The 545,820-nt window shown below is 39.9% G+C and overlaps 1 protein-coding gene and 1 long non-coding RNA gene across 4 annotated transcripts; both read right to left on the reverse strand.

Moving 5' to 3' along the window:
* Window positions 1-24,645: 24,645 nt before the first annotated feature.
* LOC104044040 (potassium voltage-gated channel subfamily KQT member 1) lies at window positions 24,646-461,714 on the reverse strand. Of its 3 annotated transcripts, none has more exons than XM_064461907.1 (7): window positions 461,211-461,714; window positions 432,530-432,644; window positions 240,945-241,020; window positions 237,332-237,426; window positions 236,301-236,341; window positions 227,294-227,355; window positions 24,646-25,960 (listed from the first exon to the last, which is right to left on the reverse strand). In XM_064461907.1, exons 1-7 carry the CDS (start codon window positions 461,458-461,460, stop codon window positions 25,805-25,807), a joined length of 795 nt encoding a protein of 264 aa, XP_064317977.1. In that variant the 5' UTR covers window positions 461,461-461,714; the 3' UTR covers window positions 24,646-25,804. The 3 variants fall into 3 exon arrangements, with proteins under 3 accessions (XP_064317977.1, XP_064317994.1, XP_064317986.1); XM_064461924.1 differs by lacking the exon at window positions 461,211-461,714 and adding an exon at window positions 452,373-452,404; XM_064461916.1 differs by lacking the exon at window positions 461,211-461,714 and adding an exon at window positions 446,893-447,281.
* Window positions 461,715-508,593: 46,879 nt separating this feature from the next.
* LOC135315216 (uncharacterized) lies at window positions 508,594-540,026 on the reverse strand. Its single transcript, XR_010374670.1, has 3 exons — window positions 539,939-540,026; window positions 537,821-538,389; window positions 508,594-508,672 (listed from the first exon to the last, which is right to left on the reverse strand). It is a non-coding gene; the product is annotated as an uncharacterized LOC135315216 (long non-coding RNA).
* Between the last annotated feature and the right edge of the window lie 5,794 nt (window positions 540,027-545,820).

The raw sequence follows: 545,820 nt of genomic DNA on the forward strand, positions 1-545,820 counted from the left end.
TCACAGAACTCAGTACTTTGCATTAGGAAGAAATATGGAGGTTTTACTGAAAACTGAAGCTTTCCTTTTTCTTTTAAATTCTGCCTTGCTCATTTATTAACTGCCTCTGGCTTGGGTATCTGCACAGCCCCAAGTTGTGCTGTGCAGATGCTGTCTGTGCTCAGCAGCCCCATAAAAAACCCTGATTTTCAAATGAGCCCGAGTGTCTGAGCAGGTTCCACTGGCTTCACCTTATTATCACAGGGCTCCTGCTCCAGTTAGACCCACCAGCATCAAAGGCACTGCACAGATTCACACCAGATAAAAGCCTGGCCCACCCCTCTTGGGATACGCCCATTCCCTGCCCACATAATGCAGCTTTCCCACCTGGCCGGCTGTGGGGTACGGGGTAGGGTGGGACCACTGCTCAGCATGGCAGCCTCTGCCCCCATTCCCTCTCTGCTGGAGGCACCTAGAGACTCAAACGCTGCCTTCGCCCCGGGCCATGTCTACAAAGGCAATTTCACTTGCTGCCTTTTCCTTTACAGGCAGCAGCTGCTGATGCTGCCGTGGGTGCAGAGGTATGGGCCCGCTTGGCTGCCATTGCTCCTGCCAATGATCTCTCTGCTGGGGGCCATCTGTGCAATAAATCACAAATACTGTGGACAGGCATAGTGGGATCTTTTTCTGCACCCATACAGTGTACAGGGACTTTTTGGACAGTAGCACTTTGCCTAGAGATCTGCAGGAATCCAGCATGAAGCATCTGAGTTCCTCTTTGTTCAGGCCCATTTTTTAACCTGTGGGGCAGGTAATTCCCGCAGTCCCAGTCCCTGGCTGTCTTGCATCCTCCCCATCTTCTGGAGTGAGGTGACTCGCTCTGCTGCTGGCTAAGCTGTAGTTGTTTTGGGGAAAACTGAGAGCTTTGCTCTCTGGGTCTCCTTTCCTGGGCACAGGGCTTGCCTGGATGCAGTCTCCTAATTTTATTTAAGTAAATTGGTTTTAAAAGCCTGGACTGGTTTCCTGTGAAATGAAATCTCGAAAAAGAGTGGCTGCACCTTTTCCAAAAAGGCCCTGCTGTCAGCAAAATTCAGCTTGGAGTAGTGGGGCAGCATCTCTGTGTGGTATAACAGACTGCTGGAAAGGTACGAGCTTGCACAGCTTAGTTTATATAAATTGAACAGCATGTGCCAGCAAACTGCAGCCACACGAGAGAGCCCAAAAGGTTTGAAGTGTTGCAGAACAAAGCTACTTTTATGATTTATACACTTGCCAGACAACCATCAAATTCTTTGCTGAAACTGGAGCTTCCCTGGTAGCACCACGAGGGCTGGCTGGCCTGCGAGGAATTCTTGGCATCGGAGCAGCTGTCCCAGAGTGGTACAAAGGGCTTTGCCAGTGTGAGATGGAGCTATCAATAGGTTGTCTATCAGGGCAGGCAACAAATGGGCCACTGGTCTTGGCTTCCTTCACCTCATCAGCCCCAGTGTATGTGATATACAGTGGTAACAACCCCTAGACAACTGTCATAACATTTCTGCACAAGGTGTGGTAGCCACTGAGAGCGGCCCCTGTGCTTCATAATGAGCTCTTGATAATCTGCTTGTGCAGAGCCAAGCGGCTGGAGCAAAGGGAGAAGCCTATGGGGTGAGATGCCCCTGTGCAGGCAGGCTTTGGGCTGCCCATGGGGTATGGCATGCACAGGGAGCAGGCGAGTGCTGGTCCCATGGGGCAGGACACTGGTGGCCACTGTTTCTGGTAGGGCAGGGCCAGCTGGTGTGTGGAGCGGTTGGTAGCGGCAGGGCATTCCTGTGGTCTGCCCCCTGGGAGCTGTAATCCAGGGACATGGTCTGGGAGTCAGGTGCTTACATGGTTTTGGTCATGTTGAAAGTTGTGTCAAGCTCTTAGCTTTGTTATACTTCTGTTTTCCTGAGTGCCCAATGAGGAGTCTCTTAGCTGTTACCTTGCTGAGGTGCTGTTTCCTCCTTTGTAAAATTAGGACGATAGTATTTAATTACTTTATAGCCAGATGAAGAATATTTTTGAAGGCAACAGGAAAGGTGAGGACTCGTGAAATTTTTCCCATTGAGTGAACTTTGGCCACCATGCCTACCTGGGTGTATGGCTTAATGGTAGGGGCTTATGTGTCAGTGCTTCATGGAGAGGGATAAGAAACACTAGTTAGAGCCTTCAGCCCAAGGTCTCTTTGCTAGTGCTAAGCTTGTATGTGCTGAGACATTATTTATTTAGAGAACAGCTCTTATTGCTGCTGTTTTGCCAGAAAACATCCTCTGGTTTCCGCTGGCCTCTGAGCCTGCAGCATTAGAGATTATTTTCCACATTTGTTTGCACATTGCTGTCATTAATGCTTCCAGCAGAAGTCTGTGGGCACTAAAGTGAGGAGGCAGGGCATGAAATCAATGGCGGGCAGGCAGAAGGATGTGGCGTGTGAAAGCCCTGCAGGAATGCATTTGAATATCACCATAGAAAATATTTCGGAGGTTTTGCAAATGTAAAGGTAGACAGCCATCGTGGGGGCTATCCCATTAGCTACTGTGGGTTGGCTGTTCAGATGGAAGTATTTCACCTGTAGTAAAGAGGCTGTGTCTGCTTGAAAAGTTTTACAGGGTGGGACTCCAACTGCAGGCTGACAGTATCCAGGTATCTCCTATACCCAGCAAACTGTCACTGGAGAGCACCAGACAAGTGCACAATGATGCTAATTTTACTTTGGGCATGGGCTTTGGTAAGCCTGGCCAGTTCCTTCCTCTAGTTTATTCCTACAAAGTGCTTGTCATCTGGGATTTCTGTATCAGCTGGAATGACTTTTTTTGCAGGACTGTGATGACAGTGATGCTCTGTAGTGGACAGGGGAGGGGGGGAAACCCATTCCAGAACAGAATCATGTCAGGTTGTTTTGGTATGGGGTGAAGCAGGGGACTGGTCCCATTGAAATAATGGATTTGGGCTCAGACTCCCAGTTCTTCTGTTTTTTAGGGAGAGGCAAAGAGGGAGGCCAGTTAACACATAGTTAAAGAATGGGTTCTTCCCATTGGGAACCCTTGGTTTTGCCCTCCTCACCCTGTTTATTCACAGGCAGCTGACTTGTCTTCTTCTTGGCTTTTTCTCTTCTCCCAGCTAATGCGGACTGGCCATCTCTTCCATTTAAACAAAATCCAGCAGTATTTTGATGCCAGGGAAAATACCAAAATGTTGCTCTGAAAGCCACAAAGGGTTCAATTATTTCCTGGAGACGATATGAAGCCTATTGAATTGCAAGAGATGGTTATCGGCTCTTACTTGTGGAGGAAAAGGGCTGGGAGTGAGTGGAATAGAAATCATTGTGCAGGCAGCTATTGCCTATGAAAGTCGTCCAGCTCATTTCATAAAATGAGGTTAAGCACAGAGTGCAGGAAGAGAAGAGGGGGACTGAAAATCTTGGCACTTTCTTATCCTTATCTCTTCTGCTCTGCACTGGGCCTGGGCTCCAGGGACTAATGGCTGTGTAAAACAGGAGCACACTCAGCTCTGGGGAGTGGGAGAGGCAGGGATGTCTCCTGTAGTACTCCACTGCTCCTCCTGGAAACCAGCAGCCTCTCAGTAGGGCAAAATGTGTTGACTGCAGGGATGAGAGGGAGCTAATTAGCTGTCTGGGCGTTTTATTAGGCGGAGGAGAAATGGCTGTTCTAGGAGAATAAGAGAGGAGGGCGCCAGGAAGTAATTTTTATGCCACTTTTTTTAGCCCACCTGCTTATTTTCCATAAGAGCTGCATTTTCTGATGGGAAGTGGGAGATGTGTCTGGGACACCATTGGGGAATAATAAGTTCACCTAGCATGGGTTATACTGATGTGCCTGGTAGTAAACAGGAGGCATGTGGAAGCATGTGTGCATAATGCCTGTAGTACCGGACTGTCTTTGTGTGGGATTTCAAAATAGTTCAGAGACTTAATTGTGGTAAAAAAAAAAAAAAAAGTAATCTTTGGTGTGTGGTATTGAGGAGCTGGAAGAAAGTGCGGTCTGCTCTTTGAGACAGACTCCTTAGCAAAGGCTGGGGAAGGAGAGTTGCATTCGTTTCACCAGTTAAAGCACCTGTATTTTGGCTATTCAGTCACAAAGTAGCTTCCCTCCTAGACATTCAGGTTTTATAAATGGCATTTTTACAGTCAGCCAAAAATAGCATTTGTTAGGTAGCCCAGTAACAGAGTCTGGTACAAAGAGATCATAGCTTCTACAAAGAAGCCCAGATAAGAAACAGCTGATTCCAGAAGCATTGCCTGAGATAATCCTATTACAGCAGACAGTGGCCTCTCCAGGTCTCTTTAAGTTTGCTGCTGTTTTGTATTTTAAACAGGCAGGATTTTCAGCTTGCTGCATGGGAAGATACCTTTCTTTTTTAAGGAAGGAGGTGTAAAGCTGACTTTTGTGGTACATGTGCATAAGTACTTCTGTGTTGTAGCAGCTGTTGTGGTCACAGCAGGGTTAAGGAGAAAGAGGAAGGTTCCTTTGTGTGCCAATAGGTGGGGGTTTGAGCTCATTTTTCAAATTAAGAGTAAGTAAGGAGAGAAAGCAATACCCTGATAAAGAGTCCAATATGGTGGGAGAGTCCAAGAACAAGAGATGCTGGCTTGGCTCAGCCTCAAGGAGTTGTTCTTGCAGAGGAATGTGTGCAGGGTTGGAAAACAAAGCACGCCTCCACTCCCAGCATGGCTCTGAGGCCTGAAGAACTGCCCAAAGCAGTCAATGTCCCGGCCCAGAGGAGATGAAGCACTGATGCTGAAAGGGCTGGCTGCCCACGCTTACCCTCCATCACTTTTAGCATTGCCCCAGTCCTGCAGAGAAACCCTCAGCTTTACTGTTCAGAAAACAGTGACATCAGGTAATCCTGTCAATGTCAGCCCAGGGGGAAGCTTTTTAAACAAAACAGACACGTGTGTCCCAGTCTAGCCCTTGGTGAATACTGTAAGATGGTATTTCTCTTACCGTACTCCCAGCACACTGCTGAGCTTGGCCACCAGACTGTAAGTCCATTGAGGTGTCCATGGTCATACTGAATCAGACGGGGTCCTGTCTCTAGGGTGCCAGGCTGAGGGGTCTGGTAAAATCCCTTCACATTATTTTGACCACCCACTGGAGATGGGTCTTCAGGAGCATCCCCAGGCTCTGGAGGTAGCTTTGTGCAGAAGCGTAATCTCCCCTGAAACCAGTACACTCTTCTGGCTATGTGGTTGCACATGCTTCTTTGTCTTGAAAGTTTGTAACATAATATCTGCAATTGTAGACATTTGTGTAAAGCCAATGTTTTAAGTTGGTCCATCACTCTGTTTTGGGTTAGCTAGAGCTAGCTCTAAGCACAGGTTTTCCTCCCCAGTCTGATCCAGTCCCCTGGATGTTTTTGTGAGAGGTCCCCAAGTGTCCGGACCTGCACTGTGGATTGTTAGTGGCAGTTTTAGGTTTGGGATGTATCTTTAAGCATTTTGTTGTTCACCAGAGAAAGCAGGGCATTTCTTGGTTATGGAGATATCCATTCTTCATTTATCTTCCTACTTCAAGGCTTAATACAGCGAATGCTGAAAATGTATCAGTTGGTCTTCCCGCTGCCTGCCTCCCCACCCTCACTTCCTCCAGCTATTTGCTTTGAGTTATTTGCTCAGGATTTGTTTTCCCTCTGACTTTACAAGTTTGCCTTGCGCAGCAAAAAAACCTGCTATTTTGTTCTCTCTGGTATTTGGCAGGAAAACAAAAAGAGCACAAAGAAGAAAAGGATAATAATTGTTTTCTTCCCTGATGATTTAACACACAAGTGGTCTTTTTAGTGCTACTCTTGCTGCTGTGTTAAAGCATCTTCCTTTCTTAGGCACACCAAGAGCTGCTGTGGAGAGAAGAAAACAGGGTGTCTCTTAACTGTGCTTTCCTGGGGCTGGCAGTGGGCTCTAAGCTGAGACCTGCCCATCCGCCTGGTGCTCGCTAGCGAGGCTCCCTCACATGTTATTTTGAACCAGGTGATGGAACTGGACAGAGCAGCTTTTGTGCAGAGTTTTGCAAAACTTGTCTCTTTGCTCTTCTACTCCAGTGGAAGTTGAAACAGGTGTGCTGGAGCCACTGTACTCATTGCATTTTTGTCTTTTTTTGTGGTTCATTTTCTCATGCTTTATTTTATTTTATGACACTCCTTATCTCAGTTTGGAGGGTAACCTTCCTATCCTCAGGACATACATAACAGTTAGTGAAAGATCTCCAGTGGCTTCTTCCAAATAACTGGGGAAGGACTGGATTGACAGCAGGGTTGGTAGTTCGTCCAGAAATGTATCCAAGCAGTTTGAGCCTGTAATTTGGGATGCATACTTTCTGGTTTTGGCCATGAGACTAGCCTCTCTCATGATATTTTTGTTTTCTCCTTCCACCCCCAGCTGAGAACAGGAGATGCACAGGGCACACTGGACGACAAGGCAGTCCAGCAAGGCCAGTGAGATGAACTCTCCTAAGGGACTCTTCTGAGGGCTAGAAAGAAGCAGCCTGGGGGTACAGGCTATTTGCTCTCCTTTCTTTCTCTAATGCTTTCAGTCATTCCCTATCCCCTCCTGCTTGCATGAGAGAAAATGAAGAATCCCTCACCTTCCTCTTACTGCACAGCGGGTGGAAGAGACTTGCTCACAGACTGAAAGAAGAAGCAGGAAGAGGAAAATAAACAGCTGAGTCATTACTGCAAAAAAAAAAAAATCCTTCAGGAAAGGGGAGGACTGGAAGGGGCTGGCTATGAAACTTCAAGAGAAACCACAAATGTGGCAGTGGACATTTACAAAGGCAGTCCCTCTCCATCTGCGGAGAGAGAGCTACAATGGCTCCTACAGAGGACATGGTGGGTACCAGGCATCTCTTACCCAGGGACAGTGGCAGCATTCAGCAGGTTCCAGCTGCTGAGAAATATGTGGAAATTACATGCTGTAAGTCAGCTAAACAAACAAGGAGGAAAAATGGCTGAGTCAGAAAAAGTGGAGAATTAAGTTCAAATGCATTATTAATTGGAAAACTGCTTAACACAGCTGGAGATCCTATGGGCATGGGTAAACAAAAATATGAGGAAAGAACCAATTAAAGCACTAATTAGTCCTTTTAGGAAGTTGTCCAGGCCCATTAATGATAACCCTTAACTGTAAATCATGGAAGAGACAACTTATCTGTATTGCTGCTGCTGCTGCCTTGAGCATTAGTCCTCTGTGTGTGTGTCTTGCATTTTTGTGTCTATACACAAATCATCAACTTAAGAAACTACACACTTACCAGTGGCAAGTGCAGGTTAATGAAAAATTAGGGACTTGGTCTTCCAACTACCCCGTGGGTGGTTCACCGAAGAATGATGTACTGGGATAGAATTTATGCAGGTCCATTTTCTGAAAGGAGAGACTACCAAGTCTTCCCTTTCATTCCTGCAGCAGCAGAAATAAAGCGGCAGTGCTGGAGCCGGAACTGTTTGCAAGAGCTAAGCATTAAGTATTAATAACCAAGTAATTATCATACCAATAACTATAATGAAAAACACAAGGTAGTGTTTCCAGAAGATTATGCTTTGCAGAGATGGAAAGAGGTTTCATTCAGCCCATTGCCCTGCCTCTAAGAATATAGTTTCCAGGCTGAGGAATTCAGCAATTACTGAACTGAACGTTCACTTGATCTTGGCCTCTGCAGCTCTGCCTTCACCAATAAAAGCAACTGTGGAATGAATAGGGTGAGGGAAAACGCCCATGTGCTTGCAAATAAGAACACCAGCCTCCTTGATTTCTATGTGGAGCTGTTTTTCTTTTCATATGCATCTAGAAGAAACCTTCACGTGTTTGTGTCTGGGACTATAAGGGCCTTCTGAAAATAATAGTTTTTCAAAGTATGGTAAATCTGAATAAGTATGTGCAAAGGGTCACTTCTCCTTCTTCTCAGAGACAATAAAACATCCACAACAAACAGATATATTATGAGGACACCAGACCCCTCTTGTATGTTGGTGAAAATTATTTCAGACCATCATGTTGGCCCTCTGTGTTTTCCCAAATCTCAGATTCCTCAGTGTTCTCTGACACAATAAGTTTTATACTCCAGAAACAAAAACAGGTTTGGGTTCCCATCCAAGCTGCTGGGCAGATTTTCATCAGTGCATGAACTAAAATGCATGTGGACCTTTGCATGCTCCCAGTTAGTTTGCAAACTCCAAGACAGGCAAGCAGCACCTTGCTTTAAATAGCTATACTGTCTGGAGTCCTGCTGTGAGAAAGTGAAAGGGACGCTTAGTTCATCTGATGATTGAGGCTTATTTGCCTCTTTTCGTGACAGTACAGCTGGTCTTCTAGGTCCTTCTGACATGTGAACCCCAAGCTAAACTGCACTGCGTGTGCTTCAGTAGCCAAGTTGGCCACCCAAAGCCATGAAGTCTAGAGATGTGCTTCAAAATAGTTTTCTTATGTTGCATGGTTTCTTGAACTTTGTATCAAGTTCTGTGGGGTCCACCAGGACAAGAATTTTAGCCTGGATCTCACAGCTCTTTTGAGAGCTTTTTTGAATACATCTTTGCATTAATGTATTTGAAAAACCCTAAATATAAAAATGTTGCCGGTTTTGAAGCATAGCTACGACGATGCATTTTTCACTACAAATTGGGAAAAAATATTGAATCCTCAGACTTTCCTCATATCTGATTTTTTTTACCTGCTCCTTGATGTCTCCTCTGTAACACGCCCCTCACCTGGAATGACCATTACTGAGTAGAGCAGTCCTGACAGGGTTGCAATAATGGCCTTGCCTGGGAGCAACAGCTCCTGTTTTTGCTTTGCTCTACATCCACGTGCAAGGGAGCTAGACTCCTTATTCTGAACGTCCAGTCAAAACCAGGTGGAATAAGTCATCTCTCGAGAAGCGTCTGTCTGTCACTGGTGACTAAGACTGAGTGCTTAATTTAGAGCAGATGCTCAGCTTTTAAATAGATGGCTCAAATTAGGTGAGGCAATTCCCACCCAGAAGGAAAGTTTCTGATCAGCTGAAGCTTCTGCAGCACTATGGAAATGTGTGTTAAATTTTCCATTTTTGAGATTTTAAAAAATGTTGGGAAAATCAAATACCAAATGACTGTACAAATTATAATAGCCTGAAACAACCTTGCAAACCACTGGATCATTGAACAAAACATCTTATAGCTCCTATGTGGTGGAGATTCCTCTATTTGCTTTCCTTTCAAGATGCAGCTGCAATAACAAGGCATATGTGATTTTAATGTGACACCATAATCTGTCAACCCTGAGAACTAGGAAGCAGGCCCATATAAGATAACTAGCTCAACCTCACAATGATAAACATGTCAAGATACAAAAATCAGTTCTTCCCTTACAAATGAAAGAAAGATGTCATGTAACTGGAGATGTCATGCTATGCTGGGATGAGCAACATTCCCACAATTAATCATACCAAATACATTATGTAGTAGTTGTTGCTTGAAGACAAAGGAGGAATAAATACTCGTGTAAACATGCCAAATACGAACTCTCCACAGATGTTGATTGCTGTTCCATATTTAGCACAAAGCACAGCAGTACGTGGAAGATAAGCTCTACATCCAAGCAGAATGATAGCTCGGAAAAGGGCTTATGACTCTGTGGAGGCTGCAGGTAACATGGCTGGTGTCTTTTCTAGGGTCCTTAGGAAACTGGACATTAGGAGCTCCCCTATTGACAGGAAAAGAAAGTTTTTCATTTTCTTGAATTAGGACTGCATTTGGGGCTCTGGTGAACAAGACATGTTTGGCTGACAATGCAGTGGCTTAGAAACTGAAGGCGAGTTCAAAAGTTCCTAACAACACTTCCAAACAAGAACTTTGTGAATACAATGCAAAAGCGACCATGCATATTTGCTGGAATAAAAACCCGAATTAGCTTCAAGCTGGGTTTGTGATTCCTCCCTGACTTGTATGTTTACTTTTCATTAATATTGATTCCTTCTGACCTTCAAGTGCCTCTTCTTCATTGTACGTGCTCCACAGTGAATAGCTTACTGGCAATAATATTAATAGCAGCAGAAAATGTTAACAATAGAGACTACTTGCATGGAGAAATGTCACCTTGTGAATAATTTTTTCTTTCATCAGAAAACCTCATTTGGGGACCAAAAATGATATACTGTGTGTCCTTGTATAGTGAAACTGACTGATATTGCATGAATTTTGATACTATAACAAATGGCTGACAAGCAGTGCAGAGACATACGATCCATCCTGAAAACGGCTCAGACATGAGATCGATGCATAAGATTAGGAAGCCATAACCTCTAGGTGACCCATATGGAAATGAGAGCAAGGCTAAATCCAGTGAGTAGAATGCTTGCTTAGGGCTAGCTGAGATGAAGAGGTTTTGCATTCATTTAATTTTTGCCTTCGATTTTTTTACTGCTTCTCTGTGATTTCCTTGTCAGCAGCAAAGCTTCCGTTCCCATCACCAGCAGTGATTTGGGAGCACGGTTGGAGAGTGCTTCTGAAGACATTTCTTCCTTGGCATCTGCCAGGGTGTCTGTAGCTGTGTTGGTCCCTTCCAGTCCTTGGCCTCAGCTGCCCCTAGCACCTAGTAGCTGCCTCCCTCTGTCCTCATGGGAGAGACAGCTAGGCAATGGCAAAGGTTGCTTCATCCTCTGTTTCTGAAGCACAAAGGGATGCACTGCCTTTGGGGGCTGACGTTCTCCCCTAGGCGCAATCAGAACCTAGAGATCCAGCCTCCTGCCCTAGACACACTGCATACCTAGAGTTACCTGTAATATATCCAGGCCTTGATATTCCTTAGCTAACTGATTTCTGCTCTACAGGCTGGCCTGTTCAGTAAGTGAAATTATCCTAGAAGGAAAAAATGACTTTTGGTCTATGTTTTCCATGGGGACCTCTTGTAGAATAAGGAGCGTGGAACAGCCTACTGGGAAATAGCTGTGCCAGGAGTCCCTCTGTCCTTCTTCCCAGGGTGAAATTTGTTTTTGTTTTTGTTTTAGTACTATGGAAAAAAATCCTCTTTCCATAAGAAGCAGCTAAACACAGAAATCTTTTGCAGTCCCCTCATAAAGCTGTAATAAAATTTGCATGAGAGAAGAATTTCTGCTTGTTTATTTGGTGCCCTTTATACCCCCTACTGCCTAGAGCTAGCACATCTGACAGCAATGATGGGCTGTGGATATGGGAATAACAGTGCTGTGAAATCTTCCCCAAAACGACAGTACTTGTGGTCTGATTTGTAAATGCAAATACCACAGTGATGGATTTGTAAATACAAATGCAACGGTATGTCATAGAAACTGACTATGGGATTTTAAAAAATTGAAGCTTAAGGTTAGACTCTTGTTGAACATGGAAATCCATACTAGGTGTGATTTTTTTTTTTGGAAGGTGTCAGGCCAAGCGACAAAGTATGATGGATGCCCCACTTCCTCGGGCTCCTCAGAAGAATCCTCACCCTCGGCTACAATAGCAGCTACTGTGAACTCCAGGCGTTTAAAAATCATATCGCTGAAGATGTGGATGGAAGGCTGAGATTTTCCAGAGCCTTTAAGAAGTGGTCTACTAGGCTCTTAGATTCCTGTGTTATTAAGATACTTTTGAAGCTTTTACCCAGGAGAGAATAACTTTAGACACCCACTTTTGAGAATCTTAGCCAGAGGGAAAACAAACCACTGATAAAAGTTAGACAGAGTCTGTGTTTTGGAAATCTTCCCACAGTTATTTACACATCTGTGTATTATCTTGTATTGGTCACTGGTTTTTGTATGTGTATGTGTGGTTTGTTTGGGTGTTTTGTTTTTTTTTTTACAGTGCACCACCTACCACAAACCTCAATTCAAATACAACCCAAACAACCAGGCAGTCACTAGCATGTTGGGACCCTATCCAGGGTGCACGTTTTGTAGAGGATGAGCACATACAATTATGGATGTTGCGCAGATGCACAACACGCTGTCAAACTCTACCTGGCTCAGTTCTCATTGCATGGCAAGTCCACAGATGCTCTTTGAATACTGAAGGTGATGTGGTGAGTGCTCAGTAACAGAGACACCGAAGACAGCGAAGAAATCTGCTATTGCAGAGAAACTTGACTTTGACCTTTCCCCATAACTAAGCTTCTTTTTTTTTTTTCTTCCTTTACATTCTTTCAAGAATTGTGAGGCCCCAGAGACTTGAGGGAAAATTCATACAGCTCAGGTCATTTTACCAGTCTGTGCAGCCGTTCAGTCAGTAATAAACACTCTAGCAGGGCAATGATTATTGGACTAGTAGGGGGCATTCTAGCCAGCAAGCCACATGAAAATGATAGACAGTTGCTGAAATCAAGAGAACTACAAAGCAAAGGAACAAAAGCATAAGTAAGTGAATCATTAGGCTGGGCTCAGAGACGTGACATACCAAGTGCCGTGCCTCCTATAAATTTGGTGAGTTGATGATTTACCATAGCAGGGCTTTTCAGTAAAGAAAATGAAAACTTCAGGAGGGCTCTTCAGTTCCAAGAAACAGCACCAAGAGAAACATACCCTTTGTGTCACAACAGCTGACTTGGTATTAAAAGCATTGATACCAGTGAATGAGCCTGGAAGAGGCTTCAGACTCTCTCATTCCTATTAGGGTTTAAAAGCACTGGTGCCAGATCCTGCAGTTCTTGCTCAAGCAAAGCTCCCATTGATGTGTTCTTAATCTGGAAAAAGTCAACATGGTTATTTATGGAGCTGTAGTGCCTAGGGGCTCTAATAAAAACTGTGCTAGACGTTGTACCTATATTTAGTAGCAGCCAGTTCATGTCTCATAGAACTTGTGGTCTGCATAGACAAGACTGATAAAGCAGATATAGGGTAGGAATTGCTGTTATTCCTGTTTTACAGATGGGGAGTGAGGGTTAGAGATTGCAGGGGGATTTTCAAAGCCACATTGTGATGTTGGATATTTATTTCCCATGCATTTTAAAGGGAACTGGACGTACAGATGCCTTGGTTGTGTTGAAAGGCTCAGCCAAACACAGGCATCCCAGTTTTGGCGGGATGACGGGAAGTCTGCGAGGGATGTGTAATTAGTTTAGATCTAGACATTCCAGGCCAGTCTGCTACGCCAAGGACATCCATTTTTGGAGAGAGTTTGCCTCAAGTTAGGGCTGCAGAATCCTGACCAATGGATAATGGCTGCCATCAATGTATGGATATAAGAACAAATAGGTAGAAAACAGATGGGGGCAAATGGAAACCCACAGAACCATGATTCCTCTGACACCTCCTTTGTCTTTGGTGCATGTGGCTGCTGCTTCTTGCCTTTTGTGGAAGCCACTCGAAACCCAACAAGACTTGACTGCATGCAACTGGATAGCTAAATCCAGGCTGGTTAGCTGTAGAGAATGCTTTTAAGTGAAATTTGGCAGCTGTGCCCAGAGCATCTAGGTCCATAGAAACCTAACCCGTCACAGGAATTTCCTGGCCAATGACAACCACCATGTTTTGGAAAGGAACCAACAAGGCAGAGGAGATCAGAAAGGGTTCAGAAAAAAGCTCACCAAGTGATCTGAAGCCTAGGATCTGAAGCCTTACGTTGAGAGTTGTCAGAAGCTCTGTGTGTTTTACTCAAGGGAAGACTGCAAAGTGATTCAGTAGGAATGTCTGTATGGGCAGTGACTTTTGGAAAGAAGCAAGGTGATTTTTTTCTTAATTTATCTGACCCATCCCTATAAGATTCTGTGACCAAAAAGTGCCCCGGTCAAATTTGGGATAGGAAAAAGACACAAAATCTTATTTATTTTGAGAAAGCTTAATTTTGCCAATAGAACAATGAAGGGATCTGCAGTGAATTCTCCATTACTGAAAGATTTGACAGCAAACTTGAAACTTTTCTCAAAGCTGTAGCCTTAGCCAGGCAGAAGTGTACAGTTTGATCCAGGAGTTACTTTGTGTGGAGCAAAGGACAATGTTGTGTAAGAGTGAGGCAAGGTGGTCACTGCACTTTTAAACTTACTAGCTGGGAAAGTCAAATAGAAAAGGAATTTTATTGATACTGCCTAAAAAATTCCTGTAGTATTTCTTTTAAGGTTGCATATTTCTCGTCTTCATACAAAAGACTGCTTGGATTGGAGCTCTTGCAGTCTTGCAAATTTATTAGCCAGCCATTTCAGGCTAATGAAATCAGTCAACGTAACGGATACAACGCATACTTAAGTATAATCAGATTAAGAATGCAGGCTCTCTCCTAACTTTGGATGAGATCTGGAGGGGCCCCAAACAGGATTGTCTAATGTATTCAAGGTCACCGCAGGGCCCGATTTTCAAAAGCACTTAGTATGTGGCCATCCCTCTTGTGATATTTGTGTCCCAGCACAGGCCAGCATCCCCTGTGCTATGCTCTTTGGGAAAGGTGGACTCATTCCCGGTCATAAGCCCTTAAGAAAGTGGTCCCATGATATACAGATGCTCTTTCCCAACGGGATTCAGCTCTTAGCAAAAATGTTGTGACTTAAGTCAGACAGTACTGTGCTTGCTGTTACTTGAATTTCCACATTTGAAGCTCTAGGTCTTTAAAGACTCATTCATTTCTAGTTCTAGATTGAATGGACGTTTGTTTATATGTGAGTATTATATTTTTAAAAATCAGATAAAAATAAAAGCAGAATAATAGTAATAATAGAAGTCTGAGTTAGCCAAAAAGGGGATCAGATGCATATGACTGAAAGTAATGAATTATACTGGCTTGTGGATACAGAGCCACTGAATTTCCGTTTTACTGTGCATTTCACTGCTCCAAAAACATCCACTCTCTTTAGTGGATGAGCCCTTGATGTTAGACAAAATGAAAAGACTGTAACTTGTCCTTTTAATTCCTTTTTTCCCCTCTCCTAATGGATTATCTGGAAGATAGAAGAAGGGCAAAGGTTTACTGCAGGAAGAGAGGGGGGAAAAAAAACCCAACAACCCCCAAAATACCCATCCAGCATCCCATGAATATCGAGGGACACGCAGGGACGCCGTGCACTGTCAGCTGCTGGGTTCCCCTCTGTTTGCCTCCTCCCCACCTGTTCCCAGGCCCCTCTGCAAGTGTGAGATGGGATTTCAGCAAGCAGCGTCCTGGGGGGGCGAGCTGGGGGTGGGGTGGGTTGGTGGGAGGCAAAGCACGGCCGGGGGGCTGACACATCCAGTATGAAATGTCCAGGTGCAGAGAGCAGGAAAAAAAAATTAAAAAAAAAAAAAAGAAGAAGAAGAAGAAAAAGAAAAGGCTCTCGTGCACGCACACACAAATCAATAAAAAGTGTAATGCATCTTTCTTTAATTAAATCCCACCCTTGAATTTGCTGGGCAGCCCGGTCCGGCGGCGACCTCTGCCCCCCTCTGTTTTGTTGACTGGCACAGCTGTTAGTAAATCACCTGCTGGTGCGGCTCTCTGGGGCTTTAAAGGTCATCTGTCAGCGGCTGCTGGGGAGAGATAAAGAAGAAAAACAGAACCAAAAGTCTAAAAAAAAAAAAAAGCACTTTATGAAAGCAAAGCCGTTTGAGTGCTTTGTGTGCAACCTTTCCACTGTTTACCTCGCTGACACCTGGGAGTAGGGGGACTTTTAATTCATCCAATTCCCCCTACTCTTTTGTATGCATTTTTCCAAGTTTCCTGTTACTTTTATAATCCTTTTGTTTTAAGCTTTTCTTTCCTGCAGGGGAATCCATGACCCTGCTTCAGCAGCACTGCTGAGCCCCTGAGAACTGCACACCCTGACGGGGGCGGTGATGCTGCTTGGTGGCGGGGAGTAGGGGATCCCCTGCCCCGTTGCCTCCCATCCCCACTCCCCTGCCCCCTGGCACCCGGTGCAGTGCTACAACATGGCTGGATGTGCAGGACGGTGGTGGTGAGAAGCACACAGAGCACATTTCCCCTCTTGCTGGTGTTTGGCTGGCTGAGCTCAAGGCCATCTCACTGCCTCAATGCCACCCCCCTTTGCTTGGGAGCTGCTTTTAAGCTGAGGGGCTCTCCCCATTGGTGGTCACCTGAGCTATGCTGCAGCTGCATTGCAGCCATGGCTATGCCATGTACCCCACTGACAGGGAGCCTGACCTTCCTGGACTTCCCACCTTGACCTCCCTCCTCCTTCACCACTGTGGACTTGGCAGGTGATTTGGACTCTTTGTAGAACCTGCTTTGCTGGTCTTGCTTGAGTCCTGTGGGACCGGGTCCTCGTTGGTGAGACCATGGCCTCTGCTGGCCTTGTTATCACCCCAGGCATCTCCCCTCCTCACACAGAGCAGCCAGCCCTCCTATCACCTCAATCCCTGTTCCAGGTTACTTTAGGAGAAGCCAGAAGAAGCTATGCAACCTCAGCCTACTGTTTCATTTCCAGTGACCTGTGGCTCCAGGGCTGCAGTGTTTCTCCAAAGCAGTCATGTAGATAGGGACTGCTTATTGAAGGCCAAACACATTACTTCACCCAAATTGGGAGAGTGGGTTGTGTGGAGGGGGTGTACATGGAGCAGTTCTGTCCCAGAACATGAAAAGGCATGATTATCATTTAGGTGATTCCTTGCCACAAACCACTCCTTCAGATATTTACGCTTGAAGGGGTAAGCTGGTCTTATGCTTATTCAGTAGTTCTGCTGTCACCTTAATTTTCAGTTTCATGGAAAACTTTGTCAGTGAAAATGATGTTATTTTTACAAAACAGGTAAATGCGCAAGACCCAGATAATTCGGGAGCTTTTTTTCCCACTTCGTAATTACTGATGTATTTTCAATAATTTTCCATTTTAATTCAGCACTGACCACTGACCACCTTCTTGGACTTTCATCCCAAGTCAGGCAGAATGTGCAGGTTCTGGTGCAATTTCAGTTTTTTTGCTTTAGGTTCATTAGTGTATTAAACTCAAAGGGATCTTAGGGATCTGAGAACCCACGCAAAGCAATGCCATTCACAAAATTGATCACAGTCATTGGGCACCTCGGTCATGTCTGTCTCTGTTTCCAAACCCACACGTTTTCTGTGGAATAAAAAGTACTATCTGCCATTGTAATATATGGGTTTTGCAGGCTCCAGTAAGGTTGGTAAAACTAGGTCTTCTTTTAGCCTACCAACTGTTTATTTAGACACATGGTAAGAGAGATCAAGCCAAATTCATCTGTGGTTTAAGTCCATTGACCCGGCTAGATTCATACTTGCATTGAATTTAACCTGCTTTGACCACAGAGCCATCAAGTACATAAGCTCTCAGTGGTCTGTGTCTCTGCAGCAATGTTCGTTCTTGTCCCTAATGCTCTCTCTTGTAAACCCTGTGGAGAGGAATGCCTGTAGGCTGTCAGCTGCAGCCCTGTGGACTAGATCTTGGCTGATGCTGAAGTTTATTGCTATTGCTTTTCTAATGCAATAGCTTTCCTAATCTGGAAGACTGGTTTAACTGAACTGTTGTGTGGGGAATAACATGATAACAGAGAGGAGAGGAAGCATCAGGACAGTAAAAGGAACATATGTGGCTCTGAGGATGGAGACTTTGTCGATCTCTTACAGCACTCTGCTAGTCTCTGACCAAAGCAGTAGCCTCCTGGGAGTTGGCCAACAAGGTTTGCTGGAATCCAAGAGTGATGACACTCATGGTGTAGCCAAACTGAAGAATTTGGCACAGTATTGATGTGTCACAGGAGCTGTCCCTAGCTCTTCTTGGCCTCCTGACCTGCTATCAAACAAAGGGAAACTTGTACTTACAGTACCAACCATTAGAAGTAGAAAAGAGAAAAAAAAATCAGTAGTTGGCAGGATCATTTGTTTAGCTTGGAAGGAAGGAGCTGTTTAGTATTTCAGAAAGGGGAAAATTCTCAGCAGAGAAAACAAAAAGAATGAGGACACTCAATCAGGCAGTTGCTCTTCTGCTGCAGGAATAGTGCACGGGTGCTTCCCCTTCCCCCACACCTTGATGATACAAAACAGCCCCTCCACCATGAACACTAAGCTACTTGAAGGGCTCAACTGACTAGGCGTGGGATCGCTCTATCTCTGCATCAGAAATGGTAAGAGATTCTCTCCATAAGGAGGACTGGGGTCATTTGGATCAAAGCTCAGGAACTACTTGCAAAGTCTCCCAGGTCACCAAACTTCAGGAGCAGAGTAGCTTCATGTTACACTGTAGGGTGATGACAAAGGGCAAGCTGTAGGCAGAGAGGAACCAACGCACTGTCTTTGCCTGTCAGAGACGAGTGAACTACTAGCTGGGCTAGCCTTAAGCAAATCATTGCTCACTTGACAAAGCAGAGATCAGGAGATGAGGCGAGAACCCACTCCTGTTCCTTCTGCTGCTCAGCAATTCTGAACACCTTGGCGGCAAATGGTACTTGTGGACATCGAGTGCTGTGCTGGTGTAAACATTTCCACCTCTCAAGGCATGCTTTATTGAGTGTTTCTTTCAACTTTTGGCAAAGAAATGACCTCTTAGACCTTTTTGGTCAGGGTTGTCTATAACCTGTGAGTCAGCCAGAGGCTGTTTCTTTTGGAATACCAGGGACTTTGCTTCTCTGTAACTCGGTCCTTAGGTAAAGTAGGTATAAAATGCTACTAGGCTATTTGACTATGTTTAGGCTTTCCTAACAACAGATGTGACAACCTGAGGTACATAGCAATAAAGAAGAAAAGCTCTATTTTAGCTATGCATAAGAAATGCTTGACAGGTATTTCTGAAATGTGAATATTCTTTCCCCTTTATGGCTGAGGTAAGTCTCAGGCAAATGCTTAGCAGGCATTGTTCTTGAAAATTATGATTTATTGGTTAAACAAAGACCAAACTTTGCTAGCCTGATTGGACAGATGAGCTACAGCAGTTACATTAATCACAGAGTTCAAAAATCCTCTTCCCTTTAGTGCTCGTGTCGCGTCTATCCCTTCCATGCAGTTCCATCCACCCCAGGGGGAGATCAAATAACATCATCAAGATGAGTTAAAATTCTGTTCACAAACCCACATGTACCAAATCCAAACCCCGAGACGAATGGGTGCTCAGCCAGGAATCTAAGCAGAGACATTGTACTTTTACGGAGTCATTCGGGAGCCAGTGTAAACCATAATAAGGGCTGAACACAACATAATAAGTATTTTGGCCAAACAGCTCATTGTAGGGAAGATGCTCTTTGCTGTTTTACTCTTTCGTGTCTGACAGACACTGTTTATTTTATGATGAGGAAAATGCAGGAGAGAGCACATGCACATCCCCAGCACCAATAACATGAATATAACCCAGAGCTTGGGGTTCTCTGGAGGTTAGGAAAGCATGAGGTGTGCAGTGGGAAACAGGATAATGACCATTAACAAGCAATTCAGAAAGTTACTTAGACCTTTTTCTCTCTTTTAGTGTTTAATATTTCCAGATAGTTTTGAAGGTCCCTTGATTAAGAGGTTGCTTTGACTAAGAAAAGAGGTTGCTCTTCAGGCAGGCTGAGAGGAACTCAAACCTTTTTCTACCACCGAGATAGAATTGTACCATCTTGTTTAGTTTTCCTGGCTGGGCTCTGCTCAAGGTAGAAATCATGCCTGAGAGAGATCTGCATCCTGGCCCTTCACCATGCTTTTCTTAGGCCATTACAAGGATTTTACCATGTACTCCTTCAGAATACGAATACTAAATAATGCAGTTTTGCTGGTTAAGATTTTATTCCCTAAAACATGCTTTTATTTTTAGACACAGTTGATCAGACCATTTGGAAGAGAGTTGAACGAGCCCTGCCATTTAGGGCACAACCTAATACACATCCTAAATGTATTTATGAGTACAGACCCATCAGAACTTAGGTTTGAAACATCAGCAAGAAGAGAAAACTGTGCGAGGTACTGAAAAGAGGCACCAAAATAATCCTGCTTATTATCCTTAGCTACTGAGCTGGGAGCCAAGTCATGGCTCTACAGAGATGAAAGGGACTTTCAGCACAAGCTCCTCTGGTAATGCCGGGGCAAGGCAGGTGGATGGGAAACCTTCAGGACTACTAAATGGGCCCAAATCTGAAATGGAGAGCTGTGGCTGCAGTCTTTCTTACTTTTTACTCTCCAGAGATGGAGAGAGTCTTCCAGATGTGGCAGCAGACTTCTGATATGTGTCCTGTATCAGCTGTTTTGGGGGCACAGTTACCTTTTCTCAGGAATGAAAGCCCCCAGTTGATGAAAGCTGAACTTTTCATCTCCCTCACTGCTGCAGCCTTTTCCGTACACGGGACTTTAATCCCACACATCCCTTCAGAAATATTGTCATTAAAGATCTGGGTATACATTTTGAGATAAGATTGGCTCATGATAATATTACTGACTGTGTAATTATGGAAATGAGAAAATAATCCCCTCAGGCTTTATTGTAATGACTTTTAAGCATCTTGCATCATCATAGGCAGACAGCAGGCTTCAGGATGCCATGCATTATTAAAAGGAATGTGGAAAATCTTGTTTTGGTTGGTGTCGATGTCTCTAGTAAGGGAGGACCCCATGTTTCTTCACAGTGAAATAGGATCAGGTATAAAAACATGTCAGCTTTTTGAAAATAAATAGCTAATCTATACTTTTGTCTTTTGATGCATCAGTAAACTGTGTTCCTGACAGCCACCCCTGCAGATACTGTGGCCTTGAGAGACCTTGGCCGCCTGGTCTGTGTCTCTGTTTTGAATCAAAAGACAATGTGGGTTGGTTGCAGATCTGGATGCATGGTGCAGATAACTTCACTGGACCATGTTAATTCATGGTATTATTGCTATTTTACTGATGCAGAAGAGTTGCTGTAGGAGTGAGCTTGCTGAATATACTCTTTAGTCAGCAGCTGTGTGTGTGCTGGACTCCCATCATGGAGAAATAAATAGGATGAACATCAGAACACTGCTGAAGCATTATAGCCTACTCAGTGCACTAGTATTAGCAGAAATGGAGATGAAAACACACACATGGACTGCCCTAGGAATACTTTCTGTAATTTTACCTTATGTTAGAACCACTGCTGAGGGGGACCACTTGTTATCAGAGTCATTTTAAAAAAGGGTAATAAGGAGGACCCTGGGAACTACTGACCAGTCAGCCTCACCTCAGTGCCCAGCAAGATCATGGAACAGATCCTCCTGGAGGTTATGTCAAAGTATATGGAAGACAAAGAGGTGATTATAGACAGCCAACATGGCTCAGCAAGGGCAAATTGTGCCTGACTAAATCCAATGGCCTTCTTTGTTGGAGTGAATGCATCAGTTGACAAGGGGAGAGCAACTGATGTCATCTACCTGGACTTCTGTAAGGCCTTTGGTACAGTCCCCCCCAACATTCTTACCTCTAAACTGGAGAGGTATGGGTTTGATGGATGGACTACTAGATGGATAAGCACTTGGCTGGATGGTTGCATCTAGTTTCAGTTAGCAGCTCAATGTCGAAATGGAAACCAGTGACAAGTGGTGTCCCTAAAGGGTCTCTCCTGAGACCAATACTATTTAACATCTTCATTAATGACATAGCCAGTGGGTTTGAGTGCACCCTCAGCACGTTTGCGAATTACACCAAGATGAGTGCAGTTGATACACTTGAGGGAAGGTATGACATCCAGAGGGACCTTGACAGGTTTGAGGAGTGGGGCCATGTGAACATCATGAAGTTCAACAAGGCCAAGTGCAAGGTCCTCCACCTGGGTCAGAGAAATCCCCAATATCAGTACAGATTAGAGGATGAATTAATTGATTGAGAGCAGCCCCGTGGAGAAGGACTTGGGGATACTGGTGGATGAAAAATTGGATATGAGCCAGCAATGTGTGCTTGCAGCCCAGAAAGCCAATCCTATCATGCATCAAAAGAAGAATGGCCAATAGGTCAAGGCAGATGATTCTGCCCTTCTACTCAACTCTCATGACACCCCACTTGGAGTACTCTGTCCAATTCTGGGGCCCCCAGCACAAGAAGGACATGAACCTGTGAAAGTAGTTCCAGAGGAGTGCTGCAAAAATTATCAGAGGGTTGGAATACCTCTCCTGTGAAGAAAGGCTGAGAGAATTGGGGTTGTTCAGCCTGGAGGAGAGAAGGTTCTGGGGAGACCTTACTGAGGCCTTTCAATACTAAAAGGAGGCCTATAAGACAGACAGAGAAGACTTTTTACCAGGGACTGTAGCGCCAGGACAAGGGGCAGTGGTTTTAAACTGAAAGATGGTAGATTTAGATTGGATATAAGGAAGACTTTTTTTTACGATGGGGGGTGGTGAGACACTGAAGAGGTTGCCCAGAGAAGCTGTGGATGCCCCAACCTTGGAGGTGTTCAAAATCAGGTTGGACAGGGCTTTGAACAACCTGATCTAGCGAAAGATGTCCCTGCCCATGGCAGGGGGTGTGAACTAGGTGATCTTTAAGGTCCCTTCCAACCCAAACCATTCTGTGATTCTATGATTCTATGATACTCACAATTTTCAAAAAGATAACGCACAAGCGGAATTCTTCTTGTAAGTCCACCTTTGCTCTTTTCCTTTTAATAAACCTGTAGAGAAGTTAGTGTTTTGGACAAGACCTTTACTAACAATCTTCCAACTAGGATTTCACATAACTAGTTAAATGATGGCATACGTAGCAGTCAAACTTTCTTTTGCAGCCATGCTGCATGTTTATTCCCCGGAGGACTCCAGCATGTAACTGTAATCTCAGGCAAGTCAGGCAGGTGGATCAAGGCAGTCAACTGTGGGAGCACATAATCTTAATGAAGGATTTACTTTCTTTGCAATCACATACAAGACAAATTATGACAAGTTTCTTTTAGAAGGAACTGTTCTAGAAGTCACTTTTGGTGGTGTTTCTCCAAGAAATCCATGCTGCAGTTAGAGATAGAAGTAAGCAAATCTGACCGTTCTGCACCTGATGGTTTTCTGATATTGTTCCTTGATGGACTAGATCACCTCATGACTTCATAGGACTTGTGATTGCAAGATCCAAAACCTCAAGGTTTTGGAGTTTCCCGAAGCTCATCCCTATGCTTCTTACCTGCTCTTTTCATTTCATTGCTGCATTCACAATAACCTAGATCTGATGCTGTTGCTACCTGCTTAGTGGATGGTGAGGCTGGACAAAAACCCATTGAGTAGAAGTCAGTTCATGCCTTGGGAAATCATAGGTTGTTGCTGAATGTTTGCTGATAGCACATCTGTTCACTGTGCAAAACCATCTCTGCTCAGAAGAAGGGTCAGGTAGTATTACCAGATGGTCTCATCAGTGCTACTCCTGAATACTTTACCCCTGGGCAATCAGAAAGGTTTTGCTAGATGGCAACTCTTGTCTTAGCTGTGGGTGTGGAGATTTGCTTATGTAAAGCTAAGATATGTTGCTTTTATTTTTTTACCATTAATCTCATCATATCGTGTGAAAATGGGTGTCTCCCACCATCCTTCTTCCTTCCTCACTGCAATTTGTTCAGGCCACACCCTTATCTCTCCATTGTGGCAATAGTGATGGTCGCAGTCACATGTTGATGGTGCTGTCTGAACATGTTATGCCACTCTGCTGTGTTCACAGTGGCCAGCCATAAACCGGCTGGCTGGCCAGCACTGCTGGATTTTCAAACCCTTAAAGGCTCAGGATCTGGGGAAAATTTGGCTTGTGGTTAAAAAAAGACACATGCACACACACTTGCACACATTCTTTTTTTCTGAAGGGCCCACTGTGGGCCTCTTTATCCTTTCCTCCCATCCACTCATCCCTTCTGACACTCTCTGTAGGTGAGACCACTTTTATTTTGTTTAAATGAATTTTCCAGGGAAGGGTGTTTATTGTGTTTTCCAGGCACTTCAGAGCTGTAGGTGTTACTGTATGTACAGTGCCTTAACACTTCTATTGAGAGTCATTGGTAAGTAAAATACCATTGCGTTCCTTGGTCCACAAAACAGCGACCAGGCATACCCCTCACACGAACATCTACAGTGTACCAGAAGGAAGTTTCACCTTGTGTTGGACATAGAAGTCCCTCAGCCCTTCTGCTGAAAGCTGCACTACTTTTCTTCTGAAACTCTGTGGCAAAAGGATCTCCAGGGAGATTTATTTACCTGTGGCTGATGAAATGGCACTTACCTTTGGTGTCCAGTTGCCCGTTTAGCTCTGAGTGGCCAGAGTCAATGAGCTTATATGAAGGACCGTTGCAGAAGCTCATGACCCTGACTGGAAGCCAGGAGCAACTCAATGCTCTGACAATGATTACTTACCATTTTCCCATGTTACATGCTGTATTTGGTCATGTTCAGTAACTCTGTAGTAATCACACATGATGGAATGGCAGCTTGTCAGCTGATTTAATTAAAACCACATTGCTTTTTTTTTTTTATTGCCTCTCACATCATTAATATTCTGTCTAAGACGCGCCTGCAATCTAAAGATTGGAATCAGTCTTATTGTGCTCTTTCCAAGCTTGAATTCCCAGACACACAAACCTGGGAAAGAGTTTTAAAGGGACAGGTAATAGTTAGAAACTAATTTGATTACATTGAAATGGACCAGTCATTGGTCCAAATAAATGCTTATTAAGGGACCAGTCTTTCAGGTTGCTTTTAAATGCAGTGCAGGCTTTGCTTCCATGGCTATGAGTGGGAATAGAATATATTTAGGATTTCCCAGGAATCAGGTCTTTGCTCTGCAGACTTCTGCTCATTCAAATGGTTGGTTATGCAAATATATTAAAAAGACTTGAGTAAATAACACTGCACCCTTATAAGCTTGGTTTATTATTTACATATTTAGCAACAGAGTCGTATTGTCCCTTTTCTGGAGTGCCTGGCAAGGTCCATTTCAGAGTGAGAGCATAGCAGCCAGATGTGCATTCGACATTACAAAGAAAAAAAAAATCTATCATTTAAAATTATATACAGCAGTTTATTTAAACAGTGATTAACTTTCATCAGCAGTATGCGTATTTTTGTTTTCTTTAAGAAACCCTGCCATTCTCAATCACAGCTGCACTCCTCCTGCAGCTCCCTGTTACTCACTGACTTGAACGAAGCTTTACAGATATTTCACAGCCAATTACCATCCAGGTTTATTATGTTAAAATTAAGGCAACTGGAGTCAACAACCACTGCTGAATGAAGGTAAAAGCTTGAGAATATTTTGCATAACAGTCATCAGCGTAGCTGATAGCTATTACAGTGTTCTTGTGCAGTAAGCCTACGCAGATACTATCTCTCTTGCCTGTCTGTTCCAACATGCATCTCATCTCATTTGCAACCCTTTGCTTTAATTAGCTGAAGCCTTTGCTTCAGTCTTTCATATGTCAACCAGCCTGTGTACACTTCCATATTTTTAATCAGTAGCCTGTTGTCTTTACTTTGTCATTCGCACTAGCATATAAATCTGCCCTTCTTATGATCCTCACTGCTTGGTAGAAGTCAAAACATGCTGTTTAATTTTCCTGTTCACTGATTTCCATTTGTTTCATGTTCAAATGCTGGCTCTTTTCCCCCTTTTGGGCATGCTGTGAGCATTAAACTTAGTGATTAAATGCCAAAAAACCAGTCCTTTTCCCCTTCCATGCCCACAAATGGGTCATCCTAATCCTTACTTGGATGCTTACCTCAACAGCGTGCCCTGCGCGTGTGCAGTCAGCCTAAATGGGGCTAGCTGCCTGGGACCACCATAGGCTGACAAAGATTAGCTAACAATGGCTAATAAAACAGGTGCAAAACTTATGTGCTCTCTTAGGGTCGTGACTGGCTTTTTGCTGCTTCTTCTCATTTTTTAATTTAATCTACTACAGCAGAATATTTCGTTTCACCCATGACACAGCTGAATCCTGGGACACCAAGACTTAAAAATAACCAGATGTAAAAGAATAGGAGGGTGGCATCTGGCTGTCCTCTGGCTTTCAGATTTTCTGGTTCACTGGGGGGGAATCTGAGGCTGTCTGTAGCTGTCTGACAGGTGTGGTGGCTGGCCCTGACATTTGTGCCAGTGGCTGATCCCCGAACTGAGCCTGGAGTGTGTTCAGGATGCCGTCTAGCTTCTGGTCCATCTGCATGACCTGTTAAGGAATCAGAAAGCAGACGAGGTGTCAAATGGTTGCACATGCTTCTGGTGAGAGGCTCTCTCTGGCCAAAAGCTCTGGGAGGATAAAGCCTGGCAGGGAGCATTGGTGTTTGAGGACCACTAGTTTCTTTGAGTTTTGTCTAGCCTGTTGCTCTAGGAAGGTTGAATGAAGCTACAGCCACAGGGAAGGGTGTAAAGCCATGTGAAGTGGCAGTAGAATGGCAGGACATTGGTGGCCCGAGCACTTGACCGCTTGAGTCAGCCATTTTGTCTCCCAGCCTTTTCCCTGGGTTGCCAGCTTCTCTCGGTGATGATGCATCCTGCAAATATCTGCCCTGAAACTCTCTTTTGCTCTTTGGTTTATCGTGAGTGTTTTTTCCCACTACCTCTCCCAGTGCTTCACCACCCTTAGTTGTAGGACATCATGCTTTCCATTACTGTCTTGGGAAATGAAACAGCTCCCCTCCCTTCACACTGTAAATAGATGCCTCTGTGATACATGTTACAGTCAGAGATCCTACCAGATATGGTGTTTATTCCCATGCATTGTTAAGAGGATAGCCTACTAAAAACCACATAATAACACCAATGACTTCATTAAAAAAAAAGAACAACAGTTCTATAGGAAGCTTGACATGCTAATCCCTCCTCTCATTTCTTTTCTTTCCAGCTGAAATATCTAAGGCATAGTCCTTAGGCAGAGTAGTCTTCTCTAGTTATTTTTTAAGCAGGGAAAGGCAAATCTGGATTTTTAAAGGGATGCTGCTTTTATATTTTCCACTGCTTTTTGAAATCTTGGCCTCTATCGAGGAGCCCCCAAGCAGGCATTATCCTGTTGTTCTGGTAAGGCTTGCTGTCACTGCAGATGGCATCCTGCTCACCTTAGCATCAGCCAGTGGGATGGGCTGGGGACTGTTGACTGCTCTAGTTTGCTGTAAAGGCAAAACTGTGGCCAGCATCCTGTAAGCAACTGGGATCACTTCTAAGGATGCTTGAATACAGTGCAGCTTTGTGTAACAGATGAGCCCAAGAAAAATGAGCATTTTGAAGAACATTGGATGGTTCACTTTACAGTTATCTGCTGTGAAACTCTGAGCCTCTGAAAACTGTGATCTGTCCCAGTGGGTCTAATAAAGTGATAGCAAACCTTTTAAAGTGATATCAGATCTAAACTGAGCTTTCAATAAGAAGGGAGTCAGAGAGAATGAGAGAGTGAGAGAGAGAAGGATTCCAGCCTTTTTCTGTGCAAAGATAACTTTGGAAATATCCATTGGCAGCATGGACTGAAAGTTTAGCAGGATGAGATTGCTTTAAAAACCGAAGCAAAGAAAGTCACCTTATCCACTTTCCCCTCCTCTGCCTTTTCTCACTCCAAGTGTCTACTCCCCTGGGGGCCCCCCAAACCTCAAGGTACCAGGAGATTATTCAAGTTATATCATTTTGGCAACTGCTATTATTCTCTCCTATATACAACCTGCTGTGGGAAGGAGGAGTGGAGTACCTCTCCTACCTCATGAAGGAAGAGATGTGCTCATCTCTCTTTCATTTCTGCTTTCATGACTACTGTCTTCTAGTAGAAAAGTCCCTCTTCCTGTCTCTTCTTTGGTGTGGGTGTGGGTTATCTGAGGCAATATTTTCAAGCAGCAAGGAAGGAGCATTTAGGGTAAGGGTTAGATAGTATAGCCCTTCACTACGATTTTTTCCTGAGTGCTTTCAGCTGCATGGCTGGTGCTGCCTGAGCAGTGACAAGGGTGGGCAGGGCAGGGTGTGTGGGCATGGGAGGATGGGGGCTGCTCACTGCAGCCCTGCCGGGTGCAGGGTGGTCGGTGCCAAGCCTGCCTTGGGATGAGTCACTGTCAAACAGCAACTTGAGTAAATATTGACACTCTTTAGTTGAGGGGAAGGTACCCTGGGAGAAGCTGTGTCCGACGGATGTGCAGGCACCACCCGGCCAGCCGGACCCCATGCCACCAGTAGCATCTTTGCCTTTTCCCTTATCTAATATGCTGCTAGGAAAGAGCAGTCGATGCTGCTGTGGAAGGTCTCTCTCTGTGGTGTGGTCACCAAGAGAAGCACTGACAGTGCTCTCATCTTGGGCACAACAGCTGCATACTCTGCTCAGCACTAAATTGGTTGGAAGTCTGGAAGCCACTAGTGATTTAAGGGTTAAGCAGCATGGAATTAATTTAAAAACCACAGCCTTTATTTTCTCCTCCATTCTTGAAAAGCCTGTTTGGCTGATGCTGGTAATGACTCAACAGAATCTTTCTTAAGCAGAAATGTTGCGCAGAGCAGAAACTAAAGCAGAACTAATACATTACAGTAGGGTAAAGAGAGGTGTAGGCAGGGAAATGGGATCAGGCAGATGAAAGACCTTTTGGGGCTTTCTTTTGTGAGGCTTTGTTGATTTTGATCTGCACACTTGATCTTAGATAAGCTATGCCTGCATATGCCATAATTTAAACTCGCTGTATTTCTCTGTATTTTGCCAACTCAGTGAAAGAATGTGATGGGGAATAATTTTATGCACTTTTCTTTCCAGGAGAGGAGGAGGGTGGAGAACGTAAATATTCATTTGTAGGGAGGGAAAAAGAGAAATTCATATATACGGGAGTAGATTACACTACACTTCCGTCACACCTTCCACTCAAGGATCTGCAAATATTTCCTGAACATTAATAAACATAGCTGCTCATTTCTCCTGTGTCAGCTGTATATATGGGAGGGTTTTAATGGCCATTTTTGAGATTAGAAGCAGGACCCTGCAAAATTAAGTGACCCGTAAGAAGATCTCTTCTAATCCTTAGCTTTGTTGTATTTTATACACAGGATCAAGACACCACTTTCTGGCTTCAGATGCTTTAAAATATGCCTCACTTTGAACATGCAACTACGCTGGTAAAACTTTAGTCAGAAAGACAAATTCTTAAGTACCTTGTCGAATCGGAGCCTATTAAAAAGGGGTCAAATTTGGAGGCTGGTTAACTGTGATTAAGGAGTGACAAAAGGAGAGTTGTGGGCACTTCGAGGCTTGACTGAAGTCAGTAGGATGACTTGCAGGGTCAGAAGACTTTTCACATATATGAAGGTTTTTCACAAGAAAGTCCTGGTTTTAAGTTTCTCCAAACCCACCTAGCAGCAATTACTTTCCTTAAGCCCAAACGGAACAAGTTGCCGGTTTTGAGTAACACATCCAGGCAAGCACACGGGCAAAGGGTTAAATTGAGCAACATGTTTTTCGGCTGAGTAAAGTGAGAAGCCATCCAGGGCTGGCTGCAGAGTTTCCAGAGAGATATGATATGCCCCTCACAGGCTCGGTGGAGACAGGTGAGTTTGGCAGCTGTCCACGGGCAAATGGCAACAAAACTTCTGTTCTCCCACATCACAAAAGCACTCTGGAGACGATCTATAAAATTGTTAAAATGCTTTTATATCCTTTCAACTGCCCTGTAGAAAGGAGACTTGCAAAAGCAGTTTAAAATATTACACTGTTGTTATTGGGGCTATGAGGTGAGCTGAAGGAGTGTTGAAATGTACATTCATTTTAACATCCCCCTGTGAAAAGGCGCTGGACTCCATGGTGACATGCAGGACTGGCAGTCAAAGAAAATGTCTTCCAACCAGCTCCAGTGAGTCACAGCAAGCCCTGAAGGGGAACTGGGTCAGTCAACGTGTGGGACGCAGGGTGTCCCTGCCCTTCACCTTGAGCACCAGGTTTGCTTTCAATCCCCATGTGCTGTTTGAGGTTGGTTTTGACCCTCTGTGAAAGCCGGTGTCTCAACCGTTTATCTAAATACCCCGGTTTACCTCAGCGAGCTCCTGCTGCAGAAGTGCCTGTGTAGAAGGGGATCCTAGGAATGACAGCAGCATGGAGAGGGAAGGCTGGATCATGCTGGGGATTTGCCACATGCTGGACAGATTCCTAACTCCCCTGAGAGCTTTTTTCTGACATGTTTTGCACGCACACCCACCATAAAAAAAATGCATGTGCGGAAAACTCAGCTGGAGTAGCCACATAGTGTCCCCCAAATCCTCTCACTTTAAGCCAGAAAAACATCCCTCCCCTCAAGTTGTGCCTATCTTTTTAATATGACTTCTGGAGGCTGGGAAAGCCAGTATCAATTATGTGCACAACACACTGACTTGAACTATTTCCAGAGGAGTAGCTGAATGGGAAGATGGTCTGCTGGAGCACTGAAGTAAATCTGTAAACCCACAAACATGCTCATATGCTGCTAAGTAGGTGGAGCTTTGTATCAAAAGCTAAATCCCATAAATCAAATAAAGTTGCTGTCACCTCCTTAAGGCTCTCCTCTCTCCCTGCCTGTAGTAGTCCTACACAAACTGATCAAAATGGCAGAGCTGTACAGCCTTTGCGCAGTTGTCTGCAACATGTCTGGGCTGCTGGTACCGGGATGCAGCACAAAATGGAAGAGGGAGAGAAGGCAGCCCAGAGTTGTGTTACCAATCAAAATGTCACAGCGCAACAAGTTCTGCTTTTGGTTAAGCTGGATTGACTTTGGCTTCCTGTTTGCCTCACTCAAGTGGGGAAAACTATGAAGCTGTGCCCACAGGACAGCCCAAGGTGTCATGGCAGGGGTGGAGGACTGTAACAGCCACTGCATTGTTGAGCCCCATCCCCTGCTATCAGAGTTGCTGTACGATGCATGCTTTGGATCTAGAAGCCCCACAAGACATCCAGGCTTCCTCTCCCTGACACGTAGCCCTCATCCCACAACAAACTGTGGACCTAAGCACAGATGACCAAGAGCCACCAAAGCACAATGGGCCACAGGACGTGAGCAAGGGCATTCCCAGAGTGTCTGCAAGGTGTTATGTGATGTTTTTCATCTGCCACTGCAAAGTCAACCACATCTGGGGCCAGAGCTGCCATGGCCAGCTGCCCCATTGCATGCAAACACAACATCGCAGCTCAGGGTTTCTAAACCATCAGAGTCCTAAGCTTAGCCCAGTGAACACCCCTTTTCTGGCCTGACAGGCTTACCACCACCTAGACGTGCCCCCAGGACCCTGCCATTTCCTCTGTTTCCAGCAGGTCTCTGTTTGCTGCAGGTCCTGGTTCCCAAGGTAGCTAAAATGAAGCTGGATCCACTCACTGCAGCTCTTACAAAACGGTGGGTAGGATTTATTTTGTATGGAGAGAAGAGTGTATGTGAACCTTTGTCTGCCATGAGCTACTCTACCTGCACATACTTATTTCTCAATATTCCCAGCTTGTTATCTGTGATAGGTCACCCAAGGTCCAATTCATAGGAGCAAAAGGTATTAATTTAGTACAATCAGATGTGATTTAGTTGAACTAGTGCAATCCATTTTATGGATGCTTTCATTTCTGACTCATGTAACGTACTGATTTGGCTTAAGCTCATTGTCCAGAAATTCGTGCTGTTTTCCCATGTTGACCAGGTCTGTCACATTATTTTCCTTCTCATACCAGATGGTGGACTGATTTGATTAGATCCTGTAAAGCCTATGTTTAGCTTTATATGCACATCTGGTGTTGTAGCTTCTCTCTGCCTATAGTTACACCCAATTATTCAAACATACTAATTGCCTATCGTACGGTCTGAAGTCCGAACTGTTTATTTTAGGAATTGCTTTATATTTTAGCGTGTTCCTGACTGGATTTATTGCTGTCCGGAGACTGCTGATTCTGGGAAGGGAAATCTTTTCTCTACAGCACTTCATGCAAAACTGCCTCCCTTTCACCTTGCGTGTCCCCGTTAGAGAAGTTTCACTGAAGTGAAATGCTGAAGCCACTGAAGCATTTTTTTGCTTCCTTTTAGCATGGTCAGACAATGTGAATGTTGATGTAGCCTGTTGGTGGCAGTCTGTGAGGAAGCAAATGGACATGCCAGCCATAGAGACCACAACTAGTTTGTGGAGATTTCTCCTGTGCAAGGTGCGGCTGTAGTGCAGCCTCTGTGAACCTGGTCCAACAAAGTGCTTATGGATGTGAGTGCTTGAAGCATGTGATGAGTCTTGCTGAGTTCACCAAATATTTAAGTGCTTTGATGGACTGGAGCCAGAATGGTCAACAGTTTGCAAGACTATACCTTTAGGATAAGCTTTTGGAGTCCCCTAAAGTACTTATACACACATATGCACGGAAATATATCTGTACCATTTCTTAAGTCCCTGAGAAACGATAATTGGCATCTACCATGGCATCCTTCATGACATGACTTTGGCATTAATATTAGCAGAGAACTGGTGGTTTGTCTCTCCTCTTAAAACAGCAACAACAACAAGAGGGCTTTGATAAACAGACTCCCATTAACTGACTGTTTTTGGGATGAGTTGTAACAGATTTGGAACTGGCCTGATTCCTAAAACAATGCTGTATCTCAAAGCAATGTTGCCAGGTGGCATGTACTCAGGGAAACATCTCACTGTGGTATGTCAATGTCTTGTAGCCAGTTGACAACACTCTCTGGCCCAACACTGAGCCGTGCAGCTCCTTCTTTGTTCTGCTGAGGGTGCAACTAGCACAGAAAGACCAGCTTCAGTCAATGAGAGCTTTTGCCACTAACCTCAGAGGTCAGGTAAACAAGTAGAAGCTACACTAAGCACGCTTCCGTGACAGCCTGTTGTTCTGGCAGACCCAATTCTCCATGAACACCAAAAAATATATAAAGCACCAGACTGTCTTGTTTGACTTATTCTGCATACCCCTTAGCAGATATTGGTTGTTTATTTTCATTCCGTGAAACTTATCTAGATAAGTCCACAATTTTCCACGCCTCCCTTCCTTTATCCCAAACATCCCCACCCATTCTTAGGTCAGGTGTTACAACCTTTGGTGGCCTAGAATATAGTAATCTTTATTTTAAGTATAGCTTCATTTGTTTTGGTTTCCATCTACCTTTCCTGTTTAAATGAAAACACAAAGGTCCATCCCTCTGCACTTTGTTCCTGGGGTATTTCCTGTCAGTACCCTTTTGGAAAGCATTATATTTTTATATTTCCTATGCCATGCTTGCACTGGTGAACCTCTGCAGTAAGACCTGTGGTTTTGGTTGCTGCTTCTGGTGTAAGATGCCACTTGCTTAATTGCTAAGCAACTCTCAGGAGTTCACCCCTGGGTTTCTAAAGCAGGCCTGGTCATCACACAGATTATGTTAGCAGTGTTACTGCTTCAGGTAAGGGGTGATTTTTTTTTAAAAATGAATCCTGGCTTCCTAAGTAAATGAGGTTTAGCTGATGATGTATCTATGTATATGTTGCCACAGCAGCTTTGGAGTAAGCTGGCCAGCTTCAGACACATTTGCCAGAGAGACAGAGCCCTTACAGATAAAAAGGTTGGACGGATTTCTGAAAGTCTGGCACTTGTGCAGAAGACAGACATCCAAATTAGTGCCTCGTTGAAGGAAGGGCAGAAGAGGAAGGTGAACTGTATTATTAGACCCCAGAGAATCCACACAGGATGCCCTGACCACAGGAAAAGCTTTATTCAGCTCTTGCCCCTTATTAGCCTCGGATAATCAACCACAAAATACAGAGCCACAGGAAACCAGGCAGCATAATTTCTACTGCTCCCATAAGTACTTGTTTCTAGCTGAAGAAGTTCAAGCGGTGCCACACTTTGAGTGGACACAACCATAACTTTCCACAGCTACCATTACGCAGCAGCACTTGGCTGCTGGGTGTACTGTTACTACTGAGGGAGTTTGTCCCATTTTAGCTATATGCATATGCATCTGTGTGTCTGTTTCCAGCCAGTGCTTTGAAATGTTTGGTTTTTACCCCTCATTTTCCCCCAGTAAGTAAATCAGACTTTGCAGGGCCCCCTCTCTCTTGATTTACATACATAAAATACACAAATGGTTATTTTTGTTGTTGCAGGACATTTCATTCTTCACCCTCCTCCAGATCCTGCTCAGATCCTCCCTGTAATCTTGCCATCTCTCTTTGCGACATCGCTCTTCAGCCACACCCTGGATGACGCACTGCCATTTCTCAGCTCATTATATTGTGTGGCTACAAGTCCTTCTGCAAAACCAGCGTGGAAAGAAACAACACACAAAAATAACAAAGCTAGTCCAGCCTCAAAGGTGGATATGCAGCTACTGTGAGTCACACCTTAATTTCACAATAGAGCAAACTTATGCTCCAAGATGCTGATTAATTTAATTTTTAAATCTTTAAACAATACTGGACAGAGAGAAACAAGAAAAAGAAAATGCAGCACTGAGTATTTAAATGGTGCCAAAGAAATAAATGACCTTAGCCTTTTACTAGATGGCTGTGATAAGCTCAGCATTTTAGATGGGTGCGATGAACTCAGTATTTGTGCTTCACCTAAACCTTTGAAGAGGTGATATCAAGTTTTCTACATTCTGATTGTTTTGCCTTTACTTTTCCTTTTTTTGAGCTTTATTAAATCTCCTCCATGAGAACAAAATCTAACTCCACCAGCCTCATGGCTAGATAGGCTTGACCAGTTCCTGTAATGGGGAAGACACTTTGGGCTGTGCTGCAGCTGGGTTGTTTCTTTCAGCTTAGTTGCAAGGATTACTTACTGATACTGAAATCAGTGGGCAAATTCACTTAATTCAGGTCTGTTGACCTGACATCTAGCATCTAGTTAGCACAGCTGATGAACTGTATATGACAAGGTAACATCTATATGCCTTATGGCAAGCATTGATACACAGCTGCTCTCCATTGACACTCACACACAAAAGCTTTACTTCAAATTATCAGTCCATCTTTTCTTATAGATTGGCAAGAAAGGCAAAGAGAGAGGGAGAGGGAGTGTTATTATTGGGAGGAGCACAGGCATTATGGTGATGGTGATCTAGATAGTAAGACATGTAGGTACTAGAAAAGTTCCAGGCAGTTCTTGTAGGACTAGACCAGGACTTCATAAACCCAAGCTCCAGTCTACTCCCTAGCACAGCCTTCTTACATTGAGGACCTGTCACTTTCTGGATGAGTCTCACCAATATTTTGTTAACCACATGAATCAAACAATCTGCCATTTCTTATCTTTCTGGCATGAAATCACATGAAATTGTGTAGGTTTGCATCTTGGTACAAAATAGAAGACAGAGACCTACAAAAACTAAGAGCAATCTAAATGTTGACTGAAATGTTGGCTGTAGGAAGGAAGTAAGTTGTATTGGCAAAAAGAACAGTCCCTGTTAGAAGAGGACAGGAGGAGAGAAGATGGTGGTGCTCCTTTGTCTTTCCCACCATTGGCTCTGTGAGGATTGAAATGGACACGGCAGAGCAAACACAGGGCTGGATGTGTGGCACGGTGGTCATGCCAGGAAAAAAAAATTTAATCAGGAAACAAAAGGATGGTTGTCTAGGGATCAGAGGATGTCACTGGGAGGCCACCATCTGGGCTTCTATTTTCAGCTCTGTGAAAGAATTGTCATGCCGTTTTAGCCAAACCCTGTAGCAAAACTAGGGTCTGTGTGCAGATTTGTGCCGATATCAGGAAATCAAGCCTACAACATGCCTTTCGTTGTTCCAGGTGAACTTGTGCCTGGACACTCATTTTGATGTTCCCTATTTCAGTGAAAGCGATGAAGTAAGCTTGATAGGAGCTTAAGGGTCCTGTAAGGGTCTTGGAAAATGAAAACTGTACCTTTGTACTATGCGCTGTTGAAAAGGGTATATGAAAACTACTGCCCTTATTTCTTCTCTACTCTGCATAGGACAAGTCTCTAGGTTCACCTTTATGTAACAAATTCACTGAAACTCTCACACCCTTTGAAGGATGCCGCAAGACTTGCTTAACGCATGCAATGCAATTTGAGGAAGAAGCTACAGAAGCACAACATGGGGCTATGTATTTAAATCATGAGGATTACAAAACACCATTGTTTGCTCATTAAAACACAGAAACCCAGAGCAAGTAAAATATTATCAGACAGCGCTGATTGAGGGTGTAGCAGTTCATGATTCTTACTGATTCAAACATGCTTTGCTGAAACCTTTGGTTTTAGCCTGTCTGGCTTATCTGTCATTTGATGGATTTTACTAGCTTGCTTGTGTATACCGGACCTGATTAACAGCACTGCCACACACATATTTTTAATGAATTCTTGAAAAAGTCATGGCAAGTGGGTGGACACAGGGCTGTCTGGTCTGGTTTTGCAGCTGCAGTGACCTGACATTGAGGGTGCCTGTCTGTCTGTTCAGTTATACCAAGCCACAGCATTTGGTCCCAGATCAGCAAAAGCCACAGGCATAAACTCTTCAGGAAAAGCAACTACACAGCAAGAAACGGTTTGTGACTTGAGCTGAGATTGCTCAGCACCTGGAAGGGTCTGAGCAATACGTAGGGTGTGACAGCATAAATCAGTGCATAAACTGGCTATAGCTACAGTAACTGTGGATGCAGAACATCAGAAGAGATTGCAGGGAGAATGAATTTGACTGGATTTGTCTTTTCTCTCCTTCCCAAGCTAGAGAATGAATTGCACACTATGTTCTGTAGCTAAAGAGATGTCCATAGGCATTTAAAACACTGACTGAGAATAGAAGACTGTGTAAAGCAGATTTTCCAAATCCAGAATCTCAATGGTGGACATTTTCCATCTCTTTTGTGCTTGAAAAATAACAGAGAATTTTGAAAAATCAGCATGACTACATCCCCAGGGGAGACTCGAATAAAGCATTAATTAAAGTAAAGAAAGGGAGGTGTCTTATTTGAACTCTGCTGAGCTAGATGGATTACCTATGAAAGCTGGCAGTGACAGGACAGCTGTATGAAGAAGCCTGTGGCAGAAGTACCGGTGTCTTATACAAACAACAGGAGACAGGGCAGGAGACGCAAAGCCATAATTGCCAGATAGATTTCTTCCTCATGAGGCACATGCTAAGTCAGCAGAAACCTGCTTCAGTTTTCTGTTGCAAGGCACTGCACTGTTAATTAATTTAAAAAAAGCCTCGGTTATACCTACTATCGCTTTTACAGCTCTTTAGCCTTATACTTCAGGGAATACTGCTGGGGAGAATATTATAGATCTTGTTCAGAGAAACAATAATTTTTCTCTTGCATGTCTCTTCTTTTTCAGATATCATTGCAGAGAAAAAGCACAGCAATAAAACGGGACAAGTATTAACATGAACATTGAGGTCTAGGAATATGAGAATGGCCTGGTGAGATTTCACTGTCCCAGCATTTAGTAAAATAATTTAAACTAGTGCTGCAGTTTAATTACCATTTTGGGTTACTGGCTTTTTTTGAGGTTCTAGAGGTAGAACTGGGAAGCCATGGAGGTCTTCATGCCACTTTCTGCTGTGGGGGAAACCAGATCTTTTTCAGGTCGATAAGCTAAAATTCTTTAATAAAGTAGGTACTTGTTGGGACTACTGCGAACCCAACAGATTTAATTGCTTAGCTTCACATCTATTTGCTCTTACATTGCTTTTACTCACCGTGAACTGACTTTGATCTACTAACTCAATATAATCTATAATAAGTCTAAGCCGTATTTAAAAATGCCTGCGTTATTTGTTGTTATGCAGTATTTCTCATCCCTTTAGAGCAAGCGTGTTTAACTCCATATGGAACTAGTTATCAGTGAGAAGGAAAACAAGATATCTATCTTTTTGTTAATTAATACTTTAGAAAGTTTTCACTTTCATGTTTTAATGCATATTAAAAATCCCAGCTGTGACTGGGTGGTTGTCTTTCTGCACCAGCAGAGTGTAAACCAAAAATGACCATCACCATGAATCCATGACATTGAGGCTCTGGTTTTGGCTGCCTGACCACTGTGCTTGGTTTCCTTCACTGCATGCCCAGCCCTGAAATCAGGATGAAAGAGCGTGCTTAAGCCCTGCTGCTGCTGAAAGGCATCGCCCTGCCCACCCCAGCTGCACCGGCCTGCTCTCCCTGTGCCATACAGGTCCACAGTCCAGCCTTGGCTGGACTCAGCAGCAAGCCCAGGAGAGCTGTGCAGCACAGCAAAGCCTACCCATGTAGGAGAGCTGCCTCCAACCTGGATCCCAGGGCCACAGATGCCTCCTCCTCTGTGCGTAAATGACTCTTTTACTACTTGCATGTTACACAGGAACGGGGGAAAAGCAAAAGCCCAAAGTGAACCGGGGTCATATGCTGTGCTCCAGCTGAGGCACTGTGTACCCCACAAAAAAAACTAGGGTTCTTTACCCTGCTTTCCCTTACCTCCGGTATAGTCAGCTGAAATGTCCATGGTAAGGCACACAACTGCTTTTGTCTCAGAATTTGAGCTAAGGTTTTAATTACTGATAATAAGGAAGTAGATTTTCTATCCTGCAAAAAGATTTAAAATAAAATAAAAAAAATTCCTCCAGACCCCCAGACCATGCCAAACCTGCGTAAAAGCAAATAATTTCTTTGCCAAGAAATCTGAATTTTTCCCTTAGTTGCTAATAATTTGCAGAAGACAAAATCAGTGTGAAATACATGTCCCCACAACTTTTCATCTTTAAAATCACTGAAATACCTCCATTCAAATCTTCACTTGGTTTTACTTATTTTTCCTAAAGAGTTAATCAAAATCAATATAATTTTCTGTAATACAGCAGAACCTGCAAATTTTGTGAGGGAAGAAGCAGTTCGATGTAAAAATCTCCTGCCAGCTCTAATTCAAACACTTGTGACTTAGCATATGCCAAAAGGGCACATGGTCTTGCATGGATGGACAGCATGGGAGCCCCAGGGGCCAGCCTCGCTTGCACAGCCCAGGGAGGAGTCTGGTAGACCTGCAAGCCAGGAGGTCTCTACTCCCCTGAGGTATTATGTGCTCTGGAAGGGGCACCAGGCCATAGCTGGCACTGTGCCGAGCCCTGTAAGGACAGGTTCATTTTGGTACTCTCCTCCTCTCCTGGTAATGGCGGGAGATGTCCACCCCTCCTCTCTCCTGGCCAGGGCAGCTGACATATGTTGTACTACCTGCCTGCTGCTCTTTATCACATGCAGGGAGTGGAAGTGCCTTGATTCAAAATAATTTTGTATGATGCATTTATTGGCAGCCAGCTATTAAAAAAACTCTCCTATACCCTGCTAGCCCCAGGTGGAGCCCCACATACATCCCCTGGGTGCAGGGCTTCCCCCAGTCTGTGGAGGCTGTTATTTTCCTTGCCTCTCTGATTTAGGCCCTGGTGCATGGTGTTGCCCCAGTTACCACCCTTGGGTGATTTGGCTGCATAAACATCATCACTATTTTGGGGCTGGTGCCCTTCACTTCTATCCCCAGCCCTTACAGGAGAGACAGAGGGGAGCAAAAGCCATGCGCACAAGGGGGTACCGGTGAAAGCTTGCATATCCATGCTGCCAGCCAAAACACCATGCCTCCCCCGCAGGCTCCTGCTCATCGTTTCCCTCCCAATGGCCTCCCCTGGGAACTCAGGTGAGCAGGGCGAGGGGTTACTCAGCTGCAGACGGTTGTGGTGCTGTACCCCAGGGCAGAGCAAACACCTTGGTACAGGATTTCGGACTCAGTTCTGTTTACCCGCAGCACTCGGGCACTGCTGGCAAATGCAGCAATCTGAAATATCATTTTAAAGCTGGCCATGGCACTCATAAGTGGATCTGCACAGGCAGCCAGGGAAGGTGAAATCCTCTTGTTAGCCACAGGGCAGCACGGTGTGACAATTAGTATGTTAAGCAGAGCTGAGAGAGACTTTTGTAATGAAAGCGAAATCTTGGCTGGCCCCCAAAATCTGCAAAGGTTCAAGAACCTTTCAGTAAACCTGGATTGAGCCTTGGCAGATTTATAATTTCAGGGAGGAACAGTTAAAAACACCCTGGTTTGTGCACGATTTTGAGCCCAGACCCGGCCACACTTGGCACTTTGGGGGTTTTGCTTTGGGTTTTTTGCATACAAACCCAAAACACAATGTAGACTCAGCAGGGAGGAACCGATGCAAACCAAAACTGCTGAGTTTTGCACAGCTCTAATTATAATCTCTTCACAGTCCTGGTTTTATTTATTATTGTTTGTACTGTGGTAGCAGCGCGGGGCTCCAACCAGTTTCAGGGCCGCGCTGTGGTAGGTGTTGTAAAGGCAGAAGAAGGAGGCAGGATCCCTGGCCTGAAGAGTCTATAATCTAAATAAACAAAATATATAAAGAATGAAAGAAAGACATAAAACACGTAAGCAAAGTGATTAGGGGGTGTTGGCAAGACAACTCCTTTTTCTTAGCATCTACCTCACCCACACATGAAATCGTGCCTATTTACTTTATAAACTCTTTGGGGTCAGGGCTGCATTTTACAAAATGCTGAGGGGGATGGATGTGACAAATGACTGGAGCAATGGAGCTGCTGGGGGTGGCAGCAGATCGGCAGCCCCCAGGGTGGCACCTCCAGATTTCGACAATGAGGGTGGTGGTGGGAGGCAGGTGATGGGGAGACGGGTGGGGCAGGGACAGAGGAGACAGACTCCCTAGCTTGGTCAGAAAAACCATTGCGTGTACCACGATGACCTCAGACAAGTCACTGGACTACTCTGTGCTGCAGTTTCCTCCAGGGTTGAGCAGGGCTAAAAATATTTCCCTATATGGCATAATTCTTCCTTGATATAAACTGCTTTGAGATACTCAGGTGAAAGGTGCTAGCGGAATGCAAAGATTTATTTTTCATAAAACTCCTCACATATTCTCGTCACTGCCAAGTCAAGGCCTGAAGCCAGGAATCTTAGAGATGCATATATCTCTCTCACTATATATATATCTATATATAAAAATACATTTATGAAAGAGGCCAAGGTATATTTTTTGGAAACGAAGCCTGAAGTTAGATTTCCTAAATCTATATTTAGGAACTTCAATGAACAGCCAGATTTAAAATCAGGAGAGTTACTTCTTTAAATCTGGATTCAGGAGTCTAACTATAAGTACTTACTTGAAAATGTTTAGCCACAAGCTAGCTGGAAATTTCATAAATGAAGCTTTTAATGTCTGGGTTTTTTTTCTTCTAGGATTTAGGTGACTTAAATCCTAGGTGGGCCAGTTATTTTATCCCAATTATTCACCATTCTGCAACTATTAATTAAAACAAACAGGTCTCTGAAGCTATTTCTCACAACAGGGAAGATTTATATCTGAAACTGAAGCCTGTTTTTTCACTGCGTCTATTTTCTACACTGCGTAAACATCCAAGTTTGTTATTGCAGCAATCACCAGTGCAAGCTCTCAGAGTTCCTTGCCAGGCTTGTGATATTTATTGTTTGTTAAGTCCCAGCTCCTGGAGTGAAGGGATTAGATGAGAACCTCGGCTTGCAGTTAAAAAATGATATAACTTTGTGCTGGACCACAGGGCTGGTGAGAGAAATGGGAAAACATGAGCAGAATGTACAGTCAAGGCTCCAAACATCAGAAAGGCGGGCAAAAAAGAAAACCCCACATGTATTATTATTTTTAAAGCCTAAGGACTCTTAAACCAACCTCCCCCTTATAATTTGGAAGCGTGTGTGTGGGGGGGCCTGACTCATGGTTTCTGACTGCCAAAGCATGGCCATAGTGGGGTTTACTCATTGCCTTATGGCTGCCCGGAGGTTTCTCACCAAGGGGCTGCTCACCCCTCTGCTGAGCTGCACGTGTTTGTTATCACCTGGTATTGGGCTACTGGCACTTCTTTCCTTTTAAAACAACCTCACTGAGGCATTCGTTTTTGAAAATATCCTGTGCAAGGAATTACCCAGACTTGGCAAAGAGAGACAATAGGTCAATTTCTGGCCCTTCCAAATCTGACAGAATCCCTTTAGCTTTCAAAAAAAGAAGAAAAACAGAACTATTAAAAAGTCTCAGCTGCCAAATAGTAAGTCCGTAACAATGTAAAGCAAATGTAAATATTATATGATGAAATGTATTTTTTTAAAAAGCCCTCTTTTCTCAGCAGTTAGATGGGCTTTATATACAATTGGAAGATTCATTCCTGAATGTAGCTCCAGCGCATGAAACAAACCTCTGTGTATCACAGTCTAAAAGATCTGTTTTACACGAAACAGCAACTGAGGCATCACCTTTGCCTTGGGAAAAGCTCATTCAGCCTCCTGATTTATGAAGGCTGTACTTCTCACTGCTCTGCTTCCCGCCCTGCCGTGCCCACAAACCCTCTAGGGAGAGGAGAAAAATATGTCTGCAGTGAAGGAACCTAGCTATTACCAGTGTAACTAAAGGACATTAATAATGGAAAACCAATGTGAAGAACACAACAAAAACACAAGCAGGAGAAAAATGAGAATGTTTCTGTGTGGAAAAATAGCTATACAAGGTTGCGGTTTAGGACATGCAAAGATCTGGTGTGCATTGTTCATCGGGCTATGGATGGGAGCTGGGGACGCAAGCGGGGGCCTGTAGCCGGCTCTGGCCAGACCCTGCGCCTGCCCATGCCCACAGGCATGGGAGTGAGCATGGAGAGCAACCCTCCTCTGCTTTCTCACCACTACAGCCCCGAGGAAAGGTCCTGTTGACACCCAGGGTAATGCCATGGGTGCTCTCTACCCTGTTTCTTCTCCACATGGTGGGATCTGGGCTAGACATACTGGTATTGGTTCTAAATGAAGTACCTACTTACTGGAGATTGGGTGCTTGAGAGGAAGGAAAGGATGGGAAGATGATACCGAAGCTTTAAACAAAAACCTCATGACTGCAGTCATAGGTGAATTGTGCTGCTCAAAGAAAGCAAAGAACAAATCACTCTTGACCTCCCCTCTACCCTTGAATGGGTCCCTGCTGCAGAAGGTGCACTTGCCAGGTGCCTGCAATAGGTCTGCAAACCAGAATAATATTCAGCTCATTGCTGCTGGGAGTTGTCCTTCCCTTGCCACCGTGGGTGCTATCTGTAGCACACGGCAATAACCTCCATACACCAAAGGCAGGGTGGATCCCAGAAGAGGCAGGAGGGAGGGACATGGACTTTTCAGCTGGCTGAATGTACGGTCTATAGCCTTATTGCAATTTATGTGGTCTACATTTATTCATTTACATGGGTACAATTCATGCCTCTCTTTAGGGTGCAGTTAAACCTGAGTTCTAGTTCAAGGCGAGGCTTCAGGAATCAGGACAGTTCTAGACCAGCAACAGATGCAGAAGTTACAGCTTAGAGGAGAGATAAATCTCCTCTTGCATGAGTGAATTAATGCCAGAATACCCTGAAATCCCGCTATTTACCAACAAACCTTGAATTATGAATGTTTGTGAATCTCTACTGGGGCTGGGGTTAGGCATGCAATAATTAACCAGTATTGTCCTTTCTGTTTCACACATACTTCATGAGCTGGTAGCAGACAAATGTTGGATACACTAGTGCTGTCAGCTGCCCCAGTACACTTCAGGAACATCATTCTTTCTATTCCTGCTGTTAATTCAGCAACACACCCTGCCAATAAACCATAGCAATAGATACCTCACAGGTCATCATGACTACAGAAGAGCAGGCTGCGTGCCAACACCAGACAACTTAGCCACTGACCACAGATGCTCTGGGATAGCAAAATTCTCATGGGTAATGGCAGCCCCTCCTGAACTGATGTCTTCTCCCACTGAGGTGTCCTGGGGCTGAAGGGATAAGGCAAGCTTCCCATACTTCTGGAGCCACAGCTGATCAACCCAAGGTTGCAGGCTGGTACAGTCCTACCATTTTGTGCTTTCGTTCTGGTCCAGAACGAGTCAGCACTGGGATGTCCACAGCTAGTAAAACCTATGCCAAGTGTCTTTGCTTTGCCATGTCTCAGCCTGCATAAGCTGTTAGGCAAGGCCCACCATTGTCTTAAGGTGACAAGGTAGGGCTGAAGTGGCCTCCAGACAAATCATCACACACCCAGCGCTCGTCTCCAGGGAGATATATGAAGCTAGAACAACCGGGTACCCACTGGAAGGAAAGATGTTAAACCAGAGCTTTCTGTTTTATTACTCTTCTGCAGATGGATCAAGGGAAAAAGGCAAGTATCCCACAATAACCTGGAAAAAACCTCAGTACAATGCTCGAGTCTGTGGGATGTACCCTCACAGAAAAGCCCATCACCTAATGCAGCCCCGTTGTTGGCACAATGGTGCAATTAAACTTAAGCACCACTTAAGACTTTGGAGGCTTAGGCTCAAGAATGCTGTGCCCAGACAAATTCTGCTGTAAAGACAAAGTCAAAGTGACTTAGGCAGATTTGTAGATTAAAATGGAAATGCCCTCACTGTACTGATTACTTATGCCATTTTATTTTGTCCTTCACTTTTGAAGAGAACTGTTGTACGAGCGAACAGAGCTTCAGTTTTCTTGTTGAAACCCCTGACGCCACAGATCCTCCACTTACATGCAAAGCAAAGCTATGTGTAAGTCATAGGGTCAATTTGTTTACCTTGCCTGTGGCAAGAGCTGGGTTCATCAGGTTAATTTCAGTAGTTGCTAAAAGGTCTTGAAATTTTTTCTGCTGTCATATGGCTTTTGCCTTTTTTTCAAAGCAGGGGGTAACCATGGACTGTTCAAAACATAATGAAGTAAACAACATTTTTGTGCATCAAGCTCATCCTGCAAATTAATTCATTTGCATTTCTAACCCTTTCAAGTGAAGCAAAGTCATACAGATGTGAGCAGTCATTTAAGGATTTTAAGGGTTATGGTTCACATCATCCAAAATTGATTCCAGGACTACTCATTCACAGAAAAGGGAAAAATGAAGGTGGACATACTGGTGTGTTGGGAAAAATGGGGGATTTTTAATTAAAAAGAATTATTTTACAGCCGCTGCTATTTGTTTAAGTTCAAAGCCTCTGGGCACTTCCACGGTCCACACTGATCTGTTGTGAATTGCTTCTTTGTTGCTGGTTCTAGCACAGTTGATTTCATATTGCTGATTCATCTAATGGGTTTGGACTACTCTTGTTATCCTTTCAGATAATGGACCATTGAGCCTGCAAACAAGTTTGCTGTCTGCTACCATCAGCTGATTTACTTCAGATTTCTAAAACTGAGTAGTTCTAGTTTTTGGCGTTTGTGTGTATAGGAAAAGTGAGAATTTCAGGAAAACCAGAGCAGCGAAATACTCTTTTGGCCAACAACCAGCACGTCTCAAATGCTGCTAATGAGAAGCAGTCCTGACTACAGGAATGAGTTAATCCTGAGATAAGTCTCTAAATAATTTGCCATTAACCATGGCTATTGATTCTGCTGCCTGGACTTAGGTGAAATTGCTATGTAAAAGAAACACAGTGGCAATAGCAACAAAGTACAGTGTTTTCTGGCAGACTCTGCAAGCCCCTTCAATGCAGGAAGCAATAGATTATAAACAAGTTTTATTTTAATCCCTGCAGGACATATTGTGAGAGTCCAAGAACAAGACCTATTTTTCTCAAGGCCCTCCAGAGAAAAAAGTTCTTGAGATCCCAATACAATATCAAAGAGATCAGTCAGTAAAGAAAAACTATCTGTTCCTGGCAAGACATCAAAACATTTCCCACAAGTTTATAGTTGTCCAACTGATCATCAAAGAAAAGAGTTTTGGTTGGGTTGGGGACTTTTTAGTGCCAAGAGGTGTTATTGATTCTGAGACGCTTGGTATTTTCAAGTATGCCAGCCAAAGGACTGCTGAGGGAACATAAATGGTCCTTACTATGTGAAATGTGTTATCTCTGGACTATTTTATGCATAAACTGGCCTTTCTGTGAACAAAACATTTAGTGGCATGCCCAGTGCAGGCAGCTATTGTGCATGCAGAAGCTTCTATTTGCACATCCCACCATGCAAACAAAAAGTGAGCATAAATGTACGTCCTGTGAAAAAACCTGATGTCTAATTCTTAAAAGTATAAGTCCATTAATTTCTACTGTGCTCGCCATGAACACATCACAATGGTTTATTTTCACACTTTTTTAGGTAGGGAAATACCCTCGGAAGCAATGAGAGATTCAGTGGCAGAGATAATTTGTGGTTTAGCTGTGAAGGGATCCAGGACCCAGTTTTATAATCTCTCATTTGTAATCCCATGAAGCAGAGGAGCGGAAGACGCACAGGACACGATCTTCTTCTGCCATATACAAATGCAGAAAAAAAGCCCTACTGTATATATCTATTTAACTGAAGCTTCCACAACATTAACTGTCCCACTGGATGAAGCTAAATTTCTAGCTATGCTAGTAAACGCTCTGGGTCGAAATGCATGTTTTAGCAAAAATGCAGTGCTTTTGCTGATCTAGCTTCTGCCAAATTGATGAAGAAAATAATAGTGAAACCATGTTTATGCCCGTCTCAGCGGAGCTAACCAGAGCTTATGGCAGCAGCGGTTCTGGGAAGTGCTGACCTAAGGAAGCCAGCTTTCCTGTGGCACTGATGGCTTGATATGTGGGTTTTCTCTCTCTCTTTTCTTCTGTGTTCCCATCTCCTGCCCCTCTTGCTCTGAGGTCCCCAGGCCAATGACAAAGGGCTGATTGAGCGGCAGTGGCCAGGGGACAGCTGCAGGGGAGCAGCCCTGCTCCCTGTGCTGAGTCACCAGCAGCAAGGGACAAATGTAAATACCCCGCAGGCTTGCTCGTAGCCATCATGTGTGCTGGGCTGGGAGCTGGGGTTTCAAACTGAGTGGGGATTCAAAGAAAAGAAGCCAAAAGCAGGAAGGAGTCTTCTGGCTCTAAATTAAACCTTCATTTGGAAGGTCAGCTGCAAATGCTTCAGATCTCCTAGACAGTCATGAGGTCAAGCTGTGGCTGGGAAACCATCAGCCACAGCCAGGGCTGTGCAGGAAGGCTCGAGAATTCTCTCTGCTGAAGAGTGCTCCTGCCTGTGAGAAACGCAGTGTCTCTGGGAGGACAAGCGCAAGTGGCAAATATGCCTTGATGTCAGTTTAGGATTTAACGCCGATGACGCTCTAAGGCCACTTCCCTCTTCACCCACAGCCTTGCCATCCAAGCTGAGACAATTTATAGTCCATATTTACACTTCACTTGGGCTAGCACTGTGTCTACTTCTCTGAGATGACCAAAGTGGTCACCTGAATGCTGATAATCCCCCAGCCAGAAAGGCTGCAGGTCCTTCTTGCTACCTCTCACACTCCCCCCACTTCCCTCTGACCCTCCCACAAGTCATCAGGGGAGCACCTCAGTTCCCGTCAGGGCAAAACAAATGCTGTCTTAGCAATATACAGATGTTAATGAAACGCTATATGAAGGCTGATGCTTGCATGTGACTTTGCAGAGCTGCTGGAGTGATTGTGACACTGTGGCTAGCTCTGCAGCAAACTCATTGCCACCGCAGCTTGCCTGTTGCCCTCTTGTCTGTTCCCCACAGACCTTAGTCCTGGTTCTTGTCCTTCCTGAGCTGGAAGTGCTGATGCTAAACGCCTCTTGACTTCTACACTGCTGTAGCCAGGTGCAAGCAAGCTCCAGCGCAGCTGCAGGGGACAAGCCCACAGGAAGGCAGCTCCCAGCACAGCTGGCCGGGCCACTGAGAAGGATCGACTGCTTTGTGCATGATGAGCTTCTGAGCCACCACCTGGTACAACCTGCCCTAAATATGTCCTAGACAAAATACCGGTGGTCCCAACATTCAAAACCCGTCACTTAAAGGTCATGCTTCTGTAGAAATGATGTCCTTAGTAAGGCTGCAGCCCATCTCACTTCAGAAGAGAGGAGATTTCAGAAAAGCTCAGCTCTGACAATGGGCAATGCTTACTTGAAGCGTTGCCAAAAATTTGATGAATTATTATTTTTGCAAATCTCCTCTGCCAGAGCTGCCCCATCATCCTCTTAAATGCAAATGTTTCTGTCATCTGTCACAAAGAGTGCTGCCATTTTGCTGCAGCGGTAGGAAGCCCAGGCTGTTGAGATAGGAGCCAGAGTTTGGCAGGAGATCTGTGTGAGCAGGGAGTGAAAAAAAATCCCAAGGTGGAAACAAGCCAGCAGGAAAATTACAGTGTACTGAGAAAGCAGCAGTGCAAAATTTATGATAGCAAGAGGGCAAGCCCTTTTCAAACGTCCGCCCTTACAAGAGTAAGGTAAAGGCAGATGATTTGCTGGGAAGTTAGACTGCTTGGTGTGAAAGCCAGTTCACGGTGGTCACTGCTGTTAGGCACGGCAGAGTGCTTTGTAAAATGGCATGAAGCAAATTCCAGCTTCCAGAGCAGAGCATGTAGTTTTGCAGATTGCTCTGCATGCCGACCCTCAAAACTGATTTTAACTGTATTTCATCCTTGGTGAGTCAACCTGCATTCCTCGTGACTGAATTCCTGGGAAATCAACACCATGGAGAAATTCAGCCAGTGATTTTCACAAAACCATTTCCTATGCAAACAATGTCTTTGCAAGGGACTTAATGAGATTTTATTTTGCTGCACAGTTTTGTTTTCATGTATGCTAGTAATTTGAAATGGTAAATTACCCAGCTCTGGCTATGCAATACTAAAATAATAGAAGGGTTGAAAAATTTTTCTGTAAATGGTTCTGACTGAATTATACTGCTTACTGATTTGTTTTTAGTGAAGTAAAAGGTATTCAGAATTTTCTACTTTCCTTTTAAAAACAAAGTGCAGTTAACACCCTAAATTTCCAGCCTTTGATTTTTTTAAAGCCTTTTACTGAAAGTCTGTTTATTTTAACCAAAGACTTTTCTAAGGAGTTAAAAACTTACAAGTTTTTCTTAAAAAGGAAGAAAATGAATAGAAAATTTATAAAAATAAGGGTCCTCTCCCCACTCTGCTGTCCCATTCATAATTACCATTTTTTAAAATCAGCTCAGCAACAATGGCAAATAAAACCCTGAATCCCAAGCATCTGTGGCTTAAACCAACAACATGCCACGACAAAGCGTGCAATTACACTAGATTTGTGCACTTTTTAAACAGGCAAAAACTCTTGGCCGTCTGCCATGTTTTATAAGGCAGGAGAGGGGTCCACAGACACCTCAAGGTGACTGCTGGGGGTCTGCCCAACCTCCCACCCACCTCGATGGGTGCAGGCTCAAGTTACTCGCCCTGCCTTTCCACTCGTGCTTTTAACACTTATGGCACATATATATATCATTTTTCTCATTTGCGTGGCTTAACAATGCAACTGGTTACAGTTGTAATATTTTTCGTCACAATTAAAAATGACATTTTTATTTGTCCAACAAAATTTTGAATGTGAATTAATCCTCCCCACCCCTGACCTGCAATTCTCCATAACACAAATAATATTTAGGATTCAATTCATACTCCACCAGGCGAATATAATCAAAGTCACTGCAGGCTCTAATGCTGGGGGTGGGGGAATGAACTCAAAACCAAAGGGAAAAACCCCAAAACAAGCTACTCCCCCACTCCCGCAGCCCTCTCCTGGGACAGAACAGAGCGTTTCATACCCCATTCAGCCGGTTTGGCTGCAAGGGCTGGCCTGTGGCTTTGTGTGCAGGTACAGTGACGTGCTGCTGCTGCTGCTGCTAAACAATCTGGGGGAGCCCCTGAGATTTTGGGGATGACACTCCCCTGGGAAGAGCAGATGGATGCCTTTCCCCAGCTCAGCCTAGCGGGACGGCTCCTCTCTGCCCTCGACCCGCGGTGGTGTTGCACGTCAGTGCACGCCGGGGTTTGTGTGTGTGTGTGTATTACTAGGGAAGTATTAAAAAAAGAGAAAAAAAAAAGGAAACATTTTCAGGGTCTACACAGAAAACAGCGCAAGAGTTGCTAGAGCAGTGTGCATACGCTCGAGAGGAATCCCTTTCAGTTCCTCTTTTCTTCAGCTTTATTTAAAAAGGGTTTGAAGGCTGGTTTAATTACGAAAACCAGCTCTCTAGACACCAAACAAAACGGCAGCCTAGCCTAAGTTGGCACCAGGACAGATGCATATTTTGCTCACTTCTCCATGCCAATCGGCTGTAGCTCATCCAGTATGTCAATCCAAGTTGGCTGTCTGAAATCCAAGTTTAGTGGCCTGAAAATATCCCAGTCCGGCTTTGTTTCATGTGGCAAACAGCTTGCTCAGTCTATTTCTTAAATGTTCAAAACAAAAATCAAAACCCAAAAAACCCTTGTTACTACATGTTATGGTAATAGCCTCTCTTTGCGTTTTACCCCACTGCAGGATTCCCCTTTTTTCTCTGTATACACTGACCATGAAACGCTGGCAAAATACATTGCTTTTTAAAGATAGGTTTGATTCTGCAGGACGCTGAGCTCTGGTGAATGGGTTCGGAGTTAAGACTGAAATGACGGAGTCCTGTGACAAAAATGTTGGGGGTGTTTAGCTCTTGCGGCTCTGCCATCTCCTCTGAGCTGCCTGGCCACCTCCTAGATTCATCTAAAAGCACTAGCAGCTACCTGCAGGAGCAGGCAGGGGTCAGGGATGGCAGCTTTGCAAAGCCTGGTCTGCTCAGTCTTTCTAGAGCCTGGCGGCTTCTTGGGGTTCAGTTACCCCCCTCCTCTTATAAGGTTTTACAGGACAATGTGCGTAAGGCAAGAATAGCAAGCACTATCAGGGAGGGTTTACCGTGATTTACCATTGATGCAAATTCCCTCCCCTCCCTTTCCCCCCTCTGCCATTTTAGTACAAATAAAGGGGCCCAGGCTCCCTAGTCAGCCAGTAGGACTGGGACTGCCAAAAGAAAACAAATCCAATGCGGGGAGGCTGCCCACAAAGCACAGCTTAGTCAGTATTGCGGAGATGAGAAAAAAACAAACAGCCTCCCGAATGCCAGTGATGGAATATGGTTTCCTCGATAATTAAATTCAAGCAAGGACTCATCTCGCCTGGTTTCCTACTGGCTATTTCCTCCCGAAGGAAATTGAACGTCTCTGGAAACCTGAAATTGGGTCTTTGCTCACCAGCTTTCTAAGCAGAAGCAAAGGCTTTCCACAGGGTACGGCTAAACCCCGTGGAGTCAATTAACAAGTCAGTCATCTAGTTTCCACCTTTCCTGATAGCTTTGCAATTGACCCAGTGTTTACTGGTATATTTAAGGGGTAGTAGAAAAGAAAAAAAGATAGTTAGATAGAATGTGAAGAGTTGAAATAAATATGTAGCTTGTGAAAAAGAGGTTAAAATTGCCAGGTAGTCCAGAGAAATCCCTAGGAAATCAAGAAATATCCCCAGCTGTCACCTTTCTTCTCCCACCTTTCTAGTGAGAAGTTATATGATGTTCAAACAAAGGAAGAGCATGCTGCCTTTTAATTATCATACTTATGTCCTTTATATGCGCACTTCATGTAGTGAAAGTGCTGGGCAAATATTAACTTTGAGTCACCTGAACAAAGAAACCTGGGAGGTGTGGGGAAGCAAAGGGGAGAAGAGGCTCAGTTCCAGCTATTTACCCCATCAGCCTGATTGTAAAAAAAGGTACCGTTGACTGTGGAGGTGAATTCACCTGTGCTAACAACACTGCAAAGTCACATGCACTACACTGCTGTGTGCTTTTTGCCCCAGAGCAATCCCTTGCTTTATATTCTCACTTAGAGACCCTAAGAACAGAAACCGTATAACTGCAAGCAGCCCCTGTCCATCTTGGTCTGCAGTATCTGGGCTTTTCTGTACATGCCTTTCCTCTTCCAAACTGCAAGGCAGGGAACCGGTGTGGGTATTGTATCTACCTCAGGGCAGCAGCTCTGTTAAACTTGGCAGGTTCAGTTAAAAGTGAATTGCTAGCAACAGGTGAGCAACTGTGCCCTGCCATGCCTGCGTGCACTGATGGGGATGGAGAAGCGCAGATGCAGCATCACTTGGGTAAACCCCATCCCATTCCCTGAAAACAGAGCGTTTCTGAGACTCGGATTATCTGTCCTGCTGTCTCACCGCAGCGGGGGGGAGAGGGTTGTGGGGAGCAGGAGGGGAGGGCAACCCAAGAGGCTCTGGGAGGCATCGTGCATGCGCAGCCCAGGGGACCTGCCAACCCAGCCGTCCAGCAGAGCCCGGGGCAGAGAGGGCAGGGTTAATCCTGACCACAGCTCACACTTCCCCTTTCCCCTCCCCCAGCAAGAAGAAAGCGTATTTCCTGCAAGGGGATGACTTTGCAGTGCTCTGAGCAACTCTCCCAGTGGCCAGGGGATTTTCTAGGTATCTGGGCTGGGAGGCTTCGAAAGCATGTGTTTTTCCACTGAAAAGCACTCTCAGTACCTCGTGGGTTCACAGGCAGTTTAAATTGCTCCAGTGAGGAACATGCAGATTCATCAGGCTTCTGTACTATCGGATTAGAATAACAGCACTGAAGATTAGGCTCCTAAAGGGCATCTGCCTGTTTGCAGGCAGTTATCAGGAAAGGCACATCACCACATATATGCACATGGGTGGATTGAGAAAAATGTCTGGTGGCTGGATGAGTCTGGGGGAGCTTTTACCTCTTGGGATAGATGGCTAGTGATACACTGCCTGCTGAAACTCACAGGCATTTTATTCCTTCACTGCTTTCCAGTAAAAAGAGCTGCGGCATCTGATAGTTGAGGAGGAGGAGGAAGAGAGGAGAAGCAGAAGAGTGAAGAAAGGAGGAGAGGAAGATGGGCGTTATTTGCCAGTGAAATCTTAGCAGAGGGACTCAGTGTTATTTCACTGGAACTGGAAATTCTCCTCCCACCTTCAGAGAGGGGCTGGCAAAGACTGAGTGAGCGGAGATGAGCCCCGGGTGAGGAGGGTTGTGTTGTGTCACTGCCTGGCAGTCCCACTGGCCCAGTAAGGTGTAGGCAGCCTGGGTTTGGAGGACCAGTCCTTGTCGGCAGGAGGGTGGCAATGGAACCATGTCTCATGGAGAATGATGGGACCCTCAGAGCTCAAGATGCAGACCGATCTCCAACACAGAAACCATTTAGATACTAATCGGAAACAAAGGCAAAGGTAGCTTGCTGATCTGGGTGCAGAAATATACCTTTATTTACCAAAAGGCACAGACATCCAGAGGACAGAGAGGCTTGCCAAACCGAGGCTTTTTCTTTCTCAGCAATACCTGGCAATTTTTTTTTTTGTCAGGGTGTTGTCCATCCACAAAGGCTGGCCCCCTTATCTGCTCTCAAATTTCCCCTAGGATTCAAATCTTAACACCTCTAAATGTAACTTGGCTTCCTTCCTAGAAGGAGCAGGGCTATGGGAAAGGGGTTGCACAGTGGCAACACCTTGGTTTGGCATGGAGAACAAACCTGCAAACCTTTTCAAGCCCAAACACCAGGGTGATGGGCATTTGCCATTATACATGAGTATATGAAGATGATGGGCAAGCTCAGCTGTCACCCATTGCAGGTGAGACAATGAAAACTCTGTATTGGGAGTGAATAAACAGTTTACTGTGGCTGAAACTAGTAATCTGCAACCCAAAAGTTAACAGATTTTCATCAAGGTCTCCAAAACCTAGAGGGGTTTTAGTTTTATTTTTTTGCTTGCTTTTCAGGAGCGTAACAAAAAAGCCCCTCATGCATTTGGAGCACTCAAGCTGTAGAGCTTTTAGACTTTTCTCTGCAATCATATGGACAAGGAAGGTCCTTCTTATTTTGAAAGAAAGCTGAGATTCTTGCACAACCGCTTCCCCCAGGAGCTTGTGCCCTAGCCCCCACCTCCAATCCCAACCCCAGTCCACCACTGAGACTTGCAATTAAGTCTGTTGGCAATATAACTGTGATGGTTGGCAACCCAGTGTCACTGGAGGAGCTTCCACTCCTGTAGCTAAAGCATTTGGGCTCCCTCTCTATTTCACATCTGCACCGATGCAGAGGGCATAGTATTCCTTCTTCGTATAATAATATCTTATTTGCACAGTAATCTCAGCTGTGGAATGGAAATGTCTTCTCTGGCCCAAATTGTGAGCTGTTAAAAATCTGGCAGATCCCATGCTAGAGGTGGCTGCATTTCAGTGGTGGGAAAAGTGATTTTCATATTGTTCTGGCACGGTTCTTGTAAACTGAACTTCTCTAACACTTCTCTCTGAGATCCCTGGGAGTTTTGCTTTCTCTAGGCCTGCAGTGCGGGGCCATCAGTTTGTAAAACACTAGAAAAATGACTGAAAGGAATGCTGTAATGAGGTTTGTTTGTCAGAGATTTTTTTTTGACCTTTATCTTTGGTTTCCCTTGAGATAATCAGAATTGACTTCTGCATCTCACAAATCTTTTTCAAAATAAGCTGTGCTCAACGGGACACAACTCAGTTGTACAGTTCTGCCACTTACATGCATTTTTGATTCATTTGCATGTGCAAATGGTTATTTCATTATGATTTTCTTGTGTAATTGATAATGACTTTGCTAATTAGGTGTGCCACTGGGTGCAATTTTAAATAAGATCCTTTCCAAGGCTGAAGCTGACATTCAGCATGTAGACTTCATAAACCAACTTCAGCAGCTGTTTGCCCCCATTCCTGCACCTGTGGGCACTTATTTCTGCTTGCCACATTGTGGGCCCATGTAGATGTCTGTGTGGCTACACAGGAAACTGGTAGAGGAAACTGATGCAAGTGAAAGAGAATTCAGAAAACAAAAATGGTTATTCTTCAGCAGGATCAGTCCCCTGACCTGCTTCATTGCACAGTCCCACGAACAGCTGTGCTGGCACAGTGCAGAAGATGGTGCAAAGGAGGGACAAGGTGGCCAAGGCTTCCTCTGCTGCTGCCGCCTAGGAAAACACAGCCTGAGTTGCTTCTCAGATGTTCCTGTGATTAATTTCTGGTGGTCTGTTTGCAAGGTCTTTTCCAAGGAAAGATCTCACCATCAGTGACTTAACAGCATATCAGAAGTAAGCATTAATACACCTAGGCATGTCTGAGGGCTGCATCTCAGGCAGTCCTCAGGATGATGCCCTGTTCTGGGCCCTCAACAGGGTCTGGCAGAAAAAGGGAGATGAAAACCCCATGGCAGCCCGTTTCCTCTGGCTCTTGCTTGTGCAAGTTAGACCACCAATGCCATTAAGGACAGGTTGTCCTGTAATGGTGGCACACAGTAATTTCCTAGTTGCTGTGTGAGATCCACTGCATAACCTTGCAAGATCTTATGGGAAAGCCATTTAGTTTCATCGAGCTTCTGCACTCCATCTTGTCCCTCTTCTTATACAATTCCAGTGAGAAGCTGAGTTTTTGCTGGTATAATAATACTAAAGAAAAAAATAAACCCAAAGGAAATTAAACCACAAACAACTATATTCAAAAAACAAAGGGTCTGGCTGGTGCCCAAGAAAACAAGGAAATTTAAAGATAAAGCAAACTGTCCCTATTTCACCCTGTTGCGCCTGAGGATGGCTGGGGTTTCCAAAGAAGGCAAGCCGCGGCATGCCCTGCTCTGCCAGGCAGCGGCCAGCAAAGGGCCAAGCCCTCCCAGCAGACGAGCTGGACTTTCTCCCCGACTCCTTAATGGGAAAGTCATGTGGCAACATTGAAACCCAGACGTTGAAATCTAAAAGCCCTCCTAGCCATGCGTGCAGCTGGGGTGGATTAGGAATAAATGAAGTCCGGACTCACTGACAGGACGTGGAACAGGGGAAGACTCGAACGGGATGCACTTCCTTTGAACTCGATGATGGGTGCCTAGCTCCCTGGGACTTCTGTCCGGCCAAGGACAAGGAGTGGTGACTAGCCAACCTGCAGCAGGGGATGCTGGTCATGGTCTGGGAAGGGTAGCCTGCGTGTCTAAAAGCCAATGTCTTAAAATCAGGAAGCTCTGGAGTAGCTGAGGCTTCAGGTTTGATACCTTGTCAAGTCAGAGAAAGGAAAATGGAAAGTGGCAATGCCAGAGTTCTCTGGAGGTCTCCTATCCTGCAGCACCGCCATGGCTTACACCGGTGGCCCAGCCTCCCAAACTCAAGCGAGGGCTAACAGCAGGACAACCTGCCCAAGCCAACAGAGTCACTTTTGCTCGTGCTCAGCCTGAGGTGTCTTGCAGTGCTCAGAGGGCAGGCAGGGCAGGGGAGGAAAAATTAGCAAGGAACAAAATCCCAAATAAAGCAACTCACTTTGCATGATCATTTGTTAAGCAAATACTTGCCTTGATTAGCGTATTTGCCGGTTTCATTATGATGCTTGGCAGCATGGTCTGTGCTTGCAGTCCATGTTAATGACCCCTTTCAACCTTGTAACTTCTTGGAGGAACAAGTTGTCCCTTTTAAATTTTTATTCTTCTGTGATACCGGTTTTACTACTACCACAGGCCTCCAGAAACGCTAACTCTTATAATTTCGATTCATAAGTCATTGTTAATTTAGCAAAATCTATTTTATTTATTCTTGAATACTTTGAATATCAAAGGATTTCCTCTATCTTCCTTCTGAGCCTACGTGGCCCTGGTGAATTCCTGCGCTTTTATTCACAATGAAATTAAAATACGTAGGTGGTGGCCTTGAATGTGAAGACGTGCCAAACCATTGGGAAACAATATACCATACCCCCATCCATGACATCTGCATTCCTGAGAACGCTCCTTGCAGGTGCATGTCCTAGTATAGAGTAAAATGCACGCATCTGATTTAGATATTAATTTTGCTCACTGAAATCTCATTGAACAAATGAGCTTCCTGCTTTTTTTTTTTAATTTTATTTTCTCACTGTCACTTAAGTTTAGGCTCTACTGACTCCACTGTACTCACTTGGACCCCATCAATATTTTTTACCATGAAGTGAAAGGCAAGCAATAAAGCCACTGAATAACCAATCCTTTCAAACCTGCTATGTCTTAAAGATAGAAATTGTTTCCAAGTGATTAGAACATTTTGCTGACTTTTCTTTTTAATACAGTATGCCCTTTTCTACTCCAGGAATCAGAGATGGATTCAGGTCTAAGAGCTGACTTCATTTATAACCACATTTCTTAAACACAATTGGGTGCAAAGGCTACCATCTCCTTGCAGCTCCATTGGCGGCAGAGCCAGATGCCCTGAAATCCCAAGCTTTTTGGCAGTTTGCAGGGGAGCTGGGAACCTAGAGGCTAGCTCTGAGGGAGCATTCATTGCTTTGAAAAACCAAGCTCCCCGCTAGGTTGCCAGCCAAGAACTACTGGGGAACCTTGACTCCCAAGTGGGGTGGGAACATGGGGAGCTGAATTGGGCCTCCCACGTCCCAGCTGACAGCCTTAATTTCAGACCTGTTGATTATTCTGGGGTCCGGCTTTCTTTTTTGACATGCGACATTTCAAAAGGTCCCTCAGTTTCAACTCAACATGAATAAGGGAAATTTGTGGAAGCTTGAAACAACTTGGCAGGATGGAAAAGCTCTTTCTCACCCATCTAAAGTCTTCTGTTTTCTCCTGGATGAAAGTAGTGGTTTTCAAGCTTATCTAAATTTTTCCCAGTGGAAGTGAAGACTCCGGCACAGTAAAGTCATGAGAATAGCTTGCTTTTCTCAGTTATCTTTTGTTGAGCCTTCAGGAGTTGTACACAGACCTCCCTGTGCTGGATACTGTTGAGCGAGAGGAACAAATGCTAATATCCAGTAAGGGGACTCCTATGTTCAATTCCTCCCAGGGGGACTTTTTTACTGTGTTCTTCAAATGTCTAGATAAAGTTACTGCCAGATGTTTAAAACTACACCTTTTCTTATTTTGGCCTTAATGAATAAATGTACCTACCACTACCAGGAGAATCTGCAGCACCATTTTAAAGCCTCATTATTTGAGACCCTGATGTCCAGATTCTTACCAGCTGCTAAATAAGGACACCTTTTCCATCAGTTCCTAATCATATGATTCACCGAAAGAGCGCAGTGCTTCCCAAGCCATTTGGCAACTGGGCCCTACTACATATTTTTCAGCGGTCAGATCACAATGCAGGAAGCTATTAGAGAGTTTGAACTGGATATACACACAGATAACGCTGCTAAAAAGTGCTTCCTCTTGAAAGTACTTGTGTCTGGTGCCACTATTTGCTAGATAGTTTGCAGTGCAAACTTTCTTGAAGTAAGCCTCCTTCCAAGCTCAGCCTATGTATGGAAGCTGGCATGGAGTCCTTGCTGCAGACAACTCAGTAGGGAGTGCGCACAGCTGTGTATATCACATCCCAACAAACAAACTTCAGCTACTTGCTAGCTAACCAGCCTGCCAGCAAACATCTCAACTGTATTTCCCAAATAAAGGAAGAACTAACAGGATGGGATCTTCACATCTGTTTTTACCCTGACATTAATACAACTGTCAGAGAGGCACCACTCCAATGTGTAAACTCTCCGCTTTGAGACAGAGCTCCAACTCACTTCATTCGTGGCTCTGACTCACCATCATGCAGTGCTTGACTGCCTCTACAACTGGGTGATGGCTGTCTGCTTGGGATAGGATTAGGCAACCACAGGTGGCACCACCTGCTGCGAAGCCCTCCCACTTGGGTTTCCTTTGCTAATGACTCCTAGACATTTAAAAGCCTGCTCAGTTGCTGAAGAGGAAGTGGCCAACGGTACAATGGGCCCTTGTAGTTGTTCAACAGTATCACTTGACTTTATCATTGACTGGCATTTGGCATAGCATGTAGGGCTGGATGCAAATGGTGCAAGCAGTTGGCAGAGCCTCTCTGGAAAGGTGTCAGGAAGAGTTACAGGTTTATGTTGATATATAACACAGAGCATAGCTTTCTCTTTGCCACAAAATCCACCCTTCAGATGGTGATGTGAACTTCTGCACGTTCTGTCACAGCCACTACAGGTCAATGGGGTATGGCTTCTGCTTTTCTTTATTCCTGTGATTTCCTTATTGTGCTTTCTGGTCATTTGGATGAAGTACCTAATTAAGCATGTTTCCTGTAGGAGAGCCTAGAACCTCACTAGAGCAAAGATGCTACATGCTAAAAGTGCTGCTTTGCTACCTTGACCTGCAGCCTAAGGATTTAAGCCAGTGGAGTCACCTATTGATAAACCCACCAACAAGGGCCACTGTCACTGTCGTTGCTTACCACAAGTCCCAGGCCCATTTTGAGCAAGGGAACTGGCTGTGGAGTCCACCGCTCCCAGGTCTCCAGAACCTGCAGCTCTGATGTCATTAGCGTCTTCTGTGATGATAGATGGGAATTGCTTATGGTATTTCTAAAAAATAAATCCCACGTGGCGGCTAATCTAAGATCTTAGAGTTTCATTACAAACCTCACCTGTATAGTCCACCCTCTGCACCTTTTCCCCTACAATCTCTCAGAGCATACAAGAGATGGGAACCCCCTAACCAGATCCCTTGAACCCTACACCTTACCTGCCTGGCTACTCTGCAATGGAATCTTGGTGTTCAGAGGATTGCTTGGTGAGCCTTTCAGTTTTATTCTGATGCACCTTCTTTGTATTTTTAACAGGGGCTCCACTGTCTCATGCAAATGAATGCTGTATGCTTGCTTCCTGGTATGCTCCATAGGCACGTGCTGTATGGTTCGGCTTTACTACCAAATAAATTAATTACAAAAATCAAAGTGGATGTGCCATCCTTTAGCCTATGCAAAATAGGTCACTACCTATCTGTCTTCTCAGGTCAGGCCAAACTATGAGCAATGTCAGAAAGCCAGGTATCTGTAGACAGATGACAAAGAAAAGCACAAAATCTGTTCTAGTATATGACTGGTCTCATTTCTTGTACCATGCCATCCCACAGTGTCAAGATTAAACCTGGTAAACCAGGATTAACCTCTCTGCTGCTGGTGGCAAGGGCCCTTTGGTCCATTCCATGAGGAGGTCCATAGGCAAGGTATGGAGTACAAACACCTGAGAGTCCAACCTAGCTCCAGGGAACGGAGAAGCAGGTGTCCCACAGACTTCACCTGGAACAGGACTGACTGATAAATTTCTCCATATTCATAACTTCAAACTTAATCTTCAAGAAATTCAAGTGACTTTCACCCTACAGCCACAAAGTGAGAAGACTTTTCTAGCGCACGTGAGTGCACACACACAAGTGGGAAACACTGTAGATATGACTTTTGCATCTAGTCCAAGGTAAGCAAGGGTTTGAAATTTTTGGAGGGCAATGTACGTTCATTTACAAATTCCAGAGGGTCCTTAAATGCTGAATATTAAGAACTCATTGTAACGCCAAAGTCCTTGCCACATGAGTGGTTGGGCACCATTCTTCAGAGTCCATATTTTAGACAGTTTACTTGAGATCAGTTGGATTTCAGGTAAGGCAACTGAGAACAACTGAATTTTGTCAAAACCCCACCTATTGCTTTTACATTATTACATGTTGTTTGCAGTAATGACTGCTGTGTTCCCTACAAGTCCCTTTCTAAACACAAAGACATTTTGATTTACTAGCACACTTTTCTATGTGAGTCTAGAGATAGCTTCATCTTGTGGGGCTATTTTTCAGTTTTCTTCATTCCCTGAGAGCACATCCTCCAAAGCAAATGCTCAAAACCTAAAAATCTGATGACATTAAAATGCCCAGATTCATTTACTTCTCTGAATGTCATGCAGTGGAAAGACGAGACAGATTTTCTTGCCTCTGGCCTAGTCCTCTCTTTCTGATCTGAAGATGTCGGCATGGCTAAAACATCCTGGCTTGGCATTTGTTTTATCTCTTTCTTGCAAAGATACTGTTCTGAATAGTACTTTCTTTTTTGTGGTACAAAACGGCTGGATATTAAAAGGGAAAAATACTAGTGGAAGAGACATTTGTCTTTTCTGAAGAACAACAAACAGAACTAAATGTTGATCTACAGCCTCCAGCTGTCTAGTATACTAGCTGTCTGAGCTGCAGAACAGCCATCCTTTCTGTAGCCAACGTCCCAACATTCCCATGCATTTACACACTGGCATATCAAGCAACCTTGTTCACTTCAATGCCGATTCTTCAGATTACTCAGAAGTACACATCAGAAGTTAACGAAAATAGTGGCAGTATTTGTCGTCCTTGATTCGGCTGTTCAGTTTCTTCTGCTGGTACATACAGGCTATTGTACTTGTCTGTACTGTAGGTTTTTTAAGGGTGCCACTAAATTAAAGTTGACAACTAATGTTGATCAGGGAGCCAAGAAGAGGGAGAAAAAGTTTCTTCTATGACGTAGCAGATTTAATTGCACAGAAACATTGCATGACTTTTGAGTGCTGATATCCTTAATGCTACATTAACATATTAATGTTCTTTCTTTAATAAAAAGAGTTAAAAACAAAACCTTCCTTAAAACCCCTGCCACCCCTTTGCTATCCTGTAGTTCAAACCATATGAAAGGGAAACTTTGAGTTATGTAGCTTAATATGGCTATGTTGCACACCTCTAATAATAATTAAAAAAAAGTCAATGAGATTAAAAAAGTTAATAACTAGTCTTTTTTTTTCTTTGTTTTTCTTTTCTTTATTTATTTAACAACCTGAAACTCTCCTGAAATGAGGTGGCAATCCCTTTTCTTCTGAATGAACTTACTAGGACCACCTCTTTGATCAGAAATGGCTGCACAGGAGCTCCTGATTGTGCAAGCACCCAGTGGTTAGGGCACCCACAGAGAAGGGATCAGTTTTATCCTGTGCCTGAGGGATGGAAACTTGCATCCCTAGTGGCAACTACATTCACAGCTAGGAAAGAAATTGTGCCCTCACTGACTCCAGCTAAATGCATCTTTCATTGCTGGTAGTCATGTGGAGTAGGCTGAGCAGAAAGGCTGGGAATGACTTTACTCTCTCAGGATAACCCAGCGAGTGTGACACTTGGTGGAGAGAAATGTATGCCTGATCCCCCAGGAGCTGAAGTCACATCTCCTGTACCTGGAGGAATATACTACTTGTTAAAGCAGGAGTCATGCTACTGCTGTCACCCTCGGGGCTCTGAAGGAAAGCCATGATGACCACAGCATTTCATACAGAGCATCACTCAATGGGCTTGCTCAGAGACTGCTGAATGAATTAGGTCGTTTGTGTGAAATATGTAGAAAAATGCCATGTCTGTGGTCATGATAGGGCTTAACTGTGAGACAGGCACTGAGCAGCACAGTCCTGTCAAGATGGGGCCACTGCTGGACATACCCTGAAGCACAGATATAAGTACCTTTGCAGACTTCTGTATACAAAGCTGTGGGTGCTGGGTCTCAGTTTTGAGTGGGAGGTGCTAAAGTCTTATTTTGGCTGCCTAAAGCCTTTTATATTTCTAGATACGCCTACAAAAAGCCCATTTAAATCTACAGAAATAATGTTGTTAAGGACAAGGTCAGGCTGCTAGTACTACGCTGACCAGGGCTAGTATAGACAGGGTGCTCTGTATCAATGAAGAAGTGCTTAGACAAATGCAGGAGTTCAACCACAATGTCTACACCACCACCGGCAATCGCAGCAGCAGCCCCCTTTGATTTCTAGGATGTCCATATACCCTCCTACTTTCCATACTCCCATTTCCAGTAAGCCCATGTAACCTTCCTTCTGCACAACCCCCTGCAAACTAGACCTCTAAATGCACATCCTTATCTCTCCGGCCACAAGCACCTCATTTCTCACGCCAACCATGTTCTCACACACCTGAAGCACACAGCAACTCTCAAACCTCTGCTCTGGTCCTGCCTCTTGGACGAGGTTCATAGTATCACTCTTGGAAAGAACAGCACTAGCACTGGCAGCAGTGAACCAGATGGATGGTGCTTGGATGCCAGAAACATTTTATATTTGTGTGTTCCTTAAAACTTGCAAACCAGCAGTTGGATATGTTTGCTACCCTTCCCTAACCCAGCCCTAAGAAGTGGTTTATGTACTTATTAATAAGATGGCAATCATGGGATGGGACTCCCAGTGCTAATGATGAAATCGCCCCAGGATCAAATGGTACTGGTTCCAACAGTGCCCAGGAGTGCAAGGCAGCAAATGAAGAGCAATGTGTTCAACCAAAATTAAAGAGCTGATGTAGACATGCTGATATATCCAGCCATTAATACTGGATAAACTCAGTGTAATGCCTTGTAAAATCTGTTTGTCACTTCCAGATGCTCATGCTTGTAGCTAGTTACTGAGCTTGGGGAGCTCAGATGTAAATAATTAACATCCTAGCGCTGTTAACATTCCACTTTCTTTCATTCTGATGAAGCATCACATTGTAAAGCAGACAACAATGAAAAGCATGTCCATTTTCAAACTGTTTAAATACATTAATCATACAAGTCGGGATGGATTTTAATTAATCATTTTAAAACTTGTGTGTGTGGGAGGGATTAGCTGACAGAACTGTGCAATGTCACCGCCAAAAGTCCTGGCTCTTTTAATAACTGTGTATGAAATTAGAGGAAAAAAAAAATCTTCAGCTTAGTGACCAGACCAAAATATATTTTTACAGCTGCCAAGGTACTCATTGAAGATATAAACCAGAATCTAAAGGGATCCCATGTATGTGGGTGTTGCATTAAGATATCCTACTTACAACAGCTCTAACATTAGTTTTGCTGGAGGCTGAACGGTGGAAGGGAAGGGCAAGGGCTTGGCAGTGGTTGCACTCTGGCCAGCGCTGTGTTAATACATCCAAACAAAATCATTTAGGGAGGCAAGTTTCATGTCACAAGTTTATTATTTAGCGTCTGTGTAATGGCTATAAAGGGCTGGATTCCCTCCTGTGTTCCTCAGGTGGTGGGTGAGGCTGGGGCTGGCCTGCGAGGGATGCTTCTCCTGTGAGCAAGCACAGGGGCGCACTGTGGTCTCTCAGCATCTGTCTCCCCCTTCCCACCCTACCCCAGTTAGTGCAGGTCAGATGAAGGGATAGGTGAGCTCTGCTGCAGTGATGCTCTCTCTATGCTATAAAACCTTTTAAGAAGTCTCTTCTACCCCCACAGTAGAAGTCTTTCAGTTGATAAAAAAAATGAGTGGGCAGTCAGGAGCTCAGGCATAGGATAAAATTAAGTCTCACCACTTCGCTGGTGGGCTGGTGCAAGTTCAGTTTCAAGGGCTACGGGGAAACAGTGCAAAATTGAAACTCAGCACAGACAGAGCTCTGCTCATGCTTTTGCTAACTGAAAGCCAAATATATAAGGCAGTACCCAAACATATGATTTGGAAGTGACTTTGGGCTGGTGAGAGCTGCCAAATTACCAGCACTGGGACCTGAAGCATCTTGTAAAGATTCTGCAACACCCCTGCACTATGGGGCTTCATAGTCAGCTTATGCTGATCTCAAACTGTGACAAAACAGAAGGAGGCTGTCCTGCTTTAGACCATGACACAGCACCCTGTGAGGTCAGTGTGTTTACAGGACAAGAGCTTTGGTGAACAGGATGGCAGACCCAGTAACAGAATAAATGTCCCCATGTCTAACCCAGTTGATCCCAAGGAGCTGTTCTGTGAGTAATGTTCCCCCAATATTTAACAACTATCTCATTTTTGTGCAGACTGATGTTGACTGTCCTATCCCCTGCAGTCCCCATTGCAAAACAGAAGACGGCCATCACTCTTTTAGGCCACACTGATGCTGTTCAAAATGATTGAAGTCACTATTGCATGCACAGAAGAGTTACCTTCTGTCTGCTGAAACCAACGCGGGCTTTAACAGCGGAAATACTTTGAAGTGTTGAAGCTGTTTGTCTTTTTGTAGCTGGACTTGATGCATTAACCTATTGCTCACAGGTCTCTCATCAAGTGGGCATGATTTTTAGGCAGTAACATTTTGTCCAAATCCAAACTTCAGTGAAAGATGTGACTTCCTATGATCTGGCCAAACACCTCCCAACTATAGAACGAATTTTCTTTTATTGAAGCATTTTCTTTCTTAGGGGCCATATTTCCTTTTCGTTCTGCCATACAAGCTCCAAGAATGATCAAAGTCTGAAATGGAATCCCAGCTGAAAGTGGTTACAAGAAACTGGAGATAATAAAACAAATATTGTAAGACCCTTAATATGAGCAGCTCTCATAAAAAATGAGCAATTGGGAAATATCTTTGCAAGTCCTCTTTTAAGTTCATTTAGTACATCTATTACACAAGCTCTGAATATCTAATGTCATAATTCTCCAAAAGTACCATAATGCTGTTTCCACTTAGAGCTTTTCAGCAAATTTTGCAAATAAACAAATGGCTTCATGACATGTATTAAATTCAAACTGAGCAAGATGAAGATACCAGAGCAAAACAAAGTACACAATAAAAGAATAATCACAGATTATAAATCACAGTTTATAAATCACAGTTTATAAATCACAATTTATAAATTGCAGATTATAAATCATAATTGTCCTTCAAAATCTCCCACCCAGACTTCTGAATTTCTTTTCTGACGCTGATGGCCTAATCCATGTTCAAATTATCACTTGGCACTTGTAATAAATTCTTAAGATGAATGCAAAAAGAAGTATTAGTTTGTTCTATTAATTGTGTTAGAAAAGGCTATGCAGCATTTGAAATATAACCTTTCAGATGAATGGAAATCAAATGTAGCCCTTTTCCTTTACAGTCTATTTCTCCTACGTTTAACAAAAAAGTTCAAAGAAATAAGAAACGGCTCTGGGAGGGCAACTAGTATTGTAACATATTTTACTGGAGAAAGGAATAATTTGGATTTTTTTTTCTGCAGATTGAATCTGAAGCACATTTCAAAAATGGTCAGGAGCCATATGTCTGAAATCTTCAAGGAATATTAAGGCTAACAGGCTAAATGTCTGCCTCTGAGATGCTCTAGAGGATGCAGATTGGCTAAATGATGTCCAGCCTTTGAAAACCTGGATATACTCCAACTTGGTGCTTGGGGAAAAGGGCCTTAATGAGACTTTGGTATCTGAGTCTATTGTTCAACAGAACATCTTGAGCTGGGTAAAAGATGGATGTAATTTGTGAGGATCTAAACCTAAGGCAGCAGCTCTTGCCCTTATATGCACTGCTTCAAAGGCTTCCTGTGAAGCCTTGAAGATCAAGGAAAAGGGAAAGATCAAGGAGAAGGGAATGAACTATCTCAGTCTGACCTGCCCTTTGGCCAAGCTGTCTGGGGAGGTGGCATGTGGGGGTTTTTAAGCCATTCTGCTATCAAACCCAGCAAGGGAGCATGAGGTCCATGGACCAATGAGTTTGGGTGGTGTTGCCTCTGCCTCTGTCAGTCTCACCAGCTGCACCATCATGGGGACTGGAGGATTTGGGAGGTTAAGTGCTGCTGCTACTGGGGAATTGCACTCTTTTTCCCCTACCCACTAAAACGGGAAAGGTGCTTGAAGGTTTACCTCTTTTTTTTACCATCTTGACTGGAAAGGAATGCCCAGCTAGTAAAAGAAAATATAGGGCAGGAATCAGGACTAAAAAATAACTTGGAGAGACTCAGTTCAGGACAAATTCCTGGAAGTCCTCAGCTCTATCAATTTGCAAACTGTGAAAGGAAACAGCAAAAAATCTCTCTGTACAAATGTAGTCCATGGCTTTTAACGCTGACAGCAGAACATCACCACTGCTGGCGGTCCCAGCTGCATTCCTGCTGCCAGGGGAAAAGAGGAAGACTGAATGGCATAAGGAAAATTTAGTGCAATCTTCTGAAAGGTGATTAGTTGGAACATATTACACAGTCTTGGCAAATACCTAAAATTCCCATCAGGCTGGATTTGATGAGGGGGCCACCTTGAGACTTAACAAGTTTATGAAGTCCTAAGAAATTTTTAGAAAGCATTATTAAGCCTTGGTGAAAACAAATATGGAAACAAAAAAGGCAGCTCTGCTCATGTCTCAGGATAGTCTTGCCTCCAAGAGTACACTGTTCCCAACTACCTTAATTGTCTTTAGATTGTGCTGTTCTTTGTTTCTATTTAGCTTCACAATTGCTCCCAAAGTGAAAAGTTCTTCAGATGAAACAGAAAAACTGATTAGCAAGTTCTACCAACTGTGCAACATCCAGCCTTCTGAATTTGGACCAAGCCAAGAAACATAATGGAAATTTTTACCATGTATGAAAATGGTTATTGTCACAACTTCAAAGCGACTCAACCAGTTTTCTGTATGTTTAATCTGCTTTTTACATTTCACTAGTATACTCAAAATATATTGTCAGTATGTCCAACCATTACAGTAAACATGCAGTGTTTGTGTTGGCATCTAAAGCAAAATTATACATTTGCTTGTTTGCGTTTTGAAGCACGAGTAAGCTAAGCCAGTTCTCCTGATACTCAAAAATGAACAGAATGAACACTTCTGATCCAATAAAATTTGATTGAGAGAGTTATGAGAAACTAAAAAGCTGTGTTCATAGATGATAAATGGAAATTGCATTCAGTGTTCATTGCTGTGATTTGCTAGTTGCATAACCATAATAAAACATCTTTAGCTAGCTTTGATGGAAGACGCAAGACTGTTAGTCCAATGGAGTCTGTGGGAATAACAAAAAGCCTTTGTCCCAGATGTGGAATGGTCTTCAGCATCCTTTCTAGGCAGTACTGGCCCTCTAAACTAAACACACCTCTAGTCTAAAATCATTTATGCAACCATGGAAAATAATGGAAATGAAGTTGCATGACCAAAAATCCTATCCTGCCCTAAGAAACCATTCTGAGAAAGCTCACTATCTAAGGGCAGCAATTACAGAAGTCTTGTCATAAAACAAATTAAATCTGGGCTTATGGTAGCCCCAGATGTGCCAGGCCTCCTGAAAAGAAAATGAGGAAGAAGGCAGGTTCTGTTTCCTTTAGGCACAAAACAACAACAATGAATTATCCAGTACAGAGCTGTGAATCTTCCAGACCAGTTCACTTAAAGCCAGCATGGGAGTCTGCTGTCTTCTGCAAGGTCCCTATGGGTCTTCCTTAAATGAACAAGAAAATGAGCCTGTAGTTTCACAATCCAGATTTCCCTTCCACAAGAGGATAGTTAAGAGCTGTTCAGGTCATGTAGGCTGTATTTATTCTGCATTGCTGTTACAAGGAATGCTAGCACGGAGTGGGAGCTGTTGGGGTAGGTGCTGTGCAAGCAGAGGAGAAAGGTGCTGGTGCCTGCTGCAGGGTGATGGGGCAGTGCGCAGCCCTACAGCTCTGGTGATTGATGTTCTTTTGTTCTGTCAAGGAAAGCCAACTAGGTCTTGTTAGCATTTGGCCTTAGGAAGAAAGGGTTAATTGCCCCAGGTTTTGCCAGCTGGGGAGGCGCTGAGCCAACAGAAAATTGGGAGGGAAGCAGGACGACCAGCTCTTTGGAGTGGGAGGGGAAAGAGGCTGCCAGGCCTTGCTGTTTGTGTTTGTATTTGTTTTAAGTTCTGTTTTGAAATAAAACACATTATTACACCTCTGCAGACTACTGCGTTTTATAAGCCAGCCCTGAAATACAGCCTCCGATCGTGCAGAAACAAAGTCTACAAAGGCGAAAGAAGATAGGCTGTGGTCTCAGCAGCTACTTGTGCTGGCTGGAGCAAGCATAAGTATCTGCATAAAAGCAAAACTAGGAAAACATCCATTTGATATACTTTCCAAACTGCAGCTTGATTCAGTCAAGGTTCTCTTCATGCTCAGCTCCTTTGTTTCAGTCCTACTACTGCTTGTTTTTCAAATTGACTATTTGTTGCAGGAATTTTGTTTTAATTTAGCAGGCAGCTGGAGCTTATTAAACACAATTTTCCACGGTAATATTTTATATCAGTACTTGGTAATGGCACACCTGTAAACACCCTCTATAACGAGCACCTTCAGGCACCGGTGGAATCTGCCTGCCGCAGTTGGCGTGGCGGGGATGCTGGGTAACAATGGCACAGTAGCTTAAGCCCCAGCTTTCTTCAATGCATTTTTTCCCTGCTTCCTAATCTCTCCTGACATAATGTTGAAAGTTATTACTTAGCTGCATAAAGAAAACCATCTGTCAATTATTCACCTGCTTACATGTGGGACCAGGTACCCAGAAACTGTTACTGCAAGCCAAGGCAAATGCCCAGCTTCCAAGAAAGCAGAAATCCAATTTCAGTCATCTGATTCAACTGTCTATCTAGGGTAAGTCAATAAAAATCTGTTCTCTGTCAGAGAACAACTGAGATTCCTCCAAATACCATTTTTGACATCCAAGTCACGGCTGAGTAGCCCTTAAACTTCTTTTGAGAGCTTTTGGAAAATGAGATTTTTAGCAGCTGTAAGTATATAAGTGCACATCTTGCTGAATAGATGTATGGAGATTGTTTATGCTCATCTATGAAGTGTATCCTCCTCATGTTGTGTAATAAAAATGCTAACATCTGAGCTCCAGTCAGCATCCAGAGTGCTCTTGCCATAAGTTAAAAAATTTACTGCTTCTCCATTTTCCTGGCATGAAGACTGGACTCTTCAGAAGTACTTGGTGTCTGCTGAAGTTTGGTTCTGTTGGAGTCACTATGAGTTTAACAATAACTTCAGTGGAAGTAGACTCTGAATAGAGGGCTTTGGCTATGTGTGCCTTGACTAAAATGCCCCTTTATTTCCCCTTCCATCCTGCAAATAACAGGAAACTACACCAAAGGTTTTGTGGGACTGCTCAGAAAGACCGTCTGGGAAAAAAGTCACTCTTGAAGAAACTTGTGCTTCCCTCTCTCATGACTTGTAGGCAGACTTTTGCTAATGTTACTTCACACTAGTTATTTTCTGCTGTGGTTGGTAGACCCACTTGAGGTCTGTGGATTTCTTATTGGGCTCCCTGGAGCTCTGGTAATTTCTAAGGAGAGGCTAGCAGTCCTGAAATAGAGTTGTCTAGATGGCTCTTTACTGACACCCTGGATACAACCAGGACTTCTTGTTTGAGGCTTGTGTGCTTGAATTTGCGGTAGCATAGTCTTCGGTAGATACTGCCCCCCTGGGTTCACAGTATCAGAAAAGGGCAGAAACCCAGTGTTTTAGACTGCCCTTGGTTAAAATTAAAAGGTATCTTATGATAAATAGAGATTCTGCCATTTAAAAATATGGCTCATGTTGTTAACATTTTCATTTTTGTTGTGATTTCTTTTTTTTTTTTTTCCTCTGGTAATTTCTAAGGAGAGGCTAGCAGTCCTGAAATAGAATTGTCTAGATGGCTCTTTACTGACACCCTGTATACAAACTGGGTAAATCTGGTCAGTTTGGTGGGAGTGCCTCATCTGAGACTTACTGAAAGAAGAAAAAGCCTAATTTCCAGGCAATTTATGCTATATATTAGCAGCAATATTGCCAGACGTGGGGAGGGTTAAAACACTTGCTAATGGATAATTCCAGGCATATGTTACTCACTTTCCTGCAGAAGGACTGAAAGCTTGAGGAATATATTTTCTCTGTCTCCCCACCTCCCCCACCCCCTCCAAACTGGATGGATTAATAGAACTGTTTCCTTGAATTGCTTACTTGCAAATCATAGCAGTTATAATGTGAACATCCAGAAATAATGTGCTAAAGATTTTGTAGAAGATAAACTCGGATTACGTCTGCTGTAAATAGGATTCAGGTAGCAGTGTGTCAGCTACTGGAATAACCGCATTCTGTCCTTAACTTTGCAGATGATCTTTTATTTCTGGGTGTTCCATCTTTTCAAGAATAAAAAGAAGAGGAAAACAAAACACACTTAATGTTGGTTATAGGGAGATTAGTTAGGTCAGTGCTGAGCATTTTTTGAAATCCCAGACAATGGAAGCTAAAATGCTTATTGTGCTGGCTGGATAGGAAAAATGTGGAACCTATAGAAGCCAGAAGCAAAATGGTCAGCTTAAGGCAGCATTATCAGCAGCTGCTTTTCAGTCTTAAATGGAAAGTGCTTTTTAAGGAGGTCTGTTGGGAATACTCCTACAACTAAGTGAACCCATAACAGCGTGCTGATGATGACTAAGTAAATGGAGATGGAGGAGGAGAGTTCAATGGCTCCCAGAGGAGTTGCCATATTTCTTTCCAGGATTTCTTGGTCAGAAGTATATATCTGAGCTGTTTGTGATGCCTTCATAATGAGTATGGTCCTTGTGAGACCTAGTACGCGTGCATTGTTCCAATGTTTCGGTGTGCGCAATGAGTCCAACACACTTGGCACACCTCAGGCTCAGTGGCTGTACTCATAACACAGGGCTAAGCCCTAGCACCTGATCATTCGTACTGTTAAATTGCTACCATGGTGCTGGCTCTGTTTGGGCCAACTGTTACCCTCCCAGATAATATGTGGTATGGAAACACTTCTCTCTGTTGGAAAGTAAAATAGGATGGGTGTTGAGCCCGTTGGCGTAAGTGCAGGAGGATGGGCGCCATGCAGTTTTGTTTCATATTAAAAATATGATCACTGTGTACAGACTACAAAGCTGAGCTAGGATGCCTTTTGTTGCTCTACAGGGACCTGTCTGAGATGTGCAGTGGGGGATGTCCTAGACAGTTGAACAAAATCCTCAGATTTTCCTGGGACAGAAACAGAATATTTGAAGAATTTGTTTAAAGGATATTTCAGAATTTATAACTTCCTTTCAGCAGTTTTTTGACAGTTTTGCTAGCATCCTGTGTTGCTCTTCCATACAAAATGCTGCACAGTCAATGAATCAATGAAGAAATCACTGCCTTGCTACAACTTAAGCATAAACTCTACTTACAGCTTACAGTCCAGGTATGCTCAGATGTAACCATAGAGGCCAGGGAGATCTAGATCTTCCTCTCTTTGGCTCTTAAAAGACCTCTCCCATTCAGGACAGGCTTTCTCCCCATTTTGTTGACAGCTTATAATCTCTTTTCCAGAATACTTAATTTTTACCTGCAGTGGGAGCAGCATGACGGCACAGAGGACTATTGTCAGGGGCACACATGCTGCAAATGCCATTGCAGGCAAGTCAGCCCTTTCAAAGACATTTTTAAAATATCATCTCCACAGCTTGTGTGGCCATTTGTTAAAAACAAATGGCATTTGGGGAGTCTGGAAACCAGGAGCAGCCATTAGGTGGATCTAAAATATGTGTCATCTGTTTAGTGTTGTATCCCCTTACGCACTGTCTCTTCTCAGAAGGACAGTCCCTTGAGATTTGTGAGATCAGAGGGAAACAGGAGACCCATCTGCAACCTGCTGATTAGCCAGTCATCAACAGATTATCTTGTACAAAGGGATGAGGGTAAAGGGCTGAGGCCAGATAAGTGCATATATGGTAGTGAAAGCACCAGTGACACAAAGATGGGAAAGACCAGATGATGTGACTTCTGGGGAGGGCACCTTTAAACAGACAGAAAAAGAAGGGTGGGATTTTGGGGTGAGTCACTCCGGAATACTTGGCATTGATATCAGATCAATGGGTTCAGGCTGGTCTTGCAGTTTCCTTTCTTTCTGGGCACGGATCTCCACAAGCCAGAGGAGCTGGTGGGTGTACGGTATTTGCAACTGCTTTATTTTCTCCGGGCTAAAAATACTCCGCAAACTTTGGTTTTATTTTCCATTCCTAACAGCTGAGCCCTGGTCTGGGGGGAATGAATGTGTTATCCCACTGTGAAAACATCTAAACAGGTGGAAAGGACAAGGGAGGGTAGAAAGGGAGGGTGGAGAGTCTGATTTTAGACAGAAATCCTGTTTCCTTTCTAAAGCAGAGTGAAGGTCCTGCAGGTCATTTTAAAATGAAAACTTGTATTCCCATTCTCATTTATTTGCTTATGTGAAAGTGCCTTGTGTTGGAAGACATCAGGAAGAAAATAGTTATGGAGACACTGTCAGAGGAAAGAGAAAATTGTGGCCACTGTGCTGCTGTTTCAGTCAGACCCAAGCATTCTGCCAATAAACTTCACTTTTCACCTGTAACTTCTGTTATGCCAGCTGGAGCCCCCCCATTCAGCTTTACCAAAATGCTTTCTTTTATCTTCTTCTGAGAAAGCTCTTTATGAAAACTATCCCAGTTCTGAGACAGCTCTGTTGAAGCATCTCACTGCTGGCTGGTGGTGCTGTTTCTGTAGCCATCCCTGTGCCTCAGCACAGAAAAGGCTATCAAATAGGCTGAATTGCGCTAAATGTTATATTTTCCATTTTTCAGTATGGAAATATTTTCCATTGAGAAGCATGATCCTGCCTGGTAAGACTCTCTTTATCCAAATCCTGTCTGGATTGCAAGTAAGTCTGCAAAGGCAAGGGCTAATGCACTAATCCATTCTGGTACTGTATGTCTTTACAGAAGCTTTTTTAGAAAAGAAAAGTAAGAATAAGGGTCCAGAGACTTGTACTATACAGAATGTAATCAATAAAGTTATTCAAAGTTTTACACAAAAGCACTCACACAGATCATTAGGGCAGAAACATTAATCCACTGAGGTTTAGAAATGAGGAATTTCTTAAGTAGCACCTGAGATTTTTTTTTTCTCCTCTCCAAGTCTGTAGGGCTTTGTGGATTGTAAATCCTGCCAAAACACTTTTTCAAATAAATATAGCACGGGAAAAATAATAAAAAGAGGAGTAAAGGGAAGCCAAGCTGAAATCTGATAAACAGCCCCAAGATTTCAGACCTTTCAGGGGTCACTGACTATTGTCCCAAAGTCTCCCCTAAGTGATGGAAGTTATAATCATAAAGAGTAGGGAGGCAAGATGGTGCTGATGAGGAGAACAAAGCCATGCTGGTTTCACCTTTCCTACACCTGAGCCTTTGGCTAGGGTTTGAATTCCCTTTGACATACCTCTTACGATTTGTACTTTTTCTGCTTATCATCTAAACAAGGGCTGGCTACACATCCCACCTGCCCTTACTGAATGACAGGTTGGGGCTATGTGAGCCGTGGATTCGCCTTGCCTGTCCAACAGCAGTCTTCTATCTTTCAGCAAAGGCAGCTAGGCTAGAGGAAGGCCAATGGGTCAAGCACGAAAGGGCGGGCGCTATTCCTCTGGCAGGCAAGCGCAGCTTGGAGCCTGGGCCTGCTATCAGATTAATAACACAGATAAGTGATGAGTTGGTCCACCAGCCCAGCCTCAAGACTGTGCCTGTGCAGCTGTGCAGACATAGCCGCAGGTTAGGCATGAGCCCCACAAGGTGCTGCAGCTGCTTTCCAGCGCTTGGCACGAGGATGGCCTGGAAGAACATCCTGGAGGTAGGTACCAGGCTGAGGTAGTTCAATGACTATCAGTGGGGTGTAGCTGTCTGACAGAATGCTCTTGGCCAGGGATTTGGCCACAGAAAGGGCTTTCCTATGTGACAATTCAGGTGACACCAGATATGAGATGTCCTGGTGAACTGTGATTCTTCCCATATCTGAAGAATGTGTGAGATTTGCAAAGAAGCAGAGGGACTGTGGGGCTCTTGCAAAAGAGAGCATCGAGACCATATAATGCTCCTGTGGCACCTTCTACCACTGTTTTCATTTGTGTGTCCTCTTTGGTCCAAAGCAGAGAGGGGACTGAGAGGTGGACTAGCACGTGTGAACTGTGTAATAAATGAATGAAAGGACACATCTAGTCCATATACTATACTCATATAACACAGACTGTTACACATACCACCTATACATTTATTGCACATATTTTATTTGCAGTAATTTTGGCATCAGACTGTGTGCTGATTTAAATTGTCTGTATTATGCCTGCACAGTAGGTCTGGTGGAGCTGTGATGTATGGTCCTCCCCTTCCACCTGGCCTCTACAGTGGAAACTTAGGTATCCTGCTGTTGCAGGTCAGTGGTTTTCAAACTGCTTGGCGAGGCTGGGTGCATGATCTACAGCTGTCTTGGACAGTCATATTAACCAAGAACTTGGAGATTCATTAGTTTTATGTGAGGCTAAATTCATGGTTGGGAGTGGCTGATCTGGTTTGCTTGGGGTGCCATATCTGCTTGAGGGTAAGGAAGAACGTGTGTGAGAGCTCCTCAGCGATTGCTTCTCCTTCATGTAAGCCACTGGAGCAAAAGCAAGTTGGCAAGTGAGTGTTCCTGCCTTCAGCAGGTAAATGGAGATCGTTATGATTCATTCAGATGCCTCAACAGGCACTTTCACTAATGGCCTTTAAAATGGTTCCAGAATAAGATCAAAAAAAGTACAGGCAGAACAACTGTTTGGTTGGGTCACCACCACCAGAAATATTTTTACTTCATTCTGATTACAAATACTGACAAATACTGAAAATATTGTGATGCAGGGTCCAATGGTCTAGACAGCACCCATGAACTAGAAGTCAAGGAAATGCAGTATGGTCAAAGCCTGGTGTAACTAGTCATTCAGGGACAGACCAGAAGCAAGTGGCTGAGAGAGCGGAGTGGAGAAAGATGACTGCAGAAAGAAAACGTGAGGAGGGAAAAAATTATTTTGCTGCCTGACTGCTGGTTTCAAGGTTAAAGAGAAACAATGAAATCAAAGCGCCCATTAATTCTAACTATTCTCTCTAACTTAGTTTGCTAATGCTGCAAAACCACTGGTTCACTTTTATCTAAAACTGAAAAAGCGTAATTCAAAGCCTGTTCAAAGAGAATAATGAGATAGCCTGGAAGACCATTACCTAAAAACCAGTTACAATTATATGTTATCTGTGTGGACTCAAGTTTTTATTAGCTTGCATTTGCCCTCCAGGGCATCAGACAAAGGCCATCTATTTGTTAGGTTTTGGAGGAGAGCTAAAATCAAGCTGTTTTGGACAGGGTTGAGGGCAGGACTCCCATATCTTTCTCTGGGATTTCCTAGAGAGATGTAAGCATGCGTGACTTATGCAGTGACTTTACCCTGTGCCTGTACTGGCACCCGTGATTTGCAAATGCATGGCTAGACTTCTTTGAGGTTTGTAGCTGTCCCTGTATGGGCTGTAGCTGTAGCTCTGACTTGGCTATAAGACTTACAATCTTACCCCAGACAAATGGGCAAAATTGTTTTTTTTCAGCTGAGCAAGATTTCTGGACAGAAAAACTGGGATCAGATGTGGGGAAAGCAGGAGGGGGGCTACTGTACCTCCTGTTGGTTAAATATCACTTGCTCTCCTGTGCTGGTGGCTGCCTGATAATTTTGTCTGAGTTGCATATATAATTGCTGTCAGAGTACGGCTTGCATACAGGCGGCGTAAATACGTTAAATCCGAGTACGTTCATAATACACTGGACAGTTGAAAGTTGCTGACTCTTACTTTGTCCATCATAAGCCCAGTCTCTCGCTCTGCAGCTGTGATTTAGTAACAGGGTTCTGTTTTGCAGTCTCATATTACTAAGACTTTGAGTACAAAATTAATTCCTTACATAACTCAGTTGAAATTAATGGATGGATTGATTGATACTGATGATTTGATGTTATTCTATTAAACTGTTTCTGCAAAGACAGAAAAATGTGTGATGGTATGTTTATTTGTGTGCTGTGGAGCAAAAATTGAGCGAGTTGATTGGACTGTTTTATGAAAAAAAGGATAATAATATCTTGGCTGTCAGTACTCTCTTGTATCTTTATTGTCTTTGATTCTTTATGGCCTTTACTAGCTTCAGTGGACTTTGGATCAGACAGTTACTAATTCATCTTCAGATCTTTATGCAAATGACAATGGCAAGTTCACTGTGTTTGTGAATTCCTTAATTTTCTTGGAAGATTTTAAGTTTACATTGTACACCAAAGACCTAATGGTAAGTTCTGAGGATACTTCTATCGATCCTATAGAAGGGTCATTTATCAACCAGATGATGTGTTTCCTTGCCAAACTGCTAATATGAGGAAAAGTAAGTTGTGTGTGATGCTGTGTGTAATGTTAGGCAGCCATTGGCAAACAGTGGCTTTTCATAGACACTTATAAGAGAAGAACCATGTAAAATGTCTAGCAGAGGATGATGGCTAAAGACTAAAGTAAAGGATACTCAGAGAAGGAAAAACTGTTACTTCACTTCAATGTCTAGTGCTAACATATCACATCATGTGAAAAAGTTCAAGGTTCCCCTTATTTAAGCTGTTTAGAACAAGTAGTGCTGCAGGGGTGGAGCACAGGAGGAGATATAAATCTCTTTTCATGCTCTCTAAGACTTGAAGAGAGCTCTGGAAGGAGGTCCTTGCAAAAAAGGTTTTAAGAAAAAAGGTGGAGAAATAACTGCTCTAGTCTGTATTCAGATCCAAAGCTTAAGGTCCATGGTGAATGAAGACAACTCCTCTGACAGAGCTTTGCAGGTGACATGGAATTGTGTCACCATCCTGTCACCATGCTGAGCTGAAATCTTACATGCTCTGGCTGATGTGATCAAATAAATGTTTCTTCCATTTCATTGCTGCTTCTGTGAACGTATCGAGCCACAGTCTCTGGGGTGAATGTAGAATTTTGCTCATCATTATTACAGATTATTACACTTCCCGTGCCAGTCACTGGAAACCTGCCTGAAAAGACATAGATCCCTGAGAAGCAACAGCCAGAACCTGGATCCCAAAATACCCCTTAAAAGGCTGCATGATGGTAAGTGCTGGGTCATTCTGAAGCACTCCCAAGCCACGACTGTTATTTTTCTGTGCTAAAAATCATTAAAAAACTCTGAGAAGGAACACAAATAACAGGGATGAAAGCCTAATCTTTGTCAGAGATCCAGACACTGACTGTATTGTAGTTTCAGCATGGGCATGTGTCTGACAAAATCAAGGAGGCAGATAAAATGGGAGCACTCAATGTGATTGTGCAAAACAGGGATTTAACCCTTTTTCAGCCTAACCATTTTCAGCCTGGACTGAATAGTGACTGTGTATTTTGTAAAGGAGGAGTTGTTTTTATTTTTGTTTTACAAAGAGCATTCAGATCAGCTGAGTTTGAGCCAATACTGAACACAGAGCTGCCAAATTTATCATTGACCAGAAAATTTGTATGGGGCCAAAGGAGGTTGGTACAGAGAGATTAGAAGCAGATTATCAGCATGTTTTTAGCTTTATCTGTTTCTAGAAGCAAATAATTAGCCTCAGACACAGCCTCAACTTTAAATAAGTTTTAAAATATAAATTATTGGTGTAAAAAGACTGATAAAAGTTTGGGAACTATTATTTCTGCCAGAAGAAATGAATTCCCAGAAGAATTAATTTCAATCAATGTGGTTTCCATAGCACTGCTACATTTTTGCCAGGAAAAGCGGATTTCATGAAACTCATTTAATTCTTGAATTAAAATCCTTGGTGTAAACTGCCTGAAGAAAAAAAGGGGAAAAAGAGACAGTTCTGATGTCAGAAATTGGCTTATTTACCTTCTGGAGCTTTGTTATGAAACTGAGAAAATTGCTGGTAATGGCTTTTTTTTTAGGAGATAAAGTGGGTTGATTCATCCTGGTTTCTGAATTGCACATGACCCAAAAACCCCGACCGGAGCACAGCTGACTGGCTCCCAGCACAGTGCTGTGAAATGTTTGCTGCGTGGCCAGGGCTTATCTCACCCAAGGAGAGATTGTCACCCAGGGAAATAAGTGTAATGTAATTGAGAAATGGCATTTGTTTGTGCTAGTGTCATGTGTGGTCCTAAATGTTGGTCGCTGGTAACTTTGGAAATGAAGGGAACACCCATGGTTTGTCAGCACTATCCAGGTTTCCTTATGATCTTCTTGACAGACTGGATATCTGATGTCACCTCTTCCAGCTTAAGCAGCCTTGCGGAAAGCATTATAAGATTCTTTGCAATGATGGGGAAAAAGTGGTCTGATTTTAAACTGGAATGTTTACATGATTTTTCAAAGCAATGAAGATTCAAGTAGTTCCCTTAAGCTCTGTTCCCTTATGTTGCTTTGAAAGCCTCAATTATAGAAATTAAGGACGTCTCTGGAGAGCAGGGAGAAGTCCTTTTTTCATATTTGAAAACTTACAAGCATTTACTGGAAAAATTAGGTTTTAAAAAAATATTGTCCAATATCTCAACAAAGGCAAAGTGATAAAGATAAATGAGAAATGAAAGAAAATTTTGGATGCTGGGCTAGACATTACAGATGATTTTTATAGGACAAAATTTTATGCTGCTGGTACTCTTACACTGAATAATAAGAAAGCAGGCCTTCTCATCTACATGATGGGCTTTTTTTGCCAAACTTGAAAACTGCTGACTATGTCCAGCCTCCTCCTTCCCTGGGAAAACATCCTGCCCATACTATGTCTCCGGCACTGTTAAGTTTTCTTCTGCTTCCCCATGCGGGGTGTCCTCACCTGGTGAAATCTACATCGCCAGCTGAACACAAACCCTTAGGAGGCCAGACCAGAAGTCAAGACTGAGATCTTTGGTACCTCTGTGCCAAGAGATCATCTCTGATCTTCCCTTTTGCCAGGGAGAGCTGAAATCACCTTAAACATCAGACCTTGCTGCAGGGGTAGGACTGGCAGATGTGGATGGCAACACCTCTGCCGCAGGAGATCCACAACCAGGGCTTTTAATTTCCCATATGACAGTGTAGCTCCCTGTCCCCCTCTGGCAGCCGGGTCATGTTTGGTGACTTATGACCTATCTACTGCTTCTTTCCTAGGCGGTTTTAGATCCAGAAGTTACAGGTTCAGTTGTTACCAAGAAATCCAGGACCATGCTATACCAAAAAAGGGCATTCTTCTCAATAAAATGCAAGTTAAAACCCCAACTCTCAAAGTCTTTTCACAAACAAGAAGCCCCATGTTTTCACAATGGTGTCTTGATTTATCTACTCAGTGCCATCACGACTCTACTTCAGGGAAGATGACAGTTACATGCTTGGTGAGGTGAGGTAAGAGCGATGTATCAGACCCACTGGCAGCTCCTACCAGAGAGCGGCCGCTGGCCTGGCAGGGTAGCAACTTCTGCAAGCGCACGGTGCCTGCTCGGATGGCGGGAGCTAACCTCACTGCCTCAGAGCATCCTAAAGAGAGAGGGCAACTGGTGTGAGCTGCACAGATGCTCAGTGTGGCTTCCCTGAGGCGTGAAAATAAAATTGAATTTCGTAGTTATGGTAAAAATGTTTACAAATCTGTGCCCGAGTTGGGGGGGGAAAAATTGACACAAATGGGGCCTGGCGTATGCCAAATATATGAGCTGTTCTAAAAGTACGATGTGTCATGGGCTCATTATTCATCAATGCTTCATCACACTGAGTTTATGGTGGCATTAAAACTGGAGAAAAAAAGACGTCATTTACATGAAACGCTGGAGACACTCCCTCCACCCTTTGATTCCTTCAGTAAGCTGGAAGGAGGTTTGTGTGCGCATGAGAAAGTGTGCTATACAATGCCAGCCTTTATTCTCTTCTTGAATTACTCATACTGTGCAGTATGTAGCAAAAAAAAAAAATGTTTGGGGCTTATTTTGCTCTTAAGAAATAACAGTGAAACACTGAAGCAAAGCTACAATGCAAGCGAATGCACTGGTCACTTCTGGGGTTTATTTTTCTACTGTGGTTTTTTTGAATGCTAGTATCTCTTTCTGTGCTTCACGCTGAAGTTGTTACTTTCCTATGTACACAGGACAAACCAAATTCCTTCCCCAGCCCCCTAAGTCCTGACCTCGACAAAGGAATGACTGTTGTCCCACTGCAAAAGGTTCTGCAGGCTGTTAAGCAACTGAGGTGGAAAGCACTGGCCCAACGAAGGGAGCTGGCATTGGGGAGGGAGCTGGAAATTTGGACCCACAGAAGTGTAAGGGATTGGGGCAAGATGGAGAGCTCTGCATGAAAAAACAAATCTCATTGCAATGCAGTTGTCTAGCAGAGGACTTGCAAATTCAATAGCTGACCTCCTGCCCCAGGGTGTTGTTTTTTTTTTTTTTTTTTTAAACCTTCTAGTTTTCGCTCCTGAGAAAAAAAAAAGGTATATTTTTAAATCCCAGCCACCACATAGAGTGAGGAGGAATATGGGAGGCTGAGTTCGGTGGCCTTCGAACATGGCTATTGCATTGCTGCCTCACAGCCAGGGGACCATGTTCAAAGAGCGGCATGAGACCCACTGGAAGGACACAGAAGACAAAATGGGGAAGTGTGCGCCTGCACATTTACATCTCATGCTGACGTCCACCCTAAAGAATTCAGATGGGTGTGTTTTGATTGAGTCCTCTGGCCATCAGCTAAGGTTTTAAGATCATTTGATCACTCATTTTGGAGGCTGTTTAGTTTTTCAAAGTTTATTTCCTAATATAGGCAAAACAGCAACTCAACTTCCCCCCCCCTTTTTTTTTTCATTTTTTATGAAGAGGGGAGAGCCAAATTTTACTACCTATTGCATTATCCATCTAAGGTTTCTTCAAGCCCATGCTCAAGCCCAACATAACACAATAGACTGGACTGGCTCCAGAGGAGTTTGTTTAGTCCCATATATAATTATTACCTTGTAAACAGGATGCACCTTTAAGTTATAATTTAAATATGATAAATGGGCCAAACCCAAGAGTTTTATTATCCCAGGACACAGTTATTACCAACTTAACAGGAAACACCTGTAACTTATTGTTATAATTAGAGATGGCTGAAAAAAGGGGAAATCATTTTGTGGAAAAAAAAAGAATTATTGAAGTTATTTTCATTCTGAAAGGTTCAAATGTGTCCATTTGGGCAGCATTTTATGTACCCCTTTTGTTAAAATCATGTTTTAATGTTCTCAGTTGCAGAGGATCTTTACACTTTTCCACTGAGAATTAGTTTTTAGATAAAGAGTACTAAAACGAAATTTAAAGCCATGTAAATTTAAAGTCTCCTTGAAACAGCGATCAGAGGTTTTGTTTAACGAAAAATGTAACAGTGTGGGCAATTTGTTGGTCAACAAGTTTTGTTCCCTGAAAGAAGACTATTTTAAACTGAAATGAGAAAATGTCAAGCTTTTCTGATAATTATTTTACTGGAAAGTGTCTTAAGTTCTTTCTACCCCAAGCTTTTCAGCCCATGTGCTCTGGTGGTGGCAGCTAAGCTGCCAGGAGATTGCTGCCTCCTGTCCCTCAATGCTGCCCCTCTGGCTGGGAGTCACAGTCCCCTTTGCTACACGGGCTGTGCTGCTTTTTTGACCATGCTCAAATGCACAGCGGCCACAGTAAACTGAGTTAGGAAAGGTCTTCTGCTTAAATGTCATAGGCACGGGTCCTCAGCCTTTGTCACCGCAGCCTGACTGTCACCCTAAGTACTCAAAGTGGAGCTGGCTTCAACCCTCAGTCCCCACTCCAAGCCTTGTTCACAGTCCCTGGTTTGGAAGCTGCTCCATGTCCTGTCAGTCAGTCTCATCCCTCATCTCGAACCCCGTTCAGAGTGGGAGTCTTATGGGAGGCAAGGGTGAAGAGAGAGATCATATGTTTTTTGCAAGGGGCAGGGACTAAAGACCCATGAAATGACTTGGCAGCCAGGACTCAGACAGCGAGGAAAGCGGTCTCAGCAGCAGAGGCGTGAACTTTACTGTAGAAGTTTTTGGGATAGCCAGAGTGCATTGGTGAAAGGTGTGTGTATCACTAGTGTAGTCACTATCCGAGGGGGCTTTCCCAGTAACCCAGAGTTGACATGTTTTTTTAAGGAAGTGTTTCATTTCAGAAAGTTCTAGAAAATAATTTGAAGGTTTTTACTTTATGGGTTTGAAACTGTTATTGTTTTACTTGATGTACTACTACTGATGTCACGAGAGCTGAAATAGACTATTTTATTTTAAAATCATGAAGAGCATAGAGATTTATAATTCTCTTTTCCGGATTAAAATGTCTACTGTGTATGCTGTATGATAGGCAGGCACAATATGCGTTGTCTCAATGTTGGTTTTAAATGTTGCTGCTGCGTTAATGTCCCATTGTCAGAAGTTTTTTACATGTATAACCACAAATATGCATGCATTTTGAATGACACCATTAGTCTAAACCTTACGGGGATGAAATGAAACGTTTAATGCAAATAGTTTTCCAGTACTTGAAATAAGGTTGCATTAGATTAAGGGAGCATTTCTAAATTAATTAGCATTGAAATTGTTAATGTTAAATGTTAATGTTAAAAGGGACCATCAGTCAGAACAGATTATCATAGCAGCAAACATTTTACTTCTGACTTTCTAGTGATATAGTTTTTAGTGCTGCAAAATTTTGAGTTTAATAATACTTTTTCCAGTAGGAAAACGGGTCATAGTTGGTGAACAGTTTCATGAAAGATGGTTTAAAATAATGGAATATGCCTGTAATGGATAGTTTTGAAAGTCTGTAAGTCTCGGTAGACTTCCATAGGCCTGGGTCACTTAAATATTGGACTGGAGCTACAATGTCAGTAGAAGTCTCTACAAATGCTAACTGACATACACTGTCTATTCAATCTTCCTAGAATAGATTCGGAAGAGTGTATTTTATAAATGTTCTTTTAATATAAAATGCATTACATTAAAGCAGGATGCTGTTTGCACAACAATATTTCTCCTTTTTACAACACTAACAGAAAGACAAAGACCAGAAAGCCAACCTGACTGGAAACTGTGGTAAACAGAAATGAAATTGAGTTATCTACATCCTTTACTTCTTGCCATATTAACTTGTCATTCCCCCTAAAATTTAGATTTGCCTCCTAAATGTGCAAAGGTGAAATGTCTTATTACTTGCTCTTGTTATACTATAATTACTGGCTTTTTAGTTTTGCTACAACTAAATGGTGAATAAGAGAAGTGACTCGAACACATGCTGCTTCTCTTTTTCTCTGGTACCATCAGACTTTCCCATTGTGCATGCACAAGTAGGAGAGGACATGACTGAGTAATCAAAATGAGTCACTTTCTATCTTTAGTGAAATAACCCTCTGTTCAGCATTCCCCTTTGCCAAGTAGCAGGCAGCAATTGCAAGTAGGTAATTGCACTGCTAACACATGCCAAGGCTCAGATAAGAACCAATCTGGGTACACGCAGCGTATTAACAAATTCTCCAACCACTGACTCTGCAGAATAAGATTCAGCATTTTCATCCAAGATAATATGCTCTAATTAACCAGTGCACGGTACTTTACACTAAATACAGGGCTTGAATAGAACTTTGGGAATGGGATAATGGAGGCTTATTAGGTTAATAAAGAATCATGTGTTCCAAGGCTGACTTAAAAACACGATTAGACTTCCTTTAAAATAGGCCAAAGTATTTCAGATTTAATCAGTCCCCTGGAGGTTATTGAAATTATGAAATAGGTTTGGCAATCGATAAGTGACATCATTTATGCTGTTCAGAAAATGAAAATGCTCTAAAGAAACACCAGGAGCTTTGGTGGCTAAAAGCCACCTTAAAATAGCCTTAGACACTGGATGTTTTTTGTCCAGCATTTGGACAGAAAACATTTTATTACAAAAGTAAGAGCCAGTCTCTGATGCTGTATAAGATTTCTATAGCAGAAGGGAAGCTATATGTTATGCCATCTAGCTTTGCTAAGATTACTTGTTGCTGTTCCCTGGGAAGACTTCTCCTCTAGGTCTTTGACTTGAATTTAGAAGCCATCCAAAATGACTTTGCCGAGAAACCTTGTTCAGACTTAAGCGGTGCAGTGTATGTACTGGGATGAGGTTTGCTGGTTCACACTAGCTAAGTCTAGACATTCAGTCAGGGCACGCTTTCCTCAGAACAGGCAACTTCAGCTACTTGGATGAGTTATGGCATCTTACAAAATTCTTTCATACCATGGTGCTCCTTTCTCATCAAACTTTGGAAACATTATGTAGTTGTTTCATATAGTTCCGTGGGCCAGTTTTGGATTCTCTGGTCTACAACTTTGAGTATCATAAGTGGTCCATTATCTGTGAACCACCGCTAAAGTGGTCTCCCTACTGGCCTATCCTTAAGCCCACGTGGCATCTACCTGACATCACTGGGGTGGCTTTGGGTGGCCAAAGACGTTGGGATGCAGATGGCCAGGCACAGGGAGCTGATTTCAAAGGCCTCTGCCAGATCTTTAGGACTTCCTGCATGGACAAAAAGTCTTTGAGGATTCAGTCCCATAGAATGTTAGGAATTTACTTTCACTCATCAACTTTCTCTCAGCAACTTGAAACAGTTGCTGGACTGGTTTGACATTTGACAACGTTGTCTGAATCCTTCCTTGAGTCTTTTATTGTGACTGGATGACACAGTAGCATACACAACATTAATTGCCTTTCTGTTTGTTCTTTTTGAGGGAGCGATTTTTCTTACACATACACCCTGAAATGCATTTGCTATGCCACCAGTCTGTGCCATTATTCCTGCTTTTTATAATTTCAAATTTCTCTTAGCTGATTACATTGCAGCTGATGAGCCAAACACCCCAGGGCCTGATCATTAGGCAAAAATCTCACCCGAAATCAAAGGGAGTCACAGCCTAGAGGGTGGGACTGTCTGTCATGAATATTAAAAAAAATCATCAAAATGCATCATGCCATCATGTATGTGTAATCAGAAAAGCCAAACGTGTTTTAGCCTTTTTAGTGGAAATAATATTTAAAACGAAAAATACCGGAAGGGTGGGAACACATCTGAGGAAAGCGTCTGCAGGTAAAATTTGGCTCATGTGGCTAGTTTGGTACATTAACAGGGGATTATTTCTAGGGCTGGAGCTGGCAGGATTTAAGCTTTCCTTTGCAGATCTCAGATTAATTTGAATTTTCTCACATTTTTAAACACCAAATATTCATCCAGCTTTTTTCAGTTTTTCTTCGCTTATCACCCATCTTCCTCCATTTTAGCTGAAATTAAGCTTAACTGACCCATAACTAATACTTGGAAGACTGTAACTCTCACTACCTGCAAACAAAATATCGTAAAACAGTCCAGCCTGACAATGCACAAACTGTGCTTTTCCTAAACCCCACAGTTATTCAGTGAGCATCACAGTATTTCATCGCTAGCTTCTCTAAAAAGTGTTAGACATAGTAAGTACATAGGACTCCCACATGCTTTGCACTGAACACTGATTTTACTGCGCATCATAAAATACAACTATTTATATAGTCAGATCAGTTCTGAAACCCCCAGCTAAGAGATATGCAGAAAATATGTGCAGAACAGACAGGCAGCACCTGAATACCAGGTGAATATTATCTGTGGATCCCTGCTTATCCCATTATGAGACATAGGTCTGAACAAAGCTGTCTTTAGTCAGGAAAGGCCGTTAGGAAAAATATTTATTGAATTATGTACAATTTATGGAATTATGTTAATAACTTTCAAGCCAATAAGACTTATGTTTAATCATGCAGTGAGGTCTTGCTTTATATTGGCTGTACAGAATAATTAAGATAAAGACCATAATTGTCTATTTACCTCAAATCACAGTGGAATTCAATAAGATAAGCAAGCAAATATTGCTTTCATGTTCTGGAAGTCTGCTTCCTGCTTTAATGTGTATGTGCACTAGGAAACAGTAACTTAGGTATGTTTAGAAGGTCATCTGTCAGCCACTTTGTACATAAAACAAACAGATGTATAATATTTACCTAGAGAGGGGGTGAGTCCACCTGGCTTTTGCTGTTTTTCAAGGCACCAGAAAACATGGAGAAATACCACTGAGAGAAAACACTGACCTTGCTCGCCTTTTTAGGCAAAAAATCAGGTTTCTGCAGCCAAGTCATGCGTATTAACAACGAAGGCAAGGAAATTTTCCCTTTCCCTTCTCATTAATATGTGCTCAGTCATGTCAAGAACAAACACTTCTTTACATATCTCTGTGGGTTGCCTCCTTAGGTCCCTGTGTTTTGCAGAGGACACTCGTGAGGGATTAAGACTTTCATGTTCAGGCCAGTGGAGTGAGGCCAGTCCTCCTCAGCCAGGTCTGGAGGGGGTAGGTGGCTACATCTCGAGCCTGAGCTCCATAAGCTGATGCTAGCCCTGATCTGCTGCTACTCAAATTCTGTTCAAGGCACCCAAAAGGCCCTGGAAGTCTGTTCTGGCCACAAACGGCCAATGTGCCACTCATTTGTCACAAAAAGGTAAAAGGAAGAATTTATCTTCTTCAATGAGTTAAACACAATTTCAGCCCTAATCCTGTCACGGTTGGGCACACGTAACTCAGCACCTGTTTCTCCGGTAGGATTTTGGTCCCTTCCTCTTCAGGAAGACCAGGCATATAGTCACGATAGGAGAAGCCAGGTGAGCTGATGAAAATGAGCTTGTGGGTACCCCAGTGATACTGCACTTGCTCACATGCTGTGTCACCACCTCATGGCTGGATACTTTCCAGGATGACTTGCTTGGGTAACATAGCTCTTGCTCCTCCGGTTGCTGTTCTTACAGCCTGCAGGCTCTGCTGGATAAGTGATCCCTGCCCAATGCCAGAAGTGGGTCTGCTGAAGGGGGCAGAGCTGTAATAGGCAGGAATGGCCCTAGCCAGGAAAGAAGACAGGCCCTCAGATGAACAGCAGTAGATGGAGAGAGGAGGGAGAGTGAAGCAGTTTGGGGCATCAGATCTGGTGGCAAGGCTAATGACACAAATTGTTTCATGTAGGGATTTGGTGTGAGCACACTGGCTGCACCTGCCCAGGGCTGCTGTGGGAAAGGCCGGCATCAGCACCCCAGGGGTGATGTCAGTTCCCTGCCCTGCGTGCCCCAGGATGCTCACAGATCCTGCCCTGCGCCCTGGGTCCCTCCTGCTCAACTCAGTGGGTTGTCCTGATGTCAGGGTCCAGGGGCTGGGAGAGGTCCCCGTGCAGACAACACTCACAGCACACTCCTACCACCCCTCCAAAGGACAATGACAGGCTTGCATATGAACTGTGGCAGTTTCATCTCAGAGAGTCTGATCTTAGTAGGTGTAAGGAGAAATGCACTCAAACTTAATCAAGACTTTTCGAGAGGCAAGATTTTACCCTTTTCCTGTCTGTAATTCTTCATCCTGACTCTTTTCAGCTGTGGCCAAGTCAAACATCCCTAAGATCCAAGACGGCTACATTCAGCAAAGCCACACGCAGCAACTTCTTAAAGATGCAACAAGCCTTTTGCCCCCTCTTTGTTGTGTGGCTACACTTGGGACCCCTTTTGTTTTTGAAAAGGTTTAGTTCTGCACATCTGGAACTGTGCGGTGCCCCACCAGGAAAGGAATACTTTTACGGCAAGTGTAAGAATAAATATTTACCAGAATTCATCTGTAACAACAGAACAGGAAAACTATTTAAAAACAACAACAACAATAAAGAAACCAGCCAAGAAATGATGGAGTGGTTAATCCCATTGGCCAGGCTGATCTATTTTTACACTAGGAATAACAAACAGATTTGCAATGAATTGTACTTATTATTTTAAATCCAGTAGCACTGAGGGCCCCTGTTCAAGAACGCCTGTCACTGACATTGCTTGGTTTTCAATCAAAAACTAAAGCATCGTTTTTATAGCATATAATGTCAATGTTCACAAAAGAATGAAGTGGTGAGGCTTCACCCCCACTGAAGTGAATTTAAAGGGTCCCAACTGACTTACACGGGAGTTGGACCAGGCCCCATAGCAACTGCTTATTCCCAAATACAATGTATTGCTGCTGCAAATAGAGGCAAGCTTTAGGTTTATATGATGATGATTAGATTTTAAATTTTACATGGGGAACAGATATATATTCTTGTTTGTTTTTCAGAACAGCTTTTAAGTTTTATGATAACCTTTTACTAGGCTCTAAGCTGACACTCTATAGATTAAGGGAGGAGTGAATGCCACCGGTGCCTCTGCCTAGAAACAGACTCGGCATTAATGGGTGCCTGTGTTTGGGTTGTACCAGGGTCAGAAACAACGAAGGAGCAATTGCTCCCTGGTTAGAGCCATTTTTCGGAAACCTCTCTGCAGCGAACAAGGGCTTGAAGAAGCAGATGCCTCCCAGGAGGGAGAAGGAGCCAGGAGTTCAAATCAGCATGTAAACCTCAGAAAGGCCTTCAGAGACAGAAGTCTTAAGGAGGATGGAAGGGGAAAGGAGCATACGCCTTAGAGGAGGGTCATGCTAAATCTGCAAGAATCTCATCGCGAGACTCAAAGACAGAAACAGTAAGCCATGTAAATCTGAGGTGACCTGAAATCTTGAGAAGGCACTGGTGTAATACAGAAGGAACACTAGCCAGCAATCAGGGAAGAGCAGCAGAGTGTGACTAAGAAGTGTGCCTTAATTTAACCAGATCTGTACAGCCTTTATGTTGCTTTTAAGAAAAGAATAATGCATCACAGACCTTTTACAAGTTTTAAAGAGGATCTTGTTAAAGATTGAGAATATGACACAAGAAAAGGAGGAGGAGGTGGAACGCAGTACAGAAGATCAGATGGCTACCTAGCACGTCTTCTGTTTCCAGCAGCGGCCAGCAGCAGATGTTTATGGGAGAGTATAAAACTGAGGATGTGCAACATTATTCATTTCCGTGTTTGGCCTCCCATTTTAGGTAATCAACTCTTCAGGGACTTCCTGAGCTGGATGTTCCATATGGACAGTCATGTCCTACTGATATAGCTTTCCGGCGTGAATTTGTCCACTGTCTCTTTGAACCTATTCAGATATCACTTCCCTCACTGCCTCAGGGCAATAAGCTCTGCAAAGTTACTATATGATGCCCAATAAAACATAGAGCTTTTTTTCCCCCAACCTGCTAATGTCATTTTTGGTGCTCTGTCACTTGTGTTGTAAAACTCAGTGACTGGTGGTTAACTGCTCTGCGTCTCTTCCTATTTATGAATATAGAAACTTCTCCCATATCTCCCCTCAATCATGTCTTTTCCAGATGGAGGGCTTCTAGTCTATGCTGCTTGTGTGGTGGGACCACACACACCTTTACTTATCCTTGGTGTTCTTTGCTCATCCTTCTCTAGTTCTCCAGTCTCCTGAAGTTGGTGGGGATCAGACCTGTGTATTGTAGTCAAGTCTTCAGAAAGGGTTTCTTAGCTACTGATGAATCTGGGGATGTTGGCAGCAGTCTGATGGCTAAGATGGCAGAACCTGGAGGCTTAGTTTGTAGTTGCTTCTATAAATTCCGAGGAAGCACTTGGCAGTTTCTCAGGTTGGAAATTTTTGTTTTTGGGGAAAAAATTTGCTTGGAGACCCTAGACCTCCTTGATCAAGGTCCAAAATAATATGAAATGGAGCCCTTTCCAAAGAAGCCTAAAACACAAGGATTTGTCTCCCTGGAGAACCCGTGTAGAGCATAGTGAGGATGAGAGCTGTATCATTCTCAGATTCGTATGTGTGGTCCTGGAATACACACAATATTTCAGACTGCATTAAAGGCCTCTGCTCCGGTTCTTCATTCCCCTGATTCTGTGCCTAAGGGTAGCTGCTAAAGAAAGAGTTGAGGCATATTCTAGGTCTCTTGTGATGTTTTCTTTCTTTTTACTGACTTTTTAAATTTCATCTGGAGTTGTGAAGTCTGTGTAATTTTGCTCAAAACACCAGTAAGATAAGAAATAGGTAATCTTGATATACCTTATTTATGGTAAATTCTTTCCTTTCTCGGTAAACTCAAATTATCTTCCCAAGGATGAGCAAGTACAATTAAGGCCCCTTGAGCCTAAAGGTATTTCTGATTTCTTCAAGAAAAAAGTGTTCATGTGAGCTGAAGATAAAAATCACCTAAGGAAAATCATAACATGTGTATTTGAAAATCCCAAATTCAATCTTTGGGTGATTGTGGAAAGACCTGTAAGACATACATTCTTAAAAAAATAAGGAATTAATAATTTTCAAACTAGGTATTTAAAAATAATCCACTGGCTGCTAAACACTTTTGACTTTTTTTACTATTTGGAGCGTAGCTATTAATTTACATAAAGAAGGCAGACAATTCAAATAATGGGAATACCACTCCTTCCCCACCCTTTTCAGATGATCCAGTGCCCCAGCCCTGTTTCCATTCAATTCTCTAAATTCTAATCTAAACCATTGACTGGATGCAGTGTGGAAAAAGTATCTTGAAATAAACAGGCTTCTATATTTATACACATTCTGCTGTACTTATGATAAACCTGATCAAGAAGATGCATGTTTCTGGAAATCAAATAATTCTTCACAGAAATAAAGATTAAAATGAAAGAAAAAGGCAATTCAGTGTTACATCAGTGGTTGAAGGACAGAGGAGGGATGTAATCTGAATTTTGCTGAAAGGTTTCATAGGCTGTGGAAGAGCTCTGCAGGAGAAAAGCACAGAAACCTGGCACTAGCCTTCCAATAGTGGCAGAAGAACACAGGATACACAGCGAATAAGCAAAAGCTGATGTAGTCTATTGAGGCTGGCATCTTTTTTCTTGCCACACTGACATATTAATCTGTCCCACCATCCTTTCCCTCCTACCTCCTAATGCTAGCCATGTCTCAATGAGTTTACCTGTCCTCTGGGGCTATGATGGCATATAATACTTTCTCTGTTGTGATCAGCTTTAATTACATGTTTTAATTGAGCGTACGGCTGCTCTGATGAAGGACACAGCCATATTGCAAGTTGGTGAGTAGCGGACCTGGTATTTGTGGCATTTATTTCAATGTAAATCAGCTACCTGAGTCACACCTACAGGGATAAAGTAGTTCGTAGGTGCTTTTTTGCAACTGTTTCTTTAGTTTCCCATTAAAACAAAGAGAGAAGAGCACTGGAAACAAAGCTTCATTCATTGTTAACCAGAATTTTGTCAGCATTATACAATTTTTTACTCACTCTTTATCATTTCAGACCAATAGAAAACGCTGAGCGGAAGGCTTATTACCTACTAAACCTTATCTGAAACAGGAAGTCCTGGCAATATGAAAATCATCCAAGGCAAATTTTACTGGTATGATATATTTAATATCCAGATTAAGTCAGTAGACATACTGACGAGGTATAATAAAAGCACTATAATTTTAAGGCTATTGCTGGTATCTTGACAATGTGATAAATGAGATCCCATTTCATTTTGTGCAGCAATGTAACCTTACTGACTTCAGCAACAGTTAGTTGCATGAAAAATATTGCAGGGTAGAAACTGAGCCAATGTTAATGGATTTAGCCAAAATTAAGGTTATGCAACTGTGTGGCAATGCAGATTGCCTAGAAATGGAGAGCGCCAAAGAAACATAAAACAGTAGGACACTAAATCCATGCAAATGATTTATAAGGGGACTTTTTTCCGTAACGAAATTATGTACCATTAACTGAATGGCTTCTTGCTGTTCCATTAAGTCCTAACTGTGGCCTGTTGTGTCTTGGTGATAGCCAGAAATGACTCTGCTGAAGTCAACAGAATAACCTCTCTATGTAAGTGCTCCCTTAGAGTGAAGCAAAGACAGCGTGTTTATTTCTGAGCAGGACCAACTATGACATGGTACCTTTTACATATTGCTATAATGGTTCTTTTAGAGTTTTACAGCTATAATTTTTTGGCATGCCAAATGGGGAATATAAGTTTTGTGATTTAATTTTCCATCTTCTGGTGTACTGCTTCTTAACCAGAAAGCAAACTAGCATGTTTTCAGCTTTGAGAACAGAGACTAATTTTGCCACCTGGGATTGCAGAAAGTAAAGCGGAGTTAAAAAAAAAGATATTGCGTGTCTGAACTTGGGAAATATAAGAGGCAATAGACACACACAGAAGCAAGTAAGGCTATGTTCTATATATAGTCGTATTTAGCACTGCGGATTCCTTAAAAGAGAGAAGACAAAAGATCTCAGCTCAAACCCAAACTTCTTTAGAAGTCAGCTGTTTCAGGACCAACCTCTTGAGACCTTTCAAGAAAAAAAGGAAAACATCCCCAACCAAAGAAAATGCAGTGAGAACCAGTCTTGGACACTACAATAGCACTGCCTTGAGATAGAAAGGTACTGGGGAGAAATAAGAAAGGTCACCACTCTTAGGGCTTTATTTCCATGGGGTCCCAAAATTTTAAGTTTACCTTGACTAAAGCTTAAATCACTCTCAGATGATTTCTCCTGAGGAAAAGCATGGGTTAAAAGAGAATGTGAAAGCATAAACAAGTTGAATGTCACAGCCTGGTAAATAACAACAAGTAGTGGTCCTAAAGGAATGGCTGCGGATTTCAAGGAGACATGGACTCATGCAGGATGTGAGTAAGTCCCATAGACTTCCCACTATCTTTAAGTGGGCTCCCACTGACGTTGTTGGTATCCTGTGGTGAGAGAATAGAACCAATATTTTTAGATTTGTGTACGCTACATATTTTCTGGAGTTGTTACAACGCTAGTCTATTTTTAGTGGTTCGTATATTAAGTCGAAGAGCCTTTGCGTTGTGTTGTGTCATACACAGCGTGTGAATTTCCTGGAACTCATATGTTCCTTTGATCCTACCAGCCACAATAACAGCAGAACTGACTCATTGGGCACAACTACTTCTTCCTTAATAGGAGCTCCACAGGTAGGCAGAAATGTGCCAGACAGGGGATGGTAATGGCCATATTGACTCTGAGTCCGGCACTGACATAATGTCCACTGCAGATGGGAGAAATCTGAGCAATATCAGAGACATTGCAGATATTTTATGCGGTTGCCTTCCGATATTCTGTAGTAATACTGTCACTGTAGCCTGAGCATATTTTGCATACTTTGCAACTATAGTAATGTCACACTATTGTAATGATAAATATCTTGCTGGTTACAGCTATCTGTGCTTATTGCATAGATGACAATGTTTATTAGATAGACTACAAGGCCTGATGCACATTTAGAACTCATAATTGAATGTATCTTGTCTAATAAGTTGACATAGAGAGGTCATGTCTAGGTGTTTTTTTCTGGTGTATGTTTTTAGGAAAGACTGAAGGTCAGTTTTCCCTTGTAAAGTTTCTTCGACTTTCCTATTATGATTTTTATTCAAAATAACAAAAATATGATGTTCTACTAAATCCATATTTTTCTTACTGCCTTCCTTTTCAATAGCAGACACTTAATTTGTGTTGTCAGTAACACATGCTAGCTGTTAGAAAATCCAAATAAAATTATACAATGCCTCATGACAGACATACCGTTTCCCCACTCCTCATTGCTATACACACAATTCTTCATGACAGCTGTTTAAGAAACAGAGTACTGACTTTCTCCATAATGCCGGTATCTTATGTGATTTTGCGAGAAAAATAACACAGTATTACTTTTAATTTTGAAAACATGGGGGTAACTAAATTCTTATGTGGAATATTTTGAGAACAGTTATGTAAGTTTAATTTTATGCATTTCAACAGAATATACACAGTACTTATATTTAAGTTAGAGAACCACACAATGTATTTTAACAGATTTTTTTCACAATTTTCTGTACTGGCTCTTTTGACCAATCCCCTCAAAATAGCATATCTCAAAGACTTTCATTAGTTTATGAAGCAACATGACTATTGTCTGAGAGGTATTTGCTTTTCTTGTCTCTCCATTTTCTTTTTTTTTCTTGTCTCTCCATCCTTCACAGGTAGAAGCCTGTGCAATAATTTTTTTGTGTGTGTGCGTGTGTATACATTGCGCTGCAAATTTTTGTTAGTGAAAGAAGAGCTGAAGAAGAGCACTTCCTTATACCTGGAGCAGAAACTGGTGACATCTGAAGTAATGCAACACACTGAACTACAGTGCACAGACAGGAGGGCAGTAAGTTACACTGGTTCAAAGTATGTTTAAGATAACATTTTGGTTGGCTTGCAACAGCCACACTGTGGCAGCCTGCAGGCTAAGAAAGGCTGGGCCTCATTAATACTTGGATGGGAGATCTCCAGACAGCATTAAGATTTATTTCAGAAAGCTGCATTAGTGACTTTGTAGCTGGCACTTTGAATTGGTGCTGTCTAGCATGTTCATAGGGATAGAATATTGCAAGAAAGAAATGGTTGTATTTTCAACTAATTTACACAGTCTTTACTTCAGCATGAAAGAGAAAAGGCAGATCCATGAGATAAGAGTGAGTGTTCTAGCACTTAAAATGCACTGTTGCTAGTTGTAAGTATAGAGGAGGTTTAACTGTAGCATTCTTGGCCAAGCCTCTGCTTGGGTTCTTTCTGCCCATGAGTGTGGTTTCACATGGGGCTTGAGGCAATCTAAAACAGCATTGCTACTGTGACAGGACTGGACCTGCTCTCCTCCACCACATCCAGGCACATACTCTTTACTCTGGCCTACTCTGGCTGAAAGGCGACTCCACAAAACATAGAGGTAGTGCAGAAATGACCAGATGGATCAATGAGGTGATACAGCTGCATGATTTAATGATGATAGCACAAGGGAAGTGGTGGGGAGCCATGGCTGGGAGCAAGGCAGGGCTGTTCTACTGGCCACCCTCAAACAGTCTCAGGTGATTGCTAAAGTGGTAGCCTGCAATCGCTTGGTGGTTTAATTTTGAGAAGACATTCTGCTCATCCTGTCCCAGGCCTTCCTGTGCAGGGTTATTTCCATGAGCTGTCACACCCCCTCAAAGGATGGCTGCTGAGAGAATGAGTGACAGGGCTTTGTTTATCTTCTATGGAAAGGGTGCTGGCCTTCCACAAAATAAAAGACCTAAAGCTTTCAACTGCCGTTGTCTCCACAGAATCCAAATCCACTGAGAGTAAAGAGCTCTCTTAAAATCTCCTGCAGCCTCTCTAAAGGCACCACAAAGAATACATGAGGCCCTGGTGCAATGTGAGTATTTAGGTTGCCACCTAATTTTTTCAAAAGATGTCAGGCTCCCCAAATGCTGCGTGATGCACAGGAGCTCTCTGCTGAGAGGCTTTTTCCTCCTTTGGGTTAATTTCTAGGGGAAAGTCTGAAGTGTCCCAACCTAATACTTGTCATCACAGTATGTGTGTATCTGTGCATACGTGTATGTACATATATGTATGCATAAACATAAACATGTACACACAAACTTTTCTGGCAAAAAAATGAGGGATGAGTTGTTAATTACAGAAGAAATTCTACCACTGTATGAAATTTAAAACTTAGTGTCTTATTCAGAATATTTTATTATTATTTTTGCTCTGCTTTGATAGATGGCAACTTCAACAAAAGGGAGGAAGAAAAGCCAGAGCTGTGCACCAGCCAGTGATGGGAATGGAAACATCTCTCTGTTCCTTCCAAATGTAATCTCCAGACCAGCCTTCCCTCACGCTGCTCTTTCAGGCAGTGATACATTGGAAAGCATTTCACAGCTTCAACTGTTTTTTCTATGTACAGGAGAGATTCCTGGTCTCAGCTGTGTAAATGTTTTAACTGAGATTCATGCTTGGCTATTCAGGTCATTGCTTTCTCTTCCGGCCCACACAGGCCAAAATGCATCTATATAAGCATAAAGTGTCCAAAATCAACACCGTATTTTTCACTTGAACACACCCATGGCACGTGGCTCACTCAAAGTACAGTGTACAATGCCAAGCAGTAGATTTGTATTTGCCTGATATGAACTTAGCAAGATTTATAAAAAAAGATGCAATTGCCAGTCTGACTTGGCAGAAACCCTTTCCAAAGAAGGAACCCAAGGAAACCAAACTCTCCCTTCTATCTTAAGAGAGGACTAATCTAAAGTAGGAAGTGTTCTCAAAATATGTAATTTATATTCAGAATTACAATGTATTTCTTTCTGAATTCAAGTAACCCTCTAGCTCCTTTGATGGAAGAATAGAATAATTTTCCTTCTGCTGTTTTGACTTTATTGTATCAGGGTTTTAGGCACACCTTGAAACTCAACAGCAGTTAAATGATTAAAACACCTTCAGTTATAGAAAAACCTAGATAGCTCTAGGGACAAGTTTAATCAACGCACAAATTTGCAGGGATTGTGTTCCCACATGTTCTCATTCTGCCTGCAACTCTGCAATGTCAAACGGAGATAATGAAACCCAAGGCACACCCTCCTGTGGTGCCAAGACTCTCCTTTTGTGACACTTCCCTAGAGATTTCTTTCTAAAATTCAGTGTAATCATAAAACTTGAGTACTATTTTTACTGAATTTATAGGAGCAGGTCATGAGGTTTTTTGTGATCCAAACTTGAGGACCTTCTGAACTCAGTGCCTAGGTATTTTGTTGTTTGGTATGTCCCCGGCAGGGTGAAAAAGGCCATGTTCTCAGCACCCAGGAACTGGTTCTGGTATTTCAGTAGCTAATTCACTGCTGCAAATACTTGTTGCTTGGAACTGCAAGGCTGAGTGATTGTTGTGCATGCAGAGAAGGGCTCCCAGACAAATGTTCATGAGGCCACTGTTTGCAGCTGGTTTGGCTCATGGGTTTCCCACAGTGCTAGACTCACAGACACTTGCCTTCTGGCATACCCAAGAAAGGCAGAAGGCTTTGTTACTGTCTGAGAGTCCTTGAGAAAGAGATAGCTCTGGCCTTGGTATAGGTGCATTTACCATTTTAAGTCTAAAAGAGTGTGTACGTAATAAAAATAACATAGTTCTGCAGTTGATCTTGAAAAACAGGAGGAGGAGGGCTTCCATCTTTCCCTAAACTTGGGAAAACAACAAAAAAAGTGAAGGGTCTAGAACTGAAAGATTGATTCAGCTGTCTTAAACTATCTCCATTTATGTATCATTCTCATTGTAACCATTGTCGCAAACTCACCCTTCTCTTTGTCAGCTGCAGTCTATGGAGGGAGGCGCTGCCTATGAGCCTCACCACACAAGGACTTTCAACAGGTCTTGCCTAGACCATAGGAATGCTCTAACTGCTGAGCTATTTGATAAGTTTCACATCATCTTTTTCCAGCTTTGTAAACCTACAGCTGTGTTCTGTCTCTGTACTTTTTTTCAAGAGCGTTTTTCTCCACAGATTTGGGTCAAAGGTGGCAATAGTTCTGGGACAACAAAGCCACCATTTTCAGTAAATCAGTTTTGGCAGAGGAAAAAAAATCAAGTATTTCTCTGCTTTTGCTCAGGGCAAATTTTCTCTGGCCACTAGATAGCCCAAACTGCAAAGGCATTTGTGTGCATCACCGTAAGGAAACAAACTTCCTGCAGGAGGTAGAATAACATTTATTTGTGCTGAAAAATGCTTAATCAACCTCCTCCTGAAGGACACCATTGCTTACTGTGTACCTTCCCAGCTGCATCCATTACAAGTAGATATGCCTGCTTCAGGTGTCATTAAAGGCAGGTGATTCACATAATGGGCCAGTTTAAAAGGTGGCTCACAGAAGACAAAAATCAAAACAATACAGATGTTGAAAATATGTTTTCCATAAGTTTTTTTTCCACCCCAAAAAATGATTAAAGTTTTTATGCTGACATTTTAGGGCAACTGTCATATTGCTTCAACCCCTTCACTTAAAAATTGCCTCAATGTCTTCAATTCACTATGTATTTGTAACAAGATATATTAATATGGCTTTAATGCTGGGATGGTTTCAAAGTTGTATACCAGTGCAGATTACCAGACTGAATGAAAAATACATTGTGTTTCAATGCTTGTGTTGATGAAACACAAATCATTGTAAGGCCAAATATTGTAGTGTACTCAAATTCCACTTAGTTCTACTTGATTGCTTTCTTTTAATTTCCCATAGGTACCAGTTGCCACCTCTGCTCCAGAAAGATGTAGTACCAGGACAATATGAAGTAACTACAGGATAGGTTAGAGCTATATGGTTAAGTCCCTTTCACTATTTTGGCTAGCTTAAGGGAAAGCAATAAAGCCACCCAATGATGCATAAAGTAGAGGCCAGCTTGAATAAACAGGATCATTTTCATAGGCCAATTTGCTTCTGTGATGACCTGAATAGGCATGCTGCCTATGTACCCACAACTAGTTACAGAAGGGTTAGAAGAAGTGAAAAAAAGCAAGTGGTGGAAGCAACTGTTGCTGCAAGATGTTCTTGCCTGGCACTAGAACTGGCTGGGGACTTGCCTAGAAATAGGCCACACACTTCATTAGTGTAGGACCTGGAGTGAAAGAAACACCTCCAGGTATTGCAACTGGATCCCTGGACATCGTTTCATCTGGTCAGTCAATATTTTCCTGAACTGGTTGGTTTGCCATGCTGTGCCTGCTATGCTTTCTCACCTTTTGGCCTTAGCTGGGTTCACCCCATTTTCCTCATGAGGGTTAATCCATTCCTGTTTCCCCCAGACATCTCACGTTGCACTAACAAGGTATTTAAAATTCTATCTGAATGTAAAGCTTCATAATTGGAGTTTCTGAAGTAGAGAAGAAATGTATTTTTTTCTAAGTTTCCAGCCACATCCTATTAGTTTCTAGTCAGTATGTGTAATCCTGTCTTATAAGAAGTGGTGTAGCAAGTCACAGTACTAGTGTTTTCCGTATGGTAGCAACCAGTGATCTATAAACACTGTGCTGGATGCTGTGGAGACACTCTTTTGTCCTAAACATTTTACAGAGCCAAGATTAGTGAAGTATAAAAGGAAACACAAACACCCTTTTTAATGATAGGAAATAAAACCTGAAGAGTCATTCAGAGCTTTTCCCAAGTTCAGATGGGAGGCCTGTGCCACAGCTCTAGCTCCCTCAATGACAGACCCATGGCCTAGTTACCAAAACTATCCTTCTCTTATTAAATCTTTAAATGTGGTGTCATCTTCTCCAGCACAGGCCATTACCAGATGCTTCCAGTCTGAATGATATAACTAAATAAATTTTCTTGTTAGATGTGCTAAAAAAGGATGCAAATCGTGTCTGACATCCTATACTTTTATAAATATATTCTGGTAATTTTGAATTGATAACCCTTTTAGAAGCATATAGTGAAGTGGTAATCTCAGGAGGCATGACTTGGTGGTAGCAGTAAATGCAAGATATTTCAAGCCTGCACCCTGCTCGTTCCTACCCGCTGAACTGCACCAGCAAAACTCTTACTGATGTCCAGCTGTGAAGGAGGTCAGGGAATTTGGTAGATGCTCTCAAAACCATTTAGAAAAATATTAAAATAAGGCGATTTATTCTCCTAGAGGTAGGAATGACAGGTGTTATACTGGAAAACCTGAAGCCATGTTGCTGCTGAACACTCTCTACTCTGAAACCTCTGATGCAGAAAGGAAATGATAGGGAATTTCATTAAATACGTGTGTTATATATCCTGACCAACACTATACCCACAAAAGATAAGTGAATATGCATCTTGAAAACGATGAAATTGAAAAAGGTAAATCAAAAAGAAAGAGAAAATTCTAAGTCTACAGTAGCCTGGAGGTACTTATATAGTGCATGTGAGTAAAATATGTTAATTAATGAGGGTCAAGATATGCTTAAGGAGGAAGAAAGAAGACTATATCTGGTACAGAAACTAACACAGCCCACTCAACAAGCATTCACACTGTAAGCCTGAAGCAAATTCTAGAACTGCTGATAAAAAAGCCCATGAGAGTTGCCAGACATCTCAGCGCAGGAGATAAATCTGAGAAAGAAAATACAGCAGCACATTGTTACATGTAAGAATATCCCAGGTCCATCTATACATACACGCTGTATCTGACAGCATCCAAGAAGAGGCAATGAAAGGGTTTGTTTTTGCTCTTATATTTTCCCAGCAAACTGTGCCCAAAGGTTGTAACCACGTTGTCAGAGCACTTGCTACACATTGCTTTTGTTAATTTGTCTACATTACCATTTTGAACCTGTTTATGCATATTGAAACTATCTTGCAACAGTAAGTTCAATATGTTAGTCACAAACATAGTATTTCCTTTGATGAAGTTGATAACTGCTGTTTTCATTTGCTGTCCTGTATTTCTTGTACAATTGTAAGGATGTAATGGCCCTTGCTCCTTCTTCTTCCATACGTTACGTTTGATCTGATGGACTCTCTCCAATGCCTCTTTTCTAGGTTTAAGAGTCCTAGTCTTCTCAACCAAGTTATACAGAAACCTCCCATGCTTTTGACCATTCCTGCTCCCCAGTTGTACTTTCTTTTTAGTTCTATCATAGTCTTTCTAGAACTGCATGCAAGATCTACAGTGTGGGATCACCAGGGATTTATGTTACAGTATAATGCAATATATCTTCTCTTCACTTTTCATTTCTCTCCCAGTAATTCTCGAATGCCTCTTTCACTGTTGGCCTCAGATGGCTTTTTTAGAGAACTATAGAAAAGAACTCCAAATTCTCCTCTGTGAATGCTAGCTGCTCATGCAGGGACTTCCCAGTACAGAAATTCTTAGGGTTCTTTCTCCTCTTATTATGTGTTATTTTGCATTTACTGACTCTGAACTCATTCTACTATTTTATTACCCTGTCAAGTGAAGCTCGTCACAGTCATTATAGTTCTGGGTACCTTAAATAATTTTGTAGCAACAGAAGACTGCCACCCATAAAATGTTAAATAATCCTAAATTAGTGGCTTTTGTTGCCAGTAATTCTCTCACAAGAGAGAAAAAGTCTCATTAACATTTTGCTTACATGTCTATCACATTAAGGGTATAATCAAACAATCTGTCCTTTATATAATGCAGGGAAGGAACAGATAAACAGAAAAACAGACATACTGACAGAAGAACATGTCTGTACTATGGAATGGATTTGCCTATTGCAGCTCAAGTCTGGGTGAAATGAAATCAAACGCATAGAAGAGCCAAGGGTGTGAGTCAATTATATCAGCAAGTATTAGTGAACTCCAGGGATATCTTTCTCCACCTGCCATGAATGTTCAGAGGAGCTTGATGTGTCTAGAGCCCCCAGGGAATTGCTTTGGTCCACGCATACAGAACTGCTGCCCCGAACTGAGGACTTATCACCAATCTAATGACCCTCTTTAATTTGTAAGCCTACTTGCTGGACTCTTGTATTACCATTGCATCAGACAATAAACCTTTAACTATATAGCTGTGGCAATCTGTCAGTGATTCCACTCAGAAAATATTTAAGAGACTTTGTGTATGGTGTTTGCCTCTCATTCTTTTATGTAGTTAAAATACACAAGATTTATTCTCAGTTGTTGAACCAGCCCCCCTTTCTTATCTTCCTGACAACTACTTGCAACATCTGTCAATGCTTGTTTAGGAGTGCACCAAGACAAAAAGTGTGCTAGGATAATTAGTCTGTGTACTCCATTGTCCGGACGGTCTTGTCTTGGCTTTGAAAAAATATATTCATTGAGAATAAGATAAAACCATGTGACTTTTTTATGGTTTAGAAAGTATATGTTGGCAAAGGCTTGTCTCTAGAATGCTGTTTAATCTTTAAATAACATCAGGGGAAAACCCCATCATAACTCTTTTTAACTATTGTAAGACAATAACCTGCTCTACCCAAATAACATATGGCATCTTTCTCATTTCAACCTGCAGTATATATCTTTGACAGACTTCAAAAAGTCCTCATAGTCACAGGGGGCCAACACCAACAGATACAGAGCTCAGGAAAGTGAAATGAAAATTTTCCAGTTGTTTCAATGGGAACAGAACTTGTCAAAAGAAGGAAAAGAATAACACAATGGAATTTCAGCTGATGGGGATAGATGGTCCTTCTGCTGCCACAGAAAGCCTAATGTATCTGCTGTCAACTGCAGAAAGATGTATTTCCTTCAGGGCTTTTTGTTTTTGGGTTGGTGGCTTTAATTTTTATTTGAATACTTGTATGTTTAGGGACAGTTCTGTTTTAATGCCTACTTAACATTGAAAAAACAAAGGGAACTTCTTTCATTTCCAAACTGAAAGAAAATTCAATGCACAATTATTTTTTTTTAATTTTTGAAAGCAGCTCATTAAACACGGTGAAAACTAGCAATTAAAAGCACAAATACAAGCAGGCAATTATTGTTGGGCATCACAAGAGCCCAAGTCCTACACATATTTATGTGGCAAGTTCTGGGACTGTGTACAGAGATAACTGCAACTGACAGAGGTTACATACCTGAAGCATGTCTTTATATGGAAATATTTGCATGACCTGGGTGTTAATGCACATGTTTTCACAGAAGATGACATTTTTTCATCTATCTAAGGCTTGATTAAAATCCCACTGAAGTTGATTGGAAAGGGTCCACATGCCTGTAGAAGTCAAATCAAGTCCATAAGGAAAACTCACCACCCTCAGGCGTTCAGGGCTGCACCAAGTATCCATTCTTTGGGTTGTCCTGTTTGGACAAATGTGTGTCTGATGGTGCTCAGGTAGCGCTATCTATAGCCTGTAATCCAGTATAAATATTTCCACACTGGGTCTAAATAACTAATGCTGGGTGTGTTAAGCAATGTAGAGAGGTTATCTGCTTATGAATAGGCTGGGGGGTGGTGGGGGGAGATGTGGTGTGGGGAGAAACAAGGGGAGACCAAATCACCCATCAGTATGGAGTCACTGCAGGGCCCTTACTTTGAGAGGTGAAAGGGAAGAGGCTGCCCATCACAGCTGCATCCAACTTTTACCCAAGTTTGCAGTTGCAAAGGTAACTTGGACATCTCTCCCATTACAAAGCGATCTGCAACACACATTTGCCTTTACCTTGTCTTTAAAGATCAGGATTTTCCCTTTTTCAGACTGACACATACGTACAGCTCTAGACAACCCTCCCTTCTTACAGGCAAAACCCACATAAGGAAAAACCACTGCAACTCACAACATCATGCTGAAAACTTATGCTGAACATAAGAGGCAAAACTGCTAATAATTATGGTTGCTCAGTAGGTATAAAATAATTCCTCCTCCTCCCCTTCCCTCCAATACCCTGAAGAATTAAAAAGAAGCACAAACACCGCAGTGTAGTTTAGATTAAAATACTACTAGTTGAATTAAATATCTTGGATATTAAATTACTTCACTTAGCCATTTTGTTAATTGACTGTAAGGGAGACTTGCTCAGTACTTGGCCAGGGCAGATTTCTGCTCAGACTTGTAATCTGGGTGGCTGTGAAACCCCTGTGTATACTTAGATGTAAATATACACAAATAAAGGCATAATCATATTATAAAATCAGTGACTAAAAGTTTCAGGCCTTTGTGACTGACTAGCATCATGGGCAATCTGAGGCACCAGAAATGTCCCTGGTATTAACCTGAAATGCTACAAAGTTGAAGTTATCCTAGCCACAGCTACATTACAACTACAAGATTTAGAACATTCCTGAAAAGGCTAGTATTACTGCTGGAGTCTTCTTTTGTGACACTTGGCATGATAGCACAGTACTGCTAGGAGCAGTAAAATCATCTGTGACAGACCATGTCAAGGAGATCCTGAGTTCAGGGTAACAGTCTTCTCTTCTCTAGAAAAGACATTTGGATCTATAACAAGTGGGGGGCCATGGGGATCATCTGACCCATTCATGCAGGTCTGAACTTCCCTTTCCAGGGTCCCCAGGGATCCAAGCTCTATGGCACTGCAAAGCATTTTGATGGGATGCCGTATGTGTCAGACTGGTTCAGGAAGCCGCTGTGCACCTAAAACTAAAAAGGAAGTATTGCTTGTGCTTATGGACAAGAATTCAGAGAAAAGGTTTATTTTCCAGTAAATAGAATACTCTGAAATATGCTGTCAATGTGTCCGTAACAATCATGTAATAACTCCTAATAGCCTTAAAGGTCCCGTGATATATTTTGCAGTTATAATGTGAGATACGTGTCTATTTTGTGAAATGACTGACAATTTAAATAATTTTATAAAATAGTCTCAAGTGTGGAAGTAAGTGACTGCATGGTTCTGTAGAAATACACGTGTACAAAAATAATGCCAAATTTTGAGAAATTAATGAAACAGTAATTTTACTAAATGACTGGCTGAAACAATCATTTTGCAAAATGACTGGAAATTTTAGTCATTTTGCAAATGACTCATTTTGCAATGTGAATAAAGCATACTATGTGTTCGCAAGTGAATTTAATGCCCAAGAAAATGAGGGACTAACAAGCAATTGCTACTCCCTGGATTCACTCCCCAGCACTCTGAACTTCTCAGACCCAGCGCTAGTAATTCATCTGTCTCTTGACCTGAGCTGTCCCTGCTAGGTTAACTGCATGCTTGCTGGTAAGATGACTTTATGTTGGATGTTCACTAAACATAAGTCTGTAACTCTGTTTTACTTCTGCTCCAAGTAAATGTAAGAACAGCTGTCTCAGGGCTGAGAGAGTGATATGGCTCCTTGACTCATTCTGCTAATCTGACCCAAATGTATCTGCAGTTTGAAAAATTGGCAGAATGTCCAAATGCCAAAAATTCTACAACTAAATATGCAAACAATTACCAGGCTTGTGCGAATGTGTGAGTGTGCGAGCCTGTGGGTGTACATGTGCATGCCCACAGCAAATCCACACCCACAGGGACTGCCATTAATCACTCTGGGATGTTTATTCCTGGCTCACGAGGATGCATTCAAAGAACAAATATTTGGTTTTGGAGTGCATTGAATGACATTTAAAAAAAATAATAATAGTGTTTCTTGAGGGAGGAGACCCCTGACAACCACACAATGGGTTTTTCTCCTCTATGGTGTTAAAAAGGCTGATTGGTCAAAACTACTGAAGATGACTGCCAAGCTGTAAACTGTGTGGGACAGAGACCATCTCTTCTTACACATGCACACAACATGCAGAATCCAGTTTATAACCAATGGCAAAGCCTTGGTTAAGGCCTTTTCCAGCAGCAGGATCTTTAGCCGCCAGGCCTTTCCACTTGCCCTGTCCTCAGTCATGACACCAGCTTAGATGTCTTATGCCAGCTTGCTTAGTTCATCAATTGATGACATTATAAATACAACACAGAACACATGGTGATCATCTGAGACCATTTATACTAGACGTTTTGATTCTTGCTATCAGGCTAGTAAAAATAAACATACATCTGAAAATGAATACACACGTTGGCATCCACTGTGCAATTCCTCTGTAGCAGCCCAAAGAAGCTAGAAGCTACTTAGTGGAAGAAAAAAGCAAAAGGCTCAGCTATGCTCAGAGATACCTGCATTGTTCTTTGGAATCAGAGTATTAAATTCTGCATTCCCCTACCTCCTCATCGGTGCCCCACTGCAGCGTATCTCTTTCTTAATCTGCATCTAGTTGGAAAGTGCTCCTCAGAGCAGCATAGATGCATATGGGAATGGGCCAAGATTTATAGTAATGGGAGCAATGAAGAGTAGCCAGAGGCAGTAATCTTTTTGGCTTAGAACAGTTGTAGCTGGAAGATGTTTGGCTGCCATCTTAGTTGCTTTTGTTTTGTTATTACATAAGCCCAAACACCAGGAAAATCCAACTATTATCTATATAGGAAGGAAAAAATAATTGAAGATAATTGTTTATGCAAGGCTGGAAAAGAAGATGAGTTCAGATTTCTGAACCTTGTGTGATTTATGGTCCATGATGCTATGGCTATATTTCTCACATCTAATGACTGGTGATTGTCTCTTCACATGGTGGCCCAGCTCCCCAGAAGAAGGGTCCTGTTATTTTACTACTGTCAGATAGTCTCACCTCCCAGTTTTGTGTGAGATATGGTCAAGGGACCAACTGAAAGAGTGACCCTCAATCTCCTCTGACTGACATAATCTTCATATTGTGGTGCTTCTCATCTGGCTGCACAATCAGAGAAAAGAATCAGGCTTCAGGTACGAACTCATAGAGGTTTTCTTTCAACAAAAGATATCCTTGACTCCCAAAATATCATCCCCCTCTTCTTGTTTAGTCCTTTTCTTCTAAGTCTACACTTAAATTGTACCAAAAAACCCTCCTTTTTTTTGCAATGCCAAGCCACTAGGTTCTCAGATCCTGTCAGCACTGTACCGAGTTAAAAAAAAATAATCTGGAGACTGCCTACAATCAATATCCTTTACAGAAAGTAAAATGATTAGAGCAAATCTTTAAAAAAATCTGGTGAAACTTTTGTTATCCAAACACAGCTATGACTTGGTGAGTTTTCTGAAGCAAATCTATACTTGTGTGAGACACTCTGAACTAGAACATTAGTGCTATAAAGTGCCTTCCAAATATTTATTTTTAGGGAGAGGACAATCCAGGGTTAGAGGAGATTGCCTTCATGAAAATACAGTAGATAACACACCTCAAGCGGGAGTTAAACCAAACTTGATCAACTGTGAAATCCACTTCTATTCTTCTCAGCCTGAATTGTATTTTAAAATTTTATATATCACATCCATATATAACGTACACACACAAAAACACACGTATAGATTTGAGCATAACAGTAGATAGCCCATGTGTGTATACATAAACTTCTGTGTGCATAATAGCTGCCAAATAAAGAGAACTTTTGTCTGCTGATGTTAGCACATTGAGCTGGATATGAAACAATGATGATACAGCTAAAGCTGTAAAGGAGCAATTTCTTCAGAGCAAATTTACGCAACAGCTAGAAAAATGAATATACAACATTGAACAAACTGAAAACAGTCTCAACCTTTGTTGCTTCCCAACTGCCATGACAATATTTGGAAACCACCTATGAAACATACACAAGGACTGGCATCATTTCTTGGTTTTGCTGCTTACTTTTTCCAAAAAAAGGACCTTCAGACCAGTGCACCTGGAGGACACCATACGCAGTAAAATAAGGAAAAAGGGAACTACTCAGAAATACTTGTTTGCCTCCAGCGCTAACAGGACTTCTTTGGGGATGTAAAAATTCAGTAATAATGACTAGCTGCCAGGGTAACCCAAATACAATAACCAGAATCCTTTTTCTAGCCTGTTATTTTATAATTTATCATAATGTTTAAATGCTCCTTCACTTGGCTATTAAAAAATATTATTAAATGGAAGAAAGACTCTTCAGATGGCTTTGAGTTTTAATGCGTTTCACAGAACACGCAGTCAGAGTGGAATGAAGGTGCAAAAATCCTGCCAAGGGCTCAGTGAATGGATAAAGTGTTAGAGGTGATGTGTGTTTTCAGAAGACATTAGACAGTATAATTTCAAAATTATGACAGGACACTCCCCCCTTTTCAATCTGAAGGCCAAGCGTTAAAAGTATATGGGCACACTATGCTGGACAGACTGCATCCTTAAAGTCTTATTGAGGTAAGATGTTCAAGGCATGACATGAATGGGAAAGGGCAGATGCTCAGCTTGGGCTCCTTGAGGTCATGTATTAAACCTGAACGCATGCTTCTCTTCTTTCACTAAGTACTACCCAATGTCTATCACAGCAAATGGGTATATGTTCCGACTTGTACACATTTCAGAGTTCTTATGCATCTTGCTTAAAAGCAAGGACATGAGTCCAAAACCAGGAGTCCCTTCTCTGCCACTGACAATATTAGCTAAAAGTTGATGGAGCTACACCCATTTTAACCCTGATACAGGAGGGAAATCAGAAACTGTAGGAAGGAATGTGCTTAAATCCGTATTCTGTATTTGAAAATTTGGAAGACTGGTGAGGAAGGAGCAAAGCCAAAATCTAAATGATTGAGTTTGGCAAATGGTACAAATCCCAGCTCAAACCACTTGGGAGCTTTGGACACTCAAGTTCTGCTTCCAAATCTGTTGCTTGGCCTTGAGCATATCTTGAATCTGGGGTGGATAAATAAATCACAATACCAAGAGAATAATTTTTTAGCTTCCCTTATATGCAGTGAGATTGTTTTTATATTCAGTCATTCTTGATACCTGCCTTGCAGACAGGATTTACAGTTGTCTGTTTCTTGGAAACTCCTTTGGCTGGCCATTGCACTTGCTGTTTTCTTTCTAGCCAGCAGGGAATGCTGGTGTATGGAAGTAACTATTCCTCTCCCTGTCATATGCACAAATGGCTCTTCCTCTGTTAGGAAAGTTTAGAAAACATTTCCTGCACAATCTGGAATTTATTTATTTCTGGAACAGAGGTGTTCAGACAAAATGCCAAACTGGTTTTCATGTACGGAGTACTCTTACCTTAGTCTACCCTGCTTCGCTAGGGTTTCTAGCAGTCTTAAAGTAGGATGTCCTAGTTTACAGCACTTGCTACTAGTGCTTCAGCCAAGAAGGATCTTCATGCTGCAGTTGTAGCAAACCTAGCTTGTCTCCAGGCTGGAAGACATACTAGTCTTTAAGTTGCCAGCCTCTGTTCTTAAACATGTAAACGGTCCAAAGATCTCTCAGAACTTAACGTGATATGACAAAGCAAAGGTATTTATGTTCCATGATTATTTTCCCTTGTCAGACCCAGTAAGGATAGCATACAGATGTACTTTAAGACCTTCAGTATTCTCAAGAGAGAAAGCCCTTTTGGCAGGCATCCTTACTTTTTCAATAAACATAAGGTTTTTCTAGGTTTTAATTTATAGCACTGAAAGTTAGCATCTTTTCCATTCTGTAGTTGATGATACTGAAAGCTGGAAGTTAATAGTACCATAAAAAAACCCTAAAGCCATGTTTCCAAAACCTGTACACATTCTTTATACTTGTTGAATCAGAGGACATTTGGGAGCAGATTCTCCAAAGTAACTGAGCTCCAAGATAAATTTCCATGGGGACATTCTCTACTTTGCACTCAAAAACCACGATCCCCAAGCAAAATGTTGCCCCACATTTACTGCACACCCAAGAGTACTAAATCGAAATGTCTGCCAGAAGAGAGAGGAAGGAAGGATGATACTGTGTTTAGGCTGCAGTTGCAAACCTGCTGGGAGATAAAGGAGGCAGTGCAGCTGTGGCAGAGAATTTTATCTGACTTGACTTCCCAGATCATAAACCTGCTGATCTTGAGGGGCATCCTCATTCCTTGACAACCATTCACAAGCCTCTGGCAAGCACTAGCATAGGGATCACCGCCAATATCTACAACAGCAAAGGTTATAGATTGACAGTTTGGCAAGGAGTGCAGCATGGCAGAGTTTCTGCCACCCTGGGGTTTTGTGCCTCTGCCACACCTGTAGGTACTCCAAATGCCCAAGGAGAAGTGAACCAAATGAGTATTCAGACTCTCAAATCTTGTGCGAGATGCAATATTATGAGACAGGTGGAATGGCTGCTACACAGGCCATGTAACAGGGGAGGCAGCAGGTTGTGTGCCATCAGCAAGGAGGTGCTGCAGCTGGAAGCAGAGAGCACATTGTGTCCTGGGACTCTTGAGTCTGCGGTCCCACCAGGTGTCAGGCACTCCAGCTGTAATGCCACAGGGCCATCATGCCTATCTAATATATGCATATGTACACACACCTATACAAACCACATACTAGATCCAGCCAGTGACTGAATTTTTGTAGAGTCCAACCACCAACCTGGTAACAGAAGACACTGACTGGGATGGTGAGCTATACTACAGAGCTGCACATGGATAGAATTATACCTATCCATGGTGGGACATAAGAAAAATGTCAACTGTGTGAGAGTTTTGACTTATATTTAACAGGCTGAGCTCAGATAGACAGATGAGCTTCTGCTCTTCTCTTTGAGTCTGCCACTACCTGTGGTAGGAGTGGCTGATCCACACATCAACTGCTGTGGTTCAAGCAGCTGAAGACCCTCTGAATTTAACTCAGCTGCTTTTGTGAATCAACAAGCTATGCATGAGCCTACAAAGGTCTGAGCATCTGGTGCTGTGTGCTGATCCTTACGTTGCCGGTTGGGAAAGTAGTTGCTTTAAGGGAGTAATTTCAGCTGACCCTCATCAAATTTGCAGATGACACCAAACTGGGAGGACCAGCTGATACACCAGAGTGTTGTCCTGCCATCCAGAGGGACTTGGTCAGGCTGGAGAAATGGGCTGGCAGGAACCTTGTGCAGTTCAACAAGGGGAAGTGCAAAGTCCTTCACCTGGGGAGGAACAACTCCATGCACCCGTAGATGCTGGGGGCTGCACAGCTGGAAAGCAGTTTTGCAGAAAAGGACCTGGTGGTCCTGGTGGACAACAAGTTGAACATGAGCCAACAATATGCTTTGGCAGATAAGAAGGCCAAGGGTATCCTGGGCTGCATTAGGAGGGGTGTTGCCAGCCGGTTGAAGGAGGCGATCATTTCCCTTTATTCAGCATTGGTGAGGCCATGCCAGGAGTACTGTGTCCAGCTCTGGGCTCCCCAGTACAAGAAAGACACGAACATGCTAGAAACAGTCCAGCTAAGGGCCACTAAAATGATTAAGGGACTGGAGCATCTACCCTATGAGGACAGGCTGAAAGAGCTGGGGCTGTTTAGCCGAGATAAGGGAAGTATCATGGGGATCTTATCAATGTATATGAATACCTGGAGGTGTGCAAAGAGGACAGAGCCAGCCTCTTTTCAGAGCTGCCCAGTGACAAGACCAGAGGCAATGGGCACAACCTGAAACACAGGACAGTCCATCTGAACATCAGGAAACAATTTTTTTACTGTGAGGGTGATCAAGCACTGGCCCAGAGGGGTGGTAGAGTCTCCTTTCTTGGAAATATTTGAAAGCCATCTGGAAATGGTCCTAGGTAGCCATCACAAGATGGCCCTGGCTGAGCAAGGAGGTGGACCAGATGACCTCCTGAGGTCCCTGCCAACCTCAGCCATTCTGTGATTCTGTGATCCTGTATTACAGTGCTGCATCACATATTTTGCAAACTGCATTCTGGGTATTCTTTCACTGAAGCATTGACCCTTACAACTCAGTGTGTTCAAAATACACCTCAGCTGAATGAAATGTCATGAAAAATGCTCTCCAGTACCACTCACAAGCTGCCAACACGTAGGAACATTTTAGTCTGGTGTTGAATGACAGCTGGCTGTTGCTGCTCCAGTGGGTAGCTCTGTCTCTCTCCACAGAGAAGGGAAGCAGACCCATGCAGGACATCCTACCTTCTCCACTGCTGATGATCAGATATGAGGCCAAATATAAAGGCCAGGTGCTAATGACAAAATATGAAGGCCAAGTGCAAGGTCCTACACCTGGGTTGTGGCAATCCCCAATATCAGTACAGACTGGGTGATAAATTGTTTGAAAGCAGCCCTGTAGGGAAGGACTTGAGAATATTGGTGTATGTAAAATTGGATATGAGCCAGAAATGTGTGCTTACAGCCTAGAAACACTGGTCTGCATAGAAAGAAGTGTGGCCAGCAGGTTGAGGGAGGTGATTCACCCCCTCTGCTCTTGTGAGACCCCACCTGGAGGACTGCATCCAGCTCTGGGGCCCCCAGCACAAGACAGACACGGACCTGTTAGAGCATTTCCAGAGAAGGGCCACAAAAATAATCAGAGGGCTGGAACACCTCTCCTATGAGAAAAGGATGAGAGAGTTGGGGCTGTTCAGCCTGGAGATGTCTCCTGGGAGACCTTATCGTGGCCTTTCACTATACAAAAGGGACTTATAAGAAAGACTGAGACATGCTTTTTAACAGGGCCTGTAGTGGCAGGAAAAGGGACAATGGTTTTAAACTTAAAGAGGGTATATTTAGACTGTACATAAGGAAGAAATTTTTTTTTTTATGACGGGGATTGGTGAGACATTGGAACAGGTTGCCCATAGAAGTTGTGGATACCCCATCCTTGGATGTGTTCAGGGTCAGGTTGGATGGGGCTTTGAGCAACCTCATCTAGTGAAAGACATCCCTGCCCATGGCAGGGGGGTTGAACTAGATGATTTTTAAGGGACCCTTCCAACCCAACCATTCCATGATTATGTCTCTGTGATATCAAAAGTTTTGCTTTGTGACTGAATAGTCATAACAATAACTCAACCAGTTTCACTATTAGCTAAGAACCTTGCTCTTGGTTTCAGTGTTGGCTCTGCTTTTTTCTGAAACTCCTCACATTGTCTGGGAAGAAAGCCAAACAGCATTGAAAGATCTGTTTATGACAAGAAGAGCTATTTATCAGCTTTGTAACACAGGGCACCAGGACACACGCTGTCCTGATGTTTCATTCCCTGCACTGTTTCCCCTCTGACCCTCCATCCTATCACTGACAGTCCTCCCTGGGACTTCTGTAGCACCTTCCCTGCCACAGCCACGGGGGACCAACTTTCCTACGTGTGGGCTACCTTCCTCTCTTTTTGCAGCCTTCCCACCAACAATGGCAGATCTGTAAGTGCTAGATATGCAGGTTTCACAGGAGCTAAGGCTGGACTCATCCTGCCACAGAGAAGCTGTGACTCAAAAGCAAAAAATATGTTTGGGTTTTTTTTAATTTCTCTGAATAGGCCACATTTGCACAGACAAGCAATGACCCAGAAAGAATATAATGATCGCTATTGCATATTGCTGTTTTTTAAACACTAAGCTCCTATCCTGATGAAGGCAGCTAGGCAGAGATAAGGCTAAAGAGCAGTTCCTGTGGAACTGCAGTCTTAATTTTTATAATAGGATACTGTGGAAAGAAGTGTTGTTCTTAGAAACCTAGTTTATCTGGGAAATTTCAGCTTGCAGCTGAAATATTACTTTCATGATCCGTACATATGGATATTTATGAATGGTTCTTAAGGGATACTTTTTGTTCCCAAGCCAGTGTTTGGTGACATTTAAAATTATAATAGCAGCATTATGAGGAATAACCTGGTCCAAGAACCCTTTGGAGCCATGAGCACACGTAGCTCATCAGCATCAGCATGTAGCAATAGCTCTTCCATTCAGCAGCGTGTGCAGACTCTGCACAAAATGTCATGGACGAAGCTGCACAGTGGCATTGCTACCACATTATCTGGGCTGCCTGGGCTGCTGCTCCTCTGCTGTTTCATGTCCTCACTGAGCAGACAGCAGTCTTTTTCCATGCCTGTGGAGAGAACTCCTCTCAGAGATCATAAACCTCCCTGGTGCAGCTAAAATTTTGCAGCAGCTTTGCACCCCGATGCTCCCCTGCCCTCAGAAAAAAGTACCTTATCCAACAGCTGAGCATTGCTGGCCCCCCGTGTCTAGCTTTCAGTGGGGAACACCTGAAAAGTTCAGTATCTTTTATGCCAGGTAATCAGCCTCCAGTATAATCTGCACACATCCATCAGGACCATGGCTGAGTGCCTCGTGTGTAGCTTCCAACAGTGAGACTCTCCCTATATCTTTTTTTCTCTTTCCTTCTTTTTTCTTTGTTTACTTTCCAGGAACTGTCTGAAGTCTTTCCAGACTGACTTTACCCAACTTCAGCTCTGATCTGACTCTTTTCTCTTTTCTTTTCTTTTCTTTTCTTTTCTTTTCTTTTCTTTTCTTTTCTTTTCTTTTCTTTTCTTTTCTTTTCTTTTCTTTTCTTTTCTTTTCTTTTCTTTTCTTTTCTTTTCTTTTCTTTTCTTTTCTTTTCTTTTCTTTTCTTTTCTTTTCTTTTCTTTTCTTTTCTTTTCTTTTCTTTTCTTTTCTTTTTTTTCTTTTCTTTTCTTTTCTTTTCTTTTCTTTTTTCTTTTCATTTTTTTCCATGGGCAGCCTCACTTGAACCTCCCTGCAGCTTAACGGCTAAGTCTGATGACTTGCAGCATCCCCGGGGAGCTGATTCAGTCAGCCTCTGTCTGTGGGTCTCTTCAAAGAGCTCCAGCTCAGAGCTACAGCAAACTGGCAGCTTGTTCTCCTTTTAAATACATAACCGAACAAAATGAATTTCAGCTCAGGAGAGCTGGTAGGGTGGTGAGCAAAGGACTGGATTTGCGAGGGAAGTGGTGCAAGAGAGGGGAGAAGTGTCTTGAAAAATATCCTGGCAAAATCCACCGATATATTACAGGGAGTGACCTGAGGTGGGAAGTGCAATCTGCAAGGTACTGAGATTGTGAATTTTGTAATGAAATAGAGGAACTTTAAAATTTTCGTTTGGTTTTACTTGAAATGAGTTGTTTTGCTTTGGTATGTTTATCGCTTTAAAGCCCTCATACCCTCGTTTTTAACAAAATATGGCTTGGGTTTTTTTTTAAAGGTCGTCTTGAGTAAAAGAAAGTTTCATTTCAGGATTCATGAAACACAACAGTTCAGTTTTCCATATACAACATGTTTCCATTTTTTAAAATGTTGAATTGCTTTTTCTTGATATTTTCAAAACCCTTCCCTCATTACTTTTGCTGGGACAGATTCCTAAATTTAAGTGGATTCATGAACAGTTTTAATTTCTCCAAAACTGTGTGGTTGGATTTACTATCTGTCAAACATAGGAGCCATATGGTGCCAACAGACCTTGTGTAGAAGAGCAGTCTCATGGCTAAGCCATCACCCTGGGATTCAAGAGGCCTGGGTACAGCTTCTGACTCTGCCAACTGACTTCATGTTGGCCTTTACCCAAGGCTAAATTCTTAAAGGTATTTTGGCAGGTTTTTTTAAAAAAGGTGCCAAAACAGGCTAGGCATCTAATACACACACTGACATAATTTCCTGATAACTACAGCTAGTGAAAACGCTGGGATGATGTAGGATGATATAGCTTCCCTTACTCTTCTTTGCTGTGTTGTGTTATGGGGCAAACAGGGTGCAAACAGGTCACCCAGGGGAGCTGCCAGACTCTGGATCTGGCACCCAGATCAATAACAGGCAATTCTAACTCGTCCTGGATCAGCTTATTACAATTAGTTGCTACACGGCAAACTGGCAGCCCAGAGCACTAATTAAGATGATAGCATAGAAAAAAAAAAAATAAAATGGAGCTGCAGAAGATATTACATAATTTAGAAATGTTTTGGGGAAGTGAATCCAAACCAGAGCTAAGGAAAGGCCAAAACCCCAGAGCGAGGTTTCCGTAAGTCTCCCTGGCTTGGGATCTGCTTGGGAGAGCACTGGCAATCTTCATTCCAGCCAGATTCTCCTCATTCTCCCTGAGATACTATACTCCCGGGTCACCCTGTGGCACAAATAATTAACCCATCAGAGCAATTACTTATATCCAGATAGTTCTGGGATGGACTTTTTATACCCTAAAAATTAAAGATTGTGGTTGCTCTGAAGGAAGGCACACTCCCTGTTACTGTGCAGGTGGGGAAGGTGAGGGAACTGTTAGAAAAGACATTTGTCCAGGATAACACTCAGCAGCAGTACAGGGAAGAGACTGTCACATGACACCAAAATTATGTTTTTCTCTGTTTTTGACCTTGCATTTTGGCTCTTGGTGATATTCTACACCTTTGTGAGCTCCTCAGAGCTCGAAGTGCCCTGTTGGTATGCTCCCATTGCAGAGGTATAACCACAGGTACAGACACATCCAAACTATCCTAAAGCTGGCCCACTCACCACTGCAAGTGGAGTGGCAGGGGCACAAAGTTCAGGGAGCACTAAGTGCAAAGGTCTGCTGGAGGAAGAGGCAGTGGGTCTTGGACAAGGTCACAAATTTAGCTTAAAATTAGTTCAGATGCTGCAATCACATCTCTAGATTACACCTTAGGCATAACTGCTTGCACTTTACTGACTTGTTCAAAGCACTATACACATACATATTACTATACCCATACACTACCTTATATACAGATTTTGTGAATTCATTGTCCAAAGTGATAGCCTGACTTTTGCATTGGTATTGAACCTCATCTGCAGTTCCTGGGAATTAAAAATTAAAGGATGTGAAGAGATGATTAATATGGCTGAGCTCTGAAAAGCTGGAATTTGCAGAGCTGACAAAATGCATACCCTCTTCATGCAAAACTCCCTTGTTGAATCAGTTACACTCACTTATGAATTATCTTCATTGTTAAGAACTCTTGATGATATTTTTGCTCAATTAGAGTAACCAAGATACTAAAAGTTCCCATCTTTGTAAATGATATCACATCTTTCTTAAAGCAAGAACTTTAATGTGAGTCTTCCACACCTTGGGGAGATGCTGCACCAGTTTCGCCCTCCTATGGCACAAAGCTCATGCTGCGGCAGGGAGTAACCCGGAGATGCCTGTGCCATCTCTATCAGGCAGAACTTGCTCTCTTCAGCAGAAATCTTTCCCTGGACTTGGTGACATCTTCCCCAATAAAGTTGCTGCCAGTGATAAATTCCAACAAAAGATCACGTTTGTGGTAAGACAGTGTTTTATCAAGCAAAGCATCTTTTGCTGAAAAATTCTTTACCTGTTCCCACCTTGTCACTGCCCACCCCTACAGTCCTCTGGCTCTGCGGAGGTGGGAACGGGTATGCCACAAATTCACTCCTCTGCTCCAGCTGCAACCCCAGCCTAGGGGTTACTGTACAGGTGCACATAGCTGCACCCTCCTCCAGCACAGAATGGGGGGATATTTCAGCAGGGAGGCTTATAGAGGTGCAATTCCCTGCCCAGTGCCTGTGCCTTCACTGATCTTTTTTCTCTTCACCATGCTTTACAAGCAGCAAGGTAAAGGCACTGCCCATATAAAACACTAAACTCCCATGCAGCCGTAAAAAAAAAACTTAAGACATGATTTTTTAAGTGGAGTTTCCTATAAAGCATTTAAGAAAGGATCACTGGAGGATGTATCCCATGTATACACAGGAGTGCTAGGGTGCTTGAGAAGAGAGTGAGTTCATAAAATAAATACCTTTGTGAACAGTGTCTGAGAAAGTGTCATCCTAAGAAACCCTCCTGGGTCAGACACTTGTACAGACACTTGATGTCTTTGCTGACACTGCATCTGTTTGACCAGTTCTGTAAATAAGAAGATGAATTCTGTTTTCAGCCTGCTAACTTTTCACAAGCAGCCAGTTCTTACTGAAAATGCTCACAAACTCTCCTCCCATAAAATGAACATAACAAATGAAGCACGTCTACTCCGACAGGGGAGTGGACCACGCTGTCATACAAAGTGTAATTTTTTAACTCCAGAAAGAATTGAGAGAAAAGCATAAGTAGAAATGAAAGACTCTGAACCGTACAGAATCATCTGCACGTGAACAATAAAAACAAGCAAGTACTGTGCGTTTTGGAAATGGGAGGTGCAAGCCTGAGGGTTGTTTGTGCATTAACTTGTCATAGTGGCTTTACAAGTGTGTGCCTGCCTGTTTATTCATGGATGCAGCAAGAATGGTGCGCTTTCCACAGCAGACTCTGTACTGCAAGAAAGAAATATAACTCACAGATAAGTAGTATTGCGTGGAGACAAAGCACCCATCAAAAAACGGTGGGAACTTTGGTGTCTTTATAAAACATGTTTTGATGGGAAAGACATGTATAACAACAAAGCCATCTTACTGGTATAAGTATTTAACATTTCTCCTAATTCCATTAACACTTTAATTCTTCCAGGAAGAAAGGCTGGCAAAGTTCATTTGGTTTTAATTAGAGGGGTGAAGTAATAGGTGTCTAGGGTTTGCAAATCAGTTGAGTTGTTTTGAGAAACCAGTTCACAAAATTTTTTTCTTATGATTTGTTCTCTTATAAAAAAACCAAGAAAACAAAAGAAAATCTATTTAAGATAAGTTCCCTGCCTTAAATGAGGTTTGTGGTAAATATTAGGGATGTAAGTGGAAATTCAGGTGTACTAGGAATAATAATTTTAAAATTGTGTTTCTCTGTCTCATGAAGTTTACGTTCAGACTTTACGACCTCTTTCCAACGCATGCCTTCAGTGCCTATTACCACAATATGCTCTTCTCAAATACAGGCCTGTTAAACTGACAGTGAAGACAAGTAGTCACCCACCCCATGATTTTCCTTAGTGTGGATTTTTCACACTGTGTGAGCTGAAAGCTGGGTTTTAGGAAGAGAGAAAAGTGTTTGTTTTGCTGTTTGGGACCTAGTCGCCTGAGCAAAAAGAAGCCGAAATTCGGATTCATTGCACTGGTCACAAAGGCGGCCATAAAGTGATTTTTACTAGAGTTCAACTCTTGGTCAATGAGATTCATGTTTGCATATATATCACTGAGCCATGGGGGTCCTGCAGCAGGTGTTCTGTGGGGAAACATTCAGCACTACAGTGCCACCTGTGCCCATAAAGTCATCACCTACCACCTGAGACAGGGGCAGAAGCGCTGTGGGTCGCAGAGCCTCTCTTGTTCAGGCACCGCTGCACGGTCAGGGGTTGGGCTCTTTTGAGGGGCGAGCTGGTTGGGAAGGATTAATGGCAGAATTACTCTTTCCCCTTCTCAGGGCAACAAATGGCAGTGATACGCTTCTCTCCTCACCCCTGCCAGCCCTGCTCGGAGACAATAGACAGATTTGGCTACAGCTGGCTGGCGAGTCAACATAAAACTGAACACCTGTGGACCAAATATGCACAGCTGCAGTGTGCCAGGGCTGAAATATCTATTGTGCAAGCTATGCACGTGCTGCCTGTGAGCGCCTGTGAAATGATGCAAGTTCAAAGACGGAGCCATTGGGGGTGGGGAAAGATAGGTTCCACCAGAACCCGGTTTTCTGCTTTTACTCAAGTGCCCCCAAAAGACTTTTTGCAGCAGAGAGTATTTTTAAGAGCTGTGCAATATATGGATGAAACCACTAAGAGCACTAATCAGACTGTAAGCCTGAAGAATTAAATGTCTGCTGAGGACACACTTGGTCATAGTTTGCAGTGTTGTTGAATTCATTTTTTGTTTTATCTCTGTGATTCACAGAGAGTGATTCACAAGAACAATTAATTCATGTAATGGCTTATTCTGTTACTGAATAGATAAAGAAAATACTTAGGGAATTATTAAGTTGCTTGTGAATTAATTTCTGTACTGTACTCTCAATATGTAAAATAACATATACCTATTATTAGCCACAGCGAATGAGTGTAATGCAGAATCTTATGGGCAGATACTTCATGGTGCTGCTCATGTTCATGAACCATTTAGATCTGTTTAGACCTTTCTTCTTACCCAAGGTTACAGAAGCTTTAGCAAATTAAGAAGTGGCCTTTTCCAAATTTGAAATACTAAATTGTTTTAATTTGTTATCATGGATAGGAGATGACTACTTTACTGAAATTTATTTGAAGCTCTCTGAGAAAACACCACCATCCAGAAATCTCCCTTGGAGATTTCAGGTCAGGCAGAACATTGGAGGATGAGCTCTTGAATTAAGAAATGAGGATAGCAGCAGCTGCATCCTGAAAATGTAATTCCAGAATATTTATACTCGTAAAAATTACATGTTTGCTAGATGCGTGGTCCAATTTGACTGGCTAAGCACTTTGGCCTCGGACCTTCTTTTAATTTTATGTGAAGGCCACTTCAGAGACTCCTTCACCCATGTTACCAGGTGTACAAAGATATTTGCACACAAGTTTAATTACTTCTAGAGATACGCTCAGTGTTCCCAGTTCTTCTGAAGAGTCCTTAGGAAATAGGACAGTCAAAACAGGCCATCACCTCCAGAACAGTTTATTCTGTCAGCCTTTGTTCTTAGGGATGCTTGGGAATATCCAGGGAATAGGCTTGGAGGTTTGCCGGCATTCCCGTGGACCCTGTGATATCTTGCTGTGAGTGTGAGTCTTGTGCCCCAGGAAAATGCCAGAGAAAAGGCATGGGACAGATGAATTGTCTTAGTGACTACATATGTCCCATGAATGCTGACTGGACACTGTGGAACTGTTTTTATACTGTTACTTCAGACCCTTAAATAAGTTGGATGGACTAGCAACTGCTCCAGGGCACAAGCGTGAGCACAGCTATACTTTTTTCCTGGTGGAAATTGACTGCGGGTCTTCTAAATTTTTAAGTTACTATGAAAATGAAAACAATTTTGTGGGTTTATTTCTTTTTTCATCTTTTTTTAATTTTTTTTTTTTTCTGGAGAAAATGTCCGTAAAGCTATTTTTCAAGGTAGAAGTTTATACTTTTGAAAAAAAAAGAAATTCAGAACTTGAACTTAGCATGACAAGGTGCTTTGGAGTGTCTGTGTTTATTATGTTTTCCACATGGCAGTGTGGCATTTTTGGCTTCTGGGAAGCTGGCACTTCTGAAAACCAGACACCCTTGTTTGTCTCACGAACCAGTCAACAGCATAAGCGAAATCACTATTTAGACAATGTACCCCTACACTGATACGAATTAAACCTCTAAAATGGAGATCCTACGCCACTTTATGAAAGCTATTAAATGGGTGTTGACTTTTTTACGCTTACAGGGAAATGGATGGAGGCCACCAAACTGATTTTCCAAAGGCTACTACAAATCCTCCAGTCAGTAAAAACTTTCAGTCATCCACGGCTGGATTTGAACTGGCAACCCCTTTGTAAAAACTGCTGTATCCCTTCGTCACTCAACCAATCCCGCTCTCCTCAGTTTTTACGGTCAGCAGGTGTGTGTGTAGGAGAGACTGTGGTCTCTCATTTCATTTGTTTCTCCTAATTTATTATATGATATCAGTTAGGCAGGCTTCATAAAGTTGGAGGCCAGGAGGGACAACTAGATCATCTACCCTGACCTCCTGTGTAGCACAGACCATTAAGTTTCACCTGGACACCAGTATATTAAGGTCAAAGACGAAAGTGAGATTACAGCACTTCAGTGTGCCACAGATGGAAAACAGGAGAGATGAAAAGTCACCACTGCTCAAGACCTCTGCAGTCTCAAAGAAGAAGAGAGTTGAGAGAATTTCAACTGATACCAGTGGACAAATCGAACTCTGTCATGTAGAAAGAAGGGGGAGTCTCCAGTTCAAAAACAATGAAGCAATAAAATCAAAAGCGAGAGCCAAACAGCAGCCAGAAACTTCTGCCAACCTGCCCCAGGGGAAAATAATATTTTAAGTCTAGATATGGTGATCAGCAGAGCCCTGGATATCACAAGAAGGAACAGCAACAGGAATGTAGGAAATAAAACTCTGCCATTACAAGATTGCTCTTTCCCTCTCCCTTCAAGCTTCTGAGGAAGGCAAAAAGGAAAAAGGCTGCCTTGCATGGCTAACGTTAGAATTGCTTTTTAGAGAGGTTTGTAAGGGCACCCAAAAGATGTTGGGCATGTGACATTGAGAAGTGATGAGTGTAATGTCATTTCAAGATGGGAAGCTAAAGCATGGGGAAAACCAATACTCAGAACAAGCTTTGACGCTAGGGCAGCTCTCTTGATCTCCGACTCTCCTGACTAGGAAACAACTGACTAACAAGGATCATGCATGGAATTAACTTGCTGTCAGGGCAGGGAGCGGGGCAGAATAATAGTTTTGTTTTGTTGGTTTTATTCCATCAGGGCAAAAGCATTACTGGAGAACAGCCACTCCAAGCTCCATAGTTTTTAACAACCTAAGAATAGGGCAAGACACAAGCATTGCAAGCAAAGACAAAGATCAAAGCAATATTTGGTGGACTTCAGTTGTTTCTTTCAACTGTGAAAAAGTTTTAGGGAGAAAACATATGAGTGGTGTCTTCTCTGGAATTATTAGGTGAAATATTAGCGTTTTTCAACATGTCAAAATTCTCAGCAATCACCTTCCTGCCAATTTTATTCTTCCATTTTCATATTAAAAGGCCACATGGCTCAGCAGCACTGTCTGTTGCTGCCAAACAGCATGGTGTGACTTCACTTCTGCAGCTGATTTTACTGATTTTAATAGGATTTCTCAAGCAAGTAAAATTGCACGCATAGTTAGGTATTTTTTCAGATTTAGATTAAGGCTTTGCCTTTGCAGAGAGTGAGTCTGTCTGTCTTACGTTTGCATTTGCCTTGTGCTTCCTTCAGTTAATCCACTGAAGGAAAAAGTCCAGTGGCACTTCAAGAAGTAAACCCACAGTATATGGGGGGGTATTGAGTAAGTATATTCAAAGAAGAGAAGAGTACATATATGTTTTCTATATATATGTTGGATGGCTTTTTCATGCAGGTGTCTGAACAGTCACGTGCTAGGGAGGCGAGTCCTACCGATCAGTATGTCCACTAGCCCTGAATGATCTTTCATCCAATATTTCCAAGTTTCCCCTTCTGTCCATTTTCTGAATATCATGGATATAAGGAACAGAACTATCTCCTGTCATTGTCTATCTAACACATGTCTCTTTGCATCAACTTCACGGAAAATACACTCTTGTGGACAACATCATGGACACCATCAGCCACTAACTCTTGTATACTGAATAACTACAAGGAAGAAAAAGCCCTTATTATTAGAAGGGGTGTGTGTGTGTGTGTGTGTGTGTGTGTGTGTGTGAGAAACAAGAACACCAGAAAATGCTGGCATAAACGGAAGATTTTACAAGATTCTGGATCTAAGTATAAAACCAAGTTTTCTTGTGTAATGACGTCACCTGCACATACAAAGAGATTCATACAGTCCCTTTGCACCAAACCCTCCCTTCATATTTTTGTATGCACCACAGAGACTTTGGGCTCTCTCCACAAGCAACGGGAAGGAGGGAAAAAATTAATAAAGCTGTGGGGAGAGACTGGAAGGGAAAGCAAAAAATGCCGAAGGTTATTTAAAAAAAAAACAACTAAAAGAGAAGGATGCAAAGTACTGGAAAAAGTGTCTAGAAGGAAAAAGTGTAGAAGTGGAAAGGAAAGAGGAAATTCAGCAAAATATGTACAAGTCAGAGACCAGCTAGCCAGGTTTTCAGCTGCAGTAAGCCAGTCAAGCTCCACTAAAGTCAGTGGAGCTGAAATGATTTCTAGCAACTGAGGATCTATCTCATTTTGTTACATTAAGGAAATAAAGAGCAGGAAATTTACTTTATAAGGAGGCTAGAACTCATGAATTAAATGTGATTTAGCTGGCTCCCAGAAAAATTCAGCCAGAATGATGCTAAGGCCCACTATTCTATAAATGCTATCCAATTAGACTTGTTATATTTTAGAAATCTTGGTGTTCATACACTCCGGATGGACCCTGAGGATGCCCAAGAAGATCCAAAAGTGAAGTCTGGGGTTCTGGTTGCATCCAAATACATCAGGGAATATCTGAAGGCAGATTGGGATTTGCCCACTGCGTCTACACATTCAACACGGGTCGCCCAACTTTTCCTAAGCCTTCATGTTTGAATTGCACAGTCCTTGAGTTTATCACAGCAGGCAGAGTAGGCAGCAACACATGCAGTAAATCACAGCTTCTTGTTAACAATTGCCATGCCACACCATTAGAAAGTTTTAGAGTTGCTAGCCCAGCATTGGAGGACAGGTCTATTTGATTTAACACAGAACAAATCATAAATCAAACAAAACAAACACCCATAATAAAGCCTCATGTAATGCTGCCCTTCCTGAAAAGCTGGAATAGTCAAGGCTAAAGCCAGCTGTTACTTTTGGGGTGGCTGGGATGATTCCAGAGTCCCCCTCCCACATGCAGTCTCTCTTGCTGCACTGTGGCAGCCCTCCATCCATCTGGAAACGCTCTGAAGTTCGGAGGAAGCTCGAGAGGAGCAATATGCAGTGTTCCTTCTCACAGCCTAGGGAGCTGTGCCAGGGACCAAGTTCAAGACCTGAACAATGCCCTGCTTGGCTAGTCATTTGGATAGAAAAATTAATTTACAGCCGAATTGTGGAGGAGGGGCCAAATTCCAAAGAGCACTGAAGTCTCTGGAAGCTTGGCTGAAAAATTAGTAGCGCTGCCGCAGCAGCTGAGGTTTCTACTTGTTGCAAACAGCAGAAAAACTTGATGGCCACGTACACAGGTAGCCCAAACTGACCTGCACATCACACTGTAAGCTGTCACTGCAGGCACCAAGTGGGAACAGTGTGCAGTGCAGCTTTTCACCATGACTACAGTGAAGGTTAGTTCTCCTTGCCAATCTCAGTGGTGGGTGTTTAAAATTAAGAAAACACTGAGATGCTAGGAGCTGTAGTGCATTATGTCTGACTGTAACATGGGGAAATGCTTCTTCACATTAAACATGAGAATGGTTGCAAGTAGGTCTTTTCCTGGAGGCTGAGTGAAAATTCTCCAGCTCCTGGAGAAGAGCCAGTATTTTTCCCAGGTAAGCAGGAGTGCCCGGTACTACCATGTACCACATCTACATTTCCGTGTCTCACGGACTCCTCCATGCCAGCACATTTAGACAGTAGAAGGATTGCTGAATTGCTACACTCAGGAAAAAGCCTGCACCAGTCTGGAGTAAGGGGAACCCTCCAGCACTGGTTTTAGTACTTCTGAAGTCGACTGTGACACCCAGCCCTCTACAATGAGACTGTGGCCACTGTGACATGAAGCACTGGGAGCAATGGAAGCGGAAGATGTTGAAGACACTTCCCTAAAGCAAGGTGAAATGTTAATGATTTTCAGGGGGAAAACAAGAGCTGTTTTAGCAACAACCCCCCACCCCCTTTGGGATTTTAGAAAGGCACAACCTTGATCACAGGCCTATTTATACTGTGTCCAGTGAATATTTCTCAAGAACTTTCACAAGCTTTATTTCACAGTTTTACCTAGATTCTCTGTTACCTTAGAGAAGATACACCTTTTGGCAATAAAATACAGCACAATACATGTTGCAAATTTAATCTGACTTTCCATGTTTTGGGATAAAAAAAAGGTTTTGAATCTGCCAAAAGTAAAAAACCCCAACACATTCTTGTCTACTAAAAATAGATCCTGCCTCACTCATTACTCCCAAAAGGTGGGAGGCTGCGCACGCAGCTATCACTTGCAAAAGGTGTGCCAAGCCTATTCAAAGGAAGTGGCTCATGAAATAAAACTTTAAAGCTAAAAAGCTAAAAATAAAACTTCAGTTCTTCTCAAGTGTCTGGCTTAATATTCTCTGTTATTCTTCTTATTCTGATGATTCTTCCTGTTATTTGTACAGCTGAGCCAACGTTTCCAGGCAATTCACAAAGTTACTCAGAAAGCTCAAGTGGGACATGAGGTATTATAAACTGTAATTTTGATTCTCATTTACACTATAGTTTAATTTATATGCAATTTTAAAGTCTCTTTACATTCAAAGAGGTGTGAAGGTGCTTTTTCTGTAACAGTATCAGAGGTTTTCTATATGTATCACTATCCTATTATTACTAATTTAATTATAATGTCTCCTAATCAAGTTTTGGGGTTTTCCAGGAAGAACTCAATTCTTAATAAATTCCACAGAAATCAATGGAATAATAAAAAAAATTATTTTGGCCACTCCTGTTTTAATAATTTTTCTACTATGTGAAAGAAAACCTGAAGAGTGATATAGTGCAAATTAGGTGATTTAAAACGGGTTATTTCTGAAGCGTATATGCAGGAACGCTACCGACTTTTGTAGCCTTGTGTAAAAAAAAGTTCTCCGTGGTAGTGATTCATCGTATAATTCACTATTTAATCATATTTCTCTCAGGTAAAGATAAGATTATTAAAAGACTATTCAGCATAAAGGCAAGATATTTCTCCTTCAGAAACTGTAGTTTTTTTAAGGTCAGTCTTTTAAGTAGAAGTATAGTTGCAAAGTTAATCCAAACCCCTTCTCATTACCCATGACCCTCGCACACCTGGTTTCAGTTGACCAGAGTATCAGTTACTCTCTTGCCTTTCCTAACAATTGGGAAAAACACAGGAAAATAATGTTTAATATAATGATATATATATTCTTGTAAATAAAATAATTTCATTCCATGTAAAGTATTTTTCTACTTCAACACTGCACTGTATTTTATGTTAAAACTTTACTATAGATTAAAAAAGGGAGATACTTGAAACCGAGTAACACTTCTTTTCTGTCCAATTTTCATAAGCATCATTTTACTTCTCTGCCTTCTGCTCCATTCTTTGTCTTCCCCCCCAGCTCCACTGTTTCCTGGCTGTTGCAAGTGTACATTCTCTTAACATGAGAATCTCTTTTAGTGAAAGCTCATGAATATTTTTCTAACTAACTATTATTATTTTCCTAGGGATAGATCAGGTCCAAGGAGCATGCCGGTACATGTGGAGGTGCGATATACTTGAAGGGAGTCATAGGCTGAATTGAGCTCACCCCATATAATCCACTAACATATTCGTTGTAAGGGATGACATAATTTAAAATGGGCTTTTGGTACTTGGAGCAGGGCTGATTCAGAGCATGCTGAAATCAGTAGGAGTATCTCTACTGACTGCAGTGATCTTACGATCAAGTCCTTTAATACCATCTGTAGAAGACAATTTCAAGGCATTCCTTCAATTTAAAAAAACTCGCGAACCCTCTGGTACACAGCAAGGCTTTTAAGAAGCCTGCATATATCCAGTGGGCATGTCAGCCTACCTGCTCACTACATGTTCCAAAGCCCTGCAAATCGCCCTCAGTGGTTGTCTAAGAAATATAATAGTCATTGCAACATTTTGACAGCTGAATGCAGAGACTCCTTGAGTCAATAAAGTATTGCTGATGTGCCAGAGGCTGAAAAGCCTTTGCTTCACTTTGACTTTTTATTCCTACCAAATTGCCATTCACATTTCAGCAAAATTAAATATCCTTATGTTTAGGTGCCAGCAACTGATGGGAGCAGTAAAAGAAGTTAATTGAAAGCTATTGGCTGCAATACTTAAGCAAGATTTAAAAAAAAAATGAAAAGAAAAAAATATCATGGGTTCCTAAAAGTCCTATAGCTGTGCAGAGTTACTTAGGACTATAAAATATAAAAAACCTCATGTTCTATTCTTGGGATGTTCCATGTATTGACTCTTTTTTCCAGTTAAACTACTTTTTTTGACTTTATAGCAGTCTTTCAAAATCACAGTTTATGTCAGGTGGCTCCTGATACTGTACAGTTTACTGTTCTTACTTTTCTCTCTCTCACATGAACTAGTGCAGGGCCAGGTATTGGCCTTTGGTGTATATTGGTTTGGTACATAACCTTACCCACAGTGAGAATGTTCTTCCCTCCCAAGTATTCTTGTTTGTAGAACAGCTGATGGATCCCCTTGGAAGAAAAGGACACAGGGCCAGGCCCAGAGCTGTGCACAATCTCTATATAAGCAGCAGGCAGAGGAGGAAGGAGATATGGGGCAGCCTTGGGGGGACTGCAGCTGGGGAGAGGTACATGTGGCTTTCACCAGCACTGATGCTTCCTTCTGGCTCATTGCATCTGGCATGTAGGATGGAGGCACTGGAGAAAAGCCATGGTGCTGTGGGGGGAAAATGTGAAGCACATGGGAAGCAGGAAGGAGAAACTAACTGGGGAGAAGGAAGAACAAAGTGCCTCTAGCCCCCTCCCAGTAAACTGGGAACTGTCAGGCCTTGAAGGTCCTATAATTAGCAGTGTGTAGGTGGGCTGCTGCACCCTTGTGGAGCACCTCTGAAGCTGATTGTGCCCAGCCAAGTCCAGGATCCAAGCCCCAACTCTGCAGTCCACTAGACTAAATGTTTAACTCAGGAGAGTTAAACTCTCTATGTCCACCAGCAAAAGGTTGCAAGATCAGGTCCAAATAAAGCAATATTACCAGAAATAGTTTTAAACTACATGGGAGGAATGGGAGCAGGGAAGACTGCAGAATGGGAAGGAAAAGAAGATGGGACCTAAATCTGTGTCCAAACCCATGAAGTTCTGCAGTATCCCACAGCAGCTGAGCAGTGGGTGACGGCTTCCAGGCCTTTCTCTATTTTTTTTGTTTACTGCTGTGTGCCCCATGGCTAAGGAAGATGCTCATGCTAATGGAGCCACCTCTTGTCTCTGCTCTGTGCTTTTGCCTGCCTCTTAATACCACCTCTTTGCCACTACAGGGGATTGAAACAAAAATAATTTCTAAATCAAACTTAAAATTTAGTATGGATACTATTTCTTTCTTTCTTGTACTTTACTAATCACAAACTCAGCTGGAGTTGATTCTTCCTTCTTCTCTACATGTATAAGACTGTACATTTGGGCTTTTCCTGTGAGGTCCACCTTGCAGAGCCAGGCTGGTCCTTACAGGTCCTACTACTCCTAGTCTGTCTTTGACGCTAGTCAGCATCAAAATTTTCTGAGGAGAGCTCCAGAAATGCTCAGAAGGGCAGCCGTGCTCTGGGTTTTCTGTTCCTTTCGCTTCTTAGTTCTGTCTACAGAAATTACATCTCGCCACATACTTACACTAATCCCATCTTTGAGGAGTGCTAAATTCTCACCTCAACCGCTTCCTACAGCCACAAAGCCCGTAGTCTAATTACATACCCTGTGAGAAAGTGTTTCCTTTTATCGGTTTTGAATATGCTGTTTTTCAGTTTCATTGTTTCCTTTTTCTAATATTTTTAGATAGAATCCCATTCTGAGCAAATAAATTAAGTGCCCCAAATCAGCTCTTCACTAACAACATGCACACAGACTGAAGAAAGATTTCCCTCTTTCTCCTCTGGGGCTTTCTTGGTATTTTAAGCGGTAAGTTCAAAACTGAATTTTGGGTGCCTGGTGGGTGCTTTGTGCTCATACAATCTGGACTATGTAAAAGGTAGTGGGTTTGTTGTTTTTTTTTTGTTGTTTTGTTTTGTGTTTTGTTGGTTATTATTATTAATTCAGTACTTGGCTAACTGAACAGAGTAGAAACAGGTACCTGACATGGGATGCACTGATCTCACTTTTAGCCACTTCTCTGTAATATTCGGGTTTATATGAACACTGCAAATACTTGAGAGCCTCTTTGGCCTCCATACAGCGAAGACACCTAGCTAGATTGGTGGTGAAAAAACCACAAGAATTTGCAACTTTTGGAACAGAAACAGCCAGAGAAATAAGCTTTTCACGTACTGAAAGCTTTGATGCTGTCAAGCCTCAACTCACTCAGCATATGCAGCACCAGATGCATCAGCCCTGTGTTTGCATGGCCAAGTGGCTGCCCAGCTGGGTTAATTCTTATGGGCGGTTCTTCCTGGTGCTGGGCAGCCTTGCAGCGTAGCTTTAGCTCTACTTTGGGCCTTGCATGGCCACATTTTGCTCCAGATGGTTGTTACTGGAGCTGAAAAGCAGCAAACCCTAGTCGCTTATCCCTTCTGCCTGTCCCACCTTTTGCTAGGTTAGAAAATTGTGGGTGGATGGGGGTGACAAAGGACCTCTTTGCTGGCTCTGGGCCACCCTGAGGGGGATGGTTACACTGTCTTTCTGTCTGCATTGAGTGCTCCGGGATAGGTAAAAGAGCAATAAAAACTACCCACTGAACAGATGCATGGTTTCAGAAATGTCACCTTCCTTCTCACTTCTCTCTTCCTACACAGAACTGATAAAGTCAAACCAGAGGTTAGTAAACATTGTGACAGGCACATAAAGTGTGCAGAGCTTGTGCAATGGCCACATGGCATAATTAAGCTCCTTGTGAAAGACATGTAGCATTACACATGAAAAATATTATGAACATTCTGTATTCACTGTCATAAAAATAAACATACTGTGAGTAGTTGAGCCAGTTGTGTTACCGTTATGTAGTTTGCTATTATAATCTAAGACATGTCTGTCGCCACAACTGGGGCTTGCTGCTGATGGACTTGCTAAGCTGGGCGTTGCAGAAATACTGATTTCTGTTTGATGGGTATTCAGTTTGATGGTAGTTCAAGCTTTCTTTGGACTGGGCTGCTGCTAAGCAGTTGTTGGGGTTTTTTGTTTGTTTTTAAGGAAGAATTAAAGCCTGGTTTCACTACAAATTATTAGGCAAAGCTGGTTCTGAATTCTGGGCAATGTGATCTCCAAAATCTCCCAAAAGCCACTGCAATTCCTATGTGTAATACAGGGTTTTCATTAAAATGTAATAGGTTTCTTCAACAATAGTTGCCAGAAGATGTGCAGTTTCAAGGAAGAATCATAGATCGTATGTCTCCAAGAAAGGACAGGGCAAAGAGATTTAACGCTAAAACTTTCTCCGATCTCCATGTGAGCTGGTTACCATTTTAGCTGTGATATAATCTGTTAAAACCCTGTATTAAAGTATTAAGGGCACATCTCAATGAGACACCAATGGGAGTTAGCCAACTTACTACATAATTCTATTTAAAAATTATCATGAATATTTATCTAGCTGTATTCCTATAGCTCCCAAGAGTCGAAGACTATTTGATATCTTTCTGGTATATGCATTGAAATATGTCCAGTACTACACTAAGAGTTAAGATGGATAAGCTTCCTACTTTAAGGTAAATTCAGGTGTGAACTTGCAGCATTACTGTAATTGTTGTGCACATGTGGCAGCTTGTTTAGCTGTCCATACGTCAAATTACTAAAGATCAGTCTAATTAAGTGAAGCACTTTTCCAAAAAACAAATATAAACTGCATTATCCTGTATACAGAATCAGCAGCCACAATGGATTTGCAAAATTATCTAAACAGCTCATTTACAAACAAACAAAAAGATAATTTCTTAATTCAATATAATTCCTTTCAACGAAGTTTGTTTTAAATAACGAGTTATGCTCCTTCAATTACACTGCTACCTACTTCCCTTTCTGACCCCCGCAAAGACAGGCTTAGGTCTGGATGGACTACTCTTGGGATTATGAGAGAAAAAAAAAACACCTTTTATCAAGATGGGTTCCTTAAGAGACTGTACAGGAAAGGGGAACAGGAAAGAGGAATTGACCATCTGTGACAATGGAAAAGAAAAGCTTTATATTATAAATCAAGGAGCGAGGGCTGGAGGAGATATATGTGGCCTTCATACCTCATCCTAGTCCACAGGGCACACATTATAAAGAGTATTACAGTAGCTGAAAGAACAAGGAAGAACAGATGGACAGAGCATAAAGATGAGAACAACATCCAGGCAGATGATAGTGATAGGTACAGTCAATGGGAAGTAGAAATGAAATTTTGTACAGAAAGGACAGGACGTATCTTGAAATGAAGAAGCCAGAACATCTGGTGCAGGACATCAGACATATTGCAGGAGTAACCCAGACCTGGTCTAACTATGGTCGGACTAAGGGTTATGATCAAAACATAGTTGCTGGAAGTACTTGCTGTTCCACAAAAACACTTGTAATGACAAAAGCCACGAGTAACCCTGTATATTAACAGAGAGAGAACACTGATAAACAGAAACAAAACTGTGACTATCTGGTCACCATCATTTCAAGTGAGAAAAAAAAAATGGGCTACAGGCTGGGGTCATATTTTGGTATGAATAAAGATCTATGTGATGCTAGTAGAGACAGAAACATTTCCAAGCATTGCACTATGTTGAGATACTGTAAAATTCCAGAAATATGTAGGAGAACAAATTCTACCAATAATGTCAGAGACCAGAGGTTCCTGGCAGGGGTACTTGACAAGTATTTTTTCACTGCTACTCTTGTGGAACGAACACAAGGAAATGTTATCTTAGATTCAGTTTTGGTGAGTACTTGAGGAAACACTAGCCAAACTATTCAGAGAAGTAACCTTAGCTTGAATGCTCATGATTCAATCCACCTTAAACTTAGGAGAAGAAAACCAAAAATAAAACTGTAATGAAGGAAAAACTTCAGTGAGCTTAGGGAAACAGTTAGTGACACAGACTGGTCTGATTATTTCTAGAATTTGAATGTGGAGGAAACCTAGACTATCTTTGAATGAAGGTACACAAAGTTATCTGGAACTTGTGTCAGACTGGTGTTTGGAGAAGGATTTCACAGCTAATCCTATCTCAAAACAGGATAGCAGAAATAATAAGGGATGCTCCTAATATGAAGAAAAGGATTCATCTTCAGAAAAGATCTGTCAAAGAAAACTACATCTTACAACTAGAGAAATGTAGGGCTATTGTGAAAACTTCCAAGTCCACTTCTTTCAGAAAATTTTACCACCTTAAAACAAATTGCAAAGAGCTCCTCACCCATATAAAGAGAAAAGAGAAAAGGGAAAATAAGTAAAAACCTTCTGTGCTTAAAAATGAAGTAGATATACAATATAAAAGAATAAAACCTTTGCCAGATTTTTCAGTAAGTACAATGGCATCAGCCACAGTGAAGGAGGGGAAATCGCGCACAGATTCGGACAGCATAAAGAACATGGAAGTATTTTCTAAATTTGCGTGCTTACTGTGTTTCTGCCTTTCAGTATGGTATATTGGATACAGAAATGGGTTAAAGTCTTGTCTTGGGCTGAAAGACAAGAAGTCTGGAGATATTTGAACCTCCTTATTTTACTTGGATTGGGACAGACCAGCACATTACCCAATAGAAAACACTTTTCTTCAGAGAAAATGGCAGCACCATCCATTTGACATTACCTTTCAACAGTGTATACCTAGAATATGGATAAAAGGAGTCACCCAAAAGACAAGTTACTTAAAGTGAGTGTGAGAAGAGCTAGACAAGAACACACAGAGAGGCATGCACACAGTGGACCCTGGCTAGGCTGGAGTCTGCTGGAGATAGATGCTGACACTTGTTTTGGGGGTTTTCAAGGCCCATGATCAGTCCTCTGATGCATAAAGACCTTGCTAAGATGGTTTCTCACTTGAGAACTGTGTGTCTTTACCAGATGACCAATAAACGTAAATCTATGGCAGAAAAGTTTTCTGGCCTAGCCGCAACATCATTCTGACTGCTCTCTGTCCTGAGGAGCCTGCATCAACTTGGATATCCCTCTGGTGGGGCTATGGAAACAGCATGCTGTGACAGTCACAGCAGAAGTTGTCAGCCAGCCTCATATGTACTGAAAGCTGCAGGCAACTTCAAGAGTTACCCGAGGAGGTTGATTCAGGGCTGGGGTCAAGAGAAAGAAGCATCTTTGTCACAAATGCACGATAGGGATTACCACATCGGAGGTGAAAGCAAAAACATTCCTGTGCTCTAGTGAAAGGATTAGCTTTTGGACTGATCTCTTCAACTATTTTCATGAATGGTCTTGGCATAATGATAGGAATGCACAGGAACGCATTCATCAAAATTGTGATGAGAATTTGGGATATTGCCAGTACAGCAAAGGATCAAACTGTCATACATGAAGAACTGAACTTACTATTAGAATAAAAGAAGTGTAGTAGGTCATGCACTTATGAACTAATGATAACTGTTTCCGGAAAAAGCTGGGAACTCTTCAGCTGGAAATAGCCCAGGAAACCTTGAAAATGCTGGTCAATACAGCATGACGGGGAGCCATGGTGTGAGGCAGCTATGAAAAAGATTTCTGTAATCCCACGATAACTATTTCCACTCAAAATAGGAAAGTGTTAGCATGGCTGTAGAGGGCAGGGGCAACTTCTTCCGGAAAACCTTGTACTGTTCTATTCACCCATGCTTAAAAGGGAGGAATTCGAAGTGGGACAAACACACGCTCTCATTAATGATGCAGTTTCTATGTGATGGTGAGCTGAGCTGAGTCCCACTTGGTCTAACACCCGTTCTTGTGTTCAGGCAACTTTGTGGTGAATGACAAGAAGAGAGGAAAAAGCTTTTGATATTACTCTTATAAGAGTTGAGGATGTAGTTCTTGTAGAACATGTCATACTTAAAGTCATGTTATTTAATTTCCTTTAAAGAATTTAAATATATAAATGTATTTTTAGGGATATTTAGCTCCCATTATTTTGGTAAGAACTTCAGGTGTTCAAAATACTAAATACTAAAAAAGCATCTTAACTGGCATTTTCCCAAACCTGCTCAGCAGTTGAAACCATGGGCAAACTGTCAAAGAGCTGCACTTCCACCAAAGAACAGAAAACGCTTGGGTTTCCAGAAATGCCCTGTACCTCCCAGGCTTTCTCTTCAGATGGAGATGGAACACTGGGGAGAACTGAGTAGGGACAACCTCTGACACTCTGGCCACTTTAGACAGCTGTGTTAAGTGTGCCTTTATGCAAATCTGGCCCTTCATTACTACGAAGGCCTGCATGGGAACTCCTGGATGCTGATTTCTTATGAATATTTGGTGATTTAATGGATTGTCTGGGTTAATAAAAGCATCAGTAGTCCTTAAGCAGGGCTCACATGATGTCTGCCTTCATATGACACACAGTAACATGTGCACAAGTAAATCATGCATCAGTGAGGCTGAATATTGCAGCACTACAGATGAGAACAGTTCAGTAAAATCTGTCCACAAAGAAGACTGGCAAGGATTTCTGTCCGGGATATTTACACTTGCATTAAGAAAAAGTGTAATAAGGTTAATGCCCAAATCCATGTAGGAACTTAAGCATTCTGAGTCCTTTGATTAGCAGTATGGGTGGGAACGGGGTGCTCATGCTCCCTACAGTATATGGAGAGCATACTGGGTTACAGGTCAGCATATTGTTTTATTGAAGAGTACCAATCCTAGTCCTCTGAGCATGGTCCCTATCCCCTGGGCACTCCTTGCCTGAGTAGAGGCCATGAGGGCCCGGGTGCTAGGATGCCATTCAAAATTGCCCAAACTGTCAGGGACAATGCTGGAAGAATTCATACTCCAGATATGACTTCTTATGAAGAGCACCTCAAAAGCTGAGCAGGAGTCATTGCTACCAAACACAAATTAGGTTTGGGAGAATCCCTCTTTTATGAGGTGTGAGGGTGGTAGAGGAGTTGGTCAAGAACTGGCAGGGCTGTGATCGGTACTCCTTCAATCTGCTGCCTTTGAGGATTGTCCACTGCCTCACACCATGCAAGAGCAAGGGGGCATGAAATTAAATAATTGGTTTGCAGCACAGAAAGGTGGCAGGCAGTTAGACTGTGGCCTAGCTGGACCTTTGGTCTGCTCTAGGACTGCCATTCTCATGTTCCTTTGGAGGATAATTAAGCTAACTCACTACAAAGAAACAGTCAAAACTGTCTCTATCTCCTAGCTATTCAGAGATAAACTCCTTTTCTTTCCTAGAAAAAATTAGGCTGTATGGATAAATATGAACTTCAGACAATCAATAACATTGACACATTAATGGGAGACTTTTAATAACAATTAGTATGAGTAAAACAGTCACTTATAATGACTTCTAACTTCTTCAGAGGAATACACACATGCAAAAATTTAGACAGATTTTTGTCCCTAAAAGTAGGCTCCTACAGGTAGGCTCCCAATTCCATATTTAAGCATTTAAACAAGAACCCAACTATTTCTATTTTCTTCTGCCCAGTAAGTGGTCAGCTGCAACCTGTATTAATAAAGTCTGGTCTGTACTAGTAAAGTGTGGATGTTTCTTGCCCCCTTAAGAATATCCCATAGTTAAAAGAATGGTTTATATTCCTCAAACTTGGAGAACACAGAGGTTTCAAAGTCTAGACAATACCTTCTAACCTGGAGATGGACAATGAGCAAGGAGAAAAAAATAGATGGACATGAGTTATACTGCAGAAAAAAGTTAGATGTCTTTTTATCCTTTAAAGCTGATGATGACTCAGCTGTTTTCTTCTCAAGGTATGGAATAAAGCTGCTGCTTTAATACTGATTAGTTGTGTACAACTTGCTTTCTTTAGCCAGATTGCGTATGTGAATGTATCCATGGAAAATAAACCACTCCTACAAATGAAATATATGTTTATAGAGTTGATGTTATCATATGCTTCATAAGTAGCGAACCATGCAAACAAGCACTGACAAGATAAAACAAGTGTCCATAAAAATGTTTGGCCTGGGAACACTCTGCTTCTGAATTTAAAAGCTACCTATTGTCACAGCACTGGACACAAACTTTCTGAAGCAGCACCAGCCACGCTTTCAAGACCACCATTAATCACCCATGTTAATGACTGAATTTTTCAAGACAGTGCAACTCCAGTGCAAGCACTTGAGTAAATGCTGAGCTCTTTGCAAATGCTGACAACAAGCAGGAGATGCTAGGTGTTGGGTAACTTGAAAGTCTGTCTGTGGCTTAAAAGATAAGCAAAGATCATATACAAATTTAGTCCAATTTATTGGTTTTAAACATTTGGAATCGTAGTTCTGTATGTGAACATTAGTATGCGAGCATCCAGAATACCTTCCTCCTCAGAGACATTTTGTAGGTGCAATGATGGGTGTGTAAAGAATAAAGAAAACCAGTCTGGCTTGCTTGTAGATGCTCTGTTAGATTTTTTTTAACTCCCTTGTTTGTGCTTTTCCTACTTTCAGACTGTAACATTTAAACACTAGACAGCTCTGAAATATGCACGTTGAGTCACAGTAAAGTTACCCCACATTTGCTGACCCATGCAATTTCTTTACCTTAAGCCATCTATTGTACTTAATGGAGGCTTCTACATAGCAACTGTGATCCAAGCTGGCAAAAGTTTCAGGTGCTGGACTACATCGTGATACGATAGCCTAAGTGCCTCCCTGCTGATGTAGCTTAAAGCAGGGTTTTCTCTAACACAGAGAGAACTTTGTTTCAGAGCCCTCTCAGAGTCACTCCTGTAGATATTAAGCATGGTAGTGTAAGCCTACAGCATGCCTGAGACTCAGCTAGAGGACTACTGTATAAACAATGGTAACAGTAATGCTATATGTTAGATACAACACCTGGTACTGCAACAGGCCTATTCCCATTTTGTACATGTAGACTAAGCAGGCTGCTGTAATCTGAGAAGAAACATCTGGTTCACAAGCTTTCACTCGTTCTTTTCTAAACTGAAAAAAGCCCCAACCCCAAGTCCCTCCAAAATCCCACCCCTTCAAATGCCCACAGAAATGTCCAATAATTATCCGCCTTTTCCAAATTAGCAAAGTATCACTTGCTTGTGATTAAGCTCATTTCAAACCTGTTCCTCAGGAAATGCCACTATTAAATTCCAAGCAATTCTTTGGGTGAATCCACTTAGCATACAATAACAGAAAAATACATTTGTCCAGGTGCTTTCTTGGCAGAACCCGACATTCAAGCCTGTTTATTCTTTCCACTGTCTCCCAAACCCCCTTCAGATTTTATTATTCTGTAATCCTCCAGGTTGCCCTGTCTCCTCCTCATGCAAGAGATGGCTGAAAGGAGCATGGATCAGAGCCATAAAATTATTCCAAATATGGCCTTTGTTTTCTTATTTTGCAGCTGACCCACATGCATTGTAAAACAGACTCTTTCATAACCACTACCCCATTAAAAAGATATTTAGAGCCCCAAATACTCTGCGTGTAAATGTAATTTATTCTTTTGTTCACATGCTTGTTTATTAATCAACATTGTGCAAGGTGTTGTATAAAGCACAAAGCAGAACATGCTATTTTCTTCAAAGGTCTTGCAGTCTAAGCAGACAGGCAAAGATCAGAAACAAATACTACAGCCCATAAAACACTGGAAATTATGTCCACAGCTTCCAAAGTAACTTACACTTCTGTGTATTTGATTTTAAAAATGGTTCTGTATTGTGTTTCATCATTTTCAGGGGGTGGGGATGGGATGACTGGCAGGTGCTGAAAATTAGGTGCATATAGGAAGTCTTGAGCAGAACCATGAAAAACAAATGTGCCCCAAATACTTGATCACTTTTAAAATCTTGATACTGGAATATTTTATTTCTTTGTAGATATTTTGAGCTTCATTTGCCATTTTGATAATAGGTGTTCACAGTACTTTTATTATATGGGTTGATACCTGTAGAGTTCTTAAAAGAAATAAGCTTTATCCAGAAGCAGTTTTTATTACAAATTAGCTTCCTCTCAACCCAAAAGTCAAGGCGGAAAAGGTTTACACATAGTTTTTTCACCTTTGAGTTTGAGGATGACTTTGGCAATGGCCAGAGTGTCCAATAAGAAGGAACTTGCTACAGAACACAGGAGCACACCAGTAGAGAGATCCAGAGAGGAGAATAATATGATCTTATCAATCATGAAACTAGGATTTTATACTTGGGTAACAGTACAGATCTTAAAGTCTGAGCCACTGGGCTTGCCTCTTATCTGCTATATATTTTATTCTACCTCTTACCTCATTTACCACTGAATCACTTCAGAGCAACCTCTCTCTCCAGGTTACAGTTGTATCAGATTAGGACATCTGCTTCACATTGCAGAATTCATATTCATGATAGGTTTTTATTAATAATACTCTTTCCTGAATTGAATTCAAGTAATTGTATCTGGCAAGACAATACAGCATATCTTCCTTCTGTTTTTCATTTAATTAATTTGTACTGTGGACAAAATCTTATGTGTAAAAAACCCTTTCCTCCGATAGTTTTGCATGACTAATGCAGGCAGAGCTTTGCCCTACAAAAGCAGCAATAATACAAACAACTTTTCATGCTTTCAATCCTCAGAGCACCGCACAAACATGTCATATCTATTCCTTTACAATGGAAATGTGACTTTCCTGTCCTGCACGACAACTGAAAAACCACTGGACTTAAAACAACATAAGGGACCATTTTAGAACACAGGCCATTTTTAATAACATTTTTTCTTTGCTTGGTTTAAAAATCTTGTAAACTCCAAAACCAAATGGATATTTAAGGAGAGATCTATTTAGAGGAGTACTCTAAATTCCCTCTCATGTGTAAAAGTGCCCAGCCTGGTCTTCCAGATGTCATGCCAGGCCTACAGCGTAAATACATGCTGATGATGCTGGAGATCCTTGGCATTTCTAATGTTGGAAATATAAGAAGAGATGATACTGGAAAGAAAATCAAAGAAAGAAATCCTCTTACAGATAGTTTTCAGACCTTCACTCTGCACAATACAACATTTAAGGGAGCACACAACCATTGAAAAAAGAGTATTTTGCAGTTTAAGCAGAAACTGTCCCGTACCATGGAAAAAACTGTGATCATTGTGCTCGAAAAGTGATTTGCTGCTTCACAGAACAGTTCTCTCCCTAATCCTTTACTAGGAAATATGTTTTCAGGGCTAGAACTACATGGAAATGTATTATGTGCACTAACAGATCATCTGTCTACAGGCAAGCCGGACATTGTTCTTCACAGCAAAAAAACCACAGCATTTAAAATCTGGATTCCTAAATTAAATACCCATAGTTGTTTGCTTGTCAAAATAGTTTGCTTTCCTGACAGGCTGACCAGGCAGCAGTTCCTACTGATTTTTAAAAGCTCAGGCCTCCTTCATTTAGCAACTTTGATATAAAATTAGAAAGCTAACTTTAGATACCCGGGTTGGAAAATGTTGGTGGCTGGTAAATATGATTACATGTCAGAGAGTGCAATTAAAGTTCCAAGGAAATAATTGGTATGTTATACATACCTCTATCTATCTATCGTGCTCTACTTACACACCCATACACCCCTGACTACTACCCCTAACACATGAAAATAGCACTGGGACCATGAAATACATCTGCCTTCACTTAACTCTGGCCCATTCTTTCTGAATGAAGTTAGCTACCTAAGCATACTTCTTGACTATCTACTTGCCTTGAAATTGGAAAATAAGTGATATGTCATGTTATTTTGCCCATTCTTGGTTACCTCACTGAGAAGGTCCCCACCCATCTTGGCACCATCTTTTCAAGACAGGAAGCACAAAATTGTGACCACATAGGGTAAAGGTGGTGCCCCAACAAAGCCACAAGGACTCTAAATTTAAGCCTGCCATAAAAGCTTTGAAAATGATGACACACAAAGAAGGAGAAACTATGGAGAATGAAACACCTTAATTTTGAAAAACCACAATGATCCACCCAGCACTTTTAGAGCTTTGAGCTCTGAGGAGTGAATTAACCACAGAGTTTTTAACCTACCAAACACAGGCACTCATTCTTTGTAACTTTGCAGCTGTGTAAAACGGCATGGATGTGTCTTTCAAACATAGAGTGGACTCTCAACATGTCTAGGTCTGTTTAAAAAAAAACCTCAAACCCCACATTTACAGTCCAGTAGGCTGGGCACCTGCTTCAACATATGCCTGGGATTCCCAAAGGTGAACTGGTGACCATTCATTCTGGAATGCAAAATTTAGGATACCATACTGGTACCTGACTTAGAAAGCCCAGAGCACCCTTGTTCTCAATAAAACTGTTCTGCACTACTTCATCTTGAGCTTGGGTTGCCCCAGAAAAGGCATCTGAAATCAGCAGTGTAAAAATCTTGGCCTGGAGTTTGTGATTTCAAAACTCTGTGGGTTGGTCATGTTCCACAGAAAGGTGCTGACATTGTATTTACCTGTGACTGTAATTAAATCCATTTATTGCATCATATGTTATTCATTTGTATTCATTAGTCAATTACTGTTATTAATTAAGTGTTCTTTGGACTTCACTTTCATTTGAATAACACTCTTTAAAGGACAAGCAAATGGTATGAGGTGCCTTCTCAAACATGATGGTACCCAGAACCAGTGGTGAGTGGAAACCTGTTATGTATATTAAGCTAAGCTATCCCCTGAATTAGGGAAATGCTGACTAGTGCTTCCTCTGAAGGTGTGTTTTTGGGGAAACTTTGTGTGCTGGTGAATGTGAATCTCAAATTAAATTGAAAATAAAACCCTACCCTCTGGAATCTACTTCTCCTCAAATCAGTCAGTCTAGTCACTGCTTTCCTTGGAGCAACACTGTGTGTGTTTTAGTTTTGGATTTGGTTGGTTTTTTGCATGTGCTCAAATGACAGAGTAAAATTACAGGAATACTGGGACAGAGGAAATTCAAATGGAAATAAAACATGTGGCATGGCCAAGACACAGTTTACAGCCATCTGCAGGTTACTGCACTTGCTCTTACAGCCAGGATTTGCCAAGGAGCCTGAGGCATGTATTTGCTGAAAAAAACACAAGCCCACGTCCTGGAGCTGTACAAAGTATTTAAAAGTCTCAGCACAGAATCATTCAGAAGTTTGCTACAAACATCAATTCTGTGTTCCTAGCAACTCTGAATCCAAGTTTTGAGGTGATTTTGGTTATATACAAGATGGAGCATCATTGAGCTAGGACCCAGAGGCACCCTGAACCCCACCAGTGGGGAGCAGACTCTCCCAGGGAGGTGTGCTGTGGTGTAACTGGGAGCCACAGTGCTGGTCTCATCTTCCCGCCTGCTGCACCCTCTCCCCCTGGCATGCTTTACCTCCTGCTCAGTGTAGCTCATCTGAGGTGGGAGAGCTTTTCTTGTCCAGTCCTCTGCTGCTCAGGCAGGCCCCAGCAGGTTACTAGGTCCCTTCAAGGCAGGACCCCAACCCAATGAGTGAGTGAGGCACTTCTGGGTGAGTCAGATGGTGAGGATGACTATAACACCGGGTGTGCCTGGGCATTACAGCACACACCAGGCAGGTAGGCAAAGCTGGCCAGCAAAGCACAGTGGCTACACCCGCTGCATCAGGCCATGGGGAGGGGAAGACGCTGTGGTGCAGGTGCAATGCATGGCTTTGTGCACCAACATGCATTAAGCAGGAGCCAGATGTGTGAATCTAGCCTGGCTTGCTGTTGAACCTGACTACCTAGGCAGGAGAGAAACTCCTCTACGTACTGAAAAGCACCTTAAAACTGGATTCTAATATTTTTAAAGGGCTTTTTCTTTCCATTAAGCAGTCAGCTTTATTCCTTCTGATAAGACTAACTTTGGTTTTAACACTATATGCTTTAGAGAGAGACTGGATCTAAAACTGACTGAAAAATCCAACTTTATGGAAGACAAAACTCTAGTAGATATCACAGAAAAAATTTGAGGATTTAATTCTAGCTCTCTCCATCTGCTCAAAACCTTTTCCTCAACAATTGTCACCATTTTACCGAAATAAACAGGGAAACCCTAGTCCACAAGTTTAAAAGAGATTTTTGCATGTGTACCTGTGTATATGCCTGTTCAAACAAATGTTTTAAAGCAAATGACATTCAGGACCTACATTTATTACTGGCACGTGATGTTACTCCATCTGTCACTCTGACAACAGAAGCAGGACCTCTAATCCATTACAATCTCAAGACATCATCAACTTACTCAAATTACTTTAAAGTGCCATTTTTCATAGGAATGAGATGTGGGGGATATAATTTAGTAGTCAAGAAGGTTGAAGGAGTCTTGTGGTTGCAATCAGCCTACTACACTTACGGGATTTGTCGAACTGTAGAGGAGAAGCCAAGCCCAATTCTGCCGGAGCCAGAGATAGGCTTTTGAAAAGATGGACAGGAGCATGGGCAGGGCTCCCAATACAGCGATCTCATCACCAAGACACTTTATCTCTGCTTGAGATAATAAAGGGAGGACATGGTGGCTTATTTTGCTTACTTTCAAATTTGGACACTGTTGCTTCTTTAAGGCATTTTGGTTCCCCAGGAGATGCTCACTACAGAGGCAGCTTTGTACTCCTCAGGGGACACGACAGAGAGGCAACCCGCCAGAAGCCTTACAGGAGAGTGTAGTTTGTCACTGCTCCCTGCTCTGCCTCGATGCCTGACTTCACAGGAGGAAAGAAGGAGCTACAAGAGGGCACATTGCCTGGCCTTGAAAGGAGATTTCCAGTATGGAAATGTTGTGCGTAGCCTGACTTCGCTGGTTGCTAATTGAAGGGGAACATACAAATAGGCAGGCACACTCACACAGATGTTCTTAAGGGAACCTTTACACACCCCTCTTCTTTATTCTAAAAACACATTTCCACTCTTCACCTTTCAATTATGGAAAAGTTCTCATTTCTCTGACCTCAGTAAAGAAATATATTCCAAGACTGAAATGCTGAGTCTTCTCTGGTGAGGAGGGGTTAGCTGAACCTTATACACCATCCTGGAGATGGACTGTTTTTCCTCTGTGCAGTTTCTAAAGGCAGGGTATACTATTAAGAGGCTTGTCTGCAGACATAAGGGCAATAATCTGACTGGAGCCAGTCAGTCCATGACCTTAAGTGCACCATTTAAAAACCACACCTCAAGCCTTGCCCTCATTCTTACTCCACCCTCTGCAAAGCAAATCATACCACTCCAGTTTCATAACTCTGGGAGGCTATTTACCCACTTTGGGTATGTTGCCATCAGCAGCTTTTGGGTGAACTGAGTTAGACATTGTGGGATAACTTTAAGACAAAAATCTTTCATCTGACTTCTCTTTCAGCGTTACCTTGAGTCCCTCTCCTTGCTTTTCACATTTCCCTTTCCTAGCTTGATGGCATGGCTGATTGAGTTTGTATGGAGTTTATCAAGAATAGCATTATGACTAACATATTTTCATGGGTCGCAGAACAACTTATATCAATCCAGCTAATTAGCTGTTTTCTGTGGAACTTGTTTTTTACATGAAATATTTATTCAGTTTTCTTATCTACTGGAACTTGTGATGTGCAGACAAAGGCATACCACAAAGCGATGTGTTATGAAAACCACAAGCCACTGATCTTTATTTGTTCACAAAAACATTTAAAATTAATCTCCTAAGGGATAAAAAAGACAGAGAGCGAACTGAAAGAAGATGAAGATAAGGCAGGCTGAAAGAGACAGAACAAAGCTTTGCCCAACATCTGGATCTGGCACCTCACCCTACAGACAGATATCTAAATTCTACTTTCAGCTTTTTTGTTACATTACTGGCATTTTAGACTGACTCTTGACCATTTCCTGGTGGCTCCGAGATGCCACAACCTGTCTGATGACACTCATTTGTCTGCCAAGTAAATTTCTATCAGGCCTTGTCAGGCTGTCCTCTGTAACAGCCCCTCCACGCTGTTGGCAGTGGGCTGTGAATCACAGAGCGTACCTGCATGGCAGGGCTGGAGAGCTGGAAGGTCACCCAACTCACCCCTTGCACAAGGCAGGTTAGCTGCATCCCTCTTCTGCCTGGTACATGTTTATCAAGCCTATTCTAAAAGATCTCTGCAACCCTCCAGGTAATCTAGTCCAGGTCTTCATTTTCTCTCTCATTGGAAAGTGAAGAATATTTAGCTGAATATTACTTGCCCCAGTTTATCTTGTCTAGTATGCAAATAGTGAACAGAGCACCCTTTTCCTCCTTTTAGCTGTCTTCTATGTATTAATGGCAGCATGCCCTTCCTTCAGTCTTCCCCTTTCAGACTACATTACCAAATAAAATTTATATTTTTTGCAAGCTATTTCTCTAAAACTTTTGATTATACCCTCTGCTCTCCTCTGCTTTCTCCAATATGCCAAACTACAGTACCCATGACAACACTCAAACCCTGATCTAAGGATTTACGAGTGCTAGAAGAACTAGAGTAGAATTATACCACATGTCAGTCAAGCTCTACTCCTGGCTACACATCCCAGGCTGGCATTTGACTGTGCTGAAAACCATGGTATTGCTAGCATTGTGTTCAGTCTGGATACAGTACGTCAGTTGCAAGCTTTTCTCTGCAGAGCTGCTGCCTTGCTAATTCATTCCCATTCCTCATGCCTGCAGCTGATTACTGCTAAGTGTAGTTTCTGGCACTTGTTATTGAAATGTATCTATTTTTTCAGCTCATTCCTATATCTTATCATGATCAATTTGAATTCTAATCCTGTCCTTCAGCCCACTTGCTGTCCCTCCCAAATTCTCCCTTGCAAATGCGAGAAGTGTGTTCTCCTCCTCCAACACCAAGATCATTAATAGAAACACTGCATGGTTTAGGACCTCTTTGAGCTCACCAAATAATTTTCCACTGGATACAGTTTTTCACCTAGATTTACAGCCACCCCTTCACAGACATCTCCAGGCCACATTTCCTTTGCCATGTTGATGAGAACAGTCTGCTGGACAGAGTCGAAAGACTTGCTTATCTGCTACTTGTCCTCCGGGCATACAGTTTGAAGCCAGCATCAAGCCCCATGAGTTAACATATGGGACCGAAAACCACTGCTGCTGCTATCACTCGCTTTGGGTGCTGCCCTTTAAGGAGTTCAGCCAAACCATAAAAGCAGAGCCTTTGTGTTTCAGCACACTGCAAAACAAGTCTCAGAAGGCACACATGAAATCAAACCAGTTTCTACCTTTAGGCTGGTTTTGGATTGCAAACAAGAAGCCAAAATTCAGCCCTCAGTGGACAGTGGTGTGCATTTCCCACTGTCACTGGAGGGGGGAATTATGCAAATATTTCCGGGCTGAATTTGGACACTTTGCTCTATGATGCTGAGAACTGATATGATCCTGAAAAACTCATTATCCAGCACCTGGGGCCACTGAGCTCCAATTGTTGTGGAAAAAGGATGTTTCTTGGGGTTGGCTTACATGTTCCTTCATCTCTCTCACTTTTGATTAGAAATTTTGCTACATAAATTTAAAAATACTATTCTAAAAGAACTGCCTCCATTTGAAATGCTATAGACATTTTACTAGTCGCAGATTTTCTTTAATTTTTTTTTTTTTGCCCTTTACTGCAACAAAATTTCTACGGATTTTGAAAGAGATTTTGTCAGAAGGACTAATATGGTATCCAGCTCTTGCAAATAAGACTTTATTATTTTGTTCAGCCCCTGGCTTGCCATTTATCTCAGTGGAATTCCCACCTGCTTCTTCCAGGTGCTGCCAACACAGATTCGTAGGAGCTCTATTAACTTTTAAAGTCCCAGTTAACGTCGTTCTAAAAGGCCGCTTGTTTTCATCTTACTGCCATCAGTCAAAAAAAAGCAGCACTCCTCTTTTCAGCAGCTCATTAAATCTTATTAAAATACATGCCTGCAAAATAGGTAAATTAACTCCACAAATCCGCTGTGACAGTGTCCAGCCTGCCAGCCATTCTTTCCTTTTGTTTTTTCTTTTTTCTCTCTTTTCTTCCTTTCTTTTCTTTTAGTAGCGAGCTACCAAACTGGTAAGAATGGATACATAACTGCCGCTCTCTCGCTCTCTTTCCTCTCAGCTTCATTTAATTTGAGACTTTATTAATTCATGCAAAAGAGATTTGATCCTTCACTCCCTACATAAGGGTGACTCCACTGACATTTTCCTTTATAAACGAAATAAATAGAGGAAAATTAAGGCCTATCTTTAGGCAAAGTGTTTATGTTAAACCTAGCTAATATATGCTAAATGTTTTTAGGTAATTTCACTTTCTTTCACTTTTCTCACATATAGATAGGTATTGCATATGTGTCAGCCAGCAGAACATTCACAAAAGAGCAGCTTGCGTGTCTCTAGTTTGCAAAGAACAAATAAGAACCACTGATTTCCAAAGCAGAAGTTCTGATAAGAGTAGCTGATTAAGTGAAATACAGATGGAATAAAAGACTGCCATCTGCCTTCCTGTTTTAATTTTTGTGGTAAATTCTGAGAGCCTGTATCTCTTATTTATGCATATACACACATATGAATCATAGCCCCAGGGCGAATGGGGAGTACATGAGCATTATTAATTTGATAAAACAAAACAAAACATGAAAAGAAAAATAATTCCTTGCGTTATTTTTAAAGGGACCTTTATCTTTTGTTTGAACTTCAAACAGAGCTAATGCCAAGTAACCCAACCTTAATTTACCATGAAAGGCACTAATATCCAGTCCTTCACAGAAATGATCAACAATCAGCGTTCCCTGCAGGATCTTTGCAACAGTCAGTGGAGATTCATCATTGCTCTTTCTTAGTTGTGAATATGCTTTACAATCCACTATTCATCTTATGTCCTCTACCTCAACTGCTTCTCATCATTATCTCTGAAGAGGGAACCAAGATGAGAAACATAATTTCTACATATTCATTACTTTATAACTGTCATTGTCTCCTGTGACTCCCTTGAGCAAAAGAGCGCTCCACTCATCACTAGTTTGCTCAGACCATTTGTACCTCCTAAAATATTATTACTACCCAGCACTTGCTCAGTTAAAGTTCAGGCTTATCAGAAGAGGAGAGAAAATAATGGGGGGCACCTGGGTTTAACACCAGCGTGAGCACCAGTGCTGGCAAAAAAGCTCCACGATTGAGAGTCTTGGTCATGCTGTTGTCCAGCTCCCCACTTATACTGGCACCGCATCTAGCTCCTCTGCCATCTCCTGTCTGGACTAGGGACCTTCCTCTGGGCACAGCTATGATTTAGAGGAGCAGGGAATTGTCTCTCCATCACATAGTAGCTGCTTTCCATAACTGAATCATGGCGGGTCTGCTTGGCCTAACTTTATTTCTGTCACTGCCTATACTTCGGTTACACCAATTCCCCGATTAAAAGGAGAAAAAGACCACATCTGAGGGCAACCTTTTGCAAGCTTCTTATGAAATGGCACCCAGCAAAGTGGTAACTGAGGATGAGTAAGAAATCTGGAACTGGATTAAATACCAAGTACCTCATGGATAACTGAGATACTGAGCTTAGTTGAAGGGAATGAACATCTCTCCCACTAGAAGAGCACAGCAGTCTGTTATTGCTTTTAATCTTTAACTTCCGAATGTAACTAAGATTACAGACCAAACTGCACAATCTTTCCTTAGATTTCAAATTAAGCAGTTCATGTTTCAAGCTATTCTCTTTGCCATGTCCGGTGCACAAAGGTCTTTCCTGGTAGCTGCTGTGGGTGGGTGTAACCAAGTAAGCAAGACGAGAAATAGGGGCTCTGGCTTACTGTGCTGTTTAAACTCCAACTTTAATTGTATCTGGTTGCCGAGATGCACGTAGCTTTTTAAAACTGTAAATAGAGACTGGCTGCTCAAACAGTAGCTGCAGAAGCCTGCTGACAATTTCATCTGGTGACAGGAGCTAGTTTCAAAGAAGATTAGTCACTGCTATTGAGAATATTCATTGAGAACTCACTCTTTCTGACTGCAGATTACAAAGGTTTACTGGCAGTCCTGCTAACCTGAACAGACTGGGGTCATTTTAACCATCCAGTTGCAGAAGTTCCCTAATGTCTTCTGGACCCAATTTACTACCAGCTTCTTTTAGCTGCAACAAGTTGCAGAAAGGAATACGACTCTTTTAAGACTGGTTTTAGCCAAGAAAACTATGCTAAGGAAGAGCTACATCATACATTAACTGGGATTTCCATTCAGTTCTAATTAGGCTGCATAAAAATGTCTCCAAACATATTTAACTTGTATGCAGTGGCATAATGTTCAAGGCTTAAAATTTTAATTTATGGGTTTGGGTGAGTGCCTGATACTTCTAATGTTTAATGAATCTGTCCTCACTTGGCAAATTGCCATTGGTGATCATAGAGTTTGTGCATACCCCTAGGTATTTATATCTGTAAAATTGATAGTGTGTGAAATGTCTTATATTTGACAAAACATGGCTGTTTTATTTTCTTCTGAAATGACATAATTACTCCTGCAGGATATGTGGTCAGTTGAAGATTTGCAATTTTTCATATTAAAGAGTTCTATATATTATTTCTGACAACCAATGTTTTATTTTTGTGAAAGATTCAGAGTCTGTTTAGTTAGTGGCTGTATTTTGTTTAAGTTTCACACTGGAAACTCTCTGGGACAGAGGCTATCTTTGTGTTGTAACACAATTGAAAAAATAACTTTTAAAACTCTGTAAAAATGGGGTTTTCCATTAATTGTACAGAGATGATTTGCTAAAAACACGCAAAGAAATTAAGCGAAGTGGCACAGAAGCTAGTAAGAGTAAACACAACAAAAAAATCTCTTAGTCTAAGTCTAAAAAGAAAGGAGCAAGAGACAACAAAAAGCTCGTGGATGTTAATTTGAAAAAAAAAAGGAGGAAAATCTTTTTGTTATTCAAGCAGGTCTTTTAAAATATCTTTATTTTTCCTTTCAAATACCACCGATGACATACTTAAGTAAAATTTCTACTCCCTTGCCAATAACTACTTAAAAACTACAGTGCTAAAATAAGGCAGGAGGACAAAATCAGGCAGGTATGCTTATATGAAAATGAAACCAAAGTCCTCTGGATACAGTCTGAGGGTTCAACACTGGTACAACAATAAGTCTTTTGAAGGCCTCCCAGTTCAGCTACAGTTAAGAAAAATGATGGTGTTGTCAACCCCTCTGTAGTGCTCTGGCTTTTGTGAGATGGGCCACCATAAAAATTCAAAGCACCTACACTTTCAGTGTCTGCTCAGGTTCATCCAGCTGTAAAAGTAAACTTGTTCATGTCCCTTCTAACATAGTCGCACTGACAAATCTAGCGAATCCAAGAGTTATTTTCTGTGCGCTAAGCAGTCTCCCTTGTATGCTCTAAGGAAGGAAAACAATAATTTAAAGGAGACACCGTTTAGAAATGGTATCTAGCAGGCTCTTTTTTTCATCAGGGCTGCTAATCCTTACACAAGGCTAGTCTGGGCTTGTCTGTGAATAATCAGCAGGTAAAAGGGCTAACTTGTTCAGATGCTAATGTACAGCAACAGTGAGTTACATTACAGAAAATACCAGCTCAGTGTCCACAGTGCCTGTTATTTTTGCTATGCTGAATCTCCTGTGTGAAACAGAGCAGAAAATAGTAGGTAGTGTCCCTCACTTGTTGTCTTCTTACAAGTGTCAGGAAAGGTCTTATAAATCAAAGGTTTAGAGCTGGTTTTTGTAACAACTCTGTTTGCCTTCCTCTTTAATACACTACTTCCTAAGCATGATAGAGCCCTGGATATTTTTAACAACTTCTTTCTCCTACATCTTCCTTCTCCTCCATAGCTCCCATTCTCCAGGAATCCTCCATCCTTCTGGCTGAAGGACTCTCAAATTTGCTCAGAGCATAGCAGTCCTTTCTGGAGGTCAGTTTGAGGGAGCACTGCTGCCTGATGTGAATGAAATTCCAGCCAGCTACATAGGCTGAGCAGACTAAGCTCACTGGCCTCACATGTGTGGGCATAAAAGCTTCTCTAAAGGAACAAAGCAACATTCATCAGCTTAGATCAGTCCTGATAACACATTTTCCTATGGATTAGGACTTTTATGGAAGAAGTTTGGTTTGTTAAGATGGAGACAGTTTGCAGCGATATGGTGGCTCCAGATAAATTTTTGAAAAATCCAAGCAGGTTTCTTGACCAACTTGTTTACCGGTTGGCTTGACACCCTGTCAAGGGTGCCTGTCTACTGTTGCTCTTGTCCTGGCCAAATCTGTTGCATCATTTGCTACCTCTCTTCTTGGAGGTTGTTCTTAAATTTCCATTCAATAAAAGTTAACATTTTTTTCTTTCTGTTATGACCTGCAGCAATTTTTCCTCCTACAGTTATTTCCTTTCCCCTGCTGCAAACCTGTCTGCACCATTCTACTTTTGACTTTGTCTGAAAGTTACTTTGCATCAACCTTACTGTGCTTGTGGTCCCATATCACAGCTTATGCTTGGAGCTTTCCAGCTTCAATTTTATTTCAAAGTTCTCTGTTCCCAGAACACCTCATACTTCACTTCAGTATTCAGCAAAGGTGTAAATTCTTCCTGAACCTTTAGGATTCAGAATACCTGAAATTAAGATTGTGAACTTAACAACATCTGTCCACTAAAGTCAATATTCTGATCTAATTTGGCCTCTTTACCTTTTAAATCTTTCTTCTTACACAAGTTCAAGTATTTGAGTTAAGGTTTCACTTAGACCAACACAAAAAGGATGGGGATTATTTGGCCTAACAGCTATAAATTGTTTATTTGACCCACGGTGCCAGCTTGGTTACCTTGGCAGACCAGAGACCCATTTTGGCACTGCAAAATTTGGCACCGTAAAAATTGTATAACATTTTCAACCTCTGAGACAGTTTGACAGTTTGAGCAGAGCTCAGAGATACTGATAGCACACACAGAAAGGGAAAATTTCTAGTTGTTTCTGTTCACTCACTAAATAAATGACTTAAAACTTGAAGGCTTTTTGTCAGATCAAAATTTCACCTAAGCTAAATAATTACGTGCAAGAGGAATTAAGGGAAAGAATGTATATAAACAGACATGATTGGCATCAGAGCTTGAAAGAATCCTTCAGTATGTTCACAAAAGCACATGCAAACAGAAAAACATGTGCACGTGCAGACATACGTGCATATGCACGCACACACTTCTTCAGGCTTCAACTGTCATGCACATTTGTTTGAGGTTTTATGGGTCTCAGAAAATGCTACAAAATCAAATAAGAATACAGTGGAGAGATTAATATTTTTCAGATATTATTTTCCTAAAGTGATACATTCACTTTCTGAATCAACATGCTTTCATTCCCAAGGGCCTATTATGAAGAGGGGAAAGAAGGGGAAGGAAAAAAAAAAATTAGAGACAAGGCAGTGAAGACTCCAGTACTACTAACTTAATTTGAAACTGTATGATAGTCAAATTGTTCACACATATTTCTGTGCAAATTAGACCAAAAAAGAAACAGCAAATACACTGGAATAAGGATTGTTTGTTAAACTCTAAAGAGTGGCTGCACTGTTGTGTCTCTCATAAACTCCTCTGACATAAAATAGCTTGTGTTCCTGGAATATTTCAGATTAGTAAGAGGTTTCACTGCTGAGCACAGCTTTTTTTTTTTCTCCTCTTTTTTTTCTCTTCCCTCCCCCCTCTTTCTTTTTGAGTCTGACGATAGGATAAAACCTCAGTGATTAGCTTCGTTGCCGGCAACAAGCCTGATTCTTTAATGTAGCTGCTCTGCTCCTTAGCTTTGTTTTCGTTATTATTTGCATTGTGCAGCAGATGACTAAGAGATAGTCAAAAGATCAAAGGTTTCCTTTGATGGTTTATATCACGGATCCCTGCTGTATTAAAAAGGATCTCAGGTCAGGACATTCTTGTTCACACGCAGATCTGAACAAGGGGCTGCACGGGGTGATCAAACTGGATGAAGGCTGAGCACATCCATCAAAGGGCTGACCACATTTGCCCAAACAGAAGAGGAGGTTCTACCTCCATAACCATGACATTAACTAGTGACAGATGTCTCCCCGTGGCTGCTGCTTTGATGTGTCAGGACTAAGGAGAACCAGAGAACACGGAAAGGTTACACTTTCCACATTACTCTAGAACTGTTTTATTTTTTAAAAAAATCATAATTCGTAACAAGCAATTTCTAATATCAAAGGGCTTTTGTTCTTTACAGAAGAACACAGATAGGCCCATCTTGCATAACCAAGCCACACGTGTGTCAGGTCACAATATGTGTCTTGTACACATTGCATTTAATCTTGCAAACATTTAGGAAACAATAATAAACTAGTCATTGCAGTGCCTCTGTGAAGTAAAGTACTATCAGGCACAGAGGGAGATAGAGATATTGAGGCAAAAGGAAGGCCTAGTCTACAGAAGGTGGACCGTTGCAGCTTGTCCACTGCCATATTTAAAAATCCTGGCTGCAGGCTAAAGTGATTTTATGTGTTTCTTTGTGAGAGAGGGCAATGATATTTTTATACCAATTAGGATATATCAGGCAAAGATTGCTTTTGCAGCAGACCTGTCAAAACCTCTGCACTAAGCATGATACTTGTTTAATGAGTGTCGGCACTCCTCTCTTGCTAGGTGTCTCACCAGGGTGCAGAACAGAGGGACGGTCACTCTCCTCCGTGACTCATTTGCCAGATATAGGAGCCTGCCCTGATTTGTAAAACAACTGCACAGATGCATCTTGGTCACAATTTCACAAAGCAGGGAAGAGACTGTGGCCTGAACGGTGTCAAGAGGCCTTGTGTGAGGCCAAGGAAATCTCGAGCAAAAGAGAGCCTACCCCAGTGCTAGGTACGGTCATTTCCCTACCCTGCAGCCCAGAGCAACATTTCCTCCAGGACATGATTTGCATGCTGCTGGGTTTCCCTTCACATCAATGAAGGTGCCATTTTTTCCTGCACTGGAGAGACATTTACTTGGAAGGGGTGCCCAAACAACCTACACCAGTTTCCTGAGTAAAATAGAAAAAAGCAACAACAAAACCCCACTTTTTAAGCCAGGCAATTTTTGTTTACATTAGGGCTTTTGCTGGGGTAAGTGCTGTCAAAAATAACCTCATGCCTCTAAAGAATATTGATCTGTCATCAAAAGCTTAAGTGTGGACTCACCCTAAATTTTACAGACCATCTCCAGCTGTCATTACTTGCAACAGCAGTATGGCTACACCTCAAGGGGTAGGATTCAGGTCTGAAAATGTCACGTGAAGAGAGGTTTCTAACCTGAAGTAAGTGTTGAAGATACCTGCCTTCTGTTAGTAAGGCTTCTCTCACATAGCAGTGAGCTCGTGGCACTTCCGACGAACAGTTAATTTTGCCCAGCCTACCATCTGTGTTATGATGCTACAGAGGAATCCCTGTAGACAAATTTCACTCGGATATTGAGACATCAAATGTTAAGCAAAATGAAACCCACCATAAGGCACAATGGCTTTTCACTGCGCAGCTGATGTCAGAGCTGGGATTTTTAGAAGGAATCTTAGCTTGTGGTTTTGTATTCCTTCAACAGTTCTCACTCAGATCACCCTAAATTGGTCTCCTTATCAGAAATCCACTGGGCTGATTTCATGTTCAAGTAGTATGCATCTGACAGTATCTTTGAGATGGCTTGTTCAATTGCATTACATTCCGTGCCTTTAAAAAAACCGGTAACTCCTCCCTAACCCTTGACGTAGTCAGCTGATGCAAAATTCTGAAAATCATAGAGGAAGTTTAAATAGAAAGCCCATTGCTGCGTAGATTTGTAGGAGTACGTATAAGAAGGCAAATGTTCTTAAAAATGTGAAAAAGCAACCTTCTCCATCTATCATCAGAGCCAGCTTCTCCTACTGGACAAGGTGGGATACAAAGCAGCAGAAACCTCATGATATCTGTGTGCTTATGAAGTAATGGAAAAATTAAACTCTTAAGCTATAGATCGCTTAAGGGAGCCTTTATACTAATATCCATATTACCTGGATTAGCCCCATAGTTACTTAACTTAAATTCCAAAAACTTGACAGGCTTACAGCCTAGGTTTTAGCTGTCCTCCTCCTCTCCACTGAGAAACTACCAGACATCATAACACATTTTTTCCTCTCTTCTCACAACATCAGATATCCAGTTCCAGTAACAGAGAGTTATTTCTCTATCAGTTCCAGTCTTTGGCTAGTGGAAAGGGAGATGAGATTCTGTTTTGTTACCGGTGGACTTTTGCATACAGTGAGGCAATTTGAGATGAAAATGATCATGATTTGATATGAAAGGGGCATTTGCACAAAGTGCCTTGCTTTCCAAAATGATAACTTTTTTCATGCCAGTTAGGAATCGTGTTTTGAAACACTTATTCACAGCACTGAATGCTCATGTAATAGTTTTATTGGTGGTAGTGTGGATATTTGTAAATTGGGAAAAAACCCCACAGTTCAGTCTTGAAGACGTTTTTTAAAGGACTGTGTGTTGCAGGTCTCCTACTCAATTTCTCATCTAAAATGGAAGCATTTTCTTGATGACTTAATCTACTAGAAATTTTTGGATTAATATTTTCTATTTGCTGATGATGTATCATGAAAAGTAATAAGGCTTGTAAGCAGTATTCTTGTACACACTATTCTCATGAGCTGCTTTTTTTGATGAATGCAGGCGCCAGAGTTACACTGCTGCTTGCGGAGAGAATGCCTGGCAAAAATGTGAGGGCAAAAGCACATTTGTGTATGTACAGGCTATGTCCCAGCCTGTCAACGACTTGATATAACATGCAAATAGGTGCCAGTACATCTATCATTCTGTTTATTGTCTTTACTCACTTTCAGTTTGACTTCTCATACAATTCTGGCTCTAAGCAGTTGATAAACACCATTGGACTACTGGATTTTGATTCCCACCAACATCACATCTTTATCTTTTGGAAAGGTTGATGAAATACAAACAGTATAAGAAAAACTTTACTGGCAAAGGCCTCTGTGTCTTGCTACACTAGAGCAATGTACTATGGTTGCTTTGTATCTGCTGCCCAAAGTTTGTTTGAGTGACAGTCTGACAAATGGTCTTTTTAGCACTGAAACTTAAACAAGGAGTGGATTGAGTAAAATTGCAACCTGGACTGACTCAAAATGACATATCAGGACCATTTTTCAGTGGTCAGTTTCCTGATGGTTGAATTAACTGCAGTTTTATCTTTCTCTGTATTAGCTGTTTTACCTCACTTTCACCAAATTGCTTTCTTATCGTCGTAAACACTACTGAATTACTGTAAACTGCCAAACTGGCAGAACTCTGCTATCCAGCCCATGGGTGCAATCACTGGATTTTCCTCTCTCAGTTGTCTATTGAATTTGAAATCAACTCAAGAGAAACAAGCCAACAAAACCATATTTTATCTTGAATTGCACGAACAGTTACATATAGCAACAACTCTATTTTAATGTGCCTGGGTATGAATTTCGAGGCCAAATATATGCCAGACAAATACATGACAGCAAAATAGCTTTGTTCAATCTTTTGGCAGGTTTAGGTGGGTTATAAAAGCAAATACATTTCTGTGCATGCCTCTCCATTCGTTTTGTTGTTCCCGAGATGACATCCAGAGGAGACTGAAGGAAAGGACTTTGACATGGATGTGTTGGAGGGTCTTGCACTTGCTCTCTTCTGAGGGTCATAAGTCTCACAAGTGTGAGAGGGCAGGATATATGATTCCGCAAGTTAGGGATGAACTATGTCTTAATAATTTCCTATTTCAAAGGAAATACAAGGCAAGATCCATCAAAGGATTTCACTGGTCAGTAACATGTGAGGGAAAAAAACCCTAAAAAACAGATTGAGGAGTCCAAAGTCAGCCCCATAGCTTCTAAGGAGTGCAACAAAATGTCTGAATTTTGAAAGGCCTGAAATTGTTAGCCTTTCATCCTTAATTTCTTTGCAGGAAATGGCAGGGTCGTTCTGCTCAGGAGACAGAAAACCAGTGTCTAAAATTTATCTTGCCTTCTCAGTGGCTAAAAGTCACCACTGCACTAACTTTGTGCCAGTACACATGCATTGGTTTTCTGATAATCACAGACCTTTAAGAACTAAACCCATTTGCCACTGGTGTTACTGGAACACAGAGAAAGACAGAGATGCGTCAAGACAGGCTGAAAAGCATGCTGTGATGATTTCACTTCATGCTCCTGTGTCCATCAAAACCTTTCTCCTCAAGAACTCCAGATTTTCCCAGATTGTCCCTTTCAAAGGCAAAACAAGAGCCATAAAAGCAACTAGAAGACCAAACTCTCTGTGTTGACTGGAAGCTGTCAGTTTTTAGGAAATAGCAGTCTGTGACCCCAGCTTCAATTCATTTCACTTGGCTTTAGCTGGAACACTGCTTCTGGCCTTTTCCCTTGTTGCAGAAGCTCAGAGCTAAAAGAAAAACATGTGTCCACAGGAAAAGATCAATTTTACTTTGGTCAATAATGTACTGGGACCTGGCAGGAATAACTAAGCAGGTGTGTGTGGATATGATTCATAAGCAGCTTACAAGAAGCTATCATTAAATGTGTAATAATAACACAGTGCTAGCAAAATGAGACAAGTAGATCAGTCAAGGATACAGGATTTATAGACTAGTGCTTGTTGTAATGTCCTTGAACTATGCTTTCTAGGTTGACTCTCCAACAATCTCATATTTGTACTGGCAGTTCTGTCATATGGTGCCCACATTTTCCTGGGATCTGAAAATACAAAGTCACCATAAAACCTTGAGTAGTGAATGGGACAGGATGTTCTACACCCACAATTTGATATTTATCAGTGATCACTGGGACCAGAGAGGAAGTGGTTATTGAGAAACAGGGCTGCCTGGGCTGCTGATCTCCACTTGGATTACAGTGCTTGTGACCTGCAGAGTCTTTTTCAACAGGTTTGTGAGTCACCAGCAAACAAAAGAATTAGAAAGAGGTCTTGTTCCTGTGAGGGGCTTGTCCCCAGAGATAGCAGAGTGGGACTGTGGATCCTGCACAGACTGCCTTCTTTGCAACACTTCACAATGATTCTTCCTGTTCATTTTCTAGCAGTACCTGGTTTTGAGCAACAGAAACTAAAATCCAGCTGGTACAGATCAATTGAGTGTTAGTAAAGCTGTGACCTCGGTAGACATTAATATACCTCCTTAGTAAATTTCCAGGTGTATCTCTTTATACCAGTAGAAGTTAAAACTGTGTTTAAAAATGAGTCAAGGAACCTATGTATAAGCATTCAATTTACCTGCTGTAGTTCAAGTAGGAAAGGTTTAATATCTTTTGTTTAGACTGTTTTCTTTCTAAATATGTAGCCTTCTGAGCTGTCCCTTATCAGCTTTTGAAACATACAGGAAAAAAAAATAGCATTTTCTTATTATACTGATTTTAGGATGCAGGCATTTCATTGAGCTTCCTTGCTTTCAAAAGTGGGGGCTCTGAATGCAAGCCCCACCTAGGGGCCTGGCCACCTGGGCACAAGGTGGGCATGGTATGGTACAGCCATGCAGCCTTGGATCAGCTTGTCAGGAGAAAGCGCCCAACCCCCTTTGCCCAGGAGCTGCACTTACACTCAGGTCCTTGCCCAGGGTCTTTGCCTGAGCTGAGCTGCGCCTTTACTGTGGTGCTGCAGCTATCCCCACTCCTGATGCTTCCTGAAACCTGCTCACTTCTACTTCCCTTTCTAGTCTCAAGTGTGCAGCTAATTAAACTATGGTTGTGCTAGAATTGGACTTCAACTGCTTTGCAGAGCAATCAAATCATATACTCCACGAACTGACATTTCTGCCTGCACTGCCACGTTCGTTCAGTGACATCTCCTGATCTCTCGTGTAGACTGCTGGTTTCAAACCTTCACTGTCAGAACTTTTTCTCCCGCCGACTTACATACTTAAGCAACTGTCCCCTCACCTGCCACCCTGAGACATTTGTTTCAACCTCCTTGTCATTCCCTGGATTGGTCCTTCTCCTCGCCCCGCTACCCACTGTGCACAACTAATAAACCAAGAAAATCATCACAGCTTCATATCTATTTCCTTCCATAGAAGCCTCACATCCATTGGAGAAGGCTGTGCATCTCTCTATTGAGACCTGAAATCAGTGAGAAAGACCACAACGTTGTTTTCTAAGGTGACTTAAATGAAAAATTAATTTCATGCTTTGAGAGTTAAAAAGAAAAAAAGCATGACCCAGCCACCCAAGTTGCAACTCTGCCAGCATACTGCGGACATACCTTCAGAAAACTTCTCTGAGGGGGGTCCCTTAAAAAAGCTTTTGTTAAAGAAAAAGGAGAAGATCCTGTAGGATCTAAAAGACAAGCTATGATTTGGCCAGAAGTTCCAAGTATCAGAAAAGTACATTTTCTCAACAATGCATGTGTGGCAGCCTCCAGTTTAACCACATCTTTGGCAGCCCTAGCTAACCTATGAGAGCATATTCATCCCTTGGATATCATAGCGGGGTTTGCTGGAGAAGGATAGAGTCATAATTCATCTGTTTGACACTAAAAAAAAAAAGCCTGTATGCACTATTAGCCAAATTATTGTCCCATTTAACCGTTTCTTCATGGTTTTGGCATTTTGCGCAGATTTCTTTGGCCTATGTGTATTATATCTGACTAGTTTTCAATGGGTTGGAAGTTACTTCGCTTTTCCTTTAGTACCTGTGCATCCAAAACCCAGGAAGTTTACTAAATCTTCTGCATTCTTTCATGCCTCTGTGTAGACTTTCATGCTGCAAGTACTGAGGGCAAACCCTCTTCTAGTGTAGGAGTAACAGTCCCTGGAGACTCACTGCAGCTAATGAGGTATGGCATGTAACAGTGGCAACAGAGCCCATCTTAGATCTTGAAATACAGCCTGTGGTCTGCTGAACAGAATGCTAATTTGTTGTATGCCTGAAAAAAATTTGAATGAACTCTGTAGGATCTATCAGACACAGTGAAAGCATCACCAAAAGATAACATCTACTTTCCACAGGCTGGTTGTTAAAGCATCTCTTTTAAGGTATCCACACTTTAGGTCCCCAGCACAATGTCATGTGATGTTGTACCAATAGTCTTTGTTGGTTTCTGCATTATCTCAAGAATATCTATTTTTTTCTTTTTTTAAATATACATCTCAAAACAGTTGTCTCAAAACCTGGAAAATATCAGAAGTGAAAATACAAAGTTTCTCTTCCATTGTGCCTACGTAAATTCACAGACTTCTGTAGTTTCAGATTATACTTTTTTGAAGATGGTTCTTACATTTGTCTTCAGAATGACAGCTCATTATTTCCTCTCATCTCACAAGTACAATAGCCCCTGACTTAGCTACACTTTCAGGATGAGACAGGGAAAAAATTTGGAGAAGTAAATTAAAAAATGATAGAGCAAGATTATTACTTCCGTTTATCCATCTAGAACATCCTGAGAGGATGACAAAAGGTCTTGGAAGTTCATTAATTTAAAGTTGGCAGTATTTTCTTGGTGGAAACATACATATGAATACAGAAAAAAATACGATAAAATGATTAATTAATCATTTTTTGCAACTACCTTAAGTCTTGACAAGATTTTGTGCTAGTGCAACATTTCACCTGCTTGTGAGAATCCCATGAGAAATAAAAAATGTACCAGAAGGGAGATGGTAAGCTTAGACACAGCTGCATAGATTGTTGTTTTTTGAGCAAACATGGTTCAGAAATCAATAAGGGATAAACTCTGTGACTCCTCATCCTTACTGCAGACCATAACCCAAAATCAAAACAAAATGAACTTGATGGATGCAAAAAGTTCCACCCAGAGTGTTTTAAAACACTGGGGACAATTTCAGAACTGTAGAGTTTTGTGGGCATCTATGTGGTGACTTTCTGGCACAATAAATTATGCCCTATAAATAATCCAGTTTAAAACTTAAAATGCCAGCCTAATGCTATATGACCAACCTAATTTAAAAGTCTATTTGTAATAACTTTGTAATTGAGTGTTTCTTTCATTAAGAAATTGATTTAAATGTGATTTATAAGCATTCTAACTCGGAGCCAACATGTTTTTATTTTGTTTGACTGAATTCATGTTAGAGGTCAACTAATTCTGATGAAATTAAAGTAACTGTAGTTTTGAGTGACAGCATCTATATGGGATCATGCAGTTTAGCTTCAATGCATTTTAATCCACTTTCATACTTCTTGTTAATTTGCATTATTTTTCCTCAGGGTCTAAGTAGGTAAACCCTAAATACAATTCTAAAGGTATTTATGCAGAATCTGTGATTTATCTCAGATTTCCCTAGAGAACTGGGGGGGTGACACAGATTCAGAGCACTTACTCTCAAATCAGAGAAAGGCAGAGGAGGGAGATCTCTGTGTCTGGTTTTGGCATAGAAGAGGAGCTATGTTTTCACTGTCCTGCCTTTTATTTGCTACTAGCATTTTTTTCTCCTTGCAGCTGAAGCCCCTAACAAAAGGGAAAGAATGAAATGAGACAAAAAAGCATCTGCTCTGCATGGAATTGGGCCAGTCCAGTCAAGTTTAAAGACTCTGAGTCATTTGAGGGGTATGAGACTGGCAATTTACTAATGACTACAACTTATTAAAAAGGCATGAAAAGCTCCCTAATTATATATTTGGATGCTAAGTAGCCATTCTCAGCTTCAGAGACAGCATGACTTTCTCTTCCAGTCTTGTTGCAGACCACACATTAAAGAAAACAGGCATCATAAATGGTCAGGTGTTTTAGATGCTATGAACTAAAATACTGTAAAAGAGTTAACCAAACTCTTACTTGAGGCTTTAGGGTACTCTCTGGCTTAACTTTTATTGAAGGCTAAAATATTTTGCTCACCTTACAGTATATCCATTTATAAATATTTAGCAAATCTCCCTGAAATTGCCATATATCCTAAATCTTTCAAAAGCAACACAGTACATTAATCCCAGCCACCTTTTCTGCCCTACCAGACTAAGATCACTGGATCATTAGTTTTAAACACCTATATTACATTGGAAAACTCAAACAAATCCTGAAAAGCTTAAGGACACGAAGTCAGACATTCAAAAGTTTGGAAGTGCCAGAGTTAATGTTGACCACAGCCTTAACTCAGCTTCCTTGTGGTATTAATTATGAGAGAGTCTTTAATTATATGATCATACGCTCTTTTTTTCCACAGGAACCCTGCCTCATTTAGCGCAAAAGTTCAACAGGGCTCATCGGATGGAAATCTATTTACAATTCCTATTGTACAAATTACTCAGTGCCTTTATTTACTGCATATCATCCAAAGCCAGCACTAAAGAGAAAATTATTCATTTCCTCACAAGTGTTTTTTTCCTCAAATAATGTATTGAACTAGCATCAGACTGCTCCACAAACATTCTTGAATTTATCTGCAAAAGACACCCTTGAAAGATTAAACTAGTGTTATTACAGGTCCCAGTCTTCCAGGGTGTACCCTTTTCCCCCTCCACCCATGAAGTAAAGCCAGTATCTTCTGGAAGTGATGGAATCATTGTGCATGCACTGTACAGCTAAATTGTACAAAACTGCACATTGCACAAAGTCCAGTATAACCTGCATGTGTTGGGTTTGCAGTGTGTGAGCAAACCACCTGCCTAGCACAGAGATACAAAACAGCTCTTTTCAGACATATCCAACCTGAGGCAGAGCACAGAGGCCCCCCTTCCAGTGCACTAATTTTCTCCATTTTACAGGAAAGGAAATGATGCAGATAATCACACTGTTGTGAGGAAAGGAGAGTCTATTTAGTGCATTGTTACTGGTTACAAAATTTAAAATCCAAAAAATCCCCACCAAGCAAGTACACAATTAAAATCAACAGCTGTCTCTGCAGCAAGCATTTATATACAACATATGTGTAAAACCCAAGCAAAATAAAGCTGATACTGTATTTTTATATCAACAGCTCTACAGCTGTATGAATACTTACTATACACCTCTTTCTTTTGCTAAAGCAAGTGTCAGGTAACAGCAACTCCTTATGAAAACTACTAATCCTGTGTGTAAAACTCACATAAACCTGGTTCTGTTCTGTGGATGGGCATGTACCGACCGACACTTCCAAGGAAGAGGGAGAGACAAGATTTCTGTGGCCAGCCATTCACATGAGTATCACCCAAAGCACAACCAATATTTCACCACATTTGGAAACAGTATGCATGGGACCCATCTCATGTAACCTCAGCCATCTGGAATATAGGTTCTAGCTGAAGTTATCCTTCCAGATTCCCTCCATCATCAGGGGGCATGGGAGCTTCCCAGGAATGCTTCAGCCTACCTGTACTAGCTTAAATGCAGGCTATGCTACAACCAGCTAAATTGTATGAAATGCAGTCTGTACAAGTGGACTACAGTCAATTAAATTAGGATCTGAAAAGTGTTTGTTGGCTTTTTTAAAACTACAGAATAGTCAGTGCCTAAATTGCATACAATCCAGAAGAGCCCAGCTCTCCTACAGTGTGATTCCATTCATGAAGATGATGGTGACACCACCAAGGCTATTTGCTGCAGCATCATTTACCTTTAAAGTCTCCCATCAAATGCAAAGCCAGGCACACTTCAATCCTCAGATGAGGCTGCAAGCGCAATTTGAAGCAGGGTGGTTGCACTACTACTTTATTTCAGTTATAGCAAAAAAAAAAAGACTTTAGCAAGGAGGTCCTGAGTAACTGAGCCTTTCCTTGCCACAGGAGTGGCCACATTACATAAAACCAACAAAATCGGATACAATACTGAAAAAAGATTACTCTACCAGGAATAAAATCACTCAATGTCATAACCTCTTCCCTCAACACACACATCTCTAAGGATTCCTACAGCCTCTTCCCCAGAGGCATCTTGGGAGATGGAAGAGTAGATGGGTAACTGGCAGGCAGTACTCCTAAGGATGGTTGGACTCAATGATCCTAGATTCCAACCTTAATGATTCTATGATTCTAATTCTGTCAGAAAATCTGTCACTGAAGTTCAAGCATTTTGCACACAGTCTGCAGACATTTTCAGTTTTCCCAGAAAATCTAGACCTTGGCAGCCATAGAAGACACATGACACAGAGGTGGAGCAATGAGATGGGGCTGAGTTCCAGCTTAGCACCTCCGAGTAGAGAGGGGTCAAATAAAAAAACCCAAAATCATTCACGTACGGCCAGGCACAATCTAAAGACCACACTCATTTTCTGGAGAATGCTTCAATAAACTTGAACGAAAGCCATATACTATTAAACTAACAGAGGCATAAACATGAAGTTCTGTTTCAGCTGATAGAAGGACAATGAAGGAATAATAGTACAACTCACAAGTGTTGTAGGGAAAAAGGCTAAAGATTATGAAGGTATTTTTATTCTTGGCTGACACTTCTATCAACCCAAGCCAAAAATCACAAGAAAAAGAATAGCTGCTTTCCTTTATCCACATAAAAGGATTCTGTGCTGAGCAGCACTTAAGAAAAATGATCAGATTGTGATTATATAACCCTAGCGTGAACTTGGTGACCAGTATAGTCATGTCAAATTAGGATGCATTATTCAAGCAGCAGGAAAGGATGAAAGTGTTTACCATCAGATATAAAAAACCCTGCGTTTCCCTTTCTTCTAACCTGTTCTCTTCTTTTTCCTTTGCTGGCTATGTTGGTGGGCTGGCTCACCAACTCTGTACCAGCTCTCCTTCAAAAACAGAGAAATTATCAGTAACAGATGGTGATAGTATCTAAAAAGAAAAGGAAAGACACCCAGCCATTATTTCTCCCACCTGCTTTTACCAGAATCTTCCACCTTCTCCCCCTGTCAGGAAGCTGGTTTATTTCTTGCTCCTCTTGTCCCCGGACCTCTACCTGTTCTTTCCTCTTTTCCTTTATAACAGGGTCCCCATTCTGATTTTTTGCCAGGGGATCTTCACCTGACCCCACTCTCTCCTTATCATACTTTTTTAACTTATTTTCATTAAAATGCATAGGATTGTGCCCATCAATATCTAGACCACACCTTGCCACTTGTTTTATTTTTTGGTTAATCAGACTCTAAAAAATTAAAAGGCAATGAAATGGAAGAAATAAATGACATTGAGTTGCACGGATGAAACATAAGATGAGGCTAAAGCTGTCATAAGCAATATAAGTTTTTAGATGCATTTTAACTATGTCTAATTAGTAAAATACAAAGCAACTGTTATATTACTCAGGTGTATTTTGGGCACAGCCTTTCTTACTTCCTGAAAATTACTGACCATATAATGACAGCTAGCAAGTTTAATTTCTTGTCACTTTACAGCTTTGGAAACCAACAAAATTTAAGCCCCCAAACCCCACAAAATCGAAGTGCAGAAACCAGCTTTGGTATTACTAAATGGACCACCACAGCACTTGTTTACATCCCATATGAATTTATCTTATACAGTTTTTACCCTCCATCTGAAATTCACAGTTAAGATTTTGGAAAATTCAGTTAAATACTTTCAACAATATTTAATTCCTCTGTCAAGACAGTTAAGATTGCCTGTTTCCTTTTCTTAATCAGTTGTTAACAATGAAATACAGAAGAAATAGTTATCTGCCTTGACACTATGGAATTACATGTTGACATGTGCACACAGGCACATGGAGATACCAACACATACAGAGAGGAAAATTACCTTTTCACCTACCTTTTTGTAGTAGGGACTTGTCAGTAGAAATAAGCTTTTCAGGATTTGGGGAAATATGTTACACAGACTATATGATTGCTTAATTCTAGAAGTGAGACGAAAGACTTTCCATTGCACAGACCAGCTCCCTCTTGGATGCCTTTAAAAGATTCACTGGCTTACCATTAATATATGACAGCAGTCACATAACAAATTGCATCCCTTTTGAGGATAAATAATGCAGTGAACTGGGGCCATCATCGTGTTACCAGACAGCTGAAGCCATAGTCCTGTTAAGAATATTGCAATACAACCTTAGCATTTCATTACAAATAATCTTATTTTACCTCTATTTACTTCTTGGAATCATACATCCAGAAATCAGAACCACCAAAACAGAAGGGTATTGCTGGGGATGAAACAGCATTCACTCTTCATCTCCTCTGCACTAATTCATGCACTCACCCTAACTGTCCAGCTTCCTTCTGTGTATTCTCAAGGGAAAAAAAGGGCTTTCTTCAGGGAATGATTTAGAGCACTCAGCTTAAGTTCCTGCTCAAAATGATTCTGCCCTCTCCATGGTCTCTGGCAGGAGTCTTGGCTCTTCACTCATACACCCTCTCTGTTGGCACAGCATGCCTATTCCAAGAGGAAACGGGACGTGTGGGGCAACAGAGTAAAGAACATGGGGCACACAGTCATCTTGCATAATTTTGAAAGACGGGGATGCTTACAGGCAAACCCACCCCCTCTTAAGTCTGAATATGAAATTGTTTCTTTTGAGAGGAAACCTACCTACCCCTGAATTATTCAGAATCCTTTCTGCACACCAACATTTAACATTACAGCACATATTTCTCTTTTTAACAACAACAGTAGAAACTGGCAACTGTTCCTTAAGCCAGAAACAGTCTGTCATCTGTTTGGAAGACATTTCTCCTTCATGCATGCTCTTGTGTTGTTTCCTCTCTATTCTATAGAAGCTCTTTCTGTAGCCAGCTTCAGAGGGAAATCACACCCCGCCAGTGACAGAACAGAGTGCAACACAATTTCAAGGAGCGAGCCTGAGCATTTCTAGCTGGAGACGTAGTCCCTTATTGGCCAGGCCTAAAGAAAATCTTACGTACAATCTCACGCTTCTCCCTCCCACCTTCCTTTTTTTTTTTGTTTGTTTTTGAATTTGCAATGTTTTTCTTGGCACCCCCTGAGGTTCCACCAGACTGACAGCTGAGAAGCACCTCACTAATGTATTACCTGATTACATTAAGTACTTTCACATGTGGAATTTTGCACATCCAATATTCTACCAGTGACAGTAACAAATAGGGTATTAATTAACAACACAGTGATTAGAGACTTAGGATTCCGACATCTGTAATAAATGTTCCAAAGATAGTGTCCTTGCATAGGGGATCTGTAAATCAGGGTGCTTGCAAAATGAGCTCTGCTCTTTCTCAGCTCATTGCCATTTGCTGAGTACTAACGAGGTTAACAAGGCAGAGCTGAAGCATTTGAATCAACCTTTACTTTTTCAGTGGACTTAATGAATCATGAGCAGACCATTCATATCATGTGTTTTGCAGCAATAAGGGGAAGTTGATTAAGCAGTTTACTTACCCCACAGTGTATGAAAGTCACAGTATATCAGAGGGAACCCAATCAGTTACATGAGAAATGTTTTTATTTCCGTCTCAACATCCAGTTTGATTATCTCATTATGTTTCACAACACTTTGTCTAACTTAGCAATTTGCTTTTAGACCATTTCTTTCTTCCTTTGTTGCTCACTGTTAAAAAACAGTGACAGGTCAGAGGGAAATTCCTTCTCCAATAGGCCTTCAGTTCAAAGATGAAGTTGATTAAAATGTCATACATGTAACAAGAATATTGGCATTCAGTCAAAATCTGACAAATTAGTTATGGCTTGTCTAATCCACATTCAACTATAAAACATGATTTACCAAATACCCTCACCTAACAAATGGTATTGGATTTCTTACCAAATTCCCTCCACTTGACACTCTCATAATATGCAAACATACATGGATTTAATTTTTTAATTTCCTTCCTGATAGAATATTTCAACCTGTTAATGTATACACAAATCCTGGTAATCCTGAAAACTGTTTGGGCTTTATTTTCCTTTCAAATTATATTCTCTCTAATTTTTTCCAGTTTTCTTTATGTTACACACAACTTTGTGCATGGAATTACAAGAGCAGGCAAATAATGAAAATAGCACATTGTCTCAAAGAAAATAGTGGGAATAGGCAGAAGACCAAGATTGTAAAAAGATATTTTAAAAATCAAAGTTATTAACATTCTAGTGGTTCTTAAAGTTCCCTGGAGAAATGGCTAAAATGGACTCCCTATCATGTCAGTTGGCAATGGGTAGGGACACTTACAGAGAGATATTTCAGAAACTTTTGGTTTCTGGTCCTTCTACCAGGTGAAGACTGTATGAATCCTGGAATTATAATCTTATAGAAAAACAAGTGCCTTTGCAGGCAAAACTAAAGCTAGAATGCATCTGATAGGGCCACTTTTGGATTTGTGTCCTATATACAGTGGAGATATGAAACTCAATCTGTGACATTAATGGCATCAATGGTGCTGCTTAATCCTATGGAACAGGCAGAGATTGTTTGAATGCACTTGCTAAGGTCTTGACCTTTATCTTGTTACAATAAAGTTTGCTAACCAAAGGCTTCTCTATGTATTATATTAAACTAGATATGTATTCGTTTCCTGTCAGGTGATATCAGAACCAAGAATGTGTGACAAGCAAAAAGTACCTTTTTTTTTCCCCAGAAATTCTGGTCTTTTTTAGTGCTACTGATTTTCAAAGGAAAAAATAACCATCACACATCACACTATTTTTCAAGCCAAACCATACTTGAAAACATTTTTTTTCTCTCAGGACAAACACCCTGTGCCTGATGCCGGGACCAGCTATATCCCAGAAGACATGTTCTTTTGTACAAAATGAAAAAAGACATAGTAATTTGAGCAGTCATTTGGAGAAATCTGTTTAAGGCACTAATACATTTGGACTGAAATAAGAAAGCAAGCTATGAAAATGGGTATAGCAGAGAAGGTGTCTTGCTGTAGCCATTTCTGCTGACAGCGCCCCTAGCATGTATATACCAAACCGAAGACAACGGAAGGTACTAAGAGTTAACAATTGAACTGTGACTAAACAATAGGTTTGCTGAGGAAGTTGACTAAAGTTTGAGATAAGTCCTTCTCCAAATGTCTCTTCAGCAGGCAGATGTTTAGTGACTGGAAAAATCCTAGACACAAAATAACCAGACAGGAAGCTACGGGTGAGGGAAGAAAGGGAGCGAGAAGAACAGGGGTTCTCTGTGAGGAGGGCAGAGAGGCTTGGATTACATGAAGTGCCTGCTAAAGTTAAGCTTAGCCAGAACATATCGATAGTTCAGAAGTCAAAAGAGTGCTGCAGAATAAAGATCGTGGGCAATCTATCCAAATAATGCTGTTGGGCAGGTAGAAAAATGAAGTAATCATCCTCTATAGTATGTTATTTCTATGCCACAGAGAGATAACAATAATATTTCAGAGACTTGGGCACAGCCTGTCTGCTCATCATCAGCTATGGCCAGTCAGGTGTCCCTGAAAAGGGATATTAGGCAGAGAAGCACACCTGCACTTCTGGAACAGGACATGTTTAAGCTCCTGGGGATACCTGGAGTCCAAATCAGTCTGAGCATCTAAGACAAACTGTCCTTGGCTGCAAGTGCCCATTTCCAGGAAGCGATAACACAGAGGACACTCTGCCAAGGAAATGTGCCTGAGAAGCTAAGTAAAGAACCAGTGCTAACAACTTAATGTGCTTCAGGGGAACTGATGGCACAGGCCTGTCCTTGGTAGCACTGGGAGCACAGATTTTGAATAGCAAGCAGTGAGGCCAAGGAAGTTGAGGATCTATGAGCAGTGATAACTCAAGAAAAGTATTTGTGAGAAGCAGAAGTTCTCATTTCTTTGATTTTGATGCCAGTAGACCTGAAGATTTCTTGCCTATCCCAGTGCGAGAAATGGCTTCATGGGTGGCAGACAATATGTTGTCTATCTGAGAGACACTAATCACTGCCAGGTTCTAGCTGAGTTCCTACCTGCACCAATAATCTCTAATCTGAGAATGAAAAATATAACCTGGTATTCCTGTCCTTGACAGATCAGTCACTCCCAGCTTAGAGTACAGAGGCTTGAGACCCAACAGCATAATGAGTGGCCAAGAAAGTAGGCTATGTCAGCTCTGCATCAACATTGTCTCACTTGCTCTTCAGCAACAATAAATCACCTGTCACTGCCTCCCTCTCTCTTGAACCACATGTTCCTAATGATTTTCTTCCTTTGTCTCTTCCCCCCTTTGATGGCAATGTTAATATTTTTTTCAATGCTCCTGTTCCATTGGTGCTTCTTTTATATACTCTCCAGCGCTTCTCTTTACTACCCCCATCCACTCCTCTTTTTCCCAGTTGCTGATTGCCATTGTTGCATTCTGCTCTTCCTGACTCAACCTGCCACTGCTACTGCCAGCTCTGCAGATCTTTGTCTCAGAAAACATCCAAAATACACACAGCCCTCTTTCAAATGTTATGCTCTCTTTGCATTTGGGTCATCTTCTGACATATAGTTCTCTTTTTTCTGGGTTGTTACATCTATTCAATGCAAAATGACTGTCATGTTAAAAAATTATCTCATCTCAGAATCTGAGCCATTTCAGGATAAAAATGAAATAAGGAAGAAAACAGCTTGAGGTCCCAGGAGTCATAGCAGGCCAACAGCTTAAACAGAAGCCTCATTTTTGCACTGTGTGCTCTTTGTTCGTCCTTAAACTCCATGGGGCAAACTCCCTGATGTGGATGAAACACAGTACCTCATGACTGGCAGGTCAGAGCATCCTCCCCAAGAGTGCACCACACCCACAGAAGTGGACAGCTGTCAAGTCACCTCTCAGAAGTAGCCCGAATAACATCTTAGATTTAGGCCAGTGTTTTCCAACTGTGTGTCATGACCCCATATAGGCTGGGGTCAAGACAGGGTCACAGTGTTAGAAAAAGCTAAAGAAATATTTAAGCTTAAGGATTTCTGTTCAGTTTTCTCCCAGTTGGTGGGGGGGGGAAGGGAAGGAGTGGAGGAGCTGCACACAAATAGATGATCCAAGGAGGCTGACTGTTTCAGAAATTCTGGCTTGAAATATTGGGTATTCTGCACTTGAGAGAAATAAAATGGTTCTGTGGCTCATGTACAGGGGGAATGCTTTCTCTATGCATTTTTTTTTCCAATTTTCTTTTTTGTAACGTATTAGTTTGAAACTAGCCAGAAGCCTGGAAAGGTTTCAGTAACCTTAGAAGAGAGAGTAGCAAACAAATACAAGAGACATCAGCATGAGCATCCTGGTAATAGTACTCAGCTTTCATCAGAAGATTTTGAAAGGATTCTCAACAGTGAAAGCATTTATACTTCCAGTAAAGTAAAAGCAGGTTTTCATTATCCACATTTAACAGTGGAGTACCTGGATAGGTGACTTGCTCTATGTCATGCAAAATTCTGTGGCAGAGTTGAAAGCTGAGTACAAAACCGAAACCTTAATTAAGTTAATGCCCTCGCCGCAGGACTATTCTGTGCTCAGAGTCCTGAAAAATGCATCTTCAATTATATCAATATCACCAGCACCTATGTAATTAGAATTGTGCAATTACAGGAGCATTGCAACAGACCTTGGGGTCATGGAAGGTGTGAGAGGGTTTAATCCAGTGGCTGATTTTTTTTGATCTTACACAAATAATACAGATACAGCCATAGATAGTGATTTGCCAATATGATTTCATCCCTAAAGGGAATACCTGTAAAATCTTGCCCACACTTGATTATAAAGATCAAATTTGGTGGCTGCTTTTCGTCCTTCAGGAGTAGGATGGCAGTCAGACAAGCGATGTCATTATAGATATTATGGTTCCTACTAATAGCAATAGTAGTGAAACTGCCAGAGGTCTTCCTTACATAGGCCACCCTGCAGCCCCTCAGCTGGTTACTATAGCTTTTGCTAACCTGAGATAGATTGAAATATGGGAACTGACGTATGATGTTTGGGAGCCATCTTACAGCAGTGAAGCCAAGCAGGGTTTGTGAGCAGCTGCAGCATGGCATTCCTTGTGTGCACAACCCTGAGCAAGATGTGTAGCATGGACCTTGTCTATGAGAAGACAAAATCTCCTCAACTTGAGCTTGAGTAACCTGCAATGGCAGCAAGACTTATCCGTACAGGATCAGCTCACCATGACTGCAACTTCTTGGAGCAGAGACAACCAACACCAGAATGAGCCTGCATTGATTATGTTTTACAAGTCAAGATACTTTCAGTTAGCTGATATTTGGCACTGATTCATCAACCCAGCTGCTGGCACAATTCTGTTTTCTTGTGTAGATAAGAACTTGGCCTCACCCATTACAGACTGATTTGTTAGCTGGGAAAAGATCATGTATTGCTTTCACATCATTGCTTTAGCTATCCTTGGATAAACTGCTATGCAATTTAATAGTTGATAGTTTTCTGCCTTCAGTATTCTCTTGATATCTGCATTCTATATACTCTCCTACTTACTTTAAATATTTCCTTATTTACCTTAAAATATTTTAAAAAGTGAAAATTTGTAGTAATTTTCTTTGTGCCATTTCCTAGCGATGAAATGAAACTTGCAAGTGTCTTTGTATCTAAGAATAAGCCTTTTACAAATGAACAGATTCTCCGACTGTTTTCCCCCTTGAGTTTGGGAAGCTCACCTGTTTACAATCATCACCTCTATTTCTGCAGGGGATGATTGGGAAGCCTGGGACTTTCAAAAATATATTTATGCATGTGCTGAGTGGGTGGAGTAGGAATGGATGCAGACTGGGAACATTTTAATTCCAGAGCCCTTAGAAAACTGTTAACAGGATGATGAAAGCTTGATCTCACAGATCTGTTACACTCTACTGGGCTACCTTGCACGCTTTCTTTGTGTATGGCAATTATTAAGTCCCATCAAAATATGTGTAAAGTTTTGACCTGCTAGAAGCAAAATTACCTTTCTTTGCCTAGACAAGTACAATGATAAAGGTGCTTAAAAATACCTGCCTAGAGACACTCTAGACTCCCTTGGCATCTAAGATCTCTTACCCTGGTAGACATGACACAGGTTGCATCAAAGACCTGTGCCCTTCTGGAAAAGAGGCTAGAGACCAGCTGAGGTCTCCTAGGGCATCTTCAATGGCACTACAAACAGTTGTTTCTGTGGTAACCAGATCCCACATATATTTTTCTTGGGGTTTTTCCTTTTTCTTTTTAATAACAGAATGAAAAATAATATGACTCTTCATTCCATCATTGTAGGCACTTGTGTGTGTGTGTACATTTATAAACAACATTAGGGCATTGCACAGCAGCAGAAGCTTAAAGAAAAATGATGGCAAGTAACACAGGCTTGCCTGGCAATAGAGAAAATCACTGGACTTCTTAACTGTTCGTTTTCCAAGATCTGGATCTTTTTAAATGTGAAAGTTTGTTTAGAATGTGTAATATCAAGAGCTAGGTGTTTGAAAAGGACTTAATGTTGAGTTGTAACTAACTGTTTGTTCTGGAAGGTACTAGTAACATATATATAGGTATATAACTATATAATTTGATGTATTTATATATATACATTACATATATTTAAATGTGGCAGCTCATCAGCAGAGTCAACTGAGTTGTACTCCTCTTCTAGAAGGGGGAGTATGGGTAAGCACAAGCTCAAAGCTTCTGTTAAATATCATACCTAGGTAGTCAAGGCAGGGAAAAGTATAGCACAGGAATATAGAGACGGCAGGGACTAAAAGAAGTAACACTTTCAGCTCACACCACTCTCTCTTCTGTGACTATGTAGGAAATCTCCAGTGTTGCTCAGCTGCACACCACTGTGCTTCAGAAATCTGCAGCCAGAACAAGAGAGAACTCCAGAGGTGCAGATCGTTACCTTCTGAGATAAGGAAGCAACTTGAAGACCACTCCTAATACTGCATGATATACAACATGGTAACAACATGTGGTTGTAGGGAGCCATGGATTGGATAAAATACATAAGACTGGATAAAATACATAATGGTTTCTAGACAGAGTAGTGAGTGGAATTACTTCAGGTTTTCTTTAGGTTTCTACGCAAAATCGTATTTTGAGGGAGATCTTGGCTCAGCGCTTCTTTATTTTCCTTCTTCTGGAAGGAAAAGGCAGCTCAACTATCTTTGCTGGAATCCAAACAGGATCTAAAACAATGAATGACCAATTTTCCAGATGGGCTAATGGTTTTCTATGTTCCCTACCTACTTGATATACTCACAGGAACTGCACCAAGAAGCAGGATCCTGGTGATATCCTGGCCCCAGTGAAATCTAGGCAAAAGTTGTATAAGGCGGAGATATCAAAGGTAATCTCAAATTGTTTGAACAATGAAAGGATCTCCAAACTCAAGTATATTGTAAAATCTGACTTCATGCAGCTGTAAATGGGAGAAATAAAGAGTAGATGTACTCACTTGACAGAAGATAGAGGTTTTTTGAAAGGTCTGAGAGCCTCATTTCTGCAAAAGGCAGAACTAATACAACTAATACAATTATAAACACAGAAAAAAAGGCCTCTCAAACTGTTCTAGCCAAAGCCACACATTTAAAATGCATTACAATGCATGTTAGACTCAACCAGTAATTATCTGGATCTATGCAATAAATAAATAATGACTTTAATTACAAATCTGTGATAGAACCCATGGAAGGAACAGAAGAATGATATCTGGAGCTAATTAATGCTCAAAAATTAACAAACAAGAGAAAGATAAACAGAATGAGATCATCTTGAAGTACTATGAGGAGCTAAACTGTGGTGTATTCCCTAGGCAGGGTTGAAAACAGTGACAAATCTACAGCCGTTTTCCTGGGAATGACAAGTTTTTGAAGGGCATATGAAACACATATTGCATAAACATTCCTGATACCTAATTCCTGATATCTAATTCCAAAGAGCTCAGTGCCAGGTATGGTGATTTAAAATCGCTCAGTTTCCTCGCGTCAGCAGAATTCTCATAAATGTAGGCATGCCCAATATGTTGACTGTGTGATTTCATATAAAACCACGATTGTCCTCATGCTCCAAGTCTGTAAACAAGAGTTATATAAATGGCACAATTTCATGCAATGTTTTATCTGAAGCAGCTGGCAGCTGTGGACTGACACACACCAGCACATCTATCAAGGACTCTAAGCCTTTTCAAATACAGGACCTGCATTACAGAAAATAAAACTATTTTACACCTAAAATTATCTCTGTCTTCTCAGCTCTGTCCTTTGATTGGTCTGAACAAGCACTATGTCTTGTACTGTAAAGCATACTAGTAGGCATCATTGTGATAGCACAGCTATCAAAAGGCGTTGACCAAGTCAGGTAGTACCTGTCAGCAGTGTGTCTGTCTCCCAGCAATGAATGTGGCTCTGGTGAGAGACATTAAATTGACACCTTGCCTCTATTAATCAACAGAACAGGGAGTAAAGAGATATAGACAGCATTCATCCACAGTCTAATCTGCACCACCTCTGGCAATGACAATGTCTAGCGCTCACCAAAGTCTCAGGGAAGTCTACCCCAATTTCAGCGACTCTTGGCTTGTTCTGCAGTCACTCAGTTGTTAAGTCCTACTGCTGGAAATGGCAACAAGGGTACCAGGTGTGAGGGTGGTTTTTCATAACGTCCTGCAGACGCAGGCCCAACAGGAACTCAAAGAAAGATGTGACTGCTAAATAATTAATTTCAGATAGTATCCTCTAGCCCATTGCATTTCCATAGGCTTAATCTGACAACTAAAAGGCATTGATGCTTGAAGGTTTGTCCATTTGTTTTCAGGTACCCCAATATGCCATACTGCTTTCTCTCTCCCCCTTTTTATTCTACTTAATGTATCACCCATGGTTACAGTTAATATCTTAGCAGAGACAAGCCCAAATATTGCAGATTACTTTAATGTTAAAGCTGGCTCCATTGTGAATGCTTGAGGTTACTAATAAAAAATTCTAAGCCAAGTAAGCCAATAAAATGCTGTTTAATTTGAGTAACCTAAAACTAAGCTCAAAACACAAAGAAGGGAGATTCCTTTCTCTCCTCCATAAAACTGTTCCACAGTTGTACTATCAAGGCAGATAAAGGGAACATATTTCAATCCCTATGTCTTTAGTCCAGCAGCTCTTATTTTTTTCTTATGGAGAAAACACAAGTGAACCTTTAATATCAGCCAAATCCAGCCATGAGGCAGCACAAGAAACTCTGGTTCATACTGCTGTCTTAGCATAACTTATAAATAAAAAATCAGATCAATTTTCCAATAGTCAACCTCCCAACTGTCAAATCCATGGATGACAGAACCAGAAAAAGGCCTTTCCACAGAATTTTGACAAATATCAACAATAGTTAATATGAAAATACCTATTATTGTAAAGAAAATGCAATAAAAGACAGGTGAGCTGGTTGTTCACTAAAATATTTCACAAGCTGTTCTTCAGACCTTGTTTATGTCTTATTTCCATGCCTGTTAGAAACTTAAAAATGAATGAGGAAGAAAGTGTGGTAAAGTTTCAGAGCATTAAAGCAAAAAAGCCCTAATGACAGCTAAGGCTGTGTGATAACTGTGCAGGTGTTGCATGGTCTGTCATGTTTTGTCCAAGACAGAACCAACACCTAACAGAAGGGGAAACGGGGGCAGCGCTGGGGAAAGCCTAGAAGTAGCAGCTATACAGAACTTAAGAGTTTCCCTGAGTTTCACTCTTTTTTCTTGTATGGCTAAACCCATAGCTGATGTAAATCACCTCCTTAGGGGAAGAGCAAGCATCACAGTACTTTAGCCTCGTGGCAGAGTCAAGCTCTTGCAGCAGAGCAAAGTGAAATTTCTATAATGCTGGTTTCACAACTCATTCTGCCACAGTGGACTTCTGGTTTTCTAAGTCAACTGATCTTTCTGTACCTTGTTTTCTGTTTGAAATATGCACAGGATAGCTTTAGCTCCTAGAAGTAAAATCAGGAAAATCTATCTGTAAGATTTCTGACACTACCTAATTCTAGGCAAGAGAAGCAGATGAGACTTGCATAAATCATCGGTAGGAATGCTGACTAGAAATGGGCCTTGGAGGGGGCTTTCTTCCTCAGGCAGAACTGCCATTTGCACAGCACAGTCTTGGCTTGACTACTTTTCTTTGGGGCTTCACATTGCTGGGCTATTACATTCCTAGTCCTGGCTCTCTTCCATAATAGAAATAGTTGATCATGCATAATTTGCAAAAGTACATCATGGTTTAGTCTTCCTGTCTACTAGGAACAGTGTTTGGCAAGCAAAAAGATCTGGAGATGAGGATCTCTGGATTGTGCGAATATGCACACATGCGCCGAAAGAGGAAGGGGCTTCAGAAAACGTCAGCGCTTGGGAGTAACTTCTGGAAAGATTTCCAGGACTTGGAATCTGTCATGATTAAAACCAGTTGTTCTCTTTCTTATCTTCTGTCAAACTTGAGAAGTGTAATGACAGCTCTTAAAGATCGCACTCTCCAAGGATTGGGAATGCTCAGGGCGGCACGTGAGCCAGAGAGAGCGAGGGAGATAAAAAAAAATCAGGGGTGAAAGTTCCCTTCTGCATATCACAGAAATGTGGGCATGCTTTGCCAACTAACAATATAAAAATGTATCATCCTTGAATATACTTGGCTTTAGAGTGAAAATCTAAAAGGCATCTATTGATATAAACATCACAAACATCTCACTGTCCTCCAAAATGAACTTTTTTTGGCTCATACTGTGAAACGTTAGCTTAGAAAATAAGAGTGCTCTGTTGTGGTAGCCTTTGATTGTCATATGTGTATATGCATCACACACACACTCACACTTACACACAAACAAATCTGTTTAGCGACAGCGTCCGAAACAAGGTCTTTAGAAAGGTTACCACTCCACCATATGTAGGACTTTGATTTATAGTTATATTTTTCACAGCATGACACACATTGTTGGTGAACTGAGGCTGTGATAAAATCGTAGAGGTGTAACGTTTCACTGGCTGGATGGTAAAGAGCCGAGTCAGAGAGAGTGTAATGCGAGTCGAGAGCTGCACTCCAAATGAATGAACTTGTATTGTGGATCTGGTTACAGCCGGCACACTGCCCTAATCCATCAACAGCAAGTTCACTTACAAACCAGCCTTTGTTTTTAATCCATGAGCCTTTTGGGATTCACTATAATCAAATGACCAATCAGAGGAACACATAAGAGGAAAAAAAGTTGCTACAGTGAAGTTTACTCTCAGCCACAAACTCTCCCTCAAAACCCTCCAGGTAACACAGATAACAGTATAGTGCACAGCATTAAGCTTACAGGCATTAAAAACTCCATGAGTTGAAAGTTAAGGCATGGCAAACCAGATCTTGTTACTTTCTGGGGGTGCTTCTCTGAGGCTCGAGAAGGCTTTGATTTCAAACCACGTGTGCTCGCGGCACAGACACAGATTAGTGGTGGAAGACAGCCATGGGGATTACGATTGCTACAGCTCACTTTGAGTTTTCTCTTGTTTTGAACGAATGAAAAGAACATCCTGGATTTTGCAATTAAAATGTGTCAAGCTGAAATAACATATGTTTCTTGGCAAGCGCATGATATTAAGCCTTGGGGTGTGTCTATGCATACATAAACAAATACTTTTATTTAAAAAGGTGTATGTGTGTGCTTTATTCTTTTCAGTTTAGCATAAAGTATAAAGGAAGAGCAAACTTTAGGCTACTTGTACTGGCAGTAGACTAGACCAAACATCCACCACTGCCCAAGAGTCCACATTAGGATGGCAGGCACAGCCGTAAAAATGGAACTGGGGACAGACTGCAGCTCCCGTGTTAATACGATAATAGGTTTTCTACTCTCACACTATAACTCTGGGCTACCTGGGCCACCCTATCTAGTTACTGTCCCCTGCAGTCCCTCAAGATGGACCCAGAAGACGAGGAGGTGCAATGTGGCTAACTCAGCACCATATGGCTGAGGTCTTCAATGTGTGTGTGTGCATGCGGCGGCGGGGGGCCACGGGGGTGGCAGGCGGAAGGTGGCAAGACGCACACACCATGCCATTAAAGGAGTGACAGATGGTGATGAAAGTGCCATAAAACCGTAAGCACTGACAGCTCACGGCCGCGACTGAAGCAGCTGCTGAGGTATCATGTTGTAAACAGCCCCCCGTTGGGTCACCCCCCTTGCAGTGCCTATCACAGAAACTGTCATCTCTTGCAAACGCTGTCCTGTCCTGCCACAAACCCACCTCACCCACGTCTCCCTCTGGCAGGGGATGCCACGGGGTGAAAGGCAGTTGAAGGAGAGAGATTGTGAGAGGCTTATGGTGGGACTGGAAGAAACACTTGCACGCCAGGCAATCTGAGATGAAGAAGAAAATGGGAAAACACCCACAAAGTCCCCCATGCATGGGGGAGCATGGGAAGGATGTTGGTGCCACCAAGCAGTCATTACACATTTCTTGGTAATCCTCGCCAGCCTAGTATCCCAGCAGCACAACCTGACTTTATGTGTGGAAGGTCTCACATCCAAGAGCATGTGGCCAGCTCCTTCCTAGTGATGGACCAGCTGAGGACCATAAGCCCTCGGCCTTTAAGTCTGCTGTCCAGCTACGGTGAGCTCCCAGCCTCCTTCAGAGACTTTCACCAGACCTTGTGCAACCTCTTTTTACATTTCATTCCCATCATGCTAAAAAGAGCAACTTACAGTGTTTCCTCTATATTGAAACTCTGGATGGCAAGAACCTTGGAAATGAGCTCTCTGCTCTTAGGAAGCTCTGCCTTTAACCTGTAAGGAAGCTGAGATACCACAGCCTCTTCTCAGGAAAAACAATATTGGAGACCAATGCTCTTGTAAGCTCACCTCACACATCTTTTTTTTCTTTCCTTTTCCTTTTTTTTTTTTTTTTTAATGTACATACACACACTCGAGCAGGGCGGCTGTAACACCACATAATTTCTGCTCAAAATTCCTGAGTCCCATTCCACTCACCTAGGTAGCTTTGGCAGAAGTGGTGAGCTTTGATGCACAGAGGGACACAGAAAGGGGACAGATCAGTTACTTCTCATGTTTGATCTTTCCATACTGTCGGTATGGCTGCCCTTAGGGTAGGGAGCCAGCAGGGCCCTCTAGGAGCATTTGGGGTCACTCCTTTCAGAGCAGCCTTGGAGGCTGTCCAGCACAGAGCCCCGTGGCACAGCTACATCCTGCTGGGACTCCCATTGGGGGGCATCTCTGTGGACTGCAGTCCATGTGAGGACACTGTCCCACCATCTTTAAGTGTGTATCAGACTGAGCTGTGTCTGGTTTTGTCAGTCCAAACACAATCTCTGTGATCTCCAGCTTCCGGCAGAGAAAGTGGTGCATTCAGAGAATCTTGGGTGTCTGTTTTGGCTTTTTTCTGGCATTAGCTGACTGCTTAATACTAGAGCAACGCATAGGTGCAGGGTTTTATTTAACTCATCACAGTATCTACACACTCAGTGAAAGATATTTGGTCATGGCTGCTGGCCTGGAAAGCTGCCCTCTTCTGTGATGTATGGACCCCAGAAGTCTTGCTCTGCAGGATCTACCTTGGAATGCTGCTGCGAAGAAATGAGGTAGTCAGCTACTGTAGCTCTGCTTGCTGGACCAAACATAGATCCATGGGACTATTTCATATTACTGTGAGCCTCCCAAATGTGCATGTGTTAGGGGTTTGGGGGTGTTAGTTTAAGGACTATGACAGCATCCCAACCCTGATTAATCCTGCATAACTTGAAACACTTAGGTACCTAATTTGCTTTGTTTTCAGTGAGAAGGCAGGAGAGTCACTCCTGTCATACATGGCCTGAACTGCCTGCAGCAGGTGCCCACTACTAGCCCAGTTTGAGCCCTGTTGAAGACAGATACATAGAGAGTGCCTGCTTTCCTCTATGCACCGGGAAAGGAACCAGGAGCTGTGGAAACACTGTACAACAAGCAGCATAGTCTGCTGGAAAACTTTAGCTGGACAACTTGTCATATGTTCTCACCCAAATAAAAACTTAAAAATGTGCTGACTTCAAAAGAAATAGTAAGATATTGTATTTTTAAAAATATTTTTTATTTCAGGAAGTAATTTCTTACCAGCTAGTTTTTGATTTTTCTTGTTTTTTATTCTTTCATGACATAGTAGGAATAATGTACTAACAACATGCCATTAAAACAGTTCAACAAGTTTATTTTAAGTCTTTTTTTCTGAAGTAAGCTTTAGTATGTAATGCTGGGGAAAACATCTTGTCTCCTTTCTTGACGCATTTGATATAATAAATAGACTTGAAACATAGATCAAAGTACAGCTTTGGGGTGTTGGGAACTGGTCAAACAATGACCACAGATACATTTTAATGCACAATTTTATTTTGCCTTACTCCCTGCTTCTCACTCTGCTTCTTACCTATGCTGGAACTCTTGAGAAAAGTCCTTTCACCCTGGTGTGCCCTTCCTTTCCTTATATTCACTTCATCTGGACTCTGTACAGATTAGCAGTTTATTCCAGCTTCCCTTTGGAGGGAAATCTACACGTCAAGCCTGAAGTCAATTTCCATTCGTACCAGAACGAGTTCAGCTGCAGCAAAGCCCTGTCCAAGGCACTGTCTTTTTTAGCAGCACCAATAAGCCCACGCAAATCTCCATGTGGCTGTTCCTTAGAAAGCATCCAGTATTTGGGCTCAGTCATTCAAAGCCACTTGCGTTGTGTGTCAGTCTGCCAAGAGACACACTCACAGTCTTTTCACCACTGAGTCTCTTGCAATCTGCTTGAGTGTGCCTCTCTTCTCTTCTATGTCCATGTCTTCCTTTGGACAAAGGTTTTCAAACTTTGCCAGTGTATGGACCACTTTTTTTTTTTTGTGTGTGGGTGTGGACTTCTGCGTAAAGAATTTAAGTTTCCTGACTACATACTTAGCATTCACCACTAGCTTCTGTGACCACCTTATAAGTCATCTATGGAGCCACAGATCACAAGCTGAAACCCACTGTTGTGCGGTACTTAGATACTTATATCAATACTTAGTTATGAAAATGGTACTTATCTAGGAAAACATAGATAATCATGCTGCAATGTTACAAATATTCACAATTTTCAACATCTCTGCTCCCTCCTGAACCATGATGTCACTACGAGTATCTGTTTTCCTCAAAATAATAAGCACAGAGAAAGCTCTTATGAGTGCTGAGGGGCTTTTCCAACATGAACTGAGCACCCTTCAACACTAAAAGACTTTATAGAAAGCAGAGTAATTCCTCTACCCTTTCCCCTCATCTAGCTTCCTCTAAGTGTGCTCATTTTAAAATATCGTGCCTTTGGATTGGGTTAGGCTTCACAATACTGGAGTAGCAAATGAGAAAGCAGAAAAAAGTTTCAGTGTCACCATCACCATCAGGATATTGCAAATGGTCTGCATTCTACTGGAAAATAAGACTGAAGCTACATGGTGGCAATGAAAAGACACAGCCCGAGTGACAGTGCAGGCAGACATCAATTCTTCAAGTGTTTCCTGTCATGAATCCAGACATCTGGCAGAGAAACACTGAACACTGATTTAGTATCTTAAAAGACACATGAATATGTTACTAGAAGCTTAGACTTACAAAATGGATTTTTAAATCCCCTTTAAAAATTTGTTGGTTTTTTTTTTTCTTAATTCATTTCTTGTTTTATTGAATCTTTTGGATTTACCATATTGTATGCTCGTGCATTGTCTGAACACATCAGATACATCATCTGTTTAGCTAGATTAGGAAAATACACATATATTTGACTTACGGTTAAATATCATCACAGAGCCTAAGAGAATGCAGCTAATTACACAAACCTGTGTTTCCTTGTGCATAGGAATAGACCCTCAGTTTGAAAAACACCCTAATATTTTGCTAAGGTAAGAAAACTGAAATCAGATAGTGTTGGCTTATTACCATATTATAGATAAACATGGACTACTAGAACATTTTAACACTGATCCAGCCCAGCAACCCTTTACTCATACAGGCTCTGTGTGTAAGCTTAGGCCCTTAAATGGTTGAACTATTCTTAGAATTATGTGGTGAATACCCAGGAATGTTCATGGGCAGAATATTAAGGACAGAAGATGGCCCTAGCAGTGCTTGGCAAAGGGAGATGGGATTTACAGAAAACTTGCTTTGATACTATTGACTCCTAACTACTGCCTTCTGATGCTGCCCCAACATATAAAATTAGCATTAAACTTGCATTCCAGATGAATGACAGGGAATGAACAGCAACAGGGATTTGAGTTAAAGCCTATGGAACTATATTTAAGCCCAGGATCTGGCCAGGTTTAAAACCAGGCTGGATCTCTTTAGCTAGGAATTCCCTGGCTCTGAGAAGCTCTCTAGCCACTTCCTAAACAATATCCTTCCTCTTTAATTGCTTTATAGGAAACGCAACATACCTGGTCCAAGTGCTATTTGTGGCTGGCACAATTACCACTGGATGCCACAAAGATGCTTTAGAACTGCAGCCATATTACATAGACATCTGACTTTGAGGATTCTCCTTTTAAATACACTCAAGTGAACACAGGAATTCTTTACAAATCTTGCCCTACAGTTGTGCTTGCTTGTTATCACCAAAGCAAGAGAGAAGCCTAGCCAAGCAAAATAAATACACTATTTAAGGGAAAAAAAAAAAAAAAAAGGAAAACAAAATACTCCTACAGCTGTCCTAAAAAACTAATCCAATGTTACATTACAGTGTAAAGTGGAGCCATGTGTAAATAATTACTGCAACCGTATATTAATTTATATTGTTTAACAGCTATAAGAAGTGTCTAAGCTGCAATAGCATATCAGTGTATTTTGGGAACGGATGGCAGGTATTTATGCACTGTTGTACAGCTTTGTGACTACCAGACTGTATATTTCTACCAGAATATTATTTGTTTCCCAGTAAGAATGAGCCTTTCCTGAACTTGCTTTTAAATCATTGTAATTACCACCGCACTAAGTTAAACAATGCCTTTTGCAAGCTAGAGATGAAGAATTACTCTGTTTTTGTATTAGTGAGATACTTGACCTATCATTTTGCAGCCTTTCTGGGCTGGAACAGAGCAGCTATTAAAATAGCACCACATAAATATGCGATACTTTGAGGGCAGAATCTCAGGACTTCCTCCTCCTCCCCTCCCCACCCCACAACAAAACCCAACCTACCAAACAAAACCACATCATCCATTTAAAAAGAGAGGGAAGGTAGGCTGCATTTTTGTGATCTGAGTAAAAGAACCAGCAACTACCACTGCTGGGAGGGGTAACGAGTGGTCTTCAGCAACCACAGCCGACAGGGTTCTCGTTATATCTCTTTAGCCCCAGAGCACCATGTAAGGGTATTGACTTAGGAGTGACACAGAGGGAATAGTGCCACCTACTGAAGCAATTATTTTTAGCACTCTAATTTCTTGACCTAGGCTCTTTTCAGCTAAGGTCTAAAGATACTGCAGCATCAATAAGGTATTCATTGCATTAAATAGCTCCTCTTCCTCCCTAATTTTTTCAGGGACTGAAAATAGCATTGCAAAAACCCCCACAAACCCAACCCCCAGAACTCCTCCAGAACAACCAATAGACTACCACCAAACTACATTATCGTAAAGCTGTTAATTCGAGAAATGAAACTTTGGCATGAGGGTGTCTTTAAGCCTAGGGAGACATTGAAGCTACATCAGAATTTTAGATCTGCTCTGATTCTATTTACACGAATGAAGAAACTCAAAATTATTTTGGTGGGAGCAAGTTCACTCCGTGGTTTTCTTCCAGGCTTACTTATTTAGTGTTGGACCAATAGCCTTGAGCTACAAATTTGAAACTAGATGCTACAGGGACTGGAGATGGCTTTAAATATCCTGACTTAAAAAGCTGAGGTTACTTTTTAATATCTTTGTCTCTTTTTTTTTTTTTTTTTTTTAGGTAGGATAAACACAACTTTTTCTAAAGCATGGTGATAAAAAAAAATCCCCCTTCCCCATATGAATGAACATGTATAATAATGCCAGGCTAGAGAACAGCACTTTCTCTTTTGAGCAGGTAGAAGAAATACACCAATGGCTTGTACTCAGATATTGATTAGTGTTGCTACTCGCTGCCAAACAGCCATGTGGAGTCACGTTACTGGCAGCTACTTATCAGCAATGAGTGAAGTGGTCCCTACAGTTTCCCTTAACTACTGCATAGACTTAAATAGTTAATGCCTGCAAAGCGTGGTGAGAGGCTTGTTAAGAATGCTCTAGGAACACAGTGACATAACAGTCATGCCATGTGCTGTAAACCGAATTTACCAGTAGAATTATTAATAAACAACTAAAGTCATAAATAGCAACAATAAAATGTTGCAATTCAAAAGTCATCTCAAGCGTCTTCCACAGAAGATCTAACCAGCTCTGGATGCTGTTTCTGCCGACCTATCAGTAATTTTATTGCTGCAAAGGCAATGCAGTGTGTCATACCATGATAGATTTGGGCTTTTCTGACATCCAGCTGCTTACTGTTATTGTTGGCTGTTGCTGAAGTACTGGAGATGATACAGGTGTTCTGTGCTAGGGAGAAATCTGGGATAAGCACAGGGTCAGGATATGTCTGCTTTGGTGAGTGAGAGCAAGCAGTCAGATGGCACAGAGAAAAAGGTCAAACAGGCTTCTTTTTGGTCTGCTTCAAGATTAATGGAGGACTATTCTATCAGACTCTTCCTAGTTAAACAGAGAGGATGATCTATAAATAGCAATCTCTGTTAGCTGCTTGGTTGGTTTTTATCTTATTTTTGCTGATCAGTTGAATGACTCCAACCTACTCAGTCTGATCACTCAGGCCAAAACTATTAATATGTATGTAGTCGTGTGTTTCACAAGCTTAAAGCTAGTACCCATGTCTAGCTCTTAGTTATGAGTCATCCATGGTCTACAGATGGGCGAACTGAGGTGTTGACCAACTCACCATTGCTTCATCTTTAGATGAATAAATTTGTCCAAGGCTATATGTTAAGTCTGGGAGAGAGCCTTAGTCAGGACACAAGTGCTTCTCAATCTGAGAAGAATGTTTGAATGCAATTGAGCCGACAGGATAGTTCCTGCTAAACACAAACTCAGGTGAGTGGTATCTCTTTCCAGTATCAAGGAAGCAATACAAAGCTAATCCCATGCCTCTGTTTTTATAAAAATACTTGACAAATATAATGAGTAAATAAACAGCTGCCTCTGAGTTATTTACAGTGCTGTTAACTGGTATTTAGGCTTCAAAATTGATCACCAGAGTCAACAAAGGGTTGAACAAACACATCCGTGGTTAAGTATTTGTATTGAGATTAAGTACACATATACGACTGTGAACGCATGTGTTCAGCCAAACTATTGAGCTTAATTATGAAGAGACATCAGACTGCATCAAATGGCTGTTAGTTAAAAAGCAAACAAACTGTTCATGCAACTAACTCATACTTGTCCTCATCTCCTTGAATCTAATCTAAATGCTTATTTGAGACTCTTATAAATACTTTATATATAGTTTTGACCTGATCATTTTTAATGAGTTGCTTTTGGTTTCTCCATTTTAAATTCTTCCCCCTCTACCAGTGGTATCTTGTCTAAGGCCTTAGTATCCTTTGAAAGGAGTAGTTCAATACCAAAGGTCCCCTCCCCACACCCCAATGCCCCTGGGAAAATAAAAAGGAAATAATCAGTGTACATCCTTGCTGGAGCTCCGCTTGACCTCAGGAGAGTAGCACCAGGAAAAAAATCAAGGCCTTTATCTACTCCAGGCTTAAGTTTTCATTTTGCAAATAAATTTAACACCAGAAGTGCTTCAGGGGCTCAATTTGCTCCTCTGCAGGAGCGCAGAATGCAAGTGAGCATGTGTTCTCATGGGTGGATACTACAACTTTTCAGTAGGGAACTGAATAAACAACCGAGCCAGAAATAACCCAGCGGTAAACCCAAATGAAGGCAAACAGTTTGGCTTTTGCATTTCTGTTTACCTTTTTAAACTGCCTTTTTCAAAACCTTCAGGGAGCCATAACAACCTGAGATCTGTTTTTTTCACAGTACATCCACCATCCAGGAACAGAAATACCAGGAGAAGATCAATTCTTGCAGTATTGGGCTTTACAAATCACTCCCCTTAGACATTTCAAAATGACTCTGAAAACAAGTCAGTCCAAATGTGAATTTGTGCACCTCTTGGCATATGAAGGTTTTACACATAAGGCAGTATCTTGTTTGGAACAAACAGGTGTATTACACCGTTAGGAAACTTGGAGCCACATTGCACTAGAAAACTTTTTTATTCCTTTCCATCTGCCCTCAGAGAGATACAAGATTTGGGTCAAGTGGGGGTTAGAAGGGCAGATTCTCCACTAGGTTAATCCAGATTCCCAAACTCCAATGACTTTGTGGTAAAGGCAGACATAATGTGAAGAGGAAATGCCTGCTTGCCTTCTGCCTACATCTGCCAAGCAGCAAGTAAACAGCCCTGGCAGGCTTCGGTGCCTGCACCTCCTTCGTAGTCTCCTGACACTGCCTGGGGTCCAGTCTAGATTGTCAGCAACCAATGTTTACTTCCTTCTGGTAGATTTTTACATAGTCTACTTGAAAAGCTTTTGCAATCCAGGTTTGACTAGTGTCCCTCTGGAGTTAGCAACAAAATGTACCTCCTACTGCTTATTATGGCTTTGGACTACAGCAGGAGCTGGTCAGGGGCAGAATGTGGTTTTCCTGTGCTGCAAGACAGCAGCCTGTGTAGAGGGCAGGGGGTCAGTCCTACTGACATTTCCTACTCTGTGGGTATCACTAACTCTGTTAGTACCCCTGGTACTAACATGGTAACCTTGCTGGCTGTCTCACCACTGAGGCCAGGCGCTGGACCCTTCCCATGCAGCCTTCCCAGGGAGCAGAGCAAGAGGGTGGGGAAGCTCACAGTGCCTGAGTCAGTTCTATTTCTGAAAAAGAAAAAAAAGCACCTCATTTTCTGCGGCTGCTAGTCTAGTACCTTTTGTCAGCACTGAACTTTCATGGGATGAAAAAAGAGATTAAAACCAAAATAATTCTTCTGCTCTGGGTAAGAGATTTCAGGTGCAGGGGTTTGTGTCCCGAATAACAAGCTACTTGACTAGAGGCTGCTTTTTAACAATGCCATGTTCTTATATTCAAAAAAAAACCAAGCTGCATGCACTGTAGCTACACACCCTGTTTCACTCTGGGTCTATTTTAACAGGGTTTTAAAGCTATTTCACCTGAGTGCCTGCTGATTAGCATGCTGAGTTTTTTAAGCCAATCCATTGAATTTACTTCCTTTCTGCGTCCCCTGTGCCCATTCACCTATAGAAATATATAGACAAACAAGGCCACAGGTGCAGAAAATTGGGCCTTTCCTGCTGTTTATTACAATGTTGACCTCAGGGATCTGCTGAGGGGTGGTGGGGAGAAGGAAAGAAAGAGAAGAAATACACGCTTTGCAATAGGATTCTGCTAAAATCCTACCTTCCTTTTCTTGCAAAGTTATAAAGAAAGCCTCCTAGCTGCCAACAAACACAGACATCAAATTATTAGGAGGTGGAGGGGAGGCAAGGCTGTTTCTTTTGCATCTGTGAAGGGATTTTGGATGAATTGCTGCCACCAGAAAGCCTGCTCTTCCCTCAGCCCCCCTCCCTCTCAGCAGTTTGCCTTCTGGTTATTCTCGGGCACAAGAATTTGCTCTGCCCTGTGGTCACCCAGCCTGCTGCCTGGTTTCAGTCACACAAGCACAGGAAGAAAGGGCCACCTGCTTGCCATATCAGTGAGGTGGCTTGTGCTGAAAAGGCAAGCCCGGAGAGGTCTCCTCTTGAAAACACATGGCCCCTGTCCAAAACTGGACTGCCCCATGCTAGTGACTGCGCTGCCTGAGGGCAGCCCTTGTTCCCCTCCAGGAGCAGAGGTCCCCAGATGAAGTGACCTTTGCCCACAGGAAGAGTTTAAACCTTTCTTGATGTAAACTGGAACAGCTGCTGAGCGGGTCAGATGTTAAAAATCACTTTGCTGACTGGATAGGTACGGTGAGTGGGTTAATGCCACCTAGTACTTACCTGGGGGTCACTCTTTACTTTGTTCAAAGCTAAGGCAAAGCAGCACACAGGAGCTGCAGCTGGAGATGGATGTGCTGGAATGTGTGTGCAAAAGTTTAGCTTCCTTCTCTGTCTATGTGGGTGTTTTGGGACAATTTCAATGGCCTAAAAATTCTGCTTGATCTCAGTGGATTACATGAATGCATCTGGTAATGGCTAGACCCTGACTGAAAGAGCCTACAGTTGATTTAAAAATCAGAGACCATGGATGGGAGAAAGGATGCAGTATTCCCGAAATTATTAATTGGATTTGATGTGCAGAGAGAATCAGCAGCTTGTTAGAGGTGGACCAGAAGTCCTTCTCACCTGCAAACTGGACTCATTTCTACTCAGTTCCAGTTCAGTGCCTTAATCAGATGGCTGCTTTTCCTCAAAGCAAAGTGCTTCTCCTCAGGCTTACACAGATTTAGACTGAAATTGTCAAGGCTGTTTAGGTGCTTAGGCCCTCTGGAAACCAATGTGTGTCTGGTCAGACTGACTTGGAGGTAAAGGCTACTGCTTTGGTTAGTGAAGATAGGCACTCTGTGTTTTGCTGTACATCTAAGGTACAAAGCTGACCTACAGTAAGTAACCCACTCCCCCAAAGCCTGCTCTGAATTTAGTCCGTCCTGTTTTCATAGGCACTTTAAAACATGTATGAAGGTTTAGAACAGGGGGACACTTTTTATGTGCCTATTAAGGAATATCAATGGGGGTTAATTTATTTTGTTGAATTTGGTGCCAAAAAACCCCTCTGAGAAACCTGGACTGTAAATCCTAAGCCGAAGCACTTTGAAGCACATTGCAAAATCTGACCAAAGAAGTCCAGATAGCAGCTTGTGTAAGCCTTGCGTAAGGCTGTTTTTTGGCGGGCAGTGATGACTATGTCATGGCTATGATGATCTCAGCTCCTGAGTCACAAGCAGAGCGTTCTCATTGGTTGCTAACTGATATTACACTTTATCAGTAATAATTGGGAAAGTCTGAGAGCATGGCCCTGCACTTTTATGACTTCTTTCCTCTCTCAGCACCATATTTCAGGGCACGACTAGTCACAGGGCCTTTGGCCTGATGCTTTACTATCCTGACAGCAGCCTGCAGTACAGCCATTCCACAGAAACACTTACCTAATCCTTTGCCTTTAATAACTGGGACCGAAAATGCTAGATAACAAACACAACCAAGGACAGCTGGCAGAGGATGGGTTTCAAACAGTTTGAACTCCCTTGGGGCAATGTAGAGGCACCCACCTTAATACTCATGACGGCTGGACCAGAAAACTAACCTACTCTCATTCAAGGTGCACAGTCTCCTATTACAATGCCTGTGGAGACTGATGTCTATATTCTTTATCAAGGGCAGACCTACACCTCTGTTTGAGTCCAGCTTCACCTAAGGACACAAGCTGGTGGTGAAGCACAGCCATAGGGTGAGCTTGATGGAGTACTGAAGACAGAAAAAGAATGACCTACTGGGGCCACCGAGGGACCATAGCACTGGGTGACCACAGAGGCCCTGCTAAGAGCTGTCACAAGGATGGATGACATCTGTGGGCATTTTGAATTCAGGTTAACCTTATTTCGTGGGAAATGCTTCCCACCACATCATGGGCATCTATTTCCAAGGCACTCTGCAGCCACAGATAAATGCCTGCAAGATATTTTCATTTCCATTTGTTTCCTTTTCCTGACGTATGTCCTAGAATACAGGTCCCGAAATTTTAAGACTAACAATGTCAGTATGCCATAGGTGGTGTCAATTACTACTTTATGCCTTCCTGGCCTTGGAAATACTCACATATTAAGAGATGTGTTTAAAATCCAGTAAAATACATAAAAGTTGTAAGAGTTCCCCTCCGTCCCCTCATGTTCACTTTGATGAGCTAACCAAAAACCATAGTTTGTCCCTGAGTCTGAGTTATGAATTTAGATCATATTAATTAATAAACCTCAGGCTGTGAAAATTAAGCAAGTCTTTTTGGTAATATAGACAGGACTTAACGTTGACTCCCGATATGAAATTCAGCTTAGCCCTTTTTCATGTAAAACCAACTTTCTGCATTTCTCTTTTTCATTTGTTCAATTTTCTGAATTGGAATCATTACTGTAACTGAAAAAAGCATGTTAAAAAACCAGTTATTACAAATAAACAACCTGGAACTTTCATTCTAGAATTCATCACTTCATAAACCGTACATTATAAATCCAGCCATTCTGGGCCAAACACATGCTCCATGTAACCCAGTATTCTGTCTGTTACCATGATTAATAGCGGAAAGCATAGAAGAAGATAAAATTGATCTTTTCCCCTGCTGTACCCTCCCACCTTCTAGTAATCAGTGGTTTACAGGCCTAAAATGTTGTGTTGTAATAACAGAAATGTAATGCTTCCAATAAATCAAAATTAAATTGCTGTTCACTTACATTAAGTCACTCAGTCTGATTTTATCACAGTATCTGCTTTTCAAAATTTTGTTTAATTTTTAGAAGCAAATGTATATCTTTATTCCCACTCCAGAGAAGTAAGCTGGAAATATTCCATTCAAATTACAGTACCCAGGAAGAAGGAAGCTGGAAAAGAATCCTTAACTAGAGACATGACCCAGTCCGTCAAAGTGGGGGGAACTGTCAATTTGCTCCCATCCCGCCATGCAGAAACTACCTGGACGTTAGAATCTTTTCTCCACCCCCCCCCCCCGCCTTTTTTCCCTGAGGGTCTCTCCGAGTTGTTTAACATTCTTTCCTTACTCTCCTTCCTTCTTGCTCCTTGTTATTAATTGTATTTTTTATTCCCACTGCCTCTCTTCTCAGTTACTTCTTAAGAGAATGGAAACACAAACCCAAATTAAAACTTCAAACCTATAGATACACATTCGATTAGAAAATATGCAGGGATTACCCTCACCCCAAGTCCTTTTTAAACGCTTCTGTAAACAAACATGCCTGTTTAAAGAGTTTGTTTCTCTATCAATCTGTGAAAAGTTAATACAATTTTGTGCCATTTTTGTTTTAGAAACAGCCCTGTAAAAATACCATATGGTCCACAGAGGCCTGCCCTTATAACCCCAATAAATACAAATCACCGTAGAACTTATCATTGTAACTTCAAATATGTAGCTAATGTTGTAATCTCAAAAATCCTTCACAAAAAGAAAACAAACCAGCTCCTTTTAAACCTCTGACTTGTTCCTCTTGACTTCAGCTATTTGTTCAATGTTTCAAGAACACTAAATAAATGTGCCGGAAATACTTATCATTTCTGAGTCACCCCCTTGCTATCCTGGATCCCAGACTCTTCACTTTAGTGACTATCTTACAAAGATTGATGTGATTCATTCTTTTTGTTTCTTTCATTTCAGTTTTGTCTTCAGCATATGTCTGGAGGGTCTCCTATTATCAATGCTGCCTAATTCTGGCTAATCTTTCTTGATAATTCATTTCTCATCTTCCTATCACAGGCTCTTTCAGCCATTCTGTTTTGTACCTTTTCTAACCCTGAAACATTAGTATTATTAATGGCACACGACACTGTATATTATATCCAGCTTATGCCTGGTGTCAGGGTAGTTTTTCCTGTTATTTATATTCTGTGTATATACACCTATCAACAAAGTTTAAATGATATATGTTGCAGAAGAACATTACCTTACCTCACCTCCTCTGTAATATATGGCAATTAATTTGTCCTTCACTGCTTATTTATATATATGTATTTCAGTCAACCAGAATCTTCCTTAATTCCTTGTGATTTATAATAAAACAGAATAATAAGCTTCAAGCAAAAAATCTGTTCTCTGAATGCAAAAAAATAAATACTCTGGGTATTATGGATACAGTGGGAAATGTGATCAAACTGTACCATTTTATTATTTATCAACAGTAAGGTTGGGTGATACGCACTTGACTAGTGAGTATCTAGAGCTGTCTTCATGTCAGGAGACACAGTGGAAAGCAGCCTGATTTCCAATATCACATTAAACTCTGGTTGCGAACAACTGCTCTTTCAGAGGTGCTCAAGAGTTTAGTTTTAAAAGTGAAAAGCAGGTTTGGTGCCTCCCTTTCTGAGGTGTCTGAATGGTGTCTTATTTTCAGAACATATTTTTTCCCGTCAAGGAGTTCCAACATAGAAATGTCAAAATAAAAAGCAGCAAAAATCAAATAGTTGCTTTTGAATAATTTCAGTCTTCACGGCTCCTCTCTCTTCTTGATGTTTGGGTGGATGGCAAAGAAAACCAATACCGTACATGGTATTTTCAAGGACAGGATCTTGGTCCTACTCTTTTTCTGGTTTTAATTCTCCTCTTGGAGTGGATCAGCAACAGTGGAAATCAAACAACAGTAGCATAACAAGCTATGCCTTGCTTTTCCCGAGGACCAACTGACTCCTGCCTCTCTTTTAGGCTTGTCTTTACCCTTGCACCTCTTCAGCTGTTGGATTTGTTTCAGAGAGACAAAACAACATAAATGTAACAAAATTTGCACGAAAAATGCTTGTGCTTCTTTTCCCTTCATTTCCAGGGAGTGTTGCACTAGCACCACGAATGACAGAAAAAACAACATCGACATGCATCTGAGAATCTGTTTTGTGAGTGCTTCTGCTCTCATCCAGCTGAAAAATGGAAACAGTGCCAGATGATTCGGTGAATAAATGCCATTTTAAAAAAGGGCTATTTGGGATCAACCCACACAATAAACAGTTCTAAAAGCTGGCTGTAGGGTAAATCAGAAGACTGTATATACATATAAAGAAATCACTGTTTGCTCAGGTAAACTACATGAGTAGGAAATGATCAGAGTAGTTCATTGCAATGCTACAGGCTGCAAGATTCAGTCTCTGGAGGCTTTTGGGAGAATTCCTGGGTAGCCTGAATGCTACATGCCTCTCTCTGCACCTCCATCATGTTACTCGTGCAAAAAGCACGCCCACACTGATGTTCAGCGTGAAAAAATGCTCTGCCAAAGATTGTGTAAGTGCTGAGGGAAGGACTGGTGAGGCTTGCTTAATACTACTTTTGTCTCTGTTCTTGGAGCTGTCCTGAGTAGAGCTCTTAAGGCATGATGCAGCCCAGACTCCTAACCTTAATGTGTTAAATACATTGTCCACTTTGAATTGTTCACTTAGCTCCAGCAAATGCCTTGTATTTTTTCCTGTCTGAGTACAATTAAAATTGCAGGATATTTGCCAGACAGGCTGAGGCTCTTTCACCACTCTAAGCATCCCTTTGCAGTATTGTGAAGAAAGATCAAACAAATTCACTTTTAGTTTCACCTATAAATTATGTATTTTAACTGGCTTTACAGGTCTGTTTGGAGGTAGCTTAATACACAGACACATGTAGCAAGCTATACAATATCTGTGTCAGACTGCAGCCACTCACAAAGAAATCATAAAGGAAAACGGGGCTACAGTGAATGAAATTACCAGTGAGTTAAATATGGCATATGATAACAAATAAAACTAACATAAAATAAGAAATGGCTACTCAAGAATAGGAAAAAAACCTGTTCCTCATGTGCTCTTGTATGCCCTCATGTCATGCAAGTCTTAATGTTTTTTACAGGTGGCATACCACCAGGTATGCATAGGAATACATGAGAACAACAAACATGCAGCTTTCTTGCAAACTAACTGCAGATGTCTCTAATTATCAAAATCTGACATACAGCTGATTATATTCCAGGGAGTCTCTTGAGAAAGGATGTTTAAAAAAGCCTCTTTGTGTTCACTTCATTTATGGATCCAAAAACAGCTACCTCGGGTAAAGATGTCCTGGACACAGAAAATAAATAGATAAATAAAGAAAGAAAGAAGGAAAGAAAAATTAATTTGTGCAGAGGCGAGAACAATATGCTTCGTAAAGGTATCAGTTCTGAAAGCATTTAAGAAGTTATTTCCCCGGTAAGTTCATACTCAAATTTTTGTACACTGATATTTTTGACCTTGTGCAAAAGAAAAAGACCTTAACTATGCTATATACAACTATTCAATTGTAGCCCATTGGAAGAAACAGAAGCAGAACATAAACAATTTATATTTTACCAATAGAATCCCTGAGACAAAGTGGATAATACCTTTTTAAATACATTACAGGCTGCAACTTGCATTATTTTTTCTCACCATATACCTACCTCCTCTCCTGACTTTCAGGACAAAAATTTGAAAGATCACTTTTGCCCTACCAGCTTATGACCAAGTGCGCTCCTTAGTCAAAAAGTACTGCGAAACCTTTTCTGTTGGTACTGAATTGCAGCTATGTTATTTAGTGTAGTTCCTGTCCTGTTCTTTTCTCAATATACATTTCTTTGCTCACAACTTGGCCTGTACTGTTTCTATTAAATTAGAAGCAGTTTTGGTTTCTCTGAAACTAAATCCTCTAGTGCTATAAAGCAGTGTGCCTACATATGACAACAAATACAGTAGGGGCCCTACTATTTGAAAGGTTTTTTTTAACATAACAACCTAAAGTCACTGTTAATGCATTTTATGAAAAGTCCATTTAGAAAACATATGAAATTGGCAATTCAGGAAAAAAAAAAAGTTGTCTGGACAATTTACTTGCATCAAATCCCACTCTAACAGGTGCAAAGCATTAACTCAGTATCTTTTTATAGATTCCCATATGGGTGAGCAAGTCCCAGAATATTTTTGTATCTGCCTGCATTTGCACTTTCAACACATTCTTTTTAGTTGTCTGCTTACTCCTCTCTGGGTTTGTTTTCTGAAAACTACCTCAGCAAAACAGTCAAGAATTTAAGAGCAGGGATTTTTCCCCCCTTACATTTTTTGGAAACTGTAATTTTAGCACTTGCATATGTGAACTTATGTGACACAACTGCACCTGTACACAAGCAAGAAACTAAAACATGTAAATTAGTCTGCCCAAGAAAGTACAATTCACCAACACAGCTCAGACAGAAAATCCTTCAGAGTGACTGCACAGATTTTAAGTTATCTGTCAAATAACACAAACATCTTAGAAAATGACAATTAAGAACTATTTTGTGTTCTGGAAACCCGAGGAATTTCTTCTGTTTTTTAAAAACCATATCTTCAGATCTATCGCTTAGTTGTTAAAAGAAAATCCCCCACGATACGGCTGCAAGGCGTGTCTACAAAAGGAAGTTTAGTGCCCCTTCCCCAGCTTCCTCTTCCTCTATACATTCCTGGTCTCTGTTTTCCTATAAGCTGCTCTCTTCTCTCTCGAAAGCCCCTCTGCCTCTGCCTCTGATATCACCTGGACTTATATATTACAGAAGGGTACGTTTGATTACTTCTCTAGCAGATTATTTGTGCAAGTTACCGTTTCACCAGTCACAACTGAGATTACTATGGCAGCAGACAGTACTTATCTATGATTAAAAATAGGATTTGTTTCTGTAGAAGTTGTCCTAATACATACTTTTGGTGGGAATGAAAAATTCTGGCCCTGCAAAGCCTTCATGTGACAAGGGCACCCCAAAGCCAGTGAGAATGGCGCGTGCGAACAGCTCGCAGGGTCAGGCGCGCATGTGGCTGCTACCGGCTTGGGGTTGCTGCAAGTCAAAGTCCATCCTGAAGTACTTAGCAGGGACGGTGTTAAGCAGCTCTATTTCAAGGTCCTGTCGTGAAAGCATCTCAAACTTTTGTATGTTTGTGACCATGTTTACAGGCTAGTGGAAATATATTGGCTGGACATATCAGTGCGCTGCTGAAGGAAACGGCTTCCTGTGCACTTCTCATGCCTCTCGCCACTCCTGCTGGCTCCTGGGGATTGCCTGGTTATTACTCATGTGTGTGGTTGTGGCTGGGGGGACCAGTCCTGTACCCATCAGGATAGGTGCTGTACAGATAAAGAACAAAAAGGCTATTTCTTAATCTGAAGAGTTAATTGTCTGGTATTTTTATCCGCTTGGCTAGTCCCTTGAATCTTTATACCGTAGTGCCACAGTAAAGTCAATGCTAAATTTATGACATTACAATCGTCAGTAGTGAAGCAGACAGCTAAACTGTCCGATAGGAGAAGGTGAATATGGAGAGAAAGGAAAAGACCTCCACAGTAGAGCTTGCCTCTCATTCCCAAACCCGAACCTTAAAAGCAACACTGTATTTCTTGGCTTGTCAAAAAAAAAAAATAATAATTTTGTGCAAACCAGGACTGAGCTTCAGGTGAAATGCCTTCGTTCCCTGCCAGCTGGAAGGAGAAATTATTCGGAGGGAAGATAAGGAAGTGATAATCTGCTGCTTGTATACAATCCATGAACGACTACTTTCTTTAACAAAGAAAAACCCCACATGTGAGTAATATTCCCTTTGCCTAAGGATTCCATATACTGTAACTATTTGTTTGCCTTTTTTTTTTTTTTAACAACTCCCTTTTCTGCTCCTTGTGCTGTGCAGTAAATGCCACCACTAATGAGATAATATCAGCATGTTTGAGAGCAGACTGACCCTGCTGTTTTCAAACAGTTTCAACTTCTCGACAGTCAGGAGCCTGCCTAATGTTTTGTGGCTGCCTCTGGTCATTGACATGGTACAAACTGCCTTATCTCCCTGTGGGAGGGAGGTCATTGCCAAACCCACGGCTACTTGATGGGGGAAGAAGGCAGTCTACAGTGATTCAAACACATAGCCTGAGCCAAGCAGAGGGCTTATAACAAATAGCCAAAAATAGCTCCAGTCTGAATGTGTTTCAGTTTTTCTCTGTATGTCAACAGATGACATGCATTGTCACAGCACTGTGTATGATTCAAGAGGCTCACTTAAGTATTTTACAGTAAAAACCCATTGTTTAGGATTTCTGCAACTTGGGCGCTTTCTCAAAGATCCTTCTCTACTTTTTGAAAAGCCCTTCCAATGACCCTTTTTTCTGTCAATGCAGAGCTCAGCTCACAAATGAATTGTTCTATTTTTATCTCCAATATTGCACTTCCTTCCAGAGTGCTCGTAGGACGATGCCGTGCATTTTGCCACCAGCTCTTGCCAAGTTCCCCAATGACTCCCTCACCGGGCCCAGGATTAGCAGGAAAGTGTAGAGAGTAGCAGGAGTTCAAGCAGTGTTATCCCTCTCCCCTCTTCTCATTAGGACTGCTGGTGTAGAGCATTTATTTGTGAGATTGGATATCCACCAAACTAGGGTAATGTCTGTAAAGCTGACTGTTTGGGATGTCACACAAATGAGCCCAGGGGAATTTGTGGCTTATGGATGCAGGGAGCACTGAATCTACTGCACACATAAACTAGAGCTGGCCTATGTTTCCCAGGAAACCAGTTTATCCAGAGCTCCTCCGACTTTGCCTACACTGGGCAAGGTTCATCTGCCTGTGACTTCCCAGCTCCATATGTGAGCAGTATGACTCAAATGCCAAATTTCTTCCCAGGATCTACCTTTAACATGACTTTCTAGAGCATCAGGCAAGGTCTCAGATACCTATTGCCCACCCCCTCATCGGGCTGCTCAGCCCCTCAGCTCTTTATGGGAACAGAGTGTCCCACTGTAGGACTCTTCAGAGAGCACAGGGACCTTCAGCATGAGTTAGGACGGCACAATAAGACCCTCCTTCTTGCATTTTGTCATGTGTTAGTAGAGTGCCTTGCTGCATAACTGGGGCTCTGATGTACTCTGCTGTACATTGAAGCAATATGCTAGAGTAAAAGTTGCTTCTGACCTCTGTATAAGGGAGATATTGACATTATGGACAACAAAAGCAGATCAAAACTTGTTGCAACTGTCAACTTTTGTATATGGTATCAGACCATGGACACTACTATATTGTTTAAGGCTGAAGTCTGCTCTTCCATTTAACTTCTTCCATTTAACTCACCTGGAGGTATACATTATTACCCAGGGATATACACTGATCACATGTACAAGAATTTTTAATCTCTTAGTCTATCTGGAAAGCTTGGACTACAAAATTGCACCTTAACTGGTTTTTTCCCTCCCTTGTTACATTTCAGTTGGTTTTCCCAGGAGCTGAATACCTATGACGTTCACTGCTTCAGCAACTGGAAACTAGTTATGAATGGAAACATTTATTATGAAAATAACAAAACAAAACAACAAAAGCAACTATTCACACCAAATTACATAGAGTTTATAGAATAGGGTTATCATCACTGCAAAGGACACGTGCTTTGCAAGCACCAAGAATTTCACGTGTGCCATGCCTGCAGCAGTTAAAGGAAGGGACCCTCACTTTATAGATACAGCACTGGGGTACAGAGAAATTAACAGACCTGCTCATGGTATTCTTCTCGCTTTCTAGATCTCTCTCTAGTCATAATCCACCTGCTTTGACCAAAAGTCATTAATTTTCTCTTATGACACTAATTCAAAGGAATTATTATGCATCATTCAAAGGAAGAGAAACAAGCCAGTGCGAGGCCACAGGATGGGTGTGGAACAGGGCGGTGGTGTCAAGGACTAGGGGAGTGCAGGTCCAAATCACTGCTCCGGTGCTGACCCCGTTTGCCTGCGGGCCAGTCACTTGGGGTTGCTAGAAAATGGGGATCACAGTAATCCTGTACCTCACCTACCTCTTGTAAGGGTGCTTAGAGCTAAAATAAAGGGTGCAGGTACATGTTCACACCACAGCCCTGGCTATCTCTGGTGGTGTTTCCTGGCATACCCATCCCTGGGACTGAGGCTCCTCGTGCTGGTGCAGGACACCTGCGAAGTGGGACTCTGAGAGGAAGCCTAAGGCTGTGTGTTTCCTGCTGAGGAGGAACAGCAAAACAGTTTTGAGTCAGCTGTGGGCAGGGAGTTGCCTGTTTGTAGCACCGCACCAGTAGCTGCTGCTCGGTGGTTCACAGTGCTCATGGCCTTGCTGGGGAAACCCTACCAGCAGCTCCAGCCCACCATGGCAGAGAGGCACTTTCTGCTCTCCAGGGAGGGAGAGCTCCATCTTTGCAATATTTTTACCTTGCTCTTTGCCAAGCACATATTGTTGCCTTGGGGAGTGGTGCTTTGGTTCCCCCTTTCCCACTGGTGTTGCTTTTCTTGAATCTCATAATTTAGGGTCAGGCTCAAGAAAATGTCTGCCTACCTGTTACAGTGGAGAAACTCAAGCCCTGAATAAAAGACTAAATATAGGACCAGGAGTCCTCTGTGCTGAAATTTACTGAATCCCCCATAATCTACGGCAAAAAAACCCCAAACATTAAATTGTCATGAGCAAAAAAGCAGTATTGTCAATTCACATTTCTCAGGGACTCAGATGAAACCCATGTCTCAGCGCAGACAGATGTACACCCAGGATGACTGCATTCTTCCTTTGGGTAACGTTCAAATGTTTTCTTTTCACTAGTGTGTCCTGTGCAGAGATCTTGCTGAAGGGACACTGATTTTTAAAAAGCCAACATTTTATTTTGAAGGTTTTCTTCTTTCCTCCATCTTTGTACCAAAAATAGATTGTTTCCCTGCACAGAAGTAAGTGGGAAATACCACAAAGAGTAATAAGGCACAACAACCTTTTCAGTATGACTGGCAAAGAGTAGTCTTTACTGCTCTTCAGAGGTACAGTAGTACCAGCTGATGAGATGATTGCAACCCATAAGAAAATAACAGCCTAGGCAGAAATTTATCCTCCTGTTTAAAGAATTCAAGTAAACCACTCTCATAAATAGCTTTTAAATCACATTTATGTTAACAAAATGACAAGTTTATGTCAAATCTCAAGTCAGAGCTCATCACAAATAAACAGGAGGAATTTAAAAAACCCCATCAGTAGAATCAAGGCTGAAATAACATGATGGCAGAGACCTAAATAAATGTACTTCACAATACATTCTTCTTTGAAAGAGAGAGAAAGAGAGCAAGAGAGAGTGCAAACTATGCATTTAATGTGTTCTTAAGCAACTGTAACAGCATAGTAAGAGCCTGTATTTTTTCTGGCACAGCCCTCTGTCATAATCCCATTGCATACTTTCAGATGTATTTTTAAATTGCTCAGCTTCTGTCAACAGATTCATTCAGGGCTGTGCTATTTAAAAGGTGAATGCAAAACTCACAGAGCTTGTGACGTCCACTCTGACTGACACATCTATAATGAAGGATCACTAAATGACCCCTTTCCAAGTGAAAAGAAAATTAGAAATAACTGATACCAAAAAAGGAAGACAGTCCCTGTATTTATCCCCAGCATGCCAAGATGGTACCAAATATACTTTAAGACTCATTTCCATTAAAAAGATACTGACCAAAAAAAATAAAAAAAGTGTTTACCTTGCCTGACTTTGCATGGATAAACATTCCTGCATCCAATGTAAGGAGCTATATTTAGAAATGTATCCTTACCAGGAAACTAAGTAGGCTTCAGTGAAACTAAAAAAGTCCCAGGCCTAACTCTGTCACCAGTGAGATGGATGAATTCAATAGAAGCTCCACCTGCCTTGCTGAGCTCAAAGCCAGACCCAGAAACAGCACCCGCTCTCATCCCCACTGTGGGGTAAATCCTCCCTTCCAGGCTGCACAGATAGAGGAGGGCTTCTAAAGCCATATGAAGCCATACCAATTATTTTAAAAGGAACAGCATTATTGAAAAAATGTTATACAAGCAGTGGTAAACCTCAGTGGTTTGGGTTTCAGACAACAGAAAATCCCTTTGACAAGTAGTAAACACACTAAAAATAGTACTTGCTTCTTTTAAAAGTTGGCTTAAAATAGTTCTCTTTGCTTTTTGTATTTTGTTTTGCAGTTTCATATGAAGGTGCCCAGCAATCTTTCACCAGCAATAAAAATGATGAAGGTCTTATTCTGCAGCCTGGTGTGGAGCCTAATGCAAATAGAGAAGATCATACGACTACTAAGTGAGGACCACATCTCAAGAGCAAAAGTCTGGCCTGTGAGGAGCGCCTACACCTCATAGTGAGATTTTGATGCACCAAACGTATCTGGAAACAGAGAAATACTAACTTTAATGCCCTGAGCAACCAAGACGTAAAGGATAAGGATTACTTAGACTACAATGCTCTTTAACTCATCTCAGCAGTAACTTGTCCAGGACAGGCTGTGACCATATTCTGAATTACTTCCATCTGGTTAAATACTGCCATCCCCCGGGCACCCTTCCCCTCCACGTCTCAGCTATCACTGTGAAGACATCAGTCTCTGCTAAATAGAGAGAGAAAGTGTTTCTCTTTCTACACCAGGCATGAGGAATAGGACTGATCTCATCTCCTCTACACTTTAGATAGACATCTAGACTCCCTTAGCAGTCAATGGAGAGAAACGAGTACTTCCAGAGAAAGACTCATCTGACCTGTGTCAGACATGTGCTTTAGGATTAATTATACCTCAAAAATTTGACTTTTTTCTACACTGACAATACAGGGAGGTAGCTCAGACTTAAATTTACGTTTGATAAATTCTATCCTATGTTGGCTAATTCCCTGCCTTGCTCCATTAGAGGATGCCATCTGCAAAATCACTATAATCTGGATTTATTAGGTGCTCAGGTTGTGTATGAAAACAACACCTGTCCTGTATGAACTGTAGAAGCCTAGCCAAGTCACTTCACTGGCTTTTCTGGGTGTAAAACTTACCTCACCTTGCTCCTTCAGCTTTGGTGGTGAGGGAAAAACTGTTCCTCTCTTGAGGCGACTGATCACACATTTGCAATAGCCCCCAAAATCTAGCTTCTGGGTAGTTGTAGTAGAAAACTTGGTTTCTACACCTCCCTTCTGCTGTCAGTGGCTTGTGCACTCTTTAAAATACTCCTTTCTTTGCATCCTGCTACCCCCGGCTTTCAGGCCCAGATGGCAATCCCCAGAAGAATGAATGGCCCTTTTTCCTCGCCAGGCTTGGCAATCTCCAGCCATCTTTGAGACTAGGAGAATGTATGCTTCTGAAAAATTTTTCTCATTTGGAACATATATTAGTAAGTACATTTACTTAAATTTCCTATATGTTTCAAAGGTTTGGCATAAGTTGCCCTCATTTTCCTTTCACTTTGAAGTTTGTTTTTTTTTTTTAATAAATTCTGTAATTTTGAGAAGAGTTTCCGTTTCATTTTGACTTAGCAGGCATTCCACCACAACAAGGGATTCTGTGATCCTAATCTTCTAATTTAGTTACTGAGTATCTCCAAAGTATACTTGTATTTCATTGCTGTATCTCCAGTATAGCTATAGCTATACTTAGTTACCCCGTATCTAAAATCTGATGTGTTCTTTAGTTTTCAGTTCATTAAGGTTCCCTTTAGCTTTTCTACAGAAACAAAAGCAATGTTTCCACAGTCATAAAAGTAGTCGCTGGGGGGACAAAAAGCCTTTGAACATTTGGCACAGTAGTTTGTTTTTTAATATTCTCCTTGTGCATAAATTTAAAAGAAAAATATACTGTTTATAGGAGCCTTCAGCTAAGAAAGTAAACAAAGCTTCTTTTAAATGTGCAGCTCCTCAGGCAGCTATAATGAAGATTACGAAACAAGGATGAGAACATACTAATGTTATATTTACTGTGCAGTGGGCAATCATACATTTTGAATAAACAGCGGAATTACCATAAAAGCCAAGATCAGCGCCTCTATGGGATGCCTGGTGTCATGGTCTGACTTTCCCTGAACGCTGAAAATACTTTGGAAATAACACTGGTTTCAACTACTGCATGCGGTGGCTGTAAAATACAAAACCTCAAGCAGCCATTTTATATGAATTTTCACCCCAAAACAGAAAATCTGAAGAAATCTGTTTAGAAACAAACCATTACCCTTCTTAACCAAGACTGATCAGTCCTATGTGACACGTTTGCCTGCCGAATTTCATTCAAATTTCCTTTACATTTTGTATGAACAGACACAGACTTTTGTTATCCAAGATACCAAAAGTGGCATGGAAAGATAAGAACTGAAGGGGAATAAAACATGAAAATAATTGCAATGGATTTTAGATTTCTGAAGGAAAAACTTGGAATGAATGCTAGATATGCTCTATTGGAGGCTCTCCACTATTTTACTAATTAGTACTTTATTTATACAAAATCTCACAATATAGCTGTTGGAAATATATTCTTTTTTAATGCATTGTCATTAGCTTGAAAAGAAGAAATGACACAGAAAACTGGGTATACGGCTCTGACCTTCTATCTTTCTGTCTGGATGTCACAAATTGTGAGCCAGAGAGTCAGAGTCCCACTTGTCTTGCCTCTCTTTGGAGTCCATTAGTCTTCCATCCCTCCCCGCCGGCTTACTTATTAGGGTATAAATTAGATACAGGTTTCCTTTCCCTAGACCAGAGTCCCAGGGTCTCCCACCTTCTCCCTGAGTACTCTAAGCCCTGAAGTTATCTTCAAAACATGAACGTTGCCTCCCCCAGTTATGCCTTGAAAGAAAACGGCCCTGGCTGTTTTTTAGTATTGAGCTGAGAGTTGTTGCTTTGTGGGAGGTATTCTCCAAGGACTCTGCTGGCACAGACCACAGGGGCTTGAGGGATGGGGAAGCCTCTTCCTCCATGAATCCCAAGTGATTTTAGGCATATGAGAGATACCTAGATGTTCAGCCTCGCTGAGGCAGCACTGCTGTCAGCTATATACAGTAGCAGAATTTTGGGCATCTGAGTAAATTTTCATAATCAAATCTAGGTGCTCTTGGTAAAATGTTTGGTCTGCCCTATTGGGTTACGTACTTACCTCTGCAGACCCTATGGTCTGGATGAATTGAACTCACCGTTAGCCCTAGACCATTGCCCTTTTTCAGATGGGGATGTTGAATGACTTGCCTATAGAAGAAAAGGTGAGGGACGGAAGCAGTAGAGGAAATCATTGTCTCCTGCTGCCAGCTTTCTGAATGACTACTGGTGTGTAGCTTTTGTCATGTCTTCTCCTTCATAAGGAAATAAGGAAGGGCCCATGCTGAGACATCTGAATGTATATCTTCTGGTGGAGTAACATACTAGCCTTAAAGTTGTTTCAACTTTCCTCCTCATCTAGCAGTTACTGAAGCACAAACATGTAATCATGGGAAATGCTATAATTAACCATAAATCTCTGGTCCACACAAAAAGGGTACAGAGCTTTCATTTCTATGTGACTGAAAGGCTGGAACAAGAGCACAACTATTAGAGAATCTACCTTTGAATCAATTTCTGTCAGTGTGCTGTGCTTGCTTTTTTGGTCTAACCCACAAATTTGTACCTGTATGGTTAGCCAAAAACTGTACATTATTTACCAACATCAGCATTAAAACTCAAGGATCTGGCAATGCTCCACCTCGGAACTAAAGAGCTGATGCTGTATGCTTACCTTAAGAAACATCACCATTATGGCTGAGAACACTGCTCTTTGTATAACTCCACATATATGAAGTTGAGATCAGGTAGAGATTTCTTGAAGTTTTTTACTTTTTCATCCATGAAATTGTTTTGGGCTTGTGTGAAATTGAGTATTCTCAAACACAAGGCCTGATTTTGCAAAGCATTTCGCACCTCATTTCCCAGTGAGGTATCTACTGAGGTTACTTTAAAGCCCTCCTTTGCCATAGTATATGAACAATAGAATATTTTGAAGAAAATATAACAATAACAGTATCATTTTCTTCCTGCATGTTTTACCACAGGCAGACTGCAGGAGAAATGTTGATTGTAGCAAAGCTCTGGTTTTGCTATAATTCAAGTGGAAAAGCCCTAAAATTTAGGCTGAAACATGGCTGATTTTTAAGTCCCTTAAAAAAAAACTTGAGGCTTACTTATTTAGCTCACACTGCAATTTGCTAGCATCATGGACAAGGCTGAAATAATCTGAGTAGGGTGCTCCCAAAATCCAGTCTTCACTCCAAATGAATTCACCTCTTGTCCTGCCTTCAAAGGGGCAGATTTGACTTGTGTTGGGATTATGCTGGATGTTCCTGGGTTTCAAATCATGGCTCCCCTGTTCGTTACCTGACCTCATTCATTCCAGCTGTTGAAAAATTAATGATAAAACTCTTATGGGAGACACTTAGTGTTTGAACACCCTCAGTCTAAATCAGGTTGCAGTGTATATAAACACAACACGGGGGTAAGGTTTCCAGCCAGCCTTTTGCGACAGATCCTGCGTGGTTCCAGTGACCTTGGAAGGTGAGCTGCAGCCAGTCCCAGAAAGCTCAATAAAAGGCATAAGTGATGAACCTCAGGCAGAGAGCTACAACCAACTCCTGCTCAGGAAGCTGGGGTTTTGCTGGGGAGAAGTAATACATTTGAAAGACGAAAGTAAAGTACACGTGTGAATGCTCACTGGAAGACTGTTGGGGTGGGGGAATTGTGAGGAGGAGGCAGTGTACAGGGTGGTGTAAAAATACAGAGGAAAGTAGCCCTAGGAAGGGATTTTTGGGGTTGGAAAGCAGGAACGCAAAAGAGGTGGTGGGAGAGAAACTGGAGGAAGACAAAGTGGCTGGCAAACTCAGCGAGTGCAAGAAGCCTGCCAGTGGTGCATTCTCCCCTTGTAAGCATGCTAAGATCTAAGAGAGATGACAGGGAAAAGGGGAACTGTCTGAACTCCCAGGAATGCTGAGATAAGAGATACATTGCTCCTGCATCAGGCAGAGCGCTTACTGCAATGAAAGGGAAGGAATGGCTGAAGTATCTTTTTCTATATTCTATTAAAATACTCCTCTGACCTTGTTTAAAATGCAGGAAATTTGCTGTCAAAAACCCAAAGCAAAACAAAACCAAATGCAGATTCAAGCTCACCTGCTGATAGCACATGCAGTCATGGAGCATCAGGCTCAGTAAAACCTACTGCAGTGAACTCATCTGGTGAGCATGCTGGTAATTCCCAGGGACTGTGACTTTCCAGGGGGTCACAGTTAAGGTTCTATTGGTATGTGCCAGGACTCATCATTTTCTGTTTTCTCAGAGGTTTGAGTTTTGCTGAGCAAGGCATTTTGGAAAAGCATGTGAAACTACCAGGCAATTTTAACTGTGTTAACAAAGTTTTTTTTGGTCATTGAATTAGCTTATAGAGGACTTGTTTTACCTGTGTCAGACTGTGTGCTGGAGAGGAGTTGCAGAGGGTAAACTGTATTTCTGAGGGAAACTCTCTTGGGCTGAAGCACTCTGTGGAATACTAGAAATTGAACTGTGTGATAAAGATAGTTTACAGAAGAGTTCAAGGTGGGTGAGTGCAACTGCAGGTTTCTGTACCTGTCCATCCATTCTTCCATTTGGTTTTGTGGAGGAGGAGAAATCCATAGATAGAGAGGATCTCAGAACTGCCTTGACCATAGTTTTATACATAGAAATCTTAGATATCCACTGTGAACTCAGGATAGCTGCATATTTTCTGAACAGGAAATTTACAGATATTATATCCCCCAGACGCCCATAAGCTTCACATGAGTATGTCATCTTTAGAGGAGCATGAAGAATCATTGGCTAAACTTATCTGCAACCTGGTTAACAATTTTGTTAAAATGGTCAGTTGTCTTTTTGATTAGGGCATGGTCCTCAAATACAAAAAGTCTGAGCCAGCAAAATCTTTTTAAACAGAATCCTTTTTTTTTTTTTTTTTTTTTTTTTCAGACAGTCTTCTGGACTACAAAAAAAACAAAGAGCTGTTTTGATTATACTGGTCTGGTTCTACTTTAGGGAGTTGCTTTAGCTGCTGAGCTACATACTACCTTGACTGGAGTTCCTTCACCCTTCACCACACTTTTGCATTCATTGCTCTGTTCTTCAGAGACAGCTTTCAGTTACAGAGTGTGAAGTTGAGGTACCTTGTCTTTGACAGGCATATCCTGAACTTACGAGAAATTTTAGTCTCATGGCATTTACAGGCCTCTTTTTTTTTGTCTTGTGGGCATTTTTTTCAAAGAGAAACAGGATCCCACATCTGGGTCAGATAAAAAGATGTCTCACGGAGAGGTGATGGCACTGTTAGTGGACAGTTGTAAGGGATGACCTGGCTATGGCAGAAATTTCATTCTAAATCCATCATGTGGCAGCTAGGCTGATGGTCCGAGGCATGGAGAGGCATGAGACATATGTCTGATTTTGAGAAAATGCTAAATAATGTGCTCTAGCTACCCATAAACTATCTAATCCTGCAAAACTCTTCTATCTGATTATCTATGTGACACTGACTTCCACAGATGCGAGTATGTTTATTTGGGGAAATAAAGAATATCCTTAAGCTGCCTTTAACTTTCCTTCTTATTTCTTTGGATAACCCACCAATCTGTAAAAGCATACAACTAATTACCTAAATGTATTTGATTTGATGGCATTATTTGTTTGGTTTTTTTTTTTAAAGATCATTTAATTATGCTTCCAGGCACAAGAGTCTACTTCTCAAAAACATGAAATTCAGTCTTGCTGCTGTCCCCTAACCAAGCTAGAAATCCAAGTTACAGAAATGAGCTCTTCAGCTATAGAGGCATAGGAACAGAAAAAGTACTCGTGTAAAATCATGCCACAAAATTTCTTACAACCGGACATATGCAAGTAAAAATAAAGCAACTTTTACAGTAATATACACATCGAATAAATCAGAAAATTAACTAGAAATGGAACTTGACTTACTACAGAAAGTAGATACTCTATGTCTCTATATATTTATAGCTACACACCTAGAATATATATTTAGCAAAATTATGTCTTACCAGAAGAAAGTGCTGACAGTCATCTCAACTTGAGATGTCTATTAAAAACTCAGAGAGAGAGAAAGAAAGTACAGTTCTGACAAAGTACTGAGCACAAGATTTCTCAACTGCTTTTGCCATGTTGTCCATGAGGTTAAGATCCTGGGATTATGTGTATTTATAGTGTTGGTTTACTATAATGAAAAATGTTACTCTTTGGGTGAATCAGAGTATTTTTCACTTACGCCAGCCACATGTACAGACAATTAGCTCAAAAAAAAAAAAAAAAAAGTTTGGGAACTTTACCTCCACCCAGTTCTCATCAAATCTTAACATATCATTTTTGTTTTTTCCTGCAGACGGTTAAGGAGAGACAAGTGTCCTTTCTTTGCAGTTCCTGCCTGTTACACTGTACTGCCTCAGCCCTATTTCTTTTCCTCAGTAGGAAAAACTTGTAATACTCTTCAGCACTGATACATCTCCACTGGCTGCATCAGTAATGGAATCTGAAACCCAAGAAGGTGAAGACTTGTGTTACACAACACTGCACTCCATGCATGCTACCAGACTTGCACTGGGGAGGGGAACATGCAGCCATATTTTTTCCAGGACGTGCCTCTGCCAGAAAATGACACCATGCTAGGACACATGAAGAAATAAAGCAACAAACAGTCTTTGGAGCTTGGTTACAGACAAGGTGGCTAGGTTGCATCCCGTTTGATGTCAGCTATGTGAAAGCTGGATGTCTAATTTAAACCAGTCATCTGGGCTTTTTCTACAGTTAATAGAAAGAGAGGTACCTCAAAGGGAGACCTGACTTATTAATTTCTGGATAGGCTGAACAGCATTTCCAAGGAAACACTCATGCTCAATCAACCAGTTTAACTGAGACTTCTCACAGTTTGCTGTGAAACCTTTAACAGCCGTTTGCAGGAGCTCAGCTCCGTCAGCTGTGGCCAGGAGCCTCCACAGACCAGCCAGGCTTCTCGGCTCTGACCTCACCCAGGTGAGAGCCAAGCTCTAGCCCCCAGTTGGGTTCAAACAGATGCAAACTGCTCTGTATAGGTCATTTCCCTGAAGCACATTTAAATACCTGGAAATAGTATTCAGCAGTTTTAAATATCTGTAATTTTTCAGACTGATAACATCTATCATACACACAAGATAAAACACCTACTTATCCCCAAATCTAACTTTTTGCAGTTACACCACCGAAATCTGAAGAGTTAGCTCTATGCATGCAAAAAGGCTAAACAGTCATTTTGCAAATATACCTGATCTCCCTACACCCTTTGCAAACACAAAAGTTATTTTCCAGGGGCTGTCATATTCACTAAACACTTAAATTTCAAGCTACTTCTTTTGGCAAAGGTCAGTAATAGCCAAAATGTTTGCACGCAACAGCATAATTTCTCCCAAGATTTGGAGTCTGCCTTTGGAAAGGGCAACAATTTTTCCCCTCTGTATAAGGGACACTTCTGAAAATTTGGGGTCAAAAAGATTTGTTACTATGATCAAAGCTGAAACTGGCAATTCTGACAGCTTTATTGAGCAGAATGTATCTTGCTACTAGCAAAGGGTTTTATGAGTGAAATTAGAATCTCAGAAAATATGCCTTTATGCAGCCCATAAAGGAGAGAGTCCAAACGAAGATACTCCTTTGATATTAAACACACATAAAGCCTTATGCTGCTTGTTGCGTGATGGCCTGAAGACCATAGAGAAGATAAAAATCAACAGCTGGAAAGCATCCTGTCTTCCTGCAAGGCTCTCCATCCTACATAAGCATGGTCAGGAAAGGGACTAAGGTGATGCTTTATTAAAACCCCTAGAAAACATAGAAGATACTGTTGGAAGGTAATTCTGCTGTTTGCAGCAGTCATTTACACTCCCTGTTTCCCTTCTGCTTGGAGAATGAAGAATACAGCTGCAGCAGAAGTGTTGGCTGAACTGTGGCACCTCGAGAAGCTGTGGGGTCATTTAAGAATGAGGAACAAAATATTGGAATTTTCTGGAGAAAATGTTAGTGAGATGGCCAGGAGCCAGCACAGAGGCTTCTCAAGTTAGACACTCAGTTACCCCTGATCTGTCCTCAGAGCCCAGGGATGCAGACTAGCCCATGTCTTTGCACAGCAAAACCATCCTAAAGATTTACCACCGAAGCTATTTCAGTGTTGATGCTTTGGAGACATTTCTCTCTCTCCTGTATGCCACCCCAGAGTGGGAATATCAAAAAGTGTAGCCATCTACCTAGTAAGTTTGCAACCAGCATGAGTACAAGTTGTAAAGTGATTCAGACAGATTATACTGGCACAGCCCTACTGACTACCGGACCTGAAGACCATATTTTTCCTACCCATATGTATAAATCTGGTTGAAAAAGAATTTAGTTCCCTTCTTTTATTGTCTTTTAATTCAGACACTGACAGACCAGTGAAATATCCTGTTTTGCCTTTTGATGTCATCCTTGTTGCTTGTTGGGGATCGAGATTAATGTTCTAAAGGGGCCATGGGCGCACACCACAGCCCAACGAACCAGGAACGTCAGAACAAATGCCTCTGGGAAGGAAATGAATGAAACCACTGCTCAGAGAATCAATTGATATTTTCCAAGAGACAAAATAAAAAACCCCAAAACACCAAAAAGACATCTCATAAACAGGAAACTAAAAAGACAAGTTCATGGTATTCTGAGGTAAAAACCATGAATAGAGGGCAAGTCTATCTTTTAGCACAAGCATCATAATGAAGAACTCTGAGTCAGAAGAGCTATCCTCTCCTCCCAATCTCTTTAAATGACAAAATTGTGTGCAAGTCAAATTCTGCAGGAGAGTACACCTGTGTTGCCATAAACTTGTAAGTAAGTGCAGAGAATTTCCTGCTTTGCTCTTGGAAACCCCGTCATTTGTCATCTAAAGAGCACATGGGAGGCTTGTTTCCCTTCCTTCTAGTTTTATGTGGGATTTGGTTGAGGTATGTACAAAATTTTCCAGGCTCTTTATACCAGAAGTCTTTGACCAAGTTCCAGCTGACTCCTTTCGTTTAAAATGCTTCCCCTCCTGTATCTGTTTGGAGTTTGCTGTGGTTTCCCTGCCTGTTCCCAGAGTTTCTGGAGAGTGCCTGGCCATAGCTTGTCATCTGGCAGACATTGGTGTGAATTCATCTGCTAGAAGAGGTATTAACCATCTTTAGAGTTGCAGAGACTGTCATTTTTAAATGGGATTTTTTTCCAAAATCACTGGAGATTTTCATCGGAACATTAGGGTTTTTTCCATACTGGATGATTGCAATAGAAATATAATGTTCCCACACATGCTCAAATAAAGTCATCTGCCTTATGTATCCTTCTGAGCCTTCACAAAATGACACATCTTATGGCAAGCACATGAAAGAATATTTTGGCATTTATTCTTGACATGAATTCAGTTGTTGTGTGAGAAGAGCTGAGAGTTAACACCTTTGCTGAGCTGTCAGAAAACACCCCAACAACCCCCATCACAAAAATCCAACCAAGAAACCATTGTTTATTGTCCAAAATGCAGCGCTGGCAGCCACGTGCCCCCGCCAGTCACGGTTAGTTCGTTGCATGTTTTCTGAGAGATATGTACAGTGCCCCTATTCTTTAGCATTTGTCACAAAAGTTTAACATTGTTAAAAGGATGCTAGAAAATCCTTTCCTCCTTCTGGTCTCTGTCTCCATGTCACTGTTAAAGAAATCCAAATGAACACCAACATTTTTAACTGAAAAGCAAGACAAATAATAATGATAAATCTAAACCAAACCCAAAACAAAAAAAAGTGAAGAAGCAAAATGCCACTACCGCATCCATAGTTTTTATTCCCAAATGGAAAGTGGCGAAAGGGGTATTTAATTACCACCATTGATATTACAGTCAACCTGCGCAAGCGCTATTTCAGCTATATGCGGCTATGGAAGAGAAAAAAAGAGGGCATGATATACTAAATGACATGTTAAATAATATGCATTAAACAAACCAGCTTCACACAGAGACATGCAGTCTGACAAGGGGGCCCATTTAAGCAAGCCAAAAGGTAGGGGGAAAAAAAATCAAAAGATCTGCTGCATATTTTTCCAGTTTATTTTTCCTTTTTTTTCCTCTCTGCACTAACAGTTTTTAAGAGGCCAAAGATATTCAAAGTGAAATGTCACCATTCTCACAAGCTTAAATAAACTATTTATTAGAGGTAGTCTAAGTACCCTAGAGAAATTTATTTGCCCTGGCAATAATATTTATAAATGACCTATGAAATATTATGACATTGTACCAGTAGCAGAGCAGTTTAGTTCCAATCGGCAAGTGCACTTAGAGGGGGGGAAATATTTCTTTGCAGGGCCAGCAAAGTGTGGAGGCAACGCTTGGGAGAAGATGAAAAGGCCCTAAGTACAGTCTTTTCTTTGACACTGGTAATAAATAAATATAAAATAAATAAATAAATAAATCATTCAGCTCTAAAACAAATGCAGTCATTTTACGGTCCCCATCAATTGAGTCTCTGCTGCTTGTAATGGAGAGGTCTAAACGCAACGTGGCTGAAACAGGGAACCGGGTTCCTCAGCCACAGGACGGTGAAGGCTGTGAGACTACCAGAGGGGGAACACAGGTACCTATTGAACATACAGAGGCATGGACAGCTCTTTACATTTTTTTTTTTTTTTGACCAATGTACTGAGGCAGGAACGACAACAGAAACCCAGCAATTAGGTATTCCGACAGAACTGCTATTTCAAGAACAAAAACTTCATTAATGGTTTGGGGCTGGAGGGTGGGGAGGGTTTAAAGGTAAAACTCCTGTGTGCAGACAAATATGTAAAATTTACATATATGTAAATATATGTAATATTTAAATGCTAATAAATGCCACACTTGAACACTTCTCCCAAATGACATAGAAGCCAAAATCTGTTTTGCTGTAAACTGTAAAGCTATTTTAAAAGATAGCTTATGTTGGTGATGAGATATTTGTCCTCCACTACAGGACAGATGAAAACTTAGCTTAAAAAAAACCCCAACAAACAAAAACAACAACAAAAAAAATGGAAAACAGCTTATATTTTAATTTTTATTCCCAGTGAAGAAAAAGTTAAAAGTAGTAACTGTGGCACAAACACAAATATGTCCTTGAGATTTAAACACAGAAACCATCATTTGTGAGATCAACAGACGTCACGTAGAAACTATGTTTCCAAACATGAACTCACTGAAACTACAAATATAAGGTCAATCCGTTTATGATTCTTTTAATCTACATATAATTAATTAGTTCACTTCCTCTACTGCCCTATTCTGCATTACAGTATCCCCCCATAAAATCTGTATTACTTTGTATAAATGCTATTCCACAGTACCAGACTAGCAATTGTTGTGAATGCTTATGTGTTCATTCCAAGATTTCACTGTAGGTATCTCATGCATGTAAGCCATGCAGGTTGAGATTCTTAGTTTTCAGATGAATAGTAACTTTCACAGATACATTCAGTAAAATTCTACTTAGAATTCTTTATGAAAGCAAGAAGGTTGAACATGGAGAAAAGAAACAAAGGAAAATAATTTGAATGGCACCCGTACGACATGTAAAAAATTTCTTTTTAAAATACCAAATCTGGTCTCTGTACAGTCCTCAATATTATATACCTAAAAGATTATATCTAAAGAAAGCTGGACCAGAAAGAAAGTACCTGTAAAGTGGATGCTGAATTCTATGATTTCCCTCTTACCTCATGTTTGCTTTATTCCAACTCTATTGTGATTATGCTGCAGATGCATAAGAGCGACAGAATAGTACAAAAAGCCCACAAACCCCAGCCCCTTCAGTACGTCTATCACAGGCTGTTAGACCAGTGCAGTAGATTTCAAACAACACAGTTTTAAGTTTCCTTTATGCTTTGTTTTTGACCTGGATTTTGGCTTTTTTTTTCACTGACCTCTAGTTCTTTGTACACAAAATTTTAATATACAAAAACTAGAAAGCCTTGCTGCGATGTGGTTAGAAGCAGGTCCCAACAATGTGCAGATCATGGGGTGTGTCATGATTTTCAGCTTGACAAGTACATCAAGCCTTAGCTCCTCTAGGGAGTGGCCCTGCGCATGAACCTCTACAAACTTGGCCCATGTTTCCTGTTTATAACCGAATAAGGTGTCTTTTGCCTAGTTTGCAAAACAAGCACAGAACTACCCACTGCTAATCTTTAACGTGCACTTCCCAGTCACACTTCTCACACTGCACAGCTATCTGCTCTTCTGTGGTTATTTGTCAGTGCCACGTAAAGTGTAAGCAGGTGGGTATAGAAGAACTGGTTTTCCCTCCAGAAATAATGACCAGTGAAAATACAGAAAGCAAAGTATGAGACCAGGCATTCAGCATTATGGGACTGCCTACAAAATTTCATTGGGATTCTTCTTGTTTGACTCCTTGCCTTTGAGCACTTCTGCTAAACCCCTGTGAACATTCAGGATTTTCTCTGCTTGAGGTCTAGATGCTCTCATGTAACCACAAATCAGACTGTGGGACAACCCATAAGGTTAATCCCACGAGGAGGAGATGTGCAATGACCTGGTAAACTATTTTTCACCCTGTACCTGCAGCCCCAGAGCAGAAGGCTTTGCAGGAAAGGTGTCATCTGCCCACATCCAACACTCATGGATGCTGGCCATGGGAAGACATCAGATGTGTGCTTTTGAACACCAGCATCATCCCTATTTCGAAGCTGTGCTGGTGAGTTCTGGCTACCTGCAGGTGCCTCCTGGCCAAGCTATGTGCTGGGGATGAAACAGGGAGCAGATATGACATGGGGGGAAAATTGCTGCCCAGTATGGCAGCTGCAGTGCAGAACTAGGACCTTTCTCCTGCTGCTTGATGTCAAATACTGATGTCAGCGGTCAGTGATTTAGAGATCAGACCGGCAGGTCTAGAGCTCGGCAGAAGCCTCAACACAGTCCCATAAATGGACAAGACTCAGGCCAGGTTAGGGGGGAACTTGAGGTGAAGTTTCAAGAGTCCAGCTCAACATATGTGAGACTTGAGAGGTCCCTCCCTAGCCCAGACCAAGGGACAGTCAACAAAAGAGCAAAGATCTATTTGGTCTGGAAAACAACAGGCTTTTTCGGCTAAAAACATTTCAACAGATCAATAGTAATCCCCTCTCAACTTTATCTTCAAGAGATAAAATTGTGTCCCTCAGTTTCCTTCCTTTCTTCTTACCCTCCCCTCCTCCCCTCATTAATCTTAACTTGCTGCCTAGCATCCTTCACGTCTTTGTGCTGGGGCTGTGCACAGCTAGGAGGTGCATGTACACCGTTAAAACGAAGAAATGAAAAAGAATCATAAATGTAGGCTGATATATTAAAAGGTGCAATACAAGATCTATTTTGTTCATTGCTGAATCCAGCTTGGTCCACTCTCCTGCTTATTCTAGTTAAATGCACATGTCAACATATAAAAAGTTATTTCAGACTGCAGCATTTCATTACCCGAGCCAAGCCAAATGAACACAGGAATAGAAACAGCACATACGCCAAGGAAAATGAACTTTTTTTTCCTCCTACTGTGACATTTTTGGAGGCAGCCAATTATACATTAAAAAAATCATGAATGAGCAGTGTAATTTTGGAGCCATAACTTAAAGTGAAGTATTCCTTTAAATACGAAATTAATATAATCATGACATTTTAACAGTTTTTCATGGTTCTGCATTCTTCTACGAGGACTCATTCTAAGTAAACCTATATGCTATATAAAAAGACCACAATAATCTTTTCCCACTAGTAAAATTGCTACTCTTATGAGTGTTACATATATAGGAGTTTTTACATACATAAACAGAATGTGGTCACTTGTGGGATCTATAGATTACATTGGGGGCATATTAAGGGAGTAATGCGTATGCCAAATTTGTTGGCGTGTTTTACAGTGTCTAGATTTTTCTATCCTGTGCTATTTTGTACATTTCCTGCCCTGACATAAATGACCTCATTAGCAAGAAATTCTAATAAGTATTCATAAGAGTTTTTTTATTTCAAAATCTGAACTTTGCTGGCTACAGCTTGCTTCTATTTTGTGACCTCCCTCTGTATGTGTAGCCTTGGAGGGGAAGGAGAGAGGAGAAAAGGAAAATAAAATGAAACAAAATTCTGCTCACACAAGGGAGTTTTCTGCTGAATGACATAACCATTACTCCCGTCAGCCTGAGCTATGGTCAGACTGCCCAACCATCTAGCAAAATTAAGTAAATGCAGAAAAGATATTTTGGGAATTGAAAATTACCTTCCAAATACAAGCAGTTTATTTTTGCCTTCCGAGCCAAAGAAGGAAAACACACAGCAGCATATAGAGTACTCTATTCCCTACATACTAAGGTTGTGTTAGCTTTATAGCAGTTCCTGTCACCATTCAGTATCTTACCCCCCAAGCAGATATGTTTTACCACCGGATCAGAAGCCTATTTCTGCAATCCCAACTCAGGGTAAAACTGCTTTGCAACTCCAGGACCTGACCCACTTGTAGCATTCCTTACAGTTTACTCTGTAGCTGGGGCTGGAAATAAATGTTGCTCCTAACATCGGAAACACTGTTTTGTTTTTTTCCTGTGGATAGTGAGCTCAGAACATGCTACAGAAGGAGAGCTGGGAGCACCTAGCAAAAGCTCCAGTCAGTAACAATATTCAGTATTCACAGAGAGCTGAAGGTGCTTTTTAGACTCTAAAAAATGGAGGCTGAAATGCAAAAAAATGTAAAAGATAATCAGAAAAAAAGATGTAGAGGCAAAACCTGAAAATATAGATCAGAGCTATATATATCTATGTATACACATCTGTACAACTGCACACCCAATTAACAGATAAAATAACCACACCCATAAAAATGCTGATTAAGGTAGAGTCATGCAAGACTGCAGGACCAGGCTCAAACGGAATCTGGCCTGAAGCATGATTTGGAGGTCAGGCTCCAAAATTCTCTAGGAAAATCTAATTTGTTTGCAGTTTCTAAATCCAGCAAGAGTGACTCCATGTTTCGCTTCCATCCTTCTCTGTCAAACTACCATTTCCCCAACCTCATGTTCCTGCCCAGACCTCATCTTCCAGCCATCTCCCCAGCCTCAAAATTGCCCGTCCCCGCACTTCACACACCCTGTTACCCTGGAGCAGTTGCCCACTGTACTACTTTAATGATGAGGCTGAATGGACAGGTCAGAGCTAAGGCGGGGGGGGGGGGGGGGGGGCGGGGGGGGGGGCGAAATGCATATCCTCAGGGCATTAGTGTGGTCTTGTCTACCTAGCCATTCATTTCTGAAAATGGATATCCTGTTTATATGGTAATCATAAATTTGGCTTTATGATGAGCATACTCTTTGGATATACTCCTTCTGCCCTTCAGAAAAAGGTTTCTCAGTGGCTTGCCCAAACTAATTTTAGGTATGTGTGGTGGTGCTGCGGAAAGACTGCTGTGCTTCAGTTTCTGGGTACTTATCAAGGACCATCCTCCTTCTATGGTACTACAGATTTTTTAAACAAAAGCAGAGGAAACAGCTATTTCTTCTGTTTGATTGCAAATACTGAGGCAAACTGAACACTGCCAAAGATGTTAATGCTCTTTGCTTGGCACCCACTAAATCTTGTTATAGGTTACAGGTTTAGCCTTTCACAGGCAAGAAGACTTGCTGCTTGTGGCTTCAGAAACTCTTCAGATACAAACAGCGACAAGTTGTGCAAAGCATGTAAAGGCTGCAGCCGCTAATCACCTTGAAAATCAGTAACAAAACTAACATTAATAGGCAGCTCATGGGAAGACAAAGTAGGAAATTTAAAGACAGTTGATGTGTTTTGAGTTGCTACGAAAGAACATGGGCTTCTGCTGCCTCCTAGGGTATGTCTTCATGGCAGTGCCTGCTGCTTGAATGATACCTGAACTAATGTTAGACTTCCAAACCGCAGTGCAGCTGGCAATGTACTTACGGTGACAGAGGGGCCAGAGTGCTCTAGTAGTAAGCATTTACTTGGCCTTTCAGCTGGCTTTTCTGCCTCCCCTGGACGGTGTGTAGCAATATATGTCAGTGTCTGCTACAGCTATTTACAATCCGTACAACTAGACTGTCTTAAAAAGCCTGATATTTTAAATGCACATTATATATTTTATGTTCCTCTTATCTCTCCTTTGAGTTTTGAGGCATGAGGATTCCTGCTTTTCATGTGTATCTCCACAGTGAGGGCTAGAAATTAGCAATTTTAAGAATTCTCACATAACTGCGTGTCTCCAGATACCGAAGCCTTAGGAAACACACAGAAAAGTAGACGACCTGTGTTATTATCGCAGTTTCTACTCTTGAAGAGGCAGGGAAGCTGTATGAGCCAGATCCTGAATCCAGATGATGATGTGATCAGACATTTAACCTGACCTGGCAGCAGACAGCATGGCTCTGTACTAGCCCACATTTTAAATGACACTGTTTTGGCCACTTTCTGTACTTGTTAAAATTGCTTTACATGCCATTATTGTATATTTCACCTCTTGAAAAAGACCCAATCCTTTTTATGTCAGTTATAGCCTCCTAATTTTGTTAGCATTTTTCAGAAGAGAAAATATGACAGAATTTTCAGTACTTCTAGTCATCAGGTTTTAAAAACACTGAGGCACAAGACACTGCCATGTTCCATATGTGCACTTTTAACTGTGGGCTGCAGGTCTCAAATAAACACAGAACTGCCAATTTGGTACTTAATGATGCCCCTTAAACATGAGCAAAGCCTGCCAGCACATTTTTAGTTATTATTTCTTCATCTACAAGCTACATGATACTACTAGAGAAGTGTGCTAGACCCAGAGTAGAGATGGTGGGGTGCTGCAGTGACTAAATAACCTCCTGAGGTCCCCTCCAAGCTGAACTATCCTACGATCTTAAGATATTTTATCGCACCACAACTATGGAATTGAGAACACCAGCTATGGCCTAATGCAATAGCAGATAGTTTACTTCATGGGCAGAGACAAGCATTTTAAGTTCAAAGAAGGATTAAAGGAGAGATGTTTAGGATTGCCTAGAACACAGAAGGGCAATAGACTCTTAAAGAAGCTGCATTTGAGACCGTGAGGAATACCTCTAGATGCTGAGTGATATATTTCTAGGTAAGGTATTTATACATCTCTTTGTATGATAGTATCCGAGTACCTTATAGTAACTGAAGTAGCAAAATATTTTTTTACAGAGGGGGGGACTATGCCTTGTTTGCATTTGCGCTGAGGTTCTCTGGCAGAACACCCCGGGTTTCTGAAGCCGGAGCTCAGTGTGTGAGCCAACAGATCATGCTTCCTTTCTTTCAGTCTATTCACAGTCATAGCCGTACCACACAAAGCCAGTTTAACCAGCAGAAAAACACTTGCTGATAATAAAAGAAGCACCGTTCTTCAATTACAAGACCATGAGTAAATCCCTAGATAAATTGCTTAGCTATGTAGTATTATTTAATGGTATTCTGACATTGCATAAAAATGCAGTCGAGGATCAAGCTTGTAATGAACTGTGCCTGCGTGTCCAGAAGAGCTCTGAGGTACTCTATACCACTGCACCTCCTCAGACTCAGAACCCAGACCGCTTCTCCTGGTCTCGGAGGACTGCAGGGTGTAACACACACACTGACTTACATGTGTTTTACTAAAAAACACCAGTACTGAAATCACAACCAAACTTCTAAACAAGAAAAATATGAATATGATTTATCAACATTATTTACTAGTAAGAAAAGTAATTACATTGTAGAAGTGTGTATGTATTACTGATCTGCTCACACTTTTCCTGCTACATAAAATTTAAAGCTATGTGCGGCAAATAGCAATCTGGTGGTAAATATAGGGAGAAAAGTATTTCTCGCTCAAACCGTCTATTGACATGTCTATTGACATTTTATATCTCTCTCCTGTACCTCATAAGACTTTATATGAAGTTCTGTATATGAATTTACTGTTCAGTGAAAATTTTCTTCCCCATATACAGCCAACATGTCAGAGCAGGTTGCCACAGTACTCCAGTGTATCTTGGTGGGGTTTTTCTTTTATTTTTCTTCTACAGAGTGTCATTCTGTAACTTGCCTTGTACAGCAGCATTCTTCATGCTGCTTATTATCGATAATCCATTGCAAACACCCAGAGACAAGTTATAGCAATCTAGACTCAATGTATTCTTCTAGTCCATCCCTTAGCATCCAATACTGGCCATCGGCAGCAACAGAACAGCTCCAGGGCTGAACAGATGTTTGCTCTGACTCAGCATCACAGTTCTTGCATGAAACAAATCCAACTGCTAGTCCAGTAATCATTTGAATCATATAAATCCGGGGTTTTCCAGTGTACTTCCCCTGATCAAGAGGAACTGGAGGCCAATATTACATGACATTCAAATAATATTAAAACTGCCCTTTAAACTACTGACGTGAAAAAATGTGGTAGGTGAAATAACCACAGTAATTCTGAAGGAAGGAGAAGGAAAATTACTCATTTTACTATAGGAAAATTTCTCTGTGTTCTCTGTGAATTCTTTGTGATGCTGGAATCTCTTTCATTCAGAAACAGAATGAAATAATGAAAATTTTAAACATATTAATTAGAAATATATCAGTTCAATGGAAATTCTCAGAAAAATCAGTGTATTTCACCCCAATTCTGATTTTCGTAAAGTCGCTCTGAAGTGGAAAATTGGAAATACTTTCTTTCAGTATACAATTTAAAATACAGTTCCACAGAGTGTGACACCTTTCCAAAAAATGTTCCATTGGAAACAAATTGTCATTTTCAGATGGAGAAACATTCCAAAGGAAAATTCTCAACTTCTCTGTAGGAAGGGCAGCACTTGCAGCATACAGCAATAACCAACTAAGAACAGCTACAAAATCTATTTTTGAATATAGCTTCCTAGATTAAATTGTTTAACATCTGCAACAACTGAAGGCAATAAAAGCTGTTCAAATAAAATTTATTTCCATCAGAAGATATCAATTTTTAAAAATCCGAATAAGAATTTTTAAAAAGCTGTTCAAAAGAAGAGACAGGTTTAATTACTTTATAATATATATATATATTATTTTTTATTTGTTCAGGATAGAAGCATTCTTTAAATACTCCATTTTCACATTTTGTTTTGGGGTCCAGGATGACTTATCATTTAGAACTTTTTGTTAATTTAGAATGACCTATTAAAAATTATAGAAGGTAGAAGCAAAATACTTATAGCTGATTTGATTTCTGTTCTTTGGAAGTTCAGGTCAAGGCTCCTTGTGGGAGGATTTGACTTTTTATTAAAAAAAAAATATTGTCAACACCTCCAAAATACACTTGAGGTAAAAATGCACTTTTTCACCCAGCATCATAAGCAACAGAACTAACAGAGCTTTGTTTCCTATACATTTGTGGCTGGACTCACTGGCACCTGAGAAGAGCCACACTCACACTGCAGCCTTTTCTTCTGGGAGCAGGGGGATAAACAGAGTGCCTGTCCCCTACCCCGGCACTTATTTTCTCTAAAACTTACAAGAAATCAACATCTCTATGCTCATGACCCCCTTCTCATTTTCAGTTAAAACCAGCTGTGATGCTTAGAAGGTTTTGGTGGAGAACAGGAAGAGACAGGCTCCCTCAAGCACAGCCTTTTTGGTCAGCGCTGCTATTTCCAGGACCTTTTCCCTGCAGGTTAAACAGCCCAGGTGCATCAATACGGGTTAGACTTGCAACATTGTAACAGCCTGTGAAAGATGCCCTTCCCCAAAGGCTCCATTATTTACCAGGAGCCCTAAATCACTGCACTGTTTCTATCTTCCTTGGTGTTCACAGTTAATCTGTGTGCTCGCCTCAAGGACTGTTAGTGTAAAGCAGAACATCTTCTGCAAGCGACTCTCCTTGTTTCTTATTAAAGGTAAGCTGGCTGCAAACCGATTCCTGGCTGCTATGCAGCACACGGCTGTGAGCCCCTCCCTCCCTTCACCCCAAAATGCTCCAAGGTGTCATGGGCAGGGTTTGCTGGGTGGTTTTGGTTCCGCCAGAAGAGTTTCTGCCAAGAGAGCAGAAAAGCAACTAGATTGCACCAATTGCCTAATCACAGCAATCCTTGAGACTGCTATAAATGAGATCAAACTCTTCAAGCTGGATCCTAATCAACAGTCAGTGCAATCACTGGGGAGCAGACACTGCCATCTGCATGCTCATTTATTGGGCTTTGGAATTATTTAACGTTTGATTTATGGTGGTGAATTGCATCCTGGCAAACATTCACTATGTGAAACTCTTTGCTCCCTCACCCATTAAAAATCAGGGCCTGATCCATGTGAAAGCCTCCTGCTGAGTTTACTGTGTTTTGGATCAGGCCTCTGGGTCTCAAGACTGGCAGATAATATTCCATTTCTGTCCAACTTTCTTTCTCAAATTTAGAAGAAGCTCAAGTGTTTTCCATCAACATTTTTATATTTACTTTTGGGAGAATCTTCACAGTGGGTCAGGTTACTGTGATATAGAAAGGATGACCCACACTGACATATAAATTTTCCAAAAAATCTCAGCCTGAGGCAGACATCTGCCTTGGAGAATTTCAGCCCAGATAGCTAAAGGTTGGCAAAGATGTAAGCAACTGAAAATAGAGGTCTATAATGGAAAGTGGTGTAGAACCTTAATAATAGGAGGGTGCTACCAAGTACCACGTATGATAAGGCTCCATAACAAGAACCATAAGGGAAGAATTCAGGCAGGTTTCTTTCAGATATGCTTCAGAATATATGATCTATCTCTTCTTTTCTTTTGCTTGAAAGGCGTATCCAAGTTAGGTCTTTTTTTTGCCTGATCCTTCAGACATTAGCATGACAACCAGGCAGCTCAAAACCAGCCTTTCCCTCTCAACTGTATTAAGCAAGGTTTATCTGAGAGGCATAAAACCATCGCAGAAAGTCAAAAGAAGTCTGGGCTGTGATAGTTCCTCTCTGCATTGAGAAGTCAGCTAGCAAAGTAGAAAACCTGCGTGGCTGAGATCTAAGCTGTTAAATCAACAATACTTGGTTTTCAGATTAAAAATATGTGTTGACATTTCAGTACAAGAACGCATGCACAACTTCAGTTCTATGGTACCCTAAATCCCAGCACACCACAAAGATTCATTTGAACATAATAGATGAAAAACATGATTTCACTCAGATTAATTCTGAACTTTTAAAGTCTCTATTTCTGCTTTCACCTCATCTCTGTCAATTCACTCCTGTTGAGCAGGATGTGAAGACATGAGCTGGAATCTTGTTTAAAGCCGTGCAAGAAATTTGCTGCAATTTACACCTGCGTAAATCCTGACTAACTCCATTGGCATAAATGGAAGCACAATCTGGCTTGAAGCATCAAGCATACTTGTTTTTTTTTTTAATTAGGCAACAGCTTAAAAATAAAAATTTAATTACTTCGTGGGTATCGTGCAGAATCAATGGATTTGTGCTGGACTGTTCTGGAGTAAATGAGATCAGGCTTTGCCTATGTTTACTGGCATCCCATACCAAATACACATTCATAGCATCTCTCCCTGTGAACCTCCTGTCCATCTCCTCGAACTGGACATGGCATGCTCCAAGAACACATGCAACAAGGAATACACCTTCTTCACAAGAGATATACTAGTAACTACAAGTCACATCAGCTATATTAATTATTGACACACACATATCGGTGTTGAGAAAAGGTATTCCAAAAATGAGCAGTGTTCATGCATGTTTGCAAAACACAGAGGGCCAGGATGAAATGTATTTTCTATTTACAAGAAGGAATGGTCACACAACTTGGAAAGCTACTTTTAAGAATTATAATCCTGTTTTAGTAGCTAAGAAAATCCACATAACGTCCATTTGCAAAAAGCCTTCTGAAAAGCTTTATATTATGGAATGACTCAATCTTTAAGGAACTGGGGGCAAACAACCCACAAACACCTTAGCGCCAAAATATGTTTTTGTTAACAAATGCATTTGTTGGGTTTATTTCAGACATATTCTTGAAACCTCAAAAATGTAGTGCGCTCATTTTGCAACTGACTCATTGTGCACCAATTTTCAGCTTTTTCCCTTGTTTTTTTTTAATGCAGTTCAGTTATGCCCATCACCCCACCCGCAAATTAGGGTTTTATAATGGAAATTCTGACAGGGCCTTCACTATGGTGGTGCTTGCAGGCACTGTCATGATAAATAATTTACTATTTAATTACTCCTGATGTAATCACAGCAGGAGTCAGATTTACTAACATCCATCTCTCCATTGTTATCCAGGAGGAATAAGATGGTAGGGAAATACCACTCTTCTCCGAGCCCATCTTTTTAGCTCCCAACTTTAAAATGAGTGTTTAAATTGGTAAAGAGAGAGTTTACCACCACAATCCAACCTCTACGTTTGTTTATGTTGGACAACACTTTTGTCCTGGCTTGCATTACTCAGATGGATAAAGCTCAGAAGGGTTCTGCTTTACTGCCCTGTTTTCCCTTAGTGTTTCTGCATTTTTTAAATGCTACCAAATGGTTGCTTTTGGCTCCCAGCATTATCACATGTTGTCTATAAGTATGGAAATAGTTATGGTAATATGAACGTAAATCATAACTGTAAATACCACATAAAGAAGACTGCCATATAATTATAAAAATACCTAATAGATTTCTTTTTCAAAGACAACACAGCTGTCCCTTCTAACCTTTCATTTGTAGATTCTTTTCTCTCCTGTTTTTATTTATAGTTTGCCATGCAGTTTGACATAGCACACCACGGTTTTTGTTTCTAATTTTGAAAAGAAAAGAAAAAGAAAGAATACTCATTTCATCATAAAGAAGCATTAGTTTACAATTTTGAAAAGAAACTAACACCAGCTCTAGAACATCATCTTGGAACCAATCTCCCTCTTAATACATTTCAAAAGAATCTGTCAATGGCTACATACCACAACTTAAAATTAAACCCTGCCGTCAAACTAAAGTAAGGGTCGGCCAAATGGCACATATCACGTGTTGGGAAATAAGCCCCATTCTTTCTCTAAACATCTCAGTGTTTTTGTGAAAAGAACCACACTACGTTATTACACTGACCACAACAAAACAAGATTTTTATACCCTACTCGGGGAAAAACAGGTTGAAAACTGTTATGGGTAAACTTACACTCTGCAACATGCCATATTAATGAAAGGAGTGAAGCCTTACACAGCACTGATGTTGCCAAAAAGGGTTTTACATATTGTCTGGAAACTGCCACTGTGCATTTTATACCTTTCTAGTCAGCTTTGCAATGCTTAAAAGCAAAGTGATACAAGTGTATTTCAACTCTGCTTTATGTTGGACTTGCATGGTGCTTCATCCTACACAAACTTGTTCTTACCTCTTCCTTGTTACCTTAAACTTACATATGGAGCCCGGATAGTCACAAAAGAGAGGCTGCAGACAATGCTGCTCATGCCACATGAATGGAAGACTGTTATCTTTGAATCTTTGAAACATTTTTGCCTCAAACCTTTTATCTATCACTAAGCAACCACTTCAGAGATCTGTGCCTATGCTCTTTGACACAGCAAATCCCACATTTTAACTCAAATAGTAGCAAAAGTCTCAAGGGAATGCAGTTCATCCTAACCCTCAAAATGTATGCTTCTCTCTCTCTCTCTCTAAATTTATAAAAAGAATAATTATGGCTTTATGCAGGACAACGCACAGCTCTGAATGGGTGAATTACATTCTGATTCACTTTCAGAGAAACAACTAAAATGAACTGGAAAATGCTGGTAGGAAAGATCAGTCTGGGCTAGAGGTGTACTAATAGCTTCTTGATACAGATTTTTAAGCAGATGAAACGTTCAAATCCACATTGCTTTTTTATCAGTCTACACCAACTGGCCTTTGTCCAAAAATGTGTCATTTTATCAGATGTGTCGCTCAGCTGGGGGGCTGCCATGACTATACTGGGCGACTGAATGTTAAAATAATTTCTCCAGGGGAAAGAGGCTGATCCCAAAGGTTTTCTAGTTCCAAGGGGGCGATCATTTTTCACCACCCGCTGGAGCCTGATGTCAGACATGCCCTTGCTTCATTTATTCTCCTCAGAGGTTGAAACCCAGCTTGTCCTTCCTGACTCCAATATTGTTTCACAATTGGGCACATAGCAGCTACTACACAGTGAACTGTTAAAGCAGGAGAGCCCATGAGACATGGGAAAATAGTTTAGGGGAAGCTGTTTGACAGCAGGATGCGGTCGTTTCTATTGTCCCACTAAAATAGAGATATCTGGGAAGCTTAACTTTGTTTTCACTATGTAAACACATGTATTTTAGCCTAATGTGCCAAAAAGATGCAAATAAAAATTAAAAACAAACCACCAAATCCATACCACCAAAACCCCGAACAAATCAACACAACAAATGTTTGCCCTATTTGTGCACTGTGTCTACTTTCTTAGCAGGACTATGAGACTGAAGCCCTGTACACTTAAAAGAACGTTAATTTGTACTGAAAGAACAAATACCCTGGGTTTCATCAGGCTCTGGCTTTTTAGTTTGCATTTGTAGTTTGGTCTGAGAACAAAAGGGAAGCTGCAATGATTGAATGTCTTTTATAGAATCATCTAATGAAAATATCTTGACATATTTTTATTCCCTTCTATGTATTTTCTCCAGAACAATACGTAGAGAGATAGAAATCACCAGTTCCCATACAATATGTGGTCAGTTAAAGCACTACAGTTTAACTCTTCAAACAAAATAGCAGCTAGGTCTTGCCCACACTAATGGCTTGCACTTGTGCCAACTATATTTAGATTATGCTTAAATGAAGTTACAATGGCTATACCATTGGGTTTTTTTAACTTGCATGACTGTTGTCCCGAGAACATTGTTGTGAATCCCTGCTACAGGCTGGTTACCACATGCTTACAATAGACATTTAACATGAGAAGGCGAAACCACGTGGCTTCATCCTCTCTAAGCATTTACATTGCGGCAGTATTGATGAAAATGAAAACCTCTGTGAATCAGAGAGAGTCTAGTTTTCTAGTGGGTTTAAGCTGTAAAGGCAGAGCATAAGCAGATATCTGCAACAGAAATCATTCACTGCAGCATTTACTGCATCCACTGGCATCTCCTGTAACATTCCTCTTCTTACACCAAGTTACCTCTGCAGTACGCTAATTAAGGATTTGAAATAAAAAGTTATCAAATCCACGGCATATTGTGCCAAAGATGAACCAATGACAGACATATTAATAACTTTGTGACACTCTCTTCTTCACAAATATAGAGCAGTTGGGAGACCATGAACAACTGCTTCCAGAGTATTCACGATGCTAGCAATATTTCTCACGCAATATAATCTGTTATTACAGATACTTTTATTGCTAAATTCTCAAGTCTGTATTGTGGGTTTCTCTATATATGCATATTCAAAAATCTGAATGAACTAATGATGTGAATTTACAGAATATACAGGGGCTGGAGAGCAATATAACCCTTTCAAAGTGAATTAAGGTAATCTGAACAAAAGCCATTTTCACTTTGAATGACTGTGCCTGCAAAAGGAACCAATCCACTTTAAAAGTTAACTCAGATAGTTTGTCTTTATCTGTGAGGCTGATTCTCTGACATGGTCTGATAGAGCTAAAAGTCAAAGAAAATATGTCCTTTGACATCATAGCATCATATATTTCCAGTGTTGTCCTAGCAATGCTCATTAGATATTAGGAATTGTATTAGTTTGATTTTGGGTTTTTTTGGCAAGATGCACAGTTGTTAAGAATAATGACAGTTTCCTTCCTCTTTCCTTCTCACCTCACTTCCCCAGAAAAAAAGTGAAAAGAAAATTTGCATGACAAATTTGGGTAAAAAGAGGATACGAATAGACAACAGATATGTTAAAAGCAAATGGACTTTTGTCCCAAATGTTACATCATACCACATACCAAAGCTACTGTGCTGCTACCGTTCACAGAAAGCACACTGTTCTAGGGACACCAGTTTTTAGGGGTAGGTAAGAGAGCTGACCAAAAAGCTATTAGAGAAACAGATTCCTAGTTTTAAGCAAACTTCTGGTTTTTTTAATCATTTGAGTGGGAAAACCTCTTGAGGATGTTTGGAATAGGTCTAAAACAATAGAGCCTCACTGAGTTTTAGCCTTTAGGCGTACTTCTAAGCAACTCTAATTAATAACAAAGATGAACATATTCTTGGAAAGAAGACAGCAGGGGAGGGGCAGAATGGATGCAAAGATGACTGCAGAGGGGAAAAATGCAGTAAACATTAAAGAACCTCAAGATTATTAACTGAGATATCAACTGTTGCTATTTACAAAGCCTCCTGATACTAGCCTTTATGTTTAACTCACTAATTTTTGTATGACAAACACCTTGTCAGTTCACAGTACTTATCTACAAGGTGTGTGATTTGGCTTCAACATGAAAGTAGTCTCTTAAAATCCAGAACCAAATCTGTATGGCAGGTAAATGGTTAATGCTGAACAACATGTACATGATACTTCATCAACTCCCTTACAAAAATTAGGATATTATTCTTTATTATGGTGCCCTGTAATTCTAAAGTAAATCGTGCCAAGATACTATCTTGCACATCTGTAGATCAGATATCATTACTAAGAAAAAAAAAAGCTTTCATGCACTTACCTTGTCCTCTAGCCGGATCAGTCTGGCTCCTACAGTGTAGTATCCTTTGTCTACCCCTTTTTCTAAATAAAGAAGAAAAAAAATGGAACATTCATTAGGTGGAGAATAAACCCAAACTAAGTATTATTTCTATGGTATTTAAAGCAAAAATGAAACCGGTAATAGTAGGGTAGTATAAATAACATGAACATAATAAGAAAGAATTTCTTCATGGTATACAGAAATGAAAGAGGGTGGTTAGAGAGAATGGAATTAGTTTGTCTAATTGACAAGATTAAGTTAGTCTAAAGGGCAACCTGGACCTTGGTAGAGGTAGTCTGTGGACATGAAGGACTATAGATACTGTCTGAGGTAACTTGATTCTTTGTTTAATTATCTTAATTAACTGCATGTAGTTAGATGGAACAGGCATGCTCCTTTGGCATACCCCTCATTTTGAATATTATTGACATGAGCAATATACACCTTCTATACATAAAGAAGCCAGAATAGTTTTCAGCTGAGGTTGTAGATGTAGGAGACAGCACTACCCAGGGTTTTGAGGGCTGGAATGGCAGACATCTACCTCCTCTCTATAAATAAGTGACGCTTGGAAAAGCCTTTGCATCTTGATCCTCATTTTCCTTCCTAGCCTTCATGACACCTGGTTATTAAAATCCAGTTACACAACTTGTTTCACTCTCACACTGCAAATGGTGGGATTAGGAGCCAAGTTTGAAAACTGTGTAGAGTGGGGTCTATTCTTTGTGTTTATGTGGTCAATTGCAAAGGAATGCCATAGTTTTAGGGTGTTATTTCACAAGGAATGAAGCACAGAACCACATGTATTCTGAGCTGGGAGAAAATATTCACAGGAAAAAAGCCACTCCCTAATACTGAAGTAACTTAGAAGCCTATGTCAGTAGAAATTGGACACATTTTTCTCTACTAAACTATATTTCCAATACAGGGCTGGAGTGATTACTCCTTGTTTGTTCCATAAATTTTTCCACTTTTATGAGCGGTTGAGCTATTTAAGTCAATTTTGCTTAGGGCCTGAGCACAATGTGAAGGTCTTACTGGAAGGCAGGCTGAGATGTGAATTTACAGTGCCTCACCATCCCCAGTAACTGCCTGTATGTGTACTCATTCTGCAGGGAACTCACATTCTTTACATCTCAGTGGATGGTACTTGCTTTACCATTACCATTAGCAGTGTGTATGTTTGCTAATGTAATATGTTTAGTGATGTATTTGCACCAAAGTTCATCTCAGGGTAACTTGTACTGTATGTACCACAACCTTAGAGAAAGACTTTAGCAAAAGGCAATGCTGGCAAGAGCATCTTCTTGCTTTCCTTCTCCTCTACAGACCACCTAGAATATTAAAAAGGTCTTGGACCCTTGGCAGCTCTGCACAGGCATTAGAAAGGAGAAGCGTGTCATCAGAGAACCTGCAGGAGTAAATACCGTAAGGAGAGAAATTCAAAGATTGTTCAAGGGCCAGAAAATAAATGACACAGCTTAGCTCATACATGTGTGCTGTTCATCATTTATTACCCCACAACCACAGAAACCTCTTAAAATATAAGTGGACGAGGCTCAAGTTTATCTATGTATTCATCTCTGCCTAAAATGAAACAATTGACTCTCCAGTCTACTTTCTAGTTAGTAAATCTGTAGACACTTACCTTTCAAAGATACATCAGAAAAAACCATGCCTTTCAGGATTTCTAAATTGAGATGATTTGAACAGCAGTGGCTAAGTAGTGTTTTTGTTTAGGTCTAAAACCAAAAATCCCCCAAACCTGAGGAATATTCCAATAAGCTTTATTAAAAAAAAAAAAAATTCCTCACCAGCTCTAATTACATCAATATAATCACCGAGACATCCCAAAACAATCAAACCAAGTTAATAATGTTTCCTATTTTAGTTATTCTCAAACGTGGTGTGGAACAGAAAGCAAGAAAATAGGAAGCAGATAAGCAGTAAGAAGCTATTTTGTGGCATGTGGCACTCCTATCAGATGAAGTGAAAAGAATGATATACATACATATATCTGTGTCATGTCCACCCCTTTATTGGCAAGTAGGCTGTATAAGTCACAAAAAGCTGCAGTCTCTCCCATTTCTTATTAGCCTCCACTTAAAACAGCATTCAGTTCTAATTTACAAGCATTTTCCTCTAATAAAGAACATCTTTAAAAGTAAATGGGGTGTGTATACAATGTGCAGCGCATTGTAGTAAGAAGGGTGTGCAGAAGTTGAGATAACATTGCTCTAGTACATTTGCTTTCTATCTCATGTTCATGCTTTCTCTCTTGCGTTTCTTCAAGATATATGGTTTTAGACTTCCCACATTAGATTATTTGGTTTTACTTAGTTGAAAAAAGATTGCACGGCTAACTATTAATCTGAAATGTCTTAAATTCTACATTCTTAGCTTTGCAATCCAAAACAACTTTCTTTTGGTACTGAGTTCTATCTGTGCTTTGTGTTGATCTGCAATAAAACAGATAGACCGGCTAAGCGTTCCAGTAACAGTGTACATACATGTGAAAGATTCAGACACAAAGGAAACATGTATGACTACCATGAAAGGAGGCACAATTAATTATAACTGGATGAAAATACATATGGACAAATTTTAGCTCAGAAGAAAAAGGCATATCTTTAAACAAGCTTATATCTCATGGTTGGATACAAAACCATCATTTTACATACTTAGACTTGAATATGAAAAAACACTAGTATATAAGCAATAGGCATTATACTTCAGGAGACTGAATAATTCTTGGATCATCTAGTCCATTTCTCACCTTTATTAATATATAAATTTCTTCCCTGAAAGTCTTTGCCTTCCTGAGTATACATACTATACTACTTTCAAAACAACATGATCCTGTATTTATTTCCTAGTATTTTCACAAAGATGGCCCTTCTCTTTTTCTAGTGAACAACAAGAGCTGCCTCCTGTAAAAAAAATTGAAAATTTTTATGTATTCCCCAAGAGAAAACAAGAAAGGCCATCCCCAACCTTTTCCCCAAATGGAAGCATATGATCTAAATGACATATTACTTGTCATTCAAGTGTGTTTTCTTTTGCAAAAAACAGCAATTACCATCTGAAATGAGCAAAGCAAATGAGGTATAGCACCATAATCTTAATTTTTTTACTCAGTGTGCTCCATCTCATCAGAATATACCAAACTTTTAAGAAAATATATTATTTTTTGTTAGAAAAATACTTATGGGGAGCATTAGGACAGTGAATAAATTGCAGACAGATGGTCTGAAAATTATAAAAGCTGGAAATGATCTACTCTGTTTTTACATAGTAAGAGTCCTTGATTCTTACTTTTATGGTGTATACATCTAGAAGGGAACTAACTCAAACATTTAAAAATTTATCTGAAAGCCAACAATTCTTTTAAGCAGAAAATGAAAAATTTGAGCATTGTGACACCTAGGATACTCCAGATTGCTAAAGGCACCTCAAAACCTTGGCAAATTATGTGAAGTTCACTGCTGGGACTACAGAAAACAGAACAGCACAAGAAATACCACTACCTTCTTTTGACTGACTCAATGCAACTACAGCCTTCTGGATCTGTATTTGTTCCACTTTTGTAAAAGCGCTATGTAGGGAAAACTGTGATAAGCTTACGGCAAGATCTAGATTCTTAGGTTTATAAACCAGGTGTGCTTCTGAAAATGCAAGTCAGGATTGCCCTTTTAAACCCTGGATCCATAAGATCGAAAATAACGAAGTTGCCCTAGGCATCATGACTTTTGACTTCAGTCTCTTTTCTTGTCAGCCAGAGCCTTTTACAACTGATAGGTAGAAGAAATTAAAAAGAGGTAAGACATAGTCCTAGATCAGGCCCTTGTGATTTCCCTTGGACAGCCTAAAGAAAATTAAAAGAGTAAACTACCAAAATATTTTAGTTTAGGAGGCTGTACTGCAACACAGAAAACTCTGTGATAAAGCTAACTGTTTGCTGAAGGTTCTACAGTATAGATTGAAAGTAGACATTTCTGGCTTTTTCATGTTGCAAAAACCTAGCTGCAGTGAGCAACTTGCCAGGTAAAAGATGCACAATCACCCTCCAACAAATAAAGCCACATTAAACAAAAGGCCCGTCTTCCTACCTGCTTCGTTTATCCAGCCTCTGAGATGACACAATTTACTTAAGTGATTCATGAGGAATAATATAATCAATTTATTAGAGAGAAGCCATATACACTGAATCTGGTATGAACTACATCCCGCTTCTGCCCTTCCTCCAGAAAGTACTGATGGCAGGATTTAGACACACTATCATTACACTATGTATAAAACAATTAATATACCAAATCCAAAATGAAATGCAAGCTTATATATTAGCTTTTTATTAAGAACGTGTTCAACACTGTTCAGAGGACCTGATGAACAATAAATTAGCTGCAGTTTCCAAGCCCTCGAAGTAGGATATGTGTGGTATTTCTGCTGGCTCTTTGCATTGAGGTAGATCAACCTCAGTAATGAAATGAACTTTCAGAGACAAGATTGTGAAGACCTGATGGCTACAGAAAATGTCCTAAGTGTTTTTTTTTTTTACCATGTTCCCATGGATTTTGTCTCCAGGAACTGTGGAATAAATAACTTCCTGCAGGAATATGGCTACCTCTCTTTTCAAATATTAATTGATTTTAAAAGGTAAAAAATAAACTAAGCGTATTTATTATGCTTTAAATGATATTGTGACCCAATTTCTTGTTAACAGCTGGGAAGGAAATAGCATCAGGAAGCTTAGGGGACATTTAATGGGGAAAAAAGCAAACAATGGAACTGTCAAAATTTTACAAGAAAGCCTTTTTTCTCCAGGGATTCCCACCTGTGTTATGCACACCCAAGAGGTTCAAATGAACTGTGGATAAACATCAGCCTTTTGCGTACTTTTCTGAGTCCAAACACTGGATCTTTTGTTTTACCTTGGCATTATTCTTCACCTTTGCCCCTGAAGTCTCAAAAAATTGCATTCAAAAGCAATTAACTCCATCATGTGTACTGAAGGTCAAGTATTACCCTCTTCTTATTTGCGTAAGTATCTGCTTTGTTAATTAAATAAATTTTATTAACATGTGCTTTGCCTCTATATCAACACTTTCAATTATTAAGGGTTTTATTTACTATTACAGGAATCTTTGTTTCATCTTACAAAATTGTGTTACCTGGAACACTGAGAGGACTTTCAATGAAACTAAGACACAGTCTTCTGGGTATACTTATAAAAATGGGATTCAAGTCTTTGGAAAATTTATTCATTATCTTAATGTTTTTAAATACACTCCTGATACTAGGATTTCCAAAGAAAGCTAGTAAAGTCCAAGACCAAAACAAGCAGAAGAGGGAGATTCCTCACAATATGTGTATGTGAAACTTAAATCACAAAAATTCTTGTCATAAAATATCATGGATGTTAAAAGTTTAAAGGGGAAACTAGGCAAGTTTGTTGAGGACAAACCAGTTAGGACTACTAAATACACAGAAACTATGTCAGGAAGTCTCTGATCTGCAAATGGCTGAAAGCTTACAGGAAGGTTAGAGGCTTATGCATGCCCTTTTTTTTATACATTTCCCAAAGCACCTTGCTTTTGGCTCCGTCGGAGTCAGGACTGGTCTGACCCAGCATGGCTTTTATTCTGTTCTTGTATCCTTATCTTGTTTTAACACAGCTTTTAGTGCTTTTTATCTCTGAGAAACTAACTTGAAAAATAACAATAATTGCTTCCAGTTAATTCAGATTCTGAACCTTTTATGACATCATTCACTTTTGAAAGGTAATAATACTATAGACACACTGCAATTGCTTCATATAATATTATCAAAGTTGACAACGGAGTTTCAGTTACAGCCTAATCCAAAACCCACCGAGGCCACTGGAAAGACTCCCATCCATTTCAATGGGCTTGGAATAAGACCTTAAGATTCTTTGAATGGAAGCATAATAAAACAGGAAAAAAAAAAAAGGAGCTGGAAAGGAAAATTCTTCTCATATTTTTCTCCTTGGCGGTTTAATTTTCTTTGCATTGTCATTTCTCTTTTGCTTGCCATCAATACAAAAATAACACAGTCGGAGGAAACACCCATATTGTTTACATATGAGATTTTTAGCAATGCCTTTGAACTGGAAAAATATCATACTGAAAATACATTTTCCATGTAGAATAAGCCATCCATTCTGAGGTAAATTCAGGAAGAACTCTTTTTCCAAAGGAGGAGGACAGTGCAAGAGTCTGTTTCTACCCAAAACAGACCAATACTATCACCACTCATCACTGTTCAACACTTGATTATTGGTGGGTTGGATAATTGTGGGACTAATCATAAACTAACTGTATTTTTAGTTCTGCAGACCATTTATCTGGAACCACTTATCTTATTTTTGGATTGTGGAGGGTTTAGATAAAATAACTGCTAGATCAAATAACTTTTGGTTTTGGTCTTGCAAACCCATAACTGAGCTTACCAGGTTTTGCACCCCTAACAACCATTTTGCCTTTCCCAGCCAGTATTTATTCAGTCCATTTGTGGGCAGAGCCATATGTCTTTCAAGAGGTATGACTTTGTAGAGTTGGCATGCTGTGGAGGCAGACAACATTCTTTGCAGGGCCATCATGCTTTTGCATAAAAGAGCTGTCTCAAAGCAGCTATTCAGCAGAAATCTTGCAAGAAAAGACTAGCAAGGGAAGCTAGGTGCATAGACACGGATGCCATAATCTTCTCCAGAGCACCAATTAGGGCTTTCCCAAATATGTCTGAAGTCCTATGATGCTCTCCACAGCAAGACTATCCATCACGAATTCTGAAGATGAGCCCAATCTAACTTATCTTACCTCTGGAAGACAGTGGGGTTTTTTCCACATATTAAGTCAAAGCAAGAATTTTTGATTAAAAATGATAATGAATAATAAAAAGCATGTGGCAGATTTTGACTTGAACTTTTTCTCCCCTTAATCATCTAGGGCTGTATTTGCAGGCTATCTCTCCAGACCGTGGCTGGTACAGCAAGTTGCTGTGTAACCTCGTGCCTACAGCTATATCACTCACATTGCTTCTGTCGTCCAATGTTCTAGTGTAGGCTTTGCATATGAGTTGCCCAGGACTGAATCAATCACGGACACAACCCCACGGCTCTTCCTCAGTACTATAGACTCTTTTCAACACTTGAACACTTCAAACACTTGTTCAAATCCACAGACCCACCTAAGATCCTTCCAATGGTTGCTATGACCCTTTTGGCCCAAGATTTTTTGACACTAAACTTTCTGAACATCTTCAGCTTCCCAAGCTTCTCAGAGCATTATTTCACAATTAACTTCTTTGCAGCCAACACTTCTAATTATTCCTCACCTCTGAAACAAGAAGTTGTTTCATAAAAAGTGCCTCTAACACTAGTCTTTTTGAGCACAAATTACAGTTCTAATTCGGCAATGTTACATGTGAAATAAAATAATACGTTCTTGGAGGTAAGCAAAGTTTTTCCATAAATTTAGCTTGCGCATTGTGGAATGAATTCCCAAGCATAAATATTTATAGATGTATTCAAGCTGACAGATTATTTTCCTGTCGTCCAAAACCAGCCCAGCTACAGGGAAAAAGGATTGTACTACTGAGTGTTCCACAGCAACCAGATGGTAAAAATGAGTTTTGAGAGATGCTCCTCATTCTGATGGTATAAACCATTTTAACCACTGATAATACGGCATTTTTTTAAAGGCTCTAAAATAACTCTGGCACCCCCAGTTACACTTATGCCCGTAAGTGGTCAAAGTCACTTGAGGATATGAGACTTTAGCTCCTAAGTAATTTTTGAGCTTGTAGGGACAGAGAATGAGATGGGACCTATGGAAATTTGTAGTCAATCTCTTGCGATAAAAAAAAAATGAACACTCCTTTCAATCATTTCAATACAAGCATTCAGGTTTCTGATCTCTATAATTATCACCACAAGGTTTTCCCAGAATCCCACCCAGAATCCTGTGCATGGACAGAGATTTCCCTCCTGGCCATACATTTTCAGCTTAAATGTACACAAACATTTGTTTTTCTGTTTCCACTGTCCTTTCCTTTATGTATTTCTTTTGCCTCACAGGTAATTACTCTTCTTGCAGAATTAACAGACAACCATTTCCAGCCATTTGTTTTGCTGTGTTAAAAACAAAAAAACTTCTGTTTCCCACTAATAGAATAGGTTCTCCTTTTCCCCAGTCATCCTAGTATTTGTCTGCTATTTCATTGCAGTTAGTCTTTCCTAAAGACGTGGAATCAAATTTTTGCACAATGTTGCCTTACCTGAGTTGTGTGCAAAGACACATGTACTTCCCTATGTGTCTGAAAGTCTCTCTCCTCATCCTAGGATCAGACTAACTTTTTCGTTGATATATCACAGCATTTTCTTACATTCAGTCGGCATTTGCTTACAATTAATTAGCAGACTAGGCCTTTCTTTTTCTCAGACATGTCAGACTGGTCACCACTATTAGCACGTAGGAGATTTTTTTTTGTTAGTTTCCCTGTGCCTGATCTTGCATTTTTTACTATTGAATTTCATACCATCATCACTCTAGCGTTCAAGGCTACCCAAGTCATTCCTGAATGATACCCTTGATCTTCATCTGAGCTTTCCAAAACTGAAATTCACGGGTTGCTCAGAAAGGAAGATAATTTTTTAAGTGGAACCAACATATATTCTAACTCCAGCACAGAAGATTTAGAAAGAATATTTTTGTGGAAAAATTGCCATCAATATGTTTCCAACTCGTTGTACACTGATCCACATTTTTAACATGTATTCTTAATTTCCATTTACTCCACTACCACCTGAATGCAAGGTATTCATCTTTCCACAGTCATTCCAGGGCTTATTAACAGAATTATATATTAATGCATAATTGGCTGGATTACAAATCCATATTACTTTAGCTGTGGGTATTTTCACAAACTTATGAAGCTAATAATTTTTCATAAAATGTAGTCACCATACCTGGAAGGAAAAGGCCTGGCTTTCCCAAGGAATGGTCCAATCTGAAAAGCAAACAGAGAATTACCAGCAGTGCAATTACCAAGTAACTTAGACTTTGTTGCTAGGAAAAACATAGGAGTATAATTTACATGAGAATTTACAGTAGCTTTAAACCTAAAGCAAAGCAAGTAAAAACATGAGACTAGCATCGTTTTCTACACATACAATCAGCAGTTTAGTTCTTTAGAATTTTTTTCCAAAATCATACCATATTATTATTGTTATTTTCGTGAGTACTAATGTTTTATTTCTTAGACTTTCATGTTGTAAATAAAACATAGCTATCATGTGTCATACGTAATCTAATAACAAAGACTATACAAACAAGATGGCTTCTTAATAACATTTGCAACTATTCTTTGAATCTCATGCAGGCAGATTTAATAACTGTATATGTTGACACAGTAGATTCCATTGAACAGGATTTTTTTTTTCATTTCGTTTAAGGGCAGAGGAGTTCAGTCTGGTGTCCCAGTCCACAATGTTAATTTGTAAAGAGAAAAAGTGCTTGGTACTGAAACAGAATAGAATAGTTTTGTGGCAAAATATTTCAGCTGCGATCCCCAAACTTGGAGGAAGCATGTGCATGGAGGAATGTGGGAAGGGAAAAGTTCCAGGTAGAGAGGGGAGCACAAGTGAACCAGATTTCTCTCAACTGTAGAGAAATACAGAGAGGGGACAGGAAAGTAAATAATTATTTGAAGTTTTCTTTTTCTAAGGAGAGGGCAGAAAAGCTCACTTCATACTACAAGCTTCACAGCATGCACCTGATTTTTTTTTTTTAATTTCACTTAGAGGAGGAAGAGAGGATAAAGGAGTTGTAAACTCAGTCATAAAAAGGGTTAAAAATTACTCCAAGTTAAATCCTCTAGATATTGTGCTCCCTGTTGTGCTTGCAATTTTGGACAATTACTGTTCATTAAGTACACATCTCCCCTAAAGCCAGCTGGCACCAGAGAAATCAAATATTTCATGAAGTAGACAGGGCCTACCTTCTTTGAAGTTCTTTTATCCGAACCATCATATTGAGGTGTCCTTGTGAGTACTGCTCAATCACATCGCGTACGTCATATGGTTTCCGAGCTTGCTGTGAAAGGAGTCATACATGAGACTGAAAGGTAAGTATAGTTTAAACTTGATTGTTATTTCAGACAGGCCTTCATTCTGTCTTTTATCTTCCAGAGGTCATTTGCTTGCCATTTTGCAAAGGTTGTTGCAATGACTAAAAAACATGTAGGCATTGTAGGAGTGCATATTTATTGTGGAGATGGAGCCAAATGATTCCCATTACTGTCAGTTAGAGTCATGTCTTCATGTTACTTCATACTGAGCAAAATATTAGACCTTCACAGTGTATTTAAAAAACACAAAATCAAGATATATAATTTATCTAAGACTATCAGGTGCAATATTTCTTGGCTCATTCCAAAACCATATGTTATTCATAATGTCAGAGGACTGAGCCACAGAGATAGGCCCAATTCATAATATTTGGTCCCAGAATCAAATTCCTCTAAAGACTAAAGATGCCTGGTGACAGAAATATTATTGCTTAAGTAACTGGGAGGACAGATGCTTTGCATAAGTCTGAAGACTGCTGCATATAGATATTGTTTGCACTTCTTTGCCTTTAATTATACCTATGAGGTCAGAAAAAAAGGTGCAATTCAAATAAATAAAAAAGGACAGATAAAAAATGCAAGAGAGCTAAAAAACTGCCATCTGCCCAGCTTTATTCCCATTCTAATGAGAATCTAGGTGCTTCTGCCAAGCTCTGGTTTCTTGCTATATCTACTAAAGCATAAAGCGTTGTCATTATGAGAAGTGCCACACGGTAAAATTTTATCAAGTAAAATTAATGTGTGTGTGTGTCAGAATAAACGCAAACTATGTCCTTTCAAAAACACCAGCATTTTCAGAGCTATAGAAACCCCTATGGGAACGGTGGGGCAAGATGTCTCCTTTTTGGCTCTGACTCAGAAAAGAAGAAAAAATAAGAAAGGTAAACTGCAAATCTAGTAATTGGAAATTACTGAAACCAGCTCATTAGTCATCTTCTTGTCTGTTTCCACTCTGTCACAGCTTCAGCCAGAGCCATTAGCATGCACCACTGCACACATGCATTGAACACCTACAGTATGTGCTGGAGTCATGCTTGGAAGGCAGCCACAGGATCCTAGAAATTTCAAATGAAAGCATGGAACTGGAATGGAAACAAACCCTGTGAAATGAATGAAAAAGCAAAAGCTTTTCGTGATAAAATGCCTTCCTTGCGCTCAGCCGTCAGCACTTACCTGCATTATTACTTTCAGAAGAGTTCATGGCTTTGGTAGTGTGTGTGTGTGTGTACATTTGTATGCATTTATGAGAAGAGATACTTTGTGGGGGAGGGAGGTTTCAGCTTTCAGTTTATCGCCTTTTTTTTTTTTTTTGCCTTCCCCAGCTTCACATTTTTGCAGACGCTGACACATCACTATTTCTGGCCAGAAAAGCAGTCTATTGTCTTCACCCAGAGAAACAGTGCCAGTATCACTCTTTAGATTGACTAGCAGGGGTGCTTTGAGAGCATTTTGGCTAAATCCTCTGTCCTCTCCTTTGGACACTCTATTTAAACACGATGCATGGCGCAGAGCCTAGATGTGCTGGGGATTTTTCCCCACCTCCCTCCCCTGTCCCCCACAGGCTACTATGTACATAATTAATTCTACTCATTCCCAGTGAAATTTCTTTTTTTCCTCAAAAGAAGTCCTCTATCTGTTGTCCCTTTTACCAAAACATCAGCTCTGAATCTTATAGCTGCAAAGTACTGTACACTGCAGTCTTCCTGAGTCCTCTCTAAAGCATAGTAAAAATATAGTACCAACTTTCACCATTTTTCTCTCCTTTTTTCCCATAAAGCTTTAGATCTGAGCATCTTATGTCCTGCCAAACTTTGGCACAATCTCTTGTCATGTTTTTATTAGGAAATGCTAGTACAATACAACATGAGGCAGGAGGTAATGGGCTTTCAGGGAGGTTTGGTAAATGCAGAACTTGAAGAACTTCTTTAACTTTCATTCTGTCCATAATCCCAAATCCTGACCATTTGGGCTCAGGATTCTACACCCAGCATGCTTAGAACTAATACAAAACTCAAAATAGTATTACCCAGCTTTGAACTTCCAAAATCTAATTAGCATGGGGAGCCCTATAAGCAATATTTCACAGTCCCAAGAAAGAAAAAATGGAATTCCACCTCCTTCTTCCCTGCCACTAACACCAGCTCCCAGAATCCTCTCCACAGACTGATCAAGTTCAGTTTTTAAGGTTTGGCATGACTGCCATTGGCTGACAGATTCAGTACATTAGGTCTCTAGTGGTTTGAAATATCCTAACTTTTATCCTTACTTATTTATGTACTGATTATATTTTTCTTTTTTCTTTTTTTTAATTTTGCCTAGTGTTGATCTCCCTGGTGTATTTACAATAAAACCCTGCTCTCCTGTTGTTTGCCGAGTTAAACAAACTAACTTCTCCTAGTCTTCTTTCATAAAGTATGGTCACCTGAAGATTCATTTCTGCTTGAGCTTGGGAAATGTATGTGCTATTCTGTCTGCCCTAATTCAGAGTCTTCCGAGTGCTGTGAGCTTATCTCAGACTTCTCTCCATTGCAATTAAGTGCTCAGCTCTAGTCAAACTTGCTTTAAATTTAGGTTATAGCTTTATCTTTTTAAAACCTCTTCAGAAGGATTATGAAAGTTGACTCTCTTGGACAAAAAAGGATGCACCTTCAGATGGAAATAACAGGGGCTTTGAAAATCAGGCCAGAAGTTAATTGTTCATTTCCACAGCATCACTAGCACATGGGCGATGAGAATGATGATACCAGAATCACATTCCAAACAAGTTTTATCATAACGGGCCTTAGTATACAGGCAAGATAAGACAGTTTTTCCAATGCAGCACATTTAGTTTGAAGCCTTTGTAACCTGATTGAGAACTTTAACTTAAGACTTCATAAATACAGCAAATTTCTAGAGCACAGATGCTCCACAATTTTATAAAACATGGCCTCTCTATGATGCCCCATTCTGGGAAACAAGTTTGGAAATGTGAGCCACAAATGTGAAATCAACTTTACACAGCATAGAACTCCTCAGTAAGGTCTACTGATCTGTTAGCAGTACATAGCATGCAGTTAGTTGAACATTCTCTAACCAGTCATTAGATGATCAGTATAGAGAGTAACAGTATTTTAGTAGACTCTCCAACAGAGTCTTTTCTTCACTTCTAGTAGATGGGTAAGTAGTTTATATATTGGTCAGTGTAGTAAAACAAGCAAACAGAACCCCAACAAAACAAATGCAGTAAAAAAGAGAAGTGAAAAAAACCTACACAGACTCCATAAATTCAGAAAGTTTTTGTATTGTAATACACCCATTGGTAGTTGATAGTTTTGCTTATGCTATGAAAAAATCCACATCCTCTCAGTGTGAGGCCGAGAGCCTAAACACTACCTTTGACTTATTACAACCACATGCACAAAGACAAGTTCACTCTCAGAGCACCTGCAATGTCATATACTTAAGCTTACAAATTGTACTTATGGTTAATGGTGCTGCTTACCTGAAATTTTCTTCTGGCTACAAAATACTGCATTCTCCTGATGACTTTTACAGCTGTTCGATGTGCTTCAGTTAATCTGTGAAGAAAGAGAAACATAGACATACGCCAGTGGGAGGAAAAAAATAATAGGAAAAATATCTTAATGGAAGATGTTTACTCTAAGCACCAACATCTACAAATATGTTTTATTTCCACAATGCTACAAAATAGTAGCATAACACACTGTGTGTGCATGTGTATTTTGTTCTATTGCTTTATCCTCTTGAATATTGTGGTTGTAAGTATAAAAAAATGATAAGTGAGACAATGAAAGCAGGTGTACAAAGATAATACGTGTGGAGGGGATTAGACAGGATTACTGTCAATGAATACAACTGGCATCAGTTTGAAGAATGTGAAATGTTTTTAGAACCATGACTGCATTCCTTATTTTGCATTTATTGAGTGTTTGCCCATGAGCTCGATTGCACAGAAATTAAGTCCTTTAAAAAATACTTTGAATTCTCTAGGAAGGAAAGAAAAATTGGAGTATCACATCTTAAAAATAAAATAAAATGAACAAAACATACCCTCTCAGTATACGTGTGTGTGTGCATGTGGCTGTCTGTATTGGTATTCAAACTCAAAACTGGACATATTATAACCTAGCAATACCACTTCACCCAGAGGCTACTCTATTTTTAGAACATTAATTGTGCCACTTTGCTGGCAATTAATTACCACACCCTCTTATTTATGGTGAATTTTGGAGGAGCAGAGAGGAAGAAGAAATATGGGAATTATAAGAAAAGTATTTTAAGGACTGACTCCTTCCCCATAGACTTCTTCATTCATTTAAAACAACTAAACTAAAGAAAACAAAATTTTCCTTCCAAGGAAGCCACATTGTTAGGAAATCTATGTTCTATACAGACATCATCTTTGACATGTGATGATAACCCTAGGAAAGCTTGCCAGCAAGTTTCACAAGTCTCCTGAAAACACAATCTGCTGCCTCTTCCCAGTGTGTCTGACTGAGGAAAAGGAAGTATTGGCTAGGCCACCTATTTGGATGCCACAGTTTAGAGATAAAGTCTTTAAAAAGTGGAAAGATTACAGTGCATTATTTCAAAGTGAAATAAATAAAAGCTAAATGAATGGGGACTGTATTTAAGAACTAGCATAATTTTTCATTCTTATAATTTCTCTTTGATAAAATTAGTGCTTCTGATTGAGTAAGAGACTACAGCCATGGGAACAGGATTTTTAAAATAAGCTTTCGGTAGCTTTTTCTCACTCTTTCAAGTCCCACTTTAATATCAAATACATGCATGAGTACGTGTGAAACTCAGGTGTTTATACTACATATATCCTCACACTTCATGTATCTATGTATATTCATGCACATATCCATACATATACACTCACACATACAAACACACAGAAGACAATGCAGGATGAGTACAATTCAAGAACCATCGTTGTACACCGTCAACAGCACTGCTAAGTATGAATCTGCATTTGTGTAAGTCCATCAAAGGGATTTCAGAAATGTCACTGACAGACTACCAGTAGTTTACCCTACAGGACCTTTATTATGGTATAAGAAAAGCTCTCGGCTTGACACCTGGGGCCCCAGCTGAGCTCCTGTGGTTGGTGGCTAGAAGGAGGACAACATTCTGCTTGTAAATGGCACATGCTTGATAGAAAAATCTCTGTCTGTCAGCCTGTACAAGTAATATATATACTTCTATCACCAGAAAGGAATCACAATTTAAAGTGTAGTGTTTAGCCCACCTGCTTTGTGAACCAGTTAAGATAAAAGCTTGACATTATCTCCTAGCTCTAAATTATGTGAGACTTCATATATACTTAGAAGTTTTTTTTTTAAAGTAATCCATACGAGATGGTTCATGCATTGTTTAAACAGCCTCAAATAGATAAGCTTAAAGAAGTCAGAGATGGAAACAAACCAAGACAGTAATTTCCTCCTATTTCCCCTCCTTCAGCAGAAAGGAGGGCTACAGAACTTTTTCCAATGTGTTATCAAGTTTAAGCGTCCAAACCCCTGAGGCTGACTGTCGGAAATTGAGGCACAGTTGAACAGGTCTCATTTTTAGAGAGAGAAGTTATTTATTTGTGAAACACAGCAAAGAAAACCACCTGACTAGAGTTCCAAGGCACATGATATTGGCTTGTTCCAACTGGCAAAATTCACACCCATCTCACTGGGAGAAAATTTTGAAAAAGAAGTTACTGTTCAGATTTGATGGTCACTAGCATTAAACTGAGGGACAGAAACACATGAAGCCTGGCTTTAATGGAAAAAAAGTGTGAAAAGTTGCAAATCCACAGGCTAAGATATGTGGATGTGTTATCTTAATTGCCTCAATAAATCCATAAAGAGCATAGCAGCTCTAAATGACAGAGAGCAGCTCTAGGTGAGTTGAACTCCCTGCTCTGTATAGTAAGCAGAGCTATCCTCCTGAGAGGGGCTTGTGGCTGACAAACATTTTTGGAGCTTTTAGCTGATTTTCATAGTTTCCTAGCACTGATGTCCAGAATGGATAATTACAGCTATCATTGGCCAGGTTACATTTATCCCTGTACTTAGCCCAATACAGTTATCCTGCTAAGCCTTATATTTTAGCCCAAAACCTTGGATTAGGCAAAACGCTTTCAGCCTTGAGGGTGTCAGTCTTTTACATGCCAGACGCGTACAACAGGAGAGAACAAAAGGCCAGAGATGCTTTAGGTCGTTTTAGTAATGCTCGATAGAAACGCAACATTGCTTGCAGTGAATCTACTAGATATTTTGAGACATGCAACTCATGAAGCAACAACCCAGGGAGGCTGCGGTGGACACCATACTTGCACACTCTTTCTATGTGGCATTATCTATGGACAAAAGACAAAAACAGACAGACCTTCACAGGTATTATGGTGTCTAACTCCCATGGAGGTGAAGATTTAACTACTTTCATAGATCTAGCTCCCAAATGAAATCAGCAGGACCTGAGCTCTTGCTCTAAGTAGGAACAAGGGTGGGTGGGTGACCACACCTCTTCCCCTATGAAAGCAGCCAAGCTCTCCTGCCTCTGTCCAGGAGAGGGCAGTGGCACACACACGCACGGAGATGCTTTCCAGTACATTAAAAAATTGTTTAAATTGTTTAAAAGCTTTACCCACATCAAGCACAAACCCTAGACCTCATAAAGATGGGGTCCACGCTGAGATGGGGTGTTACTGTTGGGTGGGTTGGTTTTTGCATATATTTTGCTCAAAAGAATATGATTAGAGTTTTATTGACAGACAATAGTGTACTTTCCGATCTTTTAATCTAAACAACAGGTAAGAAGGTTTTGTTAAAAACTTCCCTTGAAAGACTGTAAAGGAGAAAAAAATGACATTTGAACAGAAGCGACCATGGTTTTGGAAAGTTATAAGCACATAAAAAAATTAACAATGGAAGCTTGTAACATCTGTAACTATAATGGATGTAATGAAATGTCTACTGAAATAACATACACTTGGATCCATAAAAGATATTGACATCATCTATAACTACGTCTTCAAGTAGGACCCATTTGCAAAACAGCATGTGTTCCTTACCTCTCTGTTAACTGATTGCTCAGCAGGATGCTCCATTTTAAAAGCAGTCAAACCTATCCTTAATTACAATGGGTTTTTCCTAGTTTGGCTTACGGACTCCTGGGCTGTCATATCACTGTGGTAGGGCAGGGAAAAAGAGGAGCAGGCGGAAGGCCTGGAACATATAAGTTAACAAGCAGTCCCCATCCTGATCCGATGTTGAGTAACTCTCCAGCAACTATCCTAGAAGGTGAGGGGGGAAAGGGGCCCCTCTTTGCTGGCTGACTTGACCTTTCTCTCTGCAGGTATTGAGTATGCCTACGGGGCTGCAGAGCATGGCGGGACGGCTGTGTGCCAAGGAGGCACTGCAGCCCCAGGTTTGGTCCTCTGCTTGTGGCTCAGAGAACACTGTGAGAAGTCACTACTTTTAGCTTAAAACACTTGGATGCATTTAAGACTACTTTTTTTTTTTTTTTTTTTTCCAGAAAGGCAGTAGCCTAAGCCAAAGAAGCCAAACATTTTCAGCTGAAAATAATTGAACCAGAGGAGGAAAGAGCGATGATCAAATCCAAAGCAACTCTGGGAACTATCCACAGGGATTTTTTTTTAATTTTATTTTTATATACCACTCTCTTGTTAAAAGCTTGTGTTGGCCAGTTCAGACCTACTCTTTTTCTTCTTCTTTTGTAAGGAGTCTGATAACTTTCAGCTTAATGTGTTTTGGATCAGCCAGGGAATATTTTAAGCAAAAAAACAGATATGGAAATGGAGCCTAAACTCAAGCAAAGTTACAACTAGTCCAGGCCATGCTGAGGCACAGCTCAAGTCTCCAAACAAGTCTGTTATCAGTGTGATGCACCTTTCAGTCCAGAAGCATTTTTTAATCATTAGAGTTCACTTCAGTGTAGAGACAAGGGGAAGGACTTTATTCAGGCTGTGCTGCAGGACGGCTGCAGATAGTGGAACGTGCATTCCAGGCTGGTTTTCTTGCTGTTTATTCAGGTGTGGTGAATTAGAAGAGTTATTCAGTGTAACGTAACTACTTTGATCATGAACTGTGGAAAATAAAGGCCACTTCAGCAAGGTCAATTATAGCTCTCTGTCCCAATTTGCAAAACTAGTTTGAGGATACGTGCTTCAAGCACTTGGATTACTGCTGAGCTTCATTCATTTGTTACGTTTTGATTGCTTATGTCATGGTATAACCCCAGCAGGCAGCTAAGCCCAACACAGCCACTCGCTCACTCCTCTCCGGTGAGATGGGGGAGAGAATCAGAAGAGTAAAAGTGAAAAAACTCATGGGTTGAGATAAAAGCATCCTAATAGGTAAAGCAAAAGCTGCACACACAACCAAAGCAAAACACGGAATTCATTCACTACTTCCCATCTGCAGGCAGGTGTTTGGCCATCTCCAGGAAAGCAGGGCTCCATCATGTGTAACGGTTAGACGTGTTGGGAAGGCAAACACCATTGTTCTGAACATTTTTCCCCCTCCTTCCTGCAGCTTTATATGCTGAGTATGATGTCATATGGTGTGGAATATCCCTTTGGTCACAGAATCACAGAATGGTAGGGGTTGGCAGGGACCTCTGGAGATCATCTCATCCAACCCCTCTGCTTGAGCAGGGACACCTAGAGCAGTGGGCACAGGACTGGGTCCAGGCAGATTTTGAATATTTCCAGAGAAGGAGACTCCAAAACCTCTCTGGGCAGCCTGTTCCACTGCTCCGTCACCCTCAAAGTAAAGAAGTGTTCTATCATGTTTAAGTGGAACTTCCTGTGTTCTAACTTGTGCCCATTGCCCTTGTCCTGTCGTTGGGCACCACTGAAAAGAGTCTGGCCCCATCCTCTTGACACCCAGCCTTTAGATATTTATAAGCATTGCTAAGATCCCCCTTAAGTCTTCTCTGTCCAGGCTGAACAAACCCAGGTCTCTCAGCCTTTCCTCATGAGACAGATGCTCCAGCCCCCTGATCCTCTTCGTAGCTCTCCACTGGAACTTTGGTTTGCAGTCATAACTTTAATTTTTCTCATGTAGAATTACCTCAAATGGACTGATATTTTACTAGGTAAAATATAAAACAAGCTTTATTTGCACTGAAAGCATTACCAGAATCAATACATGAAATACAGGAAATGTTGGCATCACAGGGTACTTTTTGTCTCCATATACATGTAGCATGGGCTGCTCACTTTCAGAGGTGAGATTTTTCATTAAACTGCAGATTCCCTGTTACTGGAGTACAACATTTAGCATCAATTAATATCAGCTATATTCAGATGTAGCTAAACTGTGTAATTATCTTGTCATATGGCTAGCAATCACCAGTAAGTTACTGGGGGAGAAGAAATGTGGGAAAACAGAAATCATAAGTGACATAAAATTACTGAGTTTATTACAGACAGGTGCAGCAGTTAGCCCATATGCCGTCACACACACTATGTGGACCTTCTACTGATGGAGGCAAGTGGTGGAGAGAGACGGCTCACATCACAAGAACCATAAAGGAAAAAAAATTTATTTAATGTGTTTCAAATACTGAGGGAAGTTACAATGTCCAAATGAAAAAAACCCATCTTCATACCAATAAGTGAAAATAAACTTAACATTGCCTTCAGCTAAGCAAAGCCAGACAAAATGCATCGAGTTTTTTAAACTGCTCAAGTTAAGAGGAGGTTGCAGCTTGAATCTAACATGGAAACACCTGGAAATGTCAGGTGATGATTCTGATTCCAGAGCTCACCCCAAGCCGGGAGCAGCAGCAAAGTACAACATAAATATAACAGAAGAAGTTTCCAGTCTTGTAACATTTCATCAACGCTTTGTGAGGAACAGACACTTCTGGAGAATTTCTACCACTTACATAATAGAAGTTGCATAAAATGCCATTTGCACTGAAACCTGAATCAAAGTTTCAGATAATGTTTGCACAACTTTATTTTTCCCTTTATTCCTAATCACAATCCCACTTTAAACCTCTCCGATCTTTGTTCTAACCATATCCTTACCTGAACCTTTTCTTTTCAAGCCCATGTTTGTCTCAAAATTATAAGTAAATTAGGATTGGCTTCTCTCAAAACAGAGTAGCCTGGAGGCCTATTTGGCTTCACCAAGCTCTGCTGACAGCCTCCATTTATTAGGGAATGCTGCAGATTTTGCAAATCCCTTCTCAGCAGGTATAGTCCCAGGCAAAGTAGGAAAGAGTACAGAAGTGACATGTTCGGGGCTGGCTGGGGGACTGCATTCTGGCATCTGTTTCTTCTGATGAAGACTCTGTGGCATTTGCTATCTCCATCCATCCATCCCCATATACGCTGCTGCCTCTCTGAATTCATTCCAGAATGAAATTGCCTCTGCTTCTACTTGCCTCTCTAACCTTGTCTTCCCTGAAGTGAATGAGAAAGAAAGCAGATTTCCTACAGCAGTGCTCCTAGGGATTGGGGCAGGGAAGACAGGTTGTGCAGGGACAGAGAAACAGCTCTGAGGAGAAGCTGTTGGAAAAGGAAGAGCTAGGACATCATTTATAGGGAGCAAATGGCAAGACAACATATTGGCAGAGGAAACACCACTGGGAGAAGCAGCAGCGCAGGGTGTCTTCTTGATGTTGTCCATGCACAGAATAAAAAAAGTAGAAAGCTCATGCAAATAATCAGAGGTAGATGTAACCTGCTCACTGAATGTGATTTAATGAGGAAGAAAGCCCCTTGAACTTTGAGTTATTTTTCTCAACCCTAGACAGTTGGAGTTTTCAGTTACAAGTTTGTTCTGTAATATTACAAAGTGGGTTTATTGAGAAAGTGGGAGAAAAGCTCTGTGTTAGTCCCTTGCTAATTAAAATGCATAATTAAAATGAGTAATTAAGTTTACTACAGAATGCTCTTGTGTCTGGGAGCCCAACTGCCCTTGAACAACAATTCATCTGCTGAACTGTCTCTGAGAACTAAAGTAACCATTGGTTATTTTGGTTACATCTTTCCTCTATGTTTTGTTGGCAGCAAAATAAAAGTGCCTGGTCTCTTTTCTGCCATTTTATTTCTTCCATTCTTCCTGCAGTGTCAGAACAAACAAGATTATGTCATAGGGAGGGCTTTTCAGTGTGGAAATACAAACAAAGATAAATTTTCTTTTTTTTGTTCTTTTCTCTTTTTCTTTTTTTTTCCCCTCCCTGAGCAAACAGCTTCTAGAAATTGCCACAGTAACTTCCTGTATTAGCACTGTACCATGACTACTACTGGTCCTGAGATAGGTGAAATGCTCTTCCCTCCACACCAATTCTCTTTTGCTTAGAAAACAGACTCCAGCCACAATGACATTCTTGGGAGGTGGACAAATGCTGACAGATAATGACATGTTTTTACCCCACATATTACAACAGTCACTAATCCTAGCAGATAAAGGTATTTTTCACTTCTCTCTTCTTAAGACTTAGTCTTTGTCAACTCACCTTTTAAAAAATGCCAACAGAACTGAATGCCTAGCTAAAATGCATGGCAGAGACAGCCACCACCAAGTCCAAACAACTTCCCAGAAAAGATTCCAGCCTTTCTGGAATCTGAATAGCCTTCACAGCGGTGCAGGGGGAACTAGAATGGTACAGCCATATTTGATAGGCTCTGGTTTGCTCACTTTAAAAAGTGCCACTACCCAAATTAATGAACTTTAAGACTTCATTTTCCTCTTCACCGTATTCAGCATTTATGAGAACAACGTGGTGTTGTTAATATACACCGATGACTGAACGCTGTATTTATGCCTCAATGATTTTCTGTCATGAGAATATAATGCCTGGCAAAGACTGATTCTCTGAAATACCAGTTTGTTTGGGGTCATTAATCTTAATTCCTATCTTGCCTGAATAGGAACTGGGTAACAGTCAAGTCAGGGAATAGTTCTGAGAATTAAAACTTCAATGGCTTTTGGGCTGCCCAAGGCTTTACATGTCTTCTAAAAAATAAGTAATTAATTAATCTGCACCAAGTACTTGGGAGAGGCCCTGCGCAACTGAGCAAAATTATTCTTGTGGTTTTTCAAAACAAAAAACAGTGGCTTTTGGCAGGATCTTTCCTTAGTACCTCTTGTGATTTAGTAGTTACAGCAGGGGCTATGGAAACACAACTCCTGGGTTCTTGAATTGATTGATTTAACTGGCCTCTGTCTCTCTGAGTGATCTTGTGCAAGTCCTTTTACCTGGCTATGCTCTGGTTTACATATCAAAGAAGAAAGTACAAAGCCTAAGTCATGAAAGTGTCATGAAGCTTACTTCACTGAGGATTTTAAGGCAACTTGTGATCCCAAATGAAGATGCGTTTTATTTATAGAATGAATCAGCAGAAAAAAGAGTGACAACCTGTTTTTCCCTTAATGATGACAGAGAACAAGGGAGACTGATCTGCAGGCTTGGGGTAAACTGCCATGTCACTGTCCCCTGAGCAGAGGCTATTTTCCAAAGCATTCTCCCCTCTCCACCTTCACAACCTCTGCTCCTCCTCTCCTGAGCAATCAGTTTAGGAATTAGTTCCCCATTCACCAGATACTCAGCAATGCAAGACATCCACAGCATCTGAAGCCAAACAGGACCATTAGATCATGAACGTGACCTGCTCAACAGTGCAGGGGATTGCATTTCACACAGCTGCCCTTGCCCTGAGCCAAAAACCTTGTGTAGGACTAAAGTAACTTTCCAGAAAGGCATCTGGCCTTGATATAAAGACCTTTATATACTGTTAAAAAGTGCCTTATTTTTTATTTAAATTTGTCAGTATTCAGCTTCTAGGCTCCTCTCTCCAACTGAAGTAGCAGCAATTTTAGCCTTTTCCAGCCCTGTTTTTCTCCCAGGGACCTTCAGCAGTGCCAGATGCACTCCCTCTGGCCTGGCAGGGAGACCAGGCTCTGGTGTAGGGAAGAGAGAGTACTGCTTTCTGGGGAATTTCGAGGAGAGACTGAAATCCTAAAACATTTTTATCATTATTTTTCTGCCTACAGTTTAAGTCATGCTATCAGTAATTACAAAGATTCACAATGGAAATGCTTAGGCTGGCAGGAATGGAGAATGAATGGGAAGGTCTGCACGTGGAAGCATCAGAAAGGAAAAAACAGCACAAAAGGCCCTCTGAGGATAGCAGGTGCTATCAACATCACCACACATTTCTGAGCAGCTTTTGAAGATACCCAATTCAGGAACACCAAGAAACAGGTACAGTCAGGAACTGCCTCCGCCTAGACTGAAAAAGGACTCCAGCTACTAAGAGGTGATGGTGGAAAAAGACAGAACAGGGCTGGAGTTTTAAGACACCCTAGTGAGGATGCAGAGTACAAAGAATAAATCCTAATGATTGACAGGGGTGGGAGAGCAGGAGTGGAAGAAGATCCTGATCACTGTCAGCTCCCGAAGGCAAAAAAGGTTCAGTGGCACCTGGTTGCCATCCTGAGGAGATCCCAGCAGACACGATGAAGACTCAGTAGAGCATTACTTGGCCCTCCATGCAACTGCAAGAAATCCTGAGCAGCCTACCTGGATATGTGCAGCTGGGACACAGGCATGGTGGACAGACTGCTTGGGTACACACACCTTTGTATTTGTGAGTATGTGATTATGACAAAGCGAACCATGGGAACTAGCAATTTTAAAATAAAATCACCTTGCCCTCGCCTAATGCTTGTATTGAGTTTTGGTACACATCAATCAGTTTATGCAAGCAGAAAAGATTCTTGAAGGCTAGCTCTAAAACTGACTTACTATCTGATCACCTTCAAATTTGCCTTTCAAAGGTCTTGTCGAAACCACATATATTTTCACAATGGCTTCACAAACTCCCATCAGCAAGTCACAGACCGCTTTTGAGCTCCAACACCAGTTTCTAAAAGCCCATGTGCCAATAAAGATTATTGCCTTGCCATTAGAGGAACTGGCATTTCAAAACCAGACAAAAATAATGATCTTCCTTTTTTTTAAATTTTAGCATCCATAAACTATTTTGCAGACAACAGTGGTCGTACTCACAGAACCACACAGGGAACTTGTGTGGTCAGAGAGTTGTTATTTTTCCACACTGTATTTCACGTAAGAACATGCATAAAAATCTTACAGGCCTCACTTGAGTAATACTGAAAATATGCAGTGCTTATCAATAGTTTACTGCAGAAATAAGTATCTTGCTAAAAGTTGCAAGCATCACTTGTGCAAAACTATACCGAAACCAGAAGTTTTGCTGAGCTACTTATTTCAAGAGATTTCAGTTGCTCATTGAGAAACTACTTTCTGTTCAGAGACAGTGCATTTTTTCTTTACCTTCAGGAAAAGATGCTATCTTTGGCTTTTTTTTTTTTTCTTGCAGACCTTTAGCTCAGCCAGTGGATGAACAGAAGGAAAGTGTTCGTATACCAATTGCTTGTGACTTACTATTAAAGAACAGGAAAAATTCTTTTTTCAAAGTGAGGAAATCTATGTCTTCATGCTCTGGGGAATTCTGATTTTCCTGTCTTTGTTTCCATCCTAACTCACAGGAAAAATATTTTAAAAGTCATTATGAAACAAAAGATATTTGAAAGCATTTGAACCTGAAATGATAATATGTTTCATTTTGTCCCATTTTAATACACATTTGTTTCCAAAAAGGAAATACTTTATCCTCTTATAAAATTAATGCATTTTATCTGGTTTATGCCCTTTCTCCTCCCAGCAACTGGGACTCTACCCTGAAGGCACATACTCAACACTGCGTAATCTAGAGCAGAATGAACCATGCCTTAGTGAAGATGTAAACTGGTTTGCAGGATACTATTAAGAATAGTACATCCATGCTATGAATCTGAAGAAACAGCAGACCATGCTGGGCAGATCCAGTTCAAATACTGGTACGGACTTAACTTTGACAATTTTCCAGTAATCACAGTGTTCTGAACCGTTCCTGCAACAAATGAATTTTCTTTTAATGCCTTCTGTTATAAAATCAAGTTAGTGAAACACCCTCTCCCCCTCAAAGTTTTCTCATGGAAAAACTCCATTTTAAAGAACTTTTTTCCACTTGAAAGATCATCAGCTCTGTGTTCACTGAAAGTTATTAGCAAATGAAGATCTGAGAGAAGCCACAGATATCCATACAGTATTGAGTACCTATGAGGTGATGTAATTATCAGGATAATAGCTATTAGTATCAGTGCTTCAAAGTCTCAGCCTTTTGGGTTTTTATTTTTTTTGTGCTTTGTTTGGGTTTTTTTAATTGGGCCTTGAGGATGCCAGTACTGCAATCAAAAGTGTTTCTAAATCAAAAGTGTTTCTAAATCAAAAGTGTTTCTAAATAATTATGCACTCACTTGGGTGGCTAGCCACCTGAATTACTGTAATTAGAACACTTAATACAAGCAATTAATTATGTCAGCAATGCTGAAGGCTGTTTTTAAGATCTAGATGCAGAAATATGTTCAAACAACAGCAACCACCCCCCCACCCTGCCAAAAAAAGCAAAAAGGTATCTTTATTTTATTTGACACATTTCCACTGATTGTTCTCTGACAACAATCTGAGAATTCCTCTTGGAAGTTCTGTGTAAGAATTAAATAAAAACTGGGAATGATACTATCAAGACTCCCACTGAAGTGGAACTTACTGGTTTTTATCCAAGGAACAGACATATAGATGTCACCTCAAATTAGCTTTATCTTGCCTTTGAGCAATTGGCCTCATTCTAGATCTGAAGGAACTTACTGCAGAGATGAGGCAGCAGCTCAAGTATTCACATACTGAAGCCCAAAATTTCAGTGCTCAAAAATGTGAAATAGGTCATGACGATCTGTCCATTTGAAGATGAAATAAGGACATGTTCCTTCTCTTCCAATATATTTCTGTTATGCAGAAGTTTTCCAGTATCCTCCCATCCTCCAAGAAGTCCTCACAATATTGAACTGGCTTGATAATGAATTACAGGTTTAGTTTCCTAAAAGTTCATAAACCTATAAACTTCAACCACATTCCAGAAGAGCCTGACACAATTTATTTTTGTGCTTAGAAATTATGCAAAAAGAAATTATGCAAAATCTGAGGTTTGGCATGGATTTGAAGTCAAACCACTTGAAACGCTGTAATTTAAAGTGAATTTACTTTGACAATTACAGTTTGCCCAAACCTGAAACTCAAAGCAAACCTCAGGGCAGAAGTGTAAACCGGAGCAGATAGAAATCAACAAACATTTACAGAACACTCCATGAATCAAAGATACCTAACTTCACATGACATGAAGGAGAGGCTGACAAACCAGAAATCAGACAGGAACATTTTTTGAACACAATCTACTTCGTTCGTATTTAACAAAACAACAGTTCTTCTCTCCTACTACCAGCCTTCTCAACCATGAAGCCCCACCAATCTCAGGTTTAAGATCCTCTCCCCATCTTAAAATTCATATTATCACCACTTCAATCTTTGTCTTTCTCAAATTTTCAAGCCTCATGCTGTGAGAATTATAGACAAATAAAGCCATTTTATACTACCCCAAAACACCTTTAAATTGTTCTCAGTAGGATAATCATATGTGCCTAACAACCTGGTGAACCAGTTGAGTCTGAGTGATAGCTGATAATTTCCCTGAATTATATAGTGTCACAAGCGATAATCAACTTAACCCAATACTATCACTTATCTGAAGCAAAATACCTTTCTTCAAGGGAACAGATCCAGGCAAATAGTTCATAAATACCAGGGTGGGTTTTTTCTTCTTTTTTTATGTGGCAATTTTGGTCAAAGACCTGCACAGTTTCAAGTACAGAGTCTTTAAAGCAGCTCCTTCTCTGTTACAAACGGGGGGAGTGCTTGTCTCCCCAGCACATCGGTGGAAATGTTCACTTTGGTCCACAGCACAATGCAGTCCGCTCCGTTCCTGGCTACCAAAACTGGCCATGTACACCCTAATACCATACACTACTCAGGCCTCTCAACTTATACAGAATATGCAGAGAGCTAAGGACAGAATCAAAAGCCAATTTTTAGTATTCGCAAGGATTAATGGGAAATAAGAAAATAGCTCTTCAAAACCAGCATGAATGCATATTTGTACATTAGGATATGTCTATGCTACAGCTGTTATTAGCTCCTATGCATTGTTACTCTAAAAACCATTCATGACAAAATAAGCAATATTCTGCTCAGGACATTTATTAGAATTGAATTGCATGTTTTCAATGCATCGTGAATTTTATAAAATAACGTGTGTGATCTCACAATTATTTGCAAATTCAGAATTTAAGAAACTGGGATCTAGCAGGGAAAATATTCACAGAACCGTAAAAGATGATTTTCATCTAACAACCAACACCTAAAATACCCATCCACCTAGGATTTATTTAATGTCCTTCTTTAGATCTCTTATTTCTAACACACTCTTCCTTCTCCTATTTCTTCCTAACTTACAGGGAAGAGAGGATTGGCACCTGAGGCTCTACTATTCTTCTCTCAGCTAGGCTTGCCCCACTTTGCACGGAATAACTAAATATTCACCAAGACAAAGAATGTAATCAACTCTCCAGCCTTGTGGTTAAGGCATTCACTGGCAGATGGGAGAAGGCTGTTTAAGCCCCTGTGTCCGTGGGTGTTCCCTTTAGGAATGGAAGGGCATGAATGGGATGCTGGGTCTTGGCCTCCACACCAGGATATTCTGTGATGTGGTGGTGGGGCATGCTTCTGGGGACGAACACGCTCAGATCCCTGAAAACTGGGGGAAGAATTGAACATAAGCCTCTCACAATGTGGATCCATCATGATATTAAATGGCAGAAGACCTTCATTTCTAGAAGCTTTGTAATCCTAATCCACTGCTATTTTTGCATGTCTGCAGGAGAAGGAGGAGTTTTTTGAGTCAAATAAAAACTTGAATTCAACAGGAAACACATTTTGTGAAAAAAAAAAAATAAAATTGAAAAATGTTCATTTTCATTCAAAATGAATATTTTTTTCAAATATTTGGATCAGAAGCTGCAACAGATAAAAAAATCAATTTTCAGCTGAGCTCTGGTGGACATATGAAGTCGAGTATCACCAAAACCAGTTTATACTAAGCAACTGCAATAACCATTAATCTAAATTATGTCATAAATTGTCTGTGACAGTCTTTAAATCAAGACTGCAGCCTCCTTTTGAAGACTGTATTCCTGGCTGACCAGAGTGCAACACCAGTCTATGTTATATGAAGACCTAAGACGGTTTAAAAAAATAAAATGCATTCAAACATTGAGTTTGTGAACACAGTGTGGAGATGCTTCCTTCTGGCTTAGAGACTCTGGAGGAATTCATGTCTGCCTGACATGACAGAAGTGTTCAGAAATTGAAGTTTTCGGAAAGCTGCAGTGAAGACATTATTTTTGTCCAAAGCAACTCCCACCAACTTGTGTTTCTATATGAGGCAAAGTGAGGGGTCACAGCTATTACAGACTATGGAGACTCCTGAAAACTCTTTTTGTATTGCCAAGATACTGGAAATGCCCAAGAAGTTTTAAAATATATAATATCTCTGCATATTGTTTCTCAAATATCTCAGGTCACATTGTGGAACTGCAGTTTTCCATTACTGGCAGCCACAGCATTAAACCCTGAAAGTGCTTACACACCTACACACCTCTCCTACACCTTCAAAAACATTTTAAATGGAAGTGGCTAGAGAACAGGAACTAGCTACCTTTCCAAATGACTGATGAGAAATACCTGCATAGGCTAAGATCCAATCAGAATTAGTGAAGGGTTTGATCCTGCAAACCCACATCAGAATAATTCTATACATGAGTTACCTCACTGAACTACATGGGCTGCAGGCAGGTATCAAGCTATGTTCAAAATTAAGGCTTGCAAAATGGTACCCTAATTATGCAATTACAAGTGGTGTTGAGGGAAAATTCTTCAATTATTTATCTCCACTATTTCTGCCTGTCTGCAAAGTGGGACAAATGTTGTCAAGAATGTATGTTGTCAGCAGTACATACTGCTCCGTCATGCCTCAGCTGCTGAACACAGATAGAGCTGATCCTGCACCTGAGTAAGGACTACAGAATCTCTCAAGGAGTAATAGGCAGCTGGCATCATCCTATAGGATTCTTACTGCTCCACCTTTTCAGCTATAACTTGCTGATCTATATTATATATACACACATTTTTTTCACAAGAAAACCAGCCATTTTGGAGACACACATATATGTATATAATTTATGGATATGTATTAAGTGTATTTATTTAAGCTGAACCATTTGGTAACTTTCAGAAAATAATTAAATATGAATTAAAGTATAGGTATAGTTCTGGGTTCTGAACATAAATATGCAAAAATACAAACCTGATTTATAAGCTCAAAATAATCTCAACAGTGATTTAGCTATAGCTTTAATAGCATGAAAATGACTAATTTAAGGTCAAGAGTAATTTAGTTTTGACTGACTTGGCAATCCTTTGTTCTCTGGGTCATGTAAGTGTTGAGTAAATGATAAACCTGTAATTCTATCCTGAGGTCAAGGGACTTCAGAATTGATTTGATATATTGGTCTCCTGGAAAGTTCTTCCAAGGCCAGTACCCCTTAAACTGTGTTTATGAGTTGACTGCATTAATAACTAATAGAGTCATATAATAGTAGCAGAGGTGAAATTAACCCTTTCAAAGAAAAGTATGCTCAAATGCCAGATTTTTAAATGACGGAAAGAAAAATCAGATATATCTGTGAGAAACCAATTTTCTACAGAGTATTAAAAAAATAACATGAATGTAAAAAGGCTTGGATACCTGATTTCAGGAGCAAAATCAGACTACGTTCATGAACATTATTTGGGATAATCCTAGGTTTGTGAAGCAAAACCTATTACTTGATATCTTACGCGGAGGGGAAATAAACAAACCAGCAACTACTCTGAGAAGTTATGTCAGAAGCATAAATACATTAAAAAAAAAAATCAGCAACTGCTCATTTAATGAAGGCTTTGCTCTGTCCCCTAATATATGCCATTAGAAAACAGAGATGGGAAGTAAACTGAGACCTTTTCCATACAAGATTTAAGTACGCATTATAGCAGCACTTACTAATTTTGAACTTTTCAATATTTCCAAATGAAAGTCATCACACTACTAAAAAAAAATACACTGTAAAGCCCAAACACATGGCATGGACTATTCTTTCGTCACCAGGCAAACATTAAAGTTAATGGTCCTCAAAGTGTTTAGGGTTATTTCTTTTGCTCAACGTCACAGTCCTGAACTCATTAGTAAGAAGTATATTCAGATTAGCCTGTTCAATTCTGACTTAAAAGAAACCCAACAGTAATCACAATCTGAAATCTTGAAATCATTATGAATAACCTAGTGTTACCCTCAAGCAGTCCTGTGAAGAATTAGAACTAGGCCTCCCCCACCTCCAAGACTGTAGATTTCATGTGATTATGAGTATCTCCTGGTATCTGTGGAGTACCAGGAAGTGTTTGTCCTGGACAGCCCTTGGCTATCTCCTTCCCCTGCTTCCAAATTCCTAGCAAGAGCACTAACTTTGCTGTATGCTTTTTTGTATTTACAGTAATTCAGTAATTCCTGTCTAAAAATCCAACGGTTGGTTAGATTAATGATCAATAAACACACACCAAGGTTAAAGAAATATCAGCATTGGAATTAAAACTGCAACAGCTCTTACCACAATGGATGACAGTATTTGACCTGGTCACACAGTAGGAACCAATTTGCAAAGAAGGAATCATAGCTGCGTGGTAAATAACACAGGAACATACCCAAAGACCACTGAGTGCCACAGAATACACTAAAGCAGCCTTTCTTTTGCAACTTCAAGGGACCTTTGACCGGGTTTTTAATGGATATTAAAAACCCAAGCCAAAAATCAGACGGGTGTTTCACGATCAGCTTAGGTCAAGCTTTGACCATGCTTCCTGAGAGGAGGCAGTCTTGCTCCCTGCGTAGTCAGCAGATCTTACTGCCTGCTTGCACCTGGGACCTCACAGCTGCACAGTGACTCACGTCAGGCCATTGGTTTGCCAGAAAACTAAACCTGAAGGGAAGGAAAAAAAGAGCATTTTCTGTTGGATAAGTTCCCTGAGCAAAATCACCTTCGCAGGGCAGGTGAGAGCAGCAGATGGTAGGGGACAGAGGGCGGAAGGAGGAAGAGGTAGTTTAAAGTAGCTCAGATGTAGACCAGTTCAAGCTGTCAAGACATGTACCCATATTCCTAGCACTCAGGGTCCACCTGCCAAGCTTGGTGACAAAGCTTTTTTGTGTCCAAAAGTGCATTTCCAGACAGGGTAATTAAATAAAAAGAATACTAGCACATAACAACACCCTCCTATCTGACTGGCTAGCCCTAATCAGTATCATTTTATGAAGGCCACCACTGTTACAGGGCCTTGAGGAACCTAAGAGACCTTAGTGGCCCTGACCAGCCTCATCTGTGTCTCCTCTCATCCCTGCCCATGGGCTCTGGAGCCCCATTTCAGTCCCAACCCTGCCACCTTGCCAGAGTTATGCTGTAGGTGCATTTGTTTCTGGTCCTGTCTCCTGGATGAACCTCAGACCTACATTGTAGCTTTGTCCCCAGCCCCGACTCTGACCCCATTTCCTTCAGCTCTTGGGCTCCTTCCTTGCCTATGGCTGTCAGTGGACCCATCATTAGCCCCCAGATCTGCCCACTGTTTGGACCCTGAGGGTCTACCCCCTGTTGGTGAGGTCACTGGTCACTCTGGAGCCAGCCATGGGTCCCCACTCACCCTCCCTTAGGGAGCAGCCAGACTTACTGCTCTGTGACACACTATACTAGTACAACCCAATTGAGTTGTAAGATGGAAGGACAGGAAATTTTTATGGCTTGGCTTTGTTAACCCATTGTTCTTACTCTTTTTTCATAGAGCCACGGTCCTGGTCATTCTCAGTCATCTACTAGTTATGTACTAGAGTTATGTTAAAACTCTACCAAAACTTCTTTTTTTTTTTTTTCTTTTTCCTTTAAGAAAGGCAGTTGCCTTTCCCCTCCTCAGGCTCATTAAGCCAATTCACTGCACTGACCTGGCAGAAACAGTTCATAGGTTTTGTCAGACTGCTCTTGGGCTGATGTCGCTATCTGGATTGGCTCTGAACAATATCACACGATGATCAGTAGAGGAGGGAGGAAAGGGGTGTGCAGCTGGAGCAGGACCTGCCCCTGTCAGTAGCAGTGAGATGTTATGTTGGCTCAGTCTCAAACTGACTTATTACTTCAGCTCAGTGACTCTGCACACTACAACAGGCACTTGACAGCTTGTGAAAAAACAGGTGAAGCTTGGCAGGTTTGAGAACCAAGTGCTGTGTTGCAACTGCATCTGGCAGGGAAGGAGGACAAATTAGCAGCAAAATTAGCCTGCACTGATTTGAGAATGAGGGTACTTGAAATGCCTGTCTGTAAACTCACTTAACTAAGTATTATTTACATTACATATAAATGTAAGCTAGGACTCATCTCCTTATGTGGACTCAGGGCTGCTGGCAGGCTTCTAGATGAACATTAGAGGAACTTAAATTCAGGTTTTGGTTTTAACAACATCAGCAGGAGGTGGGTGAAGGCTTGAACCAAGGACTCGGAGCTGGGTTTAACTTGCATTGCAAACCTCCCCTCAAATACCCAGTGAGTAGCAGCCTATGACTGTTCCCTGTAAAAAGCAAGAAGTTTGAACAGATTATGTGTGGGACAGATTTAGTGAGTAAAGGCTATCTCCTGTAACACACAAAGTTCCTATAGTTGCAGTCATTGTGACATTATCTAATCTCCATCAAACGTATCTTAGTCCTGTATTGGGGTTTCTTGGTTTATCAGTACTACAAAATAAAATTTCTGGTTTTTAACATTTATCAGTTGCATTTTAAGTGAAAGCTGTTTTCTTGGAGATACTGAAAGAAACTTCTCTCTTCTCCCATTTTAGATACTATATACTGTATGGGGAGTATATGCTGTATTGTATATTTTCTATAAAAACATTACATTTTTAACTTCCCTGGGACCATGTATATAAATATTTGTACATGAAATTATACGATAGGCTTTGAAATTTATGCCTTACATTTCTGTTAATGTTCTAAAAATATTTGTTCAGGCAAATGAAATTGCAGTAAAATATTTTACTACGGATCAGTCAAAGGTTCTCACAACTTTATCTTCCTAAAAAACAATATTTCAAGCTATAAAACAGAGTTCCATTTCAGGTATCTAAAAGGTAAATTTAACCAGCTTGATTACATTAATACCAAGTAGTTTAACTTTTTTTTAAACACTGAGGTTTGCGGTGAAATAAAGTCTAGATGTAAGCATTTTTTTCTTACATATATGATTTAATTATGTTTTCTAGAAACTCATACTGTTGGAGGCAAATTGCCCAGGTGGTATACGGGGGGTTATTGGCATATTTCCTATTTCCGTTAACAATAATGAGAGCAGGGTGTGTTGCCGAGCACACAAAGCTTCAAGTATACAAATTGTTAATAAATCTGACTCCTCAGAAAACAGAAAATTAATGCTGTACTCAGAATGATGTGTGGTCCTAGATATATTTTCAAACATACTCCTTCGGGTGTCCCAACACCTTAATCACAAGCTCGGCAGCCATCTGGTGACTCCCAGTGGCTTACCACCCACCGTGGAAGCCTCCTGGATAGCTGAATAAGAGCACCACCATTTCTGCTTGCACAAAAGTCTCTTTAATGTCAGTAATTTTGCCTCAGGAAGGTTCCAAACAGCCCCCAAATCATACGTGCAATATCAACAGTTTCCCTAGGCAGTGCACAGGGAGAAAAACCTGTGTGTCTTCATGAAAAGCTTTTTTTCTTACCCCTCTTCCTTCCCTTCCTTCCCTAAATCCCCACTAAAAGACCTATGGTCAGGTGACTTTGAATCCCTACCAGCTCACACTTAGTTTTACCACATGCTCAGCATACCTGCAGACACCTCTTTAGCAAACCTCACACCTAACTCGCAGCATTTTGTTCTGTTTGGCTGAATCCCAGATCCCAGCTCCCGCAAGGGTGCACTCCTCACCATAGATCTGCAGCTCCGGCTCCCTACCCTATTCACATTGGCTGGCCACGACCACCTCCAAATGCCAGTTGCCAAAGCTTGTTCCCTAGTCGTCTCTGCAGGTCTGCTCTGCAGAAATCCCTCACATCTGGTTGCTAATCTCCCTTCAAAGGTGTCAGTGCTGCAGACACTAAGTAGCCACCCAGCGGCAAGTGGATGTTTCAGATAATGGGTGCTGGGGGAACAGCACAGAGAAATTCATGGTCTGTGGGCATCGACTCAAGTTTAGGAATTTACACCAGCAATTTACTAATCCCCATGAATCTTTCAGATGTGCCCAAATACTTTTTCCTCTCACAGCATTAGCATGTTGCCCAGCAGATGCAAGTAGTTTTTCCTAGGTAATATGAAGCCGACATATTCCCTGCACACACACCCCCAACATATGTTAAAGGGATTTTATTTTGTTATGTTTATGCCCCTGGGAAATACTTAGTGGGGATGCATCTTTGTCAGGAGAATGTGGAGGCATAAAGATAGAAAGAGGCGCAGGGTTAAGAAGGAGGGACTACAACCACCTGACAAAGTAAACTAGACCAACTCTGAGGTAAAGAGGATAGACTGGGATAAGGAACCAGCAACAGGGAAGACGCAAAAAGTATCTGGAGAAAATCCAGGGAAAGAAGCTGGGGGAGGGGAGTGAAAGCAGTTGGTAGAAAAATTTTTTATATAGTATGTGTCTGCACCTCTTCTGATGTTGGCCCACATAACAGTCCTACAACTAAAGTCTTAAATCGAGGATAAGATGCCACAGTGTCATTACTGTTAGGGTATTTTTTGGTTTATTGAACAAGGAACACATTCCAGAATTAAAAATAATTGAAAAAAGTTTTAAAAATAATATAAGGGTGGTAGCATCAGTCAAGAAAGATTAGGAAATGCCATGTGTTAGGTACCTTCACAAATACAGTTTAAGCCTCTATGCATATACATTATAACAGGATTGCTTGAGTTGTTAGAATGAGTGAAAATATATTCAGGTATTACCTATTGCACTGTATTCTGCAGAGAATGGAGAAAGTTCACATGTTACAATGTATTCATTAATACGGTCTCCTTTACCTGATTTAGCTTGCCTTTTGCAATAAATTTCAGGTGACTGCAATTTTTGTGTTTTTGTGTAAAGAAAATACAGTCCAGTAAAATAGCGTCACAGTAGGGAAGCCTCAGTTATTTTATTAATTTAAAATATGGGTCACTGCACACCCATCAAAATAATCCTAAGCCAAACAGACTGCCCATCCTTACAGCTAAAGAAAGGTGGTAGGAAAATTAACTGCCTGGGTTGAACTAACAAAGGCAGGAGACTGAAACACTTAAAGATGGACTAGCCACATAGTTCAACTACTTCAGCTTCTAGTTCAGCTTCTAGTTCAACTAGCTTCAGCTCTCAAGGAAAATCTGAAGCAACCAAGGGTGTGCCTTTCTTCATACATGGGGATACATTGCAGAGTCAGCTCCAAGAAAACTGAAAACTTTGTGTTTTAAAAGTCTGAACTAACGTGCACATGGGAAATTCAATGTAAGATGAAACTCTGGACCAAATTGACAGTGAGACTAGCAATTTAGATAAATGTCTGTGCAACTTTCCCAGTGATCTTGGCTACTTTAGGTTTCCTCCACCCTCAAAGGCCTTATTTTTGTGCAAGAAGCTGAACACAAACTAAATGAACAACAAAAGAAGTTGCAATGAACTACAGATGATATACTTTCCCAGTACATAAAAAGCCAAAAGCATTGAAGAAGCAACTTAGTACAAAGGCTTTCTATTCATGCAACATAAATTGTAGATGTTGTTTAGACATGCAGAAGTCAGGTAGATCAACTCAGAGTCCCCAGAGAAACTTAACTTCAGGGATTTGTGTTTTTTTTTTTTTTAATATATGTGTGCTCATAGTTTGCAAAGGTACGCCATGGTATGAAATGGAGACGGATTTGTGTCAGAAATTTAGAATATAAACTTCTAACTTCCTCAGATGTTAAGGGTCAGATCCATGGTAGCAAATCAGGATAGGACACAGATACAGAAGGTAAAAGTTTCCTGAAAAATGCAACAAGACAGCCAAGTTTAGAGTTGCTGTGGAAACCCTACTGCTGGAACTTCTGAGTTTGGTGCCTTTTGACTTCTTGATCATAAGGTTTCACTAAAGGATTGTTTGCATTGAATATATTTTCTTTTCCTTCTTTTTGCGGATGGATTTGCATGAGAATGGTATCTTGGTTTCCTGGGATTCCATCTGCTCCCACTGCTTGTTGCTCACCTGAAGCCATAATCCTCTGTGTGAGACTTCACAAATGGCTATTGTGGACATAATTAATGGCTTCAGGTGGGAACAGTTACCAGAGTAAGATGAACTCTTCAGATAAAAAGGGTCTCATTTTCATGCAAACTTACTTGATAATAAAGAATGAGAGAGGGGAAAAAAGCGAACAGAATACATGGCAGTGACAGAAGTGTTTCTAAAGACAATGTTCTGAAGTTTTTAGCTAGAAAACTTCCTGCTTACATGGGAAGCTGCCACACCAGCAACATCTCATAAGTTAGTGAATGGGGAAGACTGCAACTGGTAGACAGCATACCCTTCTCCCTCTATGTCAGGCTTATAAATCTGCTACATAGGTATGGCACCTCTTACGCAACATGTTTTCGAGTCCCTAAAGATAGGGTAAGGAACATCGGTAAACCTACCAGAACTCAGAAATGTGAGCTGTGTCAGCGCTTTCTCTAAACTGCCAAAGAAAAATGTTGTGGGTCTACCCAGCAAGTGAAGCTGAAGGACTTGCCTTCAGTTTGCAGCGCTCTCTCAGACATTCTTTATAAACAAAAAAGGGCAAAGGAAAAACATGGGTTAAACTGCTTGTAGGTGCTGTGTTGAAAGAACGGGTAACATTAAACTCCCTCAGAATTAGACAATGTTCTGCCAAAGCTATAAAAAAAGTGAGAATGAAGTGGCTTAGCCACCACTAAAACCAGAATTGTACAATCATCCAGGTTAGAAGTACAGTTCAATCCCTTGTTAGTACAGGGCTAATGTCAAAGTTAGGTCAGGTCGCTCAAATTTTGACAGTCTTTGGTACAGAATCTCCAGTTATCAGGTACTAGAAATACCAGAGGCCCAGCAGGCAGGCAAGCTGTTTTCCAGTATCACATAAACGAGCTGAAAATCATTAGATACATGCAAAATTATCTACAGCCTGTGCAATATCATAGCACACTACACGATCCCAGTAAAAATAACACTCTCCTTAACTCCCAGCCAGGATTCTTTAAGAGAACCAACAAAAGAGCAAATGGCATTCTCCCTGTGAACAACATAATCTTACTGGGGATGCTAAGGGATATCGAACATGGTTCAAAATCAGATAATATAAATTACTTCAGTTAGCACTGCAACTTAGATACATTCAGGTCTTTCACAGTTCAGGACATCCTAAAACAAATAACTCTTCCACCTGACCAAAATAGTACCACTGGCCACGTCTGTATGCAGGGAGTTTAGAGCAAGGATAGAAGGACACATTACTCAGTCAGCAGCACTATCTGGAAATTGTGCAAGAGGCACGAGCAGTGGCAAAACATTATCTTTAAGAAACAGTAATTTACAAAAGAAAGGCTTCCCTTTTGATGAAGCTGGACTTTTATGAAAAAAAAAACGGATGCCACTTTTACAGTTTCTTAACATTAATATACAAGACCAGGGAGCAGCTCTGTGACAAGCAAATCATGAGCACGCTATACACAAATGCAGGTAAGGGCAACATTGCAACCATAAATGTTCTTAAACACTTCAATCACCATATGAGAGGTGTATGTAAGAGATTTTGGCAGGGCATCAGAAAGACTAGCTTCTTTCCCAAAAACTATTAATGAACTGTTTTGTGACCTCAGGCAAAATCACTTCAGTGCTCCTTGCTTCTGCTTCCTTTCCTACTGGGTCTATTTAGACTAGGAGTGCTTTAGGGATGGGGACTGTCTCTCACTTTCTATTTACACAGTGTCTAGCACAGCGAGCCCTGATCTTGCATGAGATCTATAGAAGCTATTGCATTACAAAAAATAACTAGTAACAATGAAGATGTAACCAAATTAGACAAATATGAAAGGGATTAGATTTAGTCATGAGAACCTTTACTGGACCTTTTACTAAAGAGTCTATTACAACAGTCAATTTTAATGCACAGTTAATACAGCAGGCAAAACCAACAATGAAAATGTATGTAAGTGAACACTTATACAAACAGAAAGTTGATGATCGATGCTGCATCTGTTAAAGGGACCTACAGTTAGCCTGTTATAGCTGATTTTTGTTATATGTGATATAGAAGATTTTAAAAATTATTTTCAAAATGGGAAGATGTTTAACAGATTTGAGAGGCAGAAAGCAGTTATCAGTGATTGTGCCTGTTAGTGACATTTCACCCGGTTGGCCCTCATAATGACACCGATAATATGGGTTTTATTAACCCTTATTTTCAAGAGGATCCCCGTTATCTTTCAAGCTCTAGTGAATTTTGCATAATGACTCCTCACCATTATCCTGGATTTCTTTTCAAAAGGGGTTCCCATTTCAGTCCTGTATGAACTACTCATCTGCTGAAGTCCATGAGAATTTTGTTGTTGACTCCACCAGAATTTTTAGCTCCTTCCCAGGGATGCTTCTAAGAAGAAGGAAGAATCTACTGATGCCTGGAGAACCATTCATTTATTTTTATATGTCAAGGAAAAAAGCAGTCTCAGAAGGTGGTAGCAGGTAGGAAGCAAACAGATTAACTGGCCTTACTGGAAATATTTGTACTTTCTTCCTAAAATACATTTTAGGATGGTACGATTTAGTATACAAACTAATATCACTTGAAATGAGAGGTAAAGAATGTTATCTTTGGTATTTCTCTATGGGGAACATTTCTGGAGACACCTTATACCTGGAACAGTCTACTCCATTTCAAAGGCAAGGGTTTCCTCTTTAGAAGTAACCTGTGCTAATGGATGCAAACCGAGCAAGGCAGCAAAATCACTTTGATCTCTCTTTCAAAATGTTTTTGGAATTTAGCCATTGCCAGGGAATGAGTTTCTTCTCCTGGAAAGTGCTGAACCCTTGTATTAATTATACCCCTTGATCAACAAAGCTAAATCTTAACATTTTAGGCTTACAATATGATTTGTATTCATACAGTACCCAAATATTCCTTTACGATCTAAATAGTCCAAAGATTTTAAGGTCCTTTTCTATTCTATTTTAATTCAGAGAGTTATCAACAGGAGGACTTCAGTCCCTAACATTAGTCACCTCTATCTCTAAGTAAGTTTTATAAACAAGAAACTGTGAAGAAACTGCACAATTAACTGGGCACAAAATTTTTAAGAATACCATACTTCATGTCAAAAGTTACAAAAAAATGTTTTTATGTTTGTACAATGGAGTGTATCTGAGTAGATATTTGAAATGCTGGATATCTGCAGCTTTAATACTATTAGATGATTTACCCACAGACAAAGTTCTGCATAATTTCAGTTAAAAATAACTAGAACACAGAGAGATTCAAGTCTGAAATACTTTGGACTTTTAATACCGTTTGATGAGGAAGTTTATATTCCTTACTATATGGAATTCTAAAATCTTAGGGAAACAAACTTTAAAATACCCCACTATTTGGAATTTGTTTGGTTTATATTTTTTCATTAGAACCAATTATTTTTCTTGTACTGCTGTTTTGCCTGTATTTACACAAGCCAGAACTGAAGAGCTCCATTCAGTGAGCTTTTTATCTTTGTAAAATCTCTTGGTATAAATATTTTTCCCACAGATTTAATCTAGTACGGTGAATTTTTATGGACTTAATAAAAGAACAAAAGAAATAAGGAACAATGCAAATTTCAGAGGCAACTGACAGCACATTATAATACCTTGCACTAAAACAATTGCTTTATATCCTTTGAAGAGCCAGTGAAAATCAGATGGTATTAAAAAAATTACATCCAACAATGCAGATGCAAGAATATGAACTGTTGAGTCTGGTCTCTTATTTTTTATGGTTTACAAAGGTCAAACTGAGCCCAAAAAGGCAAGTGCACAATATGAAGCATTGTACTAACAGTTTAAAAGGTGAGAATTCAGTTATGTTTTATCTTGGTTTTGCTTTCTAGTCTTAAAGCTATCGTTATTAGCTTGTAACCCATGTATAATAACAAATACTCATCCAAGAGATATATTAATAATAATAAATACAGGATTACACAATAATGTGATTAATCCAGTAAAGAAACAAACTATAACTATCCAATACACTGTGTATAATGACTTAAAAAGAAAGTAGGGTAATTAAATTATATATTTTAAACATTACCGGATATATGACCAAGTCACAGAACATACATCAGGATGAAGATCTGACTTTCCCTGTTCTTGATTCAGATTTTTGACAATAGCATTACGCAAACGCAGAGTTTGACTTCAGATCTGAATTTTGCTGAAAAGAGTAGTTAGTGAGTAATGAACTGACTGAGCCCATTTTGAAGTATCACATAGACTGAGCTTTCTGATCTTGATGAATGATTTGGATGATATTTAAACTACATTTTATTATTTGATCTGGATGGATGAAGTCACATTTATTCAACCTAGACTGAATGTAACTAATAGGCCTTCTCAAAGATGTAATGTCGCCCAAGCACTGGCCAGACGACAGACTGGTAGAAGTAAACCAGCCTGTGGCTTATTTCTGAATTGTCACATTTACGCCTTTGAGCTAAACACCCTATTTACCATGTTTGCTGAACAGGAAGGTAAATTCTAAGAAATGTCTACATGAATGATTAGGCACTATCAGACATGAATGTTTAAGGAATTTGTATTTGGGAAAAAAAAATGGCAAAGTAAGCTTTCAGTGTTAGGACTGTAAAAAAAAAAAAAAAAAGAATATGAATAAACCAGAAAGCAATATTATATTTCTTACTGTTTCAGAAAAAATAGGGAGTAGAAACAACGTGAGATGCAATATTTGCAATTTTTAATGACTAGAGCCAACGTTTCTCAGAGAGTGGCTGAGTACCTCCTTCACAATAACTGACATCAGGAAAACAAAGACAGAAACCTCACCTCTTCTGCTAGCTAACGTTGCACAAAAGGCACTGTTACCAAAACCTCCCCCCATCTCCAATGGGCGGGAAGTAGGACTACTACTGGATTTGCCGTTGCCCGCTGTGCATGCCACCGCTTCCCGATGTGTGCAAGGGGAAACTTGCTTGTTCTAATCAAAGACAGGACCACTAGTGCTGCGTGCACACAGTCTCCTAGCACCGACACATGTTGACTTCAACTGCAGAATGCCTTTCTACGACACTGTAGAGACACTTGACTTCCTATTGGGGAAGTGCAGCTTTCTTTCCTAACAATGGGCCAACTGGTTTTCATAACGGAGATAAACGCTCCCTGCTGTGAATTGTAATAGAAAAACATGTCAAACAACCAACAATAAAAAGAAGCACAGCCAAAAGACTGGCTTTTCCTGTTTTTATGTGCAGCACAGAGGAAACTAAGCATGTGAACCGCACTTGGCTCCTTACAAGTCAAAAAATCACTTCTTTTAAATGAGAAGAGGAAAAATGCAACTCATTTCTGACCCTTTTTTCACTCTGAAGTGCAGACATGAAAACTGAACCCATTAGCACTTATTTGCCAGAGGTTATTATAAAACGTCTGAATGTGAAAGTCAGATGCTTTATTAAAAAAAGAGGAATGGTTATTCAGTTAGGAATTTTCCACCCCTTAAAAGCTGTTATAGTTATGAGTGATAAGGACATCCAACTGCCATTCTGACGATCCCATGATATTCCCTAGTTTTATGTTCTCTGCTTTTGCTGAACAAAAGATTACTTGCTTAAAACCCCCTCCTCTTCCACCCCATCATCTGTTCACTTTCGCCTGCCCTGCATGATTCTCTTCTTCATTGTCTTACTTTTTCCCCGACTGCCTTTTATAGCCCGCTAGTTTGATTTTGACGTCTCATTAATTAGTTCTGCGAAATCGCACTGTAAGCCTTCAATGAAAATCATTGTTTCCACACCCTCACCTTTGTCGTGCTTGCAATGTATCTTTCCCTTTCTTGCTGTCCTCCTCACCTGCTTAAAACTGGGAGAAGCCAACGATGAGGACTTTTCAGTGAGCATGGATTATTCTGTGAATTAGTGGTTAATATTAGATCTTCTCACTTTGGGTTAGAAGTATTTAACTTCTAAGCATTACAAGGAACACCAGAGCACACACAGGAAATGTGGTACCTCCAGGTCTCAAAAGACTTAACCGAACATGCCTAGACTAACTACAGAACATGGTTATTTGGATGCATCTGACTCGCTGCACCTATAGAATGACTATTTGCTTGGGATCTGAGGAACTTCTAAGCCACAAGTGCTGGGAAGCTGAGCAAGTACCAGTGTGTGCCTTTTCTCTTATTTTTCTCAAAGAATTGACATCACTGGCAGGTGACCAGGCTGGATGGACTTCTGATCCTGTATGTTCTTAGGGCTTCAGCAGTCCTGTTGCTGTGAATCCTGCTGGTGAGAGATGATGATAAAAGGGCTAAATCCTCTTAGATGCCTCTGATGTCTAGCATTTCAGCCAGTCTGTGTGGTACCTTTTGTTAGCTGTGACTCTACTACAATAAGCCTATTGCTGTTTGATTTTAAATCAAGCATTTCAAAAGGGCAAAAATAACAGTGACTTCATCTAATGTTGCTGTTTGTGTACTACATTTTAGGTTTAACACTCCCTTGCTCCACATATAAAGCCAGCACCTCACACCTGGAAGCTGCTGTTATCTTAATCATGAACCCTAAACCTCCTAGAGTGTAAGGGATTCCTTATTCACTCACATGGCGGATGCCTGTACTCTGGGAACAGAAGGCGCTGGACTCTGTCTGTGTTTATAAATGTGACATTCTGGACAAGCGCAAATTGTAAGATTAGGAACAATAGATTAGAGAATGCAAGATGTTTGTTACTGTAATAAGGATGATTAGACTGTGGCTGGGTTGTGAGTGGAATGGGAGAGGTCACGGAAAAAGCAAGAGAGAAGAGTCAGAACAAGAGGCCTCAAATGTGTGGTTATCAGGAAGGCTGCTTCCACCCTGCTCTGGTTTCTGTTAATAAGACCACAGCTTCGAACCCATCTGAGGACTCTGAAATATAAATGCATTAAGGTACATTAGCTACTATGGCTATAAAGAACCTTAGAGTCACGACATTATCAGATACGCAGGACAAAGAACAGATTCTCAGAGCAGCCGGAGTAAGCAAACAATTAGTTACAAGAATAGCCTGCCCACATGTTGTTCTTCCCAGACCTGAGCCTGATACCAAAAATTCAAAAGCTATATATTAGATTTTAAGATGCTCCTAACCAAGGCAGATGCTGCAACTCACTTCCATTTGATATAGAATGAAGTATTCTACAAAGGACAGTCATACACTGTTTGTGCAGGGTGTGGTAAAAAAAAGAAATACTACTACACCTGGAAGCGTAATGATAATCAAGAACTCTCTGGCACTGGAAAAAACCCAGGAAAACGAGCAAATGCTGGAGGATCTCTTGAGCCAATATACTTGGGCTGTGGTGGGAAGGGGGAGAAAAAGGGGAAAGAATAAAGCATAATTTATAGACGGCTGAAATTCTCTCTTCAAGTAACCGCTATCAAATATTCCATATGGAATTTTAGAATTAATGTGATATTTAGAACAATATTTTTGCATCATTAGGTAAAATATTAAAGACCGCAAGTATTCTGAGTAGGCCCACCTGCTCTCACAGTTATATTGATCAATATTAACTACCTTTTTGTTCACATACCAGATTCCTGACCTTTGGAATGAAAAAGAAACACACACTGTCTTTCTGAGGGTTTGTATCATATCAGAGAGGCAGTGAGTGATATGCTGTAATGGTTGGATAGTTTCCATCTGCCATTAATGAAGAGAGAGAAGAGGTGTTTTTTTTTTTCCAGGCAGAAATGAAGACTTTTTTTCGTTCCTAGTGATTGTCAGTCCTTATTACCACATTTTACTGAATTGAGGCCAAACACATGAGCTGTGAGTAACGGTATCAGTTGGAAGGATGTCATCATCTATACCATGAAATTTAGTTTGCAATTTTTAAATTCAGTAAACAGATGTAAACAAACACTGCTCTGCAAAGGAGTGGAAATAATCAGCTGGCTGTACTACATTATACTTGAGAACAGAAACGGAAATTTAGTGAGAATAAAGAGGAGGAGAACTGGCTAATTTGGGTTGTCAATTCTTGAATGCCTGCAAAGAGGAAAACTGAGACTTGAGATTTTTTAAATGTATCAAACTCTTAACAGACAAATTTAAGCACCTGCTTAGGACTTTTTTATTAAGAATTCTTAAAGCTGAGGGTAGTAGAGAAGTTTACCAATACAGGTTGCCCAGGAGTCCCTTTCTGCCAGAACTTGCCAGCAATGTATATGCCAGAGTTGAAATTAAGTGTGATATTGGTGCAGCCTCCACACGTGGGTATGTTCCACAGTACATGACCGATGACCGATGCCACAAACACTGTGCTGGACTGTAGCTGTACGCTTCTACGGAAGAACTTATCTTGGGCCGCATACCTCCGGGACACAGGGCTCTACCCACCCTGGGGACAGTGATGCACAGACACCAATATGATGGATACAAAATGTCCGTCTATTTGGCTGCATCACACGCTTATATAGCTCTTGCGGTTCCTGTTCCTGCCACTCCTATGGGGAGGAGTCTATCTTTCCGTCACATCCCGTGATCTTCCGGTTGCTGATCCCTGTCTATTCCCCTACACTGGACAAAAGAAAGAAGCGCCCTTTAACCTGCTGTGAAACTAGGCTAGGTTTATGCTCTGCAGAGCTGGTCCATGCAAGTCATGACAAGCTCTGGCTACTGATATATAGCACTGAGGCTTAATATTGCCAATATTAATCACTTGCATACCTCTTAGTAGCAATTAAATTTTGAGTCATGCTTGCAGAGATTTTTCTTTCCCTTCCCATGTTTGAACTACTTCACTAAACGTAGCGTAAAAACGTACCTAAAAAGATAAAAAGGAAAGAGAGAGCTCCTAGAGACAAATGGATCATGTGGAGTCACTTATTCAGGCCCAGATCTGCTCACTCCCAGATTCAAGACATGAATGACATCACTGCCTTCAATAGCACTTCTTGCAAACCTAGACTGATGTTTCATGGATAGAGGCCTAAGCCTCGTAACTATAAATTCCCTACTCATATGAATAAAAGACTTCTGAGCTAAAATAAATAAAGGATCCTGTATATTCATAAATATTTTCCTCTTTTTTATTAGACACTTTTTTAATGACTGTCTTAACTGTGAAATAGCTCTGATGATTAATACTGTCCTGAGAAGAGTGATTCCAATGGATATGACTAGTTCTGTTACAAAACATGCTTGTTAAATGTTGGAAATGACATAAAATATTTTTAAAATATGTTATAATTTTTTACAAAAGCCATGTACAATATGTGACCTTATTTTACTGCATATGTACTCCTTTTTCATTATTTCTTATTTAAAATCTCAGTCTGTCAGAGTTGTGGTTCTATACCAATCTCGTAACTGTGCAGTAACACTGTCTGTATTTTGTTTCTTTTCACAGAGGAACCACAGAAAAAATGTATTGACTATGCAGTGACACACAGTTGCCATGCCTTTGTGTTCATTCACATTAATTATCTAAGCTCTATATTATCTCCTGTTATATGTATGTTTGCATTCTACTGTTTTCATCTCAGATCTGCTAAAAAAGTGCAGAATCTGTTGATATCTGTGCTGCAGGGACTACCTACAGCCCAGGGATACAGTCTGTAGTTCAGCAAAACACTTAAGGACAAGAATAACCTCTTTGTTACTCAGCAAAGCAATTTATTTAAGTATGCAGGTGACCATTATGTTAAAAATGAATGGAATGATTATTACTTGGTGCTGAAATGGTGTTTGATAGTGTTTCTTGCCTAGGCAATCAGGGAATTAAATGATGACCCTGTAGCTTTAGCTATAGTTAAAACTGTTGATGAAAAATTACAAAGAAAACAGAGTAGTTTTCTCAGCCCTACTTTCTTCAGAATGGTGAGCATAATAAACTGTGCTGTTACGGCAGACACAAACAATTGAACGAAAATGTGTGTGTATACCGTTTTGTGTGTTCAAACTCAGAGACACACTTAATATTTCAGCTATGTTTATAAAACTGGCATTTTACAGCATCAACCTGGTGATTATAAATGCATATTTAGCTTATTTAAACCAGTCCCTCGTTAACACCACATTCAAAAACAGAATCCCTGTATTTAATTGCACACGTCAGTAAAAATGTGAATGCATTAGAAGTATTCCTTTTTCAGTGTTGTTAAAATTTATTTCCATCAGAGATTGCCCCTCTTTTTGCTCTTCTGAACATAGGTCTGTCTCTGAAAGAAAGGTGAGCAGTCAAGTGACTTTCCATTTTCAGTCTTACTTCTATCATAGACTCATAGAATCACAGAATGCTTTGGGGTGGAAGGGACTTTTAGAGGTCATCTAGTCCAACCCCTCTGCAGTGAGCTGGGACATCTTCAACTAGATCAGGTTGCTCAGAGCCCTGTCCTACCTGGCCTTGAATGTTTCTAGGTAGTGGCCTCCACAACCTCTCTGGGCAACCTGTTCCAGCACTTCACCACCTGCATTGTAAAATATTCGTTCCTTATATCCAGTCTAAATCTACCCTCCTGTAGTTTCAAACCATTACCCCTTGTCCTGTCTGTTGCAAGAGGCCTTGCTAAAAAGATCGCCCTCATTCTTCCCATTGTGCCCCTTTAAGTACTGGAAGGCTGCTATAAGGTCTCCCCAGAGCCTTCTCTTCTCCAGGCTGAACAACCCCAATTCTCTCAGCCTGTCCTCACAGAAGAGGTGCTCCAGCCCTCGGATCATTTTTGTGGCCCTTGTCTGGACCCGCTCCAACAGGTCTGTGTCCTTCTTGTGTTGAGGGCTCCAGAGCTGGACGCAGCGCTCCAGGTGGGGTCTCACCAGAGCAGAGGAGCAGAATCACCTCCCTCAACCTGCTGGCCACATTTCTTTTGATGCAGCCCAGGATACGGTTGGCTTTCTGGGCTGCAAGTGCACAATGTTGGCTTATGTCCAGCTTTTTGTCCACCAGTACCCCCAAGTCCTTCTCTGCAGGGCTGCTCTCAATCCCTTCATCCCTCAGCCTGTGTTGGAATTGGGGGTTGCAAATTGCAGGACCTTGTACTTGGCCTCGTTGAACATAATGAAGTCCTCACAGGCCCACCTCTCCAGCTTGTCCAGGTCTCTCTGGATGACATCCCGTCCTTCTGACATGTCAACTGCACCGCTCAGCTTGGTGTCATCTCCAAACTTGCTGAGGGTGCACTTGATCCCACTATGTCACTGATGAAGATATTAAACAGTACTGGTCCCAGTATGGAAGCTTGAGGGACACCACTCGTCATGGGTCTCCATCTGGACATCAAGCCATTGACCACTACGCTCTGGATGCAACCATCCAACAATTCCTTATCCACCGAACAGTCCATCCATCAAATCCATATCTCTCCAGTTTAGAGAGAAGGATATTGTGGGGGACCATGTCAAAGGCCTTAGAGAAGTCCAGATAGATGACATCCTTAGATCTTCCCTTGTCCACTGATGTAGTCACATGGTCGGTTTTGCCATCCTACACGTCAGCCCACACACTCAGTCTTCTGGGTGTGAGAGAAGTTTCCAACACCACTGTTCACCAATATTTGCACTCTGTGAGAGATTCTTTACAGGTTATTGGGATCCAATCTCACCTGCTGTATACAGTCTGAAGCCATGCTTGTTTCAGAGAGATGAGTCAAGCTGTGCCTAAGCATTCCTTCTGCAAGTATAGGATTGTACATGGGCAAAAGAGAAAGAGTCCCATGTAAAGACAGGGCTCAAATACCAGATACCCTCCAGGATAAATCTGTATGGCTCATGCCTCTTCAGAGTAGATTCAGTAATGAGCAAAAGGGATGTGACTTTTTTATTGCTGTGAGTTATCACCAGAGGGATTCTGAGAAGCAAAGGGATCTGGATGGATGTAAGTCAAGTGAGGAGGATGGGAGCATGATGGAACAGAAAGGAGGTAATCAGCCTGAAAGAAGCAGATCATGCAGAAAAGAGTTGTTTTTGTAAAGAGGAATAAGCAAGTATAGGAAAGGCAAGAAAAGCTGTAAGAAACATTATGTAGGTATTTTTATCTTGAAGGTGAAGGAATTTGCACTGAAGTCTGCAGGAAAGCAGAAGCAAGAACTTCAAGTATTTATCGCATGGTTTAAGCCATGAGAGGTGAGGGGACTGTAAATATTTTGATGAGCAAGGAGCAAAGTGAATTATAAAGAATATGTCACCATATTAGACAACTGCAGTGGGAGTACTTCTAAATAAAGTATGCTACTTTTGACATATGGCTATGTCTAAAAAAAGGCCTGCTCCTAGACCCCCTCACATTTTTACATGTAACGGTTAATTTGAAGTGCATCGAGGAATATCTACCACACTACCACATTTCTTCAGTTGCCACCTCAATGAAATATTGCGGTGGGACCCTGTATACTGGTATACTTAATATTGTTACAGGACCTGGAGCCCTCCTCAGCCAGAAAATTGGGCCCTTGTACTAGGGTCTAGCAAAGCATTTCAGCTAGTGGGCTGGACATTTGCAGTGCAAGGGTTTATTGTTAATGGCAGTGGGTAGGAAAGAAAGGGAGGGAAACAATTCCTCCCCGTGCACAATGCAAACCAGAAAATCTGTGGAATAAAAACTCAGATACATCCCTGAAACAGGACAGATCAGACAAATCTAGTCTTTCCCCTGTATCTTTTTTTTTTAATCTAAATTTACAGAAATAATTTATTCCTAGTGCTAAGGGCACTAACTTAGTAACTTGAGATAAAATACTGTGTTTAGATTTGCCCACAAATGAGCAGAGAATATTTTACAATACCTATTCCAACAGAGTAGTAATCTCAAAAATATCGTCTCACTGTTCTAATGATGCTGTTACTATTTTATATGTATGCTAGTTTCCTTAAAGCAGATTGTTCACAAAATATTTAATGTCCCTATTGCTCATGAAACTTGGATTTCAGTATTTTAAGAATTACAGGATACAACCCCTTTTAACACCTTAATGGATAAGTAAATACCTAATATGTAGTATAATATGTAGTTTTCAGTAGACATATACCAACTATGAAGTTGTAGTTCTTTTTCCTTTTTATTCCTTATTATTCACATTAAATAAAATGTTTTGGAGGTAAATGTTTGCTACTGAACAAAGACAGAATCAGTACCATCTAGGAGAGTTTACTACAAAACTTGAATATTTCCCAAACTGTTTTTTCCTCAGGGGAAGGCGGTAAAGGGGCGAAGCAATTTAACCAGCTCTGGACCTAACCATACAATTCTTAACTTTATTTCTTTTTGATTACATTCTTCCCAGAAGCAAATTTCTCATTTTATTTTGATGAGCAGCTCAGACTAATATTCACAAGCTCCTGGTATTGCTGGAAGAAAATCTTCCTACAAGAAGAGGTAAACTTTATGCTCCCTTTAACATATGTTACTGGAAAGTACAATGACCCCATTTAAGTACACGTGGGTAACCTCGTAAATAGTGCAAACACATTATTGTAAGAGTTAGCAGATTACAGCCTGATACCCAAGACCTCAGTCTGTTTATTAGCTATTGCTCTGAGCCCCGAGGGAATCTAAACAGCGACTTCTTCTCCTGTTGTCTGCAGACTTTGTGGAGTCTCTTTAGCCTGGGAGTTTGGTAAACCCAAACCTCCCAAGATCTTTTGAAAGCTCAGTTTTTCTTTGTCTTTAAATCAGCAATTATGTAACAATACAAAATCTGATCACTGTTGTATTTTGTGATATTACCTCTCTCTCCCATAAATAAAATGCCACTTTAAGACTGTGGAGGAGCAGGCTTTAGAAATAATTATCTCCTGTATTTAGGGGTAAATAGAGCACTCTTTAAAGAGGAGGAGTAATGGTATTTCAGCTAAAGCAAGGCAGGCTCTTCTGCACAACTTTCTCCCACGCATCCCTGCCTATGCCAATGACCTGTTTCACCTCCTGTTATTGCAGTCCTGGGCCTCTGTGTAACTCTGCCAAAACACCTCAGTCCTGACCTGTGACGCCCTTTGCTATTCCAGACCTGGGGCAGCCAAAAGGTTCTTCCAAGACCTCCTTTCTGACCTGCACCGAGCTCCCTAAAATTTCTCTCTCCGAGCCGCAGATTTGCGTAAAGGCTGCTCCAGTGCCCTGCAGTACCTCCTGCTATCTTTGCAGTCCTGGGCCCCTCTGTAGCTCTGTAAATAAGCCTCCATCCTGACCTGCAGCAACCCTTGCTATTAGGATCCAGGGGTCTCTTCTGAGTAGAGCCTGCCAATCATTCCACACCACTGCCTAGGGGGACTGGGGGGATTTTTTTTTTTTCGTTTTTTTTGGTAGTGGTGTAGGATGGAGAGAGGGAGGGAGAGGGAAAGGGCTGTTTTTAAAGCTTAATAAAATCAATGAAGAATTTAAAGAATACAGTTTAACATGTTATGAAAACAAAGGCTTTGCTCTGGTTCACTGCAGCAAAAGCACGTGAAATGACACTTTTCTACTTGTGGGAACACAACATGGACTGAAATAGAAGGAAAAAGCACATAGGAAAGGATTAGTGAGAACAAATCAAAGATCCTGATAGACAAAAGCAAAACGTAAATTTCTTTGTGTGTAACTGGAGGTGCAGCCTTGCACAGCTCAGCTCTGCTTCCTCGTGGCATTTGTTACTGATTTCCTGCATTCAACATTTTTGCTCTCCCCCATCTTTTCATATCCTTGCTCATGTGGGCCGTAACCCAGCAAAAGCTGATGTGCGCTGAGCCTCCCTGAGTTCAAGGGGATTGGTTCACATATCTAACATTACTCATGAGCAAAAAGACCCCCAAATTTTGAGGACTCAAACCATGAAGTTTTTGAGATAGAGATTTGTAAGTTTTGCCTGTAGAATTTTATACAAAAAGATGCTTCAACAGTAATACTATCCTTGAATTGTATTAATGTACAAGATATCAAACTTTAAATGCATACATCTAATTTTAGCAATGAGATAACTCTTGTACTCTATAGTTTAGGATGGACATGTGGCTTTTTTGTAAATACAATCTTAAAATCTCAGCTCTCGATCTGGATTTTTCTCCCCTCTGATCTGTATCAGCATGTAGAATACTTATTTTGTGTCCATTTCTTACAGATGTAGCATCCTCTGTTCTTGTTTCTGAAACAATGCAGTTTTTACACACCCTCACTCTCCCCCTCCCCCGCAACTCATTCTCAATGCTTTTGGTTTCTTTATATCACCAGGAAAATTTGTTTGCTGATATTTGGGGTTTAGGGTGTATTTTTTTGTTTGGTATTTTGTTTTTTTCTAGTTTTTTTTTTTTTTTTATCTTTAACTGTGTGTGTTGAGGAAGAGAGATGAAAGTTGTAACTTGTTTTGAGTTATTTCAGAATTCATTAAATGTACTTCCCAGATTTATGTCAAGACTGTAGGTTGAGATTACTATGATACATTTGCTGACTGGTCTACTTGATGACTTGCTGGAAGCATCATTTCATAGTTTAGGTAACAGCTACAAATCATTAGAGACAAAAATGTTTATTCAGAAATTTCAAGGATTTCTAGGATAACTCTAGAGTCCACAACAGAAAGCACTGGGTGGGAAGTCATTTTAGATGTATCAATATTGCTGGGCTGAGCAAAAAATGAAAAACATTTCATGTCCCTGTGAAATTACTTTTTAAAATAAAACTTACATATATTTCTAAATAGTAACCTGTTCAAAATTTAAGTAAAAACATTCATGTTAGTACTGATAAAATTAATTAATCAAAACCTTAAAGAAATACTATTTTTCACTTTTAATTTGGCCAAAAGAAATGAATTCAACCTGATTTCAGGAACAATTTAAATCCAACCAAAAGACATGTAATCTGAAATATTTAATCAGACACAGCTACAGGTGATATTCCCAGTACTTAGACCGTAATTCTAGCTTTGGCCTAGGTTCAATTTGAGTTCACAGGTCATGTGCATTGAAACCTCAGGGTCCCACATAAATCATCACTGAAAAAAATGGCCTCTGTCAGTCATTACTGAACACTAATTTGTTCCACCCTCAAATCCTGCTCTGCAGTGATTGTCTGGGGAAAGCAGACAGTCATTTTCCCCATCTGCTCCACATGTGAAATTGTCTTTCCTAGTGTGATCAGACCCATGATGATCCAGTGGCACCTGAGAAGCCTCCAGTCTGTCCCAAGGAAGAATCAGAAGAGAGATGTTCATAGGACCGCCAATCACGACAGGCAGCTATATAAAGACGTATGCTCAGCCATATTCAGAAGAGGGACCTTAATAACTTCATAGTGCTGCAACTGTTTTGAACCCTGGCCATCAGTGAGGAAGGGCAACACCACAAAAACAGAACATGATACGAAAAGACAATTTTCTGGATGTGAAATTTCTGAGACTTTCTGACTATATTTTGATCAATTCTAACCTTCATGTTTCATTTTCAACTACCATATATGACAGTGTTGGGTTTTTTTGAGCAAAATATAACCCTGATTAGCTTGCATTGGGTTTTAAAAGGAAAATAGAACTGACACAGAAAGATTATTTTTTAAATGTATTGTGGGTAGGGGAAAATAAACTCATTAAAAGAACCTCAATTCTTTATTGCATAAAGCCCTAAAAAATTAAATGCAGAGACAGACACGACACACTGTCATGCATTACAAATGAATTCTGTTAAAAAGGCCTAGTTAAATGAAATACACTTACCACATCCTAAACAGTGTTTAGAGATGGCAAGAAACCAAAACAGATCTCAGAACAGATAGGAGATATTTACGGCATATATTCTGAAACACAATCCTTCAAATTCCCAGGTTTAGATTTTCATTTTACAACCAGAGGCCCAAACACGACAGAGTAACAAGGATCTAAGCTACAGCAGGAGAGCCCAGAAGGAATTCTAGCAAAGCCAGCTAACATACCTCCAGAAGGAATGGATGATTTTTAGCCCCAGTGACCTGGCTGCTGGTGTTTTGTATGCTGCTCCTCACCACAACAAGCCCAGCAACCCCGGGCACATTTAATCAACTTTCTGAGACAGTTTCAGGGAGCTGGACCCTGGGTTATATTAAATCCTTTCTGTGTGACGCAAAGAAGTATGGTTTCTCACGTTCCCTCCTCCCTTCCTCCTGTATTATCAGGTACTGCCTGACCCTTAGCATGCAAACCAAAGAAAATGAATAAAATTGAACCCTGCTTTTACTCAGCTAGTTTTGATGAGGATTCTATTTGCTAGAAAACATCCTCTGTGCCCCAAATCTTCTCATGGTGGTCTCATGAGCTTGACACTGACCGTTGATTTGCACAACACTCACTGAAATGGCTCTACCTCATTTCTGCTGCAGGAATAGCAGCAAACCCACAGATCACAGCAGGGACTGGAGAGAGGCTTTGCCCACTGGGAGCTGTGGTTTCTGCAGGCCGCACTACCACATTACCAAAGACAAGACCCCAAGTAACTTAATCTACTTTATGCAGATTTGATGCATTTCAAAGGTCCCAGGAATTTAGTAAATGTAAGGCTTCAATAGTGGAAAAATGTGAGCATCTCCCAAGACTTATGTTTCACAACTCACGTAAGGGGAAAACAATAAAGATATACTACTATTATAGGTGCATCTGAAGAAGAAATGTGACTTGACAGATGTTCATCACAACATTAACTTCCCAAGGTCTTAAATATCTCTTGCGTTACCTTCCAGAAGCGCACAGTGAGAATGTAGGTACAGAAATGTGCAGGCTAGTTTTTAAACAGGCTAATGCTGCCTTTACTTTCCTCACCAGGGTTTGTAGCAGCCGTAACATAAACCTTATTGAGCACAATCAACATGGGAGGAGAGGATGGGGGAAGGGAAGGGGAAAATCAGTCGTGCTAGGGATTGTGTGACTAAAATAAGGTATTGAATTTCTGGTTTTCACAATGAAACACTCCAGGACAAATGAGGTGCTGAAGCAGGATTTATAATTCATTGAGTAATAGGATTTTGTACTGTTTAGCAGGATTAGGCATGTTAAAGAAAGACCTATTTATTTCACTCTGACAATGGATGAGAAAAGTGTATAGTGCTCTTTGTTGTTATTTTAAGCAATTTACAGGATTACTTAGTAGTGGAGGCCCTGTGCTCCCCCTATCTGCAATGTGTCACAGTAATGGTGATACTTGTATAATTGCAGTTTTCTCCATACAGTTTCAGAATCACAGCAGTTGAGGGATCAGAGGTGTGAAGGTTGGTGGAGGGGAGGAGGGAGGGAAAGGAGGGATGTCAGGGGAGAAAAAGTAGAAACCAATTAAAACACTCCCTTATTAGGACCATGACCTCAGTGACCTCAGCCCTCCAAGTCTTTGGGACAGCATGTTCTGTGACTTAATGGTTTATTTCAGGGTTTTTTTGCTAAAATGCTGACTGTGCTTTCTCCAATGATGTCTGCCATTGTCATGGCAAGGGACTGAAATCTCTCTTGCAAAGTGGCTGGGGGGAGGAAGAAGCTGTTTTTCACTAACACTTAGGATGGGATTTCCTGTTACAGACATTATTATTTTGTTCCTTCCTGCTCCTCTCTTAAAAGAAAAAAAAAGGCAAAACAAAAAAGCTGTACAGCTTTCTTACTTTTTACTTTCTTAATATTCTATGGTTTTTATGCAGTTGTTTACTTCTGTTGGCAAATGTGGGAACAAAACTATCCAAGCCAAACATCCAAGCTACGGTTTCAGAGCAAGAGGCATGCGCAAAGAAAGCGTGACTTTTCCCAGCAGTGTTCATTCTAAAGTACATGCATTAAACAGCAGCTCGTGTCAGGAAAGCACTCAGGTCAGGGAAGAGAAGCTCAAAACCAGATTATTCCTTGGGAATCTGAAATGCAGCTTAATTAAACCAGTATAATAGAGTTTTTCATAACATTACAGTCTTTTTCATAACAAAGTTGTTAATCATGGCCATTTTCTTTCTCAATTTAAAACACCTAAGGCAGTTTCAAAAATGAAATCCTTTCTTTCCAGAAACTCAGATGGCCAAGCTATACCCCCAATTAATTTAAAGAATTCCTCTGAAAATCTGCAGAGGTTGCATAATGCACAGCTCTAGGTAATTTTGACCCAGAAAATAAGCCCCAGTGGCATGATCACTTTGCTCTCAAAACCCTAGAGCTCTGCTGTGTGCAACAGAACAACAAGTTTCCTTCTGGCAACCCCATTATTACTGAAGAAACTGAGAAACTAGGTGCCTAAATTGGGATGACTTTCTATTTAACACTGAATTATAAATATAATATGCAGAAAATGAAAATCTGCCTTATATTCTTCCTAGTAGATGAAACATCAGTCTATATACAGCAGGAAAAAAATGGAAGATAACAACAATCTTCAAAATGTTTGCCACAAGCTCATTTACTGGACTGAGGTGTTCTCAACATTTAACTATTGATACATATTCTGCTTGTGGAACAGAATGCCAACTGCAATGGATACCTACCTAATTTCCTTTCTACCTAAAAGAACAGGAAAACAGATTAAAAAATCGTCCAAAGAACAGAGGAAATTTTATGCATGTACCTCTTTGAAGCAGAACCTGCAGAAAGTGATTACGTTCTCATGGTCTCCACAGAAAGAACTGAATTACTCACTGGACTTGTAGCAGCAATAACAAAAATCTGCAAGTTCAGTTCTTCTCACAATTTGAAAGCAGATATTAAGTATTTGACAAAGCTAATCATCATGTGGCAGAATTAATTATAAAACAGTCTCTTGAAAATTGGTCATTAGTACAGGCAGAGACGAAACAGAGGGGGGTCAATAATCTAACAAAATGGTCATTAGCAGCAGTTTAATACTTGGATTTGACTGAATTCTTGCTAGGCTCCAAAACAATAGGTTACCCAGCAACGAATAATAAAAATAAGGTCATAAAAATATATTCATGCTATCTGGCAACAAACGCTAATTCAGAAGACAGGACAAATTATTTTGGACCACAGCATTGATGGTCAGAATCATACTTTCTGCTCAGAAAATGTTTTACTGAGATGTGAAACCCTCTTTCAAAGAGGAATTATGCCTCAGAGAATTCCTGGGAAGTGAATGTGCCAAATCTTAAAAGTAGTCTTTATGCTACCCGTGACATAAGAAAGTAGATGGAATATTGCAGAAAAAAGCAAATTTGGGCACTCATTCTGAATATGCTTGTTTACAAGCATGAGATTAGGCCTCTGAAGTGACTAATAAACACTTTTTCTTGTGACTTCATGGAGAGTCGCATGTAACTTCATGACTTTCTTAGAATCCCATGCCACTGGCAGCAAGGGATTATGTAAGAATTAGTGCGTTCATTAGGGGAAATGTCCAGTTCCCAGGGCTCTAGAAAAACTTGTGGGCACAACGTCTGAGATTCAAAACCTGGAATGAAATGTGGAAGAATTTAAAATTAATCATAATAATGTAACGCTTTGTGATTTTTGAGGTTTCTGGCTTGCAGTTTTGGAATCTCTTGGAATGGCAATATTGGCTGAACTTTTGGCTGTGCTGCTCATTAGATAAAATAAAAGGTATATAAGTAAATTATGAGAGACAGAAGAGCTGCAATTATTTACTTATTTATGTTTCTGTGCATCAACTTCAAATTATATTTAGAGCCCAAACTAAAACACAGCCCCACCATGTCATATTTTGTTAAACAGTGTAGTTAAAATGTCAATTTAGAAGTCGTACTATGAGATTAGATTTTTAGACTTCAGAGTTTTAATCTACTTCAACATGTGGAAAACTATTATTACTCTATGCCTGATGTTCTGAGAAATGTCCACATGTCATGCTGTTTTATATTGACCCATTTTGACCAGCGAATAAAAACAGTTAATGAGCAGACAACCAAATCCATCAAAATTATGTTTAAAAATAACCCTAAACAATTATTCACTTTAGCCCCATTTATTCTGTCAGTGGTTTGCGCTCAAAAGCAGACTGAGAGATCACATCTGAAATGTATTTGAAACCAGTTGTTCGGAATAGTAATTATCAACGACACAGACATGTTCCATCACCTACAAAATAACGTAAGAACTCTGTGAAATGTGCTTTGAGGAGGAGTGAGGTGATTTTACATAGAGGACTTAATCAGAAATGAGCTGATGTATGTATGTTAGGCAACTACACTGGCAATCTATTCAGTCATGGTGTTTCCTTTTATTGTGTTTTATATTATTCTACCTGGAACTATGTTTTAATGCACTGATTCTTTAACTTGCATTATATTACGATACTTTGGATAGCTATTTTATTTAAAAGATAGTTTGGGTTACCAGCCCATGAAACATTGTTCCCCCTACTGATACACATATCGTCAGCAATCCAAAGCCTTACAAACCAACCTTCCCAGGATCAGAAGATAGACACTGTTAGAGGTTTTTAAATTAATTAGTTTAGAACTAATTTTTGCACCTTCTACCTTTAGGCTTGTTGAGTTGATGTCACCTTTTTCAGGATTTTTTTCCCTACCACCATTTTACCTGAAATATATTTGAAAAGACAACAAAAGCTGAAGCTACAGTCTAACCTATTTATGTCCAGTACTCCCAATTTCTACCCATGTATTTCCTTCATAGAATATCAAACAATGCCCAGGTCATAGTGAAAGTACAAAACAATCATGCACCACAGTGCAACACAGCCTAAGCTCTGGAGCCTTTTAAATCAGTGATTTTCAGCCTGTGATAACGCAAGTAGTTCACTGTCCCTGAACTACTTCTAAAGAATCTGTAAAGGAAAGAAAGCCTATTATCAGCAAATTTGAACTTACTATGCAGAGCTCTGCCTCTCCACTGGAACAAAGCACCAAGCAAACAAAACCCCATACTCTCGAGTGTCTGTAAAACCATTGGGAATGAAAACTACTCTGTCAGATTAGATTTGGATCTGAAATGAAAACTAATGCATGGCTTTGCACTCTTCACCTTCCTCTGGAGACTGTAAATCTAATCCGTTAAGACAAATATCTTTGAAACAAATTATATGGAGGTCTTATAAATAGTTTTTCTATTTTAGAAGAGTAGTATCTTCAGTTGCCCTAAGTCAAATCTCAGTCACAGAAGCAGATTACATTATTTTACTAGCACACAGCATGTAATCAACGTATGCAGGATTTGGCCAGAAAAGATTCTGCTATTCTTATGCAGCATGTGGTAAGATTTTTCAGTGTATCCTGGAGTAAGTAATCCACAAACCATTGTTGAGCTTAGTGAAGCTCAGTATCAAACACTTCTTTTTTAATGATAAAACAAGAATGAAATATGGTGCAAACAACTGAAGAATGACTGCAAATGTTTCAATTAGTTCTGCTTAGATAACGTAACACTCATACTCCTCTGAGCCATGAGCCCCCAAGGACTAGTTCTGATAGATACAAGTTGCAGTACTTGTTCAAAATATTTGCTAAAAAAAAAGTGTTTCAGTTCTGCAGACTCAAAACACCTGTCTGTACAGTCAAAGCAAATGCATTACAAACTAAAATCTACTGCAAGGCGCCATGAGATTAAAATGCTGATTCAGGAAAGTGTCTTTAGTTGTAGGAGTAAACCAGGACAGGCTTTTGAAAAGAACATTGAACAGAGCTTAGAATAAAAGGAAAGTATACTTTAAATTTGGATATTAGGAAGGTATTTGTTATTAAATAGCTGCTATCTTCTTTCAAAAGATGAAAAATATTAGCTTTCCACTGCTGTTACATGTGATTTAAAGCCTGACAGTGATCCAAAGGATATATAAATTCTCTATCCCACTACTGAGGAAAGGAATGAAAAGTTGTGACACAGCCATGGTAAAAGAGCATAATCACACATGTGCAATTTGCTGTGACAACATGGTAATGCGTGTCCTACATGCCGTACAGCGGAGCTGGTAGTTCTGCAACAGAGGCAGTGTTATTTTATCTTATTCAAATGCTGCAATGTCAAGAAAATTGTAATAGGAAAAGACTCAGTTCTGTGATGCCTTGAACACCTTAACTCTGTCAGAGTCTGGTCTGGGTTGGCATAACTTTGATAGGCAATTAATGTCATAAAGAGTGGGCAGCCCTGGAATTGCAATAATACACTCATGAGTCAATTCCTTTTCTGTGAAACAGAGTTAATATTTACTCTCTTGTGTCGTTTATCAGATTACACTCTTTGGTTTTCCATTATGCCTACCACAATTACACCTCGGTGTCCAGTAACTCAAACAATAAACAATCTAATATGATCCCTGTTAAAGGGCATGTATTTATTATACTTTTTTTTCCACTGGTTACACAGTAGAGTTTGTTTAGAAGTGAACACGTGAGTACCTATGCACAGCCGAAACAGCACTTCTCCCAAAACCCAGTGACATGTGTTTGTTCTTTCCACCCTTTGTAAACCTGAAGTAGGATATTTTTTCTAATGACAGATGACCCACAGCTTCCAGACATCAAGTTTCTTTACGATGTCAGCTTAGGTACTCGACATCATTAGTCATTTTTAAAAATGTTAGTCCTTTTCTCTGTGGCACTGGATGTAGATGAGTCCACCCAGGAAGAAATCTGATTCCTTGTTTAAATTAAATACACCGTGTTTCTGCAGTGATGACACTGAATACTGGGCTGACCTTCCTAAATGTAACAAACGCTTATCCATTTAGTAAAATGTAATGCTTTGACCTTCTTTCCCACCAGGAATCATTATTTCTTATTAGCCGACCAAGAGACATTTCTGTCAACTAGCATTTAAAGGAAAAGATTTGAAGAAAACTGCTGCACTTTTGATATGACTGGATATTATAGCCTCTAGAAAAGACAGAATGCCATACATCCCAAAAAACCACACAGTTCCTACTTCACAGAGTTTATAGAGGTAATACTACAAACTGAACTGCGTGACAATGTTACTTGCAAGAACAGAAAAAAAGATTTTACGACCTGAGACAAGTTTTCTGGCTTTGCCAAGGACAGCATTCATGCATCATAAAGACTGCACTCCTTCCAACGAAATAATCAACATACCTGATTCAAATGCTATAATCACTGTTACTGCTTTCTCTTTTTTATGTGTAAATAATTGAAACTTTACGGTGGGTTTTTTTGTGGAAAGAAGGTAGTACAATTTCAGGTACTACTTTGAGGAAAAATACTGTACTATAGCGTTATAGCAGATGTAAGCTACTGTTTAAAATAATTCAATATAGAAATTTGTACCAAAGTACAGGCATTAAAAACAGGAAATAGAAAGGGTATGGTTATAAAATATCACTTTTATTGCTTCTGATTTATTCCTAACTCTGACTGTATTCTTTTTTTCTTAAAATGCAAAAAACGCTTGTGTAATTCTGGCCTATATTTCTGTTGGGGATGAATATCAGAGAGACCCATTCTTACTACTTTTCACAATGTAACTAATCTGGCTGAGGATCTATTATTTTTACTGAAATACTTACATGCATACAAGCCTTCATATAAGCATAATTGTACCACTGTAAAGGTTCCTTGTACTGTTAAAGTGGTAATTCCCTTACATGCCTATGAACGTGCACGTATCTTTAAATCTACATGAGGATTGTTTTTACTAATTTACTATATCAGCCAAGTTAAACTACTTGACCGTATGAATTGGGACCATTGTTTCCTCCAATTTCATGGTATCAAACTAAATAGTCATGGGAGTGAGAGAATGAATTCATATGTAACTTCTCAGTGACTGTTCTGAGCACTACCCTTCCACCCCTCCAGATTATTTTTACATGTGTGGTACTGCACTGAATATACCTTCCTGATACTGGGCTGCTTTTCATTTCAGGCTTTAAGCACTAGTGTTATTGTACTAAATTCAATTTATAGAGCTATGGACATGAATATTGCCAGGGCTAATGTGCCAAGCTAACAAGCAACATGTGACAGATTTTAGTCACATTGCACAGTGAAGATCTAGCAGTGAATGTGATATGAGAACCTGTACAGAATGGAAAACTGAATTTTGTATTTTGTAATTACCAGAAAGTCCAGTTGAAGAAACAGCCAGCAGGAACAGAAAGATGTGGAATGATACGCTCTTTTTTTCTTCTTATTTTTCTCCCAAACACTTCTAGACCTTTTTTCCTCAGCTAACTGTACAACAATAATTTTTAGAGCTGTATTTATCAGAAATGACAGTTAGCATGTTGCATTATTTTAATGCTGTCCAAACATAGTAGTCGTGAACTACTATTTTAAATGGAGCAAAAAGTTTGAGACCTTTTTGTTGGTAATTATTTTCTGGTTTTAAATAAAGCAATTATAAATGTGCAGATTGAACCTTTTGCCAGCTTTATTTTACGTGTGTGCATGGTTTGAAATGCAGTAGGAGCTCATATGGTGTCTCTGAACTGAGGAATAGCAAGAGCTCTTTGGGGGTATTACTTTAGAAACTTGCAGGGGTCATATGAACTACCCACATAGCACTAAGTGTTGTTCCACAGCAGCATCTACCAGTCCCCTTTTGGTGTGAAGACAAGGATGGATGGAACAGTGAAGCAAGAGATACAATGGGTGTATAATTCTGCCCTCCAAAACTGACTACAGAATCTTTCCAGCATTGTCCCTTATCCTAAAGGATGTATTTTCCCAATGTGCCGAAGAGCAAACTCAAAACCATGTATCCTTGGGCTATCAGTTCTACACCTGAGTACCACCTTCTTCTGACTTGGTTCAGCAAAACTAGAAACCTTTTGGCAGTCTGCTTTGCACTTCAAATAGCAGAGTCTCTTTGTCTCCGTAATCTGTTTCACAGTCTGGAGGTTAGGTGCTGACAGACTTGACAAGTTAGGGTTTGCCCTGTCTGCTGATGCAGCAGGGAGCTGGTTTTGTGCGCTTAGATGTGCTATCCTGGAGATATGACCACATTTAATGTTACTCAGAAGGAATGCAGGGAGATACTTCTCTGTCACCTAAAGCCATTTAAAGCTTGGCAGATACAAACCTTCTTGCAGTTGCTTGGTTCTAAACTATTCCTTCACTGTTGCTTACATCTCCAAAACAAAGCCAGATGATCCATCCTACAAACCTGTCTTGTTACATGTGGGCACATTTTTCTGATAAGGTAAATTACAGAACAAAGGGAAATGCATTGCTTCAGCCCTCCCTCCCCCCTTTAATTATCAGTGGCTGGAGACACAATTAATTTTGGAATTAAGACTGTCTGCTTTCATAAAAACATATCCTTCCTTGTCTGGCTATGCTTCTTTTTTTTTGCCCAAGCTATGTTAGTAATTATCTTCTGGGTCACCTCTCAGTTGTCAATAGGCTGTCTGTGTGCAGCGCTGTTTCTGCAGTGTTTATAACAACAGGCTGTTTGTGGCACAGTGTGGCACAGCCAGGAAGCTGCCTGAGTGAGGGACAAAAAGAAAAAAATCAAAATACTTCAACAAGGCTGCACAGGCTGATATTACGGGATAATTACAGATAACATACAATCTGATAACGTCTTTAAAACACAGGGCCTCCTAATAATGATAAAACTTTAAGCAATTGTTTCAAGTCTTGAATGTGCCATAATTATAAAAACCAAAACCCCACCTCTGAGTTAACTAAATCCCTGGCTAAAGTGCATGCATTTCACAAGCTTCAAACAAGCTGTAGAAAATGCCATCACCGCACACCCTGCATGATTGTAAGGGAAGGCATATAGAAAATTTGGGAATGTACGGTGACACAGACATGGATAAAACTGTGTCATCTAGAATGGGGATTTCCTTTTGCTAAAATGTACTGTGTTGATAACTTTGGAGACTGGAGTTCCCCCCATAAAATCTCTGCTCAGACTGGAAGGAACCACACCTAAGGCAGGTGGTGATAGGATGATTTTGTCTTCATATGGTTGACTTTGGTCCTTGACAGTGCCTGCAAGGCTAACTGTCACAGTAGCCTGGCCCTGAAAAGAAGATCCAAAAATGAAGACTGGGACTGGAATCATAATAATCTGTTCAAGTAAACTGGTGGTGTGTTGTAAATTGGTAACATGAGATAGACTTAGCCCAGGATGCTATCAATGAAAATATAATAACCCACTACCACCAGCCAGCCAATCCCTTTCCCTCTTGTTTTAACCTCAAAAATGCCACTGCTATATCCTAATTGTGCCTCTCTGAATTATACCTTCAGTGGCAGTCTTCTACCTTTGAATCTGGACAGGGGAAGGAACATTTTCAGAAGAGATACAAAGAAAAAGCCATCTTTGTCATGCTGCAGCTAGAAGCAAATGAAAATTCGTCTTCTAGAAAATGAGCACTTGGCTGGCCTAGGAATCCTGTGCATTTCTGAGTCAGGGTTCCTGTCAGCCAGCACATGCTCTCTTACCAGACTACAGTATCAAAATATCATTCTTCAGTTTCAGTTTGCGATACAGTGATTAAGTGTAGTTCACTTGTGTGTAATGCAAAGTTTCTAGAAATACTGGCTTGTTCAATGCTGCTCATGATTTTATAATCTTGTTTTGCATCCTTTGCATTTCTTCATATTTGAATTTCTACAAGGCCGTCTAATGAACCACTTCAGTACTGACAGCTCCATTTTAAAGTGATGAGTTTCTCTTTCTCTTAGATGCTTATGTGCTGCAAACAACTCAAGGGCAAGCTAAAAACATAAAGGAATATGGTAATACAAATGTATCTACTGTCCTGCTTCAGAAGGATCAGATTATTTACCTTCCATAGAACTTGTGTTTACTTTCGGAGATAATCCATGCAACAGGCACCCCCCCTTGCAAACATGGCAGGTCGAGCCATCTGACTGTGGCACCTGGAGCTTGGTACCCTAAGTGACAGCCGGCACAGAGGAATTGCCAGAATAAGGCTGGAGTGTTATGGCAATACAAGCAATAAAGCAAACAAATAATTTGCGTTCCAGCTTCCCACACCATCCTTTTAGTTGTGGAATTTCGGTCCGTTCTTGTGTTCTCAGTGATTTATGTTACTTATAGTCTGGCTATTGTCAAAGGGGAGAGCGTGTGTGTGTGCATTTGTGTACATACTGCAGTGAGAACTTCATTAAAGTTCAGCAACCGAGAGCTGAAGGTGACCTTGTGTGGCTGAAAACAAGTTTGGGGTTACCGCAGGGCAGACTGGAGTGAGCAGAGAGCACCTCCATCAGCATAACCCAGTCTGGCCTGGGTGCTGTCAGGCCCATTACCCGAAAGGTGTTATACGACTCATGGTGATTACATATAGCACTGTTCACGATAATGTAAAAACTGCAAGTAAAGTTATTGTCTTCATATGGGTTTTGATATACTGATTATTGACTCTACATTGTGGCCAACGTCTTTCAGGATAATTTTCTCTTTATTTATCCTTTCAGCTATTCATCTATTCTAATCTGCCAAAATAAACCCACTATTATTCAGTTTCCTTTAAAAAGTACACAGCTTTCAGTTCCAGCTCTAGCTAACAATAATCATATTTACCTGCATACATTAAGGAATTTTACAAAATTGGTACGTGTTATTATCTCAATTTTGCAAGTGAAAAAAGAGGTTACAAAACTTTTCCCAGAACAGGGTTAGAACAAGGTCAAATGTAGAAGTAAGCTGTCTGCATGTGATATAACCTCTTGACCACAGTAATGCTATTTTCTAAAGATACAGCAATATGTATACTGACAAGAATGTAAAAAACTCAGAACAGTATTAGGTACAACAGCAAATTCACATATCTCTGAAAAAACTCATCACAGGAGGAGTGATGACTCCCTGATCTATGAGATGTATTTTCTTTTTAAACTTTCCCACCAAGGAATGCCTATGCCAGCAAAGATGACTGATGGTGCCATTAGTACCTCTACTTATAGATCTGCCCTGTGACAAAGTCAGATTACGAAGTGATTAAAAGACTGAAAACTAATTATATTTTACAGGAACTATCTTCTGAGAACCTATTCAAATGAGAAATGTTTTAATTTTCCTCAAACAACACATGTTAAACTGCTGAAAACACTGAATATATTTTAATATTTTTTTAAAATAAAGTGGTGGACCTAACTGTAAAAGCCAAAACCAGCAAGCAGGAAGAAGGGCTAAATATATTATAGTGAGAAGGCCTAAGAAACACAGATGATTAGAAGGACATATGCCACACACAAGCTCCTGCATATAAAGCACATGCAAAAAGCTAGAAGTATTATGAAAAAATGCAGTTCCATAAGAGTCTTATGAACACTTGAAGTAATTTGTGATGGAAGAAACACTGCTACAAATGTGAGATGGAAAGAGAGATTATCCTTCAGTGTAGAGGTCTATGCAGACTCACTGAAGGAACATATAAACCAAAGGACAAAGTGTGTTGAGCACATGGTAATGTGTTGTCGGGGGAAGGGAGGCAGATGGCCAGAAATAATTTACCAAAGGCCAGCAAGAACAGACAAGTCTCAGTAGAGGATCTGGTAAATGCACATCAAACAGACATTCTGGAAGTATTGGTGAAGTTAATCCAACAGTATCTCGAGGGTAACTGTACTCTACATTTTCATTTGTGGTGGTTTTAGAACCCAACGGGCAGTGAAAACCAGGTACAGAACACATGTTTTGTAGTAAAATGCCCATGCTGTAACTGCATTGCAACACTAGTAAAAGAGCATGGGAAAATTTGAACAGGAGTTTGCCTTGAGAAGGAAAGGCTCGGGGGATCTTATCAATGTGTATACATACCTGATGGGAGAGTATAAAGAAAGTGAAGCCACAGCCTTCCCACTGATTACCCATGAAGGGATGACAGACAATGGGCCCAAACTGAAATACAGGGTAGTCCATTTCGACACAAGGAAAAGCTTTTTTACTGTAAGGCTGGTTGAACATCAGCACAGGTTGCTTGAAGAGATTGTGGAGTCTCCATCCTTGGTGATATTCACAACCCAAGTGGAGAAGGCCCTGAGCAGCCTCCCTAACTCATTCTGCTTTGAATGGAGGTTGGACTAGATTATCTTCTGAAGTTTCTGCCAGCTACAATGATTTGGTGTTGTCTGAATGAAGTGTGGATCTGAGGTAACTATTCAAATAGGAGTCTCATGAGACAGCTGAATTTGACATTTCCATAAGGAGTATCATGGAATTTTTAGGGTACCCTACAAATTCAAGGACTCCATTCAGAATCTATCCAACAGGAGCATCTGAAGCAGGTTGTTTCATCCAGTAACCTAACGAATGGGGGCTGCCTTACCAAAATAAAACATTCCACCTCATTCAACCCCCAGTTTCCACAGCACTGCTCTTCTCTCCTAAGCCTATTAACCTTGCTAACAATATGACATAGTTACACTGTAAGTAATGCATAGCCCGTCTGGGGTCCCCAACATAAGACAGACATGGACCTCCTTGAGAGGGTCCAAACGAGGGCCACAAAGTTGATCAGGGGGCTGGAACATCTCCCCTATGAGGGCAGGCTGAGAGAGTTGGTGTTGTTAATCCTGGAGAAGAGAAGGCCCTGGGGAGATCTTATAGCAGCCTTCCAGTACTTAAAAGCAGCCTACAGGAAAGATGGGGAGAGGCTTTTTATCAAGCAGCGTAGTGATAGGACAAGGGTAACAGTTTTAAACTGAAAGTGGGTAGATTTAGATTAGATATTAGGAAGAAATTCTTTACTGTGACAGTGGTGAGGCACTGGAAGAGGTTGCCCAGAGAAGTTGTGGATGTGACCTCCCTGGAAGTGTTCGAGGCCAGGTTGGACGGGGCTCTGAGCAACCTCTTCTAGTGGAAGGTGTCCCTGCCCATGGCAGGAGTGTTGGAACTAGATGATCTTTAAGGTCCCTTCCAACCCAAACAAGTCTGTGATTCTATGATTCTATTCTATGGCCTCTGTGGAGTCCATTGTCCCTTGACACTCACCAACCATTCAAATCAAAGCAAAGACAGAATAACTTTTCAATAAAGGAGCATGCATAAATGTATGAAACAATGACACAATAATATAGTAAATAATTCCATCTTCCTGCCTCTCTAAAAATTGAACATTGCCATGACAAATCTTACTAAGTTTCTTTACAAAAGGCGTTATTTTATAATATTTTCAGATTTATAATTTAAGCTTACTTTTTGAGGCCAGTGAGTCAGTGCTGACTTTCTGAGTTGCCATTCACCCATCTTCTTCTGACCATTTCCCTGAATTCAGCTGAACCAGGACCATCTTTGTCATTAACTTTGAAATGAAGATTCCTCTTGATTTTTATGAATGTGCAGTTATAACATTGAACAAATATTTGCCTTGAATCCCAATCTAAACTTTCTGAAGGAAAAAATATTGCAGAAATTACTAGAATACGCTGCTGTCAAAAAGCTTCTTTACCAGAATTGTGATACTCCATTTCATTTTTGATTTTGCACTTGCAATCAGTAGTAACCTTGCTTCCCAAAAACCTATCTGCAAGAAGGCAGTGGTGACGTATCAAAACTACCTTGCCTTGAACTGTGCCTAACAGACAAACTAAAGATAGCTGGCATGGAGTGCAAATGGTTCTAAAAATGACATAGAGAAAAAACCTCTCTCCACATCCCTGAGTAATTGTACACACGTGTATAATTCCCGAAGTGCTTACCATTGCAATGTAATCACTTTCCAGTTGCTTTCAATGATATAGTTCTCTTGCTAATCATTCCAACCTGAAATTATTACCTTGGTGGATGGTCATTTGTCTGCTGCTACTAAAACCTTCATTTATAGCTGTAAACTACCTTCATTAACTAGAGTACTCCAACTCCCTAATGAAAACTGTGTGGTGTCTTGGTTAATCAAGTCTTACACTTTGTAGTTAAGACATTAAAGAGCAAAAAAACTGTAAAACAAATATGCAAAAAATGCATTCTGCTAGGTCAGCACTAAAAGAAAAGAAGGAAAATGAAGGTTGCTTAATGAAAACAGTCATGGTTAACGTATAGCATTTTCTATTGCTTCATACCTCAAAATAAATGCAAGCTTATAAATGCCAAGCTGAAATGGAGTAATGTCTTGCCTTAAAATTTGAGCATAATTAGCCCAAGGCAGAAGAAACATTTGTGCAGATTCCTCCTGCAACTGACGATTAGCTCTCATTATATCAGGCTGTCTTCTAGGCCTTGTAGCAGAGCAATGGAAGACAATCAGGGAAAAGGTTTACTTCACTGAGAGTGCCTGCCAATGCAAGTCTGGATTTATTTTCATAGAACAGCACAGGTTATTTAAATTCCAGCACAGTAAGATGTCAAATGTCGACAGGGCAGGTCAAAGAAGTCAATCAAACAAAATGTAGGTGGAAATGGGCACTTTCAAAAAAAAGAGAGAGAAGGAGTTTTACTGTGAGCAGCAATCATGGCAGCATTAAATAGTTTTGTTTTCCAAAATACTGTATTTGCTAATGTACAGAAACACATTTCACAAAGTACATTTTTTAGTGATAGAGATAGGCAGAGGAGGAAAAAAATTACTTTCACAAATAATTTCATTAAAGTATCTGACTCACCTGTGGTAACAAGGAACCACATCTAATTGCCTAAGGTGTTTCTTCTAATGAATAAAATACAATACAACAGCTCTTTTCATATGGGCAAAAGTATTTGTTCTCTGTTATTCCAGTTATATACTCACAGCAATGACAGATTCTTGGAAACAGAGTTGAAAAAATGTAATCAGGTTCTATGACAACATTTAAAGCAAAGGATACTGATTTGCCTGGCTAAGCGGGACTATAAATTCCCAACCTACAAGAGAGGAAAACACTTCTGCAGCACCAAGTCCCATGCAGTGAGGAACTACCTGGACACAGGAGAGATTCTCTGTGACTGGAGGGTCTATCTACACATAACTGAAATACAGTTTCTGATATTTGCAGTGCTAGGATATATAAGTGACTTAGACTTTGAACATGAAGATCAGCTCAAAGAATGGAAGGCAAGTCCAGTGAAAGAGGCTTTAGCTCCACGGGTGTATGAAAGTATGGAAGAACAGTTACTATGCCACATCTACAGGTCCAAGCTGGAGTATCTGAGCCTTGAATACATGGAGAACAATGAGCAAAGCAATCCAGTATTTTACAAAACTCAGCAAAGTTACACAATTATCAGAGATAGGAATGAATTTCAGAGCCAAATGCAATTGCACGAGATGTGAAGGAAAAACTACAATGCAATCATTCAAGCAGCAGTTTGGCCAGGCCACCAGGATTAACACCTTCAGCTTCTGCAAATACATCATGGGAACTTTAAGCACCACAAGCACTCAGCTCTTTGTTTTCATCTCTTGGGCAAACATCCTACTTTGTGAGTCAACAGCAGAGTTTTTAATAAATCAAGTTTACCTATACTGTCTTCTAGAAGACCAATAAACAAGATTTGCAATAGTTAATCCTAGATGTTATCAAAGGAGTTTCAGTTCAATTCAATCCTTTTAATTTGCAACCTTTGGCATTCAGCCAAATAGTTGTGACTTAATAGGATCTGCAAGTTAAAATTAAAATCCTGCATGCCTGTCTGTTTCAGTTCTTATCCCACACTTCCTCTTTGGGCAAAACACTCCATTATTAGTGCTGTATCCAGAGCCTGTGTTTTGTCTCTGGTCTCCTTTAAACTTGTGGCAACCCCCATTTAACAAAGACCCAAACATACTACAGTATAGCTATTTGGGAATAGTTATATATTCTTTAAGTTTCAAAAAAACTTTGGTTCAGGACATAAGAAGCAAAAATGAGACAATGCGCAGGCTCAGCAGATATAGAGACAGAGCCTTGGAGATACATGGAAGACATTGCATGCCTGAATACAATAAAAAGCACCTTAGAGGAAGCATAGGGCTGAAAGGTCCAATTTAGATATTTTTTTTGGCTTAAGATATTTAATTCCCTTAGTTCAAATTACGAATGTAGGGGATTCCGATACCTGTTCAACCAATGGATTAGAAATAATGAACTGCTGTGTTTGTATGTTATTTTTACTACATTGAAAGGAAACAATTTATGTTAAGTAGCATAGGCCAGCACTTTAAAAAAAAACAACTTATATGCACTCTAACTACTGAGGACAACTCTGAAAGATGTTAGAGGTAATCATTTCAATCAGAGATCAACTGTGAATTTTTCCTTCACTCTTTTATTTACATTCCTTTTCTTCTTTCAGGCTTTTTATTTCCTTCATCTTTTTTCTCCCTCACATTTCTATTCAAACAAGATGGCAAAATATTTTAAACAATAAAATGTGTAGCAAATTCAGTATCTGGCAGTTCCCTGTCAATTTGTACAATGAATACACACTGTGTTTTCTACTGCATCCTCAAGGCTTTGCAGACTTGGGAATCACTCTGCATTTGTAAACCAATAAAAATAAATATACATGTACTTAAAAAAAGGATCCAATTGCTCTCAGAAGAGCTTATAACCAAAATACTTTCCTGCTTTATACTCTCCAGTAAACAAAACAAAGATCAAAGTTATAAACTGAGAAATGCTGAGACTGGTGTTTCCAGAAATTTGCTGTTGCATAGTTCTTACATACATCTGTAACATTTATCATTCCCTATGGACGCTGTAAAAGAAAAAGTTCAGCAAATGTGTTAGAAGCTCCTATTTTAGGATGTTCATACTTTGTATACCTCTGTTGATAACAAAACAATAGGGGTAAGATAATAAGTATTTATCCTTGATTACTTTTCTGCTTTAGTGGAGTGCTCCCACTGTGATCTGCACAAGACATTTCACAAGACATTTATCTACAAGAGAAAGGAACAGAAAGAAATTCAGGCAGAGTGATTAAACCTGATGTCTCCTTTCTACAGACACGTGCACGGGCTTAATCAATCTGACGCCAGCAGTCTCCACTTTCACATTGCCTGCTGGCTTCATGCCTGACAGATTCCACCTACTGTACATCTTTGTAGGCAGAATAAAGATGTAAGATAAAGAAAGCGAAGTGAGCCAGCAGAGAAGACTGCATAAATTGCATGCCGCTACTCTAAGCTGCATGAGGCTCTGATCCCTGCGACTCTTGCTGTCTCAGCCACCCTGCAGTGCAAAGAGTGTTTATGAAGAGTATATGTTTGCCCTTGAAAGCCAAAGCTTGCAAAAATGTAGGCTTACTTTGTTTTTTCCCAAACTGTGGATGGTAATGCTTTCAACATTAAAGGGTCTGCCTCCCTTAAGCGTTGAGTTGTCCATCTACACATACTACACTAGTCAAATAGGAAACATATTGCCGTAATGGAGGTTCTTATGAAAATTTACCAATTCATCTTAAACACACTGACACAAGAGGACTTTTTTAAGCAGCACCTGTTAGGCCTGCTATATGAAAGCAATGACTGTTTCAGCCCAGAATTTTCCTAAGGGGCAAGACCTAAACAAAAACCTGTAAGTAAATCTCCAGCATTCCCTCTCCCCAATGAAAAATGTCAATAACACTGCAATTTGAAATTCAGGAAGAAAAACAGCTGACATAATAAATTGCTCCTGGCTTTATGTGTCCTTGCTGAGGGTAATAATGGGTTCTCCCCTAAATACAAACATCCCTTGAGGATGAAATGCTAGGACAGTAAATATTATGCTTTAAGAGGAGAAGAGGCAGACCTGTCAGCTGTCTTAAACTGAAATCTGGGGAAAAATCCCATTTCTTTCTCCTACCCATGTATAACAATATTTCAGTTCTCAAGTGAGGGGCCATATTTGTGCATAAGATGAAAAGAAAGGCACTGAAGAAAATTAAAGGCTGTGGGAAACTTTAAATAGCTCAGATAATATGTTCTGGGATCCAAAAAGCAAAGATCTTCTAGTTTTAGATTTAAAACCTAGAAAGTTACAGTAATAAAAAAATTCCAAGAGTAAGAATAAGAGATGAGTAAGAAAATTGCAACAGTAAGAGAAATTCCAAATGTGTATCTAAAATTAAAAATTATTCCTTTATAATGACATAAATTGCAGAGGTCTGTTTCATCATTTGCAATAAATCTCATTATTATCACTGTATTACAAGTCTGTTGGGGAAAAAAACAGACAACAACAGATCCGAGACCAAGCCATTAAAGGTCAGCCATGCTCCCAGTGGTGTGGGCCAGTATTGGGGAATTCTAATTTGCTACAAGTCTATGGTAAAGATTGTAATAAAATACCAAATGAGAAAAGTTCTCTTCAAATAGATATGTAATAAATTGTAAATAACTTCTGTATAGGTGTAAATTTCCCTTTTGTTTCATGGGAAGAGATGGTTATGTGAATGGCATCTAAGCTGGATGATAAACATATGGAGTGTCCTTAATTCAGGAAAATCAGGATAAAGAAAAAGGCTCGTGAGAATTATAGACCTTCACAAAAAATCCTGGTATAAAAGAGATCATTCACTCAAACGCAGGAGAAGAAAGATAAGAACAACAGGGTGTCTTGACCCCAGCATTTTAATAGTGGTCATATGGAAAGAGCCAGATGGACAATCCTGTCCTAACAAAACCAAACAATAGGTTCATTTGAATTCTGTCTGTTAAGACTTTAAAAAAAGTTTAAAAGGACAACGTCAAAGCGGGTACTGTAGACCTGAAAAATAGACATCACGTCATCCATATCCCTGTGTTCTGCTCTCGTGAGCTGGCAATCAAGACGATTCTTGTAAATACAAGTATTCTTCCTGTACTCATAGTGGAGAGAGGACAGACATGCCCATAAGAATCCTGCATATAGACATCTTTCGTTGGGATGTCTCTCCACTGCCACAGCCAACTCAAGCATCCTCTGAGACAAAATTATCAGTGTCTTTTTAAATGTAGCTTTTTGGAGTACTGGTGTTTTTTTCTCATACTTTCAAAACTATGCCATTTTTAATAAAATATTATGATCACCCATTAGATTTGAGTGATGTATGTTCCAGCAGTCTAAAGAAAGCATGAAGGTATAACATTTCACCTAAAATATTCTGAATGCCAAGTGATGCTATATGTAAATAGGAAATACAGCCAGATATATTCATAGCACATGGTCTGCCAGGATATTTCCCAGGTCTCTTTTGAATCTTTTGGACACTGAGCAAATTTAAAAAATAAAAAACCACCACAAAAAAAACCCCACCCAAAAAAAAAACCCCACAAATAAAATCCACCAAAAAAAACCCAAACAAAACCCCCAAAAACAAACCCCATAAAAATAGGGAAATCATGCTTTCCCCTACTTTTTTTCCTAAGTCTTAGTTGACAGCTGAGTCCTACAAGTTACAAACTCCTATTTCTGCCTGAACCTGCCGTTGAGTAACAGTCCTGGATCTGAGACACTGGAATCTGTTACCCATAAAATGACTGTACTAATGATATAGATCCAATTCAGAATTGCCACAGCTGGGTCAAGAGGGAAATCACAAGCACAAAAAGCAAGAGAACTCCAAGTTTCCACTGACATTTTCAATAATTAGATGAACAGAAAGCTAAAATCTTGAAAAACAAACAAACCCATTTCTGTTTAAAGAATGATACTGTCATCTTGTTAACAGACCTTCAAGAAACTAATTGTGTGTAAGGGGGAGGAAAGATTATTTTCTTTCTAGTCAAGAATTGGGGAGTCAATATTGCTGGGGCTGCTTAGAATTAATCATTACACTCATCCTTCTGCTTTCTTTAAGGTTTATTTCCACAGGACCACGGACTTCACAGACCTACTGCCCTTTGTACCTGAGACACACTTTTATCCACTATACTTTTTGGTGGTCAAGCCTTTCTGTAACAGGCTCAAGACAGGATGGAAAAGGCAAAGTCCCTCCTCTGGATACCTCCAATCCCTCCTCTGTGGAATCAAGGCACTTTCACTCAGATCTGTGTCACATCACAGCAGCCAGGATTTACATCTGGCATGTCTGAAAGGTTTCTTGGGTATGAAAATCCTTCTTTAAAAAGAATGAATAAAAAGGAGGGAGAAAGAAAGCTCACTGAACAGTAGAAACAAACTACCTAAGCAAAACAGGCTCAAGGCTGAGGCATGTGATTTAATTGGGGATGTATTTAGGCTAACAGGAAATGCCACTGATAAGAAGTTAAGGACTAAATGGACTATGTCTTCTAAGGGGTTTCAAATTCTTTGATGAGCCTGTAAGGCAGAAGTCCTCTAACAGTCTGTGCTGCAACCAGAGTTAATTATGGATTTATATATGTGGAGAAAAGGTTTGATAGTTATCTGTAATAAGCCTAAATTGGAGAGAGACAACCTGAGGTCAGAGAAGTTATTAGTCTGCCACAAAGAAGTTGCAGTGAATCCAGGAAAATGAGAGGGGGAAGAAAAAAAACCCCACCCCGAAACACCAAACCCAATCCCCCCTCCTTCCCAAATTGAGGTAACACTGCCTTCATCACCCTCACTTCCCAGCTGACATGCAAAAATCAAGGCTTTCCCTTTCTACGGTATCTGTTAAATTCACTTTACCTTTTCCATGCAAAATACTTTAACAATCACTCTGTTACCATGCTGTCACGAAGTCACAAATAAAGTGGTCAGCTGAAAATGTAGCTGATTTCTGGAAAACAGGTATTTTTTTGGATATCACCTTGTTCCAAAGATGAAGATGGTCTTCCTCACATACAGAGAAAAAGTGTGGTTGGAGACCCAAAGCAACTCTTCTCACCAGAGCAAACCAGCCAGTTTGCTACCTGGCTGAGCTTCTGCAGCTCTGCCAGAGGTTGGAGGTTATGGTTTCAAAGAGTTCCAGCTCTGACAGAAAAGTGCTAGAAAAGCTCTGTAGGTAGAGGACTGAATGCCAGTTTTCTATGTTGTGATAAACATGAGGTATTTAAGAATGAACAAATTATTTGCCCCGGGGCTCTCTAACTTAATTTGCTGTATGAATGTTAAATTGAATTAAAAATCTTGCTTTTCCAAACAGTTACTTTACTGCATTTTCAAAGATGCAGTTTGATCACCTGACTTTGATTTCAGCAGAGGCCTACATTATATACATTGTGCCTGCCAAACCTTCACCAAAAAAAAATATTTAAGTGCCTGTTCTAAAAGGGGAAAAAAAGTTCAGTCTTCCTGGCTTCAAATGTTTGATACTCTGCACATTCTGAAGTATAATTCACTTGCACACTGAGAGTTTTTAAATCCAAGCAGCATTCACAAATTTCACGCAAAGGCCTGAGAATACACAGATCCCAATCTGGAACCACACAACCCTTTCTGCTTACAAACTCCAACCCATCGCACCACAGGAACTAAGCGTGGGTCTGAGGCTTGCCTGATAGCACCAAGGGTTTTTCTGAGACATGCTGATGTGTGAGCCACGTGCAAGTGCATGGTTGCTTCTGTTGTAGGAGCTGCACTTGATGGAGCCCCTGCACGGATGAAAATTTTTGTCTATGAACTTTGAAGAGAGATGTGATGGGTAGTTATCAAGGGAGGAAGTTAAACGAAAATAGTAACAAAATTTCTGGGTTATTTGACCTGATATCTCATTTGTGAGTTTGGACAACTGTTTTTAAAAGGTTGCCCAGCACAAAGCAGCGAATACCTTCAACGATACAGATGTAACAACACAGATGGTATTAAATACTCTTTTGATGTACAGCATTATTTCTGTTTCCAGATCTCACTAACTTTATTTTATGTCTGGTTTCTCCTTGAAACTCCAGTTCTTGATGTCATATAATTGCCTTTATGAAATCCTAAAAAAGGCTGAAGATCAAATAATACACATGCCTAGCAAAGTGCGTGCCACACACAGGGGGTGCCCACAGATACTACTTACTTCTGCCCAGCCTCTCAGCTGTTAGCGTGCAGATCAGCTCTAATCCAAAAGCTCTTTGACCAATGTAAAGCTGTACAGGACTGCACAATCCTGGCAACATGGTAGGGCTCACAGGCTGGGCTCAACACTGTTCTTGCAATCCAGTGTACTGCATGTAGAAACTGCCCTACTTTCTACCACTACTTACAGTGACGAGTGCTCAGATCACATTGTGATTTTTGTAGAGTAATATTACTGCAAAATTCTGAAGCATCAAGCTTAGGTGATCTCTGAACATTCAGGCAGTACTAGGGCCAAATTCTTTCTCTTGCCTAACTAAAGAGAAACTTGGTGAGGCAGCTCTGTGCCATGCTGAGCTTAGGGCTGTTTATGTTAACTACTGCTGCGCCATGGGAACTGGACTCCGCCTGTATGTCCACCACTACAGAAATGTGATCACTATGACTCATTCTGTCCATTTTGTCTGTCCTGCATCTGTCCACAAGGACCTTAATTATTGCTAACTGGAAGGAGTGGTTTGGTCAGAAAGTACAGGGGAGCAGAGGATAAAGTTTTCCTTTGCAGATCCCTACTAGTTGCTCTTCAGAGTTTTCCTTTCCAAAGAGAAAAGTGGTGCTCCTCTCTTTCCCTTTTAGTGAAGGCCACGATTTCAATTTAAGTTATGAGTGGGATAAAATATATCTTTAAATAAGCAGGTGAGCAGAAATATCTGAAAAGACTGGTTTTATGGATCAAAAGTTCCAGAGCAGTGACACTGCAAGATTATGTACTTCCGTTAGAAACGTGTGCTGAATGTTAGGCAAAATACCGCCAGATACTTAAAAACAACCATTCATATTAAGGTCATTAAGCTAATCGAGGATGCTTACTAAAGACACCATTCCCAACATGAAAGAGTGGGGTTTTTTGGTGTGTTTTCATTTTCCTGTGACTAGCTGTTTATATAATGAGGGAGAACTTTTCAGTTCAGGAAATATCTAGGTCTATATAAAATCTTAATCTGAGACTCATATTAAGTGTTGCTTTCATCTGTCACTAACAGTTATACCAAGTTTTGTACAAATCTATTTTTAAACTTTGTAATTCTCATAATTGATAGTATTAAATAGCATTTAAAATGCAGACAATTTAAGGCCTTTCACATTTCTCGTGAAAGATATGGTAAGAACAAATAAATATCCGCTTCAACCTTTGACTTAGAAAAATCAATGCCAATGTAGGTGTGTTCTGCTGCATTTTGGACTGTGACACTTCTTTTTTGGATGAAAGAGATGCCAGCTGGACTACAAAGGCACTTAACATATTTGTAAAGACATACGGGTTTTTTGTTCCAGGAACCAACACCATATTTTTACTGTGCTAAACACAAGCATATAAAATGTTGCTTCTGATCTTTTTGCTGGATCTCTATTTCAAAACTCACCTGAATACTTCCAGTATGCACTTCTAACACTCAACCGCAGTAATGGAACAAGTGCAACTCAGAAGGAGGATATTTCAGCCAAATATTCTGCGCTATTTCCTGAAGCAATTAATACTTCCCTCATGATTTCTTAGTCACATAACGATCAGGCTTAGCTTTACTTAGCTTATGATACCTGATAAGCCACAGCAAATGGCACAGTAGTGATGTTAGATAAAGAAACTCTTCCTCTCTTCGTAAGTTTTTTGGTGCAATGATTTCCTTTCCTTTAATTTATCAATAGCTACATAGGAAAAGAGCAAAGAAGAGCAACAAGAAGTGTTTTGCAGCTGAGTGAGAATGGAAACTCTTAACCTCTAGCATACTGTTCTGGAAAAAGTATATACCAACTACAACCAGGCTTGTAATAAATGTACAACAGCACTAATAGAAGGAGATAGTGACTACTGTTATGGTAAACCAGAAATGTTAAAAAGTAGCATGCACAAAAAATGAGAACAGAGTAAAATTTACACATGAATTTACAGAGCTTATTTGCCTCTGTGCTACCATACACAATTGTCTCATTTAATTCAGAAAAAAGTCAGAGTACAGCTGGTGAGTCAAGTCTCTGACCTCACTTAAAACTTCAAGCTAATCTTGTGATTATGGTATTTCCTTATGACTGTTCTAATTTGTGAGTTATGATATTATGATTTTGCTATTTAAAGCTGTCCTTTCAAAACATGTCTTTGGATTAACTATAATATATAAGCATTTGTTCAGATTTAGGAAATGCCTTTGCAAGTATAACCAAGCAGATTATTTCTTGCAGAAATAAATGTTAATTAAAAAAAGTTACCTATAATCCAGCTCATCATAAGAATGAACACAAAATGACAGGCATGAAAATTGGCATAGAGAGAGAAAATTTATGATTAAGATTGCCTGGTATTTACCATTACAATATCTTAATTTTATTTCCTTGTAATTTTGCCAACTTTGCAAAAATTATACAAGAGTTTCTGAGAATTTCAGGAGAAAACAAGCATTTATGTCCATGTAGCAAACAAAAGTACTTAAAAAAAGATCCCCCTGCCCAGTCAGCAACAGTGTCAGTCAAAAGATCAAATAATCTAATCTGCTTTAAAGCAAAAAGCCAATGCTTGACAGAAGCTTCACACTTCTGTCAGCAATGTGCTGTTCGCTGTTCCCAAGAAATCACACAAATCTGATCCATATATGTCTCTGAGAGATCTGAGTTTACAGTTGCTCAGCAGAGGTTTCTTACAGCTTGACAGTGATAAAGATAAATCAGTAGAATATTCTAGTGGATATTTTTTATGATTAAAAATACATTAATTGGCTTCTAGATAATGTTCTAGCTATTGGAACATTAGGAAATGACAGGCCTTTTATGATGCCTACAGGAGAGCCAACCACAACTTTTATTGCGAGAACTTCTCCTGGTCAAACATACCAGTTCACAGTGGCTACACAATCACTTCCCAAAATAGGCACAACCTACTTCACAGCACCTCAGTAAGTCTGAATGGCTCATATTAAGCTAACTGCTGATTTTCTTTGTTTCATAAAGGATCACTGCTTCAGAAATCCTCCAGTGAATCACAGAACAATTATTGTTTGGAAGGGATGCAGACAGGTCATCTAATCCAGCCTCCTGGTCGAAGCAGGGCCAGTTTAGACCAGATAGGTCAGGGCTGTGTTTGATCAAGTTTTGTGTATCTCCAGGGACAGAGATTCCATGCTCTCTGTGATCAGCTGTCCCCGTGTCTGCTCACCCTCATGATGAAAAAACATTTCCCTATATCTATCTAGCATTTCCCATTGCCCATCTTGGATCTGTTGCTTCCTGTTCTGTCACTTTATGGCTCTGAGATGAAGTCTTCTCTACACCCTCCCATCAGGTGGCTGTAGACAGCAATACGGTTTCCCCTGAGCCTTCTCTTCTAAAGGCTGAACAAACCCAATTCTCCAGTGTCTTACGTGTCATGTACTCCAGTCCCATAAACATCGTGGTGGTACTCGGCCACAGGAAAAGGGACCAGCATACCTCAATGCTCTCCTATCTTACAAAATCATTTTTATATTGCAATTGTTTCTGTGGCATGTCTTAGTGGCATAGGTGGATCTTAGAAACACCTTTCAAAGGCATCATTATTCAGTGTTACACAGTAGAAAGTACAAGCTGTAATACTGAGAACAATGCACTCACAAACAACATACGCCTCCTACATTTGAGCAGGCAACTGAGGCACACAGATCATGCAGATGAATCTTCACCCAGCATGAGATCAGAAAAACAGCACTAGCTGCAGATGGAGAATCCGTAACTTAAGGGAAACATCCTAACGCAGAAGAAACTTTTACAGCACACTATGCTGTTTTGGATTTATCAGATACGGAATAGAGCTGTATATAGATACCACAACAGATATACAGGTATACAAGAATCTTTTTAGAAATAGGCAGAGAGTCTATAAAAACCCAATTATTCGCTATTGCTTGTACTCACAAAACTAACCTTCACTAATGTGGCTTAACCACACATGATCACACAGCTCAATCACATCAAAGCTTCCTATATACGCAACCATTCCCTGCACCATATCTCAGAAATCAACAGTAATATAAGCTATCTACTAATGGCCCAGGTAGTGCACTCAGTCACAACAATACAACATATCTATTACGTTACCATTAATAATTACCTAATTTGTTTTGTGGATAGAAATCCATATTTTAACCTTCCTATAAAATCTCATAAACAAGCAAACTTCCCTTAAATTATTCATATTTAGCAGCTGTGCTGCTGAAGATCTTAGGAGTTCCACACATTGAGCTCTCCATGAAAAAAAAACACCAACAAACAAAAAACACAATAAAAATACCCACTGGAGAAACCATCCCTGTTTTATTCTAAAATACAAATGCAGTTCTGAAATTTAAACCAGATTTTAGTTTATGTGGAATGGAAACAAAATGGTGCTTATTAGAAGTTTGTTCACTTGTTATGATGTTACCAGCATCTCCCCAGGACAGGAATAATTAACAGTAGGACACTCATTTCCAAGTGCTCTGTACTTCAATAAAGCCTGGAGCCTTTAAAATATCCAAAATCTTCATTATTATATTCCTCTCTTCCTCCTAGGTAATTGATGTTAAGACTGTAACAAAATGATCACAGTTGCTTAATTACTGTCCAATTTTAGGAAGAAGCTTCATCAGTATTTATGCATTTTAATATTATGCTGAACCTTTTAAGATCACCGTCAACCTCATGTAATTTGCCAGCTGCAGCATGACAAATGTCACAATCAGGCCAGCATTATAACACAGAATTAGTGGTATCTATATTTGATTTTAAAATTCTCCTCTAAATACAAATTTTAATGAACATGCCAGAGCCATTTATTTTTTCATTATCAATGATTCAGAATTACAGCTTTAAAACGTTGAGGTCAAAAGACTGTGTATTGCTTCCTATAGAAATTCAAACAGAATTTTTTTCTCTAGTTACACATGACATTGACACACAATATTTCCAGCAGTTACCTTTATACAAATAGTTTTGGCGATACATTTCAATGAATTTATCTAGGTCATTAGGAGCTAGCTCATATTACTGTTAATTTCCAAGCTATAGAGTAGAGAAATGTTAGGCGTTTAAGAAGCTTAAATGCTTAATAGTTTATTCTTTCACAATCCAGTATTTTGTCGATTATTGCATGTAGTTTTAATCCCTTTAGTGATACCATGCTCTTAATGAAAAATCATTTAAGCCTGTTGAACTGCATATTGAATTTTTCCTGATGGAGGTCACAATTCACTACTCTCCTTGTACTTTTTTCTCTTTATCAAAGGTAGTCCAGCCATACAACTCCTAATGCATCTAGTTTTCACTGACTGTGCACTTCCTAGGGAATGGAATGTGAAGTATTTGGGGGTTTCTTGCCCCTGGAAGTACGATAAGAATCTCCAGTTTCCCTGCTGGAAAACAGCGAGTTTTCAAAAAGAAAGTATGATGTAAACAATATGTTACTTCTAGGGGCCTGTTCCACTGTTACATACAAGGATGCACCTTCTGTTAACAGTGTGTTAAAAGTGTGGTTCCAGCATTGCAATAGAGCAAGTTCTCTAGATTAGGCAACCTATACCTGCCACACAGCCAAAACGATGGGCACGCAACCACACAGGGCTGCAATACGAAGAACCACCCCGAAAGCTGGAAGACAGGAGACCTCTGGAGGTTTCCAGTCCCACCTCTCATTCAAATTACATCAAGCTGCTTGGGGCCTTGCTCACTTGAGATATGAATATCTCTAGGGATGGAGTTTACGCATCTTTTTGGACGCCTGCCCCAGTGCTTAATCACCCTCAAAGTGAAGAGCTTTTTCCTTCCGCGTATTTGGAAATTCCCTTGGCTGCAAGTGGTGTCTGCTGCATCTTAGTCTTTTGTTGTGCATCTCCAAGAAGTGTTTGGCTCTACATACACAGCGATTTCTCTTACTGTCCTGAACAATTGCTGGTCAGCAGTAAAAATGGCCATTTCATACCTAATGCTGTTTAAGTTATGTCAAGACAGTCAACAGATGTGTATGCTATAAAATGTGATATTCAGTGATATTTGCACTATAGTCATGAAACCCAGATGCTACAACCCGTGAGGTTACCCTGGGCTGAGATTTGGAGTTGAGATCCAAATCACTGGATTCAGACACTACTTGGACTGAAAGCTCATTCCCTTTAAATCAAATTTCTCAAAAGGCTATTTTTTAATAAAACAATACTGTGAAATTAGCTTGGTTAAAAAGTAACCCTGCTTAAATGTAACTTCCTTTGACAGAGGAGTATGTGGAGGTCATATATAGATATCTCTTGCTAAACCTGTGTGTGCTTGAGGGGTGTGAACAGTAAGAGCTTCCATAGTAGCTGAAGAATGACATAACTACTTATTATGAGCATCAACAGTGTAGGCAGATACAGCAACGTCACTTTTGCATGCCTCAGAAAAGGAACTGCCAGTGTACCAGTCTGAACACAAACTAAAACTTCATTCAGAGTAAGGGATGCCAGACCCACTGTCAGCTTCATTTTAGCTGATCTTCAGTCCCTTCCATTACTGTTTACTTATTTTTAGGAAATATAAGTCTTCAGTAAGATGTCCTTTAGCTTCTTCACTTAACAGATGTATTTCTATCATTCCATCCATGTCTTGTTTTGTATACATAGTAATGAGAGGTCGTAAGTGCACTATAAAACAGAGCCATCAGGTCAGGAGGCCTTGAACAAAGGCAAATATTGCTAAAGGCAACATACCCTTAACTGCTAAGTGAGGGGAACTAGAAAAACACCACGTTGTCCTAATCAGAATATTTTTGCCTCCAACAGCTGGAACTTTTCAACTGAAGTATTACTGGAAGAGAGTGGTATAGTAATGTTTTTATCAATTTACATGGATAGCTACTCTTACAAGCCATGATTAGGCTGTTGCAGTGTAGGTGTGCTGGCAAGAGGATTAGTGGAAGCAGCTGGTATTTGGAAAAGACACATGCCTGTGGACAGCTGTTTGAGTCAGACATTTCAGTCTCTTTAGCTGGTCTATACCAGATTTGCCTTTTTTTTAAAAAACAAATAAACAAACAAAAACAAACAGTGGTTTCTGTCAATGTTTAAAAAAAAATCAAAATTACAATAAACTGTGATAGTTAATTAGATCAAGCAAGAACTGACTATAATGAATGGTTAAAGCACAGTTTATCTTCAGGAATGCTTAGTTACCCTAGAAGAAAAAAAGAAAAGAATATTGTATTCTTTCTGTTTCTGTCCAAGTATGTTTTCTGGAGAATCAAGCTATGTTGCTGTCTCCTACAGCAGATGCATTTTTCTTAGGAATTTAGATGTATATTTAATTTTAAACACCAGATATTTTCCAGACACTTATAAATCAGGCACCCAATCAGTAATTTAAAAAAACAAAAAAAACCCCAAAAGATACCATTTATATATAGCATTTATCATCTTTGAAACACTGTAGCCACAGAATAGCTTACCCTAAAAACACAAAAAGCAGGCAAGATTGTGATCTTCTGATCTGCAGTGCTAATCTCAGATCATGCATATATCTTCTTGTTCCTGTATAAAGGTCCAAAAGATGTTTTGCACATTTCCATCACAACTCTGAGCTATAAGTCTAAGTCTCCATTCCTAAAGCCTACCAAAAGCTGTTTTGAAGATCCATTTTGATTACATCATCTCAAAGAGCAATCCATTACTGCAAGCGTATTCTTCTTCAAATATGCGATTATGTGATTCTCTCTGGGATGAACTCGGCAGTGGAAATCAGTGTATTTAACTTCATTACTCTAGTCATGACTGAACATCTTTCTAAAGTCAGCATCAAGGTCTACTCATATGTCAAGACCACAGTATTTAGCTGTGGTTAGGGTACTATACTAAATTACTGCTTTGTGGCATAGCTGAAATTTGCTTTGACATTTTGAGAGAGAAAGATCGCACCCTTATGTAGAAAACCATTTCATGATCCACTTAAGGACTTAAGATGGTTAAAATTTTTGTCCTATCATAGCCACAGATCAAATATCAAAACCACACACACTATATGAAGGAAGAAGGCCAGCAGTTTAATTAGGTTATGTTCTGAGACTGCCATTAGGATGCATGTGCAATGTGATTTCAGCTTGACCTTTTCCGAAGGAAGTCATGACACTGAACTCACTGAGAACTCACAGCGAGTTCACAACAGAAGGAAAACAGTATCAAAGTCCACTTGCTTTATTCAGCAATGCAAAGTAATGTAATTTACTGGAAGTGTTAGGAATTTTAGCAGGACAATCCTGAGAGCCCTTGTAAAAGACAGTTCTGAACTATTGGCTCTTAAGGGATCTCAGTACTGTAACAAGTTAGAAGACTAGCCAACCCACAATGATATGGCAATCATAACTCTAGACTTATTCACAAAAAATAAATTTTAGACTACATTCATATCACCTTGTGTAGGTGGTTAATTTAGGTATCACGGCAACCAAGATTTAGGCACTCAGCCCCAGCGAGGTATTTCAAAGAAATGCTCAAAACAGTCTGGAGACATTTCATCACCTTTGACAGATAGTACCCAGTCATTTGCCACAGGGGCTGAGTCTAGCAGCTCACTCAATACCGAATGGGATATTCTTGAACTGATTACCATATCTTCTTGTATGACAAACACCTATTTTAAACACCTGCTGATTCTCACAAATTCTTAAAATAACATAAAGCCATTAGATTCTGGTAGGGGAGCCAATGCCAGAGTTTCAGCAAGTTCTGAAGATTATCATTATTGGTACTTCCACCAGCTAGCTGCACCAGTCTGGCTAGGAATACCACGTGAAAGCTTTGTCCCCCTGCCAGTTATGCAGGACAGCCTGATGCTTAGATGTATGTGAAGTGGACCACAACCTACTCAGTAGAACCACTGTAGTTCATTCGTTGCAGAGATACCATCCAGCAGTGACCAAGCCCTGAAGGGAAAGACGCCTGTTTTTTGTCCAGTTTCCTCCACTGTCTCTTTGGAGCTACTTATATAAGACCTGTGGGAGGTGACATTGATCTAACTGGCCCAGATCCAGCAGTGACTTAGCAGCAGCCACAGCCACAGCCACTGCAACATTAAACTCACCTCTTTATTTTACTTCTGGTGTACAAAGATTTATTTATGCCTACTCATGTTTAGAATAAAATGAGACCTTTACCATGAAAACCAAAGACAAAAAAAAGGAGAAATGTTCTATTTTTTTAAACCTTTAACTACAAACACACACCAGCAAGTTTGTTGTGTTTCTGTGATTATCCTGAGAAGCAATGTCTATGTTCCAGTATGTTTTCCCAAGCATCTGTATTGTAAAGATGCTTCCTTTGAATACACACACAGAGAGATCAGAAGGGCTGCTCCAGCATTCCCATGGGAAAGTTTAAACTTGTGAAACAAATGTTTTCATTGGCTGTGCTAAATTGCAGTTTAATTTTTTTTAAACCAAGTGCAATTTACAACCCACATTATTACTGCTATTTTGTCAAAAATATGTGTATTCAAGAGAGTAAAAATGGAATTGGTCCTAAGGGTTTGTAGTTAATGGCTGAGGGACATACAGCAGCATTGTTATTTGTTCACAGATGGATAGCTATAGCACTTAGTCTAAATGCTAGCAGTGGTTAAATGTTTAAACAAACAACTTCTAGAAGTAATTGACTGTTCAATCGCTTTTACTTCTGGATAATATCAACTCTCTCATTTCCAGTATTTTTGCCTTTTGTTCACAGACCCTGCTGGTACAGGATTCGTTCTTCTTCTTAGAAGTCCTGAGGCACTTGTATCCATTATCATCAGTCAGCCTAATAATTTTTTTTTAGCCTTGATGGCAACCTATATTATCATATTAAAGTATTATCTCCATTTTGTACACCATCATGTGAATACCGGTGTTTATTCGTGTCTTTCTTAGAAAGAAAACAATATGATGCTTGAAAGGTTAACCTAATTTTTAGCCCTGTGTCCTAAGAAAATTAAAGTGATCATACATTCTGCAAAATTTTACATCTTTGTTGGTTTCCATCTTAGTATGTCTGAGATAGACTTTTAAAACCAGTTATGTTTTGTTCTAATAAACTTAATGAAAGTAAAAGGCAAAGAAGATAAAAAAGAGCCCCCATTAGTGGTGCCCCATGAACAGGAAAGGCTGCAATATAAGCTCCCTTTTAATTAGACACTAGAGAATCCTGGCACACAAGAGGCTCTGTAAATATTCCAGCTGTGGGAAAAGCTTCAATTGGAACTTAGATTTTACTGGACATCAGAGAGTCTAACCACGAAACTCAAATCCATAGGAAACCAGGCTTCATTAATTTCACTACTCACAGGCAATACGTTAATAAGTAGAGATTTATCAGAGATTAATTCTGTTTTATTCCAATTCATATGTATATGCAAATATCAATAAATACAATCAGCACACACAGAGCCTGCAGGAGATACTGTCTGTTTGCAAGAACAAAGCACTACAAATTTGGAAACTTTGGCACTCTTCCTGATTCTTTCACCAGGCTTCAATGTGTGATCTCAGGAAAAAATCAAACATTCCCATGGGTCAGGCTTCCTTTATCCATATATGTTTATGTTTACACAGTACTTTCTGATTCCCAGCTAAAAGGTGCTCTATGAAAGAGAGGAAGTTCAGAAGTGCTGCTAATATGACGTTGCTCATTTTCCTACCAAACACACCTGACTCTCAGATATCTGTACGATAACATTAATTGTTATTTCTAGAGTAACTTAGCTGCTTCTGCTATAGAAGGCCTTCCCAAATACAAAACAAAACAATAACAAAAAACAAACAAACAAAGCCCCAAACAACAACAACAACAACAACAAAACCGTTTTCCCACTCAAGTCTCTTCCTCTCAGGTTTCCCCTTTGGTTGACCCGTATGCCAGAATATTTGAATCCCAAGGTCCTTCCTATCCAGCTTTGTTCGCCGCTGCTCTATGTCCACCAACTGCAGGCACACTAACCTCCAGCAGTTCACATCCTCCAAGCCCAGACTCCCTCCAGCCCATAGTCCTTAGTGTCTCAAGACCCTGGTCTCACCAAACCATGCACTTCTTGTCTCCCTTTTCGACCTCTCCCAGCCTGGGAGTCCCTTGTATTTCCCTTATTCCTTGTATTTCCCTTATTCCCACCCAGTTCTTTTCCTCCCCCTTCTTCCTCCTCCTCCCATGGCAGCTGTGCCTGCTATTTCAGAATCCAGTCCAGCACACCAAGAGAGCCACCGCTGCTAGATAAGGATAGAATGCAGCTTCTTCCTCATACCATTTCCATCCTTGACAGCCACAACATCTCTATGGGAATGTGCAGCAGCCTCACAGTGCCCACTGGCATCCTTTCTGCACCTGGGGAGGCATTTAGTTCCTGACAGGCACCAAGGCAGTTGGCCCTGCTTTGTACACAGCCGGATAATGGAAGCAGACGATTTGTACCTACGGACTTTTCGTTAGCCAAAGGCCCCCTCCTAGGTGAAATGGTAGCTTTTAAACTGGCATATTCTGACAAAACAGCAGTCTAAATGAGTTCAGACACCAGCATCTTGTTTAACTAGGACTGCTGCCTTTGCTGCCATGGCCAAAAGCACTGGTTAGAAACTTTTAAGAGATGTCTAGTGGACTGAAAGCCACACTAAGCCCAAAAAGTTGCACTTCTGGCACGCTTCTTTCCAGCAATAGCTGAAATAAATGGAAGGTGCCAGCTCTCCCCATCCTGTAACTCTCTGCTATATGCAAGTAAAGGAGGATGCACATTAAATCACCTCTCAGACATCCCCAGAATGCAAAAAAATCTATAGGCTGCAGATGCATGTGCCAGAACCTCCTGGTCCTTTTTCTCCTCCTCTAGGTATCTGAAAGCATTAATTCATCAAGACACAGAGCTTCCCATTTTGGTTTCCAGACTGAGAAAGGACTCATTATATTTGACACACTTTCAGTTGACCATGCTATGTCAGCGAGAAAGGTTATCAGAGGCAAATTTATTGTCTATGCTAAAAGGCAAAGGTCACAGTGAATGCACCAGAAGACCATTATTATTTGAAGGATACATCATGTGACCCCTACATTACCTGTCAATCAAGTAATGTTTTAAATGACACAGGAATCAGGTTGTAAAAGAAAGCAAATAGTGTTTTCAGTGTTTTGTCTTAAACCATCAATTGCTCTTCAACAATGCCCTTCAAACTACAGCAGCTAAACTGAATCATACTTAGTGCCGCTGTATATTTATAATAAAATAGTGGAGTTTAACTTGGAAACAGAATATTATGGGATGGAATAATGTTTCAAGCCTCTCTGTAGTTCCATCTGAGTCATATATACCTTACAAAAAACCCTTACAAACAAAAGAAAGGGTGGAAATGTTGGTGCCGTGAACTAGAAGATTAAAGGAAAATAAGAAAGTTGGAAAGGCAACTAGATAATTTTATTTTCAAATTTAATCTGTTATGTGGAGTTCATAACTTCCTTACAGAATGTGTCCTGGATCTAAAACAAAGGCTTAACTCCTTTGCCAAATGTTTATAGATTTTTTTTTTAAAAAAGATATTATCTCTGGATTCTTAACAGTGTTGCTATAATTCAAGTCTTCTAAAGTCTACCTTAGTTGGGAGTTTAATGATCAAATGAGTAACTGAAATGCAAGCAAAGTTTAGTTCAAAAATTAAAGTCAATGTAATTGGCAAAAAGAACTTTCAGATTGTCCTTGGTGAGGGCAATTTATCAAAATGTCCTTTTTTTTATCCTTCTTTCATCACAGTCAATTATTGGAAAGAGTTCACTGGGAGGAAGAAAGTCTTTGGAGTTTGAAATGCCATATGGACTTGATTTCAGTTATTGGGCCTTGGCACCACTATACAGACGGGTAAAAACAGAAATAAGGGGGTTAAGTTCATTTTTTAATTAGTGATAAAATTAATTCTCCTTTTCCTCTTCTCACAAAACACTATCCTAAAAAACTTGGGGAGAATGCAGGCACAACCAGAGTATGTGCACAAACATGGAGACACTTAATGTGGCGTGAATGTGGACTTACTCCACATGGCATTTAGCTCTGTGACACTCAACACAGTAGATCTATCACATCCCATGTCTGCCCAGTTTATTGTAGGGCTGTTACCAGTACCCCTGTTTCAAACGAGGGACTACACTTTCACTGGCTCATGTCTTAAGATAGCATGTCTCATGTTGCTTCAAATGACAAGAAGAGTTCTTCATAAAACTCAAAGAAGTTGGACTTTGGAGTGAAAGGAACGATTCTGTGATTACTTTGAAAACATACTGAATTTTAATGTTTAGATAATACTTGAGAGTAGAAATATGTGATTTTTTTTTTTGCTGTGAGGTGCTTGCAAGATGAACATTTAAAATTGTACCTTTTGTTGCGCTTCTTAATAAATGTAATGCTTCACAATTTTTACATTATTATTAAAGAACGAAATTATATTAAAATGCCTGCATCTTGCAACTTGTGTGACCAACACAAGAACAAATAATCCAAATCAAAGAATAGAAGGAAAAAGAGTTCAATAAATATTGTTCTCAAACTACCAAAGGGTAATTATAATGAACCATTAAACTAACAATATTACAACAGTATCATTTTTAAACAGACTGGCAAAAGGATAAGTTACAAGATAAACCCTTGTTATTGCAACTTCTATTTTTTTTTTCTTGTTCTTTTTTTAAAGCTGTAGTCAAAATTCGCCTCTGGAGTATCTCCAGGTAAGGCAAGAGAATTACAGCAGGGGGTATATTTAAGTTTTTGGCAAGTGATCCTTTCAAAAGTCATAATGTGACAACAGGAGTTTTACAAAGCTAAATCATTTTATGTCTGGAATGCCTTTCTTTACCAATCTTTCCAACCCCAGTGAGGAGACCTACCCAACTAAAGTGTAATGCCATTTAACAGACTATAAAACTGTAACAGTGTATTAAAAGCCACATAGACAACTTTTACTATAAAGGCAGAAAATTATACAAGAGCCAGATGAAAATAACTCTGTTAAAAAAAAAAAAAGTATTTTTAGAATTGTTTTCTTAAAGGATCTGCTGAGGCAGCTGTCCAAGAGGAATAAATTCTATATCTCAAGAATCACTGAAGCAAAGGTTTTACCCTGCCAATCAAAGCTGCGATACTCTAACCCTTTTAAAATTAATGCCATCTCAAAACTCTTAAAAAAGCAGGTCTTGGATATCTTAAAACATCTCTTTGTGCTAAAGACTTTTTTCTTAAAGGCCAATTTTAAAATCAAACCACTAGCTTTTTTTCAGGGAGCCAACATAAAGAAGGCAGAGGGGTAATTTGATCATAGCTATTCAACTCAGTGAGGTAAGTGTGCTTTCTCAGCTCTCTCCAGTGCAGTGGTGGAGCCGAGCTGCAAGCCCAACTAAGAAAGAATTACAATAAGGGAGCCTTGTGGTCACCAGGGCATATGTACTGCCTTTGAGAGGTCATCCCAGGATACACATGGGTGAAGTCCCTGCAAACTACACAGCTGGAAGAGGGATTTCTGCAGCACTGACACACAGTTTTCCATGGGAAGGGTGTGGTCAACACCATGTTTCTTAAGTTAGCTCACTGGTTCTCGGCATAACCCTTTCAAAAAGTGGGAAGAGGCAGCAAGAGAAAACCAGCAGACTCACTCCTACTTCCCTTCCTCTGTCCTTTCAAACCCCACCTCTCTCTTGCACAGTTCTGTAACTATTCCACTATCATCATAACATCAATTTATAACCTACACCAAACAAGAAGCCAGGAAATAGGCTTAGTGGCACGTCCACTTTGTCTGCCTGTTTTACAGGCACCATCAATAGGCTCTCATAATTAACAGGAAGTGTTTCAGTGTTATGACTATGACAGAAAAAGCAAGGGTTTACCTAAAGTAACATTGGCAAAGCCACTACTAATGTAGTGCATAGTCATTTAATGAAGTAATCTCTACACCATCATGGCGTTTTTCTGTTTGCCCCGAGACTGACGTCTGACCTCAGCAGCCACCAGAGAGGAGAACAAAAAGTCCATGACAACATGGCTAAAAACATACAAAACCCAACTGTTTGTGTTGGTCTTTTATTGACAAAGGTTACACTGCAGCTGACTTCCACTACAGAAGTTATAACAACAAACCAAACATAACCGAGACACAGGCTAAATGGATGTTATGACAGAGTAATGGAACTGAATAATGACTTTAACAGTTCATCAAAATTATTCTTTCTGGCAGTGGTAATATATCTGCCCAACTCCAGGCTAATGTTATGATTTTGTATTGTTGGCTATTTGTGAATTGCCTATCATTACCGTGTGAACAAAAGCCACAGTCTTTCCAATGTAATGGGTAAGTACCCTGCCCACTGATAGCTCTTTGTATAAAACTGATAATTGATGTGTTGAAATGTTCCCAAAGCCCTTCATTATATTTTACTGCACAGGGCCAACAGATAATCAGAGGAGAATTTTAGCAAACCCCAAGAAGCCTGCTGGGGCAGCAAGTGCTAATGTAATTTTTTACCACAATATTTATTACCACAATTTTACCGCAATAAATACACCCTCCACCCCAAGTTCCTCTGGTAAGCACATGCAGTAAAAGGAACATACAACTTCTTTTTCACACAACTCTGCTGTTGCTTTAGAATAATTAATCAAATAAAAGGTTCCAGAGCTCAGCTAATGAAAATCTGTACCCTACATTTGCTTTGGCAGTTGGACACCAATATTATGTTACTAAAGTAATTGAACTTTAATACAAAGTGAGTGAACTGAGGGAATCATGCTAAAAGATGAAAGATGAGAGGAACAAAATGGTGTTAAATTTTCACAACATGATTAGAGAGATATACTGTTTTGCCCTTCTTTTCAGGAAGGTCTGCAGATTTCTGTATCAATATGAGACCACCTGTGTGGAAATAAACGTAATGCAGAAGTGCTTACAAACTAACATTTCATCTCCGTCTTATCCAGCTATGTTTTTTCTTCACAAAAGCTGCTGCTTTGACTTAACCACATGTAATTAATTTTTATTTGATATGACTTAATGAGCTAATTCAGGTTACTTCCTAATCTGGATTCACTACATGTGTCATCCCAGGCATCATCATCCAAACTGCAGATTTTGTGGCATTACCATAACTACTAGGCACATGTACAATACAAGAATAGGAACAGCATTGGAAGAGTGCAATAGTAGGCTATAAAGTAAGTGGTGGATTGTTGGCTGAAGGAAAAACCTCAGCTGACTCTCTACCTCACAGCTATGCTAACCATGCTGTACAAAAATTTTAACGTCCATTGTCATTGCTCAAACTTCCTTTCTACACTGAGAAGTTTTGGTATTTCAAACCTGCATCAATATACCTTAAGGAGACTGTTGCTTGTGTCAGGTAAAGCTTATCTATTTCTTCTATCTCACACTTTTAAGGTCATCTTGGATACCAAGGAAACTGGGAAAAATTAAAATTTTGGACGGACAGTTTCTGGAGGCCAAAGGCAGTTTTACTTGTGTTTCTATCACTACCAATATTCACATATTTAAATAATTTTTAAACAAAAGCATCTATTTCAATTTATTGAGCAAACAAAGAACACTTCAGATGAGTTAGCCTCAACATTAAAAATACATTTCCCATTGACATAGAGGAGGTCCAGTTCAGATCCTATTTAGGTTAGGGTTTCTACATTTCTCATAATAAATTCCAGTTGTGTAACCCCATGATGCACTACAAAGATGACTGGTTAAAGGGAAAACTGTTATTTTATGGCAGAAATAGTCCTCTGGTCAGCTCCAAGTTCAGGAGACATAGGGAGCTTGAATTTCATGCCTCAGAGAGAAACATGCTGGTTGGAAAATGCAGGTATAGCAAGTTGTTTTAAAATTAAGTGTTTGCAACTCATTCAACTAAATTCTTGTGTGCACCAAACTGACCTGAAACAATAGACTGCAATTTGGGTTTCCTGCTATGTTTTGGCAGTTCTTCAGTCTCTCATATGGAAAAAGTAGACTTTATAGACATTGGATTTTCTACCAGACAATGATTCTCCAACAGGTCCTGTCAGTAACTGAAATGTATTCAGTATTTCAGTGTATACAATACACTTTGTCCACCCTCACTTCCTTCCCGCCCCCCCCCCCCAAAAAAAAAAAAAGAGAGAAAAAGCAATACTGACATAAGTGTAAAATGCATCTAAATTACACTAGATATCACAATGCTCCCTTGGATTTCTCAGTTCTATTTTTAAGTTCCCCCATAATTTCTTCCTTTTGTTACCTAGCAGACACAGACAATGACTGGTCCTAAACAATCATTCATCAGGCTGTGGCTTGAAGGAAATTCACCAGACATCCACACAGAATTTATTCTTTTTCTGGAAATATTTTCATTTTTCTGGACACCTCACAAAGGACAGCCCTGTATCACAGGTTAGCCTGAAAACTGGAAATACGGTTGGCCATGAAGAAACATGACCAATGAGCTAATCAGTATCAGTTTACTGTTAACCTTTGCTTGGTGGGGGTAGAGAGGATCTCGCCTTGACTAGCTCATAAACCGAGTCCAGCTCATTAATATATGTAATAACCCACAGAAAATGTGACTATGACAGTACACACACTGTTACATACATGTAGACTATTAATTCTTTTAATTTGTGGTGTAATGGGGCATTGGAAGCTCAGCTTCCCAAGCAGTAAGACAGCCTTCAAAATACGAAGCAAATGCAAATGTCACTACAAGGTTTATTTCTTGCATCCATTGATTAAATGAAGTCTGTGTAAGTAAATATCCAACTCCTAGAGCACTAGCTCTAAATCCTGCTGACAATTTGTAGCAGTGGAATTAATTGTTTCACTGCCTACAGATAACTCTGGTTGCAGGTGGAAGGATGGGAGCAATCTAGCACACAGAGGCTTAAGTAAGAAAAAAGAAGTTATGCTTCTCTTTCCCTGTGCCTCCACTTCCACATAGAGGTTTAAAGTAACTTTTGCCCAAAAACAGCAGAGAAAAAGGACGTTCACCTCATTCACATTACCAAAAATCTATCAATAGTAAAAATTATAAAATAACAGAATCAAAACAGCCTCACCTATCATGTAGGCTGTTCAAAGCACCCGCTAGCATCTCCTTAACAGTAAAATCCCTGAGCTTAACCCAGGTGTCCACTACATGGCAGCTGAGTCTCTGCAACACAGTAGCTCGGAAGAGGCTGGAAGCCGAAGTTTCAGCTTGGTTGCAAAGACAGCATAACAACAAACATTTAAGATTTAGTTATTATGCCAGTATTCCAGGAAGAAGTGAAATATAAAATCCTTTAAGTAATTTTTTATCTCCCCTAAAGTGAGGTTTAGGCTTCATCTCAAATTATCTTTAAAAATCTTTTAAAAATTCTTTTACTTCAACACCCTTACTAGACTTTATATCCAGCTTGCCTAACCCAAGGGAGAAATGTCCTAAGCCAATGCATTTATATGAAAATATTATGGTTGAGTAGCCCAGTTTCCCAGTGATATAAATTGGCAGTAGCAGTTGTGATTTTTGGAAATTTTAATTAAAAAAAAAAGTTTTATTGTGCCAAAAAACCTTAGGCGTGGAATTATAAAACAGATTTAGCGGTCTGAGGAAGCTCTGGTCATATAAGTGGAAACAGCACATTATACAAGTAGAGCTTGAAAACAAGCCATTTGCAGGATAATTTCTGTACGAGTGAGATGTTTCACATTAAGAAGGGAGAGTGGAAGATTATCTTCTGTCTCAAGACACTACAGCACAGGTCATTTCAAAGGCTTTCAGATATTCCTTTGAGAGGAGTACACTTGGCATTGTCCCACTGATGCCAGTACACATAGAAACAAGCAGTTACTGCATGTTAGTGCCCATGAGCAGAGAAAATGAGAAAATTATGCCCAAGGGCTTGAAAAAACATCATTGATGTGAGGTATTTTGATTACTGAGTGCCCACCTGGATACTCTCAAAACATGGCATAGCATATGAAATCAGCATATTCCTAAAGGCTGTGAAGCTTCACAACAAGGGCACATTATGACACAGAAGTATGCTTCTGAAGTAACTTGTCTTAAAGCACAGCCCTGCCTAGCAATTAATACTCTGTAATGTGGCAGAAAGAAAAAGTTCTTTGTACAGGGTGGATATACTAAGAAAAATGAAACCCCCCCACAAAGAACAGGCAGCAGAGTGTTGAGCTGGTTCTGCCAACACTTTCCACTCATAGTGACTTCCCTACCAAATGTCTGACAGGTTTTAAAATTAAAAAAAATTAAAACAAATAATTAAAAAAAACCCTAACATCCATTGGAACAAAATCTGGATACCTGCGAAACAGAAACACAAAATAGCTAAGCCAGAGAGAGAGAAGCAAAAAAGGTTCTCCCCAATCCACTGTATTCTTGCTCCATTCCCAGGTTTAATGAAATCGGTGGCTTTGAGTGGCAGCAAACTCTACCCATTCCCCTCTGATTACTAGGGAGATTGGTCATGACAGTATCTGCTCCTTGCTCCTCATCACAGTCTGTCTCCAGGCATAGACAAGTCTCTCTTGCCAAAACTCCCTCTTGTCATATCCCATGAGCTCTCAGACTTCAACATGCTCATTAGCTTGAAGAAACACAACACAAACCAAACCAAACCATTCCTGTTTGCCACTAAAGAAGTAAGCTACAGTTTGCACCTCCCAGGCAGTCTTTATCTTTCTGGAACACAAGAGAGGATTCAAATGACTGTGGACTTCAGCTGTGTGAAACAGGAAGAAACCTCCCCTCTGGCAATTCAAACCACATGTTCCTATTTGGCTAAATTGCCTTTCAATAGGGAGGAAAGCTCTTTACCATTTATTCTCTTTCCCTTATCCTTCTTCTTTTCATTTAATGGAAGAAGAGCTTCAACAAGAGTTGAAACATTATATTTCTTTGTCATGCAAATAAATAAGTTTTTGAGGCCAAGTTGAATGCAAAGGTGCCAGGACTGCACTGGCTGGAGTAATGAATATCTTCCTCCTTCAAGTGTTCTTCCACGCACGCACCTGCTTTGTGAGATTTGGGACTCCCCTGTGTGCCAGCTGGGCAACACCAACAAACATACAGGCAGGCAGGTTATACTCAGTACCCCAAGACATTCAGGTTGAACCTGTTATGAGTAGACAACTTCTTGCATCTGGTTTTTTTTTTGTTTGTTTGTTTTGGTTTAGTTTTTTGGTGTGCTGTGGTTTGGTGGTTTTTGGTTCTTTTTCTTTTTTTGAGGGGGGACTGGTTGGTTGGTTGTTTTAAACTGTCCAGTCACAACACTTATTAGGAACCTGAAACTGCAGCATTGAAATAAATGGGAATTTGATCATAAGCTTCAAAGAAGATTGATTGGGACATGGTAGCTACTAGGAATTATATGTTAATACACATTCATATATAAAAGCACCTCCCTCAAGGGAGTACTGTGGCATCAAATCCAAGCCTTTCAGAAATGAGTAAACACCCCTTAAGAATATGCATTGCAATACAACCTGAGGCATTTGAAAAATACTAAGTAATTCTGCAATTAAAGACTGGGTGACACACATGAGGTTGGACATAATGTGAATCTCCAACTTCTGAATTATTATATTTGAACCACTGATGCCCTTTTAATGCCAGATTTGATATGCAATAATTGTGCATTTTCCATCTCCATGCGTATGAAAACATTTGTAAAACACACACGAATAACATTAGCTTGATGCAGCTGCCCAGATTTACTGCACAAATAAAAAGTTCAAGTCATGCAGTAAGGAGATATCTGGAAGAATTTAAAACTAAAAGAATTTTTTCACTCCATGCAAGAGAATGGGTTTATGCAAAACAAGGTGTATGGAAAAAGTCTTTTTAAGAAATATAGAATTTTTATGTATTTGTACAGTGCTGACTCAATGGATACTGTAGTACAGTGCACCAATGTTAGAGCAAATAAGATTTACAGAAACAATAGAACATAACAGAAACAATAAATCGTATCTGAGTCAAATATGTTTTGTATTACACAATGTGCTCAAGCGATATAAAGTTTTCACTTCAAATACAGCATTTCCAGGCAATATGCTGAAAAGAAATGCACAGCAGTTATAAGCACATAACTACATTAAAAAATGGCTATCAGATCCCACAGCAATTCTGAGAACAAGCTGAGAATCCTGGGAGGACACACTATGCCACTACAAAAAAGACTCAAGTACAGACAATTGATTTCTCTCATGTGAGTCTCTGCAGAGCTTCTACAATGCAAAAGCTTATTTGAACACAGAACCAAAAATGGGTTCAAGAAATACTTCTCATACAAGTTAGTTGTATGAAAAAGAAATCATAATAAAGACAACTTCAAAAATGCCTAGTGAAACTGAGAAATTAGTAGGTGGCATACTGGAAGAATGACTTTGAAGTACTAAAGTGGAATATATAGAAATTCCTTTGGAATTCTTCATTGGTTTTTGCTCCCAGTCTGCAAGCAAAATTCTCAGGGACTTGGACAAAAGGTGTGACAGGCTGCAGATGTCAGGTCCTTGTGACAGGACTGTATTGTTTCACTGAGCATCAAAAGAAACTTCTGTTTGGTGATAGCAGCTCTAGCCCTGCCATTACTTAATATAGGGAATTGGACACCCTCCCCCTATTATACAAATGTGTGTAACAACAAAGGGTCTATCGTGTTTTCAAAAGAACTAATCCGACGTGTTAGATAACGTTACACTTAGATGCCTGTAACCTAGACTATACAGCGTGAACTTGAAGACTAAAGCATGTGGCAGTGAAATAAGCAGTTTTGACTTAGAAGTGCTGTCAGGCTAAGACACTGAGCTTATTATTCACTCGTAGTAAAGTGCCTGATTTGGCACTCATGGTACTGAAAATGTATCACCAGGTTTCATGCATATGCCTAACAAGTGGAGAAAATAATACATTATTTAAAGGGGAATTCAATTCAGAAGGAAGACATCATCTACATTGATAGGGGAAAAAAAAAAAAACACAAAACAAACCACTGTTCCTCAGTGACAACAGGCTTTATTAGCGACTTAACATGTGACCTTTCCAAGGCCTTTGCCTCTCTTAATCAGCTTCACCTTGAAAAGAAACAGGCAGTCACACAAGAGGAAAATGTACATCATTTACTGTGCATTCAAAGGTAAAAGCATGTATTATTACAAACTAAGAAACATGAAGCTTTGAAAAGGACCCACTGCTTGCTTTTGTTCCCATATTTAGCCAAAACCAAACAACATTCAAGAGAAAGACCAACTCTCCCATGAGAATTCAACCTTTTCAATGCCTTTGGAAAGATCATGTTTGAGGGCACCCATCTGGGCCAGGGTGATATACATTGGGCACAGGATGGTGAATTGTCCAAACTCCTTTGCAATATGGCTGAGCAACATGGGGAGGTATGTGATGTTCTGCAAGTCCTCACTGCTGGACTTCCTTGGGAGAATGACCACGGGGACTGCAGCAGGACAAACTGGAGGCAATGAAAGCTTCTTGGTGTCTGACCACCCACAGGTGTCTCAGCACTGTGAGCAGCAGCTGCCCAAGAAACACTGTTTGAAAGGCTCTGGCCAGAAGGGGTTTTAGCTGCTGGAGCTGCCACAAATATCACTTTGCAGCAATGACACTGTTGAGCTACCACAACCACTAATTCCTGCTGAGATAGTAGCACTTCCTGCTGAGCTCTGTTCTCTTGACTGAGGGAAGTAGAAGGTATTTTTCTCCTTACTGTTAGCTCAGATGCAATGAACGTGCAAGGCTGGAAGTTGCCATTTGGAATTTGTGTGAAGTATAAATGATGAAATTTGCTTTTTATTGCAACAGAGTAAATAACTTAGGTGGAGAGGTGAAACATCTGTTTTCAAAGTGTAATACCAGTGCTGAAAATGAGACTCCAATATCCTTACACTTTGAAGAAGAAAATGGGTTTTGAGACAGTACTGATGAAAGCAATTGCTATGCCCAATTCCTGGAGACCCTCAACTTGCCATGTCATTTTGGTTTTGCTTGTATTCCCACCCTACTTGGTTTTCAGTGAACTAACCATCAATGGAAGCATATGTGGATTAGGCAAATATAAGCAGAAAAAGAGTTTACCTCTTAATTTGTGAAATCTATTTTGCATTCGAATATGTTTAATTTTATTTGGATTAAGAATTACCTAAATGAAGCAATTTGGTCCTGTAGTTTTCCAAGTTGGTTATGGCTGGCCATGGCTATGGCATGCAAACATGCTAGGTTCACATGTTATAACTGGATTAAACTGATCTTTTAGAAAACAGGAAGGTTGGACTTTTAAATTCTATTACATTTCTTAATATGTTTTAAGAGAGGATGGTTGTTCTCTGAATGAGTTATTTTTTAAAAAGCTGTCCACAATTTTCCTATTGCTTCTTTTCATTAATGACATCATTACCCAGCCCCAAATAATTAAAAAACAAACAAACACCCCAAACCCAGAACAACATAATCACTTTCCTTCTTCCAAAACAAGGTCTTTTGTTTGGGTGCTTCCAGGCCATCAAAATTCTTTTTGCCATGGTTCTGTGGTAAAATACCACAAGCACCACCATGATTTAGCTAGCAACTCAGTATCATTCAAAGGAAAAAAAGAAAACTTCTGTCTCTGAGGTTTGACACTCCTTAAATCAAGATCTGCAAGGGAAAGTAGTTATCTTTATGCTGTGTTATTAATTTATAATATTGGTATTAAAAATTAATTTATAGTATTATTCCTGGGTAGGCATAAATTGGTGAAATACTGATGATAGATATACTCCTAGTGAAAATCAGAACAGTTCAGTGAACAGCAACTGAAGTAAATATTAAATAGTTCATTGCAGAGGATAACATTCAGTGCAGTACAATGCTATTGAATAAATTTATCTCAAATAAAATCCCTTATGCTAATCTCAGTTAATTTGCAGATCTGTTAGGCACAGAAGGTGATGTCAGTACAAATATCTAGAGCCTGAAATCTTTATTCTTTGGTGGCTATTATTAATTTGTCAGACATATCTGCTAAGTGCACACTGAAAAATTAAACAACAAAATATAGAAAACAGTCAAAAGGCACTGTCTGTCTAAATAAATTTACTAATGCCATTTCAAATGAGTCATGAAAGAAAAACAAACAAACACACACATTGAATCAATAAAAGTAGTTAAGGCATTTTCTTGGTTTTTTTCTAGATCACTGGTGAGAACATCATAAACCCTCTTTGATTCTTTTGAGACCGTCATTCACAGCAGTACTCAAAAAGTAACAAATCATTCCCAGAGGGAAGCTCCCCTGCACATCTTTCTACACGAATTTTGCATTTTGTTTGTGTCTTTATGTAAGACAAAACTAAAGTAAAATATATTGCTAAATATGATGACAGAACTTTTTCCAAGATGTTTTGAAATCTGTTACCCGTTAATTAAGTTTCAACGTTTTTGCTGGCACCAAACTCTGGATGTTGTGCTAATATATAACTGTCATAATTTTATTTCAAGAAGCTCAGGTCAGCAATGCCACATCTAGTAGTACTGGAGGTAACATGAAATAGGTGTTATACCAAAACTAGGTTTTAAATTGTCTGACTAAAAATACTTTGCCACCAAGGAACTCAATTTTCAATATCTTTTGACAGTATATGGCAACAGCGATACTGGATAGAGAAGACCCATATAAAGACTGGGCACTTAAACTCTGGATATCAGAAATACTTACATTTTTTAAGAGTCTGGATTGAACGATACTATTTTAAAAGCCTGGGTATTTAGGGGTTTTCCTGTGTGCTAGATGGACTAAAAAGAAATAAAATAAAATAAATCCTACATTCCTTCTGCAATTCATAAGTAGACAGTTTTCTTCATTCATCACTTAAAAAATGCTAAAAGCAATTTCAGGATTTTAATGGGTTTCAAAGGAGATTTAAAGACAAATAATATATGCCACTAAACATCCCGACATACGGTAGCACAGGTTAGACACAAACAACGAGCCTGAGTTTCAGAAAGGATATTGATTTTCCAGCTTCAGTCATGAGTCAGATTGCACACTGAGAATCATTTGTTCTTGGGGTTTGATTATTGCTCAGACTGCCTTCCTTAGTGTTTCTGCTTTGGAAGTCACACGATTACTGACAGGAATGGGACACTAGCCCAGAGAGACCCCTGTTTTGAATTTGTGAGGCAAAATATCTGTATTCTTATTTGGCTGGGAGAAGAGAAGAAAGGCCAAAGTATACATTTTTAATAGTGTTTGAATGAATATCTACTAGAAAACCCACAGCGGGGCTGCTAGGAGGGGAAGCCACAACCAGAATTCAAAGGGTATAGGTGGGTAAACAAATGAAAGGAACTCTTTCCCATTTCCTGAAATATGTAAAGCTGAGGGAGAGGAAATCAACATACTAAGAGCACAGAAGTGAGCATATGAATTTTTAATCTATGACTGATCACTGCAGTGTACCACTGCTGCTGTCACAGAAAAGGCACCTCATGAGAAGAACACGTGGAGAGACATCCAGCAGGGGTTGATGGTAGGCCTCAACTTTTTCATTCAGAACAGCTTAATGGCACAACAACTTTGAGAAACACTAGTTTAAACAGTAATCTACTCTCTCAAAAAAGATAATGTTTCACCAGCCCAGACAAAAAGTACCTATTTCTTTGCTCACCTGTCATTGTGCAGCTTTAAAATAAAACCCAAAACCCTCCACACACAAAAACCCACAAAGCAGAATTGCATATTGCGTACACATGTCAGGAAGAGGTGGCATGATTACCAGATGTTTAGGTCCATCTTAGTAATCAGACACCATGCAGACTTGAATAATAGGTAAAAAACTATTTTCCCCATAATGACATATGCTTCCTTGAAAGATGACAGATCAGCCCAGCTTTGGTGAAAGTGATTCATCACTTTATAATGACAAAGTAGAAACCTCATGAGGAACACGCTGTTCCCCTGTTCTTTACTTTTCCATGGGTGAGGAACAAAGTGGCATCAATTAATTATTAATTACAAAGATCTTTTTACATGTGGGATGGTAAATTACTGTGCTTTGCTAACAATAGTTAATTTGTTTCTGAGCAAGACTTCTGAAATATTTGAGTAATTTTCTTCATGTTATATACAAAGAAGAGAGAGTAATTGTCCAGATGTTTCCTTGGGTTTTGTTCTCTCTTTCTCACATAATAAAAATCTTTCAGCACATTTTTTTTTCCCAATAAACCCACGGTCCATCTGTTATACTTTGCTGGAGACATAAAACAGCACTACATGTGTGTTACAATCATCCTAAAAAGTAAATCTTCACCATTTTCTTTTACAAATAAGGTGAAAGATTCCATTTTTATTTGTTAGGTAATATCTTGATATGTTGCCCTTTGCCCTAAAACACTAGCTCTGTTCACTAATACATTCACCTTTGCTTCTAAAGTCACGGGCTAAAATATTCAAAATCCCAAGTCAGACAATCAAGTATTTCTGTCTCTTTCACAGCAGAAACTCTGGAAAAATACACCAGAGCAAGTCTTTAACAGTTATCTCCTATTTAAAGGAGCACAACTTCTTTAGAACAGTTCAGAACTTGTCTATCTCAGGATGTCAGGAGTAAAATGAATAACGTTACAGTGCATTTTTATTTCTGTATGTATTACAAGAAGCATTTGTTCTGTAAACCGAGCAAGTGAAAACACTGGTTGAAACATAAGAAGTGTCAAATCCTACCTCCTAGACTGCTGCTACAAAATGACAACCCTGATGCAGAACTGATAAGGAATTTTTTAGCCGTAGCCATGGAAAATTGAAAGTTTTAAAGCTTGGTTTCCAAACATAATTTTGGGAAACAAAATTATAAAGCTATATTGACTTTTCCTTCAGCTGATAATATAAAATCAAAATAAATTCCCAGAAATCTCTTTCATCTCTAGTCCTTCAAAGTCCCACATCAAATAAAAACAGGAGAACATTTAATAAAATCGGAAGGTAAGACCACATCAAGAAGACCTATGTCAGCAGATGTGTTGTAGTCAGAACTTTCACAGATTTGAAGGAAGCTTTTATGTAACAACAACATTCTGACTAGGTGATGAGACTTGAAGTGGGTTCTAATATTTGTTGGATTATTTCAGGGCCATCAAGGTTTACTAAGTCTCAGACAGGTTTCACACAGGGCTAAGTCAAAATGGCTAACAGTTTGCAAGAGCTTTGCTGAATCTTTTTCAGAGGGCATTTCAAGGTTTCCTCAAGTTGTGCAAGAATCAACAATCTTTGTTAAGCCATGTGATAAATGGAGTAACACTGTGAAGATGGCTGGTGTGAGACATCACCAGTGTTCCCCAGCTGAACAGCCTTCACCGAAAGCAAGGTACAAAGTCTGCCAAACTTAATGGCAAGAACTGCTGAAAGTAACCTGTGAAGATGTGGAGGGAAACTGCATCAGGAGACTCATGGAAGGGGGTGATGCTAGACAGGGATTTGAGGCCAAAGGTATGAATATGTACTGCATCAATTTTTGGGGCTCAGCAAAGGAAAACTTTGATAAACTTGAGTTCAAGAGAGGGTCAGTTGGAGAGGGGTGGGGAGAAGGTGTCATTTGAGAAGAACGGAGGGAATAGGCCTCCTGCCCAAGGTCCTTAAGTCATTACCAGAAGTGGATGCTTAGAACCTAGTTTCTCCAAAAAAAACCTGTCCAGAAGGTGTGGGGGAGGCTGACTGTAGTCACCAAAGAGAAGGTGTGAGTATCAGTAGCTGGCAAATGCATGGTGTTGGGGAAATGTCAGGAGCAGGTACTGGCCAGGAAGATGCAGAATTACTTAGCAGCTGCAGTTGATGTGGGAGACTGAATGGAAAACTTCACTGGGAGCAGACTTCTGGCAAGCTGTGGGTCAAGTAACTGGAAGAAAAAAGGCAGCAGATATATGATATATAAGGTTCAAGGTGAGAATGAAATGGGACTACTAAGGGCCACCTCTTCAAACCTACACCTTTAACTGGGACCTTGAGTCACAGCTGGGTATAGGCACACATGCCCTGTAGGAACACATAAGAGAGAAGAATTCTGGGTACTTGATTTTTCCCCTTTTATGCTATTGAAAATGCATGGACCTGGGCTTGCTCATCAAATGAGAAAAGCCAGCCTTTCCCATACACAAGGAATACGGTACTCTCCCTAAAATAACAAACCATGCTCATCTAAGTAAAACAAACCATATGTATTAATTAGTAAAAAATAACAAAAGATCATTTGTTTAAATGTTTATATAAACACTATTTCATGTGTGCGAAAAAGATCATAAAAATACAGTTAACTTTAAAAAGCACTTCAAAGGATAGGTAATGAACGAGCTATAATCCATAGCCATTCTTGTCCAAGATGAAACACGGAGGTATTATAATGGCTCCTTGTTTTTCCAGCTGTTGCCTGCAGAAACTTGGAGTCTATAGACTATTTGTAAGAGGCTAGGAAATGTCATAAAGGAAAGCAAATGCATCTATGCTGTGCATATTTGTGAAACTTCTAAAGAGGTTTGCATACTCACTGGAAAATGTTTAGAGTCTGTAAACTAAAAGATGTTGAAAAACCACTACTCATGTCACCATTTTCTGGAAATCTGGTGGTAACCAGCTCTCGGAAAGTGAGAACGCTGTTTCAGAAGGGCATTTGTTTTCCTGGAAAGGCATGGAGCAGCATAAGGAACAAGGTAGGAGAAGAGATTAAAAAAACTTGCTTCCTCCTTGCAAGCACTGAGCTCCTCCTTTTCTTCTTAGGAGGCAGAAATGAAGAAAGGGCAAGAAAATGAGAAAGCAGGATAAAGCTCAGCCAAAGTCCAGAGACCAAAATTCATATGTAGCTTAATGCTCAGGCTCATTCTCCTTCCTTTGGAGACTTAGCCCTTTGGACTCATCATGATGTGTTTTAAATGGCAATGCCAGCACATTATATCTACTCAAGACAACACCACAATGCAAACACTGCAACCTCATATCAAGATGCCAGACTGACCGTGACCACTTTGTGTCACTCAGCATTTCTAATCAACACAGCCAGTTGTCATTTTTTTCAAGGCTGAGTACTATTGCACATTTGAACATTAAAAAAAGCAACAACCAAACCCACAACCAAAAACCCAACTAACCAAAACACTGGCCCAAAAGTTTCAGTGAGGTATGTTATCTTTTAAAGTAACAAAGGCTATCATTCACATTCCCCCTATTATCACTGTAAGCTAGTTATTATGTCAGCCAGCATGTGCTGAAATAAAATAATCTTCACTCACAAAGGAAAGAACAGAGAAAGAAATAAATGCATTTTTCTGATAAAGGCATTTAAAATGACAAATGTCAACTGTTAATGTCTGTACTGCTGCTAGAATTCCCAAGGTGGCACAGAAATCTTCATTTATGTATTCAGACACAAGTTCAATCTTTTCATGTTATTATAGAACCAACATCATATAAAAGTTTATGAAAAAAAAGCAGCTGAAAGCTAGATATTGCCATCTCTGTAATCTCACACTGGCTTTTGGCATCTCTGAAGGGATACTGTAACACTAGCTTTTTAATAATGCTTAATAAACATTTACCAACTTCTATTATAAATGGTGGGTACCATATGCAGGTCTGGGTGCGGTCGTTCTTTATAGCAACTCACCATATGGTATCCCTGTGAATGTGGCCCTGATAAAAGTAATCTATTGAACCTGAATGACTTACTCTGCTGCTGTAGTATTAAATTACTTTCCTTCCTCTTCCCCCATTCACTTGCACCCGGAGTAAAGTTGATTCACCTGTCTATCTCATGCTGCAGCTACCATGTTCTCCAGCTGCTTGTCTCACCAGCATTTAATAGACTCTTACATTATTCTACTTGCATTTGGTTTGCAGAGTGTGAGCAGAGAAAGGAAAAAAATATGTGGGTTGCTGTTTAAAGGATCAAACTAAAGGACTAAATCCTATGCCCTTTTCTCAGCTGCCACTACTATAAGGAGGCTACAAAACTTTTACCTGACTAAAGATTGCTGGGTCAGAGTGAATGATTAGCATTCAATCACCACTGCATTTTTCCATTTCCTTTTGTGTGTGTAGAGCATCTGATTTCACTGAAGAGGCACAATAAGGTGCTGCATCTGGCCTGAGATCATTGAAAGTGAACAGAGAAACAAACAAATGAACTCTCCATATATGATCTATTTGTAGAGCAGGTAACCTACTCCCCTTAAATTGGAGCTTACATACAACTACATGAAAACCACCTGTTTCATGGACAGTGTCTCTAACAAAGGCTCAATTCCTGCTTTGTGTCTCCCACATTCTCCTTTCCATTGTAACAACTTGTTACCCTTGGGGCTTTCCGTCAGCCAAGATACACTACCATTGAGGCTGGTCTGGATCTACATATGTTTCTTGGGGACCATATGCCTCTACTGACTTGACTGGCTGGCTCCTATCAGACTGTTTAATAGCCACATTTTGCTTTTTGTTCTGTGGAGACCTTACCTTCAAGGTCCCTTTTCCACCAGTGGCAGACCTACACAAAACATGCAAGACCATAGTTATATGTCTGTGAGTTTTGGCTGAAATTTACCATGAGGTCAAAGTTTTGAGGAGAAAATACTAACAGACAAAAGACAGTGATCTCACCTAAGACTTATTGCCCTAGGAAGGCAGGCTAAAAGATAATTATATTAATAGTGGCCTAGGATATATTACCTGGGTGTGTGTATCCTTTCCTCCCTAATTTTTCCCACTAGCTTTCTCAAAGAATGTTACCAAAAAATGTTTGATTTTAAAATATACACAAATAAAATAAATCCCTTGATAATAAGTTTATGAATAGTTTTATCAAAATCTTTTAGAAGACAAAATAAAACCTATCAGTCTAAAGCCTCTTCTAAACTATGAGAAAAAGCTTAAACCATAAAGAGATAAAAAAGTTCAGGTATCCAGGAATCTCAATTCCATATATTATTAATAATAAAATTAACAATGTGTAATCACTGATTGCAATTACATAGACATGGTGGGATAGTTCACATGACTGGCATGCTTTCATGGATGGCTACATACTTTTAAAGAAAGAGTCCAACAAGGTGAGGTGGGAGAGTTGCTCTTTATGTGAGGGAGCAACTGGAATGTATCAAGCTTTGCCTAGGGGTGGAGGAAGAACGAGTTGAGAGCTTATGGGTAAAAATTAAGGGGCAGGCAAATACAGGTGACACTGTTGTGGGCATTTCCTACAGGCCATCTGATCAGAAAGAGGAAGTTGGTGAAGCCTTCTACAGAGAGCTGGAAGTAGCCTCATAACTGCTGGACCTGGTTCTCACAGGGGACCTCAACCACCCTGATATTTGCTGGAAAAGCAACACGGTGAGGCATGCCGTCCAGGAGGTTGCTGCAGAGCATCAAGGATAACTTTTTGACACGGGAGTGGAGGAACCAATGAGGCAAGATGTGCTGCTGAACCTTATACTAACAAACGAAGAAGGTCTGGCTGAGGATATGAGGGTTAGGGGTAGCCTTGGCTGCTGTGACCATGAGATGGTGGAGTTCAGGATCCTGTGTGGTAGAAGCAGGGCAACAAGTAGGATTACAACCCTGGACTTCAGGAGAGCTAACTTTGGCCTCTTCAAAGACCTGCTTGGAGGAATCCCATGGGTTAGGGCTCTAGAAGGTAGGGGGATCCAAAAAGAGCTGGTCAATATTCAACTACCACTTCCTCCAAGCTCAAGATAGGCGTATCGCTGTGAGGAAGAAGTCAAGCAAAGGAGCCAGAAGACCTGCGTGGATGAGCAAAGAGGTTGTAGAGAAACTCATATGGAAGAAGGAGGTTTACAGTATGTGGAAAAAGGGACTGGCCACTTGGGAGGAGTATAGGAATGTTGACAGGGTTTGCAGAGTTGCAATGAGGAAGTTCAAGGCCCACTTGGAACTAAATCTGGCAAAGGATGTCAAGGATAACAAGAGGGGCTTCTTCAAATACATCAGTATTAAAAGAGAGACTGGGGAAACTGTGGGCCCGCTGCTGAATGAGGTGGGTGCCCTGGTGATGCAGGATGCTGAGAAGGCAGAGTTACTGTATGCCTTCTTTACTTCAGTCTTTACTGCTAAGGCTGGCCCTCAGGCTTCCCAGCCCCCAGAGGAGAGAGAGAAAATCTGGAGAAAGGAAGACTTCCCCTTGATTAAGGAGTATTGGGTTAGAGATTATTTAGGCAAACTGGATCCTCACAAATCCATGGGCCCCAATGGGATGCAACCACAAGTGCTGAGGGAGCTGGTGGATGCTGTTGCTAAGCCAATCTCCATCATCTTTGGAAAGTCCTGGAAGACAGGAGAGGTGCCCAAGGACTGGAGGAAAGCAAATGTCACCCCAATCTTCAAAAAGGGAAAGGAGGACCCAGGAAACTATAGGCCAGTCAACCTCACTTCCATCCTGGAAAGGTGATGGAACAGTTCATTCTGGAGGTCATCTACAGCCATGCACAGGAAAAGAAGGTTGTCAGAAGTAGTCAACATGGATTCTCTGGTCTCTGCCTTGTTTGCATGGCTAATAACTTCTGGACTGAGATCACTTCTTTGTACAATATGCAATATCAGTCACTAAACATAACATTAGCAAAACCAATTAGTATGTACTAGTGGAAATTATTCTGTATATACAACCTTCTTGTGAACAATTCAATAAGTATTTGATATGTGTGTCACTGATACATCATCACTCTTTTGGGTTTTAGGTTCAGAGCAAAAGATAATTTTTCATATCTGTGCAGGTTTAATACAATAAGCTCTTGCCTAGTATGCAGACTTCAATATTTTTATAGTACACTAAAAACAAATAGTAATAAGACCTTTTTTCTTACAGATATAATATTTTTAGAGGAAAACGTCTTGCTGGACTATATAAAAGTTACAAAGAGCTGTCAGATCCCATAGAAAGGCTGCCTGCTGAATCCAATGACTTGATTGCTACTGAATTCCATGGGGCAAGGTATCACATAAAGAAGTTAGCAGAAGTAATGCAGCGTGTCTGACTATTGCTTTGTATCTTAAAAAGCAAAAGAACAAGAAGAAACACAATCACGGGGCAAAAAACATGAAATGATTCCTACTGGCTGAGCAACATAACCATGCATGTACATAGATGAGAGAACAAAATACATAGCATACAGAAGACGACAGTGAAGCTGACTTGAAGCTGTGATCTCCAAGTGCCTGTCCCAGTATAAAAGGACTTCGAATTGTTTGCATTCGTGGTGGGCAAAGTGATACAACAAAAAGCAGCAGAAATTTTGGAAACTACCTGACAAAGGATCCTTTTTGCTGAACCAGCAGAAGCAACAGTGGGAATTTTTGCCACTTAAATTCTGCCATGTGGATGCAGGCGAAGTCTCACACTAGAAATAAAGACAAGGCATGCATGGGAAACAGAGAGGCCGCTGATGAGGGGAAAAAAGTGCTGAGCCACTGCTGTTTTAGCCAGAGCACTGACTGCAGAATTGTCCCTGGGAAGTCTGACTGCTGTTTTTGCTATCTTTATTCTGAGCAAACAGGAACTGAGTATATTGTATATTCAGGGTAATAGCTACATGATCCATGTAGGACGAACAATGCACTATAGACGCTGCACTGATTCCTCTGTTCACATGAGGAAAAGGGGCAAGGAGAGAAGTGCTATATGAGTGTTCATAGATATTAACTGCTTTCCCCGTGCTCTGCTAGCAGCACACAGCATGACTGCTCAATTTATGCCAGTGGTACTAACATTATGGCAGGGCTCATACACAGAATAACTATGATGAAAACTGTTAGGGATGCTGCAGATTGCGTCCAGGATGTGTACTCTGGTCCCTTCAACATTCTGTGGTTTGTTAACACAATTAGACAGTTGAAAAAGAATAGGCAAGAAAGAGAGTTTCATCCACAGTAGAAATTAATTAACAGGTTATTGCATTCATTGTGGGCTTTTTCCCATGCTACAGTGCTATGTTCAGAGAATCTCCTCCACATTCCCTAATGCAGTAGGCTTTCTGCATGACTAAACTCAGAGAGATCTTTCTATCTTGCTTGGACCAAGAATTTTAGTTTTGAATTTGTCCAGCTTTAATGCAGATATGGATAAAAGAAAGCACAAGAGAAAAAGAGCACTGCCTTCAAGACTTCACTACAAAGCACCAGTATGGATTAATACACATGCACAATAATAGTATAGCTGCTTGCAGCATTCATATGCATGTTGCTGATGTATCATATTAGAGATGAAAGCCAAGAACACATCAAAATCACTCGATACCGGTTTGATGTAGTGCACAGCATGAGCTAGTTTTCCCATTCTCTAGGCATTCCTTAGCAAAAGAGGAACTCCACGTAGTTTAACACCTCCTTCCTTCTCCTCTATCTTGCCTAATATGACAATGAATGAATGAAACAAATATGAAAAATCGTCTTTCCAGCCTCTCTTATTCCACTTCTAGAAATGTGGCAAAACTGAGTCATGCAGATGAAAAAAAGAATACCCCCTGGCACAGGACACCTTAGAAATTCGTCATTAAAATTAAAAGAGATTGACAGATTATCTCAGCCAGACTTTGAGGACATCCCTAGTGTCCTCTGCCAGACTTAGGAAGCTTAACTGAAGTTGCAATACAGTGACAAAGACTCAGATGTTTCTCACTCTAGTGGGAGCAACAGCTGCACTATTTGGTCCCAGACTTCTGCTCTCCCCAAATAAGGTAAGTTAGAACGGACAAAAAGGTATAACTATTTTTCACTGCCCAAGACTCTAGGTCTGCAAAATCTTGAACTCCAACAGTGAGACTTGCTCAGTTCCCCAGTTACTTTTCATTGTCTTTTCATCTTTTCAGTGAAACCATGTGGCAAACTCTGCTGTGATCTACCAACCAGCTGACTTTGCCTCGGGTGATTATCAAAAGGGACAGAAGCTATGTTACAGCACTGTGGATAGAAAATATGATCCTGCGATACTGAAGTAGAGGTACCAGGGCCTAGCAAGGAAAGTCCTGTCCATTGCCTGCCACATGTCGTTTGCTACACTTCGCCTTTGAGACTTGCACACTAGGTTACAGAGGCCTGAGAGTTTGAGCTCTAAGAGAGATCTTCCTTTGATTTTGTGAGGGGTGACACTCTGAATGCTCAAAGAGAAACTGGCCCATGCAACTCTGTACCAGAGCCCTAGCACAAGACAAGGGAATTTGAATAAGCCGTGAGTTGAATACTGAACTGCTTTTACTGTTATTCAGACATAACACAGCAGAAGACCCGATATAAAAAGCATATTCACAATAACCGGGCAGCAATCAATAACATTTATTTAAGATCAATGAATCATAAAATCCAGCAGTCTTTGGAATTCTGCCTCCCCCTGAAAGAAGTATTACACTTTGTGTCTCCCATTCAGTACATGTACTGTTTCATTGCAGCCCATTGTGCCTGCTGCACACGGTAACAACTTGTTACTGCCCGAGATGAATCGACACGCATCTTTTTCATTTATGTACTTCACAGAAATGTAATGGTTTGAAAGGAGCACGGTATCCAAGGATTTTAGGCAACTAAACTAGCACCTAACTAAAGTTAATGAAAGAACCATCCAAAGCCAATCAAGGCCTAAAGTGGACTGTGAGAATCTAAAGGTACATGAAGATATCCAGCACAAGCCTTTCAGCATTTTGAAACACCTGAAAGAAAAGTAACGTTAGCATATGTCTCCTACTTCTATCTTCTGCCCAATAGTCTCTCTCTTCTAGACGGCTATAAACTAGAAGGGGAGAAAGAGAGTAGTTTGGAATGGATTTGGGTAATATCACCCTCAGCTTGATGCCTGTAACTAATTCCTACCTGCTGTTTTTAAAATGGAGCTTGATGACATGCAGTCAGCTAAAAAGCATGCATGACAGCATTTTTGGCTCAATAAAAAAACTAGCTGTAGAAAAGAAAAGGAAAAAAAAAACCCACGAGTAGTTTTCAACTGTATCACAGCACAGATTCAATTCACCACATCAGTCTTAGTATAAGACCAAGGGAAGAGGAAGGATGAGTCAAAAGAGGATAAGATGAGTCTGCTCTTTTCAGCAACCACATGCTTAGTTTCACGTCAATCACTTTGGATCTGCACTATCAGCATGCTTCCTAAAGCCTTTCTATTGACATAAATACAATAGTACAGCTAGACATGAAATTAAAAACAACCATCAATTGTTTTAAATAGAGAAGAAAGCTTAGTGAGAAGCGAGTTATTTAAAACAATGATTATAGGGAAAAATAAATAAAAGAAAAAATCTGTGCTGTAGTTTGCACAGCAGACCCCACTACAAAGGAATAAACTGAATAGGAAATAAACACCTGCTGTAAAACAATTTTGTCAATTCTTCCTCTGATTACATGGTTATAAGCTTTCCTTTTCTTTTTCAAGTGTAAGCCATTTGGGGTAGATTTTTTCTTTTACTGTGTGTAGATTCTTCTTTTACTGTGTGTTTCAATAATTTTTGACTCTGATAGGAGTATACCATATGACTCATGTTCTCATTATACACAAACCTCAAAAGCGTTTTTCAAAATTATTTTTTGACACCTAAACAAATTCAAAAACTGAAATGAAACTCTGAGTAAATTTAGTATAAATAAAATATAATCCTAAAAAAATCATGGTAGATGGACTTGAAATAGATTGAAGAACCCCAGAAGAGCTACTCAATATCAAAACACAGCAACTATTGTAGGAATAAATAATTCCATCATTCATTGCTAAGTGAATAATAGCCTATTAGTTGTCCATATCCCTCTTGTAAGGTTCAGAGTGGAAAAGTTTGGCTTTATTTTGAAAATTTCCATGAAGCGCATTGCAGAATATGTATTTTTGTTTTTTCTCTTCTTCGTTTTCACACTTTCCCACACCATACTAAATAAAATGAGTGCTACCCAGGCTGTGATCTCCCACACTTTCCCAGACCCCCATCCCTCTCCCAAATATTCAAAACTTCCACAACTAGTTTTCTTTTGCAGTACTTCTGCTGCAGGCCTACCCCTCCACATGCCTAGGAAATACTGAACAAAGAGGAATACAAACCAATTTTTGCAAAACCTGTTGGCAATACAAACAGAACACAAAGTTTCCAAGCTCAGAAGTCACAATTCGATTTCGTGAAAGAAGTAGGAAGAGTGTTTGAATTCACATGCTCTTTTGAAAGTTCTATAAATCAGATCTACTCAACTGCTTTACCTTTTTAATTATTGGTTGAATGGAATTTACAAAAATAAACACCCAACTTCCAACCAAAGTCACAGGAAATCCATCAGTACATCCTAGTTTTCAGCCTCTCTCTAGTTTCCAATTCAGGGACAGTATGAATTTCATGGTTAAAGATAGAGGGATGGGAATGAGTAGAGTTCCACTTTACTCCTACCTTTACTAAATTCCAACTACCTGTTTATGTTACTCCTTAGCCACAGAACTTCCTAAAACTACAATATTTAAAATGCACATTAATGTTGTAGTGGCATAGAGGTACTCTACTTCAAAAACAAAACAGCCTAGTAAGCATGATAGTAAACCACAGTATAGAGTTTCAAAACAAACAGAGATTTATCCCATAATGTAAATGATTTACATAACAACACATATTTAAATTAAAATACACAAACATTTAAACAGATATTTAAACTTTATTTACATTATGTAAGTATTCATAATATTCAACAGAAAGCACAGATATGATGCAAATAAGCAGGAGGGATTTAGATGTACAGTAATTGCTAGTGGTATGCAGGATGCTGTATTATTTCTGTATGTTTTAAATTAGGTTTATTTAAAACAATCTGTTGTTTAATGAATATTTTTCTCTGTAGAGTAGTATTAGCATTCCCATTTGCTGACTGCTCTTTTCAGTCAGCTGAGCCAAATAAAAAAAAGCAGCATTCCTTATTTATATGTCCATATAAAGGAAATACCTCAATGCTGTATCAGCATATTGGGCAAAACCACAGGTAATGATCAGTAAACAGACCTCAGAAAAAACACTCTAAACACTCTAAAGCCAGTGAAGTATACTAAACCGGCCACAAGATTGATCTGAAGTCTTAGAAGTAGTCAGGACCTAGAAAGGCGAGAAAGCTACTAGCACTGGTGTCAGGTTCAGCACTGACAGGGGACTTGGGTTTTCTCAATGGCCATGGCAACAACACTTTGAAAATGAAACTTCTCAGAAGGCATCAGAAAGTCCACCACCGGTCACGGACATGGGTTGTAGAAGTCAATCCCTAAAAGCTTGATTCGGGAATCGATTCGGGAATCGATGCTTTAGAGGGACAAGACTTTTGCTTATTGATCTCAGTGTTTATCTTTTGAAGTTAGACCCACGCAACTACAGCCAGTTTGGCTTGCACTGCTTATTCTATCCCAAAATTTTGGGCTTGAAATTGCTCTGTGCTTTCCCCCACCAACCTCTGCACAAACACAGAAAACGTACAAGATGCAGGGGAAGCAGAAGCCTGAAAAACACCAGAAAGCACTCATTCTTCACTGGAGCAGTCCTCACAGAACAACAGAACAGGTCTGTCAGGCTGGTCAGGGATAGTGGATCGTGTTACACAGTTATATTTCTCCATTGCACTCAGGCATACTACAAATTGCTGCCTTCCACTCACCTAAGTAGGTAACCAAGAACATCTGTGGAAAATTCACAACTAAAAGCCTGAAACTAAGGTTTTTTTGTCAGTAGCACATTACAATCAACTTCTTTCTAAATAACATTCAAGATCTGAAAGCAAATTAAAGATGCTGTTGTGATGTCACTTAAATATACCATAAGCTGAAAGAGGCACATAATTAGATTCAGAACAAACCTGTAAGTTTTGATGGTAACAGTACACCTCCCTTAAACTAAAATTTTAAATGTAAAATAACTTTCCAAAATTATTCCTTCTATTAAAATATTACAGTATTTGGCATGAAGATAGATACTTTCTGTTCTGTTACACATCACGTGAAGAATGGAAGCTGCATTTCTGTCTTGTTTTGTTTAAAGTGCCAACTATATTGCACTCTGCTCACACCTGATACACAAAGCACACTGGTTTCATACTTTTTGTATTGTGAGATGTAAAAGCATGAGCCATGGTTTTGCAAATTGCTTTGTGTTCAGAAGATCTACAGATAGTGGATACCTTTTTACAAGCTTCCAAAGATCCTCATGACACCATCGTACATCATTATAAATCTGACACAGCTCTTATTCCTCAATAAATTTAGTTTTATTTCTGAGGGGAAAGAAAACTACCATCTGGGTCAGACTTGGCTCAAAGTGATTAGTGAACAGACACTAAATTGGCAACCTCAGTCTTGCACAGCTCCAGCAGCAAGAACTCAGAGAATAAATATGTGTGTCCTGAAGTGGTGCCAGGTCAAGCTGGGTTTAAGCTGGCATGAAAATGAGAGAGAAGTTGTACATCTAAAGGTGCTTTCTTCAAGAATAAAAGCTGAATATGACCAGTTGGATAAAAAACCTGATATATCCATTGACCACAGCGTGAAATTACTCTGTACTAACAACAATGAAAAGTATCTTGGATACATATGAAAAAAAATAGTTCTTCCTCAGGACTGCAAGTGTTAAAGCAAAACTCCGTTTCACAGTTATAAGTTAAGAACACATACAGCAGACTGCTTCCAGTACCCTGGCACATACATTCAGTTATAGTATTACAAATTCCTAACTTGCCTAACATCTTCAATATATCTATGTCTTGGTTGTATCAGCAGGGTAATCATCCCTGCCTTACTAATGGCGCTGTTTAAGGAATCCTGGCATACATTTCTTTAGTAATAAGCACTTTATTTTGTCAATTACTTCACTTAAAAAAAAAACAAACTTAGCTCTCCAAGATCTGCTTATTTTTAGAAAGCATGATAATTAAATTAACAACTCTACCTTATATAAAATCTTTTATCTGCTTGGAAAAAGTGCTAGTCCAAACTGTTGCACCATTTATGTGTCCCACGTTTGCCTTCAACTGTCTGTGGTTTGCATATTTGGACTCATGATATTTTTACTGCACTTTTCTTTGTCAATGCCAACTGTAAGCTATTTTCTTTGGTCAGCTGGGTACTCTGACCAACAAATCTCCCTTCTTCTAGTACCAGCGAGATAGCTGTCAGTTAGAGGTTTGGCACACTTAAGACTCTGCTTCACTACCCAAGATCCCAGAAAAATAAAAGATATAGAGACAGGCCCATAAATCATATGAAGAAAGAAAACATTTGTATTATACTAGGAGCCCAATAACACTGCTGAACTTAAGGATCTGGCAGCCTTTATGTTACAATTTTCAGAGGCCATAAACATTCACACTGGACTGAAACTTGGCATGAAGTGATGCCATTTGACTGATCCACATTTTAGCCTAAATTCTGTTTCTCATTCAAAGGCAGTGATGGTACATAGCACTGTCTATTCATAACAGATTTGTGAGCTTTGTGCCACTGCTACAGCAAACCCTAGTGGCTAGTTAAAAGCAGAGCTCTGGGGAAAGGAGTTGTTATGCTCATGTAAGGAAAATTACTGTGATTTGCTGCAGACTTTGCCATCCTCTCTACACAAAAAACAACCCTAAACCAAACAACCTCCACACAACTTCTCTTCCCTCTAGATGGACTCACATGTAACAGCATGCACTAAATCAAATTCTGGTCATGTCCTGTTAAGCTTTACAAAGTGCTATTTTTACCAGCCTCTGATTAACTCTAACCTACTCCATGAGGGTGGTAGTGACTATCAAGATATAGATGCCCCTCTAATATATAGTGCAGCACATGCAAATTAATAGACCTACATTACAGTTTTTGGAAAGTTAAGCAGGGATTTCTTTACAAGATGCTTGGCAGGACCCTGTTTCTACTACAATCATTCAGTGTACTTCAAAGGCATGGGAATACAGACTGCTCAACACTGCAGACTCATCACAAAATACATAGCCTGCCTCATTTTTAACAAGTATGATTTTTCTGAAAGTGATCTTGGCTCCATTCTTTCTAACTATGAAGATTTCTGAAGCTCAGTGAGACTATGTTTTAAGATAAAAGTGACCTCAGGGACAGCTATTCCCCAAACTTCTGATAACTAGGATTTATTCCAAAATCAAAAGTGGCAGATGATTAGTTTTTCTGCCTTTTTCTGCCAACAGACCAATTTCACCACTGTAGTCTAAAGAACAATATCTAAAAACTAAAAAGCTTCAAGTCAAAGATAACCTTACCAAAGGCATTAGTTGGCTGTACAAAAGTCTAAACTGAGATGTTCATAAGTTTGTACAAGTCGATATACCAGGGCCATCAGATTCAACATATTGTAATCAAGATTGACATTCTACCCTGAGACCTGGAATATGGGGAAAAATACAAATTGCTGATTATGTACCGAACAATATACTTTTACCCCAAGAGGTCTAAGACTTCCAGCTACCTCCTACTAAACAGCTCCATTTTGTCAGCTTGATGCTTCTCTGTGGTATTATCTTAACGGACTTTAAAACAAAACTAAAATTTCTATTGCTCTGTGTGAATCAGACATCTGCATTCAATATGCCAAATATGCCTTCCTGTTCTCTAGCAAGAAACCAAAACTAGATCATTAAACAAGTTGTTTACGCTTCTGAAGGTTGAGGTCAGAGATAGATCTTCACAATATACCTGTATCCAGCATTTACAGTGAAGGTGAGGCCTTTTTGACTGAGCAAATGGAATTCAGGTCATTTCACAGTGAGTTGTAGTTTAGGATTATATTGTGCACATAGTTCACCATTAAATTGATCCTTAAAAATACCTACTCTCTAATCAAGCGTAGGGGGGAAAAATCTGCAGCTGAAAAGAAGAATAATACCCTGCTTTTCCCAGAACATCTTAGTACATCATTTGGTGGCGTTAGAAGGTGGAAGAAGCAAGAAATTAATATCCAGTTAGATATCAGTAGAAGTATCAACTGAGATGTGGAGGTTTGAAGAAAATTAAGAAAATACCTAAAATGCATGCATAATTCTAGGGTGTGGCTGTTTGGAGTGGAAGGATGTTTCCTAGAAAGCAGAAAGTAGAGTCATGCTAAGACAAACTTGGCTTCAGTGATAACTTTAACGTCTTCCAGGATGTCAGTCCAATGTCCTGGAAGCAACTCAGGATTAAGAGAGAACTAGTCCCAACATAAGAAAGTCTAAGCTGAGAGATAAGACTTAAGGAACAACCTCAACAAAATATTTTAGAGAGAAAAATCACCACACTGTAATGTAAATCAGAAAGTGGCAAGCAAAAAATTACCCGTGGCTGGATGATAAGATAATTTACTACAAGACTGGTAGTTCGTTCTTGGCATAAGTAACTGAAGCCTTCATTTCACACCAATGCTATGAAATTAACGCATCAATATTAGCTAATATATTAATGAAGCTTGACTAAGCTTTCATTACACTGAATAAAAATGGGTTTAGTTTGATTCAGCAACTACACATCACACATTTGCAGCCCTTCATGGACTTACCTTGGACCCTGACTTCCAAAGACAAGGTATCAACTCATAGACTGTGGCAGTAAAACCTTTGGAGACTGGTTCAAAAAAACCATATTAAGCTATAAGCTTTCTCGATCTGTCTAACCATTTGGAGTTTAAAGATGTCCCTTATGAAATGCAGGACTACACTTGTTAACTGCCAGAGCAGAAACACCTTGGGGAGGGATGAGATGGGAGATGGCAAAAAGTGCTAATACATGAAAGGAAGGTGGATTTCAGAGAGGGTTGTCATTCCTTTTTTTTCTATCTTAAGAATTTGGGTTCAGATTCTGATTGATAAAAAGCTATATTTTGAAATATTTTTTCTGCCAATAAAGAGAATGTACAATAGTATAGTTATGTACATATGTACAAAGAGAAGAATACCTCTCCCAGTACAACATATGACTCTGTGTGTGTTATGGTCTTAAGCACTTTGCAATGGATTGAAGCAAAGGTTTCAAACTTAACTTTCTATTCCCTTGCTTTTGAAAGTTTAAGCACCTATTCTTTACTTTTGCAAATTATTAATTTGCAAATTATTAATATTTACAGTTTGACTAGAGGTTAGTTTACTAATGTTGGGTTTGGTGCCAGAATTTTATAAACAGTTAAGTCCTTTGCTTGCTAACATACAAGTTACAGAATCACAGAATCCCAGGTTGGAAGGGACCTCAGGGATCATCTAGTCCAACCTTTCCAGGAAGAGTAGATTCTAAACAAGATGGCCCAGCACCCTGTCCAGATGACTCCTGAAGGTGTCCAACGTGGCCAAGTCAACCACTTCCCTGGGGAGATTATTCCAATGGGTTACTGTCCTCAGTGTGAAAAATTTCCCTCTGGTGTCCAATCGGAATCTCCCCAAGAGCAATTTGTGTCCATTCCCCCTTGACCTCTCCATGTGACTCCATGTAAAAAGGGAGTCTCCATCTTCTTTATAACTACCCCTTAAGTACTGGTATGTGGTGATGAGATCCCCTCTGTCTCTCCATTTCTCAAGGCTGAACAAACCCAGCCTATCCTCATATGGCAGGCTTCCCAGTCCTTTGATCATCTTGGTGACCCTTTCTGGACCCCTTCCAGCCTGTCCACATCCTTTTTGTAGAGCGGGGACCAGAACTGTACACAGTACTCCAGGTGTGGCCTGACAAGCGCTGAGTAGAGCAGGATGATGACTTCTTTCTCTCTGCTGGCGATGCCCTTTTTGATGCAACCCAGCATCCTGTTGGCCTTCTTGGCCGCAGCAGCCCACTGTTCGCTCATGTTGAGCTTCCTGTCCACCAGGACCCCCAGGTCCCTTTCCACAGAGCAGCTCTCCAGCCAGGTGGATCCCAGTCTGTGCTGCACTCCCAGATTATGTTTTCCCAGGTGCATGATCTTACACTTGTCCTTGTTGAACTTCATAAGGTTCTTGCTGGCCCATTCCTCCAGCCTATCCAGATCTCCCTGCAGAGCAGCTCTCCCTTCTGGAGTGTCTACTTCCCCACTCAACTTGGTGTCATCAGCAAAATTCATCAGGCTACACTTGATCCCGTTATCCAGATCACTTATAAAGATGTTTAATAACATTGGGCCCAATATTGATCCCTGGGGAACTCCACTAGTGACAGGTTGCCAGTTTGAGAAAGATCTATTTACCACCACCCTTTGGGTGTGGCCTGTCAGCCAGTTCCCCACCCACCGCACAGACCACTTGTCTAGGCCATAACACATCAGTTTCTTCAGGAGGAGACTGTGGGGGACCATATCAAAGGCCTTGGAGAAGTCCAGGTAAACAAAGTCCAGGTAAACAAAGTTCAACACCTTTTTGCTGTAGAGTATGATTTAACCAGATTAAAAAGAATAAGGCTTCCCTTCAGGAACCAAGGTTCCCTTTTATAAACCAATAATACATGACAATAGCCTTTTCACACACTGAAATCTTAGTGGAGGTTTTGTAACACCACTGTCCACAACACACAATGATGCTTCGCAATGGCTGCAGACATTCCTAACAATCTACCCTATATTTTAAGTACAATTTAAAATAAAATGTATTTTATTTGTGATTTCTACCTCATATTGAGATTAAGAACATGATTCAGACTGTGTGAAATATATCTTCCCCCATTTATTAGAAGAAACTAGATGGGAATCGAATAGTAATATATTGAACAGCTTGCCCAGAATAGTGTATGACTTACAAATAGCCATGATATATAAGAGGAGTTACATGAGTTTGAATACACCACTAAAATCTTTCATCTTAGAACTCAATAAGCAGATTACTAGAAGTTTGGGTTTTTTCCCAAACAAGGAAGCTTGAGGTAATGCCAAGGATTAACTGAAGCAAGCAGAAAATGAGGAGAATAACAGATGTGTCATGAGACATTATACGCAAATATGTAGACCTGGCCAGCCATGTGGTCATATTCTGTGCTGGCAACCCTAAGAATTAGAGGACGGGTTCCAAGGTGTCAAAGACATCTTTTTCATATTGCAAGCTACACACAAATCAGGTTGTTTCAGCTTTAAACCCAGTGCATGGGACTGGGCTGCAGAAAGCTGCAACTTCTTAGAGCTGAGGACTTAACAACAGAACTCACTGCTACTGCAGTCCCAGCTTGTCATCCCTCCTCTGCTCCATGATGACATGTGGCATCAGAGTCAATGGCTGATGAAAGGATTCACCAGCCACCTACATATGGGTATGCAGCACCACAGAGCAGGGGAGAGTATGTCATCCTTTCATGTAAAGGTTTGAGATTACTGCTTACTCTGTTTTTTCTTACATGAGGAAAAACAGTTTGCCTTTCATACTAGACAACTGTGATTGGATGCTGTTATTTGGAGTAACTCATTATCTGGAGCTCTGGAGAATGATTGACTGATTGTCAGAAAGGGAGATTTGAAGAAAGGTAACCATATGTTCAGAAGACAAAAGAGATTTATCATCTGTCTCCCCAAAGGAGGCCAAACTAAGGTTATTGAGTCTGCACAGAAAGTCAAATAATCGCAGTGACATAAAAACTGACTTAATTTTACAAAGGACACAGAAGACTATGCTTGTTACCCATTAAGTGAAGTAAGCTGTTACATACAAAACACTCAAAAGAAACTCTGTCTAGTTCTATAAAACAGAAGAGGATTGTAAGGTGAAATACAGACAGAAGTGTTCTAATGGCAAATCCAAAAACGTCCCCAAAATTCTAGATTGAGAGATTTAACTTTTAAAGTCTATTTCATGCCCTGCCACCTGAAACAATACTTCCATGCTAAGTCATGATTTTCAGCAAGCAAAAGACAATGAAGAAATATGAAGCTGACTGGGCTAATTCCATCTTCTAAGTTGAAATGAATAAAAAATGACCCACAAACCATCAGTAACACAGAATATTAGTCCACTAAACTGATGAGTTACTTTTTAAAAAGTCTTAGCTCTTCTTTTAATCTTGCTCCCCCTTTAAAAAAAAACAAACAAACAAAAAAAACAAAAACAAAAAACACCCCAAAAAAACCCCAACCAAACAAAAACCCTTAAAACATTATTAACATATGGCATGGAAATAATCTTACTATATAAATAGACTTCTACATTAAAAACTAGTGAATCTAATGATTTCTCTACCAGGACGTATGTTGTTAACTTAGAGTACAGTGGGGAGGGTGGGCACCAGCAAAGAAACCTCTGGCACCTAGCTACTGAAGTGAGTGGGGAAAAGGAAGGTTAAAAGAGCTGACAATAACATTCTCACCCACAAGAAAAAGAGACCGGACAGACTACATGTTTTGGCCTCTAAGAGAGGAATTAAAAATGACTTCCTAAAACAAAGGAAAAATAATATATATATATAGGTGTGGAAACTGTGTAGGTAATGAAATGTGTATTCCCACGCACTTCAAGATACTTATTTGTCTGACCTTGAACTGTTCTAGTTTGCTCCTGCTTAGCCAAAAGAGGCAGGAAATCTTCTGGCATTAATATTTTCTTTGTGGATATTTTTGTGCACATTTCAGGAAGAAACAATACTGTAAAAGCAGACTCATCATGGTAGAAAACTGGTTGAAAGTTTTTCAGCTATTCTGCAGATAGCCAACAATTTGGCATGCAGTATGTATTACATTGAGTGGTGTAATGAAGCCTGATGACAGAACAAGCCTAAAAGACTAGCAGTTAGCTAGAGACTTAAATCAGTACACACCTATTTGTGAAAAACCAAGCTCCTGTTGGCTTCTGCTGAAGTTTTTACAGCTGTAGTTTGAACTTGCTTTGGTGTTACTTAAAAACAGTTTCCTTCTGTGTGGTTTTAATTGCTATGAAACCTTCAAAATCTTGCCTACCATGTCTATACAAATATAAAATACACCAGATATCTCTCCCCAATTACCTGTTGTCCAAACAGGCAGTAGATACCTCCTCAGGTCAGAATGGCTGCATTTTCCTTTGATTTAGCCTGTTAAGTCCTTGTCTAAACCCACAGCACAGCAACTTGATGCACTGTAGTGGCAGCCAGCCTCTGACCCTTGAGCCACGTAGGGTGTTGAGCAGTTGAACCACCCCTCCTGGACTGGAGCTGTGGTGGCTCCTGAGTAACCCACAACCCTCATGCATTCAAAGGTGAGCTACCACTAATCTAAGACTGACATCCTGGGTGCACACCCAGCCAGTCCTGGCCAACAGTGGAGCACTGAAATCCTGGGGTGGCAAATGTCATTTCTCACCCATGAAATGCTCTTCAACACTTCCAAAGTACATGGCATGCATCATATGGTCCTCAGCTATACAAAGAATATGTGCCTGTAGTTCCATGAAGATTGGCTTTGGCCACCATTGGGATAAAGTAACATGTTGCACGGGAGACAACAGGTAGCAATGGGATTGCTTTTAATAAAGAAGTACTTCACAATGGAAGAAAGAATGTGGTAGAAAAATAGCAAGTGGCAAATGTTTAGGTGTTTCCATTACAATGATGTGAAACCAATACAGCCATCACTGCCATTGCAGAGAATGCAGCACACACTATGAAAGAGAATAAAAGGCAGTACTGAAAGTATACCATATACTGTAGGTATTCTATTTATATTCCTCCACTAGACACCTTTTTTCCTTTTTGGACCAGCTCCCTGGAGTGTAATGCCACACATTTCTGGGAAGCTGATACTAGCACTTGCTAAGTCTTTGACAGAAAGCACCAGTCAAGAATTTACCAGGTGTCCTAGGATGCAACAAAAAAGTGTCAAAATGTAATAAAAAAAGCCAGGAGTAAAAAGTTAGGTGACAGCTAAGCATAAAAAGGAGGAGTTGTTCAGGAATGGATAAAAGTCCAGAATGGGAAAGCAGAGAAAATACATAGCTAAATTTTTTCCTTTAAAACAGGCAAACCCCCCCACTTCAGACTGATTTATTCCAACCATTTCTATTAGGCAAACTGAAGCCACGTGGCTTGAGAACTGGGCCTTTTACATTTTTCAGGGTCATCATGATGAGATTCCTCCAACGTAGTTTTTGGTGGCACTTTAAAATGAGCACTGGAGGGAATGAATCAGCCTAAGAGGGGCCCCACCCTGAAACCCAGATACAGCTGGGTGGTCTGTGTCTGCCTCTGTTGTCTTAGGATGACACTGATGACTGATATGCTCCTGTGGATGGGTGGGTGGATGTCTTACCACAGGGCTCCCAGTTGCTGGAATAAAACACAGTCTAGTCTAGCACTGGAAATAAAGCATTCATTAACTACTTCCTCACTGTATGTAACAACTCTGTCTTCAATAAAGCCATGAGCATCTACAGCTACCTTTGGCCTCCGTTCATGGCAGTTCAATTGCCTTTTTTGAAAAACTGCATAAATGCACAGAATTTCAAAACATTCATGGTTAGATGATTAATAATTTCTGAACATAAAGTATCTGAGAAAGAGCAGAGAAAAAAAAAACTTTACGTTTCAAAAGCCTATGCAAAAGCTAGCCAAAATCCCAATTAACAATATTTTTTGCACTAGTGTCATCCCATCTTGGACTTGGTTAGGGCTTTGGAAACATATGTAATGTATCCCCTTTTTTAAGGCAAAAGGCTTTATACAAATGGCATTTCTGATATATAGCCTCCCTCAGCCTCCTTTCAAAGATCTTCAGTTCAGTCTGTTTTAGAGCATCTCCTATGATCAGAAAGTTTCTCATGAGATTTCTGCCAAATCCATCTTGCTATAGTATAAGCCATATTTTAAATCCTGTCTGTCAAGGAAACTGAGTGTATATCAGTTCCTTTCCTGTTATACAAGTTTTGTGTATATTCTAAAAACCTCATAGTCACTGTCAAGCTTCCCTTCTCTAGCTGGAAGAACAGGTTTCTCACAAGCCATATTGTCTAGCTTGCTGATCATTTTCATTGCTCTCCATTAGAGTCTTTCTTAGTCTGTTCATTTTTCTCTTGAAACATGTTGCCCAAAACTGGACACAGTACTCCCACTGAGGCTTTATGGGATTACTTTATGAGTCTGGAAAGTTATGTTCCTGTTTATACATCCCAAGATGCTATTTGCTTTCTTGCAATAGCATGACATTGCTGACTAATGCTTTGCTTGTGTGCTGAAATAACATCTCTACCCTTTCCTATAAAGCTGCTCCTGTTCCCCATCCTGTACCTGTGCCCTTCATCATTCTTGCATTTGAGCCTTAGCATACTGCTGTGAACTTGTCCCTAATAGTTTTCATTTTGTTTTTTTTCCTTAATAATTTTCCCTATTTTACAAGACAATTTGATCTTAACTCATAGTCTGCCCTACCCACAGCAACCTACTCTCAGAGTATGATTTCCTAAGCAGTTTTGCAGACCTACACAACAGTACCCTTCTGTGGATCACATTTCATGAGCTTATCTACGTCACAAGAGACGATGTCATATGTAAGCGGGGTTAAGATCAGGAGGTTGTATTGTTCCTTCTGTTGAAAGCAAACCACTGGGTCTTTTTCTGAAGAGGGCTGCTCTTTCCTTGATGGCACTGAAACAGTCTGAATCTCAGACAGCTCTTTTCCCTCACTGATGTACAAGCCACGCACCATTGCTCTTTGCACATTTGCATTGGATACCAGGAGAAGTGCCATTTTGACAAAGTCCTAACTCATTTTGTTGGATGCTTATTGCTATTTGTCCACTGTTGCTTTTGAAAAATTGCAATTCAGCTTTGAATGAAAGATTTTTGCACCACTAAAACTAATTAGTACTGACAGTGATGAACAATGGTTTTGTTATCACTGACATACATTTCTAACTGCATTGCCTCAATTAAACTGCTGATGTCATACACAACACTAAATAAAAGTGGCCTGAATTTCAAAGAACTGATGTAAAGACCTGGTAGGCTTATTTCAGACCAGATGGAAATGTAACAAAAGAGTACATAAGCGTTGGCAGAAAATTGGATGGGATTCACATCACGCTGCTTTTACTTAGCAGAGTATGTATGCCTATGGCATACATAAGAAAATGTTGTATTTGTTTTTCAGGAGGTAAAATAAATAGGTAATTTATTATCCCACTGCTAACACTAGGATTTTTAAGAGGTCATGCTCTCTTCTTATATATGGTCACAAAATGAATATATACATATCTGCTGGAAGCCTTTTCTAAAGTATTCTCAACAAAACAAAAACTTTTAAGAAGAATGACAAATTTTTGAGTAGACATGCACTGACATAGTGTGACTGCTTTGCATTCCTTTGCCCATTTCAGCAGTCAAAACCTTTTAGAATTAAAAATTTATGAAAGTAAAAGTCAGTCAGTTTTTTAAAAGAAGCCAAATGTGCTATTGTAAAGTAACTGCAACTGTGGGAATGTATTTCTGCATTCCATACTTAAAAAACATTCACTACCCAGGAAATATTACCATTTTCTTAATTAAATAAAGAAGTATGGGTATGAAAGGTAGACCCACCATTCACTTGTGCCATGTAATCATGCTTGGAATAAAAACTATACTGTAGTATGAAAGCTGTAATAAAAACAGCCACCTTTGATGACAAAACCTGAATTCTAGCAGACAGCTTCATTTCTAAAAATAGAAAGCTGTATCTCCATATGCAGCACAAAGAATCCCTAGACAGAGTGTTCCTAACCAGTATTTGACCATAAGGTTTCAGTTTTCAAACACAGTTCCTTTTGCTACCTCTCCGGGGTCCTTCAATTTTAATGTCAGAGCTGTCACTTGCCTACAACTGGCCACAAAGACCTTTCATTTTGCTGAAAATGAAATCATAGCATATTTTTAACCAGTATGTACAAAGACACACTTTTGTTTTGTGAGACCTGATATTTTTGCAAGGCTGTAAACCATAGCATACCAAAGTGAAGACGACTCATTGCTAATGCTTGTTCAGGAGCCAGACAAAAATTACAGGTAAAGTAAAAAACCTAAAGAAGCTGAAGAAAAAGAGGGTTTAATTATTCCCAACACCTTCCCCTAAAATCAGTTGATTAATCAGCATTTTGTGTGTCATAAATGCAAGGAAAAAATAGAGTTCAAAACTGAAGGCATAGGTATTAAAAATTAGTTTAAACTTCAAGCCACGATCACAGTTAGGAAACTTTGAATTGTTGCACAGTGTATTGTTTTAAGAAAAGTGATTAAAAGAAATTAAAGAAGAACTTGAATGCATATTTAAAATGCAAAAGTAAAAATAAAACCACTTATGCTTTTATTTGCAAGCTCAAAACCAGAGTTACCTAGTTTTCAAGTGCATCAACTTAGTTTGCGAGTTTGTAAAAGCTTAGAAGCCTATTTAAATCAGCTTAAAATGAAAAGAAAAATTCAATTTTTCATTTTCAGGAAAAAAAAATCCTTAAAATTTAAACAGATATACCAGGAAAAAAATTAAGCAGTCACTTTACTCTCTAGACATAGGTGCCTCTTTCATCCAGCTGGCATGCTGACTACATTCATATATTGATATATGACTTAACTGTATCACATATTAATTTAACATCAAACTGCTACAGTTGAGAGCTGGCTGAAATCACAATCGGATTCCAGACAGATGCAGTTCAAAAAAATTTAATTCAACATTTTCTGCACAACCAATGAACTCTGGCCTATTTTGACTTAAACAGCAGGTATTTGGAATTAATAATCTACTATGAAAATAGTCTTAACTGAAGGAGCAGTCAGTGGCCTTGATCTTTGGGTATTAATTTTGATTTGCATACTCAATTTTCAAATTTCCAAACTGCAGCAGAACTTTGAAGGCAGAGTTCAGTCTCTTTGTTCAGACTCTTATCCACTTCCCCTTTTGCAAACACATAATTTTACTACAGAATTTAACACAAAAAAACTCAGGAAACATCACAGTTAATTTCATCACACCATCCTAAATCCCTCTTCTTGTACATATGTAGTATAAGGCAGCCTTAATTTCACGGTCATGTATCTCAAATGCAATATGTTGGATTGGAAAGGAATGCTTTTCCTTTCTTGGCTTAGTTGCATGGATATACAGATTGCTTTTTCCCTTTTTTGTTTCCCTAAAGGATTTAGGACTGCTAATTATGGCAGATGCTAAATTACAAACTTATGCCAAGCAGCAAATGGATGTGGCACGAAATAAAGACCCCAAAAAAGTGTTACATGACTGATGGCGTTACATTAATACAGGATGGTGATGAGAGGAAGCAAACTGCTGGTATGTTATTGTGAATGTATAAATTGCTGCAGGCATGTATAGCAGCTTTAAGAACATCTTATATCCAAATTCTAGTAACAAGGAAATTTTCTGTAATCAACAGCACAAGTTATAAGAACTAATCCTCAGAGATGTAAATATCCAAATGGAATTTAACTCTAAAAATAAATACAGCATCAACTTGGAGCATATTCACTTTATGAACTGTACCATGCACTACAAATGTGCAGTGGTAAAGCTTATTTTTCCAGGAATTTTAAGATTCTTTCCCATTTTACCTATCAGGCTTTTCAGACCCAGGCATATAGTTCCACAATAAATTAGTCAGGACTTATGGGGAAGGACCTGTAACAGACAGGCTTCTATTCGTTAATATTTGGCTGGGGCAGGAGATATATATATGTCCTGTCTTAAATGCCATGTATTTGATTTAGCCCAAAGATGACTTACAGAACTCACAACTCTCAACAAAGAACAGAGTTCAGCTGTCTGAATTCCTGCAATGCTAAAACTGGGGGCCAACCATAGACATGAGTAGAAGATCAGTTTAAAAGAAATTTTTAAAATCTTCATTACAAGAGGAAGGTGAACTCCTGAAATGTGCTGCTGCATGAGGCTGTGGAGGCCCAAAGTATCAGGAGGTTCAAAGAGAGATTACATAAAATAGACAGATACTAAAGACACTTTAAAAAACCCCCAAACATTACTAAAAAGACAGGATGCACCTTTCTAACATTTTTAATTCAGCAGTTCTGAATGGTGGGGGAACACAAAGCCAAAGGACCACAGAAAGCGGCCAAGATAATTGTGTGCTGTCTAAATAGCTCCTCTTGCTGTTGCTGTTGCTTTTGCCTTTCTCAGGAGACCATGTGAGTCTGGCTGGTCTGACCTACCAGGGAATTTCTAATGTTATGTACTCATTACTGGCATCCTTCATCAGAAAGGAGCAGAATACTGAAGGGCACCTTGGAGACTTCAGGTTTCTCTTTCTCCTTAGAGGACCAAGGCTCAATTGCCAATGACAACATGGCCTTTATCTTTTATCTGCGCTGTATGTGAGTTGTTACAAAATTATCCATTCTTCTGTTGTCTCTTGATACCAGCCTTCAGAAACATTGGTGTCTTTACTCCAGGTGTGAATCAACAATGGGGTAAATGAATCTGAGCAACCCTAGTGGCCCTACCAGCAAGTCATCCAGTTTAGCTAGATGGAAGAAAAGCTGGGCAACTGCAGATCCTGATGTTGGAAGGATGGGTCCATGCCCTCAACTAAAGGATGAACATTTTTAGTGATCTACTGGGGTACCAGATGATAGAAGAGGTTACAGCAGAAAATGCAAAAAATTAATTAGGGATTTTAAAAGATCACCTAAAAAGCATCCTTAACACCATTCACCTCTCCTTCCCCTCACCAACAGGATGTAGTAAGGCTGAAGTTGAGAAGGGGAAGGGCTTAGTATCATGAGGTGTTTCTTCCTTACTGTAGAAGCTCTTGGGTGGGAAATCACATCTGACAAGACTATGAAATTTCTGGCTTCAGTCAGTTGCACATACCTGGACCTTGCCCTGCTCTGTTAGAAGATAAAGCCACAAGAGACAGGATTGCACGCACATTCGGAAAAGGCAGTTCTGCAAAACTCTTGTCCTTTGAGTCTTTTCTTGATGTTCTGAATTTTAACTCCTGATTTTCCTTTGTTCACTGACTCCTAGCTACTGCTCCCCACCATGACTTTCTACACCTAATGATGAGCAAAGCAAAATAATTTTTAAGGATTAAGCACAGTAAATGTCGCAATCAACAATTCAAGAGGACATATTTGTGCACAGATTATCTCTGTGTCATGCACACATTCACTCACTTTTCTTCTGCCTCCGGCAGGTCATCATTTACTCCTGCCATTCAGTTCAGGCGAATGTTTCTTCTTCTTTATTGGAGCTGGATATGGGGATTGGGTAAGGCTAAACAATAAAAAACACTTGCAGAGGAAGCCAAGAAAATAGCAACTCTATAACTATTGTAAGAATGTGCAATCTTATGTGCAATAAAATGAAGAAAGAATAGGGGCAGAGGGAGGCAATGACCTGTACCATATGATTACCAGCTGGAAGAGAGTGTCAGTCCAGAATGGTCTGTTGGAAAACAGCTTCCAACAACACTGTTGCATTGAATTTATAGTTATGTATTCAAGGCACACTTACCCTAGGAAATCATTGCAGTAACATTTAGAAAGGTCTCCTTTGGGAAAATCCTTACTGTACCCACAAATACATATTATATTATTTAAGATCACAAATATCTGTAAGAAGTGACACAAATGAGTAATTGCAGAAAGTCTCAACTGTTGCTTTTGGTATGAACACTATGAACTGAATGTAATCTAATTTCACTCCTACTGTTTTGTAATATGCTCACAGCCCTGATTAGTGCTGAGTGACCTGACATGCTTCAGCATTCGTGAAATTTCTAGTATAATGATTCACTTCTGAATGTTTCTGAGTTAGCTTTACTGCCTGTTTGACTAAAAGATACATGTATTGCTTGTGTGCAAAGCCTTTAAATAGCTCACCCTCCCTATAAACAGATTTTGAACATTTTCAAAAAGGAAACAACATTCCCCTCTTAACTGCTCACTATTCTGTTTTCTCATGATTGATTTTAAGGATTTATCAATAATTTTTTAGTGTGCTCTGCCAGTAGGTGGAAGTTTTGGCTTTCAACCTCTCTGTCTGATAAAGGAACTGAAACCAGGCCTCCTGCTTCATGGATGTTTTAATCAATAATCTATCATATAAAAAGCAGGTACCTTTTTATTCTCTTTCAATAGAAAAATGAGTATCACAGAATCTTAGGTTGGAAGGGACCTCAGGGATCATCTAGTCCAACTATCCAGTAGGCTGACTATCCTTCTGAAAACTTATCTTTTAGCATTTGATTGTAAAAGATTATTCCAGACTGTGTCTGGCTGAAAAGAAATATATTCTTGTACATCAGAGTTAGGCCCAACAGGGTCTTAGGATACAAGTTTACGCCTTGCCTTGCTCAGTCATATCTTCTTTCCGAGCGGATGGATGTTATGAATCTTATTCTGAGCCACTAAACTTTTCCTGTTCTCCTAGGGTGAGTGAGCTGGCCATCAGCCCTAGAGCACCACCTATTTCCTCTAGAGACCAAAGCTTGGATAATTTGTTAGAAGAGGCTGCCCTCAGTACTGCCTCTGCTTTCCTCCCCAACCATTTCAAAGTGGAATTCAGTCAAAACTTACTTATTTATCCACAGCATGAAATTCCTCCTTTGCATTTTTTAAAAACCAATCACTATTTCTCAAGGCACTGGTTTTCTTCACAAGGAAAAAGCAGCACTTTTTTCACCAACAATGCAAAGACACTGTCCTCCACAGGAGATACTCTCTTTGCAATATACTCTGTTCTCCAGCATTTTGTACACAACATCTACTTAGTTTCACTGGAAAATTACTTTCTGCATTATATAATCTCATTACCACAATATTTTTCATATTCTAAGTAAAAGTAACAATGAAATAAAATAAAATTGTTCAGATGAATTTTACATTTTATTTTCTTCCATCTAAATGCAGTTAAAGACTCATCCCAGAATACAAAATGGAATGTATATATACTGATAGAAAATATTTTATTCCATATATGTGGAAATCTCTGACAGCCCTCATTTATTATTCAGTAGATGAAAAAATAAAGAAGAACCTGGGAAAGGATAGGGAAAAGTATTATTACTGCACTGTTTTGTAAAATTAACTATTTCAAGCTGCTTAACCTTAGCTCAGAACACTCTGTTGGACTGGTGCTCTTATGAAGAGGAATCTGCTGCAAATTAAAATCTTGTCTGCTGCTTTTGAAAATGAAAAACTTGAGAATACTTATAAAGTGGAGCCACCTTCTTTCCCCTTTTATTGATTTGAAAATGAGTCACATTTCAAATGCTTATTCCCATGTGTCATCCAGAGAAGACCACCCAAAGTTATTACATTTTGAGCAAACTTTCAGTTCTTCAAACCTTCAGTAGTCCTCTGCACTCATCCCCTCATGACCTGGTCTATTTGGCTCTCAAACACAAGTGTTAAGCAGGACAAAGAGCCACATGCCCCAGCTTCTTTAAAAAGACAAAAGGAAAGGGAAAAAGCCCCTGTAATCTCAAGGTGCATTTCTTAAAAAAGATTGGTAAGGAAGATAAGAATTTCCACTAAAACGAACACCCCCACCCCACCAAAAAAAAAAAAAAAAGTAGTCCAGCATCATAAGCCCTGCTACACTGACAGAGGCTGCAGGCTTCAGCTTTAACTAATCTCAACAGGTGGTATAACTGTGATGCAGTAACCTTTCCAATTAACAGAGATCATCAGGTGACATAGGAATTAAATCTTAACGTTTAAGCGCTTGCAAAACTGCAGTTACATCTCATTCCTGGTTATTACTATTTTCAAAATACATGCACGACAACCAGGCAGTTAAGAGGAGTCAGACTTTCAAAAACTCAACTAAAATACTACATTCCACTATACTGTGTTTTTGTTTCCAATAAATGCCTACAAAGTATTCCCAAACTTGCTCAGACCAAGTAAAGGATTTGTTTATGTTTTCTGCTTTCCCACTAGGACATACACTGAACTCCCAGTAAATGCATCAAAAGCCATCTCCTCTTTTTGTTGAGTTTTCTTCTTGACTCAGGTTTTCCTATTTGCTTGCATTAGGGATAGCAGTTTAAAACAGATTTGGTACTTGAGAACTGTTGCACAGGGAAAACCTCTTAAAACACAGAACGAATTACTGGTTAGTAATTCCTGAAGTGCAAGTAAGTTATTCATTTGATAACACTCCTCTTTCATCTAATACATTTGTCATGTTTATACCGGCCTTTTAGTTCTAAATGCTGTTTATAGTAAGCCAAGAAACAAAGCTGTGTGCATTTTATTCCTTCAGATTCAAAGAATTTAGCAGATGGAAATTTTAAAGATTTTTGATCCGGAACATTATGTCTTCCCAAAATGGGATTGTTAGGATTTTTCTCTCTACTGTGACACAAGAAACTAGTATTTCACTACTTGCTTCAGGTAATCTAGCAGAAATCAGACAGAATCTCTATACCAGAAAACCACAGATGTTAGAAATCAAAAAGTGCTACTGTGAAACTTAGATCACAACACTGTAAATGAAGCACTGCTCACTACTGAGGACACACATCCTCATTACCCAGCTACCTTTTTTAAGTCACAGAGTTTAGAAGGGATCTCAACATCGCAGATCTTTTGTTTCAAGTTAAAAGAAACATTTACAAAATAAAATTCAAATATAAAGCAGTCTTCCACTCAGTTTCCAGAAAAATATGCTATTCTTATGCTAATCTTAAAACTCAGTTCACTCCAAAATCATGTATTACTCTTTAAATCTTCTCACATCAATATTATTTTTTTCTGTATCATACACGATACAGAACAAAGCAGCATACCCCACATCATTCACAGAAATCCAATTTGAATTACATCTGCTACAGGCATAAATAATGATGGCAACAGGCAGTATACTTTTTTCATGAGACAATTTTTGAATTTATGGGAACATGACACAGGGTGTACGCTCACTTGCAAATAAAACCTTCCTTCCTACCCTGACGGTGGATCACACAGAAAACTACACTTTTAACATACAAGGAAAGGAACATCACTGAATGTTGTAGTGGGAGCATAATAATCAATCTGGCTTTTTATTTCTTAAATGAAAATACAGGAAATAAAGGTGCAGAAGAAAATAGACTCTGAATATTTTGAGGCAGTATTTAAACAGGAGATCTTGTGATCCTGCCACAAGATCTTTAATAAACTGATACATGTAATTCCAAATAACATCAAAAGAATGTACAAAAACTAGAAAAGGAATTGAGCAGCAAGATAGGGATGAGAACGGGTAATGGAAATTGTTTGTGTATAAAAAGTGAAAACAGAGACTAGAAAACCATGCACTTCCTTACCTGGAAAGAAAGATTATGAGAGGAATATGATAGGTGTATATGAAATCATAGACAGTCTTGGGAAAGCAGAACAGCAACAATTATTCAGTACACATACATGACATCACAGAGCAGCCAGTGAAATTGTCATGAATGGCCCACAATGAATGGCCCATGAATGGCCCACAACAAAATGCTCTTTTGAAACTCAAAGAAAAGGAATACCCGTTCCACTTCCCACACCATCCGTAAGCAAATCAAGTGCATGTTCTTGATAGGGAGAACACCAAGCTATGGGTGACACAGGAATGCAATAGTGCATCATGCTAAGCAGCCAAGCTTTCTCTGTGGTTTTCCTGAAGAACGGGCTTATTCAGATATGCCTGTATCAGAAAGAGCATTTAGCTTAAACATTGGCTGATCTTTGCTCCACATGCAACTGTTTAATTGGAATGAAATCTCAATCAACTGACAACCTGCTAAAACATGTTCATATTTTGTTCGACATATTTGGAAGGCTTGGCCCTCTAATGGGTTATTTAATCTATCTCTATATAACACATTTAGGCAAGACTGATATGACTGTCCATAAACCTTTCTTCCCTAATATGTTTCATGTGTTGGTTCACATGCACACCTTCACTGTTGATGATTCCTGCTGTGAGCATAGCTAGTTTATCTGTTGCATAACTATCTTTAGTTTTTCTCAGTCTAATCTAAAATATGTCTGGTACTGAGTGGGGGGAAGAGAGTCTATATATCTACATTGGTTATAACACTTTAATTTATGAATTCCTAAGTGATCACTCAGAAAAACTGAGAATCAACTCTACAATCTATTATCACCACCAAAAATGATAATATGAAACAAGTGCTTATTACATTTTGCTTAAAATGTGAAGAAAAACATGCACATTTCAATCATTGCCTGAAGAGAGTACTATTTAGATAGGACCACTAGAATGTGGCTTAGTACAACTATTAATGAAAATTCAATGCAAAAAATCATAAATCTAAACATTATCAAATACCTATCTGCTAGTCCTATGGGCAACTAATTTGCTGTCTGTTCTTGAAAATAAAATTGGATTCATGTAACCAAGCTTCTGTGCCTGTCTCCACAGGCCAATAGTAGAATCCCAGTCCCATTTGTTAAATTCTCCAAGACACATCGCTTAACAGGCCAGATAAAACAATCTGAGACACTGTTTTGAAAAATTACCGTGAACAAGTGTCTTAGATGCATGTGCTTTCAGAAAGAACACTTATCCACTTGAAGGCTTTCTTTCCTACTCCCTTGTGTAAGCTTGAAGAAAGTTTTACTCATTTGCCATCCTGCTCTATATGACAATCTCTCTGTGTCATGGCAACAGTCCTGCATTTATGGGACTGTCTGCAGTTCTGCCTGCAGGAGAAGTGCCCCTTGACCCTATGGGACAGAAAGAGATTTGTAGATCTCAGTCTTCATGGACTTTAAACTCGTTTCTACAGCTGGTTTACTGTAGAGCTAGCTTTACTTGCAAAAAAAAAAAAAATTTCTCTGAAGTCCAGTGCATGATTAATGGCCTTTAGTTTTAGCTTTTTGCCCCATGATCTCCTCCCCTCCCCTGTGCCCCACATCACTTGCTGTAGCCTAGTTTTAAAATATTCTAGAAGATACATTTTTCCTCTACAACACAGTTGATAAAACTTTAATTCCTTCTTTTTATGTTACAGGAGAAGGCACTCGCCAAAACACACATATCGTTTTTATGTCTTACACATTCTGTATTGAGCTTCCAAGTTGGAGAAGAATAGCTTGGCATGGCTAGTGTTTCACATCCAAACAGAATGACAATGTGCAAGAAACTTTTCACACTTTCCAAAACCGCTTTACAACTCAATCCTTTGAAAAACTCATCAGAAACGTCAAGTAATCACCAAACAATGTAATGCCAGAAATACCATATCAAATTTGTGGTCTTGCAGGCTTAATAAAAGTTCATTTAAATGGACAGCACTATACACTCATAAAGTAATAAAATCGACTGAAAATACAGAGAACTGAAAATGAACTGAACAGCATTTTCCACACTTGTTTATACTGAATAACTTCCATTGTTGTTTTCCAAGAAGGTCATACATAACCATGACCTCAGAATTCAGTGTAAAGCTGACATTTTAATATAGGTTGAATGGGATAAATTAACTATACATGAAATGTAATGGACTAAAATACTCCAAAGAGGACAATGCTTGAACTGTTTAACAACTTATCAGTCAACGTTTTAACCTTTTATATTAAGGCTACCATAAATAATGCCTTATCAGCTAATGCTATATCTCTGCAAAAGGCAGTGTTTTCCCATTAATATCCCTCTAAAAAATATTAGAACAATACTTATTTGGCAACTAATTTATAGATGCTAAACTTAGGTTAGATAAAAGAAGCAATGAACTACTTTACTGAGAGAAACTGAAATCTGAAATAAAGTTTTTTTAAATGCTATCATAAAAACAAAAGTGATAGTAATAGAAAACCAAGACATATCATTTCAAGTCGATGTTAACTTGATGTGTACTTGGAAATGACAACTTGTGTTGTCATTTACTTGTGTAAAGACAAAATTATCTGTGGCAACTGATTTCACTTTAGCCAAGTAGAACTGAAAAGGAATAAACTCAACTAATCTAGCAAAAGAGCAGGCAAATTTTGATGACATGCTAAGTGGAAATTTGAAAATTTCCAAGTAAACTCAAAAATTCTAAAGCAGACTTAGTTTGGCATAGAAAAAAAATGAGCCAGTCTCTAGCTCCCTGCCAGCCACCAGCAATCTCAACCTAAAAAAAAGTCCTACTTTAAGCTTGGCAATACAAAGCATGAGGTGCCTTGTAAACACAGGTAATGTGTTGAATGGTTTGAAACACATTTCTGTCAGAACTTCATACACTTCAGCATACTAATGACAACATTCACAATAGCATTGTCATTCTGGACTTGTAAGCAAACTAATTTTGAAAAAGCTCATAATTCTCAAAGCATGGACTCCCACAACTTTCTGAAAACAGGACACTCAATACACACCTCAAGTTAAAAATCTTATAATTATAAGCAATGAAAATATTTAAACATTTGCATCTGTCTTGGCTTAAACAGACAACAATTTTGTTTTAATTACTCTATATTTTAATCACTTTATTTACTTATCATAATATAGTGTAAGTTCAACCACACATGGTACATCAAAGACCATGTAAGAGAATTAGTTATTACAGGACATTTCTATTTAGCCACTTAAAAGTAACTTGCTCATGTTGTAAACTCTCAGGAAGCTATTTCAAGCTTGACTTGTCTGTTCCTGAAAAATTTTCTGTAACAACCCATCTGTTGTTACTTCAGAAAATCTATTACTCTGAAGTAGACGGGGGCAAGAGGGAGGAAACAGATCATCTCAGAAGGAAAAATTGCAGAGTTTCCTGGTGTTTCCCAACTTCCTTCTCAAGTAGCTGAATCAGAAATTGGAAGAGGTTTTTGCTATGTAAGAGCCTAAGTGTACAACCTTTAGTCAGAAGAACATGTTAAATCACATGTACATCAGTGGGTCATTTGTGAAAATAATTTCACCATATGAGAAAGCTCAACTGAGGAAAACATATTCTCTTACCATAACTCAAACAAAAGCTAACATTTAAATGCATAAATCCCATTTCTGAATTGGAACCTAATCAGGATAGAGGCCTAAATCATATTGTCAAAACAAGTTTTTAATAGCACTCATTTTAAAACTCAAGCAAAAATGAGTTTCTGGTTTAATGGAGAGCAGATTCTATTAAAAAAAAAAAAAAGAAAAAGAGGTTCTGCATAACCATTTCTTTAGTAAAATATACAAAAGTTATTTGTTTGGGTTGGCTTTAGTTTATTTACTTTTTCTTCAGGAATTGACTTCAACAATCTTATACGACACATTGTTGTACAACTACTATTGAAATGGATTAGAAAAACAAATCCTTTATTATAATACTAATGTTTTCTTTGCTTCTTTCTGGATTTTTTCATGTAAGTTAGTGAAAAATGTTCCACTGATATCTAAAAGCTGGTGAGATACATATGGAAATACTTCCACACTTCAAGTTGGAAAGCGACTTCCAGTTTAAACTAGTAAATTAAAAATCTAGCTCAGCCTTTCACATTCAGGAACCGTAGTGTATTGCCTGACTGAGGAGTGAAACATCAAATCATTACACACACTTATTAAGGAATGCTAAGTTCAGCATAGAGTACTCTCGTTTGTACTTCCATTTATTTACAATTTTACGGTAAAATCATCAAGCGTTCCTGAATTCACTTACAGAAGGAATGTAGTAGAAAGCTAAAAATAAGAGTGCCTGCAAAGGAAGCTTATTCAGGAGTAGTTCACTGAGAATAATTCCATGGATAGATAGGAATCTCCAAGGAGCCTGTTTACTCATGCAGATTGTCCTGCTGTTATATGCAAGCAAAAGAGTTATGGAATCTGACTGAAATTCCTTTTGGAAGATATTGAGAATTAAACTATCCTGCGGTGGTAATTAGTAGACATTGAAATTTGATGGAAAAGACAAGTACAACTCTGTAGACATCGTTTCTGCCTTGAAATATGAAAAAAAAGGGAAAGTTCAGAAATAATTCTCAGTTTCAAGGAGAATGTCAACACTGTCATCATTTAACATCAGTATAATTAACTCCACATGCAGGAACTACCCAGGAAAGATCCTTGTGGAGTTGGGGGGGGGGAAGAAATATTCCAACGCAATTGCACCAAATCTTTGGTTGAGATAGCTGAATGTTATTGCAAAATAAACCACATTAATCACTGCTGTGCAGAAAACTCTGTGCAATTCACTTCAGAATATATGAGCAGTGGCTTTAAAGGTTATCTTTTACACTAAACTAAATGTTATAACAATCTTTCCAGCCATTAGGACTCAACCTTTGGCAAGCTAATATGCAAGCACATAATATTTGCAATATGAAAGAAAAATCCCACAGAAACACTGATTTCTACAAACCCTTACCTTCTTTTTCTACACAGCTTACACACACGCCAGCCTCTGAACAGAACAAGCATATGAACTTGAGTTAACTTTAAGAAATATTCTCAAAGGTTTCCTTGTATGTTCTAATACACATTTTAGGCCTTCATAATCACAAATATGATAGTCTGATTACCAATACCCACCAATAGTACACTAGAGATGCACACTTTGGGCAAATACTACACAGCAATCCACCTCTGCCAAAACACCACTCTCTATTTTCATATGGATTAGACAACTGTACAGTTAACCCTTTATCTGATTTCATTCCAACTGACTGTATTCATTCCCAAATCACCCATCAGCTTCCTTGGATAAAATATACATTCCCCCCAACTGTCTCTTTTTCCTCATGAAGGACAAATGAATAATCATAGAATCATAGAATCATTAAGGTTGGAAAAGACCCTTAAGATCATCGAGTCCAACCGCTAACCTATCACTGCCAAGTCCACCACTAAACCATATCCTCAAGCACCACATCTACCCTTCTTTTAAATACTTCCAAGGATGAAGACTCCACCACCTCCCTGGGCAGCCTGTTCCAATGCCTGACAACCCTTTCGGTGAAGAAGTTTTTCCTAATATCCAAACTTAACTTCCCCTGGCTCAGCTTGAGGCCATTTCCTCTCATCCTATTGCTTGTTACTAGGGAGAAGAGTCCAACCCCTGCCTCGCTACAACCTCCTTTCAGGTAGTTGTAGAGAGAGATAAGGTCTCCCCTCAGCCTCCTCTTCCCCAGGCTAAACAACCCCAGTTCCCTCAGCCACTCCTCATAAGACCTGCTCTCTAGACCCTTCACCAACTTTGTTACCCTTCTCTGGACACACTCCAGCATCTCAATGTCCCTCTTGCAGTGAGGGGCCCAAAACTGCACACAGTACTCGAGGTGCAGCCTCACCAGTGCCGAGTACAGGGGCACGATCACTTCCCTACTCCGGCTGGCCACACTATGCCTGATACAAGCCAGGATGCCATTGGCCTTCTTGGCTGCCTGAGCATACTGCTGGCTCATGTTCAGCCGGCTGTCAACCAACACCTTTTCCTCTAGGGAGCTTTCCAGCCACTCCTCCCCAAGCCTGTAGCATTGCGTGGGGTAGTTGTGACCCAAGTGCAGGACCCGGCACTTAGCCTTGTTGAATCTCATACTGTTGGCTCCGGCCCAATGATCCATCCTGTCCAGGTCCCTCTGTAGGGCCTTCATGCCCTCCAGCAGATTGACACTTCCACCCAGCTTGGTGTCATCTGCAAAGTTACTGAGGGTGCACTCAATCCCCTCATCCAGATCATCAATGAAGATATTGAACAGGACCGGCCTCAAAACTGAGCCCTGGGGAACACCACTCATGACTGGCCGCCAACTAGATTTGACTCCATTCACCACCACTCTCTGGGCTCGGCTGTCCAGCCAGTTTTTAACCCAGGGCAGAGCACACTTGTTCAACCCGTGAGCAGCCAGCTTCTCCAGGAGAATGCTGTGGGAGACAGTGTCAAAGGCCTTACTAAAGTCCAAGTAGACAATGTCCACAGCCTTCCCCTCATCCACTAAGTGGGTCACCTTATCATAGAAGACCAGGTTAGTGAGGTATGACCTCCCTTTCATAAACCCATGCTGTCTGAGCCCGATCACCTGGTTGTCCCGCACATGCTGCATAATGGCATTCAAGATGATCTGCTCCATGACCTTTCCCGGCACCTAGGTCAGGCTGACAGGCCTGCAGTTCCCCAGATCCTCCTTCTGACCCTTCTTGTAGAGGGGTGTCACATTTGCTACTTTCCAGTCATCTGGGACCTCCCTGGTTGACCAGGACTGCTGATAAATGACGGAGAGTGGCTTGGCAAGCAGACAATTGCAACACACCTACTTTAAACCATAGTGACAACCTGTAGTGATCTATTTATGCTTTAAAGACAGTTCCAATCTCTTTTACTCACAAATGCTACACACTGGGGAAAATAATACCTAATACTATAATCATTCCTACTTCTTGGCCAGTATGCATATAAAAGACGGACAACAACATCTGTATAAAGTATGTATTCAGATCAGATTAACAAAAATACTAATATTAATTAAAAGAAAAATAAAATAAAATAAAATAAAATTAACTAAAATAAAATTAAAATAGAAAAAATAATTAAAATAAAAATAAAATTAAAATAAGTTATTTAATGTAAATGAAAATTAAATTATTAAAATTATATTAATTAAAATTAAAATACTTAATTAGATAGGAAAATTTATAATGCAAAAAAGAAACGCAAGTAAAGAGAAGATGTAGGAGCGTAACAGAGGTGACAAAACTTTTTTGGAAAAAAAACTCCAGTTAAGTTATAGCTTTTCTTCCTCCATGTCTGTCTTTCAAAGATGGAAGTGTCTTCTGCCAGCATACACATCCATTCTAGGGTCGTGCAAAGGAAAAGCTTTTTGTGGCAACAGCGCCCCTGCAGGCTCATAATGCAGCTAGGATTTGGGTGTACCGTTGATAGGAGGGGCAACACAGGGAGGGATGAGACCTCTCCTATCCACTCTGGTTTAAGTATCCCTATGTCAGATCTCATAATGTGGGACTGTTCCCACGATGTGGACCTGCCTAGATGGGGAAGAGCCAGCTTAGCTCATCATCCACCTGCAGCCTGATTCATCTCCTCTCTGCAGCCCTTCATTTGGGAAGAGACAGAGAGAAACTGCAGAACTGCATAGCAGCTGGAGGCCTAAGCTGTGTCAGTGGTCCAGAAAATGAGGCTAAGCCCTCTTTTCATCCATCCTGCATCAGAATAACCTGCACTTAGACACAAAGACAAATTGGGGACATCTGCTTGGATGTATTTCCAACATTCCAGACTAACAGGAAAAAATTTTCCCGTTGGTAAACTCTGTAACTGATAGGAATGTTATCAAGTCTAGAAACTCAAAATCTGCCTTAGAAAGAAAAAAAAAGAAAAGGACTTGTAGTGTGATGTAGGAGGACATGTAAGCTTCATTTTGAAATACACATACTTCTATGTGTAACCATCATATATTAAATATCACATAGCAATTACATGTAATAATATTCTGTATGTTTGTTCACAGACTTATATTTTTCTTAGTTACTGAACCATCACAAGGAGGCAGGACTTTCACACAGCTATTTTTTGTTACTTATCAAAACCAGTATTAGACTAAAAGGTCTAGTTGCAGTGGTGATGGAATGTAGTATAAACCCCGAGACATCATTAAAATTGGAAAAAATCAGGTGGACTGAAGGAAAACAAAATTTCCATCCATGAGACACCACTGATCATTATACTGTCATCAACCATGTAAAAACAGATTGACCAACACCATTCAGGGCACAAAGTGTGTGGATTAGCATAGACAGACCTTTCCCAGGCTTAATTAACCACTGCTATAAAGATACAGTATGGCTTAAGAAACATTTTTGATGGAATATAAACTTCTACACCAATGTTCTGCATCTGGCACAATATCCTCTTTTGCATTCCAAGCAGCATAAATGCCCTGAGAAATCATGAGGGAAACATGTCTTCAGCATTACAAACATTCAGCTAAACTTCTGGCCACAAATCATTTAAACTGAAAACTCAATCATTTCCAGCAATGAACACGTTAGGAAAAGTATTCTACCCTACTACACTTCGACTATATTTACACTGGCAAGTAGGGCAGCAAAAAAGTCTTAGAACTCTAGAGAGATTTTCTGCTAGAGAACTGATGTGTACTATATGCACGTCAGGTTTTTACCTCTGGTGAGATCTAGTCTAGATATGTGGTCTAAAGGTCTGTTCAAAGCTAGGATGCATCTTCTTGTTTATCTTGATCAAAATAAATCCATTTGCATGCTCAGACATTGCTGTGCAATACATACTAAAGTGCAGCAAATGGGGGCCATTCAAAATGCACTCCTAAACTGAAGTGAAAGGCTAATGCAGAAATACCTTTTCTGGCAGACAGACAATCCCACAGACCTACAAAGCATGGGACTTGTGAAATCTGCAATGTTACTGATTGCACTCTCTCTGGGTTAGCATGTTCCTTAGGCCTCCAAACGACGAAGTCATATTTTTTAAGAATTATCAGTCTTAAGCACCTGTTGACTAGTAGCTAATTCATTAATTTGGTTACATAGATCACATCCATGTACCCTAACTGGGTTTTGTCATAAGATGTATAGGGAATGGCAGCTAAGGCAGTTGCGAATAAGCTTTAAATTCACTCACTCTGTGTGACAGGTAAGCAAAGCTGCAAAAGGGTAATGAAATACCAGATGTGAAATATTCCTCTTCCTCCTAGACTTTCATGTCTCCCTGAAATGACAGGATAATGCACCACAGGCATTCCCCAAAAGCACTTGTATTTTTGGATGAGGGCTGACAACCCATTGCTCCGAGTAAGTTCAGTAACAGAGAAGCAAGCCAAGGATCCAGTCCACTTACCAGGTAGGAAGATGGTGGCTGGCTATAATACAAGTATTTATGCAATGGGAACTAAATGATTAAATTTAGCCCGTTGGGCTACAGTGTACCTGTAAGCAAGCAGAAATTCTGAAAGGAAGACTATAAAAGCCTAGGAAAAAATTGCACTCAAAGACAAGGAAATTGTTCCATAATGAGTGATCATTAAGTTAGTCTAGGCAAATCTCTGAATTGTTTGATGAACTGAGAAGAAAATCTATGTTTTTCATAAAATACGTACTTCCCAGCTACTAATGTTAGAGAATAGCTAACTTAAGAACAAGGAGTGAGAATAAGGCAGCATCAACTTGAAATATCAAGATGAACGTGCCAGCTGACTTTTGTTCATACCATTTGTCATACCAATAGACGGGGTGGGGGGGAGGGGAAGCCTCATCATCATAATCCTGTCTTTATTGAAACAGCCAGTCACAGCATGCCACTGTCCCCAGTCTCATGATACTTGTTTCCAACAAAAGGACCATGAAATTACAGAAAGAAGTTTGCAGCTCTTTCAGGGTACGTAGTAGAAAAGATAAACCTACAAGCCTTTTATCTGTAAAAGCTTCTCTTTTAATCTGGTTCAAGTCACAAAAGATACGAGCTTAGTGGTTTCAATCAAATATTCTTATCAGTGAGGTACCATACAGCTCAGCCTAAAAGGCACAGACCAAAACCTAAAACACCAAAGTTTTTGACAGAATAACCAAAATGTCATTATCAAGTTATCTGGGGAAGCTCACATAGTGTTTTTGTATCCTACTCTGTGCTCTTGACAGTAGTTTCAGATTCAGAGATAACTTCAGTGTCTGATGATTTAATGGTGAAGGTGTGCTCAGACACAAGTCACTTAGTATTTCCATGGGCTGTAGTTCATACTTCTGATTCAGAAGTTTATGTCAGAAGAAAATCACAGAATTCTGGTTGTCATTTTAGGTATCAGTTGCTCATTGGTCTCTACCAATGCCACCCCGCATCACCATGTAATCACGCAGCCTCTGTAACTTTAATCACAACTCTTGCAGGCACAGGATTTTGCCTATAATGATCACAACTGAAGGGCACAGGGCATTTTCTAAATTTGGAAGAAGCCTTCACAAGGCATTTTTTTAAAGTCTACATGAACTTTTCTTGCCTGCTGTCATTTAGTGAAAACTGCTGATAGAAATAAGAATCTCTCTGAACAGTTTCTCAGAACTTTACCTAACAGTGGAAAGGGTGGTACTAGGAGACACTTCTTTTTAATTCTGAAAAATTATGTCAAAAGAAAATTAATGTATATTTATCTCAATTAACAAATGGAGTCAAACGGCAAAAGAAGCACCTTTTTTCTGTATTCTAACTCTAAATCAAAATGAATACTAATGTAATAATACTACATCAAACACTGCGATGAATTTACACTGGCAAAGGCTTGGTTGTATGATGACAGCACTCCCCCAGTGAATAAGTGCACACTGCATTGTCCCTTCTAGAGCTCAACTTCAAAGCCCTTGAAAATCTCCTTTGAGTTTTGAACCTTCTAGATCAAAGCCTTGGAGTTCATTTATACTTTCAGGATCAGATGAAGGCAGGCAGCAAGACAGCCATGATTTAAAGGATAAATCACTTCAGAACAATGTCTGTGAACATTCTCTATGGCATTACATTTGAAACTAGGTTCAGAAAGTAATACCACACAGGCACGTATTCTGTTTCAGGAAAACTGAGGCAAAATAACACTATTTTATTTCATTTTTAACTTTCCTAGTAGAATTCACCTTTCTATTTTGCATGTTTGTTTACAGAATAATTCCCCACATAGGTCTAACAGCAATGTCTTGATGGTTCACACCCATGCCAATTTATACACAGTTTAGGATTTAATGTATCTCTGTGTGTTGCATTAGATAAAAAAAAATATTCCAGTGTTTCAAAAAAGTGTACACAGAAATCTAAAAGAATAAGCCTCCCCCATCAAACAAACAAAGCCCTCTGGACCAAGACTATGGTTTGATGTGCATGCAGGCTAGATCAAAGCATGCCTTGTCCAATCGTGCTACATATGCATGGTTGAAAAGGACAAAAATAAGCCCTACAGCAACTTTCTTCACACTGAACAATGAAATCATAACACGAGTTCAAATATATGATACATATTAATTGCATTATTTATAGACTCTTCCGGTGTGCTTCAACATAGGAAACCAATAACAAATCCAGCATGCTGTCCAGACTCAAAAGCACTTACGTGGCTGATGAAAAGGAGTCGTCTAAGGCCTTGATTACCTCTCTTGATTGACCATATAAAAGATTCAAGCCCACGGCAGCTGTGGGTCATGGTCTTGAAGTAAGATACCCTGTAGTCTCAGCACTGTTCTAAGCAACCTGATATTAGGAAGTCTGTGGCAGAGCTGAGAAGTGCAGCCACAGCTTCAATCACAACCCCATCCTTTCCTCTTCTCTAACACAAATACTGTGGTCATCTATAGAGCTTGTGCAAAAATAAACCACTACTGCTTCTCTGTTCTTGCAATGTGTAGGTTACTTTTGTACCTCCAGAAGGCAAACTATGCAGTGATTTGTCTAATTCTTGAGACATCATTTCTCTTTCACAACTAGCAATGTTTTTCCTTCTATAAACACACTGAACAGTGTATCCTAGTGGGCACTGATCTGTAGGGAACAGCAAATGTCCAGTATGAATACTGTACTGAGACTTAATTTTGTAGAAGTCATGTTGTTGTAATTTTAAAGGCCTATTAAATCAAAACACTGTTCCTAACTGTCTACACATTTACAAAATCAGTGGAAAAGAATTTTCCTTTTCTAGAGTCCCCTCTGGACACTTTGTGAACCATCTACATATAGCTGAAAATTTTCAAATGGAAACTTTTAAGCGCTAAACAACCAACATTGACAGGGTTTTCTGAGTTTCAACAAGAGTTCGGTTTTGAGTCATTTGAAAAAAAATTCATTCGGGTGGGGCTGGGCAAAGACTGCATGAGAGTTTGGGGGAGAGTCTGGAGGGAACTCTGAAGAGATAAATCTACTAATAAGATTAAAACCTCAGCATTTTACATAGTGGTTTTAACTGGTTAAACTTCTAGACTAAAAAATAATTTAATAATGTCCAAGCATTATATTCATTAAGACTTTTTTTGTTTCTTCTTCCTGTCAGTGAGGTCAAATACAATCAACTGATATGCACCTCCCAGTAACAAGAGTAAAATGCCCCGTGTGTGCCTTGAAAAAGTCAGTGCATTCAGACAAGTTTAACTTCTCAATACAGAGAAACACTGCTGTACTCACAAAAAACTGCATGTTTCTGATTTGCTTCCTGTCAAATAAAAATAAAACTTGAAAGAAGCCAAGGGACAACTGAATGGAAAAAAAATTATTTTCCTTACTGCTCACCTATTAAGTATTGCAAGCTGTTGGGTGAAAATATTATGCACAATTTGCTTCCATATAAACAAGACAAGGATTTACAGAGATTTCACCTATTGATTTGATGAACAGAAATACTGGAAACAGATGATGCTGCTGTACTGGAAAGTTTTAGGGACTTTTTGCCCATGCTTTAATTGTATGAATTAGCCTAAGTAAAGCAACTACCCTGCCCTTACAAAGCTCGCCTTGCACAGTCTCTCAGTCGCAACTACAATAGTGTGTGTACTCCATATAAATGAACTCTTTCCCTGCCCTCAGTTAAGGCTATAGAAATAAGTATGGTGAATTAGGATGGGATTTTAGAAATGTTGACGGAATCTACATAGATGGAAGCAGAGTTAGGCCAATCCTAAGTTCGCATGTCTGAATCCAAGTTCTACTAACAGCTGATGGTAAATACTAGGATAAGGTATTGTTTTCTGGAGGAAAGCAAACAATATGTCAATCTCTAGTCACTTGAACTACCTGCTGTCTAAATAAGCATAAACACTATGAGCAGAGTCCACTTGGCTTATCAAACTTTGAATAGCTCAGCTGCTTTGACTTTATCTGGGTTTTTTTGTTGTTGTTGCTTTTTTAGGTTGTCCTTTCAGGTGCAAGAATTCTGCAAGGATGCAGAAGGATTTATAAAACAGAAGCAGTACAGAAAACAAGGTACCCACAAGCAGTGGATAGCTTGTGTAGCCACTGCAAAATGGCTTTTACGTATTGCTGCTGCACTCTCCAAAGTCTTCCGTTTGTAGAACACACTGTAGTCATCTGGCCAGGAGATTACAGACACACAGCTTACAAGCTCTGGTTGTGACAAAACATTTTAATTTTTAGCTAGTCAGTAAGATTTGTTGGTTAACTAAATGAAGACTGGGAGACAGTACTGAAGATATGTGGACTCCAAGAAGTAGCACAGACCCAGGAACATCTGAAAATCAAATACTTTCCTATCAAAGCAGACACAAACCCCAACTTTCCTAATGTCTTCTACTTCCACCCCTGTCATTCCTGCACAGAGCAACAATCTCTGTTGTACAGCACAGAAGCAGAAGCTGAATCATCTAGCCACAACCCTGGACTTGTTCAAACTTCCATAATTACACAGTCTAGAATTTAAAACAGCTCTGAAGAAATCCTGCTCCTCAACAACATGAAATGAGGAGAAAGGAAAGGAGAGGAAACAGCAGTAGGAAGAGCCATCTCTACAGTTGCCTATTTGGATTTCCTTGCGGGGAAGTCACATGTGCATGCCTGTTCACATCAACTAATGTCCGTTAAAATTTCTTCCTATGAAATGTTTACATCTTAACCAATTGCTTTCAATTAAAATTGTGGTTTAATTATTTAAATATTTTATTTTGAAGTCATCTAAACATGGATAACAAAATCTGTATAAAATCTATTGGTTCAGAATTCCATGAATATTTTCCAGAATTTTCCATGAATATTCCAGAAAATAGGAATAATTAATGACTAAATACTGTAGCATGCTCAGGCAAACTTTTCCTAAAACTTAATAGGAATAGATACACGTTGACCGTTTGTCAATAATTCTTTAACAGGGAAACCTAAACTAACCAAATAAATTTTATGTCAGTCTTGGCTACAAGCCATAAAAGGAACATTCTTTTTCTTCTATACTTGCCCCTAAAAGCCTTTCTTCTTCTCAGTTGTTATGGGCATATCTATACTTTCTGTTGCCCTTCACCCATCCTGAGGACAGGTCTGAGAGTTAGAAATCCTTTAAGATGAACACTAGTATTTAAAATAATTGAATACTGTCTAACAGGAAAGTGCATGCCAATCATCTGAGAAGAATGCAGAAAGTCTCTACTTTACTAAAGGCCTTATATTATATTGCAAGAATTAAGGAAAACATTGGAACTTTATTTATGTGATGGAAAATGTCAATGTAAATCCTGAATGCATAGAAGCAAATACTGACATGCTGAATTAGAAAAAAAGCAAAGTTTCAAAGCACCATATTTTTTGTTCTTTTATTTAATGCATAGAGTATCTTATTTTGGAAACGAATGGAAAACATCAAGAATTCAAAGCCAGGATCTCTGAAGAAAAAACCCAACAAAAGCAAACCAAAACCTCCTCTACGGAATCTGGTTTGGAGGCAGAAAAGCTACTACCTGACCATGAAGTCATGGCATTTATATTAACCTGTAGTTCATTCAGAATAAGTGAGAAAGAAGGTACAGTGAAGTTGTACCTATGCAGAGGCCTTTGTTGCTGAGAATGTCAAGGGAGTGGAAAGTAAGGCTAACACTTCAGTACAAGCTGTAGCCCAAGAGTAATTTTTAACTCTGATAATACCCATTTACTCAAAAGATTACCAGAAACCTCAGTATGTTTTGCTGTGTAAAATCAGGGCGCTTAATCAAGTGCTAAAACAGAATTGCATTTGTTGATAGTTTATCTACTAGAAATGATGAAGGCTGAAGTAGTTTAAAATAGATGGAGAGCTCCCCTTTCCCTTCTCTTATGTCAACAAGGATGGGAGAAAAGAGGCACATTAGGTGGAAGGTTTTAAAGTGAAAACATCTGAAGTAGGCAAAACTCCGTCTGCTGAAAGTCAACATGACAACAGCAGCTGAATTACAAAGCACAGAATCCCCATCCTACCTACTTTCTTTTGTAGAAACCTGAACATGGAACATGGGTCATGTTCCCTGTTTCTGTGCTGGGTTTTTTCCCCCTCTCTGGGTACATATACAAACTTACTTAAGAACTTCATGGATTATCTGTGTCCCTCTTTAGAGGCATTAACTTTTGCAAATTAATTTTTTCTCTCACTCACTGACCTGAGGCAGGCATGGTTGCAAAATAACAGTTTTATTGAATAACAACTTGATCTCATAACTAATAAGATGAGCTCTCACCCCTCCTGTATATTCTCTTTGCTGTTGAACCTATTCCAAGTATTGGTAACTAATTAGCTGAGCTGACCAGTGTAGCATCTCAGCTTCAGACCAGCATGCACAGACATCTGTACCAGAAGGCCAAAGAGATAAGGTCATGTAACTAGCTAGCTCAGAGCAACTTGTCCCTGCAGGGAAGACAAAAGTCTGTAGCCAGTAATGAAGAGTTTTCCATGCCTTGACCTCAGTGCTGCATGCTACTGCTGCTGCATTAATGACTTCAAAGAGGCCTTGAGATTTGAAATCAAATCCAACATAATGCTCGTGCACTGAAGACCTCCCAAAGGTCTGTGGCCTGCTATACTCTTCTACATTCTGCTGATTAGTCAACTCCCAAAGCCCAGCATTTCAAAAATAAAAAGTTTAGAGATCAAGGAACAACAGACCTCACAGAAACTTTACCCAGGAGGATGAAGGTGATGAACTAGTATAAAACTCCCATCTCCCAAATACCAGATAAGCAAGGTTAGAGGTGCTATAAACTCCTTGCTTTCAAATTAGAAGGGTTGTTCTGAGAAGAATACAAACATGCAAACTCAACTCCTTTATCCAACAGGTTAGTAATTATTATTCACAGATTTCAAGAAAATCTGTGTTTGGATACCATTCTGCAATAAAGCCATCTCATGTAGTAACACTCCAAGGAATGTATTTTGACATATCTAAGACCTAGAGATTTTGATGTAATATTTTATGCCAATGCTTAGTGTAAAATGGTGAATAGATACAGTAAAAAAAAAAACAACAAACAAAAAAAAAAGAAAAACAGCAAAAAAGAGAGAAACACACCCCTCCCCCCAAAAAATCCAAAAAACCCACAAACCCAAAACCAATGGACTGAAAAGAAAGCATTGAAATCTTTTCACATCTTTCTAAAGAGATTCCTTCTTTCTTAAAAAAGCAATATTTTTGGTGGGTTTTTTTGTGTGGTTTTTTTTTTTAGTGTTGAAAAATTAGACTAGCTCTATGTCTCATGGTAAGTTGAGAAATACTCTACCAAAATTTTTTGGGCAAATTATTATTAATTCTTTGCAGGTCCATAACCAAAAGCTGAAACCAGAAATATGAATAATATTCCATTATCCTCCTGAGAAGTTCATTAGTAAATCAGGGATGCCTATATAGTTGATCGCAAATTAGGTAGTGGCCTTGGGTGAGTAAACAGGACAGCCATGTAAGAAGTGACTGCATTAATTCAAAGTAACTAGACATACTCCTGACGGATTCAGAATCCTAGTGAGGGCTTTTAAATATAAAGCACTGTACAGTTATCCTGTTTTGATTATGATCTTCTCTAAGCATCTACTGCTGACCACAGAAGCTGGACAGGCTTTTGGTTTATATCAGCATTGTCACTGTTCTGTTCAGGAGGATGACGTGCTACATTATTTCACTATATATGAGCCCACACACCTCCCTGGGAGCACAGAGTCCAGCTACATACATTTATGCACTGTGTTTTCCTCTTCCTACTATACATGTCTTGTTCTATTCAACAAAATTTTGCAGTGCTGCACTAAAAGATATTGACATCTGATATACAAGTGATCTGTTCTTATTTGGATTAACAATAATGTGAGAAAATCTGCATGTTAGCATTATTATACATACAACTCTACTTTAAAAATGTTTTCCAGCTTGCAAAGTCAGTTAAGAGTGGTGTTAACTACTTATGTGCAAGCACTAGTGCCATTCAAGACACTATAAGGCATCGGAAATGTTTGCACAGGGCTTACAGACAGGAGAAAAGATCGATTAGGGACTTACACCCTTCAGAAATGGCAGCCGGGAGCCAGGTGGGATACCTTAGTGTCTCAAATGACAACAGATACTTATGTTTACGTAACCAAATCCCACCCTGAATGAGAGAACTACAGAAGTTCTACATGTAAACAGATTTCTTGTGCATCTAGTCCACATACATTAATGAAACTGTAGCCAGACAATTAAAGAATGCATTCCTAGTTGCTACCAATTCAAAATAAGCAGCTCACTGAAACAAATAGTGTTGTTTCAGTCTTGCCAAGGTATACCTTTGACAAGAAAACAGGTGTCTGTTTTTTTTATTTTTGCTAAGATATTTTATATTTCATTAAATATGTCACTACAGAATTCTAAAATATTTAATGTGTTCTGAAGCATAAACAAACCATGTTACTGAATTATCAACCAGCTGTAATCATTACGGTTATGTGTGTAGTGACTGAATTAATATCACAAAGACATTTACAAATCTGGCATGCCCTGGTTTCCAAACACTTGCCTCTTCAAGTCCGTGACTTTAATGTGGTCTTTGTAATGAATATTACTTATCTTTATAGCATCAATAGTGTTCTATTTACTTCATGGACAAGTTAAGTCATGACCCCTGTCTGCTCCAGACTGTCAGTGGGAACGAGACCTAAAATATTAAATATCAAAAAGTACAGCTCTGTGCGTAAAAATCCTCCTTTAACTCTGAGATAAAAACCAGACTGCATAGTTGCAGAGATCAGCTGCTAGTGAGTCATGGCTGCACAGCCAGGCCTTTTTGTTACAGTTTGGTGATGTACAGACAACATGAAAAAAGAGAAAATTTTAACACTGGACAGTGACAATTAGAGTATTCTATGTATCTTGTTCGTTAAATAAAAAATATCATAGATATGCATATATACGCATATATGTGGATAGATACATACAGTTGTTATTGTTTAATCCTACTTGGGAAGATAACGCTAAATATGGGCCTTTGAAAACCATGTCAAGTCCAATTTTTTCCTATTTCAAGTCTGTAATTTCTTCTGCATTGCTTTACATATTATCACCATCCTTACTAGTTCTGGATGTCTTAGCAGCTCACGTTGTAGGATATTCAAAAACTCTAGGCAAATGGCTACTGCATACCACCTGAGTGACTTCATTCTGCAGTGGTGTCTGTGGAGCCACCCTGGATGCATCCACTGATTCCCAGAGCTAATGACGTTGGCAAGTGGGAAAACAGTTCACCCTCAGCCAGAGCCTGTGCTTGCCATCACAGAATCACCTGGAGTATTACCAATGACTTACACAGAAGAGGAGGCAAGTTTTCCTCCCATCTGAGAGGAAAGAGGAAAATACAGCATATTAGTAACATCTGCAGAAGGTGGGTTTGGATTGCAGGAACATTCAATACCATAGTCATATTCCAAGGAGTAAGAGACATTCATAGTGAAACTGTTTCACCTTTCCAATGCGTCCTTCTACACAGCTTTGTAAAAAGTACCTACTTTTCATGTTAATACACCTTACTGTTGTTTACAAGTAGAAACAGAAGGAAGCAAAGACAGTTGAGAGCTGAGCTCTCAAAGCTCAGCCTGAATGGCTGATGAAGAGTGTGTGTGTATGCATCCACCAGTTGGCTGGGTGTCACATACGCAGGAAGTGTGCAAATAAGTAAAGAAAATAAATTAAATGTCTGACTGCGAAATGTTCCCATAAATTTCCCATACAATAGCACTTCTGTGATTAATCCTGGTGCTAAGTACAACATTTAGTACTCTAAAACCAAACATATCTGCAAACAGTAGAACTCATGAAACAATGTCTTTGTTTAGAGCTGCCCCTGTGTGGATTAGCTGCACTCTAACAAGGATCACATTTACACTGTAAGCCTCTTCCTCCTTGGAGGGCAACTCCTTTGAGTTCCTCTCCACTACCTGGCCGCCAGCTTTCACAATACTTCTAGGAATTTAATATATTTCAGACTTCTAGCAAATGTGACTGAACTTGTCAATAGGTTCACAAGTTATTGGTGAGGATGGAGGGAGAAAGAGAGAAAGAGGGAGAGAAGACTGACAAAAACAGAGACACAGAGAGGATAATCTCATAAACCTCGTCTCCTTGAGAAACCATGAAAGTATGATTGATACAGTTCAACCATGATACATAAGAGCTGGATTAGAGTAATGCCTTTTTCTCATTCTTTCATATGCCACAAATATGGAATACTCATTTAAACAAAACCCTTATTATAGCTTCTGGAAAAAATATGAAATAAACGTTAGTAACTAGAATATACACATGTGGGCTGCAGAACAGAAAAGCAGTCCACTCTCACCTTGCAGACCATATCTGTCAGCTCAACAAACACAAATGAAAATCAACTCAACTTATACTTATATGCACAGGATCAATGGAATGGTGAGTGATCTTTGCAAAGACAAAGATCAAAGAGGGGAAAAATATAAGAAAGGCCGGTGTGCACACACAAACTGTTTTCATCAAATCCCTATAATGTAGCCCATATCAAAACAGATTTTCTTAAGATGTATGACTTGGGATTATGACCCTTCCAAAGCACCAAAATCCTGGGGGGTGAGAGAGATTCAAAATAAATTTTTTTAAAAAGCTAGCAATTTAAAATATACTATGTACATGTATTTCTATGTATGCAAAACATGACAAAGTACTTTTCTCACCCAGAAAAACAAATTTAAACAGGCTGAAGTTTTGGGAAAATGCTTCTTCCACATAGCAACAGAAGTAGGTAGTTTCAGCCTAAATGAAAATATTTTGCAAAGCTATAAACATTTTAAAAATGAAATTGAGAGTGAGAATTGAATCCCTCTTCACCCTAGGTATTGTTCTGTATATCATCTGTAATTATGGAGGCGTATTCAAAGACAGGTTTTCAAAAAAGCTAACAACAAGAAACTCAGTACAGATAACTGGAGTTGGAAAAAGTCAAATCTTACACTTCAGTGCCTAGTGAACAGAAAACAACAGATTTCTTAGAGCTGGATGCTGATAATATCTGAAAATCTGGCTTAAATAAATACATGAGAGAAAGAAGTAAGAAAGCCAAGATACCTCTATTTTGATCAAGCCAGGTTTTGAAGACTGATTTTAAGAGAAGAAAGGAAAAAGACAGTTTTGATTATTACATGGGGACGTTGAGGTACTGCAGACCATTCTAAGGAAATCTTAGGCTGTCTTAATACTAGAGCTGAGTTTTGGCTTTATGTATCCAAATGTACAAACTTATCTACTTTCAAATATATTATCAAAGGAACAATTTACATTTCAAGCATAACACTGTCATAATTTTAGATGCAGCATACCTAAGAGAGAAGGGAATATTTTGGATACAATATGTGTTAGCTTTCATCCTTAAAATACCATTCAGCTATTATTGTCATTTCTAGAGTTCAAGAAAGCACATTACCTTGCATATTCCTTTGAGTAGCTTTCATTCTTGTAAAAACAACAAAAACCACCCTCCCCCCTCCACAAATGCAAACCAGCTCGAGAAACACCATTTTCATCCTGTCTATATTTTCACTTGACCAGATATACACCTTCACTTGGAGGTGTAACCACTTGTTTAGTAAATGTAAATGTAAAATACAGAATACCATGGACACAAATTTAAAAAGAGGCGTTCAATGCAGCAAGTATTCTTTTGGTGTCTGAGCGCCCTCTGCATCTTTTGAGGTGCATATTGGTTTAAATTTCTACTTTAAAGATACTCTAAACTATTTTTTTTCTTCTTGCCAGCCACTCCCAGACAAAATTTTTCTTTCTCTCTTTTGAGAAGTAGTAGAAAGCAGGGAATGCATCTGCTTGCTTTACCTGGGAATAAAAGAGGTCAGTCAGCGCATGGGGCAAGAGAATGAAGGGGTGAATTTTTCTTCTCTCCTTAGCCCTTCCATACAGAGTGACATCCGTAAAGCGTCAGGTTGGGGGTGGTGGTGGTTGTGTGACACCATTATATGGCAGTGGCTGAACTTAACCCACAAACTCTCACACTGTACATTCAAACCTGGAACTGGGCAAGCTGGAGGTACAGGACAGCCAGAGCTTTCACCTCAACACACCAGCAGAAGCTGTCCGTGCAGTCAAATTGCTGGCTGTTATCACCTCCCGGGTCCTGTTTCAGACCAAATCGTGCAAGAGAACAACTACTAGCTAGTATTTGCTGGAATCTGGCCTTTTTTTTTTTTTTTCAGGACAATTATCTACATTAAGTAATTCTCTACACTAGAAATAGAAGAGCAGAAAAGTACCTGCAGTATACATAGCTTGCAATATATTTCAGCAGTCAGCAAACTGTTTACACAAGAGGGTTGTTTGGGAGTATTTTTGTGCTACCAGAATAGCTCTACTCCAGGCCTACTTTTACTAGACAGTATTGCAGCAACTGCAGTTTCAGAAGCACTGACACACAAACAAGGATGAAAGACCATCTGCCAGTGAGGACACAGTAAATCCAATAGGAAACGGCTCAGTTTTTCTTAAATGGGTTTTGGCCAGCCTTAAAGGGACACTGATAGTGTGAGGCTTTGAGCATGCAGGGTTTCACCAAAGCTCAAGGAATAAGAAATATGAAGGTGTTGGGATCACAGAGCAACAGGGTTGCCTACTGTCAACAGTAGAACAAAATGGACAGCTGGGACGATTTTGATCTGTCTCAGTGAATCTCACACAAATTTCTAACAATGTCATTTATTCTAGGATATGCAGCCTCCAATTCTAGAGACTGAGGAAAAGAAATAGCTACTCTGAGCTGCTTAGGATGATGCACCGATTCTTTCTATTCTGAGATGCATCCATATTATATATACACTGACCTAACCTCCGCAACCATCACCTCTGGAATAGAGCTTCAAAAAAAAAAATGTTTTGTGGTGGTTTTGTGAGAAACCATCATGAGCTGAAACCAAAAGTCTCTATAGGTATGTTCACAGCAGTTGTGATACGGGAAGTTTCTTGGCCTCAGGAAGAAATCTCTGATAAAAAAAAGAACATGTCCACTCTGATACCTTACCTGCTCTGTCATTTACTGAGCATGGGAGACCTGGGTTCAGCTGAACGCTCTGCTGACTATGGTGGAGGAACTTGGAACTCAGTTTCCCACAGTCATATGGAATAATATTCTTTGTTCAGAAGAAAAGAAATCACATAGACATTTCTCTAACCAACCATCCTACCGCACCTTTTTCAGTCACTCAAAGTTCTTTTTCCCTTTGAGTCAATCTGCTTTCTGTAATTCTTATCAATCCTAAAAGCCAAGATACACTAAAGATTCACTCTTTCCTGCAACATATCCTGTCAATCATCTGGCCTACATCCTCTGCAGATCACAGTCCATTTATTGCAAGGAGATCCCGGAACCATCATTTACCGAAGAACACAATGTTCCATTTTGTTTCGCTAACTACATGGAAAATTAGAATCCTTTGGATAAACCTTGCCATACTCCTCATAAAATAACATTTATGTAAAGTTAAAGGGTGACTGGAGAACTGTGTGAAAAAAATACATGTGGGGAGATATTTATTTAATATTAACTCATTTGCAGCTACAATATGAATATAATTGCAGCAGTAGATCAGGTGCACAGAAGTCTTATCCAGCTGCTTGCACTTCCAGATTGGTTGCTTTAGAGCCTTCCTTCACTAGCAGAGTCTGGTGCTCTGCAGCTGTTCATCTGCTAGTGTATCTGGGTCACAGTTCTGCTAAGGAAACCAGACCAGGTTTTGGATTCGGATCAAGTTCTGTTGCGAACCGGAGCACACACACAGAAAGGGGGACTGGCTGTGGAAACCACAATTAAAAACTCAAACTGAGCTACTTCAACCAGTTCGGAACTAAAGGCATGACTCTGCTACGTCCCACTGGACAAAAGCACCTCAGTTCCTTCTGTTTTCCTCCCCTCCTAATCTATATCTCTCTTTTGATGTGGTGGGCCTCATTTTAAACCTCATTATAAGCTCTTTGAAGCAAGAACCATGTTTTCCTATAAGTTCATAAAGCACAAGTACTGCTGAACTTGCAGGGATGTTTCCAATAACTGTTCAGTCATTTAGATAATATTCTTCCAAAATGACTGAGAGTGATGCCAGCCATGTGTTGAGCAATGCTCTCTCTACCAGTAAATAAGGAACCCAGAGGTTGCATGAAGTCAACTTCCCAGAAAGCCCACAACAATCAGATTTGGTTTGTTGGCTCCAAGGAGGCAAAGATCTAACATCTGCACTAATAAAATTGAAAAAAGCCTCCTCCTGTTTTATCTTGGAGTGCCTGTGGTCCACTTATGTTGCCACATATCAAAAGGGCAATAAACAGCAAAGCTTAGTGATTTTACTACTGCAGTACGTTATGGTGGGAGTTAACAAATAGGTAATAAGATAGGTTTCCAGTAGTAGTTTTTAGGGTACTGTTACACACAACTCAGAGCAATGGTGACCCAAGAAACATTACTAAACACATTTGCACTTTTTATTATTGTGCTTACATGGAGATTTATGTAGGGTTTTTACAAACTTAAAATGGTTGTGATAATTTATGACCACAAGATATTGCCTATAGAACAATTTTGAAACTTCTAGGTACAGACTGCCAAAAACTATAAAATCTAGTTCTGAAACCTTGAAGAAAAGAGCAAAAGGCTATTCAGTTTGTGCGTTAAACCACATCTGTGTGCAACATACAGTAGAGTACTTTAATGTTAAATGATTCCAAGATGGACAACCTGTACAAAAAAAAATAAAAATATCCCTTTCCAAACTTCTGCATCTCATGCTTTATACCACATTGCAAGGAGCCTGCTCCAGACCTATAAAGTTATTGTTTTAATAAATCCAAGAACATTTCTTTTTAGAAAACCTCCTTATTGGACACCCACATCCAACCTCCAAAATCCCTGACTGTCAGTAAGTCTTATGACAAGTCAGTAGCCTTTCCCAATTTTAAGGCAACAACTCTGTTTCTGTCATAAGCCGCACTTTCCACCATACAGCAGCACATGAAAATCAGTCTCATAATGGGTATCTGAGGCCTGGGAACCAAGATGCAACACTTTACTGAACCATAAATGAGTTAGACTGACAGGACTTTCCAATGACAACTTTCTTAAAAAACATCAAAATGGTATGTAAAAACTGCATTTTAATTCTGATCCTCCTAAACTATATCAACAAAAGGCCAACAAAGATTTACAGCTTCAGAACAAAATAAAGTGGATATATGTCATCTTGTTCTGCTATTTGCAGAGACAAGGAGGGAGGTCAATGGGAAAATATTTCTTATTCAAAGTATTAAAAACAAAACAAAAAAAAATCATAGTTAATCAGATGAGCTATTTATAAATTACAACATGTAATAAGGGGTGGCAGACATTATAGTGAAAAAAAAATTTCCCTAATTTATTTTTACTCTGGTGGTCAGCAGAGCAGGGACAGTGAAAAACAGAGCGCAGCAAAGTGTGGCATTCCAACCTCATTCCTACCTTAATAGGCTTGTTGGGGGCCCCCTGTTTGCCACTGGCAAAACTCCAGAAATTACCCCACAATATATGTCTTAGCAGGCTCAGCAGGAGATCTTGCAAATAGTCTTCACCCACTCAAAGCCTTAATTTCAGCTATCCCTGCCAGACCAAAGGGGGCTGCTAGAACTATGATATTTTCAGCACATGATCTAGGGACACATCAGCTAAGCAACTAGTAGCTCTGTAAAGAAGGTACAGTTTTGAATTTCTTCCACTTTATGGACTCTTTACTGAAGAAATGCATCTTTTCCCCTTAGAAGTGGGTAAAAAATTTTTTTACAGCATTGGTGATTGTGTGCATGTATACACAGTGTTTACTTATGCAGAAGCCTCTCTTCTAAAAGCTTTAGAAGTAGTAAATAAATAACTAAAACCCTGCTCAATAAGCTCCTTTTTTCTTTATAAATTTAGAAAAAAGCAGCCTTTACAGGAATTAAGAAAAAAACAAACATAAATAAATGTAGCAATAGTTACTCTTCCCGAGGTTTTCAAATATTATGAATGCTTAGTTTGAGAATAAGGTGGTGTGACATTGCTTATTTGTGAAGGAACAAAATTCCATGAAGAATAATTTAATTATCAGCTTCTGGATCACAGTTGGTTAAATAGGGTAGATCATCCACTATAAAATGACTGTGTTCACTCTTTTTAGACAGCTTTTAGCCATCATGAAATCTATCTTGAGCTTCAACGCTCACAATTTTCAGTCTGGCAGATTGCTTATTCTAAAAATAGGTAAGAGATTATAAATCAAAAAGAAAAAAGTGACTTTTCAAAGTCGAATAGACATGAAGAATCTTACTGTCTACCAGACCTCACAATGTTTTAGCAAAATACTGTAACACTGAAGCAATAAAAAAGCTATTATCAACCATAAGCTGTAGGTTCTTTCCTAGAAATCAAGATTTCCTTGAGTGGAATACAAACGAAGTAGAGAAGAGTGATGTGAGCAGTCCGTACAGACTCTCAATGTCACTCACACATAAGAGAAAAAAACCCGCAGATTATCATCTTTACTTGATATTCATTATCACTTAATTCAGCTAATTTGTTAAGTGTCTGTATTTTGAAAGGGAAGAATAAAGAAAAAAAACCTTCCCAGGAGGGGATAAAACAGACTGCAGTTACACATGAACAGAAAAATGTTAAGTATGCTTATGAGATGATGTATATAACTATTTGCTGGTTAGTTAAATTAGAAACCAGATTCAATTCTGTATTGAACTAGAGCTTTTATATACAAAACACTTATATAAATTGCAACCAATTTAATTCCAAACTTCTGGGTTTATTGAGCCTGCACATTGTATCTCTAAGGAAATCAAATGCAGGGAGTAAATTTGTACACATGTCCTTCCTGATCAGAAAGGAAATATTGGAGAACACTGTAGGATCCTTGTTTGACAACCCTCTGAGGAAGCAGCTGAAACTTTAGATATCATTTTACCTCCTACACATGAACACTTTGAAACAGGCCAGGCTCCACTTAGTGTAAGCAGTAATGAAAGTGCTGCTTCACTCCACAAAATGTATGCATCAACATTATCTATTAACATGGTATTGTTTTGGCTGTTGAATTTTATTGGTGTAAAAGTTCCACCTCTGTGAAGAAAACAGAAGCAAGTTTGGCATGTAGTAAACTTCATCCAATCCGATAGACAGAAGTTATCCTGAAGTCAAAACCTTAAGCTATGCCAAGCCCCGGCTCCCCAACAAGAATGATGGGGGGCACTAAGTCGGAACATGTTTGCTTAACGCCTGTTAGCACTTAGAACAGGTTTGCTCAGCTTTGCTTACATTGATTATGTTTATCTATGTGTTTCCGAACTCCAACAAACCAGCAAGATTGTTCTGTAAACACACACAAGACAGCACTTTGCATAGCAAAGCCAACAGCATGTGAAACAGCAGAGAAAACGTAATAAAGCAGAGCCACACCTTTAATACAGGCTTGGGTGTCAGTAACAAGCTGCTGCCCATAATGATGCAGTTCCAGTTCTCTCTTTTACACTCCAGTAGTGCCCTATAAAGTCTTAGCTAGTCTCACAGAATGGTAACCTCTGCTGGCAGATTGATACTACCATTTATACTGCTGTAAGAGATGTGGACACAGTCCAAGTGGAAGAGACGACAGTTTCTGGCCTGCAGATCTTAAAACTTGAAGGACAAAGGGGGAGAACAAAAGGCAGGCTTAAGTGTTAAAATGTGGAATGAGCACATCCAGGGCAATGGTTAGCACATGCTCAGTTACAACCTTTCATTAAGCACAGACAGCATCATTTCTCAGATATCTTCTTATTTCACATGTAGAATGAAAGGCAGTCGGCTCAGGATGCTGGTCAGATGCATGGGGGGAAATGGGAAGATCTAACTTCTCCTGTTACTAGCCCACCACTGGGTCCACCCCTTTGCCAGGATGATGCTTGTCTTCTGAAGTCTGCGGGACTCATCACTGACTCCACATGTTCAAAGAGCATGGAAAAATGTCTTTTTTTTTTTTTTTCCCTCTTCCCTCCAGATCTACAGAAAAATGTATGTATTTCCTTTCAGTTTCATCACTACTGCCTGTGATTTTATCATCACAGCTCAGACTATGATAATGTTCCGCCTAAAATAAGACATTTTATTATTGTCAGCACAAGGCACCCAGCACTGCAATTCACTCCCCCTTTAGGTGATATTAAACAAATTCCTCAGCTGCTGAATCCAGAAGCCTGAGACAGGCAAGGCTGCTGCAGCTCCATGCCAGCAGGTTCAACTTCTAGGGGTGTACTACCAGTAGGCAGGCATACACATATATACAACAAATATATAGATATACTCATGGTCAGCCACACAGATCAACACAGACAGGAACACTCAGCACTCATGCAAACAGCGCCCATGGCCTTATCCTGTTCCTCTTGCTAGCTGATCAGGATGAAGGTCCATTGCAGGAAAACATACACATAGGTATGCAATCTGGATGTCTCCAGTAGCTGGCTTGGAGGCCCACAGCCCACTCCAGCTGCTGGTAGAGGTCACTGTTGAACACACCACCAGATGCACAGACAAGCACGCTACAGATTCTTCCAGTAACTGGTGTTAGGCACTCAGTCTACTCAGTAATTGGTCCTTGGACCCTCTCATCTCCAGTTGTCACACTCACAGAGGGACATACATATACACTCACTTGACCCTCAAGCCCTCATAAATGACTTGATCCCTACAGTTGCCAACTCACAGACTCTCTGGCCTCTAGTTTCCCAAGCCTACTTACTGGCTAGTCCAGGTTCATACTGGCTAGTGATCATACATGGACCTGCAAACCCTCATTCACACCAGTTGTGGGCTCCACAGATGTACAGCCACTGTGACACGTGGTCCAGCTCCAGTTACTACCTCTATACACATGCTTGCACACAGAATAAAGAGTCCCTCAAAAAAGAGTGGAGTTTAATAAGAAGACAGGACACGCTGTGCCGATCAGACAGATGGCATGACTAGACAAGTACTGACAATCAACTGTTCACATGCGACCAGCCCCTTTTCTCTCTATTTTCCACTCTTCTTTCTCCCCAAACCACCTTGAGCTCTCCCTTTCTCCACCTTCGTTTCCTCCACTAAATATCCCATAGTAAATTTTGTACAATACCATGACGCTCTTCCCCCGCACCCTATAATGAGTCCCACACCCCCAGGCAGTGACCCCATCAGTCTGTGAGGTGACCTGGAGAGATGTTCCCATTGACTCACCTTGATGCGTCATGCCGGACCATGGGGCTGAGGGTCCTCTGTGAAAGCCCAGCGTGGGGGCTCCTTCCACTGTCTGTGTTATAGGGGTGCCCTTATCTGTCATTGTGTGTGTCTGTGTGGAGATGAGCCTCTTCTCACATAACCCAACAGATACGTTTACCAGCAATATCTGCTAAATAGCTGTAAATCTCCCTCCAAAATTTTAACAGGCAAAATGTAAACTGCAGAGGGAGGGAGAAATGGTGTGGGCAGAAAGTCTGCTTTCCTTAAATTTGACTACAGCTCCAGGAAAAACATAATCCTTTCTCAAGCCCCCCCAAAGGGGCTTCAGCCCCCTTGTCTGCACAGACAAAGTTAATGAGCACATTTAAAGCTTGAGCCTTACCTAGTCCTGGTGCTTGGAAATGTGCAATATGTAAAATGCCCCCAATGAATCCAGGTTCCAGTACTGAGCAGGCTGAGCCTTCTAAACCCACTGAAAAGCAAGTTGCTTTGTTTACGTAAATTTGGCTTTCAGATTTTTTTCAGCAACAATCTGGACAAATTTAAATCGGTAGATTATTCAGGCAAAGCTACAGATTCCAGTGCACAGAAAGTCTAACGTACAGTATCTCCTAACACACAACAGGCGTTCTTTAAACAGCAAACAAAGGCTAGGGGTTGTTCTGTAAAAAGAAAAACCACTGCAATAGGTCAACATTTTCTGGATAATGGGAGTCTCAATAGAATATGCAGCCACAGCTGCCTTTGTCTGTCTGTAAGTGATGTTTGAGATATCACTAGACACTGTAAAAAACGAAGAGGAATGACTGAGAGAATAGGTTGCTGGGCTGTAGCTGAGCAGCAGAGAGACTAAGTGTAGCCAGGACATTTAAAACTAGGCAAATAATTTCCAAACTCATAAGTCGTAAGGTATCACAGTGTTCTAGGCAGCTAAGGCAACTAAAACGCAAGCAGAATATATAATTTTCTTGCATCCCAACAGCAAATGGGAACATGACTGAGAGAGCAGCAGCTTTTACTATTGCTGACTTCCAAGTAAGCCAGATCCTTATTTCCTGAAGGATCCGTGCCTTTATTTCTCAGCAAGATGCTTGGCGCAAATGCGCTCTCCTTCCTTCCCTGCTCCCCCATCCCAGCTCCCCCATGTTCTACCAGCCAAAAAATATCCAGCAACAGGATAAGGGCAATGGGGGGGAGGGGGGGGGGGAAAGGAGTTACAATGAAAAAACCCTCTGGACTACATTCTGTAATCAAATAGCCTCCAGGTTCTGCTCCAGGCTAGCCCATTTTTTTCTCTGGCTGTCGTCTATTCCGCCCTACAGAAAAAAGCTGTTATTGTGCTTCGCACAGGTGCATAGAAAGGCTCCTAAAGAGAACTCCCAATGAACACAAGGCATAAACAAACTCAAGTGTGGTCTTCTCTTCAAGAAAATAATTCAGCCAATGTGAAACTCCCTCCTTGTAATAAATTAGCTCCTAAGAGTATTCAAAAGCTAACCTTTGACCTCCTCCTGTATTATTCTCATGACCACCAGTGGGAGAGGAGGTCAAGTTGGTCAGTTCTTCTCACCAGTCACTGATGCCTCTTTAGCAAAGGAGGGGTGGGGGAGGAGAGAAAAGAGAAAGAAAAAGAGAGGGAGGGGGGGAAAAAATCAAATTTGCTTCTCCATTGAAACATAGGCTTAGTAAGTAAACCAAGGAGGCCCAAGCCTCCCCCGGCAGGCGTCCAATTTTACAACACATTTGTAAGTGTGCTGCTGTCTAAATATACTCAACACAGAGAAATTCCACACCATGGCTACAGCAAACGGGTCAGCACTCCGCAGCCAGCTGCTGCAGGATTTTTTGGCGTTTGGTCTGCAAACTAAAACCATGGAAAGCTAATGGAAAGGCCACAACTGGCAGCTTGTTTTGGCCGCCTTACATACTTAAGGCTCGTCTCCCGATTGAAAGCATATGAAGAAGGTTAGGGTGCTAAAAATAGAATAATTTGTTAAGTGGCACATTCCACCTACCCATGGCTGGCACATGCTAAGTTCATTCATACTCGCAAGACATTCCTTGCCAATCCGTTCTGACATTTTTCACTTAGTGGGTAGTAATTTTTAGAATAACAATAACATGATAATATATAGTATCAGATAATCTTTGTTAATAAAACCAGACATTAATTTGCCTCCCGTGTCACATGCAGTTTCATAGGAAACCCCTCTTTTGATAGCCTGGATAGTTACAGAACTCCAGTAAATGGAGTTCTCTGGAAAGTATTCCAGCTATCTGTAGCTGGCCAGCACTTGATTTATTTTGCCAGCATATGCAGCAGGCTGGACTGTGAAAAGAAACCACTTTTATTTTTATTTGGAGTACAAAAGCTGTTCTGTAGTTTCAGTACCTCCCATTGACTGGATACTTCCCTGTCACCTCTGCACTTTGCATTGCTGAGGGGAGAGACTGGGACTCTCAGCAGAGAAATACATTGACTATTTGCCTTGTCAGAACAATATTCATTTGAAAGTCCATTTCATTGGGTCTTAGCAAAGATGAGCATTTTCATCTCTGCATTCAACAGTATATATCTACTTGACAAATCATCACCACTGTATCTTAGCTCCCCCTTGTAACTTCATGATAAAGCTTCTGAGAAACTGCTTTGCAATTGCTCTGTTAAGCTACAAACAAGCAAACACTTGTCCATAAAATAAACCTAAATGATATAATTTAATTCCATTATCATTAAAAGGATAGTACAGTTAACTGCAGATGAAAGCTGAACACAGAAAAGGTAAGAGAATAAAAAAAGCAGGAAATCTTCATGCAGACAGAATGAATATAAATGCGTTTTTTTTCAATATTTTTTAAGTCATAATATAATTTATAAGGAAAATTATATTCTGGGGACAGGAAAAGATCCAGCATGCCATCTTTTATTTAAGTTTTTAGGCTGCACAAGTCTTGTAATGAGTTCACTTTAAATTTAAACAATTTTTTCTACTCTTGTTTTATACTCCACAGTTCTTCCCAGTTTTGTAGAATATCACTGTACGAGGCTAATTTATAATCTTTCACCTACAAGAGTTATAAAACTTCTGTGATTTAATGACTGAAGTGCATGATACATACTCTTTTTAAGAAATCTCTCTATGAAATTAAAGTGATGTTTATCTTATATCTTAGTAAATCAAACAATCTGGTATGAAAGATTGCATTCATTCTAGCATTAAATGGTACAGCTATTGCCTATTAACTTTCAAATGTAGATTTCCATTTCTTTCTCTTTGGAAATAATGCAAGAATATAAATAGATACTGTTGACTCAGACAAGTAACTCATCCCAAACCAAATTCTGATGACTTTTCCAAGGCAGCAAAGAAAACTGATAGTAACGTCACGCAATCCGTTACCATAAATGACCCATATGAGTTGTGATGTCAATCGATTAATGTAAAAAATAAAACACGAGTCAAAACGCAGAGTCCAAAGCACAGAATATTCTACTTCACTAAGGTAGGAAGTGGCAGACCTAAGATGCCAGATTAATTTTCAGAATCTGAATATTTCAGAACAAATCACAGAATCACAGGCTGGAAGGGACCTCAGGGATCATCTAGTCCAACCTTTCTAGGAAGAGCACAGTCTAGACAAGATGGCCCAGCACCCTGTCCAGCCGAATCTTAAAAGTGTCCAATGTGGCCGAGTCAACCACTTCCCTGGGGAGATTATTCCAATGGTTGACTGTCCTCACTGTGAAAAATTTTCCTCTCGTATCCAATCGGAATCTCCCCAAGAGCAACTTGTGTCCATACAAGTCCATATATGCAGCAGGGATAATTGAAATGGGAAACTATTCCAGTGCAAGGCTACTTCTGATCTCATAGTTGCTTAATGATCTGTGTAAAACAAGCAGTGTGATCATATATCAGCTCTCAATTGATAATTCACAATAAAACACCATTATAAGGGGCCATGCTTGTATCACGCTCTCAGACAATACAGGTTCTAAAATTTCATGAAGTCTGACATACCTCGGTTAGCCCCTAGATCAATAATTTTACTGTCAGATTTCCTACAACTTTTCCCCAGGAGCACAGCTATCTGTTTATACTAGCCATACCTAATCACAATGGCTTCTGGTTCAAGCTGAGGGACTGAAGAATAAGAGAACTGATGGAGTTTTGAGCAGTACCTTGCCAGGCTGGATGAAAGGAGGCAAGCTTTCACGCTTTCCCACTTTCCAAGTACATTTTGGTGTTTAGCTGCACTAAGGTACGTGGCAAAGAATGAGCACAGACATCCCTCGGCAAACACACAGTCAGATTTCAAAATGTTTTTTGTCATTTTAGAGGGGGGTTACTCGCAGTCTCAGACAAAGCTCTTCACAGAGGTCTTGGCCCCACAAGGAGGAGGAACTGGTATGAGATGATGCAATGCAGAGAGCTCAGAACACGCTGCAAAGGGTAACACATTTCTCCTACGCTTCAACTCCAAACAGTAGATACTCACGATGCTGAAAGCCTTCAGGACAATGTCTCTTACCAGCTGGACAAACAGCACAATGATGGAATTGCACCAGACAAGGGAGAATTTGAAATCATGCACAGACCTATCTGGGCTGTGGACTGAATGTAAAAGCTACCCCATATTCACCCCTAATAAACGCACTAAGGAGAGGTACTAAGTTTCATAAAGTTCATGTGGGGAATCCTCTGTGTCTGCTGCTTCATGATAATAGATATTAAACATGCAATCTGTAAGTCTATTAATATTGTTTAATGTCACTGTAACCCAATGAGTGCCCAAACAGGACTCTTCTCCCTCAGCCCATGCTATGGCCTTCTGTGGGAACAGTGTAAGCCTAAGAGCCACAATGGAATTGTGATATTAGCCTAGTAGCTATCCCTTTTCTCTCTCACTCCACCTGAAATCTGCTCATAATATATTGCTTAAGAAAAAGCAATAGTAAAAAAAGTATGTAAAAATTCTTACATTTTTACCCATTAAATTACAGGAGAAAACTGTTACCCATTCTCATACATGCAAAGAAGATGTAGTCATTCCTAAAAAGCCCACGAGTCAGAAAAGGAGTCAAATAATAAGAAAATGGAGATGAAGTGCTTTGGTAAACACACAGAAAGCTCAGGGCAGGAAAAGCCAAAGTGCTCTGCTATTTATAAGACTATTGGCAATACAAAGCGGAACAAAACTTTCCTACATTGTCACAATGAACTTTTGGGAAGCCTGGGAGTTGCCAGGCAGCCTCTCCCGTAGCCCAGCATTTTGGTTTTGGGTTCAGAACTGTTGTTCAGTGTAGCTCCAGCACGAGCACGCTGCTGCTTTCAGGGAGCTGTTTGCTTTACTAAGTGCCTTAAAAAAAATAATTGAATCTAGTATGAAAAAGCATCAGAAACATTCCTGCAATGTTTTGAAAGCATTAAAAAGCAGTCCTGCATTCAGCCTCAAGTTATTCTTGGCTGATAGTACAGTATGGGGGGGCAGGGCAGGACAGGGGAACAACCAAACCAAAAACCAGCACAATAAAGAGGTGTGCAATTACACTAGCTAACATTCAAGCAGAATGAAACTTACCCATGTGGCCTAAGAGGGCCGCCAATCTCCTCTAAGCCTCACTTCAAAACAATATCGGAGCAGCACATAGAGATTTCATCCCACCTATTACCAAATTATTTCTCCCATATTCAGAATACAATATATTAAGTTTTTTGGGGGTTGGCGTGTGCCAAACATACAGGCGCAACATCCTGCGCTGCCTGTGTTCTGTCACAGAAAGTCAGGAGGATTAAGTCCTCGAAAACTGCTCAGATTTTATCCAGAGATGCGAGGCACAGAAGTACCGGCACAACTTGCACAAATCTGATGGTCATTTCTAGTTCCACACTACAAAGATAGACAAATCATTTATTTAAGAGGACACAATTCCTTGTGAATCCTTCCATAGTTTCTTCTATTAATAATTAAAATAAATAGCTTTAATGTAATTTAATTTAATTTACGTTCAAATATATGGTAAACTGAATCTTCACGTGTTTCAGATAATGGTTAAAGAGATTTTGAATGGAAGTATAAAACTAAAACATTCCAAAAGTTAAATACCTTTAAAAATTCAGTTTATATTTTGACATTCATAATTATTCATGCTTTGTATTTAAATTAGGATTAAAAGTATTTTATCTTAATCTGTTTATAGAAAATAAGCTCACATGAAAAACATTCAATCCATTTGTGGATTATCCATTGTAACTTCAGCAAATTCTTACTTGATAAAGTATAGCTGTATATGATTAGTGAGTGTATTAAATTGAATCACTGAAAGTTTCTTTGTACTGGAAAATTACTCAGCATGGCTTAAAATTGAACAAAGATTTTCTGCAGTACAGAACTCATGTGGTTTTAGTCAACTTGACCTGCCTTTACGCCCATAATGTGACCAATTCAATAAAAATAAGGAAGTCTACCTGAAAGTGATTCAACCCTATACTTTGTTATACACAATAGTATCAATCTAATTAACAGTATTTTTATTCCAATCAAAATTTTGCATAATTTTCAGATTAACTAGTTTTGCAGTGATTTTTAAAAAGAAGAAATTAATATTACAAATCTTAAATGATGCCATGGAATGCATACTCGTCACTGAAACTACTTGCCGAATTTGGGCATAGTTTTTGTTGCATTGAAGTTATGGGGTGTTTTCTTCAGTTTTTTAAGAAAGCAGTCCAGATCACTTAGAGGCTAAGATTGAGCAGCAGATGTTTTTCCAAACTACAAAATTCTTCACGATTTTTATTCTGAAATTATCCAAAATTGGAATAAAATCTCCAAAAGTGTTGTGAACCGTAACTGGAAAAAAATGAGAATATTTTGTTTAAATGTTGACTTTTATCTTAATTTAAATTTTTTTACAAACTTTTAAAATGTTTAAATCAAAAATCATCAAATAAAAACTGGAATTTAGTTCTTGAGCTAAATCAAACCATTTAACAAAAAGATGCTCCTTAATTCTTTTAAATATTAACAGATTTAACAGCCTGTAAGGAAAAACAAAGTTAGCGTATGAATTATGTAGTCTATATTTTGGGGCTTATAACATGGTTTAGAAAAGCAAAATGAAGATTAGATTTGCTTCGTTTAAAGCTGCTGTAAGTCACAACTGAACCATGCCGTGTTTTCATAAATACCGTTACGGATTAAATTCAACCATAAAACCAATCTTCTCCCTCCTTTCACTCAGTACAGATACTCAGATGAAGGACTGCTCTGGTGATTAAAACTGTTTTGCCTGAGACCAGTCCAGTTTGTCACACAAGGACAGATGTCCTCCTGGTCAACGAAAGGAGTTGCACATACCCACTCCTCCGTCAGTAACGCAGGGGTCCATTCCTTGCCAGCTGGTCTAACTCAGAAGCTTAAATCCTTCAGTTCTGGGTAAATTCAGACCTGGTGTCACACATCTCTCTCATAATCTCAGGCAAGCTCCTTAATACCTTTGCATCTCAGACTTTGAACTACATCTCTCTTGCTTTTCAAAGAGACAGTTCTTCCTTTCTCGAATCTTTTATAATTGCGTAGTCCTTTACAACAGTCTGAACTTTGAGGAAAGGACTCACTCCTCTCTGCCGGCCACATCATCAGAACTAACAGCAAGGAATTCCATTTAGTGAATGTGCAAAAACTTTAAAAAAAAAAAATCATTTTTTCAAAATTAAACTTTTTTTCTTTTAGGAAAAAATTATTATTTATTTCTGAAATTTCCATCATACTTAGCTTTGCCGGTGTGCAATAATAGCACAGAGTTTTGCCTGAGTTTAGAAAGTTTTTCAACAGCCTCTGCAACAGGGAACCAGAGCAAATATTTTCTGCATTGAAGTGTCAGTGAAGCTGTGCACTGTCCCTGCTTATGAATGAGTTTAGAATCCAGTGAACTAGAAAACAACTGTGCCGTAACAATCTGAACTAGAAAGAAGACAAATATGCTCTATTCTGGGTGACCATACTCTCTCTATAATGTTATGCAGTGTTTAACTGCAAATATCTCTGTTACAATTAAGTATAAAGGCTGTTTTATTTTCTGAACTTCATAGGATTTTTATACATGCTTTTCTTCCACTGTGGAGTTGTTCTTTTTAGAAGTGTTTGTAGGCAATTGGTTTTAAAAGGGCTCCAGGGGGCTTTTCCCTACTGTGTTAAGCTGTTTTGATATTCTTTTACAAGCACAGTCTTAAAGTTGTTCTCCCAGATGCATTGTCTTACTAATCAGCTTTATGAGGTTCAAGGTCACCATTCAACATTAATTATTCATTGTACAATTCACAGCTGGTGGTAATGCTTAAAATGGCAAATAATATGCATGATCAAAAATACACTCATAAATCATCTTCTCCATAAATCTTCAGATGAGAAGAAATAAGAAATCAAAAGAAAAAAAGATATAAGGTAAGCACAGTACTATGGAAAGCATGCATCAAGATCACCTCCAGAAACACCTGTGCCTTCCCTGTCTTTATACAGTCATTTTCTGTTCTCTCAAACTTAATTACAATGGAAAAAAGGCAGGTTGTGGACACCAGTATCAAAACAGTCCCATGTCTAAGCTAAGGCAGCCATAACAAAATCACAAAGAACAAACTGGATGTTTAAAATGCATTGTTCAAAGGTTTACAAAGTCAAAATGCTTGAGAAAAAAACTATCCTTGAATGAAAACCTCATAGCATGGAAAGATGATATAAATATCTTTCATTTATAGCAGTCCCTATATGTGTTTTAAATCTGTGCAGTGTCAATTTTAGAAAGGTTTTTTCTTCTATAGGCAAGCCAAGACTTGTCACACGTTGACAGTGGCAGGAATGATGTCATCAGCAAAAAATAAGCCTTTTTTAAAGGGCTATTTAGATTTTGGCAAACCAGTGCGGGCAAGCTGCTACAACAGTTTCTGCCTGCTCTCCACTCTGCTGTACTCGTTCCTTAACTTATTAAGGATTCAAGAACAGTTGAGGCTTTGAAACAGAGCAGAACCAGAGCCAAAACCTCCTATTATAAGTCTAATTATACTCAGTTCCTTCCATACACATTCTAACAAACATAGCACTTCTCTGTGTACAATATACTTGCTTAACCGAACCTTTTTTTAATGATAGTGCCATATTAAAGACCTTCTGTTTTCTTTTCTGATGTCCTGTTTTATACTTAAAATACAAAATACTTGCTGCCTCCACTCAATCACACTTCTGCAATTACTCGGTGTCTCCTGATAGTACTTCAGCAATTATTTTTATCTGCAGCTGGAATGTTTTTCTTTCCTCTGCATGTTAATTTCTCAGTTTGTTTAGATAAAATATGTTAAGCTGATTTCAGAAATATGGTTTACAAAGTGCAGGTCACTGCCAGATGTTATTTAATACTTTCAGGCTGACACTTTGTGTCCAGGAAAGTGGGTTCTGTGATGATTCTCTTGTCAATAACTGCTGAGCTGACATTTAACAAATGGATCTGATTTAACACAAATATTGAAACTGATACCTCAATTCTGGCACAAATGTATTGTTTAGGTTCTTCTCAAAACCAAGAGACAGCTCGCTTAAGCTTTTAAACACTATCAGATTCTAAATGCTTGCACTCACACGTGCGCATCAGTAAGTGTGTGCATTTACAAAACCTTATTCAGTTATCAAGTATACTCTATCCTCATTAATGATTGTTTATGATAGCTTGGGGAAAACTAAAGAAGGCTTTAACTACACACCTTACACTGGCTATGTCCCATATTTCTTTTTTTAACAACCGAATGCTTAAAGCACAAAACCAACAAAATAGGCAGTCAAATTAGCCATAAAAATACATTTCTGAAAGAAAACAATTTTTATTTCCCACTCTGTTTTATGCAGGAATGAAGCATATGAAAACATAATTTCTCAGAGTGGACAGACAGTAATCGCTTTTAAAAAGTCATTAAGAATGTGAAATGCTATGTTGTTTTATATCCACTGTAAATCATAAAAATTCTGCATTTTACCTTGTTTCATAATTTCATCAACTTGATCTAATTTGCAGGCAAAACTAAGGTACTTCCTCCCTCCCTCTCTGAAATATACATGCTTTCAGAATTCTCTCTAGGAGACATGTAGGCAGGCTGCAAGACAGCAAATTTAAAATCTTAACTATCCAATTTTCTGTCTTTCTTTTCTTATCTGGAGTTCTGTCAGTCGTTATATGGCATCTGGTAGCATCACTAACATCCTGTGTTAGTCCTGTCAAGAAAGCAAAGCTCGCATTTTAAGCAAAAAATATGGGAAAACAATAGTTGCATCAGCATGTGTATGTTTGAATGCAAACAGTACTGATAACTCTAAAGCGTAGGAGAATGACAGTGGCTTCGTTTCAGGAGAGCACATCTCTACCTCTGGCTCCTTCCACTGCTTTTCACTTCACAGGTTTAAGAAAATCTGTGCCTCCCTTACTCAGACAGTTATACATTAGCCTGTGAATATTTCCTGACCCTTTAGCACTGGGGATCAGTTTCTCTGACATTATATCGGAAATGAAAAGGAAGCACTAAGTTGTAGCCTGCTCTTGCTAAGAATCTCTGCTCATGCAGCCGCTCAGCAAAAGTGTTTCATTAAGAAAAAAAGCTTGAAAACTTTTCTGCATTTTTTGTACATTTACAATGTATACTGGACTATGCCATGACCAATGTGCAGCTTAACCTTTCTAGTTCAGTTCTTCAGTTTTCCCTTTGATTTCTGTTGACATAAAAGGCATTAAGTATCTGACTTCAAAGAACAGCCAGAGTGGATATTTGTTGTTCAGCATGGTGGTCTTTGCTCAAATGGCTGCTTCTTTTGTGTCTCGATTTTTTTCTGTAGTTGGCTTACTATATAAACATTATGCTCTCAGCCTCCCTGTCTCACTATTCACCCTTACAAAAATTATACAAGCTTGTATAAATTATTCTGGTGGCCAAATGTAATATATCCTCAGAATATTTACAATTTCTGTAAAAATGTAAAATCACAGCATTTCCAAAATCATTTGCACTCATGTCAAACATTATTCTGAAAACTTAGAAACAATTAAGACATTAAGGTTGTACTAGCAGTTATACTCTTAAATTTAGAAGAAAATGGAAAACATATAGAAGGTTAATTTCCTTTCCAAATTTTACACCAGAGGCTCTCTCCAGAAATTAAAAGAAACTCAGCTATTCTCTGATCGAATAATTTGTGTTTTTTACCATAATGATTTTCTTCTATATTTATCATCCTCATATTAATTGCATTTAGGACACACATGTCTAAAATATTGCTCCCTTGAGCAGAGCAATGAGGAAGAAAAAAAAACAGAAGCAACTTGATTGCAAAGGCTGAGGTAGAAAGCAGCAGCAACCACTGCTACTGCTAACAGAAAGCTATGGGAGTAAGCTGCCACTCATTCACATGCTGGACCAGCTAGTGTAAATTAATTCAGCACTCCCCAAAACAGAGATGTATTAATTTACACCAGTTGAGAATCTAGGACAGATTTTTGGACCACTGAATACACAACAGCAAGCAACTCCTCTGCAATAATTACGGATGAAACACTCTGGCCTGTGTTCAGGGTGAGCGCATCTCATGTATTATAAATAAGATTCCTCATGGCTCCTTTCCACAAAGACAATATAATGCACATCCACAGCACAACCAGGTAGCATCAAGCTACCTGGGACACAGTTTAAACATGACATTGTTGTGCTGCACTGCAACCAGAGTGTATATTTATCAGAGCCCCACCTCAAAGACCTCTTCTTAAGAGACAATCTGGAGGCTGTACAAAGACTTCCCTCCTCTTGCCTGACTGTAGATCCAGGACGTGTTACTGATGCTATCAGTGCCTGCTCTTCCACTATATGTACGCAGCACTCTGTTGGAAAGCTGGCAGCATTGTGCATTCATCAACACCAGCAGTTTGAGTGGGTAATGCTACTTATCCTGAATTCTGACTGTAAATTTCTAGAGAACCTTACACTGAGGGATATGAAATCTTTTCACAGTTCCACTAAAAAAAAACACTGCAGCATCACCCAGTACCACAGACCTCCTTGCACTTTTGGAGAAGGAGCACCTATCACTTTCAAAAAGTTGAAGATGAGGCACAGCTTTTTCCAGCTACCCACTTGCCAGCACACTTTCTATTGCTAAGGAACCAGAACAGGACCCAGAATGCTTTACTGTTTGGAGATCGCTGGAGTGCAAGAAGGTACTTGGTTTGGTACCATCTTCTCTTCCCTGTCCTACCCTGGTGCCCAGTACAGCCCCTTCCCAGATGTGACAAGTTCTTCCTGGCCTTACATCTGCAGCTGCGCTCCTCCTCCCTGCTGCTGAAGAGGCTAGGTAAGCAACAGGAAAAACAAGGACTACAGTGCAACTGAACTGTGCACAACAGGGCCAGATTTTTGGCAGAGGGCCAGTACCACGGCATCACAGTGCTACCTCTGTGAAGAATTTGGAAGTACTGTTTGGTGCTGCTTACATTTATAGGAGTATTGGCATATTTCATCAAAGAAAATGAAAGGGAAAAAAATTAAATGCTCTGGGCAGTGAAGGGACGCATTTTACTTCACTGCAGCATCTTCAGGGAATCTGGTCCACTGTTTTTATAAACAAATTTTGAATTTCCCACAGGACTTTAAGGAGTGTGAAGGGCCATGTGAAAAAATATTTGCTCTTTATGAGCTGGCTTGACTCTATCTGGTAAGAATGTTACTTAGATGACACAGGACAAATGAGGACCAAGATAATAGATTGGGGACAGACTATTTAGCAGGGCCTGTAGTGGCAGGACAAGGGGCAATGGTTTTAAACTAAAAAAGGGTAGATTCAGAGCAGATATAAGGAAGACATTTTTTACTATGAGGGTGGTGAGACACTGGCACAGGTTGCCCAGAGGTGTGGTAGATGCCCCATCCCCGGAAACATTCAAGGCCAGGCTGGATGGGGCTCTGAGCAACCCAATCTAGCTGAAGATGTCCCTGCTCACTGCAGGGGAGTTGGACTAGATGACCTCTAAAGGTCCTTTCCAACCCAAACCATTCTGAGATACCATGACATTGTACAAGTCTAGTCATTTCTATTGCCAGCAGTTTTAGATCAATTTAGAGGCAAAATAAAAAGATACAGGTCAACTTTTGAAAATTAGAAAGGAAGGAAACTCCCTTACAATTTTTTCCACTGCTGAATGGCTGTCTCCTCATAGCAGGGAGAAAAATAGAAAGAATGAACACAAGGGAAACTGTGCATGATGAGTGAATATGGCCTTGTATGATAGCCTCTGTGAGCTCGGAAGGCCAGAAGGACGGTATTCCCTTCCCAGGTCTTCCACTGGGTGAATTACACAAAATGCATCCCCTCTTTGTGCACCAGATTTCACCTGCAAAATGGAAATAACTTCAGCAGTCTCTTCTGTAAAGTGTTTTGAGATTTTCTGGTGGGAAAAACAAAACAAAACCAGCCAAACTTAAAAATTAGTTTCTTTATTTGAGTTTCATGAGAACAGCGCTTGTAAACTCTGTGACAGTGTCATGCTGAACACTTCCTGTAGTTGGTTACAATATTAATATTCTACCTGGGTAGGGCGAACTAAAATAACAAATTATATATTTTTTTTGCACAATTTCTCTGATTTTTTCACTAATAGATCTTAAAACACTTTACATAAGAGAGTTGATATTATTTCAATTTAGACTATTTTCATGCTGCCCTCAGCTTTGGGTAAACAGAAAGCTCAGGCTAAGCAACAAATCAGTGTCAAAGTCAGGAATAGAACCCAGGAACTCAGCAGCCTTTTTCTGTGCTCTAACCAGAAGAGGAAATAATTCTTAAACTGAAAATTAACATGATTTTTCCCTACTCCCCTTTAGGAATCAAAGCAGTAAAACAGGCTTGTGTTTGGCCATGGGAACTTTTTACTGCTCCAAGTCAGTTTTACAGCAGTATTTGCTAGCTGCAACAGGTCTATAAAAAGGTAATACTCAACACCATGTCCTATATTGCTTTGTTTGTTGAATTTTAAATGCAGTATTTGTATCCACAATAGCATAATAGAGAAGAAAGTAGAAAAACAAATTGAAATTTAGATGGGTGAAGAGAGTTATTACCTACTACCTACGTAGAGTAGGGCACATCAAGAATAAAGTCAAGGTGAAAACACAAGTTCACTCTCCAGTGAAAACATTTCCTAAAGATGATGTGCAGTGGTCTGTATACAGCATTTGAGTGATCTATTGCATGAATCAGTATACAGATTTTGTAACTGTGTGCAGGTGAACCTATCAGGTACAGAAGGTTTATCATTCACTCCAAAGGGATACATTCTGATCTATGCACCCTTCAGAAACAAGACAGAAAAACTGGGGTCTTGTTTTTCTTGCCTGCTTTTCTGCCACTGTCACTTCACTACAGTAATTAAGAAAAACACAGAAAATGTAAACTCTAGGATAAAAATCTTCCCTTCCTCCATTCTTTTTTTTTTTTTTTTCCTGGAGGCTTTTTATCAGTTTGTACAGAATCATGTCCCACAAAATGAGTTGGTTTATTGAGTAATATTATAACTGTTCTAATTACTGAAGGAAGTGAAAAGTCACCAAAACAAACATATTCAGTCTGCTAATTTTACTTGCAGTTTCTGAAGTGACATAATGCAGCTTCTTTTTAAAGCTTTCTTGAAAAAACAGCAATTTCCTGTGTTTATTTTGTCTTCTCTTATTTCAGAAAAGTCTCTCTGATTTGTGCCAGCAGATGTGATCTTCATGATAGAAAGATTTTTACCAACAAGGAGTTTTAGTTGGTATGATCACTGGAGAAATAAAGCCCTTTGAGTATTACTGCCTTCATAGATTTTTAAACAAATATTGTCACGGGCCTTTCAAGTGATTGTCATTTAGGGTTTTAAAGAAGAATAAACTCAACATTTAGTTACTAGGACCTTTGTATAACAACTTGTGATCTACTTTATGCCTTAAAGTTCTGCCTTAAACTCAATCCATTTTATTCAGCTGAGTAGAATGGAAACTCATATGGTATTTGTTATCTTTCAAGAACTGTGACAATCTGTTGTAGGACTTTTTTATGTTTTAAAATTATAATAGCAGTGAGAGTAGAACGTTTACGTGCTCATCTTATTAAAAAAGCATTTCATGGCCAGCATGGAAGCCAAGTGGACTAGACTGTAGATTTCACTGTGCTTTTTCACTGCTTTGACTTTAAGTCAGAATATGCATATTTATAAATGAAACAGCTATTTTTTAAAAAAAATGGACTCTTGGCCAGGGGGTACAGCCATCTACCGGTTAAAAGACATTTCAGGGACAAATTTTAAATAAACTGCAACTATCAAGTTACAAGCAATGGGGAGAGGAGTAGGGGATTACAGATATATAAGGACCTGTCAAGTTGCATGGTTTGCCAAAAGCACTATTTTGTGATGTAATATAAAGATTTGTCCTATAAGCATTAAATTCTGAAAAAAACCCAGTTTTATTTGCAGCGGGGACAAGAACAGGAGGGAGGAGGAAAACTTTCTAGAATTCAACTCAAAACAAAAACTGAAAGTGTCAAAATTTCATGTAAAAAATGTCACTGTCTCACTGTGTCAGAAACAAGCAAGCAATAATATGAGGAAAAGACAGCTGGTATGGACCAAAGATTTAGTCACACATGGGTCATAGAAAATATCAAAATCTTCTGACATAGCCTTCTTGTGGATACACAGTGTACTGTACTCTATACTTTTCTCAATCCTCAGCAAACGCTAGAATAGGATTTGCTACAAGTCTTCCGCAGAAATTTTCTTTACCTAACAAAGCCAATATGAAGATCATAGCATAGGCTGACTATGCACAGAACGGTGCCTGAGTATCACAGAACACCTTTCATGGTCTGTTTTTACTAGAGTTCTTAAATATGCTACTATTTGCTTACTAAAAATGCTATGCAAAAAAAAAAAGAAATGCTCTGAATAATCTATTCATATGATCCCATTGGTGATACACAGAACACATTTTTTTAAAGCCTTTATAAACCAGACTACCAAGTTCATGCTCAAGAAAGCAAAAAAATCTGAAGGGATCTTTAACAGACAGTTGCACAGAGGGCGAGAGGAAGAAATGGCCTCAGTATAAAACTGTCGTCCCATAGGAATGCTCCCAAGAAGACAATATTCTTCAGCCACAGCAGTAAGCATGAACTCAGGTCTCTGTCAAGTATCAGTTGTTAACACTGTACAGCTCCTGCTAGCCGAAGAACAACCAATCAAATAACATTTAAGACATGAAGTCACGAATAAGGAAAAGACAAAACAGTTCATAAGAAATCAAAGCTCACGTATAAGAGTAACTAATATATTTGAAATCATAACGACAGCCAATTTATTGCATTAACTGAGCTCTGAACTTTCTTTCATCAATCTGTCTCTAAAAACAGATTTATTCCATTTTTCCTACTCTATGGTATGTAAACCCTACCAACACTGAGAGAGAATGAAAGATTAGTAGATTACTCATATTTAGTACACCCAGTTTTATAACATAAGAAAGACTATGCTTGCACCCTGCCTAAGACAGACACACCATCCTGGTTATTTCTTTAGCCTGTGTACATGCTCACTGAATACAGAGCTTCACTGTGAAAATTCTCAAGTTTCTGAGCTAAGTTTTTTTTTCCAAAATTCACATGAGCTTGAAAGAGAACACCCTCACAACCAGATAATTTGAAGAGGTAAAATTAATGCATAAAAGAAACTTGCCTATGCTTATTTGCCACTAGCAAGAAACCAGAAATAGAGATTCTACACACAGTGCTTCTGTATTATTCTGATTCCCACAAGAAACTCCACATTGTTTTCCCTTTTTTGTTTATAAAGTTACAGTTAACTTGAGTGTCGCCTGCTCGAGAGAAAACAAGCTGTTCATTTATTACAAGGATCAAGCAACATAAATCTGCAGATGCTGCACTTACCACCCACAGACTTCTGAAACATGCATACAGGTAAGCTCTCATTACACCAGTGCCTACTGTTTAGGAAGCACAACAGCACTGACAGTTTTACAGTACATAACAAGGCCCACGGCCACTACATAAAGTCTGTCAGGAAAACACGTTCAAATTCTAACAATATAGTCTTTAGGGAGGAAGAGTCCCATTTGATCTGAACAGTCATTCTAAAGCCTTCAAATGCCTATATTTTCTATGATCGCTAAATACAGAGCATAATTTACTTCACTTATTGTTTGGCTCCCTGCTTTTTGAATAGACCGGTAGCCAGTTACTGACTATTTTTGCTCAGAAGTTCACTCAACCCTTTCTGAAGAAAATGTAAGGAAGTCATGCCTAGCATTATTTGTAACCATTGTGGTCTACAGAGTCAAATTGCCTTCTCTGCACACAAGCTCAGTACCTCTCTGCATTGTCTGCCTCTGCTCATAAAGCATTGTCGCCTCTCCCTCAGAGAAGTACTCAAAATGGTCTTCCTGTGAGACTCCTGCCCACAAAGAGCTAGGCTTTATCAAACCATGCACCAGCACCAATTCCATATTGCTACTTTCAAAAGTAAGAAAAAGAGAGGAAAACGGGAAAATAGAGAAGGTGGGAAAATAGAGGGGAAAAAGGAAAAGGCATTTGTCTCACAGCCACACAAAACTGCAAAATGCACAACTTCTGCAAAACCTGACATGGGAAACTTGTCCGGGAACACTATGCTTTCACACAAAGGCGGCAGGTTCAGAATTAACTTAAACACAGGTTTGCCATGAAAGCTTTACAAATCTTCAGACACCAATATATTCTGCAAAGTTGCATACAAACACCTTAACGTGCTTGAGTTCACCTGAAATTCATCATACGCTAACAGGAGAAAAATCCTATCCATGGAAAAAAAATATAAGAAATATGCACACACTCGAACTTCAAAACAAAGCAACAATTTGAGCTTACACACAGACACCCTGAACTGCAGTAAACAGAAACCAGTAGTGATAGTGGTTGAACGTCTGGTGAAATATGGGAGCTGGAGGGATTTGTAATTTAAAGAGAAGTTAACACTGCACGTTGTTTTCTAATAGCTTCTGGTTCAAGACTCATGCAATACCTCTGTTTTTAATACCAACCATCTGTACTAAACTTGAAATGTATCAGAGTTGCATATCTTTAAGATACAGAAAAAAAAAATTATGTAACTACTGGTCACCAGCCCAATGTCCTTTCTGCCTTATAGGAAACACAAGTTTCTGTTACTGGGAAGATACCCAAACATTTGGGTAACATTTTGATTGCTGATGCAAAGAAGGAAACAATTTTCTGCAGTCAGATTAGAAAATATTAAATCATTGACAAATACCTTGGAAAACCTGCTGTGCCTTAATTTATATTTGCAAGAGCTAAGAGAAAGAAATAATAAGAGTTCTGGTACATCTCAGACTTCTACTCGTATAAACAGAGCTTGCTCCTGCCTATTGCTTATTAGTCTAAAAGTTGTTCAACTTTCAGTGCAGAGGTGAGAGAAAGAAAAATTCTACCTCTGCAAAACTCATGGACTCAAACTAAAAATAAACCCATTTCTCCCTTTTCCCTGAAACCCTTTTCTGCTTTTGTTTGTTTGTTCTGGATTTTATCAGTCTCTTTTTCATGCTGGCGAATCATGTCTCTGACACAGCTGATTCCATTTATCTATCCTGGGAGAAAACAAAAGCTAAAAATAACTCTTTTGGGGTTTCTGCTGGGTTTTGCACGAGAAGGGACTGAGTATGTTCATTCCAAGCTTGTGCGTCAATGTTTTGCTTTATCTTCGCCGGGGTTGATATTTAACTAGTACCATGTTAGAAAAAGAAAAAAAGAAAGCTTTCTGCTGTCCATAAAATTCCAAGTTGGCTAAAATTTAACAACATCTGTGGCAAATGAAAAAAAAAACTTTCTTAACATACAAGTTAATACTACAGTATTATATTTGCAAGTGGGAGCTTTTTTCCCAAAAGCGCTTTGCCATTTCTTGTAACCACCAACAATAAAATGCACAGGTTCTATCAGGCTGCAGTATTTATGCTTAAAAAAATTTTTTTTTATACTTTGAAAGACTCTAATGATGTAAAAGTAGTTCCTAACTTTAAAATATCATTGCAACCAATAATCAGTCTCATACAGTGAAAGACACTTTGTTTGGGCTGGGCTGGAAATCTTGCAGGAACATTTCTATGATCCCAGCGCTTCTTTCTCCCATTTGTGTTAGACATACCTGAGTCGCTCACTGTGAACACAGCAACAGGAGAAGTGTTTTGATGTCTGTGGCTTATTCTGTGAAGTGCAGTGGGTGTCACTATTTCTGGGCACTGGGAATTTTTTGGGCTAAGTATAGTATGTGTGCAGAGGGAAATTTCAGGTCAGTATTGCATTTCATTAATTTCATTCATGTAATTCTAACCATAAAAAACAAGAAATTGATCATTGGGTTATCTGCTTATGCAGCAACTGGGTTCAAGACAGATTTTCAGAAGAACTCACACTAGTTATAACCAAAACTCAGATTTTCAGAAAACTCTCAGCACCTGGCATGATTAGGGATGAGCACTTCAGGCTCTTTTCTCTACATGCAAGTGCCCTGAGAAGTTAAGTTCTTGAAAACCAAGCTCAGCCTTTAGTCTGAAAGATACACATTCAAAACAAAATACACATTGCATGAACCAGTAAAGGTCATATTCTTCTACCACATCTTAAAGAGAAAATGTGGTGGTTAAAGTAAAAAGAACAAAGAACCATTAACAAAATCTTCAGATGGTTTATGAATGCTAGTATGAGTCACTGGAGCGTGACTGAGATGTACAGAGAGTCAAGATGAGTAACAGTACCAGGAGCTTAGCCCCAGCGCATCAGGCGACTGACCTTTCAACCTAGTTTTGTCTGTTCCATGCTAACTGCTCATCCCAAGCACCTTTTGCTTTTGCTTAGAGGGAGGCAGTGGTGCAGGCAAAATAAACCTCTTTAGGGCCTGCAAACTCAGCACAGGAAGATGAGGACACTTGGGCAGGTAGCTACATTGTCCTTTTTGGTACTACTGAAGCGCTGCCAGCAGTACACGGACTTCTGGTTTCAAGTCACCTCACAACATGATCCAAATCACAGCTGTTGGCTAGCTTGTTTGTAAAAGAGAAATGAAGGATCAGTGTGACTGAAAATCTATATATATAAAAGAAAAAAATCCCTGCAGACTTTTAAACATATTTGGGGAATGCAGTGGAAATATGTATCAGGAAAAAATGATGCTACATTTAAAAAGAGACTCTAATTATCTTTTTCAACATTTAACAAGATTAGTGACTGTGACATACACAGCAACTTGCCAAAAGAAAGCAGATAAGCTCTAAGGAATCCAGCAAGAGACATAGATTTCCCTAGCACCAGAATGGTCCACAGTTAAGAGGTATGACTTTAGGGAATCATTAAAAGTGGTATTTAAAAAGAAGGTAGTTTGAATATTATTACTTCAATTATGATACTACTGGCAGTTGTCAGATTTATTTGTTTTTCTTCTGTTTCCAGATCTTTCAGAAAATTCAGACTGAAAGCCATAGGCAATGGACCACAGCAAATCAAGCATATCAGCTTAGAGCTTAGGAAATAGTACTGGGGTGGCAGCATTTGTACGTTCTACAAATGAAATATTGAGAGCTCTCTGTGCTAAATACAGCTAAAGTCGAAGTCACAAAGTATGAAGGGATTTCTGAAAACAATATTCATCAAACAACAAAAAGTTACTTCTGTAAGTCCCTTGGCAAAACTGCCCGTGATATCACTACATTCCAGGCTTCTTACGCTGACTGAGCTGGAAGCATTTAAGTTCATGAACTCCAGCCTCTCATAGACACTCCTAGTACAGTTATTCTAACTGGGGCCACAATGTGCTTTTCAGAATGTTCCACACCTAACCTTGAAGTGAATGTGTGCATCTCCTTGAGAAGGAATAGCTTGTTCTTCCTCCACCTCCCAGTAATGCAATTGCTCTGTTCTGTATTACACGTTACAATATATGAAGCAGCAGCTTTTTCAGATGTTTCATTGAATACGAATAGAGTGGGGATGCAGTGACTACAGCTTCACTGGGTTGTGGTTGTTGTGGTTGCTCAGCTGCAAGCCATCTTGTATTTCAAGATCAAAATGAACAACAGAGGAAAAGGAAGAACAAAGTGCTACCTTGTAGAGACAGCAGTAGCAAAATATTGACAAAACATATAATTTTATCCATATCTAAGTCAGTCGCATTTACAAGGCAAGTACATTTGAAGTGTACTTGTTTAACAACACAAAACAATTTATATACAATTTCCCATTCCATTTGTTCAGACATACCTCCTTTGGGTTCAGAAAGGATTTGCTGTTGCATCACTGAATATACCTAGGCAAAATATGATATTACTCGCTTTTCCCTTATGAATCATTTCCAAGAATGACCTACAAAATTACTCTGCAAAATTTGTATACAGCTACCGAAAGTGAGAATCACTCATTTTTACTTCCAAAAGCATAGTTATTTAGAAAGGCTGATAGTTGGAAGTTTTCTTTCAAAACACTCATACCTGATCTGCAAGCTCTTTGAACTTAATGTGATGCTATTTTCCTGTTATTTTTCATCATGCGCCCATATTTTAGCTGGAGAACTTTTAAAGAAGGTCTATGGAGGAGGTATAGGCACCCATCCACAGTGTAGGATTTGGAACAAACACGAGTTCTACCACAGCCATAACATACGAAACACAACTTTCCAAAGCTAGCATTGTATTCAGTTTTCAAATTAAAAATGTGTCTATGCACATACATGCAAGCTGCTTATAATTAGAAGCAAAAGTAACAAAGCCTGACACTACTCAGTGACATGCCTCCACGCCAACAACCATCTACAGATACGGGAAGTGCATGATACAATCAGTAAACATGCATGATTTTCCTCTATTGCGCTGGTCAGCACCAACGCTACACAATGTCATTAAAAAATCCAAATGTTCTTTTCCATCCCTGGAGAGAGCCACGGGTGGGACTGGAGAATTTACTCTTGCTGAGGTATAGTAGGGAGGAACAGGAAGAAAATAACAGTTTGTAATTCAACCTGACCTTTAAAAATACTCATTTACATCTCTTCCTTCCAGTTCTGAAATCACCAGCATCCTAAAAATGAATGCTTGTTATACTGCAGCCTCTCTCACAGTGGGAAGCAGCTGGCACAAAGGAAGTATTAATAGGGCCAGGTGGCAAGTCCAAGTGGGCTGTGAAGAAATGTGGAACCGCCCAGGCCTTTTAAGATCCAAAAAAACTGTGGCAGAGCAAAACTCCATCTTAAAGCCGTGTAGAAAATAAACAGGAATTCAAGAAGTAATTTTCTGAGGCAGAACTGAAGTACCTCGAGATTGCCTTGGAAAACAGCTTCTCTCCCACTGTGCTTAAAAAGAAGGGATGTGGGGAAAGAGGGATATGTTCAGTCTAATAAATATGCAGATTTCTCCTTGTCACTCAGTGCACTGTTGAATGGGTCTTCTTCCTAACCCCTGGCCCTTCTCCTGCACACTTACTTCCCTTAGCCTAGGCTACTCGTCCAGTCAAACCCAGCACATCCCTATTTGTTCAGTCTCTCTTTTGAACAGTGTTTCTGTTTGGCCAAATGTCCAATTTAATGCTCTGAAATTGAATTTTTTTATTATGGATTTTTTCTCTTTAAAATCCCCTAGTTGGTGAATTCATAATATGGTCTTATTGCTCTTGAATGCAGATAAATCTGATGCAGGATACCGTAGCTGAATGTATTATTTTGTTGCTTTTTTGCCTCTCACTCCCTCAGTAGATATCAAGTCACTTCTCTTAAAATGTGCACTGTACGTAAACATCTGCTGATGTTTAAGTGAAAATACAACAAGATGCTTTGGGGCACATGTTTCAAATGCAACTGCTTATTTTCATGTTACTATCCTTAAACAGAACTTTCTAAATAAGGAACAGGAAAATACATCAGCCTGAATTTCACATGCTTTTGTACGCTATCTCAGTAGCATCCATTAATCAGTGTATTTCGACCTGGTTCAGCTATAGTCATAGGCAAATAAAAGGCTGGCCATACCATTAATGTGCCCATATGGAAAGTGAAAGAGGGCCAAGAGTTTGGAAAGTTGAAGTTAAGAAAGATAGTTCCATAAACCTTGCAAGCCTACATAGAAAAAAAAAAAAAATCTGTCTTCATTATATTCTCAAAGTAAGGAACTGTACCAAGATAATGAAGGATTTCTTTCCTCCCTGTATATTCTCAGCCTCTTCTACTGGGTCTTTTGCACATATTTAAACAGATAAGCAGCCTGGTAAATATCTGGTGCTGTGAAAAAGTGGAAGCAGAGAAGCAGGAGTGCAGAGGGAAGAGCCAGACGAACATTTTTGGAGGCAGCACAATCTTAGATCACTTTAAATTGATTGTGAAACCACAGACATGAAAGTGAGAAACAGTCAGGATTTCTGTAACATATCAGTAAGATGACCTGGAAAGGAGCTAGTGAAAGAAAATTAAGTACTTGGTGAAAAACAGAGGGATCTATTCGCTAATTTAAGAAAAAGTCTTGATTGCAGGTTCACGGTTTAAATATTGCTTCTACTTCTTGAAGTGTGGTTTTTGCGGGGTTTGGTTTTGTTTTGTATTTAAATGACTACATCAAAGTTCCCAATGATTTGCTGCCTTAAGTTATTCAAGTGATTTTGGAGACTCCCCAACAAGATAGCTCTTTTACCCAGAGGAAGCAGTTTTCTTGAGCCACACCTTCCACAAAACTAGACCCAGAGAAAGCTTCACATATAATTTTTTCTTCTGAAGGATAAAAAGGACAGAGAAAAACTGATCCATCCTTCTAATATGTGTTCTGTAAGAAACCTGTGTGAGCTCAAAAAAAGGCAAAACCCCAAATATAAGCACACCTGGGGCTTTTTATTATTCTTTGTCCAAAGTGTCCAACGTTTCATGTATCTCTGCCGTAATTCACTTGTAATTGCACTCCCTATTCCTCTTGTTTATTGAGACTCAATAGAATTTTCTTGAAACCTGTTCTGTTACCATTTACTAAATAGCTGATTTTTAACAGGTCATTTTACTTCCCTTTTCTATTCCCATTTTAGTCCTCTTGCATCATGTTTCTTAATTCAGTTCTAAAAAGAAAGAAGCAATATTAAAAAGTATTTGGAAGGTACACTGGCCTGTGGTTTATTTCAACACCTATCATTGTTAATTAAAAAAATCCAGGGGAAGAGTAAGCTTCTGCTCCAGAGGACAGAGCAGTCTGCATTATCAATGTTCCTTTGCAATGGAAAGAATTCTTCTTCACACAGATAAATGGCCATTTATATATGATTGGTAAAGGAGTGCTTGTCTGCATTTTCTCAGGAGTATTACCTACTGATTTTTTAAAAAGTGTAATTTTTCATCTGAAAACCTCAGAGTACGTTGCAGGACTCTGGGAGCTTGCAACAGTCTCACTCCAATTCTGAGGTACGTACTCTGTACTTCTATGAATGGGTAAAATGAGGCAGAGGCTCAATTTCCCACCATGGGATAATCAAACTCAGTAGTAGAATGAAGACCAGAAAGCATGCTATGCTTTTACAAGTGCTACAAGAATTGTTGCACTTCTCAAAGTATTTGACACAATCATATGATAGGGCTTGTCTAAATGAGCATGGTAAGGTTGGACATAGAGAAAAAACATTAACCACTGTGACAGACTGTAAGAATTTACATTCTTCCTTTAGCATGGCTAAGGTAACTACACAGTGTAGCTGAGAATCTCACTAATTAGCTTCATTTTTCGTTAAGGAACTTACAGAATTAAGCACAGATACAGAATGCATGCAGGGCATTTCTTGGTACAGGAAAAGGAGAAAAGCACAAACAAAACCAGACTCACCATTTCAGTCAGGTGGCCATATGTTCCCTTAGTTCACAAAGTTCAGATCTCATTTTTGTTGGCAAATCAACAACAAACGTCTTTTCTACCGTCATTCACTTGACTTTTTGCCAATGCATTAAAGCATTTTTTCCCCAAAAGAAAACACATCCCCAGCATCATTTACTACTCCCCCTAAAAATACTTTACAGCACAGCATTACACGCATACTTTTGACAATTGTGCTTTTTGAAAACATCTTTCTCTGTAGAAGTTAGACAATGAAAGGTTTTTCATGCCAGAGAGATACTGTTTTAAATACGTGCTACTGACTAAGAACAGACAGACATGAACAAGAACCTTCCTTAAGATAATGTTCATTTCTTGTCTTTATAATCATAAAACATTTTACTGTATATAGGTACAAGCCTGGGTAAGCCCACAGTCATCTAGTCTTGTAACCCCCAAACCCCCAAAAACATCATAATACATCAGTGTCTGAAAGTTCTTTTGACTCTTACCTACCAACAGAAAAGTAGAAAAACTAATTTTATAACACTTTCTTATGCAAGAGGGTTTTTTCTTTTCCTGTTGTCTCAAACTAATAATTCCTTTAGCCAAAATTTAACATTGCTTTAGATGTAAAACATTTTTGCAGATGATTGTCATTAAGGAACATTAGAAAAGTCAGGTTATTAAAGTTAAAAAATAAAATGCTAAGGGTCCTATAGCTATGATTAATATCAGAACAATTTTTACCATCCTTTGTGTTACAGACAGAAATTCCCTTTCACTTGTTCCACAGGTATGCAAAATGGCACGTACAAAAGACGAAAGACATGGGATCTGCAGAAAATGCAGGTTGACAGAACATTACAACAAACACGATAAGTATTCCTTGGCTAAGTAGTGAACAAGCACTGTGTTTATATGTCCATAATCATTTGAAGGAAACGAAGATAAGGTCTGTTAGTTTGTTATTCAAAACTAACAGATGGATTTTAAGACAGGGAAGATTGAAGTTGATTGTCAGAATATTTCCTTGATGGAAAAGTGTGTTCACAGGTCTCATACTCAGTATCACGGAGGATTATAAAATTTATATAATCCAGTAATATCAAAGGAGAAACTACACAACCCCAAACCTGTTTCCCATTTGTGATTTGGACTTTGTGGACTGTATTTGTACGAAAGGTGTCCTTCCAGGGGTGGTTGTGCAGCAGTCCCAATCCCTTTGCACAGTGAGTCCTCTTTGAAGTCATGCTTTTGTAGCAGACACAGGCTAACACATGACCCTTAGAGCCTGCCTACATATGAACTGCAACCAAATAGCTCATGGACCGCAGTTCACAGTCGCTCAACACAAGCTCATGTGTAAACACCACGGTATACAACCCATTTAATAATTTGGGTCCAGAGCCTGCACAGAGAAGTTACTCCACTGCACTCTGAGAATAGCTCAAGCTAATATCCCGTGTCAAGGAGTTCCTCAGATTTCTCCCTGCCTCCATAGACTTTTATTGCTGGCTGCAGCAGCAAGACTACAGATTTCACCTGCCAGAGCACAACTGGTTGCTAGTCCAAAACAGGCCAGCTGTGTTTACATAAAAGAACTCAAAATGACTGTAAAAAAAAAGACCTTGAACTTAAATTCTTTCCTTCATTTTCCTACCTTCCAATAAACTGAGGTATTTTAAAACAGGTAGATAAGGAGGCTGTGGCTACTACTGTGAAGGATATTTCTGAAATATAGATGAAGTCATCCACCTGAATTGTCAGACAATTCTATATTATTTCTTTGTTACCGAACAGGGATACTGAAACCAATGAACAAAGAGAAACTCCTTACCCAGGGAGAAGTCTAACTTTTATATTAACCTTGCTCTGACAGTGCTAGAAGAAAAGCCACCTCAGACAAGTAGCGAACAGAACAGTGATGTCTTGAATAGCAAATTCTATAATGAGCTCATGCCTCTCCTGTTTGTGAAGGAGATAAACACTTACTGAGCAAGGAACAGGCAAAGATAACCTTGGTCATAGCTCCTGTTTTAAATTTTCATGCATTAAAGCATCACAATTCCTCTGCTGAAATCAGGGATTTTAGAAATGTTCATCACTGTGGCTTAAATGATACAACTCAAAAAGATGACAAGTTTGTGATACTATGAGGATTTTGTTTTTTTAATTGCTATCATTTTATTGTGTAATATTTATATGAGACAAAGACTGAAAGGGTAAGGTAAGGGCATATATTTTGGGTTTTGTTATTTCCAATTTAGTTATAGAGGTCTGAGATATAGGCTGTGGCAAAGTCTTTAATCCAAACATCAAAAAGACGTTTTGAGCACTAGAGGGCCCAGAATATATACCTATATTACAATATATATATATATATACAATATATACCTATATTTACAGTATACCTATGAAAATCCCAAAATAATTTTAAAAAGTTTTACATTCATCTGCTGGGACATTTGTTTCTCATGTCAAATAAAGCAACTAGTAAAATCTGCTAAACCATGGCTAGGTGTTTATCTATTGAAGGTGAAGAAAGCTGCCCTTGCAAACAAGCACTTAAATTTTATTTTACCCTAGGCCACCCACAGTGTGTTTACTCATCACACACACAGACTTGCTGTAAAGTAAGCAGGAGGATAATTCTGACAATTTTCAGGATTTAATACTATGCATGAGTAATAAAATTAAATTCAGAGTCCAAGTAAATATTCAGGGGTTCAAGCACACAGGTTGGTTAAGAGCTTTCACAATTAAGAAAACAAACACCAAAAGACATCTAAAAAGGTGTAACATAATATCACAGAAAAAAACTGACCTCTGTAACACAGGCATAGACTCTGTTTCACAGAAGTCCAATAGCTACCTAAGTAATTATGCCTCTAAACTTATGTTTAACCAACGACATACAAGGCTGACTGCTCATTTTAGCAAGTGAGTAAATTTGAAGGAAATGGGGATAACACCCGAATCTTAGCTTATCAATTACATCTGCACAGCGGGGACCTGCTGTGATGTTGCTGAAGAGATGTGTTGACAATGAAAGATAAAGAAGATAAAGACTTTATTCCCAGTTTTCCAGATGCAAGATGTTCTTCCTGGGAAAAGTTTAAGGCCCTCTGAGGATGCATAAACTCAGATTCTTGACCAGCTAGAGGGAGCAAACTCAGGTGTTTGATCATTTAAAAGGAAGTCAGAGCTCAATGAAGGCTACTTCTCAGCAGAGAGAGCAAGATCAAATTTTGTTGTCCAGGGCTTTCCCCAGACTTAGGCGCACACACACTACTCCTACCGCACAAAGAAGAGGAGGAGAAGCTGGAGAGATTAATGAGATGTTGAGGTGGTTATGGATGATAAAGGGAGCTGAGAGGAGGCAGAGTAAGCTCTGAAGTGGTCAGCAAGATGTGCAAGGGAGCTCTTGGTAAGAGTGAGGGTCCTTTAACTTTCATCCAGACTGCTGTTTTTTTCCCTGCATCTATTTTCCTCTCTTTTGAGGCACGAGCTCCCCATCTCCTGTCCACCTCTCTATCACAATCGACAGAACCTGCACTCGCGACCTAACACAGCACCTAACTGATCCCTCATCCTCAGGAACAGCCATTATACCTGTGCCTCCAGTGTTGCTAGGGGAAAAGGGGGAAACGGGAGAAGAGAGCACTGGCTTAGCCCATTCCTGCTGCTGAGACATCAAAGCTCATGTCACAAAGCAATTCTCCCTTACTGACAGCAGCAGCACTGTATAGAAGCAGCAGGGATAACTAGCTTAATAAATTGTACCTTATTTTATTTAGAGTTGACCTTGGGTTTCCCTGCAAGAGAAAGGGTCAAAACCCTCAAGGTACCATAGCAGTTCCTTGGCTAGCAAGTTCTCCTCAGTGCATGTTTAAACTTAACACTAACAGGCTCATTTTCTATATTAAAACTTAAGCAGATCTTGTCAGGTGGATAACATGAGATTAACAGAAGCCTTTCACTCAAAGATACACATAAAAGGTGATGCATACAAAACAAATTGAAACTGTTCCTACATTAAAAAAACCCAAACAAACAAAAAACCCACTTAATTCTTTGTCAAGATGAGAAAGCATATGAACTTCCACAAATAATGAAATTCTGAGATGAAGTTGTCTAAAATTTACATTTTGTGCAGCTGCAGCTTAGAAAGCGTAAGAAAAGAACTAAATACAGGAAGAGTACATGCCTTGTTTATCTGAAATCCCTGGTGAATGCTGAAATTTCCACACATTTCAGTTTAGAAATAATTTTTTTTTAAATAACAAAATAGCTATGTAAGCACAGAAACATGTGGAAACCTCTAGCAAAGCTGCGTCCAAGAAAACAAATACCAATTACATTATACTATTGGATTTGCAGTACTGTAGGGACAAGTCACCGAACCTATTGGAGGGAACCCTTCAGTAGCAACTGCTGACGTAAGAGAAACCAGCACAAGAACTGCTTTATTAGCTCTTTGAGATTTGTTTTCAAATATATTTTAATACTAATGAGCATCACATATATTGTAGACAGCTGACTAAATAAAAAGGCCATCAAGATTATCTATTCTTGCTAGTCCTTGGGTGCAGGCAGTCTAACTAACGTAAACCAGAAGAGATAAGTATCAGTAACTTATGAAAAATGCCATTACGGCATGCTAGAAGCAAAACAGCCATGTGAAATGAGAGGAACAGAACTCAATATAGCGTGCAATGACTGTAAGCTTCAGTGCCCACATACTAAGCTTTCTGTACTGTAATGGTCTGATACATTCATTTTGACCCAGAGACCAGAGATAAATTGTCTTAGCAATACAAACAAACAGCTAAGCAATTAGGGCAAAGTTTTTGGAGAACATAGTGATAACATCTAAAAGCATTGTTGGGTGATGGGGAAAAACAGCCCTGGAGATAGGGAGTTTAATCTGAAGTAAAGAGAGAGTATAATTGCTTCTCCAAATTACAATGCACTAAAAAAAAAAAAAAAAAAAAGAGACAGACAAGCAACTGGCACTGGTATTTGTCTGGCATCTATTTCAGTGTATCAACCTAAAAAATAACTGTCATTGTCCCATTTGGAGTTGATCAAGTTTTGCCTATGAAAAGAAAGATTTTACTTGTGCAGCTGTTGAAGTGTCAGAGCTGAGAAATCCATGAGGAACCACCAGGTTATAAAAAATTTCTATCACTTAAATTTCCTTAAAGTAACTTATTAAAATAGTTTCCAAGCACTGAGGTTAACACAGTAGTCAAATGTCCAAAGCAACAATTTTATCTATCAGATTTTACGTACCAGCCCTAAACACAGATGTATATTAGTTGCAATGCAGGACATTGCTGCAACAATGTCTATTACCCCTAGGCACAGAAACAGACATAACTAGTATTTAACCTAAACTGTGCGTCGATTTAGCTATGAGTATTTGGTTACTGCTTTAAAACTTTGTGCAAAATGTTATCTATATAAAACCAAAGCGCTATCTACATTAAGAAATAAGTGAAACATGAGACCTAAAACACATTCTTTCAATTTGGATTGAGTGACCCAAGAAAACAGCCATAGCAGATATAAAATAATCTCTTGAAGTAACACTAATTTTGTTGTTGTGAACAATTATTGTCTTGTCTAAAACCCTAATCGTTTTATTAGATGGAGATGCCTGCTTATTACAAAATACCTAAATCTGATTTTAGTGAAAAATTTGCCATATGGAGGAGATAAATGCATATTGTCTTTTACTGAAGCTGAATGCCCAGTGATCTCATAGTGTTCACCTAAGGAATGCCATTGGTACTGTTTTTAAATGCATAATGAAATGAATTTGCATACAGCAAGTTTTTTACTAAAGAAAAATCTTACATGGAAAAACAAGTTCTTTGAAATACATTTTAAAAGTCAGTAAGACATTTTGAAAGGTACATAATTTAAACATTTGTAAGAGATGTGGTTTTGGAGCTGCCATAAATGATCCATAGTCTTAACTCCATATAACAGAAGGAGCTCACATCACAGAACAGACCTCAGCCACGTCATCTGAACTCCAATGTAATTTAATGCATTGAAAGTAAGCATATTGTGTACTATGTTGCAGTATACAAAAATCTATAAAAGCTACCTGAATGAACAATTATTTATATTTCAATAAGGAAAAATACTTTTTAGTTCAAACCCCAGTCTGAAACATCATAACTAAATTATGCCATTTTAATTTGTGATCAATATATTATTTTACAGGCTATTTGTCAAGTTTTTAAATAGAATTTTCATAATATCATTAATTATGAAATACCAAAGAAATCACCCATAAATAGCATTCTTTAACTACACAACTCTTCTCCACACCTGTAATAAAATGTTCTTTCCTATCTCTTTCTCTTCCTCTAACCTGTTAATCACAACCTATCAATTAACAACACTGAGCTCCCTTAAATTTCACTTCCTGTTTCTGCATTTTTCTCTGTCTGATACAGCCCTAGAAAAAATCTCCTACAGCCCTCCTTGTCTGTAGGAGGAACATGTTAGACAGCCAACATCATGTCTTAAGTAGGCAGGCTATGGAGATGAAAAGTCACTCTTTCAACCTGAAGGCAGGATTCTGGCTTGCAATGATAGGCTGTCAGCATAGTGCTCAGAAGTATATCAGTATAACGCTCAGATATTAGCAAGGTAAATTGTATACCCCCTGCCTTAGAAAGAATATTAGGGTCTTTTATCCCAGCCCTCCCCTCCCCTGCCACAACTTGAATTCCTAGGAAAACAAATTGTGTCTTCATGCCTTCAAGCTTTCCTTCACTCTTTTTTCCCCCCTAATGCTTAACCACTCCCCATCAGCAGGGATGCGCTTTTGATTTGGTAGGTGGGCTACCTTACTTTGTCGCAAGAGCAGCCCAGGGAAGCAACTGCAGAAGGAAAAAGGAAGGACAACTGGTATATGCAACTTCTAAAGTATTTTTCCTGTTGAATGCTGCCAATACAAAATACACACTATGATGTGGCTTGTGGATGGAGCTAGACCAAATCAGGAATGACCTATGTATTTCAGTTGCAGACACCATGAAATCCTGTCACTGTGCTTTTCCTTTCCCTCAAAATACTTTACACAAATGGACACAGTGAACGCAATGAAGTGCCTGTTACTGGAATAGGTATAGGCATATGACTCATACACATCAAATTTAGTCTCACGTAAAAAACATTAAAGTTGAAACTATTGCAAAACCACAAGATCAAGATGAAAAGAAAATGGATGCTCTTTTATTTCTACCTATGTCATGTCATGGTAAAGGACAAACTCACACTTTGTGCATTGCAATTATCATGTTTTTTTCCACTGATTTCCAGCAAAAAACCCCATACTTCAATTTACATCTTTCAAATTTCATCACAGATGCATGTAAATGCAGTTATCAAATTGTCAAGTGTCATGGAGCTCAATAGGCACAATTCTGTGAGGTGTAATATGAATCTTTAACTGAAAACCTCAACAAATTCTGAGGCCCAAACAAAGCCTTTATAAAATGATTCCTCCTTTTACTAGTTTCATCCCCACGCAGACAAACAATACTGAAAGCTATGAACCCAGCCTACCTCTTCACACCCTTTTCAATAACTAATTAAAAAGTTGCCTTATTTCCATTCTCTAACTTGCTACCAAGACAAATAATAATTTCTAGGTAAAACAAAGCCACAAATGAGAGTTTTTTACTTTGGTCTTAAAAGAGAGACATTCTTTGCAAACCATTCCTTATACAAGACTGATATTTGCAGCCATACATCCCAGAGTCATCTCACCCCCTTCATGAAAAATTCCATCCCTACCTTGAAATTCTGTGAAATTATTAGAAAGCTCATTAAGAAAAGTTTACTCATGTGAAATGTCATGTTTTTGTAGAAGCTTCTGTTCCAAAACAACCTTATATTTCAGACTTTTCCATCAGACCTGAATCATTTGTTGCACAGAGGCTTACATGAGATATGCACTTAGTTACTTTCTGACAATCTTCAGTGCGCCGTTACAATAGTCTGTTTTCCAGAAAAGAAAGTGTAAGTACTATACCAAGTTGAGCCTTTGGGGGCTGGTTAAGTTTCTCATTAAACTGACGTTCAAGCACATGTAGCATTTTTCCTTATCGTGGCACCTTCCCAATTTAACACTGGGGAAATTCAGATGCTTGTAAATTAAGTTTATAAGGAAGTTTGTTGAAATGACAAATCAGATTTTGAAAAGTGAAATGGGAGTTTCTGTGTCTCATTGCGTTATAGTGCAGTGCCCTCCACTGGCTAAATGTCCTCACTTAAAAATAGAAGAGCAAAAATTCTCTGAAAAACGACTCTTGAGGCTAAAAACCAAAAAATACTCCAAAAAACCCCAGAAGTGGTGTCAAATTCTTAGAAAAGGTTACCACATAACGGCACCAATTTATACTAATACCAGCCTTGCTTTCATTTTACATGGTAATAAAAATACTTTGGGTGCTGAAATAAATCCTGAAGCATCCTTTTTAAAGAGTTCAAAATTAGAAGTGACAAAATGAAAAGAGGCAGTACTAAAAAGTGTAACTTAAAACGAGGCCTTATAATGGTAAAAAGCATACAACCAGATCAGTAATTACTACTGTCTGTTGAATTTTCACTATTTTACCTTTTTCAGTTCAGAAATGACAGACCCTCATCTAAATTTCTCTTTGAAGCAATTAATAGTGCTTTTGAGTGCAGTGGACAGAAGTAGCTGCATCAGTACTACCTATATTATATGTACCTAAGAGTGAGGATTAATAAGCACCAAGAGCCAATAACACAATGCCCTTCATGTTACTGTTGGTTGCCCACTTATTAGTTTTTCGTCTCTCCATCTCACTTCATTTTATGTTTGTTTCAAAAATATGGATGAAATGTAAATGTGGGGGTGGTAGGCAAACATCTTCAAGAATATTTTGTACTCCGACTGACCTTGCTGCTGTCATTTGGCCAACCCGCTCCTCTTGGGTGATGTTACCTCTTATAATACCATTCCCTTCACTAGCTAGTCAATGTCCAGTATTGCTTCACAACTTTCTCCAATACCTGTATTAGCTCAGTGACAACATGGGCAATATTTACATGATACAAGTGCCTGATCATGCTTTCAAAAATTAAGAACGACAGAATTTTAAAATAATCCATGAACATGTGCAAAAGTACAACAAGGGGTACAATAGATGTAGCTAATGATTAAGGACCCTAGCTGCCCCATCTTAGTAATAAAAGTGTTATTAATGAGCTTTCAGTAGACTTTATAATCCTACACAAGATTACTATCTAATTACTAGACCTAATGATACCCAGTGTGATAGATTTGCTGGTAATAAGGTGAACAATTTCATTAGTAAGACTAAAAGGAATAAAATATAGGAGGAAGTTATGATAAAAATACAAAGATAAGTGGTGTTTGCACAGATACACAGTAGCTGCACGCTGTTGGATTTTCAAGCAGAGCCAAAGAAGGACACAAAAATATTCTTAAGGCCCTGACAAAACCTCCACTGCCATCTACAGATGGAGGGAACAACTGGAAGACTGAAATAAAGCTGAAAAGTGGATTTAACATCCCTTTTTCAAGTGCTGACTGGTAACTTTAAAAGGGGCATACAGCACCTTTTTAACTGAGCACATCTATTGGAAGCTTTAAGATCTAGCACAAGCTTTACAGCTTGATCCATTCACTTTGTATAAAATTTCTGTGTTAGCAGGCAATGGAAGAAACTAGTCATATTTCTTCTCTGACAATCCTATGATAAACTACTTCCACTAGAAAAAAAGAAAACCCAACACTGTTCCTAAAGTTGTTTTTAAGGAGAAAAGCTTGATGCCAAGACTAACCATGAAGCATCTTCCTTACTATAGTTGCACGGATTACTAACAACGGTAGGATTTTCCACTCCAGTTGAACAGCATTGCTAAGTGTCCCTCTCCAGTCTCTGTAGTTCTGGTGAAGTGGGGAGCAGCTTCCAGGTAGCCCAGACGAGTAAAAACAACAACAAACAGGAATAACATCTTTGCCTCATTAAGCCTCAGTCCTCACAGAAGGTTCTGTTCCTCACTGAAGATTGATTTGTTATACTCCTTTTGTATCAGGAGTATGATGAAAGAGAGCAAGGCATTCAGTCACCTTCAGAGTCTCAGTTTCCCCTGTGTTACATTGTAGGCCATGAGGTCTTGCAGCCACTGCCTTACCTCAGATCTATCTTTTCATTCCTCCTCAGAGTTCTTATATAGCTTATGGCAATCAACCATTTCCCCCCTTTTTTTTTTTTTAATAAAAAGCAGATATTCCCACTTCCTTTCATTGTGCAATAACCACATAGTAATGCTGGGTCATTCTGCTAATAATTTTGCAGATAAGAGCTCCCTTGTACAACCTAAGAGCTGTTTTTCATACTATGAGCTTGAAAGAAAAAAATTAGAGGTGAGAATGGTGGATATCTGGTTGCTTGCTGTCCTGGTTTCAGCTGGGATAGAGTTAATTTTCTTCCTAATAGCTGGTATAGTGTTGTGCTTTGGATTTAGTAGGAGAATAATGTTGATAACACACTGATGTTTTAGTCATTTCTAAGTAGTGCTTATACTAAATCAAGGACTTTTCAGCTTCACATGCTCTACCAACTGAGAAGGCAGGAGATGCCCAGGACGCTGGGAGGGGGCACAGCCAGGACAGCTGAGCCAAACTGGCCAAAGGGATATTCCATACCATATGATGTCATGCTCAGTATAGAAACTAGGGGAAAGCTGGCCGGGGGGGGGCTGCTGCTCAGGCACTGGCTGGGCATCAGCTGGCAGGTGGTGAGAACTGCATCGTACATTGCTTTCTTTGTATACTCTTCCATTATTATTATTACTATTTTATTTCAATTATTAACCTGTCTTCATCTTAACCCATGAGTTTTTCCAGTTTTACTCTTATAATTCTCTCCTCCATCCCACGGTAGGGGGGGGAGTGAGCGGATGGCTGTGTGGCGCTTAATTGCCGGGTGGGGTTAAACCACAACACTTCCACATTCATATCTCCATGTTTCTATTACATCATCTTAAGACCTCAAAATGGAATAGCCATTTTCACAGCCCCACGTTACACACCAATTATTACACAGGAATGTAGCAGGAGTACATAAATGCTTTCTGAAATTTTGCATATAATTCTTTTAGCCAGAATTGTATTAAACACACAGTTCCTTAACTCTGTTGCAGACAGGGCCTCAGAAAGAAGAGCAACTGTTGGTCTCACTCTGAACCCATGAAAAGTAATTAAGACCCCACTTTCCTGTGGGGAACAGGTGTAGCTATCACTTCCCTGGCAGCCTGTTCCAGCTGAAGAGTTATTACTACAGCTGTTCAGCTGACGGCAATTACCACGGACGATGGTCATTGTATGTGGATCTCACCTTCTAAAGGTTTCCTCCCAAGAGAGCTGACGTGATGACTGCTGAGCTGCAGCATTACACTGCTTTCTGCTAAGAGACCAACTGACATTTACCTTTACATGACCTTAGTGAGCTACAAAACGCGTTCTCGACCACAGTTGCTTAACCGTGCTGACATATAGAATTTCTAACTTTTGCTTTTCCTTACAGTGAAAAGAGCTTTAAACACCACAGTTTTAAACCACAGAACTCTGAAAAACAAAAACAGGATGTCTGTTTCTAAAGCTGGTGCTGTGTGTATTTTTCCTGAGACTGTGCTATCTGAGACCAGGTTGGTGTAATCTTTCAATACAGTCTATCGGCCAGATTCTCTCTTTCCTGCTGGAAGGTTAACTCTGGTGTGTATGACAGAAAATATTTTCATGGCCAAGGGTTGCTGTCATCACAATCTGTGTAACAATAGGACCAGTGGGAGATTAAAAAAAAATAAGGCTTAAGGTTACATTCAGTGGTGTCCTTTACTCTTGCAAAGCTCCAGTGCAGCCAGAAAGAATCCAGAAAGAGGCAAACACGATTTGCACAATTCAGCATAGGAACAATAATAATAAAAAAGAAAATCACATATAGTAGATGCTCTCCCCTCTCACAGAAGATGCTCCCTGCTCCTTAGTAATGCATACCAAGTCTCTGAAGGTGGAAGAACATTTGCTCCTTCCTTTCCAGAATCTCTTTGTCCCCTTCGATGATCAACAGACACTGGATTTATTGCATACAACAACTCCAGTTTGTGACAAGGGTACAAGTTAATACCCCCCTGCCTCCTCCAGGTTATTGTGGTTTGAAACTTGAAATCATGGGCCAACAGATATGACTCCTCTGTAAATACAGGAGCATAGCAAAAGAAAATTAAAAGAAGCAAGCAAAGGAACAAGTAGAGGATTCAAGGCCATCTGAAATAAGATGGCTCACCAACTTCCACACCAACTCCAAAACCTCATGTCACAAGTCTCCCTACATGCTGGGGAGGGCTGTCAATTGCCACAGCCTTACAGCTGCATGTCCCTTAATCAGGGGTAACTTACAGGGCCTCTGTAGTCCTATAACCATTCCCTGTAGGCAGCACTCTCCCTTCCAAGATCCTTCATGCTACACTGTATTCCGTTCATACAAATATTTGCTTCAGTTTACACAGAACCTCAACAAGCTGCTCACTTGTGCCCATCATTTTAGCTGCTCTTGTTTCTTCTTCAGCAAGAGTGGGTTTTGATACTGCAAGAGTATGTTAGTGCAGGTCCACGGGACTTGTAGTTGACTATCTTACTTGTCAGTCAGTTAAGCCACATACCCATCCCCAAAGGCTGTGTCACCTAACACAGGTAAAGCACATCTCAACTATAATTTCTGATTTGAAACAGCTGCTGGTAGTGACTGGCCTTAAATGTTCAGAACTAGGAAGAAGAATGAAAAAATCCACTAAGCTTTGCTCTCATTCTGATGTGTATTTCTCCTTTCTTCCTTTTATCACTTACCACACTTATACACACTTTGAGAGGTTTTATTTGCATTTTTGTTCCTTATGGACACAGCTTGAGAATTAGCAAGCTTACAGACCTCAATAGCATCAGCTCTTTCCTCTAAGACCTTGTAATACATATGACAGGCTGCATCAGACAAATAAATAGTCCTGCCAACAATGGATAGGAGACAAGACTTAACAAAAAAAAAAAAAAAAAACAACCCAAAAAAACCCAGAAACCACAGCCCGCCACTTGCTTAACCAGTGCCATTTGGAGTAATCTCCTTCCTCTTTCATTAGTAAATAATTTGTCACAGAGATACAGGAATTTGCCATGTATGATATTTACAAGCAGGCCTAATTCTATACTAGGTCCTCTGTCCTTCTGTCAACATCTGTGTGCATACATTAGGAAATTAGGAAGAAAGAGGGGCTTCAAGACAACATCACGGAGAAAGAAGTGGTAGTATGCTGAATCAAACTGGATGAAGGATCCATCTTCAAATTGCTTGATTTTACACCTTCCACTGAAAAAATCAGGTGATATAAAGAAAGTGCAGCGTGGTTAGCAAGAAAGAGAAAAGTGATAAAAATGAACTTTCCATTCCAGCTCTAGAAGTAACATTCTCAAGATTTAGACCTTCCCTAATGTATAACTTAATTTAGATACTGTTACCAATGTATTAACCACTGAAACCTGGGCAGAGCTGCAACCCACTGAGCTAGTTTGCTTTCTTAAATAGTAGTATCACCAGTTTTCAGCCAGCCTGATAGATTTTGCTGAGTAACCACTTTAGTTACTGTGAGACTAATGCACACATGCAGACTGTGCAACAGAGGTTTGGCCAAGGTAGCATGGCTCAGGGGTAGGAACTCTATTCTCCTGGGACAATATCTGCCTTCCCACACAATGAAGGGAGTCTTAAAGACCGTATGGCCAAAAGTAAAGGTTACTGCCACAAGCAAACAGCCCTCCTATCACACGTCTAGCATAGAGAATTTCAGAAGAATCTACTGGTCCCATTACAGAAAAAAAAATCCTCAAAACATTACAGTTGTAGACCTGACTTCTCCTGTTTAATAATCAACACAGCAGCTTACAAAGTTTAAAAAATGACCAGTTACTGGCTTTGGAATAAAGGTATAGCATGAGATTGATTTTGTAACTCATAACGCTTGTTGAGGGCACGGAAAACTTTGCCTTTTGGCAGCTTGACAAAGTTAAGCTTGACTTCACAAAGAAGTGCTCCATATGAAACTGTCATCATCAGAGCATACTATCATTAACTGTTATGAGAAAGCCATGTTTTTCTTACTTTGCAAACTGAGAAGGTTCATTGCATATTTGCACACCTTTGGCTGAATTCTACTCTTAGAAGAATTTTTGTCTAATTCATTGAGTGCTCTACGATGAAGATTTGTCGCACTGGTTATCAAATGCATATTATTCCCAAATGAGGTAAAACCACTTTCCATTACATGGTTCACTCTAAAGCCAGGGGAGGAGAACGGAATCTAACTGGTGCATAACTCCACAGCATGAAACAACATCTATGTGAACAAGCAGAATATCTCTAATCTAACCAGGTAAGCACACAGAATAAAATTGGAGCTTTTACCTGGGGCAGGGAATATATATTTTCCCATCACAAATTCCAAGACACACTAGTGTATGGGATACGTTACTAAGAGTAAAGCAAAAGGCATGCTGTTTTGGAAAGCTCGCACACCAAAGCAAGTATAGCAAACATGAAGACTGTTAATACACATGAAGCACACATGAAGAGTGTTAATACTGCTGAAAGACAAGACAAATAATCATGCTAAGTATATCTAATATTCACGAGAAGGCATATGCATATCAGCCAAACACAGTGTTAATATCTTATTGTTTGCATTAGAAATGGCAATTTACAGCCAAGATAGATAAATACATAATGTTCTGTGCTTGTCCAATGAAGTTCATAATTTGAATAATGAGATACTATGTTTCTACTCAAGAATCAGGACAACTCTTAAATGAATGCATCTTACTATGTAGAATTACACACATATAAGATTATCAGTGATAAAGGTAAAAATTGGCATGCTTGACTTCAGAATCGTAAAACTACACAAAGTGATGTTTTGACTCCGTTTTTACATAGTACCTTTATAACATTATATTACATCTATAACTTTTGACCTTATGTTTTCTGTACATTTGAAGTTCATGACAAATATTCAGAAGCTAAAATTTATACATTTGTTATATATAATGGGAAGGGAATGGAATAATCATTAATTTAGCAATATTTATTTGCAAACGTATTGTTTATATGTACCTGACATCCACATCAGGAGGATTTCATGAATTTATAATATACTACTTTAAACCCTGTAGCATATTACTTCAAATACTCACCATATTTTAATTTTTTTCATTTGTATATTTGATTAGCTTTCTGCTATTCCTTTTCTTACTTTCCACACAGGAGAGGAATGCATTTAAATTTTAATATGAGCTGGAAACACAGACACAGTTTGCAAAGTGTACTATAGAGCATAACATAAAATACTACTATTTTTCATGCACTAAATAGCACAAATAAGATTAGAACCATTTCATTCCAAATGCAAATCCTGTGCTGGCACTGTGCTCCTTAAAAAAACAAAACAAAACAAAACAAAAAAAAACCCCACACACAAACAAAACAAAACAAAACAATTTGAATGGAACAATTTATAATTCCCTGATTTGAAGCAAGGCCAAAAAAATAGCATGTTGGGAAAATACAAGCACCAGGACATCCTGTATAAAAGCATAGTATAGTTACTATAGATTTAGTAGACATATCAGCTGTATGAGTTATCTGGACAGAAAGTAACCATATGATGTGAAATAAAACATCTAAAAAGCAATCACACTATAGATTGGAACCACATTGCTTTCAAATTCATCCTGAACACTATCATCTATATTTTTCCCTGTCTGAAGGCAAGTGACAGTTTTTGTTCTTCTTTTCAGTCTTGGCTATTTATCAAAGGGTTTTCCAATGACAATTCCACATTTCCTTTTGCAAGAGGGAACTCCGGTGAGTTTTCCACCAACATTAACATAACATCCAAACAACTAGTTAGACCTTCATGAGCTTGTGCCAGCTGTACTGTACTTTTAGGCCATATATCCCTACTAACTCAAGAGTTCTATTCACCAGCACTATTTGTATCAGTTTCTGCATTTACGATAATGCCTTAGTGTAACACCTGGATGCTCTGGTCCATCCAGACCTTGCTGTATGCTTTAATGCTCTGCTTCACATTTGAAATTTACTCCTGATTCCCCATCCCCAACACTGGTATTGTACGTTACAGGACAAAAGCATGAAAGGTTACTCAAAGATCCTGTCAAAACACAATATGGAGATGTCCTGCATGAAGATACTATTATGCTTATTTCAAGAAATAGGCATTTGCTAAACCAAATACAAGCAATGTAAGAGATCATTCAACAATTCCAGTGAACTCACTGATAACGGGCACTTTCTGTACTGGTCAATCCAGACACCTTCAGTATCTCTAATAATTTTGCTTTCATATTTTTGGAACATCATTTCCTTATAAGTGTACCTACTTTATCAAAATATTATACATAATGTAGCCTATTTTCAGACTGTATCTATAAATGACTATTTCATTTACATTTCCAGTTATTTCATACCGTATCCATATTAGGAGTGCTTTAGAGCTCAAACTCATTTAGAATTCCACAAAATATAAACCTACCTGTAAAACTAAATCTCAGGAGCTATGTCAGCTGCCTTAAAAAATAAAATATCAACAACACTGAGACTGCAAGACACCCGTCACAAAGCAATGCTTCTCTTTCCAAGTGTCTGACTACTTCCATTCAACTTAAAGCTCAACTTGCATTTTGTAGAAACATTCACATATGGTTGAATAAGATCAAACTCATAATCACTTCAGATTCAGATCACTTCAGCCAGCCAAAGAATAATACTTTTATTCAGTGTCAAGTCTCCCTCACTTTTAATGAGCATTTATATTTTCAATTACAAAGCTGTTGTTCTACTTACTGTGCCACATCAGATACTGCTGGCAGTGGCAATGCTTCCGATATAAGGTCAATGTCATCAGTGAAGCTGTCGGCCCATGACATTTCTTGGGTATTCCCTTCTAAACATCTTCTCACTGCACAAATAATTAAAAGAAATTGTAATACATTAGGGAGACAACATATACAAGCTCTTCCCCCCTTGCTTAAGGTACTGAGCAGTAGGTTAAAGAAATGGTTCTTATGTGAGACATAGCTTTCTCTTTTTGTCAGAATCAGTGAAGTCGATGCTTATAACATACACAATACAAAATATATATGTGCATAATACATAGTTCAAATACACAGGAACCTCTTAGAAGAAAGACTTTTATTCAGGACTGTCTCCTCGTAAGCAGAAATTCACTACATCCACAATTTCAATGTGGGCATGACAATGGACAGAAACAACCTGACTTTCATTTCCTCAGTTAATACTATTCGATAGGTATACTTCAATTTCTCGAAAACCCTTCTTCAAAAATTTATTGCTATTATCATGTAAACGGCACTTTTGTTTCAAGTATTCTGTTTGGTCACTATATTGATCAGTGTTCAAAAACTCTCTCACAGACTAGGGAAGAGCCTCAGGTGTTCGAATGCAGTCAGCTCAGCAGGGTAACCATGATGGATACAAAGCTGTACGGTACCTCAGCTTATGTTCCAAGCATAAGAAAGCTACAAATTTCATTACAGATTGGGAAGACATATGATGGCCAGTGAAGGAGTTTGCTCACAGACTGTAAAACCCAGAAAAGCCCAGCTAGCCTTGTAACTGATGAAAACCAATTGATTATGCTTTAAAAAGTTTTAGCCCCAATACTCATTTCCATCAAGTATAGGGCTGACTTCTTCCACTATAAATATGAAGTATATATGTACCTGCCTTTCTGAGTTCAGTTGCATCAATATCCATAAGCAATTTCTGCTTCAATGTCTTTTCAATATCTATTCCTATATTTGTTTTGTTCAAAAGCTATGAAGTAAATCTAGTTTAAATTGCTGTGATCTGAAATAGCAGGTTCTTCATGACTACTAGTGTTCCTAGCAGTTTCTAAGGAAGCTCCCTATCTATTTTAGTTCTGATCATTCTTAAAAGCTTCATACATACAGTTATGAGCTGGCAGAGTTGGAAAATGGATAGGATGATGCATACAAATTCAAGGGAGAAAAGAAGATAAATGTTTACAGGGGGTTGGGAATCACTAAAACTAAGTGTCAAACAAAAGTAAAAGACTGAGACACTTGCATTGCTGTGATGGGTAAGAATAAAAAACAACCCACACGACAAAAAGAAATGGGCCAGCAGGTTGAGGGAGTTTATCCTCCCCCTCTACTCTGGCCTAGTGAGACTACATCTGGACTACCATGTTCAGTTCTGCACCCCCCAGTTTAAGAAGGGGAAAGAACTGCTTCAGCAAGTCCAGCGGAGAGCTACCAAGATGAAGCATCTCCCTTATGAGGAAAGGCTGAGAGACCTGGGTTTGTTCAGCCTGTTGAACAGAAGACTGAGTGGGGATTTCATCAATACTTATAAATATCTGGAGGGTGGGTGTCAGGACAATGGGACTAGACACTTTTCAGTGGTGCCCAATGACAGGACAAGGGGCAATGGGCACAAGTTGGAACACAGGAAGATCCACTTAAACATGAGAAAAAAATTCTTTACTGTGAGGGTGCCAGAGCAGTGGAACAGGCTGCCCAGAGAGCTTGTGGAGTCTCCTTCCCTGGAGACATTCAAAACCCACCTGGATGTGTTCCTGTGCCCCCTGCTCCAGGTGTCCCTGCTCAAGCAGGGGGTTGGATGAGATTGTCTTCAGAGGTCCCTTCCAACCCCTACCATTCTATGATTCTGTGAAAGCTTGCTTCCTAGAAACTAAATTTTTGAAGTCTCAAGCTAATTCTACAGCACCCCTTTAGCTGGACTACATTCAAGCTAAATACAACATCTGAGCTTACTATTGGAACAGCCATAGCATAAACGGCAAGGAGTGAAAATGAAGTCTCTGGAATATAATTATGAAATGGCATAACTGAACATAGAGTCAGCCAAAGGCAGAGTTAAATCACTGTGCCCATGAAAGGCATAATCAAATTAAAAGGAAAACATTGTATTGCTAGCAATTCCTACTGCACCATGGACTGCTGAAATGGTACGTGAAGGACTTAGTTAATTCATGGGGGTTTGCCTCCTTTATAGCACAAGATAGATATTAAAATTACTGCAATGCATTTATCATGATAAGAAGTAGGATTCTATTTTATTTCTGTCATTTTAAAAGTTTGGTCCATACTACCTTATCAAGCTTATCTCTGTCTTATCACACTGCTGTTTGCAAGCTGCATCCATGGGTTCTTAAAAAAAACAAGAAACAAACCCTAAGTTTACATTTGCTTGCCAATTCCTTTTCTGAGAAACGTTCACTTCTACAATGGCTCTTTGTTCCATTATAACATGCTTCTTATGAGAAAAGACACACAACAGTAGCATGCCAGTTGTGAAACCTTCACTTTCTCATTATCCTCATTCATGGGTGCTGTGCTAGGCACTGCAGAGCAGCTCTGCTGTTACTCCAGGGTGTGCCTAGAACCCCTCCTTCTCTTGACCATGGAGCTTCTGCAGAGACATGTACAATATAATCCTGGGCTTAATGGCCTCATCTAGTGCCTGGCTACCTATGTAAGTACCGCAAGCTTCTGTTCCCTCTTTAGGCAGGGTAAAAGCATGCAAGTTTTCTGTTTGGTGAAGACTTTGTTATGATTAGCTGTGTCATTCTCATCCCACAAGTAGTACACATGTTTAATTTCTACAGGCATTTTGAAAAAGGCAATGATGTGATTATGTACTTTATACAAACAGAAGTTGTGTAACATATACTCCATAGTTCATTTTACTAGCTGAATTAAAGATGTGCACTTTGTTCCATAAAACTAAGTATTTGGGTCATGCCTCAAAGATTGTCTCCCTGCTTCCCCCCCTCCCCTCCCACACTTCCCCTGTGGTCAGATCTGTGGACAGAATAATTTTTGCCAGTTTGGTTACAGACTAGATTTATCATAAAAACCTGCCTCTAGTGTACACACGAATTAAGAGAAAGAGAAGCTTCTCCTACAAGTGCTGCTCTTAAGCATCAAGTTAAAACAGAAATCACAGCTCTAAAGCTCTTAATATTTGGGGTGGTGATATTATAAGATCCCCTACTACTCTCAGAGCCACTTGACTCCATTTAGAGTCAGTTCAGGTTTGTGTTTTGTGAAGTATTGAGCCACCACAACAGAACAGCTGTTTCATAATTGTAACCCTCATAATAAAAGCTATTAAATACTAAATCCCTTTATGCTTTCATCACCCATTAATTCTGTGTGTTCCTACTTTAAATCATTAATCTGTTAAAATAACATTTTCTGGTCCACGCGTCCAAACTTTAATGTCAACGGTAAATGCAAGTAACATGTCCTCTGTTCTAAGCATTTCCTACCCTTAAGGTGACTGTCAGGGTTGTGAGTGGTCATCATCTTATTTGAAACGCTTTTTCTGGAACCAACTCAGTTTCTGAAGTTAACTGTCACTTTTCCTGAGTGGACTTCCAAAAACTCATTTAGACAGCAATGTTCAGTCATAAATCAAAATAGCCCAAATCACACAAAAAAGAACAAAAATATTTTTCAATGTCAAGAAGTCATAAGCTTCTGAGCAATGAAGTAATTAATAATAATCATTCATTATAATGCTTTAATTCTGTGAAAATGTGGAGCATTAAAATACATTTAATGCATGGCAGCGATGCTTTACAGAAATAAAACTCAAAGTTGTAAGTTACAGCTACTACATATGAAAAGTTTGTAACAGCTTTAGCTCGACCCAGAACAACTATATCTCCCCTCTCTATATTTATTTTAATAAGCTTTTCTTTTCCAAACTGACTTTACAGGAATCAATGCCTAATTTTTGGTGTTGCAAAGTAGCAAGAAGGGGAGACAAAGAAATATGAAGAGGAAAACAGAAGAGAAGACATCCTTCCTTTCCATGTGCTACTACTCACAATATGAAGCTGTACCTATTAGGTTATAAAATCATAGAATCATAGAATCGTTATTTCTGAGCATGAACAGTTGGAAGCAGTAAGCTGAAAACACAAAATTGTAACTACCACAGTACAACAAATACCAGTGAATGCCATACACCTATGAATCCGTGAAACAGATCAACTCATTAAATGAAAGGGCAAAAGGAAAGCTAAGTTTCATATACCTCTATTTTTTCCTGCAGTGTCATTTTCTAAAATGGAGAGAACATACATTAAACACATCCAAACATAACCCAGAGATATTTTTGTAATGCTGCTTAGCTTTATCTAACCTTAGATTCCTTATCTGTATTACACTAACTTCTATCTTTGCAGTATGGTGGGAAAGTGAATACCCAATTTACAACTGCAATTAGAAAATATGATTGCATATGGTTCTTACTATCATGGTCATCCTCAAATAGGCAATGCCTACCAGTATCAGGACAAAATAACCAGGAAAACTTTGCACTATTTTCAGATAAAGAACGTTAAAAAAAAGAAAAAACAGATCTCTTCTATTGCAAATAATTCCAACTTAGTATTTTTATTAGGTTTTTTTTCATATTCACCAAAAAAAACTCAAAAAAATGTAAAGATAATTCAAACCATTCCCACGCAGTCTACTTTACACAAGTCTGCAGAGACTTGCAGTGCCTGCTTACATTATATAGAAGGATACCTGCTGTTGCTGCTCCTAAGAATACAAACACCAAAGAACATGAATGAAAGCAGATATCTGGCAAATTAAACTGGGAAAACACAGCCATATGGATAGAAACAGACAGCAAATTTGAGACAACATAAAACAGTTCCTGTTGTATTAATATCTGTTCCTTAAATTGTTAAGTAATAGATTGTGTGAAGACAATACCAAGTACCTGGTGACAGGGGAGAGCTCACAGAGCAGATGGATAAAGATGACCAGGAAAGATGTAGAGCTGCGTGTAAAAACGCAGGCCGGAGAAGGGCCAGATGGGACATAAAGGGTAAGCTAAACCAGCCTTCAACCAAAGCAGTAAAAAGATTAACATGTAGAGAACACTGACGAGGATACGTTCTCCTCTACCCGATGAAAGTAAGGATGGGGACTTTTCTGTTTGTCTCAGGGTTTTGCTTGTTTGGTTGGTTGTTTTTAAAACAGAACATTATAAAAAGCAGGCTTAAGAGACCAAAAGTAAATTCCAGTCTGTTCCTTCAGTGCCACTTTTAATCACTTTCACCCATTTCAGTTATTATTCTTCTTTTTTTAGGACATGGACTTTGTAATCGTGCTACAAAAATTATCCTATGTAGTCAACTCTTAATGAAATAATCTGTAAGAGAAAAGTAACAAGATAGCATTTTGTGAGATGCGATTTTATCACTAGAAGATGCTTAGCAAGAACTTAGTATGAACAGTAAACTGACAAAAGAAACAGTAAAACCATAACTAGCTTCCTGATAATATACACAGTTAAAATGGAAATATACTTTCCTTGTTTTTTTAACAGAATTAATTTGGAATGGACCTATCAAAATTATTATGACACCTAGCCCACTTTAAGATACAATAAAACTTCTCTGTGTTAACAAAATCAAATGAAGTATTAAAATAAAGAACCAATTTCATCTGTAAATTTAACTACATGTTTAACAAAGGGAAACAAAGCAAGTTTATCAGCTTATTTACAGTGAGACCACTTGACTACGGTTGCTTTTTTTAAAGGTGCCTGAACCCAGTTTCCACCATGAGGCACATTCAGTAAAATTCCATACACACTTGAAAAAAAAAATCTGCTCTGTGTGCTTCATTGACAGAACATTTCCATGTTAAAGTATTTGCACAGCAATTATAACTTTAAAAGACTGTATGTGCACAATATGCACTCTGGGTGACATAGCACGAGGAAAAAAGGAAAACCCCTTAATTTTTGTTCATTCCTACTCTGTAACACATCTAAGCCAAAACCCTCTGCTTTCTTTACAGTCAATGGAGAAAGGGAAAAGGTGGCATCTCTGAAGAATGACTACCAGTTATTCAATCATGTTGGAAGCATATGTCAAAATGTATCACCAGCATAGACTGAATAATTTCTTTATTAAAGAAATATTAAAGAATTAAGTATTAAATAAATATTATGAGAGCTTATCTTCATTACTATCGTGGAGCTAAAGTGTCAGGAGTGTACTCAGTACTAGTCTAAATAAAGAGCTATTTTCATTTTATTTTCCTGTAAAAATGTCAAAATCCTGAGCACCTGAAGCTAAGATTTTAAATCCTTACTAGGTACTCAAATGTAAGCCATCTGCAAATGCAAAATACTCAGATTGTCCCATACAAAAGAGTTACAAGTACCCAGTACAGTTAAAAAAGCCAAGCCACTTTATGTACCTAATTTTAGCCATCTAAATTTATTGTCATTAGAGACATGGCTGTTACTGCAATTCTTGTATGTTCTCCCCAAGTTTGATTTTGCTGTCAGAAGACCTGCAGAATCAGAGCACAATGAATTAAACAGTAGTTTGCTAGCAGAACAGAAGTAAAAGAGCATCTGAAAAAGTGAATTGAGGAATAAGAATAAATTTGTATTCATTGCAAACATATTGCTAAGTATATGCGTAAAGTGCCATGCGCTATTGCTGCTGTACTTAGTTACATGTTTGGCTGCAAGTGTTTTAGATAAACTTCAACATCTGGTTTCCTGTGTATCTGATTTGAAACAATCAGCACTCAAAATGCACTAATGCTGACTTTATTTGTTGTACATTCTTTTGTTTAGATAAGCCTGCAGGCCAAATTACATACTGACTTACACCCCGTGGAAGCATAATCGCTCATTACATGTCTAGCAGGACAGCACGGAGATGTAAATGAATGCCAAGACATAATTCAAAAACAATGGCATGTAGTACTGGAAAGCACGCAGAGAGAAAACAATGAAACATAATTTTGAATGCATTCAAAGATGCTGTTACCTACCCGACTGCCTGAACATCCTTGTAAGACCTAGCAAACAAGAATGACGCAACTTATTCACACACAAAAAAAATCCCACCAAAAATTTTCTAAAGCACCGTACATATAGATCTACTTCAGAAAAAGTACATTCAGCACAAGATCAACCTCTTCTCCTTAAATGTAACATATTGGCTTAGACTATGTAGCTGATTATTTTGTGTGAAATAACTTGCAGAGTGAGCAAACGTCCATACCACTGAACCTGTGTAATGTTTGGTGTTAACTGACAAGCAGGTTTGTTGATAGATTCAGAAAAGTGGTCAGGGACCAATTGCACAAAGAGTTGTAAGTACCTCCTCATGCACAGATATGACCTGTCAGAGGAGAATCAGAGATTAAGGGAGCATAGTAGAAAAGCATGCAGTGTTGGTGCCACTTGCTATCTGCTCAGATAGCCAGCTATGATTTCCATTGTGCTTGGTTCAGTCCCTTTCAAAAGCACTAACTTAAAGAAAGGATTTTCCTTGGCCTATTTAATTTGAGCAAATTAATTATTTTTTAATTTAGTTTAATGAAAACAGGGAGCTAAGTGACAAAGAAGAGCTACTAATCTAGTTATTTTAACTTTTACATTTCTGTTTGCATTATGACCAGGACTGGTTTTCAGTTTTCCTCATGGGAATGTCCCACAATAGAAAGCTAGAGGAAGCTGTTTTCAGTTCCTTGTCAGAAAAGCAAATTAAAATTTGTTTGAAAAAAAAGATAGATTTTTTGTTTGTTTGTTTAAACAGTGCAAAATGCAGCTAGCTTCCTCTCCTGATCCTCTTTCTCTGCAGGTTTACTAGCTTAATACTACACAGTCTTGCATTAAACATTTCAGTAACTGGGCAAATCTGCAGTCACAGCTTTCTGCAGAGTAGCTCCAATTCCGCCATAGTAGTTTCCTGTTTGCCACTACCACTTGGTGGCTGAAACAGCACAGAATTAGTTGCTGACATACGTTGTCAGCAGTGACCTACTTCCGCATTCTTCAGGCTCAAACGCTGCCACAACTAGTCCAGGAGGAATGTAAACCGGACACCTTTGGGAAAGCATCTAACAAAACACCTTGTATTGAAGTGATCTCAAGACAACAGTGTTTCTCAATATTCTACAGAAAAACGTTTTGACTCATTTTGACCTTGAGAAGTATCTCCTCTTCTCTTAACTGAAGCCTCATTCTGTTTCTTTTGCTTACCTGAGATAATCCCTGTGCCCACGGATATTTTGAACATCTTTTCAGAGTTGGAGATACCATCTACAGCTTGTAAATGTGTTCAGAGATCAGCTCTCTGTGACTAAATTCGAGTCACCAACACTAATGCATTTGACTTTTTAAGGCTAGCAACGCTTGGCTGTTAGTTCAGTTATGCTGAAGAACAAAACATACAGTAAGAACAGTCAAGAAAAATATGACAAAAATAGCTTCAAAACTGATCCTTCTCCACTGCTTGTTTTTTTGTTGTTTTTTTTTTTTTTAAAGGACAAGAAGAACTTGACCTTAAAATGAAACAATTAATAGCCAGTGAAATGTAATTTGGCAGCTTGTTAGCTCTACAGGGAGAGCTCTTAACACATACAAACTCTTAGAATTACACATAGGGAATGTATCATGTAATATAAATATATAGAGTTACTTTCCATTATGGGATTCAGAACTGCCATTATAGTGAAAATGTTTATTTTAAAAAGGAAGTACAGTTTTAAGCGTGGCTATTAAAGAAAATAAACCAGTCTGAAAACGTTTTTATTTTTCATGATTGTTAATGGTCAAAGCATACAAATTGCAGTGACAGTAAAATTAGAAACATCTTCTGAATTGTTGTCAATATTTTGACTCACAAGGACACAAAACCCCATTATTGTAATTACAGTGAAATATGCCACAGTTATTTGCTGGTCTAATGCAGTTCTTTGCATCATGTAACTAAATCCTTGTAGGACAACTTCCCATTGACTAGCAGTTAATCGTGAATTCAAGACATACAACGTTGTTATCAATCCACTTATTCTGTAGTGACTGAAAAAATGATGTAAATTAAAATAGATCTTAATACGAGAGGAAATAATTGCCATATTTGTCCTAAAACTCAAAGAAGGTTCATAAAAATAATCTGTAGCCATTGACTGCACTAAATCAAAACTATTCCTACCTAAAGGTCCAGCTGTCATTTTATTGTGTATTCCAGGTGAAAAGAAACATTTTATGGGAGTTCTCCCTTCTTATTTTAAATACATTTGCTCTGAATACTTATTTGCTAAATGTTGATTGTGAAGATTTTTAGGTAGAGCAGTAATTTGAGTAAAAGTCTAAATTAAAACTATTAATGAAGGAATTCAAAATCACCATTGTTATGAGTATCCAACATTACACAAATTTTGAATAACAGATCTTCAGATCACAGAATTTGAACTGTAACATCTTATGAGAACAAAACCCCCTCAGAAGTCATGTTCCTACAAATACTGCAAACTGACTGATTGTGTTTTATTTAAAATTTAATTTGTGGGGTCTTCAACCACATACTTCAGAGCTCAACCGCTATGTGCATTCACTATTAATGCTACAGTCCCACTTTCTTATACAGCTTATTCAAAATTTCCATTAGAAGATATTTAGAATTTTTTTTAAGTTCCTCTTAATTAAAATAAATTTACAAATAAGACGCTGAGCTTTTGCTGCTACAACTAAAATATGATCTTATTCCAATTTTTTGAGACTTGAATTATTAGCTTTGGGAGACCCAGCATAGTTAGTATTCTACATTCCCAATAGCAACCAAAAATTGTACATGACAAGGGAACAATGATGTTTATAACTGAATTACAACTCTAAGTTGACACATGCCCTCATTCAGAGGCCAAAGTCTTTCTTTACTGATGACATTGTAGAAACACATTTAAACGTGTCCTGTAGCTCTTGAGATTTAGGGTGCCCTTGATTCTCCTCTGGCAGCAGGCCATGATTTTGCTTGAAAAATCACAGTGACAGTGAGAACCCCTGACAGATGTAATGAGACATACAGCTCTACTGCATGTCTCATCCTTCCCTCCACCAAAGGACCTCCGTGTAAGAGGGTGAAAAAGTTCACTCTTCAGCACACCTGGCCCTTCTCAGTTTGACTGACCTGTTCTCCCCATAAAATACATCTCCACGGAGCAAAGAGCGTTCCTCTAAGAGATGTGTAACAAAGCCCTGAAAAGCAGAGAACTGAGAGATCACTGCTAGTGCTGAGATTGCTGAATACGACAGTCAGTACATTATGAACTAGCTGTAGATTCTGCCAATCTGTACGAATGCTGGATTTGAGGAGTGACTTGACTGGGATCAGCGTCTTCAGAGAAAGCAGATATTACACAAATCACAACAGATTTGTGATAACAGATATTTTCTTACCCTACCAGTCCCATCACAAGGCTTTCGTTCCATCTGTGCTTCAAGATATTGATCTTCATTACATTACTGAGGACTGAGACACAAATTCATCTTCGCCATGTGTGAAAGTGACATGGCTCAATTATCAGTTACTGACAATCTCATGATTTAGAGTCTCCATTTTTATTTTTATGTGTACACACAGCTACAAAACCCTAACAAGGGCAGTGGGGGTGGGGGGGAGGGGGAGATGGACCACATGCAACAAAAAACAACTTGCTGCTGTCTTTCCAACCAAATATTTTTAGTTTGACTAAAAAAATAATTGCAAGTGCAATTTGTCTTCTAAACATCAGTAAAGGTTCAGGCACATTGTCAAGAGGACAGAAACTGCAAATGTGATGAGGACAATCTTAATCTTTGTGACACTGACTGACTAAAGAAGCTCTGCTATTTGTTGGTAGGCAAACCATAGACTACCCTTGGAAGATATTCCCTTCAGTTTTCTGTGGCATGAAAGATTCAGATACCATTCAGTGTCTTAACTCAGCTGAAGAAGCCAAACAGTGATTCCCAACCTCCATTCTCTGTTTTATAACACACGCTAGGATCATATGATAACAGTAATAAAAGTATCTCTAGAATAACTTAATTAGAGCCCTTGGGTAATATTTTTCAGCTAGTAAAAACTCAAAAAAAAAAAAGAATTCAACTTAATTTTCTGTGAGTAAACTGGCAAATATATGTTTAGCTGGAATAAGAGATTGCTCAAGACTGAACTTCTCTTGTTAAAAAAAATAAATCTGCCCAGCAAACATTTGAATCAGAAACAGTTCTGTAAGACATTTTAGACAGCTAAAGAATACTGTTTCCTTTTGAAAGAATGTACTTGACAGTTTCATCACCACCTCAGAAGGTTCTCCCTGAATCACTTCAGCTTGGTTTTCCTCACAGTAGATTTCACAAGCCCGTGCTGTTGCCTAAGTGCTAAGAAGGACCTTTGAGGAAAGCACTGTATTACTATGTCTGTGTCCACTGGATAAAGCCAAGAGCACACCTGACTTGAGTCTGTATTCTGAGCATGGCTACTAGGTCATTGCTGTAGGGAGGGGAGGTTTTGAAGACAAGAAAAGGCACTTTGTTCCAAAACCATTTTTATTGCAGGTTAGAATGGAATGGGTAATTCTGTCTCTATCTTTGCCTTGGGCAAGCGCCGGATATACAGGCTACATCAAGAATATTTAAGACTTCAAGTGTTCATTCAGCAATGGCTTGAAATAACCAATTCACTTCAGCCATTAAACGTGGACAAAATGGATGATTCAGTATATATATCTTTGGTAAGTATAAGTTGAGGGATAACAGGATTCCATGGTGATTCAAATACAAACATATACATACCATCCTGGAATGGTTTGCACCTTTGAATAACTGCCAAAATGGACAAAACAGCTGGATTCTCCTAACATCAGATAACAACAGATCAGGACAAAGAACTGTATTATGCACTGCCTTGTCTCCAGCAGAGGTGAAGAGCAGATGCAGAACGGCTTGACAAATATACAGTGCTAGCTTCAGAGAACTTCCCGTGGTCTACATCTGTGGGACTTTCCAAGTCTAAGGTGGTATCCAAGAATTCTTGATGCGTTTTCTTATTCAGTAAATTCATTCATGTGGAGTTGAGAATATATCAATTTTTTTTTCCACTGATTTTAGTACAGATCTGAATGTGCACTTGCTCAGTGAATAAAAAATTCATGCAGTGGCCTCAAACACTGTTAATATTGCTATGGGGGAAAAAAATGCAACACTAGCGAAGCACCATGTCAAAACCTTAGAAAGGTAGGATATAAGTAAAATTAGTTTTATTTCAATAATCTTTAGAGCAAAGTATTACAGACTCTGGAAATACCAAAGGTATAGCCCAAGAGACAAACTACTTCTTTTGAGAGGATAATACAAAGACTTATTACAATTCTAAAGCATTAAGACCCAAGATTTTCACCGTCATTTGGCATCAAAAAGGCTACTGACTTGTTGTGCACAAGGCTCTTGGAGATTTGCTTTCAGACCAGTTGGGAGAAATCAATACCTTGCTCCTCATCACCCGCCTTCCTTTTCATGGATGCTCTTGCACAGTTATTTTCTTGTTCTGAGCACTGACTAAGCTTTTCTATTGGGGACACCCCCCAACAAAACCATGCCTTATTAGTTGGCTTTCAAGCTATAAATGCTTTAGCATTCTCTTATCCAGATTTGGATATGGTCTTTTTATTTTTTTCCATCTGAGAACAGATTTAAATCTGTTGAAGCTTGAAGGCACAGGTGAAGGGAAGATTTTGCTGCTTGGTTCAAAGTACTGACCATTTCTGGCCTTGCAAATGTTATTATAATGATGATGTTTGCTAGCATGGCACAGAAGCACCCCCTTGAAAAGGACCTGCTTCTCTTACACCCAGATCTAACCATCACTCATCTGATACTACAAGGGATTCACAACTAAAACCGTAGCTCTCTCCTGTTCCACTCCAGGGTCCTTATAGATTGGCAGTCAGTACAACATACTCAGTGCTTTCAGTTCAACAGGTTAAATGAAAGCTGGCAGCATAGACACAACTCAGCAGCATTATTTACCCTGAAGCAGTTGTTCAGTTGCAAAAGCAACTGCTTAGATGAGATCACCAAAATCAAAGAGAGCTGTTCTACAATTCCTTCATTTTTCATGGCTAAGACCTTGATTCCTTTGGAGATAGTCTCATGGAAAAAAAGTCACATTTCAGCATTTGAGATGGGACACATCTGGACTACACAAGGGAGGATGTGCAAATCTCTTACCTCCCTGCAGCATAGTTTCTTCAGGTGGTTGGCAGAGAAGCTGACAAGATAAACATTGGAAAAATCTCTCAGGCAATTCTCTCTCATGTAGAGAAGAATTGCATGACCCAGTTGCAGTAACATCTAAATGAAAGGAGGGAGATAGAAGACTGTCAATGGGTGACTGCATCCCATGAAGTGGGAACACACTAAGATCCATTCAATGCTGGGGAAGGGAGATACAGAGGTGAAGGAGGTAGAATAGTTGAGCAGAGATCTTAATAAGCCTTGTACTATTTTAAATAATTTCATTCAGAAAACAACAAACTTGTTCAAATCAACCTGTTTTTAGAGATTGCTACTGATGCAGACTTTATGGACCCCAAACTAAACTGCCTTATTCTCCATTTGTAAGAGAAGTTCAAGAAGTACTTTTCTCCTCGGACTATTTCCACTCCACCCAGTCCACACCCAAGTTTGGCATATACTAACACATTTATTTATCTAGCAAAGAACATCTTCACCCCTTTAAGGAGACTCAAGCAGTCTGCAAACATAAATTGAGAATCTTTACCGTGCAAAGGAATTCCCCTTGCTAAGGCGAGTTTGTGTTTAGTTTTACACGTACTTTCTGCTCATCAGGCTAAGTTCATTCCTGTAAACCTTAAGCTGCTGGGCCCCCATGTACACCAAAATCTAGTGCACACTCCCTCTCTCTCTCTTTTACAGGGTTACAGAAACAGCAGCCAATCTGAGCCCTTCAAATAAACAGCAAGAGAAACTTGTAGACCTCTATCTAGGGCTGCCGGCACACACTTGCTTCATGATGGCTCACTCAGCACAAACTAATCTAGGATAGATTCAGGTCAACCTGACCTGAAATGGATCTTAATTGAGTTAGTACAACCAGGTCTACAGTATCCCATTGCCATGGTCTGATTCACCCCATTAAAAACAGAATGAAAAAGCCACTAGCAACAAATACTGGCATTATACTGCTTAAGATTTTTTTTAAAAACTGGAATCAAGTTCTGTAACTCAGCATAATCTAATACTTAAAGGAACACAAATGGATCCAAAGGGTCAGAACACGGTCGCAGTTTACGTACCCATGAGGCAAATTCAGAACCAGGCTGTGTGCAAGCCAGAATTCCTGGAAATAGTTATCAGAATTGTATTGCAGATGCTTTCCCCATAATTCATCTTATTCAGAGATGAAAAAAATAGTCTTCTCCTTTTACAGAGGAGTTTAATTCCATGCCAACTACACACAGTTCTCCTGTTGGTGAGATCACATGCCACAGACTATAGCAAGAATAAAAAGAGGAAACCCAGGAGGTTTTTCCCTTGATGTTGGATTGCCACTCCTGGAAGATGCTTAATACAAAAATAATACATTATTAAAACAATACATAAGTTAAAAAGCCATCAGTGGTGCTTTATATTTCCAAGCTGGGTATTTTTCTGCTGCACTGGGTAGCACTGATCACATCTGTATTTTCTTCATAATACAAGGAAGGAGGGTGCCACATAGGAGTCTTACCCATATTAGCATGGAAGGAAAAGCAAGAGGACTAATAGAGGGCACGAAGCAGAGAGGAAGGGATGTCTAAGGTGATTCATCACCCTTCCCCCCACCTCTGTGGGCCTTACCCCAGAGGAATTCCCATATAAATTATTGCCAAGTCGGCTGGGATATTCACTGCAAATTTCTCTGCAGGAGAAGACTAAGAAGGAAGAGGTTTTCCCAGAAACACATTTGTTCATTTATGGTTCCCAAAGTGGTTCGTTTAAATATAAATGTTCTCCTGCAAGTGAGCAGGATTTATATTGGAAAAGAGTATATATTCCAGTTTTGCCAACTTCCCTTGTAAAGAAGGAATATATTGTCCACGCACAGCATTGCTTAAATGCATCAGTTATTTTTCCATATATCTCCCACTGAGTGGCTTTTTAAGAATGCTTAGTATTTCACCCAATATTACTATCCAATTCAGTGATTCCTTTTGTTTTATTTAACAGAAAAGTCAGCTGAAAAGCAGATATCTATAGCTCACTATAAAAGTCCAACACCCCAATTCTGCAAGAAGGAGTAAGAATTTTAAGCAAAACCACTCATAGATCATAGGCAGAAGCTTTTTACATCCTCCAAGTTTGCTCGTAATTCAATATCACATTCTATCAAAAAAAGTAAAGGTCAAATTGCTTCATCAGTTGTAGTCAGCAACCCAATTTTAATCAATACAAATAATCAGTCTTACTCACTTAGAAATTTATTAACTCTGATCAATAGATTTCATACAACAGCTGCACAAAATCAATGAACAACACAACCTATACAGAACATTGCAAATGTTTGCTCATTAGGAAATTACTGTTGCTTCCTCTTTTCTTTCCAAAAGATAACAATATTGCAAAAGATTGTTTAGCCAAGTATTCTAATGCTAAAGGTACACCAGTTGTATGTACACAGCAGATTACTGGACGCTCGAAATTGAAGGGGAATCAGTTCCAGATGTTTTCCACTGATTAAGTTCAGCCCAAGCAAGGTTAAGTAAATGACAAGCAGCTGCCTTTTTATTTTTTCTTTCCCCAGTAGTCATGAAAAATACTCTTAGGAGTTCTGACTATCCCTAACTGGTAGACACAGGGTGCACCTATTTTCCTAGGTTGTCATGATTAACAGAGACTGGGGACAGTCTTCAGAACAACTAGTTCTTTTCACCTCCAGTCTGTCATATCTTAGGCAGATCAGAATTAGCAGGAAGAAGCTCAACAATAAAAAAAACCCATCATCTCTCTCTCTGAAGTGCCTCAATTATTTACATCCCTAAGACACAGTCACTCTCATTGCATATACTACTTTCCACTAGATTTAGATTAAATAAACCAGGAAAATGTTAAAGTGCCACTGGACCAGATCATGGCTCAGTGCAATCCTGGCATCACCCTAATGACCCATCACTCCAAACAGAACAGCAAAGTACGTTGGTTCTCAGACATAACACTCATAAGAAGAGCAGAAAGAAAAATTTTAGCCAGCAATATTTATCCAGGAAGCTACAGGCCAGTCAGCCTGACCTCAGTACCAGGGAAGATTATGGAGCAGTTCATCTAGAGCGCACTCACTAGGCATCTGCAGGACAACCAGGGGATCAGGCCCATCTGATCTCCTTCTATGGCCAGGTGATCCACCTCATGGATGAGGGAAAGACTGTGGATGTTGTCTGCCTAGACTGCAATACTATCTCCTACAGCATCCTCCTAGAGAAGCTGGCAGCTCATGGCTTAGACAGGTATACTCTTCGCTGGGTAAAAAACTGGCTAGATGACTGAGCCCAGAGAGTTGTGGTGAATAGAGTTAGCAGCTGGTCACAAGCAGTGTCCCCCAGGGCTCAGTTTTGGGGCCAGACTTGTTTAATGTCTTTATCAATGATCTGGATGAGGGGACTGAGCACACCCTCAGTAAGCTTGCAGATTACACCAAATTGGGCATGAGTGTTGATCTGCTCAAGGCTAGGAAGGCTCTGCAGAGGGATCTGGACAGGCTGGATCAATGGGTGGAGGCCAACTGTATGAGGCTTAACAAGGCCAAGTGTCAGGTCCTGCACTTTGGTCACAACAATCCCAAGCAACACTACAAGCCTGGGGAAGAGTGGCTGGAAAGCTGCCCAGCAGAAAAGGACCTCTGGGTGTGCTGATTGACAGGCAGCTGAATATAAGCCAACAGTGTGTCCAGGTGGCCAAGACAGCCAACAGCATCCTAGCTTGTATCAGAAAGAGCATGGCCAGCAGGAGTAGGAAATGATCGTGCCCCTGTACCACCTTGAATATTGTGTTCAGTTTTGCACTCCTCAGTACAAGAAAGACACTGAGGTGCTGAAGCACATCCAGAGAAGGGCAAAGCAGCTGGTGAAGGGTCTAGAGAACAAGTCTTATGAGGAGCAGCTGAGGGAGCTGGGGTTGTTTAGTCTGGAGAAAAGGAGGTTCTCTACAACTACCTGAAAGGAGGTTATAGTGAAGTCAGTGTTGGTCTTTTTTCCCCAAATAGCTGCTAGTGATAGGATGAGAGAAAATGGCCTCAAGTTGCATCAGGGGAGGTTTGGATCAGATATTAGGAAATATTTCTTTACTGAAAGAGTGGTCAGGCATTGGAAAAGGCTGCCCAGGGAAGTAGTGGAATCACCATCCCTGGAGGTGTTAAAAAAAACAAAACATGTAGACATAGCACTGTTTAGCAGGCATGGTAGTGTTGGGTTGATGGTTGGACTTGATGATCCTAGAGGTCTTTTCCAACCTTAATGATTCCATGATGATAGATGCAGCAAGTATGAATTCAAAGTTATTCAAATGTAAAGAGTCACAACATAAGAGCAAACAAGACCACTTTAAATATGGGGATTGCCTAGCTATATCTAGCTAGACCTCTGAGGAGTTCTTGAGCCTATACCTGCAAAAACACAAATATCATTGACTGGAATGCATCAATTTTCAAAGTATGGAGGTTGAAACAAAGCTTTATTTCTTAGACTTCTCTCCTATTTATACTCAAACATACAGAGGGGTTTTTAACACCTGATAGGACTAAACTGACAGAAAGGTGTAGAAGTCCCTTGTGCATGTATCTTAAGGCAAGTTGACAGGCCAGATATTCCATCACAGCACTTATTTTGAGTGGCGCATGGAAGCATTTCCAAAGCACAGAAGTAAAAGCAAAGATTCCCATGGATTTGTGGTTGGGAAAATTTGAAAAGAACACCATGCATCCCTGTATATCAAAATTATTTTCTAAGCATTGTCTGAGAATGCAAATAGCATAATACGTAAAGATACATTAAGCAAACTAAAGTGGTTTAGAAAGTGGTTAAGGCCTGGGTACCTAAACAGGGAGTAAAACCAAAAGAGAGAACACTTAAAATTTTCTTCTCCATTTTTAAAGTAATGATCAGTGTTGCATGTATATATATATATATATACACGCACACACACCCCAACCCCACCACCACCCCACAGACCAAAAGAACCAGAATTTATTTTATTTCTAATTCTGGAATCTTTTCAGCTTTCCCAGTGTCATACAAGGTAAAATATCTAAAATACATGCTTTTCAGGCCAAATTAACTCAGGTACTCAAAATGAAAACTGTATTTAAAGGAGTAGCAAAAGCAGATTTACTACTCAGCCATTTAAGTAGAACCAGTTAAAAAAAGCCTTTGCTTTTTTTTTTTTAAACACAGTGCCCTGATCTCCCACAGTAATATTTTGTTATTCCCATCAGAAAGAACAAATCTTTGTGGCTAAAAAGCAGCTTTACATTCTGGATTACATCACGTCTTATTTTCCTCACGGAGCATTCACTACATTTTCTGCAAAAATCAGCTTCTCTTCCTGCAAAAGCTGACATTCCTGATTACCACTCCTCCTTGTTTATGCTAACAATAAACAAACATGTAGGCCTATGTTTAATCCTGCATTGACTAATAGCATTCTTCACTTCTGTAATGCTGTGTCAGTCTAAAAACACTTCATAAACAATTAGGACTCAATATCTCTGTAACAGAGACAAGACTTATATTCATTTAACAGATGACGCAACTGAAGCACAGTGAGTTAATTGTCTGCCCAAGGTCACATAGCAAATCAGTAACAGAGCTAGGAACAGAATCCAGGAACAGACTCATGCAGTGCTCCCTCCTCAACAGGAGATGAACCTTTTACATACAGCCTCAACACCAAAATGGTGTTTCCATTGCAATTTAACAGCCCACTACTACATGCTGGAGCCTTGCTATCATCTTCCATTCTCATTTTAACAGTCTCTATCTGCCTCTGCCTCTTTTGTGGAAAAGTTTGAGGCAGAAACTGACAATCCTTAGCTTTTTACAGAACCAGTATATACACACACAAGAAGGAAAAGCAAGAAGTTGCCCTTATTCCCATTTATACAATGAAGTACCTGCATCTCACCTTCAGTGAGAAGGCTCTGAGGTGGCTCAAAAAGGCCTTCACTTCCAAATAGTCACTAGTGAACTGCAATGGAAAACCTCATAGTACTATAATTGTTCTGCATGTCACCACTGGCCTACGTGCTAGTGGGTCCTGTCCCCCCCCCTTTCCTCAACCACTAGATCACATGGAGATGTACCTTGCATTTTGAAATTAAGTTTTTCTGTTTGAAGTTTGGTCTTTAGCATGTTAGATCACATATTCTGTATTCTCGGCTGCACTGGAGTGTGACTGTTGCTACCTCACTGAAACATTTAACAAAAAGATGAGATTCTAAAGTAGCAGTAGTGAGAAAAATCCAAGTTGTGTGGCACATAGTTATCTGTGCTTTTAAAGGTAAGTTTCATAGACCGTTTCCCTGGGTAACCTCCATTTATATCTTAGTTTCCCATTCCCTGATGTACAATCTGCATTATAGCTATTAATATTAATAAGTTGCTTGACTAATTAGAACGGGATTAGAAAATTGTAGTCTTAACCGGAGTTAAAGCCCTCCATAAAAAGGCAAACCTTAAATCCCAAATTGCCTTCCCGCCCTTTCAAGGTTGCCCTCACTTCCCCAAAATAATTTGGATCATATGACCTCAGGCAGGACAGGTGCTGCAGCACTGTACTGGAAAAGGCTCTGCCTACAAGGGCTTATTTGAGCACAACGCATTGGCCAGTGCTATGAGGGGGTTATCTTTTCCATACTGTGGCATCATGTACCATAAACAGCTGGTTAATAGACCAGAAATCATGTCAAGCAGCTGCCTTTGTACTTTATATCAAAAGTGTGGAGACAGGTCACTGCAGTGAATTAGCGAGGTACAGGACTAGTGGGGGAACATGACGCAGAAGCCAATTGCATGAGTATTGCTGCCTCTGTGGGAGGCTCACAGGCTGTCTTCCAAAGTGCTCTCAGCCACTTCTGAGTTGATACCAACTGTGTATTAAATAAAAACTCCACTCTAGTCCATGATCTGACCCACTGATGGGCTTATTCGATAGCACCAGGCTCAGAAACATTTCTAAACTTATTTCTCAGCTAGACAGTGAACCACCGGTAAATATATGTTAAGTATCATATTCCAACAAGTTTTCATCCCTCTTACAGTAGCCTAAGCTAATTTTCTAGGCCCTAATCCAGATGCTGTGTTTATGCACATATAAGGATGAGACAGGAATGTGACTAAAATCAGTACTTGAGAGAGGCAGAAGACAGTTTATCTACAATGCACATTGACACATCACAGAAAAAGACCCCACATGATCTGACATTATTGCTCTTGACCAATTCATGTTCACTGTCACTTACTTCCTACTGTCAGGGTGGGTTTTTTGTGTTTTTGTTTTTGTTTTTTTTTTTAATAATTTGTTTGACCACTCCAGCATTCTTCTAGGAGACAGACTTTCCTGGAAATGGAAATGCCTCCTTTTCTCTGCCTTTCAGGGCATGCACTGTGTGCCCTTTTATAGACCCACACATGTCACCAGCCTCCTACCAGTCCTGTTAGTGGCTTTCAGGTTGCTTCTGATCACTGCCTTACTCCTCAGCTATTTGACTTTAGTGTATCTTTCCCAATCTTTTCTTTTCTGTTCTGACTTGATTTTCTCCTCACTAAATCATTAGCCAAATAATAGCAAGTAACAATTTCTAGTGTTAGTTTTAGTAAATTCAGTGTTAATTTTCAGTGAAAAGAAAAAAGCATTAACTATTTCCTGACATCATTACTGTCTTTACACCATGCTTAATAATTAGGCCAAAATTCCATTCTGCATAGATTTTATCTCAAGGTTAGGTCATTAAAAAAAAGCTCACAACTTACCCAGATTGTTCCTGTCTTTCCTACGTTTTGGATAAGTAAGCGACAGCTTAGGATATTAATGTGAATTCACTATGGAGCTCCAATGTCTCCTGAATTCTTCCACATTGTCCTGAATTAGCACTGCTAGTAACAGGGTCTAACTTTTATACTGAGTTTGTAAGACCTAAGGAATGAGGCTTCTCAGGCCTGCTCTGTCCAGATTATTCCTGGCCTGACTTTAAATGATTTAGCTGTGACAGCAATTTCTCTAATTGACCAGGTGTCTATAACTTGTTTTACTTATGTTTATCTTTGTGCTGTACAACCAGAGTTTCATATCTACAGTAGTAACAGCAGTTATTCTAGTAGAATGAGATATTTACAACTAAATATTGACAGAGTTTTTAGAAATACAGGCCATTTAGCATATCAGAGGCCTTGAAAAATAGAAACACAGGATGCAGTGTATAGGAGTACAGGCATGAGATAAGAGATGGGGCATAGGCTTGGCACTGGAGACTCCACAGCTGTAAACAATTCACTAATGGTCAGAGAAAAATGCAGTCCTGGAACAGGACAAAACTGGCTTTAAAGGTAATAGAGAACAAAGACACAATATCTCACACACATAAAAGGGGAACATAAACAGTAAATTCAGATGAAACCTGGAGCTTCACACCAATGGAAAAAAACATACATAAAGGTATGTTCAGAAACATTTGTAAGTGACCCCGAGTGGATCCCAGGAGAGGTAGAAGAAACTGTCACCAGAATCATTCTCCTCCCTGTGAAGGGCACTAGATTTCAACAACTCATTGTACTACTTCCCCTTCTTCCCCTGCAGCAAATGAAACCTTAATACCCAGAGGAGCATAAAAGCCAGGAAAACAGGTAGAAATTAAGACGTAGAATCATAGAATGCTTTGAGTTGGAAGGGTCCGTTAGAAATCATCTAGTCCAACCCCCCTGCAGTGAGCAGGGACATCTTCAACTAGATCAGGTTGCTCAGAGCCCTGTCCTACCTGACCTTGAATGTTTCTAGGTAGTGGCCTCCACTACCTCTGGGCAACCCGTTCCAGCACTTCGCCACCCACATTGTAAAAAATGTCTTCCTTATATCCAGTCTAAATCTACCCTCCTGTAGTTTCAAACCATTACCCCTTGTCCTGTCACAACAGGCCTTGCTAAAAAGATTGCCCCCATCCTTCCCATTGTGCCCCTTTAAGTACTGGAAGGCCTCAATAAGATCTCCCTAGAGCCTTCTCTTCTCCAGGCTGAACCACATCAACTCTCTCAGCCTGTCCTCACAGGCAATGCGCTCCAGCCCTCAGATCATTTTTGTGACCCTCCTCTGGACACGCTCCAATATGTGTGTTACAGTTTTAGTTGACTTTTACTGGTATTGCAATTTTTTTAAAAAAAAAAAAAACATGCAAAAAAACCACTGCATTTGATTTTTTTTCCCCTCACAATTAGATATGGGCTAATAGTGATTAGCTCTCAAGAGTTCGGTTATACTAGCACTGAATTTAGTTTTACTTTTATGTGTGCTTCCTCTTGCTTATAAAGACGACTTTGAGCATAACACTTCTTAGTCTTGCTTCCTACCATATTTTATCTATTAACCCTGAGTCTCCATTCTTGAAGTCCAATAACTATTTCACACCTCTCTTCTTCCCAAGGTTGGCTAAGTCTATCATTTTATGGTTACTCTCCAACACACCTTTCATATTTTTAATCAAAACTCTAGCAAGTACAACTCAAAGGTAGAACAGTCTCTGCTCTACTTGCACTCTCCACCCTCTGTACCAAGGCTACTGAAGACCTAGCTGAATAATATGTTTTTCCAATGCATTCCTTCAGAAACAGAAGTCAGGGAAGAACCCCCAAGGTCCTGTATTGTGAGAAGATTCTGGTTGCTCAAACAAAAGAAAAACTGATTTCCTGTCTTTATAGTCAACAGCTGAATTCTCCCTTGACACCATATGATAGGGCCTTAGATTTTCTTCCTTCCTTCTATTGCCCAGAGACTTAGACAGCAAGACTCTCACAATGTATATTCTGGATCCAAAAGCAAAAATTATCACTGCCATATCAGTACCATGGAATACCTTAAAACTGTACAATTTAATCTCACTTTAAAAAGCTGTCTCTATTTTATTATTAGGCAACATATTGACTCAAATACAATTTATTTGCTTATCTGTTTTTCTACATTTTTAAGGTTTTAACAGTTACCTGATATATTGATTTTTGGCAACAGAACATCCTATTCTGGGGTATGCCCTCCTTTGCAACTCGTTACTTTTTCCCCACTACTGTGCTGATAGTGTCTTTTTCTGGTGCTAATAGTCAACTTTACTACAAACACCACTGCCACTAGTCCGTGGTGGACTAGACTTCTGTTGTTCATTCATTCTGGGGCAGTTTTTAATTTGTTTTTAACTCTATAGCACAAACTTGTCATTCACCATGTGCTTATCCTAAGTCAACATCATCATAAAGCCTCCCTACCATGCAGAGAAATTTTCTTTTGCTACTGAAAAGCTAAATTCAGTTTTACATCATAACTGTCGGTAGTTGGAACTTTTTCGACCAAATGAAGCTTCATCTAAATGTACTGTCTTTGATGAAGCAAAAATGTTTTCTGGATAAAAATGGCTAAGCTCAGTTTTACTGATATTACTAATCAGAAAATTTTGAGGGAGCTATAAATACCTTCCCTCACTACACACTCCCATGGACTCTGGGACCATCTGGTACCAAGTCCCTGCTCAAGTCCAGTGTGACCAGTGATCTAAACTCTAATCTTAAATCAGGCAGAACATGGAGTTGAATAAATGCAGAACAAAAATAAATTTTTAAACCTCTAAAGCTGCCAAATTTAATCATAAGTAAGAGTGAGTTTGGCAGAGGCAGCTGTTCTTTTCCTCTCAGCCTCCATCTCCCCTTACACCACCCCCAACTCCCAGTTCTACCATCCACTTCAGTCATGCAAGATAAACCACAGAATTCACTTAGAAGTTCTCACTCAGGGCAGCCAGGACTGAAACAGACTGAAAACTTTCTGGTAGAGGCATACAGCTATGTTTCCACAATTCTTACTCACATGCAAGTACCATTAGTACCTACAAGCCCTGAACTGACTGACAAATTTAGAAGTTAAGCAGCCCTATGCTGAATATAGATTGTCACTGCAAAACCACCAGCACTCTGCTAAACTCACCTTCTTAAGAGCATGACATTTTTCAGAAGCATGGTATCTGGATATTCTCTTATGCTGATTTGGAGCACATCTTTATGCTTTTCTAACTTACTGACAGTTATGCAGGCCCACAAAAGCTTTGGTGTGTGCTTTATTCTGTTAGTTTTTAGCCACATGTTTTTTCTCACCTTTCAGTTAGCTTGTCAGCACTAGAATCTATGAATCCACTTCATTTAAAATGTTTGCTTCTTTATACATACTGCAGATTGTAATCCATCTACGCCAGTGAGGGAAAGCAGTGCTTTTTGCCCAATGGAAATGCAACCAGTTTCCAGGAACAACCAAGACAATACTAGATAGATGAATTCTGGAATGTCAGCACCCAAACTAGCATTACAGACAGAATAAATCAACTTTAACAGTATTACACACTTTTATATAAGAGGGCTTACAGAAGTATTATGGGGGTCATTGAAAATTTGAGTTCTCTCACCCCTCCTTGTGGAAAGTTACTTACGTGCAGTTTTGCTTTACACTGGGGGGGGGGGGGGCGGAATATGTCAGCATACAAGAAACTCCAAAAAGCAAAAAGAAAAGCACAGTGATAAACAGGGAATTTTGTTTTTACCGCAGTAGAGATTTATCACTGTGAGAGTCTTGTGACTTTGACAAATTTTACAATAATAAGTTGAATATACCATCTACAATAACTGACAGAATAATAAACTCCATCTGCTGGAGATGTCCCAGGAGGCTGACCTTCAAGGTCCAAAAGCTTTCACATTTTTATAATTTTTTCCTCCCTAATAAAAAAAATTATGAAACAGCTATTCAGTTCATTTGGGAAGCATACATTGCAGTGAATAGCTATTATTTGAAGATGGAACTCAAGTGCATGTAAAAGATTTCAGTTACATTCGAATGTTATTTGTTTTTCTTCTATTTGGATCAGTCTTTATGACCTGCCACTCACTATCATACACAAAGAGTATATACACAATGGTTGACAGAAGTACAGGTAAAGATCAATTTCAAGACTATAAAGAACAATTATGGCTATAATCTCAGGTGAGGATGAAATCACTGAGGGTTTTAAATCACTCCATGAAAAAATTAAACCATACACCCTGGAATGAAAGAGTTCCTCGGTAGAAGCAATAGCTATCTGTGAGAAGAATACACTTCACTAGAATATCTTCAGCATCAGTTATTTTCCTGATTTGTTTTTCTTAAATTTATGTTTGCTTTAGTTGTTCCTTTTTACTTTCTTTTTAAGCAGCTTGCTCATTCTGTGATGTTTGACTTCAAACAATTAAATTATTGCAGAAGACTTTTGACCTTTCCATTTCTGCAAGGATGGTCAAGTTCTTAGGATTACAGAGCACTCTGTTAGTCACACCCAAAACCCCATGCATGGTACAAAACTAAGTCATGAACTGTTTTCCTTTTAGGTTATCAAGTGTTTCAGATTCCATCATTTATGGTATGTAAATATTTAGTTTCTATATTATGCACTAATACATGGTTTTTATTACATATACACAAGTATCTCAGAAACCTTAATTTTGATCATATCTATAAGGCTTCCCTTTTCCTCAAACCTTCTTCATATAGAAGACAAAAGGATTTTTGCCTAGCTTTGAAAGATATGCCTCCCAAGCAAGTTTTGATCGAGCCAAGAGGATGCTGGATGGACATGGATACATGAACAGGACATCATAGAAAAAAAAATATCTTATTTTTCATGAAAATCTGTGTTCACACAATGGTGTTCCCAAATTAAGGTATCTCCTTTATCAAATAAACTAACTTAATTTCAGTCTATTTCTGCCCAGAAAAGGGAATTTTCCTAGTGGGATTTTATTCTGTTGCCCGCACCTGCCAAGCATTTGTTTCAGGTCTCCCTAGAGACTCTCTCACATCTGATTGGAGCAGCAGACTAGAAGAGCTGTTTTAAAGCAACAGCTCTGCTCCTACTAGGTCAGGCCTATAAAAAGTGATCTAATTCAACATCGAAGTTTGCCATCATCTGTAAAACATCCAGCCCCCACAGCCAATGAATAAAATATTACACTATAGCAACACTGAAATAGAAGCTGGCACAGCCCTTTTCAATTGCTTTTTTAATTATTAATTTCTCTGCCTTTTCTACTTTCAGGTTTTTGAGAGGAAAAAGATATCCCCATTTACAGCCTTGAAGACTAGTTCTTCCACTTCCCAAGAACAGAAGCCTATTAATTTTGGCAATGAGGATTTCACTGAGAGGAATCAGGTTTAATGTTTGAGAGGTGTAAAGAAAGTTCAGTCAGTAGAGCAATCAAGTTCACATTCCTGGAAGCTTTGCAACAGAAGGAATGAATCGGGGGGGGGGGGGGGGGTCAAATTAAGTGTGACTTACTTCTGACACTGGCTAAGGCAAAATGCACAAGAAAATGAATAACGGGTAGAACTTCAAACTTAATTGGTAAGGCAATAATATGCATTGCTGTCTCAGAACAAGAATAAATTAGACCAGCTGTAGTAAAAGTACAAGAAAATATTTTCAGAAAAAAAGTGGAAAAAATTCTTTCATTTTCCTCTGTTGCCAAGGTGTCAGGCAGAAAAAGATACAGGCTTGTCTCTTCAGTCTCTTTCCTCTGATGCAGAGCTTTGCTCAGACTAACTATGAACATTTAACATAGCTTAGGTGAATAAATGTGCACAGACAAGTCCTAAGTACAGACAACATCTTAACTGTCTTCAGTAATGTTACAAGTTACACAACACAGTCCTGCTTCTGTCCATCACTCACTGATACCACAATATCAAAATGCACTCAGCAAAATCCGCTATTACCTGGTCAGCAAGGGAAGCTCCACAGCTCTAATAACAATACACTATGTTCATTGTCAGCATGTTTACGAGATAGGTAGTTAAAGCTGCCACTTTATAAATAAAATCACACACTCTACCTCCTTTCCCAGAAGCCTATAAATGCACTGGAAATGCCCCAAAACACAACCAGTTAAAATACCACCATTGCTAAAAAGCATACTGACCTGAAAGTAACAGATACAAGATTATAAAACATAAGGAAAAACATGAGGTGTAAAGAAAACCTCCATCAGTGGAAGAAAACTCTTCCTCCCACAATGGTAGTTCATTCTTATCAGTTGCATGAAGTAGAGGCCTGAAGGTCTTTCTAAATCCCTGTGGAAGCCTGATACTCCTACCCCTTACAAACATGCCTCAGCATGCCACAGCTCAGATCCCTGCTATTCCACATCTGACCAACTGCTCTAGTACAGATGACATAGGTTGCATTCACAACACAACCTGGCAACTCTAAAGTCAGAGCAACCCATTGGAACCCCTACCTTTATGTTCAATACACAAGACATTATTTATTCCCCCTAGGGGCAAAAATATTCAAGCTATTTTTTACTAAAGAAACCATCACATCAAGACTACAGCCATACTTTCTCCAGGCTGAAATAACGCGTCAGCTTCAATGACACGTAAGAGTAGCAATTTTATACAGAGTTGTTGTTCAGGCTTATCAAAAACAGATGAAAACCTAAGTCAAAACATCACATAACATACCTCTGACTAGGGACAACATCTTTAGATACCTCAGTTAACTTGGCAAGGCTTTACATGCCTCTAGGTATGGAACATAACTCCTCAGACTCTAGGGAAACAGTCTCCCCTTGAGCTAAAGATTTAGCAGATCCAGAACTAGCACAAGTTTCCCTAACCCCATTAGACAAAGGAAATCGACACAAAGGTGGAAAAATTAGTTTCAGAAAACCTCACTTTATAGTAAACAATACTATTTCATATCCACATTTCTACTACAAACTTCATTTTAAAAATAGTTTTACAAACAAACCCAGTATCTAAGCTCAGCAGTGAAATTCAGCCAGTTTCCAGGTTGAAATATTACAGCCACTTATAGCAACACAATATTTTACATGAAGCAAGATAAAACCCCCTTGGTTGACATAGGCATAAAAATATTTATCTGTTCCTATCACAATTTATTTGCACAATGTTTAAGAGGGTGCTGTAAAAAAAAGATATTTTTCCTGTTCTATTTTCTTTCCTTCAGGCTCTAGGCGAGGTAAAGTTTAAAGGTGGGGTAGATCTGAGGAAGCTTTCCATCCATCTCTGAGATAATTCAAAAAGCGCAACCAACAGTATATCCAGCATCTTAATTGAGGTCACTTTGGTAAATTAAAGGAGGCTCTTTCGATGTTCACACCACATAAATCTAATTATTTCCTTTAATTTGTGTCCCCTGATTTTGTTATGTAATTGTTCTTGGTTTGAGACATCTTGCTTTACTGATTAAAGTTACTTTTCATGGAAATTTTCCCTTCATCAGCTCAATTCACTTTAACATTGTCTTTTAAAAATGCTAACCTGTACATAAGTGAAAGTAAATTACCTCCTGGTTCATCAATGTAGAAAGACACATCTCTCTTGTCTGCTTGTTCATCAACGTGATCACAAGTAATTTGTGGAATTGACAAGGCATTCTCTCCTGGGTTTATTACTGGTGCAGAACCATTACCACAGCCCAGTTTCCCTTTTCTTTTGTATCTTCTAGCCTGTAGTAGTAGAAATAGAATGATGTCAGAAGATACTATCAAAAACAGAAAAGTACACATGTGAACCTCACTATACATTAAATTCATTTGAGGTTGTGTTTGGTGGTGTGTGGCGTATTTTTTTGGTTGTTGGTTTTGTGGTGTTTTTGGTTTGTTGTTTTGTTGTTTGTTTTTTTTAAACAGAATACAATTGAAATTCAGTTAAAGTTTTCAAAGTGCCCAATTCTGAATTATCAATTTAAATCTGGTAAGAATTTGATTCTCAGGAGACTAGCACATTCTGAAAATCAGGTCTCAAGTAAAATTTCTCAAACTTGGTCCAAAACTCAAAGCGCCCAAAATACTAATCACTTAAGTATACAACAGCTTGGCCGTAGTATCTTTCTAAAGCTCTAATTTAACATAGCCATAGACTTTGAGTTATGGGTTAAGCACTGTACAGCCTTTTCAACTAAAGAAAATTCCACCTTTTACCAAAAAGGCTGAATTAGGCATATCAGGAGAAATGAAATCCTGCCTCCAAATTTGAGGTTCTCCCAATTTTAGGAGCCAGAGAGGCAACCCAAGAAACACCCTACAACTGGTACATAAGAACGAAAAAAATGAAGGTTTGAATTCACCTGGTTCCAAGCAAGGCTGGTCTTGATCTACCTTTGTGACTAGAAGTGACCAACGTAACAGCCACTCATACACTAGCTACATGGCCTGTGCTATCTGCCTCCTGGAGGCTGCCACCACCTAGCTATAGAAATACTACTTCTCACAACACAGCATTTATTTCTAGTCTTCATGACTACCTACCCTTTGGCTCTAGTCCCACCTGGTTCTACTACTCACACACCTCAAAACACGTAAAAGGCAGAATTTAATTTGCCTGATGATCCAGGAACCTTCTGACAAGGAGCTGAAATCCAGGGCTACTGCACTCAATTCTGCAAAATACTCCAGCCTCTGATGTGACCACTAAGGAGTTGGCAAAGGTAAACATCAGAGAGAACAAGTAATCACACGTCAACCAAACAGCTACAGGCTCAATATATTCACAAATGGGACAGTGCTACTTGGTCTAAGTAAAACCAATTCTTATTTTATTATGGTTCACATTCAGTCTTTCGGAATTCATTCTTCTATTCAGCTCTGCAGCAATTAAACAGAAGCATGCATGAAAAATGGCAGAAATGGGCACTTATGGTAGACAGTGGATGAACTACTATGCATTAAAGTGCTTCTAAAGGCAAAGATTATGGGCTTTCATAGCAGTAAAACTAGGTATTCCTTGGACAACAAACTGCTATAACACACACAAGATAATCAATATACATTCAAGTCTTTAAAATAAGAGGCTAGGTAGAGAAAAAATGAACTAGTCTCCTTTGAGACGAGAGGATGATCCATTGGTAAGATATGATAGAACCATAACCATGTTCTTGAATTAGGTTTAAGAGTTCACAGGGAAATTCAGGTTTAATAATATGTTAGGGAAATCCCTAGAGAAAAGAGATGGAAAATACTATGGGTGCCAGAAACTGTCTATTTTTTCCAGCTCCCCCACCATGGATTGCTTGCTGTTCAGCAACACATACTACCCAGCCTTACCTCTTTCCTTCCATTTCTTCTGCCTCTCACTATGAAGAAGCTAGTCTCATGGCAAAGTTACACTCTGCTCAACAGCAAGTAGATCGCACTGCTATAACACCAAAACATACACCTGCACACAGATCATGCTGATACAGCTTTCTATACATGCTGTGGAGAAGTCATACTGCAATTCTCTGCTGGGCAGAAGACACCAGTGCGATTTCACTTCCTAAAACCAGGCCTCTAACATCACTTTAGAAACCCTGGGTATCTGAGCCAGACCTGCTGCAGACCTGGGCCTTTCCAGAAGGGGTGCTGAAGGCTAGACAAGCTTGCCAGTGAAACTACATAGCTGTGTTAGGCAGTCCCACTCGTGTGGGCAAACATTATTCCACCTTACTGCAGCCACAGCTCAGGAATTTGCCCAAGTTTCTAGTCACAGCCCCAAATAAAAATACCATGGAGAGAAGTATTTGAGCAAGAAAATCATAGATACTGTCAGACACATGTTGGATGTGAACATAAATTTATAAACTAGCTTCCTCCTTTCTTCATGTGTGAACTACTACGCAAAATTAATGTAAAATGGGAAAGCGTCATCACTGACTTACACTACCCTTCTAGAAGGTAGAGGAGACTTCAAAGGGGATAAAATCAATGGAGAATTGGCACCTGTCTGACCACCTGGGCAAATTTAAAATTAGAAGACATTTGTTCCTCAGGAATATTTTAGGGATAGCTAAACCAATCATGCTCTGGCATGAGGAAAACAATCAAATGTCCCATTCCAAATGCCTTTCAACTCTCCAAATTCTTTGGAGACTTTGTAAAGATTTTGTCAAGTTATCCCAATCGCATTAAAAGCGAGAACAGAAGAGAGTCCTGCCAACTCTGTTACCTGTTTTCTCAGACTAGGGCTAGATGGCGCTGGTGGTTTTTTGGGATTTTGCACCGACGATGTAGCATAGATCTTCCATGTTGCTGTAGAACTGCAGGATTTCTCTGCTGCATAGCACCGCCACAGAGTCTATAATAAAACCCAAACCAATAATCCCAGTGAATAAGCAATCACTGTTGTCCTGCAGGACAGGCAAATCAGATTTCACTGCAAACCAAACTGACAGCAAAATCTTCAACGTAAGCGTGCTGCAGAGGGTTCTGACTGCAATCACTGTGCTATACCACACAACACCATGCCTAATAAAATACTCTCTTCCCTGTGTATAATTGTGGTGAGTGTAATTTGCACAGGAAACACACGCTTAGCACACAGTGATTGTAAGTATGCTCTTTGTAGCATTCTCCCTAAGAGCTGGTGTCTACCCTGCCCACAGTGAAAAAAAACAAAACCAAAGAAAACACAAAAGCAAACAAAACACCAAACAACCCTCATTAAAGCAAACCCCCATAAGCATCAAAGAATACTGCTGTTTCCCTTTTACTGCAGTGTGCCACATTTTAGTATTTGTGCACCATGCTACTGCATTCTTTATATTGTCATATAGAACGCTATGCTGGGACATTTTTCTAAACTGAGGTGTATGTATACATGTACATACATCCGTCACCTCAGGATTTGGAAGACTCAAAAGACATAAGGGAATGTAAAAAGGATTGTAACAAAGTTTGGTTTGTTTGGTTGTTTTTTTTAACACTATTTCATCAAATGACTTGCTGCACCCAGTTAGTGTCATTATGCCTGTGACTATCAGGTTTGTAAAGCCTCCTATGCTCACTCATAAGAGGGGAGACACAAAATTATCTAATTCTCTCTAGAAACTGAAGTGGATCTAAAAGGCAAAGTGGTTGAAACACAAGTTTAGATTTATAGTGAAGCCTAGTAACTGTGATTCTCAGTACTCTACTAGGTCACACTCCCTCTCTAATACTCTAAGTATTTTACTATTAGGGGCCTTACCTGGATTAGAGAAGCTGCAGCTGGGATTTGTCTATTGAAATGTTTCTGACGTTGCTTCTGCTGTACTTTCAGGGCAAAACCAGAACCCAGAATACCCTAAATATAACCAAAATTAGTAGTCAGACTCTAATATGGTTTCACATACCTAAACCAAATACTTTAGCATATGAAATAAACAGACATTTTATAAGAGATTTTACTAGAAAAATAAAAGTTCTGAATTTTCAGGTGTCCAGTGACAGAACTGTACTCATTGCAACAACAACAAAAAACCTGAAATTGAAGTTACATAATGCCAATATCAACATGCTCAATAAACAGCACGTGTTTATTGCTGTGTCCTACAGGTAACATTAGTTAGAGGCATTCACAGAGGGAGACAGTTCCAAAGGCAACCTTACACAATGGTGGGAGAAGCAAATGCGAACATCACATGACTGATCTACAGCTATTCTTCGTCCTTGTTTTTAATCCTTGCCACAAAAAAAAAAAAAAAACAAACAACCCACAACTAAAGCCAGAACCCTGTTTTATTTTCCAGGCAAATTGAGAAATCAAAAAAAAAAAAGCCAAAGATATACTTTCTAATTTCAACACTTCTGTTAAAACTAGTAGTTACAGATTAAATACTTGGTCTTTTTTAATTGTTTTGATGTTGTCGTCTTTATTTTTCCCGCCGTTCATTTATTTGATGATCCAAAAAGCCCAAAGATGCTTTATAGTATCATGTAGGAAATCAGATGCAGTTTCCTAGACCTCTGCTTTGTGGCAGTGTTCACCTCCTCACAGGACCGCAAATTATTCTTATATAATCAAAGTAGCAGTAAAGAAGGAAGTTTCACCTCTGGCACCAACATGCTGATAAAGAAAAAATGCTCTCTTGCTCTTTACCTCAGAGAGCAGCTTCAGTTCTCCAATTAGTGAAAGTTATTCTTACCTCCTTTCTAGGCCACTTCTATTTAAAATGACTGCAATAAAGATATGGCAGTTTCATTCGTGTGCACACGCACAGAGACTCACCAACACACACTTGAGGATGTGTGCGTGCACATTCCGAAGCAACACCCAATCCCATTATTTCCTATCAAAGGCACCAATTTAAAACTACTGAGGTGTGAACCCAAGTCAAACAGACACTTCAATAAAGTGATCCAAGTTCTACTTACCGCTGGTAGAGCAAAGAAAGATACAGCAAATACTGAAAAACAGGAAGCTATTGTCTTTCCAATCCATGTCCGAGGGACTTTATCTCCATAACCAATCGTTGTGACTGTTACCTAGGCCAAAAACAAACATCTGATTCACTACAATGCATACCTTTTTTTTCCCAAAAAAACAGGAATAAAAGAAAGAAAAAAGTAGAGAAGTATTAGTCGATACATATGGATCAACAGCATTGGGATTTGTGCATAGGAAAACCACATGATTATGCTAATCGTTGCGGATTTATCATGTTTTTACATTCTCCAGCAGGCATTCGCAACCGGCCACTATTGTAGATGCAACAGTAGTTTGCACCCAGGATGACTGTTCGCACAGTTCATAGCTGGCTGCTTCCAGCCTCCCAAAACTGCAAGGATTGGCCCTGTGTGCTTGAAACCATAGGCTTGCAGTTTTTCTCCTTTTGCTTTTAAAACGTAGTTCCACAGAAGTGAGAAGAAAGCCTTGAAAGTGCTGACTTGCACAAAACCAATGCACAGATGTCTGCCAAACTTTACAGTCAGAGACACTTGCTGTGGCAGGGTAAGCTAGCAGGAAGGGGACAAAACTAACATTGTCCCAGCTGAATCTTCATAGCAAGAAGAGGAACACACAACCATTCCAGAACACAATATCTCTCAAAATAAATATGCCAGTAGACCAAGAACTAAATACAGCTGAGCACCATTCTCTCCCTTTTCCCCCCTCCCTGCACAAATACAGTTCCTTGCCACTCAAAATTGTGTTTAAGCCACAGGATGCATCATCTTACTGTACCTGCTCATTGCTTATTAGGGATGTAGCAAGGGCCAGGTACTCCTTAAGGGATAGGGAGCCCAAATTCAAAGGAAATAACATAGCTAGCAGGGTAGTGCCTCCCTAGTCAAGACCCAGTCTCAGAGCACACAAGAAAAGCAGATACAGAAAAAACAGCTGGGTCCAACCAAGAGTCCAGATCATAAGGCAATACAACAGCAATGAGGCAGGCCCAACATGAAGCTAAGAAGTTCGCCCACAGGTCAGGAGCAGAATATAGCTCTACAGGGATAGAGCAAAGCCAAGGTATCAGCCCATCAGTTGAAGTCAGGATCAGAGGACTCCACAGCCAGACATAGCCACAGTTAAGCTAGATACCACTTCTCTCCTAGCAGAGTGCTGAGCTTAAATAGAGCCCCTGGGTGTGGTTGGAGGCCACAGGTGATGGTGGTCAGAGTCATTAGGCCAGTTAGTGCCCTCAGAGCTGTGACAATAGCCGCCCCTCTCAGCAGGGCTTGCCCTCACACAGGTCTGGGATTAGTATGGACTTGCTGTAGAGGGACTAAATCACTCTGCATGTGTCAGGCTACCCTGAAGAGACACAGAGGCAAGGAGGGCTTGAGTGGGACAGAGGTTTTGGACTGTTCCTGATGAGCCCCAGCAGACTAGAAGAGAATTCAGTAGAAGCCCAGTGGTTAGTAAAGGGTTGGTACTGTGAAGGAATCAAAGCCCAGGTGAAGGCTGGTCCATCAGAAGGGTTGTAATGTAACAAGAGTCAGCTGCTCCCCAAGGGCAGGTGATCCCAAGAAGGGATTGCAAGGCAAGCCAAGGGAATCCTACAGCTGGCTAGACAGGGGACTCACCACCCTCGGCCCACTCCCAACAGCAGGGTAGACTCATAGACAGTGGCTATGTCCAATGAAGAATCTAAATTATACAGCCTTATCAAGGTGATGAGGTAAGTCTGAGGCCAAGTGTGGAAGTCAGCTCATAGATTGAGATGCAGATCAGCAGACTGTGGCTGAGCTGGAGACCAAATCTCCTCCAGCACAGCTTAAGCAGGAAGTAAGTGTCCAGGGCTGAGCCTAAATAGAAACCCTGGGCTGTGGGTGTTGGGGTGGCTCCAGGTATGGCTGGTCAGGGCCACTAAGGCTTTTTAGCATACTCAGAGTCCTGCCACTGCCATAAAATGGTACAAGATGACTTGCATGCCCAAGAAGTGGAAAGCTTCTAGTGAGGAAATGAAGACTTCTACCACTAATATGGGGAAAGCTTTATATAGAAAAAATTACTCTCTTTGGGAGCACCAGCCCTAAACCCAGTCTCACTCCCTTCACTTTGCCTTGAATGGTAGCATAAATACAGCCAAAACAGACTTAAAAGAATATGTAAAATTACACTGACTACAAAAGAGGATGTTGAAATACTGCCTTTTATGGGAAAAGTTGCTGACAATTACTTACATATTATGCAAAAATAGGCTTCTCAGAAGAAACCATCAGCAATAAAGGTATAGGAAGAATATATTTCCTCCTTCTCTTAGAGCAGTTCTACAGAGAGCTGGAAGGAAGATTTGCAGGGGAAAAAAAAATGACCAACTACTATCAAACTGAGTTTTTCCAAGTTAAAAAAAAATCAGGCTTATGTTTATTCATCATTAATTTATCACTTGATGAAGTCAACTTTATAGTATCTATATCCTCTAATGAATATTGTTATTTTGAACTGCAAACTACTCTCAGCAGGAGCTCTGTCTTGCCAGGTGTTTGTCAAGATTTAATATGGCTTTCTCATGAAGTGACTCAGGTGCTGTGTACTACCAGCAGTACAAACAGATGAGTCTTCCAGCCCCCAAAATTAAACCAGACCCCCCAAAATTAAACTTTGAAATGTAGTATGTGTTAGTGGGGAGTGGAGGAAGTTAAAGCAGTGTTTCTTCAATGGCTCTTCAGCTCCTCAGTGCACCCAGATGACCCCTTAAAGTCTGGGATTTTTCCTTCCTTTTCCTCTCTTTTTTCTTATGAAAGGCTTCTTGTTTTTTGGTTTGGGTTTTTTTTTCCTAGTTCTCCAGCACTCAGGACTTAAAAACAAACTGCAGTAATGTTGAGCTGCCTTAGCGTTACTATGGAAGACAGCATGAAAGCTGTAACCACAGAAAAGATGATTTTCCATCTCCACAGCAGGCATTTGGCTGGCTGATTCCTGCAGGTGCCTGAACATGTCTCAGAAAGTTTCTCCCTGGCTACCTTAACAGGGTTCCTTCTTGGTAATCTAATTAGTGCATTGAAGTATGTGGAAAGGATTATAAATAATGTAATTCTCTGGCTTTCTTAATCACAACCAGAATCTTTTTCTACTTGTATATCTAAAAGATATTAGTTATCTGCTCGGAGAATACTTAATAGCTAGACTTTGGAAAATGACATCTCTTTCACAACACAGATTTACTATGGCGCATTCCAGCTGGTACGCACATGCTCTAACACAGGCTCTGAAAACATATATACACACTTCAAAAAAGGAAGAACTCTAATTTAGTAGAAGTCAACAGAGCTTCTAACATGCTTTAAGATACGCAGGTGTCCTGAAGTTTGAAGAGTCAGAACTGCACACCTCAAAAAACATATTAAATATAAATGGGTTCAAACTGCTACCTCTGGCAGGGAAATTTGCTACTGGAAATTCTGAGCAATTGATCCCAAGTACCTCTGCCAGTTAACACCAATCTACTGGAGCGACTATTTAACTCAAGTTCAGTGGTACAGTTTGCAGCAAAAACAATAAGCACTACCAACACCAAGAGATGACCGTGGAAAGGCCAACAAAAGAGATGCCTCCTACATCTCCTCCTTCCCTCAGGAAAAAATGCCCAAAGGACAGAACTGCTGTGACATGGATTCCAATTCTGGCAAACTGACAAGTGCTGTTTGAAATGCTTTTGCATATGCTTTAACATGCTATAACTTCTGAAAGTGGCTTCATATAAAATAGCACAGGCCTTTGATATGTCTTTGCAGTTTAATCTGTGTGCCTGCCAAATCTAGGTGAAACAACCTTGCATTTAGCTGGAGCGGGTGAATGTAGTTAGCATTTAATTCCAGCCCTCATTCATTCTTTATTTTCCCTTTTCTTCGCATTTAAACCTTTCAGGTCATTTGTATCAAGTTCAGCAAGCTTGCACTTTCTACTCAAAGCAAAATGTTACCCATAATACACTCTGTGGTTTTTGTCAGACACATAAGACTTTCAAATACTTGCTACCAAGACTTTTTCCTATGGTTCAGTTTTGAAAGGCAAAAGTGAAATCAAATTTCACTCCCTAGTAACTCCACATCTGTGTTTCTATGTTACAGAAGATTTGAAACGAAAAAGAAACTGATTCACTTTGTCCTTTGTCACTGTTCCCAGCTGTGAACTGCACCTGCACCGTGACTCACTAATGCTGAGGAGGCCTAGACGTCTGAAAAGCTTAAACAACAATTTAAACAGTGTTCCTCATGTGCCTCACACAGCTAGAGAAAGACAAAGCTGATTTTATCTTGCTATTACAAGTTTTGGAAAACAACAACAAAAACCATTGAATACTTTGCAAGGCATATACATACACTTTGAAATACAGATTCCAATTCATCTATCTCAACAAGGTAAAGCAATGTACGTTTTAAACATATCTGTTGGTCTTCATAACTGAACTCCTTTTAAATTTCTTAAGTCCAAAATATTAACAAAATATGCTTGTATAAACACATTCTGACTGTTTTGACCTTAATTTTTTACTCTTTACTCAAATCAAGGCTGTAGCTTCTAGCATTGAAAAATATTTGGTAATCCATATCTAAACATCCAATGCAAGTCATAAAGCAAGCTCTGGATAAGTAAAGCCAGAAGAATAAAAAGGAAGGAAAGATAGAAAAAGTACACAGGCTTCACATGGAAGTTTATTACATGCAGGAATAACACATGCATTAATATATATGGGCAGAACTGGATGCTAAAAACCATAGCTAGTTCTCAAACTGATTGCTGAAAATCCTTTTTTGTTTTCCACTGTACCTTGCTCCCCTCAGTTTGATAAGGGGTTCTTCTTCCCTCCCATTCAGACCTGAATTTGGGCATTTCTGGCCTTTTGCACTTACGAGCCTAGGTATCGTGGTATGAAACATCAAAGACATTGTGGAGAGCAAACATGCATCACCATCCCTTAATGATTACATATTAAATTAAGACCTCCTTATTAATAAACTATATGCTTTCAACTTCTTTCACTGGTGTCCTTCTAATTCACATGGTGCTACAAACCCCTCTGGAACATCACTATACTAGAAAAATGTATGAGATATTTACCATAGATTTGGCTGAACTAGCGTAAACTTTTATGGGAGCCCCAATGCTGCTGAACTTCCCACAAGCAGCCCACTTCTAATTAGATTTACTTCACAGACTACTTAGCTAGACCATTAGTAAAACCAGAAACGGTAGCTGTGTTCCACTCCATTCAGTCATTTGTACACTGGTATTTGAGCTGAACTGCTCAAATAATAGCAGAATAAGCAAGCCTGTGTGCTGGTTTGTTTTCTTGAAGTAGACATGGGTTATCTTTCATAATGTCAATTACACCCTAACCGGTTTACTTTTGCTTTTAAAATATAGCACAATCTGTGCTTCTGGGACATTTATCCTTTTCCTCCACTAGCTAGAGGTTATATATATGTGTGTGTGTGTATGTGCAACCACGAGGTTTTATGTTCTGAAAATTTTATCATATGTCTATTGAGGACTTTAACAATTGATTGTTGATTGGGCTAGTTCATGGTTTCATTTCTTCCCAGCACATTAGATAATCAGGTCCATCTGGCCATTTAGTGGATTTTTCTTTTTTACTAGATTCTTCTTGGTTTGTACTGTTTGGCACAGCCATAGACGATACTCTGCAAACGAAATGAATACCTGACAACATGATGACAGGAATTTAATGTTTAAAAGACTTTTATACTGAATGAATTAAAAAGTGATAACTCAGGCTACAGGTAATATAATCTGTATTTCTGTATACTTCATTGAGGTAGAGGCTTACGTAGCACCTAAGTTAAGGATTAGAAACATATATCTATTAGGAGCTTTTTGTCTGCCCACCCAGACTTACTCACCAGTTTATTTGGATGCAGGTAAACAATTGGTTTATGGCCCAATAACGATATCAGTATTTTTCAAGTCTATCATATAAGAATAAATGCAGTTTATTGTGTTTCAAATCACTCTTGAAATATATCCTTCTCTCTCTGGAAGTTGATGGCTCTGCATCTGTTCTAGTCCTCTCATTTTTCTCTGTCACTAACACTGATGTGATGGATCTCCTCGGGTTTGTTCTAATGAGACAACCAACTCATAAAATATCTGAGGTTCTTTAGTAGGGAAAAGGGACCACAAGAGAAGAGATGGTTCGTGCAACAGCTAATAAGGAAGGAAAGCATGAGTCACCGTGAGAAACATGATGAGAAGAGCCATATGAAAGGAGTGTAAAAACGCTCTGGTCTCTTATTCTTTTTATAGCTATCCATTCCTTTTTCAACTGATTCTGGGCATGCACACAATAATTACCACAATGCTCTCAAAAATCCAGTTCCCCCCTTAATGATATTTTTTTCTTCATTTCACCAAAGATTTGCACTGACCCTGACTGATGATTGATATCCAAAGTAGCTGATGAGGCTGAGAAGCTTTGCCAGCTGCTTTTGATGGAGCTATTTTCCTTTACAGTGAGTCATGGAATTATTTTAAAAAAAACCAGGAACCTGTAACCTGCATCAAGGTCTGCATTATTACTGACAGAGTGAGCTTTACACAAAAGATCCCAAAAAATAGAGTCATTAACTTCCACAAACAGAATATACTTTTAAAGTTATGCACCTTTCGCAGCTAACTATGTAGAGTTTAAAAGAACTGGTATAGGTTTTGGAGGGTATTTATATTCTTTTTGAAATGTGGATTTCATTGTGGACTTTTTGTATCTGTAAACATTCAATGTCCTTTGCTAAGGACTTGCCGTAATGCTTTCACAGTGAAGTTTAATACCAAAATAATTAAATTATATTTATTGTATTTTTTCTTGTATCTTTTTTTAAAGGTTGTCAAGCTTCCCTACAGAAATACGTTCTGCAAAGAAAGACATGCCAGATTTTTTAAAAAGATCACAACTTCAACAGAAAATCCTGTGCACTAAGTTTGTGCACACATTTTCTTGGTAAAGACTTACCACACCCCACCAAAGGGCATCAGCGTAGCTGGAGAAACCTGTCTTTCCATCCTCATCAACTGTATCCTTCTCAGCAAGATAAACAAAATAGGATGAAAAAATTAATCCCAAGAATCCAATGTACAAAGTGGTTATGAGTTCCTATTAAAAGAGAAAGGAAACAAGCCCGTAAGGTTTACATCATATATATTCTGTCATTGTAAAATGTCAATATCTGGGGTTTTTTTGCATCACAGTAGAAAAATTAATGTTATATTTCAAGTACAACATTTGCTTCCAGTAAAACAGTGGTAGTTCAGTGACTTGTTTTCTATTTGTATCAGACTAAAGAATTCAAGAAGCCATCATTTATACAAGATCATTTGGACAGCTAAATGTAGAGTTGGACATCTCTCCTGTCTTAGGTCTTGTGAATGGGAACCATTCCATTTAACTGTCCACTCAAAATACCAAATGTTAATACATTTTAAAAATAGTAAACCAGCTTTAGAAATTCACTTTATGAACAGTATGCTAAAATAACAGTTAAGAAATAACAAACATGTCTTGTGATTATGACCATACCTAAGAAATGAACTTGTGTATCTAATATGTAGATTGTTTAAGACTGAATATTGATGCCTTAACAGTTCCACGTTAAGACAAAATGAAATCTCAAGGTGCAATGTCTACCTCAGTCCTGAAAAACAAAGACTGTTTGAGGACAGGCCAGTTTATTAGAAGAGACTTTTGTTAGGGCATGATACAGTGCTTGTGGATGTACCAGTTTCTCTATAAATTTTTGGATAGGAAAGTGGTATTAGAACTGATGTGACTTACAGGATTGTTCCAGTTTTCAGGAAAATTGTACTTGCTCATTTCAACAAGCCAAAATATGTGGTATCACAGATACAAAGATGTGTAAAGCTTATAAAAGCAGCACTACAACACAATCAAAAGAGATATTCACCTACCCATCAGGAAAATCCAATACCTAATTATGAGGCAAAATAGCTTATTTTAATTACTTAAAGTTTACAATGCTTAAATAGTTAACACATTTTTCCTTTATTTTCTCTGCACATATTTAGCCATCTTTATTATGAAACATTATAGTACTACATCTTCATTAGCATCTTCCTTAAATTCTTGATAGAGTTATTTTTCTTTCCTTGGATCCAAATCAATGCAGGAATTAAAATATTCCCATAAGATAAATTAAATTAAATTTAAAATTGAGACCTGTCTAAGAATGATTGCCTCTACTTATAAACTATGTCAGGTTTTCAGATTTTCTGTAACACTCTATCCATGTTTCTTAAACCATTTTTTAGGGAAGGTTCAGGTTTTCACATCAAACTGCCTTAAGACTTTTTTTTTTATTATTTCTTTCTGGTAGCTAGTAACTGCATTCAGTAGCAGGAACTATATCTTCCTTCTGCTATATCACCAATTAAAATCTAGGTTCAGCAAGTTATTAATCAGGCTTGGCACAAAGCAAAGTAGGGTTTTTTTCTAATCATTTAGTAATGACCCAAGTAATGAATTTTGCTATTATTCAGTTTTGCCCATGGGCAAGCCTTTTAATCTAAGCCTTAACTATTTGCAGGCCTGTTGATGAACAAGGCAGCTGAAAGAGGAAATAAAACTTGGATTTTCAGTAGTTCAGGTTTCTATGCTGGTCATCATTCTTTCCTCATCTTTTTCTCTAATGATAATAGTACACTCTGTATTTGTAGATATGACTTCATTGCTCTGAAAAGTTCCTTGTGTTTACATTTGTAGTTGACTATTTGCATTTCTTTATTTTTTCACAACTTTTTGGTTTGCCTACATAATATTTGTTCAATGCAAGATGGAACTCTTTAGCAGCTGAGACTCTAAGTTCAGTGATCCATAGAAAACTACAGCAGAAACGGAGACTAAGTCTTGTTGCCTGCTTACAAAGAAAACACTCTGCTTTCATCTCTAGTAGATTTGTGACTTCCTTCCACATCAACAGAAATCTTTTAGTTACACTTGGCATGTTGCTTACATCTCAAATACTAATAGATTTTACATGTTATTGAGAAATGGCCATCACGGCTTTCCTTTAATTTTGTCTCAGAGGAGAGAATTCGAGTGTGGATGACAATTGGCATACTTCTGTGTTAAGTGCTGTCTTTTTGAGAAGTGGGCAGAAAAATATGCTTTCTAGAAGTGCTATGCACAGTCTTATGTGATCCTTTCAAAGCAGTTGAATATCAAGAGAACTAATCGCCTTATTTCACCATTAGCACCAGTCCTATTCATCTAAAGACTGAACTCTTTTGAAGTAAAGCCCAGACAAAAATGTAATTGCCTTAGACTTTTTTTAAATGTCACTCGATGTTACATATGTATAGAGAGACAAAATACTACATGCTTATATTTAATGGTTAATAACAATGACAACAATCTAATACATACTACATTTAAGAAAGCACAGAAAATTTTAAAATAATACATGCTTCAAGAAATATGGATAGATTGGTGTCAACAATTTCAAATAGTATGAATTGACACATGATCTCAAAGCAAAGAGCATTTTGCAGAAGTCAGGCCTTAAACTTCATATTTACATATTTTTTTAATAAATAAGAGCTTAAGAATAGAGTGCTGCCTAAAACAAATTACTTTTCAGCAAGGACTTTCAGCTATGTATATGCAAAGGAAACATCAAGAACAAAAAACAAATATGCACAAAGGTAAATTTTAATATTAAGACACTTAAGTCAACACATTTTTAATGTATACAGATTTATATTGTCAGTTACAATAAGGACCACACAATATAAAATTCAACACTTAGGAAAAATACAAGAAAAATCCCAAATCCATGACTCCTCAGTAACTTCTTCCTCAGAGCAGAAGACCTCACAAACCAAGGTGAGGAATAAGTAAAACTAATTGAGAGGCTTACAAGCTGGAGGTAGATTGGCTAACTCAGTTTTTCAGTAAGCTGCATGATTTTTCCATGTCTTTCCATCACCACATGTGATATTGACTCATGTTTTGTTGCTTTTGGCGAGAAATGCCTGTATAAGCTCAACCTGCTGAAAATAGAAGAGCATCATAGCCAAATTGGGCCTGAGTGAGCTAATACAGCTATATGTAAAATTCCAAAACACATGGAAATCATTGGTGACAACTTTAGTAAGCTCTTCTGGGCCCACAAGGGTCCAAGTGTTATTTTCACAGGTCACAAAAAGTGAATTTATTTTCTCATATTGTTTAAGGGTTTAGGGTCCCATTTTTTCTGAAAGAGTACCAAATTCACCAAATAAATGAGGACCTTGTACTTTGCCTCTAAAGAAAAGCAACTGAGGTGTTTTGGGTTTGCTTGTGTTTTGTTTTGGGTTTTTGGTTTTTTTGAACAAAAAATTCTTTAAGAGACTGGACAGGAATAAAGGTTCCATTTTCCCTTCCATTTGGTACCACGCTAGGGTTTCAGCTATACTTGTCCAATGTCAATACAGAACTGTATGTTTGATTTTTTTTTTTAATTAATGTGTTAGTGGGTGATCTGCTTTGACAAGTACTACAGATCTGTAGAGTTTTATATATCATCATAATCACCTCTTTGGATTAGCAGAACTTCAGGTGCGTTTATTCATAAATTCACTTCTCCGAGGATATTTTTTTCCTTTTAAATCATTGAACTTATTTATGTTTGTGACATTTAAGACTTAAGTGTTATATTCTGGAGATAACACTCCAAATTCTTTCCAGATTCTTGACTAAAACTCTGAACACGCACAGGAAAATATTCTCTCAAAAACCTCTTTCAGTAAGGTTAGCAAATGTTAAGAAACTGTATTTAGATATCAGCTCTGCCCTAGCTAGATATCCAGGCAATGTGACCATAATAAATGAAGACCACACAGACTTTAAGCATTAAAAGTCATCCTGTTGTACCTGCTGCACAGCCATCATGACATAAAATTTCCTACAGTACTGGGGGGGGGGGGAGGGAAACTAAAGGGAAGAAAAGTAACTTCTAGTATTAAATTAATCTCTTGGATTAAGTACCTCCCGCTCTCTGTCCCTGAACAACAGTTTTCTAAATAGCAAATGAAACAATGTCTGTGTGGAAATCTGTTTGTCAGTATGTGGAGAACAAATCTACACTCATGAAGAGTGAGTTAAAGAGCCACCCTTACAAGTCTGCTGTAAAGATTCATAGCACAGTATTAGCCCTCCACAGTATGGTATGATATACAAGATTTAAAGGCTAATGATAAGAGTTTATTTGTATATTCATAAAGCGAAGGTGGCTTTCCATCAAGAGAGTACATGAAGCCGCAAAAAGAAGCCTTCAGCTAGAATTTTTTAAAAGTCAGCACTAAAACATTTAAGTTTTTCCTGCTTAATGAACCTTTATACAGAATAACCGTTTCAAAGCTTTAACGGACATGTAACTATTTACAGCCAAGTTTACCTTTTTGATTACACCCTTGAAAAAGTAACTATTCTTGCATAGTATCATAACATAGTATTTTTATTTAAAGAATGGATTAGAAAACTCTTAATTCAGGCAGAGAAAATAGTGTTATTTAAATAATTGACTTGTTCTATCAGGGCTTTTCCACTAGTATTTGTTTTTCCACAGAACAACCAAGCTAGGAATACATCTCCTGTGAAGGCAGTGTATAGTATTTGCAATATGAAAGGCAGCCCACATAACTGCATCTAATAAATTATGTTGAAGGATAACATCAAAGAGTACAACAGTTATTTTCCAGAAAAATACTGATGCTGACCTGAAGTAAAGAATAGTGTTCCCATTTTAAAAGTAGAAATAAACACGATGGGGTTTTAAGGCATTTTTTCTCTTGTAACAGTAACTGTTCTTTTAAACCAGGCTACGATTTGAAGACTGTGAAAAGAATATACTAAAGAAAACAAAATGCTGGGGATCTTTAAAGATCTAGTACCTGGCGATGTATGAAAACAACTGAACCTAACAGTCGCCAGGTGCCACCCTGTCGATCTACATGAAGCATGCGAAGTATCTGGAGAAACCGGATGCCCCTGTAAGAAAAATAGGACATTAAATAAAACTAATGATTGAGAACAATGCTGATCTATCTATACATAGCTGACTATGTTCACTGACATACTGCCAAATTAGAGAACGGTGATAGCATTGCCCCTGGCTAGGGTTGCATCTTAGACTTGAGGCATCTCAGTAGACAGTATGTTTAGATCACATTTCATTATATTCAGGTAGATTCAGAAATATTGACTAGGACAACAATTAGTTAAAAGAAAAAAAAAGTCTAAAATATATGCTTTCAAAATCAGAGGAAACTTGCATATTTTACCTGATTATGATTCTCAAATGCTTCTTTTCCAAGAAAAACCAGTGCTTCAAGATTTGATAACATAAATAGGAGCAAACCTTTTTCTCTATTTGCCAAAAGCAGAATGTGACTCAAACATGGTATTACTGAAGTACTTTTTGTGTAAGTTGTGTAGAAATCATCTAATTGGAAATGGGTACAGTCCTATGTGATTTTAGGAAAATAACTGAATCATAAACCCCAAATATTTTCAACTAAAGAAAGATAATGATCCATATAGTTCTTCAGCAGAATTTATTCAATGGAAATATTTCATTCTAGTCATCCTTTTGATAATGAACTTTCTTTGCCTACACTCATCTTACTACCTTATCACTGAAACAAAACAGTAAAGAGCAGGAAAGGATGAATGTTGAATTCATCCATCTGAAAATTTTTTGCTAAAAGTATCATTAGCTCTTTTTAGCTATCCTTAAAATTATGTTGTTGGTGGTTTTGTTTTTTAATTCAATCTTCTTATTTCAATTCCACTGTGGCTGCATTTTTCTGGGCTACACCAACAGGCAGGAAACTCAGCATGATGCCATCCTTCAGCCACTGGTGTTACACAGTCTGGGAACGCATACTGTCTTCTGAAAGACCCAACTTTTCCTTTATTCAGAGAGCAGCTTTTCTGAGCTTTCACAGCTGACAGTCAATCAAATGCTTGACATTTTTTTGGAAAGCACACAATAATCCTGACTATGAAATCACATATTAGTGATTCAGTATATTAACACCATGTTTTGTTATTTCTTTGATATGTCATTGGAACAGTAATTTTAATTAGCTGGAAACTTTAAAATAACCGCTTAAAACCTGTTAATTAAAACATGAGTGTAGGAAGAATTACAAGACTACCAAATGCACGAGCACCAATAGGCGTATGTAATGTAATAGCTCATTGGTTCCTTATGTCAGGAGGGGAGAGATCTACATGTAGCTCCCCTGTACAGTTATGAGACACACCTCTTGATGTCTTGACCTAATGGCAGTTCTTGATTTTGTTGTCTCTGTTGTATCTGAGATGGTTACGGCTATGTTACTGCCAAGTGCTGACATGCATGTTATAGACTGGCAGTTTTACAAATAAAGATTTAAAAAAACAAGAGAGTGAACAAGGAACTCCAGATACACAGCCTCTGAACATGCACAACCCATTTCCTCTGAAAAGAACAAAGAAATTGGTTGGAAAGAAGACTGATTTTATCAATCTAGTGAACTTAAAACAGTAAGGACAGAAAGCTGTTGGGCTCTGCTGTGAACTCCACAGTCCTGCTAGGTTTCAGTCTCACTGGTCAAAAGTCAGCCTGTCATACCTGGTGGGTCTGGAGCTTGCAACTTCGTTCTACAAGAAAACAACATAAGCATGCATGCACCCATGCTTTCTGGGATTGCTGGGATTTAAGGGAGGTCCAAAGAGGACCATAACAGTATACCTTAAAATCAAAGGCACTCACATCACAGTTCTGAGGAAACGTGATGGGATTAAGACTTGCCTGACCCAGATGGTTTTTCAATGGGGCAATAACAACACTGCGGAGACATGGGTTAAGCTTCTCTGGCAGAAAGCATTCTGAATTGTAGGACAGTGACTGTGTAATTTAATACCGGGAGAAGCTGTGCTGAGCCCAAAGCAACCTCGTTTCACATATAAACACACAGCAGGCCTTTTCATTAAAGTTCTTCATACAGTTCTAGATAAATTCGACAAAAGTCTTTGGCATTTGCACATTCAGCCTCCTCTTATCATATATAAGCTGTTACATCACATTCATGCTGGCTGTGTGAGTCTTTATCATGTAAGGATTAACGTTCTTTGGTAATAGTTACCTTAAAAATACCTTACATATATGTAATTCCCTCCAGTGTTTGTCTACACAGCTAGACAGTTTAGACAGTACTATACCTTCTCACTTCCCAGTGATTAGACTGCATTAGAAATCAGAGGCTTGTAACAAAACATGCAGCACATATTGCAAGTTAGGAGTGGGAAGTACACCTACTCTGCTTATCGTTCCTTTCTTCTGTTTACCCACTTTACTTCCCAAAACAAGCTTGCAGTACTTGATGCAAGCTGAGCAAACGCTGCAGACACCAAATGTTTCTGGTTCATGTATGGTATGAGTTACTTGTGCCAAACAAATCCACCAAAGTATAATTACTCTTTAAACAAAGTAATTACTCATACTCAAAATGTACCAAGTTAAGTGCTGTCTGGATTACTTCTTAAATAAACCAATGTTCTGTAATACTCTTTTGTCTCAGAGAGAGCTGTTTGATGCTTTATATAGTACTTAATATTTCTTTAGTTTTTTCCTCTTGGCTTCAGCATTCCCACCATTCTTCATATGCCTTGTTTCTGCACTCTTGTTTCCCAACCAGTGACCAAGCACAATAACACCCAGTCTTCCACTCTCCAGTGTTTCAATACTAAAAGTTTTCCTATATTAGGAAAATTACATGTACATCTAATCTGGAAATTGGATATACACCTAACTCTGTGGTTGTGAAGAGCTACAGTCACTAGAAGAACATACCTTATTGCAGAGGTGGCAAACACCTGTCCGTTAGATCCTATGCTGAGAACAATAATTGAGGCTACTACCACAATTAGATCTGTGAAAAAAAAAAAAAGGTAAGAATGTATTAAATGTTAGCTCTCAGCACTGAAACACATGACAAACACAGACTGAGGAAAGCACTTTAAAAAAAGAAATTAAGTTAGCTGAAATTTGGTGTGCAGTAAGTTAAGGTAACAGTCTCACTTCAAAAAAACAACTATTACAGTTTCTTCCATGGTGAATTTAATAATGGAAATTTTAAAGATCCTGACAGATCAGGCAGCTTGCCACAAAAACAACAAAGGCAAAGGCATATGTACACCCTAGAAATGAATCCACATTTTTGCTCAAGGCTCTTGATTTAAGATGGAAAGTAAGGGTTTGCTTCGATCCATAATGAAATGCATGAAGTAGCAAAAACATACGCACACACATACACTTAGTTTTAAAATTGTATCAGAGCTGTAAAGCCAAGCTTTCAAAGTTTAGGAAACTGTCAGAACAAAGGTCGCCTAAAAAGAATCAGAGTTGTTGGTTTACTTTGTGATACAGCCTTTAATTGTATGAAAAAATAATTGTTTCCAGAGTTCCATTTTTTCTCCACTACTCCGCAGCATGCACAGTTCCAGAATTATACAATACACATGATGGATTGTGTTCACAGTGCCAGCATCCTTTATTTTCTCTTATCCTAGTTCAGTGAACAGGTCTATTGCTTTTAATTATTGAACCCTACTCTAACATAATTCCGAGAAGACATTTTTCTAATTTCCTCATGGGTGTTTCTGTGGTAATCCTCTTTAGAGCATCTAAATGCTTCATTTTCAAATTCAAACCAGAAAATAAAGGATAGTATTATAAATGGGTAGCAAATGTAGACAAAACGAGGAAAAGTTTTGGTAAATTTTCCTTGCCAGTTTTAAACAGGCAGCACTTTATTCTTCAGAGCACTTAACGTTATATAGCACTTCAAAAAAAAAACAGTGCCTGCTGACTTCACTTGCAGCTGTGAGAGCTCAGAACCTCTGTAACCTGACTTCAAAGTCTTCATTTGGACATCTAGAAAATGAGGCACACTTGTGAAAACTGATTTAAATTACTGCCACAGAGTTTCCATGTGATGCCTAGGCAAGATGCAGGACAGACTCCAACTTCAGAGGCAACAGTTGCCTTCAACAAGGGTAACGTTTTTCCTCTCCTTTAAATATTCTCCTGCCTCATTCACAACCATGTAGTTGCTGCAACAAATATTGCAGCAGTTCTACAACCAACAGTATCCTTCACTCTCTGACTTGGATTCATTTCCAGTATTACTCTGATTTTTGCTGTAAAAGCAAGATTCTTCCCCAAGGGATAGTGCTCAATGAGTTTAAAGACTGTACTACAATAATTGTACATTTATGAAAAATAAAAATAAATATAGGGAGGGATAAGTTAAGGCTACATAAAAATCTTCCATTTTGGGATAAGCTTAACCTGACCTTCCAAATAAGCTTAACCTGACCTGACCTTCCAAATATTTATGCTGCTCCTTTATCATGTATGTGTGTGAACATACATTTGTAAACACTCAGAAATTAGGGAGGGTTTTCTTCCCATCACATCATAATATAGATCTTTGTCCTTAAGCAAATGATGTACCCGATGTCCTTATTAAATTATCAGACATTTACATATCCATCCAATGACCAGCACTGAAAGAGGAAAAGACTGACATTTACGAAATTAGTTTCAATCAGGTAGTGACAGCGACATAGATTTTTCAATTGTACTTTTCACTTTTCTGAGGGTGTGTTCTACATGGTAAAGATATTTCTTTTTTTCCCCAAAAAATTTTCTTCTCTCTCTGCTTCTTCCCTGTTCCTAGTTTTCATGCCAGTTTCCAAGCTTTAGGCTTCTCATACTAATCCCAGTTTACTGGTTCAAACAGTCCTATTTTACACGCTACATCTTCAGCATATCCTCTGCCTTTACACTGCCACCTTTCAATTCCATGTATTTTCAGCCCCTACTTTTTTTCTTCAACCTCCTGTCTGTCAGTCTCTTTATATGTCCTTCTCCCAGACCCTTACATCAGCATCCATCCTCCTGTCATTTCACTGAGCTGTATTCCTCCTACCTCACCACTTCATCTCAGCATTCGAGCCTGGTATTTTATCTTTCCACGTGCTCTGGACAGTTTCAGAAAGAGCACTATAAAACCAAACTAAAAAGATTTTCCACTTCCAGGCCCAGCACTGCTGCTCAGAGAAACCTGAAATTTGAATTGTGCAGGCTTACTGCAGATTGAATCTTTGAAGGATATAAAAGCATTCTCTAGCAGGGCATTTTAAGCACAAACAAGCTAAGCCACCAGTTTTTCAGAGACTTGTTAGTCAGTCAGCTTGGAGTTGATTTTCAGTGACAAACAAAAAACTAGTTTTTCATTAAGTTTCAAGTATCTGCTTCAAAGTGTGGAAGTGCTAGTGCTTCTCTGTAAGAAATAACCAGAATTGTCTTTTTTTTTTCAGGAACAGCTTAAACATTTTGCATGAAATGTCTCCACAAGACTCAAACTGAAGCAGACACTTGGCATGCAAAATATCAGGATAAACAGCCAACATTTGTTTAAATAACTTTTTCAACTCTAACAAGCATTAGCACTTACATTACTATTTAAGTTAGTTTTTAAAAAAGAAAGTGTCAGGAAGCCTTGGTAATTAAAAAATTGAATTCCAGTAATTTATAAACAGTGATATGTGGATATCCTTCTCAAACATTCTAGCTACTTACATGTTTGCAAACATGGCTGTACATACCCATGAGGTGCAGAGAGACAAAAATGACACAGTATCTTCTATATAATAAGTGCACTACATATGTAGACAACAGACCTACATAAATCACATTCCCTGCAACTTAGCATGTGTAGTACACAAATTTGAAAACCTCATCCACTGCTAGTTCACTGTCCCTATGGCTTACTCTTATGTTCTGAATCCTTGAGAAAATCCAAACAGCTGCCATTTTTATCTGAAAAATAAGCTTGCCAGTGAAATACTACTTAGTTATGCATAAACTTCAGCACAGCAGATAGTAACACCTTTAATACATCTTACCCGAGTACTGCTTTCTTCAAGCAAATTGCTGGCTTGTTTCCAATGTTCTCACAAGTTCATTTTCTAGTATGCAACTCTCAGCTTTTTGTTTAAAAGCAATGAATCCTTTTCAAATTTGAAACAGTAAAAATATTTGCATTTGTATTTTAATTTTTAGTTGCTGCAGTATTTTACAGGATTTAAATAGCCCTCAGCTTGCAGGTGTGTTCTCAGTAGTCTGCAGATAACATGACATCCATAAGGACTCAAATTAAACAGATTATATGCACGTATTTGAATTTTATTTACACTGCATTCTTTCTTGCTGAACTTTTGTCTTCTATCAGCACTTCATAAATGAGGTTTATATAAGGTAACTAGAGCTTTACATACCAGGTGCTGATGCTTTTTCAGAGCTGTATACATAACCAATTAAAGGTGATTATAAATAAAGTTCTATTGTTCTTTACTTAAAGGCAATATGAGATGGACACACATATGTGGACTCAGGTCTTTATACCAGTAACTTACGCCCCCCCTTATGTCTTTCAAACTGCATGCTGTCAAAACCAGGAGAAACAAAAGTCAATTCATAAATTGGTTCTTTGTGACATTTTCTGCAACAATAACAAAAGGATAAAAGAGGTCATGAAAGGATATTCTCTTGATTTTGCCTGGGTACTTGCCTTTCATAAAACCCTAATTAGGCTGGGATTTTCAGAAGCATTTAGCTCGTAACCTAACCTGACTGAAATAGTAAGTAATGGAAGTGTTAAATCAATATTTAGGAAAGGTATAACTATTACTGCTGCTGCCATAGTATGTGAGCACCACACACTCTTTAAACATGCTCATTCTGCGAACTAGAGAATGAAGAAGCATGGAGAGAGAAAGTGATTTTTCTAGGGATTCTTAGTATGCTGAGAATGAATTCAATCTATGTCTCCTTGACAGGTTCTTTAATTACAGAATTGTCTTTTCTCAATTACATGTAATCACCTGTAATCTGTCTGCAAAGAGGAGAAACATTAGGCTAACTTTAGTAAATCTACCTAAGAAATAAAAAACTTTGATTGACAAGGTAGAGAAGTTGCATCATTTCCCATTTTAGATAAGATTTTAAAAGACCATTCACGAAACAGTGTGTTCTATCTTAACATTTTCCTTAACATACTCTTATAGTATATAAATATGTGTAGTATGAATAGCATGTTAATGTACTATTTTATGCTGCATGGAATGCAATAACATTAAACAAGTTTATAAAAGAAAGTAAAAACCAGGCTTGACAACTAAATCTCTTTCTGGTAATAAGCATCAAAATTTTATTTTCAATTAGAGAGGGGAAAAAGGGAAAGAGAATGGGACAAATTTAAAAAGTTCAAAATTGCTACCCAAGTTGAATTTTCTAAGAATGAATCCAAATTTCAGTGTGGACAAAACCCAATAAAAGAAATCTCTCTGATATCGAAGACATTTCAATGATATTTTCTGACTTTAAAAAAGTCTTTTGTATTAATGGAAAAGTAAAATGAATACGTAATTTTTTACATTCCATTATAATCCTTTAATTTCTTTTTCTAGTGTTTGTATTCTTTTCGTATTGATTTGAAAATGATAGGATGAGTCAGCGTGATTCTATCTTTCATAGCAAATGTATTTCCCAAGTTTAGCTATTTGGATTAGTGCAGGCACAGTTCCATCTGCATTTGATGTGTAAAAACAAATCTTGACTTTAAATGTATTGCATTCTTAGGGGAATTTTAAATGTAAAAACAGTATTGATACCTTTGAATGCATAACTTGCTGTAGTAATTCTTAGCTTTTCTTAACAAAAACCAGAGTATCTTTACCAAGGGCTATACAAACATTACAGTTTACTGTGGTAGATGCACAATACCAGTATACAGAACCACTGTCAAGTGGAAATCACAGTTTAATGGGACTGCCACATTTTCTCATGCACCTCTGTACTCTAATATACCTACCTTAGAAGCATTCCTTAATTGAAAGAGAAGTCAAGAACATGTTTAGCAGAAAAAAAAAGCTACCTGTAGACTTCATGGTTAGACAATGAAACCAGATCAGCTCTAGAAGCAGCTGAAGAATTTGTTTGTATGTAATGAAACACTTCTTTCTCAATAACCCAAAACTGAGTACAGTATCTCGTCACATTATTCACTACCCACATCTAGATGTATAATAGAATATGTTGTCTCCTGAGTTTTTGCACCAAGTTTCATAATGTTGCAGATGGTTAAGGAAACTTCAGCTCATTCTCTCCCCTTTTCACCTCTCCCACTTTGCTCTATTTAAAACTCAATGAGTTGATGTTTGAGTAACATAAAATTCACAGCTCTACTGGAATCTATATAAAATCACAGGCTTAAAACAGAAATGCTGATTTTATGGTCTACTACAATTCTGTCAGAACATCACCTTTAATTAATCCCTCACTGTTCCAGAGATTCTGTTAGTCACCTCTCCCCCTAAACTCTCTCCTACTCTGGAGATACTACCCACAGTAGTCCCTCAAACAGTCTATAGCTGCTTTAGTATTATCCAGGGGAATTTTTCCTGAGTTACACTTTGCACATTTCCATGTTGTTTCAAATTTGTTCTCACCTTTGTTTGTTTTCTACAGCAGACCTAAGGAAGGATTTTGTGTTCAAAATCTTGTCAGTTTTCTCCAATTACACAAGTAGATTTAGAAAAGTTTTCTTCACTTTACAGTTTTGCCTTTCTTAAGCTGATGTCTGCCTGTGTCTCACAGCTGTATTTTAAATTTTCAGTTCTAGCAATCCAAAAGAAGAAACAATTGCATACGTTCACAAAGCCGATAAATGCTTGAGTGACAGACATAGCTCAGAATTGCAATACGGTCGCTGCAGTAGTTGACATCTTTACTTTAAAATGGATGATAACAGCAAAGTTAAGAAAAAAGAAAAGAGTTTAAATCTTACCGATAATTGATATTGGCTTTCTGGCAAACCGTATTCTTCCCTGGAAGCCAACATACTTACTCCTGCAGCCTGCAGACCACAATCGGACCACATATTCAGCACCAAAAAACACAATCAGAACTATTTCCTATCAGAATTAAAAGGACAAAATATAATTTTTTTCATTAAAAGACAGACTACAGTTTGCACATCTAATTTATTCCTATGACTAATACAAATAAATATGTTGAGTTGAAAGATGTAATAAAAGGATTGTGCCTAATCTGTTCACTTTTTATATGCACATGTCAGCCAGTACCTAAAAGGGAAATATAATCTGTTCCTGAATGTGATCTGCATGAATAAAAGGGTGGTTTAAGCTCCATTCCATCACTCTATCATGGGGAAAACCACATTATTCTTTTCTTTCTTTCCAAAACTTAAAATTTTTAAAAATAAGGCATGGAGGGAGGATACAAGCATATCATTCCTAATACTAACCCGTATATGGAACATTTCTAGATCATGAAGCAGAATTTGTAAACATAAAACCAGAAAGTGTATTGTCAGACTTTGTATATTCAAAATAGAACCACAGAATCATAGAATATCTCAAGTTGGAAGGGACTCACAAGGATCATAAAGTCCAACTCCCTGCTCCTCACAGGACTATCTGAAACTAAACCATTTGACTAAGAGCATCGTCCAGACAGTCCTTGAATTCTGTCTGGCTTGGTGCTCCCTGGGGAACCCGTTCCAGTGACCGACCACCCTCTCAATGAAGAACCTTTTCCTAATGTCCAATCTGAACTTCCCCTGACACAGCTTCACTCCATTTCCTCATGTCCTATTGCTGCTCACCAGAGGGAGGAGATCAGCACCTCCCCCTCCGCTGCCTCTTTTAAGGAAGTTGTATGCTGTGATGAGGTCACCCCTCAACCTTCTCTTCTCCCAGCTGAACAAATCAAATTACCTCAGCCACTCCTTGTATATCTTGCCCTCAAGGCCTTTCACCATCTTGGTTACCCTCCTCTAGGCACACTCTAATGGCATTATGTCATCCTTCTACTGAGGCATCCCAAACTGCTCAAGGCAGGGCTGCACCAGTGCAGTGTGGAGTGGGACAATCAACTCCCTTGACCAGCAGCTATGGGGTGCTTCATGCACCCCAGGACATGGTTGGCCCTTTTGGCTGCCTGGGCACACTGTTGACTCAACTTGCCATCAACCCAAACCCTCAGGTCTCTTTCCATGGGGCTGCTCTTCAGCTTCTTGTCCCTCAATTTGTATGTTAAACCTGGAGTGCCCAGTCCCAGGAGAAGAATCCAGAACTTGTTCTTGTTAAATTTCGTATGGTTAGTTATTGCCCAGCTCCCTAGTCTATCTAGTTCTTTCTGTAAGGCCTCTGTACTCTCAAGGGAGCCCACAGCTCCTCCTAGTTTAGCATCATCGGCAATTACTGCATCCAGATTACTGCATCCAGATCATTTATAAAAACATTAAAGAGCAGGCCCTAAAAATTGAGCCCTGGGGAACCCTGCTGGTGACCGGCCACCAGTCTGATGTAACCCCATTTACTATAACCCTTTGAGCCCAACCCATCAGCCAACTGTTCACCCAACATATCATGGACTTGTATAACTCTGTGCTGGACAGTTTATCCAGAAGGATAGGAAGACCTGGACAGGCTGGAGAGCTGGGCTGAGGAGAACCTAATGTAATTCAACATAAGCAAGCGTAAGGTCCTCCACCTCTGGAGGAACAACCCCATGCACCAGTACAGGTTGGGGGCTTACCTGCTGGAAAGCAGCTCTGCTGAGAAGGATCTGGGAGTGCTGTAGGTCAGCAGGTTGACCCTGAGCCAGCAATGTGACCTTGTGGCCAAGAAGGCCAACGGTATCCTGGGGTACATTGCAAGAAGTGTGGCCAGCAAGTTGAGAAAGGTTATTCTCCTGCTCTACTCCACCCTAGTGAGGACACATCTGGAGTACTGCATCCAGTTCTGGGCTCCCCATTTCAAGAAAGACAGGGAACTACTGGAGAAAGTCCAGCAGAGAGCTACAAATTTCATCAGGGGACTGGAGCGTCTCTCTTTTGAGGAAAGGTTGAGACACCTGAGTTTGTTCAGCCTGGACAAGAGAAGACTGAGGGGGGATCTTAGCAATGCTTATAAATATCTGAAGAGGGGGTGTCAAGAAGATGGGGCCAGACTCTTTTCAGTGGTGCCCAACGACAGGACAAGGGGCAATGGGCACAAGTTGGAACTCAGGAACTTCCACCTGAATATGAGGAAAAACCTTTTTACTTTGAGGGTGACAGAGCAGTGGAACAGGCTGCCCAGAGAGGTTGTGGAGTCTCCTTCCCTGGAGACATTCAAAACCCACCTGGACATGGTGCTGTGCCCCCTGCTCTAGGTGTACCTGCTCAAGCAGGGGGCTTGGACAAGATGATTGGCAGAGGTCTCTTCCAACCCCTACCATTCTGTGATTCTGTGAAGGATACTGTGAGAGACATTATCAAAAGCTTTGCTACAATCCAAAACTACCACATCTACTGACTTCCTTTGGTCAACTACAGGTGATCTTCCATAAAAGGAAATTAAGTTTGTTAAGCAGGACCTTCTCCTCATGAACCTGTGCTGGCTATGACTAATGATTGCATTGTCTCTCAAGTGCTTTTCAGTAACTCTCAGAATAACCTTCTCCTTAATTTTACCAGGTACTTTAGTGAGACTGACAGGCCTGTAATTACAAGGGTCTTCCTTCTTACTCTTCTTGAAAACTGGGACAACATTTGCCAGCTTCCGGTTAACTGGGACCTCTACAGACTCCCAAGACCATTGAAAAATAATGGAAAGAGGTCCCCCGATGACATTGGCCAGCTCTTTCAGTACCCTGGGATGAATCTCATCAGGCCCTATAGATTTATGCACATCCAGCTAGTGCAGCAAGTCTCAAACAAGCTCAGGGTCAGCTGGGAGTTTATCATCCCCCCAGTGATGTTCTTCCAACACAGGGCTCTGGGATTCCCAGGGCCCATCATTAAATGTTTCCACTTTGTCTATGTCCCTATTTGTGAGGTGACCAACCTTGTCAAGCAATGTCCCAATACTATCTCTGATGCTCCTTTTGCTATTAACATATTTTAAAAATCCCTTTTTGTTGTCCTTCACAGTGCTGGCCAGTTTGAGCTCTAATTGAGCTTTGGCCATACAAATTTTCTCCCTACCATGGTGAACAGCATCTCTGTAGTCCTCCTGCATCACCTGGCTTCCAATGTCCATACACTGTCCTTTTCTGCTTAAGTTCTAGAAGACCCCTGCTCAGCCAAGCCGGCCTTCTGCCCTGCTTGCTTGACTTCTGACACTTAGGAATTTCCTGCTCCTGTGCTCTTAAGAGATGGCTTTTAAAAAGTGACCAGCGTTTACGGACCCCAATACCTTCAAAAGCAGATTCCCAGGGTATCTTACTAAATAGCTGCTTCAGCAGTCCAAAGTCTGCTCTCCTCATATCCAGGATCAGAGTTTTGCTGGAATTTTTTATCCTATCACCAACTTTTGAAATTCAACTATTATTTCATGGTCACTGTGACCAAGACAGCCACTAATCACCACGTCACCCAGAAGTCCCTCTCTGTTTACAAACAGCAAATCTAGGAGGGCACCTTTCCTAGTCAGCTGCCTGCGCCAAGAAGTTATCTTCAACATGCTTCAGAAATTTCCTGCATCAGTTTGTGTCTGCTGTATGATATTCCCAGTTGATGTCTGGGAAGTTGAAATCACCCATAAAGACAAAGGCAGTTGATATAGAGGTATCTGTGAATTCCTTGTAGAATAGTTCTTCAGTGTCATTGTTCTGGCTGGGTGGTCAACGGTAGACTTCCACAACAATATCAGCTTGATTTGCTCTCCAATTCATCCTTACCCAGAGGCTCTCAACCGTGTCATCACCAACTGTAAGCACCATACAACCCAACCCCTCCCTTACATACAGAGCCACCCTCCCACCTCACCTGCCCTGCCTATCCCTCCTGAAAATCCTATAACCATCCATTATGGCACCCCAGTAACAGGACTCATCCCACCAGGTTTCACTTATGCCAACGATGTAGTAGCTCTATGACTGGGCCAAAGCTTCTAGCTCCTCTTGTTTATTCCTCATGCAGTGCACATTTGTATAGAGACATTTCAAATCCTCTCCAGTGTACTCAGCACACTGTGAGGCAGACTGAAGGACCTCGCTAGCACACTGTCCCTCAAACATTGGCGTGCCATGCCCAGGCTTATCTCTAGCAAGTATGGTTTTAGCCTTTTTCCCCTTCAAATCTAGTTTAAAGCTCTTTCAATGAGCTCTGCTAACTCCTGCACAAAGATCTTTTTCCTCATTTGAGACAGGAGTACCCCATCTGTCACCAGCAGGCCTGATGTTGTGTAGACAGACCCATGACCAAAAAAACCCAAAATTCTGCTGGTGACCCCAGGCTCAAAGCCAGGTATTGATCTTCTGGGTCTTCCTGTTTCTTCCCTCATCATTCCCTGCAACTGGAAGGATAGAGAACACTACTTGTGCTCCTGATCTCTTAACCAGCCATCCCAAGGCCCTGAAGTCTCCCTTGATTGCCCTTGGACTTCTTATTGCGAATTCTTTGCTGCTTACATGAAAAATCAATAATGGATTTTTGGATCTGAGAGCCATACCAGGGTAGGAAGTCTCTTCACATCTTTAACCCGGGCCCCAGGGAGGCAGCAGACTTCCCTAAGAAGTGGGTCTGGTCTGTATATTGGGCACATCCTGTAGCCTGACATTTGGGAGGCAGCATGTTGCCACAGCTCTGTCTGAGAAGCTGTGTCAGCTGTGGCAGGTGCACAGTTCAGAGAGGACACAGCCTTCTGCCAGGTGGATACCATTGCTGCCCACTTGAACCAGCAGAGCTACAGCACCCTTCCTGTGTGCTAACTTTCCCACCATGCCCTGTTTGCCTCTCCTGGTCACTAGCACTCCCCAGGGATTTCTTTTCTTTACAGGGGAAGGGGACCTTGGACCCACCCAGGTCTTGTCAGCTGCTGTCCCCCAAGCTTCAGGCTCCTGGAAGGTCTCTCTGCTCCCACTGTTGTTCCCCTGGCTCAGGACCCCTCCCTGTGCACCACGCTAGAGCATTCTACTGCACATTGTGCTGGCACTGGAGCTGCTCGCCTCAGTGACTGAGGTGAGCAGTATATACACAGTGTGTAAAATAAATTACATCTATATTTTAGCATTGCTTCCTTCTGTAGCACTATATTGTAAAGCACTTGTGCATAACCAAGGATCAGTATACTTTCAGATACTTCTAAAGAAAGCAGATGAGTAAAGATCACAACACGGACAGATTTGTTGAGATCTTTGATCCTTCCTTCCTTGTTTTCCTCTGCCATTGCAATATGCTAGCACAACCAAAATACAGCTTCTAGGCTTTGTTCCAACCCAAACTGTATCCAGTAACTCAGAGTCACCAAACACCTACTACATAAATTACAGCTTTGGAAAATATTTGTATTTTAACTTGAACATGCTTGCAATCTGCACCTGGGGAATTCTAAAGCACCCAAAGTGTAAACACACTTAAATCACAATTTTCACAGTATTTCACAATTATTCAACAATACCAGCATGTCTTTAAAACTGACATTCTGAATGGTTGAAAAGACACCAAAGTATTTCAAATCTGAAAAACAGATAAGAAAAACTCAACACTACTATGCAAAGCTTCACGTCAATTTTGATTTTTTAACAAAGTTAGGTTAACATCTCTGTATTCACTTCTACCTCCTTGTTTTGCCTGGAATGAGAACCAAGAAAATATGCACAGTCTTCCTCTGTTTTCATGGCACTTTTAGCCTGACTAAAACCAAGGATTAGTAGAAAGCTAAGGAAGTTTACAGCACAGTTTCAAGGCAGAAGCACAAGAAAATACACAGCAAATCAGCTCCACAAGTTTGATTTTTTTAAATTAATGTATTAGACTTCTAAGTTTGTGCTCTGTCTGAAACCTAAATGCAAACATTTATTCAAGCATAATAGTCAAGGCACAATTCAAGAACAACCTTCAAATGAAAACAATTCTTGCATTTCAGGAATCTTGCAAAATGCTCTCTTGCTTATTACATTATCTACATTTTTAGCAGGTTCCTGATATCATCACTCAGTAGCATTTGATTTTGAGTCTCTTATTAAGGATGTCTTATTTCCACCAAAGGAAGCAGACCACTGTCTATACGAACCTAATAGACCTACTGGAGGAACAGCATTGAAGTTTTGCAGTAGACTGTGAAGTCATGAGCACTTCTTTCTATAATTAGGCAGAAAGCTAGTACAAAAGCTTAAACTGAAAGAGCATTTCTGAAGCAAACAGCTCCATGTCCTTATCTTCAGACCAAAATGGCTGAGCTACACTGAGCTCCACCTCAGAAATAAGTGTTCACAGTCTTAGAGGAAGAAACACAATTAGAAAGCGTAACTTATGTGTTTTTGCTGACAATGTTGGTAACTTAACCCTTTGGTAAGGGAAGATATCCATAGCAATTCAAATTAAAACAAACATGGCATCCAACCACATCAAAAGCATGCTTCTGCCACTCAGTGGCAGTTTATTCAATGTCGGTCCTAGCAAACAACACTGATGGCAGTGGAAGAATCATTTCTACAGAAACTGCATATCAGAATCACTGGGTCAGTTAGATAAAAAATTGTGTAGAAAGGAGACAAGCTGATAAGTGCTGAGGAAGCAAAAACCTCGTAGACTTAGGTTATTCCATAATGATCCTCTGAGGGTACTTTTAAAAGCTATAATTAAAACTATTATCTGGCCTCAGGGCATTTAATTCAAGGCAAGTTCCAGAACCTATGATTTTATTTCAGCTACCAACAAGAACCTGAGTTGTGTTCGGGAAACCCTGCTGAATTCAAAAAGGTTGCACCATCAATGGAAAGGAAAAATAAATTGTTGACAGGAAGCAGGAAGAAGGAGGAATCTAATTCTTTAATAAATTTGAAACTAATTACTGGTCTCAGTTCATTTTGTCCTGGACAGGCGTCCACATTACCAAAACCACAGCAATTAACACATTTGTTGGCAGCCTCGGACAGGCCAAAGACCAAAAAAGCATGGAAACTGGACAAACATCACAGCTCTATAGGTGGTCCCTCCAAGAAAAAAAAAAAAGAAAAGAAGGAAGATTATGAAACTTACACTGTTGTTATGTATACTTCTAATGAAAGATAGAAGACATCTATTTCCAGGGCTGTCAAGCCTGATCAAGCTTCACCTCACTAAGTCCACCTTTAAAAAAGCCCTGACCTACATCCTTTTCCTCCTATATACATAAGCACTTTTCAGAACCTGAAATTTATTGCCTCACATCTACCTTCTGGTAAAGAAAAAAACCCAGCAATTTTCTGGAAAGCCAGAAAAAAATACTTGTTCTCACCGAAATGGCAGCAAAAGATGGTGGCAAGTTGTGGATAGAATATGAACCAGAAAAAATCTGTAAAAAAAATAGCAAAAAAAATATCTGCAAACTAAATAGTATGCCAAATATGCTTCTGATGATTGACATCCATCTGTATGTCAGTTTGAGATCTTTCTCTAGCTTCTGAAATTTTCCAGAACGCTTGTTTTCAAAATGGGATTATACTCACAAGGGTCCCGCAAAACTCTTTTATTTAGGCTCCCAGCAGTATTTTTCCCCTTCTCCTGCAAGTGGTGAAGGAAGAAATACATGATGGAGGATTCTCAGCAGATTTCATAAACCTGGAAAGCCATTTGGCATCAACAGAAGGCTGGGGATGAACTCCTTTAATGAAATCAGAACCAAAAGTAGCACATAGGAACAAACTATTACCTAAACAAAATAAAAGCCACATCAGGCTTGATCAAAATAGAGCTAATAAATACCCTTGGCTACTCTATCTCGCAATCAGCATTGAATGCCAGCCTTCTGTTGTTCTCAGCAACCCTTCTCTGAACTCCTATGAGGAAAGAAAGGGAAAGTAAAGCTGCATATCCCTTGAACAGAACAGCTGCCACAAACTCTCAGGGCTTTTCCCATATCCCATCGAAGAATCATGAGACAGGTGTGGAAAAACACAGAGCTTCATCCTTTGTCTAGGGCACTGGACCTGCTCCAGAGGCACGGCCAGAGGCGCGCTGTATTGACAAATATACCAGTGGAGAGGGTTTTTAGGCAGCACTGCAACCAGAATTATCTTCCAGGAAGCAGGGTAAGGAAACAACAGTACGGACCAGATCCTTCACACTCATGTTAGTCTCTTCCTGTTTTGTTAGTGGTAAAGGATACTCTTGGCAGTTCAAATTGCCACAGTAATGCCAGGGAAAGCATTTAACATGCAGTTACTGCCCATCCACCGTAAAGAACTGACATATACTGTAATTACAGTTTTTAGACTGGGCTTGTACTACCTAATATCTTCGCTAAAGTCAGTAGCAGCATTCCATTATTCTGTGCTAGTCCCTGTTGTCTGGGGGGGAAAAAGCCAAAACAGACACCTATGATAGTCTTTGCCCACTCAGGTGGAAGCCCTTAAACTAATTTCATCTTTGGTTTTTTAATTTTCCTTTTTCTTAAGTCTAGCCACTGCATAGGTCTTTCTTCCCCCCATCTCAAATAAATAATAAAATAATACATAATAATTTTTATGCTATTCTTAGTATAACTCCATTCTATTATTTTTTTAAAATATGAAAAAATAAACTTAAAGGGAAATATGTATGCAAATAACCTCCATCCATATCTAATTCAATCAGTCAAATAAGAAAATCTCGTGGAAAAGCCATCAACTTTTACCCAAGAATGCCATTGATGAACAAATAAAAAAAAAGAGCTCACATTAACACAGAATATCAACATTTTATACAGGAGCATGTGTAAATGAAATATATAGCCTGGAATTTACAATATGTTCCAGTACGGTTATGGATAACTGCACAGGGGAAGCAGGAGAAGGGAAGGAGTTCGGCTGGAGTGATTAAAGTGCACACATGAAAAAGACGAGTATTTTTTCAGCTGCAGCTGTGTTTTAGGTGGAGAGCACACACAAGGCTCTCTTCACTTTTTTTTATTGGAATATTTAGGTGCTCGGGTAAAAGGAGGAAGTGGGATGGCTAAATGAATAGTGTGTGCTCACGAAGATTCAATCAAGGAATGGCAGCTCTAAACAATGAAGCCTCAGAAGCAGGCATAAAGGTTTAATAGTCCAAATGTTTGCACACGTGTACTTATGTCCAAAATTTAATCTGATAACCTGTCTTCAAGGTTTTCCAGTCCTTAGAGTTGAAAATGTCAGTTTAGGAACCTGTTTAGCTTAATAGTTACTCAAATGATATAAAAACCTACTGATACTGAAAATACTTATTTCCTACCATCATGCTTGCTTTTATAAAGATGCCAGGCATCATATGTGAAAATATAATATCCAATATAGAGAAGAAAAGACGCTAAACACTGCTAAGAGTCCTATAGTATCATTAGCTTATTTAGACTTAGATCTTTTAGATCAAATGAAGGCACTTAATGTTTAAAAGTCTGTTGTCTGGATATAAAAAGATTTGTTTAACATTTCTCAAAAAAATATTTCCATGCATGTCTGATAAATATGCTGAATTGGCTGACTCCATACCAGAAGTATCTTTATCTTTCGGTGTATTGACATTTGCTATTTCCTGTGCAGAATGAAGTTGTACGCTACCGAGGGAAGCACATGGTGCTCTAGTCACATTACCTGTGACAACTATCATTCAAGTGAGTTGGGTGAGTCAGAGAGGAATATTTACTTTTTAATTCTGTTTAGGCAGGTAACAATTTTTCTACAAAGAAAATTAACTACAGCCTCAATTATTTTTGAGTAGGACTGTTTTCTAGAATTGCTTAATTCAGAAAGATACCACTAAGGCAAACACAATCAAGTAGTCAATCAAGAAATTAGTGCCTGAAATTCTTAATTTCTTTATAGGTCCACCAGTACCCCACAGGAACTTTCCAGTTCCCCAACAGCGCGTCTTGAAGCCTGACCTGAAGGGACCACCTCTGCTAGGAGGGGAAGTGGAATCTATCCAATGTGAATATCCACTTTGGAATTGTAAATAATCATATCCATGTTTCTTAACCTTTTGATTTGGGAGGGTCTCAAAATTTCAAGGACAGGAATTAGAAAAATCCTGCATGTACCTCTCCACCTTCCTCTCACTCCCAAGTAAGAAATGTTTCTCTAGTCTCTTGGGCCACATTCTGAAACCACTTTGTACAGAAAAGTCTGTAGAGCTAGAGTAAGAAGTGAGTAAATTTGACTAAGGGCATTATGAGTTGGCCCTTTGTTAATTCGTCTCAGCCATACTTGCTACACAAGCTGTGTGCTGAATAGCACACAGCAATAATCCAAAACAACATGTTCTACACTGCATTTGGGCAATCCACAAGGTAATATAACCCACAAGAATAATTGTATTATAATTCACATGGAGAAGCTTGATAGTTACATTTGATTCCAGAAAGACCATGACAGCTCAGCAAGATCACTTAGCAGACAACTTAAGCTTATGGAATGTGTTGAAAGACTTGTGGACTCAAATTTTTTCCGAATATGTTTAATGTATGAAACAATATTCCATACCTATTTCAAAAATTTCATATTTTAATAATATAATATTCCTGATCTATTTTTTCATCTTCCCACAGACCAACAAGAAACTCAGAAAGCAACAGGGATTGCCCCCTCTTGTTTTCTCTCTCCCAGGTTTTCTAGGAATGAAAGAATAGAGGAAAAGCTTTTGAGTTGTGGCTTTTTTTATTCAGATGTATTTCATACTAACATAGCCTGACTCTTCCATAGTATAAAAGAAATCTTGTATTTTTCTACTGAAGTAGTTTACCTGTGCCTTCACGGGTTTGGACCTCATTAACACCTACTGTTACTCAGGCAATGTACACTACACAAATATCACAAAATGCCACTACATATTATGGGACCTACTCTGAATACCATAACCTGTAAGAAATCCGTTATCATCTGTAAGAAATGATCTGGTGAGGCTAGCAGGAGGAGTACCTGTGAACTTCATGTATTAGACTATCAACATATCACTTTATTGAACAGACCTGGAGAAGGGCCTAAGTGCCAGATTTAGAGTTATAAATTGGCACAAAACCAGGAAATGGATAAAAATTCCACCATTTTTACTTTCTAACACTCATTGCTTTGATGGGATGGAGAAAATGCCTTCAAACCTATTAGAATATATACACTTCACCATAAATCATAGAGAAGACTAAATTAAGTTTACATACCATGCAGCCTTGTTCTGCTAAAAGATTAAAGATGACACAGCATTTTATGACACGACTGCATAGCTTAAATAGGAGAAGGGACAAAAGCAGAGACAAAAATAAAGGAACAGGAGAGCTCGTCCACTGTAGACAGGAAGAGTGAGTCCTCTTTTAAAAACACACACTTTGAAAATGGTGTCTTCAACTCACCACTTTCAAAAAAAAAAAAAGCCATCCTGACGTCCAGTTCAGAAACAGAGCAGTTAAATACACTCATGCCTTAGCTGGCTTAAGTAAGCCACCTATCACTTGGTACTCTGAAGTTTGGGGTACTCTGAGAAGCTTAGCTTATATATACAGCAGGAGGATGTGTTCATGGTGTATGATATAGAAGAAATCATTATATAAAGCCAAAACCGAGCAGTGACTTCAGGAAAGACACAGAACAAAGTGACCCATCTGCAGCCTAGAACTCATGATTTCATGAGACCCTCCCCTTAAGCCCTGACTCCTAAATACAGCCACAGCATGAGCCTCTCTTCTGAAAAGCTTAAGCAGCAGCTGATGTGGGAGCTCCTAATCTTACATCTTGGCCTTTCCTAGAACAGGATTTGGAAACAGAAGAATATTAATAAAAAGCTACATGCTAAATGTAGTCACTACATGAGGATCACTAGCAACCAAGCAGTGTGAGAGGGCAGTGAAGGCCTACAATAGAGACAAGTGAGGACCCTGAAAACAGAGTCTTTAAAGGTATTGTGTACCCTCTAGTATTGTACCACTATGAACTACAGTTGTTAATGTGTTTGGAAGATACGTTGTTCTTTTCTCCAGCAAAGAAATATATCAGAGGAAAACAGATGCATAAAGTCTGTCTCACAACGGAAGAGGTACCACAGGAGATGAGCTCATCTAGAAAAACCACTGGAATCCAGGATCCAGCCCTGCTGAAAGATGGAAGGTGATCCCAGCTCAAACATCAAGACTATCCACCTTGTTTGTGGCTCTCCTGCAGAAAGCTTCTAGTACAGCACATGCCCTTTAAAGTCTTATCCCCTAAGCCCCAGAAAACAACAGCACCCATCAGGAGAATATCACTAGAATCTAATGAAACCCCAGTGAAAGAAAAAGACGACTCAGAAGTGCTTTACCTATCTTAATATATAATAGTTTTGTAAGAAAGTCTTCCCATTTTGCATTGAAAACAGACCACAATCAGAGATACAATGCTGAAATAACTGAGTTTTTGGTCCAATCCGGTATATCAATTCCTACACAGATTTGCCTTTACCACTTAGCCTGAAAACGTTGCAGTGATTTCACATTTGGATTATGTGCTCTGAATTGGAAAGTGCAATAAGATAAACAATATATTTCCTATCCCTCCTTCTTTTCAATTGCAATGCTGCAACGTTAAATACATCATGGCACACAAGTAGAAATTAAATTAACAAAGTTGAATCAATATGCTTTATAGCAAAAACATTCTATTTTCTCAAAGTCAAGAACACTGTTCGTATTCTTAAATTAAAAAGATAATGAACATCAAGATTTAAAACAGTGAAAAATTTCCCCTTAAGCTACAACACTGTCCTTACACAAATTGAAGATTTATTGTGTTCTGTTATTCAGAGTGTGTAATAACATCATGTGTATGATAAAAATAAAATTTTATTCTCGTTTTTAGAACAGCACAGTTATTGAAATTACTCCCACGAGCTAAGAAACTCTCTCTTTGCAAGGTCTTTTACAATAAAAACAAAAATCTCTTTTGTAAACTACCATGGTGACCTCTCCTGGTAGAAAAATATATGACCTCTAACCATGAAAACAATCAGATTAATCCTCAAAGGAGGAACTACACCTGGCCCATTTTATAGTTTATTTTTTAATGCCATATCCTTAAAGATCTAGATGCCATTTACAAATCAAAACTGACACACAAACTACTGCATCATAAAGAAAACATTACGGCCTCTTGCTGTATAGGTAAAAGCCTATACAAGAAGCTTTGGCAACTTTTAAAAAATATTTTTTCAATAGAATTATCTTAGAGTAAGATAAAATTATAACTGTATTTATTAGGGAATTAAAATCTGGGACAAAGTGAAAGGATAAAATGTTACCTAAATGTGACACAATGAAGGAAGCCTGAAAAAATAGATGGACAAGCTTATGCAGTGTTTGCTAAAAACCAGTATTTCCTTTTCTGGCACAATTTTTTAAATAAAACCAATAATTTCCATGGGGACTTTAAGTAAAAATATTCCTAAACACCTTTTTTTTTATTTTTACTCTCAGTAACTGAGCTACTGTGGTCTTGGACAATTTCAAGGTTTGCCTATGGTCACGCAAAAAGTCTGTGCTAATATAACAGCAGCTTTCTGAGAATAGCTCAAGACATTCTTTGTTTTGAACAATCACCCAACAATACTAAGTAGTGAAATTATATAAATTTGTTGTATAATATGCACACCTGAAAGAAAGCTTTATACATCAAGAATCAGACATGTCCATGTAAATTTGATGACCTCCCAAAGAATGTGGCTGAAGAAGCATAACTTTAAACACTACAGTAAATAAGATTTTAGAGGACCCTTCTTAGAACAAGGAGTATAAAAGGAGGACTTACATACAAGTTACAAATACTAAAAGTAAAAAAAAAAAAAAACAGTTAGGCAAGCAGAACTTTTGTAATGAAAGACATCATAAGCAATCAGCAATGATTTAATTGATCTGTTGAACTCACAGGGAAACTTTTAACAAGTGAATGCAAAGAGAAGTAAAATGGTTAGAACTCTGAGAAATATGGTCAATGGAAGAAGAGCTGACTTCTGACACAAATCCAAGGTAATGATAAAAGTGCATATATTTATTTTACGGACAAGTAGATTAAAACCAACTCTAATATTTAAAGTCTTCTTCTTTTAATTATTTATTACAAAACTATCTGTAAATATATCAGTGAAGAGTTGAAGTGTGAAATTACTTAAAGCAGATAGGATTTCAAATTAAAAAAGAAATAATACTATGCCTGTTTTCTTAATTTCTCAGATTATGCATTTTGAAAGGACATTATAAAAAGAATAACAAGCAACAGGTAAGCATGATGGAACAAAAAGACAGCTGTCAGGTTTTGCCTTCTTCAAGATGAACACAGTTCAAGAGCCAGAAGAGTGTCAGAAAAGTGCATGCAGACGCAGCTCTGTAGATCAGGCAGGAATCACAAACTCATTCTGCACTCAGTCACATGGTATTTAAGGAGCACTTACGGAAACCATTGGGAAGGTAGCAGATAAACAAGTAATAATTAGGAGTCAATTCTATCAAAGACAGAAAGTGAACAGTGTTGACTCAAGATTAAGTATTGACTGTAGGAAATCCCATAATCACTGTTCTTGACTTGCATTTGGAAGAAGCTATTAAAAAGGCAAGTGAACCCTGAAAAATATCTCCATGAGTGCCAAAAGTGTCTAGAGGGTAACTAAATTGGAACATGGACACACACACATACACATGACAGCTATTTAACAGTTTTTTTCTTCCCTGTTTTTACCAGAAGTATTATTACACTTTTTAAAAGGATTTTTAAACCAGTTCCAAAATTCGGATGCTCACATGCCTGTTCAGAACAGGCTTTTTACTGTGTGGTCCACAAAAAGGCAAGAAAGCCACACTCCCTCCCCTACCCTCAAATTGTTACTCTTTGAACACACCATACACCCTGGTTACCCACCCTCTGGTACTCAGGCATGGCATGATAATTTGTGAGGCTGTATCTCAAGTTCATAAACACCATCCTGGGCAGGATTATTTCAGAAACTTGTTTTTAGTATACAATAGAATTCTCTCTTTTGAGCAGTCCCCGTTACAGAACTTCTCATAGTCACCCCTCATACTGCTCTTTTGGCTCAGTGTGCTGCTCAGTTTTGCCAATTTGTTCTGGTGATAAAAATGGAAGATTTCTTAAAAGAGTACCTGCTCCAATATTTAGGGCACGAGATACTTGTTGTGGTTTAACCCCAGACAGCAATTAAGCACCACACACTACCCCGCAGTGGGAGGGGGAGAGAATTGGAGGGTAAAAGTGATAAAACTCATGGGTTGAAGTAAAGACAGTTCAATAGGTAAAGCAAAAGCTGCACACACAAGCAAAGCAAAACAAGGAATTAATTCACTACTTCCGGTCAGCAGGCAGGTGTTCAGCCATCTCCAGGGAAGCAGGGCTCCATCACACGTAACGGTTACTTGGGAAGACAAATGCCATCACATCATTCTTCTTCCCCCAGCTTTATATGCTGAGCATGACATCATATGATGTGGAATACCCCTTTGGTCATTTGGGGTCAGCTGTCCCAGCTGTGTCCCAACCCAGCTTCTTGTGCACCCCCAGCTACTCGCTGTTGTGGTGGGATGAGAGGCAGAAAAGGCCAGGACTCTGTGTGAGCACTGCTCAGCAGTAATTAAAGCATCCCTGTGTTATCAACACTGTTTTCAGCACAAAACCAAAACATAGCCCAAAACCAGCTACTATGAAGAAAATTAACTCTATCCCAGCCAAAACGAGCACATACTGGAAGAAATGCACAGGGACATCAGACAGTGGACTTAAAAAAAGACATGGCAAACTTCTGAAGAAGTCAGGTATAAAGCCCTTAGTGCATTAAATCATTATCTGACAACAGGCCACTGAAGATGACATCATGGTGGAAGTTTGTCACAGACCACGTGATCAGGATAAGAAGTACAAGTAAAAAGTAGTTGGCGATATAATTATCAGTGACAATGCCTTGGATGTAGCATCCAAGAAATAATGCAATTCAAGATGCTGAATGGAGTACAGACCCTAACTTAGGATAGCAAACTTTCAATTGTTCAGGGAACAGACAGGTTGGGGACATGGGAGGCAGCTCTGAAGGGTCAACAGACTCAGTATAGCTAGCAGGTCTTTAAAGACAACCTCCTCCAAACACACAGAAGTGATAAAAGCTAACAACAGGAGAACACAGAAAGTGATTATCCCCCTTTACTTAGCACTCATTAGATTGCACCCGGAATACTGCACCTGTTTTTTTCCACCACTACAAGACAGACTTTGATAAACTGGAGCAAGTTCCACATAGGGCCATCGAGGTTGTCACGGTGTTGGACCACATGCACTTTGAGGAGAGGCGGAGGGAACTGTACTTGTTCACCCTGGAGAAACGAATGCATGGGGGACTTCCGAGCTGCCTTTCAATACATACAAGGAGGTTATTGAGAAGATGGAGCCAGGTTCTTAACAGCAGTGCATGGCAGGAAGACTGCCCTGAAAGGCTACAGTCTCCATCCTGTGAGATTTTCAAAACCTGATGGGATAATGCCCTGAGAAAACTGGTCTGATCCCATCACTGACCCTGTTTTGAGCAGCATGTTGGACTAGAGAACTCCTGAGGTCCCTTCCAACCTGAATTATTCTGTAAGTGTATGAAAAGAAGAAACGACCACGGCACATGGTTCCAGAGTTCTGTGAGATCCAGCATTTGTATACTGCAACAAGCGGAGATGCTATGCCCTCCCATTATGCATTCTGTAACTAGAGTGGCTGCAATTATTTTGGAAAAACGTATTTGCCCTTCCTGCTTGGAAAATTCCAACATCTACAGGAGCTGAAGAGAGGGGAAGACAGCGTAAGTTTAGAAGGCAGATCATGACGTAGTAGTGCCTTAAGTGCTGCAAACACTTTATTCACAACTGTGGCCTGTTCCATTGTCCTTGTTTCCCCAGGCATTGTACAAGAACTTCCTCATGCAGCAGGTCATAAATACTGATGGATAGACAAGTGAAAAAGCTCCCAACAGTATAGATCCAGGACCGATGGCAGCAGGGGAAACTAAAGATTCCTTTTTGTACCACACTACATGCAGCAATCTGAATAAAAAAAGCCCTGCAAGTGTATTTAAGCTTTGTGGATTGTGAAATAACATGTACATTGTTCTTCTACCTAGAAGTCTTGTGATCCATTTCAAACACTATCTGAAACTCTGCAAGTATAAAAAATTCAGGAGGAATTATGTTCTTCACTACATATTCTGTTGGTGTTTATCAGCATGATTCATTGTGCCAATGTCACTGTCACTTCCCTCATTTGCTGGCTTGCTAAATAGTAAGAGGAAAAAAAGAAACAACCAGGAATTAACAAAGATCATAAAATGTATGTATACCGTAAAATTAAATTATATTATCTCAGACAGAGCTGGAAAAAAAGCCTCCCAAGAGTGGCAGTGAATACACAAAATACTTGCTAGTACGAGAACAAAAGCCTGCTTCAAATGACAGCGTTTGCAAGTTCAACACAAACAATTTCACCAGTCCTACTACCATGGAAGTAAACTGGCTTTACCACAGTGACGGTCAGGTGGAGATTTACTTGTTGTCTTTTCTTCATAAATGCAACTCTACATCTTTCAGTGAGTATGAGAAGACTATATACGATTGCCAGAATACTGCACTTGTTCATCACTTAATATGGCTTAAGAAGTTTCCTTTAAGCCCAAGCAAGGACATCAAATAAAGCAATTTACAGCATTTGGGGAGGCATAGCATCAGCCTGTATCAGAAGCTGTGGCTATGCAATATCTTCAATAGTCTCAAAGATGACAGATTGGCCTTAACATTCAAATGCAGGGCCAAAGAGTTGTATTATTTTCCTCCAGAATTCACTTGAATTTTCAGAGACTTGAAAACATATTCTTGGGGGGTGGGGGCAAGCGAGCAAGGATTTGAGGCTTTTTTTACTTTAAGTTCCAGCAACTGCTTCTTCAGCCCCCTTTTCCCCTTGAAACTACAAACACTACTTTAGAGGGCCTCCTTGATATGATATTCTCTCCTTGGTATATTCACATAGCTTGTCTGAATGATGATAGGTTTCACACTTGACAAGAAACTATCTTACACCGCCCAGATGTATTGAGAACGTTAAAAAATTAAGTCTTTAAAACACAGGGCTTCAGTGGTTTAGGACACATCTGCAGTTACATCTGTTCCTAATGTGCCGTATCTACCTCAGTCACTGTCGTGGTTCAGCCTCAGTTGGCAACTAAACACCACGCAGCCACTCGCTCACTCCCCCCACCCCTGTGGGATGGGGGATCAGAAGAGCAAAAGCACAAAAAAACCCCTTGTGGGTTGAGATAAGAACAGTTTAATAATTACAGTAAAATAATAATTATAAAATTGATTATGAGAATAATAACAATAATGATAATATAATAAAGGGAAAAAGTAAAAAATGGAAAAAAACACAGAGAAACAAACGATACAGCCACTCACCACCTGCCGATCAACACTGCCTGTCCCCAAGCCGTGATTGCTGCCTCCCTCCCCCAGCCAGCTCCTCCCAGTTAACATACTGGGCATGACGTTACATGATATGGAATACCCCTTTGGCCAGTTTGAATCCCCTCTCTTAGCTGTGCCCCCTCGCCTCCCGGCTTCTTGTGCACCTGGCAGAGCATGGGAAGCTATAAAAGTCCTTGACTAGTACAAGCACTGCCCAGAAACAACCAAAACATGGGTGTGTTATCAACATTGTTTTCATTCTAAGTCCAAAGCACAGCACTATGCCAGCTGCAGTGAAGAAAATTAACTCTATGCCAGCTAAAACCATGACAGTCACACATATTACCCAAAATTGTATTTGGCACATCATCTCACCCTCTCTTAGAAAATACAGAAACATGTAAGTGTCTACAAGTATCAAATGGTATCCTTCTTGTCAGGCCTTACCAACTTTCAACATTACAATTTTGAAGTTGATCCTTCCCAACTGTTAATTTAGCTCAACATAATGAAAAGCAGTTTTTCCACAAGTGGGAAAATACCACAAGCATCACATACTTGTATTTATTTGCTACTGACATACTAACAGGGCTATACAAAGAATTACAGGTTCCTTCAATCAGGAGAGAAAGAAATCAATTTCATTTTGAACCTGATCCAATAGATGATTTGGTCTAATTTTGTTTCTCACCATCCTGGCATTCTCCACTGTTCTCAAACACTTTCAAGAGAGCAGAGTGGCACGGAAGGCAGAATACATGGGCATTTGTTTCTATATTTTGGTGGGAGAAACTCTCTCTGGATACATGAACAGTCAACTAGGGTATGAACCAGATCAGAGTAATGACCTACTACAGAGTAAAAAGAGCATTGATCTCCAGGCTTCTGCAGGTTAGCATTCTCCTGGGTAAAATGGGAGATGCAGTTTGAAATTCCTTCAGGTAAAGGTAGGGAGAAGTGCTTCAAGCAGGGGTCTAACCATTTAGCTGCTAGAAACAGAAACCCCACAACTCTATGAAAAAGAACCAATTTAATTAGCTCTAAAAGCAATCTTTCAAGTGTTGTAATTGATATTACTTTATTTCAGAGCAAACTCTAAGACTCTCAGTTCTAAGACAAATGCTTTCTAGGCAAGTGAATCTACAGTAGTCAGCAGAACAGCTCACCTCTGTGCTGGCTGTTTCTAGGAAGGAAGATAAGGAAACAGTAGGAAGGAGAATTCAAGAGAGGTATCCTCCAGGGTAAGTTTGTAACACAAGGTGGCCAAGAAATTGCTCCAGCACTGCCACTGACTATGCATGATTCATTTCTTAGATGATAACATCACTTAAAAATATCTAGCTATGCTATGTGGGTACTACATGAACCACACATCTGTCTTCACCAAGTATCTTTTGTTCAACAGTATGTGTCTGCACATGCACATACCATCTACACAAAAACAATCAGCTAGGCATTGAATCTTTGCCACTATTATTGTTTTGGGTGGTGGTTATACTGAGCTATAATCACTCTACATCTTTCAGTGAGTATGAGAAGACTATATATGATTGGCAGAATATAGCACTTTGTCACTTATGGCTTAAAGGCCAAGCAACTTTTGTTAGAGGATTATCATTAATCGAAACCCAAAAATAACTCAGGGATCCTAATGATGGCTTCATCAATTGCATGCAAAAGCTGCATACACTAGCATAATCTAAGCCATGGGAAAACAGATAACCGATTTTTATTTTCAGATCAGATGGAAAAACAAAATCCATCACATTAGAAGTCACCACTTCACAAAAAGAAATTACAGTAAGAATACTGAGATTATCACAAATTGAATCAGAGGATTTGAATGCCTAAAATACAGATATTGTGAGCAACTGTTTAAAAGTGACTTACTCCGTTTTTATCATGGATGTTTTATCTCCATTCTTAAATTTCTACAGGTGAAGAGGAGCAGGGGGGAACAGAGGAGGAACATTGTCTTGAGTCCTCTTGCAAATGATTTGTACTTTTATTTCCCACATACTTCAAGTTGACGCTTAAAAATATTGTACGTATGTTGCAACAGTCTATAGGTGGCTGGTGGATGTGATTTCACATTTTTAGGAGACTTATTAGCTCAGGACCGGTAACACAGTTCAGGTACATTTCATCTGTAAGTAAGTTAGCCACTCAGTCCAGTGATAAAAAAAAATAGTTCCCTGCCTACTGTGAAAACAATAAGCAACCTCTGTATACCTCCAAGTGAGCAGATTTTTCTATCACAACACCTGCTGTTTAAATTACTACTTAAGATCCTAATAGCAAGAAAAGGATATTAGATAAGCAACACAATGTCTTTACAGTTTTGCAAAATACCAAGTACAAAAACTCATTTATGCTTAAGAACCCGACACCCTGGTGGTTTGCTAAGAGCCACAACAGTTAACACGCACCAGCTTCAAAGCCAAATCACTGATGCACAGAAGCGTGATAAAAGCTCTTCCTTCCTGTTCTATATATTGGCAAACTAGTCTGACAGAAATCACTTACCCGCAAGATTCAGATAGTTCTGAGCGACATGGTTCTTGGCCAATTTTTTACCTTAAGACTTAAAAGAGATATATTTTAAAAATACATTCCTGCCTATAGAATATCCTGTTCCACACTGCACAAGACTGACAACCACCAGTTGTCCACTATAAATGCTACAGAGTAGGGTTTCATACCTTATGAAAAGCAAGTATATAAAAACCGTTAATCTGTCAATTACTCTCATAGTTTACAGATCTAGAAAATAATCATGCCCATTAAACTATGACCTTCTTTTAATGAAAGCAGGTACTATTTTAAATGTCCTGGCAGCACACTTTGCATGAGGATTTTAACAGTTACCTCCCTTGTTCACCTGAAGCCATTTAGATTAAGTCAAACTGTTTAGAGTTTTTCCAAAAAAAAGTTCACTTACCATCCAGAAAAGGGTTCCAGTGGCAAATTCAGAATAATGCTCTATAGTAGATAGTACACTGAATATTAAACAAATCAGCACCAAGAGAAAGCTGTAAAAAGAAAACAGTGCTTAATGAGTCGTCATATTGAACCGTAAATCTAGATCTAGTTTTAGCTCTCTCATTCACACAACTTTTTTTCATCACAGGTACTTTGTGTTTAATCAGTTAATTCTTCCTAGTCAAGTGAATATCATCATTTTGCATTCAATAACCTTTAAGAAACATGGAACAAAAATGACAGGAATGCTGAGCACCATAAAATCAATGGGTAAAATTCACATTATCAAGTATAATTTCCCATAGAAGCTTGTCATAGTGAATATTTCCTGTTTCACTGGTTGCTTATGTGCTGCAGTAGAAAGATATCATAACTGATAATGCATTAAAGTAGAATTAGAGATATGATTGGAGTGAGGAACAGTACCTTAATGAAAAATGTTCCATTAAATGCATTCCATAAATTCAAAACATACATAAATACAGAAGAAACAGCTACTACCACAGTATTTCTAGTATCACCATTCAAATCAAGAAAAAAGTTCAGAAGTCTCAAAATATATACTCGTGCCCCTCAAAATAGTTTGAAAAAAATAATTGAAAAGTAATGAGGATTGGAAAACAAAATGTGTAATTAAATCCTAGCTGATTAAATGCTCAAATTGCTGGCAGAATATCCATTACTTTGATGTGTACAATGTCTTGGCAGTCTTTCCACCATTGATAATATGTTAAACATTTAAACAATTGGTGAAAATAAATTATGTATAAAGCACTCGGATGGACAGACCAGAAAGGCAGAGATCTGATGTATTTGCACTACAGTTTTCACCATGTCTTAAGGTCATGCAGAAAACGAGAAAAGAAAACTGACATTTCTTCCACTAACAGCCCGAGACATTCCCTCTCGCGTACCAGCTCTTCCAGCTGTCACTTTCTCTGATTCCATGCCAAGAGGTTGTATCTAAACCCCTATACTCCCAAACCAGCAATTAAAACCTTAATAGTCCTGCATAAGATAAGACATTTCTCCAATGAGAAACCCTTCTGAAGAAGATAAACACTACTGACAATGCTAGCTCAAGAAATTCAAAGCAAACGATTGACTAACAGCCCTGATGGCTGTACTGTTAAAATTGTGAGATTTCAGCAAACAGAAATAAACACACTAACTACACCTAGTGTGCTTTTGGTAGGTTTTACATGAAAAATATAGGAGGAAGAGCTTACCAGGAAGGGGAAAAATTAATGTTCAACCTAGAGACTAGTGACAAGATTAACTCCCTAGGATTCTGTCCAGGGACTTTCCCTCATCAACACTTTTATCAGCGTTACAGAAGAGGAGATGAAATACACCTCATCAAGTCCACACACAACACCAAACCAGAGGTTCAGTCAATAAACCTGAGGGCAGAGCCATTGCTTACAGGTGCCTGAACAGGGTAAGAAGCAATCTTACACGGGTCTCATAAAACTCAACATGAAAGAACATCAAGTCCTGCACATAGTATGGGGCAGGCCCAAACCCACACTGGATGAAGACTGCCCATATTTTGGGCTGCATCTCCTGTAGCTCTGCCAGAATGTGAAGGGCAGTGATGGTCCCTTTTGCTGGACTACACGTGGGGTGGTGCACACAGATGGGGCCACAGGGTACAGCACAGAGGTCACACACCAGAGGGAGCTTGGTGGAAGGGAAAAGCAGCATGGGGACAACCCTCCAGCATGGGCAGGGAGAGGTGCCACCACCCTAATGGCAGAGGAAGCCCTGCCCCTACTGCCCACGCTGTGTCCCACTTGCCCCAAAGTCCTGTACATCTTCCAGTCATCTTGTCTGTTCCCTTCACCTGCTTCTGCCCCCAGGGTTAGCCATTTCGTAAAACACAGTACACCACTTTTTCACAGACTGCCCTGTGACTGGCTGATAGGACCACTTGCCCTTTCCTGTCTACACCAGAAAGGCATCAGAGCAGGATGCTCCTGCCTAAGTTAGACCTGTAGACCCACATCTTTTATGTCATACCCCACATGTTTTCACATGTTTTCATACTTCTCGATGATTGGATGGTTGCCATTTTTTTAAAACTGTCATACCCACATGATCTCAGACCACCCACTGACTGACTGGTCACTTCCTTTGGACCAGGAAGTACCCATATTAAAATATATATATACACTTTTGTATATACATAGGTTTCTATATATAGAAATAGATACACAAAATATATAGACTATAGAATTGTGGTGGGTTGACCTTGGCCAGCTGCCAGACGTCCACTGAGCCACTCTCTCACTCCCCCTTTCTTGAGAGGACAAGGGGAAAAAATAAGATTTAAAGGCTTGTGAGTCAAGATAAAGACAGGGAGATCACTTACCGGTTACTGTCACAGGCAAAACAGATCCAACTTGGGGAAAATTAATTTAAATTATTGACAGTTAAAATAGATTTGGATAGTGAGAAACAAGGAAAACTAAAACATCTCCCCCACACCTTTCCTTTCCCTGGCTCAACTCCTCTCCTTCATTGCCAGCTCCTCTACTTGCCTCCCTCACATACAGCTCGAGCAGCACAGGGGGATGGGGAATGGGGGGCTGTAGTCAGTCCATAACATTTTGTCTCTACCCCTCTTTCCTCCTCCTCACCCTGTTCCCCTGCTCCAGTGCAGGTCTTTCCACAGGCTGCAGTCCTTCAGGATAAACCTGCTCCAGCATGGTCTCTCCAGGGGCTACAGGGAAATCTCTGCTCTGGAACCCAGAGCACCTCCTCCCCCTCCTCCTGCTCCCCTCACCTCAGTGTTTGCAGGGCTGTTTTTCACACTTTTTTTCCTGTCACCTCACAGCCTATGCTGTGTTTTTGGCCCTTCCTAAATGGGTTCTCCCAGAGGCACTCCACCTGTGGCTGAGGGGCTCTGCTGTGCCCTGCAGTGGGTCTGCTAGAGCCAGCTGGAACTGGCTGTGTCTGGCACGGGGCAGCCCCGGCCCCTCCTCACAGAGGCTGCCCTGCAGCCCACCCTGCCAGTGCCTGGGCACCAGCACCCAGTACAAGAATATAAAATATGCAATATAGAATATAAATATAAGTATACATTAAATATAGATATAAGTGAGTACACAAATAGGCATTATGTATTACTTATGTACTCATAGATGCACTTTATATACATATGCACTACAGAGTATATGTATTTATATCCATGTATATATAGCATATATACACATACGTAGATAAATTATATATAAGATATATATCAGGAAAAGCATATATATATAATGTATAAAGCATGCTTTAACAAGAGCTAATTAAATGAATAATTAATATTTAAATGTGAATAGAAGGTTAATTAACCCAAGTAAAAGGCAGGTTCAGGGCCCCCTGTTTTACAAGGCAGCTGAACAAGCACTAACATGTATCAGCTGGGGGAAGACCGGAAGGGTAGGGGGTACGAGCATGCTGGGGGACAGGAACAAGTTGGAACATGCTTGAGGATGACCCCTGTGCAGCCCCCTCTGCGTGGAAAACAAAGACCCATCCTGTGAGCTTCACCAACAGAGCCCCACATCCAGCCCCAGACAGCCAGGGTGGCCATGGCCACCCCATGTAATTGGGTCAGTTGCTGGGCTCAGCACAGTGCTGCATGGCTTGGGCAACACTGACTGTGAAAATGGGAACCCCCAACCATCTGGGGCCAGGCTTCTCTGTACAGCGAGAATTACCAGGCAAGAGCCTACCACTTCTAAACTCCATGCAATGGTCCCAGTCACAGCACCCTATACGGTCTTCCTAATTACTAGTGTAATTAATCATAGCACTTCATGACTGTACGTCACAATATCCTTCAAAATCTGTTACAAATGAAACCCAATCACAATGACACAATGCAAATATTTCAAAGAACTTGCAGTGTTGATGGTACATGATTTTGCCCATCCTAGAATTTACTTTGGGTTTTCCAAAAGGTAAGAAAGTATGTTTTTCTCCCCTGGCAAAGCTGAACAATGCTCCAGTACATCCAACTCTCTTGATTATGGGATTCAGTTTAATTACCACTGGATCAACTCCTCTGTGGACGCTTTTTCTCCAATAAGTAGAAAGAGAGAAAAAGACCATTTATCCCCAAAGTTTGTGATAACATAGCGTCTCGTGTTGAGGAGCTTTGCCGCTTTCATTCTACAAAGTGGCACAACAACAAACACTAGTGACTAAAACTTCTGTCAACAGAACTTAGATTAATTAGTTCTTCAAATCCAAGCCCAAGAACAATAAATCTAGAACAGGTACAGCAGATACAAGAAGTGAAGTATGCTTTTAGGGACAATTTCACTATTTAGTAGTCAGTATAACCATACTGATTAATTATTTGCATACAATATCCATAAACATCAAATTTTTAGTAGCCTAAATAAAATGGTGCCAATTCTGAATTCCAAATGGGATTCAGCTTTTTCTAATAAAAAGCTAAAATTTACCCGATTCATTAAAGTAACCAATATTTTATGCTTCCTAACAAAGTAATTTGCTGTCAGGGAGCAGTGAGAGTGAGGCTGCTCCATTAAAGTCAGGCACCAAGGGTGACAACAGCATAGGCAAGGCCATCCCCTAATTTCCCAGGATGCAGATTTGCAATACCTGAGGAGGGCTGAGGTGGGGAGAGCAACCAGCTCCATCAGCACTTCAGTGATTTGTCACACAAGGTGAGGTAGGGAGTCAGGTCCAGTGTCCATTCAAGAAGCCCGGGCAAGAACAGCAAGGGATATGACTGTAACACAGGTTCGACATCTGTTGAAGAGACAGGGACTGGTACAAGACCAGAGACAAAGCTACCTACTACATAGATTCAGGTTTAGCACTTGCAGAGAACTACTTGTGCACAGAAACAACCAGAATACACATTTGTCTCAGATGGACGGTAGACTGAGCCAATATTTATACAGCACATTCAAACCATGACTAGAACCAGGGAAAAAATGAAGAATGCTACTATCAATGGGCACACAAGGGCTGTTCAGCTTTCCTCTTCCTCTTGTAGGAATGCTTCAGAGTTTTAGAAAGCCTCAGGATACCCAGGAATACTGAACAGAGGATAACAAACACTGAAAACAATTCTCATTCACATAACTGGTACACTTGGTCCAGTCATTCACACCCTGCAAGTCAATTGCATGTAAGTGTTAACACAGGCAAAGAGAGACAGTTGTTTCTTGGCTGCCACACAGACAACAGCTGACTTTCTTCAAGCCTAAAACTGGATTTGAAGGTAAAAAACCCATCCTGCTTAATATCTAAAGTCAAAGGGAAAGCATGATACAAGAGAAACTGAAGCAAATAAACTTCTTACTGGAAAGATTACATTAAAAAAAAAAAGGATAAAACCCCCATCTTTTTTACATGATTGTTTCTCAAAACCAACATAGAGTCCAAATTCAACGTATGACCCTTTTTAATAAAACTGGATATTGAACATTACTGTTAGAAGAAGGGCTTCCAGGGGTGGTGGGTGACTGCCACAGGGATCGTTGTGTCCCTTCCTGCTCAGCAAGTGTTTCTGGCAGCTGTGAGTCAGATGGGTGACTGTGAGAGAGGAGAAAGGACACACAGAAGAGACAGAGCAAGGTGGGGAAAACTGTAAGAGACAAATAAGCTTCCCTCTTCTGAGCAGCAGCAGCCCTGTAGCCCATCTAAGACAACTCACCCGAGACAAGCTGATGGTTTTGGATGAGCTGGAGGAGTATCCACTGCCATAACATGTCACCATGGCTGAGGTCCCCCCAAGAAGACAAAGCAATGGACAACCCTGCAAGACAGCCATCACCTCTCGTCCCCACCAGCCTGCACCCAGCTCCCTCAGGAAGCCCACCATACTTAGTCAATATCTACTTTCAGGGCTGAGCATACTGTGCAGCACTGGCAAAGGCCCTCTGATGGCTCTTGTCCACTGCCAGAACTGCGACAGGGATTTCACATGGATGACAGCTATTGCTCCTACCCCTCCTGCATCCCTTTAGGGGTCATTCAGGAAGGACAATGTACCTAGCACAGGCTTGGGACACTCGCTGGGAACCATGATCTTCTCACCTGACTTTACTTCCCTAGCACCTCTTGCTAATTTCTCCCTTTCTCTCCATCAACTAATGACAACTCCATCTCCTTAGTGTTGTCCCCCTGCACAGGTTTCTGACACCTGTTTGCACTTTAAAGATGTCTACCAATTATTTACTGTTACAGTATAATTACTCTGTAGTTACTGAAGAGTTAGTCAAAGTACACATACTTTGTAGTGACTGTTTTTTATAAAGTGGAAGACCAAATCTGCTCAGGACTATTCTGTGTGATGCTCATCTCAGGAATTTGTGTGATTATATTCTCTTCTTAGGTTATTTTTAACTATTTCTGTCAGCTACAGGTGTGCAAGTCATTTATTTGAACTCTTAGTCTCCTTTCAGACCTTGTTTAAGCGATGAATAGCAAATGGTACATCTCTAATACGCTGAAACAGTAGCTACCTTGGTGAGACAGTTTACACTGGCAGCCCAGGCACTTCATGTGTAAGTTTTGTTTCTACAGAAACAATTAAGGTTGTGGGCTTTTTGTAAATCAGTACTGTGAAACAGAAGGGGAAAAGATCATCTATATAGCTCTATTTTTAAAATTATTTTGCTGATGAACTTGCAAAGATAATGGCTCCTCTGTGTTTACTCTGAACTGTGAGCTCTGCTGGGATAAGAATGGCTATCCACTGCTATGTCTTTTGTGTCAGGTATTACTGTAAAGTAGATTTTCACATGCTATTTAGGTAAGCGTCATACCATAACATTGTAAGATGATAACTAAAACCAAAATAGCACTAATGCTTATCATGTAAGTTTGGGGTTTCCACAGAAGTAAAGGACTAACCAGTCTAAATTATTTGATTGGCAAAACTTAGGGATTCAGAAATGAACTCTTGAAAATCAGACATGCAATTCCACTATGCATGCTACAGGAAACAGGAAGCAATAATAAATGGCATTCTTTCCAGCTTTGTAAATCATAACTCACAAGGAATTAGACAGAACGCTGATGTTTATTATAACACTTAAAGGTAATTATCTATGGTACTTTTTTGTTTTCATGACCTTAACAAATATTTTAAATCGTTTTTCTTTATCTAGCTGATTTATTTCAATACAAATAAAAATTTATGATTTGAAACATTATACCTATCGAACACAAAACAGAAAATGGATTTCCCTTTTTTTCTTTTAAAAAATATAATGGGAATATAACAGAAAATGAACTGTATAAATTGGGTAAAGTTCATGTGAAGGATGACTTTATCATGCCATATTATAGAAGAATGACTAAGAAAACCAGTTTCATAAACTGCAATGTTTGTGAGCTTTTCTTGCAGGCAGCTTTTATTTCCAGTGCTCAGTTGCTACTACAAATGACAGTAAATACGCGGTCAGTTCCCAGTCTGTCTTGTCTGGAGCTGCCCATGGATTCTGTTATCAGCACCCTGCTCTGTCCACTCTACTTGGGTGCTGTGGATTAAAACAGGCATCCTGTTGGTGAGGACACTGTCCCTGCTTATGGTGGGGTCAGCCTCTGCTCCTGGTTTGTTCCCTCTCACGGAGTACCCCTGACCTTTCTGCACCCTGACAAACCCACAGGAAAGAGCAGCAGAAAGAGATCGTTAGGCAGAGTCAGAGGAAGAAATGGTCACATATCACCTCAACCTCTTACAATGCTCACCATTTTTGTGGAAGAGTTTTGATGGATTGAGTGTAACCTGTGCTGAATATACAGAAAGTTGAGACCAAAGATTAAGAAGGGTGAGGGTTTAATGTGCTTGATTGTTTGTGGTGGTCTCCTTTTTCCAATAACTGAATCAATGATCAGAAGTTTGTGTTGTTTGGCAACAAAACCCTCAGAATTCCCAGGCTTGAGACTGCTCTGCCTGTGACTCCAGGCTCCTAGCCAGATTGTTTGGGTGTTGACTGGGGAGGTGGCAGATGTGGGTATAAATCTACTCAGTCTTGGAAGGGCTCATAAGCCCAAGCACATGTTTTAGCTCCAAAGCAGAAGCAGCAGGAGCGAAGTAGAAAGACTGGGCCAAACACAGGGGAATGATTTTAGGCACCTAATTGTAAGGAGGCGGTTTCAGATTATAAAACCTGTTCTTACCTAGGCATATGGTTCAGGGCTGTTGGTTCTATTCCGACGGTCTGACATCTTCATCTACTGGTAGAATTAATAAATAAAAATTATACTGCATTGATTTCCAAAGGGGAGTTTTTCAAATTTCAGTATTTTTTCTGAAAATTGCTCTAAGGAGACTAAGACACCTAAAGAAGCAAGCTTTTTGAGGTTCCTACCTAACCCCTCAAGGGTCAACCATCTCCTAGATGCCTTCAGTAAACATCTCCTGATGCCTAGCTGCTATCTGGTTGTCTTGAACTCTATTCCTGAGCATGCCCTGCATTAGCCTTGTCTTAGCTGAGAGCCAGCTGGTAAAGGCCTGAGATTCAGCAGCACTGTGTAAAAAAACAAGCCAAACCTGTGCTGCCAGGAGTAAAGGAGACAAGAAGCCCACAGGAAAACATGTTTATCATGCTTACTGAAAAGTAGAATCTGATTTCTCTGAGTCTCTCATATTCAGGAATCTGTTTCACAACTTTTGATGGTGTTAACAGAGGAAAATATGTTCATGGTGGGCATCTTAATGATTTCTAGTTCTTCATTAATGTCAAATACCCTGGGCTGAAATGTCTTTAGAAAAAATAAGGCTGAAAGGGAAAAGAGATACAGATAACACATCTTAGTCATGGCTAGCAGTGCTTTTAGCACAGGACAGATCTTAGCCACGTTCTCGTGATTTGCTAGTTACAAAGCGCATCACCGAATCCTGCTACTTCTTTCACTTCAACATACACAAGTTGCTGAGCATATTATTCAGCAGTCTTACTTCCAGCCCCAAATGTTCGTCTCTTTGAAAATGGTGGTATGTTACGGGGGTACAGAGAAGACCTGTCCAAGTAATAATAAAACTAATACACAGCTTTAATAAGCTGCTACACCGACCAAGATAAACCAGCCAGCAGAGGGAGCAAAAGCCCCACTTTCTTCCCGCAGGCAGTATTACTGGAAAGTGATACTCCAAAAAGAGAAAACCAGAGAAAAGAGTTGAGAAGAGACACTGAAACTCAAGCCAGCCTTCGTCAAATGTAAAAGAGCAAGTTGATAAGGAGTTTACAGCATAAGTGTATTGCCAGTGTCCAACACTAGAAGCGCCTAGGCATGGAACTATGCAAATCTTTAGCCTTTCCTTAACACAGTAGCACTGCTTTCCATGTAAAGACAATGCAGATACAAAAGTATAAAACCTGCAGGGTTATAAGAGTCTCCTTTTCTTCTTACATTTAATATGAGAGGAGTACATTAGTACACAGAAACCCTCACAGACACTGAGTCCCCCAGTTGGTGCTGTACTCTATCAGGCAGATTCTTTACCCAGACAGCTTTTACTTCCAATTAGCAATCCCAGTCACAGGTAAATAGAGAAAGACACAAAGAGGTGAACAGACTTATCCATACCTCAGGAGAGTGTCAGAAGCATACAGAACTTGGATCTCTTGAAGCTCAGACCATCCTCCAGTTAATAGCCATGGGAACACAGGAACTACGCTGGTCCCTGAGATAACCACACCAAATAACTCAAGCATGAATTTACCAAGCAATTCTTGAAACTAGCCAGTCTCTTCGTTCTCATCTTTTTCATGAGACTGATGTTCCACTCCTACAATTGTTACAGATCTTACTGCTAGGCAAAATGCATGTATAAATCTACGAAAAGCTTCCTCTGAGTATAGCCCCTCAATTTCTTCCAGATCCCTGCCATTTCAGTTACCTTCTTTCAAAATCCCTTTGTCTTCTTTTGCTGCCCTCACTACTAATAAATAAAAAAGCCAGGGGTAATTCACATCCTAAATATTGTCTATCAGGATACTGGGGATGACATTGCACCTTACACCTTTCCTCCTTTTCCACTCTAAGTTAAGCTAAGAGAAGAATTGGATATTCTTACAGATGCTGCAGATATTGCCACTATATCTCCAACCACAACTCCTATTAGGCCTCAGAAAAAGTAACCAAATTTGTAGACCTCCAAAAAAAAAGACGTTTATGAAAAAATTGAGAAAAGGGTGATGCAAAGTGCCAAGATGTATGTGCATAAGGATGCATAAGGGAGGACAGTTGGTCCCATTTACTAAGGGACCAAAAACTCTCCAATGGCTGCCAGTACAGCCTGCAAATTTTGTAACTTCCAGGTAATTGTTGTTTCCCCCTGTACCTATGTGTTGAGACTCCCTCTCTCTCTTTTTCCATTTCCAAAACACACATTAAAACCATTCAAAGGACCCTTTAAATTCACTTAATTTATAGCACTACATATTCTGGCCAGTGAGTGTCACTCCTTCCCAGTGAATAAAAAAGGCATCATTTTGGTAGCACAGGATAGGCTGGGCATTCTATGGATAAAGTATCATGTCCTCATATAAAATGCATTTATTTGAAATGTAGTATTGCTGCTGATGACTTTTGGTCATAAAAGATCAAGACTTGCTTTTTGCAAGAGGGGAAGGGTTAGCTTCAGAGCACCTGGACATATTCCAGTTTCAATAATCTCCTTTCCAAATCCAAATCATAATGTAAAACACTCCTGGTAATGTCAAACAGAAATTTTTTCTCTTTGTACACTACACTATTGACAACTTCAGGCACTGATGTGCCCACATCTAGTGACCATGCCTGCCACTTCTGTCAAGTGCATGACACAACAGAATGATACCTACAAAGCATATGAAAGTTCAAGCTATCGGTGAAGATACACTTGAGACTGGCATTAAGAGCAAGGCAGGCAAGGATGGTATCAGCTCTAAGCAGTACTGGGCTACCATACAGTGTTATTCCAAGACAGCTCAAAGTAGAGGCAGATGGGCTTGAGACTCTTGACCTTGATTCCAAAAAATGAGAAATTATTACAGCCTGTTTATTGGAACCTGGAAGAATAACAAGCCTGACACAGAAATGTTGGGTAAGGTCAGAAAGCCTGATATTTCAGACTGAATGTCAGAAAGCACAACAATTAACACCATGATGGGGAAATGAGTGGTTTCTTTGTCCAAGTGATAAAAAGCCATGCTAAGCAGGGTCAAAAGCAACTGAACCATAAGCATGAGGGCAGCTCACACAAGGTGAGCACAGATAAAGTTGCAGTGAGGACAAAGTCAAAGATAACCATAAACTAATGAGTGAATAAAGGGCATCAAGTTCCTCACAACTACCAAGAGCAAGAACAGCAAAAACAACAAAAAAAACCACCAACCAACCAAAAAACTCAAAAAATAAGAAAGCTTGGTTCAAAAGCAGTTCACCTCATCAACCAGTAACCCATGACCTGATAGTAAAGTTCTTGTTCCAGTAATCTCTAATCACAACAAAGCTCTGGCACAGAAACAATAGATTTAGAAAAGAAGACTGTACAATAATTTGTATGGAATTAGAGACACGTGCTGCAGGTATCAGTCTGTTGCACAGCTCAGCAGGAAATTGCAGTGGCAGAATACTTGCAAGTAGTTTGTCACAGAAGAGAGCTATGTTTAATTAAAAAAAAAAAAGTTCTTATTGAGCCCACCTTGGCTGAAAGATACAGCCATCAATTGTGCTCAGTTGTAAATCCTAAACCAATCTCAGCGATTTTTCCCTTTTATGTGATGGGAAGACCGTATTTATTTTCCAGCTAGGCAATTTATGTGGGGAGTAAAAAAAAAGTGTTAGTAGATTTAAAAACTGCTAATAATTACCCAGACAATTGTCAAGGTCCTGTGGGCACTGATCTCGGCCTGTCCCAGTCCCCAGGGAGAGGCCCGATGCCTGGGGCTGGGACAGCCCTGGCTGCCCCTTGTCCTGCCCTGCTCCCTGGCTGGTGGTGTGCAATGGGTTCTGGCTGCAAGGTCCTGCCCTGCTGGTCCTGGGGAGCCCCCCGTGCTTCCCAGGCCCTGGAGAGCTGCTGGCCCCCACAGAGCCCCGACAGCATCCAACCATTCCTCGCCAGGCAGGGAGGACTAACTGCTTCCACTGATCCCCTTTCTGCACTGTAACATTGTGTTACTGCTTCCACATGACGCTTTCAAATTGCACTGAAACAGGTACTTTTGTAGAATTGTTTTTAAATCCACTGTCCTATATTGAAGCCTTTCAGTGAGATACAAAACTGTGCTTACTGAATGCTCAACTGCTGTTTTAGGCTGCAGCTGCTATTTATTACACCAAAGGTGAATTCAGTTTTCCTAAGTGAGTAACAACGAAATACTACAAAAGTGAAGGCATGATCTGGGGTTGATCGTGTCCTCCTAGTTCCAAAATATCTCATGGATTAATGAGGAGCCTCTTCCTAGGTAGCCTGGTAGAGTTTGCGCTATTAGATGTCAAAACCTAGATATCACTTTTCACAACTGTGATTTTACCATAATGTAGGTTAGTCTAAGGTTTTTCTTGCTGAACACCTGTTTTGATTATTGACTACACCAACTGTATTAGTACTTAAGGATCTAGTTTGTATTTTTTTTAATCTGAAGAGTATATTTAACCCTTTCTAATTAAAAAAAAAAAAAAATAGAAACAAGGAGAGAAACACACACAGGAGAGAAAAGCCTTACATTGCAATCTTACAGAAGTCTTTATAAAAATACTGCTTCTTTAGCTACCACTGGATTAAAGGATTTCTAGAACAGGTTGTAGCCCCAGCAGGAATGGGTTTTCCTTCACACAAAAACCTCTGTGACTGCAGCACATCTACCTCTTGAGCTGAACTAGGGAACATATTACCAGCAGATCACCCAGACTCCTAAAGACCATTTTGCTTCCTGATGTATTAGTGAGAGAAAGCACGGATCCCACAGTCTGACCCAGTGTTGCCAATACTGCATGACTGCTAACATGTGATTGATTATTCATTCAAAATGAGAATATTTTGCGGAGTGAGAGACAGACAAATATGTTATAAATCAAGCCTGGCTTAAGAAGATTCTTAAGAAATTAAGGGTGGGGCTCAGACTGAAGAAAGCAGCTGGGCACTGTCCAGCTCTTAGTTCATTATGATGGGGAAAAAGGCAAGAAGGAAGAGGTATGCCAGTTTTAGTTTTTGTAACCTGTTTAAGATGGTCTGCTTATACACAAGGAAAGGGTTCCCACTGTAACGAATTTCCATTCAGAACTATTATCTGATGCTTTTTACAGCTTTCTAAGCATGTAATATATAGTTGGTCAAAGGACTGGAGTGCTGTATTTTCCTCTATATTAAGGGAGGGTAATTCCTGGCAAAGGGCTATGATGGAGGATTGCAGGGGGAAGCTAATGTGTAAAAGGGTCATGGCAAAATAAAATATCTGACTGAAGTACCTCAAGCTGTTGATTGGGGTTTTGCTCACTTGATAATTTCTTGTGCTTCTTTTGTCTTGTTTTGATGATAAAGATTCTTTTCTGTTCATGGTGTGTTTTCTCATCTCCATAGATTTTGCAACTAAAATGGTTATTCTCTACAGAGATGGCAAATTGTGGACACCATTTCAGATGCCAAACAAGAGACAACAGGAACCTGTCTTGCAGGTAATAATTTAATTACATTACTTTAATTTCTGTTATACCCATAAATGGTGATCACTCCTAAAAATTACTGTAGGATAAGTTATTTAATTTAATATTGCAAATAAAACATATTTTATTCCTTGAATTTTTTATTGATACTGAAGGATCACAAACATTTAACAACACTTGAAGGGCTCTTTATCTCTTATTTTTGAGTTTTTAGAGTTAAAACAGTGAAAGTTAAAGATATATATAATTAAATTTAAACGTCATTCTGTTAATATAATATTGATTCTAGGAATCAGTACACTAAGAAAGAGGTAAAACAGGTTTGGATTTTTATTTTGGATATCAAGACAAAATAACTGTAAAAATCCCAAAATAGAACCATTGAAAGTGTTATTAGTTGTCCATAATTTGGGCGATGAAAACAAACACACTCAAATATATCAAAATAAAGTTAAGCTTCTCACTAGTATAGGCATCTTGAAAAGCAGATGGCATTTATTGCTTTCTGTATCCAAAGGTCAGTTTTCATGCTTATGAGAGCTCATACTCAAATCAAATTCTGTGTATTTTTATATACCATAAAAGATAAAAGTGATAATTACCTGTTGGCTTCCTGATGCGTTCAAAAAAATTAAAAATTAATAAGTCTTTTGTCTGTAGGTTGCCGTGACTATTTCAGAAGCTGTAAAACATGCTGATTCCATGACAGCAGAATTTGCTCCTGACTTCAGCTCTGCCCCATAATCTTCCACTTGAAAACATAACCTTAAAAATAATATACTACATATTGCCATTGTCCATCTGAATCTACAGAGAACCCAAAACAGCGGAAAGAACACATCAGGCGTCTGAGGGCACCAACAGGCTCCAATTGCCCTGAGGTCCATGACCCATGAAGATGAACCCAGTATATTAGGTCTTCCTGCTAATGCCTCACCACCCACTTTCCCCCAGCAATCCACTCCTGTCCTGCACATATGGTACAAGCGCATCCAGAACAACATGGGAAGCAGATTTTGATTACTAGATTAGTTTGTGGAAATCTTCAGTACCACATCAACTGGCAGGGCTACGGACCAGATTAGTATTCCTGGAAACCGGCAGTCAACATGCATGAAGCTAAAACAAGTGCTTTTTACAAATCCCCCTCCAAAACCAGACCTTTGCAAAGTGCAGGGACACATCTTGACAAGAAGAGGATTGCTCTTAGGGCTCCAAGTGCATCAACAGACTCTATTTGCTCTGGTCAGCCTCTTAGTACACTCAGTGCCCTGGAAGTAATGTGTGATTACTTCCCAAATTCACCTCAGGGTGTGTTTACACAAATGTTACTGGAGCTGAAACAGGTACACCTGGGCTTGCTTTGAACTGGCTAGCCTGGGAACCAGAGTCCCTCAGCACAGGTTAGCTGCCTAAAATGCTATGTGTGCTTTCTGGTCTGCTGTGGTAGCAGTATCTGGTCTAGCTAGTTTAAAGTGAGCGCATATATGCTGCCGTGTCCTGCAGCAACATGTCCTCACAGACCAGCTCAGGAAACCTGCAGCCCAATAGCTGTGCAATCTTGTCAGATGTTAAACAAAGCAGCATTTCCACTCTCGAGTTTCTCTTTACACCTAGCACCTCCCTCCACATCCCCTGCTGCTACCCGCCTGCAGCTGCATCCCGCTCTGTACCTTCCTTACCACCACATTTCTTGCACTTTGTATCACCCCTGTTGTCCCACAAAACCATACAGAGGAGCCAGAGCTATACATCAGGTTGAAGGGAAAGCTGGCAGAACAGAACAACAGTGAGGGCTAAGGGAGCCCACAAGACCATAAACTTATGCAGAGTATAAGCTTCCTCCTTGCTCTTTGCAGAGCAAACAGAGATTCTGGGCCAGCACTCACATGATAGCAGGATGACTTTCATGACCTCAGTGGTACTAGCTTGAGAAAAGGAGAAAAGCAGGATGCAAGCCTGAAAAATAATCCCTAACTGTATGGAAATGAATAGCTTCAGCAACAGTGCCATTTCTGCAGCTGTGTTCCACAGCCCTTTGTATGTGGAACAAACCACTCTGCATTGACAAAAACTATATTTTATTGTCTGTTACATTTCAGGTGTCACTGGGAAATACTGTACAAGTTTATTTACAGTTCATTCTTTCCAAAAATAACATGAAGAAAAGAATTGTTCGGTAGGCATATACAGCATTAGTTATTACACAGAAGATCCAGAATACAGAAACAAATAATTTTTTATACTGTGGATAGTCTCAGTAAAAAGCTCTGTCTTTCCAGTACTATCTATCAGCTGAAAGTAGTGAACAAACCAAGACTCTCAGTCCTACTGCTCATGCATGCACTTAACGTGGCAATTTTCTGTCGGCTTCCTCCCGGCTCTATGACTGTATTATTCCATCCAGTTTTGAGTCCCAGAACAGGCTCTTCTGAGTGCAGGAGGTGTCTTATACCAAAGCCTTCCCAATACCAAGAGCTCCTTTTTGATCACAACTCCCCAGATGCTCGAAACCTCCCCCACTAGCAAAGCTTTACATTCCAAACACATCTTTTCTTCTTTTTTCCAAGCAACCCCAAACAGAGGACCTAGACCTGCGACACTCCAATAATCTTGCTGTACAGCCTGTGGGCTGCTGCAGTCTGTCATCTCCGTGAGGATAGAAAAGCCTGCTGAAGTGAGAGGAAATGGCAAGTACCTAATTACCATGCCTCACAACCAACATGAAAGTAGATCTTCCCATTCTTTACTTGAAGTGTTTAGAAATTGAACCTGAAACAGTTAAGGGATAGTTTCTGGCATTATCAGCCAGAGTCAGATAGATAGAAGATAGCAACAGTAAGAGGAACATTTTAAGGTAGATATAAAAACACATACAACAACCAAAATGGTACCATTCCAGACAGTGATCTTACAGTATAAAATTTCCTTTTCACTTAACACAGGTAGAAGTTCATGGGTGGACACAACCTCAGTGTGAAGGAGCTCAGACCGCTCTCCCCTCTCACTGGATACGTGTGTCCTGGAGGGGGAGGCAGGAAAGGGCTGGACCCGAGACCCTTGCGATGCCACACAGGACCCATGGTTTACATAGCAGTCCCTGAGACAGGTTTTAGCCACTGCTGGAGGTGCCCCTGCCATAGCAGTGGAGCTGTTTATACTCTCAGTGCACATCACAGGCTGTTGGAAAGAAGCCATGGGGTTAAGATAGGTAAGTGGTATCTGTGTTATGACAAAAGTGCTGGAGACAAGTAGCGGAAACAAAGGTCAAGTCCTCCCTGCACCCCAAGTAAATCCACTCCCATAGAAACAGCAAACCTTTTGCACCTTTTTCTCTAATACAGTGGAACAGCATTTCCTTCTCTCTCTGATATCTTTAAAACAGCAGTCAGCATGTGCTGCCTTCATATTTTTTTAAGGTTACTCTCTCTGTCATTGAGCCGCGCACCAGAATGTAGGTTAGTTTTGACAAGTCTAACCTTAAAGATAAATGGCTTAATTAATTGCCAACTGATCTGCAGAATCCAACAAGCTACAGGTCTGATGCCTGTTAGGCAATCAGGAAACCTCCTTATGGATTTTTCCTAACAGCCTCTGGGATGCTAAACATAGCTCTAATCAATGACCTTTTTAAACGTACTGAAGAAAAAAAACCTTGGGTGAGCGCCAAATTCCCTATAAAGAGCAGAACAACAGTTGACTATGTAGTACCACATACAAACCTTTAGAAAGACTCACCACTAAATACCACTGTTTTGTCTTTAGGTCTCACATCAAGTTTTGGTTTGAGAAACAAGCTGTTCCTCAAAATGCAATGGCAAAGTCTACCACTGTTAACTTGTCAACAAGTAAGTAATAACTAGATCCTGGGTCTCCCTAAATATTTCTGATTAGATTTCTGGGATACTTATAGGTAGGGTAAGTGGATGGGTGTGAGTTTAACATCATTGGCTTGGGTGAAGGTATTTAAAGCTTGTCATGTGACAATTTCCCTTTTTCCACCAGCTGCCAGTTTGGCTTTCTCATGTTCCCTGTTATATCCATGCTCTCTCCTGCAAAGGGCAGTTCCCTGTGCTGCAAGGGGGTGAATGCAGGTTGCGACTGTTTACTTGCTTGCAAGTAGTTATTTACATCAACAGAGGACAGTCTCACTTGTTGGAGGCTGTTCAGTTCCTAAACAGAAGGACCTGATAAGGAGGAGACATAAATAATTACCAACTAATAGAGTTGGTCTACTCTTTCCTATCCTAAAAGAACTGAGGTGTTACTTTCTGGTATTTTTTAGTCCTCTTTGAGTCTTCCTGTGATTCCTGAGGATGTCAAGCCATAGTTTGAGCTATTATTTCAGCAAATACTGTTTTCCTTTTCTACCATATAGCTGCTAAAAATAGAGAAGTATTTCCTCTCAAAACATCTGCCTTTCTTCTCCTTCCATTTTTTACTTCTCTGAAGACAGAAACTTACCCCCATCACCTATTTGCAGACTTTTCCTTGCTCTCTCTTTAAAAATAAGAAAAAAAAAGTTTTGCTTATCAGAGGAAAGAGGATTGTGTTAGCATTTCTCATTTGGTTTTGGATCCTCACTTAACACAGTTCACACCAACAGAAGATGGAGGTGCCATGCTTTCCCAAGGAGATCTTACTAATGTACATTAAATTTTAGTATTTCTTGATTTCTCTTAAATTCCTTAAGCCTCATGCACACACAAAAAATTCAACTGCTTTTTCATCAATGTTTTTAAACTATCATCCTTAAATCTGTTTCATGCGTTAACAAATTTAACTAGGCAGTACTGGTGCATTGGACAGTTGATCAACCAGAGTTAAAGGTTACAAATAAGTGCCTCTCTGTGTCCTGATCTTCCTAAACATTGCTTCATTTTGGAGAGTAGCTAGTGCAACTGTAACATGTCTCTTTTGTTATTGTAGCCAGGGACAAATTCTGTTTAACAGATTAATTGGCCATGAGCATGCTCTACTGAAGCCTACAAACACTTGGAACTAGTAAATTAACTACAACACTGAGAGCAAAATGATGTCAAGTACTTTACCAAGGGTGAACTCTTTCAAGGTTGTGCTATAATAATCTCATTTTCCATGAAGGCCAGCCTAATGAAAGCTCTTAAAGCTTTCATTAAGCTTTAAGTTTTGCATCAAATAATGCCATTTCTAGCAAAGACTATCTGTGCATGTGTTTTTTTGTGTTTTTCTAATGCAGATAAGTGTACTTGAATTGTTGATAAATGAGATGCTTGTGGGAATGTTATCTCCTGAACAACAAAGGGATGGGTGAGGAGAGGAAAAACTTATAGACTGCTAGACGGAGATATACTCCTTGGCAACCAGACACAAAATAGTAGCTTCGTGGCCTGTTGGGCTTGCCAAACTTAATTGACTCTGCAAAGTTCCATTTAGAGAAGAAAACATTTTTTGAAAAATGTGAGCTCCATAGTGAAAGAAAATCAACAAAATTATAGGCAAGCTATTGAAACATGTGCTCTGTAGTATTTAGATGCCTTGATCATGGGTCACTGATGTTTTTAACAAAACCAGGCATGTCTTTTCTGTGCTGTGCTTCTTCATCAAAACTGAGTTGCTGTGACTTACTTAACTGTATGAAATCCTTTCAGCTAGATAATTGTAAATGGCTTATATAAGTCTCCAGTTTAAATTATACCCTAAACCTCTTTTATTATTTCTTTGATAATTTTTTATCCTATTTACTGTTTGCCCCAACAAGACGTGAAGCCAAAATGTTCTGTTCTACTAACACACTAGGACAGAAGAAATCCAATTGCTTCAGCTGGAGTTAAATTACAAGAAAAAGAGATGTCCAAATAAATCTGTGTTCAACTATATGCATTGGAGCTTCAGCATTTTTCTTGATGATAGACCTCAGAGTTGTCCAGCAGAGACTGATAGCTTTAAGACAGCCTGTTGTTAGGGAGAACAAATGAGTTTAGCCAACAGAGTTCTTTGAGGGGCTCCAGAAGCATGGGTTGCTTTTTATTTTAAGTGGTCATTTTGTGGCAGGAAAATTAAGGAGACCATTTCAATTCTTTTGTGCTGTAAAAGTGCAAGATATTCTCATTCCTGAGTGCATGAAGCACTTCACTTTCTTCTAAATGGGATTATACTGAATAGCCATGTGCTTCTATAAAACATTCCTGCAAGTCTGAATAAAACCTCATTCCTGGTGCTTACATATTTTTGTTATCCAAAGGAGTTTCTGACTAAGTCATAAAAAGAAGGTTGTCCATGTGTCTCTGTAGGCAAGTTTTGATGTTCCTCAGTTCTCTCATAGATCTACTTCCAGGCTTCTGAAGCTTGATGTTTCATCGGAAGGTCTTGCACTTATACATATGTGATCATACACAAATTAGAGTTGGTTGGAAATTTTGGTAAAGGAACATTTTTTCTTTTGAAAATACCAATATGTTAAAATTAGAAAGTCGTCTGGGAATGTGTTGGTTTCAGCAGAACTGGAGAAGGAGATCAGACAGGTTTTAATGGGAAGCTTGGCTAGCTTTTGACTCTACTAACAGGCAGCCTGCCTGGCAGGGAGTTTGGGCATATCTGACTTTCTGTTTTGCCTCAGAATAAAATATTTTCAGGGATTTGAAGCCTTCAGCCAAAGGAAAATTCCACCTATAACATGGGTATACTGAAGATATCTGTTTTCAGTTTTTTCTTTGCCTCATTCCAGGTTGCATCCAGAAATGCCTAATAGCCCAATTGCATGCAGCATGAAATTGTCCAGCCGGATCCAATCAGGAGAAACTAGATAATATTTCTACAACACCTAGAAAATTAAAAAAATAATTTATAAACACACACTACTATATTTTTCTTGAGACCTTTCACCTGCATATGTATAAATTATTGCAAACCAGTTTGAATCAATAGCTAATACCAAGGCTGTTCGAATCACCGCATGAGCCACACATCATACAAAAGTATCTCCCACTTCACCTCAGCTTTCTGAATCAACTGCCTAAAGCTATGTTACTTCTAAAGCATCCACAGCTCCTATTAGTAATGAACACTTCACATTTTCAAAGCATTTGACAGCATAACATATTTGCTGCTCTTTAAAGCGCACTAAGATTTGGATTTTGCCTTTTTTCTGAGTTTAGCTGGCACTAGTCCAGAACTGACAAATTACATTCATGCATCCATTACAATTGACAGAAGCACTGATCTTACAGAAACCTTTTTTCAGTGCCCTGCTATTCCTAGGATTTAACCTACCCAATTCAATTGGGTGCCTGTATCTTCCACTAACATCTGTGCTGCTATGTTTGTCTGTCTTGCTCTTATCTCCATATAACTTGTTACCAGAATGTCTGGATGTCCTGTCCTTCCCCGGGCACAAGAATCAAGCTTCCATTTTTATTCTGATCACTAAGACTTTCTAGAAGAGACCTAACCAGTTCTTTAAATGTTGACTAAACAGTTCATCATCGTGACTTTATGTCAGTGTTCATGATTCTGATACGTTTATCATCAAGCTTGACTGTGAGACAAAAAAAAAAGAGTCAGTAGGTTTCAGCATGAGATCTATGACACATCTCCACAGGGACAGGAAATTACTACCACCATTTACAAAGTAATATCAACTTCTCTGTAGTACTCACGTTAATTAATGTTTCTTGGATTCAGTTCCCCCCCAAAAAAAGGAAAGAATAAATGCATATAATGATGCTGTGCAAATACATCCAGTAATAAGTTAATGCCAGCTTGATTATCATGAAGACATCTGAAACACTTTTCTTCTTGAAATTAACACCATGTGGAGTTCGCAGGTTAATGAGCAATTGTGATGTTAACAGCAAGGAGTATCTTTTTATTTTGCTGGTTTCTCTAAAAACAGAGCATTTTTCCACAAAAGTGTAACCAAATTCCACCAACAGCACCATATCAACACCATACTACAGTGTTTTTTTTCACTGTGGAAACAAATGGTTTCACTATAGAAACAACATTAGCCTGTGGGGACATTAACGCATACTCATTGCACAGCCTATTAGAAAATTGAGCTTCAAGAATAAGATGGATTTAATTTATGACGGAAAAAGTCATCAATATTTCAAAAAATGAAAATAAAACTTACGTAGCCTGTGGCTTTGTGCCCTGTGGTTAGGTTATTTTGTGCCTAAAGTGAAGTATGCTCAGATCAAAGTTCTTCTCAGGAACTTTTGTAACATCTCTCTCCTGAAAAGACTCTTTGGTGCCAAACAACCTAATTGAGCTCTAAGTGAATTGTTTTCATCTTTACGGTTATTCATTTGTCTCTCCTCTACCAAAATGCTTATTTTAACAAAACATGAAGAAACTTAATATCTCTGACATGTCTCATCCTCTGTCAATATTAGTTGGAATTTGCCAGCTGGCTCAAAAGTTTTTGGTAAGGCACTTTCAGACAGACGCGCTCAGACAGTGTGGTTGCATAAACCTCATTTCCTTAGGAAAAGAGGCTAAAAATTTATAACTGTCCCCAAGTATTTTTAGAACAGCCCAATCTTAGGACTTTACTGAATCCTAAAGATAATTCTGTTTAATATTAGTGCACCTCCATTAGCAACTTAAACCATTCTACCATATCATCTTGTTGAACATGGAAACGTAAGCAGTAAGAATCACAGAATCACAGGTTGGAAGGGACCCCTGGGATCATCTAGTCCAACCTTTCTAGGAAGAGCACAGTCTAGACAAGATGGCCCAGCACCCTGTCCAGTCAACTCTTGAAAGAGTTCAGTGTGGCCGAGTCAACCACTTCCCTGGGAGATTATTCCAGTGGTTGACTGTTCTCACTGTGAAAAATTTCCCTCTCGTGTCCAGTCGGAACCTCCCCAAGAGCAACTTGTGTCCACTCCCTTGAGTTTCTTCCCTTTAATACTGCTCATCTTTTGGTATCTGAAGTTTATCATCATAGACAAAACATCAGCTGAGTACAGCTGTCTATAGCTAGTATATACATGAAAAGTAGCTACTGTCGTTTTGAATTCGAAAACTTGTTGGTTCAATTTCTGTATAAAAAGTCCAAATAAGTAACTGTTATGCTAGCATGACACACCCTGAACACAATAATAGTAATAATAAAAAGCCCTAACTTACCCTTATGAAAGCACACCATGTCCAGACTTAAGCTTTGACATCAAGGTCAAAACCAGAATCTCAAAAGCAGTCATATGCATATAATTTCTCTGAACTTCAGTTGTTGCCCAAGTTGGCCATATTACAATCACATCATTAGAAAAAGCAAAATATATGCTCGCATTCCAGAGGTAATTGTGGGAAGGACAGAAATGGCAATTTGACGGTTCCTTTGAGATAAACAGTTTTAAATAATGGGCTATAGGCTCCATTTCTAGATAAAAACAGAAGCAGAACACTAACTTACTTGCTATACATATTTAGTTTCACTAACTGAGAGCTGCTATACTCGAAGAACCAGACCATATGCAGGCAAGTGCCCCACAGTCATTAAAAGGAACCACTAGACCCTTACATTTTTGCCTTTTAATGTTCTTTACATCAGCAGCAGTTGAATGCCAGACAAAAATGGAATATCAGCCAGAATGGTGGCTCTTCTTCAATTGCATTAACAGAACACGATGACAGCATTTCTTACATGAAGTTGAGGGAAGTAATAAAAAAAAAAATTTAAAAAAAATCAAGAAAGCAAAGTTTGAAGACAAACAATAATAAGAGAAAATTGCAATTTTTAATTTGCCCAATAATCTGAACTCCCTTCTTTTTGTATTATTCATGGTGACATAGCCTTTGGTATATAGAATATTTTCTAAAGGAAAAAAACCTCTTAGCTGGCCAGCCACTATTTTACAAACACGTTCCTGATCTTCTGTGCTTTCCTCCCAAAGTTGTAAGTTAGCAACATTATTGATATTGTTCATATTTTTGTAAGGAGCGTGCACTTTTAAATTACTCAGTAGCAATTCCTTACATGAGTTATTTTCAACAAGCTGCCAGGAAGAAGTATGTGTGTGCGTCTGCATGTGTGCCTCTCTACAAAGAAGCTGTGGGAGTCAGCATGAAGGAGAAGAGGTGTAACAAAGAAAACTTAGGATGTGTTTTCATATGCAACTGAGCCAACACCACAGTTCTCTGGTGGCAAAAAGGAGACCTCTCCCTCATCCCATCCCAGTCTTGGCCAACTGGTAAGTACTGGTTCCAGCACCATCAAACCATTTGCTGACATGATGTAACTCCTTAAGATATCAAAAGCTACTCACTTTCTTGCTGGGCTAGATTTCTGCCATTACAGTGAGCTGACTTAGCTTAGGAGGGCTACAGGGAGTGCCAGAAGCAGCATATATTATGCAGGAGAAATGTGTGGCCAGGCGAGAAGGTACGGGAAGGTGAAAGAGGGAACCTTACCCTTTGGGTATGGTAAACTATTATGTCAGCTCTTGCGAAGCCTTACTCTAAGGATGACATTCTCCTTATCTTTCCCGTGCAGTCAGAGAGAGAGACAGTATCCTCTAGGAATGATTCAGAGCAATAGCCATTATTCTCTCTGAGTCACCATTTGGAGGAGTTGTTTCCCCATAAATCATAAAGGAATGTGGAGAGCAGAATTTGTTGCTAGGCAAACTCTGCATTTGTGAAATGTTTTGTGGTCAAACCAGGTGGTCTGTAGTACTCACCAGATGATTTACACTGTTACTTTGCAATTATTCCATACTATTTTATATTAAATTTAACAGGTGATTATAGAGTCATAGAATCATTAGGATTGGAAGAGACCTCTATGATCAAGTCCAACCATCAACCCAACACCACCATGCCTCCTAAACCATGTCCCGAAGTGCCACGTCTACAAATTTTTTACCATCCCTGGAGGTGTATGATGCCCCACCTCTCTGGGCAGCCTGTTCCAATGTTTGACTGCTCCACTAGGAGTGCTAAGACAGCAATAGATGCTGAATGTGTATTACTAACCTGACGGAAGACCATCCACTTTTTCCTACTGGGCTAGGTGTCTGCTGGCTTCATAAGTTGAACTGGCTCTGTGATCCAAGGATATCCAAGGACAAGTAGAGCTGGGAAGAGCAAGCTGAGTGGATAAGGCAGATAAGGGGAGCAGAACTGGACATGGTCTGCTAGCAATGGGCCATTAGATTGGCTCACCTCATCCCATGGGAAGTTATGGGATATAAAAATTGGTCTAACTTTTAAATGAGAACAAGGACTAACACTCATTTAACAAGTGGCCAAACCAGCACAAAGTAACCTGGAACAGCTGGAAGTTCTCACTTATACTTTCACAGTGTTACAGGACAAGAAAGTGGCAGGCCTGAGAACACAATTTAAGAGTCCCTCTCATGGGCCTCCCTCTTGCCTTAGACTTGCCTCCCTTTTCAACCAGCCTGTGGTTTCTCTGCTGACTGCCAGCAAGCCTTCCAGCTGTGCTAACTCCAGCAGTGATGCTGACATCCGTTCGCTAAGAACTGGACTGAGACCAACAGCTCCTTTTGTATCTCCCTACAGTCATTACTTCTTCACTGTTGACTTGGATGAGATTCAAACCAGTTGCCTACGGGTGAAAGGTTCCTTCTCCTGTCATGAATTCCACTCCCTCTTTCGCCTAGCTTCCAGCTGTCATCTCCTACCCCTTCTTCCTCCCAGTGGCCCTCTCTGAGCTTCTTGACCATTTACAGCTATCCTGCAGTTCCAGCTCCTTGTGCCTATCCAGCCTTCTGATCTCCAAAAGCTCCAAGTCCTTGTTTCATGGTCCTTCATGCTTAAGTCTGCTTCAATTTGTTCTTGAGCTAGGCTGCTCCTGTATTGCTTTTCCTCCAGTTTCAGCATCACTGGCACCAGTCTCGGTTGTTATGACAACCCAATCTAGCCTCCTGTCTCTTGGTCCCAGGTTCTCCTCTGTCCCTGTTTCACCAGACTCAGTGTAGCCATTTGTTCTGCTTCCTCACTTCTTAATCCAAGCACTACCCACCCAGGTTCTCCCTAAGCTTCTGGCTTTTAAATAAAAAGCCAGCTACCCAGCCAGGAGCAGCTGAAAAGACCAAAATTAGAAGTCGTCGGATGTTCCAGAGAAATGGAAAACATAGGAAAAGGAGGTTGGACTGTGGTGAGTAAAAACAGGGTGTATCTGAGGGGAAAAGGTACTATGGATCCTCCTTGCTTGCTGAGCTACATGGCCAGCTAGACTCAGTACAAACTCAGTTGTTTGGGACCTGAGCTGGTGCAGCTGTGCAGCACAGGGCTCCACTGTGCTGCAGACACAGCCTTAGGCTGACACAAGGTGGCCTCCATCACTCACACTCAGAACAAATTAACACATGACAGCAAGCAGTTACCTCTTCTCCCCGAACACAAGTGAAACCATACTGCTCTCCTATTATCAGTCACCATTTGTGTGTGTGAGTGCACACGGGTGCACATATAGCGATCCTTTTCTTTCAATAGGCTTGAGTTGGAGTTGCACCTTCCTACTTCTGGTTCTGTGCCTCTGCAAACATGGCAGAAAAGCCAGACCGCCTCTGTCCTTTGCCTATGGCAAAAGTGGTCTGCAAAGACTTGGCAGTGTAACATTCCCCACCAAAATTACATCCTGGCACTTTGAGTACAGACATTGGATTCTGGTTTTGGTTTATGATCACTGCTACCTAGTGTCTAAATGGGGGTCAATAATCTTGTTATCAGGAAAACTGTCTGGCTTCACCTCTCCCGTTCCGCTCACATGTACGCAAACACAATAAATATTTTAGCCAAATGAAAACAATATTCTAGACTATAATTGAGCCATTCCAGTTGTAATTAAACATATGTATGTTTCATAAATGTAAACTCATCACACAAATAAGGTTCCACTTACAACTAAACGATTTAAATGTGTGGATTTGCCAAGTAACTTCATTACTATACATAACTCATCACCAATACATATTGTACTACTTATTCAAAAGATAAAATATGAGGATTATATCCTAATATCTTGACATGTGGGTGTGATTTAAACAAGTGCATAGTTGAGTTTAGAAATAAAATTCAAGCCAGGCACACACTTGTTTTTCTGGACTGAGGACCTTATGGCAAACAGCTGGACTTTAACATATATTGATATCCAATACCTTGAGGATCTTCCATAGCCACAAGAACTGGTTTGTTAGGATCAATGTATTGCTATTGCATGCTACAGCTGTTTCTGAAGCCCTCACCCCTTTCTAACTTGTCCTCTACCCTGCTCTTGGGGATTTCAGGAGTTAAGTATTTCACAGTTAAATATTTCACAGTATTTCCAGTAAGGATGAAAATTACCTAAGTGAAAACGTTTTCAGGACTGGGAGGGAGAATTCTCAAGCAAACACACTCACCCCTTCAATCATTTTGTTTTGAAACCACTATTTCAGCCTTGAATAACTCCACTGAAATAACATTCATTCTAGATTTAATTAGGCAAAAATAATTCCCTTTTCAAACAAAAACATTATAAAGTTCCTTAAGTTTACTCCCTTAATAGACACTTGAAGTATCAGGCACACTACAGATGTTTCATGAGACAAGAGTATCTTGGTAATTTCAGAATGCAGGAGGAAGGTTACCTCCTGGAGCACTCGCTGTTCCCTCGCCTGGCCTGTTTTCTTGAGAGTTAGGTTTTCTAGCAGAACCAGCTCCAGATCAGGACTCCAGTCCCTCTTGGATAGAAACCTCCCACAAGTGTGTACATGAGTTCTGTGATCTTTGTGGCATATGAAGGACAAAAGGACAATGAAGGGACGCTGCACATCCAGCTCTGCCAGGCTACACAAATATCAGCTACATACTTGGAAGATTGGATTTGTTATGAAAATTGTCATTATCAGATCAGCTCTATACAAATTACCCCAAACCCACAGATATAACGTAGGAAACTTTTTAAAAAACAAATTACAGCTTGACTTCATGATAAAGTTAATTATATTTCAGATTAGGACTTAGTTGCTTTAAAAATATTTAACTTCAATGATACTTAATGTTGTATAGTATGTTCTTTCCAAAACAGAAACTTGTTATATAAATGAACACATCACGGAGTTCGTGGGATAATTATTAGGACAAATATATTCTTAGGACAAAATGCTGGCCAAAAACTATGTTAAAAATTTTGCTTTCAATAACTTATAAAAACTTATAAAAAGAGGTCAGTTTACACATTCTTTCATTTAAGTTAGGAACCCTTGTACTGTTGAAAAAAAAAAAGTTTTCTGTTAGTAATACTAATATTTTCTCTAATTTTCTAGTATGGCAGGTGTGTGTATATATACAGAATTGGTTTTTTTAAAATTTAAATACTCATTGCTTAAAGGTCAAACTTAGTCTGAGATAAAAGCAACACAGATGAAACAAATGCATTTTAGCAAGATTAATAGGTCCTAACCTCAAATAGGCTTAAATCATGACTATTCACATTTTTTTTAATCTACACAAGTTACATCTGTTTAAGCCTTAGGAATTACTATATGCTATAAGCATGAAAGAGGCCCTATCCCTTTACTTGGCAAAATTTCATGAATCAAAAAATCATTTTTTAAAAATCCATATATGATTTTGAGGGATGAAAAGAAGCAAATATTAGTAAGACCATCTATTTTACGCGAGATAGAAGCATTATGAATCATTCCTATAATTACCATATCTTTCACTAAGCAGTTCCTGACTGCAGTAACCGATAATATTTTTTCCAAAACACAGCCAGGCCATAGAAAAATTCATCTGAGACAAACAGAATAATTTCAAAACTATTTCTTCAGGACATATGCTAATTTTACAATAAAAGCAAAGACTGTTGGCTCTATTTGCATTCACTATAACCAGCAAAACTTCTTGCCACAGCGAGGGCACAATTGGACCCTTTCTGCAGCTATGATGACAAATTACGAGTCTTTTAAGCAGCATTCAAAATAGTAATTGAGGCCCTGCTAAACTTGACAGATACCATAAGCAGCTCAGAGAAAACAGTAGCAGCTGTACCAATATATTAAACACTGTTTTACAAGGGTAAATGTAAGCCTTAATTTCCTCCTTGCATGTACTACATACGTGGCATAATGAAAAATTTTTTGCTAAATTTGTACTTGTGTTCATGACTGTAAATGAATTCAAATTAGCAATGTTATGATTATATGTTTGTCCAAGAAATTACTTGGTTTGCTACTTCAGCATCAGCAAAATGGACTTCTAAAAAGTGACATAGCTGATTGCAGCTGAAGCTTCCACACCTCATGCTAAAGACTGCAGTGTCTGAAGGTGGAACAATGTAAAGCAGCTAAGGCAGCAATAAAAACTTTCATGAGCATATAGGACTTCCCCTTAGAAATATCAAATATGGAGTGTCTGTCTTTGAAGACAAATATCGAGTGAAGGATAAAAAGCCCTCCTCTGGAAATGTTAACGGACACAGCGGCTGATCCTTTGAGAAAATGGCTTCTCCATTGCTTTCAATGGGATTACTCATACAACAGATTTTCAGCCTGGGAGCTCAAGTACTATGATTTCTGGCTGATTAAGCAGACAGATTACGTGAAAATGTAGGTACTTACACAGTAAAATGATAGATAAAACACTTCCATCCACTGGGCCTCTCCAGGAAGTTGTAGACATCTCCCTGCGTACTAGTTTTAGTTAGATAATGGCTATGGAAACATTTTGTTGTACAGGCCCTGCGGACTTCACTTTCTGTCAAGGCTGCAGTATTTGTGCCTTTCTCAGGTTTACGGGGAATCCCAGATCCGTTATTCACCAGGGTTTCTGAATCCAGTGCCACAGAAGAATACTGCATATTGCTTAGGCTCCCCTGGACTTCCAGCAATGCTGCGGATTTCCTATTTCCATTTGGACTGCTAAGCTGGGAAGTGGAGCCTCGAACCTGTCCACTGCGGTTATACCCTGGGTGCCCAGCAGTGTCTCTGCTATCGCAGGACATTCTGTATCAACACTCAGGTATTACTAATCCTGATTAATATTTAAAATCATAAAGAAGGTATTGTAAGTCCTCCCTGCCCACGGTGTTCTCCAGCAGCTGATAAGATGACTTTCTGCTATTATCACGGAGCTTCTCTGTGACACAAGTGTGAACTGTCAGCCTGTCACCTGCTGTCACTCACAGCCTCTGAAATTAAATCAGAGAAATGTATTAGACAATGACACATGCTAGGCACCAGAAGTAACAGGAGGCTGGGAAAGGAGAGAGGTTAAGACTTGTGGAGGATAAAAGAAAATTATGATTCAAAGTTACATTTGTTAAGAAGGAAGCCTAAAACTATTTAAATAGTGCAACACTAGCACAGCAGCAGAGTTGTCTTGAGAGTTGACCCTACGTATTATTTTAAGCTGAAAGTGTCCTGATTAGAAATGCAACTTTGAAGACTTCCTGGAGTTGATAAACTTGCTGTTGCCTGTTTGAGGTTTTGAACTTCAGCACCTACACCTCAAGAGATCTTCTCTAGAGCATTGATGTTACACAAAGATTTTTAAGACTTGAATAAATTATTCCAGTCACCTCATGGGATCTGATCTTGCAGTCAAGGGTACTGAGGAACAATTTATCTGTAGTGTAAAAAGGAGGATGCCATTAATGATAATTGCCCCTGGGAGGTTAATATTGTTACAGGGGAGAAGGTCAAAGACTCCTGGCCTGATTTATTTTCTTCAAGCCATTTCATGTTTGCTGCTAACTTTGCTACTCTCAAGCAAGTACCTACAAAAACAATAGAATAGAAAATAAGGCTTTTATAGATCATTAGATATTTTATGGGCAGACTTAAATTGCTGCTAATACACAGATACATAGCAATATTAATCATTTTGTGGAACTGAGAGCAGCTGCCTTTCTGAAGTGTCATTTTTTGTACTGCCTCATTTCTTACACACTACCATGAAAATATGAGAACATTAAAAGTATCATGAGAGGTGACTTTAGCTTCAAAGTATTGCTGATGTTAGTCAAAATTATGTCTGTAATGTCATATTGTCATGTACTGTGTTATCCACAGTATAAATCTCACTTGCCCAGGAGTTGCATCTGACTGCTGCTCCGTCAGAAGAGACTCACACCCACATTTTGAGTTACTTTAGCCTCAGAAGAACAGCGTAATTCAGAGAGGGAGAATTTCAGCGTTTACTTCTTCTTTCTAAATAAAGCTTATTTTTTGCTGTTACTTAAAGATTCTTGCATGTAGCGGATGAACTACCACTGCAGTATATCTGAAGAGAGCCCTCTAAATTATTCCACAAAATATTTGCATGGACTAGTAGACTTGTTACAATGTACTCATTTCTTAACACGGTCATGGTGAGGTGGACCGATGCATTTCTACATTAGTCCTATAGCAGATAGAGAAATAATTCCTTTCCCTCATCAGTTCTCGTAACACTGAAAAGCTGTAGAGACCAAACAATAAAGTTAAAACAGAGCCCTTCATCCAAGCCCATCTACACTAAGAACATAAGAAACACCTATCAAAGTACACTTCCTCCACATCATTCATTTTAGGGTGCTGAAGCTAGCTATGGAAGTGCTTGTAGCAAAGGCTGGCTACCCACCAGCTACAAACAAAGCTCCTTGAAACACATTTGCTAGCCTGCTTAATCAAAACAGGGGATCCCACACAGTCAGCCATAAAGCACAGAAAAACCTGAAACCAGCTGGCAAACAGTACCTACTTTCTCTTGTCCTTCTATTCCTCTTTGCTGCTCCCTCAGCTTCACACAGCAGGCTCCCTGGGTAGGTGTAGGGAAACAAGCTGCTGCCTAACTCTGCCCTCAACTTATCAAGTCCCACCCTGAATAAAGCAGGGTCCCTCCCTTTTATCCACCTTATATGGCTGCCCTTGCAAAAGACAGGGAAAGAACTGGGGAACAGTTTGAGGATTTCAGAGAGGAGTTACTTGTGCTTCTTCCTGTTGTCAAAACCAGCAATCACAAGCAACAGCTTAATTTTGCTGAATATCATCCTCCCTTCCCTCCCAGTCCTTTTCTTGTCTGCATACACTTAATTGCAATGGGTTAAGAATGGCATTTCCTTACTTCACATCATTTAAAAAATTGAATTAGGTGTTGCTTGTAGCTAGCTGGAAGCCCTGCAGCAGGCTTTGATATTAAGTAAGCCTAAACAGGCAGCTTCAGTTATTTGTTTTTTTTCCATCAAAGTTTTGGCATAACCAAAAGCAGCACTTCATTATGTTATATTAAGTAATGGAAAATCAGAGTTCTCTACTGTTGCTGCCTTTGTGAACTACTGCTCTTTTTGGTTTCTTTGTGGTTTTTTTTTTTTAAAAAACTAATTGGGAGAGAATCCCAAACATAACCATTCCAGCATCAAATTCCTCATTTTGTTGTTGAGCTTTCTAATCAGGAAGAAGAAAGTGAATACTACTATTTCTCTCTTTTTCTCCCTCTCATTACAGAAAATAGAATATTGTTTGGAATGCCAGCATTCTGAATGAGTTGTTTTCCACAGTCATGTAGCCGCGAATGAAACAGAATTAACCATTTCACTTTTTGTTCTGGCAGTGGGGGAATGTTGCCATTTTATATGGTCTTCAATTTTATCATCATTGTGCATGGAGCTGAGGCCTCTCATTCCTTTGAAAGATTAAGCCAGAAAGTTACTTTCTTATTTTCCCGGTTATATTTCCATACCACTGGAAAACTAAGAAAAATTGTTCTTAGTTCCATCATTTTTCTGATAAATATAATCTGGTCAATCTTTCATTTTTAGTTCTCTAAAAATCAGCCCCTCCCCTCCAGAATGTTGTCCTTGGATGCTGTGTGACTCTCTGTTTATACTGTAAACAGAATTGAATACAGTATTGCAGATAGTGCTGTAGGTGAACCATTGAGACGGAATAATACCTGGCTGGAGTCATAGCACTCCTTCTCCAAGATTTTGCTCATGCTCATTCCTTGAAATGCTTTCTGCATCAATTAATACCTTCTCTGCCGTATTAACTTTGCCAGACAGTAACTTCCTAAATGCAAAAATTCTTGTCTGTTCTCACCTCTGACCTCTCCTGAAAATAATTCGCCATGCTCCAAACAACTAGCTGAAGTATGTAGTAAAAAAGCATTTCAAAACAACAACAAAAAATTAACAGTAATTATCTTGGATATTTTAAGTTTTAAAATCAGTTTACCTAGAGGAAAATGTAGTACCCAGCTTTATTGCAAACAGAAACATAACATAATACCAGTGGGCCTGAAACCACTGCAGAAATAGAACCCATAGCATCTGATTCCTACTTCTCGATAAAGGAAAAGACAATGATTTTGTGTTAAGATTTTCTTAGACTGAACTGTGGAAAACATGAACACATTCCTTCACACCCCTCCCTTATGTAGTATAACATCTTTGGGTCTAACCCTCAAAAGGCAATTAGTCACCTAACTAATTTCTGACTTATGTGAAATGGAAATGCATGATTTCAGGAATGTCTAACTGCTGAATTTTTCACTGGTAAAGTTCTATATGCTTAGAATGCCCTTCAAATGCATATATACGGAAGTGTGGCTTTCATGACTGGGCTCACTTCTCATCTCATCTTTAATCCTGATATGCCTGATGTCTCCCAAATGCTCAAAGCGTATCTACCCCACACTGACAGCACTGTATTTGGCACTAGGCACAGCAAGCTTGATAATTTATAAACAAAAGGCCAGGATGGGGAGGCACAGGGGAATGTCTGGTTTTGAGATGCAGCTTTGAGACCTTTTCGACAAGGAAACACTTCTCAGGAGACTGCCCTAAAAACACGACCAAACTCATTTTCCATTGATAGCACCATCACTGTCTCCTCCAGGGTTTGTATTTTAGAATAAAAATGTTAATCAGTCATGCAAGAAACATAAAGGAATAATATGGAACCTACATGCTAGAAAAGATTTTGGATGAATAATAGATGAGACTTGAGAAACATTCCCACACTCCTCCGTTCACTTCAAATTGCATTCTCAGGGCCTAGACTTTCTGCAGGCCATGCTCTTAAACATCTACTTCAGGTCTGCAAATTCCACTTCCAGAACAGGTCACCTAAACATTAGGCCCAATGCTCAGTGCCATGTACCATTCTGGCTTAGCTACAGAATCTCTTTTTAGCAATAATGATGCTGGTGCACAAATTCATCACGGTGTGTGGCTTGATCTGGTTGTGCTGAGGCCGCCTGTAAGGGGCAAAGTGCCAATCCCTGCTTCCTGCTTGAGCTTCCCAGCCTGGTGAGCCAACGGTCTTACAAGGGACTGTAAACCAAGGCTTACTGTGGGTAATTAGGGATCTTGGAACAGGGTATAGGCTTAAGCCCCAAGTTCACACTAACAGTACTTTCAGCACTTTTTATTTTTGAGCTGCAGACTGAAGATGTGGTAAAATCTTTCTTGCAAATACATTATAGTTCAGTTGCTCTGAACTGAAGAAAAACTGAAGAAAAATGCTCTGAAGAGCATTTTGCAATCCATGTAACGTGCACCATGAACACCATCATTCTTCTTTGCAAGGACATGCTGAAGATAAATTAAGATTATCAGGACTTGTGCACTATGATATGGGATAGCAGACTGTGACACTGGGCTTCCGCTCATTCCCAAAAACTTCACATATAAAGTATATTGTAGCATTTTATTACATGGGGAATGAACTAAAAGTGCTAATTGCCTTTTATGCATGTAGGCACTGATCCATTATTTTAGTATTAATATAGATAGCCTAGAAGGTTGACTGCTTGACCCAGAGCAGCATCTAACAATTGTGTAAATCTCTCAATTCCATGATGGAACTGCTGTAGGAAATTAAGATTGATTCCTTCAGTTATGCAGATTTTTCTCTCTCTGTTCAAAATGAAAATAAAATGTATTACTCTACAGAAAATGCAATTTCTTCAAGAAATGCCTGAAATTAGTAACAGCTGTGATGTGAAGAAAATGTCAGTCTCCTACAAGCCAAGACAGATCATATACTTGAAAACATGGTTGTTATTCTGACTCTAATTAAACATATTCTATCCATCTGGTGGAAAAATTAATTAATTAATTTACATTACCATTATAGGGGGAACTAGTAGCAACTTCCAGATCAGTTTGTCTGTCCCCACCAAACCCATCCCTTTCTTTTTTTTTTTTTTTTTTTTTTTTTTTTTTTTTTTTTTTTTTTTATTTCATCAAAATTGCAAGTATATGCTCTGGAATTTTCGTTTGGAAGTCTCTGCCTAAATCTGGTTTTGACTGTTTGGTTAAAAAGCTGTTCAGCAACCTTTGACCATGAAGACAGCAAAAAATAGGTAGCTCTTTTAAAATAAAAACCACTCAGACATATAGCAATCCTAAACTGAAACCAACTATACATGTCACCTTTTGTTTATTCTGTTTCATTAACCTTTTCTGTTACCCAACCATCCACCATATCCAGGCAAATTCTGCTGTTTTGTGCAATGAAAAGGGAAGAAGTGCTGGTTGCAGTGGCAGGTACAATAATGCTATTAAATGTTAAATGCTAAAGCACTGGGTAACATGCCAAAGATGCAACCCAAAGGAAAGGGTGAGAAGTATATCAATGTAAAGTATCCTTTGAGAACAAGTGTGCCTTCATTTCAAGGATGCGCTTTTCAGCCTGGAAATAGTAAGAGCGCTGTACACCCCCAGTGGCATTGCCCACCGCCACAGTTCCTGTGACTGTCCTTGGCCTATGGGAATGACAAGAGGGGGAAATCGTAACAGCTTGTGCTTGAAAGCACACTTTGATGGATTCCCTTCCAGAGCACGTCCGACGGCGCGCACTGGATTCAGCACCCTGGAGAGTGCGAGGAGATGCCGCCCAGCCAGCCCCCACCTCCCCGCCCCAGCCCCTGCACACTCTGAAAATTAATATAACCACCGATTAATATAACCTTAACTAAAAGGGACCTTAATCATGTTAAACTCCCACAGAAATGTACAAAGAATTTGGTGTGCATAAGAGCTCCCAGATTGCGTCCCTACATGCGAGCAAGGTGTGTGTATAAGGTTTTCTTCAGGTAGTCGTGGTAAAAGAAGGGAATTCCTGTTTTCAAAATGGCTCTTCAGATTAGGTTACTTGGGAAACTGTTGTATGCTCCCGCCCTTATTTCGATTTACTTTCAAATTGGTGATTTACATCATTAAAGAGCTATGGGCTAGAGTGTCCTTATACGAGGTGGGTGCCTCTGTGGGATGTTGAATGTTACTATGGGAAGCATCTCTGATGCAAAGAAATGTGTGTGTGAACAAGGTATAAGGACAGCACGGGACAGCACAGGTAGCAGCACTGTGAGTGAAGAACAGTGCTCCCAAATGTTGTAAATGCTTAAATGTTTTGTGTGGTTTGTTATTTCTAAATATGCCACTATTTATGAATACTAAAAACTGAAATGGAAATTCTGAAAACTTGTTCTTTAATTTGGTGCTATCTGAAGCCCACTCAGGGCTATGTGTGAAATCACCACTTTGTTAGAGAGGTCAGGCAGGAGGTGGACATGAGCCATTCAGACGAGATGAGGTGAGACCCCCCCATCTCTTCAGGCCATATCAGCCAGTTTGCCACCTGCCCCCCACAATCTGCCGCAACAGGCAGCTGCCTGTTCCACTCAGCTTTCAACCAAGTTTAGCAGCAGTAAATCCATTCAAAGGCCAGCTGGGGCACCTATGACAGCAGTGTGCGGTGCCTTACAAGGTCTCTGTCCAGGAGGAATACATACAACCAAACAGTTAAGCTTTTCACTCACTGAAATGAAACCCAGGCATGAAATGTCACCTGTCTCCCTTTGGACTAATATTATGAACAGGTTGTCTTTTAAGTGAACATGTCCAAAGCAGACTTAAAAACTTCAGAGGTTGTTGGTTGTAAAGAGCAGATAAATCCTTACATTATGAAGATATGAGAAGAGTGAATGCCTCCTAAGGTTATATATTTTACCTCTTTATCTTGCCCAATTTATAATTGCTATATGGTTCAGGATGAGGTGAAATGAGCAACAGAAAGAATTATTTTTATTCATCGTTAACTCTGCTTTTGTGCAATTTCTCCTGTATGTAACCAGTTAAGTAAAGCATCTAAGTCAACACTGTCCTTATTTCACAAAATTAATAACCTTAGTTATTAATTGCCCTAAAGACCTTAGGTATTAATTACCCTTAGACCGGCATCTTATTTCTAGGCAAGATTTTCTATTCCTTGAAAGAAGGAACATGGTGGTGGGAATGAATCTATCTGCCCATTTGTTCCCACACAAAACACCAGAATTTTCAGAATCTTTATTTCTGAGTTTTTCTCTCATTTTTATGAGTTCTGCTGGGTGAACACTCATCTCTTAATAAATGCACACATTTTCATTTTTTTTCTACTTCACTTTCAGCAAGGACGTCATTTGTTCAGCTTATCTTTTTGTGTGTATGAAAAATCTCAGATAAGCAAATAATTTGTGTGGCTTAACTATCGTTCCACAATATTTCAGAATAAATTTCACTTTTCCATGAAGAACATATACTCTGTGCCTCAGTCTCTTAGCTTAGTATCCTGTTGCTACTTTATATTGTCTC

The sequence above is a fragment of the Phalacrocorax carbo genome, chromosome 1 (assembly GCF_963921805.1).
Source record: "Phalacrocorax carbo chromosome 1, bPhaCar2.1, whole genome shotgun sequence".
Taxonomy (NCBI): Eukaryota; Metazoa; Chordata; class Aves; order Suliformes; family Phalacrocoracidae; genus Phalacrocorax; species Phalacrocorax carbo.

What these genes read in the sequence shown, in the direction of transcription:
- LOC104044040 (XM_064461907.1), bottom strand. Translation starts at nt 461,460, where the DNA reads ATGAATTTAATGTATAGTGAGGTTCACATGTGTACTTTTCTGTTTTTG. An exon ending in CTACATTGATGAACCAGGAG is followed by an intron (nt 432,645 to 461,210) that starts GTAATTTACTTT and finishes TTATTTGTGCAG; the next exon opens with TGAGAAGATGTTTAGAAGGG. An exon ending in GCCAGGCCTTTTCCTTCCAG is followed by an intron (nt 227,356 to 236,300) that starts GTATGGTGACTA and finishes TTCTTTATTTAG; the next exon opens with AAAAAGGGGTAGACAAAGGA.